We start from the raw sequence: 576,716 nt of genomic DNA, 5'->3' as shown, positions 1-576,716 counted from the left end.
ACTTATTTACTTACTTACTTACTTACTTACTTACTTACTTACTTACTTACTTACTGGCGTTTAAGAAACCCGCAGACTCATTGCCGCCCTAACATAAGCCCGCCATCGGTCCCTATCCTGTGCAAAATTAATCCAGTCTCTATCATCATATCCTACCTCCCTCAAATCCATTTTAATATTATTCTCCTATCTACGTCTCGGCCTCCCCACAGGTCTTTTCCTCTCCGGCCTCCCAATTAACACACTATATGCATTTCTGGATTCGCCCATACGTGCTACATGCCCTGCCCATCTCAATCGTCTGGATTTAATGTTCCTAATTATGTCAGGTGAAGAATACAATGCGTGCAGTTCTGTGTTGTGTAACTTTCTCCATTCTTCTGTAACTTCATCCCTATTAGCCCCAAATATTTTTCTAAGAACCTTATTCTCAAACATCCTTAACCTATGTTCCTCTCTCAGAGTGAGAGTCCAAGTTTCACAACCATAAAGAACAATCGGTAATATAACTGTTTTATAAATTCTAACTTTCAGATTTTTTACAGCAGACTAGATGACAAAAGCTTCCTTCTCAACCGAATAATAACAGGCATTTCCCATATTTATTCTGCGTTTAATTTCCTCCTGAGTGTAATTTTTATTTGTTACTGTTGCTCGAAGATATTTGAATTTTTCCATCTCTTCGAAGGATAAATACTGTGGTCATGCCAGAGAGTCAGTTCATACCAAAATTATTTATCTTGAACCATTCAAATGATATGCCACATTATAAAGCATATTAGAAAAAATATACACATAGGCTATATTTGTAGCCTATATTTGTGGAATAAAATAATTTTAATCATTTGAAAATATTAAATTAGTGTACAACATAGCCACACGTTTAAGTTTCAATTTGGTACCTCAGTGAAGTCTTTTGCCCAATGGAAGTCTACTTTTTCTCCGTCAAAACTATAATAAATATTTTAAAAATGTGAAAAAGGAGAAAACAGACACTAAAGCTAATAATAATAATAATAATAATAATAATAATAATAATAATAATAATAATGTATTGTGGGCCCCTATCACCACGGCGTGTCGCATCCTCAGGTTGTGAATAGAGGCGACGGCCTCCAGATATGGAGGGTAGCTGCGAATGTATTGAATAAGCAGTCGTGGACAGCCCGTAATTGGTGGTCCTCCAGCTTGGGAGTTGGGCAAAGGGCTGACAACCCATCACCGTAAAAAACAGCTTGTTACGAATCCATACAATAAGCCTCGGAATGGGACTAATTCTCTGGCACGACCACAGCAAAGAAAATCTTGCACAGGATAGGGACCGATGGAGGGCTTATGTGAGGGCGGCAATGAATCTGCGGGTTCCTTAAAAGCCATTTGTAAGTAAGCAAATAATAATAATAATGATAATAATAATAATAATAATAATAATAATAATAATAATAATAATAATAATAATAATAAAGTAAATAATATTGTTGAGTCCACACCTGTGGAGTAATGGCTAGCACGTCTGGCCGCGAAACCAGGTGGCCGGGGTTCGATTCCCGGTCGGAGCAGGTTACCTGGTTGAGATTTTTTCCGGGGTTTTCCCTCAGCCCAATATGAGCAAATGCTGGGAAACTTTCGGTGCTGGTCCCCGGACTCATTTCACCGGCATTATCACCTTCATCTCATTCAGACGCTAAATAACCTAAGCTGTTGACAAAGCGTCGTAAAATAACCTACTAAAAATATTGTTGACAATGATATAATAACGGTGATGTTGAGGATGACGACAAGGATGAATGTTAAGTACGATGATAACGATGTGCGTAAGAAGTAATAAATACACACAACACATGTAAGTAGGCCTTTCTAATCGATCCCTGGGTCTTCAATCTAGAATCGATCTGCAGTGCACTGACCGCATGGAATATTTATACCACATGAAATATGATTTCGGTATTTTACTTGCAGCACAGCGGGCGCATGTATAAATCTGTCTGTGCGGAGGCTAATGGCGGCCACGGGAGATGCATGGCGACTCGGGCAAATTTATTCTTGCTCGCCATAAATCCTAATTCCTTTTCTTTAAACTCAAATATACTAAGACAAGGCCAGTTCTGTACTTCACTGTAATGCATCATCAATTTGAGGGACTTAAACGAATCAAGCGCGCTGTCGGACAAGGTCGAAGAGGGTCCACATAAATCAGAAATCAATGCTGATGCTCTCAGCTCATAATGGTTTCTATTCGGTTCATTCTCTTAACATTGTAAGACACAAAATTTTCTCTAATTTAGGTCAATGAAATCTGAATACACAGGATCATTCAAGTCACTTCTAATTTTAATGCGTTAATAGAGGTAGAAAAAAAATATCACTGTGAGCAAACAATGAGTTTTGGTTTTTACATAGATTTGAGAATATATCCGCCGTTCACTTGTTCAACAAACACTATTCCTTCTGCGGCATTAGGCCTATTCATAGCATTTTGATAATATTATCTTGGAATGTTCCCAATGTCTTACGAGGCTGTTGAGTGTGCTACGAAAACTCATTCTTAAAAATAACGCCATAATCAAAAGAATATCGGATTGAGATCTGGAGATCGTGGAGACCATATTACTGGAAAGTGCCTACTAATGATACGATCGTCAAATATTCGTACAATTAATTATAGGATTGTATATGTGAGGCATCTTGGATGAAGGTGATGTTTTCGAAGCTGTGATTCCTTTGTCTAGAAGTGAAGAAGTTCTGTAGTATACAGTAGTAGCACTCCCCGTCTACGTGACAGTCTCTATTAATCCAGTACTTGTCTTTTTCGAAGACATAATATGAACTAATTATGAATTGCGAAGTGAAGTCACAACATAAAGTGGCATAAAAATAATGAATTTCGAAGTGAAGTCACAACATAAAGTGGCATAAAAATAATGAATTGCGAAGTGAAGTCACAACATAAAGTGCCATAAAAACAATGAATTGCGAAGTGAAGTCACAACATAAAGTGGCATAAAAATAATGAATTGCGAAGTGAAGTCACAACATAAAGTGGCATAAAAATAATGAATTGCGAAGTGAAGTCACAACATAAAGTTCCATAAAAACAATGAATTGCGAAGTGAAGTCACAACATAAAGTGCCATAAAAGTAATGAATTGCGAAGTGAAGTCACAACATAAAGTTCCATAAAAACAATGAATTGCGAAGTGAAGTCACAACATAAAGTGCCATAAAAATAATGAATTGCGAAGTGAAGTCACAACATAAAGTGCCATAAAAGTAATGAATTGCGAAGTGAAGTCACAACATAAAGTTCCATAAAAACAATGAATTGCGAAGTGAAGTCACAACATAAAGTGCTATAAAAATAATGAAGCCACCGGTGTTGCTCAGTCGGTTAATGCGCTTGCCTGCCGGTCTGAATTTGCGCTCGGGCGCGGGTTTGATCCCCGCTTGGGCTGATTACCTGGTTGGGTTTTTTCCGAGGTTTTCTCCAACCGTAAGGTGAATGCCAGGTAATCTATGGCGAATCCTCGGCCTCATCTCGCCAAGTACCATCTCGCTATCACCAATGTCATGTCGGTAAATAACGTAGTAGTTGATACAGCGTCGTTAAGTAACCAACTAAAAGAAATAATGAAATAATTGAAACCTTGAGGTAATGTAGGGACCAAATTATGTAATTACTTGTGATAACTCCAGCATTAAAAAAAGTGTGCTTCATCTGCCCAGAAAACTTTCTCCAAGCAATGATTATTAAATTGATTCTCTGCTAGCATTCATACATACTGCCGTTCTCAATGTTCCTTCATTCATTGAACGAATTTTTTTTCTTTATTGTGTGACAAATATAGGCCTACCTACTATGATATGGTGGTCGACTTCTTACTGAAGGCGGAAAGGAATAAATAGCACATGTTTCTTTGACGTTTTCTTACTTTACACAAGAAAGCGATGTACAAGTCTACAATCTCCATCCATGTAGAAGGATTAATTTTTTTTATATACTCTGAATGGAGCACAAATTATCTACCTACACCGAATTACATCTTATGGAGTCAATCTGACTCCTAAGGATTAGGGAAAAGGACGTACAATCCTATAAGAGAAGAAACAGTACTGCCTTCCCGGCGTGATTTGATGTAAGATGACCATTCATTCCTATGATTTTCTTAATAATTATTGTTTCTTATATGCGACAGCCAGCCAAATGAAAATGTTGTATTATTATTGCAAACAAGTGTACCCCACCACAAAATTGTCCTAAAGCGGTTTACTAATGTCCATTTTCCTCTAGATATCAAATTATTTGAGTTACATGCGCTATGTTCTTTTTCGAGCACTTCTTTTGTCCAATCATAAGAAATTTCCTTTCATTGTACTGCAAAGGATTCAGAGATGTAGTAAGTATAATCAGCTATAGACGGTTGTGGAAAGCATTAGAAAGCGAATTCTGGATGAATGAAACGTTGAATGCGCCATATTAGGATATATATTTTCCTGCAATCAGACATCAGAACAGTAGGCTATTGATTGAATTCTCAAATGTTGAGTTATAAGACCTTTAAGGTACCATTTGGGTGCACGCGACAGAGACAAGCGACCGAGATAGGCGACCGAGACAGGAGACGGAGACATCTTTCTCTAAATTGATATTGCGACCGAGACATGCGGCAGGCGAAAGCGTCACAACAACTCTCTAAGTATTCTAGAAGAGTTTGTTCAGAAAATACGTTCAAATATTCTGTGAAATACGACTACAAAAGTGTTTAATTTCTCAGCAGTATCCCTTCAGATGTTATCACGGGTATTCCCATCCTTGTACGACTCGACCTCTGGAACAAACAATGGTGGGTTTTCTGCTACTAATTCTACCAATTGTTCGTCTTCTTCGCCAGTGAATTTAATTTCTGACATTTTAGACAGTATTTTATTCCACAAAACACGCGAGACACTACTGGTCCGAAAGCGGCCTCGTGCGCTTTGTCTCGGTCGCTTGTCTCTGTCTCGCGCTCTCAAATGTACTTCATATAATTCTATAGGAAGCAGATAGAAAGCGACTAGTCTCAGTCTCTCGTCTGTGTCGTCTGTGTCGTCTGTCTCGGTCGCTTGTCTCTGTCTCGCGCTCTCAAATGTACTTCATATAATTCTATAGGAAGCAGACAGAAGGCGACTAGTTTTGGTCTCTCGTCTGTGTCGTCTGTCTCGGTCGCTTGTCTCTGTCTCGCGCTCTCAAATGTACTTCATATAATTCTATAGGAATCAGACAGAAAGCGACTAGTCTTGGTCTCTCGTCTGTGTCGTCTGTGTCGGTCGCTTGTCTCTGTCTCGCGCTCTCAAATGTACTTCATATAATTCAATAGGAAGCAGAAAGAAGGCGACTAGTCTCGGACTCTCGTCTGTGTCGCCTGTGTCGGTCACTTGTCTCTGTCTCGCGCTCTCAAATGTACTTCATATAATTCTATAGGAAGCAGACAGAAGGCGACTAGTCTCGGTCTCTCGTCTGTGTCGCCTGTGTCGGTCACTTGTCTCTGTCTCGCGCTTTCAAATGTACTTCATATAATTCTATAGGAAGCAGACAGAAGGCGACTAGTCTCGGTCTCTCGTCTGTGTCGCCTGTCTCGGTTGCTTGTCTCTGTCGCATGCACCCAAATGGTACTTTATATGTACTATTCGTGACAGTATTCCTATCGGACATGTAAAGCTCTGAAACTGAGTCTCTTGTCTCAGAAGATGAGAATTAGTATCACCTTTCCTTCTGATGACTGCATGCGGAATTTGTTGAATTTTGCTTACCTTGTTCCTGGTGCATGATAAAGGACACAGATTTCATAAGTAGTGACAGTTTTCTCTAGAAACACATCACCTTCTGCTTCATAGCATTATAGAAGTTTCTGACAGACCTCAATCTTTCTTTCTTTCAGTTCGCATGTCATTCGTCCTGGCACACACCTTGTTGGCACTTTATGGAAATGGAACTCATTCTGGGTGATGTGAAATGCTGAACTATGATGCCCACTGCTCTGAGATTCTCAACTCGCGATACCTTCAACTTCTGCGATGTCTTCATCTTTTATCACTCAGTGTGTCTGGTGCATCGGACACAGAACTCCTGCATTTTCGGAACTTTCTCTTCCACCATTTAAATGTGCTGGAGTGTGAGGTATGTATTTTAATTTTTTATTGCCTTGCATTCAAGAATTCACTATGAAAAAATGCATGATGTAATGTTGTCCCTAATTCGTGCATGTTTGCAGAATGGTCACCATTTTACAGTACATTTATGACGTCATGCAATTCAAACGTAATATATTTTTTGTACGTGAAATACTTTTCAAGGTATTAGAGTCAATTTTCTTTTTTTAAATGGGAACTAACTATGCATTGTATTGCAAATGTTGCGTTAGCTCTGTCTAATAACGACTACTTTACAGACTGTTTGAATGTCACCGGTAAGAGTGAACATAAGGAATGTCTGACCAAGGATCGAACATGTGCAACTTTTCCATAATATTAATTAAAATGTACAGTTCATTGTGATTGTGATTTAATTGACGCACAACTCTAACAGCACATATTTAGACTTTTATGTTGCATATTATGTCCCTTTTCTGGCTTTAGCGCATATGTTATGGCAACTTGCATAATAGTGCCTTTTATAAATGTTGCTCAGTAGAATCTGATATTTCCCCTTATTTGTCTATTGAGTAAAAAAAATAAAATAAAAGAAAGCTACCGGTAATATAGTTTCGTAGCATCCTACCTGACAACTAGGCTTTGGACTTTCCACTAAACCCTTTCTTTGTTAACTGGAATTTCCAACTCTCGCTGCTTACAAGCCGAAGTCAAACTATTGAAAGAAAGGAAGGCAGAAGTAGCAAACTGTAATTTAGTATAGAGTGTTGCGGTTAAGGCGTAACGCTGCAAAGTTGGAAGGTCGCAGGTTAGATTTCCGTAGGGTCATGGTCATGCGGAAATGCAAAATGCTTAAAATTCGATCTCACTTTGTTCCAAATTTCTTCGCTTGAGTATGCACCTGTCACTTCTTGTGGCATAGAAAGATCATTTTCTGTGTCCAAGAACGTGCTTCAGATAAACACATGAGCTTAAGTGAAGGAAGTTGTGAGAAATTAGTTGTAGTACCTACGTTTTTCCAAAATAAAATAAAAATGTAGCATAATGCAGAAATCAATTTTGATAGTGCATATTTTTGCTGCTCTGTTTGCTCCATTTTGTATATTTTGTCAAATGATAGTGCATGGAAATGCAAGCTCTAGTAATGACAGTAGAAGTAAGAGGAGGAAGAGGTGGAGGAGTAGTAGAAGCAGTATTTCATTACCAACGTTTTAACTGTAGAGGTTATTCAGAGTCAAAATTTAATATGAGCGAGAATTGTACGACGAATTTAGACTGGTGCCGTTTGCTAGAGATAGGATTCTTTCTACGTAACTTAATTTCAAATACAACACTAGACCCACAACTTTACTTCCTCAGAAGGTAATAATAATAATAATAATAATAATAATAATAATAATAATAATAATAATAATAATAATAATAATAATTCTTTATTTATACTGACAGAGTTAAGGCCATAGGACCTTCTCTTACACTCTACTAGGTCACAAAGTACACAAGCAGTTAAAATTTAACAAAAATTTAAAGAAGGTACCCATGTCCATACCTGTGGAGTAACGGTTAGCGCGTCTAGCCGCGAAACCAGGTGGCCCGGGTTCGATTCCCGGTCGGGACAAGTTATCTGGTTGAGGGTTTTTCCGGGGTTTTCCCTCAACCAATACGAGCAAATGCTAGATAACTTTCGGTGCTGGACTCCGGACTCATTTCACCGGCATTATCACCTTCATCTCATTCACACGCTAAATAACCTAGATGTTGATAAAGCGTCGTAAAATAACCTACTAAAATAAAAAAAGGTACCCATGTTGAGGATTTTATTCGCCGGATCTGAACCCGCGAACTTAAGACTCAGTGGTTAGCGTGATATCCGCTACGCCACACAGAACGGCAACTTGATAGGATCCTTCCATCATCCTGTCTCCATCTAATCGGTAATTCACTAACTTTCATAATTTATATGATGTATTTTCTGATTTTGATTCTGGCTTGTCAAATATCGTTCAATGTAGGGTGCTATATGGAATAAATTTTTATGATAGTAAGTCTTGAGATTTTGTCGGAGAAAACAGTTAATTTAAGTAGAGTTTTCTTTTCTAACACATGCGCTAAGAACTAAAGCAAGATGTTTATTTGAGATCTATTCACGAGCAGCGATGTTGAACTGTACTGCAGTGTGTTTTAAAACTTGGCTCGTCTCTCGTTTTAAGCAGAAAAGAGAATATACTTAAGAAGTTTAAGTTTAAAATGGAAGAAGGCAAATTAATTGGTTTACAGTTCATCAACGGAGAGGAAACTTATCAAAAAGTTTGGTACGAGTCATGATGGTATTTTGTGCTGCATGCTGTCCGTTACGAAGTGAGCATCTGTGAGGGGGCTACTTCGTACGCTCAGACTCAGTCTATCACTGTCTTAAGTTTTAAATTTTTAGTGAATGAAGGTTTATCTACTTTATGTGAATGTGTCGATAGCTATAGAAACACAAAATTATATGTATGCTTACACAGAATAAAAAAAATGCCGTCGACAAATTTATTGGGGTAATAGGTGGGTAATTATAATCAAAATGTAACAATATCACTATTGAGAATTAACACATTTAAACACCGGCTGACGGTGGGTTTGAAAGTTGAGGAGGCCATGACATTACTGATGATAATATAAATATATAAGGCCTGTGACGTACATAAGTACCAAGCGCAGAATTTTTAGGTTTTAAGAAACTAAAATTAGTTTTTCCAATATACGTTTTAGGATTTCTTTAGGATTTTAAATCTCATGTTTAGGAATTTATATGATTTTACGAGAAAAAAATGAAAATAACAACATTCTTAATATAATATTACAAGGCCTTGTTGAAAATTGCATCTCTTTAGGACATTTTAAGTCCTAACCTACGAATAAGGTCTTTTTAGGTCATATTAAATTTAAGAATATTACTTCTTGCTACATAAAACGAATAAGAAAAGCAATACTTCGAGAGTAACGAAGTAGCAACAAAATTGGTTCCAACCTAAGAATCCGGCGCTTGCTCGTTACTATTACATAACCCAATTTAAAGAAAATTCACTGGACGATCCTCTTTCTTCGCAAACCTATCAATTAAGTCACAACATACTAAACAACTGCTACTAGAAGAAGCTAGAGACAAATCTGCATTTGTTTCTAAACTCTCGATGTATTTAATATACTGTATAAATAAATATATCTCGTAACACAAAGCAAAACATAACAGGAACACCCGCAAACAAGAGGAAAATCTACCAACACAAAAAAGAATGAAACTTTTATGCAGGGAGAGAAAACTAACAACACGTGACTCAATTTTCTAAAACCAAGAAGAGAGAAGCATTACAGTTGTCAGCTGTGGGTAGGACGTCTCGAAATTCGGCTCCTCTCGCGCGTTCTAGTTAAGTTTAAACACTCCGCTAGCCAGCTGTCTTATTGGTTGAACTGCTGTTGTCATAGCTACAGGAGAGCAGAGTGATGTAGCTGCCTCCTCTCTACCGCTCTCGCATAGACACTGCAGGCTACTAGATGTCGACTAAACAGGTTACAGTGCTATCTGTTATTTTTCGGTACGAATTATTTGCACTATCTACAGTATAGCGAGCGGGCATCACCAACTGTATGTGGTCGACTTGACGTAACTTACATCTATAGTAAAATTAATATAAAAGGGAAAACGTTCGTCATTTGCTATAATTTGTCTGTGATCTTAATTCAGCTGGAATTAATAGCCCTACTGCCATATTGTGTTCTGGTAAAATATTAGAGAAGGCACGGCCGCCCTTGCCTCCCCTGAAAATCAGCCGCTGCATTTTAAGGAAACCAATGAAAGAGGACTTAGAATTCTAAGAACAAAGCTATTAAAATGATTTACGAAAATTTAATTGTTTATCTCTAGAGGGAAACGAAGTCTGCTTATGGTTTTATTTAAATGCTATCTGGTGGTTTAAACCTAAAGAAAATGTGACTGCTAGGCAGGCCATGTTTATGACTAATGACGTGAGAAAGGAAGGAAACTGAAGGTGGTTACAATGCTTGCAATAAAAGATAAAAGTCACATTCTTTTACTTAAACCAGGGGTGAGTAATTCTTCGATGCACCTGCAGCGACCTTCTATGCACACAGCTCGACGCTTTACCCTAGCTTATGCTGCCAACATAAGATTTCAGTGACAGAGTCTCGGTCCCAGGAATGATATTTTAGTTCACTATTGTGTTGATTATATAACACTTTGATTTATATCGATGGTGAGGAATGGAAACCTCTCTTGTCAAATTTGCCATTTCTGGGTTATGGTACCATACAATTGACAAAATATTCACGGATCGGATGTGGTAATTTCCTATGTCATAATGATTCCCTATCTACCTAAAACTACACTTTTAATTTTACCTCCTATCTCATTGTGCAATTTCTGCTGCAAAAACCTACTATCGTTCTCTCTTCTATATCAGTCTATAAGCGTCGTACGTCTGGTGCATAAACCTCCTTTGTCATAACGGGACTCATGGGAGATTTGGACTAAGCCCTCTAAGCATGCAAGTGTATAGAGAGCTAGGTAGTGGATAGATACGCAGAGAAAGTTAAGTGTAGGGACAAAATATTCAAAGTGATGGAAGATTTTTGGATTTTTGCATAGTGTCATAGACACAGAAACATTCGACTTTTCGGAGCAAGGTACCAGTTCCATGATTAGGAAGGCAAGCAAAGGAGAACCTATCTATTGGATTCATTACGAACAGCTACTTTTTGATATTAGATATATTTAAAAGACAGATTGGTTTGTAGGTAGACCGGTACTTTACATACATACATAGACAGGTATGAAGGAAGATTATTAGCAGAAGAGAAGATTATACTAAGGCATATGCTACTGGAGCTATATGACAGCTGTGACCAATATGATGGAAATAAATGCAAACAAGACGAAGATCATGGTCTAGCAACAAAAGTATAGGAGGTAAACTTACGAACTCTAAATAAGACAGTAGAGCAAGTGGACAGCTTCAAATATTAGGGGTATACTAAACAGTACCATGAGGTGCCGCCAGAAAGTCGAAAGGAGAATAGCAATGGTGAAGGAAGCTTTTAATAGAAAATGGAGCATCTTCTACGGACTTCTGGAAAAAGAACTGAGGAAGAAACTAGTGAAGTGCTTTGTATGGAGTATGCTTTGTATGGGGCAGAAACATGGACATTACGACGAAATGAAGAGAAGAGACTAAAAACATTTGAAATGTGGATATGGAGAAGGATGGAGCGTGTGAAAAGGACAGACAGAATAAGAAGCGAAGCTGAGTTGGAAAGAGTAGGTGAAGAAAGAATGATGCTGAAACTGATAAGGAAGAGAAAAAGGAATTTAGCTGGGGCACTGGCCGAGAAGAAACTACCTACTGAAGGATATACTTGAAGGAATAGTGAACGGGAGAAGAGTTCGGAACAGAAGAAGATAACAGATGAGAAGCGACATTAACAAATATATGAATCATATACGGAGACTAAGAGGAAGGCAGAAAATGGAAAAGACTGGAGAATGCTGGGTTTGCAGTGAAAGACCTGGCCTTGAGCAGAACACTATAAATGAATGAATGGAGGAAAATAAAGGTGGTTGGGCGAGTAGATGGGTAAGGAAGTAGCCACAGATGGATAATTAGATAGTTAAATTTTGATGGGGGCGTGGTTGTTTGGTAGCTATATAGGTAGGTGGAATGATTAGTTCATTTGTTGTTATGAGGGCATAGATGCGTAAATATTAAGTCGGCATTTGTCCCATAGTTCACACAAAGACAGGCGTGATCTGCTCCCATTCGCAATCGGAGTTTCATCCTCTCTAGACTACGGTAATTCGTGGATTTTTATTTTACAGTATATCTGAAAGAGAGTTGAGCGTTGAATAGGAAAGCGGATTGCAGTTCTACTTTGTTTCCTTTCTCCATGACAACGCCAACTCGTGGCAACTTTAATTAATATTTTACATCCAAGCGGAGAGCAGCTTTGCACAAATTACAATAATGTTTAAATTATTATAAAACTTTACTGCACTGATTTAAATAACTGCCGCTCTAACATGATCACAATAACAATTTTATCGGACCTCGTGCGTGGCCTGCTCCACATCAAGTTGCAAGAATTCAGAATTAGTACTAACGAAGGAAAGAAATGAAGAGTGAAAGGAAGGCGAATGGAAACGAGTAAAACGAGATAAAATAAAATTCATTCGCATAGTGTTCTGCCCAAGGACAGGTCTTTCACTGCAAACCCATCTTTCTCCAATCTTTTCTATTTTTCTGCCTTCCACTTTGACTCCGCATATGATCCATAAATCTGAATATCGTTTGTCATCTGTTATCGTTTTCTTCTCCAAACTCTTCTTCCATTCACAATTCCTTCCTATGCTAAATAATGTAGGAAATAGACACATTATAGAGAATTAAAAATTGGAGGAGGAAAAGAAAAAATGGGGTGGAAACTAGAAAGCAGAGAAATAGGATGACGAAGGGATAGAAGTAAAGGGGGGGGGGAAGAAATAACAAATGAAAAGCAAGTAGAACTTGTTAGATGAGTAACAAAATAAGAACTAAGGAAAGAAAAAAGAAAGAAAGAGAGAGAAAGAAAGAAAGAAAGAAAGAAAGTTACAGGAAAGTAATATGGAGAGAGAAAACAAAATATGTGTAGGTTGAAATACTGTATAAAATAAGAGAAATGATGAAAATAAAATAAGCTTAAGAAAGGAAAGAAAGAAAGAAAGAAAGAAAGAAAGAAAGAAAGAAAGAAAGAAAGAAAGAAAGAAAGAAAGAAAGAAAGAGAGAAAGAAAGAAAGAAATGAGAAAAGAAAATTGCAAGAGAACGATGGAAAGTGAATGACAATTCATACTTTATTTTAATTGTGTTTTACTTATTTTTCGTACAAGGTTTTGGCAATTAATAATAGTAATAATAATAATAATAATAATAATAATAATAATAATACTTACGGTTTTAAGGAACCCGGAGGTTCATTACCTCCCTCACATTAACCCGCCATCGGTCTCTATCCTGAGCAAAATTAATACAGTCTCTATCATCATATTCCACCTCCCTCAAATTCATTTTAATATTATCCTCCCATCTACATCTCGGCCACCCAAAAGGTCTTTTTCCCTCCGGCCTCTCAACTAACACTATATGCATTTCTGGATTCGCCCATTGGTGCTACATGCCCTGCCCATCTCAAACGTCTGGATTTAATGTTCCTAATTATGTCAGGTGAAGAATACAATGCGTGCAGTTCTGCGTTGTGTAACTTTCTCCATTCTCCTGTAACTTCATCCTTCTTAGCCCCAAATATTTTCCTAAGAATATTATTCTCAAACACCCTTAACATATGTTCCTCTCTCAAAGTGAGAGTCCAAGTTTCACAACCATACAGAACAACCGGTAATATAACTGTTTTATAAATTCTAACTTTAAGATTTTTTGACACAAGTTTCCCAATCGAATAATAACAGACATTTCCCATATTTATTCTGCGTTTAATTTTCTCCCAAGTGTCATTTATATTTGTTACTGTTGCTCCAAGGTATTTGAATTTTTCCACCTCTTTGAAGGATAAATCTCCAAATTTTTATAGTTCCATTTCGTACAATATTCTGATCCCGAGACATAATCATAGGCTATACTTTGTCTTTTCGGGACTTATTGCCAAACCTATCGCTTTAGTTGCTTCAAGTAGAATTTCCGCGTTTTCTCTAATCGTTTATGGATTTTCTCCTAACATATTCACGTCATCCGCATAGACAAGAACCTGATGTAACGCGTTCAATTCCAAACCCTCTCTGATATCCTGGACTTTCTTAATGACATAGTCTAGAGCGAAGTTAAAAAGCAAAGAAGATAGCGCATCTCCTTGCTATAGCCTGCAGAGAATTGGAAAAGCACGAGATAGAAACTGGCATATACGGACTCTACTGTAAGATTCACTGAGACACATTTTAATTAATCGAACTAGTTTCTTGGAAATATCAAATTTAATGAGAATATTATATAAAACTTCTCTCTTAACCCAGTCAAATGTCTTTTTGAAATCCATGAATAATTAATATACTATACCCTTATAGTCCCATTTTTCGGATAAATTTAATAACAATAATCATAATAATAACAATAATAGAAATAATAATAATAATAATAATTGCAATACATACTAACTTACTTAATTACTTACTTAATACTGGCTTTTAAGGAACCCGGAGGTTCATTGCCGCCCTGACATAAGTCCTGAGCAAGATTAATCCAGTCTCTATCATCATATCCCACCTCTCTCAAATACATTTTAATATTATCTTCCCATCTACATCTCGGTCTCCCCAAAGGTCTTTTTCCCCTCCGGCCTCCCAACTAACACTCTATATGCATTTCTGGATTCGCCCATACATGCTACATGCCCTGTCCATCTCAAACGTCTGGATTTAATGTTCCTAATTATATCAGGTGAAGAATACAACACGTGGAGTTCTGTGTTGTGTAACTTTCTCCATTCGCCTGTATATACATCTAGCTTAGCCCCCAGATATTTTCCTAAGCACCTTATTCTCAAACATCTTTAATCTCTGTTCCTCTCTCAAAGTGAGAGTCCAAGTTTCACAACCATACAGTCAACCGGTAATATAACTTTTTTATAAATTCTAACTTTCATAATTATTGACAGCAGACTAGAATGACAGAAGCTTCCCAAACGAATAATAGCAGGCATTTCCCATATTTATTCTGCGTTTAATTTCCTCCCGAGTATCATTTCTATTTGCTACTGTTGCTCCAAAATATTTGAATTTTTCCACCTCCTCGAAGGATAAATCTGCAATTTTTATAATTCCATTTCGTACTATATTCTGGTCACGAGATATAGGCCTAATCATATACTTCGTCTTTTCGGGATATACTTCCAAACCTATCGCTTTACTTGCTTCAAGTACAATTTTCGTGTTTTCCCTAATCGTTTGTGGTTTTTCTTCTAACATACTCACGTCATCCGCATAGACAAGAAGCTGATGTAACCTGTTCAATTCCAAATTCTGTCTGTTATCCTGAACTTTCCTAATGGCATAGTCTAGAGCGAAGTTAAAAAGCAAAGGTGATAGTGCATCTTCTTGCTTTAGCATGCAGTGAATTCGAAAAGCATCAGGTAGGAACTCTGCTGTATGTTTCATTGAGACACATTTTAATTAATCGAACTAGTTTCTTGGGAATACCAAATTCAATATGAGTATTATATAAAACTTCTCTCTTAACCGAGTCATATGCCTTTTTGAAATCTATCAATTACTGATGTACTGTAGCCCATACTCCCATTTTTTCACCAATATCGTATAAATTTCATAATAATAATAATAATAATAATAATAATAATAATAATAATAATAATAATAATAATAATGGCAATAATAGTATAATAATAGTAGGCCTATTAATAATAATAATAATAGTAATAGCAATACATCTTCGCATCTTCACCTTATTTTTTCGTTCGCCCCCTCATTGCCCACCAAAGAATGCTTCGGAACCAATAACTCTGCTTCCATATCCGTGTTGCATGTCCTGCCCACCCCTTTACGATACCCTGCAAGTTTTTATTGCAGCGCAAGTCAGGATGAAACAGACATGAGTTCGAACTAATTGATTTTGAACGCCCAGACTCTCATAATTATTGCCTGTCATTCCCGTTCTGTTTGAATTGTGTTGCTATTCTAATTAATTTGCTGCTGTATTAATGAATGCAATTTTAAAAATATTCCTGTATGCTCATATTTTTACAGATATATATTAATTCTCTTTCCCCGTAATTTTGCTTGCTTTAACATTTTTACGCGGTTTGTTTTGAAAATAATTTCATTAATTTTTTTTCCCTGTCCTGCAATTACAGCACATCCCGTTTGTATAGACATTCAGTCAATTATTTATATATTGCGTGTTGCATTCGGAAGAGAATTTTATTCATAAGGTTGCTTTGTTATCTTTTTCCCTCTCCCTTATCACTTCTGATTTCTAGCAATGTTTAAAGTGAGCGATTGTCTGTATGCTCATATCAACTACATGGTCTTGGAATTACAGAAAAAATTAAGAATCTAACGTGTTGATTTTATATTTCTGTAATGAATCCAGTTTACATAAAAATAACCAATGTTTTGCAACTGAAGTCATTTTGTTGCTGGTACTTTACGTTTTGTGAAATAATACATCGAAATGACAATTTAACCGAAAGGTATAACACATTAATCGCCTGAGAGTAAACTGAGAACTTTACATTGAAACTTCGATATCTCGCCGCCCACGAAAGTGACGTCAGATTTGGTTTATTTTATGATGAATTTAAATTGAGGGATGAGATAACTTTACAAGTAAAGTCGCAGCACAAGTTAATTATATCGTATATTATATATTATACGAGTAAATTCTAGATTCATACGCTAATTTCCCACATTTTCACTCAAAAAATATTTCGGAAAGGTAAATAAGCAAGTTTTCGTAAGCTTGAGGGTGAGTAGCAGGTTAAGTTTCGTTTGCTAAGGCTTTTTATATGCCTTGAATATACATTTTTTTTTTACATAGGTAGTTTGATTTGTCCTTGACCATAGCGGAGTAAGCTAAGAAAGAAAGATTTACCCTTTACTATAGTGAAAGCGAGCTTTCATAAGCTATGATTACACTGATCAACAGTCATTTTGTTAAATTAAAAATTTCTGCTATTTCTTATGTAATCTGATCTATCGATTCCAAAAATGAAGTCAGAATTTTTCTACCATCCACCATTTTTTTTTATTTTAGAAAAAATGCTTTATTTTTATTGCTATATGCAGTCCTTTACATGCTAATCGAAAGAAAATATTTCAAATATTTCATTTTATTGCCTTAACAAATGATCTATAAATTTTTGTTGTTGCCTGTGAAGTCAGAATTCATTAAAAAAAATATATATATTCCTCGTAAGACTGTGAGAGTTAGTAGGCCTATTAATTCTCACCTCAGTGGGAACTTATATTCATGAAACAAGTTTCATAACCTGTTTTCTTTGTTCTAATTTTAAGTGTCGTAAATGTAGCTTATAAAGTTAAACATACCTCGAAATACTATATAAATCACATAAACAATTTTTGTTACGTTTGTGGTTAGTTAACTTTGAAAACATACAGGCGAATTTTTATTACATTAGTTAAAATAGCTTACGAGTGTTATTTTGATTGCAAATTATATGTGAACAAGAACTGGGCCCCTGAAATCTGTTGTATTCCATGTAATTCTATGAACTGGTTGGCTAAAAAGATCCCGTCATATCCCATTTCCAGTTCCAATGATATGCCGGGAACCTAAGATCATTCATTAGACTGTTACTTTCTAGGAACCACACATCAGAAAATTACAGAGAATGGGTTGTAATACTCGTATGTCTCTGAAAATAACTTTTTGGATTCTCATCTATTTTTCCTGTTCTCAAAACCTTCGGGTAGTGCGCGACAAACGTGGGGAGCGTTTTCACCGGGATATTTTTGAAATCGAAAGGCGCTACCAGGAAAAATGGAGCCCAAATATTCTGACAGACTATTGCTGGACACTCAAAAGAGATGTTTCTCAAGCCTAGTGTAACTTAAAATCTATTTCACACATTTTAGGTAAGTAATATGATTTTAGATAAAATGATACAAGATATCAATAGGCCTACTAGAAAAGTTTGAATTATTATTTCATATATTTACTAAAAAATCCTGGGTGATAGGTACTCTGTGTAACAACAATAATTTCCCTGCACTTAAACCGTATTTTTGTAATGGTGAATTACTACAGTTTTGCATGAAACTACAAGTGTCACTTACGAAGTCTGATATAGGTATATTGCGCAGATATACATAAGAAATATTCCAGTTTTCGCTTGTTTAATTAAAACTATACCAAGTCATAGAATTTGAAGGATACATTCTAATAATTTGTGGTTAGAGATTTACATGTTTAGGTATTGTTTTAAATAAATTTTTCACACTGTATCACAATTAGATTTCATGACTGCATATAAGGGAGAGTAGGGTTTTCGTATGCAGCTGGTAATAGTACACACCTAAGTTTTAGGATATTGCTGCGCACTATGACCGAATTCGGTAGGTTAGTCTAGCGAACGGTGACCAGATTTCCAAAATAAAAAAACGGGACACTTATTAAAGTTGACATGAATCAGTATTTTATCTAAATATTTATTATTACTTGTATTTATATAATGTTAGGAGCAATAAGGTCCAGTTTTATTTATTTTAAAGTAATAAATATTCCACTGTTTACAATAACTAGGTTATAATAATTATGCAAGTACTTAATAGAGTAGCATGGATAGGCTACTTGTCTTAAGTCACTGTTAACAATTGTTTATATTGCCACTGGTCTGGATTAATTAGGTTGGTTAACTTAACTCTAAACTGGCTACGGCTTAACGAACGTAGAAATTTTCATTCCCTTGTTCTCCTTTTCCAAGTCCTTCATACCTTCAAATTACTTACCTTGCCTCCCCTTTCAGTTACCTGTCATCGTATCATAATCTCTTCACACGCACGCAAAATAGCCGCATACTAGCCATACCAACACACGAAACATCATCGTATTCATCATCATAAACAATCTCGCTATCGCAGTTGTAGAATACCCTACCCAATGACATCAAAGACTGTCGGAATTTAACAGTGTCCAAAAATAAACTCGTTAAGCATTTTCTTACTGCGTAGAGTAGGTTTAATTTTTACTTAAGTAAAAAAATCGTGCTTTGTTCTTAACTTCTACAATAAAGTGTCTAACCTTTATCTTCCTCTTTTTCCTTTTCTTCTTCTTTTTCTTCTTCTTCTTCTTCTTCTTCTTCTTCACTTCATGGATTAGGCGACTCGCCTGTTCCAAATCCACAATGATTCCCTCCATCTCTTCCTAGGTCTTCCTCTTGGTTTATATTGATATGCTATCTTGGGCAATCTTGTTTCTTCCATTCTCTGAACATGCTGTTCCCATCCGACGCGGTGTTGTTGAATTTTATCACTTACTGCATGTAATTCCAATTCTCTTCTATTGTCTTCATTTATTATGTGGTCTAATTTTGTGCATCCTTTGGTCATTCTTAGAAAGTTAATTTCTATTCTTAGTATTCTACTCAAGCTCTTCTTATTTGTTATCCAGGACTCGCTACCATATAGAAGCACCGGTACCGCCATTGTTTTGTAAAATTTCAATCTTGTATCCTTCCTTGTTTTCTGTCTTAATATTCTATGAATGGTGCTACATATCATATTTTGGAATTTTGTTAATTTGTTATCAATATCATTTCCTATTTCATATCCAGAACACAGTTCACAACCTAGATAATTAAAATTTAACACTTGTGATAGAATTTATTTTCTAATATTATTTTCGACCTTATGGGCGATTTTTCTAAAAAGGCCATTATTTTTGTTTTCTCTTTACTTACTTCATTTAAGGGGAGAGAATGTTATTTTTTGGTGAAAAATGAATAAATTTTCAAAAAAAAAAATTCTTTAAAATACTCTGTGATATGTGTGGAATGCATAGCATAACATTTTGTGGGTATTTGTGCCCTTGTCAGATGCTGAGTCGCCATTTTTAAACTTCCTGCGTTATGGATTTTTAAATCACTCGCCCACTTTTATTGTCGTTTCCGGTAAATTAAATTTAAAAAAATATATATTTAAAATACCCTTTGATATGTGTGGAATGCATTGCATAACATTTTGTGGGTATTTGTGCCCTTATCGGATGTTGAGACGTCATTTTTAAACTTCCTGCCCTATGGATTTTTAAATCACATGCCCGCTTTTATCGGTTTCCAGTAACTTCATTTTTTTTGCTACATTGCCATACAAAAATGGATATAATTTCTGAACTATTAAAGATACATGCATGAAATTTAGAATACACATTCTTTAGACAATTAGGAAACTTTTCTCTGTAACAGAATTTTGTTAATTGATTTAATTTTAAAAATACGTCCGTTTGTTTGCAAGAAAGGAAATCAGAAAATTGTTATTGAATTTTAATTGTTTATTTTACAAACGTAGGGACTAATATCAAAATTCTGTTACATATAGTTTGTAGAACATGCTTTTGCAAATACATTGCAAAAAACTGTTTGAATCTATCTTTAAAAACGGTTTAGATATATCAGTTTTAGTACAGTCCTGCATTGGGTATTTTTTTTTTCAAATAATTTGTTTCTCAAAATATTTTTATTTGGTTAAGTTGCCACAGCTATGAGCTCTCTACATACAAAAAATTAATACTTTACACCAAATAGGAAAAAAGTTAAAATACCATCCTCTCCCCACAATGTAGAGAGAATTGTAAGTCTCTTCTGTGGTTTGCATTATAACAGCATCATAAGCATACAGTAAAATGTTAAAATTTGTTGTATTATTTAATCTTAATCCCTTCGTAATAATTTTTCTCCACTTTTGCACTAGGTCGTTAACATAGGCTATATATATTAAAAAGAGTGGGCTTCATGCTACACCCTTGTCGAACACCTCTAACCTTTATTAATCAGTTAATCTTTTAGTACTTTGATTTTTACTGTAGCCTATTTGTAAATTTAATATTAATTGTAATTATAAGTTGTAATTGTATTCTTAATATTGTAGCTGTAATCCCCTTGTAGAGGGAAGAGAAAGCCTGATGGCCTTATTTCTACGAGGTTAAATAAATAAATAAATAAATAAATAAATAAATAAATAAATACGTAGGTAGGTAAGTAAATAAATAAATAACATTGTACATGCAAATTTGGATATTTATGAATCGTTAAAATACATACCTAACAGATAGTACATAGAAGCTTATACTATACTAATGAGAGTGGAGCATTAACAATCTAGTGACAGTACCATAATTATAGTGGTTTTAGAAGAAAAACCTTTAAAATTGAAATTGGAAAGAACTTAGTGCGATACATTAAGCATCAAGAGATATGATTGTCATTGGCGGTTCTGACTATTGCATGTGACGTGGCTTCAACGTCGGATTATTCCTCTGTTACAGATGAAACCAATATCGCTAAATGTTTAAAAAATAAAATAAAATTATGAACTGTGTGACCTGACACTCGAGGATGTTTCGTTGTATTGTATTATTTTAATTATTACATTGATTCATATACAATTTTTTTCATCGAGTATCTAATACAACTTTTTTTTCCAGCGACCTCTCAAACATCATAATAGTCTCGGGCTCAGATTCGTGAACATCATAAGATATAAATTTATTGTTTATTTTCATGTTCGAAAAAACAATAAAATGATGTATCGGTTAAATATTTGATAAGGGAATCACAAGAAAGTGACAGCGAACTCGTTATGTAAGAAAGACAGAGAAAGAACAGTATAGAAACAAAGTGTACTAGGCATAGATGATGATACTGGATGAACAATCCTTCGCGCGCCCGCACCTTTACGACTTACGACTAGTCTGCGGAATCAGCTGCTAAGCCTCCTGCCTTCATCGCGCTAGGCCACGTCAGGCGTCAATGTCAGTTGAACTCTTGCAATATAAGTACGTGTTCTTTAGGTGACGTAATACAATATGTTAATTAAGTTAATATGGTTGAATTCATGTATTCTGTTCTCCAAAGAGTATTCATCTACGAATCATACATGCGTACAGAATCGGCTGATGCTTTAATTTCCTATTAAACACAACCACGTGTGTAACCAGGGGAAAGGCTCGTTACAAAACTTAAAGGCACAAATACAACGTAATTATTTTATGAAATAAATAAAGTGTACTACAATGATAATATGAAGGGTTCAGAGCCATAGTGGGCCAAGCGCCATTTATTAAAAACGGAGAAAGCAAGGATTAAAGTTAAGTGAATACCATAGTTTAATGAAGATTGACATATCATTGAGTTTTAATGTGAATACTTTATATTGCTTGCTATATGTTTCCACTGAATTGTGGTAACCCTTGTTTTCTACGGGTTTAATAAATGGCGCTTGGCCCACTATGGTACTGAACTCTTTACCTTGCAATATAAGTACTTACGTGACGTAATAAAATATGATAATTAAGTTAATATGGCTGAATTCAGGTATTCTGTTCTCCAAAAGAGTATTCATGTATGATACATATATGCGTACAGAATCGGCTGATGCTGTAATTTGCTATCAAATACTCAAACACAACCACGTGTGTAACCAGGGAAAAGGCTCGTTACAAAACTTAAAGCCACAAATACAGCGTAATTATTTTATGAAATAAATAAAGTGTACTACATTGATGTCTCGTGACGAGAATATTGTACGAAATGGAAATATAAAAATTGGAAATTTATCTTTTGAAGAGGTGAAGAAGTTCAAATATCTGGGAGCAACAGTAACAAATATAAATGATACTCGGGAGGAAATTAAACACAGAATAAATATGTGAAATGCGTGTTATTATTCGGTTGAGAAATTTTATCATCCAGTCTGCTGTCAAAAAATTTGAAAGTTAGAATTTATAAAACAGTTATATTACCGGTTGTTCTTTATGGTTGTGAAACTTGGACTCGCACTTTGAGAGAGGAACATAGGTTAAGGGTGTTTGAGAATAAGGTGCTTAGGAAAATATTTGGGGCTAAGAGGGATGAAGATACAGGAGAATGGAGAAAGTTACACAACACAGAGCTGCACACATTGTATTCTTCACCTGATATAATTAGGAACATTAAATCCAGACGTTTGAGATGGGCAGGGCATGTAGCACATAAATACATATAGAGTGTTAGTTGGGAGGCCGGAGGGAAAAAGACCTTTAGGGAGACCGAGATGTAGGTGGGAGAATAATATTTAAATGGATTTGAGGGAGGTGGGATATGATGATAGAGAATGGATTAATCTTGCTCAGGATAGGGACCAATGGCGGGCTTATGTGAGGGCGGCAGTGAACCTCCGAGTTCCTTAAAAGCCAGTAAGTAAATAAGTACTACATTGATAAAATGAAGAGTTGAGAGCCATAGTGGGCCAAGCGCCATTTATTAAAAACGGAGAAAGCAAGGGTTAAAGTTAAGTGAATACCATAGTTTACTGAAGATTGACATATCATTTAGTTTTAATGTGTACACTTTATATTACTTGCTATATGTTTCCATTGAATTGTGGTAATAACTTCATTTTTAACCCTTGTTTTCTACGGTTTTAGTAAATGGTGCTTGGCCCACTATGTTTCTGAACCCTTTACATTTTTTCTTAATATTAATGGAAAATATGGAGTAATAAAACAAACTCGGATAGGCACTCTGAAACATTGTGCCTCTGCATTTTCTATTGAAGAGACCGAATAGTTGTCGGTGTATAAAGTAAAGTTGAAACTAACATTTCATATTGAAATAGGAAACAGTTGAATCTCTTTGAAAATATAAATTGCTACATCTGCAAAACTTCCAGTGCTTGCACTAGTATTGAAAACAACTTTTTTCTGTTATGGCAAGAAATAATTGTTCAGGAAAATTTATCAGTGCTCACCAATTCAAGAGACAGTGTTTCGAAAAAGGCAGTCAACATAATAATTGTTTCATACCTTCCCTTGTCTCGAGTGCTCCTGTTTCAAATAGTTAGTCTATAGGCTGTAACTTCCGTGTTTTCCTCTTACTTATAAAAAATAATGAATGCGGATATGACTTTTACCAACTGCTTTCAACTCACATCGGATGTTTGCAATGAAATGTCAGAATTTTATCACGTTGGAACGAAGTACGTAAGCAATAAATGTGTGGAAACGTTTTAATACACATCATCCGTTCAACGAAATTTTAGTAGTAAAAGTCAATGTATTCCTACGAGTATAGGATTGATGCTGAAAATATGCTTTATTGCATCAACATTCCTCAATTTCCTATATTCTGAGAAGTCTACTGTACTTGACTCCCGAGAATAATGAGTAAGTAGCTATGGCGTCTCGAATATTTGGATAATTATGCTTGACAGCCCAAAAATATGTCTTCGATATGGTATTGCACCCGAAATGATAATTTAATTTAATGTGTTTGTATGTATGTATGTATGTAATGTAATGTAATGTAATGTAATGTATGTATGTATGTATGTATGTATGTATGTATGTATGTATGTATGTATGTATGTATTAGAGATGAACAACGATCGAGAAAACGAGACTACCAGCGCCCTCAAAGCTGAAAACCCGCACTACAATGTTGTATTACGTCGCGCCCTTGACGTAAAGACTGGTTGTGAATCTTCCGAGACTCGATATTGTGATCAAGCCCCGAAGTCAGAAGTTGTTTATACCTGACTGAACTTTTATCTACTTTGGCAACTGTTATATATGTATAAACAATCAAGTAGCCTATCTGAAACCTTTCAGTGTATAATAAACCATTCCCCATTCTTTATTTAATTACTAGGCCCTTATTAAAAAAAGGTAGGTTTTTTTAAAATATGTTTAGGATCAAGTGTGCAATCTCAAGTAAAAAGATATTAATGTCGGTTTTATATTTCTTAGAAATGCAAATTTATTTGAGAATTTTTTTTTTTTATTTATATAACCATAGTCATATCATAATATAACAGAACCAGAACATTTTGATAACTAAGATACTGTTCTGTTTTGTCTTTTTGTCTCATTTAAATATTTATGTTATTTATTTCAATGATGTTTATTATTCAAAGTTACGAAATCTTTCCACGCCGACCAAATGCTATTTCGAGAATGATGAGCGAGACTCGAAGCGCAGCGAGAATGACGAGCCGAGACTCGAAAGACAAATGCAGCGAACACAGCTAGCGAGAGTGGCAGTTAGTTTTGTTCATCTTTAGTATGTATGTATGTATGTATGTATGTATGTATGTATGTATGTATGTATGTATGTATGTATGTATGTATGTATGTATGTATGTATAGTCTGGATATAGGCCTGGTGAATTCGGCTGTAGTAGTTGATCCCGACCCGTATACATTAAAAAGTACATTAATGTCTCCGTTTATAGTGAACCCTCACTTCGAGTATAGTGAACTTAAAATTAGAACAGGCCTATCCAAGAAAATGTTGTATTTTTAAATTAACCAAACTGGTCATTAACGAAAACCTTTTCTCGTATAAACTTCCAAGAATAAGTTTGAAACAAAATTTCAACTCAGGTACATTGAAAGACAAAGAAAGGATTTATTGAGCTTCCTGACAGCTTGAAACATGTTAAAGAGAATAGTGTAAGCAGTGAAGGATATAGGAAGGATTAGTTCCAACTCTATTAAAAAGAGGTTATTATTCAAGATATCTTTAGAAATCTCTCTCATTGGGCATATTCCGAAAACCAAAGCTGAGCAGCTAGCAAAGTTACGAGACAAGACTCAAGAGTTTGTGTTCGGAGGGGTGGCTATTTTATGTTGTATATGTATTTACTATATTTGTTTTTTTTTTGTTTTTTTTTTTTTTTTTGGAGAAAACGTACTGTATTGCATGTATAAGACTACTATACAGTATTATTTTCGTTACATTATGTTATATTCCTCTTAATGTAAGGGTTATTTATTTATTTATTTATTTATTTATTTATTTATTTATTTATTTATTTATTTATTTATTTATTCATTCATTCATTTAGTTACTTATTTATTTATTTAGAGAAAACGTACCGTATTGCATGTAAAAGACTAAAGTATTATTTCAGTTACATTATGTTCTATTCCTCTTAATGTAAGGTTTATTTATTTATTTATTTATTTATTTATTTATTTATTTATTTATTTATTTATTTATTTATTTATTTATTTATTTATTTATTATTTTATTTATTTACTTATTTGTCATTTTTAATTTGAGTCTCTCTTAGAGTTTTATCTTTTTCATTTATTCTCATCGTTGCACACATCATCTGGAATCTATTCAATTTTTGTATTTATATCGTCTTCATAGTGATATGAAATATTACAAACTAGATAACAGACATTTTTCACGTGTTGTATAGTACTATTGATAATAACTATCTCGTTTGCCTTTAAATACCATTGACTTCGTTTTTTCAGTTGAAATTCCCAAATTATAATTCTTCATGATTTTATGTAATTCAGTTGCTGCTATTTGCAGTTCTTCTGCTTAAGCGTTTATAAAAGTGGAATACATTTTAATATTAAAGGTACACTTCTTAATTTTTTTCTTTAGTGCCATTACTCAATTATTAATTTGTTTTAATCTTAAACGCGAGAGAAAGGCAATTGTCTTACTTCCTCCCAAAGGACGCCTATGGCAATGCTAGTGTAGTAACGATGAAATTTCTGTTAATGTTATTTCTCCAACATAATTAAAAAACCAGAATTAAACATATGATTCAAGTTTACACCGAGCACTGCATCCAATTACACAATCAGGCAGTCATTACAAATTCACAAGAAGCCATGGCAACTCCACTCTCGTAATTTTATAATTAAGTGTCCTCTTTACTAAAAGTGGCTGTACTTTTCACTCATCCCTATGCTCCCCCGCCGTTCGTTGCTGCGTGCACGCCCCGGCTCGAGCCGCTGTTCTCTCCAGTTGCCTTGCACCCCTCCCCAGCACGCATGTGCCGACAAGACCCCCACGCGCATGCCCCGAGACAAGAACGATCTGCATCGGCTCCGAGTGCCCGAGTGACAGTTTGGTGCGTGTTCCGGCTGGAGGTGGTCGTGTTTGTTCGTGTTGCCAGCACGATTTCAAAAAGACCCGACAAACATTTGACATTTTGTATGATAAACAGATGAAAGTCTCACCCAATCACTCGGAAATCACTTGGACTTGAGAAAGCATCACCCGAACTGTTCGAATTGGGACATTTCTGACGATTTACGTGTTTTTAGAACTTAAACTCTACCGCTAAATCATTGTACAGATTTTGGGGACTAAAACCTCCTCTTACTCATGTTTTACCTATTAAAAATTTCAGGATTGAAGTGACAAAACGATAAGCAAATGTGGCGAAATTATCTACGTGTGATTTAAAAAAAAGTGTATGTTCGTATCAGTCATCTGATAATAGATTAAAGAAATTTAAAAGTGGATTATATGAAAGATTATGCAGATTTATGACTAGGTCTAAGTGGAAGTGTTGTTAGAAGACCACATGAGTGTTCTACCATTTGGTGTTGGTGGTGCAATTTGTATAGAATTTGAATCGTCGCTACCGACGATCGCTTGAACCAACGCGCAGTACCAGGTCCCTGTCTGTGAGCGAGGGCCGCGGTCCCTGGAATCGCTCCCCGTCCTCTCGAGCCGTGGACCACCCCCGCAGAGATTCCCCCCCGGCGGAACCCGCAGTCGTCACCGTGGCTGGTAAGTCGGCGTCCAGTCTTGAATTACATGTTTCGCATCCATTGGCTGCATGGCAACGTCCATCGATCAAATTTTGGTAGTCGTACATGTCCTGAACGCTCTTCTGTCACGTTGCGGGAATTAGACTGCTGGGATTATGAAATCGAAAGCTGATAAAGTGTCGGTTGAACATCGTTGCATTGTTGAACAATATTTTATTACATCACACCGAGCTAAATCGATTAAAAATATCGAGGATGTAATTGAAATTCGACATTTCTATATTCTCAATACATACTGGCTTTCTATGCACGGAATGATTCAATTCTATTACTTGGGTGATTACTTCGGCTATGTCACTTTTGATGGACATGTTAAGGCCTTCGGGACCACGAAGTCAACACAGCTGGTCAGTCAGTGCGAGACTCGAATTAAATATTTAACGTCCGCTGTCTATATGACAACGTTCATCGATCATAAATGATAAATCATAAATGGTCTCTTCTGTTATAATGTACTGGAGTTAAATTTTCTAAATAAATCCAAAGCTGATTGAAATCAAATGGAATATCGAAGTGTAAATTCAGAACGAATAATGCATATATTTAATCATATTCTCCTTCACTATTACGCCACATGGAGTTAAATCGATGAACAACGCTGTAATGTGACGGGAATTATATAATCGAGCGAGATGGGAAGTGTTAGTAATCCAGACACTGAGGCCCTCTTCAGACGACTGTGATTGGATCGTATAATGGACGTTGACTTACGAGAGATTGCCATTGATGGACATGTCAGATCCTAGGAGCGTTGCGACATGTTGTAAACAAGACAGCATGAGAGATATTCCCACTTCTAGGGCTTATCCGTGCTCGAGTATCTTGTTTACCAAGTGCTTGCATTCCGTCGCTCCTCTCCGTCGATAGAGCGAGTCAGAATGCGTCAATTCCGTGAACATGCCCTCGACAACGTCGTTACCAGCGTTTTCTGTCGAGATTATAATCTGTTATTCTAAAGTAAAATAAAAATAAGTGGAGTTAGTCTAATTCCGTATTCAGCTGTCATATGAAAGGACGTTTCATGCACCCCATTGAATTGAGTTACGTGCGGACATTTAACGTTTATGTCAGGGTTCCTTTACCCCATAATTTCTGACACGTGGATTTACGACTTTATTTCCGATTTAACATGTTCAAATGTACACATAAACTATTTCATTTCATGTTTACAGGAGGCATTGTCTGTTACCGGTACTTTAAATTATGAATGAAATAGTATGAACGTTTATTATGCGTGTAGGCCTATCACTAAACCGGGAAATGAAATCACAGAGAAAAATCAAAATTTCATAACTCAACTAATGTTATTAAGTGTGTACACTATTTTTGATATAGTATGAAGAGTTTCTTTATTTAAGCGCTATTATTTTGAAAGTATTCTTTGTAACCGTTAAAATAAACCTAATATTCTTTTAATTATATTAAACGCAAATCATCCATTTAATTTAGTTGATCGAAGTCCATGACCATTAACAGGAGCTATTTGAGCAATAGTAACAATAACAGGTATAATTAAATGGTTTCACCAATATTATCAAGAATTATTAATAATTGGTAGGCCTATAACTATTATATATTTTAATTTTGGTTTTCCTCGTAGTTTTTTTTCGCTACAATCCATTTGATTATTCTTATCGCTAATGATTTTATAACATAAATATTCTCGTATGATCGTAATTTTGAGACTAGCAATGTGTATCAGCAAGTTAAATTTCAAAATTTAAAAATAATTTAATTTCATATTTCCTTACCTAAATAAATTGCGTAAAATTTCCCGTTCTTACGTTTAAATTTCAATATGATTCTAATTTCCTCTGTTTAAATGTCATTCCAGTGTTTGTCATCCAAGTAACTTAAAATACATTCGGCCTAATTTTTTCTGTTTTTTAAACTACATTTCGCTTAATTATTCTTCCTCTTATAAATTCTATAATATGCCACATGCATTTGAATTACGCGGTGTTCGATTTTGCAACGAAAGGCGTAATTTTTTTCTTCTATACTTTTTAAATTCTAGTGAATTTTAATCTCAATTTAATATTTTCGTTATCTTTAACAGGTTTTTTCATTTGCATGGAATTAAGAATGAAAAAAACTGAGAGAATTCGGATTCATAATAGGGAGGCCTACTTCCTTTGTTACTGCCGAATGAACTTCAGATGCAACCCTCAAACATACAACCAACACATAGTTTACCACTTTTAACGTAGCTCTAACAGGCTTGTCATTTTGCATGGGTTTATTGCTCTAGTATAGTACAGTTTTGTTACGCGTTTTGTGAACTTGAGTCAGAAGCGTGTGTGTAGTACGCGCATTGCCGTAGTTCCTAGTGTAGATTTCAGCGCCGTTCCAGGCTTCATTAAACAATGTTTCACTATTTTAAGTTGCTCGGCTTTTATAACCTGTAAACAACACAGAATCAATATCTTACGTTTTTGCCATATTATAGCACTCATTTTCGTCAGTAAGTTGATTTCAAAAAGTCGTTTCGAAGATGTCAATGTATATATCAACGAAGAAGAAGCTCTATAACAGAGTATATTCAAACTTATCTGGTTGCTGTCCTCATAAACGCTTTCTGTTTGGACTCTTAACTTGACTATAATCATATTCATTTTATATTATGGGTTAATTCAATGGTATTCTAGTCGCAGTAGTCTAAACGATCAGGTTTCCCATCTTTAGTACTGAAGTTCACAACCTTAAAAATTAGTTGTTATTGGGGATTTGTACAACAATGAAAATAATGCAGAAACATCTCTCCATTTGTAAACAATTATTTATATTCATAGAAAATAATAGACATTCTAGTCGAGTGGTCCGATCAGTACTTCCTAGAACATTATTGTATCTGTCTATCATAGCACAAACCTTTTGCGTTCGAACTTAGCGCGTTGGCCCTCAAATGAGAATTAGAGAATGACAGTATATTGTCATTAGTCAGTTTAGTTAATTACGACCGAATTCAATCCGCGTCGATAAAAGCGTGATAGGTAGTAGAAATCGATTTACATGTATAAAATCTGTTCCCTCTCAGAATTATATATAATTCAGTATTCGTATGAGAATTTTTTATTCTGTAAGTTTCAACAAAGTCTTTCCAAACTTCCGAACAATTTCATACAAGCTGCAATAGTTTGTGTCATTACGGCATTTTAGAGTATAAATAGTCCAAAAACCATTTTGTAATAATTTTAATTGAGATTAAAAATTGAAAACTTTTTGGCTAGGAATTCTATTCTCTGTAATCAGAATGGTGCAAGTCATTTGCTTCTGAATTCGCCACAAATTAGTGAGTAACAGAAAGATAGGCCTATTATAGTCTAATACTACTGATAGTTTTATTTTATTGCAACCGAATTCTTTAAACGTGACGACGGGAGAAACCGAATTCCTTGGGGAAAGCAGTTTTATTGTCGGCTAAATTACAGTGGTCTGTCAATCTTGTGAAAATCCGTCAGTTGATTGTTTGCACTTGGCTCACGTTCAGTTGTTCGCATCTTCGTTCAGTCGGTGACGCTTCCCACACATGGTAAAACTAATGAATAATTCTCTGAATTTGTGTCAAATTTTAAACTACAATATTGACATTTGAACTTGCTGCAAAACACGAATACCGAGTATAATTCTGAAATAGTGACTAGAGTGAATATTTAAAGCCTTCAAGTCATGCACGCGAAACGTTCATACAGGCAATAACATTTCAGTGTTTGCTTACCGGAATATGGAAATTTCTGAAGCAATGTTACCAACAAAATCTCAGCAATGCTGTTGAATCCAAGAGCCAGTAATTTCGTTTTCTTATTCTTGTTAGAATGAGCAGCTCTGGAATAATTGACAATTGTCCCTTTGTGTATTTACAGATATACAGACTCACACTTTAGGGAATCATTTTCGTAATAAAGATTATTTAAAGGTTCCAAAATGAAAAATTCAATTATTTTTCACTGCAGAAAAGATAAGATTTCTCATAGCCATAAGAAAGTAACTAGGCTATATGCTAACAATGGCAGAGAAACTAGAAATCACATTTCATACAGTCTACTTAGAATATTAGCCTATTCTTGGTCACTTCGAGGGAGGAAAGCTATCAAGTAGTGAGTAACTAATTTTTCATCATCTGAAATGTGGCACAATAGCGGTTGTGATTATAAAAGCGGCTAAAGAATTTCAATATTGACTGGTGGTATGAACTAATTATTTTCATTAAGATAGTGTTTCTCAAATAATTTCTGAACTGAAGGGTATTTAAAAAAAAAGTATTTTGCGTATTACTATAAAATATATTTTTATAAGTCAGTCCATATCAACCGTAACATAAATGCCTATTTATTTTATCTTATAAAAGGATAAACATTAGTTTAAAACGGCAAACCTTTTGTCTTACAAAATAACTTTAACAATATTGCACAGTGGAAACAAATTTAGCAGATTACGTTACAAATTAGGCGTAGAGCAATTATATAAATATATACGTACATAAGGGGTATATAAATGCACATATAATACATATTAGTATTACTGTATCTATGCCGTTATTGCTATTGTTGGAATCGAATAGTATTAAGTTTTCTAAGTTTATTTCGAATTATTATTAATAGACGGAGTGAACCTTAAGCAATGTCATTAATTTCAAGAGTTATTCCTTTAGATATATAAAACAAAAATCTTTCATACAATTTTGCTCGTTTTTGCTTCCTTTTCGAGATAAAAATTATTTCATATTAAATATTTTATAAAGTGTTTTGGGAAAGCCATTGATTTAATTCCAAATATGCTCAGTTAATTTAAGAGAGCAGCGTATTATGATAATAAATGATTGAAAGAACTTTAGTTTTGTACTTTAAATGTGCAGAAATTTGATTGGAACAAATGTAACATTTAAGAATTCTTTTTCGTGTTAATTGTCAAATTCGTTGTAAGCTATTCTGTGTCAATTGGAAAATCCCGCATGTGGGGTCAGACTTGGAATGTAGGCCTATATAAATGTTCATTACAGTGTTAGTTTAGAGATTAACTAGTAAACCGTGATTGTTCACACTTTAAATGAAATAACTCCATTATATTAAAAATCGGTATATTTAGCCTCCCAATAGTACGTTTTCATGTGCTCCAGCAAGCTATACCTCCAGGTCATAGTGGTTAGAGAACTGTAGTTCGAGAAACGCTGACGTAGGTGACAGTCGTTCCTCGTTCTGACGTAGATATGTAACAAATTAGGGGGAAAAAACCTTTCCTGTTTCAGCTTTAAGGATAGACTATATTAATATAAATTACGAAGCAAATAAATATATTTAATTTTCGTCATAGAGTCCCAACGGTTTTATGTCTGCAGCATCTAGAAAACATTAAATTCTTCGACGATGTCTGTTTCGTTCAAGAAGGCCTGTATCGTAGGAACCTGATATTGCGTCCCTTATTGATTCATTGCTTAGTGCTTTTATTTTCGACTTTTCTAATGAACTCGACAGTCTATATTTTTTTTATATTTTTGCGATTTATAATTTGTTAGGCGTTATCTGTTAAACGACATGAAATATTTTGCTATGAAAACTACGCGAAATGAAAAGTGTTCTATAATTTCCTGAAAATTCTCACAATCCCCATTCAATTTACCATTCAGCACTGACTTTCTCACTCTTTCTACCCCATTTCTAGTTACTTATACAATAGATGTATAATCCTTGCAATCCGTTGTTTTCTTATAACTGTGTTTAGATCCGTTAATTTCAATAAAATTTATATGGAGTTCTTCAGGGGAAACGGACACATAGAGAAAATCATTATGATAACATACACTACCAATTAAACAAATAGACCTGCGAATAAAAAAGGGGGAAGATTTTTTAGAATCTCTGTTCTTATAAGGATTGGAACCCTTAAATTTATCACCCGCATGATCCAGATATGCGTCAGATTCTTGCTTAACCAGCCCTCTGTTTTTCAGAATACAGAAAGATTTGATGTGTGTGCTAATGCCATGAAAAGTAACAAAGTAAAAGAAAGAACTCTTCATATTGCATGTTTTATGAAGTATTATTTAAAAAAATAGAACTGACGTACAACAAATCGTATAATGTGAACAATATTAATTGTTGTCTATGTGGTGTCTAGATTGCTATTTGAGTGTCGGACTATTTTTTCGAAAAATTATATTACTAGATATAAATTAAATTTTAACTACTTGGAAAAGTTCTCTCGAACTACGTTCTTTTCATTATTTTTTTAAGTTGGTCATTTAACGACGCTGTATCAACTACTAGGTTATTTAGCGTCGATGAGATTGGCGGTAGCGAGATGGTATTTGGCGAGATGAGGCCGAGGATTCGCCATAGATTACGCATTCACTTACTGTTGGCAAAAACCTCGGGATAAAGCAACCAGGTAATCAGCCCTAGCGGGAATCGAACCCGGCAGGCAAGCGCCTTAAACGACTGAGCCACGCCGGTGGCCTTTCCATTATGATTAATATACGTGTATCATAATAAATACACTGCACAATACAATTAAAGGAACACTTAGTACCATTTTCATGGAAATTTGTCACTAAAATCAATTTATTACTCGTAATTTTTTTTATTTCCATGATGTTAAATAATGTCGCAAGTAGATCTCGGACTTTAAGGCCCGAATAGGATAGGTTGCAACAATTTTATGTAAAAATTCCTAAATGTATGCTATACGAGAAACTTCCGAGCAATGATATTGCCTAAAACTAGGTGCATTAAAGAACGTATGTTTTAGTTCACGCTAAACGAGCCTAAAAATTCGAGGTCTAGTTATAAGTAAGGTATTTATTAATTTTAATACCTTTACCATTGTTCAATAAAATATTTATGTAATTCATAGTGCCCTTCTAATTTGTTTTGAGTAGTGTATTTTGTGGAGATCTCCGAGAAAACTGCAATACACTGCAAATTCTATTTGAACTTGCAGAGATTTCACCCGGGGTCTTTGGTGTGGAAAGCTGGCTGAGTGTTTTCTCTAACTTTTTTCGCTTCATTTTTGCGACGTTGCATAAAATCAATGTGCTGGCTGGGTGCAGAGGGTTGCAGCAGGGGTCAGATATACGGCCTGAGAGTTTCCATTGTTTTGTTGATCATCTGCGGATATAGTTGGTGTCATGGTCACACCAGAGTGAGGTTTTCCATGGTTTTATTCTAAAAACAAAATGCCTTGATACGTTCCAGTATGAAGCAAATGTTTGTCTGCCAAAACGAATTTTTTCGCAAGCGATCTTTGAAGTTGAAAATCTCATTTAATAATAGTTATCAGCATAAAAACTGTGCTACTTTTAAGACTGCTTTCGTCTCATACAGTTTGTCAGTCAGATCATAATTGTATGTAACTTTCGCCATTTATCACTCCCACAAGTCTGTAATTGAGTATTTTTTGGAATAAGTCGTAATTCAAAGTGTCATTTCCATTCGTTAGACATTCCTTTATTTTTATGTCAATTTAAGTACGGTATATTACTTATTTTGTGATATCTTGTGTTCATTCATAGAAATATAAATCGTGCAATGTTTCTCAGAAATTTAAAAAACGCTGGTTTAATTCCTTCTGTTACAATCTAGAATTCATTATACATATTATATAGGTCTAATGATGTAGATATTACCATATCTAGATATAATTTACATTTCGTATCCCTACTAGTGGGTTAAACATTAGTCTATTATTTTAAAAATATCATAGGCCCTACATATTGTTCTATAATTCTTCAGTAAAAAACAATTTCATCCATGACTAGTATCTAAACTGGTCTTTTCACTGCTATTAATTAAAAACTTTTTCCATGAGAACCAACACATTAACAACTATAAAATCCATGCATTCATTAATTCATTTATAACTTCACAAACAACACATTACAAAGAAAAGGTCTACAATTTAAAATTGAATTTAGATACCAGTTGTTTAGTCAACAGGTCTGAACCCCACAAGTGATACCACGAAGGCACTAATTATGAGCCAACTAGGCCAGGAGATAATGGGGTAGGGTGGCCAGTTCCTTTCCCCCCTCCATTGCATACATCGCCGACTAGCTACACATTACACTAGTCAGACTTTAGATACCAGCAATGGATGAAATATTGTATAGCACACGAGAATAAATAGATTTTATGTGCTCGTTTAAATTATCACCCTCGGCTTTGTCTCGGGCGCTAAACTTTCTACCCGCGCATAAAATCTAATTTTACTCTCTTATACTATATCGCTTCTATTTTCAGACCCATGATGGCTAGTGTTTTTCGTTTTATTTGTTGAAAAATTAAAATTATAATAATGACTAATTAATTTATCCAAGTTAAATTGGCTTTCCATAAACTATTTTTGAAATTATAAAATAAGGTTTCTTCATCAACAAAAAAAGAGTTGTCATTAAAAACCTACCTTTGTGTTTAACACATGTTTCTGTATACATTTACCATACCTGCAAGTTACTGCGTATATATGGTGTGTGTGTACGTGCGTGCGTGCGTGCGCGTGCGCGCGCTAATGTATGTGTGTGCGTATGTATGTATGTATGCATGTATGTATGTATGTATGCGCTTCACTTACCTTTCTTCCCACCACAATCTGAACACACGCTCTCGCCATGAAACAATACTAACAATACCATACCATCGCACCTCCTCATACTCATCCTCTTTCACAATAGCCCTGCCAAAGCTCTGGAATTCGCTACCTGCTAGCATCAGGGACTGTCGAAATAAAATTGAATTCAAACACAAACTTACTAGGCACTTGGTCAGTAATTGAGATTCGTTCAGACATGGTTTTTTCTAAATAGTTCTCTTAATCTGCCACAAAATATTTCAATATCCGGTAATTTCATCACTATAGAATTTTGTTAATCTAGGTTCAATTTGTAATTCAGTAAATACAAAAATATTCTTTGTTCTTAACTTCTATGATAAAATGTCTAGCTTTCATTAATCAGATAATCTTGTACTTTAATTTTTATTGTAATTGTAAATGTAATATTAATTGTAATTTTATTCTTCATATTATAGTTGTAATCCCCTGGTAGAGGGGCAGAGAAGGCCTGACGGCCTTAACTCTACCAGGTTAAATAAATAAATAGGTACTAAATACATAATACTAAATATGAAATGTATGTATGTATGTATGTATGTATGTACAATGTGCTTAATGTATTTAATTTTACTTTTACGTTTCCATGAGCGTCGAAGTGCCGTCTGATAGCCTATTAAAATGTTTTATAAAATTTCAACTGAACAGCTGAGGCATTGAATTTTACCTGTATTCATAATAACAGAATAGTTTTATTCCCATGTTTCGTGGAAATTAAAACGAAACCTACAAGTTATTCACCATATTTCACCATTTTACACATCCCTGATTAGAACGCTATGGTACCGAGTTAAACCTTTGCTTATTGTATGTACACACAGGCAGGTAGAATATTTGTGGAGGGAGAAATGCCAGACTTACATACATACCATTATACTGATGGCCGTTCATTTGTCTCTGTGAATGGTTGAATCAATTTTATTTTCTCTTTTTTCAAAGTCTGTGTAAATTATAATTTTTGTTGTTAGTATACAAACTAGTTTTCTGTCAACACTAAATTCTGAATACGGTTGAATAGATATTTGTATGAAAAACATTTCTGAAATGCGGGAGATTGAAACAGTTGAGAGTGCGGTTTGGGTTCAGTGTTGCAAGTTTTGGCAAAGGAGAGTAAACAAACAGAAGAAGCTCGCTGCCTGCTGATGAGAAGTTGCTTGTGATATTAGCGAAGTTGAACTGGGGCTAACAATGTTTGCGATACACTCGGGGCTCCTAAACAAATCAAACAATTGACGGTTGTGTAGTTACAACCTTTTTAAAGTGGGAATATATTCGTTTTATAAACTTGAGTGGAAAGTTGCTGCTACGTCACACAACGCCCGTGTCTGTTGAAGCATTAGGATTACGCGAGTTTATTCCGAGATCTCAAACAATCGTGAAAACATCAATCTTACGCCAAACAAAATCCATTAGAGAGGCGTTTTAATTCCGTGGCGTTCGAGTGTTTTAATTGTGTCGTGTTCTTGTCTAATCTGTTCGACATTCACTTGTTAACTAATTTCTGGTTAAATACGGTTACAGTCTTGGAATGTTATGAACTGAGAATGGGGGGGGGGGATGAAAGCTCATATTTCACTATGCGTCGAAGATGGTTCCATAATATCAAGATGGTGTGAAATGGTTATAAAGAAATAGGGCCGTATTCATAGACATTTTTATCGCGGGCTTCCGGTGGATGATCAGCGTTTTTCGTATTCATAAACCAGTGTTAGCGATAGGATATGATTTGAATTCTGTACTATTAACCAGTGGATAGACGGGGCTAGCTTAGTACGCTCGTAGCGCGTGCTGCGAAATGTCTATGAATAGCACCCTTAACAATTAAGTGGGATTAAATAAAATCGAAAAAGTAGGGAAAATATCTTTCCAATGCAACACTGCTACAGTATTTAATCATAGTAGTAATTTAGGCCCAAGAATACATAACAAATTTCGGCCATATTCATAGACAATCTTAGCGCGGGCTTCCGGTGGATGATCAGCGAACTAACGTTTTTCGTATTCATAAACCAGTGTTAGCGATATATGATATGATATGAATCCTGTACAAGTAATCACTCGATAGTCGGGGCTACTTTAGCACGCTCGTAGCGCGGGCTAGCGAAATGTCTATGCATAGCACCATTAGGGCCGTATTCATAGACATTTTTAGCGCGGGCTTCCGGTGGATTATCAGCGTTTTTCGTATTCATAAACCAGTGTTAGCGATAGGATATGATTTGAATTCTGTACTAGTAACCAGTGGATAGCCGGGGCTAGCTTAGTACGCTCGTAGCGCGTGCTGCGAAATTTCTAAGAGTAGCACCCATAATGTTTAAATATCCTAATCTTGTCAATTTTAATAGTTCCAGTATTAAATTTGAAAAGTTATGTATGGATTTTATAAAAATTGAAAAATTGTAAATTTAAATTCATATATTCTTATTAGATATAAAACAAATTGTATTATATACTTATTAATTTCAATTCAGGAATCCGCCCCTGAGCACGAGTTCTACTCTTTCAGGGATGAGCTAAAGTTTTTCTATATATATATATATTGTATCTTATGTCACAATTATTAGCAAAATAAATAAATAAATAAATAAATAAATAAATAAACGGCATAGGCCACTTCATATAGGCTATTGCCGTTTACTAGGGTTCTACTTTTAGGAATTTTGACCTCTCGAATCCTTCGATCTAAACTCCATCATTTTGTGAACCAAACTAAGTCTCAAAGGGTGCTATGCATAGACATTTCGGTAGCCCGCGCTATGTGCATGCTAAACTAGCCCAGGCTATCGACTGATTACTTGTACAGGATTCATATCATATATCATATCGCTAACACTGGTTTATGAATACGAAAAAAGTTACTTCACTGATCATCCACCGGAAGCCCGCGCTAAGAAAGTCTATGAATATGGCCCTGAGCTATTGGCCAATATTGTAGAAATAATTCAGAGATTTTTGTTACATGTAACTCCATTTATGTTTATAGTTGTTTTTTTCTCGTAACGTTCTTGCTTTCTTTTTTCTTACTTGATTATTTAACGACGCTGTATCAACTATTTGGTTATTTAGCGTCAATGGTATTGATGATAGCGAGATAGTATTAGTATTATTTATTATTAATAGATCAAAAGTACATAAACTTAATAATTGAAATTGATATTATGCACAAATAGTGATTATACACAATAAATACATAATTTAATAACAAATTTTCTATCATATAACTATTCAATTTATGTTGGTTTAACTTACACTTACTTCTGGTTTTAGTGCAAGTTTTCACCCTATCGCATTTATTTTAAACATTCAAACTTTTTTACTTGCTAAGTTTGAATTTCTCTTTTTTAACTCTATAATAAACTAGTGTATATAAATCGTCCCTGCTGCTATATTCATACTATTATCTTTTACAACAGCCATATTTCTATATTTAAATTTCAGTTCCTCGTTTACATAATACCTAACTATTTCATGTAATAAATATCGCATTGAAGTTAGCAGATGTCGATAATAAGTGAACAAACTGAATAGTTGAATCGGTACATTCAATACGAGTATGTAGGCCAGTATCTAACCTTGCGCATTCGATAGCGAGATAGAATTTGACAATATGAGGCCCGAGGATTCGCGTAGATTACCAGACATTCGTCTTACGGTTGGAAAAAACTTCGAAAAAATCAACCAAGTATCGACCCAAGCGGGAATGAACCCAAGCACAAGTGCAACTCCGGTTCAGCAGGCAAAGGCGCTAATGCCTGAGCTACGCCGGTGGCCGCGTCCATTTTATTATGAAATCTTAACAGTGAAAATTAAATTTATTTCTACGTCATTTATACATTCGAAAAAATTGTAACTTACACGTTTCAATTCGATATTAAATTTACTGCATTAATTTCTGAGTCTTCACCTCTACGGTTCCTTCTTTCTCTCTCTTACGAAGGATGGGCCCGATGCTTACCATTCCTGCTCTGTGAATATTTGTAGCCGAACGGTCGCGCTCTTTTATGTAGCACGCTGCACCGTGAATTTAACCAGGCTGTAGTAGTGATAATAATGATATGGAACTATATGATAACGAAATTAGTCCCAGTTCCAACGCTGAATGTTACCCAACAATTCTGTTTCAATTTATTGGGGAAAACCTCGGCTAAATCTTCGATCATGTAATTTATCTCAATCAGACTTCGAACTCGGGCCCGCTCATTTCAGAGTCAGACATGCTAACCGTTACTCCACAGTCTCTTACAATCTTATGTATTAAACTTAGCAATGCCAAGGTATTTTAAATAACATGTAGTATCAACGGGAGGGTATTTTGTGACCACTACAAAAATGATTAATTTTGAACAATATTTTTAACATTTGTAACCAGCATATAGTATGTATTACAATAAAAGATAAAAATAGAAATGTCACTGTACATTTTTTAACAATTATTTCAACGTAACAGTCTGGAAAATGTTAGATAAGTATCACTTTCTCCAAACCCGTCCTCAAACATTGAACAGGCCACAGTTTCACTACAAAAATATTTAATTTTGAACAATTTTTTAATATTTGTAATCAGAAAATAGTATGTATTATAATAAAAAAGAAAAATTTAATTGTCACTGTATATTTTCGAACAATTGCTTCAACAAGGATGGAATATTTTTTGTCCACCTTGACATTTTCGTATTTTAGGTTAGGTTAGGTCACGGTGGCTACGGGCGAGTTAGGACGACCCTTTGCATGTCGGCCATACTGATACTTATTGTGCACTCCTAATTGTAAGGGATGAATGAGGATGAGCCCACCGGCCGCATGTGACTCCTCACCCAATGGGGGCCTTCTACCCTCCCCCGCTCTAAGTTCATACCGCCAAGATGACCAAGCAGCACAGGATCCATTACAAAGGCCGGCCCTGCTAAGGTGTCGAAGCGTCCTTGGAAATGCTCTTAAGGAATGAATCCTGGCAGAGATATTACGGAAGGCTGGGAACCCAGGAACGGTTGCGGAGAGGACGCCCCCTCCCGTAAGCGGATGAAGACATGCCTCTTGGATATTGAATGAGATGAGGAAGATGAATGATATGGTATGAAATCTAAGTTCTTTTTCTACACGGGAGGGGAAGAGAGAATGGAAAACCCATAGTCAGGTTGGTTGGTCCCAGAATCGAACCATGGACCTCCCGAATGCGAGTCCCATGCGATTTTTCGTATTTTAATAAAAGTATCAGTGAAAATGATTAGACAGTAACACAATAAGATATAAGGATTCATAACCGACAATAAATAGTATTTCCTTATTTTTAACATATCAATTTCATACTTAAAATACAAGTTTTGGAGAAGGTGGACACAAAGTTGGTATTGTTAGGGTTAACAATAATGACAAAACAAATATTCACGTTTGATTATAGGATCAAAGATAATTCGGTGACATGTAGGAAGGTGGCTATTATAATCAGAGACCGGAACTTTGGCAGAACGACTTTATAAATGTGTTAAACCTATCTTCATTTTCAAAGTAAATCTGTACGAATAATACCTCTGTGATTGAAACGTCACAGTTTTATGTAGCCCTTTTCTATCTTTTTTAATATAAATGCCTTATTTACAAAATGAATGCTTTTTTTGCTTTTATTTGATTATTTATCTATTATTTATTAATTTATTATTAAAAATTGCCTACAGATGTCAGCGAAAATGGTACAACCGTAGTTTTAGTACGATTTAAGATAAGAAGGTTGGAATCAAACCATTTTTAAATATTCTCAAACCGAGTTTAGTGAATAGTAGTTAGAGGATAAAGGGGGTGTGAAAGGACAGACGTGGACAAATTATTAGACTAAATTAATTATATGTGCAACGAAACTGTATTCATCGGTAGAAATAATGAACAAAAATATATTTTGCACAGATATAATGAACAGAAAATTGAGTCTTGAGGTTACTAATATTTTGTGAACGTTCCCTTATTCTTTATTAACACGTTGATTTTGTCAGGCATGCTGGAAACCAAAGTTTGGCACTTTCTTTGAATATAGCCAGATAGCAGACAGTGCTTAAATGAGTCCATGTTTTGTTGTAAGACTCCTTTTGTTCACTATAGATCACAGATTTTCAATTTCGTTCATGTCCGGTCTTCTTGCAGGCCATGAGAGAATATCTTCTGCAGTATATAATTAAAACGCAGTAGTACCAACATAGCCACAAAAAATATACTTAACCATTGGAAAAATGTACCACATGATGTAAACAATCACATTTATAACAATAGAGACTCTATGAATTATACTGATAGTTGATATGACGAAATATATTATGTTTCCAAGAAAACATATTAGTCTAATAATTTCTCCACGTCTGTAGTATAGAATATTAGATACATTAGGATTAAGGAACAAATAGAGAATAGCAAATGAAATGTAGGAGAAATACTGAAGTGGAGTTTTGATCAAATAACAAAAAAGGTACATAGTGTAATTAGGGAGTATTTGTGTAGACGTGTACTGCAAATAATGTGTTATTGTAATAATATGTTAATGGTGGCACCGGATACAGAAATGTGAGGTCCACCATTACATGTAAAGAAGTGCTGTGACGAAATATATCATATATCATATTCTCAAGCCTTTGTTTTTCTCCCTGAGAAAGTCATGTTAAGGATTTTATTGCCCTTTAAGAACAATTGGGTCAATAATTGAAGATGATAATTGATCTTCAGAATAATCGAACTCTTTAGCTAACCAAGCATATCGGACATAACTTAGTAAGACGATTCCTTTAGTTTGCCAGATAGGGTGAAATGTCGTCATTTTGGTGACATTTGTAATAATTACACATACGCCATAAACTTTTGACATTGGCGCCAGGGTTTGGCTACTAAACTAATTAACATGAAGACCACAGCACTGTCAAACATCGAAATGTTTTATGATGTGGCAAGCTCAAATGGATATTTGTGGTTCTGCTTTAAATTAATTTGTTCATATTGCTTTCTTTTTGCAAAATGTAACCCGACATCATTCAGAATGATATTTCATGTTGGTTCTTGTGATAAACAATATACAGTAGACTGCTCGACGGTTTTACTGAATTCTGATGGAGTTCAAATTGTTTCATGCCACGTTTAGTATGTTAACAACATTCTAATACATACACTGTTATGGAACATTCATAGAAGCATAGTAAAGTTGATATGTAACGTTCTCTCTATATCTAATTAACGAATAAATATTTTGATTACGAGTTCGGACACAGCATATTTATTATAATCATTATAGACGTAATCGGATGTGGGTCCGTTCCCTCCTGCGATCAATTTCCACAGCCCAGTTTCCTCCTAGTTGGTTAAAGTCCTAAGATGATAATTAGGGAGCGGATTTTTATGTGCTAAAAATTTTAAATATATTTATTATTTATGTGCTAAAAAGTATCAAAGTATTTGCTAAAATTAAAAAAAATATATATTTTTCAAATATGACAAAAATACCTTATTTAGCTTGAAAAAAATGTTACTAGGTACTCACCAACCACACTTGAGTGCTAGTAATTGGACGAGAATTGCAGTGAACAACAAAGATCATCTCCAAATTCTCCATCACAAATGCATGCTGATTATCTCTGAACGACTTATACTGTGAAAACGATCTTTCCACATCACAGGACGTCAGACGTGCGTATTTAAAGAGAAGAATGTCACAAACACATACACCGTCAATTTCACCTACAGACACACCCTCCAATACTTGAGCAACTTTACACATTTTTTTATATCCACGGTTTTTCCCAAACATATTCTGGAATTTGTCCCTTAGTAATTGTGCTTCTGAACCTGGTAGCGAGTCTAGTTTAATTTCCACGGCAGGCACCTCCCTGTTTCAGACAACAGATTTTTGGATGTTTCGAGTTTTTTATGGTGTCACACAAAAAGCTTAAATTTGCTAATAGGAAAGCCAAATCGTTTTTTAAATAATCATCTTTCAGCATATCTTGAAGGATATCGATTGACGAAGCCCAATAACAGGGAATCACAACAAGATATATTGCCTTACTTGATAGACATGAGCGAGAGACGAGAGATTTGTTTAAATTAAATAATGTTCATACCCGAGCTCTTATCTGTTGTGTTTCACAAACAAAGCGTGGAATGAAATCATCTTCAGCAACAATAAACATTCCTAATTATGTGTTGCAAGATCTCTCCTACTTGTACATGTTAATTTATTCTCTAATAACAACGTTGATATGCTGCCTAGCAGTTCTCAAAACTTGAGGCGATACTATTACAAAAATGGATCACGGATACATCACACAGCGCTTAGAAACACCAAGCAACCAAGAATTCTTTAAAAAAAAAAAAAAAAAAAAAAAAAAAGATAATGTATTTCTGAGTGATATAATTGATTTAGTTTTAAAATATTTAAAAGTTCTTGTAAAAAATTATTTAAGTAAAAGCACTCCAAGATTTATGTGTTTATGATAAAATTGTACACGGAGTAATATTATTTTGTGAACCCACTGTGATTGATTTTGTTTCTGCATGCTCTGTTCACTTCTAGCACAATAGTTCTGTTTCCCAGAACATTACTTTATATCTGACATGCAGCTTCTGAGAAACTACCTTGTAATTACTTATGTAACAATTATATACCGATTTCATGTTGTAATATGCCGATAAGCTGTTAATATTTGACTATAATTATTTATTTACTGTGCCACCTTTGCTTATCTTAAAAGTTAATAATTCACATTAACGTTTTCGATACATTTGTATCGTCTTCAGATGTAGAGTATTAAATGAACATTTATGTTGAAAACCTTGCCTTATGATATGGAACTTTTTGTGATGGTTTTCGGATCATGTTAGTGTGAATTGTTCTAACTTAACTTAGGTTGGTCTATGATACACTTGTTATATTAAGTTAAGATCACTTGCAGTGCATGTAGTACAATTAAAAGATTTGAAATATTTAAAAGTTATATAAAACTATAAATATGATCAGAGAAATGTGAAACATTATAAAAAACACTTTTGAAAACACTGTAAATACTTGTTAGTCAGTTTTTGACTTCGTTAGATGGGACTGCTTCTGTTGTTCTTGATGTTTAACAACGATCTAAAACACAGTATCAATTTTATCACTAACATGTCTATATTATTAAATGTATATTGTTATAGCATTTCATTAGGTGTGGTCGATTAGTAGCATTATGTACAAATTTCATACGTGGAAGACTGGCTTCATTGAAAGAGGAGAAAGTACTTATTTACCTATCTGTTTCATTTCATCTGTGAGATCTAAACAAACTGACACCATTATAATTTGTTACTTTTCAAATGAGGTCCTCATGTTCTACAATTTAGTGTCAGATTAGTTAAAATCTAGTTTTTAAATTGTGACCTGTTGTGAAATAAGTACCGGTAACCAGATGAGTACCTGATAAACCCCAGGGTCCCGAGTCCCAAGCCTTTAAATCCTATAAATCCTACATCAGCATCGGGAACCTACACTGCCTCCACAACATCAGCCTAGCCTATTTTTAACTATTAGAGGTGATGGATAAAATGATTGAGAGTTGAATAGTTTGGTGGAATGAAAAGGAAAAAAACTCTGCATTGTATTGTACAACAAAAATTCCATCACCAGACTGAGGATCGAACCCCGCCTGGATAGAAGACAGGCGTGCTAGTGCTCAGCCTTCGGCATTATTTGTACACACTCCATCTCTGCTAGGATTTCACCATTCCATCCATTCTTTTTTTAAGTTGATTATTTAACGACGCTGTATCAACTACGAGGTTATTTAGCGTCGATGAGATTGGTGTTGGCGAGATGAGGCCGAGGATTCCCGTGGTAAAATTCATGTTCTGGGAATAATAAGTTAATTAAGTAGTAAAATATCGCTGCAATCGAAAAGTATTGGGGATAAATTTGAATAAGGAACAAAAAAGGTTTCCTTCCCAGGCAGGATTCGAACCACGAAAGTCTTACCATTCTATCGTGCTCTGGAGTGAACAAGGATCTGAAATCATCTACAAGGGTCGGTCCGGTTTTTTTTGCAACTACTGTACATTTCAACCAGAACCTCAATCAGAGGTATATTATTAGCCTATTATTATTATTATTATTATTATTATTATTATTATTATTATTATTATTATTATTACTTACTGGCTTTTATGAAACCCGGAGGTTCATAGCCGCCCTCACATAAGCCCGCCATTGGTCCCTATTCTGAGCAAGATTAATCCAATCTCTACCATCATATCCCACCTCCCTCAAATCCATTTTAATATTATCCTCCCATCTACGTCTTGGCCTCCCCAAAGGTCTTTTTCCCTCCGGCCTCCCAACTAACACTCTATATGCATTTCTGGATTCGCCCATACGTGCTACATGTTCCGCCCATCTCAAACGTCTGGATTTTATGTTCCTAATTATGTCAGGTGAAGAATACAATGCGTTGTGTAACTTTCTCCATTCTCCTGTAACTTCATCCCTCTTAGCCCCAAATATTTTCCTAAGAACCTTATTCTCAAACACCCTTAATCTCTGTTCCTCTCTCAAAGTGAGAGTCCAAGTTTCACAACCATACAGAACAACCGGTAATATAACTGTTTTACAAATTCTAACTTTCAGATTTTTTGATAGAAGACTAGATGACAAAAGCTTCTCAACCGAATAATAACACGCATTTCCCATATTTATTCTGCGTTTAATTTCCTCCCGAGTGTCATTTATATTTGTTACTGTTGCTCCAAGATATTTGAATTTTTCCACCTCTTCGAAAGATAAATCTCCAATTTTTATAGTTTATATTATTATTATTATTATTATTATTATTATTATTATTATTATTATTATTATTATTATTGGCATGCTGTTCTGGGTTTCCATAATACATAGCTTTCTAGCTATAAGTATCGGTTTATTCGTGGGCCGCTGGGTGGCACATTGCTTGAGCGACCGTCGGAAACCGGGTCCTTAAACTCACGGCGCTTTACAGAATTAAAACTTACATGTAGAACCATAATGTTGTTTAACATTAACTATTATATTATTTAAAGAATTTTGTACTCATCCTCATGATAGTTGCTGCCGAAAGTGTTGACTGTTTTGCGCTATACAGAGTTCACATCGCCGCAAGAAACCATCGTTCACATTCATGAGTTCCACTGGACTGATTTGGCTAATTGCGTCACGAATGTTATCTTTCAGTTGTTCAATTGTGCGAGGATTATTTACATATACTCTGTTTTTTTCATCTTTCCCATAAATGAGCGGCACGGCACGGCACGACTCCTCTCTACGCATTGCAATCTGACTGACTAGTCATTGAAACTTTACATGGGATATTGCAAGCGGAGAGAATGGGAACTGGCCGCCCGGCAGTTACTCAACCACCGCCCCGCCTAGCGGCCGAGAAATAAACCGGTACTTATCGCTGGAACACTCTGTAGTTCATGCTTATTTTTATGACAAGAATTTATTTCAGTGTTATTAATTAATATAAGACGAAAATACAGGGACATCATTTTATTTTTACTAACATTTTTAACATTAACTTGCCTATACCTCTGGATCAACGCCGTTTGCTACCCCTTTCCACTACTGGAGTTCGATGATACTGGCGTAATATACAAACAAATCACTTTACTAGTTATAGGAGGGAAGAAAAGTATTTCATCCATTTACGTAAACTAGGAAATATTGCACTTTTGAATTTGATCATTTTCATCAGGTTTTTGTTTAATTAAAATACAGTACAGTATTAACAATGAGGGTTTTTACTCACGAAGTGAGCTGTCCATGTGGACATATTCATTATGCATTGTATATTATACTGTCGACAGCACATTAGCGTGCAATATAGAGAATGAAGTTAAATTGAAAAATAATCATAATATGGATATTTAAACATATTTTTTTTAAATGGTGGCCGTTCATTTCGATACAGCCTTCAGTTCTAATGTGCATATTATCGCACTATAGACTATTGTACCTAATCCCAATTACCAGTTTCGTCCTTCGTACTAGTAACTCATGTTGAAATAATTCTGTACCTACTCTATAGAAGAGTACTTTACGTACTATAAATTCAACCTTCACTTCTGCCCGATCCGAAAAGATAAAATTACTCAGACATACTATCTATTGTCCGTCCAAGTGGTTATGTTGTAGGGTCGTAGAAAGGGAGGAAATGACGTGACAATTACTTAACGAGGCCCTTTTATTTAAGTTATTTTAAACAGTTGTATAATATTACGTAGACGTCCAATTCATAACAAAAATTAATGTTCTCAGAAAAGAGCTAAGATAGCCCAGCCATTAGCTGGCGAATAAAAGCTGGTGGGGGAAACCGAGATACGACGTAGGCAAATGGACGACAGAACTTCATTAGTAGAAGGGGTGGGATTGAAGTACATTAAAAAACTCAGGTACAATAAAAATTGAAGTAAAAATAAAATGATGTCCCTGTATAACGAATACATATTCATTACAAAAAAAAATATCAGCTTCGTAGTAATTAGTGAAATTGGAGGCGAGGGATTTAGTGAGTAGAAGTAGGCCTACTGCATCGATTTAATTTCAGTGAAAATGGTACCAGCCTGTTCGTGAGGACAAACCGATTACGTTCAATAATATTTTTATTTCCCCCCCCCCCAAAAAAAAAAACTTTTTATCTTAACTTTTGATAGTTTCATCTTACGAGTAACTGGCATCGACAAGAAGCATACGAATTGGCAAACGGATAATCTGAACGACGAACTGAGATTTGCCGCCAACGACTCCAAAATCCTTCAGGTGACCTTTTTATAAGAGGGTCGCAACGCGTGTTGAAAATGTGGATTTTTTAACGCAAACCGGATACAAGAAAGCACTGGATATATCGTTATCAATAAGCACATTCCCTGATTCGATCAAACCGCTTTGTATGCAAGATTATGTTGCGTGCTTGATAGAATTGAAATCTGACCGAAAGATAACAACTTACTGTTATCGAAAGTAATAGTCTATACTCGTACTTTGTTTAGAATAATGATGTATTGTTCAATTAGTTGTTATATGAAGATGTTTAAAAATTATTGTTTCAACCTAGGCCTATAGTTCAAGTTGCTAAAAAAAATGTACGCAGAACCATTACACATCATTCACTTGAATGGGACAGTGCCACAATGGGAGTGTATGACTCACTGAATCGAATTTACTCGTAATTGGCTGTTGTTTGATCGCAAAGCGTCTCTCAGTTGGAAAGGTTATGAGAAATTTATAAAATGATGCGATCATATAGTCGGTTTACAAACAAAACACATTAATTAAAAAATATATATTTTTGTAAAAAAGGCGTATACAATATACATAATGTTTTTGTATAAACTTTGAGTTTGAAAATAAAATACACATAAAGAGAAACAACTTACGGTACTAAATATAATATTTTGAGGATTCAGTTACGTCAAGAATTTTCAAACGCCTTTTTCTGAGAAGTAATATTTTTGACTTAATGTGTTTTGCTTGTAAACCGACGATATACGGTAAGTAAAACTGAAAATGAATATTGAGATACGGATGGACTGATGGATAATATTGTAAACGGGATCCGGAATATTCGTCATCGAGTTTTCGTCACCCGGTTATTTCGTCACATATTACATTTTGCCACCGCAACATTTTTTCACCGATTCACTTTTGTCACTACCATATTTTGTCACCAATTAAATTTTCTCATCACTATTCACCAACACAATTTTCCCTCCTTCGTATCGCTTCTTATTCAAACAGAGGGACTATTAGGAGAATATCTTGAAGAAGAAAACACCGAATTAAGAAGCCTGTTTATTCCTTGGTTGCATTGGCCTTTGTACCAGAGAACGATGTATTTCACGCCTTCGATATTCTCCACGAAAACCCCATTCTTCGATTACTTTGAGGATAATTATGTCATAAATCGTAGACGTGGCAGAGGAGGGCAGCAGCCCATGTTCCCTCCAAGTACATGGAATTGTTACATTCGTACCAGGGAATACCTGCCCAGAACAACAAATACTTGCGAAGCGTGGTATAGACATCTCAATACTTTAATGGGCAAAGCACATCCCTCCTTTCACCATGTCCTTCAGTTGCTACAGGAGGAGGCTGCAAGGATACATCATGACATTGATAAATTAGAAGCAGGTCAGTCTCCACCCAGAAAATAGAAGAAATACACGTTCTTAGACAGCCGAATTGCACGAATTGTCGATAGGTATGAAACCTGTAGAACAGAAGATAACATCCTTGGTTATGTACGTGCCATAGGCCACAACTTCAGAGGAAATATTGGTTCAAACTCCATAAAGCAGGATGAATGTATGCAATTTCAAAATCCATGATAGTACAGAGCATTAAAATAATTATACAGTGATAGTTTTGGACTCATAATAAAAACAGCCTAAATGTAAAGTTCTGTATTATTTTGATGACGAAATCCCCTCAGTATTAAAATGATGACAAAATGTATATAATGACGAAAAATCTTCACTGACAAAATCCCTTGAGTGACATAAAAACATATATTTGATGACCAAAAAACTAATGACGAAGAATAAGTGACAAACTATAATGATGACGAAATTTCCGGTTACGAATTGCCCTAGAACCATTGTAAACAGCTATATTATCAATCGATATGGAGACACTAGTGAATGTGAATGCAATAAGAATGGCATAAACATTGTTTGTTAACCCCGTGTAACATTGCCAGTCCTGCAAAGACTTCCCCTTGCTCGCTCGATAGGATGGACGTTAGTTCTGTGTTTCGTAAGAACATTTTTTACTAACTTGTCGGGCTATAGTAATTACATGAACATGCATGTTCCAGTGATTTTTTTTTAACAAAGCAGTTACAAGCACGTGTCGCTTTCCCATGCCGTTCTCGTGTCACTTTATCTCAATATTTTACTTTTGTCCTTAGAAACACCACCACCATCAACATCGTCAATGCCTTCTTATCAATAAACTAACATCGAATATCATACATTTTCTTGATTCAGTTTACGAATCTCTCTCATATCTATTAGCTCCATTCTTTTCTCGGTTGGCTTGCATTCATCTTCTCTTTCCTTCAATATTTATTCGCCTTCAAAAGAATCCTTGTGTATTAATTCTTTCTACATTGTCTCGTCTATTTAAAAGTTGTCCATACATATGCCTTGGTTTACTCCAGGGGTGACCAAACTGGGTGTCGTGATTACATCGTGTAATCAAAGACATTCATACTAGTAAGGGGAGTTTCCTGTACATTGCTCTCTGTCTCGCTCACGTACTGAAGGTAAGCAGTATCGGTACCATGTCGCTCTACAAACCCTCTGTCTTACGAGCAGGAACTGAAGGTTTGGTACAGAATGGGAAGAGGAATTTATTCACTGTTCTGTCGGAGAAAATGTAATATGTTGCTTTGCTCAACGGTTCAATTAGTAGTAGTAGCCTATATAGAAGCGACATTACGGGACATTACGGTGAATATACAGGTATTATTATTATTATTATTATTATTATTACTATTAGTATTATTATTATTATTATTATTATTATTATTATTTATCAGCACGTGTTACCGTTCCTGAATATATAGGCCTACATCTTCTCTTGAATTATAAAATAATTACTACGCTATATCCCAATTTGATTTTTTTTTTTTATCTTTTGATAACTATTCTGAGTTATTTACTAGTTATTGATTTAATAATAATAATAATAATAATAATAATAATAGTAATAATAATAATAATAATAATATAAAGAAACTATTTGAATATTACGTGCTACTGTAGTAATAAAACGAGCTGTTAAACTCCAAGAACTGAAATCAGTCTTAAATAATCGTCATGAAGCGAAAGATGACATAGATAAATCTAAGGAAGCCAGCTGTCTAGTGGCGAACGAAATAGCTCGTTCTCTTAAGCCTTCTAACGAAAGAGAGTTTTTTTAAAAGCGTAATGATCAAGATGGCTGAAATAATTTGTCGAATGGAAGTTGTTAATTAATTTTGAAACACTGCGCATTTCTCGACTAAATATCCAAAAGAAAATTCAGGAGGTTTCTCATTGTGTTCATGAGAAATACTAAAAAAAAAAAATTGTATATATTCTTTATTGGGTCTTGATGACAGTAGTGACAGTACTAATACAGAAAAGCTTGCGATTTTTATCCGCGGGATTGATGAAGAACTCAATGCTAGTGCACGAACCACCACTTGTTGTAGTATTCATGCCATGTACCTCTTCCCCCCGTCTCCTTACTTCATAGACTGTCTCTGGCGTGTAATCACTCCCGTTCGTGTTTTGGTCACCGCTGATTTACTCAAATATTTTTCACTTGTTTCGATCAGTAAATTGACATACTTTGGAATTACCGTGTTGTAGGGCTATCATAGCGTCATGTCTCCGGTTAAAGACAACCGTAGTGCATAAAATATTCAGTGCACAAACATATTTGCTCTCTGGCGTAATTCAGACCCTTGATCGTGGTTTCCATCACCGTTAATACCCGTACTGATACCATTGAAGGAAGGTCACTATGATCCATCGCTGCGACCTTGTACATCTTTTGAGCTATCCAAACTCACACCAGCTTACTACGCCAAGGTTCGCTGTGTTCATATTTCGAAGCGGTTAGCTCCGCGCCTCGCCAGCAGGTATTCAGGAAATATTAAGGTAGGGTAATGGATGTAATTTTGCTGATAACTAATATGGGAAAACGGGAGAATCTCTAAGAAATCTTGTTCACCCCAAGTACCACAAAGAATTTTTCAATGAAAAATCACAGGACTCTCCGGGACTCGAACCCGAACCGTCTGTGTAATATATTGGTGGTCTAGACCATTCAGCCATTGCAGGATTGTAATCCCATTAAATTTCTTCCCCTTTAGTTAAGTTTAAAATGTGGCTACAGAAAGGCATGTTACCGAATGTACACAGTGTATCGAAAAGGACTTTAGAATTTTATAAGCTTATAGAAATTTATCCGAATATCTTACAGAAATTGTTAAGGTGCCATTTTACAGCAAAACACATGAATGATGAAGGATGGGTGGAGCGGAGAAAAATTCTCTCCGGCACCGGGACTCGAACCCGGGTTTTCAACTCTGCTTGCTGACACTTTATCCACTAAGCCACATCGGATTCCAGTTCCGATGCTGGATTGAATCCTTTCAGTTTAAGTTCCATCTTTTAGTTTCCCTTTAGTGGCCAACCCTCATGCACTGTGTCACAGATGTGTGACAGTGGCACAATGTCCAACACACTATGCGCAGAGGTGCACTCATTACGAGTGACTAAGTGGCCGGGATCTGACAGAATGAATGTCATCTTAATTACAAAGTGATTATTTACGCATATTATATTATCAGTACATCACAATAATAAAACACATAAAGTTTTGCCTCACGTAGTACCGTAGTACCAAATTCAGACACCAAGAACGCTACATCAGTTAGAGTACAAAATAACTACTTTCACTGTTGCTGAACGTGCTCGCTGTGAGTTTTGGTTTCACGAAAACGAGCCCGTGACTACAGTGCAACGTAATTTTTCTTACTCAGTATCGTAAAGATCTTCCAAGTAGGCCTACAATTTACTCTTGGCAGAGGACTTTTCATGAGACTGGTTGTTCTGTGCGACATGACAAATCTCCAGGTCGCCTGCGAACTTTTAATGCTGTTTTTGAACAAGTCAGGGAGGATTTTACCCGTAGCGCCACAAAATCAACGAGACATGCCCCTCTTGAGATTGGTATACCACACATGATGGTTTGGCGGGTACTACGAAAACGTAGTAATGTGATAGGGGTGTATTAAGATATGCTCGAAATGTTCCTCATTGGGCAGATTGACGAAGATGATAAATATGGAGGCATTCACTTCCAACAAGATGAGGGCAACATCTTACTACCACCACCACGACGTTTGTTAGTTACTTGATCGGCGTTTCCCAGGTCGTTGGATTGATCGTGCAGGGCCAGTTGCATGGCCACCTCGCTCACCAGATCTGACCCCCTCTCGATTTTTCCTTTGGGGGTTCGTTAAAGATCTTGTGTACGTTCCTACTTTACCTGTCGATCTTGCTGAGCTGGAGAACTCGAATTACTACAGCAGTTGCAGAAGTGACTCCTGATCTACTAGCTTGTGTATGGCAAGAGATTGACTTTACGTCGGATGTTTATCAATATCACAAACGTATATCACATCGAACCAAAATTATTACTCTGTAGAAACTTGGTGAGATTTCTGTGAGATATGTGGATACATTTTTGTAAGCTTATAAAGTTGTAAAGCCCTTTTTGATACACGGTGTATTTTCCTATATTATGAAATATACAGTAGATAGAGAAGAAGAATTTGTTATTTTCCATTAATTCCATAAAAGTCTCACAACTGCTGGTGTGTGTCGTTATTGTTGTGTCTTCTATTTATATCAATTTATTGAATTTGACGTTATGGCCCAGTTGCTCGACGACGATTCCATTACATTAAAACTGTCTTTCACCAGCTTACTGTATACTGAACGATTTCAACGACGTCAGGAGATATTTTGGAAAATGTCTGACCATATTGACTGGAATGCTTAAGCATATAACTGCACCTTCCTCAAGGGAAACTCCTATTGAAAGTACCAAATGTACTTTATACTAATGATACAAACTTTGAAACGGGTAAAACTATCACAATTTCAGTCCTACTGCTAGAATGTCAAGATCCTTGTTCAAATACCAGCGAGTTCAAGTGAAATTTGTGTCGTATTAAGATAATGTTGAGAACGGTTTTCTCGGATACTCCAATTTCTTTTGCCATCAGTTTATTTCCCCATTCACTATTATTTAATTCAAATATAGTGCAAAGTTGCACTACGACATGCGTACGGATCTGATGTACGACAGACGCAACATTTACTCTAACCACGCACATAGATAAAGCTCTATAGACCTAAATACTGTACAATTCGCAGTTCTAAAACTCGGGATTGAGGGCGAATAAACTTCTGCACTAAATGAAGTGTTGGGACAATAGGTGCAGAGGTTATTCATAGTAAAAACACGTATATTATATACAATCACGAAGCTTGAGTTATTGAGGATACTAGGAACAATAGACTGTGCCGGTACTATTTCGCATTGTCTCTAATGAGGCGATAGTAGCGATCCTAGTGATTAGCAATTATCTATGGATGCATATTTCCTACGTATTGAGCTTCGTGAATGTATATACTAGACCAAGCGCAACCGCGCGCTTTAGAGCTCAGGAGAGCTGAGCGCTTTACAGCGGAAAGGAAAGAGACAGAGGAAAGAGATAGTATATGCCTCTTGGTCAAACTGTATACAGGGATGGCCAGCACTGATTCAATGGATAAAGGGAAGAGAACTTATTAAAACTGTATCCATGTTAATTTTAAGATTTGTCTGAGAAGTATAAGTGCATTATAAGAATGTAAATTTTAATTTTCATGCTCGTTTCTCACAAGTTTGTTCTTTTTTATTCAAAAGGAATATTTTCTCAACTTTTTTTTTATAGAAAAGTGAAATTTTCATTTATACGCCTATTTATTTAGTAGCCTTACAGGTACTGAAACAATGATTTCGTAAATCTAATATACCGTAAGTACGTATTACTGAAGATAGTGTATTACAAATTTTGAAAATATTCGCATGGGAAATGTTTGTAAGGAAATTAAATAACAAAGCAACTACTGTTACATCATAAGCAAAATATATGTGCCCATGTGTTGTAAAAATGTCAGCTCTGTAGCTTCAGCAGATTTCGAGAAAATAATTTAATATTCTGATGATAGGAAGTTGCTCACCAATATCACCTTAAAAGCATAATGCGATAAGAGTTTTGTTAAGGAATATTAATTACACCTAAAACATATACAGAACCTAGGTATGTTTGCTTTGTACTGTAATATTGTTTTGATTAGTTTATTGATTATTTTATAAGGCTAAAGATGAATTATCTTAATAAACATAATATGCTAAGTGATAATCAATTTGGTTTTCGAAAAAAATTCAGTACAGATAATACAATATATCAAGTTACTAAAAAAATTGTTAGAGAATTTGATCGAGGTAACAAATGTATTGGTATTTTCCTGGACATAAGCAAAGCATTTGATACAGTGAAACATGATATCTTAATTGAGAAATTAGAATTATTAGGAATCAAAGGTAATGCTTTAAATTTAATAAAATCGTATCTTAACGACAGAATTCAAATAACGAAAATTGACAATTATTCAAGTGAACCTTTAATTATTAATATAGGTGTTCCCCAAGGCACAGTTCTAGGCCCTATTCTATTTTAATATATATTAATGACTTATTAACAATTGACTTACAACAATACAATAGTGTTCACTATTCTTATGCAGATGACACAATTTTACTTTTTGGTGGAAAAACCTGGTATGATGCATATAATAATTCAAATAATGGACTTCAATTAATAAAAAAAATGGTTTGACATTAATTATCTATCAACGAAAATAAAACCATAATTATTCCATTCTCATTGTCTGAAAAATGTAACAAACCTTCTACATCTATATTAAGTATTAAATGTCATAATTCTGATTGTTGTCCAGTGTAAATGTCCGATTATTAAAGAGTCCTCTGAAGTTAAGTATTTAGGCATAGTTTTAGATAATCATTTAAAATGGAACGAACACATTAATTACCTTTGTAATAAATTACGTAAAATAGTATATTATTTTGTTTCATTGAGGAATTACTTGTCAATAAGTTTATTACGTACAATATATTTAACTTTATTTCAATCGGTAATTATGTATGGAATTATAGGATGGGGTAGCTCATTTAAATCCAATTTTAATCCACTTTATTTATTACAGAAGAAAATAATTAAAATATGTCTTCATAAATCTATTGATTTTCCATCTCAAAATTTGTTTCTAGACTTTAATATACTTAACGTAAGACAAATTTATTATATTGTATTAATAAAATTCATACATAAAAATCGAAATAATTTTTTATTGTATCCTCATAGTTATGAAACAAAAGATATGAATTCTTTAAGATTGTTTGAACCAAAATGCAACACTGTTACAGTATTTAATCATAGTAGTAATTTAGGCCCAAGAATCTATAACAAACTTATATTTAAATATCCTAATCTTGTCAATTCTAATAGTTCTAGTATTAAATTTAAAAATTTATGTATGGATTTTATAAAAATTGAAAAATTGTACCTTTAAATTTATATACTATAATTGCACAGTAGACATAAGACAAATTGTATTATATACTTATTAATTTCAATTCAGGAATCCGCCCCCGAGCATGAGTTCTGCTGTATATATTATATTTTATGTCACGATTATTAGAAAAATAATAAATAAATAAATAAATTCCAACTTATCATGTCATACTCAATCTCTATTTTTTGGGATATCACCTTCTTTATGAATGATGTGTTTCATCCACTTAGTACAGTATAGTTTTACTACTATGGAATTTATGTGAATATTCCTTCTTAACTCTTTATTATGTTATTAAGATTTAAAACACAAGTGCAATATTAAGATATCAATATTAGTGCTTTTGTTTTACAGACAATATAGATAATATCAAACAGAAAGAAGCCATATAAAGATAACGACTTAGAATTTAACGTTCCGTTTTAAGTTTGGGCACCACTGTTTACTTAATCCAACAAGCTGCTTATTTCTCCTTCCATACCTAGCGCTTGATGCCCGCGCACGACGTCAAGGTCAGAAAAATGCGCTTGCTTTGACATCACTGTATTAGACTGTGATAAAAGTCTGTCTGACTGAACTACAGTGAATTGTGTAACTAAGCAACACCCTATTCCTGCTAGAAGAATTGCAGTAGAATTACATAGGCTATGAGTGAAAATAATAAACATTATTACTGGGAAAAAAATGTGATTGTTCTAATAGTATATTGAATAAAGTCGTCATTAGGAATAATGTTTTTAATAGTGATCGCGAAAAGAGGTACATTTACGTAGCTTCGTGAGAAAACTTTAAATGGGTAAAAAGACCATCTCTAATTAATATTGTCTGCAAAAAACTCTAGCCATGGGGTAGCCCAAACTGTAAACAGTTGGACTGGGAAATACGTCATTGTTTCAGATCATATGGCAGAAGTTTTTTTTATATTGAACAGCGCTGGTTTGGCCTTAGGATGAAAATTTTTTCAAACTTCCATATTTTCTTTGCATTGAATATGAATTTAAATATGTCCTTTTTATTAAAAAATTGAATCATTAGAACGAGTTTTAAATTACTATATAAGCTCTGAATTAACTGCAGGCCATGAAACAGAAAAAATACTCAAATGAAAGTGTGAATGTTTCAGATGATATGCGATACTATTACTAGATCTGTGAAACAAAAAATAAGAATGCAGTGCTGTAAAACAATGGCTGTACCTCTGACTCTGTGAAGCGTAGGTGTTTAGTAAGGAAAGTGAACTTAGAATACAAAATGCAGAAATGAATCTCTTAAGAAGAACCAAAGAATGCATAAAATTATATAGTGTAAAATACATTGTAAACGATAAACAAATATTTTCAATGAACGATCATGTTCAACAGTACCGCACTAACTATAGTACGTACATTTTATCTTTCCACGTTCGCGGATGTAGAGCGGACGCGACAGCGCACAGCGCAGGTGAACACATGCGAGCGTGGAAAGATAAAATGTGTACACGATAAAAACATGGCGGCAGAAGGGCTAAAACAAGATTGCCTAAATTGACATCAGTAGGAACATTGGGATCCCGAGATGTAAGAAAATGACGAAAAATATGGAAAGAGATGCTATGAATTCGAAACAGAAAATTCGCCTAATCCTTGAAGTGAAGAAGAATAATGATAGTTAGAAGAAGAAACAGCAGTAACGTTATTTCTAAGGTTGAATCAGGTAAGCTGTAGGGTACCTACTTGTTGAACCATTGTAATGGATAGGCCAGGAAACTTCATTTAGAGTTACTATTGCTTTGTGAAAGACAAAACAACATGAATCTGTGGTATATATTCGTATTGGACAACAGCTCTTGAATTAGAATGGGTCACACAATCTATTCCGTTTGAAGCTCATCTATATTATTATTGTGGACATTGGCATCGCGCACAAAGGGAACAGCTAGCATTATCAACATTATAATTCCCAGTAGACGCAATTCGCTAATTCGCAAGTTGTTCCTTGTTGTTAGAGAACAGTGATACACAGGTTTCATGAACCTGTTGCCAACAACTGGAGGAGGAGGAAGAAGAAATAATAATAATAATAATAATAATAATAATAATAATCTATACTAATAATAAATCTGTAGCCAAAATTTTTCTGGTAATTTTCGATTTTACGAAAATAATTAACCATCCTGAAAACGAAAATCGCTTTTTTGAAATTTTTGTTTGTATGTCTGTCTGTCTGTCTGTCTGTCTGTGTGGATGTTTGTTACCTTTTCACGCGATAATGGCTGAACCGATTTATATGAAAATTCGAATATTAATTAAGTTCGTTGTAACTTAGATTTTAGGCTATATGGCATTCAAAATACTTTATTTAAAAGGGGGGGTTATAAGGAGGCCTGAATTAAATAAATCGAAATATCTCGCTTATTATTGATTTTCATGAAAAATGTTACATAACAAAAGTTTCTTTAAAAATAATTTCCGATAAGTCTTATTCTATACAAAATTTTGATGGGACTGATATTTAATGAGATAAATTAGTTTTAAAATTATAATAACGTTATCGAAGGCACTGTACTGAAATAAAAACAAATGACTTCGTCTATAAGGGGCCTTGGACAACAACAATCGAAAGCTATTAAACATAGCCTACAGAGAATGTTTCTGTGTTTGTATGAAGTAATATCGGAAGCTAATTAATTGTTTAATTAATATTTCACCATTGGAAAGTGTAGTTTTTCTAGATGGACATAATTCTTCAATGTTATTACAGTAACTTCTGAAACATATAGCAAGTTATATAAAGTATACACATTAAAACTAAATGATATGTCAATCTTCATTAAACTATGGTTGCGTGTAATAACAATTAAGAAACATGTTAAAGGAATTGTCATTGCACCAAATGATTGCTCTCTGGACCAAAATGACCGCATTTTAATTATTTAAATACAATTTAAATTAAGTAACATATTAAACGATTTATCCTTCTATCAAACACGAATGTTCCCTGGATCAAATGTTCTATTTTAATTATGTAATTACTTTATATTTATTTGTAACAGGAGCAGCTGAGCACACGGATACGGCTAGTAGTAATAATAATAATAATAATAATAATAATAATAATAATAATAATAATAATCACCATCATCATCATCAAAAACATCAATAACAACATGAACACTTTACGGTTTAATCTCATATCTTTGAATCTCCCTTTCACCTTTTTTTCTTCTTCTTCCACTTCATCTTCTCAAACTTTTTTGGCATATATTTGACTCCATCACTGTCTGAGAATGCCATGCAATATCATCACCCTATGGTGCTTCGGCCCGTTTTCGGACCATGACCTCCCCTATTATTCTCTCCATTTCTCCCTATTTCTTCCGCTTGCCTTCCATTTTCTTATATGGATCAGGTCCGCTGCATCTTTCTGTATCGTTTCTTCCCATCGCATCGGTTGCAAGGTCTTACATCTGACGCTTTGCCATCAATATGTCCGTAAAGTACTTTTTTGGGATTAGTTTATTTTCCATTCTTATAATGTGACTAGCCCACTTGGAGTCTCTTAAAGAGTTGGATTCAACTTACAGCAGTATTTTTTTTGGAAATATTCAACATTTTTTTCTTCCATTACTGTATCTTGTACAATAATGTAAATTTGTATGTGTAAAACACTGTCCTTCTGCTATATGAAAAAAAAATTAAGATTTATTTATTTTTTTTCAAAATTCAAAATAGTGGCAGTTTACTGTACAGTGATGAAATGAAGCGTTTCCTCATAACTCATAAACTTGTTAACTTTTCATGTTCTATCTCTTTTATTTTACTGCTCAAACTCATGTTTACAATATCAGGCTTTTTCAACTACATTCCTTAATAAATAATATATATTTTTTTAATTTTGTGTTTGAAGGAAATATTGATATTTGACCATTTTTAGATGAATTTATTTTTTATCACACAATCTATCAACGCTAGAGAAGTTATCTTGCATCATATTGTAGATATGACATGCATAAATATACACAAAAAATGTCATCACAGAATGTTGGATAGATTTTGAGTTATGTGGGAAACGCTTCATCACTGAACTGAATTTTGAAAAAAAAAAAAAAAAAATGTAAATAATTTTTTGAAATCGTAAAAATATTTTTTTTTCATATAGCAGAAGGACAGTGTTTTACACATACTGATTTTCATTATTGCACAAGATAGAGTAATGGAGGAAAAAACAAAGTTGAATATTTCCAAAATTGTACTGCTGTAAGCTGTACCTAACCCCTTAATACGTGTAAGTATGCATGTAAGCCTAATAAATATACTGTAGCATTTAACACTTTTAAGAAACATTCAAATTATAGTTCTTGATTGTAAATTCCGTTCAACATACCGACGATCATTTTGACTATAGCCAACGTTTAGTATTGCTGATTAATGTAATCAGTTTAAATGGTTTGCAGTTTTGTTTTTCGTCACTTCAGTTGATAGTTTCTTAAATGAATGTGGTTGAATCATATATACAATTTTTTGCGGCATACAATAAACAATGTCATTGTTTTCGTTGGAAACAGATTTTAAACCAGAATTTCACATTTAATTTCTAATATTAGCTTCGTCTTTGTCACCTAAAACAATATGATTCTGTTATGGAACTTTCAATGTCTTTCCTTTTCAGGTCATCCCTACCCAAATACTTCTTTTTCTGGTGTTAATGACTACAATCCGGAGTTACTATTTTAAATGGTTATAATTGTTAACATTTTATGTGAGTCTCTTAATCCCTTTCATCAAACATATTATGTAAATTTTAAATATAAATTTTATAAAATTATAAAATAATATTTATTTAAACTTTATTAATACAGGTTTTCATAAAACCATAAGGTTATACAACTGTTACTAACATTACACAAGACACGTGTCTAAGTGTGTAAAAATTTTGCCCACGGTAATCTCTGTGCTCAAATGTAAGATAAAAAATTTCTCTTACTGCAATAAGTGTCTTATTCTAGCAAAATTGAATAAGTTTCACTTATATGATGAAGGATCGGTGGAGCGGAGAAAAATTCTCTCCGGCACTGGGATTCGAACCCGGGGTTTTCAGCTCTACGTGCTGACGCTCTAGCCACTAAGCCACACCGGATTCCAATTTCGATGCCTGAATCCTCTCAGTTTAATCTCCACCTCTTAGTTTCCCTTTAGTGGCCAACCCTCATGCACTGTGTCACAGATGTATGACAGTGGCACAATGTCCAACATACTAATGTGCAGAGGTGCACTCATTACGAGTGACTAAGTGGCCGGGATCCGACGGAATGAGCGCCGTCTTATATCACTAAGTGGTTATAAACTCGTATATTACTGCGATACACCGAAGTACAGTACATAGTCTATGATATTTTCGTGCAGGAATTCTGCATTATCATATGATGAAGGATCGTTGGAGCCTCAGGATGTAGAACTGAAAAACCCGAGTTCGAATCCCGGTGCCAGAGAGAACTTTTCTCCGCTCCACCGATCCGATGACTTTTGTTTAATTTTTCGTACAGCCTTTTCTTGGAAATAATTTCGCTCGTATCTTTTTGTTTGATACTTACTAATTAAACGGAAAATAAACCTACACGATTTTAGATAAGGGATTTGAGAATTGCACTGTGATTTAGTTATGAACAATGGACTTAGCGGACTTGTGAAATCTAATTTCTCCAACCACATAGAAAGCTTACACGTTTCCACATTCGTAGTACAGTGTGTGCATGTATTTTTTTTATAATATTCAAAGCTCATATAGGTTTGTCGTGTACATACATGTTCAATATTGCACTGCACACTGGTTGAAATATCAGTATAGCTTGTGTTTCTATAGTGCCAATGTGTCTCTTCATTGTGATGTGAGAACTGAGTGATATATGATATTGAATAGTCATCATTTATGTAACTCAGTTGCGTTATCAAATTATACTCTATTGAGCTAATAATAGTATATGTCAGATATTTATTAACCCTGAGGCAATATTATGTGAACGAATACACGAATCTTGTTTTGAAGAATTATTGAGGGGCTCGGGCGTGAAACATGGTAACTGACATTTTGGTCAAAAATGAGATATGTACCGTATAATATGGTATCTTACATTCTGCGTCTAATGCAGTAGTTAGTTTTCCAACTTCTCAATAGATGGCAGAAGTACACAGATTTTACTTTTCTAGTAACTGTATAAACTGTTGCATGTATAAATGTTTACTTACCTAATAACTTCAAAACACTAAAACATCACTTATCATGTTTTACGCCCGAACCTCTCAATATTTTATTTCATCTGGGTTGTTGGTCAGAATCTGAGTCGGAACTAATTTTATGGGTGAGATCAGAATCGGACTTCATTCTCAATGTAAAATCTTCGAAGAAAGTACTATTTTAAATCTTCCATATCTTATGGATCTGCAGAAGGTCTCATGCATAAAATTTTTAATTCCCGCTTTGTCCTGTACTTTTGAGAGCCTGTTTCTAATGAGTAATACCAAAACTTTGCTTAAATATTGCTCACAACTTTGAAATGCAGTGTCATGATTCACTCGACACACCTTAGATAGTCTATGGTAGAATTTAGCTTTCAGATATGTTTATCAATATTAATTCATAACATACTTCCATCAAAGAGTAGGCTGACATTTTATGTAACTAAAATTCTCGTTCTCTTCCTTTGGTTTTTCGAAGTCCGAACGAACTCGGGATGGACCATGTCCCTGAACACTCTTTGGACTATTGTGCTCCATAATATAATATATTGCGCGCCTGGACGTAAATAACTCAATTGAGGTACTGCAGACTACCCCTTATCTCCACATTCTCCGACAGAAACAGTTATACGAGAGACTTGAAGGCTATCATTACTAATTGATAAATTGTGTTAGGCATGCATCATAGCTTTCGGCTTTTGCTGGTCGCTTAAAATCCACCACTGATGCACAGTGCTTTGCTATGTGTTCGTTTCTAAATCGGTGAAGCGGAAAGGACATGGGCGGAAGTATCTTCTTTCCTTTTTCCTTCCCCTTTATGTCCAGGGCTGTTACATACAGTGCATACACTTTATCTTTCCACGCTACTCGAAGCAGAATGAAAGCGGTAGTGCACAACGCAGTTGCCCACACGCGGCCCGCTGAGCGCTCGGTAAACTGTAAAAAGGACAGTTTTTTGCAATTTGAAATAGTCAAAGTGCTATAAAATGGTTACTTTTTCAAAAACAATGTTGAAACTATTCCCCATTTGCTACAAGGTAGGTATTATAGCGTCTAAAACTTTTTGATTCACACCGTTGCAGCTCTGCTTCCGAAGCTTGGCTATTTCTTTTTGTTTTTAATAATTTTGTTTAGCTTTATGTGCTGATGTACGGCTGGTCCAAACTAATTGTCCTAACTTCATGAGAGATTTTCGTGGCTATTGTTGTAATCGACGATCGATATCATACAACTTTTCCTCTGTTAAAACATGACGCCTTTGTCATCTTCTCTTCTTCAATACAGATCCTGTACGAGTATTGAATTTATTCACTATTTTATTAACTGCAGTCATTTTCGGCGAATCATTCTCAGGAAAACGTTTTTGAAATTCTTCACGATACTGAAGATATGATTCACATTTTTAAAGTTATGTTTATAGCCCGGATGTTTAGCAAAAAGCCTTTTTTACTGGGAGGAAGTAAATCATTATTTTCATAGATATAAATGTGATTTGGGGTAAATCAAAGTGATGGGGCCAATTTTTATTTTGCCTTTTTAAGTTGTTTCTTACTAATTCAATAATTAATGCCTTTTTGTCATTTTAAAGCAATATTTCTTGTTTATTTGCAATTTTATAATTAATTGTATATACATCTTGATTAATTGTAATGTAATGTGTATGAAATTTAAATAAATGAAATAATGACTAACTTTACTAACAATATAAATATAAAAGTAATTTATTTCGGTGCTTAATCTGCTAATAATCTGTTTTAATACTGTTGGTGTAATATGAATAATGATCGACAATCCACATTTACAAATATAATGTCATGTCTTCACAATACCAACAATCAGCTTTTTAATTTTAAATATTAAGCCCGTTCTCATAGAAGTTAATATATCCAGTAGCATTTATAATATTGTTTGCTTTCATATTTTCAAATCTTACCGTTACAATTTTGTGCTACACGTGTTTATTATTGTAGGAGAAAGAAATTTTAGTGAGGAACAATCAGTTACTGTCGGGTGATAGAAGGTATAAGATGGGTTAGCTAGAATTCCTGAATTCAGTAAACCATTGAAAAGTAAACTTCATGCTTACGTTAGTGAATCTGGTGTCCATGTGTTTTCAACCGATGGAACAGTTTTGTTATGTAAGAGTTGTGAAAAGGCAATATGGGTGCTATTCATAGACATTTCGCTATCCCGCACTACGAGCGTGCTAAAACAGCCCCGACTATCGACTGGTTACTTGTACAGGATTCATATCATATCACTAACACTGGTTTATGAAGACGAAAAACGTTAGTTCGCTGATCATCCACCGGAAGACCGCGCTAAGAACGTCTATGAATACGGCCCTTAATGACGAAAGAAAGTGTTTTGTAAGTCAACATGATTGTGTCAACTACGAAGTAAAAATGTGAGTTATATGAATATAGGTTATTTAAATGTATTGCTAAAATACAGTATATTATGCCTTTTAAGAATTTATACTGCCTTTTTTTTGCGTTTTATTGCCTTTTTTTACCTGCCTATTTTAACTGTCATAAATGCCTAAACATCCGGGCTATAGTTATGGTAAATGAAAATTCTTTGCTTTATATTAAATGTTTGAATAATGATTCAAGGAACAGACACAAACAGATAAATGAAACTCAACACTGCTCACAATAACAGACGTACTTTCCTGAAACTCAACTCAATATTGCACACAATAACATAAACCGTCTTATCGGCGACTATGCGTGTCCCTGAATGGCAGCGCGCGCAGCTACTTACTGCCGACTCTGGTCCCTTACACTAGCGTGGAAAGATAAAATGTATGCACTATATATATATATATATATATATATATATATATATATATACAATCATCGAATATGTATATATATATATATATATATATATATATATATATATATATATATATATATATATCTTCGTTGATTGTTCATGTCTGGTGACGGCGGATGGCCTAGTTGGAAATCGTGAACCCGATGATGACAGGTGGGCCACCCTGCCTCATTCATAAGTCCCAGGTCCGGAGTCCCAAATACTTAAATCCTATTTGAACATCGGAACTCGCACTACCCTCAAAAGACTTCGCCCGACCGATTTTTTTACTATTGTACATGACAAATGAAATGGGGGGAAAGATGGACTGTGTTAATGGAATGGAAGAGGAAACTAGAGTAACCCGAGAGAAACCTTCTGCAACGTCTGTTTTGTCCACCACAGATTCCACCACGACCAGGCAAGGGATCGAACTCGGACTGCCTGGATGGAAGATCAGCGCGCTAGTGCTGAGCCACAGTATTTGGATCAGGCAAGCATAACTTACATAACATGTAGATCTAGATCGATATTATAAAAATTAGCACCTAGACGTCTGAGAAATAAGTAGGCCTAGAGAATTGTTACAAAATCCAAAATTCTTTGCACAGCGTCAGATATTAAAATATTTATTCAAAAAATGAAGAAAGCCTCTAAGCAGAAACTTCTAATCGAAGTCGGTTCTAAAACTTCCCTTTTGAAAAGACAGCACTAAGTTAAGCACACAGTCTGAACCCGAAACTGGAGTCTCAACATCAGCTTTATGTAATCATAAAAGAACTAGAAATATTGGTATCTTTACGAAAAATGCTATAATTATACTTGCTTACAAATGGCTTTTAAGGAATCCGAAGGTTCATTGTCGCCCTCACATAAGCCCGCCATCGGTCCCTATCTTGTGCAAGATTAATCCACTCTCTGTCATCATATCCCACCTCTCTCAAATCCATTTTAATATTATCCTCTCATCTACGTCTCGGCCTCCCCAAAGGTCTATTTCCCTCCGGTCTCCCAACTAACACTCTATATGCATTTCTGGATTCTTCCATACGTGCTACATGCTCTGTCCATCTCAAACGTCTGGTTTTAATGTTCCTGATTATGTCAGGTGAAGAATACAATGCGTGCAGTTCTGCGTTGTGTAACTTTCTCCATTCTCCTTAATCTCTGTTCCTCTCTCAAAGTGAGAGTCCACGTTTCACAACCATACAGAACAACTGGTGATCTTGTATTAAATTTATTTCATTTATTTTATTGCTAGTAAGTTTTAAATGACTACAAATTAATAGAATGTTAGATAATCTAGCCCACTCCTGAATGAGTAAGACTCGTGCTCAGGAGGGGATTCCATTACAGACAAAAATAAAATTAAAATTGAGAGTAAATACAGATTAAAAAGTGTTTAATATGTTTAATCTCGACCATACCGAAATGTAGTAATTATACACCTAGTAGCAGCCCTTTAATGGACCTAATTAAAGTACACCTATTCATTAAAGTTCAGGTGTTCCACCAATCAGAAAACACCGTTGTAGCAATATGAAAGCTCAAGTATCGATTATTCTCGGATATGCAATCGAAAGACAACTAGCGAAACGTTAATTGTAAATAATATTCAAATAAATTCAATTTGTCATCTCGTTTTTCAATGTCTAAATCAATTTCAAAGTTATATCAAGATTAATGTTTATTTTACTCTCAATGACATTCGTTTCTCGGAAAAAATCAGACTTTTGCGTCTGCGCACATCTCACTATTTACGAGATATTGCAAAGGTCAGTTCCGCTCCCCAGTCAGGTAAGAATAACATGAATACTTATGAATAATTTCAAGTTAGAAATATGGTCAAGCATAAAAAGTCGTATGAAACTTGCCTATAATGGTAATTAAGACGCTCGTATGAAAATTATGAAATTCGCTTGCGCTCGTTTCATAAACATACTCGCGTCTTAATTACTACCATTAGAGGCTCGTTGCATAATGTACTATTAAACCCAAACTATAAATCCAATACAATTTTTTTATTAATTTGGAGAGGATTCGTGCTTAAAATAATATTATAATAAAATTTATTTAATAATCTGGGACCTTGACTTATGCTATGATAAAAAGCTGTATTGGTTTTACATTTAGGTTCAGATAAACGCAGAGAATTCGTATTTTTAGTTCTATATTTAAGTACATACCTTTCAAAATAAGTAGAAAAATAGGAAGCAACTACTAAACACACTAACAGCAGCACACCAATCATAATATTCATCACTCTTCATTGAAGAGTATTTTGTAAATATAAGTTACAAGCAGCCCTAGACTGTGGTAGGATAACAAAGAACGTTTATGAGTTAGGAACATCCTGTCTTACTGGTATACGGTAGTAAGTAGCACACCCCCAATCCCTCTTGTTAACTGATTGGCATGGTTCGACTTAACGTTTAATCTCTATGGCGGGAAGTTTTACTTCTGTGTATAAAACAGAATAGGTATAAAAAGTATTCATTCATTCATTCATTCATTCATTCATTCATTCATTCATTCATTCATTCATTCATTCATTCATTCATTCAATTCTATAAATCTTACATGAGCAATGAAGCTTTAAGATGTGGAATAAGTCAAAATTTTACAATATTGCAATTAAAATTTTTACAAATTTTTACAAATTTTTACAGTTTTACAATTTAGTAATTTTCTACCATTTTTATAATTTTGTGCAATTTTTTACAATACAATATTTTGGCGAGATGAAGTGAGATGAGGTGAGGTCCGAGGATTCACTAAGCTATTCTGGGATTAAGATTAATTTCTAGTTCGGTACTGGGAATCGAACTAGGGTCTGCTGGATTTACACAACTAGAAATGCTACCACTTAAGACACAGCAGAGAGCCGCTTCTTTCCACAAATGAATTGGAAACACGGTCACGCAGCGCGGTCAAGTCACCTCTGAGTCGTGCTTTGGCAACGAAATGCAAAGACTCATTAACACATTCGAGATGCCTGGCATATATGTCACAATCCTGACAATACAATTATGCCTTTTCTTTTTGACGTGGGCTGTGCGAAAGAGTTTGGAGGACACAAAAGCGCGCGTATCCCACGCACACAGACAAGTTGCCGGCTTCGTCCCACGTCCGAACTGTTGCAAGCTGCGATTTGTGGCAGCTCTGGACCTAGCTTTACGCTAATAAATCTTTTGCTGAAGGTAGAGGGACTGAACTTTCGTTACTAAAAATTCGGTCCTGCACATGATGACATGTTACGTAGTATTCCAGTTAATGTTAAGTAGTTTTGGATGGACATCCTGAAGAAAATAGGTGTGGATTGGAAAGAGAGGAGGCTGTTCTGTAATCTTTATATGAAACAACGAGTCAAAGACAGGATAGTACAAGAAATGTTTGAGAGAAGTGAAATAGGAAGAAGAGTACGAAAAGGATGTTCTTCATTACGTACACTGTTCCAAATATACTTGGAAGACTTACTGGAGAACTGTTTTCAGAACATGGCAAGGGTGATATTAGGAGGAAGAAGAATGAAAATGAATAAAGTGCATAAGATTTGCTGATGATATGGCGTTGTTAGCAGAAGAGGTTGATTATCGGAAGAAAAATTAAGAAGGTAAACGTGCGAATTCGAAGCAATGCAGTAGAACAAGTGGACAGCTTCAAATACTTTGGGTGTACTGTAAGCAGTAACATAAGCTGCTGCCAGAAAGTCAAAAGAAGGATAAACAAAATGTGCTGACAAAGATATGAGATCGACACTTACTTACTTACTTACTGGCTTTTAAGGAACCCGGAGGTTCATTGCCGCCCTCACATAAGCCCGCCATTGGTCCCTATCCTGAGCAAAATTAATCCATTCTCTATCATCATATCCCACCTCCCTCAAATCCATTTTAATATTATCTTCCCATCTACGTCTCGGCCTCCTTAAAGGTATTTTTCCCTCCGGCCTCCCAACTAACACTCTATATGCATTTCTGGATTCCCCCATACGTGCTACATGCCCTATGAGATCGACACAACATTTACATATTGAAATAGCTGATGGAAGAAGATAAAATATAAATTTTCAATTTTCGTGGTATAAAAAATATCCTTGATTAACAGGGTGCACTGAGACAAATAAGTTATATTGCTGTGCCTGTATTCTGTTTGGGGGAGAAAATGAGTGGTCATCATCTTTTTGTGGGGTCTCTATAAAAAAAAAAGTTCGATAGAAAAGCACAGAAACATCTACTGTATAAAAATATATAAGGTAAGCAGATTTGTCAGCCTACTCAGTATTTACATCGTAGCTTCGCCACTAGTGACAAGGATATCCCTCGATCATATCCGCTAGCTCTAGATTTTTATATTTTCACTGAAGGCTTCATGCAGTCATACCGTTGCGTAGCTCGAGGCGTTGTTGGTTTAGTAGTGCTAAATCCAAATGAAATGCGCTTGTTTATAGCGTTATTAGTGTTGTAATTACATGCAACGGCTTACTTCGTGGTAATAGTGCTTTTAAGAGTATTGTAAAACATATGCCAGATGAGGACTAAGACAATCGAACCTAGTCTGCATAAGTTTGCATATTTACTACGTAATTTGTAAGCACAGTAATGCTATTCTAAGACTTGAATTACCCTATCAAGTCACGAACATACGACTCTCCTTTTAAATTTTATTTTTTGTCACTATTGCTCTCTCTCTCTCTATTTTTTTTGTCTGCCATTCAATATTTAATAATGCGAACATTCACTGTGGGAGATAACAAACAGCTCTGTCCTTTACGTTCGGAAAGTTGTCTCATTCAAAACCAAGTGTTCATTATTTCTGAATGTACGAAGTATACTGTAATAATGAAATGTTGAAGTTCATTGGTTTTATATTAAAATGATGATGGTTGTCAACTCGTTCTCGATTCTATGATAAGAGTATTTTTATGTTTGAAATATTTAATTTGCTAATGAACATCTGTTTATGGAATCAAACTGTAAAATATTTTGTCATCCAAAACTCATTAGAAACGTCATTTGTGTTTTCTTTTTCTTTTTTTGCGTTCTACATACACAAGGATTTTTTTTATCAATTACGAAGACCTTTGTGGCGCGCGCTTTGTTACAAATTAGAAACAAAAGAAAAACGAAAAGAGAAATGCAATATAAATGTACTCGTTTGAAAAGGCGATTTAAATAGGTGCTCTGTTAACGTGAATAACTTTTTTATACTCTGTAAAGTGTTGTCATACTAATTACTTCACACTAAGTTCGTTGTTTACACTGACATTCGTTGTGTTTCATTCTCCGTCCAGTGTTCGAATGAGGTTAAAACAGAGTCGTATAAAAAGACGTACGTTTTTATTAAAATGTTGCATTGTAACTAGAAATAGTTTTTTATTGTTTTTTTTGTTTACTGCACATCACACCGGGTTACATCAGCTGCTTGTCTATGCGGATGACGTGAATATGTTAGGAGAAAATCCACAAACGATTAGGGAAAACACGGGAATTTTATTGGAAGCAAGTAAAGAGATAGGTTTGGAAGTAAATCCCGAAAAGACAAAGTATATGATTATGTCTCGTGACGAGAATATTGTACGAAGTGGAAATATAAAAATTGGAAATTTATCTTTAGAAGAGGTGGAGAAATTCAAATATCTTGGAGCAACAATAACAAATATAAATGATACTCGGGAGGAAATTAAACAGAGAATAAATGTGGGAAATGCCTGTTATTATTCGGTTGCAAAGCTTTTATCATCTAGTGTGCTGTCAAAAACTCTGAAAGTTACAATTTATAAAACAGTTATATTACCGGTTGTTCTTTATGGTTGTGAAACTTGGACTCTCACTTTGAGAGAGGAACATAGGTTAAGGGTGTTTGAGAATAAGGCGCTTAGGAAAATATTTGGGGCTAAGAGAGATGAAGTTACAGGAGAATGGAGAAAGTTACACAATACAGAACTGCACGCATTGTATTCTTCACCTAACATAATTAGGAACATTAAATCCAGACGTATGAGATGGGCAGGGCATGTAGCACGTATGGGCGAATCCAGAAATGCATATAGAGTGTTAGTTGGGAGGCCGGAGGGAAAAAGACCTTTAGGGAGACCGAGACGTAGATGGGAAGATAATATTAAAATGGATTTGAGGGGGGTGGGATATGATGATAGAGAATGGATTAATCTTGCTCAGGATAGGGACCAATGGCGGGCTTATGTGAGGGCGGCAATGAACCTCCGGATTCCTTAAAAGCCAGTAAGTAAGTACACATCACACCATAAAGTCCACAGTTAAAAATATTACAACAATACGAAATATACAAGCATACAGTAACATAATCACAGTATATACTTAATACACAATTACAATTCAATACGCATGCATTATTCGATCTCATAACACAATACACACAAACAACCATCCCCACCATAAGAGCAACACACTCCCACCCCCACCACTGACGAAAGCAAACTCCCGAAATCAAGACCAGCTGGAGCAGCAGTTGTTCCAAGAACACTGAAGATGACACCACACCGGTGTTGAAAATTAATTAATGTTTGCGATAATTTAGTATGGAATATTTTTCAAACTGCAAATATTACATATTACAATTAAATTTTGGAGCCAAATTGTCTCTCTAGGCAACGCGACAAGCTAGGAAATGGAATAGTTCATGCTCAAGCTCAGGCGAAGGCGAAAGATTTTATTTGGTCGTAACTTTCAGAATGGCATCGAAGTCCGCTTAATTTCTTGTAAAACTGGTAAAAGTGAGTGCCATACCTTCTTCGTAATAATTGCTGGCTACATCACGTCCTTCTAGAGACACGATCAAGAAAGGGTGATTTTTATCTTTCCACGTGCTTTGAGTCTCAGTGATGTGACATCTTTGCCATTTAAATAATCTTCTTCTATCAGGAATTAGGTACTATAGGCTACTCCCTTTTCAGCACGCTATTCTCCTACCATCACTGTATTCTCCTTTCTTCACTCTTCTTAGTATCCTCCTCTCATCATTATACTATCGTCACATGAACTGATTCTCCTCTCATTGCCTTATTCTTCTCTCATCACACCATTCTTTCCTCTTCATAGTATTCTCCCCTCATCATACGATACTCCTCGCATGACACTGCAACCCTCTCGTCACACCACTCTTGTCTTTATACTATTCTTCTTTCATCTATGCTCCCCTATTATCATAACACTACTATCCTTCATAGTATTCTCCTGTCATCACACTACTCTCCACTCATCACCCAATTCTCCTAACATCACACCATTCTACTCTCTTCATAGTAGTTTCCTCTTATCACATCACCGTGTCGTGTCATACCACTCCTCTCTCTAATGGTTCTCCTCTCATCACACCATTCTTCTCCCTTCATGGTATTCTCCTTTCATCACACCACTCTTCGCTCTTTATAGTATTCTCCTCTCATCACACTTATTCTCTTTCATCATCTTATTCTCCTCTCATCTACACTCTTCTCTATTCTTAGTATTCTCCTTTCATCACACCACTAGAGAAGAGTGTTATTCTCCTCTTATCACACCACTCTCCTCTCTTCATAGTATCCTCCTCTCATCACACTTCTTCCCTTTCATCACCTTATTCTCCTCTCATCTACACTCTTCTCTATTCTTAGTATTCTCCTTTCATCACACCACTAGAGAAGAGTGGTATTCTCCTCTTATCACACCACTCTCCTCTCTTCATAATATCCTCCTCTCATCACACTTCTTCCCTTTCATCACCTTATTCTCCTCTCATGTGCACTCTTCTCTATTCTTAGTATTCTCCTTTCATCACACCACTAGAGAAAAGTGATATTCTCCTTTTATCACACCACTCTTCTCTCTTCATAGTATTCTCCTCTCATCACACTTCTTCCCTTTCATCACCTTATTCTCCTCTCATCTGCACTCTTCTCTATTCTTAGTATTCTCCTTTCATCACACTACTAGAGAAAAGTGGTATTCTCCTCTCATCACACCACTCTTTTGTCGTCATGATATTCTTCACTCATCACACTACTCGCCTTTCATCACCTTATTCTCCTCTCATGTGCACTCTTCTCTATTCTTAGTATTCTTCTTTCATCACATCACTAGAGAAGAGTGATATTCTCCTTTCATCACACCACTCTTCTCTCTTCATGGTATTCTCCTCTCTTCACAGTAGTATTCTCCTCCCATCACAGTACTCTTCCCTCACATTAATATATTCTCATCATACTACACTTCTGTTACCACTCTATTCTCCTCATCAAATCACTCTTCTCTCTTCGTACTACTCTCCTCTTAACATTACTCTCTTATCCACTTGGTATGAAGTAAAATTTATATCCTTGAGTGAAGTCGGATTCCGTTTTTGGAAATGGACTTTTAATCGGAAACTGACCTAGCTTGGAATGAAGGTTAATTGCTCTCACTCCTTCGTGGCGATAGGGCACTGCAGCTTTGTCAATGCAATTTCCCTCCGGTCGGCCCGCGATTACCAGATGAATGACAGACTGAATTCACTTGCAATGAATAGGAGTGGAAACAACGGATTTGTACCGGAGAGACATTTCACTGTAATACTGATATGGCAGAATTTGTCAGCGAAATCCTTTCGAACGAAGTGCACTCGAGGATATAAATTTTACGTACTGTATGCACAGTTTTCAATCATGAATGAGTGGAGGATGTGTGCTGTGCTGTATGTATATAAACATTGTCGCTGTTTTTATTTATGAATTGCTTAGTCTCTAAGTGGAAAGATTACAGCTAGTTCTGCTCTCGTCAGATGTAACAGATAAGATAGATTTATATACCCGTGAAATAATGGACGTCGGAAAACAACGCCTTCATCTGAAAGTCACAATAATAGCACTTGTACTGATTGTCGCACGAAATCCTCTAGTTAGTCGACATGGTTGGCGAGTTGGTATAGCGCTGGCCTTCTATGCCCAAGGTTGCGGGTTCGATCCCGGGCCAGGTCGATGGCATTTAAGTGTGCTTAAATATGACAGGCTCATGCCAGTAGATTTACTGGCATGTAAAAGAACTCCTGCGGGACAAAATTCCGGCACATCCGGCGACGTTGATATAACCTCTGCAGTTGCGAGCGTCGTTAAATAAAACATAACATTAACATCCTCAAGTTATGTAACTTGCCTAGAGGCAGAAATTTCCTTTTTCCCCTCACTGCCATGTACTTCCAATGCGTTTTACGATACTTAACTTGTAACATATTTGTTTACAGAAGACTCAAGACAACATAGGGTATTTGTCACGACTAAGGTTCGGATAAAGTAGCTGTTTCAGGATAGGCATCCTTGGTCCGTGCGTTTTGTTTACAAACATTTAACAAATTGTCGCGTGTCCCCCAGCCAACAGTAGTACGATGTATATTCATTTCCTATCGACTGTACTGTCCATTCACTGATGTTTTAGCTAGGGGGTGGAGAACGCTCTTCCCAACAGGTAAAGTTTTAGCTACTGGAAGGGGATAGTGTTTACTTAGTCTGAAGCAAATCAAGGCCTTATCCTATATAGCTCTACAGCCTATCCTGATATGCTACTTTATCCGAATCTTAGTCAAGGTCATGACGTTTGGACGATGTCCGGCATGCAGCAAATTGCGTTATATGTTGTACGTAGTCTGAAGATACGGTGATTCATTTGATCAGACTGTTTACCTGACGTGTCAGTATGGTAATTGGTGTGTAATAATTATTACTGATGACGTGATCTCTATGAGAAATTTGAAAAAACTACTGATTATGCTGGGTTTATAGTATATGAAATGATATTCACCATAGAAAAGTGATACAGCATTCTTTGTAGTTGATTTTTTCATCACATATACAGTGCGTTCGTACCGGACCGTTCCGCGGCCTTGGACTGGGTGGAGATTGGCGCGCCTGCCGCCAGAGTAGCGCTGTAGCTACCGCTGACGAGCCAGTCAGGTCCGGCCGAGCTACGAACGCACTGTACAAATGGAGAGAATTGTGCTTGGAGAAATTTTATATTTCCATTCATGACCAAGCAAATCTGAAATGGTTTAGTCTCGTATACTGATGTTCTCCAGATGCTCCTGTCTTCAGCCGCGTCATAAGAGTCTCATTCGGAAAATGTTTTCTACATATAGAATTGAATGTCTAAATGATTACACGATATTAAATGAGGCACTCAGAAGCAAATTGATACAAGTGACGTTTAGTATGTTTTGAGAAAAATGACTTTGAAGTTGAAAAGGAAATTAAAAAATCTGTTACAGGACTATATTGCTGTAAATTTACAGTTGTATATGTTGGAACCTATACTTTTTAACTTCTAATTAGAAATTATCTATTCTAAAACAGTTTAGGTAAAATTGAATTCTAAAGTCACTTGTTTTATTTTGCAATGAAAATATTTTTGTGGAGAAGGCTAATATAAGTGCGAGTGTTTTCAGTATTTCTATATTATTTAAAAGAAGAACAAGAACCTTGCTTACAACGTTGAAATATTCCTATCTTAACAGCAGTTGAGCTTTCTTATTATCATATTATGACACAAAAAGTATCTCTATAATCGAAAGAAGTGGGTTAAGAATATTTTTAATTTGTAATGAAATTCAGCCTTAGTCGCTGTCCACTACGTCAAAAGCCTCATCTGAATAAGCCACGTCTCTCTCTGCTGCAACATCTGTGTTTCTGTCATTAAGTGCATCTGAAGACCTTCTATCGCGAGTATCCCTTGTACTTTCTCTTCCATGCTCTCTTCCACGCACTCTTGCACGTCCACGTCCTGCAGTCCTTATTATAAGCCCCTCCTCATGCTTCAGGTCATCAAAGAAAGAGTGGTGTATGGGTGGGATGAATTTCTTTAGCTCTTGCAAGTTGCTCCACTTAGCAAAAGTTATACTTATTGGATCACTGTATAGTTGGTCCAGGTCAATGGTGTGCAGGCATTCCACGACGATGTTTCGAGAAGTCAGCGCTGTAATACACTATCTACCAAAAAGTAATTGGGCAGTGTTTTTGCCCCTTTTAGAATCTCGTGGTACCAACTCTTGTTGCTATAACAGCAGCCACCCTGTCAGGCATGCTCTCCACTAGTTTTTGCAGGATATCCACTACAAAACAAGTCACTAAATAGGAACCTCAGACTCCAAGCACTCACCATCTGTATCTTTCCAGTCCTTTTGTACGGCTGCCAAACGTGGGCCCTCACAGCTAGACAGAGAAACACCCTAGCAGTATGCCAAAGGGAATGGAGAGGAAAATACTCGGCATATCTTTGAAGGACAGGATTAACAACAAGAGGTTGCAAGAAATCATATCCTCCAAGAACATAGTTCATGAAGCGGTAAGGATAAAATGGAGATGGGGAGGACATGTGGTAAGGCTGCAGGGGAATAGTTGGGCGCAAATAACAACTACTTGGGACCCTTACCAAGGAAAGAGAAGACCGGGAAGGCGAGAGTCAGATGGGCTGACTCCTTCAGGCAGCAGATCGGAACACACTGGAGCAGAGTAGCACAATGTAGGAGAGGATGGAAGGAGCTAGGACGACTGCTAGTTGAGTAGAGACAACGCATCCCAAGGACAAAGTGATACATATCCTAATATGTTAATTTAGTGCGAATTAAACGTAGACCAATGAGTAGGAACTGAAATCACCTGTATGACAAAGCCTAAATATTCTAATGTGATAACTAACGTGCAGAACACTATAACAGCAATGAGCACAATCCTAAATAACAAAAGTGTTGAATATCTTAGTTATAATTAAGTGACAAAGTGTTAATCTTTAGTCATAATTGTCGATGAGTAGTACACAACTCCGCCCACGTGGACTAGCTCAACACGTGAGCAAAACGGAGCCAGAGCTTTCCCTCTTGCAGGAGGCCTTAGCACCTTCTAAGGGACAATAATAGGCTATTTCATTCATTCATTCATTCATTCATTCATTCATTCATTCATTCATTCATTCATTCATTCATTCATCCATCCATCCACTGGAATGCGTCGCCATTCCTCTTGCAACATGGCATTCTGTAGGACAAGCGAACTTGGCCGCATATTCCATGACCTTAGTCGCCGGTCCAGTTCTTACCAGAAGTGCTCAATGGGATTGAGATCAAGACTCTGTGCAGGCCAGTTCAACCGGTGAACATTATTGTCTGCATACCACTGCATAGTAGCCGCCGAAACGTGGGGCTAACTACTTTTTGGTAGATAGTGTATATTACTCCATTATGGCAAATGAATTAGTCATAAACAGAAGAAACGCAACAACACTTTGTAAACAACGCACTTGTATTCGTTTGCCTCTCAGTTAAAACTCTGTATGCATTGTGATACAAGAGTTAGGCCAACAGGGAACAGCACTGACTGGAACTGCACTTATATTACTTTTTCTCCAAACAGAAGTAACATTAAAGCTTTAGAATAGACTATACACTTATCTCACTTAAAAAAATGTCACTTGTATCACTTTGCTTCTGAGTGCTTCAAATTTATTGTGGAAAAGGAATTTATGTTTCAGAGTTGTTTTACAGATTTCCATTGTCCTCTCCAACTTCATACATTACTTATATCGTCTATACACATCCTTGTTAAGTGCGCTGTAAATTCTGGAATGAAGTCTCTATATCTGTCATTCGGTAATGCTACATTTGATGTCGCTATAGCGTGTAATATCATGAAACAGCTGTCGGTTGATGTTGCGAAACTACTCGTTTCTGATATACATATATGCACTAGTAAAGATATATTAGTTACTATTCCTTCTTGCGCTCATAAACACAGTCCCATTGTAGATAATTTCAACATCTGTTGGAGTTCCTCCACATTTTCATTGGACTGCAAGTTGACAACTGACTGATCTTATCGAAGATCATTCTTCAGCGTTTTCCAGTGTTCTTTAAAAGTATGAATTAAAATGAGAAGTTAGCATCGTAATCTTTCCTTTCAGATGCTGGCACACTTTCATGATACTCTCCTCTCATTTTAAGTAAATTTTAATAACTCTACTTCAGTTATGCAGAAAATATTGGCGTAGGAAATAATTTTAAGCTTGGTTAATAGTAGACAAAACAATATCTTGCCCAACAGTATAGTTTGTTATCATGGTAACCGGTCTCCAAAAACGATAGTAATCGAACAATTTAAATGGATGAGAAAGCGAAAATGCATTAGTTAAGTTCCGTTCAGTTGCTTATAAACGCTTAGCCTATAGTTTTTCATTTTATAACTCTATATCAGCGTTTCTCAAACTATGGTCCGCGGACCACCTGTGGTCCTCGAGGTCTGCCCTTGTGGTCCTTAAAAAAAGACTGAAGAAAAAATAAAATTCAAACGAATTGCGTATTACATTATAGCTGAAAATCTCAGAGATTGGAAATTACACATGGCAATCGTTTTCACTTTTTCTTCCAGTATTGACATTTTATGAAATTTATTACCCTACCCGTCTATCGACTTCCCACTCTACTCTCAGCAACAAAAGAGGGATTTAAAGCACTATGAACGTGGTGTTTCTCGCCATCTTTTCCCTGCACTTCTGGTACTGCACCTGTAACCCAGGAACCACCCGAATTCATTACAGAGGACCAAAGTACCGAACCTTTTCATGTATTTATGACTTTAAATCTTCCTTATGTGGTACACGCTAGTAGTTGTCTATTTCACTGTTAAATAGTGCCCATTATACATAATGAAAAACTGATTTCGATCCGGATCTTTGAAAAGAAAGGAACATGATGATACGCTTCATTTAGGCTCTGCTAATAGTTCAGAAGCTGTGTGTGACGATATTTATATCAATGATTCTAGTGCCATTAAAGAAATATCTAGTCATTCAAATGTAGAACAATTGTGTAAGAATCGACAGGCTCATCCATGTCACTAATGTGAGTATCAACATTTATTTTTTTTTTAGTTAATAAGTTAAAGATTATCCAAACTCTAATAGCCTTGAATTATTTAAAAAAAAAAAAGAAAATAAATTTTCTTCTATTAACATTAACTTCATTAGCTAATACTAATATAAAGTTAATTGAATTAAATTAATTTTAATTAATTAATTCTAATTTAAAATGTAAGTATACTAGTATTAAAATATGCTACAAAAATTATAAATTTACTTTCGAAGGGAAGAAGAGTAAGGTGGTCCGCGGAACCGTTCTGACTTAAAAAAGTGGTCCCCACTTCAAAAAAGTTTCAGAAACGCTGCTCTAAGTGATATGGTAGGCCTATAACAATATTATCGTTCGTTATCACAGTAGCTTCGATTGAATTAACGAAATATATTCTAGAAAGTAAAATAATTATCTGCATGTTTCTACCATATTTAGGGATCGTAGAACTTCCCTCTTGCAGCCATTTTGAGTAACGAAACAGTAAGACGCGTGACTGATGATGCTCGAGGTAATGCGATTCGGTTCGGTACTTTGGTCCTCTGTAATGAATTCGGATGGGAATGTGCCGCTATATCATTCTATAAAATGTTAGTAAATGAATTAAATTATAGTAAATATCGGACGACTGATAGTAGAAAACGAATGTAATGAGTTTTAATATATTTTAGTAGCTTATTTTACGACGCTTTATCAACAGCTTAGGTTATTTAGCGTCTGAATGAGATTAAGGTGATAATGCCGATGAAATAAGTCCGAGATCCAGGACCGATAGTTACCCAGCATAGTTTTCATATGCAGTACGGTATAGGCTATACATAATGTACATAGTCTGTGAATTAATCATATACATATTACAACATGTACTACATATACATTAGTATATAGACTAAATATATACATAATTGAAATATCATAAAAATCGTCAGAAATTAAAGAAGAACAACATGTTTATTCTGCCAGAAGAAATTTGACACGTCCTTAAGCTCAACCATGGACTAAATCACAGCCAAAGTTACGGGCCAACGTTATATAAACCATATTTTTGATAATAAATCACGACCTATGTAATTTTGTTTCTAATAAATTTAAGAACAAATTGAGCAAATTATTTAGTATTCATGTCCCTTTTTTTTCCTTCATTTCAATATACTTACTCATTCCAACTTACATTCTGTTTTTGACTTGATTCTCTATGATGAAAGATGGATAGAACAGAGAAAAATTCTCTCCGGCACCGGGATTCAACCTGAATTTTCAGCTCTACTCTCATTCCGTCGGATCCTGGCCACATAGCCACTCGTAATGAGTAATGAGTGCACCTATGTACATACTGTGTTGGACATTGTGTCATTGTCATATTCTGTGACATTGTACATGAGAGTAGGCCACCAAAGGGAAAACTGAGGGGATTAGATCCGGAATCGGAACTGGAATCCGGTGTGACTTAATGGATAAAGCATCAGCACGTAGAGCTGAAAACCCGGGTTTGAGTCCCGGTGCCGGCGTTCTATCCGTCTTTCAATATATGATAACGCAGAATTCATGCACGGAAATATCATATGTACTTCGATAAATTATAATAATTTGATTTTCTAGTTTAATTTTCGTAATTATCCCTGTTTTATAATAATTGGTTTTGTAATTTTATTGAATCTTTATTATGTTAAATTTAGTATAAAATAGTTATTTATAAGGACTGCCCCCGAACACGAGCTAGCTCAAATGAGTGTGCGCTACATCCATAATATGTATTTATTTTATATTGTATGTAGCAATAAATACTATAAAATACTGATGTTAAAGAGACGGGTGGGTGTATGTGCTCTCTAATGGCGACGACCATACACTCTCTTGCTGTTTTCACGTTGGTGCTCAACAGTGGTCCTCATTTAACGGGAACAGTGTGTAATTTTATGATAATTACATAAAAATGTGAAGTTTGTCATGCACGACTTACTGAGTCATATCGATGGTATTCACAGAATGTCCGTAACGAAATCTTTACGCATTAACTAAAGGATGTGAACAGGTGTTAGACAGCAGATTGTCGTCGTAACAGAGGCTCTCTAACACGTACCTGCTATTGATCTATCTTGTGATAGTGGCCGTGTGGTTTTTGCATCCCCTCCTCCACCCCTCGGTAACCCTTGATTAAATTTTATTACTCTGACCCACTAACCGATACTACATGCCGTTAATAAAGATATAAACGCATGACATGATGTCCGGCGTTATCTAATGGCCACAGCATTTGTCGGCTTTGTGTCACGGAAAACTCAATTTTCATGTCCATATAGTCCACTTTCTGTAAGATGTCAAACAGCGTGCTGTTGTAAATCAGGCTACTTTCCTTCAATATAGCCGGTTGAAGTATCTATAGGACTAAATTGTAGAGGTCGGCCCTTTAATCAAGGTTCGTGGTTTCGAACCCAACTAAGGCAAGACTAACTTCAAGCGAGAAATACTGCTCGGGCCGTACACGTATTAATTAACCATGTGTAAAGCAACGTAATCTGAAACTTCAGTTTTATCCGGTAGAGACTTGTGAGTTGAAGTGCAGTGTATGGTTGAAAAAACACCTCTGTTGTTGGTTTACTCGAAATACTTCAGTTTCTCGTACCAGATTTTCGTCTTTTCTTCACACTTCATATACTTTTAACGTCGGTATAATAACAAAAGGTCGATACTGTAACTAGGAATATTCATATAGGTACATAACCTATGCGTTTTCTGCCCATCGACAGATCTTTCACTGCAAACACAGCATTCTCCAAACTTCCCTATTTTTGCTTTCCTCTTTGTCTCCGCATATAATCCATATACCTTAATGCCGTCTATCATCTGATATCTTCTTCTGCCCCGAAGTATTCTCCCGTTCACCATTCCTTCCAACGTATCCTTCAGTAGGCAGTTTCTCAGCCAGTGACTCAAACAATTCCTTTTTCTCTTCCTGATCAGTTTCAGCATCATTCTTTCTTCATCCACTCTTTCCAACACAGCTTCATTTCTTATTTTATCTGTCCATTTCACACGCTCAGTTTTTCTCCATTTTCACATTCCAAATGTTTGCAGTCGCATCTCTTTATTTTGTCGTAATGTTCATGTTTCTGCTTCATTACAATGCCACACTCCACACAAAGTACTTTATTAGTCTCTTCCTTAGGCCTGAACAACATTTCATACAAGTTGAGAGGATGCGAAGGCATTTCTTTCCCCTTCTACTTGCCCAAACAGCAATAAAATGAAATACAAATGCTTCCAGATCAGGAGATCCCGGGTTCGATTCCCGGGCTCGGCGCTCGGTGAATTTTTCTTGAAGAAGAATTCCCTGGGTGTCTAGAGTCTGGAAATTTGTATGAATGTGAGTGTGGTTGTGAGTGTGCCGGGTTAATATTAATTAACCAATCATCACAAATATAAAAATACATCAGGATTGTCGCTGGGCAGTAACCTGAACACACGTTTCAGCGTCACATTGTTGACAAGTAACTCCATCTGTTGGCACAACCATAAAGCAACTAGTAGATGCTATAGAGTTACCAACAACGAAAAAAAAAATGCTTAGTATAGACTTTCGAAATATAGATTACCGGTAAACCTTTCCAATAATAAGAATTTTCACTATGTTCGAAGTCACGTTAATAAGATAGACAGTAGCATCTTCCCCTTCACGGATGGTAAAGTGTGTGAGTAGAGGGGAAAGCCTATCAACCAAACTGAAATGGCGATTAGTTCTTTTTCAGAAGTCCGCAGGAGATGGTCCTTTTTCCATTAAAAGCTTCCTTTGCCATTGCTATTTTCCTTTTTACTTCCTGGCAGCAACTCATATGACTGCTTATAGTATTATAGTATACCTCAAGTATTTGAAGCTGTCCACTTATCCTACTACCGCATTGAAATTCGCAAGTTTAACTTGCTTATTTTTCTTCTGATAGCAATGATCTTCGTTTTGTTTGCATAGGCCTATTTATCTTTATCCCATACTGCTCACAGCTATCGTGTAACTCCAGTAGCATAACCCTTGTATCGTTTCCACTTCTGCTAACAATACACAATACATTGGGTCGTTACAATGAAACCCGGTCACCGTCAATAGAAAGAAAGAATTAATACCCACCACATGTGAGGAATACTGATTTCATAGAGTCTCTATGGCCTGGAAGTTAAACAATGTTTAATAGCATTTTTCACTGTTTTGTCCTATGTAAAATGAAACTCCCTTAAATTTTTTTTTTACATCTACAAAAAAAATATATATAGAAATCTTTCGGACATAAGTCTGGAATGTAAGACGGTAGTGTTTCTCAGCGAAGTCTTTCCCATCTCGTTCCTTGTTGATCTGGCAGTGTATGTGAATAAAGTCACCCTTCTTGTCAAAGTGAAGGTGTTAATTCTTGATTTTTTGACTAATATAATACAGAGTTCCTGTTTAGGGTTTGGCACTGATCACTTGTCACGCTCCAGAAATACTATTGGCAGTGGATCTCAATAATCGGGGAGGGGGGAACGAAAACATGACTTTCCCAGCTTCCATTTCCTTGTAACTGGGTATACCATGCTCGACTGACGGAAGTGTTAGCTTACTGTTATTCTCCTATTCTATCCGACATGTTGAATTGCATTTGGCATTATAGCCTTGAGTGCTTGCCTTGATCGGGGATTGTCCTGTAGAGATGTTCGACCGGAACGAAACCGCGCAAAATAATCTGCGGATGTCTTTCCCTAATATGTATATACAATATCTGCAAGGTAGCAGCACAACTTTATTTGTTTTCCAAAACTGAGCCAAATACCACAGTCTAGTATATACAGTCACGAAGTTTGAGTTTATGAGTGTACTAGGAACAATAGACTGTGCAGGTACTATTTCGCATTGTCTGTAATGAGGCGATAGTAGCGATTCTTGTAGTTAGCAACTATCTATGGATGCATATTTACTACGTATTGAGCTTCGTAACTGTATATACTAGACTGTGCTAATACTCTTGTCAACATTTCGGCCGGAGGCTCATTTCCTTAAGTTCGAGTTTTCGAAACCGGGATTCTCCTTTATTTAATTGTAATGCCATTTAATGAACTTACATATCATTTGTTACTGAAATGTGAAAATATACTTACTCTATATATGTAGTTTATAATATACAGTGACAGCACGCATTTATTATTTTTTTTTTCAAACAGTTTTCAATCCTTCAACTTCACACGATTCCCATAGACCTACTTTACCTGTTCTAGCTTCTCCACTGGAGTTATGAGTTTCAAGACACATTTCATAGCGTTCACATAACTCTAAATTAAATGTAAGCCTCGAACTCGTTTATTGAAAAGAATAGTTTTGGACAAGGATTAACGTTGAGTTAACGGACGTACGTGTGTGTGTGTGTTTTTGTGTTTGTGTGTGTTTTTGTGTTTGTGTGTGTTTTTGTGTTTGTGTGTGTTTTTATGTTTTTGTGTTTTTGTATTTTTGTGTTTGTGTTTTTGTTTTTGTGTTTGTCTTTTTGTTTTTTTGTTTGTGTTTGTGTGTGAGAGATTTAATGTATTCAGTTAAGTAAAGTATTACAATTTGCACTCAATTACATTGTTGTAGCAATTATGCTATGAACAATATACGTATGTTGTGTGTGTGATATTTTAATTGCTATTTAAGCAGTGTTTATTTCATGTGCTAATCATGGAAAAGGTGAGTGATATGTCAATCATTGACGTACTGCAGAATCAAGAAACTCGACCAGGCCAATAAACTAAATTATAAACGTGCTTAATAGGTGGAAAATGTTCGTTCCTATTCCGTTTGATAATAGGTAGCAGGAACGCATCCTGCGGGATGAGCGCTAGCTGGCAAGAATAAAGACCTTCGGCCGTGTGGACTCGGGTTTGAATCTGTAAACAGCGTGAGTCAACATTGCGCATGTACTCACATAATCATAACATCGATACAGCAGAGATTGATTACAGTCGGCTAATGAAATTGCCACCCAACATAACCTTTACTTACAACGTATACAGCGTCCTTCCATGCGTCCGTGCTCATGCCCACTCATTTCATTAGTAGTCGAATGAGAAATATATACAAGTTAAATTTGTGTTAAACAAGTATCAATTAGGTCTATTTACTGCTGTGAATTATATTCTTTTTTTCCTTTGATGATAGCGCGTGCGCTTCTGAACCTACTGGTCTCTGAGTCGTTTCCCAGCGTGGTTAGAAATTTATTTCGATTCCAGAAGATTGGGTATTTGTCCTTTGTCTTTTAATCGTTATGTCTCTTCTTCACACTGACCATGACTCGCCCTATCCACATGTTCACAGAGATCCGCAGAGAAAGTTGTAGGCAGGGTATACGTGCAGATATGTTGGGATTTGTTTGAGAAAAATATACACAGAACAAAACCCTAAGCCACCGGCGTGGCTCAGTCGGTTAAGGCTCTTGCCTGCCGGTCTGAAGTTGCGCTCGGGCGCGGGTTCGATCCCCGCTTGGGCTGATTACCTGATTGGATTTTTTCCGAGATTTTCCACAACTATAAGGTGAATGCCAGGTAATCTATGGCGAATCCTCGGCCTCATCTCGCCAAATACCATTTCCCTATCTCATCGACGCTAAATAACCTCGTAGTTGATACAGCGTCGTTAAATAACCAATTAAAATAAATAAAAAAACTATTTGTGTCACGTATTCTAAAGTCTCATATTTACGAATAATTTCCTGATTGGGACAAGTTACATGATTGAGGTTTTTTCCATGATTTTCCCTCAGTCCATTAACCCTTCTCAGAAGAACCACAGTCTTCTTTCTTTCTTAAATTTATGGCACGGATATTCCATCAAGGAACTACCTCTTGAGTATACAGAGAGGTACCATTTGTGTTTTGAAATTGTGTGCAGAGTTAAAATGTTGAAAAAAAAAATTGATCGAAGCTTTGTTATGATTCATGATATGAAAAACATAAAAAATAATTTGTACTGCAAAGCGTTAAGACTAAATGCTGGGTATCTTCCGACGCTGGACCCTGGACTCATTCAGCTGGAATTATTACTTTCATTTCACTCAGAAGCTAGATAACCATAGCAGCTACCGGCGTAGCTCAGTCGGTTAAGGCGCTTGCCTGCAGGCCTGAAGTTGCACTCGGGCGCGGGTTCGATCCCGTCTTGGGCTGATTATCTGGTTGGGTTTTTTCCGAGGTTTTTCCCAACCGTAAGGTGAATGCCAGGTAATCTATGGCGAATCCTCGGCCTCATCTCGCCACATACCATCTAGCTATCACCAATCTCATCGACTCTAAATAACCTAGTAGTTGATACAGCGTCGTTAAATAACCAACTTAAAAAGATAACCATAGCAGTTGATAAAGCGTCGTAAAATAAACCAATTTAAAAATTATGAATAGTTTTACTATGAAATGCCTGTCACCGTAGATGATATGCACGTCTTTCGATCACATTTATAAGCCATTCGTTATCTCATCAAACCTACTTTCGCGTCAAGGGAAGAAGAAAGTTGACTGGGAAGTTTCCCTCCCTCGTTAAGCTTCCATTTGTAGTTAGCTATAGGTCATTTTTATGTCGTGAAACCAAATTCATGGGTGCGCCGTAGCATATACAGTAGTTAGAACCTTATGGTGGGGTAAGTGAGTTAGATAGTTACAAGTGGAAGCGTAGAGAGGAATGGAAGCTTCCGAGTCCACTTTATTCCCCTCACGCGCAAGTAGATTTCTAACGAATGGTCTATAGCTCACTTACCCCTCTCCATAAAGCTTTTACTATAAGCTACGCCTCATATTCCAGCATAAGATTCTGTCTCAGTCAGTTATGAGTTGTTAACCTTGCATGAAGTATATTCGCCAATATTTGATGTAATGAAAAGATTATCTCATGTCGAATTAAGAAATATTCGTGATGTGCGGAGATCTGCAAACGTGACAAGAGAGTTCTATCGCCAAAGATTTCTAAATAGTCGGGATAGATAGATGAATGCTCATTGCTGTGCACCAAGTACTCCACGATAAAAGAACCCTTCAAACAAAAAGTATTAACGAACCTAAAATGTTACTGAGAAATAAGTTCGAAGATTGAGAATTTTTTTTACAATCATATGATTTAGTAGTGGCAATGTTATCCTCGATTACTTTCTGTATATTCCCTCCTAATCTTCAGTGATTATAAGTCGGGACAAGAAACAGAGATAGAAAAAGACAAACAGAGTTTAATTACAGTAATTTTAAATGATTGAATGAAATTAATAGGATCTAAATGAAGAAAAATGAAAATTCGTCGTTCTTTCTAAAAGTAATTATCAAACAACATAATTATAGTAATTATTAGGGCTAGCATTTTGATGGCCTATAAATCATGAAAAAAATGTCCTAAAAGCAATGCATTTATGACCTAAAAATCTTTCAAAAATGCCATTAAAATGCCCTAAAAATATTGATCTCACATAATTGGCTTAGTAGGAAAAGAGGTTTTGTACTACTTAATATTTAGATTAATATTTCAATTGAATTTTGCATAATTTTTTCTAAGTAGTAACACTTCAATTAATTATTTTACCTGTCGTAGTTTCCATGTATGATAGTTCACCTCTGCGTCGGCATGTGGACGTGAGGTAAGCAGTCAGCTGGTCTGTCTTGGCCCTTCATGGGCTGTAGCGCCATGGATTTACTTTACTTTTAGTTTCCATGTAGTCTACCACAAGGCCACTCTTATCCGGAATTAGCAGGTATAGAGGAGTCTATATTGAAGGGGTGGTTGAACTTATCCATTACATGGGGTGTACTACGTTAAAATGGCAATATTTGTGTAGAAAAACGATTAAAATATCATACAAAATAGTGGGTATTAATGGGCAAAATATCTAAAGAAAATATCAAAGGAAATAAACATTACTTTACATTAATAATGGGGATTTATGGCCAAAATTAAATGAAAATGCCTAAAAAATGACCGAATAAAACAAAAGATACTCTTATGAGTTGAAACAGGCAAAAAATGCAAAAACATGGCCTAACAAATATGTCTTAAAACACTCAGTTTATCACATAACATATAAATACTAAAGCAGCTATGTTTCTGGGTTACTAGAAAAAAGATGCAATTAAAATTCTAGCCTTAGTAATTATAAAATGAACTAATTCAGATTCATGGTTTGAAGTGAGTTACAGAAAAGATTCTAATGGAGGCTCAGTTTACGGTTAAGAAAACCTATAACAAGAAAGTTGTTTTTTTTCCAGGGATATATATGGGATATATATATATATATATATATATATATATATATTGCCGTACAACGATTAGGCTTCCAGGACAAATTTCAAGACTCAAAGTTGTCTCGTCACAGCTTTTAATGCATTCTTGTTTCTTTTCTTTCTCTAGATTTATAATGAAATAGTTTTCAAAATATTTGTATCACTAAATCCACTTGAATCAGGCTGATCATACGTCCCGTTTTCGCCAGAACAGTCACATTTTTTTTACGTTTTCCAGCCCGTCTCGTCAGTTTTCCTTTTTATTCCGTTTTCTAAACGTTTTTGCAAATTGAAGAAGTAAACATTTACACCATTCTGATGGCATATGGCAATGTAAAGTTTAATGAACTTGTAGTGTGTAAATTCTTTGGAAAGAGGGAAGAAATGATTTATTTTCAACTTCTAAGTTCCATCCATTCCATTCTTCCTCTCTGCAGAACTATGAATCGTCTAGAATCCACTGCCATCTAACATTCCTTGATCAAGCCTTGAACAAGAAGCACGGCGGGCTGAAGATTCTGCACTACACAAACACAAATGATGCCCTATTTTTCGAAACGGACATGATAATGAAGGGAGACTGTGGAGAGTATTGGAGGAATTAAAAGAAAAAACGAAATAATCCTGAGAAAACCCTCACAACGTTGGCTGGCTTTGTGCAACACAAAAGGAACTCCATCGACAGGATTTGAAGTCGAGTCCTCGGTCATCGTAAGCCAGCTCTTTGCTAATGAGCTTGTCGTACTCTCTAGCTAGAAATAAAGCTGACTCAGGTTTTATTTCAACTAGGATAGAAGAGATTTAGACCTATTTTCTTCTAATTGGCACTATGTGTGTATGTCTTTCTTGTTCTATATTGTATTCAGCAGTCATTTAAAAAGCAATCTTGCTGTTTGTGGCTATCTAATGCTGGTTCATTAAATTGTGAAGAATGAGGACGGAAAACAACCAAGTGTGTAGTCTTTAGAAGAGGATGACCGCAAAATAAATGTGGACGCTTGAAGTGTCAACGTCCAACATTTGAAGAACGAAAGCGAGAATAAAAAGAGTGGTCTGCAGTTTCATGTCTTCTTTGTCTCCATACTTCTGAAAAGGTTTAACAAGGATCAGCGATTCTCAACATTTTCCAGTGACAACCACTAACCAAATTTATTATGAGGAAACGTAATGTATCGCTCCCAGGGTCATAATTTCCATTTCTATGCTCCAATACCAATAATTGATTACTTTATTTAGTAATGTTAATTAAGAAACAATCTCTCTTTGAATTCATTCAGTGGAATGTTCTATAAAATATAGGCTACATAAAAATGTATATAGGCCTAACCAGCGAATAGGGATTATAGAATGGACACTGAGCGAATGTTTTGTTTCTCTGTACGCCGGCGTTTAGTTCCACTTTCAAGCGCTACAGGTTAGTGTAATCGAGCACAAGCTAAGATGATAATTGAATATAAGAGTTGAGATACAGGATCCAAACATCGCCTACTTTATTGCATAATCCAGTAACGTTTTGCTTCAAATAAATTCAAGTTAACAGCTTCTCCTTATTTCTCCGTGATAAACTAGTTGTAATAATAATTTTTTATGTTTTATGTATAGTAAATTATATTATAAAATGATATAATACATTATAAAATTATATATCAGATTCTTTTAATATTTCTGTACAATGTATAGGCATTTGGTTTTACTTCTCATAGGAGTTTTGTTTTTCCATTTTCAGCGCTGTCAAATCATTACATATTTTAATTGTTGATGGGGCCAACGTCTCAACTTTAATTATAAAGGAACTCTAAAGTCTAGAAATTACAGATAATGACGGATTTATTATTTCATTGATCCAATTTATTTCATTTGAGTATATGATGTATCTGTTATCTACCGCTGTGTCGACTGCGAACTGGTGTGATGTCAGCGCCAACTCTATGGAAAAGGCAAAACCTCACGCTCAAGCTGATTTGAAGGTCATTGGAATCAGTCCTGTTACATTAAAGGTATTGACGAGAAGTGTCCATACTTGTAATTCCTATACGTTGGCCTAACACTATTTGTTACATAATTGTAAATGACTAAATATTAAAAACTTACATCATAAACACATAGTATCCCTACTAGTGCTACAAACTCTAAATCAAATATATAAATAAACACAGTTCGTGTGGAGGTTGTGCTTGTTTAGTGAAACATAACTTTTTTTATATCACGTTTCAGTTGAGTTAATTTGAGTCTTAAATCAGGTTCAAATTTAACTTATTCCTATATTTATTTTTAAAATAAATTAGAGAAAAAAAACCCACATTCACAAAAGTAAGTAGTCGTGAACACCATCAAAAGTTTTACAGCTTTTCTAAGATGAGAAAATATTAATTTCCTCTTGCCAACCAAAGTCTATTAAATCCATTCTTTTGATCACTTGCCTCAGACTTCCATCACAAGAGAGTTCGTCTTTCTCAGCTGGACTTTGACAAGGTGTCGTCATTAGAAAATGGGTCGCCAATCCAAAAATTCTGAAGTCACATTACTGAAATCATTTTATTTAACTTTTTAGTAGTTTGAAACTTTGAAAACGGGCATATATTTATTATATTTTATAATTCATATTTTTTAGTGAAACGTACAGCAGAGTTCGTATAGGTCAGTTTCTGTCAGATGCATTTCCAATTCACTGTGGGCTAAAGCAACGAGATGCACTATCACCTTTACTTTTTAACTTTGCTCTAGAGTATGCCATTAGGAAAGTCCAGGATAACAGAGAGGGTTTGGAATTGAACGGGTTACGTCAGCTGCTTGTCTATGCGGATGACGTGAATATGTTAGGAGAAAATCCACAAACGATTAGGGAAAACACGGGAATTTTACTGAAAGCAAGTAAAGAGGTAGGTTTGGAAGTAAATCCCGAAAAGACAAAGTATATGTTTATGTCTCGTGACGAGAATATTGTACGAAATGGAAAATAAAAATTGGAAATTTATCTTTTGAAGAGGTCGAGAAGTTCAAATATCTGGGAGCAACACTAACAAATATAAATGATACTCGGGAGGAAATTAAACAGAGAATAAATATGGGAAATGCCTGTTATTATTCGATTGAGAAACTTTTATCATCCAGTCTGCTGTCGAAAAATCTGAAAGTTAGAATTTATAAAACAGTCATATTACCGGTTGTTCTTTATGATTGTGAAACTTGGACTCTCACTTTGAGAGAGGAACATAGGTTAAGGGTGTTTGAGAATAAGGTGCTTGGAAAAGTATTTGGGGCTAAGAGAGATGAAGTTACAGGAGAATGGAGAAAATTACACAACACAGAACTGCATGCATTGTATTCTTCACCTGACATAATTAGGAACATTAAATCCAGACGTTTGAGATGGGCAGGGCATGTAGCACATATGGGCGAATCCAGAAATGCATATAGAATGTTAGTTGGGAGGCCGGGGGGAAAAAGACCTTTAGGGAGGCCGAGACGTAGATGGGAAGATAATATTAAAATGGATTTGAGGGAGGTGGGATATGATGATAGAGAATGGATTAATCTTGCTCAGGATAGGGACCGATGGCGGGCTTATGTGAGGGCGGCAATGAACCTCCGGGTTCCTTAAAAACCAGTAAGTAAGTAATTCATATTTTTTATTTTACACTTTGAAGTACCACCCAGCAGTGGCCCACGTACCAGAAGTGGTAAGCGTACCGTAGGTTGAGAACCGCTGTCGTAGATCATAAACATCTATTAAAGACAACACAGAACATCACATTGACAGTAGATATTTATGGACAAGATGGAATTTTGAATCGCGATAGTTATGGTAACAAATGTTACCATTACACAAAGTCAAAAGTACAGTCGCTTATTTTCTGGTACGTCACTCTTCTGCTTTGAAGTGGACCGAAAATTCGGAAATCTACAGAGAGCGGTCGTTAAGTGTTTAACGCAGCCATGTACACTTGTTTGCGCTGAAATAGCTCACTTGTGTAAAACTCTCTTTTTATTATTATTTAGCAGCGTGGCTGCTAACGCAATTGCAGCTGTTTTCAACAGCAATTTCCTCAATTATTACAAGTGATGAAATCATCCAGGCCATGAAATGCGGCTCACTGTTTCTCATGCCTGTTAAAAGGCTGTAAATGCACAACTAACTATATGTTCTCGTATCTGCAAATCAGAAAGGATTTCTTTAAAGCACGAAGGCATGTGTGAACAAAGTTCCTGTGTATGCACTTCTTATTTAGCGTCTCTTTTAAACTACAAAGTCATTATGATAATGGTATAGGATAAAAGAGTAAAGAAAATATTAAATCAGAAGTGCTTCATAAACACAGAAAGCACATTCTTTTCTTGCAGGAAATTGGCGTCGATCGCAGTGTTAGGGGGACACAAAGAACGCGTACTGAGACAGGTATAGCCTACGTGCTCCTTATTTAGACATATTCTTTACCTTTCGGTAAGTTTACTATGCATGTACTATAGGTTGTTGACTCGCTGCAGGTAGTGGAAGGTATAGAACTAGAGGTGTGTTGAAGTAACAACGTTGCTATGTAGAATAGAGTACAGTAGTATGGGGAAACACACACACATATGTATATTCTGAAAGTAAATATACATTACACAATGTCAGTGTCAAAATAATGTGAAAAGCATTTATTCTCCTGTCTTTTATAAGCATTTGTGTTTAATTATACATAATGTTAATAGTGGAAATAAACATGTAGCAATTTTAATTTCTTCATTTATCCTGTTGGTCGTCTTCAGGAACTGCAGTTATAGTACCGAATTGTAATGTACTACAAGATACATTCTCAGTGTCTCAAACGTAAATCTTCTTCTGTTACCTGCCAAACATAGTTTGTGCTGTGAAAAGCTGCGCTCTACGTCACATGACGTGATAGGAGCAAAACGAAAAAACCTAACATCATTGCAGTCTCTAAGAGACAGTCCTTTATTCTCGGGTGATCTATGTCCACTAATTTGCAGTTCATGTTGTATAAAGTTCCATATCTTTTATTTTTACATAAAATTCATTTTCACTTGTTTTACACGTTCAGTAACCGGTGTACTTGGTGTCTCATTAATTCTCTGTGTCATTTCCCCAACTAATTTGAGGGCTTCCGGCATCTCTTGCTCTGACTTTTCTAACCGTGTAATAGTTTCAGACACAGTTTGAAAATGGGTTTGTATAAAAACCAAATTATTCGTGAAAACCAGAGCGTTTTCCTTTGCGTATTTGTTGGCATTCATTCTACAGTACCCCACCCACTGTACGCTTTACCACTATATTCAATACGCCGTTATGCGGATTTCCCACTGAACTGCTCTATTGGGTCCGAAGTCTCGAGGCCTGATCATAATACACCGCTCTCTTAAATTGACTGAGCATATTGGGAATTAAACCAATGGCTTTCACAAAAATCTTATGAAATATTTCATACAGAATAATTTTTATCTCAATAAGGAAGTAAAAACGAGCAAATTTAACTTCTTTGTCTGAAATATTCTGGAGGCAGTTAATAAAAAATTACAAGTTGGAGGGATTTTCTTTGATTTATCCAAAGCATTTGACTGTATAAATCATAAACTGCTGCTAGATAAATTAGATTATTATGGAATTAAAGGTGTTGTACACCAATGGTTTCACTCATATCTCATAGATAGGAAACAGAAAGTTGAAATCAATACAACTATGAAATCTGCATCGACATGGGGAACTATTAATAATGGAATTCCTCAAGGATCAATATTAGGTCCCCTACTTTTTCTAATGTTTATAAATGATCTTGCCACTCTAATAAAAGATGTAGGTCAGCCCACATTATTTCCAGATGACACAAGTATAGTAATTGCAGCCTATAACTCCAACACATTCCAATCTTCAACAGAGGAAATTCTCTTCAAAATATGTGACTGGTTCTCAGTCAATAAATTGGTATTAAATTGTAACAAAACTAACATAATTCAGTTTAAATCCTATGCAAATTCAACTTCGCAAATTTCTAGCGCAATAATTAACAACAGATCCCTATTAGAAACAACGACAACCAAATTTCTTGGCTTGAAAATCGATAATGTGTTAAATTGGAAAAATCATATTAAAGAAATTACCCCCAAACTAAATTAAGCTTGTTTTGCTATTAGAACTATGCAAAAGATAGTAAATATCAATACCTTAAAAACAATATACTTTGCATACTTCCACTCGGTAATGAGTTTTGGAATAATATTCTGGAAAAATTCCACAGATAGTAACATTATATTTCTATTACAAAAAAGAGTAATTAGAATAATAGTAGGTGCCAAATATTGGGAAACTTTTAGGACTATTTTCAAAAAACTACAAATAATGCCCATGGCTTGTCAGTATATATTTTCATTAATAGTCTTCCTCGTATGCAATCGTGAAAACTTTGTAACTAATTCAACAGTTCATAGCATAAATACACGTCAAAAAAAATGACTTTCATACTCCGTCGGCAAGTCTATCGTGCTATCAAAAAGGAGTGCCTTATATGGCAGTAAAAATTGTTAATAGCCTCCCTATCGATATAAAAATGAAACTCAAAACATAAGATTATTAAGGGCGAAATTAAAGAAGTACCTAATTTCTCACGTCTTCTATTCTGTAAGTGAATTCATGACATTCAATAACACTTCATGAAATTGATACTAAAACTATGTGTTGTACTAGTAGACTATGTTGTAAATCTCGTCTATATTTTTTTTTTTTTTTCACCTAGACTGTGACTATAAATTAAGACTTTGTAATAGTATTAAGTTTTTTGACTTGTTCCATATTCTAGCTGTAAAGCAATGTATGAATACCATGGAGTGTTAATAAATACAATGCAATACAATACAATTTCAAAGAATAAGCCCCTGAAATTAATAACATTACGTACGGGTCATCGTGTGTAGTATACAATACAACGTATAAATAAAATTTTAACAATTCCTTGAACCACTTATTATTATACAACAGTAATAGCTTGTCGGTGAGCGATAGCTGTGCTCCTCTTCAGGTGCTCATCTAGTATGACCTTGCTCCGACGTCACAAATGCACAACCTGCCGACCACTGGCCTACGATATTAGCAGTTTTTGCTATTGAAGGTCTCGCAGGATGTGTCGGAACTCGAACTTCGGAACCTTAGCGAAGTCCACGCAGGAAAATTTCACGCTTACATGAACCGAAATAATTTAAAACGTAGCCTGCCGCGCAGCGTGTTGACCCAACCGACAGTAATGTGCCCAAGACCTTGTTTACTTATGGCTATGTTAATTTCAGTAATGCATTCGACTAATCAGCCGTAAGAGCGATTAGCCAGCGAGGCAATCGGGGTTCTTTCTGTGAGGTCACAGCCCATTTCATGCAGGACGCGTGCATCCCCACTAATTGGAAACACCCACTAAAGTGCAGCCCGACTGAAAAGTCTCGGGCGATCGTCAGAAATCACCGCAACTCAGCACTATGGAATCGCGCCAATACAAAAACTACAGAAAAAAATTTCAGTTGAATCTTAATCAGTCTTAAGGTGAGTACGCAAGAAAATGAATTAACGCTGTTAATGGAGAGTAGCCATTAACGAAGTCAACTTAAGCACTTGTAAAAATTAGGCTAAGAATAAGATTTTGTGTACAGTCTTCATCCTCCATTACTTCTCACAATTTAACAACTTTCTGTTTACAACAGAATCAACTGTTATCAGAATTTGAGATATGAATGATGAAAATGGTATCGAAGGCGACATTTATTGTTTTCTGCAACGTGACAGAGAAAAATAAAGTTGGTCGAAACTTGTGGGTAGAAAGATTTTACAATGCGAGTAGAAAGTCCATGATGGCAGGGCTATTAGTTAATCGTCCAGTACTCGAGCGACATACATTTGTAATCCACAGCTGTTTATTACGTCACCACATCTCCGCTTTCAATGCTGATAGCGTGAAATTTTCAGTACCTTCGTGTTATAGTTTTGGAATGTTTGGATGTAATTGTGACTCTTTTCTGTGTAGTAATGTATATGTTTTCAGGGTGGATTACGATTGCAATCGCGAGTATTTACGTCAGTGCTTGTAACAGAAGAATACAGAGAATATTTTCGATTTCCTTATTTGTAATTTTATTCCTATAACCCTTCATAAGAAATTTTACGCGTATTTTCTATGGTTGCAGTGATTATTTATTTATTTATTTATTTATTTATTTATTTATTTCATCACTATTACAGAATATGTGTTCCAATTACAATAGGATATATGATTATAACTTTTTATTCATTTATTTATTTATTTATTTATTTATTTAAATTTAAATATACAGAATAAAGAATATAATTACAAAACAAACAAGAGAAATAGAAATAAAATAATACAAGCAATATAAAAAGAAGATACAGTAGTATTAACAAAATTTGAGACCGAATGAGCAGCGCTCGTGCTCGGTCGCAGTTCAGATATAATATTAAAATAAAAATAATAATAATAATAATAATAATAATAATAATAAAATAAATAAGTAAAATAAAATAGGAACTAAAATATAATTACAGCGGCAATGGAATTATATAATATAATATTAACACTAGAGAAGAATAAATATCGCACATGAAAAGTAGGACTAATATATATTTCAAAATTATAGAATACAAATATAATATAGCTTGATTAATTCATACACATGTGCTATAAATTTATTTAATCAAATTGAAGATATTAACACGTTTCTAATTTTCTTGTTATATGTTAGTGGGTTACATGTTAGAAGTTCTGGGTGTAATTTAGTTAAAGCATTGTACAACCGAGGGCCAAAATTTATGCTATGCTTCAGACCAGCAGATGTGAGACATTTAGGTTCTACTAATGTTGAATTAATATTTCGTCTTGTGCCATAATTGTGTATCTGTAATAGAAACTTATTACGATTTTTATGATAAAATTTTAACAGCGTATGCTTATAAATTTGTTCAATATTAAATACATTAAATTCAGAATAAATTAATTTAGTTGGATAATCGAACCAACTTTTTCTTGTACATATTATTATTTATCTTGTACATATTATTTATTATATTCATCCTGCAATATAAATGATTACGTGGGCGTATTTGATAATATAGAACAATGACTTCTTCTCATATGAAATAGGCATGAACTTGAACCTAATAGTGACTTAAATTTTATGAGTAGAAAATTATAACTCTGGAGTGTAAATTATAATAACTAACACTTAAGCCTATATAATAACAGTAGAGGTTTTAATTACACCGTTTGCATCATAATGCCACTCATTACAATATATATTAACATCGCTGACTTCAATATAATATAGTTGCAATGTTATATCATAAACAGTTTTATAGAATCAATAATCTTGCTATTATATATAATGTTTTAAAATTACAGATTCATATGTATAAAACAATTGTTTATTAAAAAAAAAAGAATTGTATTACAAATGTAGTCAGCGCGAGTACTGGTGTCACAAATTGTGGTGCAAGCACTGAAGGGTTAATACCAGTACAACTTCATGTGTTTAAGTTCGTTTAATGATTACGAATGTGTAATAAACTGAAGTATCGATACATATACCTAAAATGTAAAGAAGTAAACTGTCGTAAAGCTATGTGCACATGTGCTGATCAAAAAATTAATACTCGTATTTATTATGAAACTTAATAAAAGTTCCATTCACAAAATGTGATGAACCTTTTGTGTAAACAGTTCGAAATAATATTGATAGAAAAGTGATTTTATATCCAAAATGTGCACGAGCATGATTAGCTAACAAACTTAATAAACAAATTTGGCTAGAACCTTTCATTGCGAACACACCACATCACAGTTATTTGGCGTTAACACAATCTATAATATATTGCTTCCAAACAATGCTAATAACAAAATAACTTGGCATTCCATTTTATGTATGTACTTTATTCAGCTGAATCTTCAACTTAGTCCCGTGTCTCTCATTCTGCTTTAAGACTAATTTTATATTATCAGAAATCACGATAAAACTAAAACTGACCAAAATCGCTTTTAAATAAATTAATACAGTATGCATTCCTTTATTTTTGTAGGATTCCTCTGTATATATATATATACTATATGCACATGAAGTGTTTTGTGTTCGTGTCGCGACATTACTTGACATTTCGACATTATAACAAAGAAGTGGACGGACATTCTGACAGGTCTCGTGTGTACTGTAAGAGCTTCGGATAGAAAAATATTGATCTTTTCTTCCTAAATTATTCAAGGCTCGTTAAGACTTTCTTGTTATTGTTTAGCATGAGAGAGTTGCCATATCAGTTAATGCCTGCCAGTTATATGTGACACTTTCCTTACATCTGTATACACGTATAGATCCTCACAAAACAATTTTTCACTTTTGGTCATTTAATTATCTCGTCTTTTGTAGTTGCATATACACCTACATAGATTTTTGGCGATAATTTTAGAGATTTCTCTCGCTACTTTCTATGTACCACTTTCACAGTATTACCTGCTCTCTTAGAAAAAATAGTACAGCAGTCTATGGTTACTACCGCATAGGCAGAAAAACGGGAATACCACGAAGAAATCAGACGCAAAACTACACTTCGTCTACCACTAAATCCACTTAGACTAGTTGGTATTCTAACTCAGGTCTCCTGCATGGAAAATGACATTCTAGTCGTTCGGAAAATAGTTAATATTTAGTCAGAAATCGGCTACAGTTCCAGGCATCTTACAATTACTTGAGCCGTGGAGTTGGTTGTTTCGTATTCTGGAGTTGATGAATGCTGCAGGTTTCTACATTATTTCTATATTGCATTGCTTTTTAGAATTATTGTAAATTACAGAGAATTGTGGAGTTATGGCACGGAGAATAGAAGTTACCGTACTCCGAAAATACTGTATCTGTTTCGATGTTGTTTTTTGAGTATCACCAAATGTCGTATCTGAACACCACGTTTATAAATACTTCAAATATATCTGTTCGAACATTGTACTTTTCAGTATCCCAATAATATCTGTTGCAACACAGACTTTGTAGTTTCTATGAAAATATATGTTTCGATACCAACTTTGTGAGTACGTATCCCAAATCTATCTGTTCCAACATTGTCCTTTTCAGTATCTTCAAATCTCGTCCAGCGCATAGTGGGACGGTTTGCGATTCTAGCCGGTACAAAATCAATTTTCACATGTTCTCATTTTTATGTGTGTCCTATCTCAAGTTGTTGCTAATGAATCACAGAATGCTTATCTATGAGAAAGAAGCTTTGACACTATACATACGGACGTCACACAATGATGTTGACGAGGATTCTCCTCCTTAACCAGTTTTATTGCTCAGTCACGTTGAAATAGTGTAAGAAGCAAACTTGTTTTCTGTGATCTGGGAGGAAAACATTTTGTGACTCTGAAATGGAAAATGAAGAACAAGGCTGGTAGATAATTATTATATAAATTTTATGTTCATAATAACGTTGAATTTTTAGAAACGGTATGTTAACTTAAGGGCGACAAATGCGATTTTTTAAAATTATTTATCAAAGTAAACGTTGAGTTATAACAGCAGGGTCACACAGGGTCACATTTATTTTTATGTCAGAATGTAGGTTTAAGTATGCACTTTAAGACTAACGTAGTTTCATTAGCTCCTACTGACCGCTTTGCATGTGGTTTATTTTTTCAGACTCGGAACCGCTATCGGAGATTTCGCGCCGTGATCTATTTCGAAAACTTGTCAATAAAAGTGGCGACTTAGATGAACTATATAGATATTGTAAATTTATTTAACTCACAACAATGAAATTTTTATTCTTCCAACAATAATTCCTTTCTACAATTCGCCTTAAACGCTCTCGTCAACAATTGGATTTTCACTCAACACAGTATTCGTTATAGCACTCCACCGACGACAATGACAATTTACTTGGACTATTACGAACAACAACGAACTGTTAATCTTAACTAATATTTACAAGGCACTATTTACAAATCAGAACTGTCAGTTCTCAGTTCACAGTTCTTCTAGCACAGTCCCTCGAGTTCACAGTATCTCGAACCACAGACCTTCAGAGACAGTCCACTGTACTCGAACTCAGGCCCCTCCAACTGCGGTCCACTGCACTCGAACTCAGGCCTTCGGATGCTGATACAGTTGCGGACGCACACTCGAGTCGAACTCCGGTACACAAGACTGGCTTGCTTGCTCTGGCTTTCTCACTGACTGGCTGACTAATCAACTGAAAACTGCTGTCGTTCCTTCGTGTCCGTAATTTATAACCACAGCGACGTAGCCTCGAAAGTTCGAATTCGCGATTCTTCCACTTCGACGGATTTCTCGGCCTCTCTAGGCAAGCAGAAGATGCGCGCGCAAACTCCCTCGCTGCGTAGGCCCTTTCCCCTCTCCGCCGCGCGCCGTCCCATAGTGCTCCGTGGAGCCGTGTCGGCTCACACGCATTCTGCTCTCTTGCGGGACGCTGGTCGTGAGTTCGAATCTCACGTCGCTGTCACAATATGTTTTGAACAAATTATGTATTTAAGCATGTGATTCTAATAGCGAGAAGTGCATTCGTAATATTTTAAAAAATATTCTAAGTAATTTTAACAGACGTTGGATGTAGTGCCACCGTGAAAAGAATTATTTTCTTTAAAAACATAGTTCTTGGCAGGTCAGAGGAAACAATAAAGATATTTTTTCAGCTAGAAAAGAGATTATTTCTATATTTCGCTCTCAATTAGGGCTTCTTATTGACAAGCCGAAACGTGGTGGTCCTGGGACATCAAATGATGACAATACTGCACGTCGGTTTTTTGAAAACCCACAAATTACAGCCAATATTACGGGCATTAGTAAGACCTCATTCACAGATTTTCTGTAATGTTATTCACCATTTCATGTGGATATTCAATATACAGTATATTGAGGCGTTTGAGAAGCACACCAATGATACAGCCCATTTATAGGCTATGTACAATTATATCCATGGTACTACATGCCATCCAGCGTACATAAAATACTGATACATGGAGGAAAAATTGCAGAAACTGCGATACTTCCTATTGGGATGTTCTCTGAAGATGCTCAAGTGGCAAGACGCAATACACAAAGATTTACGAAAGTACAGGTTAGATCACACTAGGAAGTATTCTCGTGAAAGAAACTTAGAAGATGTCCTACACATGTTGTTAGTATCTTCTGATCCCATCGTATCTCATCAATCGACATCCAAGTCCAAGAAAATCAAAACTGTAAGTTGAGGTAATTAAACTACTACAAGTACCATCTGCGAGTGCCAACAACAGCACTGCTCAACTGCAACCCCAAAATGAGGACGACAGAAGCGCTGCGGGCCCGACGCTTCTGGAGATACAACAGACGCTTCAGATTTCTCAACATGAGTCATAAAATTGACTACATATATTACTTTTTTCTTCATAGTAGTCTGTGAAATAATTTCTGTTTACTTTAATTTTTTATTCGCATTAGTTGTATGCAATTTCTATTACTGTATGATTTTTTTTTAACAAATAGGCGTTCTATACTGAAATAATAATTCTCATAAAAATATTCTTCAAATGTCATAATAATTTACCTTCATCTTGCTATTTTCAACGATTCGAAATGAATTTATCAATATTAGATTTTGTTCCGGCCAGAATCGCAATCCGTCCCATTGTGCAACGTCGTCTTTGTAAGTAGTCTACCACGAAATATCTTTTCTATGAGCATTTCTCTAACTACAGTACCACAAAATATCTTATTTCAATATTATATTTGTGAGTACCTCGGTAATATGTAATCAACATCGTCTTCATGAGAAACCTGGAAATCTTCTTCCAACATCGTAATGTGAGAACGTCGAAAAAATATCCTGTATTTATTAGTGCCTAGGAAATTTTGCTTCATCACCGTATTTGTGGAAACCATTTTGTTTTTCCCTATTGTAATATAGCCTGCATAACCTCTAAAGCTAAAGTAAAGAAAAACAACGATTGAACCTCATCACTGAGAGAGGCGTATCTTGGCTGACTGACGAGCCTTCCTCTTCACTGCGATCTTGTGCCGTTGCAGGGTGTTGTCGGCTTGGACTGTCCTGGGTGGAGCCCCGTGCCTGGGCGGGGGCGCCCCAAGAATTCTCCAAAGTACTGGGTTGATTGTTTGTACACGGAATTAATTCCGCTTCCTTAAGTCTAAGTTCAGGGGTGTACAAAGAATGGTATGCATGCAAGCCTTCTCTGTATGACCATGCAGTAATTAAAACGAAGTGCTAAATGCATGGACTTATAAACTGAATAAACGCCTCCTATTTACATTACATTAAACGACTATTCATATGTAAATTTTCAGCTACTTTTGGAAGATTAAATATTCTGAAATAAGAAAAGTCCTCAAATTTAATCATTTTACGCTTTATATACCAATTTAAATTGGGCACTGCAGTATATTGAGTAAAGATATTGTAACTTTTATTTTAAACAATAATGTGAGTTTTACTTCTAACTTGAATCACACACCCGTCAACAATGGGTATTCCACTCAACGCAACAACACAGTAGTCGTTATTGCACTCCTGCTAACGACAATGACAATTCACGTGGATTATTGAGAAGAACAACAATGTACTCCTAATTTCATTTAATGTTCACAAAGCACTATTTCCAAAACAAACTGTCAGTTCTCAGTTCACAGTTCGTTCGCCTTGGCTAGTTCTTCTAGCTCACTCACTCAAGTTCACTGCACTTTGAACCCAAGACTTCCGGACGCGTTGCTTCCGCCTGGACGCTGCCACAGTTACTCAAGTTCACTGCACGTCGAACCACGGTCTCGAAGGCTGGCTTCCTTACTCGCTCGCTGCTGATTCACAAACTGACTGACCAAACTAAACTGACACTTCTGACTCACTTACCCCCTTTTTTAATTTATTAGATTACACGTTCTCGAATGTACTGTGTCGCGTAGCTTCTACAACAATCGGCTCGCGTTACTTTGCGTAACTTCCAGTTATCCCCCCCTTGCTCCTTCTGCTCCGCTTCACGCCGCAACTTCCCTCGCACTAGATGCGTGCGCAACTTCCCCGACGCGACTAGGTCTTCCAACATGGCGCCACAATATGTAAAAACCTTCAGTCAATCTTAAGGATTTCCTTATTTTTCACAGCAACAAATAGTTATTTTTGGAGTGTTCTATCGACTGTAGCACTTACTTCAGTATCTGTCACATATAGTAACGAAGTCCACCTAAAATAACTCGTGTAATGGTCACGAAGTGCCTGGACTTATCACTGTGATATCTTTGAATTGAGACAACAAATCCATTCGCTGAGATCATTCATTTCATCACTTCTCCCTAAGAGTACCATTAAGCAAAACAGACAGTTTTGTCTCAGTAGACCCGTCCATCGCCTCCAAATAAAATTTAGACTCCTTTGTAATTTGGCAAACATTAACGGTTAAGTGAGATATGGTCCACTTTGCAATAGGTTCTCTCTACGAAAATGTCCAACGTTTAGAAATGTCCACACAGAAAATTCGTCCATGCCATAAAAATGTCCTTACCTGAAAAGGTCCACTGTCAGCAAGTCCTCTTCTTAAAAATGCCCTACGTTTAAAAATGTCCACAAATTAATTCGTCCATTTCCCTAAAATGTCCGGCAAGGAAAGTGCCGAGAAATTTATTGTTATTTCAGTTATGTTATACATATTACATATGTAATACAAAAGATACATCTATTGTTCGTCTTGAGGGTCACTGTATAATTTCAAAAGGTATGATATCGCTCTAAGACATCGAAAAATTTCATTCCTATCTTTGTAATCTTGGTAATTACGACAATGTTGAAAATTCTCGTTTGATTACTGATATGCCATTTATTTACTGGCCGCTTAATATTTGTATGCCTACCAAGGACCTGGGTTACTAAATGTTCTGTTTCCGATTTGCTGTTGTTGCAAATTGCTAATGAATCGCCAAATGTACACGTGATGTACCAACACAAGTCGATGGAATTGGGAGTGGGATCCTTGAACCACATTATTCGTACGTTGTCTGCCATTGATTACTATTGTACTTCATAGATGTTCCATATCTCAGGAGAAAATCTAGATGGGAACTGCTCGCCTTCGCCCTCTTGCTGGATGACCAGTAATTCATGTAATTTAAATGTAAGATGCTAAGTCCAAAATATCGTCCACAAATCTTTCATTTAATAAATCCTAAACAAATTGAAAGTCATTTAGCGGAATAAACGGCAGTTCCATAATTTCCTGTATTGGGTTTCTTACTTTAGGGCTCTCAATATCCAAATATTGTCCCATGAGATCTCTGTTGACTACATTTCTCCATATTGCTTAATTGAAGTGGAAAAGACACCCACTCACTACTGTCTGAGGGAATACCAGTTGACAGTGTCAATTTCTCTTATTGATTGAGAAAGTAGAAAGTGGAGTGATAAGAAACCATTCTGATTACTACATTTCTTTGTGGAAGACTTACGATAATTTCTTCGTTATGAACTCCAGCAAGTTCCTGTCTGACAACCATCTGTTAAAATTCTTATGTTTTCGAAGTCCACATTCGTTACACACCTTGCGTTACAGTTCTTCCGGCGTAGCATATCTAGTATTTTCTGTTTCCTCTCCGATTCTCAGAATGAAAATAGTAAAGATTATCCCTATGTAACAACATGGATTTTCTTTTCTGGCTATAAATTATTTCCGGCATTGCATTAACTTCACTTGTAATTTTTTTTCTGATTCACCAGTACTATAGCAACGAAACACTATTGATATTCCCAACAGCTTATTACAGTTAGTAGCTCATCTCTGTTGAACAACTTTGTATGTTGGACCTTTTTTTATGGACCTTTTCGTATGAATGACTTTATAATATAGTGGACCACATAGATGTTGGACTTTTCACTCCATAGACAAATTGTGTGTAGGACTTTAAATGTTGGACTATTTAGTTTGTGGACATTTTTTTGTGGACCTTTTGTACTTGTGGGCATTTTGTTATGGACCTTATAACCTGGAAGCGACAATGGTTAAGTGAGATATGGTCCACTTTGCAATAAGACAAACGAAAAACATGGAAAGACATCCTGTCTCTAGCGGAGGGAAATAAATCTCGATCTGATATTTAGATAATTATATTATCCTTATTTTTAGTTGAAGCTAAACTGAGGAATATTGCTCTGTTTATAACGAAAAAGCTCCTAACTCATTTTTAAGTATTTTTCATCTCATTCTTTTGAATATTTTTCCACAGAATTTTATCCCTCACTATTGATCTTGATTCTCTATGAACAGTAAAAATTGCTTATTCGTACGCTTGTAATACAGTGAAGTCGATTCCTAGAATTGCTCTGAAAATAACATTTATGTGCTTAATCGTTATTATTTTCTAGGAGTCCATGATTGGCTTATGTTACAGTACAGGGGGACAAAATATTTGTTGCAACACAAAACAAACTCTGTGATCGCCGTGAAATCAGGCTACCCCCCTTTCCCTCAATCAACTATAGATATCAGTAATGTGTCTTTTGTTCTCCCCACCTTGTCATTTTGTTGTCATAAATTGCTCCTTACATTTTGCCCGCCTCTGTGTTACAGCAACTCCCGACCTCTTCTAAGCCAGGAATCGAACTAGGGTACGATGTATTTATAACCACGACGTCTATATCTTTAGTCACAGCGCAGGATGTGAATCAAAATTATGACTCTTATTTAACGACGCTCGCAACAGCAGAGGTTATATCAGCATCGTCGGTGTGCCGGAATTTTGTCCCGCAAGAGGTCTTTTACATGCCAGTAAATCTACTGACATGAGCCTGTCGCATTTAAACACACTTAAATCCCATCGACCTGTGCCGGGATCGAACCCGCAACTTCGAGCACAAAAGGCCAGCTTTATACCAACTACACTACCCAGGCGGACATGACTGATTACTGATTAACTTTATAACTTCTTTACTGTATTAATTACCTCTGATTGAGGTTCTGGCTGATATGTACATCTATTATCAGGCAGTACATCTCGCTTGACGATATGTGTCATAGGAAGAACAATATTGTTTGTATGCATACGAAGTCCGATTAGTGAAGTATGTAGCTAATCGGCGATTGTGTGCAATGGAGGGGGAAAAGGAACTGGCCACCCTACCCAATTATCTCCTGGCCTAATTGTCTTATGAGTAATGCCTTATTGGTGGCACTTTTGAAGTTCAAGCCTGTCTTCGGACAGTTGACTAAACAACAACAACAACTGTGTCAACATTAGAAAATTATTGGCTGTCTAGTTTCGAAGTGGTATTCTTCATTTTCCGAAGTCTAATCCTAGAATACCACTTAATACTAGTCTGCCAGGTAATTTCCTAATGTTAACATAAGTTATAAAGTTAATCAGTGATTATATAAGTGTTAAAATACGGTTCGTTCTCTCATCGCAGCTTCAATCCGTCAGAATGCTTCCGATGAGGTTTATGAGGAGATTAGTTGCGTCTCTTCTGATAGCTCTACTAGACGTGCTGATATCATCATAATTGATCGGCAGAAGGATAAGGGTGTCATTCTTGATCCCACAATCCGTTTCGAGATGCATGAGCAACAGCCACAAGAGGTGTGTCGTGAAAAACAAGTCATATATGAGCCTTGTTGTCAGCATCTCGGAGCACAATACCACATCACACATTGGACAGTTTTTGGGCTCATGTTCGGTGCCCGTGGTGCGATCCACGAGAAACTTTAAATCAACTTAAACAATTTAAAATTTCTGATGCAACGATTGATGCCATAGGATCTCATGTGATAAAATAATCCTTAGGTATAATTAGAAATCATTTGTACCCAAGAAACTTTTGTGCGAGATCGTGCGTATTTGCTTGGTTTCCGCACAAAACCAATCCGCGGAAAGTCTAAAATTCCACATTCAGTATTCCCAACCTAACACGCGTAACAATTTCCCTCTTCTTACCGCTTAAGTGACGTATTGATTTTACTGCTTTAGGCTTTTAACATATTATTTTTAGAGACGTTCAATATAGTAATAATTATAAATTGGAAACTTACCACTGCAATTTCACCTAAATTGCACTGTTAATTATTGTTTTTAAATACTTGCAAAAATTAAGTAAACTCTACAACTCCACTAAAGTTACTGCATTCGTGATGCAAGTAACATTAAGGAAGCCGTGAAAAAATCAACAAGATTCCAGACTCATCATAACCTGGGGGGGGGAGGCAGACGTATATCACGGCCTGCTGGAGTATAGTAAACACAGAAAACATTTTAAAGCAACAATGTTGAAGATATTGTTTTGCAAATTTGCCGTCATTGAACAGAAACAAAGATGGAGATTTCATTGCAACTAATTAGAAATTCCTCTTTCAGGTATATAATAAACGATCTTCGCACAAAATAATGTACGATACACGAGCGGTATGTTTTCTTTCAATTCTCGGAAATTAAAAAAGCTCAACTACGTTTCGCTTTTTCAAACTTTTCCTCAAACATGAAAACTTCAACATACCGCTCTTGTAACGCATATTACTATTATTGTAAATGATTTCCACTGTTTTCTTATCATTTATCTTAATGTTTTTTTTTCTTTCAAATTGTTGTTAATAATTGTTCATTGTGAATTGATTAGTAGGCCGATCTATCGAACCCTTATTTAGGGCGGCTTTTTTTTTAAAATTATATATAGAACAATGAAGAAAGATAAAATTGTAAGTTACGAATTTTTAGTTCGAGTTTAATTTAGCGTCCTACTGTTTTATTATACACAAACCTTGTTCCTTGGTTTTAATTAATATGCGTAATTATTAAATATATCTGATTGCATTCTTGATGTCTGGATAATCTTGACGAAGAATCCAATTACTAAGACAGAAAAAAAGATAAAATATTCAGACGAACAAGAGGGTAGCTATTATAGACGCATTTTAAAAATCAAAGGCAAATGAAATAAACCTCTGCTATTATTCGAGCCACATATTTACTACTTTCAACTAGTTAACTTTTTTCAACATTAGTGTTAATCCTGTAATTAGAGCAAATGTATTTTGTTAAACTTTTTTTTACGTAACAAACGACCAAGCACGCTCATGTAGCACAACCTACCCGAGGGGTTCATTGTTTTACTTCATTACCACATATATGTGTGTGCTGACGGGAAGAATACAAAGTAATTCCCTATGATTAGCTCTCTGCCGATGTACTAACATTTCATATTTATCGTGTTATAATTAGTTTTTTTTTTATTTCATCTCTAAGTGAGCCCCGACACGTGTTTCAAAATGCTTTGTTATAGGTGGAGGATTTGAACATTTTCCTGCAATGTTAATATTACGCTGTAATTACCTGCTGGCGTCCAACATTTCCCTCGGCCGCTTTAATTCGATCCATATCATTAATACAGAATGAGATGTAACACTAGTCCGCTATTATTGAGAGCTCTTGTTCGATCTCGGAGGCAGGTAGAAGTTCTTTTTATGTAAAAGGTTAGTTCATGAGGCTATGAAACTTTGTATCAATATGTCTACATAAAATATGCACTTCTTAATATTTATGCTGTCGATAGGCCTATATCTATCTTCGGTGTATACAGGGTTTTTCTTTTTTTTTTTTAGTTGGTTATTTAACGACGCTGTGTCGAAAAAATATAAATACTGTTGATACTCTATATAAAACTCTAGTTAAGAGTAAGCTAGAATATGCGTCTGTAATATGGTCACCTCAGTTCCAGTCCCATCAGATGCAAATAGAAAGGATACACAAACGATTTTTACGTTATCTATATTAAAAAAAAAACATCACGTGTCGTCTTATGACAAGCAAATTTCATAAAATCAGTTACTATTTTAATTTAATTATAAAACTTTAAAATCTCGACGATTAATAAATAGTCAAATTTCACTCTATATGACTGTTCATGGTATATTGAATAACTGTGATTTCCTTAAATTCCTTCAATGTAAAAAAACAGAATTACGTCATAGGCAACCTTTTGTTATTCCCATTCCTAGAACTGTTTTCTTCAAGAATTCTCCATTGTTTGTTATGTGTAATACAACTCTCTGTCTTTACACTGTGATTCTCAATCAGATTTCAGTTTAACAATTGAAAAATTTCATACAATATTAAAAAGAATTGTATTTCCTTAGATATTTAAATTATGAAGAAGTGTATGTTTTTAGTCTAGTTTTTAAATAATTTTGCATCATTATATTGACATTTGGCACTATATTAACTGCAATATTATATTCTAGCTTCTATTACCGTTATGTATTTTCTTTCTTTCGTTTGTGTTGTTTGTTTTGTTCTGTTTTTTTTTCTTATTATGTATTTTGTGTATGTATCTGTTTAAGCTACCTGTAACTGGAAGCCTGCTTCTGTTGGTGGTGGATTTAAATAAATAAATAAATAAATAAATAAATAAACTACTAGGTTATTTAGCGTCGATGAGATTGGTAATAGCGAAATGGTATTTGGCGAGATGAGGCCGAGGATTCGCCATAGATTACTTTGCATTCACAATACGGCTGGGGAAAACCTCGGAAAAACCCAACCAGGTAATCAGCCCAAGCGGGGATCGAATCCGCGCCCGAACGCAACTTCAGACCGGCAGGTACGCGCCTTAACCGACTGAGCCACGTCGGTAGCTTACAGAGTGTTTCAAAAGTGTAGATACAAACTGCAGGGGTGAGTAGAGCACAGTGAAACAAGGCAGAAGTCCAAATAAACTTAGGTCCAGAAACCAGCAGTTTCAGAAATTTATGGGATTTTATTATGTCTCGTCTGAGGTAACACAACACCCGATATGCACTGGAGAACTTGATCAACGTTCATGATAAGACAGACATCAACACGTTTCCTCATCGACAACCGCACATCTTCGAAAATCCCTGACATGCCTTGTAAACCATTAACAATGCGTTCCCGGAGTTCGTAAACATTATCAACAGGACTCGAATACACAATACATTTCAAATATCCCCAAACAAAAAATCCAGAAAATTGAAGTCGGGTGACCTGGGAGGCTATGTTAAGAAAAGCTTGTGCTTAAGAATTATCTATCGTTCATATGACGGTGAATCAGAGCTCCATTATGTATATACCATAACAGCTGCCTTTCCTAAAAATGCATATCATCCAGAGGATCGCGTAACTCACGTTGGAAAAATGGAGGCGCTTACAACCGTTAAGTATGCCAAGTATTAAATGAGATTGCAAATGTACGAGATCTGTTCAGTTGGTGGCCACATTGGTGACATCTGGGAAACTATGTTTCTTAGAACTTTTTGTCTTGTTTCGTTGCCCTCTAGTCACTTGTGTATTTTGTATTCATACTTTTGAAACACCCTGTATATCTCTCCGTCTAATCTAGTCATTTGTCTTTTTATTATTTATATTTTGTTCATATACAATGTTTATGCGTGAATGTACAGTGGTGGCAAAAAAAACCGGACGGACGGAATAATCAGTGTCCCCGAAATGAGCCACTGCGCATGCCACGCCCGCATTCACAAGATAGCGAGTAATCTATTGAAATTGTTGCAGTTTCGACTGCTGACGTAGCTCATTTCGAAAGCCATTAGAAAATAAGCTGGTAAAATTCAAGTTCTGGGAATAATAAGTTAATTAAGTAGTAAAATATCCCTGCAATCGAAAAGTATTGGGAATAAATTTGAATAAGGAACAAAAAAAGTTTCATTCCCAGGCAGGATTCGAACCATTAAAGTCTTAGTTACCAGTCTATCGTGTTCTGGAGTGAGCAAGGCTCTGAAATCAGCTACAAGGGTCGGTCCGGTTTTTTTTTTTTGCCACTACTGTACATAAAATGTTCGAGCAATAACACCATGTCAAAAGTTCCCTATGTGATATGTTCGAAATTTTGCCCAATTGAGGTAGGTCTTATGCCTTTTTATTTTTTACTTTATGCAGTGTGTTTCCAATTGAAGGACTTACTATACATAGAAATGTCGGTGTCATCCATTTTGATTCATTGCTAACGCTACGCCGTATGTTGGCGAGACGTAGAACTTGTATAATATAGGGCGCAAAATTTAAAATATTCACGTTGCATAGTGAAATTTCGTTGTCACAGTCATGCGTTTAAGATAACAAGAGGAGAGATTACTATTGTAGAAATCCCCTTAGGCATGCAGATAAGTAGTGGTTTATTAATCTAGGCTTTTGATCCATACTGACTGTCCATAGTTGACGGCATGTTCGGAACCAATGGCTGAATAACAATGATGAGGTATTGTGTGAATTGTAATAGACGGTGCATGTCATGTTTCACAGGAATATTCGCAGAGAATGAAACTCCCTTCGCCAACAGGTCTTGTATAATTTTGATATGCAGGTCAGGTAGGAAGGCGAACGGCCATTAATCAAATCATAAATATTCACACAGCCGCGCTCTCAGAGATTTTATCTAATTTTGCCGTCACGAAAGTGTCGCTCCCGCCAAGTGAGTTACCAAGGACTCAGGGGACTGACTTCGATTCCCCCAGTTCTTTATTTAACAAAATCTTTCTATGAACTGAGGTATGCAAACTATATCGATAATTCACTTGTTTCCAAGTAAAGTGCAAACAGCAAGAGGAAAAGTTGAGTGAGTTCTTAAAAGGAGTACTCAGATTTCAAGTAGTTCTGTCTCTTTTTTATATACATGATTGCAAAGTCATCAGCTGAAGAGAGATGTTAAGGTACGTATCTACCCTAGGGTGAAAATTTGAAATTTTATCCAACTTTAAAAATAAAACTTTTTTCCTTATTACTTGAAAAAAATTAAGGATTTTCACATAAAATAAACCCCTCAAATATTTTTCGAAGACAAGGGAGCAATTTTTAAAGCGGAAATGGAAATTTGTTTATTTTAGTCCTTGTTCAACAGTTTTTATGTTAGAACAAAATTTATTTCACTACCTTACTCCTATAAGAACAAATAATAAACTGTGAAAACAGTTTTTCCCTATCTTATCCCATTAAGAAAAATTGTAATTTTATTTTTTTTTTAATTTCAAACACAGAAGTAAAAATTTAAGATCTTGGAGTTTTAAATTGAAGAGTCCACTGCAAGAATGATGGATGTCACTTTCTTGTCGAAAATGAACCAAGACTGTCAATGCATAGCTTAAGACATATGGAATGTACATAGAGAGTTATATGGCATTGACACTGATAGTCATTGTCCAGTAATGATCGGAAAATCACAGTTAAGCTTTGAGCGCTAAGCATTTCAAACTTTCGATTGCTTCTCCTGAAAAATATATTCCAAATGACATCCATCATTCTTGCAGTGGACTCTTCAATTAACTTCCTTAAGCAGCAAGACATTGTAGTTTGACACTTAGCTACGTTAATCGGCTTTATTTTGTATGTATGTATTTATTCTATTCACACTGCAAATGGGTATATACCCGGTGGCAGTGATAACTAATTATACTCAATAATGACAATAATAAACACAATTAAAAAAATTAATAATAATAATAATAATAATAATAATAATGACAGGGATCATCCTAAATTAAATGAAGCACGATGACTTAAAATAACATTTAATGTAAATCTAATTTGTATCTTAACCCTAAGTTCGAACTAAAACCCACGAGTGTTATGTTCATACCAGCACAAGTACCTTTCAGCACTACACTCATTTCGCTGACAACTCATTCACTGCACTGGAACTACGACACATTTCACTGATTCTATCCTGATTTCACTAACACTTCAAAAACATTTCACTGTTCAAATATTTTACACTGCCACTATGAACTATAAAGCTTCACTGACAGAAACACACTTCACTTACACAACACACTTCACTGATACAATACTTCAATAACAAATATCAATTACGCCTTTTAAATAGTGTGTATAATGTATGTTTGGTGCAAGAATGATGAAAATATCTCAATTCTAAGTGCATTTTGTGTTAACATTACTGTTGTAAAATGTTGTACAACTGAACATGAATCATCTACATCCTGAAGGTATGAAAAATTGTAAAACAGCAGCCTGCTGAATGTATGAACAATAATGCGGTCAAACTATCCCGCCAAATACAGATTGTTATTACACGAAAAATATATAAAATAGACAGAATGTGACTGACACTTGCAGAAATGCACTTCTGGTTTAAACAAAGGATGTTTCCGGTCAATAAAAATTCAGCTAAGTAATGAACCAAACATCTTAGAGACAAAACTAATATTATTATTGGAAACTAGAAAGTTCAAGTTTCAGATGACCTTAAAAAAAATCAAATTAAGGAAAATTAAAAATTAAAGGTAGGTATTTGAGTATCTTAAGTAGAAGGCATTAAACTGGTTGATTGATTCATTGGAGACCCGAGCCTTTAATGGTATATGTACGTGAACGACCACAAATATTATCAGAAAATGCAGGCTCTAAATTTCTAAAATTTCATAAGGAAATGAATTCACAATTGGACAAAATTTACAAGGTACCACAACAAGACTTATTAGAACTTACATATCTGATAAAGGTATAAAAATGCTTAATAATAATATTTTTTAGAGTTCACTTTTTACTTTAAATTAAATTGTCCAAAATTTGAAAATTTTCACACATATTATTTCATAACTCCACAACCATTAGAGATAGAATTCTGAAATTGTACACTGATTTAACATGCATTTATGCAAAAGGTAGACTATAATAATGCCCATATCTTTGAAAATAGAAAAATTAGGTCACAAAACATTATGTAAATTTTAATATAAAAAATTAATTGTATTAAAATAAACAACTCTACATGCCTAAGAGTAGTCTACTTTTCAGAAATAAGTGCTTATTACATGCAGGAAAAATATTAAAGATGTCAGAGAGACCATAACAATGTTATGGTTACCAAATGATGTAACTGCAGGATTTTTTGTTTTTTTTTATACTTTGATAAAACTAGTTTGAAGAATATTATTAGTAACCTTTTTTATAATTGTATCAGATATTTAAGTTCTAATAAGTCTTGTTGTGGTACATTGTAATTTTTGTCCACTTGTGAGTTCATGTTCTTAAAAAATTTTAGAAATTCAGAGCCTGCATTTTCTGATAATATTTTGTGGTCGTTCACGTACATACACTCTTAAAGCCTTGGTTTTTCTGAACCGACGCATGCGATGTGCGAGGTGCGAGGCTCCCCCCGCACAAATCCGGACTACACGAGAGATAGTGAGTGGTTTCTATAACTGCGAGATGCAAGGTCTGCGCACCTCGCAAGTATAGAAACCACTCACTATCTCTCGTGTAATCTGGATTTGTGCGAGGCGTGCCTCTCACATCGCACGTCGCATGCGTCGGTTCAGAAAAACCAAGGCTTAAGACAAACCTCATTTAGGATAACAGTGTGTTAGGCACTAACCGCAAAATTGCGAGAAGAGCAACTCCGAAACCCATGATGTCGTTAAATCCTGGTTCTTCCATGACAAATTCAGTTACACTCCACCGAATTGACCTGAAATAGTGAGGATGCGGCTACGAGTAAGTCGAAACGAATTAAAGGAAGTAAAGGCCCAGTGACGGGTGAGTGTCTGCAAACAGCTTCTCGAGAATTCGAGAGACGACCTGCGATGGGAAAAGCAACTCTCTGCGTAGTCCTGAAAGACAATTCAGTGGATACACCGTAGTGAGGGATCTTAACCAGCAGGCGATGCCGTGTTTGGGCAATTAGGAGGATAACGCGCACTTCTAACTTTCAAATAATGCCGTCGACGCCGAACTCAACTCTTGAGAGCTTGATAAAGTCTTTTGAGATTTTAAGAACTTCTATCCGGCTTTGATCAATAGAAAACTTGCAGGCCGTGAAAAAGATAATAGCTGTTCCGGTGCACTAAGGCAAAGATACAAGAATTAAACGGAACGTACGCTCAACCAACTGAAAGTCGAGATAATTAGATATTAAGGCGAAAATGTCTATCAAGATCCCCCCCCCCCAGATGATTGGTATCACCGAAAATTTTTAATGCTGTAGATATTTATAAAATTAGTTTAAAACAAGTAATATTATTCTAAAAGTAACATGGTTTATTGATAAGTTATAGGCTACTTAACAGTTAAAAAGTAAAAAAAAAAAAAACTATAGGAACAACATTTTTAGAAAAGCTGATAATTTTAATTTGGCTAAAAAAGTTCTCAGAAAATCATTAAAACGTATTTCATTCATTCATAGTGTTCTGCTCAGGGTCAGGTATTTCACTGCAAACCCAGAATTCTCCAGTATTTCCTATTTTCTGCCTTCCTCTTTGTCTCCTCATGTGATGCATATATCTTAATGTCATCTATCATCTGATTTCTCATTCTGCCCCGAACTCTTCTCCAGTTCACCATTCCTTCCATTGCATCCTTCATTAGGCAGTTTCTTCTCAGCCAGTGATCCAGCCAATTACTTTTCCTCTTCCTGATCAGTTTTTAGTAGTGTTGTGGGATTTAATGGATTAATCTTATCGCTTAATCGATCAATTTCTTTGTTAGATTAATCGATCAAAAATATTTAATATAATAATGGAGTCGATTACAATTAATCGGTTGTAGTTGATATTAATTATTGTTTTGTTAATACAAACTCATACTAAATATTTCGGGACCAGTCTTCTGTTTCGACGACTGTAGCTTTGCAGTTGCAGTTTCTGTACTGAGTTTGTATATGAAGGTTGTGTGTTCAGTTTGATAAAGAAAAAAATCAGTTTTCTGTGGTTTGTGATAAGTGTAAACTCCATTATGTCATATGACAATTTGAGAGGTAAACTCGGTGAAACGTTTGGATTTAAATTGAACGATCGTGGAGAAGTACATGATAGAAAAAAAAGTTTTTTCGTGTTTAGTGATGCAGGAAACATTATTACTGAACGTAGAGCGGCACTTAATTCGGAGTATGTGAATGCACTCACATGTTTAAAATCATGGATGAAGCAGTATTAACTAGGTGAGTCTTCATACTTTTTGTTATTTGTGTTTGTCTAAAAAATTCCCGGAGAAATTGACACAATAAATAATAAATATGTTAGTAAGTAATTAAAATGGTTGTTTTGTAATATAACGATACAATATATACAGATTTTCCAACATTTAATACTTATGCTTATCACCGAACAAAAGTTAAATTTAACAATAATTGTGTATTACAGTATATTAAAACATTTTTTTCAACACGATCAGAACTCGATTAATCTATCGATTAATCGATTAAATTCAAATAGCTAATCGATTAAATATTTTGATAGATCAACAGCACTAGTTTTTAGTATCAATCTTTCTTCACTTACTCTTTCCAACACAGCTCCATTTCTTATTCTGTCTGTCCACTTCACACACTCCATCCTTCTCCATATTCACATTTCAAATGCTTCAAGTCCCTTCTCTTCACTTCGTCGTAATATCCATGTTTCTGCCCCATACAATGCCATACTCCATACAAAGCAATTCACTAGTTCTTAGTTCTTTGTCCAGAGGTCCGCAGAGGATGATTCTTATTATATAAAAAGCTTTCTTTGCTATTGCTATTCTCATTTTGACTTCTTGGCTGCAGCTCATGTTACTGCTTATAGTACACCCCAAGTATTTGAAGCTGTCCACTTGCTCCACTGTCTGATTTGGAATATTCGCAAGTTTACCTTCTTTACTTTCTTTCCAATGACCATGGTCTTCGTCTTGTTGGTATTTATCTTCATCCCATACTGCTCACATCTGTTATTTAGCTTCAGTAGTAGGCTATATGTCGTGGTACTATCTCCTCTTCTGCTAACAATGCCATATGATCAGCAAATCGTATACACTTTATTCTTCTTTCTCCTACTATCACTTCTCCCATATTCTGAAAACAGTTCTTCACTAAATCCTCCAAGTAGATGTTGAACAGGGTAGGTGATGAAAGGCATCCTTGACGTACTCTAAAGTGAATCCACTCTATTCTTCTGTATTCCTATATTCTTTATGTAGTTTATGCTTGATAATTCTGGGAATTACAATAAAATAAAAGATATCTATGTGAAAATCGTAAAATTCCGCTTAAAAAGAAACCGAAAATTTGAATTAAAAATTGGCCCAGATGAGTTGATTTAGATCAACCACACTCGCAACGGGTTTAATTTTATTCAGTATCACCAATTGTCTTGCATATTTGACAAACATTTTTATTTGTATAACCCTGTGTTGTGTTGTAACATAGCCCTAACGAACTACGAAATAAATTGACTAAATCGGAAATCACTTGCCGCTCTATATTTTATGTGTGCTCTGTTATGGCTGAGGCAACATCGACAGACAGATTGATGGAACACCTACTCTGCTGATATTTATAAATACGTGTCAGGATAATATGTATTGACGAAAATGTCTTCGGTCTTTCAGTTGGCTTTAGTAAATCATCTCGACTAAAGCCCAAATGCTGCGCTTGGGAATGAGTTCCAATTTCGGTTTTAAAGATTGATTACTTAGTTCCATTTTTCCGATTATCTTCCAAAACTGTAAAATTAAATTAGTATTTTATCATTCCATGGCAGATCCTCGGTATCATCTCTTCAAATTTTATTTCACTGTCGGCAATTCCACGAACGACTCTCCTCAGTTGATACAGCATCGTTAAATAATTGATTAGGCCTATAACATATTGACAAGCCATAAATGTTGAACTCAAATATTCAGTTATTATTATTATTATTATTATTATTATTATTATTATTATTATTATCATTATTATTTATTTATTTATTATTTAGACCTATCTGTCTATATTTAAGCTACGTAGTCTCTTCTTTGCAGATTTCGCATTATTGCGCCGGTATGTTTACATAAACAGCAACGTCTCCAATTTCTTGTGCAATTTAAGACACTTGAGAACATATCCTAACTTACACATAAAACCGTAATTTTGTGTCTCTTAATATTATTCTGGCATTGTTTCCAAATTATTCTTAGTAATTTTTCACTCTATAGACATCATAAAGTGGCAGTGGACTTGAGGAAATTCTATGATTGTGTGTAACATCTGTGAAGGATTTGAGTAACGGAATTTAGATAAATGAATACAATCTGCTGTAAGATTTGTATCTAATGATGGGAATGAGAAAAAGCTGTGAAGAACAGTCAATCCTCCAATAATAATAATAATAATAATAATAATAATAATAATAATAATAATAATAATAATAATAATAATAATTTACTTCTCATTTATTAATATTTATGTGCGGACCAGCAGCCAGAGGTTAATAATAATAATAATAATAATAATAATAATAATAATATTAATAATAATAATAACTTCTCATTTATTAATATTTATGTGCTGAACAACAGCCAGAGGTTAATAATAATATTAATTAATTTATTTATTTATTACTTATTATTAATATTTGTGTGCTGAACAACAGCCAGAGGCCAATTATAGTTCAGCACAATACACAAACAGAAGATACAAAGGTGCAAAACAAAAATAAATAATATCTTAAATAACAAAAACATACATAAATAAAATTGAGTACAAACAGTAAAAACTAATAATCAAAACGAAACTAAACCTTAAAAGGATCTAAATTGTGCCCATGCAAATTGGCATATTTTATGCATCTACAGACTGGAGAACGTGATTTAGAATTTCTGTTATAAAAATTTTTTTTGAAATCTTAAACCTTTTGTAGGAATACGAAGGCTGATGTTGTTTATGATAGACTCACAATCAATATCACCCTTGATAACTTTGCAAAGAAATTGATAATCAAGATTTTGACGTCTAGAATAAAGGCTACAACAGTTAAAATATTTACAGGTAATCTCATAGTTAAAGTCAGAGGAATTGGGTATAAATCGAAAAGCACATAAGGAAATAAATTTTCTTTGAATATTTTCCAATTTAACCGAATCTGTTGAAGTAATGGAATTCCAGGCTACATATGCATATTCAAGTTTAGATCGAACCAAAGTAAAGTATAATAAAGTATAATAATAATAATAATAATAATAATAATTTACTTCTCATTTATTAATATTTATGTGCTAAACAACAGCCAGAGGTGAATAATAATAATAATAATAATAATAATGGTGCTGGTGGTGGTGGTTGTTGTTCAATAAAATAGAATGTAAGAGTAGATACTATTAAGAGAACAATAAAGTTTTTGAGCCACAGATAGTTAACAATTAACTGCTATACCCCTCTTAATATTCGTCATAAAGAACAACATGTTTATTACACCATAAGAAATTTGACATGTCCTTTAGCTGAACCTAAATGTTACACAAACACTGGAATAAATCGTAGCCAACGTTACGGGCCAAAGCTGTACAACTCCATTTTGATAATTAACCCTAACCCAGATAATTTTGCTCTTAATAAATTAAAGAAAAATATTAAGCAAATTATTTAGTATTCATGTCTCTTTTTTTTTTCTTAATTTTAGTATACTCATTCATTCCAAATTATCCTCTATTCTTGACTTGATTGTCCACTTTGATCTTCGTGGTTATCCCTGTTTTGCAGTAATTGTATTGGTTTTGTAATTTTATTGAATTTTCGTTATGTTCTATTTAGTACAAAATTAGTTATTTATAGTAACTGCCCCCGAACACGAGATTGCTCAAGCGGGTGTGCGCTAAGTCCATAATATGTATTTATTTTGTATTGTATGTAGCAATAAATACTAACTATAAGCACATGGGAATATCCCACAAATATTATAATCAATTTATTCATCTGTACGTGAGTGATACCAATCTTGTATTATATTTTACACGCGTCTATTTCCCTTCCATGTCAAAGCACAACTGAGTAATAATATTTTTATTACGTATTATATTGCATTCCCTCATAGATTGTAATAAATTTTTCCAAGTTGGTTATATTATATACAAATATATAAGTTATGAGGACACACCCTGATTAGCGGAATGGACTAGTTCCGTTTCGATTCAATTCAGTTCAATTTATTAAACCATTAGACAATACAGCGATAGGCTTCGTTACAAATATAGAAGGGAAAAAACAATACCTTTGTAAATACATATATAATTCTAAACACTAAGATTTAATTAGAACAATGAAAACACAAAATATTTTGAAACTCTAAAAAATAATGAAAAACACTTCACCCTTAATGTATTATTTGCAATTAAATGTAAATAACTTCATTTATAAAATAAATCATATGAATTTATGTTAAAAACTCATCTATAGAGTAGAAAGAATTAATTAGAATCCAATTATAAAATCTAGTTTTGAAACTATTAGTTGGTAGCTTGTAATACTGACTGGGAAGCTTATTATGTAATTTCATCCACATGACAGAAAAATTTGTACTAGTCTTGTGTAATCTACCCTATAGTGTTGATCTGTCGGGTACAACGAAAGCATTTCCATGTCAACTGAAGTTGAATTTTCTTTTCAAAATCCGTTTCTGTTAATCTACGTAAAATACACATGTAGACATTACACGACAAAAAAATTCCATACTTATTTAAGGCACCTGGACAATATTATTAAGATTAATTCATGAGGAATGTTGAAGTATGACTGAAGCCTCCACAGGTGCACATTCCGAGCTTTAAGTCTTGCCAAGAAAGTTATTTGAACGCTTTCGGGTCGTCTACCGGTGTCTCATAGACGAAGCTCTTGAGAAGTTCAGTAATCGAGAGGCGTCAAATCAGGAGAGCGGGCTGGCCATGCAGCCGGATCTCCTCTTCCGATCCAACGCCCGGGCAAGTGGCCAGAATACTTGCAGCATATGCTATGATTAAGGAGATGCCTGGGATGTGTGGGAGAGTGCGCTAGAATTTCTTTAGAATATCCACTACCTGTTTTGCAATTGGTGGTCGCCATTTCGAAAACCTTTTGCTGCATTGTACTGTACTATCCAATACAGTATTGATATGTTCTCCATCACCATCATGTAGGCCTAATTCATAACATTCATAACCTTGTACTGACTTAAGATTGCTTCTCAGGCTACAGGTTCCTATTCGATAAAAGTTGTACAATCACTCATTATGCTCTGTAAGTTTGGGCACAACTTTTTTATTCATCCTAAGTTGCCTCATGAGCGATGCCTTATTAGTGTCAAGAGGATCCAACCTGTCTTCCGACAGTTAATAAGGGTGAAATATATTGGAATTAAATATAATGAATTACGAATTAATATTCCAATAGGAAAAAACGATGAAATAAATAATTGAATAATTTATTTGCAAAACAACACGTCAGCAACAAATTGGTTTTGAGATAAACAGGAAGGAGTTCTTAAAAAGTTATTTGAAATGAAATACAAATTAAGTATGTTGTACATACTATGGAAATGTGTAGAAAATGTATATTCAACAGTAAATATAGTTCTAACGAGCTGTCTTGGAAAATTAATAGCATTCTTGTGCTGCTGACATGTAGAGTTTTGAAAAAAAAAATTATTATTTCAACACAACAATTTTAAATGCTTGTTTTATGGTGTTTAGTCTCATCTTATACATCATTTTCAGCATCTACATCACCTTTAGTAACAGCATATTTAACAATATCACCATAAATGTAACGTGACATGTGCAGTTTCTCCAAACTTTGAATGTTCCCTGATATTACCATAGCATTAGGTTGGCACTGACATGTGTACTTACTACACAAACACGTAGATCGACACTCAAGGAACAAGCTAGTGCCAATAACTCAATTTCGAGCAAAACCTGACATGTGTTGTTTTACAAAAAAATCTATTGAATTGAACTACACAGAACTGAATAAAGTAAACAAAACATAACTGCATTATAACATAAATTAATATCTAAAATATATAATGTAAATAGTCGGTCTGGGTAGCGTAGTTGGTGTAGCGCTGGCCTTCTACGTTCGAAGTTGCGGGTTCGATCCCGGCCCAGATCGATGGCATTTAAGTGTGCTTAAATGTGACAGGCCCATGTCAGTAGATTTACTCCATGAAAGACGTCGTAAACACCGCCGAAAGGCTGAAGTGGAAATGGGGAGGGCACGTGGTAAGGATGGACCACAGACGATGGACGCACAGACCGACATTGTGGGATCCCAGGATCGGCAGAAGAAGAGTGGGACGCCAGACAACTAGATGGGCCGATTTCTTCAAGAAGAAGGCAGGAGCACATTGGACGAGCAGTACAAGAGACAGACAGCTATGGAGAAATCTAGAAGCCACCGTCCTTAGTGTGTAGTGTGGTGAGAATCTTAGAAGTGCATATAGCGTTTTCATTGTGTACATAGAAACGAAGTAGTGCAGCCAAGTTTGCTGATATCACTCCTTAGGATCAGCTCACCTAACGAGTGAAGTCTACTGAACCGTGCCCTGTCAATCAGGAGTCCCTTACCCTTACGGGATCTAGCAGGCTAAATTTATTATTATTATTATTATTATTATTATTATTATTATTATTATTATTATTATTATTATTATTCTACGTCACTGTTTAAGCCTTTCATTAGCCTGTTCCGGCTCCAAATTGTTGCTGCCTCCATCTTTTCTTAGGTTTTCCTAAGTTCCTTTTTCCTCGTGGTGAGTAATTGTATGCTGCTTTTGGTATTCTATTGTTCGTCATCCTTGTTAGGTGGTTTTCCCAATTTGTTCTATATTTCACTATTGTTGTATTTAGTTCCTCTACTTTTAGTTGATGTCTTATTTCTGTATTGTGTTTTTTGTCTGTTCTTTGATATCCTGCTATTGGCCTGAGGAATTTCATTTCAGCAGCTTGAATTCTAGCTATATGTTGTGCCGTCATTGTCCATGTTTCGGATCCATAAGTAATTGTAGGAACTGCCATCGTCTTATATAATTTCATTAGAGAGTCTTTTCTGGCTTTATTTTTCAAGGTTCTTTTTAGTGTCCCTGTTATATAGTTAAACTTGTTTAACTTGTTATTTATATCTGTTTCTGTTGTGTATGATATTTCGTAACCTAGGAAATTGAATTTTGAGACTTGTTCTATTGCTTTATTTTCTAAAATTATCTTTGTCCGAACTGGATAAGAGCCCTTGAAAGCCATTGCCTTTGTTTTTCCTGATGATATTTCCATGTTGTATTTTTTTGATATTTCGTTTAATTTATATATCATTCTCTGCATTTCGATTATTATTATTACTATTATTATTATTATTATTATTATTATTATTATTATTATTATTATTATTATTAAAAGAACTCCTGCGGGACAAAATTCCGCCACACCGGCGACGCGCTGATATGTATGTATGTATGTATGTATGTATGTATGTATGCATTTATAACCTCAGCAGTTGCGAGCGTCGTTAAATAAACCATAAATTATTATTATTATTATTATTATTATTATTATTATATATCAAATCATTTTAAAATTAAAGAATTAATATAATCTTCTGTGCAAATCTAAAACAGTTGGCACACCTGATTCTCAAAGATTTCTAAAATGTGGCACGCGAATTCTGGAAATGGCATTAAACTCTCTGTGCTGGCAGCTCGCCCCGCGGTTGAGACGTGAGTCACAAGGCCTCCTCATTCTAATATTAGTGGAATGTCAGGAGAATTATCGCATCCACAACTGAGGACCTGCGCAGTGCTACCTTCTTTTGTTTTTTAAATTTCAAAACATGACGCGTGCTGCTCGGAATGCGGCTATTCACGCTCCTATTTTTTGAACGAGATTGTTGTCATGACACAAGGCGACCGCGAGCTCTCTTGATAAACAAGCAATTTAAACTGAAGGAAGTATCCGAGGCGGTGAGATGAATGGGAACACCTGAAGGGGTCTGCCCCTCTACCACACCCTCTGCTGCCGAAGGATGTTGTTAACTCTTCACTTATTAAGAACGATTAAGTATCGGATGATTGACTTGGCCGAGTTTTGTAATGTTACATCAACAACAAATGTTACTCACTATTTCGACAGCTGGATGGCGAACTAAATACTTCCTAAAGACCCACTCAAACACGACGTACACTGCCGTTCAAAGATATCTGACCTACGGTTTTCTGATCGTGTAAGTAAGCGAACTTTCTAACCACGGTATAAATCAGAACCGAAGATGTAACAAATTGACAAACTTCGGAATAGTTCCGCTAGTTCTATTATTGAGACAGGTAAAAAAGTATTGGAAAAAGTGATGATGTAGATTAGGGGAGAGTCGGGTAGTATCGGACACCGGGTAATATCGGACAGTGTTTTTCTTTCATCTACCACCATATGGTAGTACCTGAATGACATGGTTACGTTTCTCTATGCGACATCAGAGAAGCGTAACCATGTCAATCAGGTACTTTCATCGTGTGGTAGATGAAAGAAACTCACTGTCCGATATTACCCGATGTCCGATACTACCCGACTCTCCCCTAAGTATTAATAATTCTCATACTTGACAGTGTAAGTGGTTTCCCGCTAAACCTAACGCTTCTTACAACCATTAGAGGGGGATGAAATTTTGAATTCTATAATGCGGGTATATTTCTTTATTATTGGCAACACTGATTGTTATCTTCGGCATCTATTCATAGAAGTAATAACTAAAGAATCCATACTATAGTCCCGTCGCTCTAATTTCCGTCAGCCAATCACGTTGCAGATCGGCTACATTTGAACGTGTGCGTCTTGTGATTCACTGATGAAGATGTTAAGCATTTCCTAAGGCTGGATAAATAATATAAGTCGCCCGCCATTTTGGCTCATTCGTTGGCGTTCGCAGAAAGCACACGAGGACGTTATTTGCCGCTCAATTATTTACTGAAGTACAGTGCGTTTGATTTATTATCATAGGAGCTACGACATGATAATGTTTAACGGTGTGTCAAATACCAGATCCCTCTTCTGGTAGCTCGGCAACGAAAGAACAAGAATGGCGAACAATACTACCTACCTAGACTTTATAGAGCCTTGGCTTCCTAAGACGTAAGCAAAGAGGAGGAGTCACGCCGGGAATAACAGCGTCGCGACTATACTACCAAATACCTTACTGTAATGATACCGGACAGCTAGCAGTTCTGCGCGCGAACGATGCTGGTGCTGCTACCTAGACGGCCCGTGTGGAGATACTCGCGGAACAAGCTGTAATGAACTGCAATGTATATTTTTGCTGGGCTAGTTAATAGTTTTATTAATTAGTGCTGTGTTAAAATGTCAGGGTGTATATGTGCTGTTTATAATTGCTACAATTACAGCATTACAAACTGCTCCAAATCGTACTTTCGATTTTCGAGGGATCATAACACGTGAGTCAACAACATTTCTTGGTAGGCTTAATTCCTTCGTCTTTATGTTGATAGAAAAATAAAAATTAGCTTTTTTTATTTAGGACTAATGAATGATTAGAAGTTAAAATATATTTGAAATTTTAAGGTTTTATCAATTAAGTTTTATTTTTGTCCACATTCCTTTACTAATTATTACAAGCATCAGATTACTACCAATTTTATCTTTGCAGTTGTCAGCAATGCGCATATAAAGGTAAATTCATTCTTAATGTCAGAATCGATTTTGTCTCACTAAACCAGAGAAAAACTGTGTAACAATCACGGAAATTGATATGAAGTATGCAATATTTCTCATAATATGCTGCTTTGATATAAGATAATAATGTTACATTAAATACTATTCAACATTTCTTAAGTGTCTTGTATATTATTCCACATTAGTACCTCATGTTTTAAAAAATAGTCCTATTCCCGCTATGTTAATATTTGTATTTGTGAATGTAATTCCACACCACTCCGCTAGATGTCAGGTCCACGATATTTCGCACTCACGTCAATGCTGCTAGTATACAGCTGTCCGCTATTATAATAGTAAGGTATTTGCTACTGCTACTGCTACTTTCACAGTTCGACAATAGTAACATTAGGTGGGTGCATAATTCCGTAGCGATTTTTCATAAGTTTATTAAACACATCAGATACACATAAGAACTATTAAACTAAAAAGAAGAAGAATATGTCGGTAATGTTCCATTTTCTCCACTTGACACTTCATTTTCTAGCGTCCACAGCTCCACTCACTGTCTGCAAAAATGAAAACTTCAATATCTAAACTCAAGCACAACAATTTAACTTAAAAAAAACGACAATCGATAAATAAACCCACAGCAACCGGAGTACCAACACACGAAACAAAAACGCTACGAACTTGTGCACCAACCCAATATACTGTAATAAAATTGTCGGCTTACAAATGTACAATGACTTCATTGCATGTCTTCAGAAAATTAATGCAGTAATTCATACTCATCTGGCGACTGCGACTCCAGGCTTCCCGTTATCACTTGCTCGGTGTTTGCTTCTCCACGTAAATTCCTCGATTTTGCGAACGTTTCGACTTCCAATTCTGTGTGCTAACGGCGTCAAAACAACGTTTACGTTCTACGTTCCATTTCTATAGCACTGAAAAGAATTTTGTAAGAGCAACATATCCCTTTATTAGTACCCATATAATTTCAATCGGATTTAATTCGCACTTGTATTACAGTAATCTGCAGAGTTTTATGCCTATATTCTTCCTCCACTATTTTTACTTCGCTTACTTTGCACGGCTTTCGTACCGATTGAAATATTGCTATCAACTCCATCTTCAAAGTCTCGCCTGGGAAGTAGTAGGCTATTTATAATATCGTCGTTGTTCCGGCAATAATTCCAATGTGACATATTTATCAATTTTCAGATTTTTGCTCTATTAAATAACTTAAATACTGATACAGCAAATAATAAAATCTCCTATATATAATTATATTTCTTTCTTTCGAAAATGTAAGAATTCACAATCTTCTATGCCCTACTACCATAGAAGACTAAATGTATTTTTCTTCGTGCTAAAAAATTTAATATTTTACACACAGGAGTTATTGCAGAAACAACGACGATATACATTACACAGAATGTTTCCCAGGTGGTGTTACAAACTTTCAGGTATGATGGCGAAGGGCACATGTATCAATTTGAGATAAGGAACCATGGTCCGGAAATGACCGAATCGAAAGTTACAAGCAAAAATAATTCTGTGGAAATGAAATAATTTTATTCCTCTGTACACCTTATTTATGTGTATTTATCTGTACATCTTACACATACTGTATTCATCTAATGCTGTTTTTTTACGTCGTCTACTTACAGTATTCCATTCAGTGCGCTGTCTGAGGGATGGGGACAGGAAACTACACTAAAGCAATGCAGATAGCGTAATGTGTAACGGACATGGTCGGTCCTGATATGCACGTCTGTAGAGAGCAGTGTATGTGTACAAGTTGCAGTGTCCAGTCGATCAGTCCTATTGAAATGGAGTAGTACACGAGAGCGGAATAAGCAGACCTGATTTTGGAATACGGATGGGAACAGTAGACAAGCTCACAGATTGTATCGGGGACAAGTACCCACGTAGGAGACATCCGGCCCATACCATCTTTCCACGACTGTTCCAAAGATTAAGGGAAGGAGGGCACGTGGTGCCAAATTACAGTTCCATTTCCACACAACTATTTTTGCTTATAACTTTCGATTCAGTCATTTCCGGACCATGGTTCCTTATCTAAAATTGATACATGTGCCCTTCGCCATCATCCCTGAAAGTTTGTAACATCACCTCGGAAACACCTTGTATATATTGACTTATTTATTTTATTTTTTCTTTATTCTAGAATATATTTTTTATTCTTCTGCAGTCAGAAAGTACATTTCAGAATATTTAGCCTATAAACAGTGTTTGTAGCGACACTGTAATATGAATGAAACAAAGGGAATGCAAGCGAGAGAAGTAACAGAAATACGATTATTTTCTCTAATCATTCGATATCGAAGTATTAACCGTACAAAACTAAAAATTTATATTTTCAAAATATATTAGGCTTGCTATCAGTTACAATGACCAGATCACAGGAAGAGAGTAGAATCTGAAAGATATAACAAGTAATTTCACCAGAACTGAACCTATAGACACAAAATCAAAATGAAAAATTAAACGGGGAAAGAGACGATTTTAAACTTTCTTTAGAAACGAAACGAGCTATGACACCAAACTTTACAGCCGATGATGATAATGATGACTATTGATATGTTTATATAAAACGTGTGTCAAGAACCGTAGTTCGTTTACTGCAAGGAAGACAGTTGCTGATTACGAACACATCGCATCAAGTGGTCGTTGTATGAAAATAGTGCAGGAGCCCAAGCACATAGCTTTACCCCAATATAATTGAAGCTTTTTGTGCACTAATTTCCGTTAATTATATGAGGCACCGCCAGCCGGGTGATCAATTGCATTTGGTGATCATGGAGCAATACGCCCCCATCGTAGTGGACAGGGTTAACAGACTGCAGGCAGGGAGAGATTGGGGTGGCTTTTTGTGCAATTATTTTATTTCTTGTTGTTTTATCTGGGTATACTTCATTGTTCCCTCTCCTGCCATCTCTTTCCCCTCTTATTATTCCCTAATTCATTTCACGCTCTGTGAACGAAGATTTACAATGCTACAGGGTGTTTTCAAATTCTGTAAACTCTCATTATTAAAAGTGTCCTCCCTAGTTTAAAATCTCTCTCAATCAACAAAAGGATATTGTCAATCCAAACGATTACTTCTACTTTATTTGCAAAGTAGAGTTTGAAGTCCCTAAGGGTGCGTTATTGCAGAGAGTAACGACATTTTAAAATTTTCGTTTAATTTTGTCATTATTTACTGGAAGGTAAATCAGTTTTGTTCCCTTTTCTTGTACTGTGTTATCGTAAGTGGCAAACTTTTACCATGACTATTACACTTGTATTACGTCATACTACTTTTGACCAATAAAACGGTACGAAAGGACGTATTTCAACGAATCATGGCTGCTTATCGCACAATTTTATCGCGTCCCTAGCATTTGTTTCTTTGTTTGCCAACATTTCAAACTGCGCTGATCTGGACGTAAAAAAAAAAAAAAAACAGAAAATTACAAACCACTCCAGTCGATGCACAGCAGTTTCAAATATGACTCGCATTGGCATTCAAGAACAAGAATTAATAAAGATCACTGGTCATACCTATGCATCTTCCCTGAAATTCTATTTACAAATAAATGAAGAGCACTATTCGGAAATCCTGAGTAAGTTCAGGAATAAACCATGTACATCAACGAGTTCCACTTCTTTTAAGCACACGTCTAATATAAAACACTAACACCAATCACTAAAACATTCAAATTTGAAAATTGTACTTTCAATTATTGTTTTTTTTTTATTATTCGTGTTTATTTTTTATGTCATCATCGTTAATTAAAACTTTCCTTGTTTATCTCATCGTCCCTAATTAAAACTTTTCTAACACTTGTTTATATTATTTAGGTTATGTTATAGCTTCTGCTATATGATATTAAGGATAGTCACGTATCAGAGATTGTTTAATACTAAGATTTATTGAAAATCATCTGTAAAGTGACGTTGAAAGGGAATGCAACTGTTTTAATGAAAATGAAATTGAATCAACAAAGCCTTCTTAACTAGTAACCGTCTACAGAGTCCAATGAAGATTCCATAGTTGGCACACCTGATAACATCACATAATCATAACACACCACTGCCATCTAGCATGCATCTAGCGTAATATTTGTAATGTTGAGATGGTACAATAATACATTTGAAGACAGTTGTATTTTCGTAAGTCAATTAATATTTTATTGTATTGGACTACTTCGTTACTTATAATCTTTATATACTTTCTTCTAATCGTGTAATAGTCAATTAAATCCCACATGAGTTTTGATGTTCTCTAAAGAAATATGCTCGTGTTTCACTCGCAGATTTATCGTTAAAAACAAAACCTCTAGTGAGATTACTGTTGATAATCACTTGACCATACTGTATAAATGAGAGCCTTAACGTCTCGCTACCCTTTAGACCTTCGTGGTCTGTAATTTGGATGATTTTACCTTGTTACCATTAGAGACCCGACATTTTAAAACATTTTCACATTACAGCTTTACATCAAATCATCTGTAATGATTTTATTCTGATATCTTTCCGCACAAAAAACAAATACTGAGTATATATAAACATAACTCACCTGAATACACAAGAGACTAAAGTAAACAACTTCAGCAGAAAACGAGGCCAACAATCAATTCGCAACAATTTAATATAAAACGGTCATTCTGTCAGTGTGTTCGTGCTGGCGCACCGTCGAAGTCTCTTTCGGTTGTCTAGTGTTCCTTCGGATGTAAATATTGCGACTTAAACTCGACAAAGGATGGCGGATTATTAAGGACCGATAAAGAATTTAGAATGATATATTTTCAATAGGATATAAAATTAGAGTGTTGCTGTCTTAAATTTACTGTCCGTAACAAATCAAACTGAACTAAGGAAGTTTTTCGTCTAAGTCTTCATAGTCTCACGAAATTCTCTGCTGCATAGACAGATGTGTATTTGTGCATCGCGATTTAGACTGCAGATCTCTCTTCAGGACGTTTATAAGGATACAAAGGCCGATGGTCGAAGAAAATCTAAGTAGCGAAATTGGGCCGCAGTAAACATTTAAAAACATCAGCTTTAAGAGGCCTGAAAGGGAGATCACAGCTACAAACGATTTAGATTTAGCTTTTTCAATGCTTCAGTAAAATGTGACGAACTTTCCAGTGATATGTATATTGAATTTGCTTGTTAATCACCCTGTTAGGACTCCCTCTCCATGCATAGAAAATAATTAAAGATGTAAATAATCTACGAAATTGCATGGAGCGATGTGAGCAGTGCAGGGGGATACAGGGAGGTATTTCATGAGATAGGGTTGGTGGGACTTAATGAAAACTTTGCTGAGCTGTAAGGCCGATTAGATTGCTCTACGTTTCAAGTATTATATGACGTCATCAACTTGTTGACTTCTTTTGGGATATTAGTCAGATTACGTACATCTATATGTCTGTCTGTTTGCCTGTCTATCTAGATTTTACATCAGTAGCGCAGTTTTAATTTATGTCCGTAATTTCCATATTTTCCTCTACATACTCTGGATTGACACATAGTGATGCTGTTGTGAAATATCAGTAATACGATGTCAGCCTTCAACCTAGAACAGTACAGGACACAACATTAGAAATGAACGAACGGGTGTATGCTAGTTCGACCAGGAAACGAAACTGTTGTTCAGATCGGAATGAGATAGGTCGTTTAGATAAGGGTTACTAACAGAAGACTCGTTTCGCATTCGACCAAATCGGCGTTTCACTTTCTGTCTGCCATTACTGTCGTCCAGTCAAAGTTAAGCGATAAAGGAACGAAACTACCATGATTGTGATAATTACATAAGCGAGTTCCTCTTCTCTATGGACTAGCACAGAGATGCACAACTGGGGAAGTGAGGTGTGGAAGCATGGGGAAAGAGTTTGTTCCCCGTCCACAATACCCCGGCCTTGAATTACGTATCTGTGACGTCTGCAAACACCCTGAATACATATTTCCTCTCTCCCCCTATCATATCCAATGACGTGTGGGGGTGAAAAGAAGGGATGAATCACGTGTTCCGGCTTGTGTCGTGTGCCACAATTGTAGCACAGTTTTGCGTACCTGGACTAGCATGTCCACTGTCCAACAGCATGTGAAGCACTACAAATGCTTGAGAGTCAGTCAAGTCATTTTAATTGCAGGTTTCACAGCTCGCACTCAAATATTTTTAAGTTTATGAACGTGTTAATGAAAGTTCAGATTGATACGTATGCAAGAATCAAGTATCATTTCTGGACACTGAACCACGGGTGTTTGGTTCAGTATCACTTGCGGGCAAATGAACCATTGGTGTTCGGTTCAATATCACTTGCGGGCAAATGAATCATTGGTGTTCGGTTCAGTATCACTTGCTAGCACTGAACCACTGGTGTTCGCTTCAGTATCACTTGCGGACACTGAACGACTGGGTTCGGTTCAGTATCACTTGTGGACACTCAACCACGGGTATTCGGTTGAATATCACTTGCTGGCACTGAACTACTGGTGTTCGGTTCAGTATCACTTGCGGACACTGAACCACTGGTGTTCGGTTCAGTATCACTTGTGGACACTCAACCACGGGTATTCGGTTCAGTATCACTTGCTGGCACTGAACTACTGGTGTTCGGTTCAGTATCACTTGCGGACACTGAACCACTGGTGTTCGGTTCAGTATCACTTGCTGACACTGAACCACTGCTGTTCAGTTTAGTATCACTTGCTGACACTGAACCACTGCTGTTCGGTTCAGTATCACTTGTGGACACTCATCCACGGGTATTCGGTTCAGTATCACTTGCTGGTACTGAACTACTGGTGTTCGGTTCAGTATCACTTGCGGACACTGAACCACTGGTGTTCGGTTCAGTATCACTTGCTGACACTGAACCAGTGCTGTTCGGTTCAGTATCACTTGCTGACACTGAACCACTGGTATTCGGTTCAGTATCACTTGCTGGCACTGAATTACTGGTGTTCGGTTCAGTATCATTTGCGGACACTGAACCACTGGTGTTCGGATCAGTATCACTTGCTGACACTGAACCACTGCTGTTCGGTTCAGTATCACTTGCTCACACTGAACCACTGCTGTTCGGTTCAGTATCACTTGTTCACACTGAACCACTGCTGTTCGGTTCAGTATCATTTGCGGACACTGAACCACTGGTGTTCGGATCAGTATCACTTGCTGACACTGAACCACTGGTGTTCGGATCAGTATCACTTGCTGACACTGAACCACTGCTGTTCGGTTCAGTATCATTTGCGGACACTGAACCACTGGTGTTCGGATCAGTATCACTTGCTGAAACTGAACCACTGCTGTTCGGTTCAGTATCACTTGCTGACACTGAACCACTGCTGTTCGGTTCAGTATCATTTGCGGACACTGAACCACTGGTGTTCGGATCAGTATCACTTGCTGACACTGAACCACTGCTGTTCGGTTCAGTATCACTTGCTGACACTGAACCACTGCTGTTCGGTTCAGTATCACTTGCTGACACTGAACCACTGCTGTTCGGTTCAGTATCATTTGCGGACACTGAACCACTGGTGTTCGGATCAGTATCACTTGCTGACACTGAACCACTGCTGTTCGGTTCAGTATCACTTGCTGACACTGAACCACTGCTGTTCGGTTCAGTATCACTTGCTGATGCTGAACCACTGCTGTTCGGTTCAGTATTACTTGCTGACACTGAACCACTGCTGTTCGGTTCAGTATACTTGCGGACACTGAACCACTGGTGTTCGGTCTAGTATCACTTGCTGGCACTGAACGACTGATGTTCGGCTCAGTATCATTTGCTGACACTGAACCACTGGTATTCGGCTCAGTATCACTTGCTGCTACTGAACCACTGGTGTTCGGTTTACTATCACTTCCGAACATTGAACCACTAGTGCGATGTCGTATCCTTTTGCACTCTTCGCGTTACACTTATTTAACTATTGAAGAAATGCAGACAGAATGGTTCTACGACAGCATAAAGGGAATGAGAACACGGTCTTTATCTAAAATAAACTTTGTGTGAAATAACAACGTCAGTGTTCCTTTGCGTAGGGGATACCGATAAATTTTAAACTGGCCCATTTCCTCCTTTATGTTTTTCCTTATATTTCTCGCTTGGTTTCAAACTAGGACATAGATTAAAAGACCGTTCGTTGTGCTTACCAATGAAATGAATTTCCCCACTATGTGCCCGTCTAGTAGGCCTATAAAATCGAGGAGAAACCTCACAATGTAGGCTTAGAGTACATCCAACTGTTTCCTCTCTTCTTCTTCTAGTGTTATCCTTGTTGTGATCTTGGCTTGAATTACAGCACGTTCTCCAGGCAGAGTCTCTCACGGTTAATATTCACAAAGTGTCTGCAGGTTTATCGTCAGCGAGGAAGTCAATTGAGATCTTAATTTAATGTTAATTAAACAATCACCACCAATTTACGAAACTCATAGCGGGGTGGTGAAATTACTACACTCTTTACCGAATAATATTGTGTTAGCAGCAATCCTATGACTTAATTCCTATAATTTAGCCACCCTTAACGCAAGTTGTAATTGCTTGTACCGCCCCTAACGAGCTCAGTTAAGTCTAGTGATCATCTAGACTGAGGGGGAGAAAATATTTATTTGTGCTTTTTATGGTTAGCTTTGAGAAGAATCTTCTTCTGTGGTCCAAGCATTTAGTATCCATCTGAAAATTCAACGGACCCAGGTTCGACTTTTGGTAGGGAAATGTAGTTTTATCTCTTAATCACTGTTACTTTACTTATGTTTGTACTGTATTATACGAAACGGAGCACGTAATTCGGCTACTTGTATGTTATGTCTTGCATTGATTCAAATATTTCATTTTCAAAGTAAAAAACTATTTTTAAAATATGTATTACGTGGTAGGTATACTATGTTAAATCAACAGTCTCATTAACACTAATAAAACATTACTCACGATTAAGGGGCGGATATTGATGACCTAAAATTCTACTTAAAATGATCATTAAAATGCTCTTAAACTAATGGAAAAATGACATGAAATTAAAAGAAAATGACATTTAAATATTATTCACTGTACTCGCACCACTTCTTCTTAAAAATTAGTCACCTTGTTTCAATGACTGCCCTGTAAATCTCAGAGAGAGGAGGCAACTTCCTGGAATTTGGCTAAGATAAAGGAAAATAACATGCAACAAAATGAAAGTTTTAAGGGAAAACTATAGATTTTAATGAGGGTTTACAATGTGTTTCAATCGGGGGTGGTCCATGTCAGTGCCTTCATTCTCCGTCTCCTCCTTCCGTGCTTCACCTTTGTTACCAGATCTTCGAGATGAGAAGGGGGTGTAAATGATAAAACAAATTGTAGGCGCAGCATGCATTCTTCAATTTTTGTGTTAAAAATACTGTCTACTACAATAGACATCCCTTCCGAAACGTGTTGAGGACAGAACGTCCTGAAAGTTTCCTAACTTACAAACAAATTTTAAAGACCTCCTCTTATCGACAAGAGAACACTCTCCTGTCAAGCATTTTATATTACTTCGGTTTGTGAAATGAAGCCTTAGGTGGAATGAGGGATGGACTTTAGAGTCTGTTCCAAACTATAAAACTCAAACTTCACTGTTATTCACATATTCAGTTTTTTTTATAGGTCAGTAGTAATTACCTATAAAAAAAAGGTATCCCCGTAACATACCACGAAGGCATTTGGGGGGGGCATGGAGGTAAAGCCCCATGCTTTCCATGACCTCGGCACTAGAATGAGGTGGTGTGGTCGGCACCACGCTCTGCCCGCCTTTTACCCCCAGGAAAGACCCGGTACTCAATTTTATAGGAGGCTGAGTGAACCTCGGGGCCGTTCTGAAAGTTTGGCAACGAGAGAAAATCATGTCACCACCTGGGATCGAACCTCGGACCTTCCAGTCCGTAGCCAGCTGCTCTACCAACTGAGCTACCCGGCCGCCCCCCACTACTGACCTATTTGATTAGAAAATGTTTTAACAGACCTATCAGTAAAGAAAAAAGTAAAAATGCATTTCAAATGATCTAAAATTTCTTCGAAGTATTACAAACGACCAAAAAATGCCGAAAAATATAAAAATGACATATTACTTCAAAATGAAGAAAATGCAATATAAGAAATTTCTGTTTTACGTTGATATTAACATAGAAAGGATTTCTACATTAATAGGCGTCGTCCTAATGTGAAAAATAAGAACATGAATTTTCATCATCATCCACCCCTACTCACAAGGCAATTAAGCCAGGATGTAATGGGGAAGGGTGGTCAGTTCCTTTACCCCTAAGCAGAAGAAAGGACAGGTTATGTGTACTAGTAGGGTAAGGATCAAACATCCACAAATGACACAACATCATGTTACTTTAAAGGGCAGAGTATGTGTATGTGCTACTTGAAAGACGAGTACAGTATATGTACTAGTGGAGTAGACTAGGGTAGGGTAGTGGTTAGATATCTACTCAGTAAGCAGTATGTTATAAATGGAAGTTGGAAAATTCAGGTGGCCCAAATTGTATTTCTGAGTCTGTACACGGTTGAATGCTTTAGTCAAATCACAAAATATCCCTCCAACATGTAATTTCGTATTTCACTTTCAGTACATCATCCACAAACTTAAAAGCTTCTTTCTCTGTCCATTTTTGTAAGGATAAAAGGCACCAAAGAGACCACTGGATAATTATGATTGCTATTACGGTAGATAAATAGGAAGAGATATGGTGGAATTAGTTCGATCTTGAACAACGATATTATGAGAAAATTAAATGTAGTTGAGATGGATTATTTAAAGAGGAGCTCACGAATATATAGACTGGACGAAATACGAAATAACGAAATTATAAAACGAATACAAGCCCAGGAGACAATGGTAACATCCACTGAAAACGTAAAATAATGTGGTACAAACATTTAGTACGTATGAATGTAGATGGTAAAATATAAGATCAGTATTGATAGGAAGTGGGAGGCCAGGAACAAATTGTGTGGAGGACATAATCCAAGACATGCAAGGCCCTGAAGAAGAGGCACTCAAAAATGAAGGGCGATCGAGTGTGGGAAGCAAGTAAGGTGCCTTGTAAAGCCCAAATGTATGTTATGGCAGATTCTTGCGATAATTGTTAATAAAAGTGTTTGTATCAAAGAATATTAATTTCGAATAATGGTAAGGAAATATATTTAGCTTTAGAAAAACATTATATATATATATACACATTTTTTTTCCGTTTAACACAACGAAATATCAACTACGCCGTTGAAACTTAGTACCTAGGCCCTAATATTTGGTTTCATTGATGATGATGATGATGATGATGATGATGATGATGATGATGATGATATTAGAGTGGTAAAGAGGACACAGAAAACTCCAGTCTCTCAGCACCATAAATTTTGCTTTGGTTCTCCGACGCACTGGTGCACTGTTTTTATTTATGTATAATTCATTTTTCTCTGCGCATAGTTTCGATGCGATTCAAAGCAAAATAATTACTTTACCGAATTATTTGTATTTTCTTTATTTGCCTATTAATTTGTTTTTATCCACGTATATTTTCAAGTGGACCCTAAACAATCATTGCATTACCGAATTATATGCACAACGCATGCGCAAATATTTGCATGGTTCAATTATTGTGCCGGGAGTGATTGTACTGTAGATCAGAAAAACAACAGATGCACATGTACTCGGACCTCAGGCAGGACAGATGGGAAGCAGCGCCAATTGAACTTCCCTCCACCGCGTATTGAAGTTGGTATTTTATTTCGTAGTGAATTTTTTTTCTTTTGAATTTCGCTAGCCGTAGGTCAGCCAATTCTACTGCTTCTGATTAAGGAGACTGTTATTCGGTGTCCATAATTCTATGAAACCTGTGATGGAAACAAAGGCTTTCTGGTACATAATTTGTAAATAAGCACTTCGGTTTCTTTTGTTGCATATATAGGACTTATATCCAAATAAATAGGCTAATAAATAATATATTTATATATTGTAAGTGGTTTCTGCATCGAGCCGGTTCCCCGTTCACGTAAAGAAATTCAAACTCAGAAACTGCAGAATAAAATTCGCCAGACTCTTTTGCAAAGTGCTTTAAGGAAAAGAGTGAGGAAAGAAACTTTATATTGAAATTAAATAAACTAATAGCTTTTCCCCTTTTGCTTTATGGAAGTTAATGCTGAACATTGACTGACGGCCCAAATGAAGAGAAAAGAAACGGCTGAGATTAAATTTCTCTGAGCAGTAACAGGTTACTCTTTTTCCGATCATAAACGCAGAAGAGATATAAGAGAAGAACTAAATCTATAGAGTATAAAGGAAATCATAATAAAATACAGAAACAACTAAAAGATCATGTGATTGTCAAATACGGGGATTGCAAAATCAGCTCTAAACTACAACCGAACAAATCGCAGAAATCTTGGAAGACCAAAGAAGAGATGGAGAGAACAGTTCTTGGAATTGGAACAAGCCAATTGACGTCGATAATGATGACTATTTTCTTGTTAATTTCGATAACCTAAGTACTTCAAAATTGTCTCTCTTAAATTTCAGTAATGCAAATATTTTTGTGCGAGATCGTGCGTATTTGCTTGGTTTCCGCACAAAACCAATCCGCGGAAAGTGTAAAATTCCACATTCAGTATTCCCAACCTAACACACACAACAATTTCCCTCTTCTTACCGCTTAAGTGACATATTGATTTTACTGCTTTAGGCTTTTAACATATTATTTTTAGAGACGTTCAGTATAGTAATAATTATAAATCGGAAACTTACCACTGCAATTTCACCTAAATTGCACTGTTAATTATTGTTTTTAAATATTTGCAAAAATTAAGTAAACTCTACAACTCCACTAAAGTTACTGCATTCGTGATGCAAGTAACATTAAGGAAGCCGTGGAAAATCAACAAGATTCCAGATGCCGATGTTATTACTGCAATATGTTATATAAATAATATTGTTAAAATATTAAAATGAAAAATAAATCATTACATAACCTTACCGTTTGTTTTAAGTTCGCATTTATAGACGGGGGGGGGGGAAAGACAGACGTATATCACGGCCTGCTGGAGTATAGTAAACACAGAAAACATTTTACAGCAACAATGTTGAAGATAGATATTTTTGCTTTGCAAATTTGTCGTCATTGAACAGAAACCAACATGGAGATTTCATTGCAACTAATTAGAAATTCCTCTTTCAGGTATGTAATAAACGATCTTCGCACAAAATAATGTACGATACACGAGCGGTATGTTTTCTTTCAATTCTCGGAAATTAAAAAAGCTCAACTAAGTTTCGCTTTTTCAAACTTTTCCTCGAACATGAAAACTTCAACATACCGCTCTTGTAACGCATATTACTATTTTCGTGTGCCAAACAATATCACACTTTAACTTAGTATACCTACTATATACTGTAAGTAAAGGTCAGCAAGCACAGTGTGATTCCTTTAATTTCTCTTTCAATTCCTCGGTGTTTACTCCTGTATTATATATCTTTCAACCGTAGATTCAATATACTGAGTAATTTTTCTAGAACCGAACCCAAAGTCTTGTTTACAATTCACAAACAAATGAAGACAAAGTGATAGAATTCGCAATAGTCATCTTGGTTTGTGTGAAACACATGCACATCATGTCACGTTAGGTGCTAGAAGGAAATGTCGTTCTCCTCTAAACATATTTCGATGATACGCTTTATAGCCTATTTTCTTTTATTCATGTCAACATCACACTATCAGTTTCTTGTTTTCCCTACAAATGGTGTCTTCCGGCTGTTCCTGAGTTTGTAGTGTGTCATGGAAAACCTATTTTTAAGGTAGCCTCGCAAGAATAAATCAGGAATGGTAAGGTCGGGCGAGCGTGGTGACCATTGATCAGCAGAGATGATTCGGTTGTCAAAATAACTGGACATTATTTTCATTGACTCTTCGGATGTATGGCAGTTTCTGTTTTAAATTTAAAGTCTTCTGAAGTTAATTTTTTAACTTGAAACAAAGGATATAATTACAATCTATTGCCACTTTAGTGTAGTCACTGTAGTTCCCTTCATATCTTACATCAAAGCAAAGCTATCTCATTATAGGCACCGAAAAACACTTACGGTGGCGGGATGTAAAGGCTCCCACCTGTTGAGAAATTCAGTAATGAGTAGTAGTAGGGATATCAGCCTTTTTCTCCGAAAGAAACCCCTTAGTATTCATTTCTATTAAGATTCCGAGTGAACCCCAGATCGTAATGCTGCCGAAAATATTAAATCAACGAAGAAATCCATGACTTCTTCGGAAATTGAATCCGCAACCTTCCGGTTTGTAGTGGCACGCCTTAACCGCGGCGATACCGCTTGCCCTACTTCTTATTTCTGCATTTCTTATTACGTATCTTTCATATAATGTTTTTTTTTTCAAGATCTTTTTAGTTGGTCCATTTCTATCAAGGCAGATTTTTACGTTTCCAAAATTATACCTACTCGTATCTCTCGACAAGAGTCTGGTTATGCTGTGTGAAGTAGAAGTACAGGATACAATTTCGGGAGTGGATTTCTCATAAGTAGAGAAGGAAAAAACAAGTTACAGCAACATGGATCGAGATATTTTTAATTTCTGAGTTATCAGTACGTTTATTTTCTAGAAGCATGATATGCTCTGTTCACAGTCCCTTACGTGAAATGTTCAAAATGTCGACCTCCTGTCATAATACAGGCCTCATCTTGTCTCATCGAATTCCGAATACGCTCCAAAATCTCTGACGTAGTGTGTATTGTCTGACAAACTGCGAAAATTCGCCCACGTAGAGCTGCTGCACCTGCTACAATAATCAAATACGCCAGTGACTTCAGTTATCCCCGCAGAAAGAAATCCAATGTTTTTAAACCAGGGGAGCGTGGAGACCAAGCAATTGGTTTAGTGACCATGATAACGTGCATTAAGTTGCCTGCAAACAGTAAGACCACAAAGTGCGGGAGCGCGTCATATAAGTGTAGCCCTCGACGGAGTCCAAGAAAACAGGCGGTGTGTTGCGCAAGAAATCTCTGTAGGTCAGCCTGTAAGCGCGTTAGGGGTCACCAACAATGTCGGCCCAAATGTTAATGGAGAAACTCGGTTGGTGAAAAGATTGAACTTTTGCATTGGAATATGTCTGCCCACACGTGTTGGTTACGGAAATTTTGGATTTCGTCTCTTCTGGAGTGCACTGAGATCATGCATTCTTGATAGTTATTGCATCATGCTCTTAGCGTAGCAGTTGCGTGAACCAAATATAAATGATGTAACTGGTAAAGCATAAGATGTGGATCAACACGGACTGCAAATATGAAAAAATTACATTTATTAACATATTTCACTTGCATTATATCTGGATCCATCTTTACGGTTTTGGGAGCAAAATAAATATAATTTCTTGGATAGATCAATTTTTTTTTTTTAATTTACATACATACACGTCACAAGTATTAAGTTGTTCTTGACATCCCAGGATGGAGTTGCGTCAGTGTCAGCCTACGCGAAAATCTGTTCTTTCATCCAAGTGACCCTCGAATAATAACGTTAAAGAAAACAGCATCACTGTTCAAGAAAGTGCCCGTAAAAATATTTAGTTCTTGTCTTAATTGCCCGAGACTGGCCCGACCCCGATAAGTACTTAGGCCCGCGGCTAGGCCCGTGCCCGTAGAGGCGTCTAATGACCGATATTACATGCTTGGACGCAACCTCGCCGTTCCCAGCCGGCGAACTAGATGACCCTGAACACCTCCATGACCAGGCCCCTATTCTACATAGACCGCTGTATTTCTTCATCCAGAATCGTCGCGACCTGCCTCTTTAGCGTGGTCCCTGTACAGTTAAATGCCTAGGTTACTCAAGTTCTGTTGGGCGGAAGTTATTTCTAAACAGTTTTCTGAGAGACTACTCACTTCGTTATTGCTAAATAATCATCCGAGAGACTACTCCATTATTGCTAAACAATCTTCTAAGAGACTACTAACTTCATTATTGATATACAACGTTCTGAGAGACTACTCACTTCATTATTGCTAAACAATCTTCTGAAAGATTACTCACTTCGTTATTGCTAAAGTCTTCTGAGAGACTACTCACTTAATTATTGCTAAATAATCTTCTGAGAGACTACTCACTTCATTTTTGCAAAACAATCTTCTGAGAGACTACGCACTTCATTATTGCTAAACAATCTTCTGAAAGACTACTCACTTCGTTATTGCTAAAGTCTTCTGAGAGACTACTCACTTCATTATTGCTAAATAATCTTCTGAGACATTACTCACTTCGTTATTGCTAAAGTCTTCTGAGAGACTACTCACTTAATTATTGCTAAATAATCTTCTGAGAGACTACTCACTTCATTTTTGCAAAACAATCTTCTGAAAGACTACGCACTTCATTATTGCTAAACAATCTTCTGAAAGACTACTCACTTCGTTATTGCTAAAGTCTTCTGAGAGACTACTCACTTCATTATTGTTAAATAATCTTCTGAGACATTACTCACTTCGTTATTGGTAAAGTCTTCTGAGAGACTACTCACTTAATTATTGCTAAATAATCTTCTGAGAGACTACTCACTTCATTTTTGCAAAACAATCTTCTGAGAGACTACGCACTTCATTATTGCTAAACAATCTTCTGAAAGACTACTCACTTCGTTATTGCTAAAGTCTTCTGAGAGACTACTCACTTCGTTATTGCTAAAGTCTTCTGAGAGACTACTCACTTCATTATTGCTAAATAATCTTCTGAGACATTACTCACTTCGTTATTGCTAAAATCTTCTGAGAGACTACGCACTTAATTATTGCTAATCAATCTTCTGAGAGACTACGCACTTCTTTATTGCTAAATAATCTTCTGAGAGACTACTTACTTCGTTATTGCTAAAATCTTCTGAGAGACTACGCACTTCATTATTGCTAAATAATCTTCTGAAAGACTACTCACTTCGTTATTGATAAAGTCTTCTGAGAGACTACTCCATTATTGTTAAAATTTTCTGAGAGACTACGTACTTCATTATTGCTAAACAATCTTCTGAGACACTACTCACTTCATTATTGCTAAACAATCTTCTGAGACACTACTTACTTCGTTATTGCTAAACAAACTTCTGAGAGACTACTCACTTAGACATGAAATCATTTACCTGTTTTGATAGATTCAAAAATTGTCGAAGAGAAAATATACCTATTGTGATAATATGTGAAAATGTAAGACCTGTAAACAGATGGGACTGGATCATGACGTCATAAACAAAACGACAAATTCACGCCTACTAGCCTTAAATCTGTCATTCTTTTAAAAGATTTTAATTGCAAAAGCACATTGTGCACCGCTCCATCTTTCCATGATTACTAAATGGCGCTGTATTGACAACAGGTTATGCGCGCAGTTAACGACCCTTAATTGTGTTATAAGAGATAAGCGCTACTTAAAATCGCCCATTCCTCTGTCGAACCCTATATTTATTGTTCTCGAGCAAGTTGCATGCATTGAACTCCAAACTAATAGGATAACTTGTCACCGAGAACCGAACGAGTGCCTCTTGAATTTATAGCAACACTCCACTACAACTGTCTCATTAAAAAATAGTTCTCCTCTTTGAATTAAAAATCAGAAAAGTGTTCAGTCCTGGAATGTTTTGAAGTCGCCACATTTGTATATTTAAATGGTAAATGTTTGTTGTACAAACACATCACCTTTAAGTTTTTAATCGGTCCGCAAAGACACGCTCGCTGGTGATTGCGGCTTGCACGCGGAGGTGTAATGTATCATTTATTGTGAGTTTCAATTAACGCCGGGCAGATAACCACGGAGTGTTACTTTCCTCTTTGAGAGACTTTCAGTAAGTGTTGAATCTCTCCGAACTGATATTCTGAACTTTGAAGGACAGTTAATTCGCTAGGACGCTTTTCAGTTCCGAACGCAAATATTTTTATACGAAATTAAATTGATAGATTAATGGGGAAATCTCGTTCCCAAGTTATCGGTGAATAACGTTATGTAATGTATTTAGCGTTTATTTAATATTTATTGCTACATGCAATACAAAATGAACGCATTATGGACGTAGCACACAACCGTTTGAGCAAGCTCATGTTCGGGGACAGTTCCTACAAATACCTATTTTGTAGGCCTACTAAATGGAACATTACAAAAATTCAATAAAATTACAAAACCGATACAATTATTACAAAACAGGGATGATCGCGAAGATAAAATAGAGAATCAAGTCAAGAACAGAAAATAAGTTGGAGTGAATAATTATATTGAATTTAGGAAAACGAAAAAAAGGTAAAAGGGACATAAAATACTAAACAATTTGCTTCATTTTTTTAACTGATTAAAATCAATACATATGAGGCGGTATGGCATAGTTGCGCCCCGCGGTCACTTGGGAGGCCTAGGCATGGCATAGTTGCGCCCCGAAGAAATCAGGTAACAGAATGGACGTGGCATAGTTGCGCCCCGAAGAAGTCAGGTAGCAGAATGAACATGGCATAGTTGCGCCCCGATGGGCATAGTACACACGAAAGTCATTGTCGTAAAATAAATAAATTAGGCCTACTTAAAAATATTATAGTGGTAGCTGCACTGAAATCAGGTAGCATATGATCAATTTTGCTATTTAAAATAACACTTTTTTATCCATCTCACACAATAAATGAACTGCATTTTTTGTTTGTACATCGATATCTTAACCCCACGGTACAGGGTTTCGCAAATCGAAACTTACAACCATTTTACCCTTTAAACTAAACTTAACGTTCATTTTAAATTAACCTCACTTTACGCCACAGACGGTGTGAAAATCACTAATAAAATGTCAAGATTGCTAAGGTCCCATATTCCAACGACTCACTCATTTGAATATGTCAGCTAATAAAGTACTGCCAACTTCATGGTGTTCATTTTAACGGTATCGATAATGAGTATTAAATCGAATAAGAAATCAATAAGGTTAGTTGATTACGATTCTCGAGTTCTCGTAATGTCTTTTTCTCTACCTGTTTCATTGGGGCGCAACTATGCCATGTCCCTTTTCTCTACCTGATGGGAACGGGTCGCAACTATGCCCACACAATAGGGACCCTTTTTTATCTGCTGCATCTTACCTGAACGTGGGGCGCAACCATGCCCTGCCCTTTTGAGGTATAGCTCACTATAAAGCTGACTTGAATAATTTCAAAGGAAAAATTTTTTCCTGGGCCGGATATAGAACCCTTACTATTCAAGTCAACTTTACAGGAAACAATACGTGAAAAAAAAAACAGATTTGTGTAATGCGCGTTACTATTTCTATAACAGAAAACCACAAATTTAAGTCACACAGAGCTTGGTGTGCACTCAATGCTGGGCTCTGACGATCTGTCAACCCACTTGAGGTATGTGGATATAAGGGGAAAGTTGGGTCGGGCTCTTGTATAGTTCCTGGATAGTTCAGTTGATAGAGCTTTGGCGCCGTCAGCCAAAGGTCCCGAGTTCGATACCCGGCCTTGGAACAATTTTTCCCTTGAAATTATTATTAAAATCAAATTTACTTAGGTCAGGATTTACTATCAAAATGGAATTGTGTAACCTTGACCCGTAACCCTAGCTCTGATTTTGTCCAGCGGTTGTGTAACATTTAGGTTCAGCTAAAGGACGTGTCAAATTTCTTCTGGTGCAATAAAAATGTTGTTCTTCTCTATATTTATGGCGATTTGTATGATATTTTAAATGATGTATATTTATATATTTGTTCAATTTAGAAAACATTAAAATCGGAATAAATCAATTTTGTTCGCTTGTACACTGACGTTCAAAGGTACACGACCTACGATATTACGATCGTGTAAGCGAACTTTCCAACCACGGGGTAAGTCATAACCAAAGATATAAAGAATTCACAAACCTTGAAAAAGTTCCGCTAGTTGTCGATAGGTGGCACCATTATTGGGGCCGTTGAAAAAGTGTCAGGGAAAATGATTATGTAGATTAAGCATAAAATATTCTCATAATTGAGAATATCAGCGGTTTGTACCTAAACTCAGTGTTTGTTTTATACTCAGTGTAATGGAATGAAATTTGAATTCTATAATACGGGTATATTTATGTACCATTGGCAACAGTAATTATTATCTCCGCCATCTATTCATAGAAGTAATAACTAAAGAATCCACGCTTACACCAATAAATTATCGATCACTATCGATTAGTAGAGTCAGATATCTTTGAACGTCAGTATAACCATATTGGATGGCAGATTGAACCAGACCTAAAGAAACTAATCGCAGAATTTTTGTAGGTCTGTAAGAGCGAAGAATTACAAACTTATACATTGTTTTATGAAGTATATTACACGAAGAAAAAATATGTTTATCCCACCATAAATGCTGGTCAGTAATAATTCCTAACTACTTCACTTGAGTAGATTCCTTCAGAATAGGATATTTTCAATTATCATTAATTAAACAACTAGGATTATGAATTTATTACACTTAATTTACCACAAGATGTTAATTGTTGTAAACCACTTGTTTAAAGAAAATGGGGCCAAAATGGTCTTGAAAGCATTTAGTGAAAGAAAATTGTTATCTAGCCATTTTAATAACATCTATACAATTATTTACATTTTCATATATACTAGTCCTGGTTGAACTGTTAAAAATTACAACTTTGTCATCTTTTGAATTTTATTTTATAGTATATTTGCGCATGTAGTCGGTACGCTTGCTTCCCGCTGACATATCTTATCTGTAGATGAAGTCACAAAGGACTACGTAAAGTCTTCAACTAAACAAAGCTTTATTGAACGTTAAAATGTCTGAAGCAGAATATTCAAAATAAAACTGCAGCTCCGCGGTAACAATATCTCCATTTCGTACCATGTTCTGGATTTACTTTCAAATCTATCTCTTTACTTGCTTCAAGTAAAATAAATTATTATATAAGCCAAAAAGTGCCATAAATAGAGGCAAACTAGCATAAAGAATTAATGTAAACATGTAACTTGTACGGTAACAATATTTTCATTTCGTACTATGTTCTGGATTTACTTTCAAATCTATCTCTCTACTTGCCTCAAGTAAAATAAATTATTATGTAAGCCAAAAAGTGCCATAAATAGAGGCAAACTAGCATAAAGAATTAATGTAAACATGTAACTTGTACGGTAACAATATTTCCATTTCGTACTATGTTCTGGATTTACTTTCAAACCTGACTCTTCACTTGCCTCAAATAAAATAAATTATTATATAAGCCAAAAAGTGCCATAAATAGAGGCAAACTAGCATAAAAAATTCATGTAAACATGTAGTAACCTATATCCGCACTTTATTCGGATTGTTCGTCCTTCTGAATTTCTTGTTAGTTTGTTTTTCTGACGCTTTCTAGTTTGTGGGACGGACTCACCCGTTAAGGTTCTATCTGCGAGAAGACGAAGGGTTGTGGTGCACGGAACATTCAGTGACATTCGCACATAGCGAATCAAGTCTCTTTTATGTGTCCTTCTCACGGATAGTTCTAATATATGGCAAGTTCCACTACTGTTACTGGCGTCATAGTGCTAACTTATGCAAAACTAGATAAAGAAACTAAAAAAAGTTGCACGAGATTTATGAAATCCTTGGATTGCATGAATCGTTTTTATTTTTGGAATGCAATTTGCTCTAAGCCTGTTGTCCACTTGACTCACTACGTTTTTCAAAGTTCCGTCGAAGGAATTATTTAGAGAGTTTTTAAAGGGAAATTCCGAAAATGGACTAACGTATTAGCCTAGATCATATATGTAACAGATAGGTCGGCCTTATAAGCTTTCAGGTTAACAATTTTTGTCAGGTTTACTACGCTGCCATCTAGTTGTTATATAGGCTAAGGAGTCACATCATAATTCCCATTTGAATTGCATTAGCAACTGTACTGCCATCTCGTGTTCGTTTACGGCGGACGGGTGCGATCCTGGCGGTTGTTCTCTTCAAAGTGCTGCCGATTTTAACATAGCGATGAGTTATCTGTTACATATATGATCTAGAGTAATAGCTACAACATGAGAGAGAAGACCGTGTGGAAAACCTCAATCAATCAAAACAAGTAAGCAATTGCAAATCAAGATTTCAGGTATAACTCCCTGTAAAGTTGATTTGAATAATTTCGAGGGAAAAATTGTTCCGGAGCCGGGTATCGAACCCGGGACCTTTGGTTTAACGTACCAACGCTCTACCACTCTACCACTCAGTGGTAGAGCGTTGGTACGTTAAACCAAAGGTCCCGGGTTCGATACCCGGCTCCGGAACAATTTTTCCCTCGAAATTATTCAAGTAAGCAATTATGAGAAAGGAGAGGGAGTAAGTTGAAATGTACACGACCTTGCAAGAGCTCTCGAGACTCACGTTAAGGAGAGGGACGCTTGAAATCTTGGTTATTTTCAATCAAAAATCGGATTTTCTTTTTTAATGAAAAATGAAATAGCAATCTTAGTCTATTTGCCATATTTAAATAGCTGTACCCATGAACTTGAATTCCATGCAAACTTTACAAGTTGTTTCTCACACTTTTATTGTAGTACATTTCATCATGTTCAATGTGTAAAGGTTCTTACAATTTTTAATGCTAGGAACCTGAATTTTTACTGCGTATTCTATATTCTGAGGTTAATGGAACACAACATATTTAGTGGACAATAAATACTTACATTTGATAATAGTATTTGGATACACAGTGGCTTTAGGGAGTTTTTGTGTACTCTTTATTAAAGTATATAATGCGATTCTATTTTTTGCCTATGTGTGACATAGATACGTATAGTAGTTTTATTATATGAATGATTTTAATGCCAGTTTCATGTGTGGGTGAACGTAATTGTAAACTTTTAATAAGAGCTGCTTTGGAACTTGAATTACAAATCAAGAAAAATAAATATAATTCGAGGGAGACCGGATTAATTTCTTTGTTTCGTACATCAAATGTTCAGTGCAATTCACTTAATTGTACATTAATGTTCATTATCCATATTGCTATTTCGCTTTGATTCTGATTTTGTTTATATCGTTTCAGGAGTTATTGGACAGATTCTTCTATTCACTAACTAGGGTGAGTGACGTCATTGAGGCACTTTCTTTGCACTGAGCCTCGAAGTAATTTCACGCGCACCACCATGCAGATTTTTACAAATACTTTCATCTCACAATAAAGTTATACCCTTACACTGTTTTGTACTTGTGTATCCGCATCTCTTTGTTGCACGTGTTTCCCTCCCTTGAATGTGTGTAGCATCTCGTGCATTTATGTGACTCAGATATAAAAAGAACCATTTCAAAAGAAATATACAAGACGGCACCACCGCTGTCTGAATGTTGCAATAAACATAGGTCCTTCGTCATTCTTGTCCTGACATTTGGAGCAGACACTGATATTTTGTTTATTTTAGAAATGTTTTACATCCGAGGAATGAGTGCTTGAAAAACTTAAGATAATACGGATATCTCGCATAGACCTCACAGCGCGTTTTGAATCTTGCTCAAATTAAACTGATGATGTACACCAGGAAAATAAAAATACATATCCTTATATTCCTGTTCATGAAACGACTTACAATCTACAACATATTGTTGTTTTAGGTCTACTAATTGGTGCCAGGGGCATAATACCAGGAAATTCAATAAAATTCTGCACCTTCCAAATTCACTGATAGACGATGTAGCATTAACTGCTCTGAAATATTCCATCAACATTTTGAGGAATCACCTCCACTGAAGATAATTTCAATATAAATATGTCCTATGTTTCCATTACACTTGTAACTAAAAATTTGTCATTTTCTTTCTTTCAAACAACATTGTAAAATTTTAAAAGTATTTTTTTGTTTCTAGATAACCCCTAAGTACGGAAAGTGTTCTTAATAATAAATAAATAATTTAAAAATTGTCTTATTTATGTAAGTGAAATAATGAAATTGAAACTATTATACAGTTCATAAGGTTGTAGTTTCTTGTAGTCATATTTCTCAAACGTGGCTTTGCAGCGTTTAAAAAAATTAGTTACATCACTAGCTTTCTACTTTTCTGAACATTCCATTTGGTCAGGTAGCTGTAACATGCAAATTCTCTACTGACAGCGTGGAAAATTTTAGTTTCTGGAATAAGTAGAAATCCGATAGGCTTAAATCTAAACTCTGATGTGGAATCTTCCAGTTGTACTTAGCCAGGGACGCTTTAGGAATCGTCCCGAAATGTGGATGAATATTGTCAAAACCATGATAGTCGCGTAATTTATAGGTATATATTCCAGCACAGTTTTTAAAAGAAATTATTGTAATACTGAGGTTCAACTTTGGTGTCAACAAATACTATGTCATGGTGCCTCCGTATAGATTATACGTGAATATTATCATAGGCTTGTATCTCACTCTTAAAACAAGTTGGTGCACGTATAGTATTTCTTGAGCCTCGGGGAAACACTGCACTTAATACCTCTCCGAGCCAACTGCATCTCGATGCAAATTGACATGAAGTACCAGTGTCTGCCTCAAAAACCTGGCTAAAAGTGATGAACAACTTGTAACTATTGCATCATTATCAGAACTCTGATACTGTTTTGTGTATTTCTGTTGAAATTACCCTGTAAATAATGCAATATAGTATTCAGTGTTTTTATACGGAAACAATATAGTGACAGACTCCATCTGTCTATCCAGAGTCATAGGAGTTCAAGAACCAACGGAATTATTGCCGGAAGAGCCGCTATAAAAAATTTCACCCAAAATTTTCATCTCCATTATAAGAGTAAAAGACATTAGGGTATCCGTTCTTCTTACTCTTCTCCAAAGTTCGTCTAAGAGCACTTACGAAAATTAATGTCGTCGTCCATTTTGTGACATATCTTAAGGGATTAGGCAGCAAGTAGGCTATATAATTGCATTATATTGTGTGTTTAATCCTCTTATTAAATCATCAGAATTGAAAGAATAGTATAGTTCTCAAGGTAAGCATATTGGTAGTTTAATACTGATTAAACCTTCAGAATTCAAAGAATAGTTCTCAGAGTAAGCATATATTATTTGTTTAAACCTCGTCAAACTCTCAGAATTCAAATAATAGTTCTCAGAGTAAGATTATATTGGTTGTTTAAACTTCATTAAACCTTCAGAACTGAAAGAATAGTTCTCAAGGTAATCAGCAATCATATACTGACTGTTTAATCCTCATTAAATGCTTACAATTAAAAAAATAGTTAAGAAAGTAAGCATAGATTCTCATTAAACCCATAATTCAAGGAATAGTTCACAATGTTAGCATATATAGGCTATTTAATCCTTATTAAACCCTCAGAATTCAAATACTGTTTCTCGGGTAAGCATATATTGGCTGTTTAATCCTTATTAAACCCTCAGAATTCAAGGAATAGTTCTCAGGATAAGCATGTATTGGCTGTTTAATCCTAATTAAACCCTGAAATTCAAAAATATTTATCAGTGTAAGCATATATTGGCTGTTTAATCCCCATGAAACCCTCAGAATTAAAAGAATATTTCTGAGGGTAAGCGTATATTGGCTGCTTAAACCTCATTAACTTTCAGGATTTAAAGAATAGTTCTCAGAGTAAGCATATATTGGCTGTTTAAAGATTATTAAACCCTCAGAATTCATGGAATAGTTCTCAGAGAAAGCATATAGGCCTATTGGCTGTTTAAAGCTCATTATCACCTCATAATTCAAATAATAGTTGTCAGAGAAAGCTTATATTGGCTATTCAATCGTCATTAATCCTCAGAATTCAAAGAATGGTTGTCAGAGAAAGCATATATTGGCTGTTTAAAGCTCATTAGCCCCTCACAATTCAAAGAATAGTTCTCAGAGAAAGCATATATTGGCTGTTTAAAGCTCATTAGCCCCTCACAATTCAAAGAATAGTTCTCAGAGAAAGCATATATTGGCTGTTTAAAGCTCATTAGCCCCTCACAATTCAAAGAATAGTTCTCAGAGAAAGTATATATTGGCTGTTTAAAGCTCATTAGCCCCTCACAATTCAAAGAATAGTTCTCAGAGAAAGCATATATTGGCTGTTTAAAGCTCATTAGCCCCTCACAATTCAAAGAATAGTTCTCAGAGAAAGCATATATTGGCTGTTTAAAGCTCATTACCCCGTCACAATTCAAAGAATAGTTGTCAGAGAAAGCATATATTGGCTGTTTAAAGCTCATTAGCCCGTCACAATTCAAAGAATAGTTGTCAGAGAAAGCATATATTGGCTGTTTAAAGCTCATTAGCCCGTCACAATTCAAAGAATAGTTGTCAGAGAAAGCATATATTGGCTGTTTAAAGCTCATTAGCCTGTCACAATTCAAAGAATAGTTGTCAGAGAAAGCATATATTGGCTGTTTAAAGCTCATTAGCCCGTCACAATTCAAAGAATAGTTGTCAGAGAAAGCATATATTGGCTGTTTAAAGCTCATTAGCCCGTCACAATTCAAAGAATAGTTGTCAGAGAAAGCATATATTGGCTGTTTAAAGCTCATTAGCCCGTCACAATTCAAAGAATAGTTGTCAGAGAAAGCATATATTGGCTGTTTAATCCTCATTAACTTTCAGGATTCAAAGATTAGTTCTCAGAGTAACCATATAGTGGCTGCTTAAAGCGCATTGAACCCTCAGAATGAAAAAAAAAAAAATAGTTCTCAGAGAAAGCATAAATTGGCTGTTTAATCCTCAGAAGTCAAAATCAGGATATTTTCACCTTGCTATATAGAATGCAGAATATGTAGCAGGATCGTATAGTGAGACGTATAGATAATTTCTTCTTCTCTACACAACATCTATATGTCGTATCGTTATTGACACACATAACATATATTTTCAGGCAAGAGTGACCTATCAGGATAATACGTCACCATACTTGTAAGTCTATATTCTGACAGGAGAGAACAACTTAAGTCTTGTTATGCTAAATTAATGAATCTGCCTCATAGCTGATGCGTCAGTTTAGCACCGTAATTTTTAGATCTTCATCCAGTGCATCGTGCCAGGCACATACCGGAAGGCCGATTGAAGGTTTTTGATCCAATAAGGGAGGTTGAACTCTGCGTTTCGACAAACCATTAAGCAATTCATTAGCTGTGACACTATTAGGCCTACGATCAAAATCGTACACCAGAAAGATTTTTTTTTTATTTCTTGGCTATCACTGTGCCAAGCCATACAATATTGCTGCGCCGTATTCTGGCATGGACACACGCATACATAGTTACGTGCATGAATATTCTGTCTCTCCGTCGCACTACGTCATATTGTCCAGGACAAAGTAGATGTACTGTCCGTTAACCTTTAAAGGAATGCTTGTAACTTGTTCTCTCTATGTTATTCATATCGAAGTTGCAAGGCATTGAACCTATGACTGTAAAATGCATGATTACTCCTTAATATGTCACCTCAGTTTCTATTTTCATCTTTTCTGTGTTATAACATGGCACATTATTCTTTCTGATTTAAAGCTTCTACCAGGCAGAGAATATTAACCGTTGAAATGAAATGAAATGAAATGAAACCATCGAACAGTGTATTGTCATCTGTGGTATATTGGTTACTGTGTTCTATATTGTAATCAAATTTTTTCGGGTTGAAACCTTAAAGAGGTCTATTTAATTTCAAGACTCGGTCAAAATCCCCAATACAGTTTACTTTGAAATTAAAATAAAGTTTTGGGTGTCCCATTTTATACATTTTTGACATGTGAAATATATACCCATTTCTGATTGAGAGGGTCGTATAAAAAGTATCTTTGCTGAATTACGTTTCCTGCGTTGTGAAAATGTCCCTGCAGGTCATCTTTTCGACTGAAATAGCAAATTCGTCAAGTTGTCTATCTTCTACGCTGTCAGATACAGGGTGAGTCAGAAGGAAAGGTACATGGTTGAGGGGTGATAATATTGGTGATTCTGAACAAAAAACTTTATATGAACATGTGTCCTGTTCTTAACGGTTTCGGAGAAAACTAATGGCAACAATGAGGAACGGTAAAAGTGCAGATGATAGTAAATTAAAACATTGTTATCTTATCTTTTGTTTAATTATGTATTGTTCTTTACAGAACATGTTCAAAACGTCCACCGTCAACTTCAAATGCATTATGCAGTTCTTGTAGACTGCTGCTGTGTTGCTGATCTGAGCTGATTCGGACATTCCTTTACTTGAGCACAAACATGAAAATGCGAGCGAGAAGTTCCTCCCTTTTTCCACTTTGAGCTTGTAGACTTCACTCTTAAGCCAATACCACACACAGTAATCCAATGGAGTAAGGCCAGGTGACCTCGGTGGCCAAGAAATTACTCCACTGCGACCGATCTAACGTCCAGGATAAGTTTTATTGGTCCTACTACAACCTAATGTCGTTTTGGTTGCATTCGCATGTGAGTGCTGATGAAGAACACGAGACTGACGCCTGTGATTTTCAAACAGCTGTATGTCGGATAGTCTTAAGAACAGGGCATAGGTTCATATAAACTTTTTTGTTCAGAATCACCAATATTATCATCCCTCACACCATGTACCTTTCCTGCTAACTCACCCTGTATATTAATTGTGGGACAAGTTTTCTACGAGTATTATAACTTTTAATTGTCAATTTAATTCTACCTATTACCAATTGAACAAAAACATGTTCACAAATTAATTTGCTTTCGATTATATCGATCATAGGCAGTCGGATAGCTCAGTTTGTAGAGCAACTGGTTACCAAGTGGGGAGGTCTCAGGTTTAATCCCAGATCATGGCCGAATTCTTATCGTTGCCATAACTTCCTGAACGACTCTGGGTTCCTGACAAAATTAGTACCTGGACTTTCTCGAGAATAAAAAGCTGTTGCTGTGTGATACCGAATACACTACTCATTCTAATGCAAAGTCATGAAAGCAGGGAACTCTACCTACGTGCGCCTTTATTGCCATTAGAGGAAACACCTTTCCCTTTTAGTAGTAGTCAGAAAACGTCTATCCCACAAAATTTTATTATAAATTTGTATTTTATTATGTTATGTTTTTTAGTTAGAAGAGGCATTCCAGCTGCTCTATTCCACATTAGTAGGCCTACTATTAATAGTAAGTTATGTTTTATGTAGATTTTGCTATTGGCGGATTGATACATTTAAGAAATTATTGATGTTTTGTAGAGTATTTACAATCACATTATTTAAATCTGTTTTCCAACTGTAGAAGTAGTTGACGAGATATGTGGTTAATGAATTATATCGTGTATTAAGAAAGCAATAACATTTCTTTCTGACATTTCATTTAAGTGCGAGTGTTTCAGGTAAGTTGAATAAAGTTGGAAGAGTTTCTGCATAACTTGATGTTAGATTATATTAAAAAAAAACTTTTAATAATGAATTTAGCAAGTCAAATTTAATTTCTTATCTCCATGATTTCCCATAAGTTAATAAATATTACAGACATACTGTATATATATTGTTTTCTTTTTTGGTAATGCCGGGAGCTTGCCTGTTTGTCATTCATCCATATAAAGCCAATGTATCGACAGGATATGAGATGAGGTGAGGTGAGGTGAGATGAGATGAGATGAGATGAGATGAGATGAGATGAGATGAGATGAGATGAGATGAGATGAGATGAGATGAGATGAGATGAGATGAGATGAGATGAGATGAGATGAGATGAGATGAGATGAGATGAGATGAAGATTTATTGGGATGCCACAGGGGAACCGGAGTTCCCGGAGAAAACCCCTGTGTTACCTGGACCACGGACTTGGCCAACACAAGTTATAAATCGGGAGTACACCGGGGATCGAACCCGGGTCAACAAGATTATAAGTCCAGAGTTCTTCTGTTAGGACACGATAATTCATTGTTGGCCTGACCTCATCCATTTGTCCTTCCATTGTTCTCTATACATTCTCATTTTTTTACGTAATGGTCTAAAATTGTAGTTGGAATTCTATATTCTGACCTTGTTTTTAGTTGGTTGTCTAACGACGCTGCATCAATTAACTAGGTTTTAGCGTTGATGGAATTGGTGGTAACAAGATGGTGTTTCGCGAAATATGGCCGATGATTCGCCATAAATTACTGATATTCGTCCTACGGTTTGGTAAAACCACGAAAAAATCCCAACAAGGTAATCAGCCCAAACTGGAATCGAACTCACACCCGAGTGCGAATCCTGGTCAACAGGCAAATGCTCCAGCCAACCGACCTACGTCCGAGGCTTGACATTGTTCTTAGAAAACATATCACATTTTGTACTCTATCTTCTATTAATTCAAATTTTTTTTTTACAGCCATAAATTTATTTCCCTTACAATTAGAAAGGTTTTTCGGGCTCAGTTTTTTTTATTTTGCTCAACATTCTCCCAGAAACATCCGTTAGAAATTCATTCGAAATGGTATGATAATGAAGATAGTAATAGTAATAATAATAATAATAATAATAATAATAATAATAATAATTTATCAAACAAATAACTATCTAGAAGGTGTATTAAAGTTACGTTATATTACTGAGAACTTAAACAAATGTAGCCTATACCATATTTTGTAACGGAATAAATGACATCTTTCTATACCATATTTTGGAACAGAGGAAGTATATGATTTCACACTATTTTCAGTTTGGACTTCTTAATGTGTAACTTCCTCCGGTGACCTACATAGGGAAATGTTTCCTCATTCCCTGTGTACAATATCGGGAATTGTGGTTTTGTGCCCATTTCCCCCCTCCTCGCTTTGTGTCGCGCGCCATGCTTTAAGAACCGCTATTGTCGGGTTTGCTGGGGTGGAATAGAGGTACAAAGTGAAAGTTTGATGACCACTTCGTTAGCTGCATGACAAAGCCGCACATCTCTGTGTTTGCGCAGCGATCTGTGCAGTCCTGGCTTCAAATCCCTGCTGCCGGTGATTGTTGGAACGTCCTCATTAATTAAATCGATTAGAACTGATACGCCCGGACCTAATTGTAAAATGGTATAAATCATCAGGCGGCTCGCCTTTCAGATGTATCCTGTTTCAAATGGGACCGTCCACTGCATGCGTACAATGCGAGGCGCAAGGGTGTACAAATTGTGTCCTGGAAGCCAGATGCCGTCATCAGCCACATAGAAGATAGGAGATTTGGAAATGCTCTTTAGTTAACAGTAGGCCTACCTTTAAAAGACAAATAGTATTACTTGGTAATAACTAAAGGATGGAAAAAATGTGCGTTATGCCTTAAGTTCAGTGTCAACGGACTATAGTGTTATCATTCACTCACGTAAACAGCGGCAAGAGAGTACAGTCTGGCAATGAGAACCCCATTACTCCATTCAATCGATCTATAAATACTGTGATGAAGTTGTAATATAGTTATGATGATTTAAAAACATACCTCAAATGTTAAGTGCCACCGCCTGGATGATTAAAGGATGCATTATACTGAGCCACAATATACATCCGTAAATAAATTGTCGAAAGAGAAAGTTCGACGTCTATCACTCAAACAGTTTTTCAACATCAAAAAGCTTCTTTCATGGTACAAGATGTTCGAGGTGCAAATGAAAAGCGCCATAGTATCGTCGTTTTTCCATCCACTCAAAATGTTACACATAACTGTATAACCGATATAGGATATATATATATATATATATATATATATATATATATATGCAGAATTTATGGAATTTTTCTTTCACCTTTTCAACTCTAAAATATTGATTATCAAGTTTCTTGAACAGAATATTTGCGGAAATCATCATATTACATAAATCCACATTAAATTCAGATCGTGTATGTTTTTCATTATTTGATGTCGAAGACATTTGTACGTTTTCGGTATGTTTCTTGCTGTTACAATACCGCTCTATGTAATATTTCCTACATATTTTAATTCCAAATTTGCGCACGGCACAGAAAATATTTTCTCTTTGCGGAATCAAAATCTCTCTTTCGTATTTATTTCTTAGATTGTTTAATTCCAAATCCTTCGACTTTGGTATTTTAAATCACTTTTACACAACACTACCACCTGCACAAAGGCAATAAACAATATTGTAAACACCTGGATTCCTTCCCCATACGACTAGAAGTTGACAGTGAAGGTCATTTGTTGGTTCCTACATGTACTGCCGCCCTCTCGTAGGGCATTTATGTTATTGCGCTTGTACCTGTGACGTCATCCATACTTCAGACCAAACTAACCTTATCGCGTGGTAACGCACATTTTTCCGCCCTCTAGTAATAACACTGTTGAACATCTGGGGTAGTGTATACAGAAGATCATTTCATTTTTGAAATCATAACGACTTATGAAAATTTTCAGACCAAAAACATTTTAACTTCAACAAGTACGGTAGACTCTTGATAATTCGGCTATTCCTTGCACACAGCGGTGCCGGATTACTGAGACTGCTTAAAATGAATTAAATTTAATGTTGCCACCAATGAAGCTCAGTCGGCTGAGGTGCTTGCCTGCCAACCCAGAGTTCTCGGGCATGGGTTCGATTCCCGCTTGGACTGATGAGCTCGTTCGTTTTTTTTTTCCGAAATTTTCCCCAGCTGTAAGGCAAACTTCACGTGATCTATGGCGAATCCTCGGCCTCATCTCGCCAAATGCTATCTCGCAATCATGCCGCTTAGTAGGGAAAGATAGAGCAAGTTTCGAGAACTTCAATATCAGCAATCTTATTGACGAGTGTTGGGGCGAAGGATATAAGAAGTATCTGTTAATAAAGGTGACACTTTCATTCTTATTTTGTTTTGTATGCGCCTATGACCTATGACAAGAAGAGAACTTGAGCAGTTGTATTGTTAAGTCTTAGGAAAACAGTTCGGAAGAGTTACAAAAGTTTACGTGATATAAGTTATAACAGTACATATTTTTTTATTTTTTGTCTAATATACATAATGTAATGATGGTACATGCCTGGTGTACACAACTGTGGAGTAGCTGTTAGCGCTTCTGGCCGCGAAACCAGGTGGCCCGGGTTCGAATCCCGGTTGGGGCAAGTTACCTGGTTGAGGTTATTTCCGGGGTTTTCCCTCAACTCAATATGAGCAAATGCCGGGTAACTTTCGGTGCTGGACCTCGGACTCATTTCACCGGCATTATCACTTTCATCTCATTCAGACGCTAAATAACCTAAGATGTTGATAAGGCGTCGTAAAATAACCTATTAAAAAAGGCAAAGAATCGAGAAATTCTTGCTATGAATGTGAAAAATGTGAAGACGAGTTATGATTATGATGTTTTGTATGTCGTTCAATATGATTTGCCCACTGTATTTTTTTCATAATTTATCTCTTAATTTGTTCTTTGCAATTTTTACAATCTTGTCTCTACATTCTATTGACATGCTCGTTTCATTACCTTTCCTTCCTATGCACCCATTCATCGACTGTATTACATTACTGATAATGTAATAACTTTTAAATAAGTCCACATCAATCCAAAATAAACCATGATTCTGTCTTCTCAAGTTTACATATTTTTGAAAAGAAAACGTGTCCATATAGGCTATAGATATGGCCAACTTAGAACTACAACGAAAGCAAACGGTATGTCAAAGTAACTCCAAAACAAGGGGCTACATTGACATCAGAAGAGAGTATGGACCATTTAGTGTGACTATTACACTTCTACTACGTCTTACTACTTTCGACGAATAAAACGGTACGCAAGGATGTGTTTCAAGCAATCATGGGTGTTTATCACTACAATTTTATCATTTGCCTATCATTTGTTTGTTTTTATCACTTCCCTAGCATTTTTTGTTTGCCAACATTTCAAACTGCAAATTCTTTACGGTATTATAAAACATGCTTTGCTATCGTCATTTGTTTACCACATATAGTCAACTGAAAATGGCGGCTCCATTCAAACGCTTTGGTGAAGCTAACAGTAGTGAAATAGAATTTCATTTAGTCAATTAATACTTATTTCATTGTTTGAGAGTACTTTATTTCTTCTAATCTTTATATACTCCTGTTTTATCATCTTCCTACAATTTGTTTCTTTGTTTGCCAACATTTCAAACTGCAAATTTTTTGCGGTACCATAAAACATGTTTCCCGATCGTCATTTATTTACCGCATAGATAGTCAACTGAAAATGATGGCTCCGTTCAAACATTTTGTTGAAGCTAAAATTAGTGAAATAGAATTTTAGTAAGTCGATTAATGTTTTATTGTATTATAGTACTTTCTTTCTTCTAATCTTTATAAACTTTCTCCTAATCGTGTAATAGTCAATTAAATCCCATTTGAGTTCTGATTTTCTCTAGATAAATCAAAGCTCTAGTGAGATTACTGTTGATAAAAAACACTTTTCAATATATCTACGAAAGTTAAAAAAGTTGCATTTAATAAACTCTTAAGGGGAGAGGATGGTATTTTTTAAAACTTTTTTCCTATTTGGTGTAAATTATTAATTTTTTGTATGTAGAGAGCTCATAGCTGTGGCAACTCAACCAAATAAAATATTTTGAAAAAAAAAATTATTTGGGGGCCCAAATTTGAAAAAAAATATACCCAATGCAGGATTGTACTAAAACCGATGTATCTAAACCGTTTTTAAAGATAGATTCGAACAGTTTTTACAATGTATTTGCAAAAGCATGTTCTACAAACTGTCTGTAACAGAATTTTGATATTAGTCCCTACGTTTGTAAAATAAACAATTAAAATTTAGTAAAAATTTTTTGATTTCTTTTCTTGCAAACAAACGGACGTATTTTTTAAATGAAATCGATTAACAAACTTCTGTTACAGAAAAAGTTTCCTAATAGTCTAAAGAATATGTGTTCTAAATTTCATGCATGTATCTTTAATAGTTCAGAAATTATACTCATTTTCTCTGGCAATGTAGCAAAAAAATGAAGTTACTGGAAACCGATAAAAGCGGGCGTGTGATTTAAAAATCCATAGCGCAGGAAGTTTAAAAATGACGTCTTAACATCCGATAAGGGCACAAATACCACAAAATGTTATGCAATGCATTCCAGACATATCAAACCGTATTTTAAAGAAAAAATATTGTTTCGAAAATTTAATTTACCGGAAACAAACAAAAGTGGGCGAGTGATTTAAAAATCCGTAATGCAGGAAGTTTAAAAATGGCGATCCACACATCACAGAGTATTTTAAAGAATATATATATATATATATATATATATATATATATATATATTGGAAATTTAGTCATTATTAATCAAAAATACCATCAACTGCCCTCAGACTATGTCAAAGTAACGCCGGTTTACGGCACCTAACAGTATTTCTGTCGTTCAGCTGTCAAATTTTTTGCAAACGGTCAAATAAATTTGTTTTTTAAGATATCTAAAGGCAGTTAACCTGCTATGAAACAGATTTTCTTTTCAGTACTGCGGTTTCTTTTTTCCAATGCCATCGTCCCATTATCGCCCACCCATTTGTCGAGTCTTCAGCTTTGCTTGAAAAGTGTGAGGTTCCAGAAAGTGAGTCCCCTGTTTTGGACAGCGTTGCTAGATAGCTTGCTTCCAGCCGCGCTGCTCATTCGATTCATAAGCCTCCGGTTCCTATTGATATACTCTGCTATTCCCAGGTTTGTGTGCGTTGATATGTTTGGCTCCAAAAGCTTGTTGTTCGATGTTATTGCAAGTGTTGCTCCAGAACTCCCCATGATGCGTTCAATGGAGGCAATGTGCCTTTGTCGAACTGACTGCGAAAGATTAAAGGATTCACAATCTCCGATTAGTTGTCTATCCTGCGCTAATCATTGTCTCTGTACAGGAGTTTTGGAGCGTAAAATCTTCATTCATCCCCTGCACAAAGCCCCTATTCATTTCACATGAGAGGGCAGTAGCTTTCTGCGCCCAGATTCCTCTCTGAAAGGTCGCTTAATTTGTGAAGAATTCCTCACTTGTTCACCTCTGGAGTCTATAGCAAAGATGTTACTTATATGTTAATATCTTCATAACTCTCGGTAAAGATTTTTTCAACTTTAATACTCACAAATACTCTCTTATATTGACAGGCTATTTTCGTGATATCAAATTTTCAGCGCTGACTTATTTTTGTTTATTTAAAACCGAAATTGGTAGATAGTTGATAGCCGTCTCAACCAGGGTTTAATAATCGGCCTCCTAATCAATTCTAAATGAATACTTATACTTAATTCAATTTTTTATTTAATAGAAACCCTAGTTAGGTAGGCTATCATTGAGAAATTTATTTGAAATGCAACAAACGATTTAGGCTACAAGACAAATTACATTTTATAAAGAAGATAAGTGATTAATTATGCTAATCGATGACTTCAGTGCAGTGGAGGATATCATGTACAGGGTGCTGTCAGGAACTTTTAATTTTCGGAAGACTTCTAAGGTCTCCCGTGGGATTGTGCCTCTAGCCCCAATCATATTTCCTATAACGTTCCATGTCTTGATGTTATATTTGGTCCCCAAATCGCTGCAGCATGGCAGATAAATTGCCCGTATTTCTTTGCAGACTTCTCTAGGTTGTTCCTAGCTATTCTCAAAACGGACTATGGGATCGAGAATGGGTCCACATATGAACTTATGAGATTAGGTACAGCTTACAGCAGTAAATTTTTTGGACATATTCAACAATTGTTTTCTCCATTACTATATCTTGTACAATAATAAAAAAGTATGTGTAAAACATTGTCCTTCTGCTATGTAAAAAAATATTTTTACGACTTAAAAAGAATTTATATATATATATATATTTTCAAAATTCACAATTATGTCAGTTCACTGTGCAGTGATGAAGCATTTCCCTCATAACTCATAAACTTGTTAACTTCTTCATGTTCTCTTTCTTTCATTTTATTGCAAAACTCATATTTACAATATCGTGCTCTTTCAACTACATTCCTTAATAAATAATATATATTTTTTTATTTTGTGATTGAAGAATATACTGATATTTGACCATTTTAAATGAATTTATTTTTTATCAGACAATCTATCAAAGGTAGAGAAGTGATCTTGCATCATATTGTAGGTATGACATGCATAAATATACACAAAAAATTTCAACACATAATGTTGGATAGTTCTTGAGTTACGTGGGAAAAGCTTCATCACTGCACAGTGAACTGAATTTTGAAAAAAAAAAAAAATGTAAATAATTTTTTTAAATCGTAAAAATATTTTTCTCATATAAAAGAAGGACAGTGTTTTACACATACTAATTTTCATTTTTGTATAAGGTACAATAATGGAGGAAAAAAATGTTGAATATTTCCAAAATTTTACTGCTGTAAGCTATACCTAAACCCTTAAGTTAATTGCTATTTTAACATCACTTCTCTAGTATGTATCGCTACGAACATTTGAAACTCCAGTTATAATTGGGGTATTTGAAGTAAAATTAGTGTTGTGTACATATTTCATGATAGACTGAACACAAAATAATTAATATCTGCATTACATAAATTAATTAATTTATTGAGACGAATTAAATTCAAGCCTATGTATACATTTCATTATAGAGTAATACAAAAGAATCATTTCTCTAAATGGCATACACTGATGAATGTATTCAATCGAATGAAATTAAATTCAAGCTTATGTAGTCATTTCATGATAAACGAAAATAAGAAATCAATATCTATAAATTTTGTACAGCAAATGATTTACTGAGGTGTGACAAGAATTAAATTTGAAACTTGTATATTCATTTCATGGTATAGGGGAGACTGTTGTAGGTACCTTTAAACACTTTCACATTTTTTTTTAATTTTGGAAATTGAAATTTTTTAAATGAAAAAATGCTTGAAATAATTATTGAAGATTCCTTTACAACTTCTTGTATGTATTTTCCTGTTTTACAGATCTATTAAGGATGAAAAAAATAAAATAAAGGATATGTAATATGTTCAAAGGTACAACAGGTTCATGTACCTTGGAACATACCCTCTTGTAAGTTGGAACATATGGAATATAGGTAGGGATATGGCTGTAAAAACTGACAATCATATTTAAAATGTTTTTGCCATCATAAACCAGAGCAGGCTTCTCTGATTGAGATTTTATTTCCTGGAGGAGCAATAACTGCTTCAACAGCTTTCTTCAAGGCGTCCGGATCAACTGGGGGCTTTTTAACTACTTACTTACTTCGTGATCTTAAAATAAAAGAAAAACAAAAACCGATAGTATTGTGTACCTTGGAACATGTTCTATGGTACAAGATGTTTTGTGTTCAAAGGTACAAGAGAATGCATGTTTAAAGAAAAATGGCTCCCAAAACTAGAGATTCTAATAAATCATGCAAATTAAAATATGTCATTACTCACCAGATGATAGTGAACACACTGTACTTGATGGATAGTAACAAATACAACCTGGTTTTTTGTTCGAAAACATTATATCAATGAACGAAATGTTTACTTTTGGTACTATAAAAATATTTTTTCCACAGAACTCACACTTCGCAAAAAATCAAACTGAAACTACGACCAGAGCTACTTAGCGGTTTTCTCTACAATCTACTTCAATTTAAGTTCTCTAGGTAGCAGCAAAAATTAAAAAACAAAAAAATGTTCAAAGGTACACTATGCTAAAGGCACAACAGTCTCCCCTACTTAAACGAATATGTACTTTTGTGTTAGGCTACATAATAGCCAAATCTTATTCATTTCATGATTAGACTAAAAAGAATGTAGGCGGGTTTACGTTTGAAAACCGGTTTTTCTTAGTACGGCTCCGTTTTAAAAATTACATGGATAAGCAACAAACAGCCTGCTTTGCAGTGATTCAGCCAGTCAGCTTTCGGGAATATGATCTTGGCCACATTCGCGTTGAAGTAACTGACTCCATGACAAACTTCAATAACAGGCGCATCTTCAATCCACCCATGAGACATGAAGATTCAGTCATTAAGCGTAAATAATAATAATAATAATAATAATAATAATAATAATATTATTATTATTAATAGGCTATAATAATAATAATAATAATAATAATAATAATAATAATAATAATAATAATCAGTGAGTTCTGAATCGTTAGTTTTTATCTGGCAGATTCGTTTTCCCTGCACGAATAAAGTTTACAGTAAATTTTAAAGTAATTTCATTCCCATCCTGAACATTGATCGCACACGCATGAATCATGCACTTCATTCAGAGATATGGAGACCTGTCAGCTGAACGTAGAGTATGACAGTACATATCTGGCCTGGCTTCTTTTTATGAGATTTATGGACTGCTTTGCGGTCAAGGAATGAGCCGTATCGGAAACAGGTCGCTGCTATAGGTTTGTTGTCATCTGTTTGTGTTTAAATTACAGACTTATCCTACTAACTTTTATGAAAATTGCTAGAGTCATCCGTTCTCTCTCTTTGACCTATAATCTCGCGGATTTAGAGGTAATCGCATAATTTTCGTGTTTAATAGCATGTTTTCGTCTTCTTCTTCTTCTTCTTCTTATTATTATTATTATTATTATTATTATTATTATTATTATTATTATTACCGGTTCTTCTGTATGGTTGTGAAACTTGGACTCTCACTCTGAGAGAGGAACATAGGTTAAGGGTGTTTGAGAATAAGGTGCTTAGGAAAATATTTGGGGCTAAGCGGGATGAAGTTACAGGAGAATGGAGAAAGTTACACAACACAGAACTGCACGCATTGTATTCTTCACCTGACATAATTAGGAACTTAAAATCCAGACGTTTGAGATGGACAGGGCATGTAGCACGTATGGGCGAATCCAGAAATGCATATAGAGTGTTAGTTGGGAGACCGGAGGGGAAAAAGACCTTTAGGGAGGCCGAGACGTAGATGGGAGGATAATATTAAAATGGATTTGAGGGAGGTGGGATATGATGATAGAGACTGGATTAATCTTGCACAGGTTAGGGACCGATGGCGGGCTTATGTGAGGGCGGCAATGAACCTTCGGGTTCCTTAAAAGCCATTTGTAAGTAAGTAAGTATTATTATTATTATTGTTAGAAAGGATATATCCTCCACTAAATTCCTATCTCCTAATGTCATCTTTCATATGTTTGTAGATCTGATGTTACATGCGTTCTGCGATTGTCAAGAATGACGTAAAACTAGTGCTGTTGATCGATCAAAATATTTAATTGATTAACTATTTGAAGTTAATCGATTAATCGAGTTTTGATCGATTTGAAAGCATGTTTTAATACACTGTAATACACAATTATTGTTAAATTTAACTTGTGTTCGGTGATAAGCATAAGTATTAAATGTTGTATATCTGTATGTATTGTATCGTTATATTACAAAACAACTATTTTAATTACTTACTAACATATTTATTATGAGGCTTATTATTTATTGTGTCAATTTCTCATGGAATTTTTGACACAAAAATAAATAACAAAAGTATGAAGACTCACCTAGTTAATACTGATTCATCCATGATTTTAAACATGTGAGTGCATTCACATGCTCCGAATTAAGTGCCGCTCTACGTTTAGTAACAATGTTTCCTGCATCACTAAATACGAAAAAACTTTTTTTTCTGTCAAGCACTTCTCCACGATCGTTCAATTTAAATCCAAACCTTTCACAGAGTTTACCTCTCAAATTTTCATATGACATAATGGAGTTAACACTTTTGACACATCAGAGAAATCTGATTTTTTTTTTTCTTTATCAAACTAAAAACACAACCTTCATATACAACATCAGAACAGAAATTGCAACTGCAAAAGTACAGCGGTCGAAACAGAAGATTGGCCCCTATTGCAATCGAATTAACAGATTTTAGAAAGAGAAGAAGATAGTTACGCTCTCACTTGCACACAGTGTAGACATGGCTATTTTATAAGGACGAGGGGGACGAATCCTAGAAAAGTATGCATTTCATATGCTAGGAACATGAGTTGACAACAAGGTGGACGTTTTCTTGGAAAACATAAAACTTAATAAGAGTTTCGCATTGTGTTTTAACTTTCAATAGAGGTAGACTAGATCACTGTACTCATATCTCCATCTCTCTCTGAAGTGTCTGTGCAAAGATTTTCCCTACGCTACCTGCTTTACAGTTAGAAAATAACAGTAGTATTGTGCTTTTAAGTAAGCAATCTCCGAGAGAAAAATATTGTCGGAGTTTTTAGTATGAGTTTGTATTAACAAAATAATAATTAATATCAACTACAACCTATTAATTGTAATCGACTTGATTATTCGAGTAAATATTTTTATCGATTAATCTTACAACAGAAATTGTCGATTTATCCATTAAATCCCACAATACTACGTAAAACGTTTAACTCAGTATTGTACCAATATGTCTGAATGCGCAATATAACCTTCACGGTAATGAGATTCGGAAAATGGAAAATAACAGCGCAACTACTCGAAATCGCATTATATTATTATTGTTGTTATTATTATTATTATTATTATTATTATTATTATTATTATTATTATTATTATTATTATTAGGGCTGAAATTTTTATACCCTAAAAGTCGACAAAATATGCAGTATATAAAATATGCACTTATGACCTAAAAATTCCAGAAATATGCTTTATAATATAAAAAAAATGCCGTAACAAATTTAAATGTTTTTGTAGTTTACTTTGAAGATATAAACTATACCTAGAATGACAACCAGAAGAGAAAAGAGTGAAATTTGACATATCACTTGACTCTAATTCTCTCGCTGTCTCTCTCACACACCCTTCTCTTTCTAATATTTGGCAACAAAATGGTTTTCCCTACTTCTTACTTTAAGTGAGATGCCTAGCCATCCGTTTCTCTACCTGCGTGAAAGGAATTAACAAATATTTGTCGTGATTCGTGACAGTTTCGAGTCAAATCCATTTTGCACATTCCTCAGAATAGTGGAGGAAGTAAAATAATACTATATAAATATTTTACCAGAGGAAAATGAAAGAATATAATTCTAAGAAAGTCAGAGAACGAAGGAAATCAAGATTGGATATAGACAAGTGTATAAAAAGCTTCAAAAGGTAAAAATATGCTGAATATGACAAATAGATCATTAAAATATGCTCTATCAGGATAAAATTTCCAAATATACACATGCTCTAACAGAGTACCATAATTCAATAATTATTTTCATAAAATGGATTTCTGTATAAACTTCAGCAACTCATTGACCTGATAAAAAAATATGATAAATCACGAAAATCCTAGTCCTAATTATTATTATTATTATTATTATTATTATTATTATTATTATTATTATTATTATTATTGCAAGGTGTAGATAGGGTCGGGATTTAAAATAATGTAAAGTTCTATACATTCAAATAAATCTGTTTTTGCCGTTATTGCGGTGTTACTAGAATGGTGACAATAAGAAAAGTTGAAGAAGTACCTGCAGCCAACTCGTGGATCATCAAGCATGACGGATTATCAAGTTCTGAATGGAGAGAAATGCTAAAAATGACTGCGATGGTGGCACCAGTACGTTCTCTCCCTGGTCGCTCTACAGGCACAACCCACTGTAAGCACTACAGTGAGTATGAAACTTTACCACATGTGCTTGGGAGTTGCCCACAGGGAGAAGTACTCAGAATAAAACGTCACAACACCATACGTTCTATGATCGCAGATGCACTTCGATCCAAAAATCTAGACGTTCACGAGGAAGTTCATTGTATTGCTGATGGTGGAAGCAATCGTAGGATCGATATCATAGCTATAAATAGGAATAAACAGACAGCCGAAATAATTAATCCTACCATCAGATTTGAAATCTCAGCCACTCAACCATCTGAAATGAACGAAGAGGAAAAGAAAATCTACGAGCCCACGATTCAGTACCTATCGGCGAAATACAACATAGAAAAAATCACAGTTACCGGTCTCTTCTTCGGAGCGAGAGGCACCATCCCGAAAGCTGACAAGAGATCTTCAATTTGCCATCGTCACCACCATAATAAAATTTTCTGTAGTGATATTTCGTCAGCATCTTTATGGTGTACATTCAATTTAAATTGCACTTGGTTCTATTTTTTTTTCTTATGTCTTATTCACTTTTGTCTGAAACCTGTTTATAGAATTTCTCATTTTAAATTTTGTTGTGAGCTATTCTGTGTCGCAGGGCAAACCCAAAATATTGGGTGAGACTACTAAATTAAATAAAAAATTAGGCTAAAAATGTTTTCACTCTTCTGATCGTTAGTCAGTGTTAGTTGAAATGATAGTTCTGAATTCCTTTACACGGGACGTCATCTACTCGTCGACAATTCCCCCATATTCTGTATGTATAAGTACCTTCGATAGGAAAATGGTATCTGTTCCCATGGGTCATACCAACCAACATTTTACAACATAGAAAAAATCACAGTTACCGGTCTCTTCTTCGGAGCGAGAGACACCATCCCGAAAGCCTTTGTAAAGTGGAGGGAAAAATACAAGCTGACGAGAGATCTTCAAGATGCCATCGTCACCACCATAATAAAATTTTCTGTAGCGATATTTCGTCAGCATCTTTATGGTGTACATTCAATTTAAATTACACTTGGTTCTAGTTTTTTTTTCTTCTGTCTTATTCACTTTTGTCTGAAACCTGTTTATATAATTTTTCATTTCAAATTTTATTGTGAGCTATTCTGTATTGCAGGGCAAAACCCAAAATATTGGGTTAGACTACTAAATTAAATTAAAAATTAGGCTAAAAATGTTTTCACTCTTCTGATCGTTAGTCAGTGTTAGTTGAAATGATAGTTCTGAATTCCTTTACACGGGACGTCATCTACTCGTCGACAATTCCCCCATATTCTGTATGTATAAGTACCTTCGATAGGAAAATGGTATCTGTTCCCATGGGTCATACCAACCAACATTTTACAACATAGAAAAAGTCACAGTTACCGGTCTCTTCTTCGGAGCGAGAGGCACCATCCCGAAAGCCTTTGTAAAGTGGAGGGAAAAATACAAGCTGACGAGAAATCTTCAAGATGCCATCGTCACCACCATTATAAAATTTTCTGTAGCGATATTTCGTCAGCATCTTTATGGTGTACATTCAATTTAAATTACACTTGGTTCTAGTTTTTTTTTTCTTATGTCTTATTCACTTTTGTCTGAAACCTGTTTATATAATTTTTCATTTCAAATTTTATGGTGAGCTATTCTGTGTCGCAGGGCAAAACCCAAAATATTGGGTCAGACTACTAAATTAAATTAAAAATTAGGCTAAAAATGTTTTCACTATTCTGGTCGTTAGTCATTGTTAGTTGAAATGATAGTTCTGAATTCCTTTACACGTTTTATACGGGACGTCATCTACTCGTCGACAATTCCCCCACATTCTGTATGTATAAGTATCTTCGATAGGAAAATGGTATCTGTTCCCATGGGTCATACCAACCAACATTTTACAACAGAGTGGGAGTAATAAGATATAAATAAATAACCAAATTAGTGGGTGGGTCGCAGTAATTGTGGTTTTGATATGTCTAACCTGGAAGGGTCAGGTTATGGGTCATTTATATGTAATGAGGGCGACTGCAATATACTAGATAATGTGGACAGGCTTGATGGGACAGTACAGTAGATTTCGTCCAACAATGAGGGTGAGTTTGCGAGGGGGGAGAGGGAGAGTGCAGTCTCTATGACTGGTACGGCAAACATGTTCTCGATTATAAGCCATTATACCGGAGCTTGTTGCAGTTGACCAAACCAAATTTATAATGAACGCTGGTCTCCGGTTCGACTCCCTGTTTGTGCACCGATTCAAATCGAATATATTGTAGTGCTCTGCATCTCTAATAGATCAAAGTACAAACGTCAAATATTTGTGTCCGTTATGCTTTCATGGCGAAGTGTCTACAAAATGAAATGAAATCCTTTCCTTTGGTCGCCGTTCTTGCTTCTGTTCCTGTTAATGGACGCCAGTCACAATTAAATGCACAGTCCATTATTCAGCCGGGTTAGCAGTGGATATCAGCGGCACTGACGATTCTAATTCCTAATATGAGAACGATATGCAGCGATTCTCATCGCGCTACTCGCGAACCATATTCGGTCCGTTTTTTTTATGTTTGTTGCTGTTCTCATAATGTGTACTCCTTTTTATACTAGTTTCGGCACCGCAGCCTAAGGTTTATTGTACCTAGGCCCACAACTCTACTGAACACAGGCATCAGAGTGCTGCATTGGAGTTAAATCGCTCGCTTGAACTCGGTCGAGTGTCGCACCCTCGAGTGAGATACGATCGGTCGTGATACGCTCGTAATAAATAGAAGCACAGTACAAGGTCATCTCACCGACATGTCTTATCTTGTATGGAAGGCGACAGATAAGATACACATATGTTTTGCTGACACGGTAAAAATAAGGCTTTATTTTCTGCGTTTATGACAAACGTTTAATGGAACAGTCAATGGAACGTACCAAAACAGGAACATGAAGTTATAAATAAAATAGTATGAAAAACTTCGATATACAGTTATTATTGCTAATTAATAATTATTCAATATTTTATTTACCACATATATAATATGATAGGTCCATACATAGTGTTCTGTCTATATACTGCGACAATGTAGAAACGTTTTGCAAAATATTATTGATATAGCAGTAGATTAATAACAATATTAGTACAGCGATAACGTCACAGAAAATATAATAAAACGAATAATCATGCTGCACAACTGTTACAGACGCAAAGATTGATACACTAATTGTTAGAGATTATTATTATTATTATTATTATTATTATTATTATTATTATTATTATTATTATTATTATTATTATTATTATTATTTTTACTAGAAAACTTGATACAGTTCTTCCATTATCGTGATTGTGTTCTCCTTTTATAATAATTAAATTTACATCCAATAACATCTGTCAGATATGGCAAAAACAAAATCACTCCTGTGTGTGGGGGGGGGGGGGAACATTTACCTACAACATTTATATTACATTTTAAAGCAAGTTTTGTAGTTGTACTATGGAGAGGTTAGTTAAACACTGCAAAGTTTTGAAATGATAAACATCTATGATGTTACTACACAGTTCATCACTGTAACAAGAACGAATGCCTAACGCTCGGCTTATACCGTTCGAGGATTTATCGCTCGTGACAATTTTACCCATCATGCATGTGCGCAACCTATCGGATTATGCTATGAACTACTTGGCGCTCGAGCGAAAACGTCCGATGCAGACTTCTGACAGGCATACACTGCAGGACTCCCCCGTTTACTGGGTCAGAGTACCCGGAGGCCACTGCGAGACACCAAACACACTCTTGAACAATGGACATACAACCAGACCCCGTGAAGAGGTCCGAACTAAATTCCCCTGAATTCACAACCGGGAATCGAACCTGAGCCACCTTGATCAGGATTCCAGCAAGCTACCAAGGAGGCGGACTGATTTGTACTTAATCGTGTTAGATTTTAAGATGACATTGTATGTAGGCAATATATTTTATAGTAATTACACATGAAAATGCAAGCATAGCATACTGAAGGCAACAATGTATTTTTAACAGAAATCTCATTGGCTTTAAAGTGAAGTAGTGTTCTCATTCTACGATTTGTCTTCTGCTTAAGTAAGGGAATGAAGAAGTAAGATGCTTAATGTATCATTTGGCAAGCTTTCAGATTCACAAGCCAGTGATGGTATAACTATAATCTGTATTACAAACGTGGATATGTAGTAACTGATGGTCATTTCCTCACCTGACAAATCTTAACGTTCATTATCTACTCACAGATATTTGCACCATTACTCATTCGATGATTTATATCAGGCCTGAGCACTAATACTGTAATCGAGTTACTACAGACTACTTGACTCTCCATTCCTTCTTCCCTGGCTGGACAGTAATTTTTGGTGCGATAGGAGTAGACAGGAATGTAAGCATTGTTCAGTGATCGATTGTACAAGGCAGGCATGGGAAATCCAGGACGTATGGCAACTCTATCCCGTAGTTTGATAAGTTACAGTTCATCAAGAACATCAAACTATTGGAATGTTAGGAAGGGGAAGCGCAGTTTATCTTTCAGGTCGCAGTTCTGGGGCTATAATACCCCCCATTTAAATTCTATTCAGTTTAATTCACTATAGACTATATACTACTATTGTTATCTTTTATTTGATATTTTACAGAAAATGCTAACTTCTTTTAAATCCTGATATAGCTTACAGTGAAGGAAGTGAGACTGTATGAGGCGGTATGGAATACCGCCTCTGGTTTCTATGGTTAGAAAACATACCGTTAGTGAAAAATGACATACCGTCACCGAAAAAATGTGATCCGTAAATATTTGTTTATACACCGCTTCACAGCAAAGCGTGATAATAAATAACTAAACAATAAGAAACTAAACCTATACCATCCCAACCTAATAAAATTCTAATTATATTAGATCTGATAATTAAAAATATTATAGATATTACAAATATAAGAACTAGTAAAATAAATCGATTAATATTTATATCTCCATCTGTTTGCTTCGTAGATCTAATCCGCAGCCTTCTGGAACTGTATTCAACGTATGTTTGGACACGTTTATTTCATAAGTCAACTCCTGGAATGCTTACAACGATAGTATTTCAAATATAGAAGGCTGTGGTTTGTAGCTTGTGGTGGCCATTGTTGCCAGTTCTGTGACTGATGAGTTCTTATTCTTTTAAAATATTTGTCAGTGACAAATATCGTTACTTATCTGTTATTTAAATAGGGTTACATACAGCACTGTTTAAGTACTGCTTAATGATAGAAATAAAGTTATAGTCATTAACACTATAGGAAGTAGATTAATTTTACACTGCTGTTTAGCGATTTTCCGTAAAGGAGTATTGGCAATGTATGGATCGGGTTTGAATTTTGAGCTGTACTGCTTCAGTACGCGATATCGTTAAGTAATGGTTAACATAGACGTTCAAAAATAATAACTTACTTGTTATTACGTATACTACTACTACTACTACCACTACTACTACTACTACTACTATTACTACTACTACTACTGCCACTACTACTACTACTACTACCACTACTACTACTACTACTACTACTACCACTACTACTACTACTACTACTACTACCACCACTACTACTACTACTACTACTACTACTACTACTACCACTACTACCACTACTACTACTACTACCACTACTACTACTACTACCACTACTACTACTACTATCACTACTGCTACTACCACTACTGCTACTACCACTACTACCACTACTACTACTACCACTACTACTACTACCACTACTACCACGACTACTACTACTACCACTACTACTACTACTACTACTATCACTACTACTACTACTACTACCACCACTACTACTACTACTACTACTACCATTACTACTACTACCACTACTACTACTACCACTACTACTACTACCACTACCACTACTACCACTACCACTACTACTACTACTACTACTACCACCACTACTACCACTACTACTACTACTACTAATACTACTACTACCACTTATTACTATTGATACTATTAATATGTAACTTTTGAGTTTTCTGTGACAAAACTGTATTTATGTTATTTCAGATAATACGTTATATTGATAAACGTTCCTGACTGTTGGCCCCCACAAAAATTCACACGGCCTTCATGCCAAAATAGCCGATGTCGAGGTCACTTCTATGAATTGATATTTGTGCCAACTTGCATAGTATTCAAATGGATGAGTGACACATCGCACCGGGGGTCAAGCCTTGTTGTTGAGGTTTTCTCGGAGTCTCATAAAAAGCAAGCGGAACCTAAAATAGAACAGAGACGCTTTGTATTATGCAGCGAGGAGCTCGGTATTGGAGTAAATGCTAACTTGCGTCTGTTAGTATTAGCACGATTTCATATCTTAGCAACCACACATACGGTGTCAATGCCATTTCACCGGGCACATTATAAGGTTAAATTATATTAATGACGCATATAAAAATGAAAATGCCTTGCCCAGTGTTGTCCGTGTAAATTACATGATATATAATATTTTACTTAAATTACATGTAATTTACGTAGCGTATAAAATTAATTTTTACAAGTTTTCTACGTGTTGTAATAAATTATGTTAATGGAAGTAAATTAATAAACTACATACGGTTCTATGTGCGTGAAGAGCTGTGTTGCTGTGTTTTTAATTATCGAACCACAAAATGTAGGCCACCTACGCAAAAGTCTTCCTGCATATATTCGTCTTCAACTTTTAAAATAGAATCTTACTATCTTCAAAATCACTGATTATAAATTCTTACTGAATGCTTCGGAACTATGCTGTGAACTGAAGCGGATTAAGTAATTCCTACCTTTTAAAATTTATATACGTGTGAGCGGGTGATAGTGCGATTATTTTATCAAAAGTACTTTATTTAGATTTTATCATGAACACATTTTTAATTCGAAAAAGATCATCAGAATCAACTTCTGGGTTAGACGACAGCAGTGCTAATTCAAATAATGTGAGAGAAAATTCCCTTCAGGATTCACAAAAACTTACTGCGTTTCGTAAATATAGTGATGAATACTTGCAATATGGTTTTACGTGACGTGGAGATGAATATGAACAAAATTCAGAGTGTTTTATATGCGGAGATGTTTTGTCAAATCAGTCGATGGTGCCGAATAAACTAAACATTTTTTTAGAACTGCCGTTTTCAAAGTCATACTCGTGTCAATCAGCATTTTTCTACCATGTAAATAGTGAAATCTAATAAAAAAAAAGGAACAAACAGCTGCATCTTGAAGATTTACGTATTGGTCTGTCACTCATAAGACCACCAAGCGCAGACTTCACATTAATTTAAATAGGGGAATTTTCAAAAAACAATAATAAAAATCTTTTATCGGACATCCAGTAAGCCTATAGTATTGTACCTTTGCTTTTTCTAATGCCACTGAAGTTGCTGCATTTTCCTGCATACATGTCGTCTCCAACTTTTAATATAGAATCTTACTATCTTTAAAATTACTGATTACAAATTCTTACTGAATGCTTCGGAACTATGCTGTGAAGTGGATTAAGTAATTCCTACCTTTTAAAATTTATAGACCATATTTATATACGTGCCAGCGGGTGATAGTGCAACTATTTACCAAAAGTGTTTATTTAGATTTTTACATGGATACATTTTTAATTCGAAAAAGACAATCTGAATCAACTTCTGGGTTAGATGACAGCAGTGCTAATTCAAATAATTTGAGCGAAAATTCCCTTCTGGGTTCACAAAAACGTACACTGCGTTTCGTAAATATATTGATGAATACTTGCAATATGGTTTTACGTGACGTGGAGATGAATATAAACAAAATTCCGAGTGTCTTATATGCGGAAATGTTTTGTAAAATCAGTCGATGGTGCCGAATAAGCTAAACATTTATTTAGAACTTCCCATTTTCAAATTCATACTTGTGTCAATCAGCATTTTTCTACCATGAAAATAGTGAAATCTAAAAAATGGAACAGACTGCTGCATCTTGAAGATTTACCTATTGGCCAGTCAATCATAAGACCACGTATAGAGAAACTCTGTGCAACCCACCAAGTGCAGACTTCACATTAATTTAAATACGTGAATTTTCAAAAAACGATAATAAAAATCTTTTACCGTACATCCAATTTAGACAGGTTGGAATTTTTGATACACAAGTATTGTACCTTTATTTTTTTCTAATGCCACTGAAGTTGTTGCTGCTTTGTTTCTTTTTTCTTTTTTTTTTTTAAAGAATTTTCTATTGCGGTGTTAGTATCGACCTATCTACAACACTGGATGTCCGACACTACATAGAAGTTATCAGTGCTTTCTTTTCTGGCGGAACGCACTGGAACGGCTTGAGCTGCGGTTTGTTTACGGCGATCATCGCCGGGCGCACATCGCTGGCGATTGTCTCCTGGAGTTAAAATGAATGCACGCGGTTTCTTTACGGCGATGATCGCCAACGTAGATCGTTCGACGCGACGCAGATCGCTGGAGATTGCTTCTGAAGCAAATTCAGATGCACATCGCCTCATATGTTCAATAATCGATATTTAGAGAAGGCCATGTAGAAATATTGAATCCAGTTATGGCAGCAAAACAAATGGGAATTGACAGCGATGTACGCTGGTAAAGAAACCACTTCCTGATGATCATCGCCAGCGTTTATAATCGCCGGCGATGATATCCGTAAACAAACCGTACTTTAAATCTTGAAAGTGTTAGTCGGGCGAAAAGGAGGTTAAAAACGACAAAAATTCCCGTGCAGTGAACAGTAATCATCTCCTCGTTCGCTATAAAATATTCTACACAGAGTTCCACCACCTTTTTTTTTAGAAGAAAGCACTGGTTGTTCTATTATATTATATTATATTATATTGTATTATATTATATATTGTTATTATACATATTATATTATTATTTTTATTATTATTAATATAAACAAATGTGTGTCGTGATATCGTGGGCGTTCTGTAAAGTGTGTCGTCAGTCAAAAAAAGGTTGGGAATCACTGCCTACAGTATACAGTTTAAGTTGTTCCACACCTTAAAACTACATTACTTATGTAAGATGTACGGACTACAATAAATAAAATTAAAAAATGAAGAGTATAGGTGCTGTATAATAATGCAGACATTTTCACGTTACGGATTGTCTAATATAACGTCTGAGGAACTTCGTGAAACAATTCTAATTAATAGTAAATATAAGTAGAAACCATTCTGATTTATGGTAAATATAAGTAGAAACCATTCTGATTAATAGTAAATATAAGTAGAAACCATTCTGATTAATAGTAAATCTGAGTAGAAACAATTCTAATTAGTAGTAAATATAAGTAGAAACCAATCTAATTAATAGTAAATATAAGTAGAAACCATTCCAATTAATAGTAAGTCTAAGTAGAAACCATTCTAATTAATAGTAAATATTAGTAGAAACCATTCTGATTAAAAGTAAATAAAAGTAGAAACCATTCCAATTAATAGTAAATATAACTAGAAACCATTCTAATTAATAGTAAATATAAGTAGGAAATATTTTAATTAATAGTGAATATAAGTAGAAACCATTCTAATTAATAGTAAATATAAGTAGAAACCATTCTGATTAATAGTAAATATAAGTAGAAACCATTCTGATTAATAGTAAATCTGAGTAGAAACAATTCTAATTAGTAGTAAATATAAGTAGAAACCATTCTAATTAATAGTAAATATAAGTAGAAACCATTCCAATTAATAGTAAATATAAGTAGAAACCATTCTAATTACTAGTAAATATAAGTGGAAACCATTCTAATTAATAGTAAATATAAGTAGAAACCATTCTGATTAATAATAAATATAAGTAGAAACCATTCCAATTAATAGTAAACATAAGTAGAAACCATTCTGATTAATAGTAAATATAAGTAGAAACCATTCCAATTAATAGTAAACATAAGTAGAAACCATTCTGATTAATAGTAAATCTGAATAGAAACCATTCTGATTAATAGTAAATAAAAGTAGAAACCACTCCAATTAATAGTAAATCTGAGTAGAAACCATTCTAATTAATAGTAAATCTGAGTAGAAACCATTCTAATTAATAGTAAATCTAAGTAGAAACCATTCTGATTAATAGTAAATATAAGTAGAAACCATTCCAATTAATAGTAAACATAAGTAGAAACCATTCTGATTAATAGTAAATCTGAATAGAAACCATTCTGATTAATAGTAAATAAAAGTAGAAACCACTCCAATTAATAGTAAATCTGAGTAGAAACCATTCTGATTAATAGTAAATAAAAGTAGGAACCATTCTGATTAATAGTAAATCTGAGTAGAAACCATTCTGATTAATAGTAAATCTGAGTAGATACCCTTCTGATTAATAGTAAATAAAAGTAGAAACCATTCAAATTAATAGTAAATTTGAGTAGAAACCATTCTGATTAATAGTAAATAAAAGTAGAAACCATTCCAATTAATAGTAAATCTGAGTAGAAGCCATTCTGATTAATAGTAAATAAAAGTAGAAACCATTCTAACTAATAGTAAATCTGAGTAGAAACCATTCTGATTAATAGTAAATAAAAGTAGAAACCATTCTAATTAATAGTAAATCTGAGTAGAAACCATACCGATTAATAGTAAATAAAAGTAGAAACCAACCTAATTAATAGTAAATCTGATTAATAGTAAATAAAAGTAGAAACCATTCTAATGAATAGTAAATCTGAGTAGAAACTATTCTAATTAATAGTAAATATAAGTAGAAACTTTTCTAATCAATAGTAAATTTAAGTAGAAACCATTCTGATTAACGGTAAATAAAAGTAGAAGCCATTCTAATGAATAGTAAATCTGAGTAGAAACCATTCTAATTAATAGTAAATATAAGTAGCTCTTGATGCGATATTTATATCAGCTTCACTATTAACACGATTCTGTATGCTAGCAGCGACTGTAGGCTACTTAACAAAGATCATGTCAACGGGTCATGACATCCTGTTTCAGTTAGGCAAATGAAGCTAATCCTATGGAACTAAACTGAATGTAGCGAGCAATTGTGAATTCTTTAGTTAAAAGCAAGAATCGTTAAGTGCAATGTTATACTCTGTTGTAACACGTGTAATTTACCTCTGAAAATAGTTGTTAGGGCGTTGAAAGTAGCAGATAAACATGTTTTCTCCCCATAAAGAAGCCAATCGTTAGCGACTGTGTCAACCCCCACCTCCAATAATTACCTGGGGGTTGTTGTGTTAATAAACATACTTTATTGATAATAGAACACTTGACGGCATTATCGCGTATAATCTTTACGCAACGACTAGAGATAATGCAAAAGTGACGGTGGGACTCGGAGGACCACACAAGCTCCCTGCTTGCCTGCATTCCATTTTTAAAAGCGTTCACTCAGTTAATTGAACTCAAACATGCATGTTCTACAAGCACGCATTCAGCTACGGACATAATTATGATTCTCCGTCTCGCTCGCTGTAGTATATCTTTATATCAATGACATCATCTGAACTCTCTCTCCCACTTTCTATCTCTTTCTGCCCTCTCTCCCTCGTGTGCGTGTGTGACTGAAAGAGCTTTACTGTGCCTGATTCAGAATGTTGGACATGAATTTATTGCTCGTAGCGGACAGCAACATAACCCCTTGTGCAGATGAAGTTCTCAACTGTCCTCTTCGTCTCATTTCGTTTCTGTGTTTAAAGAATTCGTCGAGTATTTTATCGGTCTCTTATAATCACTGTTATTCTTACTCTCCTCTCTGTACGTGTAAAAATACTAGTGCATAATTTTATCCAATTTTTCGGCATATTTGCCTGTGATTAAGCATCTATGTATGTATTTATTCACACTGCAAATGGGCATATGGTCTTTTTCCCTCCGGCCTCCCAACTAACACTCTATATGCATTTCTGGATTCGCCCATACGTGCTACATGCCCTGCCCATCTCAAACGTCTGGATTTATTGTTCCTAATTATGTCAGGTGAAGAATACAATGCGTGCAGTTCTGTTTTCTGTAACTTTCTCCATTATCCTGTAACTTCATCCCTTTTAGCCCAAATATTTTCCTAAGAACCTTGTTCTCAAAAACCCTTAATCTCTGTTCGTCTCTCAAAGTGACAGTCCAAGTTTCACAACCATACAGAACAACCGGTAATATAACTATAAATTCTAACTTTAAGATTTTCTGACTAGATGACAAAAGCTTCTCAACCGAATAATAACACGCATTTTCCATATTTATTCTGCGTTTAATTTTCTCCCGAATGTCATTTATATTTGTTTCTGTTGCTCCAAGATATTTCAATTTTTCCACCTCTTCGAAGGATAAATCTCCAATTTTTATGTTTCCATTTCGTACAATATTCTGGTCACAAGACGTAATCATATACTTTGTCTTTATTTTCGGGATTTATTTCCAAACCTATCTTTTCACTTGCTTCGAGTAAAATTTCCGTGTTTTCCCTAATCGTTTGTGGATTTTTTCTTAACATATTCACATCATCCGCATAGACAAGATGCTGATGTAACCCGTTCAATTTCAAACCCTGCCTGTTATCCTGAACTTTCCTAATGGCATATTCTAGAGCGAAGTTAAAAAGTAAAGGTGATAGTGCATCTCCCTGCTTTAGCCCGCAGTGAATTGGAAAAGCATCAGATAGAAACTGGCCTATACGGACTCTGCTGTAAGTTTCACTGAGACACATTTTAATTAATCGAACTAGTTTCTTGGGAATACCAAATTCAATAAGAATATCATATAAAACTTCTCTCTTAACCGAGTCATATGCCTTTTTGAAATCTATGAGTAACTGATGCACTGTACCCTTATATTACCCATTTTTTCTCCATTATCTGTCGAATACAAAACATCTGGTCAATAGGTGATCTATTACGCCTAAAACCACACTGATGATCCCCAATAATTTCATCTACATATGGAGTTAATCTTCTCAAAAGAACAATGGACAAAATTTTATACGACGTCAACAAAAGTGATATTCCTCGAAAGTTACTACAGTTAGTCTTGTCCCCCTTCTTAAAGATAGGTACGATTATGGACTCCTTCCATTGTTCTGGTATAATTTCCTTTTCCCAAATAGCAAGTACAAGCTTATAAATTTCATTAGATAATAATACTAATAATAATTAATAATAATAATAATAATAATAATAATACTAATGATAATAATAGTAACAATAACAGGGAGCATCCTAAATTAAATGAAGCACGATCACATGAAATAACATTTAATGTAAATCTAATTTGTATCTTAACCCTAGGTTCGAACTAAAACCCACGAGTATGATATGTTCATACCTGCACAAGTACCTTTCAGTACTACACTCATTTCGCTGTCAACTCACTCACTGCACTGGAACTACGACACATTTCACTGATTCTAGCATGCTTTCACTAATACTTCACAAAACAACTCGCTGTTCAAATACTTTGCACTGCCACTATAAACTATAAAGCTTCACTGACAGAAACACACTTCACTGACACAACACACTTCTTCACTGATACAACACTTCAATAACAAAATATCAATTACACCCTTTAAATAGTGTGTATATTATACTACCGTCAGATTTCAGCTTTTCCACTGATTTTAATTTGTACAAGAAGAACATTTTAGTTAACTTAGACTCCCATTATTTAATAGAGGGAGCCACTGGCGTAGCTCGGTCTGTTAAGGCGCTTTCCTGCCGAGTTTCGCTCGGGCGCGGGTTCGATTTCCGCTTGGGCCGATTACATGGTTTGGTTTTTTCCGAGATTTTCCCCAACCGTAAGGCAAATGTCAGGTAATATATGGCGAATCCTCGGCCTCATCTCGCTATCACCAATCCCATCGACGCTAAATAACCTCGTAGTTGATACAGTGTCGTTAAAATAATCAAGTAAAAAATCTAATAAAGAATGTTTATTTTTTCTTCTACGGAAGAGAGACCCAAAGGTTTGCATTGCGCCTGAGGCTTATTGTGCTTACCACTCCTATTCTGTGAATGATTGGGTAGCCAAACGGCCGCGCTCTTGTACAAGTACAACACGCCGCACCGTGAACTTAATCCGGGCTATTGTATGGATGATGATGATGATGATGATGATGATGATGATGATATGAGGGGCTTAGAACAAAAAGCAGGTAAGTGACGGAAACCTAGTTTTGAGAAAATTACATTTAAAGTTCTACATGCAGTGGAATATTATACACTAGTTTGGTGAAATGATGCCCATATAGCAGCACTGCACAGTGTGATCACTTACCTGACTTTATCTCAAAGAAACATCCTTTTGGGCTATCACAACACGGACTTACCTCATTTTTTTTAATAATGTCAGTTACCTGCTTTTTGTTCTAAGCCCCTCATATATGAATTAATGATGACGAAATGAGTCCGAGGTTCAGCGCTGAAAGTTACCCAGTAATTCTGCTTCAATTGGTTGAGGGGAAAACCCTGGAAAAAAACACCAACCGGTTAACTTGTCCTAACGAGTATTTGAACCCAGGCCCGCTCGTTTTACGGCCAGACGCGCTAACCGTTACTCCACAGCGGTGGACCATAGCGGAAATGTTATAAATATGGAATACCATTTTGTTTTTTTTTTTTGTTTTGGAACCTACATGTTTTGAATACTGAACGTAAAGTATCGTCCTGTTTATTGCTGAATGTCCCTGTGAATGGTACACACAACTTATAAATTCGTAAGATGTTATAGGCGTACAATGTTTGAAAAAAATTATTTCTTCAAAATGTGACATACTGTATTTTCTTCGTAAAAATGGAGGTACAAATATGGAATACTGTTAACAAGTTAAAAAATGAACAAAACTGACAAAAAAAAAACCGGCCTACTGAAGGATGCACTGGAAGGAATGGTAAACGGGAGAAGAGTTTGGGGCAGAAGAAGATATCAGATGAGAGATTATATTAAGATACATATCATACAAGTATAAGGATACAAAGAGGAAGGCAGAAAATAGGAAAGATTGAAGAAAACTGGGTTTGCTGTGAAAGACCTGTTCTTGGGCAGAACACTGAATGAATAAATTAGTTAATTAATAATGTAGAAGGCAGAATAGAACTGGATTACATTATAAAATAAGATATAAGTAATTAATATGAAAAACATAATAAATTAAAGGTGTTGAATTTTATAAAAATGGACAAAATATTTGCTAACAATGACAAATAGCAGTTTAAGTTACCATTTAATACATTACTGTTACAACCGAAACGGTAAAAAAGACAAAGACAGGCCCGAAGAGATTATATTTTTCGGTGGTGGTGGTGGTGGTGGTGGTGGTGGTGGTGGTGGTGGTGGTGGTGGTGGTGGTGGTGGTGGTGGCGGCGGCTGTGGGGTCCTTGCTCTATCACAGGATTGCCCACCTGTCAGCCTCGGATTTACTAATTCACCCATTAATAATAATAATCCGTGGCGCTACAGCCACGCCCACATGTCGAAGCAGAGGTGGACGATCATCCAACCAGAATGGAGGTATCGTATGGTTAGCACGATGATCCCCCCAGCCATTATAGCTGGCATTCGCAACCGGATTTCGCTACCTATCGTAGCTCCCCAAGTGCATCACGATGCTGGGTGGGCACCGGTCCCATACACTGGCCGAAATTTCATGAGAAAATTTCTTCTCCCATGAGGACTCGAACCAGCGCGCATTCCGTAACGCGATTCCTAGGCAGGATGCCTTAGACCGTGACTCCACTGCGCGGGACAATTCACCCATTAAATAACTAAAACATAATAAATAAATAAACTAAATAGGCCTACCTATCTGAAAAGAATGGAAAAATAGAACAATAGAAACAGTGAGAAATAAGTACACGAAATATATAGTAAAATAAATAAGGTGGAGAAAGAAAAAAAAGTAAAAAAGGAACTGGATGGAGAGCTAGAGACATAGAATGAAAGAGAGGACTGTAGGTCCCGCTCAGACACGCCTGAATATGGCTTGTCATCTATTCATGCATTTTCTGCCCTGTCTGAATTAATTTATTTTTTTGTCTAGCTCAGTACTTCACAGCATTGCTTGCAGTCCGAGGTCTGCATATTTGATAGTTCTGCCCTATCAGTTTAATAGAGATTTCAAACAGTCAAGCTGTATAGTGCAAAATACATCTACATCTTACGTTTCCTACAGTTCACATTACTTTTGTTTTGGAGTCACCAGTGTCATAAATTTTCAGATTCATTCTTAACCACATATGTAACACATGTGAGGAGTGCAAGCCACGACAAAAAAAAAATAAATCGTTAAATCTGCATTTCCAAGCAGCAACTCGCGTCATACGCATCCGAAACGCAATCCTTCAGCAAAAAAGTTTGTTGGTGCAGTGTGTTGTGTGTTGGAGTAAGAATAACGTAGTGACAAAGTTATAAATATAATTTTGCGTAGAATGTACTTTACCAAGCAATTTTACCTAATATACGCGCATGCTTACATAGACGTACACATACACACGTGCTTATGCACATAAACACACACGCACATGACATAACTTATATATGCATTCACACATTAAAACTTATGTGCATAGTACACAAATTAAACGTAACACCTGTGTTTACATTAAAATACATACGCATTCATGCACGCTCATTGAAACACAGGCGTGCGCAAACACATACAAAGACATAGGTGCCTGTACATACGTGCTTATGCACAACACAAGCATATAATATATCGTAATATACATACGCATACAAAAAATTAAAATCCAGAAGCGTACATAAATTAGACATACACGACAGCTGTGAGCAGTGTGGGATGAAAATAAATGCAAACCAGACGAAAACCATAGTCATACCAAGAAAAGTAAAGAAGGTAAACTTGCGAATTCTAAATGAGGCAGTAGAGCAAGTGGACAGCTTCAGATACTTGGGATGTACTAAAAGCAGTAACATGACCTGTTGCCAGGAAGTAAAAAGGAGGACAGCAATGACAAAGAGGTCGCTTTTAATACGTAGAAAAAGGAGCATCTTCTGCGGACCTCTGGAAAAAAAACGAAGGAAGAGACTAGTGAAGTGTTCTGTATGGAGTGTAGCATTGTATGAGGCAGAAACATGGATATTACGACGAAGTGAAGAGAAGCTACTAGGAGCACTTGAATTGTGGATATGAAGAATAATGGAGTAAGTGAAATGGATAGTCAGAATATGAAATGAAGTTGTATTGGAAATACTGGATAAAGAAAGAATAATGCTGAAATTGATCAAGAAGAGAAAAAATAGTTGGTTGGGTCTCTGGCTGAGGAGAAACTGCCTACTGAAGGATATATTGGAAGGAATGGTGAACGGGAGAAGAGTTCGGAACACAAGAATATGTCAAATAATAGACGACATTAAGATATGTGGATCATATTGTGATATTAATAGGAAGATAGAAAATAGGAAATACTGGAGAATGCTGGGTTTGCAGTGAAAGACCTGTCCTTGGGAATGACACTATGAATGAATGAATATATCTACAGGTTAAAATATATACACTTTCATGCACACATTAAAGCACTTACTTGCATGCGTGCATATTAAACATATAGGCCTATGTGTAGGTACACACAAATAAATACAAACATGCGTGCTCGCATTTGAAGACATAAAAATGTCCAGTGCACATACAGACATGTACACGTGTGTATGCAAACATGTAAAGATACACATGTATCTGTACACACACACACACGACCATATGCATGTCTAAGAGTACACTTGTAAGTGAACGCACTACCATACATATATCTGTAAACACACTACCTTACATATCCACATGTGTCTGCACACACATGGCTATACAGATGTCTAAGTGCACATATACTACCACCATATACACATGTATGTGAACAAACACTAACATACATATATCTGTAAACACACTACCTTACATATGCACATATGTCTAAGTGCACACATACTTACACCATATACACATGTATGTGAACACACACTACCATGCACATATCTGTGAACATATACATTACCATACATATCTGTGAAAACACATAATACCATACACATATCTGTGAATACACACATTATCATACCATATCTGTGAACACACACATTACCATACACATATGTCAAAACACAAATTACCATACACATATCTGTGAACACACATTACCATACCATATCTGTGAACACACACATTACCCATACACACATCTGTCAAAACACTAATTACCATGCACACATCTGTGAAAACACATATATTACGATACACATATCTGTGAACACACACATTACCATACACATATGTAAAAACACAAATTACCATACACATATCTGTGAACACACATTATCCTACCATATCTGTGAACACACACATTACCATACACATATGTCAAAACAAATTACCATACACACATCTGTGAACACACACATTACCATACACATATGTCAAACACAAATTACCATACACATATCTGTGAGCACACATTACCATACCATATCTGTGAACACACACATTACCATACATATATCTGTCAAAACACTAATTACCATACACACATCTGTGAAAACATATATATTACTATATACATATCTGTGAAAACATACATTACCATACACATATGTCAAAACACAAATGACCATATACATATGTGAGCACACATACATTACAATACACATATCTGTGAAAACACACATTACCATACACATATCTGTGAACACACACATTACCATACCATATCTGTGTACACACATTACCATACACATATCTGTCAAAACACTAATTAACATGCACACATCTGTGAGAATACATACATTACGATACACATCTGTGAAAACACACATTACTATTACACATATGTGAAAACACAAATTACCATACACATCTGTGAGCACACAATACCATACCATATCTGTGAACACACACATTACCATACACATATGTCAAAACACAAATTACCATACACATATCTGTGAGCACACATACATTACGATACACATATCTGTGAAAACACACATTACCATACATATATCTGTGAACACACACATTATCATACCATATCTGTGAACACACATTACCATACACATATCTGTCAAGACACTAATTAACATACACACATCTGTGAAAACACATACATTACGATACACATCTGTGAAAACACACATTACCATACACATATCTGTGAAAACACACATTACCATACACATATCTGTCAAACACACATTACCATACACATATCTCTCAAAACACAAATTACCATACACGTATCTGTGAAAGCACACAAGGTCTACTTGTAATACAGTATCTTAACAGGAAGGGAATTTTCTCTTCCCTGCAGGAAATCGAACCCAAATAGCCTTGATTTGTAACTGGATAATTTACAATTTGTGCTACAGCGAATCATAAGGCCATAATAAGTGAAATTCAATTTACAATTGTGAAAGGAACGAAGCAGCAGGAACGCGTGTTGTAAGACAACAATGGATGGGATTTACCTTCTGGAAAACTGCTTCGCCGAGTGTCGGTTGTTGAAAGATTCCACAATATGGCGTCGATGTTTGCTGTGGCAGAGTTGGAAGGCAGCCCGTCTGGCAGGTTGATTTATACAGGGCTGGGAAGCGAATAACGCTGTTTATCTTGCGTGCGAACACGAGGGGAACCAAAATAAAGAACCACCTGCAAATCGGCGTTCGATTGGTTCTTGCGAGATTTATGGTGCACATCGAACATGACCTTGAGTTCAGCGTAAGAGTAGTTATAGTGAAACTATTTGAAGACATTCCTCTGTTGAATGGTATTAGATAACTTCTACCTCCAAGTTTCATGACTGTGCCGAACAGTTCACATAAATGTCTAAAGAATTTTCTTCTCGTTCAATTGTGTTATGTGCAGACAGCGGACTTTCAGATTATAAAGTTATTTTATGCACAGCTTTTATACCTTTACTTAGTTCTATAAAAGTAGAAGAAGGCATTAAAATACGTTAAAGCGCTGAAGTTATATAACGCAGCATCAATCAATATCCTTTTTAAAATTACTTAACGATGTTGCATGCGTTAGTAGTTCACTTGGCACAGCACTGGTTTAAGATAACTACGAACCTGGGTTCGAATCTTGGCGATGCGGAATCTTATTTACGACGGACTATGCCAAGGTTCCTGAGGAATTTTTCTCGGGTTTCTCCCGTTTCCCTCCATCATTCTACAGTCACTCTCCATTAAAAATTCATGACCGTAATCCCAAGAGCAGGACGGTTTCGGACGGGAATGGAAGGACACTTTAATGCAGTGATCAGCAGGTTGTGCATTTGTGACGTCGGAGCAAGGTCGGACTAGATGAACACCTGAAGAGGAGCACAGCAATCGTGCAACGGCAAGCTATTACAGTTGTATCACAGTCTAGTATATACCGTCACGAAGCTTGAGTTGTGAGGTTGCTAGGAACAATAGACTGTGCCGGTACTATTTCGCATTGTCTATAATGAGGCGATATTAGCGATCCTAGTCGTTAGCAACTATCTATGGATGCATATTTACTACGTATTGAGCTTCGTGACTGTATATACTAGACTGTGGTTCTGTAATGAGTGGTTCAGGAAAATTGGTTAAGTTCTGATTTTATTTATATGTGATATTTTATCTATACAGGCTGTACCATAAGTAATGTCATTAATTTCAGGGTGTTAATCTTTGAAATATTTCAAACAAACAAGTTAAATACAATTTTGCTCGTTTTTGCATCCTTTTCGAGATAAAAATTACTTTATATGAAATATTTCATAGGATTTTTGTGAAAGCCATTGCATTAATTCCCAATATGCTCAGTCAATTTAAGAGAGCAGTGTACTATGATTAATACACAGTGGCAGCTCGTGATCATTTTTGTTGGTGGAGCCAGATATTTCACAAATTTTGCGGTATGTTTAATACATCAAGACTTTTTATATAGGCCTAATACATTATTGAAATAATTGTAGTTTTGTCCTTTAAACGTGCAGAAATTTGATCCGAACAAATGTAACATTGTAAAATTCCGTTTGCAGAACTAAAAGTTACGTTTCTTCGGATCATATTTATACACATTTGAAGGACAAAACTAAAATTCTTTCAATCATCTGGTTCGAATCCTCATGGGGGAAGAAATTTTCTCATTAAATTTCGGTCAGTGTATGGGACCAGTGCCCGCCCAGCATCTTGGTGCACTTCGGGAGCTACGATAGGTAGCGAAATCCGGTTACGAAAGCCAACCATAACGGCTGGGGGGATCATACCTCATACATGATACCTCCATTCTGGTTGGATGATCGTCCACCTCTGCTTCGGTATGTCGACGTGAGGCCAGCAACCGGCTAATCGGTCCTGATCCTTCATGGGCTGTCGTGCCTCGGATTATTAGTATTATTATTATTATTATTATAAACTATTTTATGTATATACAGATAAATACACATAAATAAGGTGCACAGAGGAATAAAATTATTTCATTTCCTCACAATTATTTTTGCTTATAACTTTCGACTCAGTCATTTCCGGACCAGGGTTCCTTATCTCAAATTGATACATGTGCCCTTTCCCATCATCCCTGGAAGTTTGTAACACTGGCCCGGAAACATCCTGTATAATTTAAGGAAAACATTTCAATATTTGAAAGTCTCTTTTCCCTCTTACAGTTAGATTCTGGATCTTTCGAAATCTGCGCACAAAAACATTTAGTGCACACAGTTTCTTGTTTAATGTTTTGACGATTCGAATAAAAAAATTATGAAATTCATGGTAAACTTATTAGAAACATTACTTGATGGAAAGAGACTATGATACCAGTCCGTCAATCGTGGCTACAGATATTGTAGCATATTGACAGTTTAATTCGTGCGAAAAGCATACATTTGAATCATTTTGTCATGTCCCAAAAAGGACCGTAACGCGAAGACTCTTGAAAACCATAGGAGGTTAGATTATTAAATAATTAATTTATTATTATGCAATTAGGTAAAATGTACATTCTTAGCCAAAGTTATATAGAGAGTTATTATAAAGTAAGTAACATAGTTGAAACTAATGCAATTTCTAAACTGTTTGGATCAACCTTCAAGTCTTAGTAATTTGCCTTGGAGATTAAACTTGTATGCAGTTTCGAAGCAATGGGAATGTGGAATACCCAAAAGTCTATCTCTGAAGGATTGTTTTTCTGTGTTAAAGTTTATGAGACGGAACTCTTCGGTTTTACTTTCATTCTTGAGAAAATATGCAAAAACTTGATCAAAAATTTTACCGCCAGTGTCCTGGGTTGTCGCACAAAATTCTCTGCAAAAACATTAACTCTAACACATTTCCACACCACATGAAGCCAAGTCAATCAGGGTGTGTCATTTCACATGCCGTAGATCTACGACACGAACCCTGCTCGTGCTTTCCTTTCTAAGAAAGTCATACTAGGGATATTTATAGCTCCTTAAAAATGCAAGGTCTGAACTCAAGTTCTCCGGATCTAATGCCGAACATGGTAATCGTTAGATTTCTGCAGAAGTTGCTCTAAACGTCCAGACTAATGGCAAAAGTATGCTGAGTCCTTTGCAACCATGTTGGAGGCTATCTAGTAGCAAATGTCTCGAGGCTGACATCACACTAGCGTGCCATATAAGGTAGTGAAGGCTTTGTTTCTACGTAGCTAAATATTTTCCCTTCCATACCTTTCTGCCATTATTTCGGACCTAGAAGGTGAATGAACCACTAGTACGTACAACCGAGTCTCGTTGACATAGCTCATTTGCATACAAAGAAGCCGGCCAGTAACATTTTAAGTTACTTTCCTTGTTAAATTAATAACTTTTGCGTGTTAAATCGTCGGCTGTAAGATGTTTGCTTCAGTGCATTCACATATTTCAGTATCGCCTATTGTTCAAGATTCGATTTTAGTAATGTATTTGGAGATAATTTATGGGCATTACCGATTAATAACACACTCTATATGCAGTGATCTAGCCTACATACTGCTATGAGGAAAGTAGTTGGTCAACCATATGACGTAATTTGGAGCCAGGTGAGGAGAACAAAGGACTTAGTTGTCATATAAACAAAACTTGTTGCAATTAAATCCTAGTATTGTTCATCACGTTAACAGAAGCTGTGTTATGTCTACATATATGCGCTAGCAAAGGAAATGTGTAAAAAAAAGTCTCTGAAATAAAACTTTTAGCATCAGCAAAGAGATGTAGCTTGAAAGGTCACATTATAAATGAGGTTATAAAAAGAACTTATATTTTCAATCATAGACAGGCTAAAAGAAAACAGAGAAAATTGAAAGTTCCATCTAGCGAGAATGACAAACACATGCATAGTCTACTTTAACGAATTATTTTCTTACAGACCAACTGTTAGAAGAGATCTTGGCATATCATGGAAACGATGGTTAGAAACTATGAAATCGTAACAAGCTTAAATTTAAACCCAAAACATTAAGGGAAGAAAAAGAAGAAGAAGAATTAATTTTCTTATTCATTCATTCTTTCATTTATTTTATTCCATAGATCCTACATGAGCAATGAAGCTTTAAGATGTGGAACAAGTCAAAATTTTACAATATTACAATTACAATTTTTACAAATTTTTATAGTTTTACAATTTAGTAATTTTGTACAATTTTTACAATTTTTTGCAATTTTTTTACAATATTTTGGCGAGAAGTAATGAGATGAGGTGAGGTCCGAGGATTCGCCAAAATATTACCCGGCATTTGCCTTTTGGTTGGGGAAAACCTAGGAAAAACCCAACCAGGTAATCAAATCAAAGGGGTTGATGCCAAGGACTCGCCATAGACCATCCGGCTTCAGTCCCACGGCTGTGGAAAACCTCGGAAGAAACCAAAGACCAAAGGGGGATCCAACCCAAGCCCGAACGCAGCTCCAGATCAGCAGCCCAGCGAGTCTGCCGACTGAGCTACATCGATGGCTCTACTAAAAGCATACAATACCTAGCCAATCAAATTTATTAAATTTACAAACGCAAACGATCATTCATCAGTTTAGCTATATGTATAATACAAAACAATTAAGTCAATTAAATTTAAAGCATAAACAATTCAACCAGTTGTGATATACAGTAATTGATAATACATATCATGCAAACTACTTCAAATTACAAACACAAACAATTTATCAATAGAGCTATACATATTACTATTCAATTTAAAGCATATACAATTCATCGGCCAAAACTATACAAATACTGTATATACGTACAATACAAAGTAGCATACTTTCATTAAGCTATGAAGTTTCCATTGCAAAAATCTGATTACATTCATTCATTCATTCATAGTTTTCTGCCCAAGGCAGGTCTTTCCATTGCAAACTAGCATTCTTCAATCTTTCCTATTTTCTACCTTTCTCTTACAAGCAAACATTCTCATGGGGGCAGATAAAAAGTTATTTTTTTTTCTTCCACCATGTTTATAATGTCAAAACAAGTGATTGTTCAAATTCTGGCCACTCGAACGCAATTACGAGGGCCGAGAAGAAAGTAAATATCGCTGGGCCCGTTTACAGAAAGAAAACACAATTTCATGAATAGATTTATTGAAATAGATACAGTAATTGTTGAACTATTTTTTTTATATTTCCCACCACAATTGAGACATTTGTCAAACCATGGGATCAACATTTGTATTCCTGTGTCGTAGAAGTCTGCCGCCAGGGATCGGAACCAGTGTGTGACAGCCGTCTGCATCTCTCTGTTGATCCCACAGTATAACAGATGTCTCAGTTCAATAACAACATAGTTCAGGATCTTTCTACCTATTCCTTCAAGAATTTTTTTTTCTTAATCGTTACCTTCAATAGGCCTATTATATTTTCTAAAATTTTTGATTAAGGAAAATATATTTCCTGAAGGAATAGGTAAAAGACTATGTTATTGATGTAGGTCTTTAAAACATTTCAATAAAAGAATTATGTACATATTTAATTAATTATATATTTTATTATGTAAATGCATTACGTTTGTAAAAAATATGCAAATTTGATATTATTTTTACAGTCGATTATCACCTATTTTAATATTCTGAATAGTACTTATAAAGTGTAATGTAATATTAAGCATGAGAAGTTTTGTTCATTTATTTTTTACAGTTTCTGAGATATAAACAAAATGAATTTCACTAAATTTCTGCAGGCCAATGGTGTACCTTCCTTCTTTAAAGGGCAAAGGTCGAACCCAGTAATGTAGAAAGACATCACTCACGTGTACATAATAAACGAGTTTTTATTCATAATATAGTACAGTATGTAAATTGACTTTAAAAACTTTGTTATTGTTCAGTACTGCATCCTACGTTAACTACTGTAACTTAACAAAAAGATCTGGATAAAAAAGCGGCCCGGATAGTCGGAACTCTACCATATTTTGTACAAATATAGACTAATAATGATTTCTGCCTATACAGGGAGTTAAAAAAGTATCCAATATCTTAGGAGGTGCAATATGCATCAAAACAAGAAAAAATATCTACTAAACATGGATCCTACAACATGTATGTATGTATTTATTTGCACTGCAAGTGGGCAAGCACCCGGTGGCAGTGGTATATACAATATAAACAATACACAATAAAATGATAAGCAATACACAATAAAATTTACAATACACAATACAACATACTGTATACTTTCTGAGATCTGAGTACTTGTTCATAGGTGGTGTTCAATGTGACGTCCATTTATGGCAATGCATTCTTCTGTCCTTCGGCGTAAAGAATCACGCACTCTTTGACCTGATTGTTCTTGATAACCAAAAGTGTAGGGGATTTTGATTTGAGGAACAAGCAGACCAAGGTGTTAGGTCTCCCCAATCAATCAATCAAACCTCAAATGTCAACGTCAGGTGTTCACGCTCATTGCTGAAAAAATGTGCTGATGTACCATCATGCATGAACCATATCTGTAGTTTTTGCTGGCATGGCACATACTCCAACAAGGTAGGCAATACGTTAATAAGAAAGTCCTGATAACGTACCCCAGTTAATCTCTGTGGTAGCACGTATGGCCCTTATTACGAAAATTCACAACACCATCTCTGCTGAACCCTGCTCATATCCGCAACCAAACTTTACTTTTCAGTATTCCTTGCGACGTATCAGTATTCCATGCCAGGTGTGTCAACTACGGTAAGATTATCTGGTAGCCTGCTGTATTGTAGAGCAGAGAAATGCATTGCCATAAATGGACGTCACATTGAGCAACCTCCTATGAACAAGTGTTCAGATATCAGAAAGTATGTGTTGTAGGACCCATGTTCGTTAGACTTTTTTTTCTTGTTTTGATACGTACTATCACCCCCTAAAATATTGGATACTTTTTTTTAACACTCTGTATTTGTCCTGAAGTCGAAGTACATACTATATAATCCACACCTGTGTAGTAACGGTCAGCGCGTCTGGCCGCGAAACCAGGTGGCCCGGGTTCGAATCCCGGTCGGGGAAAGTTACCTGGTTGAGGTTTTTTCCGGGGTTTTCCCTCAACCCAATACGAGCAAACGCTGGGTAACTTTCGGTGCTGGACCCCGAACTCATTTTACCGGCATTATCACCTTCATATCATTCAGACGCTAAATAACCGAGATGTTGATACAGCGTCGTAAAATAACCCAATAAAATACAAAATAAAAACATACTATATACCTTGCCATAAGAAAAATCATACGCCAAGCGTTACATGCGCTATGAAATGTGCAGTGTGAATACTGTTGTATGTTTGTTTTTAATGTTTTGAGAATAACTACGAACCAGATTTTGAAAATAATTGAAAATGAAGATGCCGCTGAAGAAGAGTAGGTCGTATGTGTCAGAATTTTCGGACGCAACGCGCTAATGACTTTAGAACAAGGTTCTTTTCTTATGTGTGATTCTGTTTTACTTCATTAGTTCGCTGAGTTTTATTTCCAAGTGTGCGTGGGGATGTCACCGACTTGGCATGAATAAAATATACATCGTGCAGAGCAGATCGACTGCCAGAATACACCAAGCCTGTGTTTATGTGCAGATGCACCACATTTCGAGTCTGTTTTATGGCGACTGCCCGCTTTAACATTTCGGTTTCTCTATTGTTTTAAAGCGATTTAAATAACTAAGCAAGTGCAGTATAGTATTTTACTTCTTTTTATCGTAGTTATAAAAAGGAGATCTACCTAACTGTCGTATTCGAATAAAGACTTAAGAGATTTTGAATGTTTTAAGTGTTCTGGCATTCTTTCTGGTGTGCAATAAAAATACAGGACGTAAGATGTATTTAAAACAATTTCTAGATGATAGCGAAAATAAATATGAGATTGCGGTCTTTTTTTTATTTTTTCTTGTATTTATAGAGTCTGGATACTGAAGTTTATTCTGTGCTTGGATAACGCCTCTTTCTCTTTCGGATTTTATGGCCTCGTAAAGTTGTGTGTCGGAGACTTAATCGATCATGAATATCTTAAGTTTCAATGTTTTTACTATACAAGTACGCATATTGTAACTTGTAGAAGGGCTAGATACACTTGCTATTCTAACTTATTGCTACAAGAAAATCCAAATGATTCCGACGCACTGAACTTCTCTAAAGCCTTCGTTTTTCTGAACCGACGCATGCGACGTGCGAGGTGCGAGGCCCGCCTCTCTCAAATCCGGACTACACGAGAGATAGTGAGTGGTTTCTATAACTTCAAGATGCGAGGTCTGCGCACCTCGCAGCCATAGAAACCACTCACTCTCTCTCATGTAGTCCGGATTTGTGCTCTCGCACCTCGCATGCGTCGGTTCTGAAAAACCAAGACTTCAGACGACAATGAAGTTGCAGATGTTGGTTTTCCGCTTGATGTTTCATTCATGATTTTCGTATTTGTTTCAAACTTCCCCATGCGTAGCCTATGCGATAATTCAATGAAGCGAAATTAGTTAAAATCACAAAATAAATTTATTGTATTATTAACCATGTATATGAAATACTTTACACCATTTTCGAATTTATATGACGTCAGATTAATTTCGGGGTAAGAGATAAGCCTCTGTGTACATGCGCATGTTAGATATTCTATGTACGAATCTGGTTACCTAATACTGTTTGTGTTTAAAACGTTATTCATATAATTTCAAACAACTTCATCTAGATGAAGCTTAAACACATAGGTTAAAATAACAAAATATTTACGTTTATTTGTTGAGTGATTCTGTTTCTTTTTCGAGTGTGATATTACAGGTGTGCTGTAAATATCTTTGTACGCCAACGTGTTGACTTTATGTAGAGCTGTAGGCAATTAGGCCTACACTGTTAATTCAGTAATACGCCTTTCATAGGTTCTGTTATCATTGAGTAAGTCTTGCGAAACCTTCATAACAGTGCTATACTCTTGTTTTCCATAATTCACACAGAGGGAAGCTTGAAATATTTCAAATGGTCTAACCACCTTCACTTCCAGAGTTACTGTATAGGATATTTCAGAACTAACAAGCAAACATTCTTACGGGGGCAGATAAAGAAGTTATTTTTCTTCTACCATGTTAATAATATAAAAACAAGTGTTTGTTCAAATTTTGGCTATTCGAGCGCAGTTACAAGAGCTGTCGAGAAAGTAAGTTTTCCCGAGGCCGTTTACAGAAAGAAAACAATTTACGAGTAATATCTTAATGTAATATTTCCCACCGGAATTGAGATATTCGCCATGCCGTGGTATCAACAGAGAAGTGCAAACGACCGTCTCACTCTGGTTACAATCCCAGGCTGCAGATTCTACGACACAGAGATACAAACTTTGATCCCACGGTATGACAAATGTCTCAATTCCGGTGGGGAATATGTTGAAAAAAAGCTCAACAATTTATGTATCTGTTCGCGCCAATCACTAGCTGGACAAAATTAATAACTTCTCTGTATTCTAATGAATTGTTATGAAACTTTGTATATGCATTACACGTGGCACATATGTTTTGTGTACAAACTCTTTTTGTGCGAGATCGTGCGTATTTGCTTGCTTTCCGCACACAACCAATACGCGGTAAGTGTGAAATACCACATTCAGTATTCCCAACGTAACACACATAACAATTTCCCTATTCTTACCGCTTAAGCGTCATATTCATTTTACTGCTTTAGGCTTTTAACATATTATTTTTAAAGACGTTCAATATAGTAATAATTATAAATTGGAAACTTACCACTGCAATTTCACCTAAATTGCACTGTTAATTATTGTTTTTAAACATTTGCAAAAATTAAGTAAACTCTACAACACCACAAAAGTTACTGCATTTGTAATGCAAGTAACATTAAGGAAGCCGTGAAAAAATCAACAAGATTCCAGACTCATCATAGACTGGGGGTTGGGGGAAAGACGTATATCACGGCCTGCTGCAGTATAGTAAACACAGAAAACATTTTATAGGAACAATGATGAAGATAGATATATTTGTTTTCCAAAGTTGCCGTCATTGAACAGAAACCAAGATGGAGATTTCATTGCAACTAATTAGAAATTCCTCTTTCAGGTATGTAATAAACGATCTTCGCACAAAATAATGTACGATACACGAGCGGTATGTTTGTTTTCATGTTCTCGGAAATTAAAAAAGCTCAACTACGTTTCGCTTTTTCAATCTTTTCCTCGAACATGAAAACGTCAACATACCGCTCTTGTAACGTATATTACTATTACGTTTGCACAAGAAAAACTACACCTTTATAGTGGGGCATTTAGACAGAATTAATACCTTCTTTCCAAACAGATATTTATGAAACATTGTATGGAAGTTACAGGTAGCAAATATTTATTTACGATTCAGTAAGGGGAACTACCCCTTTATAGAGGTATAAGTAAACAAAATTAATAACTTCTCTACTGTACAACAGATTTTTATGGAACTTTATACAGAAAATATTTTTGTCTACAAAGTCTGATTATGTTTGTATAAGAGGAACTGCTTCTTTGTTGTGGTGGATTTAGATAGAATTCTCTCATATATAATATATTTTTATGAAACTTTGTAAAATAATTAGGCCTACAGGTAGCATATAGTTATAATCAGAATTTGTACACAAAAATATATGCTATTTGTAACTCCTGCACAAAGTTTCATAAAATTCTGATATGTAGAAGAGAAGTTAATTTCGTGTAAATACATCCCATGTAAAGGGGTACTTCCTCTTATGGAACCGTAAATATAGTTTGTACACAAAAAATATATTCTACCTATAACTTCAATACAATGTTACATAAAATCTGTTAAATAGGAGAGGAGTTATTATTTTTGCTTAAAACTACCCACTATAAACAAGTAATTCCTCTTACACAAACGTAGTCAGAGTTTGTAGACAAAAATATGTGCTACCTATAAGGTCTGTACAAAGTTTCATAACAATTCGTTAGAATACAGATAAGGTATTAATTTTGTCCAGCTAGATTTGCGTTATTGCACACTGTGCGGTGATATAAATTATAAATCCACCTTTTGCCACCTTAACATATTGAAACAATCGTAATATAAGTTACACTTTTTGTCATTTTATCACATATGGGGAACTGGTGATATACTGTACATTATATCTGTTACCATTTTAACACACCTGTAAATAACTTGTGATATAAATTACACATATAAACAAGCGGTGAATTACATTAGGTGACACTGTTGTACCTTCAGCATAGTGTACCTTTGAACATTTTTTTTTTTTTATTTTTGCTGCTACCTAGAGGACTCAAATTGAAGTAGATTGTAGAGAAAGCTGCTAAGTAGCTCTGGTCGTAGTTTCAGTTTGATTTACTGTAAAGTGTGAGTTTCGTGGACAAAAGAATTTCTTTTAGTACCAAAAGTAAACATTTCGTTCATTGATATATGTTTTCTAACCAAAACTAGATTGTATTTGTTGATATCTTTCACGTACAGTGTGTTCCCTATCATCTGGTGAGTAATAATAAATTTACATGATTTATTCGAATCTCTAGTTTTGGGAGCCATATTTGTTTAAAAGTGCACCCTCTTGTACCTTTGAACACAAAACATCTTGTACCATGGAACATGTTCCAAAGTATACGATACTATCGGTTTTTGTTTTTCTTTTATCTTAAGATCATGTCACGAAGTATGTCTGAAGTTAAGAGGCCCCCAATTGATACGGATGCCTTGAAGAAAATTGTTGAAGCAATTATTGCTCATCCAGGAAATAAAATCTCAATCAGAGAGGCCTGCTCTTGTTTATTATGGCAAATACATTTTAAATATGATTGTCAGTTTTTACAGCTATATTCCATATGTTCCAATTTACAAGAGGGTATGTTCCAAGGTAAGCTACATGACATTACATATCCCTTCATTTTATTTTTTCCATCCTTAATAGATCTGTAAAACAGGAAGATACATACGGGAAATTGTAAAGGAATCTTCAATAATTATTTCAAGCATTTTTGTCTTAAAAAAATTAATTTCCCAAAATTAAAAAAAAAATAAAATAAAATGTGAAAAGTGTTTAAAGGTACAACAGCCTCCCCTATATCCATTTTCATCTTAGCACTTGTAAATAACTGGTGATAAGTTTATAAATTGAATACCCCTTCGGAATAAGGATCTAAGTACATAGGGAAACTATGTACCATTTACCCTTATTCCGGAGGATATTCAATTAAAGCAGGCCTCTACACGCTGTCAAAGTTATCTCAGTAAAATTGAATTATTTCTCTTCATTATAGTGTGTCAAAGTGTGATGGTTGCACCTATAACCTACTTGTCTCCATACAGTTTTTGTCTCTCCTGTAAAATTTAGTTTTTTCAGTTAGCAAGTTTTGCAAAAACGGTCCTCAATTATGCTTGCTGCTATTGTGGTGCAAAGAAGCAACCGGAGTTGTAAAGTATACTTGTTTCCATGATACGATATGGTTGACGATATAAAATATACTCGTTGCAACGTTAGCACTTAGGCTACTGTATAGATTATTGGCGGTGCAAAGCGTACTTACTGCAGGCTATCACATGGAAACTACTCGTCATAGTGTTATTGCATGGAAACTACGGTGGCATGAAGTATATCGTTGCAATGTTAGCACATAGAGATTTCAGTTGTTATTAACGATGTCATCTCATGCAGGATTTACGTTGGCAACGTATGCTGACGCTGTAAAGTGGAACTGCGTTCGAGGCTTTGAGTGCGCGCGTGTTAATTGGCCGTCAACGAGACCGAGTGTCATCAATCTGTTGCACTTTTCTGCCGCTGTTGTTATTGTTAAGTTTTACATCCACTTATCTCTGTATATAACAATTTAATATTTTTAATAATAAAATGCCATGACTAAAAGATAATCATATTTTTCGGTCATTGTGAAAGTTCAAGGTTTCGAATTCATGATGACAAAGATGTTACTGAAATTATGTTTAGAGGCGTTCAGAATGAAACAAGTTAAGCATTATTGATTTCAATGTCGAATAGGAAAGTTACTCTTACAGGAGTGATCCAGGTCGCCAAAAGTGTAAACGAAACGGTTCATCTTCTAATCGTCATTAGGTGAAAGTATTATGTATACAAAATTGCACTGAATCTTTGCTGTCAATATGAGTGATTGTATTCATAATGCAGATTGTTATCAACAGTAATCTTACTAGAGGTTTTGATTTATCTAGAGAAAATCAAAACTCGAGTGGGATTTAATTGACTATTACACGATTAGAAGAAAGTATATAGATATTAGAAGAAATAAAGCACTCTAATACAATAAAATGTTAATTGACTTACTTAAATTCTATTTCACTAATATTACCTTCACCAAAATGTTTGAACGGAGTCGCCATTTTCAGTTGACTGTCTGTGTTGTAAACAAATAACGATCGCAAAACATGTTTTATAGTATTGTAAAGAATTTGCAGTTTGAAATGTTGGCAAACAAAAAAGCCAAATGATAAGAAGGTGATAAAAACAGGAGAAAGTATATAAAGATTAGAAGAAATAAAATAGGCTACTCTAATACAATAAAATAGATATTGTCTTACTAAAATTCTATTTCACTAATGTTAGCTTCACCAAAACGTTTGAACGGAGCCGCCATTTTCAGTCGACTGTCCATGCGGGAAACAAATTACGATCGCAAAGCATGTTTTACGGTACCGTAAAGAATTTGCAGTTTGAAATGTTGGCAAACAAAGAAACAAATGCTAGGGTAGTGACAAAAACAAACAAATGCTAGGGAAGCGATAAAATTGTGCGATAAGCAGCCATGATTGGTTGAAAGACGTCCTTTCGTATCGTTTTATTGGTCAAAAGTAATATGACGGAGCAAAAGGATAAAAGTCATAGTAAAGTGTTCCTGAACTAGGCTACTATTCGTTTTATAGATCATATTTCCACATTACATAATTTCCAATAAAATGTTTCTCCATTTGAAACTATCATTATCAGTAAATTCTTGATGAACTGCATTCAAATTCGCGTGATTGAGGATTCAACTTTCGTCATGTTGAAAACCGCTCGTTAAACTGCATAGCTCCACTACGAGCGTTAGTACGTAATGAAACTCTTTCTCTACTGTGCATGTTGTTGTAATGTAATAATAGAAGTCACCCATTCATAGTTTCTGATATAATGTTACTTGTTTGTATTGAACTATCATTATCATACGTCCCAGAAAAGAGCTGCCGAGCGGCCGACCGGTTTCCGCCGAGCGCGTAACAATTTCTCCGTCGCTTCTCCAATATATAACAGTACTAACAATAAATGTTCAATAATTTGGACTTACCGTGCTCATAGTCGTTGCTGAAAATGGCCCCCGTTTGCCCCACACACAACTGCCTTCTTATAAACGAATGAACAACACTCTGAAGTTCCAGATCTTTGATTGATTTTCGATTCTTAGCCTGTGTCTTTAAATATTTTTTGTGTACAAACTATATTTACGGTTCCATAAGATGAAGTACCCCTTTACATGGGATGCATTTACACGATATTAACTTCTCTTCTACATATCAGAATTTTATGAAACTTTGTGCAGGAGTTACAAATAGCATACATTTTTGTGTACAAATTCTGATTATATCTATATGCTACAGCGAGTTCACCTAGATGCTCCATTATGCAAGCTGAATTATTAGCTATTAATGAGGCACTGTTATGGACTAAACTTAATAATTACAATTGTTGCATCTACAGTGATTCACAAACAGCCCTCAAATCTATAGATAATAAGTTTAACTTAAATCCTCTGGCAGTGGGAATTAGAAGAAATTTAATACATTGCGGCAAACACATATGTTTCTCATGGGTGCGAGGACACAGTGGAACAGCAGGAAATGAAAGAGCTGATGAACTGGCAAAGAGTGCTGCAGTTTCGAACTTAAATTTGAGCTATAGTCTATGTCCTTATTCATATGCAAAAAGAAAAATAAATGAGCACATAATAAATAGGTGGAACAATCAGTGGCTATGCAGTACAAAGGGTTCAGTTACGAGAGAAATCTTCTTTCCTAGCGTCGACACCCGCTTAAATAGAAACCAAATTATACCAGATTTTTTATTAACACAATTTTTATCGGGTCATGGGAAATTTGGGGCTTACCTAGAACGATTTAAATTGCATAAGGACAATGGCTATTTATGTATCTGTGAGGAAGAGCAGACTGTGGAGCTCCTTTTGTTTCATTGTCCAGTGTTCGAAAACAAAAGATTTATTTTGGTCGGACATTTACATTTTTGTAATATAATATATGACAAATCACTATTCAATTTGTTCACAAAAACGTGCTGCTATAAAGAGTTTTGTAATTTTAAATGTAATATATTTAAGAACTTGTAAATAATTCAAATTATTGTAGATATATATAATTGTTAAATGTAAGTAGCAAGACTGGGTTATCCACGTCAATGTAAGTCTATATGTAATATATTTAAGAACTTGTAAATAATTCAAATTATTGTGGTATATATGTGTTAATTTTAAGTAGCAAGACTGGGTTACCCAAGTCAAATGAATTCTCATTATAATAATATAAATTCAGGCTATAACTATAACCCTAATGTACTTTCGGGTAAAGTAGGGTTCAAGAAAATGTATATTCAAATAAATAAATAAATAAATTGTTTTGGCAGAAGGCACAAGTCTGTTTGAAAACTTTATTCGAAATTTTCGTCTTGTTTTCGCACACGACCTTCTGCTTTTTATGTACGTATTGTACTTATACACATGTTCACACAGTGAAAATTTTTTGCTAGGCATTACCTGAATACACAATAATCACTAAACTTTATACACTAACAATGTACACTTGAAGAATCGAGAGTTTCATTACACGACTTCTAAGCACACTGAATGCCATATGGCTACTGGAGCTCGATTGCGCGGGACAAACGGTTAGTGCGCGGCGGAAACCACGCAGGACGCGGCTGGCCTGCCGGCTGCTCTTTTATGGGACGTATGATATTAATAGCTCTGTATGAACAGAGTACAGCATGCTAATGCAATAGATCTGTATGTCTGGCTGCACTTAATTTGAAAATAGTGTTTTAGTACGAACTTCCTAAGACTGTTCATAACTCTTTAAAATAGGAGTATATTTATTTGCGCAAAAAGTTAGTTCAATAATAAACGTATTTATGTAAAATTCTTCGGAGCTAGACTCTCTATCAACGTTTTTTAATTTCCTCTTACAACAAGATTTTTATTATTTAGCCGGCAAATTTGAAAATACTAGTAGTACTGTTAGGAAAAATATGTTTTTTTTTTTTTTTTTTTTTTTTTTTTTTTTTTTTTTTTTTTTTTTTTTTAGATGCTTGTAAAATCCAGACTATGTTTCAGTGCATCATCTGCTTTACTGTATGTTTTCCAAAATGATGTTTAATTATTCCATTATTTTCGTTTTGCTTTGTAAATTGATATCCATTTTGCTGTTTTTAATGATTGAACATTTTTAGAAATATCCTTTAGCACCCGTTTATTGTTGAGATTTCACTTGAATTGAATTCGTTATTTAACCATAAAGAATCGTTATGGGGTCAAGAAATAGCACTGCGTAGCATAATTTTCTGAACACTGGCCTCTAGGATTGAGCTCAAGACGACATTCATGGGGACATAATGAGATATCACTTCTGAATCAAGTCTCTTGTGCGACCGGAACCCAATTCTAAGAGTTTAAAAATACGTGTCACCTAGATACTTGGGTCATTGCCACTTTTGTTGAATGCCTGAATCCACTCATCGACCATTCACCAACACACAAAAGTGCCTGCTTTCAGAGTGATGAATTTTTTTAACTTAGTATAATGGGTCATTCACGAAATCACAAGACAACTACCTACATAGCTTGGAATCATTTTGACTAAGAACGTAGGCCTATATCTGAGTCTCAATACTTTAGGCGTTGAAAAATTTTAATCTTGCACAAAAAGAAATTAATTAGGGTTTTATGAAAGAAAAAGATGCAACGTATTAAAATAGACCCTTACAAATTTGTTATTTCTTTAAGCCTGAAACGCTTTAAAAGCATTTTTCTTGAAATTGCATATTATTGCTTTGTATGTATTATACTGCATTAAAAATCATTTTTAAAATTTTGTTTCATTGAAATTCACTGCTCAAGAAATAGCATTTTTATTTGGAAGAGTTTGTTCTCCCGTCGTAAAATAACAATTACAGCGGATATAAAAAAACAGTTCACATCACAATTCAATGCTCTTTGTTGCAAGCATGTGAATAGCGCGTCCAGATGATGATCAAATAATATATATTCGGAACAATAAGCCGGCCACCACACTTCATACAGTATTTCACATATTTGATCTAGCTAGTTTGATAACACAGCATAGATGTAGACAGCAATAACGCTTTGTTCACAACAATGCAGCCTCAAAAAGCGAAGTAACTACTACTTACCTATTCAGATAAGTACAATGTTTACGTTACCTTTTTTGTTCACAATGACCACCCATGATGGAATAACTTTGAAACTTTCATTGTATGTAAGTGTGTATCAGGGGCGATTTCTCAGGGCATGCTATGCTTGCTGCGCAAGCCCAATATTTTCGTAGAATGTGTATTTCTCAAACTGGCATTACGTACATTAAAATTTATTTTGATTTTTGGAATATTGTATAGGCGTAATACCATCCGCAGGTTGCGTACCGCAAGTATCGCAACACTTGCTCGTTTCTTGGAGCTACAGGAAAGACGTAGAAATAGGAGAATATGATGGGCGCGCATGCTTCTGTTATGTGTTGTTTGAAGCTCTGATCCGAGAGCTACACCAACGACACAGAGCAGTATTGACAGCGGGAATGTGCTGTGATTTGCGAGTGCAATGTAATTGTATGAGCGGAATGCATGTGTTAGCTGCTGCATGTATTATTAATTCTTAAACATTAATTTGAAGTATTGCAATGAGTTCAGAATTGTGTGTTATTGAAACATTATTAAATTCATTTTCCCGAAGGACTATTCAAGAGAAGACAGACATTATAGAGAATTGAGCGCTCGTTCAGTGCATCTCAATACAACAATGTGCATTGGTTGGCAGGGTCGAAAAAAACTTAATAAACTGTTTTGTTGTCCATGTTTGTTATATTATATCGAACTTCTACATCTGATAAGCGAATATGTTCCATGACTCATAATGATTTCATAATTATAAAATAAATTATTTGTGTGTCTGATTATTTTTATTAATTATGAATTATTATATCCTCCCATCTTCCTCTATGAATAAAAGAGCAAGCCTAACTTTCGTGACTAGCATTCGCCCTTGGTGTGTATGTATGTAATGTAATGTATGTATGTATATATACATGTAATGTATATAACATACAGGGTGGGAGGGGTATACCTGCAAATATTTTGATATTTAAGAAAAATGCAAGTGAAATAATGCCCTGTTTACTTTTTTCCTTGTGCTTATAAGTTTTCCATATATGTGTCACATATTTTACGGTATGATGTTTAATGAATGATGGTACTATGAAACGCCTGTCAGTTTAGATTATACGCACGTCTTTAGATATTATTATTATTATTATTATTATTATTATTATTATTATTATTATTATTATTATTATTATTATACTCCAGCGTAAACAGTTATAAACAATAAGGGTGAAATTCTAACGTATTACAGTACAAACTAAATCGTGAATGTAATCCCATATGCTAATGTAAAAAGATGATTGAGCGCTTACTACAGCATGTTTCTAGAACACGGTTATGTATACCAATGCGTGGCTTTTCAACGGCCCCACTTTGTTTAAACGTGCTATACCATAACATTATCGACTTGTTCGGAGCTCTCCGAACATCGTACTCAAGGTGAAAACGACGTTGAACTGATGTTACGCTTTCAATTTCTGTAAAACACAGCACGCATTTAGCTCGTTGCCTTGCAGTAAAGGGCATTTTGTGTAGCTATTCAGTCGTTGCTAAGAGATAATCTGATTACGTTTGTTTGTAAAAAGAACGATGCAAAACTCCTGTGTTTTAACAACATACTCAAACTAAAATGACTTTTGTAACACTCTTGGTATAATTTTATAGAGATTTTATTGTGTGTCCTTCCAAACAGATCGGACTGATTTTTCTACGATTGTCAAATATTTCAGCGCTCCATGTTCTGTCTACGAGTGTAAAACATAATAATAATAATAATAATAATAATAATAATAATAATAATAATAATTACTTACAAATGGCTTTTAAGGAACCCGCAGGTTCATTGCCGCCCTCACATAAGCCCGCTATTGGTTCCTGTCCTTTGCAAGATTAATCCAGTCTCTATCATCATATCCTACCTCCCTAAAATAAATTTTAATATTATCCTCCCATCTACGTCTCGGCCTCCCCAAAGGTCTTTCTCCCTCCAGTCTCCCAACTAACACTCTATATGCATTTTGGGATTCGCCCATACGTGCCACATTCCCTGCCCATCTCTAACGTCTGGATTTAATATTCCTAATTATGTCAGATAAAGAATACAATGCGTGCAGTTCTGCGTTGTGTAACTTTCTCCATTCTCCTGTAACTTCATCCATCTTAACCCCAAATATTTTCCTAAGAACCTTATTCTCAAACACCCTTAATCTCTAGTTGAAATGGAGCTTCCGGGCTAAGATACCGTGGTCTACTGGTGAAGATATTACCAGACGTTTCGTCTACTATTGCTGCAGACATCTTCAGTGGTTAGGTAACCTAGGTGGAAGTCCTCTGCTAGAGTTACCTATAGCAACTTAAGACTTCGACCTACTGTAGGTTACCTAACCACTGAAGATTTCTGCCGCAGTAGTAGACGATACATCTGAGAATTTCTTCACCAGTAGGCTACGGTATCTTAGACCGGAAGCTCCATTTCAACTAGACACCGGCCGTGAAAGCCTACATGCTAAGATTACCCTTAATCTCTATTCCTGTCTCAAAGTGAGAGTCCAAGTTTCACAACTATACAGAACAACCGGTAATATAACTGTTTTATAAATCCTAACTTTAAGATTTTTTGACAGCAAACTAATGAAAAAAGCTTCTCAACCGAATAATAACAGGCATTTCCCATATTTATTCAGCGTTTAATTTCCTCTCGAGTGTCATTTATATTTGTTACTGTTGCTCCAAGATAGCCTATTTGAATTTTTCAACCTCTTCGAAGGATAAATCTCCAATTGTTAAATAATAATAATAATAATAATAATAATAATAATAATAATGTTAGCAGTAGCAGCATGAGATATGTGAATTTTTATGTTCAATTTGAATTCGGAAAAATTCTCTATTGAACAACCTTGAGAAACAAACTATTTCAAGAAGAACTAAGAGCTTTGTTTCAAGTAGGCCTTCAGCTCACAATATTAAATGTAAAATTTGTTTAAATATTTATTTGTATACTCAAATAACTTTCTTATCCCGCTGCGGTTTGTCAGATCTCACCAAAGTAGGGAATTAAATTTTATTCACCACAATAACGCAATATTAATGGGTGGATGAACTGTTTATTGTAATCAAGAAGCATTAATTGGAGGAATAGTTGATTTAATAGGCGGATAAATGAGTGACAAAGTGGATTACAGACAAATGATGAATGAACGGATAAATAATTTAATGAGCGAATAAACTAGCGATTTGATTAGACCACTAATTAAACGGATGATTAATTTAACGGTTAAATTATTTATTTTATTGGATGAGCAGTTTAATGATACAGAATATGTGAATGAATTATGAAATAGATAATTGAGTGTCTGAATGAATTAGTGTATGAGTGAATAAGTAAGTTTACGAGTGAATCCTTTAACTGATAGTATTTCCCCTAGATGTGATTAATAACAGAAATGACACAGGTTCAACCTGCGCTCCATCAATTGGTGTAAATGATTCAGATAATTTAAGGCGTATGACTATGTTCTGAACATCGTGTGAACAGAATGTATGTCAGAGCCTCCTACTGGGGTTCTGGGGTTAAGGGAAGGAACGACTCTAATGAAAGATGAAGGAGCGGTTAGGAGTCGGAATGAACAGAGAGACCGACTGCAGATCAAAGGTCACGGGGTCCGACCGCCATCATGCGTCAGATTCATGCTGCTGTGTTGTGACAGTGTTGAATGAATGTTGCCGTTAAATACTGTATGTGGCCTTCAGTCTGCAGAGAGAGAGGTTTTCTTAACTTGAGAGACGGAGTATTTTACTGTGTAATATTCCTGGAAATTTTCTACTGGTCGTATCAAAATGTAACACAATTCTTTGTTTTTCTTAACTCAGTACCACTGATTTCAAAAGTATCGTTTTAGAACCCATGATTGGCTAATATGTTTAATGCTATTAATATGCCGATGCAAATATGTGTTCTTTTTGAATGAAAGGGCGTGCAAATTCTTCCCCCTCTATTTTCGGAAACATCAAAATCGTCAAAATTACCCTTCTCATGTTCTACAGAAGCATCTGATTCTGGAATAAATAACTATCCTGCTTAACGAAGTCAATAATTGAACGTTGAAGACACTAATTGTATTAAAATGTGGAACTTTAATACATTTTCCTAACGACTTTGGCATTTGCATTTGCATATTTCTTAGTCCTGAAAAAAACCAAAGGTTATAAGACAAGTCACAGTTTTAAAATACAACAAAATTAAATGTACTAAAAATAAATTAAAAAACAATATTAAATATGCATCATGCTAAAACATTTCTAACAACATTGGTATCATAAGGATATAGTGTGGCTAAATATTCTTTCACCGATTTCCTAAATAATCTTTTTTTCTCTGATTTGCTTAATAATTTCAGTTAGATTGTTGAATAATTTTAAACCTAGGACCATGGCTGATTTACTGTACATAACAAATATGTTTTGGTGTTACATACATGTTACAATTTCTTGTATTATAATCATGAGATTCTCCACTGGAATTATAATCAGTGATATTGCTATACACACATTCGATCAAACTTAAAAATACACACCATATACTGTCAAAATTTTGTAATATTTAAAATAGTCTTTACACGAACTCCTAGGTGCTATTTTTAAAATACAACGTAGAATGCTCTTTTCAATCACAAATATATTTTGTATTAGGGGACAAACTCTCCAGAAACAGATACCATAACTCAATATGGATTCAAAATAAGCATAATAAAAGGATAATAGTGTTTCATAGCTGAACACACTGCTCATTATTCTTAATTGATAACCAACTACATTTAATTTAGAAATTAAACAAATACAATGTTGATTCCAGTTCATACATTCATTAAACAATACACCTAAGAATCTGACATCAGATTATCTCATAATCTGTGCGTTGTTGGTATTTATATTTAAATTCATATTTTTTTTTATTTTGCACTGTGTGAAAAATTATAAACCCTGTTTTATTAACATTGAGATGTAGCCTATTAGCACAGAACCATTTTCTCCTATCTTCTAATAAAATGTTATAATTTAGTTCCAAAATCTGGGGATTATCCCCAGAAATCATGACAGAAGTGTCATCAGCGTACATAGTAACAGAACATTTTTTAAGCTCAAAGGTAGATCGTTTACATATAAGAGAAATAGGAGAGGTCCCAAAACAGAACCTTGAGGTACTTCAATATTTACACAAACCGTAGGTGATTGTGATGTATGATCAGCGTTTATTGTGTGCAAGAAGCTTAAATACATATTACATTTGAACAATATTAATTTCATTTATAGTTCACGGGGGAAAAGGTGTTATCAATAGCTTACTATTAAAATATTTATTGTGCAAACTTTCTATCATTTTTGAGAATGAAACCAGTATTACGATGAAGGACGAGCCATATCGCAAGAAAGTCGCTGTTATTAGTTTCTAGTTATAATATTATGAAGCTGCCAACTTTCTTGCAGCTTACATCTTTCTGTTTTCCCGCATTGGTACGATAATCTCCCGGATTTAGAGATGATCACATAACTTTAGCTTTTAATATTATGTTTTCGTCCAGTTGCTGTTGTTATTATTATTATTATTATTATTATTATTATTATTATTATTATTATTATTATCGTCATCATTGCTAGTAATAATACCCTCTACCAAATTCCCACTACTCAAAATTCATATCCTGTAAGTTGGCAGGTCTGATGTTACATGCGTTCTGTGATTGTCAAGAATGATAATTAATTGATGAAAAATGACATAAGACGTTTAATTCAGTATCGGTATTTCACGGATACGGTTGGACTCGCGAATTAATAAACATAAACAAAGGCTTACCCCTAGAATGTGGATTAAAACCCATTTTACTTGAAATATGAAGAATTCAATTGTATTAAAAAACCTAAAAAAGAAATGAATTAAATTGACAAAATGAAATGAAATTGTAACAGTATTGTTTGCAGAGGACCTAATACTATTATCGGAAAAGGAGAACATTCACAGCTAGCAGAACCAAGTTAAATACATTGATAAAATTATTTTACGAGTTGATATCATGTAACAAAATAAAATATGTGACAGTGTTAAGACAAGAACAAATCAGAACAGAAATAGCTGAAGATAAAGTGATAATGGGACAAGTGCTAAATTTTAATTATTTATGTTGAACAATTTCTGACTTTGAAACAGATGCAGATTTAGAGCAAAATATTTTAAATTACAATAACTTGAATGGCTGCATTAAAACGAAATACTTTATAGTGTTATATCCAAACCAGCTTTGAGAAATGCAAGCGAAACGTGAAAATTAAGGTCACAAGGTAAACGACGGAATCGATACGAATTACTTTTATATCCTGTCATATGTGGAGCAATTATAAGAGACAGATTAAGGGCACAGTTGAGTGAAAGACATATAGAAGGAGAATAAAAGATTATCGAAAGAGTCTCGCCTACAAGGATTCCAGAACAAGCATTATTTTACTAATCAACAGAATTATTTCGCGTAAAATAGAACGATCATTTCTCTGGTAGGCGGGCAAAAGGGCTTAAGTCGCTTTATGGAGAATTTACAGGTGGAATTTTACAAGATTAAACAACTGCTGTAAAGAGGTATATTTCGGCTATTTTATGATTTTCTTTATTGTTTACGTCACTGGTTTTAGGATCTCTTTTAGGAAACCGGTTTAATTAAGGAAATCTTATATCACAAAAAGTAACGACTTAAGCCCTTTTGCCTGCCCACCGGAGAATTTTAAGCCTCGAAACAAGTCCGAGAGTCTTGAACCTTGTTCGAAATGAGAATAGGCCTAATAAAAGATGACCGACATAATCTGCCTTTAATGCGAAATGATAAAACTCGATAAGCTAAAATATAAGGATTATTTTTTCTTTTAACTGTAGTTCAGGAGATGCAAAAGGAAAGTTGCTATTTAAAATTTATAATGATTTTCTCCAAGGAGCCTATTCAATTGCAGCCGAAGAGGTTTTGAATATTGAAGCTGAATTTTACTGCGCTATATTGCTAATCACGATACTGAAGTTCCAAAAATAGCACGAGATGCCTTAAATGGTGGGATTATTTTGGCTTAAGTAAAACTAGGCCTAAGTGAATGTTAGCGATGAAAACCACTTGTGAGAAAGAGCACTATAATAAAACAGTCACATACATCTCCTAATCCAGTCATCATCTGTTCATGATGTACGGAAGTTCCTATCGTAACGTGTCGAGGAACCATAATGGACTGACACTAATTCATAAGTGTTAGAGTCACGCTTGAGTCCATTGTATTGCGCTGGCAATCCTTCACACGCCGGTCAACCTTATGATTGTAAATGAGCTGGCGTTGTTTTTCATCTGCATGCCAGCAGACATGTTCACTGAATAGCTATCTTAAAAATGTTGTTGGAATTTCCAAAAATACTTGCTTATTAATTTTCGCGTTGCACTCATTTCTCCTACTTAGTCAGGCATATCGAAAGTTGGCAACAACTTAGGTACGAATTAGCAGACTACGCGCAATAATGTTATAAGTACATAATGCGGAACTGGAGAAGAAATTATTTTTGAAGAATTTATTTTAGGTCGCTTGACTGCATGATCTTATTAATCAATTTTATTGAATTGAATTGAATTTATTTATTTAATACTTTACACTTGAGCTACATTAGGCATTGCAGCCCGAAAGAGCAGAAGCTCGTGCTCGGGCGCAGTTCAGATCAGTTATACAAAATATATCACAAAATTAAGAGAGTTATTGAGCAAAATGACATTAATAAATGGTAAAATACAAACAGTATGTAATAAAAGGGTCTGTATACAAATAGAAAATACAAAAGTACATGAATATTAGAATATCAATTTTTAACTCAATTGGCTTAAACAATTAAATAATTAATCTGATTTGTTTCTTAAATCTATGTGTGTTAAGTGTACTTAGCTCAGGGTAAGCTCTAATTTATGCATTATATATTTTGGGTCGAAAATTTCTACTGTGTTATAATCCAGCAGTTGTGTGCCATTTGGGAGTATTTAGAAAGAAACTGTAGTTTTGACTCGTATGGTATTCATGAGGATCAAATCACAATAAATTTAAATTTGATTCTCATGAATACCTACCATATGAATTACTTTAATATAATAATAATAATAATAATAATAATAATAATAATAATAATAATAATAATAATGGCTTTATTCCATGTATTGTGGGTCCCTACCACAACGGCAAGGCGCGTCCTCAGGTTGCGGATAGAGGAGACGGCCTCCAGATATGGAGGGTAGCTGCGAATATATTGAATAAACAGCCGTGGACAGCCGATAAGGGGTGGTCCTCCAGCTTGGGGGTTTGGCGAAGGGCTAACAACTCATCATCGTAAAAAACAGCTTGTTACGAATCCCTACAATAAGGACCGATGGCGAGCTTACGTGAGAGCGGCAATGAACCTTCGGGTTCCTTAAAAGCCATTTGTAAGTAAGTAATGGCTTTATTTAACCTGGCAGAGTTAAACACGTAGGACCTTTTCTTACACTCAGCCAGAATTAAAAGTTCTTCACATAGTTGAACGTACAACTGTATCGGATTTAAGTAATTATAAGTTCTACAGGTACGATTTACGGTACGTAATGAGATGAAAACAGGCAGTTAAATAAAAAATTACCTCAACAACAACAACATAACATAACAAAATAAAAAAAAAACATAATGTAATACATTATAATATTGTTAGAATCAAAATACGAATCACATGAAATCAGAAACCGATAATTCAATAAAATGTACTTACTTATTTACTTACTTACAAATGCCTTTTAAGGAACCCGCAGGTTCATTGCCGCTCTCACATAAGCCCGCCATCGGTTCCTATTCTGAGCAAGATTAATCCAGTCTCTATTATCATATCCCACCTCCCTCAAGTCCTCAATAAAATGTACACAATAAAAATAATAAAAACAAACATAATGGAATACATATTAGTGTTAAGTGATAAATAAATATGATTAACATAATAAAGTCATAAATAGAGTTTTGGATAAAGAGTACATTGCGCAAAACATATCAGTATTAAATTAGAAGAAAATACTGTTTTCATAATGACATTATGAAGACAATTGAATTAAGTATATACAATAAAATTAAGAAACAAAAAATAAAAATAAACACAATCAAATACATTGCATTAAACATTTGCAACGCGTTATTTCTGGCAACTCATGGACACCGGGCGCGGAAGCCTACGTGAACATTTTCCTTCTTTACGTATTTTCTTTTTTTCTTTTTTCCTTGACCATTCCCGCAGTTGGATCCGAGGAATATGGGTCAAGCCCGGCGGAGTGCAATCCACTGTTCTTCTGTCTTTTTCTGTTTTATAATTTTTCTTAACAAAATCATGAATTGTCACTGCATGGAGATTTATGCTGTATTATAATTACTTACTTACAAATGGCTTTTAAGGAACCCGAAAGTTCATTGCCGCCCTCACATGAGCCCGCCGTCGGTTCCTATCCTGAACAAGATTAATCCAGTCTCTACCATCATATCCCACTTCTCTCAAATCCATTTTAATATTATCCTTCCATCTACGTCTCGCCTCCCCAAAGGTTTTCTTCCTTCCGGCCTCCCAACAGTAGAACCTCTATTATCCGTGGTAATGAAGGGTATGGACTAAACGGTTGATCGAAAAAAATCGGATAATCCGTACAATGAAAGATTTCGTTATTCCCTCTATGGCCTTGTATTTAACTCGCTAGGTAGTGGATCAGAAGTTCACTAATTTAAGTCTGGGTGTCAACGACGGGTTTTTAAGGAGCAAAGAAGCCCTTTGTAATGACTGTCTCAGGAAAGATAGGAATAAAGGAGGTCTCATGTTGTAGATTTACAGAATTTTTTACACTTTATCCTTGTTCTTTTATTAAATCGCGCAGTTGTAACTCCAATCTCGTATTCTGATGCGAGATGAGCCACAGTTTCTCTTTCTCAAATCATTCAATTATTTCCATTTTTTTTCGATACTTAGCACAACACGTTTTCTGTTATCATCCGTGGAAGACATTTTATATACAAGTTATATTATAGAACGGACATTTGAACAGTAGACAATGTTATGTAACGATAAAGGATTGTAATAACACTCTCTAGCAAAAACATGTAGAACCTACTTGCACAAAACAGTACTCCATATAAGTTATTTATTTCTGAAGAAAAAGAAGAGCGAGAAATACAGTCGGATAATCCGCCAATCGGTTAATAGGGTTAAGAATAATAGGGGTTCTACTGTATATGCATTTCTGGATTTGCCCATACGTGCTACATGCCCTGTCCATCTCAAACGTCTGGATTTAATGTTCCTAATTATGTCAGGTGAAGAATACAATGCGTGCAGTTCTGCGTTGTGTAGGCTAACTTTCTCCATTCTTCTGTAACTTCAACACACTTAGGCCCAAATATTTTCCTAAGAAACTTATTCTCGAACACCCTTAACCTCTGTTCCTCTTTCAAAGTGAGAGTCCAAGTTTCACAACCATACAGAACAACCGGTAATATAACTGTTTTATAAATTCTAACTTTCAGCTTTTTCGGATGAAAAAAGCTTCTCAACCGAATAATAGCAAGCATTTCCCATATTTATTCTGCGCTGTATTATAATTATATGAACATATACAGAAATAGCAGAATAATTCTGCAGTGCTTGGGAAAAGTGACACAAGTCAGTTTCCACAGACCTTTTTTGATAATTTATTGACAACTTATGGAACATCTGCTCGCTTGGAAAAAAATACATACGTATTCCTCCCATTACAATAATTCATACAGAAAAAAATCAAATCGACATAAACCAGTGTAAGTTGTCAATAAATTATCAAAAAAGTTTGTGGAAACTGACTTATGTCACTTTTCCCGAGCACTACAGAATTATTATTATTATTATTATTATTATTATTATTATTATTATTATTATATGAACATATACAGAAAAAGTAAGAGGAGTTGAGGAAAACGAAGAAGAATTAGGAGAAGTAGAGGGTTCAGAATGAATATCAATTAATAATGATGATGATGACGAGGACAGATGGTTGTTGATACTGTGGCACACGGTTCATGTGTTCTGTATTTGTTTCCGGCCGCTCTGGCTCCGACTCCCGGACAGCTATAAATAGCCCTGGGGTGAGAGATTGTTTACAATAATTAGTTACGCTCTGCTCTGCAGCCTGCTTCTCATCTTCTTCTGTTTTCCATGAACTTTGTTGAAGTTATTAGCGACCGTGTAACAGACAGAAGACACTGGCTAGCAGTGACAGCACATCCATGTCATGTCTGTGATACAGTTCAAAATCGGTAAATTGAACATTCGAAACGTCGTGTAGTACAAGCACTGCTAAATATCCCTCGGGAGAGTTACAATTTTTGCTTTGAATAGCTGTCACACTGTTACTTTTCATCTATCAAAATATTTATCTTACAACGGCAGACACAAACTGAAAACTCGGTATTATTAGAAACGATGTACCAACTTATGAAAATATTTAAAAACACTTAGGCTCGGTTTCTTCAACCTTTGTTAAATTACAGCAGTGTGTTATTACATTTTAACTGTAAACTTAACAGTTGAAGCATTTCTTCAACTACTGTTAGTACTAACAGGCTGTTAAAACCTACTTTAATTTAACTGCTCAATTTCATGCAGTTAAGTCATGTAACTCTCTGAAGTATTCAATATGGCTGGTGCGTTAGATGCTGAACTTTAATACCTTGATTATTTATAAAATAACATCCATGAATACTTAAACAGAGCGGATGATTCCAATGATTTGACAGAACAGAAGTCCATACAAAGATATAGGCTATTTTCGATTTCAACGTAGATTCGTTTCTTTGTTTATTCGCAATAATTACTTCATACTGCGAAATTATTTTCAACAGAAGGCTTCTCTCGAACGAAGAGAAATTAGTCCCACGATTTCATTTTGTTCCAGTGTTTTCCATTTTACAACAGCAATACCAATATGGCACTACGCCGCTCCACGCTACTGTGATACAGACGATGGAAAGAAGCGTAAATAAAACCTGAGACAGAAGAAAGACTCTTTGAATCAAATAACGGAAACAAGCAAGAATCGCAATTGTCAGAGTTCAGAAAGTAGAATTGAGCCCATACTTGGTTATAAGTTATGGTTAAACTCTAGAATCTGGTCCTAACAGAGAGTTAACAAACAGAATGTTAAAATGTGAAATATAAAGTTGAAGAAACGTAATATTTTTAACAGTAATCTATACTTTTAACTTACAGTTAATTAACGTTATGTTAGATGCATTTTAACAAAAGTCGAAGAAACCGGGCCTGACTATGATTCAATTGCAGTTGACCTGTCAGTCGTATTCCTAGAACAATGCTTAGCGTCAGACCGTATTACCTCGAATCAGTGTTGCCAACCTGTTGGGATTTTACCATTTTGTGGGAAATTTTTAAGAGAAATTTGAAAAATAGGAGAAAAACAAACAAATGGGAATTCATTCAATTAAATTTAATAAGACTAGATGTAGAAATATGTAGCCATTGATAACAACACAAAAGTTTATTAAGTTTCTAAAATGTATAATCTGTGTTTAAGTTGAGAATGGCGCATTTAAATATCTACACCACACCGCCATTAAGTATAAGAAAAAGACCCAACCCCACTTGATTAATAACTATAAATATATTTGATTTTTAATAATATCATTATCTTACCTAAATTTTTATATATATAATAGCTGCCACTCAGTAAATTATAGAAATGAAGATCTAATTTCGTATATTCTCTGCATATACTTATATAACTCCAAAACTTTCACTTTCATATCATCAATACAGCATTACTATGTATAATTAATGAAAAATAGTCACACCATGGCATTAACTATAATAATATTTAATTTCTAATGTAATAATACCATCAAACCACCTCAAGTTTTGTAGATTTCAATATCCAATACACAGCTGTACTCAGAAAATTACACACCGCAGAATCAGACCTGTAAATTATTTTAGCAAGTTTTGAAGTTTTTGATAACCAATTGAATGAACTCTAAATATGTCAGCAAACTTGCAGGTCTTCGTGTAATATCCTATTGTTTATTGTAGTGTGTGTTTTGTTTTATTCTGAAATGCAGATTAGTTCTCAAAACTGACGAAAGATGAATTTTTGAAAATAGAAAAATTATATAGGAAAACTAACGCTTCACTGAAAGTTACTATTTTTCTGAAAATCCTTGGATACCAAGCTTCATTCATTAAAATCCGTTCAGCCGTTTTTCCGTAATTTCCATCACCAGTTCAAATTGTGTATGTATGTATGTATGTATGTATGTATGTATATAGAGAGAGAGAGAGAGGGAGGGAGATTAATCTAACCTATGATCGAACTCGTCTAGTAACAACTCTTTCTAATAAAAAAGGAAATGTGAAACGAGTTCATTTAACGAAAGAAAAAAAACATTGCAAATGTTTTAATGAAATGGTTAGTGGTTAGTATTGTGATGTGGGCCAAGTTACCATACTGTCCTACAGACGCTTCTTGATCTCACAGAATCTTCGTGTCAAGTATTGGACGTGGGCGTCAAGACAAAAAGATTGAACTCGAGAAGAAAGTTTACCAACCTTTCACACTTTGTATCAAGACGAAACTTGTGAAGAGAATAAAAAGACAAGGAATGCGGGGGAAGAAGAGGCTCAGAAGAAAAGGAAGTCGGTTGTCAGAAATACTGACACTTCAGAAATACAAATGTTGAGGAAACAGACTCACTGCAGAGGAGAAAATAACATGTTACACTCATTTGCACTCATTTTGGACTACATAGTTTTCACGTACAAATCCACTGTTTATAACAGGTCTATAAAATATTGGAATGCAAGAAAATCCTACGAATTGTTTTCGTTATCATCATTATTAAATTATTTGTCTATGCTGACGATTTCTTTTGCGAGACACATTAGGTCTTCAGCGAAGGTTTATGTAGTCGTTAATTATTGTATTGAATTGTCTGCAAAATTACTGCATTAACACTACATTTAGAAGTATAGTGGAAGCTCTTAAGTTCGACAGAAAACAAGTTCGACATCCCATAGTTCGACTGCTTACGTAGGAGAATTAGACACGCCCCTATACGGACACTAAGAAATGGGTTTGCCATTTGAATGGGAATTGGTTCTGTGTCTTGTAGTGATACTTTTGTTAAAGGAAAACAGAATATTTTATTGATCAGGACATCTATATTGATCACTGATTTTAAATTAATGACCTCTTCTTTTTCTATTTGAGAATTGTGCCGTTTGTGAGACAGAACTGTCGAAACCCACTGTGGTGAACTAACAATTCTTTTCAGTCGAACTTAGGAGAGTCCACTGTAGTTAGAAGTAATGTCATAAGATATAAGTTAAACATTTAAATATAAAAATTGGAGTTTATCCTTCAAAGAGGTGGAAAAATTCAAATATCTTGGAGCAAGAGTAACAAATATAAATGAAACTCGGGAGGAAATTAAACGCAGAATCAATATGGGAATTGCGTGTTATTATTCGGTTTAGAAGCTTTTGTCATCTAGCCTGGTGTCAAAAAATCTGAAAGTTAGGATTTATAAAACAGTTATATTACCGATTGTTCTGTATGGTTGTGAAACTTGGACTCTTACTTCGAGAGAGGAATAGAGATTAAGGGTGTTTGAGAATAAGGTTCTTAGGAAAATATCTGGGGCTAAGAGGGACGAAGTTACAGGAGAATGGAGAAAGTTACACAACGCAGAACTGCACGCATTATATTCTTCACCTTACATAATTAGGAACATTAAATCGAGACGTTTGAGATGGGTAGGACATGTAGCACGTATGGGCGAATCAAGAAATGCATATAGAGTGCTAGTTGGGAGGCCGGAGGGAAAAAGACATTTGCGGAGGCGAGACATAGATGGGAGGATAATATTAAAATGGCTTTTAGGGAGGTGGGATATGACTGTAGAGACTGAATTAATCTTGCACAGGATAGGGATCGATGGCGGGCTTATGTGAGGGCGGCAATGAATCTCCGGGTTCCTTAAAAGCCATAAGTAATAATGAGTTAATCATTTTTAAAATCTTGTTATATTATAATTTTATTTATTATTATTTTTATTATTGTTATTATTATTATTATTATTATTATTATTATTATTATTATTATTATTGCATTTCTTTGTGGCGAATACATACTAGTGGCCACTGGCGTAGCTCAGTCGGCTAAGGCTCTTGCCTGTCGATCCGGAGTTGCGTTCGGGCGCAGGTTCGATTCCCTCTTGGACTGATTACCTGGTTGAGTTTTTCCGAGGTTTTCCTCAACCGAAGGCAAATGTTAGATAATCTATGGCGAATCCTTGGTCTAATCTCACCAAATACCATCTCGCTATCACCAATATCATCGAAGCTAAATAACCTAACAGTTGATACATCATCGTTAAATAACCAACAAAAAAACAACAGCTACTATTGTAACTCAACTCAACTCATGTTTGGTAATCTATGGCGATCCTTGGTCTGATCTCACGAAATACCATCTCGCTATCACCAATATCATCGAAGCTAAATAACCTAACAGTTGATACATAACCAACAAAAAACAACAGCTACTATTGTAACTCAACTCACTTTTATGGAGATTGTTTCTGATCCGAGATTGCTCTTGGTAAGCTGTAGATCTGATTCTCGCTTGGGCTGATTACCTGAATGGCGCTTTCCGAGGTTTTCTCCAAGAGTAATACGAATTATAGGTAATTCATTTGCGAATCGTCTCACTATCATAAATTATTTATTCAACAAAGCTATTTGACCTCGCAATCGATAGAGCGTTGTTAAATATCCGATTAAAATGTCAAATCAACGAAAGTCCATGGGTTTTAGGCCTACTGTTTTAAGGAATTTCCGCACAACATGAAAGGTCAGTTATTGTGATTTTCTGTTTTTCATCCTGAAAGAATAAACATTCCAGTATATAGCACTGTATACAGTATTTGTATAGAACATTTGGAGACTTGTGTGCATTGACCGCAAAATCAATTAAATTTCACTTACGCCGATCGTGATATCGACAGGCGTCATATCGAAGTCCTTTTATTTCATACGATGCGCATGTGTGCTCCGCTGTGTTCCAAGTGATTGCGTTTTCGGCTGCAAATCCATCGAACTTGGTTCAGTTCTCTGAATGTTAATGAAACTGGGCTTGTGGCACTTGTTTCTTTTCCTTAGTTCGAGTTGTGGACTTGGTACCATACTGAACGCACGACTCAGCTGATATTTCGTGGACACATGTTGCAATGTTGCCATATTTCCGCTTTTATTCGTATGAATATATATTTAAAAAAACTGTTCACAGACAATCACGATATTATTAAACTTTTATGTTTACCTCCTCTCCCTGATTTATGTCTCAAAAGGACCCTATTAAGACCCCTTTCATATGGTATACGTATTTATTTCTCTTGAGTATGTTACTTGAGTATTATTTGTGTTTAAGAGAGTACAGGGGAAAAATAATCTGTCACAATTATCATAAGGATGATGTCATCATCTAATTTAGTATGTTAGTGTAAAATTTGCATGTTTTTTCTTATCAACATTTAAAATTCTTATACTAGGATCACATTCAAGTCTTTTTATCAAAACGGAACTGTCCCCGAACACGAGTTTTGCTCTTTCGGTGTACTTTGATGTAGCGCTTTTTATGTATGATATGTTATTAGTAAGTAAAATAAATAAATAAATAAATAAATAAATAAATAAATATGCAAGTAAATAAATAAATAAGTAAATAAATACATAAATAAGTATACGGCAGAGACGAACAGCGAAGAAAGGTCAAAACCTGCGACAGCTGAGGACAGCCTATAGCAGAGATATTTGATACGTTTAAAAATGTGGATGTGATCAAAAAGTGCAAATAAAATGAAACTGGAAAAGATCGAGAAGTATAGGGGAGAGAGAAAGTGTATAAGCAGATGTGTAGAATATAAGTATTTATAGGAAGTGAGAATAGTGACAATGGATTAAGTGTAAGCAGAATATTGAGAAAGTGAAAGTGAGCGCAAATGAGAGAAAATAGTGAGAAAGGGTTAAGAGAAGTGAACAAGTGACAGCATAAAATTATTACTAACATTTGAACGTTGAAACAGTAAATGAATATAAGAGAAAGATAGGAGAAAGGGTCAAAGAACAAATAGGACAAATAATTCAATATGATTAATTATAGAGAAAAATTGAAATTGAGATTTTAGTGAATAGTAGTTAGAGGAAAAAGGGAGTGTGAAAGTAGTATAGAATATTAGATATATTAGGATTAATGAATAAATAGAGAATAGCAAATGAAATGTAGGAGAAATACTGAAGAGGAGTTTGACCAAATAACAAAAAAGGTACATAGTGTAATAATTGGGAGTATTTGTGTAGACGTGTACTGCAAATAATGTGTTATTGTAATAATATGTTAATGGTGGCACCGGATACAGAAATGTGAGGTACACCATTACATGTAAAGAAGTGCTGTGACGAAATATATTACTGTATATAATAAATAAGTAAGTAAGTAAATAAGTAAGTAAATAAATAAGTAAGTAAATAAAGAATAGAAATTGTTAAAGATTTTTAGAAAAGTTTAGTGACTCATTTTGTTTCAAAGAAAAGAACGTTCACTCGAATCTTTCATTAAAATATTAATATTAAAAATTGTATTTAGCTTAATTTTAATTTATTAAAGTCTTAGGAATTATTTTAATCAAGTACTCTACGTTACAAAATATTTCTACGAATATCTTAATTACGAATTTTTTTTTATCTAGTTTTGTACTTTTGACTCTATTCTTGCGACTTGAAGTATTACATGGAAATGAAGCTACATCCCTTCGTTTTGTGTGAGTGTTGTCTGACATATTAAAAACATATTGAATCTGTCTCTAAAATATGGTTTTAACTTACTTGTTTTGCTCTTGCACACTTTGCGACTCTCGAGTTCGTTTATAAATGTCTGTCTTGGGCAAGACATGAATTCATAAATAATTTATGCGTTTGATTGAAACACTTCGCAGGTCCATATTTCCGACTTCTACTGTGAGTTTCAAGTTGCTCGTGTATAAAAATGTAAACAATTAACCAACTCCGCTCCATCTGTTAGTGAGTATCATCTCAAATTATGTTTATTTCTGATGTAAACAAACAAGACGGGCAGTCGTCTTTCTTCCACAGGAGGATCTTTTGCATTCATTTCGTGTGCAAGAAATAAATAGCTCATTAACCCCATTCCAGCTTTAAGTCAGTCAGTGCCCTGCGTTGTCGTTAATAATATGATACAAAAATATTTAGCTACAAATGCAGGTAATAACATATGTAGAATGTGGGGCCAATCGGTTGCCAAAACAAATTGGGGTACAGATTTATACTTCTGTGAAGGGAGTAGAGAGGGCAGGCTGGGCTTAGCCTGGTTTCGTCTAGGAGCGTGGAGAACACTTAAAATCGTGAACGAAGAGAGGACGAGAGTATTTCCTCTTTCCGGTAGAGGCAAGACATCGTACCATATTTTGTCGGAGTGTGAAGCCACAAAAACTCTGAGGAAACGATACCTGCCAGAGTCTTTCATTACATCTAGCAGGAGACACCTGGCGGGCGTCATATGATATTTTGAATAACGCCAATTTTTTAATGTTGGGAAATGTATGTCAAAAGTTCGACGCTCTGGGTGGAACTGGTTGAGGGGAGAAGGCAGAGGAAGTAGGGGATAGTGTTACGTAATGGTGTTGCAATGGGTAATACTTTCACTGAATGCAATTAAAGTATATTAGGAACTAATGTTATTTTATTCACTTTATTTTTAATAGGGCATTGTATCTCTTTTGAAATCTGCATAGTTGTATCATACTACAAGCTTGTCCGAATGATCCAGTGTATAAATAAATGCAATTCATTCATTCATTCGTCCATCCACTCCATTAAACTTAAACATGCGTATGTTATTTATACTTTCAACTGTCTATTGTACAATATGCTCTGTCTTTGTGGCAGCATGTTAATACAGGGAGCGGTTATCGTTTAGATAAATAAATAAAAATATTTAGTACTACTATTGCTAGTTCCGCGGAGTGTACAAACTGGTGTATAGTTAACTCTCAAAAACGTGTGCTAATCAAATGGAATATATTCAGATGACTTCATTTTTTACAACAAAGACAAACGCACGTAATATGTACTTAGTATAAATCGTATGTAAAGAGAGTTTCATCCTAATTGCAGGTCGAGAATGATAGAGGAGTTTAATCTATACTAATAATAAATCTGTAGCCGAAATTTTTCTGGTAATTTTCGATTTTACAAAAATAATTGGTCCTAACATATATAATTAATCACCCTGAAACCGAAAATCGTTTTTTTTATTTTTGTTTGTATGTCTGTCTGTCTGTCTGTCTGTATGTTTGTTACCTTTTCACGCGATAATGGCTGTGAACGGATTTCGATGAAAATTGGAATATAAATTAAGTTCGTTGTAACTTAGATTTTAGGCTATATGGCATTCAAAATACATTATTTAAAAGGGGGTTATAAGGGGGCCTGAATTAAATAAATCGAAATATCTCGCTTATTATTGATTTTTGTGAAAAATGTTACATAACAAAAGTTTCTTTAAAAATAATTTCCGATACGTTTTATTCTATACAACATTTTGATAGGACTGATATTTAATGAGATAAATGAGTTTCAAAATTGCAATAACAACGCCATCTAAGGCGCTGTACTGAAATAAAAACATATGACTTTGTCTATAAGCGGCCTTGGACAACAACAATCGAAAGCTATGAAAGATAGCCTACAGATAATGTTTCTGTATTTGTATGAAGTAATATCGGAAGCTAAATTAACCGATTTGTATAATTAATTATTAATTTACCATTGGAAAGTGTAGTTTCTCTAGATGGACATAATGCTAAAATGTTATTACAGTAACTTCTGAGTGAATTGAGGACAGGTAAGATTAAAATAGCTTCTTATGCACAGAAAACTTGATAGGTTATTCTGTATATTCATTTCCTGTATTTCTTAAAATAATATTTATGAACATATTCATTTTTATCTCAGAGAATTAACGAAGAACGAGAATGTATTGATTTAGTATGCAGTAATAGTACGTTAGCTTAGCAATCCATTATTTTATAATTCAAATTTTAACTATGCTCAATTGAATCGTGTTAAAATACATAAAATATATATGCAATAAATGCAATGCAAAAAAATTGGGTAATGAGCCAAGCAGATTATGTTGCGCTGTTGTAAAAGCTGTTCCTCCTGAGATTCAAGAGCTCCCACAACAAATTAAAAACTTTCTAATTCGAGTACATCCGTTATCAACACACTTTTTACATAATATGATATAATATAATATAATATAATATAATATAATATAATATAATATAATATAATATAATATAATATAAACATAATAATAAATGTGTAGCCACAATTTTTCTGTTAATTTTCGCTTTTCCAAAAATAATTGGTAATAACAATTAACAACATGTTAAAGGAATTGTCATTGCACCAAATGAGTGGTCTCTGGATCAAAATGATCGCAATTTAAAATTTTAAATACAATTTAAATTAAGTAACATATTAAACTATTTATCCTTCTATCAAACACGAATGTTCCCTGGATCAAACTTCCTATTTTAATTATGTAATTACTTTATATTTATTTCTAACGGGTGCAGCGGAGCGCACGGGTACGGCTAGTCTAAAAATATATTTAAAAATGCGCTCGTTTGTTTGACAAAATAAGCTTTCAGCTTTCTTTCACTATATGTTGATAAAAATTTGATTTTCGCTTCCAATTTTAACGTTGCAGTTCTTGGCGTATCACGTCCGGGAATGGAATTATGACGTGTGTGTGAGAAATATTGCCTGCGGAATTTGAAGAGATGAAAAAAAGCGGAATTGCATTGGAAGGAATCTTCGGCACCGTAAGGACTTCACAGCGTTTGAAAATCCTTTGATACGTTTTTCGCAAAGGCGACAACTGACGAACATAATTTCCCTGTTCCTAGGTGACTAAACCGGATAATTAAATAGCTCTAGAAATAATTTATTTTATTCATTTATTAAAATTGCAAATGTGTAGATGTTGGAATTGAAGACTACTAAGTAGGTCTATATTTCTTAATTGTAACTTTTACACCAGATAGAGTATATAAGTTGAATCGACACCGCCATTAATACATCAACTTATTTTTCTCCTTCTTAAAGCATTGGACGTTGAAGTTCGGTTGCCACTGCAGCTATTTCAGCAATTTCTTCTTCGGTCGTCCAATGTTTCTTCTCCTTGCCTTCATGCATAACAGCTACTGTCTCTCGCATATACCTTTATACTCAATCCATGCACACGATCTGTCCATTAAATACTGGAACCATCCAGTATATAGGCCTAATTTAAAATAAAGTTTTTAATTACTCGTAGTTCACACATTTTTATTTTGGTCCTGTCTTTTAATTAAACCAACGACCTTTGTATTCTGGAGACTATGAAACTCAAAATTATTGCTCCCAAAGTGTGATTGGACGTTCATTCGAATTTTAGAGTGATTACTTGCTTTGGACTTTACTAGATTTCCTAAGCTGCAAGGCGAATATCAGATAATCCTATATCAAATACTCGGACTCATCTTGCTGTAACTGATTCAACGAACACTAGATATTCACGCAGTTTCATAGAGTGTTATTAAGTAACGGATAAAAGAATTACTGTAATCCGTGCTTAATGTATACTTCGTTCCATAATGTCTGAAAGAAGTTGTAAACATTGTCGGCAGAGGAGGAGAGAAGTATAATTGCTATTCAACCAATGACAGAGGTCTCATTCCACGCTTGACTTGAATTTGAGCGGTCTTCAAGATAAGTTTGGAATGAGACCTCTGCAATTGGTTGAATAGCAATTATACTTCTCTCGTCCTTTGGCGGCAATGTTTACTTCTCCTGTCAGTCATTATGGCACGAAATATAGTGCAAACCATTGTTTTCCTCATTGTCTGAAAATAATGAAGAGTTTACTCATTCGTGCGTAATGTAGTGCAAGCTACTGTGTTTTTTTAACTGATAACACTGAGTAATTCAGGTACTCATTCGTGCGCGATGTTTTGCAAGCTATTGTTTTTTTTCTAATTAAGAACACTGAAGGGATTACTCATTCTTGCGTAACGTAGTGAAAACTACTGTCCGTTCGAGTGGTTATGTCGTAAGTTCATCGAAACGGAGCAAATCACGTGGCAGTTACTTACTTAACGGGACATTTTTCAAAAGTTATTTTAAACAGTTGTACAGTGACAATAATTTTTTTTCCTGAAACTAAAAAAGCTATGTACCTCAAATCGACATGCATATATGAAATAAAAGTTTAATACAATTACATAAACAAACAAAATGAATCTCTCAAGATTATAACTTTAAGAATTAATTTAACAATTCCGTAACTCAGAGAGTAAGGGTAGGGGAGGAATTATCGAACTCAATTGAAATTACTTCCGGGGTCCTGCAGGTGAGTGTCTTAGGGCCTCTTCCATTCTTGGCTTTTGTAAATGATCTGCCAGTTAATATCTTGTCTAGGGTTCGCTTATTCGCGGATGATTGTATGGTATACAGGGAAATAAAAAGTCATGAAGATACTACTCTTCTCCAGAATGACCTCAATAGACTAAACGATTGGGCAATAGCCAACAAAATGAAAATAAATTCTCTAAAGAGCAAAGCCATCAGCTTTACAAGGAAAAGAAATAAAATAGTCGCATCGTATACGTTAGGGGGTGAAACCATTCCGGAAGTTAACAAATGTAAATACCTCGGAATAACATTTAGCAGCGATCTCGCTGGGGGGAACACGTTACAGACATAGAGGGAAAAGCATGGAGAGCGTTACACTTTGTGATGAGGGTACTAAGAAAAGGTTCTGAAAAATCCAAAGAGATTGCATATAAATCACTAGTACGTCCAGTAATGGAATATGGTACTGCATGTTGGGATCCTTACAGATTAGAACATATTAAGACACTGGAAAAGATTAAAAAACGGGCTCTTAAGTGTTGTCGGAAAAATTCTCCATTAAAATGGGACACACTCACGGACAGGAGAACGCGAATTCGATTATGCACACTGTTCAAAACATACAGAGGTGAGCCTGCCTGGAGAGAAATAAAAAAATAGGTTGCAGCCGCCAAATTAGTCTTCAAGGAACGACCACTCATATAAAGTGAGGGAAAGAAGGCAGAGGACGGACACTGGAAAGTTTTCTTTTCTCAATCGTACTATCAGGGACTGGAATGCTTTACCTGCAGACTTACTAAAGGCTTTACCAACAACCAAAAACGTATTTAAAAATAGGCTTAAGGACCTTACTAATAGACGGTAATTATACACAGTATTTAAAGGGTGTAAATGATATGTTGTTATTGAAGTGTTGTATCAGTGAAGAATTATGTTGTGTCAGTGAAGTGTGTTGTATCAGTGAAGAAGTATGTCGTGTCAGTGAAATGTGCTGTGTAAGTGAAACGTGTTCCTGTCAGTGAAGCTTTATAGTTTATAGTGGCAGTGCAAAGTATTTGAACAGTGAAATGTTTTTGAAGTGTTAGTGAAATCAGGATAGAATCAGTGAAATGTGTCGTAGTTCCAGTGCAGTGAGTGAGTTGACAGCGAAATGAGTGTAATGTTGAAAGGTACTTGTGCAGATATGAACATATCATACTCGTGGGTTTTAGTTCGATCTTAGGTTTAAGATACAAATTAGATTTATTTCAAATGTTATTTTAAGTGATCGTTTCATTTAATTTAGTATATTCCCTGTTGTTGTTGTTGTTATCATTATTATTATTATTATTATTATTATTATTATTATTATTAATTATTGTTAGTATTAATTATTAGTATTATTATTAATTGTATTTTAATTAATAAGTTTATTATTGTCATTATTGAGTGTAATTAGTTACCACTGCCACCGGGTATATACCCATTGCAGTGTGAATAAATACATACATACAAATGCTCGTTTCTGCAGTCAATCTCTTTAAGGTCGTACTAAAACTCTTCTGCATTTTTTCTTTTACATTTTCAACTAAATCTTCTGTTAGTTTTGTAGCCTTTCCAACATAACTTTTCCGTTCTGTGAATCCGGTTTCCCTAAATTTAGTCTACTAATTTCTGCAGAAGTTTTCAGTGATTACATAATCAGGAAAAGGGGAAACAAACTGTTCTACACAGTCTTCAATATTAGACTTCCAGTTTTTATCTCCATCCTTGAAGTTTGCTTCAATAAGGAAAGCTCTCTGTTACACAGAAAAAAGAAACCGTGTCTTAGAAACACCCTGTACTACTATATGTTACGTCGGCAACAGACACAGCAACTGAATGTTTTCCCCCTTCAGACTGCACACAGCATAGCAAGAGCGTTCCGACGGTTACCTCGGTTTATAAGCACATGTCTGCATGGTATAGTCAAAAAAAACAAGGTATAATAAAAATGTAAGGAAAAAGTTTTTGATGTCACCGTATATAATTACGTAGAAGCCCAATTCCGAACAGCAAATATTTTCAGAAAATAGCAAAGACAATCCAGCCCTAAGACTTTACAGAGGGGCCAGCAGAAATGGACCGAAATGCGACATAACCACTCGGACGAACAGATTTTATTTTTTGTAATTGTTTGAGAACAGTTTAACTTGCACTACATTACACGCGAATAAATAATCTCTGTATTGTTCTCAAACAATGAAAAAAAAAAACGATGTCTTGTATTACATTACGCACGAACTAATAATCCATTCAATGTTCTCAATTAAAACACAATCGTACAATAGCTTGCAGTACATTATACACGAATATGTAATCCCTTCAGTTTCTCAAACAACGAAAAAATACGTAATAGTTTCACTAGCTTATACACGAATGAGTAGTCCTTTCGGAGCTCTAAAACAATTAGAAGAAATAGATAGCTTGCATTACACTACGCACGAATGAGTCATCCCTCCAATAGCTCGCAACAAATTGAGGTGAACTACACGCATGCAACGCCCGACAAACGCCCTTGAACTTCGATGCGAACTACATGTGCACTGTGGAAACAACGTTTGTGTACGTCCCGTGGTGTCATATACGTCTGTAGCTAATTCGTAGTAGATGTAGATTTATTCTGGTGTATGTTTTTTTGTCGGGTTATACTGATTTCACGAATTGCGATCAGAAATGTATAACATCGTTATAGAAGACCATGACTTCTGTGTTCCGGAATCGAAATCATAGCCTAAACTAAGAAGACAACATCGTCATCATCACCTGCTGGAGATTTTTGCGACGGAATGCACTTGAATTGTCGCTGCGGTGTCATTCCCTCCCTCGTGTGATCATTTCCTCGTCGCGGGGTGACCTGCTTTCTGAAGACGTCGCGCGACCTGGGATCGCTTCCTAAGCCAGCCACCTCGCCCTGTTTTAAGCGGATTACGACAACTTCATCCCCTCTCTCGACACCGACGCGCCTTCTCTCTGGCGGAAAGACGCGAGAGCTTTCTGTTCGCAGTTGTCCATATTACTGCCTGCCTCAACTGCCTAATCCACAGCAGTCACAATAATAATAATAATAATAATAATAATAATAATAATAATAATAATAATAATAATAATAATAGGCCTAATATAATTATAATGGTAATGGTATGACTTGCATTATTATTATTATTATTATTATTATTATTATTATTATTATTACTACTACTACTACTACTACTACTACTACTACTACTACTACTACTACTACTACTACTTATGGCTTTTAGTGAACCCGGAAGTTCATTGCCGCCCTCACATAAGCCGCCATCGGTCCCTATCCTGAGGAAAATTAATCCAGTCTCTACCATCATATCCCATCTCTCTTAAATTCATTTTAGTATTATCCTCCCATCTATGTCTCCGCTTCCCCAAAGTCTTTTTCCCTTCGGTCTCCCAACTAACACTCTATGTATATGCATTTCTGGATTCGCCCATACGTGCTACTGTACATGCACTGCTCATCTCAAAAGTCTGGATTTTATGTTCCTAATTATGTCAGGTAAAGAATACAATGTGCAGTTCTGCATTGTGTTACTTTCTTCTTTCTCCTGTAACTTCATCCCTCTTAGCCCCAAATATTTCCTTAAACATCTTATTCTCAAATATTCCTTAACCTCTGTTCCTCTCTCAAAGTGAGAGTCAAAGTTTCACAACCATACGGAACAACTGGTAATATAACTGTTTTATAACTCCTACCCTGTCTAAAATAGTTTCACTTAAAGAACACACTTCAATTAAAATAGAAATGGATACGTTGCCAAAATATCCCGTAAAACTAGGTTTCAATTCAGAATTTTACACCGAGATATAAGTTGCACAAGAAACAAGCGGAACTTGCCTTGTTTATTTCCATATTCAAACCAATCAGACATTGCCTCCAACTTCAGATATTATTGCTATTTTGCATCGTGGAACGTTCTCCATATTTTTGAAGGTTCATTATTCCATATGTCATGTTTACTGTTAAAGTCCCCAACTATGATAAACTTGCGATCAGATGGGATTAATTGTTCTATAGCCTATCATCCATTACTAGGTTTAGGCCTGGAGGTATATATACATTGACAAGTGAAAATGAAATGTTATTTTGAAGCAATTTTGTCTTAATGTATTCAATTTTGCCATTAAATTGTTGTTTAGATTCAATTACATGAATGTAGTTGTGGATCATGGTAACAACACCTCCACATCTTTACGAAACAGATTAAAAATTTTGTAGTCAGCAAATTTGTAAAATTTTAAAATATTATCAGTCTGAAAAGTTTCTTGTATGCATATTATAGAAGGCTTTTTGTTTTGAACTTCTTGCTTTAATAAATACATTTTGTTTCGTAAAGACCTGGAGTTCCATTGTAAAATTTTTAGACTTCCTATATCTTTTTCATTAATGTTACCTTTTCGTTTTACTTCTCGGTCTAAATGTACTACCCAATGAAGATCTGGAACACATTATTCTATACTATCCATCCATAAACCACAAAAGAAGTAAATTAAAATCATCAGCACCAGTTTCAGAAGACACAGCCCTGCAGTATATATATTAACCACACCCCAACTCTGGCTACTAGCAACAGGCATCTATAATGAACACCTATCAAAATATCCCTCATTTCGTTTTTTAGTAGGTTATTTTACGACGCTGTATCAACATCTAAGGTTACTTAGCGTCTGAATGAGATGAAGGTGATAATGCCGGTGAAATGATTCCGGGGTCCAGCACCGAAAATGAGCATTGGCTCATATTGGGTTGAGAAAAAAACCCGAAAAAAAACCTCAACCAGGTAACTTTCCCCGACCGGGAATCGAATCCGGGCCACTTGGCTTCGCGGCCGTTACTCCATAGGTGTGGATCCACCATTTCTTATGAAAAACAAAAACTGAATAGACTACAGTGGACTTTATGTTGTCAGCAAACATTTTTGAAGATTTTATTGATTGATTGATTGATTGATTGATTGATTGATTGATTGATTGATTGATTTCCATATCAATTTCTTCAAGTTTCTCTCCGAGGAAAGTGGTATGTATTATGAAATAGCAACTAACTGATGTCTAAGAAAATGTGTGTACCCCTAAGAAATTTATTTAACACAGCTTTTTTTAGTAACCTTTTTTTAGATTACCTGAGTTTTTTAAATACTACTAGTTTGGTAACTTAAAGTAAATTCGAACAATTTTAAAAAGGACTTAAGGTTATAAAACTGTATAAATCACAATGATATGACCAGGTAACTATGATGTCAAGGAGTACATTCCTTCTTTCCCGCTAGTAAGAAAGCTGAAACAGTTAACAAAATGCTTTGATAACATTAGTTGTAAAATCCTTAATGACGTCGCTTAACGTACGGCGTTACGCATGTTGAGTTTGAGAACATTCACGATCAGGATTTAGACGTACAGAAATGAAATGACACAAGAATAGAGAAAGTTGCATAATTCTGTTCTTCGCGGTTTACTCTTCCCTACTCAGAATTAAAACTCATTAAAGCTTAAGACTGTAGGAGACAGTTCATGTTGCGCGTAAAAGGAAAATCAGAAATGCTTACTTAAGTGTTGGTTGCGAAATGCGAGGGGTGAAAGCGACTGAGAAGAAGGGATTATATTAAATGAAGGACTTTACAAGCTGGTCTTGGTGTTAAAAGTTATAACGCGCAAAGTGAATGTTATGTGGAAGCTATGGTGTGAATTCGAGTCCCACTACATCATCTGTCCCTCTATTTAAGAAAAATAAAATAGCTAAAAATATGGGCTAACAAGAGAGCTTTCTACAACCTTACGTCGACATTCCCTTTGAATATTTACACAAGAGTAGTAATTGCAACATACAATTTTGCTATAAAATGTACCTGCCAATGCAAACTGTGTCACAAAAACAAGATATTTCAAATGTGATATAAAACGTTTCATAGTAATAGTACTTGAGTAGCCCTTTTTTTGCTTGCTTTTAATGAGGCAAGCAAAGAACGTCACATCTTACATTATCTAGGTACAGTAGAAGCAAATTGGTACGGGTAACTTGTAAGTCAAAGTTTATCTATACTTCGTTCCATAATGTCTGACAGGAAGTGTAAACATTGCCGGCAGAGGACTTTAGACCGATCAACTTCAAGTCAAGCGTGGAATGAGACCTCCGGCATTGATTGAATAGCAAGTATACTTCTCTCCTCCTCTGCCGACAGTGTTTAGTTTTCCTGTCAGACATTATGGAACGAAGTATAGATCAGTGTCTGGTATGAATTATGTGCTCTATTATCTGCTAATAGTGATCCATTATGACAAAGAAAATCGAAGATATACTATTGAAGTTTTGGTAGTAAAGTGTTCCCGCAGCAGAGGATGCAGTAGCCATGCTGGTCTTCCATCCAGACGGTCCAGTTTCGATCCCCGGCCAGGTCGTGACGCAATTTTTAGTGAATAAAGCAGACGTTGCAGAGTTTTTTCTCAGGGTACTCCCATTTCCTTCTATCATTGCACCAACACACTCCACCTCCCGATAATTTCATCTATGATCTGCAATAGTAAAAATAGGTTGGAGTGAAATCTTGGGGTAGTACGGATTTCCGATCCTGATATTGGAAGGGCTTGTGGCTCATGAGGCAACTCGTGTGCGGACGGGACCTGCCTCTATCAGGGGCGAAGGCCCACCTGTCAGCTTCGAATTCGCGAAAGCCACCCGTTGGACTTTAACAATCATCGTAGCTATAGATATGTGTGCGCACAAAATGTCAAACCGGGCCTAAGTGTACGGACCCGTTCCAGATCAAGCCAAGCCAAGCCAGGGGGTGTAGTAGTAAGAGGTTCAACATGGGAAAGGAGACTAGGCAAATTCAGGCGAATGAAACGAGACATGAGCAGATTCAAGTAACCACACGTGTAGGCCTATGTGAAAAGGAAAAAAGAGACGTTGAGCGTTTGAACATGAGCATAAACAATTTACAGTACTGATAACAGTTACGTTTAAGTGTAACATTAGTTTTTTTTTTTTTAATAAAGGAACGTTTTAAATTTCTGGTTGTACTAATAGTCTTGAAAATATTTATTTGAAATAAATTAAGTTAATGACTTCACTCTGCTCAAGGATATGTAAATTTTCTTCAACTATTTTATATATTTTCTTTGGAAATTTACCTTTCAGTTACTTCAATATGGTCAACATTGCTTCTCAAGATCAAAACTATTTTGTCGTTGTTCCGGCAAGAACTCTTATGTGAGATATTTATCGATTTTCAGATTTTTGCTCTATTAAAAAATAGTGATACAGCAAATAATAAAATCTCCTATAGGCCTATGTAATTATATTTCTTTCTTTCGAAAATTTAAGAATTCACAGTCTCCTATGTACGGCTGCCATAGGATGAATAAATGTGTTTTTTTCTTCCTACTGAACAATTTTATATTTTGCAAATAGGAGTTATTGCAGGAACAACGACGATTTGCAAGATATAGAGTAAAAGGTTGGTAATATTGTGATACGAGTGATATTGTGATAGTTCTTTTTGAGAATTTATTACAATTTTACTCAACGAGAGGAGGATCGGTTTTGTGCAGAAACTTGTCCATGAACATTTCCTTAATACGTTGACGCAAGAAAAAAAAAAGATCTTTCTCTCGCTCAGTAAAATTGTAATGAATTCTCAAAAGGATCTATCACAATATAATTCATATCGAAATTATTACCAACCTTTACGCTATAAAGTACGGATGTTTGTGAGTTCTGTTCCAAATTTGTTTTATTTTTTTACAATTTCAGGAATAGAATCTTTACAAAGCGTGATTTTAGCTCGAAATTTCTCTCCTAGTGCGCACAATAAAAAATAAGAAAATTCTTAATGCAATTTATTTTTAATCTCGCTACGTCTTCAGACGTGCACTTTTGAAAGAATTCCAGTAAATTCTATCAAATAGTACAGATTACTTAGAAATAAAGAATTTACTTTTTGGTAGTACACACCATTGCAGAATTATCAGCAGTGGCCACTGTAAAAATGATTGCAATGCTTATCATTCCTCTATTCAGACAATACGTCGACATTTGGTCTTAATACTGATTACAAGTTCCCTTCGTGCTCTCAACATATTCCAACAATTCTTAAATTTTTGCCTTGTTATTCTAGCACGTGATCTTCGGACGTCATGAGCCTTGAAACACGTAAGAACAAAACTAGTTACATCTAGACAAGGGAATACATTTGCGAAAGAAGAAACTTTGTTTTAAAAATGTCTCATAAGCTGTAACCAGACATATAATATATAATGGCGCGAGATCTCATCTCCAATATTATGAAAGTTTTTTGTTTTGTGTACCAATGTTGTTTGTAGTTGTTTTGGTTTCAATTCTTTATCCTCGTATCCACACACTATATATACAGCTGGAAGTGAAATGAACAATTGAACCTGCTGATTTTCAAAACAAATAGCTTATGTTGTATATAATGAAAAAGTGTAATACCATATTGGTGGAAAGTTAATAGTTTCCTCATAAATAACTTTATCTCCAAAAGTTTAACTCTCGGTAATTATTGCGAGTAGAGTCGTAATTTTTGTCCATATCGATAGAAGATCTAATATAAAATCATTTATCCCTCTGGAATATCTCAATAGCGTGGGAGGTTTTCGTGCAAATTTAATTTAAAAACCATTAACTTCAAGCGACTGAGCGATGCGAGCAGATTGCAACGTTGTAGCCAGAAAGGGAGGTGGAAGGTAGTTCACTGAGTCAGACAGACCTGTTACATGTGTATTACGAGAAAGAGTAGTATGTTAGCGGTTATGTTGTCAGACTGCTGAAACTTCCAACTTATTTTAATACTTAACCGTTCATTTATTCACAAAACTTAATATAGATTTTCTCTTTATTTAAGTATTACCCTATCGTCTCTTTCAATCTGCAGGATTATTTCACTTCCACCCTGTATACGCTTCTTTGTTTTAGTCTCTCATGAAAATGTAGTTATAGAGTCTACATAGCTTCAATTGAATTCTTATCTCATCTGTAAACTAGTTAGGGTACATCATCATCATCATCATCAACATCTACATCATCATCGTCATCATCATCATCATCATCCTTGGATGTATTGGTCCTAGTGGCCCGTTACGGTCTCTTGCCAACGCTTGAACGGTATGCCCAAGGATCTTTTGCCCAAGGATGGTAATTTAAAATTTGGCGTGCAATTCTAGAATGAGGCATTCTGATGATATGTGATCTCCAGTTTTGTCTGTATTTCTATAGGTATTCCGTAATCGGTTCAATCTGCAGTTCCTTCATAATATCAAAATTTCTAATGTGAACCATTCTCGTGTATCCCGCTGTACGACGCATAAATCTCATTTCTACCGCCGTTAATCTTTGTGAATCAATATTACGAATCGTCCAAGCTTCACTACCAAAACAGAGTATAGGTCTGACCAATGTTTTATAAATTCTGGTACGCGTGTGTTTTTGTACTAAGGTTGGTTTGAATATCTGTTTAATTATCCCCATTGCTCTGTTGAATAATAATTTTCTCATTCAAATCTTTTTTTTTCTTCATATGAAATTTGGTAACCGAGATAACTAAAATGTTTAACTTGTTCGATGATGATATTGATGCAAAATTTGCTACGGATTGGTTCCTTTCCTAAAAAAAAAAAGCCATCACTTTAGATTTGTCAGTTGAAATTTCCATGTTGAAACTTTCTGCCATTTGATTAAAGTTGTAAACCAAACGTTGTAAATTATCTTCTGAAGTTGCCATAAACACAATATCATCAGCAAATAATAAGGTATCTATTTGGGACAAACGACGTACCGGTATACTTTCATGTGATTTCAATCTTCATTCTTTAATAACGTGATTCATGTATACTTACTTACTTACTTACTTACTTACTTACTTACTTACTGGCTTTTAAGGAACCCGGAGGTTCATTGCCGCCCTCATATAAACCCGCCATTGGTCCCTATCCTGAGCAAGATTAGTCCAGTCTCTACCATCATATCCCACCTCCCCCAAATCCATTTTAATATTATCTTCCCACCTACGTTTCGGCCTCCCCAAAGGTCTTTTTCCCTCTGGCCTCCCAACTAACACTCTATATGCATTTCTGGATTCGCCCATACGTCGTGCTACATGTCCTCCCATCTCAAACGTCTGGATTTTATGTTCCTAATTATGTCAGGTGAAGAATACAATGCGTGCAGCTCTGCGTTGTGTAACTTTCTCCATTCTCCTGTTACTTCATCCCTCTTAGCCCCAAATATTTTCCTAAGAACCTTATTCTCAAACACCCTTAATGTCTGTTACTCTCTGAAAGTGAGAGTCCAAGTATCACAACCATACAGAACAACCGGTAATATAACTGTTTTATAAATTCTAACTTTCAGATTTTTTGACAGAAGACTAGATGACAAAAGCTTCTCAACCGAATAATAACACGCATTTCCCATATTTATTCTGCGTTTAATTTCCTCCCGAGTGTCATTTATATTTGTTACTGTTGCTCCAAGATATTTAAATTTTTCCACCTCTTCGAAAGATGAATCTCCAATTTTTATAGTTCCATTTCGTACAATATTCTGGTCACGAGACATAACTATATACTTAGTCTTTTCGGGATTTACTTCCAACCCTATCGCTTTACTTGCTTCAACTAGAATTTCCGCGTTTTCCCTAATCGTTTGTGGATTTTCTCCTAGCATATTCACGTCATCCGCATAGACAAGAAGCTGATTCATGTATATTATAAATAATAGAGGAGATAAACTACAACCCCGTCTCACTCCTTGATTTATTCGTTTTCATTCTGAATATTTGTTTTTAATAGTTAGGGTACATAATTATGTTAAACGATTATACATTGTTTTCTACAGTGGACTTGTAAGTTTATCACTCTGGAAGTAGTTGTGTTGTTTAATATTATTTTGTGTTATTTGCTTTATATCGACGTGAAATTTTTCTTTAATCGAGAAAGACAGTACATTATATTAATGATCTTTCTTTTTCTATGTTGCTAGTACTCTAATACACTCAAACTTCTACCGGTTGCGTTGACATGAATTGTGTAGTCATTGTTTCGGTGTCATTACTTCTTTATGTGAGACGACAGTTATATCATTCTGCCAATCTTTTTATTGTTTATGTATATTTTCCTCGGAATATCAGATAAGCTTGTCTGCCATCTTTATTCCGACATGCTGAACTAAATTGATTTATGAGTATTCTGTTCAGTATTGTTAGAACTCGAGACTGTGGACTCAAATAAAGAAATAAACGCAAAAAATATCTAGTGGATAATCTGCGATCGAAAATAATTTTCTCGAACAGTTTTCTAACGTGCGAAGTATCGATGTAGACGGAATAAATTCCGAAAAGAGAGAAAGAGAAAAATGTTACGTAATGTAGCTTTGTTAAAAAAATTTTGTGACTTGTTATCGTAATTAAATTCCATGACTTTAAAGATCTCATCATCATGATTAAACATAAATTGAAGTATTACGATTGACGCAGTTTTCGCTTCCCAAACTTCAGAATCCTTTTGATCCTGATCTAGTAATCTATACGTTTTCTGTCTAATTTCAAGCTTTTTTACACTCTTTCTCATTATATCAAATAAAAAATTTTTTGAGCCTTCAAAACTGGACAGCAATGGTCCCATGTAAATCCGTAATTTTCAGATTCTTGAATGGGAGCAGCGTCCAGATATGGCCTCTATTACTCCCTTGACAACTTTATATATTGAGATAATTAAGGAGACAGTATATTTAGAGGCATTATATATTATATAGAGGAATTTCATAAACACATAAATAGTATTACTTTGACTTCATACATTGAACTTGTCACTCCACTTATACAGAATGTTTCCGAATTGGTGTTACAAACTTTCAGGGATTATGGCGAAGGGCACATGTATCAATTTGAGATAAGGAATCATGGTCCGGAAATGACTGAGTCGAAAGTTAGAAGCAAAAATATTTGTGTGGAAATGGAATTGTAATTTGGCACCACGTGCCCTCCTCCTCTTAAATTTTGGAACAATCGTGGGAAAAATGGTATGGGCCGGATGCCTCCTACGTGGGTACTTGTACCGATACAATCTGTGAGCTTGCCTACTGTTCCCATTGGCTCATCCATATTCGAAAATCAGGTCTGCTTATTCCGCTCTCGTGTACTCCTCCATTTCACTAGGACTGATCGACTGTACAAGTTGCAGTGTAGATCTCCATTTCTCAGCTTGTACTTGAAGTAGGGAACTGACATTTTAAATACCGGTATAGATTTTATTTAGCCTTTCTTAAATAAAAGTGACCCGCATCAATTACTTATACTCATATTCACTCATTCATTCATTCCATTCATTCATTGTTCTGCTCAAGGGCAGGTCTTTCACTGCAAATCCAGATTTCTCCAATCTTTCCTATTTTCTGCCTTCCTCTTTTTTTCCTCATATGATCCATATATCTTATTATACTCATATATACCTATAGAAAAATAATGAACACATCTCACAAACTTAAAGTTTAAATGTGAATATAATGACATAATTTTAATTGTTGACTAACCAACTCGAACAAATAGTCTTGTAGCGCTAATATTATAAGCAGTACATTTATTATATTTCTTGTATGTTGCCCGTATTTCGAAAGAATAGTTGACCCATGTGCATACAAATACGAACAAAATGTTTTCATCAGTTTGAAAAGAAATAGCTATACGCTTCGAAGTAGACTGACAGGCGACACAAAAAGATATCGAAGTCGATACGAAATTGTGTATTGCAGGACTCTTTAACTGTGATGTCAATATCAAAACAAGAAAATATTTATGTAACTGAAATCTCGATGTATAATATTAATGTACATACTTTCTTTTCTTTGCAGGTAAGTGTCCAGAAAAGTCGGCTGATTTTATGTCTCTTGTAAGTATGTTCGGAATATAGTAAGTTGTAATTGCATGTCAAGTTTTCTTTAAAATAATGTTAATATACTATAAAAACGTTTTCATTTTTTGCATAGTCACATTTGCGAAGTATAATTTGTTCATCTTCCTATTCCTTCTACAGGATGTTCGTAACATTTTCAGGACAATATCCTTATTCAGTTCTACATCGATTTAACCTAATATACCTTAGTAAAATTTCTAATACTGTACAATATACATAAGCCTAAAGTGTGGAAACTTTTGACGACGATTTCTCTGACACTACAGTACGTGTTAGAATAGGGCAATAATATAACAAGATACGTAAAAAGTGTCTGTTCCTTATTATGAAATTAAAGCTCTGTAAAAATCTATCTCCACCTGACATGAAAAACATACAAATAATAACAGAAAAACAGGTCCAATAACCTGTTATAACATTAACCCTCAAATACAGCGATTCGGTCTCTGAGACTGCTCCAAAATTTTTTATGTGAAAATGAACCGGTTCCCGGCACTTTACGAATGTGAACGCTTGTGTACTTTCTGGCGGGAAGTCGGTGTCGCAGTTCACTTGGTGATATTCAGTTATTTCGTGTAGTACTGGAGATATTACACATAGTATACTGCTAGAGGTCTGGTAGACCGCACGTCTGTGTAATTGGATCTTTTTCACCTTTCTCGCAATGCATTCTACACAAGGGCCTTCGCAAAAATGTAGTGTTAGTGATGAAAACTTTAACGAGACAGTGCTTGAGTGGACGAAGAACTAGGGTAGTGATGTTGACTCTGCAGGTGAACAAGATTTCGTCCTTGAGAGTGATCAACAATGATTGCCTATTGAAAGTGTACTGTATAATAAAGTAGGTACTATTTTGAATATTTTTAGTTTTTGCTTTAAACATATATTATTTCAGTTTTTATTTTATTTCATCATTAAATGTAGGCCTATATTATTCTGATAATTTCATTCAAAAGTGAACATTAATACATTATTGAGTTTTGATAGACGCGTCTATGTATTATGTGTAGAAAGCAAGACTAACAGCGCCCGCAAAGCCGAAAACCCGCACATCAATGTTGTCTACATCGCGTCGTTGACATAAAAACTGCTTGTGAGTGTTTCAAGACATCGGGACATTGGAAGTGATCAACTCTCGAACGTCAAGCAGCCTTGAATCGCCATATTTGTTGAACTTTTATCTACTTTGGCAACTGTTATATATGTATAAACGATCAAGTAGCCTATTTGAAACATCATCTCTACCTTTCAGTGTATAATAATCCGTTCCCCAATCTTCATTTAATTACTAGGTCTTTATCAAACGGCTAGGAATTTTCTTTTCATATGTTTGAGATTAAGTGTGCAATCTCAAGTAAAAAATATTAACGCTTTATTTAACGTTATGTTATGTTTTATTTTCTTAGAAATGCAAATTTATTTGAGACTTATTTTTTCTATTTATATCTATAACCATATATAATATTGTTTAAGAGAACCAGAACATTTTGATAACTATGATACTGTTTGTTTTGTTTTGACTTTTTGTCTCAATGAAACAGTTCTAATGTTATTTATTTCAGTGTGTTATGTGTATGTTATTCAAAGTGTATGTTATTCAAAGTTACGAAATCTTTCCACGCCGACCAAATGCTATTTCGAGAATAGACAAATGCAACAAACACAGCGAGCGAGAGCGGCAGTAATTTTTGTTTATCTCTAATGTGTAGCCTACGCAAGTATTTCCAAGCAGTAGTTGTCACGACATTAAGAGCATTTATGATTTTATAAATAAAATATTGCAGTACATTACATCTGTCTTTTTAAATTAATCGAAGGGATGTAAAAGAACACAACCCAAGTTATTGCTTTATTTTTGTGCCGACAACAATTACAATAGTTGTCTGTGTTGACGGGTCACATCTGTTGTTGAGGGTTAAATAAGAGCACAACAAGCAAATACATAGTGAACAGATTACTCTTTGTGTAGTTAGTGTCGGTTTGGCTCCATATATCCTCCTTGAGCTTCTCAGCTCGACGCAGTACTGAATGCGTGGCTTCCGCAATAAATAAAATAAAATATGGATCATATGCAGAGACTAAGAGGCAGGCAGAAAATAGAAAGAATTGGAGATTGCTGGGTTTGCAGTGAAAGACCTGCCCTTGGGGAGAACCTATTGTATATATTTATTTACACTGCAGATGGGTAAATACCCGGTGGCAGTGGTAATTACACTAATTAATGGCAATAATAAACACAATTAATAATAAATTAATAATAATACTAATAATAATAATAATAACAACAACGATAACAAGGAGTATCTTAAATTAAATGAAGCACTATCACTTAAATAACACGAATGATAAGTTCATACATGAACAAGTACCTTTCAGCACTACACTCATTACGCTGTCAACTCACTCATTGCACTGTAACTACGACACATTTCACTGATACTATCCTGATTTCACTAACACTTCAAAAACATTTCACTGTTCAAATACTTTGCACTACCACTATAAACTATGAAAATTCACTGGCACAAACACACTTTACTTACACAACACACTTTACTGGCAAAACACACTTCACACTTCACTGACACAACACACTTCTTCACTGATACAATATTTCAAATAACAAAACATCAGTTATACCCTTTAAATAGTGTGTAGGACTATAATATACTACCGTCTATTAGTAAAGTCCTCAAGTCTATTTTTAAATACATTTTCGGTTATTGGTAAAGCTTTTAGTAAGTCTGCATTCCAGTCCCTGATATACGATTGAGAAAAAAAAATTTCAGTGACCGTTCTCTGTCTTCTTTCCCTCAATTTATAGAACAGAATGAATGAATGAATGAATGTCCTATAGTTCTTTTCGTCGTCCTTAGGCTTTGTCCTTGCCATGGAAGGCGAACTACATAGCACCGTATGATGGAGCAATGGTGAAACGTCGGTAGAGGAAATGTGAGTACTCCGTGAAAACTTACCATTAAGCACTGTCTTTGTCCACCATAAATTCCATTTGGATCAGACAGGATTCAAACTCGGGTTACCAGAGGGGGAAGCCGACGGTATAGCCGTTAGGCTAACGGTGAGCCTAGTTAGGAAAATAGCACAAATTATTGGCGTAGCTTTCCTGGAGTGTATGACAGAGACTGCTTAACCCTGGCTCCTTTGTTCAAGAGACACTTGCACTTAAGGGTACGGCACCACGGACTAATCTAATCCATTGGTGTTAGCATGAACTTAATTATGTGTCTAGTGGATGTCTTCAATTCTAGCCTCCATTAATGTTACTGATGTAATAGATGACGAAGCGTCCAGCAATTCCGGCATTAGTGTTGTTAGCATACACGTGTCTACAGGTCAGCTGCTTGAGTATGCAGTGCATTAGCTTAGCCAGCACTTTGATCTTCCCCTGGCACTGCTGCAACACGTGATGCACAAGTTGGATGTGTCGTCCGCCTCATTTCACAGCTTAGACCTCGTCCGTCCCCTCCTGCACCTAAAATAAAAATAGTCGTAAATTCACTCTGCCTCGAGGTAGCATAAAAACACAAACCTGGCCGACAGAAAGACTCGCCGCCTGCACTGGGGAGAGAGGTTTCTGTTCTCATGACCCGGTGTCGGCTGAAATGTCTTTCCTATACATGCGAACGTACAAGCATCGAAATCCCACACATCTAAACTGGTTCTTAGGGTCCCATTCTAAATAATATGCATATAAATGAATTTATTTAATTACTTATGACTGATCTTCTAAAATATTGGTGTAATATTTTAGTAAAATTTTAAACTAATATTTTAATCAGATAGAATGTAGAAATAATATTCCAGAAGAATGGAATTTATCCTATATAAGTTCTAATTTTTAAAAAAGTTACAAACGGACATTCTTAAATTATATATTTAAATTGAAACTTTTAAAATTGGAGCTTTTAAAAAAAAAAAGAAATTTATAAAATTATTCATGATATATAATATTAACAAATGTCTTTTTTTACGTTTTATTTCTGTCGACTATATTCATATTTTTATTGAATATCACTGGCTTCTGTCTGAGTGTCAATTTATATTAAATGTGTTTTTCCTCTCTTTTTCTCTTTCGTCTTTTGTTTTTCTTTTCTTTTTTTTTTTTTGCTCTTATGTGTTATTTATTGGTTTGAATTAAGTTAATTACTATATTTAGTAAACTGTCCTTGTAAATTGTATGTTATATTATTGGCTAAGACCACACCGTACAAGAGCCTGGCTCTTACGGTAGTGGCTAGAAAAATTTTTATCCAGGGTGTTTCAAAAATAGAGGGCATAATTTCAGGTATGTATTCCCGATATGTAGACAATACAAAAAGTTCATTACAACATGTGTCTGGAAATGCTTATTTTCCGAGTTATGACCTTCAAAACAGTGATATCCACCGGAACGCTTTTCTTCCCGCAGATAGGTGCCGTGACAGAAGATATTAACAGAGGACACTCTGACAGTTAATTCCTAGGCGAACGGTACACTGAGGTTGTACTGTGTTTAGGTTGTACTGTGCGACATGTACTCCTAATCTGGAGCTGGCAGAATTGCACTTCATGTACGGTAAGGCGGACGGCAATGCTGCGCTGGCTCGTCGTTTGTACCAGAAGAGGTATCCTGATCGATGGATAGGTAGAGGTGGTCCAATTGCTTGGCCTTCACGCTCCCCTGATTTGAACACTACCGATTTCTACTTGTGAGGCCATTTAAAATCGTTGGTGTATTCGTCTCCGGTGCCTGACATGGAATCCCTTCGGAATCGAATTGTGGCAGATTGTGAGGAAATACGCAATACTCCTGGAATTTGGGATCATGTTTACAGGGTCATGAGACATCGATGTGAGGTCTGTATTCAAGCAGGAGGTGGACATTTCGAACATCTGCTGTAAAGGCAACTACCTGCGAGAAGAAAACCGTTGTTGTGGATATCACTGTTGAGAAGGTCATAACTTGGAAATCAAGCATTTCCGGACACATGTTGTAATGAACTTTTTGTATTCTCTACATATTGGGAATACATACCTGAAATTACGCCCTCTATTTTTGAAACACTCTGTATTATAATATTTTAATTTGTACTCACTAGCTACCTAGTTAAATAAATAAAAAATAAATATGTGTCATAGCTTACTTGAAGCAAGTAAATAAATAAATTTGGAAGTAAATACCGAAAAGACAAAGTATATGATTATGTCTCGTGACCAGAACATTGTACGAAATGGAAATGTAAATATTTTAAATTTATCCTTTGAAGAAGTGGAAAAATTCAAATATCTTGAAGCAAAAATGACACTCGGGAGGAAATTAAACGCAGAATAAATATGGGAAATGGCCTGTTATTACTTGGTTGAGAAGTTTTTGTCATCCAGTGTGCTCTCAAAAACTCTGAAAGTTAGAATTTATAAAACAGTTATATTACCGGTTGTTCTGTATGGTGATGAAACTTGGACTCTGACTTTGAGAGAGGAACAGAGGTTAAGGATCTTTGAGAATAAAGTGCTTAGGAAAATATTTGGGGCTAAGAGGGATGAAGTTACAGGAGAATGGAGTAAGTTACACAACGCAGAACTGCACGCATTGTATTCTTCGCCTGACATAATTAGGAATATTAAATCCAGACGTTTGAGATGGACAGGATATGTAGCACGTATGTGAGAATCCAGAAATGCATACAGAGTGCTAGTTGGGAAGCCGGAGGGAAAATACCTTTGGGAAGGCCGAGACATAGATGGGAGGATGATATTAAAATGGAATTGAAGGAGTTAGGATATGATGATAGAGACTGGATTAATCTTGCTCAGGATAGGGACCAATGGCGGGCTATGCGAGTGCGGCAATGTACCTCCGGGTTCTCTAAAAGCCATAAGTAGGTATTATATATTAATTTGTATTACTATGTCTGTATTATCTCCGTCACGGTTATTCTATTATTATTATTATTATTATTATTATTATTATTAATATTAATATTATTGTTGCTATTATTTCTAAAATCAATATTAGGCCTATTATTGATATCTGTAAAATTTATGTAGACTCTACTGGACTGTACCCGAGCACGAGCATATGCTCATTTCGGGTATCTGTTCTTATGTACCATTTCAAATGCAAATTGTGAATAAATTTGAATTTGAATTTGAATTTGAAGTAAGAATTTGTATCCATTTCACCTGCCACACAAATACACTTATTGGACTGAACTTTCAATTCTGGTCAGTCGAACTTAGGGAAGTCCACTGTAGTATCTCGCCATCACCAATTCCATCGACGATAAACAACTCAGTACTTGATACAGCGTCGTTAAATAACCAAATAAAATGACCACTTAACTCGGGATAGAGGGATAATAAGCATTTCAGTATCCATGAGCGAGGGAACAAGATCTTTAATTTACACATATTAAACTCGAAACACCTCGTATGGTTATTATCGCATAGGATATACCTCGTACAGCCTGCAAACGCTATGAGAAACCTCATTTCAACCACTTCAGTTCTCCTTTTATCACCTTGCCTAGAAGCTGCATTCCGACCCATATACTCTCAGTTCGCAGACGGTATTCAGGTTGGATGAATACAAAACTCAATGGGAATTCGAACCTCTACCAGTGATCTCGGTCTCACTGAACTACGGCCCAGCCCGGTCGGTCTGGCGTTCCCGCCGCCACAGTCCATTACAACGTGACGTTATAGAAAAGAGGAGCGTAATCTGAGGTCAATCGTCTGAACTATAATGGAGCTGGAATAGTTCCAGACAGTCTGATTCTATCAGGCGGTGTCCTTCAGGGAGCGAAAGGGTCAACTAATAAATCGAGAGGAGGGAGGGGGGGAACACACACACAGGAAGCTCCGGTCTTAAGCGTGATGTATAGAGATCCCGCTGGATTTACAGGAAGGAACTTGCACAAGGGAGAATAAGGAAAAGGAGAAGAAAAATTATTTCCTTCCTACAAGACTTTACATCTAGAAAACTTGATTCAGAGATTCTTATTTTGATAACACAAGAAAGAAAGGACAAGAGAGGTCAGCATCAGAAGGGTGCGTCAATTACTGAATGTTGCTTCACAGTTTATAAAGTCGCTGTTAAGTTAATTTTATGTGTACTATAAATTACATCTGAGTATTATAGTTAGATTTGTATAGCGTTAGTACAACCAATCGTAATCGTAAATGTAGCCCTATGTGGTTTCTACAGTAATAAAACTGTTATTACATAGAGTGATTTATATGAAACTAACAATTTCTTTCTTTATTTATTTAACAAGAGTGATACTAACCATAATTATTTTGTATATCTCAAATATAGAGTCTCTTTTGGAGATTACTAATCTCTGTAAAAAAAATGCTGAAAATATCATCCCTCCTGCTCAAGGCACAACTAAACACGTCGTATCATGTTACTGACCGCTCATTGGGGGTTGGCTGACCAGATTTTGTATGGTCCAGCAGGGGACATCGGCAATTTCGAGAAAACCACGAACACTCATCTAGTCACTATCCCATGAAATGTTGCAGAAAATATATGTAACAGTAGATACCTCTGCACACTAAATTTATAGAGTATCTTAACTTTTTTAATTAAATGAATGAACACAACACCTATACATAATTATGGCCACTAAGAATTCATTTTCAATACTGACGCATGCATGGAAGTCTTTCACATAATATTGTACACACTGAACTCTAACACACACATTTTACAAGTACTTGTCTGAAGAATTATCTTCCCAAGGATCTGTACATTTCCATACAGCTTCACACTAAGTTCTTCACATCAGAAATGAAAGTTTGTTTTCACTTGTAACAAAGCTGTTTCAATTTTCATTCTTGACTTTTCATCAGTCCAGATTGAGTTCAATGTGCAGAAAAGTCTTTCATCTGACGAATTACTGACTGAAAGACACATGATTAATGACACTATTTTGAGAACATTTTCAAATGAAATAGATTTTTTTTTTAATGTTGAAAAACATCAGACCAATTTTCACCTGTAGGTTTGTCATAAAACCTCTCATTTTTTAACTACTTAAAAATGAACGCTGCGGCACTTCTAATGCTTCCGCGCAACTCAAATGAAGACAAAGATGGTATGTTCTTAAAGAGTACAGAATATCTCATACTGTGCTCACTGGTTCTTCTGTCTCATACTGAGAACCGTTCAAAAATGTGCATGAATCACGCAGTTTCATCACGATACTTAAATATTCAAGTGTAAAATGTCACTGAAACAAAATAAAAACTTCTGGAGACAAAAACGGGGACATTTGCTGCCCAGGGACAGCAACTCAAAACCGGGGACTGTCCCCTGAAATCGGGGACGTCTGGTCAGCCTAGTTGGAGCACTCTGTTGTAATACTATTGATCCCTTTTGTAATGCTCTGATTCAAATCGTCCAGTGTCTGTGGGGGTGTGGCGTAAATTCTGTACTTTAATTAATCCCATAGGAAGAAGTATAGTGTTGTCAAATCCGGAGATCTCGGTGGCCACAGATTCTAGGAAATTATCCTGTCGTCAAAGAAATATTCAATTAGATCCATGGATTCATTTGAGAACAACCTGAACCCAGCTTTACATCGTTCATTTGTCCAACAAACGCCATGAAAATACGAGGGTACTCTGCACTGTTCACAGTCTGGTCGAAAAAAAATGTTTTCCAATATTCTCTGTACGGAGATTGTGCACTAAACACCTACTTTCGCTGGGTGCAAAGGTACTTCATGAATGACATGTGGATTTTGGATATTTTCAACAATATGGCGCCACAAAAATTGAGGTACAGTGCAACTCCACAAATAGACAAAGCAGTGGCCCGTGTGCGAGACGAGGTACGAACGCTGTCTTTCTACGGAGTACTGCGGACATTGGTAAACATAAGGGCTGTACAATGTTTTTTATGGCGTGCGGACCGAATCATAAATAATTAACGTATATAGTTTTAAATAATATATTATAGTATATGCAAAATATATAACAAAACAAATCCGTGATTAAGTATAATACATACGTGATATATCTGAAACATAAAACAAACTTCTGGAGGAAAAACTCTCAAAATATATCTACATCATTTCAAAACTTCCCACTCTAAATAACTAGTTAATTAAATTGAATTCAGTTTAAACCAAAAAAAAACGTAAATTTAGATATCAAGGGGGAAGTCTTAAACCAGGCTTAATTGTATTTTAGATTTCACCTTCCACCCCCAGCCACTCCCATTTTGAAATTTCAAATGGCACCCCTATATTTTTATACTTAAATATGAAAGAGCATTCAATTGTTTATACACCACATTCATTTGTTTTCGCATCTTTTCTTTTCTATCGTCGCCTGGAAACCTGCATTTTTGTTATTATTGATTAGAGCCGAAGAGAATAAGGCTACAAAAACTCATTGAGAATTTCTTGTAATAGTTGTGTTTATGTATTAAATTATTTTAAAATGGTGTAGAGAACATAAATCATCCCTATTGATTAAATTTAGGAAATACACAAAATAAGCTGTGTTTTCAACCTACAATCGACTGATAATAACAAAGCTTCTTATAATCACTACAGAATGCCTCGTAATTAGATTAATTTTGATTTAGCCCATGCACTGTTCTGATCGAAATGTCAAATTCTTGAGGGATGGCTCTGATTGATTCACCTTTTTTAAACCGTTCCAATATTTGTAACTTCTGCTTCAACATAAGTACACATTTTTTGTTGCCTGCCTTGCTGCCAACGTGTACGAGTATCTGCACACTACTGCACTGGTTCAACTGGTTAGCCCTGTGCAGCACGGGACAGGATGCGTTGACTTACCTTGTATCGTGAAGTATACGAGAGTGAGCGTCTATTTGTGGAGTTGCACTGTAATAACAGTTCTGAAATCTCTTTCATGACCTCCATAACATATAAAGTGGTGGGTTTACAAAACTCGATACGTTCCATTATTATTCGGCTTTGAAATCTTTAGTCCTATCCACCACTCAATATGTCCATTAGTGGAAGTGTCCCTTAGCTTAACATGTCCATGTTTCTTACAGAAAAAGTAACCGTAGATAGATATTTTCTGCTGAGATGTTTGTAATCTTTAGTTTTAAAGAAACAGCCCATTTAATTTAAATCATGACAATAATGAGTTTTAAGTCTGGAATATTACAAACAGTAAAATAGTTGTAGTTGTCACTACAAGGTTGTAACCCTTATTTCTCATAAATTGACTTTTTCGTGAATAATAGTAGTTAATGCTGCGCTATGTGTAATGCTTGTACTCGTATTAAAATGAGCACACATGTCTGATTGTCAATCTTGGTCTAAAAATTTAAAAGTATGTAAGTGCAATGTGCTTTTCCCCATTTTTTTTTTTTTTTTTTAAGAATTTATTATTTGCTGGTTACAACCTTGTACTGGGCGGCTATTCAATTCTTAAATTATGTTGTAGAGATGATTCCTGAAAATGAATCAAGTCTCAGCGAAACAAAAATTACTCCAGCAGAACCTATAAGAAGCAGAAAAAGGACAACAAAATGTCCATGAATGGAAAAAGACAGGAGAACATAAAAGTGTGTATAAGGGCTATACTACACGAACGTTAAAAACGTTGCGTTGACAACGTTCTTTTATAGGAACTTAGTTTTTGGTAATATGATCGCTTGTATAATTGCATGACTATACTACACAAACGGTAAAAGTGCTGCGTTTGGTTGCGTTGCTTCGACGTTGAGAAGTTTCAACGCAGAGGTCTGCGTTGGCAACGCCATCTTTTGCAAACGTATTCATACTACATGTGCGTCACCAACGCAACGTCAACAACAGGCTTGATATTGTCAAGCAAATGCAGTTTTTACTATCTACTCTTGGTGAAAATGGAACCATTTCGAATATACCTCCACCTAAACAAGAAGACATACCGGATGGTATTATTTCCCAGGCTACTTCGTGTCATGAGAGTAATGTAAACGATACCCAAACGAAATCGGGACCATCTCTTCGCTCGACAGGGACAGGAAGAAAAGAAAAATCTGAAAATATTCTAGTAACTGCAACAAGGGATATTACAAATATATTATCAGAGAGCGTGACCATACAAAGATAAGACCGAGAGAATGACAAGGATGGAAACAAAGCTTTCCTATTATTATTTGTCAAAATCCAGAGCTTGCAATTGAAGCCCGTTTCAAAGTTTCTGAAACCTGCTTGTCGAGCAACGGGCAACATCAAGAATGTCCCAATCGTCAGATATGTCGCCGTTGAGTGTTATTGCCGATGGTTCAAATGAATCTGAGTTCATTGTTAATTTCAGTCCGTACTGATTTCTGCAGCTTGTAATGTTCTTAATTTTCAGCATATTATGCATAAAATAAAAATATAATCATTACAAATTAAGGCAAATTTTATTGCTTACCTTAATGTCACAACCAACTTTTCGACAGGATGAATTGATTTCCTCATTACAGTATCAGTTTTCCTAATGTTATGAGAAATTAAATTCAAAAGATCATCAAAACTTTTTATTGACATTTTGTAATAGAGAAAAAACTTGTCGGGATACTGTCGGTGATTTTCAAATGCAGTACAGTATAAAACTTTCCTGTCAAAAATATCTTAATGTTTGCGGGATGAATTCGCCATCTCCTTTTCCTCTTTTTTTTTTTTTTTTTTTTTGAGACAGACTTAACACATAGCAGAGCTACCATTATGCAACTTGTATAACATCCATTGCAGTTCTGAAACCAAGCACAGCGTCCCTAACGCAACGTATAGTTTATACATTTTTCATGCGTTACCAACGCCTGTCAACGCAACATTTTTAACGTACGTGTAGTATAGCCCTTAATGTGGAAAAAACCATTCCCACTTTTGGACCTGAACTGTTGTTGTTTAGTCAGCTATCCGAAGACAGATTTGAACGTCACAAGTAACACCAAGAAGGCACCACTTATTAAGCAACTAGGCCAGGAGATAATGCGGTAGGGTGACCGGCTCCTTTCCCCCTCCATTGCATTTATCGCCGACTAGCTACATATTACACTAGCCAGACTTCATATCCATACAAATAATATTATTCTTCCTCTGACATATATCGTCAAGTGAGATGTACGCCCGATAATAGATATACATATCAACCAGAATCTCAATCAGAGGATGGACCTGAACTAGGCCTATTTTATTTAAGGATTCCGATCTAGACTGAAAATATGGTAGATGCGAAATATCTTCTAAAAACACTACGGTAAAGTTTTTAAATCAGTAGTACCAGAACTAAAATTTTATGACATTTTATGCATGGTAACAGAGACAATGTTGAACTATATGAAGCTGAACCAATGAGTGATTGTAGAAGTTATTCAAACTATTATTTTTCCAAACTGTGTTCTGTAATTTTTTTCTTTGTTGCCAAAAAGAAAAAATGTGTACCAAAGTAATATTTGATAAAATAAATCTATAATAAGACATATAACTTAAGACTTTTTAATCTAAATGTAAATAATCCTTGTTATTTTGTTCCAAAATTTAACATGTCCAGAAATATCCATAGCAAAACTTAACATGTCCAGAAATATCGATAGCAAAACATAAAATTTTCAGAACTTATGTCCAACACAATTTATTATTTTTTGTATCTCCAAGAGTAGTGTAAGATTTCCACCACATACACCCTCTAATTCAGAAAAAAAATTACTGAATGTGTAATTATTTCCCAAGGGTCATTATTAGGGCTAGGATTTTGATGAAATTGCATCTTTTTTTTTCTAGTAAGCCAGAAACAGTGCTGCTTTAGTATTTATATGTTATGTGATAAACTAAGTGTTTTAAAACATATTTGTTAGAGCATTCTTTTGCATTTGTTATCTCTTACAACTCATAAGAGCATTTTTTGTTCTATTCGGTCTTTTTGGAGTATTTTCATTTAATTTTGGCCATAAATCCCCATTATTAATGTAAAATATTATTTATTTCCTTTGATATTTTCTCTGCATATTTTTTCAATTAATATCCATTATTTTGTATATTATTTTAATCGTTTTTCTACACAAATATTGTATTCTAACGTAGTACACACCCACGTAATGCATCAGTCCAACCACCCCTTCAATATAGACTCCTCCATACCCACTAGTTCCGGATAAGAGTGACCTTGTGGTGGACTACATGGAACTACATCAGGTAAAATAGTTAAAGTGTACTACTTAGATAAATTATGTAAAATTAAATAAACTTGAATGTTTGTACTAGAATTTAATTTAATTACTAGTCTAAATATTAATATTCCTACTAAGCCAGTTATGTAAGATCAATTTTAAGGCATTTTTAATGTCATTTTTAAAAGAATTTTAGTTCATAAATGCATTGTTTTTAGTACATTTTTTCATGAATTATAGGTCATCAAACTCCTAGCCGTAGTAGAACACTCTGTAATAATTTTATCTTAATTTCTCAGTTTCTATTTTAGTGGACATGCTTAGTTCTGGAAGTAACCTACTTTGAAATCATGCGAAACTAAAACTTTCAAAAGAAATCTGCTATTACTTTCATTGTATTTGCTTTGTTATTTTAAATTATATTCAAGAAATATTGCACATATTCTTAAAGCCTGAAATATTTCTGAAACTACTCGGCTCATCTAACAAGAATTTGGAAGTCAGGGGTTTGGCTATTACGCTAAAACCACAAGATCGGGACCCGATACTGGCTTGTGTTCCAATTAAAGCTAGGCGATTTCGTGCATTTCCGTGAGAGCCGAAGTATAATTATACATTTACAGCCCTACAATCGTTTGTCGACTAAACTATTTATAGTTGGCAATGTTGCGTGACTGTAGTATAGTTTATATGAACTGCGTGCGAATGCTAGAATACCAAAGCGTCACAATACTAAAACTGACATAATGAAATCTTTGTTGAACGTACTACGTATTGGAACTCGCATTCCGAGAGTTTTCCATGGACCCACTGAAGTGGAAGTTATGTAGGGCAGTAAATAGAGCATTAGGTAGATTTTGTGCAATGTCTGCACTAATGATAAAACCAAAGTGGGTGTAGGACTTGAGGATGTGGGATTTTTATTTTCGACGGGAGTCTGGAATGGCGCTGAAGTAGAAGTAGACAATTGAAAGGGACTCTCGCCCAGCTAATAGCGTCGTTGGAGCGTTGTCTTCTCCCATCTGCCGTTCCATTATCCCAACTTGGCACAGAATTATCAGTATTGTTGAGGACGAGCCTTTTTGCAGTCCGTCATTGTGTCTCCTCCCACACCGCGTTTCGATGTTTAATCGTTGAGTCGTCCTGCATAAGAAATGGAAATGACAAAACTCTCTTCGGACATTATTGGATGTAACTTTTTTCATTTGAAATTCAAGAACTGTTATTTGACAATTCGCACCCCCTCATCGTCCGTATTGTACGTTTTAATGAGAGCTTTTAGTAGAACTAGTGGTCGAAGCAGGAAAATAATTCACAGAAGTATTTAGTTTCCTTTTAGTTGAGTCAAGGACAAAATGTAAGCTACTTCACGTCAGCTCTCATTTCTACTTTCTTTTTCTCCTTTGTCTTTTTCGATTCCAATCACTTCGTTTGAAGTAAGTTCTTCCAGAATATTAGTCTGATATTATTCGCAGATCATAACAATAAAGGACTTACTTACAAATGGCTTGCCGCCCTCACATAAGCCCGCCATCGGTCCATATCCTGTGCAAGATTAATCCAGTCTCTATCATCATATCCCACCTCCCTCAAATCCATTTTAATATCCTCCCATCTACGTCTCGTCCTCCCTAAAGTTCTTTTTCCCTCCGGCCCCCCAACTAACACTCTATATGCATTTTTCGATTCGCCCATACGTGCTACATGCCCTGTCCATCTCAAACGTCTGGATTTAATGTTCCTAATTATGTCAGGTGAAGAATACAATGCGTGCAGTTCTGCATTGTGAAAGTTTCTCCATTCTCCTGTAACTTCATCCCTCTTCTCCCCAATTATTTTCCTACGAACCTTATTCTCAAACACTTTTAATCTCTGTTCCTCTCTCAAAGTGAGAATCCAAGTTTCAAAGCCATACAGAACAACCGGTAATATAACTGTTTTATAAATTCTAACTTTCAGATTTTTTGACAGCATACTAGATGACAAAACCTTCTCAACCGAATAATAACACACATTTTCCATATTTATTCTGCGTTTAATTAGGACATCAAATAAATATGAAAAATAAATTAGATAAAAATATAAATTTTTATAAGATCATTAATGTACCAGAGTTTATATGTTCAATTGATTATTTAACGACTCCCGTTTCAACCTCACGGTTATCTGGCGTCGATGAAAATTTGAATAGCCAATAGGGTACCTCCTATTTTTAATTACATTTAATTCTTACTTGTTTCATATATTTTTCAATAAAATTGTTGTTAAAAATGTATTTAATATTTGTACGTTTCTTACGTTATTTTTAAAAGTAAGTCTGTCGTTGTTTTAACCACTTTATTGATCGGTTGAGATTTGTGCCGTTTAGGCCTAATATCTGGTGAGAAGAAATTGACAATCGGCACCAACAGTTTAAAATCAGTGTTGAAAATTCTTTTCGCACTAATGTTAAAAGTAATTTTGCACGCTACAATGTAATAATGCATTTTCAACACTTGACTAGCATTGAAAGATCTACTTTTAGGAATGGCTGCCTAAAAAATACATTAAATTACAACCTAACAGAAAGCCCAATATGTGATCATCCAAATTAAGATGGTACGATTAAAAAGATTATTAACCGAAACGGGCAGCGATACTTAGGTCTTAATAAGATGACGATGGTGTTGAAGACGATTACGATGGCAAAATGAATCCTCATTAGTGATCATTATAACCAGGGTTAACTGAATCAAACATTGATTTTCAGGATGAGATAAACATAATTGAAATGTCTTCGTTGGAAGAAATTAAGGCCTAAGGCATTGTGACGTAAATTGACCGGCATAACTATAAAGTAAACTTATCTGTGAGTATGTTCGAGGCAAAATTTACCGAATAGCTTTTTCTCACTATGTATCCTTCTCAACAACACATTTCTCTCGAGTCAACGTCTTGGTTGAGATTATGTACCCCTCTACAGATGAAGTTTTATGAGATAGCTGAATAAAGTAGAAAACATTAAGTCGAACACAATTAACTTTTAAGCTACAGCGTATGCGAGCTGAACATTACTACTCTGGAATTTGAAAAAAAGTGATGAGATTGACAGAAGAGATCAAAGGATGCAGGTGAAATGTTTAACTTGTCCGTTTTTACCATCACAGATTCCACACGATATTCCAGGATCGAAAATCGGTCCCCTAGGTGAGATACCGTCATATTCTTGTTTCAATTTGTTACACATCGCGGTACCTTCTGACGCGGCAAAAGATGTTGGCGCTAGTGTTACATCGACAGATATCTGCGGCGCTCCAGGCGAGCACATGTTTTATGTATCGAACGTAATTACGTGGATTATTCATGAGCGGTGCGCACACTGTGGCCACCTCGCGGCGCGCATTCCACGCACGCCCACCCGACCGGCTCCATTAACATACAGTAGCCTTCTTTTGCTTCCGTCCGATCGAACAGATCTGAAATTCCTTCCACTCCGTGAATGGAAGCTAAAGGCGTTCTGCGTGCACCGAAGTGTATTTGGAAATGGATTTTATTGCCACTAACTGACTATCTGCTGACTATGATTAGACTCTTGTGTCCACACCTGTGGAGTAACGGTTAGCGCGTCTGGCCGCGAAACCAGGTGGCCCGGGTTCGATTCCGGGTTGGGGCAAGTTACCTGTTTGAGGTTTTTTCCGGGGTTTTCCCTCAACCCTATATGAGCAAATGCTGGGTAACTTTCGGTGTTGGAACCCGGGCTCATTTCACCGGCATTATCACCTTCATCTCATTCAGACGCTAAATAACCTAAGATGTTGATAAAGCGTCGTAAAATAACCTACGAAAATAAAAATAGACTCTCGTGATATGATTCACTTGACTGACTTGACTTACTTCACTTTCATAAACTTAACTTAGACTTATCTGAAGTGACTTAACTTCACTTGACTTGACTTGAATCACTTTTTCCACTTAAATTATTTCTCTTCATTTATTTTATGTGACATTTCATTTCAATTATTTGTCGGGGCTTCGCAAATTTAGCATACACTTATCTGAAGTGACTTAACTCGACTTGACTTGAATCACTTATACCACTTAAATTATTATTTCTCTTCATTTAGTTTATGTGACTTATTTCATTTCAATTATTTGGCGGGGCTTCACAAATTCAGCATACACTTAACTGAATTAACGTAACTCGACTTGACTTGAATCACTTTTTCCACTTAAATTACTTCTCTTCATTTAGGGCCTATTTTATGTGGCTTATTTCATTTAGGATGCTTCTTGTTATTATTATTATTATTATTAATACTACTACTACTACTACTACTACTACTACTACTACTACTACTACTTACTTACTTACAAATGGCTTTTAAGGAACCCGCAGGTTCATTGCTGCTCTCACATAAGCCCGCCATTGGTCCCTATCCTGTGCAAGATTAATCCAGTCTCTATCATCACATCCTATCTCCCTCAAATCCATTTTAATATTATCCTCCCATCTACGTCTCGGCCTCCCCAAAGGTCTTTTTCCCTCCGACCTCCCAACTAACACTCTATATGCATTTCTGGATAAACCCATACGTTCTACATGTCCTGCCCATCTCAAACGTCTGGATTCAATGTTCCTAATTATGTCAGGTGAAGAATACAATGCGTGCAGTTCTGTGTTGTGTAACTTTCTCCATTCTCCTGTAACTTCATCCCTCTTAGCCCCAAATATTTTCCTAAGCAACTTATTCTCAAACACCATTAACCTATATTCCTTTCTCAAAGTGAGAGTCCAATTTCACAACCATAAAGAACATCCGGTAATATATATAATTTATTTTACTACCCGACTATCAGAATTTAGGAAAATCTTCGTCAATAACAATCAACCAATATCATAATAATTAAGACTTTTCTATCTTAATTTTCTTTCTGTCTTTTTACTAATCGGCACATTGTCTTTGTTATTGTATGATTTTCCTCTTCTTGCTTCGAATATTCCTTTCCTTGCTCTTTCTTATCCGTCTCATGCTTGGTATGCTGTTGGTGCCGCTTTTATTTTTCCATCAATTTGAAGTTTTTGTATATGTCATTTGTTCAGCGTGACGTAAGTTGTGAAGGCCTCGTGAATGACGTCGAAAATGTGTTCTGCGGCGAAAGTGTTTCACTTGCATGTATGCTGCTGTTACATGCTGACTCCCAAGTAGAAATTTACGAACGCATAAAACTTTAAACCGGCGCAGAGTACATGCGGATCGAACTCTGAAAGCTTTATAGGAGACTCGAAGCTTTAAAACAATCTTGTTCCAACCGAACACTCTAGCCGAAGTACAGAGGCGGCTTAAGCAGGAAGATGATGTGGAGTAGTTGTTATGTTCACGACTTTGAAATAATTCTCGTAGACGTCTTCGCACTAAGGTCTTGAATTTGACTCCCAGGGAAGGTAGGATGTATTAACTGTAGGAAAATGATGTGGAGTTATTACTATGTTCACAACTTTAAAATAATTCTCGTAGACATTCTGACATTAAGGTCTTGATTTTGGCTCCCAGAGATTAGAGTGAATCGGGAGGAAATGACTTTCGGGGGAAGATGCTTATTTCTTTGTAGTTTCACATTCTTCCAAGAGAGAACGCCACGCGTAAGTCTTCATGATCACTGAGACAGCTGAATGCCTGGAGGGTGGAAGCCAACTCATTTTGCCACGTGTTCTTGTTGTGAGAAGAATGAAAGCAAAACAACAGCTCATTTTTCTGCTATAAAATAATTCCAAAGTTACGTTAAAATTTTAATACAACCTTGAATTTGTAATAACTGTCAAAACTTTGTAATGGATATTTTAATGAAGGTTCTAAAGCTTGTATTGGTAACAACCAACGACGTTGTTCCGCCATCTTAGGTTGCATCATAGCACTAGGCATCTTACCCCGATATTTGGGGAAGATGCTCACCTTTTTTTCGGGGTAAGACGACAACTTGTTGCAAGAATTTTATTATTTTCTTTAATTGCAGGGAATGCGTAGACATTACGTAAGATCCACTGATAGAGCTCAGTGGACTGAAGACAATCTTCAACTTGCGATGGAACATGTTAGAACAGGGAGTACGAACTGTTTTAGAGCATCGCAAGCATACGAGATTCCTTACCATACCCTTAAACGCCGCCTAAAAAGAATGATGACAAAAATATACTGGATTGAATTCATTGTGTGCAAGAAGTGACTTCACGAGTCTTGCACACGGCAACAAAATCTGTGCAATGACTGTGTTGCTAAGTAGTGATAAACGAGTGATAAAGTGTCCATGAGCTTTAGATTGTCATTTTTCTTACATAATGTATGAAACCAAGTTCAGGTAAAATATCAGTAAATGTGTTAATTGCATTTGCCATCTTACCCCGACTATCGGGGAAAGATACCTAAGTGCAGGTAAAAAGAAAACCTGTATCTATAAACAAGGTAATTAATGTTTTCTGTTTTGTACCAATATAGTTTCAAAATACCTTCCAGACTTTGATATTTCAATATGAAATTCAAAACTAAATAAACACCCTGGTAGAGGGGCAGAGAAGGCCTGACGGCCTTATCTCTACCAGGTTAAATAAATAAATCTAATCTAATCTAATCTAAATCTAAATTTTCAATCAAAGAAAAGTTAGACATCTTCCCCCGATGCTATATGATTATTTACTTTAATTTCTTTCACTCTTTGCTAGCAATTGTTGATATATTTGTACTTGCTGCCAAAATAGTGAAATGACATTATAGGACATTCGTTACCTCGTGGAACCAAATGAATTCGTGGGTCGTAGCTTAGAGTAAGAGCCTTATGATGGGGGTAAGTGAGTTCGCTAGCTACAAGTGGAAACATAGAATGAGAGGAAAGCAACCTTCTCAGTCTTCTTTCTTCTCCTTCTTACACGCTAGTAGGTTTCACTAGATAACGAATGGCCTACTTGTCATCTGTGAGTTTTGTATTTTCGGCGCATAGTTATACAAAGTGTCCTGTGCTTAAGGGCTAAGGGTGAGATCATTCTTAGTCGAAAATATATTAAGTTATGAACATGCGTGCAAAATTGAGTCGTAACGTAACGCGGCAACATATTGTCTTTATCATAATAATAATAATAATAATAATAATAATAATAATAATAATTTATTCTAGCTGGCAGAGTTAAGGCCGTAAGGCCTTCTCTTCCACTCAACCAGCAAAAAGTATATATACATATGCATGAACTTACAAAGAATTCAACAATTTGATTTAGATGAGAGTTACATGTATACAAGAGTTATTTACGAATTAAACAACAAAATACTAAGAACTATTAATTAAACACTGAAATAAACTGTGTAGCAGAATTAAGCTAAAATACATAGAATCCTAATATATTTCAAATAATATTAGATAACAGAAAGAGATTATTATAAGACAATTTTGAAAATACAGCACTATCAGAATGATGTCTAAAGAAAGAAGTAACAATGTGGTCAGTGATAGTTTAAATCAGTATGATTGGAGTGAAATGCTAATAAGGTTATCTTTTAAGCCGTTTTTAAAAGTTTTTATTGTCTTGCAGCCCCTAATACTTTGTGACAAGGAATTCCATTGACGCGATCAAGGAAAACAAATTACCCCAATATTCATTGTTTATTACGTATAATTTGTTGCTATTACTTGCTTACCATTTAACGTAATTGTTCAACATGTCTCCCTGTCATATGTACACACATTATAGCTGTTAATGATATTGTGGGATGTAGCTGCGTGAAGAGTACGAAGGTCTGCAGGAAATTTTGAAAATAAGAAGTAGCGCAAATTCGTTTACTAAGACCATTAGTAGGCTTGAGCAGACTGACCATAAGAGATGTCCGGACTTTAGAATTCGTTAAGCTTCAGATTCTTTGTGTTGTCAAAGAAATTATAGAATACAAAACAATAAAATTGGAATGGTACTGTCTGCCAATAATAAAATTGCGTGATTTTGTAATAGGACAACCTGACTATGCGGGACAGGATTTCACTATCATCTTATAATACATGGGCACAGACCTCAGGATAAATTTTAAATTTATTTTTTTTAGTGATTATTAAACGACGCTGGGTTATTTAGCGTCTATAGGGTTGATGAAAGCGAGATGGAATTTGGCGAGATGAGACCGAGGATTCGCCATAGATCATCTGACATTTGTCTGGAGGTTGGGGAAAACCTCGGAAAAAACCCAACCAGGTAATCAGCCCAAACGAGAATCAAACCCATGTCCGAGCGCAAGCGCCTTACCCAACTGAGCTATGCCGGTGGCCTAAATTAGGTACATATTATTAATCCCAGTATATCACTTCCATGTGATAAGCTTACATCTCGAAATAATTTCCGGAGAAACTTTTTGCAGTGAATAAAGATGTAATTTTGTGTGACCCTGCTACTATAAAATTTTAGCATTAATTCTGCAAAGGCATTACATGTCCTCTAAGTTCACAACAGTAATGTGAATTATCTACAACGAAATTATAAAAGAAAAGAAAATACATGGAAGGATACAGTGCAGAACAAAGAAGATAAGTGCACGAGTCGTTTAAATTATGGAAAGTCTAAGAATATATTCTAAAGATAGTAAATTAGGTAATTAGTGAAGGGATATAAATAGCAAAGTGAGCGAGGAGTATCAATTATTAGCCGTGTTATATGTCAGTAAGGGCTGAGAATTAGAAAAGTGATACCAAAAATGCAAAAATGCCTAAAACTACAAAAATGCTATTTAAAATGCAAAAAACTGCTCTTGCAGACAAACACTGGTGTGGCAAGTTCGTTCCATATTGGTCTTAGAAGGAGAGGGAAGAAGATTTTACCTAATTTCCTGAACCGAAGTTCATTTGGAAAAGTCCATCCTAGCATGAAAAGGATGATAGATTGTTCAGATTAGGCGAGAGCTTACAAATTAGTTTTCGCGGCAAGGCACCCCGTTATGCGAAATGAAAATGACCAATCAGCAATCGGTCTCACTTACATAATTTGAGTCTTCAGTTCAGTAGGACTTAGTCAGCCCCAGTTCTTTGTACATATATTCCTTCAAAAATGAAATATTTAGACTACTAAAAATAAAAAAACTATTGTTAATTTTATTTAAACTTGTAAAAGTCCAAAATTGGTTTTTATAAACTCCCAAATCTCCCTCCCTTATCATCTAGAAATTCGTTCCCTACTTATAATATCATAAATATACAGGCACAGCCTATATTTTATTGAAATATGCAACACAATTCATAATATGTATATACAAATATACGTATTACACAACGTTATTCAACGGTAACTTGGGAACCCGAGGTTCATCTGTTAATTTTTTATTAGAGCAATACTAAATGGGATTCGAAAACAGCCACATGCAAGAGATCTATCCCAAATGCATTGCATATCAATTGTTAAGCCAGAGGCCTCTGTTTTATTAATAAAGCAATACAAACATATAACTGGCAATCACAGAGGGGTTCGTGTCAATAACACAGTTTGTTTTTATGAAACGATTTTTTTTTTAAGTTTCACGCTGTATTCTATGATCATGCCGGTCGTATGGTCATGTCGTCTATCATAGGAATATGAATGGCTCGACAAAAGTGAGTGTTTCTCTTTTACTAGACAAGATGAAGACGTCCTTTGCATTTTATAACTTCACTTCAGGAACAGAATTAGGTCTAAATGACGTGTTAAATATACACTGAACAATTTATGCATATGTGTATATATATATATATATATATATATATATATATATATATAGATAGATAGATAGATAGATAGATAGATAGATAGATAGATAGATAGATAGATAGATAGATAGATAGATAGATAGATAGATAGATAGATAGATAGATAGATAGATAGATAGATAGATAGATAGATAGATAGATAGATAGATAGATAGATAGATAGATAGATAGATAGATAGATAGATAGATAGATAGATAGATAGATAGATAGATAGATAGATAGATAGATAGATAGATAGATAGATAGATAGATAGATAGATAGATAGATAGATAGATAGATAGATAGATAGATAGATAGATAGATAGATAGATAGATAGATAGATAGATAGATAGATAGATAGATAGATAGATAGATAGATAGATAGATAGATAGATAGATAGATAGATAGATAGATAGATAGATAGATAGATAGATAGATAGATAGATAGATAGATAGATAGATAGATAGATAGATAGATAGATAGATAGATAGATAGATAGATAGATAGATAGATAGATAGATAGATAGATAGATAGATAGATAGATAGATAGATAGATAGATAGATAGATAGATAGATAGATAGATAGATAGATAGATAGATAGATAGATAGATAGATAGATAGATAGATAGATAGATAGATAGATAGATAGATAGATAGATAGATAGATAGATAGATAGATAGATAGATAGATAGATAGATAGATAGATAGATAGATAGATAGATAGATAGATAGATAGATAGATAGATAGATAGATAGATAGATAGATAGATAGATAGATAGATAGATAGATAGATAGATAGATAGATAGATAGATAGATAGATAGATAGATAGATAGATAGATAGATAGATAGATAGATAGATAGATAGATAGATAGATAGATAGATAGATAGATAGATAGATAGATAGATAGATAGATAGATAGATAGATAGATAGATAGATAGATAGATAGATAGATAGATAGATAGATAGATAGATAGATAGATAGATAGATAGATAGATAGATAGATAGATAGATAGATAGATAGATAGATAGATAGATAGATAGATAGATAGATAGATAGATAGATAGATAGATAGATAGATAGATAGATAGATAGATAGATAGATAGATAGATAGATAGATAGATAGATAGATAGATAGATAGATAGATAGATAGATAGATAGATAGATAGATAGATAGATAGATAGATAGATAGATAGATAGATAGATAGATAGATAGATAGATAGATAGATAGATAGATAGATAGATAGATAGATAGATAGATAGATAGATAGATAGATAGATAGATAGATAGATAGATAGATAGATAGATAGATAGATAGATAGATAGATAGATAGATAGATAGATAGATAGATAGATAGATAGATAGATAGATAGATAGATAGATAGATAGATAGATAGATAGATAGATAGATAGATAGATAGATAGATAGATAGATAGATAGATAGATAGATAGATAGATAGATAGATAGATAGATAGATAGATAGATAGATAGATAGATAGATAGATAGATAGATAGATAGATAGATAGATAGATAGATAGATAGATAGATAGATAGATAGATAGATAGATAGATAGATAGATAGATAGATAGATAGATAGATAGATAGATAGATAGATAGATAGATAGATAGATAGATAGATAGATAGATAGATAGATAGATAGATAGATAGATAGATAGATAGATAGATAGATAGATAGATAGATAGATAGATAGATAGATAGATAGATAGATAGATAGATAGATAGATAGATAGATAGATAGATAGATAGATAGATAGATAGATAGATAGATAGATAGATAGATAGATAGATAGATAGATAGATAGATAGATAGATAGATAGATAGATAGATAGATAGATAGATAGATAGATAGATAGATAGATAGATAGATAGATAGATAGATAGATAGATAGATAGATAGATAGATAGATAGATAGATAGATAGATAGATAGATAGATAGATAGATAGATAGATAGATAGATAGATAGATAGATAGATAGATAGATAGATAGATAGATAGATAGATAGATAGATAGATAGATAGATAGATAGATAGATAGATAGATAGATAGATAGATAGATAGATAGATAGATAGATAGATAGATAGATAGATAGATAGATAGATAGATAGATAGATAGATAGATAGATAGATAGATAGATAGATAGATAGATAGATAGATAGATAGATAGATAGAGAGAGAGAGAGAGAGAGAGAGAGAGAGAGAGAGAGCTACTGAAGTGCGCGCGGCGTTTGTGCTATCGGTGAGCATGATTGCCATTTGCGGATATGTTTATCATACAGATACAACCTTACATAATTATACAGTTTCTTTAACAATTTATAGAATAAAAGCAGTTAGAAAATTACTTATCATTTGTATGAAAGAAGGTGTTGAAACTGGACGCCTTGTTGTCCACACATTTTTAACATCTCTCTACAAAACTATTACTTGCTGTAGATCTTATTGAGAAATGGTGGCAATTTCCTGATTGATATTAAATTTCATTTCTTCCAGTATGTGTATGTGTGAGTTTGTCTTATATACAACATCTTTTAATGTATTCTAGGGATAAAAGTCGGAAGGAATTATATTGGGGAGAGGAGAGATCGAGAAGACCTCTGATCCCTACTAATAACTCTCTTAATTTCTGTCATCCAAATATTAGCAGCATTGGGTCTGGCAGATGCCTGTTGAAAAATAGTAAAATCACTATTCCTGCCTGTTAATTATCATAAAAAAGACGGCCAAAATCGTATTAACTTTGTGTGGACATCAACTATTTTCTTACAAATAATACTCCTATTGTTTACACTTGCGGTGTACTATCATCAATCGTCTCGTCTTGGAGTAACAGTTCATAATTATATTAAGGTATTTTCAGAACACCAATAACGATTACTTTATGAGTTTATATATCCATGCAGGTGAAACCCAAACCTCGTTCAAGAAATATAATAAATGTGGATCTATTTCTCCGTTATGTACATTATTCGAAATCCACTCACAAAATATGCTCTGCATACATACACGATCACTCAGCTGTAGATATGTGCCACAGTTATTTTATACGGCTTTAATTTTTAAGATGATGTAGCTTTTCGTAAAGAGATCTAAGAAAGTCCAGTTTATCTTAAAAGGAGCCGAGTGGATGTTTAGGAGAATTTTCTAAGCGATGACTAATAATTTCATCTAATGTTTCTTCGGCGAGAATCCTATGCTGTCTGTCTCTCTGGTTTCTTAGGCTGAACACTTCCCATCGCTTATAATTTATTACAAAAACGCATGGTTTGTTGCACCACATGGAACTTTTACACCCAGAAATCTTTCTTCAAATCGATTTTGAATTTGACGAACCGACTGTGCTTAAAACATAAATATTGAATAAATACAGAAAACTCATACTGAGCTATAAAACATTCTGCGGTTACATAAACAACAAAATAACTTCTAATAAATAAACCGTCTCACTATACATCCACTGGCTTACTGACGCCACCTTGATTGCATGTCCAAATGCAGAAACCAACTGTGAGCTTCACGATAGTACAAAGGCCGGGTAATGGTTTTCACTTCAGTAGTCTATCACATATTTGTGAATGCCAATTTTTTTGGATCTCAGAAACATATAGATACATCTCTCCATTCAGCAGGCCTATTGATTTTTTTAATATGTTATTTAAGGACGCTGTATCTACTACTTGATTAACTACTTGGTTATTTAGCGTCTGTGAAACTGGTCGTGGTGAAATGGTATTTGAGGAGATGAGCTCGAGATTTCTTCATGAAATTCACACATTAGCCTTACAGTTAGGATGAAAACCTTCAGGGGGGAGTGAGAATCACAAGCAGTCAGTCGGCCCAGTTCGTATTCGCATCCTCGAAGCTTAGGTTTTACAGTTGTTTACAATCACTGAAGTGAATATGAAATTTTAGGCTATTTTACGATGATTGCATTTTAACGGTACTTTTAATTTGGAACCTTGCGGTAAAATTTAAATTCCTCGACGCATTCAGAACTATTTGGAGTTCCCTGCCCCGAGTTCATATTCAGGGAACTTTTCAGAATACAGACGCTTTCCTGCCATATAACATCAGCCGTAAAATGAAATAAACTATTAAAACTGTGTTGCTTTTGTAACGCTCCGTGTTTCTTATAATTAAGACAAAATGGAATAATATCCTCCCGTAACTGTTGATGATTTCATTTAGTGGCCACCCCTAGCATGATCATTTACATGTCGAGGAATAGTTACAAAGGTATGCATTGTATAGTTTACAGAATTTTTCAAGTTAACATTTACCATGATAATTCATTTATTCTTAGTTTTCTGCCCAAGGATAATTCCTTTACTGCAAAACTAGCATTATTCAATCTTTCCGTTTTTCCGTCTTTCCCTTCGTCACCGGATATGATTCATGCAGGCCTATCTTATTGTTGTCTATAATCTAGTATCTTCTTCTGCGCCGAACTTTTTCCCGTTCACCAATCCTTCTAGTGTATCCCTCAGTACACAGTTTCTTCTTAGCCAGTGGTCCAGCCGATCTCTTTTTCTCTTCATCAGCTTCAGCATTATTCTTTGTTCATCCACTCTTTCTAACACAGGTTCATTTCTTATTTTGTATGTCTATTTTACACGCTCCATTCTTCTCCATACCCACATTATTTTAAAAGGCTTCCAATCTTTTCACGAGTTTCAAAGATTGAACCGTTCGAGTTATTCCGGCTTCAAAACGAACTGGCCGTGCATCAGAAAGGGTTGTCTTCTATATTTCTACCCTTCATCTGTGAGTGTGGCTAGTTTTTCAAAAAGGTACAAGTAGGTTTCTTTCGTTCTTTCCACATGTATGGTAGGCTTATATGCAATTTTCTTTATATTGCTCAAGTAATGTTAATGTCTCCACAATTATATGTTCTTATATTCATTTTGTGTCTTTCCATCTATATCTATACCCAACAACTAACTTAGAATATACAGGGTGTAAGGAGTACAAGTGCCGTCCTTTTCACAGTCGTCGGGAACGGTCTACAGGATCAAAAAATGTCCATTCAACATAGGATCAAAACTTCATAGTTTTCCCAGAAAAAAAAAATTCTTCTCTTATTTGATTCGCATTATACTGTTTATATGGTTAGTAAAATTACGAAAACAATTACATCAGTAGGTATATCTAACAAAGAGTTAATATTAGTTTAAATACATATTTGTGTTCTATTATGTTTTCGTGAAATTAAATAAAATTGCATGTTTAGATTTGTTAATATTCTGGCGTGAGAGACGTGGCAACGTGTTCAGAAGTAGTACTCTGCACAGACGTACGTACATGTCAGCTGAGTTCAAGCTCCCTGTCCATAGGTCTACTGCCGAGCGGATGACAGTTCGGTACAGGGTATTCGATAAATAACTTACATTGTCATTCACAGTTTAGGAATATCATATGTTATTAATTTATGGAGAAAGTCGTCGTAATTCAAGTAAGGCAGGAAGATGTACCGTCAATATCTTCCGCGATGAAGGTTACGTAATTGACGAACTTTTGTAGCGGTTTCTCAGCGATTATTAGAAATAGGAGTCTCTTACCTCGTTTCGAAAATCACACAAACAGAAATTTCTTTTGAAATGGGACTGCTTTATGGAAGCGGGAGAGATTAAAATGTGGCATTTAAAAAAAAGTTCTTGTGATTTTGTGCAGTAAACCATTATTTTTTTTATTTTTAGGCGTACAATAAAAATGGACCAATATTGCTAATATTGTTAAATAAAATGGAAATTTACCATATAGTTCTATTAATGAGATTGAAAGTTTGTATTTACTGTTCGTTTTATGTAAACAACGGTCCGCCCCTGAATTAGTACAGAGCATCTGTTTTATACCGGTATGTCTGTATCCGCTTGAGCTGTAGTGTGTACTTGTAAACTCCCTCCTCCCCCATCCAACAACGTTGCCAAATGCCTAATATTGTAAACTTTAATAATTAGTTAAATATTGCAATTAGAAAAAATTATGAGGCATTTTTTCTTCCTTATGACATGAATAATTATCAGTTAAAATAATGACACTTATACCCCTTACACTCTGTACAATTGCATATATTTCAGTTGCTTTTCTACTATCAGCTATGGACGTACAATTGGCTTCTGTGAGAAATATGGAATAGTCAGTATTTCCTATAATAAAGCAGTGGTTATAATCTCATTTTGGTTCTATAACGCTCGTTTTAATACAGCAAAAAGTATGTTAATATGTTCAGATTCATCTTCTCATTACGGTACTTCAGCTGATTTTTCTATTTAAATGGAAGTTTAAGTTCCAACACGCATTTATTTCTGTACTTACTACTGTACTTATTATTATGAATTTTCGTTTTGAAATTAATCCACTTATTGCCTACGAACTCGTACATATTATACGTACAACAAATGAGTCCACCTACACGTAACTTAAGCGCTCATAATGGAGAGATTTAAAGAGTTCTAAACAGCTTAACTGTTTTAAAATAGTCATTAGAAGGGCGTGATATATCAGTACTTTGGAGAACACGCGACTCAGTTAGTCATACTGGAAATTGTGACGGATTAAAACATTCCGACTTTTCTGGATTTAAACTTGAGCCTTGTAGATCACATTCTTTCACTGAATACAAAGATTTAACTCTTCTCATGTGCGTGTAATAGTTGTAATGAAATATCATCATCATCATCTTGTCAAGTACTAATCCCAAAAGAATTGTTACGGCCTGAAAAAGCGATTTTCTTGCCATCTTTTCATAGGCCGACCAAGTGACCGTTTCCCATTTGGACGATACTTCATTATTGCCTTAGGGATCCTGGATGAAACCATTCTTGAGACGTGTTCCTTCCAGTTTAACTGATATCTGGAGATATAGTCCAGTATTGATGACACATTAAGTTCTTGAAGGATATCTTCGTTTTTCTTTCGATCCCATTTAGTGTAGCCAGCTGTTCGGCGCATGAATCTCATCTCGCAAGCTGTTAGTCTGCTTTCATCTTTTGTCCTTATAGTCCACGCTTCACTCCCATAACATAGGACTGGTCGATCTATTATTTGATAAAGACGGGTACAAGTTACTTTTTGTACTAATGAAGGTTTTAAAACTCTATTAATGATGCCCATTGATTTGTTGAATTTTACAATTTTCTCTGATAAATCCAAATTTTCAACAAAAGAAATTTTATATCCTAAATAATTAAACTCATTAACTCTTTCCAAAATTGTGTTATTTAAAGAAATTTTGCTTGGTATTGGGTATTTACCACAAAAGGCCATTACTTTTGTATTGTTAATGGATATTTCCATTGAATATTTTTGGGCTATTAAATTTAAATTATGTACTGACCATTGCAAATCATCTTGAGATGTTGCTAGTAAAACAAGATCATCTGGAAATGTTATTACATTTAATTTTATATTTCTGTTAATAGTGATATATCCGTGTTTTGTTTCTCTAAAATCTTTCACAATGACATTCATATAAAAGTTAAAGAGCAAAGGAGAGAGGCCACAACCTTATCTGACTCCTGAGTTTATTTCCGTCCAATGAGTTATTTTTTTCTTTTATTTTTACTGCAATAAGGTTTGATTTATAAAGATTATAAATATTATATATGTAACGAAATATATGACTCTAATTTTTATAGTAATAATTATTACAGCCTACTAATGAATCGATACGAGTGACTGATTAACAAACATGCAGATTGCCAATACTTGCATTCTTTTAAAGACCTCTCTTCTGAACACTCATCACTCAAGGGTTTAAGTTTAAATTTTAAACTTTTGATTATCAATATGTGCATTTTACGATTGAATCTGGTTATGTAACATCAAAATATTCAAATAGTGTGGTCATCTTTTAAAGGCTATTACTTTATAAATTTTACAAATGTTTTATTACATGTTAAAAATGACTTTGAACCACGGTAATATAGCTTGAAATCTATTTCACACACATTTTACTTAAATATGATTTTATGTAAAATGTTACAAGGTATCAGTAGTAGAAAAGTCTGAAGTATATTTCATATAATTTCTAACCGTGCGTGATAGAAACGTTTTGAAAACATATCTGAAATCAGAACGATAAATTCTATAAGAATCACTTATTCGTTATCTTTGAACAAAAAATATGTTTAACTTTGTTGACCAGTGTATCATTGCAGTTTAGCTTATTTCTAGGGTTATCTTTATGGAAAGAAGTAGGCTTGCAGACAAATGTGTGCACTAGCCGCCACTGCCCACATATAGAGACCGCCGCATTGGAATTCAGCGCAGGTTCAGCGTCTTTGCGAGACAATAGCGAAGTTGACAAATTCAAATCGAGCCAGAAGAAAAAGACAAGCTTTGAAACAAATTGTATGATGATATCAAGAAGGCATATATCTTACGTGAAACAATGGTCAAGAAAAACACGTGGTGATTTAGAAAAAATACAGGCCGCCGCATGTCTGCTTTCGATTTGGTGCCATTCGAGCCTGGAGACATTCTTAGACTACAAAGTGTTTTATAAGCATTGTACAAACTTCGCTATCGTGAAATGATAAAATCTTGACGCGAAAAGCGACGCTATTGGAAACGGACTAGCTAAACATTTATTATATTCCCTCGATATATAGAATGTTGCAGTAATTTTGTGTATGTTTGGATATGTAAATAAGTTATGTGAACATAAACTGAACTACTATCGTATGACAAAGCAATTCAAGTCTTTGGAATTTGAGAATATAAAAACCTTCGCATGGATTAATACAGTGTTGTAACAAATTTTAGTATAAAATTTATTACAAAACACATCCACATATGCAGAACACGTCACAAATGCTAACCACACCTACAGAGACATCAACACAGACATGGAAATTCTACACATCAAACCAAAAAGCCAGAAACTAAACACACTAGAACAATACGAAATATACAGACACACAAAAACACACCCAAATGAAATTCTCAACACACAACTCAGTTTCAGAACACACACTCTCTGACTCCACATTACACTACACAAATACACCCCTACAGGACACAAAACAAAAGGCGCCAAGACCAGCAACAACCAGTTCTGAAGAGGGTCCATAACAGACCGAAACATGTTAACCAGGTACGATAGAATTTAACACAAGAAAGAAATATAATACATATTCCGAAGTGATATAGTGTTAAACGCTGTGTAATCAAGATGTATAAAATTTTAGTAACTTTTCTATTTAGATACTCCAAAAACTGTAACCTATGCATGCATACATACATAGACACATGTTCTGGATTTTGGTACAGTTCCGTAGTTTCTAGACTAGACGGCATTACGGAAGGCGGTTATCTTCTATATGCGCCGTAGCATTTCTGGTATTTGACGTCACAAGCTTGTACAGTAGAACCAATCAGAATCAGTCTATAACAAGCACTTCCCGAGTTCGTTTGTTCAAGTGCGAGTGTTTCAACACTTTGAATAAGTAAAACTAACACTTACTGTGTGTATGTAAGATAAATAAATGGAAGAAGAGACTGTAAAAAGACAAGTATTACACAAGCAGGCGCGGAAAATAGTGTTTAAGGTGTATAACTATTTTATAAACGTTAACGAGCAGAACGCTGCTAGCCATCTTGATGCTGGCACCAGCGTTGCCAACATGCAAGAAACAACTGCAGAAGCATGTGGTGTGGAATTGAAAACCGTGCAAAGAATATTGTTAGTGAAGGAAAGTGGGTTTGTTTGGTGTCATGCTTACTGTAATCAACGGCTAAGGTCATTATTGTCTTTTGATAATTTAAATTCTCTCCTGCTCTATTTGTATTGCACGTGAGCGTGAAGTAGGATGCGGCAATGTTGTACGCTGCCTTGCTCTCTCTATCTGTGTTTCTCGACGCAAACGCTAGCAGACAACCGCCTTCCGAATTGCCGTCGACTCTAGTTGATTACTATACTAATGATAATGAGTTATGAAAAAATTGTTTATTGGCAGGGTAACTGGATATACAGCTGGAACACATAATAAATACAACAGTTAAGTGTAATATTGATACGATTTAAAGCATAGATCACACCAGATAGACATATTACAATAATTATGATTTCTTTCTCAATTGCAATCAACTTGAAATGCTGTCTCAGGACTGAGCAGTATATTTGGATGTTTGAGTGAGGGAGTTCCATTACTTGTTTTCCTCTACCACCTCTTATACTCACAACAGTTCTCTCCATCTTTTATTCTGTCATCCCAAGCCCCTTCTTTCTATATTCTACATTAGCCTAAACCTATAGCGAATGATGCAGTGATGTGCTTTCAACATAGCCTTTCCGTACCTTCTGGAAGTTTCTGTTGTACTGTACTAATGTTTATAACGGTTTGCTTCTTCCTTATATTCACGTCATATTTTACTTGCAAAAATTTAGATATACTTCATAATTATTCTAAAGAATATTCATGTTTATAGATTGTACTGTATTAATCTTAATTGATATTTTCTCTACATAGAATAATTTTTGTGGTCATATATTAAGATAAAATTGTATATTTTTTGGTTATTTTGTTCCTTTCTTGTTTCACTGTAATCTAACTTAATTTAATGTATGGTCTGAAACTTTTTCTGAGGAGACTTCTTTAAGTTCTCAGTACTTAAAACTATTAGTCTCAACAGCTGTTTTATTGCTTATTATTACTTTTATTATTTTAATTTCCATGTATTCCAACTTACAAGAGAGTATGTTCCAAAGTACACGAACCTGTTGTATCTTTGAACACATTACAATATATCCCTTCATTTTATTTTTTCTAGCCTTAATAGTTCTGTAAAACAGGAAAACACATACAAGAAGTTGTAAAGGAATCTTCAATAATTATTTCAAGCATTTTTTCATTTAAAAAATTTCATTTCCTAAAATTAAAAAAAGATCAAATTTGAAAAGTATTTCAAGATACAAAGTCCCCCCTACTCCTTGCACTAGTATATAGTTTGTATAATACATATTAATTGTATAAATGCACTTCGCAGAGTGTTTTAGAACATCTGATACTCTTCATTAGTATACTAGCTGAAAGCACCCGGCGTTGCCCGAGTTGTTCTTTTTGCTTCTTTTTTCTTAATTAAACTGGTTGTTAGAATTAATTGGTGAACTAGTGAACTTACTTGTGTTAAATATGTAATATTCGTCCGGCTTACAGCTGTTTCAGTGCATCACGCACCATCATCAGAGCCTACTAGATCGCGGCGTCATCTCGAACTTCTCTGCCTGTTAGGAGGGTGTGTTTTATTGTTGGAATGTGTTGGATTGTGGAGTCGAATAGTGTGTGTGTGTACTGAAATTGATCTGTGTGTTGAGGATTTGATCAGGGTGTGTTTTAGTGTGTTTGTATATTTCGTATTGTTCTAGTGTGTTGAGTTTTTGGTTCTTGGGTTGTGTGTGTAGGATTTCCATGTCCGTATTTATGTTATTGTATGTATGGTTGGCATTGGTTATGTGATCGGCGTATGTAGATGTGTTGTGTCCTCTGGTTATAGCTTTAATGTGTTCTTTGTAGCGAGTTTGGAATGATCTGCCTGTCTGTCCTATGTAGAACTTGTCGCAACTATTACATGTGAGTTTGTATACACCTGTGTGGTCGTATTTATTTGTTTGTGTTTTTTGTGTTTTGAGATGTCTTTGTAGTGTGTTTTCTGTTCTGTATGTTATGTTGTATTTCTGTTTTCTGAATGAAGATGCGATCTTATGTGTGTTTTTGTTTTCATATGTTAGTGTGATGTATTTCTTGCGTTCTTGTGTTTGTGTTGTGTTTTGTGTATTTATGTGTTTGTTAAGTTTTTGTTTTGTCTTCCTTATGATGTTGTCTATTATGTTTGGATTGTATCCGTTTTCTTGTGCTATGAATTTGATTGTGTTCACTTCTTCATTGTAGTGTTGTTGGCTCATGGATATGTTGAGTAATCTGTGTACCATTGTCCTGAATGCAGCATGTTTGTACTGTGTGGGGTGATTAGATGTGTTGTGTATGTGTGTGGTGGTGGTGGTGGTTGGTTTTCTGTATATTTTGAAGATGTGTTTGTTGTCGATTTTTGTTATGGTTGTTAGACTTTTCGGTCGCACCAAAGAATCAATATATACATATATCATTTAATTTATATTGGAAGATTTTTTACCCCTTCACTGCTGCATGCTTATTTTTCTAATATGACTTGAGAAACTATATCTCACAAATTCAGAACATATTAGGCCTACATTAATTCTTATTTCAAACACAGAATACAGATACAATATAAACTCGCAATAAGTCTTTTTAACATAGAGGCTAATATTCTGAGAGACGTATACCTTTTTTTTTTAAGAAATTAAGAGATTATTTCCAGAACTCATAACATACTACATGGGCAACGTGATTATACAGTTAGAATTTCGCAGTAACACACAAACGAAATTATAGACCCAATAGATGATACTACATTTCAGGCTGTATAAGCATCAGGATAATCGGAATATCGTCGAGGTATACCAGCCAATCCAAGAAAATGTTGTGGAAAGAATGTTATATTTACTCCTACGAATATAATTGCAAATTGTGCTTTTAATCATTTTGGATTTATTTTCGGACATGAGCAACAATATTTTGAGAGACGTATGATATTATTTTTATTTTTACTATCTAACCTGGCAGTGTTATTTTCAGTCGGCTTACGTACATTCACATACTGCATTAGCAATATGACAAAAGTATTATTGGATTTCTTTTTGATGTGTGTAAAATATTTTTTTCCTACTTCTTTGTATAAAATATAGTTGAGAATGTGAAAAACACGTAGTTTTTAAATTAATGTCTGCAACTTTGAGCGACTGTCCTTGAGCTTAATTCTAATATGGCCATTACAAATGCTAGTCGCAGTGAAATTGCTGTTATTTAAAATCGAAAGGCATTTTAGTGAGTATCCTAGGAATGCTTGGGATAAAGACATCTTCTCCTTTCGTTTTGCCAGTTAATGTTGTCACTTCTATTACTAAGCTTTGAATGAGTTTTTTCATGCCAATTCTTGTTCCACTGCATAATTTTGGTGGGTCAATATTTCGCAATAGTGCAAATTGGTGATTCAATATTAAGTATTAAATTATATGGTAGCAATCCTTGTCGTTTCAAAGAATTCAAGAATTCATTTGGATAAAATACAGTCTGGTCACTATCTACAACTACATCGAGAAATTCATAATATTATTATGGTCCTGGACTGCGTAAATATACTTATTGCATGAATTATCTAGATTTTGGCCTTCATGATGTGTATCAACAATGTTGTTTAATTTCGTGTTATAATTTCCATGGCCTCGTGAAAGTTGATATTGAATACAACAGACAATAATAAAAAACAATTGACTATAGAAGATTGCATTTTAATATTATACATGAATGTTTAATCGTATTTATTTCTATTTTTTATTTTTAATTAATTTGTGGTCCATTTGCACAATTTTAATGTAGCCTATGTTCTTCTCCTGGTTATGAAGTTTAAATGTGCAAACTTTGGCACATATTGGTTAAAGCGTTTAGATTTGTATAGAGAACATACATATATACATACATACATACATACACATACATACATACATACATACATACATACATACATACATACATACATACATACATACATACATACATACATACATACATACATACATACAGGGACATCATTTTATTTTTACTTCAATTTTTATTGTACCTGAGTTTTTGAATGTACTTCATTCCAACCCCCTCTACTAGTGAACTTGCAACCGTGCTCCACACAGAACCCAGCGTATACAGTCAAAGTCGCCTTAGTTTCTTAGTAAACACAATCAGTACTGAGTGAGTATAGTATGTTCCAGAAATATGTTCGCTTTCAATATTGAATCATATTCTCGCACAGGTACTGTCGTCCGTTTGCCTATGTCGCATCCCGGTTTCCCCCACCCACTTCTGCCCGTTCCTTTGTGGCTGGTCTGTCTTAGTTCTTTTCTGAAAACATTAATTTCTGTTAGGAATTGGACGTCTACGTAATATTTTATAACTGTTTAAAATAACTTAAATAAAAAGGCCTCGTTAAGCAATTAACTGTCACGTGATTTCCCTCCTTTCTGCGATCCTTGACAAAACCACTTGAACGGATAACAAATAGCATGTCTGAATAATTTCATCTTTTCGGATCGGACAGAAGTGAAGATTGAATATACAGTATGTAAGGTACTCTTTTATAGAGTAGGTACAGAATTATTTCAACATGAGTTAGTAGTACGAAAGACGAAACTGGTAATTGGAATTAGGTACAATAGTATATAGTGCGATAATATGCAAAAAGAACTGAAACCTATATAGAAATGAACGGCCATCATTTTCAAATATGTGTTTAAATATCCATATTATGATTATATTTCAATTTAACGTCATTCTCTATATTGTACGCTAATGTGCTATAGATAGTATAATATGCGCTGCATAATGAATACGTCCGAACGGACAGCTCAGTTTGTGAGTAAAAACACTTATTGTTAATACAGTACTGTATTTTGATTAAAGAAAACCCTAATGAAAATTATCAAACTCAAAATTGCGATATTTCCTACATTACGTAAATGGATGAACTACTTTTCATCCCTCCTATACCTAGTAAAGTGATTTATTTGTATCTTACGCCAGTATCATCGAACTCCAGTGGAAGGGGGTATCAAACGGTGTTTCCGGTTCACAACCTTTAAGCCAAAGGTATAGCCAGGTTAATATTAGAAATGTTAGTAAAAATAAAATGATGTCCCTGTACATACCCACATTCAATTTTATATATTAAGATACTTTGGATAACATATATTGATCACATAAATGCACATCTCCTCTTGTTTTCTTGTCTTCGCAAGTGTTTGAGATCGTCTGATATTTCTCTTCTACACTGACTTCATCGTAAGATTTGGTCAGTTGACACAGGATAGTGTGTTTATTATCACACCAGAGATGCCAGGTGTTAATAATGGCAGGGTTTAATGTCCATGTTATTACAGCACTAATTGGATACCAGTGGTTGAAACAAAGAGAGAATCGTGATGCGTTATTATTTGGCGTCAAAGTATTACAATTGCGAACATAGCTGAGCCGAGCTTTGATATCTGCTTAATTAATATCCGTACAAATCACTAGTTCGTAGGAATCGTGATCAACTGAACCATGTAAAGCGTACTTCTGCTATTTGCTATATAAACATATTTTCAACTTACAATTTTATTGTATTTTTGTTTGACATCAGATTAAAATCCTTGCTACGTGGTCCCTTTCGTACGGTATTTGGCTCATGTCAATTCTTGGGTAGCGTAATGGATACCATAATATCAATATTTGTGGTTTCAAAGCATGCAGAGAGTGAAGAAAGAGATGTAGGACTAAAACTGGAATCCTCTGTCGTAGATTAACAATTTTATCGCGTGCTTCCTTGTACAGGGTGGAAGTGAAATAACTCTGCAGATTAAAAGGCATGATAGGAAATACTTAAATGAATGGGAAACCTGTATTAAGTTTTGTGATTAAATACACGGTTAATTAGAAAATTAAGTTGGAAGTTTCAGCAGTGTGGCAATATCGCCGCTAACACACTGCTCCTTCTTCTTGTAATACAAATGTAAGAGGTCAACGAAGCCAGGTCTGTCTCCCTACCTTCCACCTTCCTCTTTGGCTGCGACGTTGCAATCTGCTCGAATCGCTCAGTGGCTTGAAAATAGTGGTTTTTTAATTAAGTTTACACGAAAACCGTCCACTTCATTTAAATACGCCAGACGGTTTAAATGATTCTTTATTAAATATTGTATCGATATGGACAAAAATCAAGACCCTACTCGCAATAGTTACCAACTAAGATGGTGTTAAATATTTGTGAAAAAATATTTATTTATTTATTGATTCATTATTTACTTATTTTTTGTTTATTTGTTTGTTTATTTATTTTTTGTTTATTTATTTATTTACTTATTTATTTACTTATTTATGTATTTATTTATGTATGTATTTATTTATTTATTTCATCACATATTCATTTTGTATGAGGTCTCGCCCACCTCATTGAATACTACACGGCTATTATGAAATAGCCAATATGTATTATTACTATTTAATACGAGAAAAATTCGTACCGGCACCGGGAATCGAATCCAGGACCTCTCAGTTCTGCGCGTAGAGCTGAGAGGTCCTGGGTTCGATTCCCGATGCCGGTACGAATTTTTCTCGTATTAAATAGTAATAATGTATTTATTTATTTATTCATTTATTTATTTATTTATTTATTTATTTATTTATTTATTTATTTATTTATTTATTTATTTATTTATTTATTTATTTATTTATTTCATTACTTTACGTTTTACAATATCAAATTTTCTTCCAAGTTGTTCAATATGGTAATCAAGATTCCGTAAATGGTTGAAGTTTACTGTTAAACGCTTCAGCCACATTGCTCATTCTGACCATTTTACTGCTTCCTAATCTGAAGGAACTTATCACCAGACAGCGAATTTTAGATCCCTACACAGCAACTTGGACTCGCTGTTATAAAGTCATCAATGTCATCGTTTTTCTTTCATTTCCCATTGAAATTAATAAATGTTATTGTAATGCCATTAATTAAAATTTATAAATTCTTACATTATTCGCAATTATTGATTTAAATATGGGAGGTTCGACCGGAACACGTTGTACAATTTTAAAATACCTTGTAAGAAGATGTAAGTTACCGCCTTTAGAAGAAAATCCTAGTACGATCGAAGATTACTTGAGAGGGGAGTCCCTGTGTACATCAGCCTGTTAGCTTTTGTACTTACGAACCAAGAGTCTGAGAAGGGAATATAATAGAACAGATACCTCAGGTTATCCATATAGGGTGTATCACAACCTATGAATAACAATATGATATGATAATAAAATTAAAAATTATCAAATGGCACAGTTAATACGACATTAGACAGCAATACTATAGTCCCGTCACTCTTATTTCCGGCAGCTAATCACGTTGCAGGTCGGCTACATTTAAATGTGCGTCTTGTGATACGCTGATGAAGATAAAGAAGGCTCTATAAATACTTAATATAATCGCCCGCCATTTTGGTTCTTTCGTTGGCGTTCGCAGAAAGCACACGAGGACGTTATTTGCCGCTCAATTATTTGCTGAATTACAATGCGTTTGATTTATTATCATAGGAGCTACGACATGATAATGTTTAACGGTGTGGCAAATAGATCCCTCGTCCTGTACCTCGGCAACGAAAGAACAAAAATGGCGAACGATACTACCTACCTAGACTTTATAGTGTCTTCACTTTCTAAGACGTAAGCAAAGAGGAGGAGTCACGCCGGGAATAACAGCGTCGCGACTCTAATTATAAAAATTCGTTCCCACCCATTTTTCCGAGTCCGAATTCCCGAATGGACGTTTTCCCGAAGCTACCTTTTCACCGAATGCTACTTTCCCGAAGCCAATTTCCCGAATAATTATACGAGAAATTCCCGAACAGTGAAAGACATGAAATTACAATCACTACATGTTGTCAGCAGTAGCGGCCGGTGATCGAAATCCTCGGTGAGGCCAGATGCAACTAGTTTAAGTGCGCCCGATAAGAAATGTTTATTTATGATATTAATTATCATTGTTATATTATTAATATCATGATTACTGTATTATTATTATTATTATTATTATTATTATTATTATTAGTCTATTATTATTATTATTAGTCTATTATTATTATTATTAGATTATTATTATTATTAGCCTACTATTGATGAAAAATAATTTCACTCACCAAATAAGTTGTTATGCTGTGAGTTTCAGTGATTGTTTCAGTGTGATGAAGCAACCCACATTTTATGTTGAAAATCCCCTTTCTTTCTTTTATTTTTATTTTTTTCCCTTGACAGCAACGAACAAGGCCAACAGAGAAGTTTATTTTGCACCACATTACCACTTAACCATTTATGTTGCCCATACCAGGATGCAATAGAAACTCGCGTTTTAAGATTATCTGTCAGAAAAATTGTCAGCGATGTCGTACGTATCTCGGTAGACTCTCTCTTTATTTAAAACTTCCTTTCTTTCAATATTATTTCTTCTCGAAAAAGGACACTCTAACAATGAATTAACTACACCAGCATTATTTCTCGCATTTGTTTCTATTTATATTTTCTCGAAATACATAACAACATTGGCCCAGATTCACTACTGTACTACGAAGTACAATAGTACAACACTCTCGCTTAAGTCATAAATTAAGACATAAGGGGAGAGAATAGTGTGGGTCTCTCTGCCTGCCAAAGAGCTGGAATTTGTGTTATTTATGGCTATTTAGGAAGACAAGTCACCATTGCTGTTCCCACCCCACTCTACCCTTGAGGCCGGCCCATGCATGGGAGGAGTGAAACCTGACCAGGCCACGAGGCCAGGCGAATTGTGCCTCAGCTACAACGTTTTAAGCGCAAGCTCAAAGCCCGCGAAAATACAGGAAATTTTAGAAGACAGACCCGGCACGAGCAATCCTGGCCTCAGGAACAAATTTTACTGCAAAACAGGTCTATATACATCACAAGCCAGACCCGGCACAAGCGATCCTGGTCTCAGGAGCAAATTTTACTGCAAAACAGGTCTATATACATAACAAAGTTTTCAAATGCTTCTACAGCGATATATGCTTCATTCAAATAACTAATACATTATATAAAAACACAAAATTTGATTTCATTTAAGCCAAGTGACTGAGGCCCGGCCTCACTTGCCTCAGTCAGTCAGCCGCCACTGGTTGTCGGGCAACAAAAACAAAAAAAAATTACAAAAACTACAGTAAAAGACATGAACTGTCAATCACTATAATCACTACATGTTCCAGGAAACAAAAAAAATTACAAAAACTACATTTAGGCAAACAAATTAATTAAATTTGTGTTATGAGAAACATGGCAGATGAAGCTGCAATAATTATAACTTCAACGCGAGAAGGTGAAACGCTTTTGCTGGAAGGTTACCTATATTTAAAGAGCAAGAATGCAGCTGGAGGAAAAATATAGGTACTGGCATTGTGCAAAAGTACGTTCCAAAGAATGTTCTGCGCGGGTGATTACTTCTGGACCGCTTAATAACCTGCAAGTACTGAAAGGGCAGCTGCAGAGAGAGTGGCTACAACTTCAAACACGAATATCGTGCAGGAGTATTATACATATGCAGCCGATAACAGAAACCTCAATTATTATCTGAGGACACTTTGACAATATTTCACTTTGTAAGGGGAAAGTGTAATTAATTATACCGTAATAATATTAAATACATTTGGTAATATACACTAGGCCTAATGTATTGTCGGGAAAATGGAAATCAAAGAAATCGGGAATTTTGTGTTCGGGGAAAATAGAATTTCGGGAAAGTGGAAATCAAAGAAATTTGGAATTTTGTATTGAGGAATATGGAAATCAAAGAAATCGGGAACATGTCTGTCGGGAATGTGGATTCAGGAATATTGTATTCGGAAAAAATGCTATTCGGGAAAATGGATGTTCGGGAATGCATATTCGGGAAAATGTCCGGGAATCATAAAAATTAAACTCTATAATGTAATGTCAGTAATTTTTTGGATACTAAATATGGGTGTTAATAACATTCAATAAAATATAGTCTGTAGAAATTAATTTCTTTGACACATGACAAGAATAGCTGCGAAATGAAGATCAGTGACTGATTTTGAACGGAAATCGCCTCGTGCGACCCTCTTCTGGAGGTAATTTTCTTTAATTTTTCTTGTCCGCGTGTTTTAGTTCTTTACTTGTATTGTATATTACAAACATTTTCACGTATACCTTATCAACGTCAGCTCACATGCATAAGATAGCATTATTAAGGTGGACTTTGTCGATCTCCTAGTGTGCTCTGTTGAACATGGCATTCACTTTAATGGGGAAACTAAAGTTAATCAATTAAGAGTAGTTTTAGAATTTATTCATTTTGAGACTTAAAAATTGAAAATAAAACCACAGGATTTAATTAAAATATGGTTAGTTATCAGTTAATATTAAGAGTTTTCGATCCGATTACCCCTAAGTACAGTATTGACCGTGTCCCACTTAGAGGGATCGAGAAATAAGTGATAATTTCAAGTGTAAATAATGGTTTATTAACATAACTATTTACATAACTTGATGTAAAAACTCTCAGAGTTTCGGAGAATGCTGAATGAAACTCGATGTGTGTGCTTTGAGTCGCCCTGCAGACATCTAAATGGTATTCAACCTCCCGCCAAGTGTTCTGTAGCATTTATGGAGTCACTAGCGCAGCTGCATTTGTGATGCGTTGTCTCAGTTCCTCCAAAGTGTTAGCTCTGCCTCTTTGGTACACAGCATCCTTCAGAAAGCCTCAGAAAGAAGTCAAAGGTGGTCAGATCGGGTGATCTGATTGGCCAGGCAATGGGATCTCGTTTTGCGATCCACCTATCCATGTACGACGAACACGGTGTTGTACACGAGTAACAGATTTTTCTTTTGCTAGCCGTAGTACACACTGAACTTCCTGTTGTGGTGTCCACATGTTGACCATGCCGCGTTCTCCTACAAAATGGCGCCAGAGTTGTTTTAGCAACAAACAAACGGAAGTTAAACATGCAGCTGTTTTCAGACTTCTTCTTCTTCTTCTTCTTCTTCTTCTTCTTCTTCTTCTTCTTCTTCTTCTACTTCAGGCATTAGACCTCTCGGTCTGTTGCGTCTCTTTGATCCAACCGTTTTCTTTTGGGTCTTCCAATGTCCCTTTTACCTTTCGGTTTATAATTTAGAATCTTCTTAGGTAGTCTTTCATTGTTCATTCTGTTTCCGTGGTCTTTCCATGTTTGTCTATAATCGTCTACTTTATTATTCAATTCGTATATTTCTAGAAGATTTCGGATGTCCTCATTACGTAGTCTATCTCTTTTTGTGACTTCTAGGCATCCTCTCAGAAATTTCATTTCTGCTGCTTGTATTTTAATACGTGTTTTTGTATCAAGGATCCAAGTTTCACTGCCATATAATCCGCATGGAACTGCCATTGTTTGATAGAATTTCATGTATGTTTCCTTTCTAACTTTGCCTTTTAGAGTTCTCCTAATAGTTCCACAAATTCGATTAAATTTTTCTGTCTTCTTTTCTGCATCTATCTCTCCCATATATGATAGATCACACCCCAAAAATTTAAAGGAATTTACTTGTTCAATTCCTTGATTTTATATTAATAGATTACATCTGAGAGGAAATTTTCCCTGAAAGGTCATCGACTTAGTTTTCTGGACAGATATTTCTAAGTTATATTCTCCAGCAATTGTTTGTAATTCAGAAATTGATCTTTGTAAGATATCTTCATTATCTGATATAAGAAGCTGATCATCTGCAAATAGAAGGGTACTTATAAAATTTTTCATATTAAAATTATCTTGAAAGTTTAATTCAGTCATTTTCTGTTTCCAGACTTTGTTGCGTAAACTTGTACAGTTTTCTATCTTGTCAGATGTAAATCTCAACGATATTTTTATCTGGTTTTAAGTGGTGAGCACTTATTTCTTGATCCCTCTAATAGGGACACAGTGTATTCCTGGGACAGGAATAATTTCAAAAAAGTATGTTAAAAGTATGTTTTTAAACACAGTTTCCGGGTAAAAGTTATCACAGTTTCTCCAACGTCTTTTATGTTTCTACGGTGCCACACCTGAATATTCGAAGATTAAGGCCTCGGCGCTAACTTCTGGGGTATCCGCAAATATTCTTCATTGGAATCCCACGGAGTTAGTGTCACGATGAAGATGGCACAGTTTTTGTAGATGAAGTTCGCAGAGTGCAGTAATAACTGGGACTGTAATCTACACTGCTGTTAAGTACAGGGACATCATTTTATTTTTACTAACATTTCTAATATTAACCTGGCTATACCTTTGGCTTAAAGGTTGTGAACCGGAAACACCGTTTGATACCCCCTTCCACTGGAGTTCGATGATACTGGCGTAAGATACAAACAGATCACTTTACTAGGTATAGGAGGGATGAAAAGTAGTTCATCCATATACGTAAAGTAGGAAATATCGCAACTTTGAGTTTTATAATTTTCATCAGGGCTTTCTTTAATCAAAATACAGTAAAATATTAACAATAAGTGTTTTTACTCTCGAACTGAGCTGTCCGTTCGGACGTATTCATTATGCAGCGCATATTATACTATCTATAGCACATTAGCGTACAATATAGAGAATGAAGTTAAATTGAAAAATAATCATAATATGGATATTTAAACAAATATTTAAAAATGATGGCCGTTCATTTCTATACAGGTTTCAGTTCTTTTTTGCATATTATCGCACTATATACTATTGTACCTAATTCCAATTACCAGTTTCGTCTTTCGTACTACTAACTCATGTTGAAATAATTCTATACCTACTCTATAAAAGAGTACCTTATGTACTGTATATTCAATCTTCACTTCTGCTCGATCCGAAAAGATAAAATTATTCAGACTTGCTATTTATTATCCGTTCAAGTGGTTTTGTCGAGGGTCGTAGAAAGAAGGGAAATCACGCGACAGTTAATTACTTAACGAGGCCTTTTTATTTAAGTTATTTTAAACAGTTGTATAATATTACGTAGACGTCCAATTCCTAACAGAAATTAATGTTTTCAGAAAAGAACTGAGACAGCCCAGCCACAAAGGAACGGGGTGTGGGAAACCGGGATGCGACATAGGCAAACGGACGACAGTAGCTGTGCGAGAATATGATTCAATATTGAAAGTGAAAATATTTCTGGAACGTACAATACTCACTAACTCAGTACTGTTTGTGTTTACTAAGACCGTAAGGCGACTTTGACTGTATACCTTTGGTTCTGTGTGGAGAACGGTTGCAAGTTCACTAGTAGAGGGGGTGGGAATGAAGTACAGTCAAAAACTCAGGTACAATAAAAATTGAAGTAAAAATAAAATAATGTCCCTGTATTTCTTTAAATTCAATGTTTACTTTCTCTAATACCCGTATGCTATTTGGTGCATTGTACTTGTTCCTCTTCCGACTGTTGCTTTGAACAGTATTTACTAAGAACGCAACTCGTTCTTTTACCTCGCTTTATTGTTCTGTCAGATAATGGTAAAACAAATAATCGCATTTTCCCACGAAGATAAATTAATTATATAATTTACAACCCCAAGCAATACAATATTTTACAAATATTAAATACTGGTAACTGTAATCAATAACACTGATTATTAAACTATTGAAATACTAGTACCGGTAATATGTAGAGACCATCGTAAGAGGTGACTGACGAACTAACCGGGTGGTTGAATTTCTTTGAACCTAATAAGAACGTATGTTACGTTTGAGCCATTATCTTTATTTGAACGTGATTCAAGACTGTAAATTATCCATCATCATCGTCATCTTTACGTTTCTTTTACTGTATTGTTCCGTTTGCATAATTTAAAAAACTGTTCACTCCATCTCTTCATTGGTGAATTCACTGATCATCTCCTTTTGGTTTGTAATTATAAAATTTTTATGATTGTCTGTTACTGCTACAGTTTATGTACGGTATGTTCTAATACGTTATTCCTGTGTTTTTATTACATTTATGTTTATACATGCATAAACCGTGAGGTGGCTCAACAATTTTATTTTCGCTCCTGCCCTTTGGGTAGAGGGTTGTTTCAGAGTCTTAAAATGTCGTAGGAAATACGATGATCCTGTGTAAATTTATCACTCTCTCTCTCCTCGAACTGTCCATAGCAAGATTTATATTTTTGTAGTCATTATTTTCGAAATCGCTCATCTCATCTTATGCAACATTGCTTTCCAAATAATTAAACATATTTACTTCTTTCAAAATTTTATTCTTAAGGACGATAATTTTTGTTCCAAAATTTTCTATTATAATGTTGTAATAGCTGTGAATCACAAAGGGTAACCTAACTATATCGTTTCCATACATTCGACATTACTGCATACAGAGAGCAATCAACGTTATTTGTAAATAAATGATGAAAGGAAACAATAATGTAAGTGCGTGTTTATCTTGTAATTACGTATATTATAATATAATTGTTTACAAAATTGCGAATTAAAGAAGAAAGAATATTAGATTTACAAGAAATGAAACTAGGGTATAAATAATAAAATAATTAAAGACGTGATAAACATAAGTTTACGTACATATTAAAGTTATTTTTCTGCAATTTATCATTATTTTTACAATAGATAAAAATTACCTGCTTTGTGCCCCGTATATATAACTTATACGGTGGTTAAAATAATATTATACACATTTCGAAACATAATGTAAGTTTTTAATGCATTGTCTTGCGTTTCATTCTGTGTAACTATCTTATGTTTCTCTGTAATATATATAAAAGTTACATTTTTATAAAAATAACAAATAAGGGCTCATATCAAAATGTTTACTTAACATTACTAGAACTTGAAAAACAGTCTACCAACCCAATCATCATCATAATAAGAGTACCGTACTTCCATATCCTTTGGTCCTGTGGTCTATTGATCAAGTTCACTGTTTCTTGGCTCGTCCTAAACTTTATTTCTCATTTTTTCACCTTTATTAAAAGTTGGTTTGTAATTCAGTTCATTGCTGGGATATGATGTTTACAGCTTAAGTAGTGCTTTGGATTAATTGTAAAATTCATTATATTCTTAATTCCTTTAGAAAATCTCATTTCCGTTTACGATGCAGAAATTAATATCCGGCAATTCTTCTCATACAGCTCATTTTTGCTGCTGTCAGTATTTGTGATTAGTTGTGTAAAGCACCACGTCATAGTTTTGTATATCAATAGTATTCTGCTAATTTTTTTGCACTGGAGAATACTTTGCTACAGAATATAGGCTATTACTCTGATATCATTCATGAATTAGTTATTTTGTCAGCTTTTCAGAATATTGCACTTGGTAGCCTAAATGGTGGAAAGAAAATTAATTTGTTAAAAAATTCAATTACACCAGATTTTACAATTGATACCTTGTAGTTATAGAAACCACTCACAATCTCTCGTGTAGTCCGGATTTGTGCGCGTCGGACCTCGCACCTCGTACGTCGCATGCGTCGGTTCAGAGAAACAAAGGCTTTAAAGTTATACGTTTCGCCTTTGCATACATCACTGCCGATTTCTAAATTTTTGCGTTTTACTTTTAAGATATTGTCGCATCACGTTGGAAAGAGACCGACGTGGACTGTCTCTGACAAGAGTGCTGCATTGGAGTTAAATCGCTCGCTTGAACTCGGTCGAGTGTCGCACCCTCGAGTGAGATACGATCGGTCGTGATACGCTCGTAATAAATAGCACAGTACAAGGTCATCTCACCGACACGTCTTATCTTGTATGGAAGGCGACAGATAAGATACACATGTTTTGCTCACACGGTAAAAATAAGGCTTTATTTTCTGCGTTTATGACACACGTTTAATGGAACGTACCAAAACAGTAACATGAAGTTATAAATAAAATAGTTTTAAAAACTTCGATATACAGTCATTATTGCTAATTAATAATTATTCAATATTTTATTTACCACATATATAATATGATAGGTCCATACATAGTGTACCGCCTATATACTGCGACAATGTAGAAACGTTTTACAAAATATTATTGATATAGCAGTAGATTAATAACAATATTAGTACAGAGATAACACCACAGAAAAGACAATAAAATGAATAATCATGCTGCACAACTGTTATGGACGCAAAGATTGATACAGTAATTATTAGAGGTTATTATTATTGTTATTATTATTATTATTATTATTATTATTATTATTATTATTATTATTACTAGAAAACTTGATACAGTTCTTGCATTATCGTGATTGTGTTCTCAGTTTATAATAAATACATTTACATCCAATAACATCAGAAGTCCACACCTGTGGAGTAACGGTCAGCGCGTCTGGCCGCGAAACCAGGTGGCCCGGGTTCGATTCCCGGTCGGGGCAAGTTACCTGGTTGAGGTTTTTTCCGGGGTTTTCCCTCAACCCAATATGAGCAAATGATGGGTAACTTTCGGTGTTGGACCCCGGACTCGTTTCACCGGCATTATCACCTTCATCTCATTCAGACGCTAAATAACCTAGATGTTGATAAAGCGTCGTAAAATAACCTACTAAAATAAAATAAAAAAAACATCAGATCTGGCAAAAACAAAATCACTCCTGTGTGGGGGGGGGGGAAATTACCTACAACATTTATATTACATTTTAAAGCAAGTTTTGTAGTTGTACTATGGAGAGGTTAGTTAAACACTGCAAAGTTTTGAAATGATAAGCATCTATGATGTTACTACACAGTTCATCACTGTAACAAGAACGAATGTCTAACGCTCGGCTTATACCGTTCGAGGATTTATCGCTCTTGACAATTTTACCGATCATGCATGTGCGCTACCTGTCGGATTATGCTATGAACTACTTGGCGCTCGAGCGAAAGCGTCCGATGCAGACCTCTGTCTCTGACGTTGCCGTCTCGCTGTGCTTGAACACCCGGTTGAAACCTCGCTGAGCCCCGTGTTATCAGACGCTAATGTGTTCCTAAAGAGCCTTACAAAACCGCGGGCAGATCTTGATGTCGGCATGGGGTAATTCGAAATCGATTGACCTACAAATAGCGAATAATTGATTGGTTGCAGCGCTGTCATTAGGCTATGCAAATATAGTGAGTGGCTTCAGGCGACATAATTAATTCGTCCCACATAAATACTATTCAAGTGGATTCTTCATATGTACACTAACAAGCGGCTTTCTGCATGCGATTTCTATTATGAAAAAAAAAGAAAACAATAACAATGACGTTTCATTCCGTGGGAATCCGTCCAACATTGCAATCATTCTGATTTATAGTACCTAATTTCATTTGAAGACAGGGTGACAATGGTACGCTAATAGTAGTAGTAATATAAGAAGAAAAAAATAGTGAGCTTGATTAATGCGATGGTAAATAAAATAAAAAAGTGTGAACAAGGAGATAGTGATGCAGGCAGAAAAATGAAGATAAGGACAAAAGTGAAAATCGAATTGGGACAGGAATAGTAAAAAGAAGACAACAACGCGACAAAAACAAAGTAGCAGAAGTGGAAATGAATGAAAAATGCCAAGAGGATTAATGTGAAGATTATACAAATAATGGAAGGGGAATAGAAAGATATAGTATACGTAACCTGAAGAAGAATAAAACGAGTATCAAGATGTTGAAGATACAGATGTTGAAGTTGAGGATGATTAATGCGAAACTTTAAGGTGAAGATGATGAATGGGAAAGTTGAAAATGAAGATGATGAATGGGAATGTAGAAGTTGAAGATGATGAATGTGAAAAAGATGAAGATAATGAATGTGAAAGCTGAAGATGATAAATGCGAAAGTTGAAGGTGAAGATGAATGCGAAAGTTGAAGATGAAGATAATAAATGCGAAAGTTGAAGGTAAAAATGATGAATTCGAAAGTTAAAGATGAAGATGATGAATTCGAAATTTGAAGATGAAGAAGATGAATGTGAAAGCTGAAGATGATGATAAATGCGAAAGTTGAAGGTGAAGATGAATGCGAAAGTTTAAGATGAATATGAGGAATGCGAAAGTTGAAGATGAAGATGGTGAATGCGAAAGTTGAAGATGAAGATGATGAATGTGAAAGCTGAAGATGAAGATGATAAATTTGTAAGTTGAAGATGAAGGTGATGAATGTGAAAGTTGAAGATGATGATAAATGCGAAAGTTAAAGGTGAAGATGAAGAATTCGAATGTTAAGGACGAAGATGATGAATTCGAAATTTGATGATGAAGATGAATGCGAAAGTTGAAGATGAAGATGATAAATGCGAAAGTTGAAGATGAAGGTGATGAATGTGAAAGCTGAAAATGGTAAATGCGAAAGTTGAAGATGAAAATGATGAATTCGAAATTTGACATTTAGAGAAAAACTTTATTTGACTTTTTTTTTTCTTCAGTACTTACTGCCTAACACGAGTATCTTGTTGGGAGTTTATATCGTTTACACCTTGTAAAATTTTATATTTTTACTCAACGAGCTATATTAATAGAACCATTAACGATCCGCGGGCCATATTTTGAAAACTCTTGTCTCCATTATAAAATTCTCAAAGAATTATATAACCATTTAACACGAGGAGAGAATTATTACTCTTTTTTTTTTATTAAAAGTGTTCAGAATACATTGAATGCATGCACGACTGCTTCTCGTGTTGCTAGGCTAGTAGTAGTGTTTAAACAATGGAGTGTTGCCACATGATCAATACCACAAGCACAAGTGACTCGACACGCACAATTTTAATTTTATTCTATTTCGTTGACACACGTTGTGTAATTATTGTCATAAGGATTTCTTGTTAAATCTCTGTAAATAGTGTTGACGTACACGACAGCTGCTATTGATGTGGGTGAATCTTGTATAGTTAAAAAAAAAGAATCTCGTCGTAGAATATTTGCATATATTTTCTCCTATTGGTTGACAGTATTGTCGATACTGTTCAGCCATTTGCATTACAACGACAGTTTGAAAGTAGTATCCAGTCTTTTCAGATAATTGTCTACCATTTTGTTTGTTGTTTACCAATAACCAAAAATGTATTTCAAAATAGGCTTAAGGGCTTTACTAATAGACGGTAGTATATTATACACACTATTTAAAGGATGTAATTGGGTCATTTGCAGAATTTGTATAACAAATGATGTCCATCAATTCTTACCCTTCCCATTATTGCATTTGTAACGATAGAGTTATGAATTCCTAACAGTGAGTAGTTTCAATACTAATGTAGTAAACGTCACAAGAATTATTTCCTTCATGTGAAATATTTCACGAGAATAAAATAAAATTCTCATAGTGACAGCTAAAATGCCGTGTCCATACTAGTTAAGTTTTTTAAAATGGAGTATGATTATGTCCAGATAAAGGTTTGTTTAATAATGTAATTGAGAAAAAAATATAAAGAAACATTTGATATTATCAAAACTTCTTGATTTATGTCTGAGTTTATATTTCCTTAAACATGATTACATAATTACTCTATTCCAGTAAGTCAGTCAGGTCTGTTACAACATCCTGTTCCTATGGATACACAGTTGAAAAAGAAATCCCACAGATGTCAGCACAAGTCAAGATGATGCACAAAGACCCATTTTGATTGTACTGCTATGTTCACCCATTTTGATTTGGCGAGTTTGTGTGTCATACTCTTGCTTTATGTTTTAGTCTAAGCGTGCATTTTTACTCTACCAGATCTGTTTGTGTTGTGTTTTCCAAAAATAACAACATATAAAGTCAAGATCAAAAATACATAATAGTGCACGTGTCCAGTAGTTAACTTGCTATTTTGTAGATTTTAAAGCAAAAAAAGTTATTATTTTTTTAAGGCATATTGGTTCCGTTAAGTACAATGTTAATTGATAAAAGAGTTCTATTCAGTCAATACTTAACATACTTTTATGTAAGTATTGACTGAATAGAACTCTTTTATCAATTAAAAAAATGTTAGGTTAGCACATGCTTGTTTGCTTTGTCATGTCTGTTACCTGTCAGATCTGTTACTCCATGTCATGTCTGTTACACCATTCAAAACAGTGCTGTGAAGCAAGGTGAGTGTACAGTGGCTGATCACTATGGCAGAGACATTGCACTATATTAATACATTCAGAATATGCACTAAATAGTACTTTAATATTGACGTTCTCAATCGTCCATTTGTTATACAAATTTTGCAAATGACCTTGTTATTTGAAGTTTTGTATCAGTGAAGAAGTGTGTTGTGTCAGTGAAGTGTGAAGTGTGTCATGTAAGCGAAGTGCAAAATACTTGAACAATGAAATGTTTTTGAAGTGTTAGTGAAATCAGGATAGTATCAGTGAAATGTGTTGCAGTTCCAGTGCAGTGAGTGAGTTGACAGCGAAATAAGTGTAGTGCTGAAATGTACTTGTGCATGTATGAACAAATCATACTCGTTGATTTTAGTTCGAACTTAGGGTTAAGATATAAATTAGATTTACTTTAGATGTTAATTTAAGTGATCGTACTTACTTACTAACTTACTTACTTACTTACTTACTGGCTTTTAAGGAACCCGGAGGTTCATTGCCGCCCTCACATAAGCCCACCATTGGTCCCTATCCTATGCAAGATTAATCCAGTCTCCATCATCATATCCCACCTCCCTCAAATCCATTTTAATATTATCTTCCAATCTATGTCTCGGCCTCCCAAAGGTCTTTTTCCCTCCGGCCTCCCAACTAACACTCTATATACCTTTCTGCATTCGCCCATACGTTCTACATGCTCTGCCCATCTCAAACATCTGGATTTAATGTTCCTAATTATGTCAGGTGAAGAATACAATGCGTGCAGTTCTGTGTTGTATAACTTTCTCCATTCTCCTGTAACTTCATCCCTCTTAGTCCCAAATATTTTTCTAAGCACCTTATTCTCAAACACCCTTATCCTATGTTCTTCTCTCAAAGTGAGAGTCCAAGTTTCACAACCATAAAAAACAACCAGTAATTTAATTAAAGTGATCGTGCTTCATCTAATTTAGGATGATGATGATGATGATGATGATTATTATTATTATTATTATTATTATTATTATCATTACTATTGTTAAGAAGCCTTCTGCATCTCTCTATCAAACCAATCTCAGGTAAAGGGTCGCGCTCCACAGTTTTAAAACTCCTGCTTTAATTGTGAAAACGTCGCGCTCGCATGATTTTGGCGCTCGCGATACGTCAGGAGGTTTGGGGCGACTGTAAATTAAATTGTGATAATGAAGTAATTGATTGTCATCAGTGATTAAGAAATTTAATTACCGTCTTGGTAAGATACTGTTCAGTTTAGTGAGGGTCATACTTGGATTTTTCGTGATGTCACTTTCACTACCTGAGAAGATCGTGAAGAATTGAGCTCTCTAACGTAATGGGAATAGATACGCTATCAGTGCAAGAACATTTCCAGTTGCTCCAGTCTGGAACAACTCCGCCCTTTTCCATCTACTCAGCTTCTAGCGTTTGCTTATGTCTGCAGAACTCACTCTAGTGGGAGCGTAAAATTACAAGATCTGCTGTTCCCTTTATTTACTGTGGTTCATTCAAAGAATGCCTACCCCTTCAACTTACTGTTCATGGCCTGCTGCTTATCTCTGCCTAGAAATACAGTATAGACCTTAGAATTGCCAATTGAGTGCGTATTCTCCAAGTTTCAACGCTTGTCTCTTTCCACTCATGTTGTTGTGGGGATTTCAATCATCATTAGGCATTCACAGATTATGAACTTCTAGTCATGTGGTCAACATGGCACAAGGACTGCGCATAAACAAACGTAAGAAAAACACAAAGATAGGAAAGATACAATGTGTAACCAAACATATGGGAAACCTCTGTGGAATTGACAGAGGACATAAAGTCCATCAAAAAAGTTAATATAAATATCTGCTCAATTTTGCTTAATTTCTGAAATACAATCATTGTGGTGTACAGTTAAAGAAACCACGTTAATTTTAGTCTCTATTCAAGGTGTTGGTATCTTGTTTTAATGTACTACTCGTTCTCCTGACCTCAGTTCATTTAATTTTTTCTTAGGGGGTCATTTAAAGGTCATTGTGTACCCCAGATCTATTGCGAACGTGGAAATTCTTCATGAGCGTATTGAACAAGGATGTCAGCAGATGTAACAGAGGCCTGGAATATGGGAGAGAGTAAGGCAGTCAATGATGAGGCCCTTTGAATTCTGTATTAGATCTCATGGTGACCATTTTGAGAACCTTTTGTAGAAGTTTCTGTTTCGTAAGCAAAGAATTCTTATTGTAAGCCTATTATTTTCATATGATAAGCGTGTAACTTCATTATTAATTACATGAATGTAAATAAAGTGTAAACAGAATTTTCTCATGAAGAAAAAATTCGTGTAAGTTGTCAATTAAACACTATCAATACTCCACAAACAGTGACTGTAGCTCAGAAACTACCGTAGTTTCCCCTAACTATGGTCCACATTTGTCACATTTTTCTTTGTATATTCAATACTATTCATTCAGATTAAGTGAAATTTTGGCTTCAAACTCTTGTAAGTGTATATTAAATAAATACTGACATATGTGTTTGAAATTATTTAATTACAAGTGTTGAAAAAATAATAAGCATTGGTACATAGTTGTATTCTGAGTTGCCCTATGGTCCACTCATATATTCATCCTTAAAAGCATTAATGCACTATAGCTGGATCTGTAATTATTAGTAAATCAATAAATTGTGTTTCTAATTTAAGGGTAGAAACATATAATCTAGCACAGAAATATTAAAAATAAATGAAAAGTACATGGATTCTTTTTATTAGTACACATTGCATAAACACACAATAAACAAGTGAAATCTGAAAATTATTTTCCTGCAATAATGAACAACTACACTCACCGGCAAAAATACCGGGCCACCTAAAGTTTCTCAATTTTTTTTTTATGAGGTGAGAATCAGAAAACCCATTATGAAATGAAGAAAACATTGCTTCCCAGAAAAAAATTCTTTTTTATTATCACTTGCGCTATTATTTTAAACGACAAAAAATGGATATAATTAAAAGGTGTAAAAACATACAAATTGTTTCAATTTTCTTCCAAATGTTCAACTGATTTTGTGGCCACCCAGATGTTACTAATAGCGGATATTGCCTCCCCTCAGTAATTGACGCTTCTTACTATACATGAAACAATAGCTCCGTTGTTCTTCACTTCCAAAACTTTCCCTGGCCACAATTCCTCCTCATAAGTAACTACCATATAACTCTGTGCCTTTAGCATTATTTTAACAGATTTCGTCTTCTTTTCCACATCTGATTCACTGTCTGTAAATATGGAGAGTACACCGGAAACAACACAATCTGTATCAAATTCAATTTCATCGCTCTCATAGTCACTTACAGGGACGGTTGTGATCCTTCTACCCTGAAGTTTTCGTTTTACCGGACCATTACTCGTGCTAGTACCATTGATGCTGGAACAGCCTGTTTATTTATTGGACTATAATGTTAAATAGTGTTTTAGAATATACTGAGATACCGTATTTGCAGAAGTAAATAATCAAATTGTTCACATTTCATTAAAACAAATATTTCAAAATGAAATACAACTATGGTCCACGAAAAATTGTGGTACATAGTTGAGGACTGACTTCTAGACTTGAGGTTAAACATTTTTCACGCAGAGTCCTTAACCTCTGCCAGTCTAATTATTACGTGAAAGTAAACACTATATAGCCAGGTTTAATTGTACAAACAATCATATATCTATAACTTACCAGTTCTACAGAGGAGACCTTAATGAAACAGACAAACACAAACTGAATGATTTCGTGTCTTCACACATTCAATAGAACGATGCACACTGACCTTGTTAAGCATCCATATCATTGCCACGTGTAATGGTAGATAGAAGCATCTATGGGAAACACAATTCCATCTCAGTGGCGCCTTAAATGCCAAACACCAAACTCTTGGGGGACTAACCATAGTTATGGGAAATTACGGTAAGAGAAATTGACAACGTGTTTACTTGAACTTTTTTACTTGTTCTTATGTCCTCTATCAATTCCCCAGTGATATCCCACATGCTCAGTTACACCCTGTATATTCTGTATAAAAAGAAAATAAATTTATACTTGTCTATTGGGAGTCGAAATAGAATTTATTGCATTCTTAACTTGAGTCACAACAGACAAATATTTAATTATTAATTACTTAATTAAACAATTCTCTTTTATGTAGGTCAATTGATAGGCTAGTACACACATTTGCAGTAAACACGAATAGTTTATTTAATACATCACAGTTCGGAAATTAATTCAGAACTAGATTTGTTGTTTACGATGTGATTTTGTACATTACCAATGAATCGCTACAAGTGACATCAAATCAATAAGTATATCACGACACAACATGAAACTGCTGTTTATCTTCGTATTACATTCGTGGAATTAGGTTATGTTTGTCTCCTGATTCGTAATGTCGTATTTTAAGGTAGGTTATACAGCAGAGATTCGTAGTACTGTGATATTACTATGTATTTCGTAACCCTGCAATGTTATTTATTTTAGTTTACTTCTTTGTTAATGAACAGTTCCTTATTATTAGAACCCCGATGTTTGGTGAAATGCCTTTTTTATTGGGTGGAAATAAATCATTATTTTCATAGATATAAATGTGATTTGGGGTAAATCAAAGTGATGGGACTAATTTTTATTTTGCCTATTTTGCCTTTTTAAGGTGTTTCTTACTAATTCAATAATAAATGACTTTTTTGTCATTTTAAAGCAATATTTCTTGTTTATTTGCAATTTTATAATTAATTGTAATGCATTGTGTATGACATTTAAATATGTGACACAATGACTCACTTTACTAACAAAAGTAAATAAAAGTAATTTATTTCAGTACCTAATCTGCTAATTATTGTGCTTTAATACTATTGGTGTAATATTAATAATCGACAATCCACAGTTACAAATATAATATTGTCATATCTTCACGATACCAACAATCAGCTTTATAATTTTAAATATTAAGCTCGTTCTCACAGAAGCTGTCACGTAACATTTTCAATTGTTTACTTTCATATTTTCACATCCTAGTGTTATAATTTTGTGCTACACGTGTTTATTATTGTAGGAGAAAGAAATTTTAGTGAGGAACAGTCAGTTATTGTCGGGTGACAAAAGGTATAAGATCGGTTAGCTAGAATGCCTAAATTCAGTAAACCATTGAAAAATAAACTTCATGCTTGCTTTAGTGAATTTGGTGCTCATGTGTTTTCAACTGATGGAACAGTTTTGTTATGTAAGGTTTGTGAAAAGACAGTTAATCACGAAGAAAAGTATTTTATAAATCAACATGTGTCAAGTACGAAGTAAAAATATGAATTATGTTGATATGATTTAAATTTATTGCTAAAATATATTATGCGTTTTTAATATTAAGGCCTAAATATTATATTATAATTTTTTATGTCTTTTTCAAAATTTATTATGCCCTTTTTGAAGTCTTATTGTCTTGTTTGCCTGCCGATTTTAATTGTTATAAATGCATAAACATCCGAGCTTTACTTATTATCATAATGTTCTTCTGTGATTCCCGCATAATGCTCCGCTATAGTTTCCCGTATTAGTTAACAGATGCCGCTGATAATGATCCTCCAAACTTAATTATTATTAAATTACAAACACTGCAAAAGAAATGGTTTCTTTTGAAACAAATAGAAACAAGAAAAACTATTCCACATCACATATTTATTAAAATATATCTCAGTATTATGAAATAAATATATTTGTATAGCACTAGTACATGTATGTATTAGTCTCCTTTCACTGGTAGAGAATACTTGAGACTTAAGTAGTAAGTTACAAATATTAGTACCGTTGTAAAACACAATCATGAAACTTCACTGGTAAATTATAAGTATAGAGTGGTAAAGTAGAACTATAGAAAAATCTTTTGTGGAACAGAAACTTTAGTGTTTGTACGTAAAGATTAATTTTTGGTCCTACAGAATTTGTTATGGTAACAAATTGTTATTAGAGGAGAAAAATTCGCTCCGACGCCGAGGATCGAGTAAGGCCACAAAGGGAAAAACACTAGAGGAGAGGGCTTCGATCAGGTGCTGTGGATTGAACTTCGACGTAGCTCAGTGGTTAGAGCGCTTGGTACGTAGAACCGAGGGCCCGGGTTCGATCCCCGACGCAGGAGCGAATTTTTCTTCTCTAGTAACAGTCTAGTATTTGTACTACTTACTTGAGAATTTACTTGTAATATACAGTTAAGGAATTAAAATTTGGAGCTAGTCTTGATGGGAGTCCACCTGTATGTAGGCAACAAATTCATACGACTGTCAGAAATATATATATATATATATATATATATATATATATATATACACGTACTACCGGTCAAAAGTTTTCGATCACCTATCACAAATATGGGTTTGTGGTTAAAACAGGGATTTCGTTTTGAATATTGTATCATATCATAATGCTAGAGAGAGAAAATATTTATTTTGTTGGTCTATTTAGTTTTTCCGATGTGCTTGTACATTTAAATAAACCATATAGTTGTTTTCATAGCTGATCGAAAATGTTTGACCGGTAGTGTATACAGGTTGTTTCCGAGGTTGTGTTACAAACTTTCAGGAATGATGGCGAAGGGCACATGTATCAATTTGAGATAAAGAACCATGATCCGGAAATGACTGATTCGAAAGTTATAACCAAAAATAGTTGTGTGGAAATGTAATTCTAATTTGGCACCACTTGCCCTCCTTCCCTTAACCTTTGGTACAGTTGTGGAAAAATGGTATGGGGCGGATGTCTCCTACGTGGGTACTTGTCCCCGATACAACCTGTGAGCTTGTCTACTGTTCCCATTGGCTCATCCGTATACGAAAATCAGGTTTGCTTATTCCGCTCTCGTGTACTCCTCCATTTCACTAGGATCGACTGGACACTGCAACTTGTACACATACACTGCTGTCTATAGACGTGCATATCAGGACCGACCATGTCCGTTAAACATAACGCTATCTGCATTGGTTTAGTGTAGTTTCCTGTTCCCATCCCTCAGACAGCACACTGAATGGAATACTGTAAGTAGACAACGTAAATAACGTCAGATGAATACAGTATGTGTAAGATGCACAGATAAATACACATATATAAGGTGTACAGAGGAATAAAATTATTTCATTTCCTCACAACTATTTTTGTTTGTAACTTTCGACTCGATCATTTCCGGACCATGGTTCCTGATCTCAAATTGATGCATGTGCCCGTCGCCACCATCCCTGAAAGTTTGTAACACCATAATATATAATATACAGGGGCATATTCTTTACTGCATATGCGCAGTGTGTTGTAAGCGAGTCTTATACAATAAGGGAGCTCCAAATTTTCTTTCCGTGTCTGTACAACACCATACCTTTGTGGAATAGGCTCCTGGTGAGATGTTATCTGAACTTAACCTAAATTTCAAATCATAGACGAACACAGGAACAATTCCCTTCTAAGGAAAGATTCCTGTGCTCTGAATATATTTAAATTTTTATTCAAGTTATAAATATGTATTGATATTGACTCAAGTTAAAAGCACGACGACCTCGGGTTCGATTTGCTTCGTAGGCAGAGAGAGGTGATTCGATTATAACAATCCATTAGAACTGAGAATGATGTTGGAATAAACGACGGCGATGATGATTATAATAATAATTATGACGGCTTTGACCCACTTAAATATTGATTTCTTATATTTTTGTAGAAAATTACAGCGATCTTTTGATGTCACCACAAAAACTCTTACGTTCTATGGCCACATAAATAAGTGAATATTAGTAAGGGTGGCGTGCATGTATTTCAAATTCAGACGTGTCGCCCTCTGTACTTAATTGCCGGAAGCACGCGCCTGCCATGACAACGCGCTGCATTCTTATTACTTAAACAAACGCGCATCAATATTGAAGTTCCGGGACGCTGCCGGCCCGGACACGACAGAGCAATTTCCTGAAATCGATTTAAAGTCCTGCATTTCTGAGGGATGATTTATAGAACATCATATTTATGTTTCATTGTTACTGAGAATCTGGTTAAAAAATCTTTACCCTCCCGCATTGTGCGACGACATGTGTCAGGCCAAATAAACCACATTGGATTTTGAGCATTCCGATGTATTATTTTAGAAATCACAATAGACATTTTTATAAAATTATTACTGCCAATTCGGGAAGGACCATTACAATAAGTAACGCATGAACTTTAAAAATAATGGTCACAATCTAAATGTACGAAAATATTATATCGAACAAATGATCTGACTCTCTTAACGTTTAACTCCTGTAACTTTTAAGCAACAATGTACTCCTAATTTCAACTAATGTTCACAAATCACTATGTGCAGAACAAAACTGTCAGTTCCCAGTTCACAGTTCGTTCGCCGTGGCTAGTTTTTCTAACTCACTCAAGTTCATTGTACGTCGAACCCAAGCCTTCGAGATACAGTTCACTACATATCGAACCTAAGCCTTCCGGATGCGGTTCCTGCACTTTGAACCCAAACCTCCGGATACGTCGCACTCGCCTGGATATTGCCACAGTTACAGACTCAAGTCCACTGCACATCGAACCTCGGTCTTCCAGCTACGGTCCACGGCACATCGAACTCCGGTCTTCCCAGTCGCGGTCTTCCTCACGTCGAACCCCGGTCTCGAAGACTGGCTTTCTTGCTCGCTCGAAGACTCAGGTGTATACTGACTTCCGAAGACACACTCGAACTCAGGTGCACCTCGCTGCTGTCCAAGACTTGAAGACTGACTGGAGACTACCTGCTCCGAAGACTGCTCGTGCTTTTATTACTAAACCATAACATATCGAAACTTCGATTCGCGTGGCTTTGCTAACCTTCGAGAGAGATACGATTCTAGATGTTCCCCCAGCTCTTTCCGCTCCGCGTCGTCCCTAGTTTTCCTTCCCCTCGCTCCGTACCGCGCTTCAGCGCCTACCGAAGCTCGAGTTTCGCTTCTCCCGCGCCTTCCTTCCCGCTGGATGCGTGCGCACACTCCCGAGGCAACCAGACACGACCAGAACGTTCCAGACGGGTGCCACAATATTATATCAAACAAATCGACCTGACTCTAGTGACTACATCGCTGTCGGTTTGCTTTGTGGAAGGTGATCTCAATAGCGTTCTGCAGCTTATACAGGATGATTCAGAACGTCTGCAACAAACTCTGGGGAGCGATAGATCTCGCAATGAGGATCATTTTTCGTAAAACAACCCATGTTCTGCGATGCCTCGTTTAGGACCTAACCGTAACATTTATGCCCTGTTTCTGGTACACCTCAGTTAACTATCGGTTACTTAACTGCTCTTATAAATTTAACTGCACTGATAACTTTCATGAGTTTCCGGAAAGTTAAATGTAGATTTATCAGTGCTTGTAACTAACAGTTGAGGTAATTTAAAGTTCAGTATCTATTGTCGTCCATAGATGTCTCCACTAGTATTTGTTAGTGATTTTTTTTAGCTATTTATAGTTAGGCTACTTTTGTTTGCAGCAGTTTTCAGCAGTAATATGGCTGACAGGTACGCAGCTCTGTACTAGTAGGTGCAAGGCTTTTTAATTAAAGAACCGTGTGATGAACAGTAGTGTACATGCACACTTCCATCTCAATCATAATATGATTAAAAAAGCAATAATTGTTGGTATTTGGGTGATCATAGAGGTAAATAATACCAGTGAAAAGGGCTAGATGTAACTTCTGCTTCAAAACTGCAACCATACTCAACTGTGGTGGCTATGGCAGCCATACTGATAAACATGTCAAAATATTTTACATTGGTCCATATGAATGCTTTCATGTATTCAAATCGACTTTTCAGAGTCCGAAATACCATTGGCATTGGTAGAACATCCAAGAATAAAATTTTCCTCGACTGACGACATAGAATCTTTAGTTCATGACGAAAATTAAGCATAAGATGTTCAAAATTGTGTTTACAAACACACATTATTATCCTAATATGTCAAAGAAAGTAAAACATTTACAGTAAGTTACGTAAATAAAACGCCAAATATTTAAAACTATACAGATAATATAGTAAATCAATTTACTGTGATCTATATTATTATTATTATTATTATTATTATTATTATTATTATTATTATTATTATTATTATTTAATATTGGTTACTGTAGTTTACAAAACAGTAATGGAGTAGCGTCGCATGTCGGTATTTGTTCGAATCAGTACTAACAGCCAGAAGCATAGTTACCAGTTGAAGCACAGATAACTGTAAAGATGAAGATAACTGCTGTTTCGGAAACTCATTTTAAACATTAAATCATAGATAACTCTGTATGTACAGGTAACTGTCTTTTCAGAAACTGGACATTAGTGTTCTCTTACTCCTTTTCTTTTTAGACAAAATATATGGATTTCATAATTGTGGATCATAACTAGGTAACTAGATGTACACAGGGTGGAAGTGAAATAACCCTGCAAATTGAAAGGGACGATAGGGTACACTACAATGAATAGAAAACCTATATTACATTTTGTGATTAAATGCATGGTTAATTAGAAAATTAAGTTTGAAGTTTCACCAGGTCGACAACATCGTCGCGAACACACGTTTCTCGTGATACAGATGTAAGAGATCAACGAACTCGTTAATTCGTATGTCTCGCTAGATGAGCTGTTCTCTGGCGCTGTGTTGCAACCAACTTGCACCGTGCAGAGGAATGGTGGAAGAAAAAAGATTATTTTTTTTATCTGCCCCCATAGAATGTTTGCTTTAAGTACAAAGGACAATACCATATTTACCTTCTTCATTGGCATATCCAGACAAAATCGTGTCAATTCAAGGAGAGACGCTAGACTATATACGCAAACTAATGCGTTACATACCATATGAATATCAAGAATTTTACAATAATATTCTTCAGTGGCCTATTGTGGAAAAATGAAGTTCATTTATATGCTGAACTTATGTATTAAGGATGCAGTAAGTCTATGCATATATTATATTCCTAATTTGACAAATAAACTTTAGCTGAACTGACATTATTATACTACAATTTTGATTCCTTGCAGAAACAGCACATGTCAAGCTACTAAATATTGATTTATTTCATTAACAATTCGTTAGATTTCAATAAAATTGGTATAAAACGACACATCTATTAGGCTTCTGTCTGAAAAAGCCAGTACTCTAACCAGTGATGTGGTGAGTGGTCTACCACCAATAATACCGTTTTTTTGTGTGTCTACTGAAAAATTAAGATATTTTAAAAATTATATTTACAGGAAAATCGGCCACAATACGTCAGAGGGATAAATTAATTATTATTAGGTTTTCTATCAATATGGATATAAATCACGATCCTATTCGCATTTTTTTTCTGAAAAAAAAAACTATTAATTTTCCATCAATATGATATTATAGCTTTTTGTTACATACAACTTAAGCTATTCACTCTGAAAATTTGCAATGCTATTTCACTTCCACCCTGTATACCATAGCTTTTTCATCTGGCTACAAGATAAAACATTGACATAATCTTAAGTCTTTTAGTCAATATAACTAAATATTTGTCACATCCATAACAGTGCAATGACCCTGTAGCAGAAATAATAACATTCCATCAATCATTATTCTTAGCTTTTCCCCTTCCTTTTCTTTTCGTTTATTTATTCATTTTTTCATCTCTTTCCACAGTACTCCCTCTTCGCTTCGTGGTCTCTCATACCACCTATTTCGTCCTTCTCTAATGTTCACATTTTTCAAAGCAATGCTATGACTCGTACGAACAAAATTGTTGTTTTTCAAGTGCTTTCAGAGCACTTTCCATAAAAAAACTACATAAACTAGAAACAAAGCAGTTGAAGTGAAATCAATACTCGACTCTGTAAACGGAAATGACACCTCGTCATGACAGGGAAGACGGCGCTTTGTTTCTCCCGGGGTAAATATTTGCTTCACACTTTAATCTCGTGGTCATGTGTCTCAGCTCGATGCGTGATTATATGAGGCCGGGAAATACATTCTCAAGTAGGAGTTCATCATAAAGATAGGACCTCGGCTTCCTTTCTGTGAATGGGGATTTAGAATATAAATAAAATGGAATTAGAAAAAAATATCTTCACGCAAAATTTTTAAGACGTAATCAGATCTCCATAAATTACTTTCCGTTAAAAATATAAAGAAAAAAAGTAAAATATATGCTCGCAGGACAGTGAAATATAGCCATGGAGGAATTCAGTTATGAAAAATGGAATTTTGAATTTAAATTTTATAATGATAGGTCATGCATAGTAAGAACATGTAGCGTTCGGGGCCGTTATTCCACTTTCTGTGTCTGCGCTGAAGTTCATGTTGCAACCGGGAAAAGGAATCTGATGTAGCCGAAAATAACAGAGCGCAATGTAACCCTTCTGTCACTGAAAGCATAAATTAATGTTTGATAATTATGAACATTAGTGTGTTAAGTATAAGAATTGTGGCGTTCAGAACACAAGGGAATCAAAACACCAAAATAAACTTTTCAGAAAATTAAGCTTAAATCTTTATGCTCGATCATGCCGAAATGTAGTAATTATACACCTGGTAGTAGCCCTTTAATGCACCTCATTAAAGTACACCTATTCATTATAATTCAGTTGTTCAGCCAATGAAAATCACCATTGTACCATTATAAAACCGCAAGTATCGATTATTCTCGGATATGCAATCGAAAGACAATTAGCGAAAAGTCACGGAGGCTGGAAATCCAATACTGTCGCAGAAGGTTATGTTCTGTTACTATAATAATTAGCGTTAATTGCAAATAATATTCAAATAAATTCAATTTGTCACCTCGTTTTTCAATTCTAAATCAATTTCCAGGTTATATCAAGACTAATCGTCACGTTATTCTCTAGATTATATCAAGGTCAATCACATTCGTGCCTCGGAAAAATCAATACTTTAGCGTCTGCGCACATCTCACAATTCAGGTCAGTTCCGCTCCTCACTTACATAACCATAACATGAATACTTGTGAATATTTTCAAGTTATAAATATGGTGGAGCATAAAAAGTCTTATGAATCTTGCATATAATGGTAATTAAGATGCTCGTATGAAAATTATGAAACTCGCTTGCGCTCTTTCCATAAACAAACATACTCGCGTCTTAATTACTACTATTATAGGTTCGTTGCATAATGTACTATTATGTATAGTTAATAACCCATTAAAGGTGAGTGTGATTTTAAACATCTGCAGCATTGTAAAGATTATCGAAAACCAATGGTGGCGTTGCTGTCTCCTTTGACGTGTGTATGTAGCCACGCCGAGGGGCGAGAGGTGAGGGCCGATGGAAGTACTGTCTCTTCCAAGAAGATTAACAAATGAGGATATCGCTGTGGAAATAAAGAACGTAGCAAGAGAAAAATTCGAAGCTAATTAGACGCGCAACATATGTTTACGAATGCAATAATAATACCGTGCGATACAAGACACGTATTCACATACAGTGGAACAAATTAAAGTCGTAATGTAACTATCACAAGGCAAGACTGATTCTATCGATGTCATTTCTCTTCCTCCTATACTCTTGAATATCATTCAAGCTATCTCGTGACCTTTCCTGTCGCTCGCTCTTCCTTATCGCATTGTTTCATTCGCATTTCTTCCGTCGGTATTCCCTGCTTGCAAGACATATACAGACGAAATATATCCAAATTGACCAAAATGGATTTTATTCCCTTGTACTCTGAACGCCCCAATTGTTGAAAATGTTGTCCTTCAAGTATGATTAAATCAATTTCCAGACTGATTTATTTTTGTTCCTATATTGTGTGAGGTTTAATATTATAAGCTTTGTCTTTTAAGTTTCCCCACAAATAAAAATCACACTGAGAGAGATCGGTGCTAGTAGAAGGCTATAACCAAATGCTGATAACTCTATCCTCAAAGATCTCTAAAATAAGATTTATATTATAGTGTTTCGTAAGCAGTGTGTGCAGTAACAGAATCCTCCTTAAAGTATGATTGCTGGCATTCATTTCTGGTAGTTGTTCGAAAAAATGTCTTACTATTTCCACTCGATATCTTACAAGACTTCTTTTTTCTTGGGACAACCAGGACTCTGAAAGGACTGTCGAGCTGATGTATAAATGATTGACAGCATTGATAATCTTCATAAAAGTGTACCTTCTTGTTCTGTATGCACTAAATCTTTAGTAGTGGAACTTTATGCACATACCAGAATAATTTTGCCCTCCAGTACCGTTTGTTTTGTGAAATGTTGCGGTCATGTAATTCTAACCTTGCTTCATCCGAATATATTATTAATTCAGGATCCAGTCTCCAGCATCCAGCTACAAAATCGGACTTTACTCACTTGAGCACGGGATAACAATTCTTGGACAACTGTTTGAGTTTTAAATGTGATTTAGTCACAATTCTTGGTGAAGATTTTGAAATGCCTATTTACTGGGCATGCCGATGAAGATAATTTTAGGGGCTATGTTCCAGTTGTTTTATTTAATCTAATTTGTTCCTCGTAAAAACTCTGCGTCTGGTAACAGGTTTTTATTTGTTGTTGATAGATACAGTTTGCCTTAACTTTTTAAAAAGTTGGCGAACAATTTCCCTATCTGGAACAGGATTGCCAGGATGTTTTCCTACGACTTTTCTCTCCGCTGTTCTGCACGACTTGGTTTTTGCATACGTCTCACACATAAAAACTCTTTGTTCGAGACTGTACTTATGTTGTGGCATAACTGTCAGTGAACAATATAACTTACGTACAATGTTACCAGTTTTTTTTTAACACAGAACATAGTAACACGTCAATTCACTAATAAATTCCAAACCAAACGCTCTGTGATAAAAATTTTAACACACCTGAGTAACACGTCAACTCACTGACATACTCTGATCAAACTGATTGACGTAACTCAACGCCAGCGTTGCCAGACTTTAAAAAATTATGGAATTATACTCTAAAACTTACGGGATTTTCTACAAAATTATTGAAAAAATATAATAATAATAATAATAATAATAATAATAATAATAATAATAATAATAATAATAATAATAATAATAATAATAAGTACAGCAGAGTTCGCATAGGTCAGTTTCTGTCAGATGGGTTTCCAGTTCACTGTGGGCTAAAGCAAGGAGATGCATTATCACCTTTACTTTTTAACTTTGCTCTGGAATATGCCATTAGGAAAATCCAGGATAGCAGAGAGCGTTTGGAATTGAACGGGTTACATCAACTGCTTGTCTGTGAGGATGACGTGAATATGTTAGGAGAAAATCCACAATCGATTAGGGAAAATACGGGAAGTTTACTTGAAGAAAGTAAAGAGAAAGGTTTGGAAGTAAATCCCGAAAAGACAAAGTAGATGATTATGTCTCGTGACGAGAATATTGTAAGAAATGGAAATATAAAAATTTGAAATTTATCCTTTGAAGAGATGGAAAAATTAATATACCTGGGAACAACAGTAACAAATATAAATGATACTTGGGGGGAAATTAAACACAGAATAAATAAGGGAAATGCCTGTTATTATTCGGTTGAGAAGCTGTTATCATCCAGTCTGCTGTCAAAAAATCTGAAAGTTAGAATTTATAAAACAGTTATATTACCGGTTGTTCTTTATGGTTGTGAAACTTGGACTCTCACTTTGAGAAAGGAACATAGATTAAGGATGTTTGAGAATAAGGTGCTTAGGAAAATATTTCGGGTTAAGAGGGATGAAGTTACAGGAGATTGGAGAAAGTTACACAACACAGAACTGCATGCATTGTATTCCTCACCTGACATAATTAGGAACATTAAATCCAGACGTTTGAGATGGGGAGGCCATATAGCACGTATGGGCGAATCCAGAAACGCATATAGACTGTTAGTTGGGAGGTCGGAGGAAAAAATCTTTGGGGAGGCCGAGACGTAGATGGGAAGATAATATTAAAATGGATTTGAGGGAGATGGGATATGATTTTAGAGACTGGATTAATCTTGCTCAGGATAGGGACCAATGGCGGGTTTATGTGAGGGCGGCAATGAACCCCGGGTTCCTTAAAAGTAAGTAAATAATAATAATAATAATAATAATAATAATAATAATAATAATAATAATAATAATAATAATAATAATAAATCGCTTCTCATACAGAAGACGCAACAACTGTAGCCTACCTACTAACGTAGACTGTTGTGATTAACTGATTAGCAAACCCTGATGCAAGTTTACTGCTGACTGGGGAAGAATCGGAACTCTCCTCTGAGAATCTGACGGAAACTGGGACAGATTTAAAACGTTTATCCAGAAATCAAGAAAGTGTAATGGCGTTCATGGATATCTCACCTAGAATTTTCTCATCGTGTAAGCGAACTTTCTGACCACGGTGTAAGTGAGAACCAAATATATAATTTGACAAACTTTGGAATAGTTACGCTAATTCTCAGTAGGTACACTATTAGGCCTATTGGAACAGGTAAAAATTTCTTGGGGAAAATGATGATGTCGATTAAGTAATTATTCTTATAATTGAAGGATTCAGAGCCATAGTGGGCCAAGCGCCATTTATTAAAAATGGAGAAAGCAAGGGTTAAAGTTAAGTGAATACCACAGTTTAATGAAGATTGACATACCATTTAGTTTTAATGTGCATACTTTATATTACTTGCTATATGTTTCCATTGAATTATGGTAATAATTTCATTTTAACCTTGTTTTCTACGGTTTTAGTAAATGGCGCTTGGCCCACTATGGTTCTGAACCCTTCAATTTACAATATCAGTGGTTTCTCTCTAAACCTAGTGCGTTTTACAATCAGCAGAGGGGGATGAAATATTTAATTCTTTAATGCATATATATTTATGTACGATTGGTGATACTTAGATGGTGCACCACCTCATTTCCACCATCATGTGCATGAGTACCTCAACGAGCATCTTCCTTCAACGTTGGAGTTGCCGTTGCACTGCCGAAGAGCAAAACTTGATAAGGCGGCCTCCCACCTGACCTAACATCGTGTGATTTCCTCTTGTGGGGTTACGTAAAGAGCAAGGTTTACATTTTTCCTTTGGCCAATAGCTTGCGGGAGCTACATACTGCCTCGCATCACATGATAGATGGTGACACACTGCGCAGAGTGTGCGATTGGAATATTGCCTAGACGTGTGACCGGACGTTCACTTATCGAGAATTGGTTAGGTATCAAACAAAACCTGGAGAAAGTACTTGCCAATTGACACGTACAGAGATAAAGTATTATGAAATAAGAGCATTCATTTTGGGACATGGTGTATATCATGACGCCTGTAATGCAGTGAAATTCGTCGGGTAATCGGAAATAATCGAAGCTTTTTTTTATTTCCGCAGGAAAGTTCGGTCTCCAGAGAGACCCTTCAGCGGCACATTAATTTTCGTTTTGTATGGTGTTTATTATTGTCACTTTTTTATTTATAGATAGGATTTCTAAAGTGTCGCTTGCTGGCAGAATAGCAGGCTTATGATTATGAGTTGATCAGGGATTAGGTTGGAAGTTGGAAAGTTAATTGCTTTCGTGTGTTGTGTACTCAGAGAATTGTGATTAGAACAGGTGGAAACTCCAGCAGTGGAAAGTGTGTGATCTAACAAAAAAAAATCTAGATATAGCCTAATATGTGCTAAATGCACAAGAATTTCCAAACCCTTAGTATTTACATAGCAGGTTAGTTCCTCCGTAATATATAGGAGAAAGTAGGTGTAATATGAAGACAACTATTTTTAAATATCCTTTGCTATTATCGTCAGTTTCAAGTAACTCAATTTCTCAACAGTAATCTCACTAGAGATTTTGATTTATCTAGAGAAAATCAAAACTCAAATTGTATTTAATTGACTAGTACATGATTAGAAGAAAGTATATAAAGATTAGAATAAATAAAGTACTCTAATACAATGAAATATTAATTGATTTACTAAAATTCTATTTCACTAATGTCAGCTTCACCAAAACGTTTGAACGGAGACGTCATTTTTCAGTTGACTGTCCATGCGGTAAACAAATGACGATCGCAAAGCATGTTTTATAGCACCGTAAAGAATGTGCAGTTTGAAATATTGGGAAACAAAGAAATAAGATTTAGGGAGGTGTTAAAAACAGAAGAAAGTATATAAACCCTAGAAGAAATAAAGTAACCTAATGAAATAAAATACATACTAATTGACTTACTAAAATTCTATTTCACTAACGTTACCTTTACCAAAACATTTGAACGGATCGCCATTTTCAGTCGACTATCTATGCGGGAAACAAATGACGATCGCAAAGCATGTTTCATAGTACCGTAAAGAATTCGCAGTTTGAAACGTCGGCAAATAAAGAAACAGATGCTAGGAAAGTGATAAAAGTAAACAAATGCTAGGGAAGTGATAAAATTGTACGATAAACAGCCATGACTGGCTGAAACACGTCCTTTCGTACTGTTTTATTGGTCAAAAGTAGTATGTAGTAAAAGTGTAATAGTCAAGGTAAAAACGACTGCATCTTGTTGAGGAAAAGAGAACAAGAAAGATGTTACCGTGATAAACAGGATTGTTAACCTTCTTAGATAACTTGATCTATGAGAAATAGTAATATATGTAATAATTAAAAACTTCGTTGTCTTTGAGTGAAGACCAGCATTGTGTTATCGTAGCCTTCAGTGATAGAAAAATTCCAATTTAAATTAATTATTAAACATTTTGGTCTCTTTTCTATACCTTGTTTATTGGAAGCAAAAATACACTGCAAAATTGTCGTTCTTTTTTACTAATTTCCTCCTCAGTTAGACGTATTCCCAATCCACATTAGCTGACTACGCTAAGATTTGCTATTTATCTAGTTTCGGAGCAGACAATCCAGCTTATCCCTCGACCAGCCTCCTCCACGTGTCTACAGCAGGCGATCGGGGAATTTATGGATTAGAGTTGACGCCTAACAAGTGAAAAAGGGAAGAAGTTGAGAAAAACTCTAATTGTGACCTTGTCCGCCATAAGCGTCACTTACGATTTTTTTATGAAAAATTCCAGGGCTGGCCGAGACTAATCCCTACCGCTTGCATGACAGTTTGATGGTGTAGATTGTAGAATAAATTACTTAGCCACTATAGAGTCTACAAGGGGATACACTAAAGAAATAAATCTCTGTAAGATGTGGAATAGAAACTAATCCCATTTTGAAATAATAAATTTCTTTCCTATGTTTGACACATCCCCTATCTCATATGATTATATTACTCGTATATTATGCAGTATATTCGAAACACACATCTTTGATTGATTGCTTTGCGATTAGGCCTGTGGCTCTTCTAGACTGGACTTAATTCACTTCGTATTCTTTACAATTCCCACAATTTTTTGTTTCTGGGTCTGTACAGTGAATGCGTGGTGGACGGCTTCATTTCCACATTCGACAAAAACCGCATTTAACCCCTTATCGCATGTGACAGTCTTGCACACACCGGTTTAATATTCAAATAACTTAAGTTGTTCTTTCTTTCTCAACTGATGTCACATATGATCAAATCCAATTCTTGATCGTGTGCCATATCTATGATCCATCCCAGTATACAGTTTGAAATATTATATGCTTATATTATAAATTATATTGTTATAAAACCGATATGTGACATATCTGTCCCAGAATGCGGTAAGGGGTTAAAACCGCACATCTAAAAATCCAGTGCTCTCGGCAGGATTTGGATCCGCAATATGTTTGATATTAATGTTAATATAGATAGGTATCTGTTCCGCAATCTATAGAATAATAAAATACTTGAAAGTTTTTTTCTAATCGGGTAGGAAATAATTTGCATTAGTTAGGAAGACGAGAGAAAATTATTTTCATCAGCTTCATTTCCAGGCTGTGTGTGTCTTCTTCGTCCGTGCAAAAGATTAATGAAATTATGTATATTATTCGTATATCCATATAAGGCTGCTCTTCATTTTGCAGTTCTCTTATTCCATAGATTCTGGTCTTCTATGTCGTCCAGATGAAAGCCTCAAATAGTCATGACTTCTTTCATGCTTCCATTGCATGACTTGATTCGTTTGCCCTTCTTAACCCTCCTGGTGGTACCCACATACAAATTCGTTTCGGCTATCTTCCCCTCTTCCATGCGTAAGCCTTGTCCGAAATACAGCACCTCAACCCTTCTACACAAGTCGCTCAATCACAATCCAAAAGTCCCCTCAGCATTCATCTATCTTCTAATATCCTTATTCTCATTCCCACTCTTTCCATTCTGGATACTCTGACATTTCTGTTCATGTACTTAATTTTCTCAACCAGTGTTCATCTCTTTATTCGAATACCAGTACACAGTGATTACCACTCACAACGGGGTGAGTGTTTTCCGGGATAAGAGGCCGTGGTCTCAGTGATGTCAGATGGAGGGAAATTTCCACATTCTGGGGAAAAACTGATGCCTTGATGGTAAAAGGGGAAAATTTATGTCATAGAGGGAATTTTTAACACTTTTGACAACTTTACCAGTTTCATTTCGCAGTACTTCATTTGTCGTTATTCCTTAGTATTTTACAACCAATGCAAGAACTTCAAATAGGACCCATTATGCAGTTCATCAGCAAATATCAACTTCAGTGGAAGGGTCATCTCGAACGAATGGATCGATGGAGAACTCCAAAAGCACTGGTTCATTATCATCCGCATGGAAAAAGATCTCTAGGTCGTCTGAAGAAGAGATGGACTGAAAATTCTAGTTTGAGACCGTAACAGGCCACTCGGCCTAATACTTGTTAGGAAGGCGGCGAATATTGTTAGACTGTGTCAAATAATTACTGGAAGGTGTTGGTCCGAGGAAAGAGAAACGTTATTGAGACAGTCAGGAAGAAGCAATAGCTCATCAAGTCGTTGATTGAGTCAAAGTATATCGTCGTCGTTCCTGAAATAACTCCTATGTGCAAAATATACAAAATTCAGTAGGAGGAAAAACACATTTATTCATCCTATGGCAGCCGTACATAGGCGATTGTGAATTCTTGCATTTTCGAAAGAAAGAAATATAATTGTAGATAGGAGATTTTATTATTTGCTGCATCACTATTTCAGTTATTTAATAGAGCAAAAATCTGAAAATTGATAAATATGTCACATAGGCGTTATTGCAGGAACAACGACGATATGGTCCACACCTGTGGAGTAACGGTCAGCGCGTCTGGCCGCGAAACCAGGTGGCCCGGGTTCAATTCCCGGTCGGGGCAAGTTACCTGGTTGAGGTTTTTTCCGAGGTTTTCTCTCAACCCAATATGAGCAAATGCTGGGTAACTTTCGGTGCTGGACCCCGGTCTCATTTCACCGGCATTATCACCTTCATTTCATTCAGACGCTAAATAACCTAGATGTTGATACAGCGACGTAAAATAACCCAATAAAATAAAATAAAACGACGATATGAGACTTCGAGACCCATGACGTGTCCTTACTGACAACTGATGTCAGTATTGGTTCTTTTATCAGGACTTTCACCAGTCTTGTATTCTCTTACTAGCCGTACCCGTGCTGTTCACTACACTTGTTATAAATAAATATCATTGACTTAAATATGTTATATTTCCAAATACATCTCTGTTATTGTTAGCGAATAATTAATTTATTATCAGTTAGACCTGTAAATCATTTGGTCCTGAATTACTTTCAGAGTTGTATTTAGAACTACGAATGTAATTGTTATTACCATGCAATAGCTTCTGGAATTGTTCGATTAATTCTACTTTCAAGCTTGGTATAATGTTAGACCTAATAGCGTCTGAAATAGAATATATTTGTATGAACTGAAGATTGGAACTGGACCTGTGAGAAAGAAATTGTGAGCTCGAAGTCTGTTGGCCATTTGTCTCACTCCCCTTTCACGTTACGTTGAAGGGATTGAAGGGGAAAATTTGAAAATTGACGTAACGTAATAGCTACCACATGAGGGGCAGTAATGCTGCAATCACGATCAGCAGAACGACTGAACAGGAGGGTAGAGTCACAATCCTAGATCATGACAGTCTCTTAGTAAAGAGACGAACTTTCCAGGGAAAAGTAACCAACGGTATTTATTTCCTAATGAAAGAAAAGGATGGAGAAAGAAATGAAACTAGAATATTGGACGACGAATGTAACATGAATGGTTTAATCGTGATCGAAGTTTAGGAGGTAGGTAGGCTAGCATGGTGTGAGGTTCTTGGAATTTTGTAACGTGTCACAGATTAGGAACATGAAACTTTTATGATTTGCGTGCCATTATCAGGGAACGTGAGAAAGAAATAAAAATATTTCTACTGGTGAATAAGTGATGCGAGTTTTGTTTTATTTTAAAAATGTGCCAGGGCTATAGAAACAGCCAAAGTTATGGAGCTAGTTCCTCAGAAAAATAAAGAAACCGTGAATAACCTGTATGTTTTAATTTTTTCCATTCTTACCATTTTCTTATAATGGAGTGGAAACACATATCTATATACTACACAGCATAAACACTCAAAAAAACTGCACGAATATTAATACAGTGAAAATCATATCTGATAGAATTTACTATCCCAACAGAAGAACAGGTTAACTCTATGTGGTTGATATCTTATATAGGCCTACATATTTTTTGACGCGTAACGTTTATATTCATTCATTCGTTCACAGTTTTCTGCCAAAGGGCAGGTACTTCACTGCAAACCCAACATTCTCCAATCTTGTCTATTTTCTGCGTTCCTCTAAGTCTCAGCATACGATCCATATTTAACTTTAATGTATTTAAATAGCTAGAGTGAGTGCAAATTGAAATTCATCATCATCCTTCACGAATTAGGCCTCTGTAGACCTGTTTCGGCCCCATCTAGCAGTCTTCTAAAAGGTCTTCCTGGTCGACGAAGTCCTCTAGGTTTATACTGCATCATGATTTTTGGGATTCTTGAATTTTCCATTCTCCTTACATGATCTAGCCAATTGAATTTGTATCTGCTGATTTTTTCTTCTACTGACTCTACTTCTAATTGTTCTAAAATTTGTTCATTCCTTTTTCGGTCTAAAAGAGTATATCCTGCTGTCCTGAAAAATTTCATTTCTGTTGCTTTGATTCTGTTCCTGTCTTTTTTCTTTAATGTCCAAATCTCGCTTCCGTATAAAAGGGAGGGTAATGCTAGTGTATTATATATTTTTATTCTTGTAGATGTTTGTGCTAATTTAGCTTTTAATGTACTGTTAATTATTCCTAGAATTTGTGTAAATTTGTTAATTTTCTTGTTTACATCTTTTTCATTTTGATAAGATATTTCACAACCCAGATAATTGAAATTTTGTACTTGTTCGAGATATTGGTTATTGTGTATTATCTTACTTCTGACTGGGTCTTGTCCTAAAAATGCCATTACTTTTGATTTTTGTGCTGAAATTTCCATCCTATCTTAGGGAAAATTACATTACTTTCAAGCCTCAAACAAGCAGTATAAGGACAGAAGAAGCAAATTGAAATTATAAAACAAAAATGAAAAGTATACCTTAATTATTTGCTTATCATCCGATATTTCTTCTGCCTCGAACTTTTCTCCCGTTCACCATTCCTTCCGGTAAACTTCTATATACGACCTACAATAATAGAAAAAATTAAAGGATTATGTGGAACGTAAATGATTCCATTCGATTTCAGTTACCATGGAAATGCTTACGTCATATCCGATAAACTCAACAATGTGAGTGAGTCCATTCCTCCATTCCCCTACATAAAGAATTCCTCATGGTATATTAGTCATAACCTAATTGGAAGGGTTCATTATAATCCATGGGAATTGCTGTATACTATTTAAACAAATTATGTTATTCAGGTTCTGATTTAAAATGTACGCGAAACAAAGGAGTGATGCGAGATTGCTGTATACTATTTAAACAAATTATGTTATTCAGGTTCTGATTTAAAATGTACGCGAAACAAAGGAGTGATGCGAGACATGCGTAAACTTGTCATTACATACAGATGGATAAATAACAAACGATTAAAGGATATTGGCATAATATGTTTACATACCACAAAATGTACCAGTTAATTTATTTGTCTGTTGCTTAAACACAATTCTTTACTTGTCCTCTTAATAGTAAGCCTATATTTTATTTTAATGCATTATTATTATTATTATTATTATTATTATTTGTTATTAATCTATTATTATATTATTATTACTGATTAAGTTATTATCTGATGGCTTTATCCCTACCAGGTTAAATAAATAAATAAAAAATAAATTTATTATTATTATTATTATTATTATTATTATTATTATTATTACTGGAGGATTGACTTACTGGTAGCTTATTTCATTCTATTCATTAGACACTCTTAGATCTTAAAGTAAACTGTATTTATTTTATGCTAATCCCATTATCTTAATTATTGTATAGACATTACACACTATCACACGAATTATATGACATTCTCTATTACCGTTTTAATTGGCAGTAGCTTACAATAGAATTTTCTGACTACAATGAGACTAAGAAGCATGGATAACCTCCAGATACTTGTGATGGAGAGAGTCGGTGAAGAAACAATGATGCTGAAACTTATGAGGAAGAGAAAAAGAAATTGGCTGGATCACTGGCTGGGCAGAATCTGCGTACTGAAGGACGCACTGGAAGAAATGGTGAATGGGAGAAAATTTCGTCGCAGAAGAAGACATCAGATGATAGACGATATTAAGATATGTGGCTTATATGCGGAGACAAAGAGGAAGGCAGACAATAGGAAGGATTAGAGAAAGCTGGGTTTGCAGTGAAAGACCTGACATGTAATATATAGGCTATATGTATGTATGTATGTAAATGTATATATGTATGTACTTACGAAATATTCCTGAAAGCTAACGAGACTTTTACGCCTGTGCTTTAAGATAATAAATAAAAATTTATATTTAAACATTAATGTTAAGTTTAAGCTTTTCCTTTTAATAGTACTTTACCGCTTTCTAATAATAAAATATTAAGATATTTATTTTCTAAAATACAACCATTTCCTTTTATCTTGCCGACGAGAAAAAAAGTAAATACAAAGCATTGCTAAATAAAAGTAATAATCATTTCTTGTTCATATACACGAGACACGTTTTCATACAAGAACTAAAGTCTGATTTCGTCTTGAACCTCAAGCTGTGCAGTACTTGAGAAATACAGATTGTTCCTTGTTAGTGGTTTCTTTTTTGTGTCACTGATGACGCAGTGTATACGACCATTAAGGGAGTGTTGAACTGTAACATATTCCGTTATCACGGCTTATTTTTGTTTCATTTTAATTCAGTGACTGAATACAAGGCTCTCTGTGTTACTTGTTCTAGGTGGAACATTGCATTACAACTTTTTTTTTAATTTTTTCATAGCATGCTATAGCTGTAAAAATATTTTTCTCTTTCTTATGAAAAGAAAGTATTATGATCCTGCGGAAGAAGTTGTTTCGACATTTCTATGAAAATACCCGCTTTCAGTGTCCTTACAGTCCTATCTAAAAATAGTTTCCGCCGTAACCTCTGTGTGATTGTGTGCAAAGATTTCTCCTAAAGTGATGATTGAATTTTGCTCATATTGTATTAGAGTCAATTTAACCTCAATAATATACATATCATTCATTCATTTAGTGTTCTGCCCAAGGGCAGGTCTTTCACTGCAAACCCAGCTTTCTCCAATCTTTCCTATTTTATGCCTTCCTCTTTGTCTCCTCATAATATGATCCATGTATCTTAATGTCATTTATCATCTAATATCTTCTTCTGTTCCGAAATCTTCTCTCATTCACCATTCTTTCCAGTGCATCCTTAAATAGGTTTCCTTCTTCTCAGCCAATGACCCAACCAATTCGTTTTCCTCTTACTGATCAGTTTCAGCATCATTCTTTCTTCACTCACTCTTTCCAGCATAGTTTCATTTCTTATTCTATCTGTCCATTTTACACGTTCCATTCTCCTCCAAATCCACAATTATATATATATATATATATATATATATATATATATATATATATGTATATAGCTAATCGACGATGTATGCAATGGATGGAGAAAGGAACTAGTCATTCTACTCCATTATCTCCCGGCATAGTTGCCTCATAAGTGGTGCCATTTTGGTATAACTTTTGGGGTACAGATCTATGTTCGGACAGTAACTAAACAACAAACAATATAGTACAGTAGTAGCAAAAAAAACCAGACCGACGAAATAATCAAAGTCCCCGAAATGAGCCACTGAGTAGCAAAAAAAAAAAAAAAAAACCAGACCGACGAAATAATCAAAGTCCTCGAAATGAGCCACTGCGCATGCCACGCCCGCATTCACAAGATAGCGAGTAATCTATTGAAATTGTTGTAGTTTCGACTGCTGACGTAGCCCATTTCGAAAGCCATTAGGAAATAAAGAGGTAAAATTCATGTGTTGGGAATAAGTTAATTAAATAGTAAAATATCGCCGCAATCGAAAAGTATTGGGAATAAATTTGAATAAGGAACAAAAAAAAAAAAAAAGTTTCCTTCCCAGGCAGGATTCGAAACACGAAAGTCTCAGCTACCAGTCTATCGTGGCTATGGAGTGAACAAGGCTCTGAAATCAGCTACAAGGGTTGGTCCGGTTTTTTTTTTTGCTACTACTATACATAAATGGACTAAGTCATTATTACTGTAAAATTAAGGTTTTATTAAAACATCTCTTCAGTCTTCAAGCTTAGGCTAATAATCGGCAAACAATATAACATGAGAATCTCTATACTAGCAAAAACGAAAGTAATGGCTTTTCCAGGCAAGGAACCAGTAAGAACTAAAATAATAAACAAGGACAAAATAATGGAACAAGTAAGCCATTTTAAATATTTAGGAAATGATCAAGATTATGATGTACACTAGAGTTCCGATTATCAGGACTATACGAGCCGGTGGCAATCCGGATAAACGGAGGATGAGAGAGCTATGTGGTTTTTGATCCTGTAATCTTAAAGGGACAAAGGACGAACCCAGTAGAAAGACATGTAGGCGTACATATAAACGAGTTTTTATTCATAATACAGTACAGTATGTAATTGACTTTAAAAATCTTTATTGTTCAGTACTATATATACGTACACTATTGTAAATTAAAAGAACAAGCGATTCGGATAACACGGAAGGCCGGATAATCGAAGTCCGGATAATCGGGACTCCACTCTAGATATCAAATTAAATTCTAGATGATATGTGGAATAATTAACCTTAGTTTTAGGAACAAGGTACGTAAAGATACAAAATTAAATTCTGCAAAATTATGGCTGTACCTATTCTGTCTTACGGATGTGAACTACAGGCAACAATAAAAAAAAAACACGAAAGTAAAGGACAGGCCTCAGAAATTAGGTTCTGGGAGGAGTTAAAAGATATACAAAACTGGATCAAATAAAATACGAAGACATAAAAGATCGAGGTTAGGCTGTATTCGAGAGAAAGCCGCAAGTTTTATGTGTGATTATGTCGCTGATAGAATTGCTCAGGAGTGATGATCAACATCTCTTCTTTCCAGATACCCCCCCAAAAAAATCAGTACATCTTCGCTGTGCTGGGACTCCTGGAAGTTGGTATCTTGTATGCATTGAGAGTAAACATGCCTGTTGCTATAGCAACCATCTTGCTCTAACATTTGCTATCCGTTGCTTATACCCCCGCTCTCATTTGCGCCGAATATGTCTGTCTTTACTCAAATTCACTCGCGAATTTTTCCAATTTAAGTTGTCGATTCCCGATCATTGCTCAATTAAGATTGTATTCTGATTCTTTACGAATCGTTTGACACCATTACAGACGTTCCATAGCTTCGTATTCTTGCTTGCCGCGCTATCCACCAATACATGCCTCAACTCTCCCACCTCGCTTGTATCCAGATGACGTCATCTGCTCCAACTCAAGGTCGTGTTGAATACATTGATTCTTCTGTCGATCGCCTTTTACTTCATTGAAATATATCGTGTAGTTTAGAAATTATAGACGCGACATAATTTCCTGAAAATGTGTCGGTCGACTTTCTCGGATGGCATCCTAATACTGGATCAAAACTCATTTAAAAACTCCCAATATCCTCAATATTTAAATCTGTGGCAAGTGTAGCTTAAATTCCATGGCTTTAGGAAAGAGAAATGTAATATTACAAAGAAATGTAGAAATTTCTTAAGTTTACGACATCTTCAGTCTTTCCTTTTCTCATAATCGCTAGGTCGGGTGAAACAATTGACACAACAGAGGACACCACATATACAATGGACAAAAATTCAAACCTACGACAGCGTATGCCACATGTCTTCAGGGCATGAAAAAGTAATAGCCTTTTCTTATGCTAAGCGGTTAAATTACAAACGTCCTTCCTGTTTTTAGAATTTAATTGTGCGATCTGACAGCATTTCATAATAGCAAGATTGTTATTACATCCAACCACCACCTGTAACGCCCTATACCCACTTCCCTGGGACTTCTCTTCTTTTGTTACAGAGCTTGTACACGAGAGATGTGAACACGCTGACCTTCGGAACGTCTTAAAGAAAAAGAATTGTTATTATCAGTTGCTGTATTTAAATTTTATTTATTTATAAAGGAATATTTTCTTTAATTTCACCTTCTACCTTCATGTAAATGTAAAAAAAAAAACTATGGCTTAGAATCATAATAAATAAAAAAAAGTATAATTTAAATATTTTCAATTATTTAATTTCTATTGGTTTCTACTTTAAGGATAAAGGTACACCTTTCCACTTGTATAAATTAAATGTAATTTAGCATTTCATATGTCAGTATCTTTCAGTCCTGGTGAAATGAAGTTTGGTATATTACAATAAATTCCTCATTTCTTATTCCGCAGTTTGGTTATTTTCAAATAACTGTCTCTAATCAACAGTAACTCATTTCCAAATGTGTAGGTGTAGATCGTGTAGTTGGCATGCATTTCACTTAAAAGTATTTGTAGTGACTGCACGGACAACATAAACTAAAATCATTTACTTATCTCTTGAAAATACAAGGGAGGTTCGAAAAGTAACGCACAACAACTGTTTTTGGCAACATATTTAATAGATAATCAAAACGAAATAATACACAAGAAAGCAACAGGTTTTACCTATTTTTGGACATGGGAACCAAGCCTTTCGAAACATTTCTCCCATCGTGACACCAGATTCAGTACACCTCGTTCATAAAACTCCGTTTCTTGGACGTCAATCACCTTGCACAAGATTGACTTCACTTCTTCATCCAAACCAAGCGTTGGCCTTGTAGGAATTTCTTCATTGGTCCGAAGAGGTGAAAGTCAGATGGTGCGAAATCTGGACTGTAGGGTGGATGATTGCCGCCTTAATCCCTCTGACATTGGATGGTGTTGCTGTGGTCATTGGTCAGCCGAAACATGCTTCGTCAGTAAGATTTACTCAGCCCTCTTCGAAGAACCTGCACCACCTGGAGATGTTGCTACGGTCCAGACAACAGCACCAAACACTTCCAACATTTCTCTGTGGATTTCACTCGGAAGTTTTCATTTTTCCCCACAAAAATGGACTAAAACTAGCTGTTCTTCACAACTAGATGATGACAGCACACGCGCCATCTTTACTCAGTAGTTACCGCTCGTTCCGCCACGGTGACACCTGATCGAACCATTGCTGTCTGTAGCGCAAGATTCAAACTATCTGCCAACTTTTAACATTCTAACCAAAACAGTATTCCGTAAAAAAAATTGTTATGCGTTACTTTCCGATCGTCACTCGTATTTATTTTAAAAATTTGCAGTACATTATTATTATTATTATTATTATTATTATTATTATTATCATCATCATCATCATCATCATCATCATCATTACATTATTTTCGTGGGACATATTATTAAAAAGATAAGTCAAAGCTAGAGAAAAGTTTTAGTATATGTATGTAGTTAATACATCCAAAAAAAATAATGCAAAATATCATTAAAATGTCACAAAAACTTTTGGAGTTGGCACAGAAAACATAATATATAAAATATAAAGTTTCGTGAAACGAGCAATCGCTCATATTAACGAACATACTTCGAGCATTATTAGGTCTAGTGATATCTAAGGAATTCTTGAATCACAAGCAAGAGAAAAGTGTATTCTATTTAGAAAATAAATTAAAAATTATCATTTTTTTACTCCATTAAAAGTGCACCTCCTTCCTTAAGTAAATAGACTAGAAAATTAATCGCAGATTCTTGAACCAATTACCACAATAAAGGTATACATACCAGGGAAAAATAAATAATTTATTTTAAGATTGTGACGCTGTGGTTGTTTCAGTTTCATTATATTGATCTCAAACATGGGCTTTGGCGACAAGTCAAGATCACAGAGGCTACAGATGCGTCTACTAAAACCCTTGGCAGGCTACTCGTTAACAGATCAGGAGAAAAAAAGCCATCGGCATAAGAAACCATCTGCACATCACATGCATTGAAGAAGTAATAAACAAATATAGAAAATAATGACACGACCATGTAGTGAGAACGTCTGCCGACAGGATTTCAAAGAAAGTATGCGACTCTAAGTCTAATGGTCGAAAGACTGCCCCTTCTTTAAACAGATGCAGGACCGGCTATGAAGAGAAGATGGCACATGTGTATGCCCTAATTCATATTGTTACAATTACTAGGCCTACTACTACTAAATTATACAATCTTTGGCGCAACAATCCAGTATGTTTACTTTATCGGTGATAAATATGAATCAAAGAGCACCGTGTTAGGATAATCGTTAGCGAGCTGGAATCGTACACCAAAGCAGCTCTCGTGCGTGGATTTTAACCCTACTTCGGCTGATTTGCTGATTTCCATGTAATCCCGTGGCGAATTCTTGAATTCCTCTTGTCTTACTATTTCTACAGACGCTAGATATAGCTTCTTTAATAACAGACTAGACTCGCATTCGGAAGGTTGCGGGTTCAAATCCGTGGCTAGTCACAAGACAAAGGCCGGAATGGAAATTTACATACCACGATTTATCATCGCCTTAATAATAATAATAATAATAATAATAATAATAATAATAATAATAATAACAATAATAATAATAATAATAATAATAATAATAATGAGCGCTGAATGACTTCCGCCGATTTTGGAATAGAAAATTGCCGAATTTCTAAGCGATTTTTTGTGAAAATGCATTTTAAAACTTAAGGATTCTATTGGTAATTGTTTCAACTATACTAATTGTACAGAAATATGGCAAATTACCTTGAAATGACACGTCCAACATAATGCAAGTGCAAACGTTGTGTTTTCTAGTCAATGAAACGATTGTAGTCATATGAAACACACGATGCGACGTAGTGTGAAGAACACAGAACTGTTATTAATTCAATACCCACTAAAAACACTCAGCTAGAGTACATGATACTAGAATAAACACACAAATGTCACAACGTAACTTTCTTTCCAAGCCCGACATTATGGTAGACACCGATGCACTTGAACTGCCTACATAAAAAAAAAAAAATCGCTACCTGCTCAAGAGCGCCACACTCAATAGCTTTCACCTTCATCATGACAAGGATAATAAAAGTCTAAACTAACCTTACCTAATCTGTCACTAAAACTCTAAACAAACCTAACCTAACCTGTCACAGATTTGCCTATACAAGGCATAACAAAACCCTAAACTACCCTAACTTAACCTATCATAGATAAGTACGTAAGGCATAATAAAAGTCCAAACTAACCTAACCTGTCATAAAACTCCATTTTCTTACCTCTATACACTTCCCCGAGTATGAAAATGGCCGAATTTCTGTCCCGCTGGCAATAATAATAATAATAATAATAATAATAATAATAATAATAATAATAATAATAACAATAATAACAATAATATAATACTTACTTACTTATTTACTTACTTACTGGCTTTTAAGGAACCCGGAGGTTCATTGCCGCCCTCAAATAAGCCCGCCATTGGTCCCTATCCTGAGCAAGATTAATCCAGTCTCTATCATCATATCCCACATCCCTCAAATGCATTTTAATATTATCTTCCCATCCCGTCTCGGCCTCCCCAAAGGTTTTTTTTCCCCTCCGGTCTCCCAACTAACACTCTATATGCATTTCTGGATTCGCCCATACGTGCTACATGCCCTGCCCATCTCAAACGTCTGGATTTAATATTCCTAATTGTGTCAGGTGAAGAATACCATGCGTGCAGTTCTGTGTTGTGTAACTTTCTCCATTCTCCTGTAACTTCATCTCTCTTAGCCCCAAATATTTTCCTAACCACCTTATTCTCAAACACCCTTAACCTATGTTCCTCTCTCAAAGTGAGAGTCCAAGTTTCACAACCATAAAGAACAACCCGTAATATAACTGTTTTATAAATTCTACCTTTCAGATTTTTTGACAGGAGACTGGATGATAAAATCTTCTCAACCGAATAATAACAGGCATTTCCTATATTTATTTTGTGTTTAATTTCCTCCAAAGTATCATTTATATTTGTTACTGTTGCTGCCAGGTATTTGAATTTTTCCACCTCTTCAAAAGATACATTTCCATTTTTTATATATCCATCTCGTACAATATTCTCGTCACGAGACATAATCATATACTTTTTCTTTTCGGGATTTACTTCCAAACCTATCTCTTTATTTGCTTCCACAAAAGTTCCGTATTTTCCCTAATCGTTTTTGGATTTTCTCGTAATATAATATAATATAATATAATATAATATAATATAATATAATATAATATAATAATAATAATAATAATAATAATAATAATAATAATAAACAAGAACTAAAATAGGTTAAAATTAAAACAAACCCTTGTAACATAGCCTATGACAATATAAATAAAATCACAGGAATAGTCCACGGCCCACGTGTTTATACCCAAAGATCCCACACACTCGATATGACCTAGATGTTACAGACTTTGTAAATAAATATAACAGATTAAAACAACCGAATAGAAAACACAAGTAAAAAGTAAAGGTTGCAGAGCTGTGTATATTAAAATCTTTTTTTGGATGACCGTACGTTTTTTGTTACTTACCATTAATGTTGCCATGACACGGAACTTCAAATTCCCACACGATTCCCTATAACTGTAGCAACAAAGAAAAAACAATACTGTTATGAAATCTTCCCGCACACCGCGCGGGAAGTAAAATGATACATTTGCTCCTACAGACCTTCGTTTCGATTTCTCCGGCATTAGTGTAGCACAACCTACTTTCCACGCCTCTTCTATATCACTACATTCCATCGCATCAGCACAATCGTTATCCACAATCATTTCTACCACAAATTCTACGGTTAATATCAAAACTGGCAGAAAATTACAACTTATGCAAAAAGACAAAAGACAATAATGGTTTGTACAATAGTGTCAAAAAAAACCGGACCGACCCTTGTAGCTGATTTCAGAGCCTTGTTCACTCCAGAGCACGATAGACTGGTAACTAAGACTTTCGTGGTTCGAATCCTGCCTGGGAAAGAAAATGTTTTTGTTCCTTATTCAAATTTATTTCCAATACTTTTCGATTACTGGTAAAATTCATCAATCGAAAAGTACTGGGAATAAATTTGAATAAGGGGAAAAAAAAATTCCTTCTCAGGCAGGATTCGAACCACGAAAGTTTTAGTTACCAGTCTATCGTGCTCTGGAGAGAACAAGGCTCTGAAATCAGGTACAAGGATCGGTCCGGTTTTTTTGCCACTACTGTACATAACAGTATTATCATAGTAACAAAATCCAAAGCCCCGTTGAAATATAAATCCAAAAGAAACAATCAGTCTTCATTTAAAATCAATATAACATTACAAACTTATTAATTAACGATTGTCCAAAAAATAGTATGCAATACATGCGTGTAAAGTGCAAGCAGAATCTCGGAAATTGGAAAAACTCGCTCCCCTCTTTTTTTCTAAATTTTCCTCGATTCTATTAAAATGCATTTCCCACATTTGTATCGCTGTATACTAATATACACGATCCTGTTTTTGTTCTATTTACAGCTATTGTTGTTAGGCCTTGAAAGTTAGAATTCCCACATAGAAACTTGTTGCTAGGGAAACCATTCTTCATAACATAAAACTATACCAAGATAGACACATTATAGTGCACTTATTGTTACTTAGTTACCATTACAATGCAGTTTTGCGAAGGCTTTGTAATAATATTGCTCTAAATTTTCAATGCAAAATATCGTATTTGCAATTTTAAAAATATGATCGTGCAAAAAAAAATGTTGTACAATAAGTTACACGTTTGTGAAGTGCATTACAAACTCCCGAAAATTGAAAAACTCGCCCTGTTAGTTTTACGAACTTTTCTCGATTTTGTAAAACGGACTTCTCAACCTTTTATCGCAATATACTATTGTGCGAGATCGTGCGTATTTGCTTCGTTTCCGCACAAAACCAACCGCGGAAAGTCTAAAATTCCACATTCAGTATTCCCAACCTAACACACATAACAATTTCCCTCTTCTTACCGCTTAACTGATATATTGATTTTACTGCTTAAGGCTTTTAACATATTATTTTTAGAGACGTTCAATATAGTAATAATTATAAATTGGAAACTTACCACTGCAATTTCACCTAAATTGCACTGTTAGTTATTGTTTTTAAATATTTGCAAAAATTAAGTAAACTCTACAACTCCACTAAAGCTACTGCATTCGTGATGCAAATAACATTAAGGAAGCCGTGAAAAAATCAACAAGATTCAGACTCATCATAGACTGGGGGAAAAAATACAGACGTATATCACGGCCTGCTGGAGTATAGTAAACACAGAAAACATTTTAAAGCAACACTGTTGAAGGTAGATATTTTTGTTCTGCAAATTTGCCGTCATTGAACAGAAACCAAGATGGAGATTTCATTGCAACTAATTTGAAATTCCTCTTTCAGGTGTGTAATAAACGATCTTCGCACAAAATAATGTACGATACACGAGCGGTATGTTTTCTTTCAATTCTCGGAAATTAAAAAAGCTCAACTACGTTTCGCTTTTTCAAACTTTTCCTCGAACATGAAAACTTCAACATACCGCTCTTGTAACGCATATTACTATTACACGATCGTGTTTTTTGTTGTATTTACAGCTATTGTTGTTACGCCTTGAAAGTTAGAATTCCCACATAGAAACTTGTTGCTAGGGAAACCATTCTTCATAACATAAAACTATACTCAAATAGACACATTACAGTGCACTTATTGTTACTTAGTTACCATTCTATTATCTAATATTATTTGAAATATATTAACATTCTATGTATTTTAGCTTAATTCTGCTACACAGTTTATTTCAGTGTCTAATTAATAGTTCATAGTATTTTGTTCTTTAATTCGTATATAACTCTTGTATAATTTTTTGTAAGTTCATGCATATGTATATACACTTTTTGCTGGTTGAGTGGAAGAGAAGGCCTTACGGCCTTAACTGTGCCAGCTAAAATAAATTATTATTATTATTATTACTATTATTATTATTATTATTATTATTATTATTATTATTATTATTATTATTATTACAGTGCAGTCTTGCGAAGGCTTTGCAATAATATTACTCTAAGTTTTCAATGCAAAATATCGTATTTGCAATTTTAGAAATATGATCGTGCAAAAAATGTTGTACAATAAGTTACACGTTCTTGAAGTGCATTACAAACTCCTGAAAATTGAAAAACTCGCTCTGTTCGTTTTACGAACTTTTCCTCGATTTTGTAAAAAGCACTTCTCAACCTTATTTTATTTATTTTATTTTATTTAAATGTAAATATTTATTTATTTTATTTTATTTAAATTTAAATATACAGAATAAAGAATATAATTACAAAACAAACAAGAGAAATAGAAATAAAATAATGCAAGCAATATAAAAAGAAGATACAGCAGTATTAACAAAATTTGAGACCGAATGAGCAGCGCTCGTGCTCGGTCGCAGTTCAGATATAATATTAAAATAAATAATAATAATAATAATAATAATAATAATAATAATAATAATAATAATAATAATAATAAATAAGTAAAATAAAATAGGAACTAAATTATAATTACAGCGGCAATGGAATTATATAATATAATATTAACACTAGAGAAGAATAATATCGCACGTGAAAAGTAGAACCTTGTATCATAATATAATATTGCAGGATATTCCTTAATAAATTATAAAGTAACTACATACGTAAGAACACAGCTGAATATTTCATGCGTTACAAAAGTAATAAACGATTAATAATAAAGGAAATAATAACGTACCACTTGGCTGGAGAGAATTTCAAAGAAGTAATGTAGATTCGGAGCAATAGGAAGATATTTGTATCTTGAACTCGTGAAGAGTTGAAAACGTCGGATACTGTACAAGGTAGAAGAGAAATAATGCTGCAGATTATCAGAGCGAATAACTCATATTGTATGTAACAAAAATGTGCAATACCAAACTGGTGGAAAGTTCATAGTTTTTCAGAAAACATAAAGTTTTTTATGTTCAACACCCTCTTATTAGGTAACTATTGCGAGTAAAATCATGACGGTGTTAAATATTAGGAAAAGAGAAAAAATCTGAGAAAACTATTAAGTTTCCTCTAATACGGTATTACCACAATCTAGTATATACAGTCGCGAAGCTCAATACGTAGTAAATATGCAAACATTAGATAGTTGCTCACCACTAGGATCGCTAATATCGCCTCATTACAGGCAATGCAAAATAGTGCCGTCACAGTCTTTTGTTTCTAGCACCCTCAAAACTCAAGCTTCGTGACTGTATAAAGTAGACTGTGGTATTACACTTCCTTGTTACATACAAAATGAGTTATTCTCTCTGAAAAACTGCAAGATTACTTCACTTCTAATGTGTACAGCCTACCCTGATGATGGAACCTATAAGTAGTTCTGAGACATTGGAGATGCCAAGTTCTAGGACACAGCGAAATATTTAATTCTGATTATCGTGAAAACCTAAAAACGCATATAATATTGACTTCATAGATGAACTCTTACTTTAAATGTCCTGTAATTTCTCAAAATTATCTTTTAAAAGTCTAAAAACAACACTGACAAATTATCTTTCAATGGAAAACTAACTAAATATTAAACATTCAATCATTTTTTTGTTTTAACTAATTACCCGCAAGATTAATATAGTTATCTCTCTTCTCAGCATCTAGACATGACACCGTTGTCATGCTGTAACGTCTGCAAAAGGGTCAACATTTTTGGAGAAGGCAGTAGAGCAGACTTAAACTGCTTGACGGAGGGTTCCCCGTTCCTTCAGCTGTGGTAGCTCCCACGCATCCAATATGGCGTAACGCGCTCCCCCATTAATATGGATGTCGTATTCTCTCTTAGACCGTAGCTCTCTTTGTATTCCACCATTCCGAGAGAATGGAATGGTGTGTGATTAAAGTGACCGTATTACTTGATAAGAAGTCGTCGGAATGCTTTCATCTCGCGAGAGAAAAATTTAGTGTCTGCCAAGCACAACACAGATAAAACTTCATGGATATAAGAAAATTGCAAGCATTGTTTTATAATTCTCAAGCGCTGCGCGTACTTAATGTGCAAATCCCGTTTTAAACACGAACAATTAAGATTTCATCACAACTACCATCACTATCACCATCTTTATGGATTAAGCCATTCCGATTCTGTTCATAACTGGTCACTTCACCATTTCCTCGAGGTTCTTTCGTGTTACAATTAATAAGTCTCCTTTTTCAAGTAGTCGTATTACTTCCATGTTTATAATAATGTTTTTTTTTTTCAATTAGATTTTAATACGTAAGTTTAAGATGATTTTTTAACACTTTGTCGTCTCCTTACCTTGGGAGCAACAGAAGGGACAGACGAATCAGAACCTACATCTAGCCCTCTTACAGTTTGTTTCATCAGAGTAAACCCAAGCTTTAAATTAAGGAATTGTTTACCATAATTTTCTACAATTTTGTTTTCGTCACACTGTATATTTAGCTACACCGGATGTAATTTTTTTGGGAGTAGGACCTACTTGGACCACTATCATTATCTTTTGATACAATTGCTAATATTTTTCGTCAGAACCTATTAAAATGACACCTGATTTCTTACTGCACGTGCACTACCACGAAACACGACTAGCACAAGCAAGTACTGTAATAGGCTGTTCCTTGTTCCTTTGTAGGATGTACAAAATAGGCCCATAATATGTTGAATATGTTTATTCTGCTTTTCTGTTATGGGGTTCTCAAAACATTACAACCAACTTATTAGTTACTAGCCGTACCCGTGCGCTCCGCTGCACCTGTTAGAAATAAATATAAAGTAATTACATAATTAAAATTGGACGTTTCATCCAGGGAACAACTTTTACAACAGCGCAAGATAATCTGCTTCGCTCATTACCCAATTTTTTTGCATTGCATTTATTGCATATATATTTTATGCATTTTAACACAATTCAATTGAGCATAGTTAAAATTTGAATTATAAAATAATGGATTGCTAAGCTAACATACTATTACTGTATACTAAATCAATACACTCTCGTTGTTCGTTAATTCTCTGAGATTAAAATTAGTGTACATAAATATTATTTTAAGAAATACAGAAAACGAATGTACAAAATAGCCTATCAAATTTTCTGTGCATAAGAAGCTATTTTAATCTTACCTGTCCTCGATTTACTCAGACGTTACTGTAATAACATTATAGCATTATGTCCATCTAGAGAAACTACACTTTTCAATCGTGAAATAATAATCAATTATACAAATTATACTTCACAAAAACACAGAATATTCTCTGTAGGCTATGTTTAATAGCTTTCGATTGTTGATGTCCAAGGCCCCTGTTTCGATTTTTGTTGTCCAAGACCCCTTATAGACGAAGTCATTTGTTCTTAATTCATTGCACCGTCTTAGATGGCGTTATTTTAATTTTAAAACTCATTTATCTCATTAAATATCAGTCCTATCAAAATTTTGTAAAGAATAAAACTTAACGGAAATCATTTTTAAAGAACCTTTTGCTATGTAATATTTTTCACAAAAATCAATAATAAGCGAGATATTTCGATTTATTTAATTCAGGCCCCCTTATAACCCTCCTTTTAAATAAAGTATTTTGAATGCCATATAGCCTAAAATCTAAGTTACAACGAACTTAATTTATATTCCAATTTCATATAAATCGGTTCAGCCATTATCGCGTGAAAAGGTAACAAACATACAGACAGACATACAAACAAAAATTTCAAAAATGCGATTTTCGGTTTCAGGGTGGTTAATTATATATGTTAGGACCAATTATTTTTGGAAAATCGAAAATTACCAAAAAAATTTCGGCTACAGATTTATTATTAGTATAGATTAGTTTATTACACGCTTAAGTGGCAGAAGTAATTATGTTTTTATGCTATTGAGGGGATTGGAGAGAGCATTTCTCTGAGATATTTTGAAATAAACTAAGTAATGTGTATCAGCATTATTTTTGAATAGCCACAAGTAATGGACACTACGTGATTCTTTGTCGCTATAATAATATTTACCAGAATCAAGCTTTCATATCACCTGGACTTGGAGACATAGGAGAGCAATGTTTATAGAAATATGTTTTGCGACAGTCGACGTGTAAAGTACTTGTAACGCAGAAGTGCTACATGCAGAAGCTACTATAAATGTAGGAATGAAATATATCCGTAATACAGCAGAAATGTATATAGGCTATATAAAATTTCAAATGTCGTAAATTGTAATAAATTGTTAAAAATCCTCTCTTTTTGACATGTTTTACCCTCTTTGCCGACGGCTTCGTACATTTTATGCACTTTCCTTCCTCTACTAATTTTACTGTTTGTGTGTAATTACTAGGGAACGAAGTTGAGACACTAAAACATTGCCTAGAGGCGGCTATAGGTTTAAGGAACACTGGATATAGGATGACGTTAGCTGTTCTGTGACACATAGTTTAGGAGCTACACGAAGTCGAAGAATGAGAGCTTTTAGTGACATTTTGAATGTCTGTTGTAGATGTTCGTTATATTTAAATGCATAATAATGAAACTATATTCCCTCATTGACTTTTATAAGGTTCAAAATATATTTTTCCCCGATTACGTTGTAAGGGGACTTTACTGTCTATAAGTTTTATATCTCTAAACCAGTCAGTTCAAACACAGTGCTCTGTGACGTCATATTGAGCTTCTCTCGTTTTCCGTAGTGATCCAGGTAGACTCTCGGAGTAGAGAGCAACGACAGACCCTATCGAAAGAGTGGTGTATGGCAAACCAGTTTAACTTAGCTTTTACAGTACCTAAAGTCTGTGGGCCGTATTCATAGACATTTTTCTGTGGATTATCAGCGTTTTTCGTATTCATAAACCAGTGTTAGCGATAGGATATGATTTGAATTCTGTACAAGTAACCAGTGGATAGCCGGGGCTAGCTTAGTACGCTCGTAGCGCGTGCTGCGAAATGTCTATGAATACCACCCTGAGTGATGTATCTTGTCTCACTGTGAAAAGAGAGAGAAAGGAGATATATCTTACTTCGTCTGTGTTGTTATGGCGATGAGGGAGTGGAGCGATGCCGTCCGTCCATCCATTTAGTGGCGGAAGGGACTAGTTGATACATTCTGTAGCGCAAAATAAAATAAAAAAATATCTCTCTTCGTACTGTGTAGTTCCGTCACTGAGCTTGTCTTTCAAGAAACTGAGTTCCGGTAGCCTGTACAATAACAAGGTTTTGAAAGGAATACTGAAAATGTACAACTCTCCTATAATCTCCACCCTCATTTGACGGGACTCGGTTTTATTGCTACTGAGACAAGATAAACCTTACCAGGTATAATAATAATATATTAATGTCTTAGGAACGAGATAGGTACACGCTACTATACTTAAATAATTTTGGTATCTTTCTGATATATTTAATGTACTTTAAGTTCATGTGGACTTATTTTTAGACTAAACCATAGTCCTGGGCGGCTTGGCCTTTTATTGAAAACTCTTTGTATCAACCCAAGCTAAATGCAGTTATTTAGTAGGTAGGCATATTTTACTTATGTAGAAAGTCACTTAATATAACCTAGATATCAGAACTACATGTCTTTATATAATTTTGTATCTTATTTTGTAGATTGAAGATATAAATGAAAATGCAAGTAATTGCACCAACCCTGAAATTTCCGCAGAGTGTCCCAAAATAACTATTTCTGTTGGAAGTGAAGTTGATTTATCAGCTCACAATCCAAGGAAAGAAAGATTGAGGAAATTAAAACGACTTAAAAATGGCATTTACAAAGTGAAATATCCTCATTGTCACCTGTAGGAGAAAACAGTCGTTATTCTCAGCTTGCGTGTGGAAATAGCGACCAATTAAAAATGTATGTGATATGTTTTATCTACCGTAAAGATTTAGCACACATTGTGAAAATTCACGTGGATTTACGGGATCGTAACAAGAAAGGAATGTGATACCCGAAGGAACTGAAAACTGTGGCTCTGACGATGTTTTTAAGTCCTAATGTTTATAAGTTTATGCAGTACTAAAATTGTCTGCAACGTGCTTAAGGCAAATGACAGAAAAATGGCAGTAGGCCAACTCTCCTGCCCCAAATGAATTTATATTTTCTATAGTAAAGTTGAAAGTGAGTAATTTAAGTGAGATAGAGAAATATTGTCTTAATTTCAGATGAAATGTAATTTTTTATTTCATATCGAATGATGAAACAGTAGGATTAGGTAATACAAGTACTGTACAATGAAATGTGTACCTAATGTATGTTTGGTATGAACTGGTTTGTCTACAATGTAGATTCTACATAATTGTAGTTACTTCATAAATGAATGGGAATTTAAAAAAATGAGACAAAAGGCATTGCCCGTTTAAGTATGGTATTCCTTGCATACCGTATATAATACTTACTTACTTACTGGCTTTTAAGGAACCTGGAGGTTCATTGCCGCCCTCACATAAGCCCACCATTGGTCCCTATCCTGAGCAAGATTAATCCAGTCTCTATCATCATATCCCACCTCCCTCAAAACCATTTTAATATTATCTTCCCATCTACGTCTCGGCCTCCCTAAAGTTCTTTTCCCTCCGGCCTCCCAACTAACAATCTATATGCATTTCTGGATTCGCCCTTACGTGCTACATGCCCTGCCCATCTCAAACGTTTGGATTTAATGTTCCTAATTATGTCCGGTGAAGAATACAGTGCGTGCAGTTCTGTGTTGTGTAACTTTCTCCATTCTCCTGTAACTTCATCCCTCTTAGCCCCAAATATTTTCATAAGCACCTTATTCTCAAACACCCTTAATCTCTGTTCCTCTCTCAAAGTGAGAGTCCAAGTTTCACAACCATACAGAACAACCGGTAAGATAACTGTTTTATAAATTCTAATTTTCAGATTTTTCGACTGGATGATAAAAGTTTCTCAGCCGAATAACAACAGGCATTTCCCATATTTATTCTGTGTTTAATTTCGTCCCGAGTATCATTTATATTTGTTACTGTTGCTCCGAGATATTTGAACTTCTCCACCTCTTCAAAAGATAAATTTCCAATTTTTATATTTCCATTTCGTACAATATTCTCGTCGCGAGACATAATCATATTCTTTGTCTTTTCGGGATTTAATTCCAAACCTATCTACCGTATATAATATGTAAATATAATTAGTGTCATTACGCTATTATTATTACTACTACTACCACTACTACTGTATTTTTCTATTGTGTGTAATAAGTCTAATTCTGTAACTAATACATTTTCATTTTTGTATTTACTTGTATTACTAGTATGTATAGCAGGCCTGGTTTCAACACGGCAGCCAGCACGGCTTCATAATTATCGAAGGAACCGATATCTGCTTTCATTTCTGTGTATTACTTATTCTCTACATTACATTATTAGACCTATACATTCAACCAGAGCTAGTAGCTCTGACAATCCACTATCCGCCACAGCTCCGAGCTCGGTTCTATTTCTCCGGGCCTCTTCTCCGAGAGGACCGACGTCACAACTCGACCAGTTGGTAATGACTGCTCTAAACATTCTACCACAGTCTAGTATATACAGTCACGAAGCTCAATACTTACTTAATATGCAAACATAGACAGTTGAAATATGCATCCATAGATAGTTGCTAACCACCAGGATCGCTAATATCGCCTCATCACAGACTCTTTCCCCAGCAGATGATAAAATGTATTGTACTTTCGATATCATATTCTTTTGAAAAAATTAACACCTTCCTTCCACTATTGAAATGTGAAATACATAAGGTTTATATATATTTTTTCATAAAGTATATATTATATTTTATAAACTCACCTTCCTGGATTTTTCGGAAGGAGGATAAATCTGACCTTTTTCTTACAATATTTATAGTACCACAAACGTCTCCTTGTCCCATATTATTGTTCAAATTATTGTATTTTATCCATTTACAGTTATTACAACCGATAACGAACATTTCACAGTTTACACAACTTTTCACAACAAAGCGAAATACGGCACAGTCAATACCTTTTCGATCTAGATCAGTCCGTAATGTATGTTCGGGTTTTCTATTTCAGTGCATGTAGCTCAGTGAAATATTATATTATAACTTTATTGCTTATCATTGCTAAGTTTTATTTAGTGTAATGTGTCCATAAGTTCCGTTTACTTCTTGTTGCATAATATGTTGCAGAAATAATTACAAAACTGTGTTATTTTAATGTGAAGAGAATTTTACGCGTTAACATAATCTGTTCGCATCAACATTTTAAGTGTAGAATGGAAGCGAGTTTGAGGTTCAATAAAAACGAATTTATATTGTGATTTTAATTTCGCACATCTACTTTCCTTAATTGTACACAGAAAATTTACCATACCACTCCTATGAAATTAGTGTACGTACGATTGTGTTACTTCGTCTCTTAGGTGGTAGATAAATACAATAATTCAGTACTCAATTGTAGTATTAAAATACAGACAAATACAATGTGACGGGTTTCATACATGACATTATGTTTAATTATAATGTATAATTGCGAATATAGGAATATAAGTTAAATATAATAAACATAACCTATACTTTCCATATGACATAACATACATATGTAGTGGCAGGGCATTGGAGACCACTAAAATTAGACAGAAATGGGCAACTGGTACAGTAAACATAACCTATAATTTCAACATATCTAAATAATCGTGTGGTGCAACTGAAAATTATTGAATCGTGCATAAATGAATGTACAAGAATTTCGCAATATTTAATCGAAATAAAGGCAGGTATTACACATACGAACAACGTAATTTTCACAACAAAAATAATATTACACCTTAACTCGCAAGGAATTATGTCTGAAGTGTCCCCTAATCATTGTTTTAAATTTTATTAATGCAATTACACTGCATTTTAGAGAAATATATGTTACTCTTTATGCATTCCAATTAATTTATATGGTTGATACGCCGCCCTTCGTGATCGGGTTAAGCGAGTCACATGGTCTGCCTTACGGCCTGTATTGGCAGTGACACAGTTTATTGTTCCTAGTACTCACAGCGCTCCAAGCGGCTATCAACTATCGTGAGAAATGCAAAAAAATCACCCCAAGCTTCGTGACTGTATATAGCAGACTGTGATTCTACTACATTCGGAGCACTTGATAAGAGTTGTCAGTAGAATTCGGAAACATCCTGTATATCCGGTTTGTTACTGATAGTTATTACAATAATTCCGATTATAGGATTATTATTATGCTAGGAAGTGATTAACATGGATAGGTTTATCTTTTTTCCACTGCCTTGATGCAACTGGATGTAAAGTAAAATCCCCTCATCACCATAAGCACTATTCTTGGTATATTTCTTGCTGGTTCGCTCTTACTTGTGGTGTCATTTTTCATTTCTAATTTTTGTGCGTCTCTAAGAAGCTGAGGGCAGGTTAAAGTGGGATTTAATGGGATGTGGCAGGAAATCACATAAGCATGAGAGGTTGCTTTTGAAGCCGTAGCTGTGCAAGTCATATGTAAGACGAAATAGATGGGGTGAGGGGGCGCTTTAAAACCCCAAAGTCGGTTTTTTACAAGAGTATGATGTAACTTGAGACGTATGCATAAACTTCAAAGAGAAAATATGAAACGTGAATCGCATGTAGCCCATTTGCTGTGTAAACTCGGTCGCTCCAACTCTGCTGGAAGAGACAATATTAGAAACGTTTTTCACAAATTGCCCAACTTGGCATTCAGTAGGTCAATACTCTTCCTGTGGTCGGTAAATAGAAAGAAATCAAATGTCACGAAACTTTTACGGGCTACAGGGTTCTTCGCAATCGGATTCACAGACGGGACGATTGTCTTGCTGCTCTTCTATCGTCATATCTGTGTTGATAAAAATAACATTTCCATTGGTAAGTTCTTTAAGTAATTCAGTATATTTGGGTTCTGTGAGTATATGCGAGTAAATTTAGCTGCATAGCGTTCATCGAAATCACGATGACCACAGTCATTGCCATCATCATCATCATCATCATCATCATCATCATCATCATCATCATCATCATCACCATCACCATCACCATCACCATCACAGATCACCATTATCGTCATCGTAGCGTCGTAAACTGCCATTCAGTACTGAATAATTTGTGGTAATTTTAAATCAACACTACTTGTAGGTTGCGGAGTTAATGACGTATCTCAAATGTAGTATTAGTAGTATTTATTTAACCTGGGAGAGGTAAAGTCATCGGGTCTTTTCTTCCTCTCTACCAAGGGATTACAACTGCAACTATGAGTACAATATTAAAATTGCAATTACATTTAATATTAGATTTACGAAATCTGATTAGTACAGACTAGGCAAATACTGAGAAATGCAGGGAGAACAAGGGGAATTCAAGAGTTACAAGGGAAATTCAAGAAGTACAAGGGAAATTAAAGTACGATAGTATAAAAAGAGAACAAGGGGAATGCAATAAGAACAAAGAGAATACAAGGAGAATAAGGAGAATACAAGGAGAACAATGTGAATACAAAGGAAACAAGAGAAATACAAGGAAAACAAAGTGAATAAAATGAGAAGAAAGAGAATATCAGGAGAACAGGAGAAACACAAAGAGAATAAGAGTACTTACAAGGAGAATGAGGAGAATACAAGGAACAAAAAGAGATATAATACAAGGAGAAAAAGAATAATACTAGAAGAGAAGGCGGAATACAAGGATAAAAGGAGGGAATGCAAAGGGAAAAGGAGAATGCGAGAACAAGGGACATACAAGTAGGACAAGGGAATACAAAGAAGAGAAGGGGATTACAAGAAGGATAAGGGAAGAACAAGGGGAATGCAAAGAGAACAAAGGAATGCAAGGAGAAGAAGAGGAATACGGAGAACGGGTAAATACAAGGAGAACAAGGGGAATGCAAGGAAGACAAGGTGAATTCAAAGAGAATGGGGGAATGCAAATAGAACAAGAGGAATGCAGTGAGGAGAACAGGAATACAAGGAGAACGAGGGGAATACAAGGAGAACGGGTGAATATAAGGAGAACGGGTGAATACAAGAAGTACAAGGGGAATGCAAGAAGAACAAGAGGAATACAAGGAAGACAAGGAGAATGCAAGGAGAATAGAGGAATGCAAAGAGAACAAGGGGAATGCAATAAGAAGAGGAATACAAGGAGTACGGGGAGAATACAATGAAGAACAGGTGAATACAAGGAGAATAAGGGGAATGTAAGAAGGACAAGGGGAATGTAAGGAAGACTAGGGGAATGCAAAGAGGAGGGGAATACGAGGAGAACGGGGAATACAAGAGGAGAACAAGGGGAATGCAAGAAGGACAAGGGGAATGCAAGGAAGACAAGGGGAATGCAAAGAGAATAGGAGAATACGGGGAGAACGGGGAATACAAGAAGAACAAAAGAAAGGCAAGGACAACAAAAGGAAGATAAGGAGAATAAGAAGAATGTGAGGAGTTGGGGGGGGGGTTAATCTGGTACGAGTGCTTGTTAATGGGGAGATGCTCTCGACTGTGAGCTTGAGTTTCGCTAAGGCTGATTGCCAGATTTAGTTTTTCCCGAGAAAAGACTGTTACCTTGTAATCACGTAGCGAATCCTGGGCCACATCTTACCATATACAATTCCACTTTCTCTAATTCCATCAATCTTAAATAACCTAGTACTAGGTTAACTAGGTAACTACTTTGTTAATACGTCGACTTTAAAAATGACAAATAAGTAAATACCGTACCTGCAGAATAGATTAAACATCTACTCCAAGTCGACGTTCTACTAATCAAGACAATTTATTACTAGTGCTGATCTCAGACAGGACCTGTAAATATTTGTAATAAGTGATAAAGTAGACAATGTAAAACAAAACTATAATGATTCTAAATTTAATTAAGGAAAAAATAATCCCAAATCTATATGTAGTGTTAATCGAGACGAAGATACGACATAGCCAGAACCAAGAAGGGGTGATGCTGAAATTGGAATGGGTTTAGTAACCTGATATACAGGGTGATTCGCGAGGATTTACAGTCACCTATGGAGCTTATTTCCGAAGACATTCTGAGCAAAAAATGTCGTATAAACATTTGTCCTAATCTCAATATTTTCAAAGTTACATTAATTTGAAGTTGTTAGTTAAATACTTCTTTTTCTTTACTTTAAAGAGTAAAAAAATATTACAAATAGAGAATGAATTTTTCAGAAGTGTCATTTCTTCAGATGGCTAGTGTTCTGAAGCTAAATATGTGTTGTTAATTGCTTTGTACAGATTTTATTTTTCAATTTTTAACTAAAACTGACATCATTCTTACGCACTTATCACAAAAATTGTTACAAATCACACGACTTTAGGAACTTGATTCTTTACAGTTCAGTTGTGCTTCCTAATGTATAGTCTTAAAGAATTTACAAGAGTAGTGTGATTTGTAACAATTGTTCTGGTAAATGCGTATGAAAATGTAATTTTGTAATTAAAAATCGAAAAAAAAAAAAAAAAATCTGTATGAAGCAACTATGAAATTCACAACACATTTTTAGCTTCATAATATTAGCTAATTAAAGAAATGATTCTCCAGAATAGTTCATTCTTTATCTGTATTAGGCGTATTGTTTTACTTTTAAACCTAAGAATAATGATATTTTACAAAACTTCAAATTAGTGTAATTCTGAAAATATTGGGATTAGGACAAATGTTTATATGACATTTTTTTCTCATAATGTCCTCGGAAATAAGCTCCGTAAGAAACGGTAAATCCTCGTGAATTATCCTGTATAGGTGGTGTTGGCGATGACGATAAATTATATTAAAACCACTTCAGAACGTCTGGATCATTGGAATGTATTCCATGGCGGATAAATGCATTTTTTTATAAGACAGAAAATATTCCTTCGATTCTGCAGCTATACTGTTTGTTCAGAGAGATAGTTCAGGCACTTTCTAACAATCACCAGATCTTCAGTGCAACCCAAGCAGGAATTGCGTCTCGTCCAAAGTGACTGAATCCATGGACTTAATTGTTGTACAGAGAAGACAGTACAACATTCTGGCCATTTCGGTCTCTTATAACTAGGGACCGGATTTTTATGTAATTACATATTATATTCCTTTCAACCTAACCGTATATAAATAACAAATCTTTGCGAATCTTGTAATTACTATTAATATATTAAAATTTGACACTACAAATTTTTACATATTTACCCCACATTGCATATAATAATAATAATAATAATAATAATAATAATAATAATAATAATAATAATAATAATAATAATAATAATGTTTTATTTTAGCTGGCAGAGTTAAGGCCATAAGGCCTTCTCTTCCACTCAACCAGCCTTAATCAATACAATACATATTTAAATTACAAATATTTACATTACACTTAAAAGGTTCTCCAGCAATATTCTTCAATTTTAAAGACTAGTAGACTACATATGTATTTATTTAAATTTAGATAAACCTATAAGGTAAAGTAGTAACTTAATTTATGAGCTAATTTAATTCAATCAATTATAATTAATTTAATATTTGAGATAGCTAGCAAAATGATGAAAATTAATTTAATATAAGCTTACTAGGACTATGTTAAAGGGAGAAAAAAATATATATATATAAATCTAAAATATATTTTTATAATGAAAATATTAATGTAATTGCTATTAGAGGTTTTGTAAATCTATTTAGAGAAATTAATGATAATAATAAGAATGGACAGATGTTAGTTTCATTATGAGTAACAAATATTAATCAGCAATTAATCTGTTAAGTCAGAATTTATCTAATTTTGACCTAAATGAAGTTATTGTCCAACAACCCCTTACATCACTCGGAAGCGAGTTCCAATTTCTAGCAACTGAAACTGTATAAGATGAAGAATATAAAGATGTCTTGTGGTAGGGTATAATGAGTAAATTGTTATGATGAGATCTTGTACTTAGCTTGGTATTACATAAGTCTACAAATGTAGGAGTTTTATTCAGTTTTACTTCTCTAAAAGAAAAAAAAAAAACTTCTGCTGGGGAAGTTTACATTTTGAAATGCGCAGATTAAAAAGTCTTTTTACCTACCCAAGAAAGATATATTTCGGGACCAAACATAACATTCTTAGTTCCAGGAAGTAATAGAGGCACTCATCCCATACCACCCACTGTAAAAATGAGTGAACAAAAGGCAACCTTTATCATACAACTACCTTGTATTGTAAAAATCACTCAGAAAGTAGCGTTGCCTTTGTGCGGTGGATGGGACGAGCACGACATGATTTGTCTCGAACTATAATCATTATGCACACGTCTTAACAAGCCTTTCCCATACAATTTGCAACCTTGCCCACCCTCTTCCTAATCCTTCCAGGGAAAACCCGTGTCAAGTCTGGCGTGAGCCGCAATAAAGTAGCCGACTTTTGAAAAGAAGCTGAAGTAAAGGAACAAACTGGAAAGATGTTGAAAGATTAAAATAATAGCTTTTCAGGTTATTGCTTGACCTTTTTACTTTAAATTTAGTATACCTATACAAAAATGGGATTTTCCGAGCAATTAGAAAGTATGGTTCTCGGCTGTAATAATCCTACTATTTGGAATGGGACAGGGATGTCACTTTTCAAACAACAGTTTGTAAATGCCTATAGTTTGAGATTTTAGTATGTACTTTGTTTCTTACAGGGAGCAGCTAAAATGCATGTGTCCCACATCTCCTCTTATTTTCTCCTAATCCAGTAAAGCAAAACAGTGCTTGGAGTACTGTTGTGTCATTAATTCACTCAGTTTTCTAATTTTAGTACTTACAGTATAAAGTGCAAGTGAGTTTATCTACTGCTTTTAACTAACTAAAATGGCTCCTATATCTTCAACCCTAACGACATAAATAAAATCATGGATTGCGATGGACGAAGCTTTCACTATAGATGGAAAAATAGTAATGTGTCAAGTGTGCGGTAAAAAAAGTCGGGTGCTCTATGAAATCACATCTGGAGAGTCTTACCTATCCTATACCTGCCAGATATTGATATTAAATATTTTCATAATTTTACATATTTTGGTACATATTCAGCTTATTTTTCTTACATAAATATGTACATATTTCACACCTCGATATTACATAAAAATTCGGTCCCTAGTTATAACTTATAACCGAAATTCGTACGCCATTCAGTGCCATATTATCTTTCCATATTGCACGAGTCAGTTCTTTAGCAACATAAATCAAGTTACAATAATCCAGCCAGTCTCGTTATGCCGAAATCACATCCAACGGAAAGTAACAATATGTTAAGAAATAACTGCATTGCGAGGGAAGAAGGAAAGAGAAGAAGAAGAAGGAGGAGGCCTTTTCTGTACGAGACAAATTGTTTCTGTATAAGAGAAGTTGGGCTTCTTCTAGCTAATATCGGCTAAAACGAACATTAATGGAGGCTAATTTAAGACTCATTTAGGATAAAATATTCATTAGAAAAGCTTTTCCTTCTATTGTTATATCTTACGGAGGTGGTGCGGGAGGGAGGTAGGAGGGTTGAGTTAAGGGTATGGAGGGAGGGGGTGTGGGTAAATTAATTATCCACCATTTCTCAGCAAGTCACTGTAAAATGTGAGTGTTACTGTAACTTTGAACAATTTCTCTGTCTGCCTTCTCTTTCTACATACCCGAAATGAGCGAAACTCGCGAATACATATCTGACGAGGGGATTATCTCATTGGAGTAGTAATTAATGTACAACCCTCACCCCCTATCCTCCCGCTGTACTACGTCATCATCGCAGAGGGTTATACTATTACATAGACTAACTAGCAGGAACTGTGTAGATTTTAACTTCGGTTCGTTCCTTGAAACTCTATCAAAGTGCTTTACTGCACTCATAATGGCCCTCTTGAGCCCAGGATCTTTTTCTCCAGACTGAGGGGATGTACTGAGAGTCTTAACGAGTTTCAAAGCCCCCTTCCCAGTTTTCTCCCTCTCCCTCCCCTCCCACTGCCGATTTCGGCAGTTCCAGCTCCAACGCCGAACACCGCACTCTTCAAGGTTGATATTCGACCCTGAGTTGTTTTCACGATGTTTGTCTCGTGTTATACATTTGGTTCTTCCCCAAATTGTACATATTCCTTGCGGTATGATAAGTAAGGCTAGGATTTTGATGAAATTGCATCTTTTTTCTAGTAAGCCAGAAACATTGCTGCTTTAGTATTTATATATTATGTGTTAAACTCAGTGTTTTAGAACATATGTATTAGTGTATGGCATTTTTGTTCATTTTTTGCCTCTTGCAACTCATAACAGCATATTTTGTTTTATTCTGTCATTTTTGGGGTATTTTCATTTAATTTTGGCCATAAATCTCCATTATTAATGGGAAATATTATTTATTTCCTTTGATATTTTCAATACATATTTTGTCCATAAATACCCATTATTTTATATATTATTTTAATCGTTTTTCTACACAAATGTTGTCATTTTAACTTAGTACACCTCCAATATAGACTCCTCTGTACCTGCTAGTTCCGGATAAGAGTGGCCTTGTGGTGGACTACATGGAACTACATAAGGTAAAATAATTAATTAAAGAGTATTACTAACAACAATTATGTAAAATTATATAAACTTGAATGTTGGTACTAGAATTTAATTTAATTACTAGTCTAAATATTAATATTCCTACTAAGCCATTTATGTAAGATCAATTTTTAGAGCATTTTCAAGGACATTTTTGAAAGATTATTAGTTCATAAATGCATTGTTTTAGGACATTTTTTCATGATTTATAGGTCATCAAAATCCTAGCCCTAATGATAAGTGAAGTAATACAGAAATCTAAGACTAATAGAGACACTCCTCAAATGCAAAAAATTAAGGTATTCTTATGCTCATACCATGAAAATCTACAATTTATTATACGATGAAAGAGTAGTGGAAAGGAGAAAAATTCTCTCTGGCACCGGGATTTGAACCCGGGTTTTCAGCTCTACGTCCTGATGCTTTATCCACTGATGGGAATCCGGTGTGGCTTAGTGGATAAAGCATCAGCATGTAAAGCTGAAAACCTGGGTTCAAATCCCGGTGCCGGAGAGAATTTTTCTTCTTTCCACTACTCTTTCATTGTACGATGACGCAGAATATCTGCATGGAAACATCATATGTACTTCGGTACATTAAAATAACATACATGACATGCGTAAATCACTTGTGATTTAAGACGGCGCTTATTCCGTCGGATCCCGGCCAACTAGTCACTCATAACGAGTGCACCTACGCAATGTGGACATTAGTCATATATTCATAGACATCTATGACGTGGTGAAGAGGGTGGCCACCAGAGGGAACCCAAGAGGTGGAACTTAAACTGAGAGGATTCGATCCGACACCGGGATGGGAATCCGGTATGGCTTAGTGGATAAATCATCAGCACGTAGAGCTGAAAACCCGGGTTCAAATCCCGGTGCCGGAGAGAATTTTTCTCCTTTCCATCAATCTTTCATCGTACGATGACGCAGAATATCTGCATGGAAACATCATATGTACTTCGGTACATTAAAATAATATACAATTTATTAGCCAATCTGTTATGCACTGTTTTATTTTCACTATTTCACATATTATACTTTACTCTTTATACCACTTCACTTCCATAGCCGATTCGTTATTCAGTTCGCTATTTACTAGAAAAACTTACTTGCACCATCAATAATTCCCACTATTCACAACTTCGTTACACTGATGCCTTGATATCAATCTAATTCAGTACCACTAGACAGTTGCATCTACTTTTTCTTGATATTTTACTAGTTCACTAATATTGGTCACTCATTAACTCGAAAAATACTGTTTAACTTCAATTTAAAATTTTAATTTAATTTTTTTTACTTTTAGTTGAGTTTTTTATTTTTAGTTTTATATTTTAATATTAATTTCTATTTTAATTATAATTTTAATTTAATGCTCTTTCTTAAATTTAGTTTTAATCTTCTTTTTAACGTAATATAATCTAATTTTATTTGGAGTTTAGTTTAAATGACATATCATAGTTTAAAATCAATAACACTTACAAAAGTAAATGATCATTGTATATTATAACATTGAAATGCAAACTTTTCCGCCCTTGGTTATCATCAGGCATTTGACCCACAATATCTTATACAATTTTTCTATATATTAGCTGTGAAATATGTAACAGGTAATTTATGTTTACAATCTTGTGTATTTAATAAATAACTATTTGCATGGTAAACTCTATGGTAATTAACAATCTGAAAATTTAAAACGAATACAGATATTAAAATTATTTGTAATAAAATTGTAACTAAAATGTAATATTGGTCTTATATTTCTTAATTATAAAATTATAATCATTAAAACCACATAATGAAATCATATGATTCCTTTTAAACTTCATAATAGGCCAATATATTTATGTTAGTTGAAAGTTTGTAGTGCGAGTATTGATCCCACTGATTTGGCAATCCATCCAATAATGGAATCGATTCTGTAATATAATTATTATGAGCAAATATTACTAATATATTTAAATGAAAATTGTATTTAATTAAAATATTATGAGTTATTTAATTTGGAATACTCACAATTAAGTTCATATATACTGCATTAGGTTATATGTAGGCTTATAGACCTTTTTCTATTTGTATTAAAATCAATTTGAAGAACTGGGTTTCTCTGCAACAAGATATGATATACAGTATTAGAATGTACAAAATGTTGATTGAAACTTTAATTTCAAACATCAGACAAACACAACAATGATGAGAACCACTTCCAATCAGCCGATATCAATAATAATAATTATGGGATATTCTCACGTGCTTACATACAACATACCGGTTAATCGGTAATTTTCCGTGGCTCAGAAACAGACATTCATTTTTCTTCACAATTGTGCTTTTTGTTTGAATGCAATATTATTTCTTTATTACTTTATTACATGAGGACTTGACTATAAATTTATAGTTCATTACATTTCGTTCAATAGACACATTTAAGTCGTACTATAGATTGTGTTTATTTTTCTAGTTCCATTACCCTGATTCCTATATGGACGTTACACGCAATAATAAGAATTTCCTCAAATGTCATGCCTTTTTTTTTTTTGCTATAGACTACAAGAAGGCATTTGATATAGTGAATCGGCCATTGTTTTCAGAGATCTCACAGAGAAAGGAATTACGTGTGATTTTTTTAAGAACAATTAAAAGTTTATATTTTCATTTGAATTTAAGTCAAGACAGAATTAGAATCTGCGTAAGAAAGTAGAGAAATGACGCTGATTATTATTTGAACAGTATTTCCTTTCTTGTCATCGACATTAGATTTTAATATCTAATTTATAAGTATAGGCTGTTAAAATTTTATCATAAAAATCATAATAAGTTTGTATTACAGACACATAATTATGATACAAGACGAAATATTAATTCAACATTAGTAGAACCTAAATGTCTCACATCTGCTTGTCTAAAGCATAGCATTAATTTTGGTCCTCGGTTGTACAATGCTTTAACTAAATTACACCTAGAACTTCTAACATGTAACCCACTAACATGTAATAAGAAAATTAGAAACGTGTTAATATCTTCAATTTGATTAAATTAATTTGTAGCCTATATGTATGAATTGCTCAACCTATATTATATTTGTATTCTATAATTTTGAAATATATATATATATATATATATATATACACACATACACATATATATATATAGATATATATATATATATTGTCCTACTTTTCACGTGCGATATTATTCTTCTCTAGTGTTAATATTATATTATATAATTCCATTGCCTCTGTAATTTAAATTTTAGTTCCTATTTTATTTTAATTATTTATTTTTATTGTTATTATTTTTTATTTTCCATATTTCTCTTATATTAATATTGTATTATATAATTTCTGTAACTGTAATTATAATTTTATTTTATATTCTCTCATAGGCCTATCAATATTATATCTGAACTGCGACCGAACACGAGCGCTGCTTATTCGGTCTCAAATTTTGTTAATACTACTGTATCTCCTTTTTTTATATTGATTGTATTATTTTATTTCTATTTCTCTTCTTTGTTTGTAATTATATTCTTTATTCTGTATGCTGACATTTTACTGACTGACCTTTCCAGCGACAACAAAACGAAACTTCAACGTGCTCATAATTTGTGTGTACGTTGTGTAAGCAATGTTCGTAAATATGATCATATTACCCCATCCCTGGAAGCAATAGGTTGGCTTAAACTAGATAAAAAAAGAAATTTACATTCACTTCTCCTTCTCTTCGAAATCTTGAACTCTTCTATTCCTTCGTACCTGTCGTCTCGCTTCACTTACCTTCCTTCCCACCACAATCTGAACACACTCTCTCGCCATGAAACAATACTAACAATACCATCCCATCACACCTCCTCATACTCATCCTCTTTCACAATAGCCCTGCCAAGACTCTGGAATTCGTTACCTGCTAGCATCAGGGACTGTCGAAATAAAATTGAATTCAAACGCAAACTTACTAGGCACTTGGTCAGTAATTGAGACTCGTTCAGACATGGTTTCTTGTAAATAATTCTCTTAATCTATCACAAAATATTTCAATATCCGGTAATTTCATCACTATACAATTTTGTTATTGTAGGTTTAATTTGTAATTCAGTAAATACAAAAATATTCTTTGTTCTTAACCTCTATGATAAAATGTCTAGCTTGCATTAATCAGGTATTCTTGTCGTACTTTAATTTTTATTGTAATTGTAAATTTAATATTAATTGTAATTTTATTGTTCATGTTATAGTTGTAATCCCCTTGTAGAGGGTTAAATAAATAAATATTACTACTAATACTACTACTACTGTATTTAAAATTAGAATTTAAATTTATTTAAATTTAAAATGTCGAGAAAATCAGTTGAGGAAACAAATTTCCTTTATCAGTTGTCCTTTAACCCAGTATTGTTAGACCTAGTGTATGATCATATTCTTTTAGAAACCCAGTAGATGAGTTACAAATATCTGTGTCTACATTTTCTCATAATGTTAAGGTAATGTAAAACAAACGCCACAGATAAATCAAAGGGTTATTACAGGTAACAATCCACTTGAGCAGGTTAACTACCATAAATACACAGGTTGTAATATCTCATATATTATATCCAAAGAACCCTGAAATTAAGTTACATAAGTTTCTTTTCTTCAACGGGCTGGAATATTAAAGATAATGCTTCCCTGAAAAGTTCAAAGAGACAGTCTTAAAATTTTATTATGTAATGATATTACTTATTCTATTTTATGGAACAGAAATCTGAAAATTTAACAGAACAACAGAAATTTCGTTTTCCCAGGCTACTGGTAGATTTTTCCCTGCTATATCACCAAAATAAATCAACAATACGAAACGATTATACAATGTGTAACTGTGTAATACAAGCCATTTGAGGAAGGATTCAGCACTTAAAAATAACTTATAATTATTTTACTTAAACACGTTCCATATTTTTATTTCTATCAAAATTCTAGCCAATTAATGTATTTGACACTTCTAGGTTCATGAAAGGAGTTTGTAAATGTTTTGTCAGTGACATTATTAGTGTTTCGAAATATAAAAACAATTACAATTAATTTGGAGATTATGTTCCTGTAAGTTTATGATGATAATTCGAATATCGTCGTTGTTCCTGCAATAACTCCTATGTGACATATTTATCGATTTTCAGATTTTTGCTCTATTAAATATCTTAAATAGTGGTACAGCAAATAATAAAATCTCCTATATGTAATTATATTTCTTTCTTTCGAAAATGTAAGAATTCACAATCTCCTATGTACCACTGCCATAGAATGAATAAATGTGTTTTTTCTTCTTACTGAAAAATTCCGTATTTTGCACATAGTAGTTATTGCAGGAACAACGACGATATATTGTTTAAGGTTTTTAATCTAAGGCCCAGTTGTACAATCGCGGAATAAATCTTGAAATAGCTATTCGTGGAATAGCCTAACTATAGGATAAATGGAGCTCCGTGATGTATGACGTTCGTTTATTTCAAGGTTATCTATTCCAGAGTTAGCAGAATTGGAATAGAGGTTGGAAATACGTTATATAGTGTTTAATTTATAAAGTGGATTCACAAAAGCAGTTTTTTATATATATTTCTGAACATATTATTGCTATTTTGTCCACGGAGTTTATAATAAAGAAATTAATATATATCGAAAGGAATTAGAAATCAAAACTATAAGATAGAAGATACATTCAAGGTAGCTGAGATTGTGAATGACCATAATAAGGTGCTAGAAGAAAAACTGATATCTTAAATCATAACGTCTATCAAAAGGCAAGAACATGGGAGTCTGTAGCTTGATTATTTAATGCTCAAACAAATACCTACAGGAATGCAGAACGTGGGCTAATACTGATAGTATATGAGTAAAAAAAAACACTAACAGGGTTGTGAAGTCATCGATGGATAGAAACACTATTTACGGATATTAAACTAATTCGAAGGTAACGATCACGATACACTTAGTATAATTAAATATTTTCAGTTGGTGTCATATATGTCACGCGTTAATCTTTAATATTTGAAGGGTTCAGAGCCATAGTGGGCCAAGCGCCATTTATTAAAAACGGAGAAAGCAATGTTAAAGTAAAGTGAATATCATAGTTTAATGAACACTGACATATCATTTAGTTTTAATGTGTATACTTTATATTACTTGCTATATGTTTCCATTGAATTATGGTAATAACTTCATTTTAATCCTTGCTTTCTATGCTTTTAGTAAATGGTGCTTGGCCCACTATGGTTTTGAACCCTTCATTTATTAACCCGGCGGAGCTCGCACATATTTTCCTAGCATAAATGCTCGCTCCGGGTCTGTCATACCCAATCTAGATATTTAAAAATGATCTTAAGGTTATTATACAGTCTTTTTTGGTGAATGAGATTTTAACTGTCTTTTTACATAGTAACGTAGAACATGTAAACTGTTTGCTCTGTGTTAAAAATTTATCTCTTTGTGTAATTACTTCCATAGAAAGGTGAGTAGAACTAAACGTGCATAAATCACTTCAAACAAGTGACATACAACATGAACAAAATAAAGGGAAAACTAGTAAATTATTTATACTAATTGCACTGCAATACAGACCTTCTCTTACTTCTTGTTTGCCGTTAGACGAACACTGATCACCTGAGAATTTAATTAGCTGTCGCAGTGCTGCCAGCTTTTGAATACAAAATAATCGCGATGTCATTCATTTATTTTTACTAGAGTTCTAAATTAATCTCAAAATTCTGAGAAATCGTTTCCATGTCTTGGAGGGAGCTTAAGTTAAACCTTGGCAATTTATTAAGAAACTTTCTACAATTTTACATTGTACAAAATGTTGAGAAAACACAGAGATGTTAAAAAATTATTTCCATATTTCTATGGAAATAACTTTAGCTTCTATATTACTAAGGTAGTAATTTCACTGTCTGATTAAACGAAATGTAATCGATTTCAAGATTTTCGTGGGGTATACTCATTTTCAACATTTTTAATATCTACTGAAAAAGTCTTTTTTTTTTTTTAGTTTGCTATGGAAAAATATCGCTTTCAGCATTTCCTATACTCAAAATAGTCATTTACTGCATTTCTTTTACCGAAAAGAATCATTTTCAGCAATTCTTATATAGAGGAGAGTCGTTTTCAGAATTTATAATACCGAAAGAAGTTGTTTTCAGCCTTTATGATACGGAAAAAAAAAAATACTTTTAGTTCATCTGACACTGGGAAAGTAATTTCCAGCATTTCTGATACTGGACAATGTTGTTTACGCATTTATAATACCGAAAAACATATTTTTTGTCATCTCCCATGCAAGAAATTTCGTTTTAAGCATTCATCGTACTGTATTTGTCATACAGAAACATGAATTTTCAACATTCCTGATCCGGTAATAAATTTTTTTGCATTTCTGATGCAGGAAAACTTCATTTTTAGCATTTCTGATACCGAAATGTCACTTTTAACATTTCTAATGCCGAAAAAGTTGTTCTCAGCATTTTTGATACCGGTAAAAGTCATTTTCAGCACTTCGAATACACGAAAATTCACTTCTATTTCTAATTCCGCAAAATTTTACTCATAGCATTTGTAATGCCGGAAAATGTCAATTTTAGAATTCGTAATGCAGAAATTATTACTTTAGGATTTATAATATTGAAAAATGTAATTTTAAATATTTCTTATACAAATACATCATTTTCAGCATACTTGGTACTAGAAAAGTCGTTTCCGGAATGACATCAGTCCGTCTGTCTGTATCTTTAGGCCAACAGCGACTTTTTTTTAAACTTTTGCATCCGGATTTTGTTCATGGTATGCAGTTACGAGTCAATTGAATCGGGAGTAATGCACATAAATGGTAATAATTTTATTAGCCCAGATATGCCAAAAATCTTTCACTGAATGGAAAATTTTATGTGCAGATGCAAGAATAATATGACATAACTCCGCAATGAATTGACCTATTATCATTAAACGAATTCCGGGTATATTATCTTAGTGTGTATTATCATAATATGCGCAAAATGTAAAGTAAGTGGGTATAGTAATGCATGTACAAATTAAGGAAACAGATTGCACACTGCGGTGCATCTATCTACGCCGTCAACATCCAGGAGTGCCTTACCATCTTTCATTTTACCTGGGACCTTCCCATCTGTTTGTATCTGCACAGCGACTTCTTTTAAAATCTTGCATCCGGATTTTGTTCATGACGTGCAGTTACGAGTCAGTTGAACCGGGAATAACGCACATTGAAGTTAATAATTTTATTAATAAATGGAATTATATTTGGAAAAGACAGGTTTAAAATTCATCCAAATATATATATATATATATATATATATATATATATATATATATATATATATATACACACACACACAATTAGATTTCCAATTGAGAACTTCAGAAAAAATCTTTAGATCTTAATAGATATCTACACGAAGTAAGTTTCAAAACTTAATATTCCGATACGAAAATAAGAGCAGCGAAATGGGACTTGAAATTCAAGTATGTATTTAGGCTCTAAAGAGATGTGGTAGATAAGAACAAAGTCTCAAAATTTATAGCCAGAACTCGCTTCTCGCCATAAATAATTGAAATGTCAGGGAGGATTTTTTGTTGCAATAAAAGGGCACTTGCTTTCTACAGTCAGTTTTAAATATGTGTTTTGTAGTAGAAAATGTTTTTGTTAGTTATTTTCACATTAGTTGTCTGTATGATTATTTCTTCAAAGTAGGTAATACAGAATCTCATTATCGACGGCTAATACTATTCATATATTTGTAAATTTTAATAGTAGTTTTCATGAAAAATGGAAAGTAATATTAGAAGCCTATACAATTTATCAAGATTAGTTACATACATATACTCGTACTTAAACAGTAAAATTGATTAGTGAACTCTTTGTTGTTATGAAGTTTGCCATTTTATGTGCAATTCAGAAAACGTAAGTTCATCTTCTTACTTTGGTGTATAGACCTTAGTAATAGATTTAATGTGCAGTATGTGTTGCTTTTATTTTATTTTTTTTTTCTACGTCGTCCTCCAAATATATACCTGTCCTAAAAATATCATACCAAGAAAAAAGACGTTTCACGCAATTCAAAGGATTTTGTATATTCCCTGTTTCTTTTTAATTATATCTCCTCTCAGTTTCACTTGTTTCATTGCTTTATTCTTTATATAAAATTATTGGTTACAAAAGGTAATATTAAAAACAAAGGGATAAAATGAAAGTAGTGAGAATTAAGCCTGATATAATCATACATACAAACCTCTTACGACATTCTTTGCACCAAACACGATGTTGCAGGACAAATTGCAATTGATAGGCCCTACGTAATCAAAAAATCAAACTATGAGAGCTCCATGAAATCTAATATAGTAAGCCCTCGCTAATCCTGACCTCAATAAGCCGGACTTCGCTCAATCCGGACAGGCAAAAAACGATGAGTTTGGAAAAATTAAAGAATCTTGTTTTGAGACTTACTTTTATACATTAGAACTATGGAATTACTGTAAAACAAATACAGTAATACCCTATATTATTAAAAATTGTACTGCATTGTACTGTAGGCCTATGTATTACTTTACGTTTTACTGTATTGTATAGTGTATTTAGGCCTATGCCCTTTAAATAGACCACAATAAACTTGTTTTGTTGCTATTATCGGAGTTTGAATACACTTTCTACTATTCTTTTAGGTTATTTAAGTTAATCCGGACTTTCGTTAAACCGCTCAACTTATCTATCCAATTAGTCCGGATTAACGAGGTTTTACTGTATTTTTGGCTAATTTTCTGAAAAAAAAACTCATAGGCCTATCTAGATTCTATTGTATGTATTCTTCAAACGTTCTTACTTCATGTAGGCCTACTGTAACTTTTACATTGCATTTCGATTTCCCCTTTATAGACCGCAAGAATGGAAATCTTAGTAACTTAACTGTGGGCATTAATAGCCACAAAGACTTAAAATTGCTGTTGAATTCCTGGCAGATACTGAGGCATCAAGTTCCTTCACTCATATTGAAGTCCTTTGTTGTTATATCTGACCACTGCTCTATTACAAGCGAAACATAGCTGTTACGTCTATGAAATAGGAAATAAATAGCATTTCTATCCTTAAGAATTATTTCATTTTGTAATTGTACCTGAAATTAATACAATGAACAACCGAAGTATATGAAAAGTGTCACTAAACAAGAACATCACCAAGCATTTTGATGTCCGCTGCACCGCCTGGCGCGGCGGCGTGGAACTGTGTGCAGCTGATTTGACCAGAAAGAGAATCACAAATGAGCGCTCAGTGGCGTGTGATGCGGGTTGCCTGTCTGACGGCTGAGTCGGGTCCGACGTGCGATAAGTAATTGACGCATCCCTTGTTGAATAAGTCAGGCCTCAGACACGAAACCTGGCAACGTTGTCAGGATACGAATATCTTCCTTTCTTACTCCCACCCTTCTACCATTATTCCTTTCTCTTCGTTCTGTAATCTACGTTACGTTTTATCTTTCCTGCTTCACTTTCATCATTTTACCTGCATCATCCATCAACAACCTGGGCTCAGTTCTTTTCTTAAGAACATTCAGTAAATGTTATGAAATGTAAGTCACATGAAACTAAGAGCTGAAACACAACTCTTCTACTACTGAAAGGGAAATATTAAGTCTAACAATGTACATTCGCCAAGTAGCCTACCTGACTGATAATAGTATAAAATTAAATGCGATGGAAAGTTCAGCTGTAATCAATGTTTATGGTACCAATTGTACCTGCCTATAGTGCAATTATACAATGTTTATGAGCCTAGATAGATATTGGTATAATAATGAATACGGAAGGAAAGTCATCTATAAATAATGATTATTCTACTAATTTTAGCTGCCTTTACATATACTTAAACATGTTTGTGGGTATCATAAGGAAAATTATATTACAATTTCAGTCAAAACATTATCAGATTGGTACAAAAACAAGTTTTGTTACAATAATCGCATTATAATTCTTGGTTGTATCCACGAATATTTTCGATTTTCAAAGAAATCATCATCAGGTGGAAAAGCAATAAATTAGACAAATTGAACACAAGTGAAATATAAAATGAGGGGCTTAGAACAAAAAGCAGGTAAGTGACATTATTAAAAAAAATTAGGTAAGTGCGTGTTGTGATAACCCAAAAGGATGTTTCTTTGGGATAAAATCAGGTACGTGATCACACTGTGCAGTGCTGCTATATGGGCATCATTTCACCAAACTAGTGTATAATATTCCATCGCATGTAGAACTTTAACTGTAGGCCTAATTTCCTCAAAACTAGGTTTCCATCACTTACCTGCTTTTTATTCTAAGCCCCTCAAATATAAAGTGCATACATAATGAAATAAAACAGTGTAGAAACATTATCATATGTCAAATTATTAAAAAGAACTTATAAAATGATAACATGCATTCAAGAAATGATTCATATGTAAATGTCTTCTGGATTGTTAATGATTACAAGAATATGAATGTAAGATATATGTATGTTAAAAGTTAAAGTTCACTGATGTCATATTTTGATAGTAGTTGAAAACTGAAGTTCTATGGAATATTTTGTCACTCGAGTCGATGAGGTGATTAAGACATGAAGTTGAAGATGAAGCGGGATCAGATGCTGAAGTCAACTCATCCACACGTTACATGTTTGTGGATGTTGATGTGGAAATCTGTTGAGCACAAAAGATTAATTTCTGCATTTGGGAGTAGAGCAACTCGAATCTTCAGTGTCCCAAATAACAATGACAGAAGCTTCAAATGCATCACATTCAACTGGATAAGTAGCTTCCTTCCAGGCATGCTTAATAATGTTAGTGAATATGGGAGATAAACACATAATAAGTAACAACCACTTCATCTGGTGTAACTTCCCTTGTTCAACCATTGGATGTATAGCTTCCTTTTTTCGTCAGTGGAAGAAGTTCACCAAACGTTTTTGTGAGCGAGTTTTACTTGACAACATTGATATTGACCTCCAGAGCCGTAACGCTATCATCAACCTGCATGCACTTACCTTTAGTCAGTTCATTGCCCCCATATTCACTAACATGATTAAGTATTCTGGAAGAAAGCTACTTCTCCAGTGGAATGTGATGTATTTAAAGCTTCTGCCAATGTTATCTGGGACACTGAAGATTCGAATTGCTCAACTCCCAAGTGCAGAAATGCATCTTTCATGCAATGTGCTTATTCTCGTTTACATTTCTGCAGTGCCTGGGAAAAGTGACACAAGTCAGTTTTCACAAACCTTTTTTGATAATTTATCGACAACTTACGGAACATCTGCTCGCTTGGAAAAAGATAAGTATTTCTCCCATTACAATAATTCATACAGAAAAAAATCAAATCGACATGAACCAGTGTAAGTTGTCAATAAATTATCAAAAAAGGTTTGTGGAAACTGACTTACGTCACTTTTCCTAGGCACTGCAGATTTGTGCTCAACGGATTTCTACATCAACAGCCACAAACATGTTTAAGGACAGCTGAAATTAGTAGAATAATCATTATTTAAACAGGAGTTTCCTTTCATATTCGTTATAAAGCTTATACCAATATCTATCTAGGCCTAACAACATTGTATAATTACCGCTATCGGCAGCTACAATTGGTACCATAAACATTGATTATAGCTGCACTTTCCATCTTATTTGATTTTATACCATTATCACTCAGACACTTCGCGAATGTATCTTGTAAGATGTGATGTCGGTGAAGTCGATGTGTTAAGTTGCTGTTATTCAACAAGTCAGATGTGCTCAAAACGATAAGCTGGGTAGATTCAAAGAAATCCATCCCGCAACACACAGGTAACGTGAATTTAAGATGGGAGCCCAGCAAATGCTGGGTAACTTCGGTGTTGGACCCTGGACTAATTTCACCGGCATTATCATCTTCATCTCATTCAGACGCTAAATAACCTAAGATGTTGATAAAGCGTCGTAAAATAACCTACTAAAATAAAAATAGTGTTTTGCTGATGAGAGATTATGTATCTAGTTACTAAGATTGCCATAAATAGAACAAAGTTATATTATGAAACATTTCATTGCATTAGTGTTAAGATGTATTTAAAAAGCTGAAGCTCGTTAGAAAATAAAACGTATTTTGTATCGTGAATTAAGTTATAAACCTTTATGAAATCTATAACAATAGACCTATGGCATAGATACTTTTAAAGTACTGTTTACAAAAACAAAAATCATTCATTTTTACATTCAAACCCTTTAAAACCTGCATGAGAATAATATAGCCCAAGTTTATTCAATATAAACCACTACATTTTTAACCAAAATAAAACAAACAAATTAATTACGTTTATGAACCGTTCACTAACCTGTAAACTCATTAACATAGGTAATTAATAATTACAACCATGTGGTAATTACCTTAACATAAAATAGTTTCTGAAAATGTTTAACGGCCCCGAAGTGTCATTTTTATTTTTAAGTTTATTCTTTTTACTTTTTACTGTCATTTTGTTTCTTTTTCATTGTCATGTTTTTATCTTCACTTTCTTTTGCGCAGCTTCTGTGACTAGAAATTATGGATTCAAAATCAGGTGTTACATCGGTTATAGCAATACGCAGTTGTGCAAAAAATAATTTGGAGCTTACCTCCTAATTTTGAATAAATAGAATAATAATCGGCCATGTAATGTCGCCTTATATTTATACATTCTATGTTTAATTCACGAACAAATAAGGCATTGGATGTTGTTTTTTTATTTTTTTTTATTTTAGTGGGTTATTTTACGACTCTTTATCAACATCTTAGGTTATTTAGCGTCTGAATGAGATGGTGATAATGCAGATGAGATGAGTCCAGGTCCAGCACCGATAATTACCCAGCATTTACTCATATTGGGTTGAGGGAAAACCCCGGATAAACCTCAACCAGGTAACTTGCCCCAATCAGGAATCGAATCCGGGCCACCTGGTTTCACGCCCAGACACGCTAACCGTTACTCCACAGGTGTGGACCTTGGATGTTGTCCTCATTCTCGCAACAAAAGAACGTTTCTTCCCAATCAGCAATAAATGTCTTGTAGTGGGGCACCATTTTTTTTATTTTGATTTCAAATAAGGATTAACCTCTACTAATTTGATAACATGACTCGTAAATTATATATATGAACAAAATCAGACCGATTGTTTAGGATAAATCGTTGTACACAAACGGACAGAATCACTTTTTCAGAAATCATCTCGGAAAATTTGAATTCGATTTTTTCAAATTTCTCCATGGATTTCCAGAAATAAGGGAGTAAGGCCAGGATGAGACCTGTCCCCACTTATTTTCATAATTTGGATGGACAGAATAATCCAATTTTGGAGAAATAATACAGGCTTCAGTATAGGGATTCTGTATTAAGCTCCTTATGTTTTGCTCATGAACTAGTTCTCGTAGCTAAGAAGTCGGATCATGATACTGAAACAGCTATTTATAATTTATAACATACAGTTTCACTTTTTAGAATGGAATTATCTGCACGGAAAACTAAAGTAATGTTATTTATTGACAATAATCCAATGCGAAGTGAGATGTGCATGTAAAATTCTATTATTGGACAAGTCAATACTTTCAACTCTTTGAGACTGAATTTATCATTTATTGAGGATAGTGACATGCCAATAAAAAATCTCAGAAAATTGTTGAAGTAAAGGGTATCATTAATAAAGTTTTCAAACTATGTATACTGCTTAAGGAAATCACGGTACGGTTATATTCTTATTTTGCAAGAATAGTTCCGATTTATGGAAGTCAAGAGGGACAGTAAATTCTTGGTTTTCTGAACCGATGCCTGCGAGGTGCTAGCCTACCTCACACAAATCCGGACGAGACATTGTGAGTGGTTTCTATAGCTGCAAGTTGCGAGGTCAGCGCACATCGCAGCCATAGAAACCACTCACTATCTCTAGTGTAGTCCGGATTTGTGCGAGGCGGGCCTCACACCTCGCATGCGTTGGTTCAGAAAAACCGAGACTTTCGATGCGTACATGAGGCAAGACTAACAGCAACGGATATGAAATGAGTAGGGCAACTAAATGTGCACTGCTAGATCACGCGAGCCAGAATATACTCGTACTGAAAAAATCCCATTCTGTACAATAATTGTTAACAAGATTATTTTAGCAATATGTTTAAGATAATAAATTGTGGTCAATACCGTGATCTAAGAATAGCTAGCGGGACTCGTGGTCCGCGGTTTGAATCTCGCTTAACTTCATTACTTGGTTTAATTTTTGACGTAGACGTACGTCATTCTCCTCGCTAGGTATGGTGGGGGTAATTTGGGAATTAACTGCCATACAAAAATATAACAGCATTGCTCTCATTGCAGTAACTTTGTTCTTCGTGTAATCCTTTTATTCCCTTTATATTCTCTTAGTTCTCCATGTATTCCCCTTGTCTTACTTGTATTCTCCCGTTCTCCTTGTCTTCCCGTTTTATCCTTGTATTCCCCCTTTTTCCCTTGCTTTCCCCTTGTTTTCAGTGTATTTCCCTTGTTATCCTTATCCTTCCCATGTTATCCATGTAATCCCTTTCTCCTCATATTCCCCTTGTTATCCTATAATTTCATTGTTCTCCATATATTTGCCTTGTTCTTATATTACCCTTGTTCTCCTTATATTCCCAATGTCCTACTTGTATTCTCTTTCCATTCCTGTTGTTCTGCTTGTACTTTCCTTGCTCTCCTTATATTTTCTTGTTCTCCTTATATTTCCCTTGTTCTCATATTCCCCCTTTTCTCCTTATATTCCCCCTGTTCTCCTTATATTCCCCTTGTTCAACTTATAATCCCCTTTTTCTACTTATATTTCCCTTCTTCTCCTTATATTCCCCTTTTTCTCTTTATATTCCCCTTGTTCTCCTTATATTCCCCTTGTTCTCCTTATATTCCCCTTGTTCTCCTTATATTCCCAATGTCCTACTTGTATTCTCTTTCCATTCCTGTTGTTCTACTTGTACTTTCCTTGCTCTCCTTATATTCCCCTTGTTCTCCTTATATTCCCTTTTTTCTCCTTATATTCCCCTTGTTCTCATTATATTCCCCTTGCTATCCTTATATTTCCCTTGTTCTCCTTATATTTACTTTGTTCTCCTTACATTCCCCCTGTTCTCCTTATATTCCCCTTGTTCTACTTATAATCCCCTTGTTCTACTTATATACCCCTTTTCCTCCTTATATTCCCCTTTTCTCTTTATATTCCCCTTGTTCTCCTTATATTCCCCTTGTTCTCCTTATATTCCCCTTGTTCTCCTTATATTCCCCTTGTTCTCCTTATATTCGCTTTTTTCTCCTTATATTCCCCTTGTTCTCCTTATATTTTCCTTGTTCTCCTTATCTTCCCCTTGTTCTCCTTACGTTTCCCTTGCTCTTCTTGCATTATCCATGTTCCATTTGTATTATCATTATTCTATTTTCCTCGTTCTCCTTATATTCCACTTGTTCCCTCTGTATGGGAAGTTGTACTTGTATCCCTCTTGCATTCCCCATGATCTGCTTGTATTCTCTTATTCTCCTTCTCTACTTGTTCTTATAGGCCTATTCCCCTTGCTCTGCTTGTATTCCCCGTATTCTCCTTGCATTCTCCATGTTCTATTTCTATTCTCTTTATTCTTCTTTCCTTGCTTTTGTTCTCTTTGTATTTTCCTTGTTCTCCTTGTATTCTTATTGTTCTCATTATATTCCCCATGTATTGCTCTTCTTTCTGTATTCCCCTTGTTCTCCTTGTTCGACGCGCTGTTCGTCAACAACCCTTTCTACGTAAGGATATTCAATATACTGTAGTAAAACTATGCTCCTGTCGACAGGTAATCGTACGTCGTAATGCTTAATGTTATACAGAATAATAAAGCTTTGCACCTGTCAACAGATGATCGCAGCTACACGTAATTCTACGTAAAGATATTCACCATAGTACAGCTATGTAGCTGCCGAAAGTGATTGCATTCACACATACTGTAGCTCTACATGAAAATATAGAGCATACGAGTAGTAAAGTTATGCAAGTGTTGATTTTCTTCCGAAGATTTCCCCAAATGTCTTGATTTCTTTTAGGCAGAGTGTTAACATCCTGTTGTAAATAACATATATATATGTAAATTTGTATTTTCAATCACACTCAGCGACATTGAGATCTTTCCTTGATAAATATCAGTTAGTGTAGCTGGTTCAAACATGGGATCGACCCCTGAAATAAGGAACTCAAGTAGAACTAATGTGGTTTAACGTGCACCAGTGTGCTGCACAGACGTTCACCCGCCGCGAGACAGAAAGAGCTTTGATTTCCTCTTCAACTATTAGTCCTTTTTGGCACAGTCCTTGGACAACTCTCTCGCTAGCGCTGAATGACGTTCATTCATGTATAAGATTTTGAGGCAGCGGGTAGCGGTAATAACACTGAGTATTGATCTCCGATTCTAGTATGGGCATTGAACTCTGAAGAAAAGTACGTGAAACGTGAAGATGGATCCATCCAGACTAGATTTCACGATTTGGATTTTATTCCAATCCTGCGCAAAACTAGTATCTGGGTTTATAACTACAACTCATTTGTTTATTAAGTTCGCTTTGAAGTCCAGATATAGACTGTGAGACGCATTTTTAAATTTCATTTGAGCATAGTGATTTAAAAGGAAATTTTCAGCCCAAGATTGTCTTTGCGGCAGAGAAAAGATTCTTCATTTAAAATAACGTGTGAAGATTTAATTTCACCCATTTTTCGGAGCAACATACAGAATTCAATCTCGAAGTACTGTTTCTCGAGACCTTGAAGGTGTAATTATTGATAATCATATAAAATGGAAGAATCATATTCATTATAGCTTCTAATAAATTAAGTAAAACATATTACTTTGTCGTTCTAATTAATATTTTGTCAATTAACTGTTTACGTACAGTTTATTTACAATTATTTCAATCTATATTTATGTATAGGTTGGGGTGGAACTTATAACTTAACTGTTAATTTTACTACAGAGAAAAATATTGAAAATTTGTTTAAAAAAAAAAAAACAAAAGATTACTGAACGGAACTGTTGTTTAAACATTTCAAAGTTTTCAACATTAAACAAATGTATTATTTTATTTTATTAAATAATGTATTTTCATAGAAATCTTAATAACTTTGGTAGATATATACATAAATATCTGAAAGTAAATGTAAAACCAATGTAGCTTTTTACCATAACATGAGTCAAGGTCCTAGATTATTAAAGAAATTTTATTCTAATATTATTTTAGCCACTAATCCCCTCCAAAATAATAAAAAATAAAGAAAATTTTATTGGATTTATAGTTTGTGTTTAAAGATATTTAACACTTTTTAATCTGTAATTTATTCACTGTCAATTTTATTTTTGTTTTATTGGAATCCCCTCCTGAACACGTGTCCCCTTATTCAGGAGCGGGCTAGTTTATATTATACTATATTAAGTTGTATTCATTTGAAATTTACTTGCAATAAAATAAATATAAAAACACATACAGGATGTTTCTGAGGTGGTGTTACAAACTTTCAAGGATGATGGAGAAGGACACATGTATCAATTTGAGATAAGGAAGCACGGTCCGCAAATGACTGAGTCGAAAGTTATAACCAAAAATAGTTGTGTGGAAATGGAATTGTAATTTGACACCACGCGCCCTCCTTCCCTTAACATTTGGAACAGTCGTGGAAAAATGGTATGGGTCGGATGTCTCCTACGTGGTTACTAGAACCCGATATAATCTGTGAGTTTGTCTACTGTTCCCATTGGCTCATCCGTATTCGAAAATCAGGTCTGCTTATTCCGCTTTCGTGTACTCCTCCATTTCACTAGGACTGATCGACTGGACACTGCAACTTATACACATACACTGCTGTCTACAAACGTGCATATCAGGACCGACCATGTCCGTTACACATTACGCTATCTGCATTGCTTTAGTGTAGTTTCCTGTCCCCATCCCTCAGAAAGCGCACTGAATGGAATACTGTAAGTAGACAACGTAAACAACGTCAAATGAATACAGAATGTGTAAGATGTACAGATAAATACACATAAATAAGGTGTACAGAGGAATAAAATTATTTCATTTCCACAGAACTATTTTTGCTTGCAACTTTCGACTCGGTCATTTCCAGACCAGGGTTCCTTATCTCAAATTGATACATGTGTCCTTTGCCATCACCCCTGAAAGTTTGTAACACCACCTCGGAAACACCCTGTATATACATACAGAAAACCGCAATTTCAAGTCACGCAGAGTTACTGTGCACTCAATGTGGGATTCTGGTGTCTTGTCCGCCCACTCGATATGTGGATATAAAGGGAAAATTGAGACAGTGTCAGGTGGAGTTCCTGGGTAGCTCAGTCGGTAGAGCGTTGGGGCGCTCAGCCAAAGGTCCCGGGATCGATACCCGTCCCCGGAACAATTTTTCTCTTGAAATTATTCAAGTCTGCTTCACAGGGAGCTTTACCTGAAAGCTTGATTTTCATATTTCCAGATATTTGGGTTAGTCAAACATAACGGAACTAAAAGGGAGGACTTTCTGAACCTAAGGTTTTGAAGCTGGTAGTAGTTTTGAAAAATTAAATCCAAAAATCGAAAATCATGTTCACAAATACAGTATGCTATTAATCCATCATTTCTAATACATTAGTCCAATCTGTCATTGACAAAATATAATAACGAAGCTGAAGCAAAGTTGGAATGAAATTTTCACGTAAAGCTAAACAATTTAGAAAACTCTCTCTTCCCTATCCTGATAGTATGTGCTGATGATTGATCCGACGTCGCTAAAGTGAGAAATTGCTTACCAAGAATCAATTAACTGTGGTGTGGTTAGTGCAGTGCAGCCAACATGGCAGGATGGCTGATAACAGTAATTGCACTCAATTTGTAGGAAGCAGTAGAAGTGCGCGGGAGTTTAGTTAAAACTTTATAACTTCCAGAGTGCAGAATTTTAAAACCAAACTGTGCTCCGCCCGTGTACACACGTTATCAGTGTTTCTTGGGTCCTCTCATGAATAAACAGGAAAACTGAGTGAAACGGAAGGCAGCTTTCTCCCTCATTTATATTTCATCCCTCCTTGATGGCAGTAACTGGATTGTTGTGTTCTACAAATGGAAGGAAAGTGATGATGAAACTGGTACAAAAAAACATAGGCCGGTTATTTCAAATACTGCTACACTAAAAACACGCCCAAGTAGCACATTAACTCGCAAGGAAAGGGGTATGGGACGGGCTTTCTTCGAGTGCTTCCTCCTGCCATTACGGAGCCGTATCGATGTTGAAAGCTCAGTCAGTAAGTCAGTGAGTCAGTCATTTCTCAGATAAAAATACTAAGGAGATCTGTCAAAAAGTGGCATATCACAACGTTCTCCAGGATATTGCGAACTGAATTCAATTGACAGGTTTTTCTACTTTCCTTGCCATTTATAATGACGGAGACAATACGTCTCTACGTAACATTACATGTCTCATATGAAGATGAAAATGATTTGAATGAGAAAATTATTAAATTCAACAGAGCAATGGGGATAATTAATCAGATATTCAAACCAACCTTAGTACAAAAACACACGCTCACCAGCATTTATAAAACATTGGCCAGACCTATACTCTGTTTTGGTAGTGAAGCTTGGACGATTCGTAATATCGATTCACAAAGATTAACGGCGGCAGAAATGAGATTTATGCGTCGTACAGCGGGATACACGAGAATGGATCACATGAGAAAATATGACATTATGAAAGAACTGCAGATTGAACCGATTACGGAATACCTACAGAAATACAGACAAAACTGGAGATCACATGTCATGAGAATGCCCCGTTCTAGAATTCCACGCCAAATTTTAAATTATCATCCTGTGGGCAAGAGATCCTTAGGCGGACCGTTCAAGCGTTGGCAAGAGATCGTAACGGGCCACTAGGCCCAATACATGCAAGGATGATGATGATGATGATGATGATGATGATGATCCCCTTTAAGCATTGGTTTTTCTTAACCGACGCATGCGAGGTGCGAAGCCCGCCTCACACAAATCCGGACTACACGAGAGATAGTGGTTTCTATAGCTGAGAGGTGTGAAGTCTCTCGTATAGTCCGGATTTGTGCGACGCGAGCCTCTCACCTCGCGTGCGACGGTTCAGAAAATCCAAGTCTTTACTGTATCATAGACGGTTGCAAGGATTATGCTCTTTGATAGTTATTATCCACCCTCTGCGTTATTAAGTTTATGAATTTACAGTATTTGCAGATTAGTAGGTATATCATTTAGTCAGCATGGTGGACTGTCATCACTTTAATATCATAGGATAAGCAGGAGTCAAATAATACAGTTAGGTTAGGTCACGGTGGCTACGGGCGGGTTAAGATGATCCCTAGGCACGTCAGCCATACTGAGGGCTATTATGCACCTCTAATGGTATAGGATGAATGAGGATGAGGGTGTACCAGCCCACCGACCGCATGTGACCCTTTCACCCGCTCTAAGTTCATACCGCCAAGGTGACCAAGCACCACAGGATCCATTCCAACGGCCCTTTCAAGTTGTCGAAGCGCCCATGGTAAGTGCTCTTAAGGAATGAATTCTGGCAGAGATATATTGCGGAAGGCTGGGAACCCAGGAACGGTTGCGGATAGAACGCCCCCTCCCTTAAGCGGATGAAGAGATGCGTTTTGACCTGAATATGTCTACTGAATGAGATGGAGATGAATGATATGATATGAAATCTAAATTCTTTTTCTACACGGAAGGGGAAGGGAAAATGGACCGTGGCAATGAAAATTCCAACCATGCATTTGCCAAGACTGTGCTTGTTTTCTTGCGTGTTTCCTTGCTGGCTAGCAAGCTGGGTGCAATGGTGGGTACGGTGCTGGCTCCTATGTTGGCTACGGTGATGGTTGTTGTTCTCACGGAGCTCAAACTTTTCACAGTTCAAATTGGAAAATCATCTGGTGTTTCGTCTGTTGCTAACACTCATGGTCAAAAAGAAACTAAACCGTGTGTGGAAAGCAACTGAAGTCCTACATTAACAATAGTAAATGTCGTAATAAGGTAATTAAGCCATAAATGCAAAACAGCTAAAATCCGATATTTAATTGCTGTTTCTTAGAAACTACAGAATATAGAAAAAAAGATGTTTAGTTGGAAAACAACGAACATGGGGACATAGTTTTAGTGTTGATACTATATCATCTTTGGTTCCAGCCTGCTAACCAACATGAAAAATAGCAAGGGAACCTACCCACGAAATCCAGCAAGCTAGCCACCAAAGCGGTCACCAGAGGGCATTACTTCCAGCAAGTGAGCACGCAGGGTAGCCATCAGCGCACAGTCAGGTTGGTCTGTCCGGAAATCGAACCACGGAACTCCTGAAAGCGAATCCAATGCGATATACATGAGCCAACTCGCTCGGGTCAAGAATGCAGTTTCTGAGGGAATAAGTAAAACTTTTCATCACTTCGCTTTGTTTTCGCAGTAAAACTTGAAGCTAAATGTTTCATAGTCTAATGTTACTATTCTTACACTTAGACCCGAAGTATGCAGATTCAAATACGCCGCCGCAGAAGATTTTCTTTTAGAAAAGAAATAAAACTGGAGGTCTCGAGTCGTAAATTATGACACGTAAAAGAACTTTAATCCAGACAAAATCGCTCACCAAATGTTTCCCGCTCCCACCAAGATCTGGTTCGTACGTTTGGAATCGATAGTTCTTATAAGCCATTATATTTCAACACTTACATTTCTCAGACGGATAAAACAAGAAATAAAATATTAAATATCATTGTGTGGTGCAATAGATCTTCATTGATCGCAGCGTGTGAACACGTAAATTGGATATTATTTCTGAAAAAAATTCCTTTTTCTCTTCGAAGTCATGGGAGATGATTTCAAATTACTTTTCACCTGCCTAGCTGTCACTGTACGTCTTGCAGAGTTCTGTGTGTTGCTTCTTTCCGTTTAGCATCCTCACAGTGAAATGGGGGATCATGGGACAGTCATCCGTTAAATAAGCGGCCATGTTCTGGCGCACCCTCGCATTGTATCATGAAATGTAATTATGTAGCACGAACAATAAGTAAGTAGGTTAAAAGTGGTGCGATGGGGCGATACCGACAAATACACAGCTGTCTAAATATAGCACGTCACGTGCAGCATGCGAGCGCTGAAAACTATTTACAAAATATTGACAAACGGCGGAACTGTGGCAGAAGCAGCCTCGTTGCTGAGCAGGACGGAACTTACTAAACTTCTGGTTCTACTCCCGATGGGAGTGAGAGGTGACGGTAGAAATGGAACACAGAATTTTTGCCGAGATCTGTACTAGACCATTGAAGGAGCATCATGACACCTCGTACGAGAAGCTAGAAGAGACAGTTAAAGCATTGTTTTTTTCTGAACCGACGCATGCGACGTGAGAGGTGCGAGGCCCGCTTCGCAGAAATCCGGACTACACTTGAGATAGTGAGTGGTTTCTATAGCTGCGAGGTGCGCAGACCTCGCATCTCTCAGTTATAGAAACCACTCACTATCTCTCGTGTAGTCCGGATTTGTGCGAGGCGGGCCTCACACCTTGCACGTCGCATGCGTCGGTTCAGAAAAACCAGAAAAATCAAGGCTTAACATATATTTTGACTTACCTATTACAATACAGGATTCTGTATCTCACAAGAAATGCCTCCGGGTTCGAACACTCCAACATATATAAAACCTGGTTCATCCCACTAATTTGAGGGCACTGAGTCTCGTGATGATAGTCCTTTCCCTGTCAGTTTAACCGTTTAGCCTGCAGCACCATCTAAAGTTAAAAAAAAATTCAGTGACACTTTTGATTTGTTTTGAATCAATTTAGAACATGGATCAAATTGGCTTCAATTACGAAGTTTTGTCCAGCGGTGCTGTTACTTACAAGGGAGGAAATATATCTGCATATACTGTGTAATCACTGAATAAGATGACCCACAGCTATACAATTTTGATGTTGCTGTGTCTATGCGTGGAAAACCAGCAGAAAATTAAATACAGTGTATGTTTCCAAGAGCCTGGAGGGAAATTTTATCCGACGTTGAGAAAAGATGTTGAGGTGTGCCAGTCTCTCGGAAATATAGTTGTCCACGCAAATAAAAGTCATAAATGGAAAGACACATCTGGTCAGGTTTCTTTTCCAAGTTTTGGTTGTGGGTATTGAAGACAACGCAGTGATTCTTGTTCTACCTTCCTAATGGCTAGGAATGGCCCTATATTCATTTCTGAAATATTTCCTGTAGATTTCTCAAAACAATAGAACTACTATGCTAAGTTTTGAATTGAGGCAATATTTTGCTGGAAATGATTAATTTCTTTAAGAAAACGTTTTGGAATCATACATTTATTTGTCACTTTTCTTGCGAAAAAAGAAATTCAAGCAGAAAAAGAGCATGGCCAACTTTCAAGTAAATATCCTCCTTACGTCACATCGTTTTGAATTAGGGCCTAGTTTTGTTCTGAAAGCTAGCCTATATTTTCCTGGATATCATTTCCGAATTAACTGACAAAGGTATGAAGAAAGTCTGCTAAAGTAAGAATAAATGGCTATGCAGAGAGAAACACGGACAGACAGGTACATATAATCAGTCAGAATTCACTTTCTCTGTGCAATATATGCAATAACAATGCATTTTTTTATTTAAATGACTAGGTTCAATTTCTCAAGTATCACAACCATTTATCTGAACATTTCGTATAATGAAAATGTAAAAATAAAACGCGCCACAATTTTCATTTTACTCTTAATTTAGTTTTAATATACTTTCAGACTGACATAAAAATAGTTATGGGTTTTTTCCTAGTGGATTCTTCTTTCAGGAAAGAATGCAGAGAATTTTACGAAATATTTATCAGGTAGTTGAAGTTTGCTATGCAAAGATTGGTTATATGTGCTGAAAGTCCGTTCTTTAAAACCATAAAAGTACGTGCCATAAAATATATTTATTTTATGCATGGAATAATAAATTCTTCAAGCAGACAGTATGTGATAGCGAATAAAACTTTTTCGTAGTCTGTAATATTCTACAGTTGAACCTTAGACTGTATTTACTAAATGATGCATGACACAAGTTTGCCAGCAACATGAAAAGGCATGTCAGTCCTTCTCTGTAATACTAAGTCTCGTACGGATTGAAGAGGTTAAAAAGGCGTCTTTGCATTTCTGCTTCCTTCCTTTCATTTCTTCTTTCTGAAACATGTAAATAGAACACATAGTCACGCCATGCTGGTCGGCTGGAATGCTTTCTATTATCTGGGAACTGGAGGGGGTGCTGAAATTTTATTCTCTTGCTGCCATTTCGGATTTAAAACATGCAACATTCTCTGTCTCATCCTCAACAAGCTGTAACCAGTTGCTAAGGTCATACGTATAATTTTCTCAATTTCGTTTTCTTTGCTGATCAGTGAGATGACAGGATAAAATTTGATTGTGGAATAACAATAATAATAATAATAATAGTAATAATAATAATAATAATAATAATAATAATAATAATAATAATAATAATAATGTATGAAAAAGTGCACTTGAATTGAAAACAAGGCGACTTTAGAACAATTCTATAAAAAAGTTTTTATTTTCTCTGTAGTGTTTCATATTTGACCTTCTGTTCTTCACGACATTTGGCTGCTATTAACCATTAGTCGTCAAAGGTTTCTTTTTCGTTCCTTCAGCCCATTGTGTCTTTGTCGTCCCACATTCTTGTTGTTTACTTCAGGATCCCATTAGTTACTGTGTAGATCATGGCTTCTACGGAGGATTCCAGGTTTAATAAAAAAACGTTGGTTTTATGAATCTTGGTAGTACCACAGTCTAGTATATACAGTCACGAAGCTTGAGTTGTGAGGGTACTAGGAACAATAGACTGTGCCGGTATTATTCGCATTGTCTGTGATCAGGCGATAGTAGCGATCCTAGTGGTTAGCAGCTATCTATGGATGCATATTCCCTACTTATTGAGCTTCGTGACTGTATATACTAGACTGTGGTATTACATTGTAGAAGATCTCTGGTAGGCAGGTGTTTCTATGGCAACTGGGCATTTGATGAACTGGCCCCATACACCCAGTGCTTTTTTTCTTAACCTGGAATTCTCTGCAGTCCAATCACATATGGGTCTTCCAATTGACACTTTTGCCCTCTCATTGGAGAGGAACAAATGGGATTTCGTAAAGGAAGGTCATGCGCAGATGGATATTTTACAATGAAACTATTATTAGAAAAACACAAAAAATTTAGTATTGAGACACATTTGGAAACTTTTGTGGATTTCAAGAAAGCCTTTGATAAAGTAGACAGATCAAGGTTACTACAAATTTTAGTAGACGACAATGTTCCACAACAGTTTATCCACAATATTCATAACACATATATCCAAAATAAAATAGCAATTAAACAAGATGGTAAGCTATCATCTTGGACACCCATCATGGTGTAAGACAAGGATGTGGATTATTACCCATTCTCTTTATTATTTATATGAATCGAATAATTAAAGAGTGGAAGCAAACTCACCATGGATATATACAAATTAACAGACACCTTCAATTGGATTCAATTCTTTTTGCAGATGATTTGGTATTATTAGCACTTTCAGAAGACGATCTCCAAAGGTCAATATATAATTTGCACCAAGCAGCAGCCACATACAATATGGAAATTTCAACAGATGAAACAAAAATTTGGCATTCTGTGGGAAATACACAATACAAAGTAAAATTTGTCTCGATAATAAAATATTATAAAGATGTAATAGTTTCCCATATTTAGGTTAAAATCTTTCCATTTTTGAAGAATTGCACATATCACAGAAAATTAATAAATACACAAGAGCTATGGGCATTATAAATAGTGTAATGAAACCATCCTTGGTTCAGAAACACACCCGCATACGTCTCTACAACACATTGGCACGACCGATGCTCAGCTATGGCAGCGAAGCATAGACACTGAGGAAAGCAAATAAAAGCAGAATAACAGCTTGTAAAATGCGATTCATGCGAAGAACAGCGGGTTATACCAAATGGGATCTGAAAAGAAACTATGAAATATTAAAGGAACTAAAAACTCAACCAGTTTTAGATTACATTGTTCATTATCAGTCTAATTGGAAATATCATTTGGAAAGAATGAGTAATAGTAGACTCCCAAAGGTAATTCATGATTATGTACCACATGGCCAAAGATCTGTGGGTCGTCCTGCTAAGAGATGGCGTGAAAATGTTATGTGAGACCGTAACAGGCCTTGTGGCCTAACACTTGTCAGGCAGAAGAAGAAAAAGACCCTTAGTTGTGTAATTGTATTGTATATCCTGTCTGTACTTCTATTGGGTTCATTCTTTCTTTGCATTAGGCCTAAGAACATTGAAAATTATAACAAAGTTGCCCAAAGATATGTTATTAATTCTACATAGAACATGTAAATGAGAAGATAAATCTTATACAGAGTGACCCACTTAACTCTTTCACCTCCGACAGCGTGTGAAATATTTCAGATATACACAAACAGACAATTACAATTTTAATTATATCGAAGGGGACATCCGATATACTTAATGTCCTTTTGTACATGAAATAATATTCAAGATATCAGAGTTAACACTCTTCTTTTTAATGGAAGCCAACTGTGTCTTGTTGCGTTAGCACTGTCTGATAAGAACTGGCTACTTTACAGACTGTTGGAATATCACCGGTAAGAATAAACATAAACAATGTCTGACGCACCCTTCCTTATATCTAGTTCATATGTTGACGTAATTGAAGATCGAACACACCCATAGTACTGTACACTACTCAATACAACCCTTATTTCTTCAGTTCTGTACTGGACAATTGAAAGGTAAGACATCGGCGAGAAATCTGGTTGCACACCAGAGATTTTGTGTTTGATTTTGATTTAATTGACGCACAACTCTAACCAGAATTGTCCTACCTCTATTCGATCCTTGGTCAGACATTGCTTATGTTTACTGTTATCAGTGACATTCAAACAGTCAGTAAAGTAGCCAGTTGTTATTAGACAGAGCTAACGCACCATTTTAAATACAAAACATAGTTGGTTTCCATTTAGAAACAAAAAGTTTACTCAAATATCTTAAAAATTATTTCATGTACAAAAAATACATTACGTGTATCAGGTATTCCCTCCGATGTAATTTAGTTTGCAATTGTCGGTTTGTATCTGAAATACTTCACACGCCATCGGAGGTGAAAGAATTGAAAGGAACACAAATGCGATCTACATTGCGGTAATAGATAAGGATATGTAAGAAGACTGCAACATATTACTTATCATCAAAGCTCGGATCTTGGGGACTTGTGTGTCGTGTGCTTGAGTAAGGTTACAGGCATAACGTACACAAAGCTCGCGCTGCAAGTGCTCAGGGACAGTCGTTTGTACTAAGAAAGTGGTCACATCGAATGGCAAGAAGACGAACGAATAAACTGTGTCACGTCGAAGCCAATGACATTAAGAGAATTACAGGTAAACGGTCTGTTTGAGGAATTAAAAAATACGTGTTATTCGAATGGGTGTTATGGAAGTTTGAAAATGCATTTCTTAAATTTTAGGTACAGAATTTCGTGGAGGAATTCTGAGGAGATACATTATTTTCTTCTAATGCAGAGTTTATATCTTGTAAGTTGTACCACACATAAACTAGAGCTGGAAACGGGCATTCATTGAAAGACATTGCAGTCCTTTAAATTGATGGAGAATTTGTCCATAGCCATGGATCAAGTCGTAGAGGGGACCTTCCCTAGTAGTGATACACTAATTGAAAACTATTTGCGAGAAAAATTTAGGATATACTTATCTTTCTCAGATACGAGTTCTGCTGAAAATCGAACAGGAAACAGTGACAGTGAAATATTCAGTATTTTATTTAGGCCCAAGACTTTATAATAAAATTTCAAACCATTTTCCAAATTTGAAATTTTTTAAAATTGAAACTTTTAAAAAAGAATTTTGTAAAATTATCCATGATTTATAATAGTAACAAATGTACTTTTTTTACCTTTTATTTCTATCGACTATATTCATGTTTTTATTGAATATCACTGGCTTCTGTCGGATTGTCAATTTATATTAAATGTGTATTTTTCTCTCGTTTTCCCTTTCTTCTTTATTCTTGCTCTTGTGTTGTATTTATTGGTTTGAATTAAGTTAATTACTGTATTTAGTAAACTGTCCTTGTAAATTTTATGTTATATTATTCACTAAGACCACACCGTACACGAGCCTGACTCTTACGGTAGTGGCTAGAAACATTTTTATTTTATAAATGCAATTTGTACTCACTAGGTAGCTAGTTAAAATAAATAAAATAAAAAAATTAAAGTTTGCTCCCGTCACTTCATGTGACGTGGAAATAAGTTTCCTTCGTTTCAAATCATGTGTAACTAACAGACGAAGAATTTATGGGTTCGAAAATCTTCGAATGCATGTAGTCATACACTGTAATGAAATGTACAGAGCAGAACTGTAAATTTGATGTATTTTGCATGTTTATGTTTATTTATATATATGCTATAAAATTAGATGTTTCAACTTATCATAATATTATCATTATGTTGTTCCAGCCAGGAACCACTTTTATAGCAGACCTGACAGTACCTCCGTGCTGGAAGCGGGAGTTTGTTGACATTGAAGTCCGGTCGCTTAGCCACGTTCAAAGACACAAGTCCCCAACTTCCGAGCTTTGCTTATCATTATACTACTAAACGGTAGGCTAGGTCTTAAGAAGATACAGGCAAAAATACTCAGATATCAGACAATAATAACTTTGGAAATTAATAAAAATAAGTGAACACATGTTGCATTTTCTGACGACATGATTTTTTCCAATGACAAAGATAATTTTGAAGAGGATATTTGAATATAAAATACAACACAAACTCATCATTTGAAATAGAAAAATAAACGGTGTTAGCTTTTGTACGGGACAGACTAGTGGTATAAACACTTTTTTATGCCTATAAAAATAGAATAATTGAAAGAGTAAAGTCTTAAAGATTTCTTTGATGAAAAATATACGGTACTAACGTATCTTACAAAACAATCAGATATTAGTTGCATGCGCGAAATTATAAATTAAACAATAAAAAATAAAACTAAGTTACGTATTTGTTATGCATCTGTTGAAAATTGTCACATTAGCAGCTGATTGGTTTGGTAGGAAAATATGGTTAGGTCTAATGGCAAGCAGAGATAGGAGTAGATCTCAAGCAGCTGGAAAGCTTTTTCTTCGAACCGTAGCTGGAAAGCAGTACCTTAATAGAAATTGAACTTCAAGGAATACCGGTACGCTATAAATAAAAGTCTACTGGAAAACATTGACGGCTATCATTCCAGCTGTCTATCAGATGTTCAGATAATGGACGAACATCGATTTCTAAAGTAGATCTATACTGTATATTTCCGACCACACGGAAAAGAAAGTAGGCCCCATGGGACTAGTAAAAAACTTATCGAAAGGTCAGGATCCGATCCTACAACGGGTCAGAAATCCCATACTTAAAGGAAAATAAGAATAAAAGAAAAGATAGAAAGATAAATTCGACGTACATTTAGATTGTCGAAATATTACAGCAGTGATGTCAAAGCAAGCGCATTTTTCTGACCTTGACGTCGTGCGCGGGCAGCAAGCGCTAAGTATGGAGAGAGGAAGGGTTGTGTATACGAATAAGCTACCTGTTGGATTAAGAAAACAGTGGTGCACAAACTTCAAACGGAACGTAAAATTTTATATCGTTATTTTTATGTGGCTGCTTTCTGTTTGACATTACCTATATGCTATTGTCTGTAAAACAAAAGTACTAACACTGATTTCTTAATATTTCACTTGAGAGTTAAGAAGGAATATTCACTTAAATTCCATACTAGTATAATTATACTGTATTAAGTGAATGAAACACATCATTCATAAAGAAAGTGATATTCCAAAGAAAGAGACTGAGTATGACATGATAAGTTGGAATTAATATTGATGGTATCTTTAGCCTTACAAAAGTAATCAATAAACCAATCAAAACAATATTACAGTACAAAGCAAAGTTACCTAGGTACTGTATCTGTTTTAAGTGTAACTAATATTACATGGGTAACAAAACTCTTATCGCATTATGCTTTTAAGGTGATATTAATTGTGAGCAACTTCCTATCATCAGAATATTAAATTATTTTCTCGAAATCTGCTGAAGCTATAGAGCTGACATTTTTACAACACGTGGGCACGCATCTTCTGCTTATGGTGTAACAGTAGTTGCTTTGTTAATTCATTTCCATACAAACAATTTCCATGCGAACATTTTCAAAATTTTCAATACACTATCTTCAGTAATACGTATATACGGTATATTAGATTTACGAAAACATTCTGTAAAGCTACTAAATAAATAGGCCTATACCTGAAAATTTCACTTTTCTATACGAAAAGTTGAGAAAATATTTCTTTTGAATAAAAAAATCAAACTTGTGAAAAATGAGCATTAAAATTAAAACTTACATTCTTATAATGCACTTATACTTCTCAGGCAAATCTAAAAATTAACATGGATACAGTTTTAGTAAGTTCTCTTCCCGTTATCTATTGAATCAGTGCTGGCCATCCCTGAATATAGCTCGACCAAGCGGCATATACCACCTCTTTCGTCTGTTTCTTTCCTTTCCGCTGTAAAGCACTCAGACTCTCCTGAGCTCTAAAGCGCGCGCTTGCTCCTGTGGGCATCAATTGACATGCCTGTATTACAGCATTATCCATTGAACAAAAGAAATTATGGAACGATGGTTCTAAGAGTTAATATAGGATCAACATTTTATAAAATTCTTAAATGGTGACCAGGCAGCGCATTTTCGTTCCCAAACAAGTTAGGGAAGTTATCGGTTAGTACATTCTGCTGTTCAGAGTTCAAACTCTGACGCTAAATGCTTACATCAGGACGCTACGAAAGATATAGTTCAGTACATAATAATAATGGATCATGTCAACTGTAAGTGGGATTGCCACTAAATTGAAATGGTCTCTCCGGCTATTTTTAACCACATAAACGCACTAAAACTTCAACTAGCACACTACAAAATACTGTATTAGTGCTACATATGAAAGAAAATATAATTAGATAATAGTACTGAACTAGTATATAGAATATATATTATAGAACATAATAGTAAACATGATACACATTAACTTTACATACTCTGTGTGCAATATATGCAATTAATTCATGTAACAAAATCAGTTCTGTTACGATAAACAAAACATATATTCTGAGATTATGAAATTCATATCTTTTACCATAATTGACAGTAAAAAGTTTGTTTAAGCTATGAAAATATTCTTCCCACATTACATTACAGGGACACAAAATAATAATAACAAAAATTAATATAGAAATTAACAATATTTATATTTTACACAATATATACAAATAATACATTTATCAAAACCTATACGTGTTGTAGTGGACGAAAGCATATATTCTGAGGTTATGAAATACAAATCTTTTACGAACGTCACATAAAGTTTTTGTAAACTGAGAGAATGTTCTTTCTACGTCACTTGACATTACAGGGGCATATTTATAGTACATTACATCACAGCTCATTATTTCACATAAATCACATATGTTTCCTTTTCTTATGCTGAAATAGTCCTTCTGAAATTCAGATATAACCAACTGTGACGTATAGATCTTGCTGAAGGTATTCTTTTGAAAGAAAGAAAATAAAGAAGAAATATATATTGTATATTTTACACATTAAGTTAAATTAATTTAGGCTCTAGCGACATTGGAATGGGAAAAACTTGTGTTCAGAAACGAGTCCACTTAAGAAAATTATTTAAAAAATACAGATGAAAATGAAACACAATCTAACATAGATTGATAATTATAAATTTATTTTAGAGTTTCTCAATCATATGATTTGCCAATTTTTTGCAAATTATTATTTGCTAATACATCTTACAGTAGAAAATTTATGAACGTTTTCGCCTATACGGAATCATCAGATATTCAAAATGTTACAACGAAATCTAAACATAAGTAAATAAGGTATTCACAGTAATAAGCATAACAATGATTTAAATAATTGATCATGAGCTATATGTAATAAAAGCGTATTTAAATCATTGCTATGCTTATTATTGTGAGTACCTTATTTACTTACGTTTAGATTTTATTGTAACATTTTGAATATCTGATGATGTCATATAGGCGAAAACGTTCATAAATTTTCTTCTGTAAGATGTATTAGCAAATATTAATTTGCAAAAAAAAAAAAAAAAAAAAAAAAAGAATGATAAATCATATGATTGTGAAACTTCAAAATAATTTTATAATCTTGAATTGATTTATCTGAAAAAATATAAAAAAATGAATTGTAAGATATTTTGATAAATTAAAATAATATTAACATCATCATCGTATTCCAGGCACGAAATTAGGCCATTGTTGGCCTGTTTCGGTTTCAGCTATACAGGATCCAATAGACGTTTCTGTGGACGTCCAGGTCGTCGTCGTCCTTGAGAGTGGTATTTTAGCATTTCTTGGGGTGCCCGGCCAGCTTCCATACGAGAAATGTGTTCAAGCCGTCTATTTCTGTATTCTGTAATTTTTCTTCTAATGGTTGCATGTTGAGTTCCTGCACTATATCCTCGTTCCTCTTGTGGTCCAGAAGTGTGTATCCTGCAGTTCGTCGCAGATATTTCATTTCAGCTGCTCTTAATCTGCTGATATCTCTTTGTTTCAGAACCCAAATTTCGCTTCCATAGAGGAGAGTTGGTAGTTCAAGGGTTTTATATAGCTTTATTCTGGAATGTTTCTGTACTAAACTTGGTTTTAGGGTATGGTTTAGCAGTCCTAATATTTGTAAAAATTTGTTAATTCTTCTGCTTACATCATTCTCTCCTTCGTATGATATATTCCATCCTAAGTATGAAAAGGAATTTATCTGTTCTAAAATCACATTTTCAACAACAATTTTGCTTCGGATTGGGTTTGTACCTTCAAATGCCATTATTTTGGGTTTTTCTGGTGAAATCTTCATGCCATGTTCTTCTATGATTTTATTTAGTTTAAATATACCCATCTGTAAATTGTCTTCGGAGTTTGCAACTAATACTTGGTCGTCCGCGAAAAGAACTGTGTTTAGTCTTATGGGACTTGAAATTTGAATTCCTAATTTGTACTCCTCACACCAAAGGCGTATTATTTCATCCATGTATATATTGAAAAGACTTGGTGACAATGGGCAACCTTGTCGTATTCCTTGATTTATGGATCTATAGTTAGAAGTAAAATTATTAAATTTTATATTTATTTTATTGTTAGTGTAAATATTGCAAATGTTTTGAAGCAGGATATTTGTTATATTTATTTTTTTGCAAAATTTCCATTAATGTAGGTCTTTTGATCATACCAAAAGCTTTGATGTAATCAGTAAAGGCTAAATGTGTTTCTATTAACACAAAAGTCTAAATGAAAATTTAATAAGAAACTAAAAAATTATATATTACAGATGTATGAACACTAATAAATATAATATAATTATTAAAAAATTAATAAAAGTCAGACATGTTTCGGAGATGCTTCTCCATCCTCAGCGACTATACCACGACGGCTGGTTCAGGTGATCGAACCGCGTTGTTGCTTGGCTTAAAGGAGACTGACCAACTTACTCAGTATTAAAATCAGATCACAATGTAGTCGTAACTTGGTGTTTTACATAAATATCATTGAATGTGGAGCGTCTGTATTGTACTATGATTCATAGTCTATGCGTACCTGTTTACAATTTTACCCTGCTTATGAGTTTACGTGACGTAATAGACGTACCAAGAAACTACTCGATCCGCTGTACGTTTGAGAACACAAATGCGCCACCTGATGATGACCAAGAAGGAGAAGGAACAAATTCTGTGTCCCTCCAGGAATCGAATCAATGTCTCTTCTGTCAGAGCCTGACTAATATGACTTGGCTTCTATCATACAAATTACTTTTGTGCAGGGTTAAAATAAGCTATTGTTTCAAGTGACTTGGGCAAGAAATCCCTCACAGCTGGCAAGTACGATTCCTCGTTATTTTCTCTAGACCTTTAAATTTATTTTCCTCTATTCTTCCCCCCTCCCCCCGAGGGCCCTCGTTAAGAAGTGATTTGTTTCACTTGGCCACGAGCCCCCCATAATTTACCGGTTGTTCCCGCATGCCCACTGGCTGGTGTTGCCGCCATTTTTAATAGTTTTCACAGCTGATGTAGGACAATCCCACAAACACGCACGGCACATGTTCGTCTTCGTTCTACATGATTTTGAACAGACTTAAAAAAGTAATTTTTGTTACTTTTTTAACGTTGTCATATCCGTAAGGTAATGAAACTGTTTTTCTTTGATAGAATGGCACACTATTTATAGTTCATAATATTGTGGTAATAAGTATTCTGGAAAGAAAAACCACCATCACCACCACGACTTAAAATTGTCCTCATCACTTTTCTTTTTTTCTCGGTTTTGTTAATCTTTCTTTTCTTACGATTTGTGTACAACATATTATCCTTTTAGCTGAACTTGTAGTTGACAAGCGTTTAACAAGGCACTGTCAATTTATTCTGCGCATATCTGCCATATTATTGATGTTTATTTTGCCTAATTCTTTCCTTATGCAGACAGAATAAAAGTAACATAAATGTGCACATTTTAGCAGCTTATTTCTTGGATAGAATACAAGAAACATTTTAACATCGTATTAGTCCCAAATTAATGATTTTCTCAGAAAAAACTAATAAATTTTCCCAAAAGGTTAACACTGTTTTACTCGATAAGTACTATCAGATTCTGATATAAAATATATTATAATCGAAGAAAATACATTACAGTTGTATGAGCATTATGTCTGTGGAACTTCTTTATTTATCATATATGTTTCGGGGATTGCATCCCCATCATCAGTGATATCAAGACAGAGCGATTCTGGATGTTCGATCTGTACACATGTTCACATCTTGTCCCGCAGGAGTACAAAAATTATCATTACTAGGGGGCGGATGTTGATGACCTAAAAATCTACTTAAAATGATCATTAAAATGCCCTTAAACTAATGGAAAAATGACATGAAATTAAAAGAAAATGACATTTAAAATGTTATTCACCGCACTCGCACCACAAATTCTTAAAAATTAGTCACCTTGTTTCACTAACTGCCCTGCAAATCTCGGAGAGAGGAGGCAACTTCCTGGAATTCAGCTAAGATAAAGGAAAAGAACATGCAACAAAATGAAGGTTTTAAGGGAAAACTATAGATTTTAATTAGGGTTTACAATGTGTTTCAATCAGGGGTGGTCCATGTCAGTGTCTTCATTCTCCGTCTCCTCCTCCTTCCGCGCTTCACTTTTGTTGCCAGATGTCCCAGATGAGAGAGTGTGAATGATAAAACAAATTGTGGGCGCAGCGTGCATTCTTGCAATCTTTGCATTAAAAATACTGTCTACTACAGTAGATATCCCTTCCGAACCACGTCCTGTTCAGGACACTGTGAAAGTTTCCCTCCTTTCAAACATAAATTCTAAAGACACCCTCGTAACCGACAAAAAAACAGTAGTGGTCAAAGCCCTCACTTAAACTAAGCTCTTGTCCAGCATTTTATATTACTTCCGTTGGGTGAAGTGAAGCCTTCAGTGGAATGAGGGATGGACTTTAGAGTCTGTTTCAAACTATAAAACTCAAACTTCACTGTTATTCACTTATTTAGTAGGTAATTACTACTGACCTATTTGCTTAGAAAATGATTTAACAGACCTATCAGTAAAGAAGAAAGTAAAATGCATTCCAAATGATCTAAGAGTTCTTCAAAGTATCAAAAAATGCCGAAAAAATATAAAAATGACCTATTAGTTCAAAAACGACAAAAAATGCAAGATAAGAAATTATTTTCTTATGTTGATATTATCATAGAAAGGATTTCTATATTAATACGCATCCTCTTAATGTGAAAAATAAGAAGAGTTTTCATCAACATCCTCCCCCTAGTCATTACGTTTCCCTAATAAAAATTGATGCGTATTACGACTGTAACATGGTTGTTTGTTGCCACAATTCCACAGAAAAGAAAAACTGCCAGTTATGTGCGATAACTTCTATACGATAAAAAGTAGGCTATACAATAATACGGCTCTGATTGGTTGAAATTCAAGAGATTTTTACACACCTTAGGTAAATGACTATGAGTATAGTAATCTATGTAATCTATCTAATTTAACCCATCATATGTATCTGTTCAGGATTTACGAATCCTATAATATCAGTAGACGTAATAGCTGTGGGGCCAATATTCTAGGAGTAAATGCTTCCTCTTATCTCACCGCTGTTCTTCTCACCTCATTTAATTGATTATGAGTGGTTTCTATAATTTAATATAATGTTTAATTAACTTATTACCAATTCTACCACCACAGTAAATCCAGGTCCAGCCATGTCTAAGCAGATTTCAGTTAGACCGAATAGTAACTGATTTTAAAAGTTTCGTATTTGCGTATTTTTGAGCTTATGAACTGCATAAAATCATCATATCAATAACAGTCTTAGATTAGGCCTCCTGACCTGTTCCGCTTCCAGAAGAAAGTTGATCTTTCCATCTCTTCCTTGGTCTTCCGATGTCTCGTTTTCCATGAGGTGTATAGTCCAATAGTCTCTTGGGTAACCTATTGTTGGGCATTCTTAATACATGTTATTGTGGTAAGATTCCATAGTATTCGTAACGGCGGTGATATTCAATTCTGTTCGGATGTCAGCGTTCGTTTTATGGTCGTAAAGAGTATATCCTGCAAGAGGTCTTAGCAATCGCATTTCAGCAGCTTCTATTCTTCGAAGTTGCCCTTTTGTTAATGACCATGTCTCTGATCCATATAATAATGCCGGGACTGCCATAACTTTATAGAATTTCAAAATTGTTTCTGGTCGAACTTTCTTTAATAGAGTTGATTTGATTGTTCTTAACAGTTGCAGAAATTTGGCTAGTTTAATATCTATGTCCCTGGAGTTTATATGAGAAAGATTGCAGCCAAGATAGTTGAATGTGTTGACTTGTTCTATACAATTGAAGAGTCCACTGCAAGAATGGTGGATGTCATTTGGAATGCATTTTGCAGGAGAAGCAATTGAAAGTTTGAAATGCTTAGCGCTCAAAGCTTAACTGTGATTTTCCGATCATTACTCGACAACGATTATCAGTGTTAATGCCATATAACTCTGTATGTACATTCTATATGTCTTAAGCTATGCATTGACAGTCTTGGTTCATTTTCGACAAGAAAGTGACATCCATCATTCTTGCAGTGGACTCTTCAATTATTATTGATTGCAATTTTGGATCTTATATGATTCTTTCCTGGGAAGGCCATGATTCTGGTTTTATTTATAGAGATTTCCAAATCATAATTTTTTGCTACTTGTATAGTGTGTGTATTGCTCTTTGTAAATTGTCTTCAGAATTTGCTAAGATTATCTGATCATCTGTGTAAAGTAATGTGTTAAGTGGGAAGTTGTCAATCATAAAATTTGTGAACAATTCCTTTTCCCAATTTTTGGTAATGTCATTTATATAAATATTAAATAAGGTGGGTGACATTGGGCAGCCTTGCTTTACTCCTCGAGTTATTGTTCTAGCTGCCTTGCTTAAAGTGTTATTTATTGCATAAAAGTGCATAAAATGTTAACTTTTTAATTCAGTTATTTAACGACGCTATATCAACTACTAAAGTATTTAACATCGATAGAATTGGTGATAGCGGGAATCGTATTCAGTCCCGAGCCCAGCTTCGTAACTACATGCAAACGCGCTATCGCATGAGCTACGCCTGTGACAATATTAACTATTAACCTCTTGTACAGGGACATCATTTTATTTTATTAACATTTGTAATATTAACCTGTCTATACCTTTAGAGAACCGGAAACACCGCTTGCTCCCCCCTCCAAGACTGGAGTTCGATGATACTGGCGTCAAACACAAATCACTCTACTAGGTATAGGGTGGAAGAAAAGTAGTTCATCCATTTACGTAAACTAGGAAATATCGTGATTTTGAGTTTGATAATTTTCATTAGTTTTTTCTTTAATCAAAGTACAGTACTGTATTAAGAATAAGTGTTTTTACTCACGAAGTGAGTTATCCATGCGAACGTATTCATTATGCAGTGTATACTGTCTACAGCACATTAGCGTACAATATAGAGAAAGAAGTTAAATTGAAAAATAATCATAATATGAATATTTAAACACAATTTTGAAAATGGTGGCCGTTCATTTCGATACAGGCTTCAGTTCTTTTGTGCATATTATCGCACTATAGACTATTGCATCTAATTCCAATTGCCAGTTTCGTCCTTCGTACTAGTAACTCATGTTGAAATAATTCTGTACCTACTCTACGTACTGTGAATTCAATCTTCACTTCTGCCCGACCCGAAAATATAAAATTACTCAGACATGCTATCTACTGTCCGTCCAAGTGGTTATGCCGCAGGATTTTAGAAAGGGAGGAAATCACGTGACAGTTAATTACTTAACGAGGCCCTTTTATTTAAGTTAAATTAAACAGCTGTATAATATTACGTAAACGTCCAATTCCTAAGAGAAATAAATATTTTCAGAAAAGAGCTAAGACAGCCCAGCTTTTACAGAGGGGCGAGCAGAAGCAGGTGGGGGAAATCGGGATGCGACGTATGCAAACGGACAGTACCTGTGCGAAAATATGATTCAATATTGAAAGCTCTTTCGTCACTGGAAAACGCGAACATATTTCTGGAACGTGCTATACTCAGTAACTCAGTACTGCGTACTATCTGCGGTCTTGGTTCTGTGTGGAGTTGGAACTTCCTTAGTAGAAGGGGTGGGAGTGAAGTACATTAAAAAACTCAGGTACAATGAGAATTGAAGTAAAAATAAAATGATGTCCCTGTATATCTCTCATCGTAAAACGTGATTAATTTTACAAACGAATCTTATTCAACGGTCCAGTTGAATATTATATCCTGCAGCTAGCTGTACGTCTTTCTTCTGTTTCTTGAATATAAGCAAATTGCTTCATAGCGAAACACTGATGCAAAGTTATTGTTGTGCTATGTGGGGGCTTGCTACTAAGTTGCTACGCTCCGTGTTTGCATGACAGCTAATGAAAACAGAAGATTTGACAGCCGTGTTACGGTAATGTTGTTTAGTGTATAGTGTAGTGTGTGAATTTCGAGCTAGATGGTAGCAGTAGCACCAACGGTTGACCGTATTTGCTGCACTCAATTCTTCAGCAGATTCCGACATCGTACAAAATTGTTATAAAAGTAATTATTTTTATATATTTCAATATGTTATCATTAAGGATGGAAGTTGAGACACCGAACCTATGAAGTCAACTACGTCGCGTATTATACAAGTCGTGTTGATTACTTCAACTCAGAGTAGTATAGCCGTGCCACCGTTTTTGGCATATTAAATAAGTAATGGGGACCTTAAGTGCGAGTTTCTTACCTTTGTAGCAGTCTGTTGGCAATAAAGCTAACAATTGTGATTGGTAGATTGTTGATATGATATGTATTTAGGAGGAGGTACCGTTCACGGCTGCAGTGGCAACAGAAACTCATTGACTGGACACTGTACTCAAGGACACAACGCAGGAACTCTAGCGTAGGGAAAGTTAAGTGCGAGTATCTTACTTTTGCCGCAGTCTGGGCAGCGAGACTGACAACTGTGGTTGGCAGATTGCTGATGTGACGTGTATAGGAGGTGGTACCATTCTCAACTACACTATCAACAGATGCTCGCAGACTGTGTAAAGTACTGAAGGACACGCGACAGAAACGCTGGCATCAGCAATACCAGGACTTCTATAGAGCAATGCTATTCTTGAATCAAAACATTGTTCGGTGTAATCAGGTAGCTTAAAACTAATAAGATTATTACTAGGGTTGCCAACCCTTTCGTATTTCCCAGGATGTCTCGTATTTGTTCCTAATTTTTAAGTCTTCCGCCTCCTGTATTATTCTTCTCTTGTAGCATTTCTCGCCCATATTTTTGTAATATAATGTATGGTTGTGAAACTTGGACTCTCACTTTGAGAGAGGAACAGAGATTAAGGGTGTTTGAGAATGAGGTTCTTAGGAAAATATTTGGGGCTAAGAGGGATGAAGTTACAGGAAAATGGAGAAAGTTACACAACGCAGAGCTGCACGCATTGTATTCTTCACCTGACATAATTAGGAACATAAAATCCAGACGTTTGAGATGGGCAGGACATATAGCACGTATGGGCGAATCCAGAAATGCATATAGAGTGTTAGTTGGGAGGCCGGAGGGAAAAAGACCTTTGGGGAGGCCGAGACGGAGGTGGGAAGATAATATTAAAATGGATTTGAGGGAGGTGGGATATGATGGTTAAGACTGGATTAATCTCGCTCCCGATAGGGACCAATGGCGAGCTTATGTGAGGGCGGCAATGAACCTCCGGGTTCCTTAAAAGCCAGTAAGTAAGTAAGTGAGTAAGTACAAGAGAGAGTAATGGAGAAAAAAAAAAGTTGAATATTTCCAAAATTTTACTCCTTTAAGCTGTACCTAACGCCTTAAATGCTAACTTCCTTGGAATTATAAGTTGATTCGATGGATGTTACCTAATAGTGAAACACGATACTTGCAAGAATGAGGTCGTACAGACTTCAACAATCATCCCTACCATAAGAATGGTGAACGTAATAATAATAATAATAATAATAATAATAATAATAATAATAATAATAATAATAAGCCTACTGCTGAGTTTTGTCTTCGAACCGCTGCTCCATGAAGGGAAAAATAGTTTACATACAATTAATATCACGGATTTTCGTTCTCCTACGATAGGGTCAAAGGTTACATTCTTTTTCCTACTTCAGGGAAACATACGATGAAAAGTGATCAAAACATGTATTGTATTTCTGATTTCCCTTCTCCCTCATATTATTAAATTGATATTTTGTGCTTTTCAAATACCGAAGTTCATATTGTTATCCCAATCCTATCGCATTTTGAAACTCGTATCCCACTAGGAACATGTTTCTAATCTTTCCTTCTCTGGCCTTGACCTGAGCGTTCGAGTAGGTGGTTTGTGATCATTCTTAATTCTTCATATCGCTGTCAAGTAGCGTTGCATAACTCACCCGGGATTGCAGGGTATTGTGATTGGAAAGCTGCCCTCCCCCCTCCAAAAACTCGACTTTGAAGCCGAGAGCGAACTGCGTGGGCTCGCCAGCTACGCATTCAACGCAAGACGTGACCAAGTCTTGACTGTAACGTAGAAAGAAAATCTGTACACATTTTATCATCAAATGTTGGTGAACAGTTAGTTACTTTATTAATACTGCCATTATTACTGCTTCTAACCGAAATACTAGAGCTTTATTTTCCCATATTGACAACAAAGACGTATACAATCCTCACAAGTTCGAATAGAATTTATGTTGAGCAAAGTTGGTGTTACAGTTTTTCTTGGACTAACCCGACTTCATTTTCCGTCATTCCACCAATAGGAATATCCTCAACTAGTACCCACAGATAGCGCGCATGTACTTTGAGGGATGTGCTTTGCATGTGAATTTGTTTTCCGGTATATAAACACTGAGGATTTTCGTAATGTATTAGTACATTAAATAGCTACTCTTTAAAACAACTCAAAATGCCAAATTTGTGTTGTGTTCCTATATTGTAAAACCAGAGAAAGTCTTCATTCAGGTCCAAAAATATTCTGAATATATGCTTTAAACCTTAAAACATTTAACTAATTAAATTGCGCCTTCCTATAGCCTAAACAAAAATTACTACTTCAAGTAAAGAATTGCTGGCTACAGTTTTATTTTGGAAGAGAGAAAAGAACAATTAATAAAAACATATGCAACCTCAAGAAAGCCATGTTAGCTTAAATTATGTTCAGTAATTCTAAAGGCTCATTCACAATGAAAATTAACCTACAAATTATGTTAACTTAAGAATATAAACGTTACGGTAAAATCAAGATCATTCACGATGGGAACATAAACATAACCGCAAACATACTTGGTAACCATGGAAACATAACAACGAAGCCATTTCCTCATATTCTGTCGTATACTTCAGCGCTCCACGATTGTGTTCTGTTTGCAAATCACGTAAGCATAAGCATGAAAGTTTGGAGTTTGCAAACTTTCATGTTAACGTCTTACAGCAATGTTTATGTCAATGCTTATGTGAATCATTGTGAATGATCCCATTTGGTAGTCTGGGCGCAAACTTCTGTGTTTATGTTACGGTTATGTTTAATTTTCATTGTGAATGGGCTTTAAGAGTATCCGAAGTTTACGCCTGCAGTAAACTCTTGATTAACTGGGATGTTTATTATCCAGGACGATCCATAGTGAAATCCATTTCGTGAATAATATTTTTAATATGATGTAGACTAATTATTAAAGTCATGTTTTTACTTCAAATTTTTAAATCATCCTACATAGTATTCAAAACTGCATGTCCTTAACCTACAAAACAGGAATAATCGTGAAGCGATCATATTATATCATCTTATCAAACATTCCATTTGATCTTTCTATAACTAGAGAATAAATACGAGGAATTCAATCTCGATAGTCCCTTCCCTATAAAAAAAAAATACATAGGTGGTTGCATACCCTGTTTTTAGCGTACGGTACTTATAATACTAATGATTAAAGAGGTAATATTCACCTTCGACAAAGTTTCTATTTCTATTTTTTATTATTTTTTTTCGTGCACCTCGTTCTCAAAGTTCTCGTTTAGATTCATGAATATTCAATTTACTCATATCTATATTCTGCATACTGCAGATTTCCCCATGCGTCTCTTAAGGGGAATCGCTCAGTATTATGCAAGTTTACGCTATTATTCATTGAAATTAAATTAAATTATGAGGTCAGAAAATACTGAATTTTTTATATTAAATTATACTAGGTTATACAAAATAATTATAAATTAAAAACCAACAAGCGGGAGAACGTAATCAACTGTAGCATATGACATAATCTAGCCCTACAAAATGTTGTGCCGCATGGAACGCTCCTGCCACCTAACGGTAAAACTTCGCATAAGATATCCCTATTTTCATAAACTACTTCCCCATAAGTCGTTATACGTCATCGGGCACTTAATATGGGCTTCATAGCTGACTAGCTACTTTGGCCGACAAGAGGTAAATGAAAAAAAAAAAAATGTATTTTTCTTGAACGTCATTATCATCGCCATCGTCGATGTTAAAGCACTATATTGCCCGAGCAGATCAATCCGCCATGTTGAATCCCAAGAGAATTAAATGACATGACATCTGTGCGACAGAAACAATACTGAAAATAAAAGATCTGACATGTGGATGCATTTTAGTTTTAAACATCAAACTACATTATATTATTAATTGTACGCAATGGTTGGTTGTGCGGCTCCAAATTCTACAAATAGCTGTAGGCACGGAGTGTACAAATTCTACCATTTTCTTGCTGACTAAGAAAGAAGAAATAATTGGCTCATAAATTCGAGACTCAAAGATTGGATGCCAATAATAAATAATTACCTTTGTAATGTAAGTACAGCATGCGAAAAAACATACTGTACAGTACTGGAACAATATGTTACTGTTGTTTGTTGTTGTTAGTTATCGGGATTATAATATAAATGTTCAAAATGTGCTCCATTGCGCTGTAGATAGTGTTCATAACGAACACGCAGATTTTGAAACATATTCTGGAACATAGGTTGCTGCAGAGTCCTGAAAAACGAGACGATCTTCTGACGTAATGCAGGCACAGTTGGGGTGGATCATTGCAGTTGAAAATGTTCTCCTTTGTTGGGCGATTGATAAAAAAAGTCCAAGTGAATGTGACTCGTCGGAGAACCACACGTTGAGCAAGAAATCTGGATCCTCGTACACAATGACCAAAAATCTTGCACAATATTCAATCCTCACATGTCTATCTTCCTATCGTCAATTGTTGTCCAACCTGTATTCGGTACGGAAATCCACCTAAGTCTTTAAACAATCGTGGAAGTGACGTATTGCTGATGTCTAATTTCAGGGATGTTCGTCGAAGACTTCGCTTTGGTGACTTCAACACCTGATTGAGGACACGTCCATGATTGTCATTTGTGGACACAGTTACTGGCCTACCAGACCTTTCCTTCCGTTGACACAATACACAATACACTATCCGCACGACGAAATTTTGTAATGATAGACAGCATAACTGTGTTGCTTGGTGCCTGCTCATTAAAGTGTTCACGATATTGTTGCGCCACTAATTTTAAACAGTCCACACCTGTGGAGTAACGGTCAGCGCGTCTGGCCTCGAAACCAGGTGGCCCGGGTTCGAATCCCGGTCGGAGAAAGTTACCTGGTTGATGTTTTTTCCGGGGTTTTCCCTCAACCCAATACGAGCAAATGCTGGGTAACTTTCGGTGCTGGACCCCGGGCTCATTTCACCGACGTTATCACCTTCATATCATTCAGACACTAAATAACCTGGATGTTGATACAGCGTCGTAAAATAACCTAATCTATAACTTTAAACTCGGCCCACATGGATAACCATTTCCATACGAGCGAAAATAATACTCCACTATGAACACTATTTCCTCCGTCGCGAGACCCATTGTCAATTCCAACCACACAGCACAACGTTCGTTACACAACTAGCAATACATAATGGTGATGCAACAACACGCAGACGCACAGGCATGCGCATGCGGGCTGCGCGAAATCCAGTACTGTATATTTTGGCGCATACCGTATGATTGAACACATTTTATAGTGAAATGTTCCAAGAAATAAAATGTGATTTCAATATCTGCATTCAGTAGTCATCAGGAGATTATAAGTACATTCTTTGAAACATTTATTCAGGCTTCACAGGGTTTAATTCGTTGTTGTCGCTGGTCAAAATACTGGTCTTTAAGTCGGAAGTTCGAGGGTTCGAGTCTCCACATACACTTCTATTTTTTTAGTTATAATTGCTTTCTACCTTTAAATTAATTGATTAATTTCCATTTAAACATTAATTGACATAGAATTTACCATACTTAATGGCCTATTATGTAATAAATTAATTTTCATCTGAGCATTAATCCACATAGGCGCTACTTTACTTTATATTTTATTTATATTTTAATTAGTTACTGAAATAATTAATTTTAATCTAAATATTAACGCACATAGAATATACTTTACTTCATATTTTATAATTTTAACTTAATGACTTCATTAATTTTTACTTAAATAAATGCACATAGGATTTACTATACTTTATATGTTTAATGTTCTTTCAAACTGTCGACCTGGTTGGCGAGTTGGTATAGCGCTGGCCTTCTATGCCCAAGGTTGCGGGTTCGATCCCGGGCCAGGTCGATGGCATTTAAATGTGCTTAAATGCGACAGGCTCATGTCAGTAGATTTACTGGCATGTAAAAGAACTCCTGCGGGACAAAATTCCGGCACATCCGGCGACGCTGATATAACCTCTGCAGTTGCGAGCGTCGTTAAATAAAACATAACATTTTTTCTTTCTAACTTTAAATCATTCACATGGATTTACTTCACCATTGTATTTGCTTATTTCAAAGGCAACAACAGCGAAAGCTTATAGCCTCCCAACCTCAAAATGCATACATAATCTTGCCCTTGCACACAATCTCATGTTAAAATTGTTATGTCGCCTTGACTGTGAGATTCAAACTGGCGGATTGTTCTGCTTGTAGGCTATAATAAAGTGCTCTAGTCGTTGGTATCATCGTCGTCATAGTCATCATCATAGTCGTTGCAGATTATAGTCCTGAAATGTTAGTACTGTCTACAAAGGTTTTCTAGCCTGCTTTCGATGGGGCGTCCCATTCTCCATATTTAAACTTCATGTAAAATATATTTATTTCTTTTAAGTAAATCCCGAAAAGACTAAGTACATGATTATGTCTCGTGACCAGAATATTGTACGAAATGGAACTATAAAAATTGGAGATTTATCTTTCGAAGAGGTGGAAAAATTCAAATATCTTGGAGCAACAGTAACAAACGCAAATGACACTCGGGAGGAAATTAAATGGAGAAGAAATATGGGAAATGCGTGTTATTATTCGGTGGAGAAGCTTTTGGCATCTAGTCTTCTGTCAAAAAATCTGAAAGTTAGAATTTATAAAACAGTTATATTACCAGTTCTTTTGTATGGTTGTGAAACTTGGACTCTCACTTTGAGACAGGAACAGAGATTAAGGGTGTTTGAGAATAAGGTTCTTAGGAAATTATTTGGGGCTAAGAGGGATGAAGTTACAGGAGAATGGAGAAAGTTACACAACGCAGAGCTGCACGCATTATATTATTCACCTGACATAATTAGGAACATAAAATCCAGACGTTTGAGATGGGCAGGGCATGTAGCACGTATGGGCGAATCCAGAAATGCATATAGTGTGTTAGTTGGGAGGCCGGAGGGAAAAATACCTTTGGGGAAGCCGAGACGTAGGTGGGAAGATAATATTAAAATGGATCTGAGGGAGGTGGGATATGATGGTAGAGACTGGATTAATCTTTCTCAGGATAGGGACCAATGGCGGACTTATGTGAGGGCGGCAATGAACCTCCGGGTTCCTTAAAAGCAAGTAAGTAAGTATAATCCCACATAGTATCCCCAGTTTTTCGGTCCATGAACTTCATCTCAATAGCTGTAATTTTGTTTCCTCCATTTTTCCTTAAAGTCCAGATTTCGCTGCCATAAGGACAGGTCTTGTTAAAAGGCCTTGTGTAAACGCTTGTGAGTATGGCTTTGGACTAGAGGTTGCATTTATCCTGTTTATGATGTCGGTGCATTTATTAAATTTTATTTGACTTTGTTTGTTAAATGTCTCATTCCGTAAAGAATGATAGTTTCAAAGAAAGATGTTTGGATTAATTTACTCTTCATTAAATTTTTTCATTTACACAAATTTTGCTTGTAGCAGAGGCCATTCTTAGCTGCGTGGAATTAAATGAAAAAAAAATTAGTTTAAAGTTTGCTTATAATAGTCTTTATTAAACACGAATATGTAAAATTTTTATTCCTTCGAGATGCAGTATGATAAAAACAAAATTTTGAGTATATTTTCATTTCTAAAGCGTAATGTTTCTACTCGTATGTATATTTATATCAGGGATGCAGAATTGACAGAGAGAGGGGTGGAAGGATAGGGAAAGCTATGAGCGTATTCCGAATCTCAGCGCTGAGCAATCTGATGGCATCACGGTGTTCCGAATTTCAACCATGACGTCACTGATGCTCCACCGGTGTCGCACCGGTCCCATTAGCTTGCAGAGGTGGTGGCAGTCTCCATCAGCCGCCATCAGTGAATCTGATTGGTTCTTGTATAGGGCGGGAATTAGCAGACGAATGACATCGTGCACTGTTGTGTCATAGCGGTGTGTTTTGCTTTGGTTCTGCTGTGTTGTTAGTATTGAGCACAACGTAAAAACAATATGTTAATGGCTTATGAGCGAACATGTCAACGGACCAGTTATTACTACTGGTTCAAGAAATAAATTGTTTATACTCTCTTTTCTTTGAACGATATGACAGTATGGAAATTTCTCAAAATCTTGCTAACGTAGCACAGACAACAACTTGTACAGCCGCCATGACAGCCATCGAACCTTCCAGCAGTTTTGTTCCTATTTCGCTGCAGCGTGACGTCATTGTTGTCTACCGTTCCGGTGGGATTCGGAATACGCTGATTGGTTCTCCTTCCACAGTTCACTGACGTTGAATGACGTCTCCGTGATCCGTCCACAACTATGTGGCGGATTACAACAAACTGGTACTCATAAAAAAATAATTATAACACTTAACTTAACCAACAAATTCGGATTAAATGCATTACATATGAAATGGTATGTATACCAATACGATACAATTAAATGTAAGAAAAATTTGTAAATACTTAAATGCACAATTTCTCGTTTAAATTCAATTGAATATACTAAATGTTTAAACAAAACACATGCTTGTTGTAGTCTTAGCGGATTAGGAATCTCATAATAAAAACTAAAAAGAAATGTAATTTATCATTTGAATATAAAGGAAAATCATTCCAATAATTAATTTAGCTTTAATTACAACGTGCTCCAAATCTCTGCATTATATTTTTGTTCACCAGTTTCTTATATCAGGCTATACTACCTGAGACGGAAATAAGATGTACATCTGTCAATTTAAAATCTTTGCTCTTATTGAAGTTCATTTTTGAGAATTTTTGCTCACGTACATATGTAGAACCAAACACAGAACTCATACGCCCTTTGTGATTGTTTTGAATAGAGAAGTTTTCATTTTCTCATTGCCGTTTAAACTGGTATTTTCCGAACATTGCCTTGAATTCCACCACTAGATAATGAATACAAACCGCTGGACCTTATCATGTGAATGACCCGTAGTATTGAGGGAAGGGATAAATGACGTAATCCGGCTTGTGACATATGTTTCAACTGAGGCTCAGTTTTGCATCTCTGGTTTATACTTTCCCAAGACTAAATGAAACACACATCATGTTCTATTCATATATCGTGTTTATTTTAACATACTCATATTATAAAGCATAAACGAGGAAAGCTAGGGCAATGTATGTTCCGATTGGAGCTCCGAAATTCCATATGTCGAATATGAACATATCCGAGAAACACGAAACTGAATGTTTAGTGTGATCTGAAGGAAAACAGTTACAACAGTAATTGGGGTCATATACCTTGACATACTGGAACAGTTCTATCCTCATGTAACTCCTCTGTAGCTAAACGTATTCTTTCAACAGGACGGGACTCCTCCATATTCAAGCCTGCAAACTCGGAAAGTCAACATATTTCCAGATCGACGGCTCGGACGCAATGGATCTATTTTTGGCCATAACGTTTAACCGATAGGCCTATTACTCGACTGGATTTCTTTTTGTTGGACTGCGTTAAAGGCATGATATACACGCCTAACGTGCCTGGCCTAACTTGGGTATCTATGATGTGATTGCTAAGATAATAATGGATATCTAGGAACATGGAAAGAAATTGATGTCAGGTTAGGTGTTACCAGTACTACTAATGGGCACATGTTGAGATTTACTAATAAAATAAAGTTAATCTAATGTTTTTGCTTTTGCATTTCGTGCCACTTCAACATTTCTGTTTCTTGGGTTATGAAACGCATGTTAAAACACGGGACGCTTGAAAGAATCACAATGTAACTAATGAAATTGCTTTCAAATTTATGATATAAATTGTCCAGTAGATTAAATGTGTTCAAGTTTTTTTTTTTTTTTTCAATATCCGTAGAGCAATGATTGAAACTGAACTGACTAATGGGATTGTTGTGACTTGTGTTTGTATTTCAGATTTGTTCTATCTCAGTTGTCAGTGGGGTATATTGTTACATTGTAAATTGTACATCTGTCGAGCATGTGTCAATGAAATATGTTATAGATTTCGCTATTTCACCAATAGACTGCATGCCCCGTCGATTGACTGGTGCGTCTTTATCTGTTAGTGTCGAAGTATACAAAACATATTTTGTATTTCGTTGCATTTAGTATTGTGATGTATGTACAGGATGGCACAAATTGCCGGTACCCTCTACAAATACCTCAAATATACTCACGATTTATGTAATTCTGATCATAATGCAGACATACATCTATTTTACACTAATTGTGTGACCTAAGTGTCCAAAGGGTCAGTATGTCCTCCATCATTCTAATGCGTCGCCAAGTTCGGTGTGACATTCGCCTCAGCATTGGTGGTGTAATCTTCTAGAAAGCGCATCGCACGGCGTTTTTCAGTCCATCAGTGGTTTCGTACCGTTCCTTTGCAACAATGTTTTTGATGGAACTCCACAGCGCATTGTCACAGGTTTCCACAACGTTGGATTGGTCGTGGGTCATCTATCTTACCAGCTCCTCTCGATTGGCCACCTCGCAGTCCTGACCTCACAACCTGTGACAATGCGATGTGGGGTTTCATCAAGAGCATTGCTGCACAGGAATGGTATGACACCATTGATGAATTGAAGAACGCCGTGCGACCCGCTTTCCAACAGACTACGCCAGCAATGCTGAGGCGAATGTTACACTGAACCTGGCGACGCATTATTTTGTGTGAGGATAATGATGGAGGCATGCTGACCCTTTGGACACTTAAGACACACAGTTAGTGTAAAGTGGTTGCATGTCTCCATAATGAACGGAATTACATCAGTAATGTACATATTTGAGGAATTTATAACGGGTAGCACGACTTTGTCCCCACTATGTGCAAGAGTCATGTTAGCTGCTTGGAAATATCTGTGTTATGCTGATTAATAAACTTAATAACATTGAGAAGATGAAAACAGAAGAAGGAAAGATGCCGACCTCTAAAGCTCGTTAACATTAGTAGTTCGTTATAATAATAATAATAATAATAATAATAATAATAATAATAATCAAGACTGGGGATCCTGGGAATAAAACTTCAACGTATAATGCGTTACTTTTTACGACGTCGTTATGTTGTTTGATTTAAAGATCTTGGATGTCACGTTCTGTCATTTGTGGCTACTGTTTTATTTATTGTAACCTAAAAGTTAGAAAGCTAGGTATAAGCTGTGTAGATAGTGGGCTTAGATGTGATTTATTGAGTTTCTTTATAGCGGTGAAGTCCAGCTTTTAGGTCTAGCTCACGTTTCATTTTTTCAGTGCCCTATTTATAACATAGCATTATTACTTCTATTATATAAATTTTGATATATTTATAACATGAGAAATTGAGATTATTATTATTATTATTATTATTATTATTATTATTATTATTATTATTATTATTATTATTACTATCACCATCGGGCAGGGCATAGCTGCGCCTCACGGTCAGGTAAGATTCAGCAGATAAAAAAGTGACTCTGTTTTGTGGGCATAGTTGCGCCCCGTTCCTATCAGGTAGAGAAAAATAACATGGCATAGTTGCGCCCCGATGAAATAGGTAGAGAAAAAAACAATAGGGGAACTCGAGCCTCGTAATCAGTCAACCTTATTGATTTCTTATTCGATTTAATATGCATTATCGAAACCGTTGAAATGAATACCATGAAGTTGACAGTGCTTTATTAACTGTTTTTTTTTTTTACTGTTTATGCAGTGATTATCGATAGCCTACCGTAAAAATGAACATCATGAAGTTGGCAGTACTTTATTAACTGACATATTCAAACGAGTTTCATGGATCTCTTAGAAATGTCTTCCGTAGCTTTTCTTTTAACAGTGTTCGATACACTTTGTCTATCAATGTGTAAGTCCGCAGCGTGGTTATGATCAATTTTGCTATTTAAAGTACATTTTTTTGTCTATTACACACAATAAGTGAACTGCAGTTTTTGTTTGAACACCGATACCACTATAATATTTTTGAGTAATTTAATTATTTTATGATAGTCACTTTTGTGTGTACTATACCCATTGGGGCGCAACTATGCCATGTCCATTCTGCTACCTGATTTCTTCGGAGCGCAACTATGCCATGTCCATTCTGCTACCTGATTTCTTCGGGGCGCAACTATACCATGTCCATTCTGGTACCTGATTTCTTCGGAGCGCAACTATGCCATGTCCATTTCTTCTGAGCGCAACTATGCCATGTCCATTTCTTCGGAGCGCAACTATGCCATGTCCATTCTGCTACCCGATTTCTTCGGGGCGCAACTATACCATGTCCATTCTGCTACCTGATTTCTTCGGAGCGCAACTATGCCATGTCCATTCTGCTACCTGATATCTTCGGGGAGCAACTATGCCATGCCTAGTCCTCCCAATTGACCACGGAGCGCAACTATGCCATACCGATCACCATCATCCCGAACCATAAGCTATATACTGGGTGTTCATTTCAAAGTGTGTCATGACGTCACTGTTGTTGGGTCACCGATTTGAAGCGAGTTTCAGCTTATATGTCAGAGAAGTTGCCTATTATTTAAGGCGTTCTTCAATCTGAACTTGAGAACGTGTACGGTATAACTTGAACGTCGTAGCAGCAGATGGCGGTCTGTACGGTCTGTGTGCTACCATAACCTCTTTCGAACTGTGTTTTGCGCCGGCAAGTCGTACGCAGGGTATTTGTTATCATCGGTTGCGTACGGTAACATTCCACAACACAAATCAAATGCTCCGTCTCCATGTTGACCGTCGAAGTTAATGTCAACAAATACGTAAATAATCGTCTTAACCTGTCCCCATATCCCGACAGTACGTATTTCCAAACAGTTCACATTCCTGCCACTACCGGCGTTATCGTACGTATCGGTTCGTACTCTTCAGAATGAACGCCGTACTTGCTAGGCAACTTCTCTGCCTCATAAGTTATACACCTCTGCGGAAGTATAGGAAGATTGAATTCTCTAGGCTCATCAGCTAGCCACATGACGGCATACAGTGAGCCATGACACATTTTGAACTGAACACCCAGTATTTAATACACTGCATTAGTTTAAAAAGAATAACTATAAAAATGTAGTGAATAGTAAGTTGTTTAATTAATAGTGTTTATTTCTAAAGAATATCTGAGTACGGATTTCAATATGGTAATTACCAATGTTATATGATATGTATGCAATTCCAAGAGTTGAATACAAAATTATAATAATGTAAATAATAGTACGCTGATAATTTAAATTTGCAAACTAAATGAAGTTTAGGTAGTGCGTATATTATTTATTGTAACTAGCAATGCTATACCACAGTCTAGTATATACAGTCACGAAGCTCAATACGTAATAAATATGCAAACATTAGATAGTTGCTCACCACTAGGATCGCTAATAACGCCTCATTACAGGCAATGAAAAATAGTACTGGCACCCTCAAAACTCAAGCTTCCTGACTGTATATAGTAGACTGTGGCTATACTATGTCCATACAACTCTTGAAATGTTTGAAAACATAAATTCTCAAATATGTAATTAATAGTAAGTTCGTAATTTAAAGTAAGCATGTATTATAAAAGAAATCAAGTACGCATTCTCTATTGTAAAGTGGAATTAATATTAAGTTGCTAACTTACAGTGTAGCATCTGAATACTTAATAATTGTCGTAACTACCAGTATATAAGAATGTAAAACAAAAGGCAATATGCGATGTAATCAATGCATGTACTGTTACTACGGTAACGGGGCACGCAGCTGAATCATAAATTTAAAAAAAAAATATATATATATATATATATATATATATATATATATATATATATATATATATATATATATATATATAAGAAGGTTTAGGTCAATGTTGTGTTTCTTCTTCATTCAACCATCATTTTTTAAGGCATCCTGTCCAACATAAAGAGAAAGAATACCCCATAAAACCATAGTTCTTCAGACTGCAGATAATACGTTGGATAATTAATTTCTCTATTTAACATCCCTTCAGTTTTTAAGTTATATTTTCGCTTTTTATCCTCAGGTAACACAAGCGTAGCGAAATTACAGAAAAAACATTTCATTTGCCAGCCCTTTAACTCCTCTTTGGGTCGATTTTACCAAAAACTCAACAAATCGTTACACTGATTTAACAATAAATTTAACACAAAAACTGTTTCATGGACAGTTAACAATTTTTAAAAGTGTTTGTTAAGTTAATATAAGAATTTCCTGTGATAAAATCTTAACAAAACTCTTAAAACCTGAACTGTGGGTGACATAAATTATGCTGCATATACAGCATTGCTGCATTAGACACTTTAAATGTACCGTACGTCATTGGGATAGAGGTGTAAATGATTAATGATTTCGAAAAACTACCCCAGGAGTAATTTTTACTGACGTATAGAGTCTTGAAAACAGTTGTCATGGGGATAGTAGACGAAATCAGTGAGAGTTGGAATACAAACTTTGATTAAAAACATTAAACTACATAATTCGGGTTGTTCCGCAATTAGCTGTAATTGTCCAATTATAAAATAATGAATGTACAGGTGTTAAATATTTATGAATCATTACTGATAAATATCTGCAATAGGACAAACATATAAATTATCTTCATAACGAATTACGTAAAATTATGTATTATTTTCTTCAATTACGAAATTATTTATCAATAGACGTACTACGCAAAGTTTACTTTACCTTAGTTCAGTCTATAACCCAGTATAGAATATTAAAGGCGTAACACTTACAAAACTAATCTTAATCTACTAGATTTATTACATAGAAGAATATATAAAATATGCCTTAGAATCGATGAATTAGGCCCTATCCTACCGAAAAGTTGTTTTTAGATTTTAAAGTCTCGAAAATTCATCAAGTTTATACTACCGGTCTAAAGTTTTCGGTCACCTATCACAACTATGGATTTGTAGTTAAAACAGGGATTCTGTTTTGAATATTCTATCATATCATAATGCTAGAGAGAGAAAATATTTATTTTGTTGGTCTATTTAGTTTTTCCGATGTGTTTGTACATTGAAATCAAGTATATAGTTGTTTTCATAGCTGATCGAAAACTTGTCACCGGTAGTGTGTATCAATGTTTTATGAAATTTTATACAGGGAATATCTTTTAACTGTCCCGAAGAGGTTGAATTTCCCGTTCGTGGCTGCAGAGCGACTATCTCCCGCTATGCATGCAACCGCTGTTCGCTTGGCAGGCAAGCAATGTACAGTTATTTGTACTTGCTCAGCTCATATTTGATGCTCAAAATGCCCTCCGTTAATTGCTACACATTGCTAAAATATTATTATAAAATTATTATTAACTTTCACAAGTTCAGCAGCACTAATTGACTCCATTTCAGCTCTTAAGTAGTCTCTTACGATCATTTATTGAATCTGTCCCTTTTAATTTTTAGCTAGATTTTTTAATTGTTTTCACACAAGGTACGGGTCTGTTTAGAAATTTCTGTCGGAACTTGCGTCACGTTTTCGAACAAGATTTTCTGTATTTTATGTACGTATTATAAATATACACACGATCACGTAATGAAAATGGCATTGGAACTAAACACTTCACACTCTAATCACTAACTTCACACAAATAATTAAGCACAGCTCAGAAACTAAAGAGCATTGGAGTATGCATCCACCCCGTACGGCACCCAGTCTAGAACTGAGACCGCCAACCGGGAACTGCGTCATCAGCGTGTTAGTCACAAAGTCGCCTGGGAGCGGGAAGCGGCAACTCTCCGAGACAGTTAAAAGATATTCCCTGTACATAAAAATTACATATTTAAGATCATATACTCACAAACACAAGACCAAAGGTATGGATACAATACGTTTGTTTGATCCCAAGTGTTTAACGAGCACTGCTTTCAATCATAGTAATAATATCGGCCCTAGAATTTATAACAAATTAATAAAGAAATACCCTCATCTATTTAACTCCCAACAGTTTCAAATTTAAAAATGTATGTAAGTACTTTTTTATTAGTGAATATTAATTTTTGTGTTATTTTATTGTCATTTAATCATGTAATTTTATTAAGTATCTAATCCTCCCCTGAGCACGAGATCACTCTCTTTCAGAGGAATGCTAGAATTTTATATATTTATATTTTCTTTGTAGGAGCTATATTTTTCTTTCTATAAACAATATTATTATTATTATTATTATTATTATTATTATTATTATTATATGTCTGTCTCTCCATTTTACAGATATTAATTTTATTACGTTAGTTTACAATTTTACAGTGAGAATGAGACGAACATATTTGACTTTTCCATCAAATGAAGAGCAGTCGCAAAATGTAAGTTGCATAGTTCTTGCGGATACTTCTCCAAATGGCAATTGAATGCATTAGTTATCCGCACCCACTCATGATCCTTGGCTTTGATTTTCGCATCATCTTATTTCTTTCATATATTTTATTAATTTATATTATATTAATTTGGTTACCAACTCCACTAAGAAAGACTTTTCTATATTAGTAAAATTGGATATTGTATTTATTTTCACATCATGTTTCGTGGTTAATTTTCAGTAACAAATAATAATATTGTCAAAGAGATCGTGATACTGCACATGTTTTCTCTATGTGAAGCGAGAGAAACGCGTTCAGAAATCTTTGATTCTGACACCGCCTCCCTGAATCATACTATATCCAATTTTCACTAGAGTTAATAAAATGTTAGTTAACCATATGGCAATCGTTGGAGGAGCCGAATTTACGAAAGAATGCTCAATTGTTATAGATTAACAACTGGGAAAACTCTGTTGTAGGTTACTAAACCTTACCGCTGTGCTGGAGGCAGAGTTTGGAATTTCCCTCCACTAATCTGAACCATTGTTGCTACAGATTGACAAGTCATCTGACGCATCACTGCTATTAGAACGCGCTACTATTGGCTGACAATATTAGGAAGGAGGAGGTGAATAGTGCATTGTGCCACATTTTAAGATTGACGCATGCGCAGACCAACGGAGTTTTCTAAGTTGTTCCTCTATAACATTTTAGCATGTATTAAGAAGCAAAGTGTTAGCGCATTTTTAACATTAATTGTTTATAAAACTGGCCCTTTGGGCTGCAAGGTTTATGATTGTAGCAATACCCTTGGTACAGAATATTTTTGTCAACATTGCGCTTTTTATTTAGCCTATTCACAGTAGGCCTATTCATCGTTGGTTCGCGAACTGGAAACAGAGACTTGTACTCCTTTTTTCACACTCTGAATGGTTGGAATTTTCCACTTCGAAAGAACTTTATTCACACTGTAATAAAAGGCGAATGACAGGGAAGGCTTGCTTGCAATTGACTTGCTGGTCAGAGAAGGGATTCCCCTTCATGCTTGCCGCGTCTTTATTACAGGGGAGTAAAAAAACTCCTCGAGACTACATTCTCACGAATAATACCGACCATATTGATTTTAATGCGCAACGAATCAAACGCAGATTTATAAGCTGGTGGTTATAGTTTCGAGTAGCAAAGTATTATGTCCTCTTTTCTGTTGTTTCATATCGAGGACATCTTACCAGAAGGTAGTATCAACAAAACTGCAAGTTTACGTTAGAACCATTTAAATATAGAATAATTTTTCCTATTTTCTGCTTAACAGGGTACTTTCTTTGATTCCTCCTCATGCCAATTGTAGCTAATTCTCAAACGATTTTTTCACACATAAATAGATTCCATTGAAATATTTCAATAACGCTGCATTTGTTGATACGCTCCTCTTGTATGATGTCTTCAATATGTTACAATTCAGAGTAGCCAATAACTTGTTTATTGAATAATGTGTTCGGAGTTATATAATAATGGTGGACCGCTCGAATGTACCTAATTTCAATTGTATGTGACTGGTGAACGGTTGAAGATAGAACCTTACGGTAACGATTATATGAAAGGAAAACTCAACAAGTTTCGAATCCTGTCGGTAGATGGTGCGCAGACATGGTTTATTTTCGTACATTGTATCGATTGTCAAAATGGCGACACCGCAGATGAAAGCACAAACTGTGTTGTGGTATGCGGAGTTTGAATCAATTGTTAGAGTTCAAAGGGATTATCGGCGAATGTTTAACCATGATGCTCCAACTGTTAAGAAGTGACACGATATAATTTTAACTACAGGATCGTTGTTCAAGAAGCATGGTGGTGGTCGTTAGAACATCCGACGAAATGGTTGCAAATGCTCAAGCCGCGCATGAGTGAAGCCCGCGGAAGTCATTGAGAAGAGCTTCGCGGGAACTTCAAGTACCAAAATCAACATTGCAACGAATTGTCCACAAACGTCTCAAACTGTAAGCATACAAAGTGCAGTTAATGCAACGTCTGGAGCCGGATGACAAACCCAAACGAGTGGAATTCGCCAATACGATGCTAGACCGTCCGGATTTAACACCGCTCGATTTTTTTCTCTCTGGGGCTACGTCAAAGATAAAATGTACGCCACCCCAGTCAGAGACCTTCGCGATCTTCGGGAGCGCATCATAGAGGCTATTGAGATAATTCAAGAAGACGTGCTCCAACGTGCTTGGCAAGAAATAGTTCATCGCCTCGATATCGTCACAGTGACAGCTGGAGCTCACGTAGAGATCTAGTGATGTGCATATCGAAACTTGTTGAGTTTTCCTTTCATATAAACGTTACTGTAGGTTTTTATCTTCAACCGTTTACCAGTCACATAGGATTGAAATTAGGTACATTCGAGCGGTCCACCCTGTATAATAATAATAATAATAATAATAATAATAATAATAATAATAATACAAAATCCCTTCAAGGCAAGGGCCTCCTACTTAGATAGGGGTGGCTCGGTTTTTTACTAACATGGGGAGCCAGTCCGTGTGAATTTGAGTGGTTTTCCTGTATATCTTAAGCCCTAGTTACCTAATCACTTCCTGAGCTAATTCTCGTGAGTTCTAATACTGTACCACAATCAGAGAGTACGCTTTTGTGATCACCAATTTTTATTATTCCCTCTTGGGGGGAAGTTACTGAAATAAAATTAAATATAAGCAAAGTGGTGTAATACAATTTCCAGAGGTCATCGAGTTATTAGCATAGAAAATGTGTCAGACGTAAGTGCAAGTTTGAACCAATAAATTTCTGAGATTTGCGATAAATTAAGTAGTTTAGGAAATTGTATATTTATTATTTGTAACTACTTTTTGTATTTAGATCATTTTTAAAATTATTAAGTTTGTACTTTTGTGAACTAATATCAATAAATCTAATCTAATCTAATCTACAGAACTATATACAAAAACTATTGAAAATGGCAGTTAAAATACACACAGAGCAATGAAAATATTCAGAAGGACAACTATAAGTGTAGGGAAGTCTGTAAAGAACTGACTGTGAAAGCAACTAGTTTATGATGCTATGGACTGTAGTATAGGGGCAGGGCGAGGGCAGAGTATGGGCTTGGGGTATCGCGAAGGGGATAGTCTCAACCGCCTACATTCTTTCCCTAGACTATAACCTAAAAGCGAAGTGAATTACTTTGAAAGAGTAACGTAGCTGTGACGTTTAAGGGGCATACCGTAGCAAAAAGTAGACTGGCATTGTAAGCACAAGTTATCTCCTAGCAGACATCTCGTGCCGGTTCAAATAGACAAAGATCTTGAAGTCTCGGTTTCCAGCCGCATAAGCAGGTTTATGGTTGAGTATTGGGTGGGGTTGAAACTTGGAAGACTACCCTTTGCTACGTACTGTATACATTTTCTTTGGGTAAGGATTAAAGAAGGTAGAGATCTGCAACACTGGAAATTGTGTGGCATTACAAAAGAAAGGTATCTGTAAAATTATGTTAGCGTATACTCAGACAAACATTTACTCAATATACAAGCCATGAATTGTTGCGTAAGGTTCACAAAGAGAAATCATGTCATTTAATTAATCCTAGTTCTAATAGGGCCTAAGTAACAAGTGGCAACAAAGACTGAGGTTATTTATTACTAAAGGGCGGAAAGATATGCGTTACACTTTAAGTTCAGTATGAACGGACTATACTGTTGTCATTCACTCACGTAAACAGCGGCAAGAGAGTACAGGCTGGTAATGAGAACCTCATCACTCCATTCAATCGATCTATAAATACTGGAATGAAGTTGTAATATAGTTATGATGATTTAAGAACTTACCTCAAATGTTACCTGTCACCGCCTGATGATTAAAGGATGCATTATACTGAATTATCGAAAGAGAAAGTTCGACGTCTCTCACTCAAACAGTTTTTCAACATCGAAAAGCTTCTTTCCGTGTCACAAGATGTTAGAGGCGCAAATGAAAAAAGCGCCGTAGTATCATCGTTCTTCCCTCCATTCAAAATGTTACACATAACTGTATAACCGGTATTTTTTTTTTTTTTTTTTTTGCAGAATTTGTGGAATTTTTTTCGCCTTTTCACCTATAAAATGTGGATTATCAAGTTTCTTGAACGGAATATTTGCAGAAATCATATTACATAAATCCACATTAAATTCAGATTGTGTATGTTTTCATTACTTCATGTCGAAGACGTTTTCGGTATGTTTCTTGCTGTTATAATGCCGCTCTACGTAATATTTCCTACGTATTTTAATTTCAAATTTGCGTACGGCACAGAAAATATTTTCCCCTTGCGGGATCAAAATCTCTCTTCCGTATTTATTTCTTAGCCTGTTTAATTCCAAATTCTCCGACTTAGATATTTTAAATCACTTTTACACAACACTAGCACCTGCACAAAGGCAATAAACAATAATGTAACCACCAGGCTTTCTTTACCATACGACTAGAAGTTAATACTGAGGATCATTTGTTGGTTCCTACTTGTACTGCCTCCCTCTCGTGGTGCATTTATGCTATTGCGCTTGTACCTGTGTCGTCATCCATACTTCAGACCAAACTAACCTGTATCGCGTGGTAACGCACATTTTTCCGCCCTCTATTTATTACACTGTACAACATGAAATTTGTCCCTTTTATAGAAATATGTGTATTCGATGTATTTTGTGATGGCAAAAACGAATCTGCACTTAGTTTTTGTCCAGCACGTATTGTTTCTCCAAATAAAAAGTTATTTAATGTTGGAGATGTGTTGAACTACTTTCACCTTATGGGATGTAACATGTCGCTGAAATTACACTTTCTTGACAGCCACCTGAACTTCTTTCCAAAAAACCTTGGTGCTGTAAAAGATGAACACGGAGAGAGATTTCATCAAGAAATATCTACCTTCGAAAAGCGCTTCAGTGGAAGGTGGAATGCAAGTATGCTGGGTGAATATTGCAGGTCACTCATCAAAGAGACTGCAGAAGCTGCAGAAGGCCAAGCAAGGGTTGCTTTATGTGCTAGTGTAACTAATTTGTGCAAATAGTAGAGTGCGTGTACCATAAAAATGGTATATGTTAGAAAGTTTTGGTTTTCAGAAATGAACTCAGCACCTCTCATTTAATTAAAATTACATACTTTCATCTGAAGGACAGAAACAAAGTTTAAATTTGTTGTCCAGTGTTATTGAAGAATCTAAAAGAAATCGATAAAATGAAATATGTATACAAGTGTCTGTCTGTGTACCCCATCTTTTTCTTCGAAAGCATAAATAAAGACTAAAAACGTTCCATTTTAGGAGATTACCCCGGAGAAAATTATTGTTTTTTTTTTCTCAACCCGCTTTGGGCCACGGACCATTTCCATCAAATGATGTAAATGAAAAATATTGCAATTCATATTATTTCATTGCAAGGCCTGTTACTATACGGTGTTAACAATAATATAATATAGGTAATTCAGTATAGTAGCAGGCCGTGGATAAAGATGTGACATTTGCTTTCAAATGTTTCTTATACGCTATTCCCCATATTGTATTCATATGTTCGTTTGTAATTGTCGTACATTAACTGATGCATCATCATTGACGATATACAGGATGTTTCTAATTAGACCGACAAACATTTGGATCGGATAGATAACCTTCTTTCTAACACTTTCGTTAAGGAACCCATGGGCTCGGACGCTTCGTTTCAGTACAAGAAGGGTTTAACGCTACCACCCAGTTTGTTTACTTCGTCAATGTATCATTCTTCGACCCGGTTTGTTTATTCCAAGAGCTCGGGATCATGCATTAACCCAATTTGATTACCTGTGGTTTATGAAACCCTAGTTGATTCTGAAGAAGATCTTGCAACACGCATTGTCTGGACAGACCTGAAATCAAGGAAATGCCTAGCGTCTTTATTAGGGTACGACAAAGGATCGCACGTCGATGCAGTGTTTGTCTGGAACTCAATGGACGTGTGTTTCAGAGCTAGTAGTGATTAGACAGTAAAGCAATTGGTCCATACTGCTAATTTAACATTGGAATGATTGTTTTTCCTTTTCATTCGGTTTGTTTTCTTTGTTTTTCTGTATGTTGGATCAATAAATTTTGCCTGTAACATTAATGATTTGTTTACTCACTTTTCACATATATAATTTCTTCAATCCCTTCCTGTACGATCGAACCATGTTATGACGTAAACACCTCTTGCTCTGAAAGGAAGTTCGCAGTTCCTTAACAAAAACTGTTTGAAAGAAGGTTATCTATCCGATCCCAAAGTTTGTCGGTCTAATTTCGAAACACCTGTATGTTTTTCTTAATGTTACAGTTATGAATAGTTAAATAATCTTCTGGAATCTTCGTGTCAGTAATTTGTTTGAAGAGTTACGAGTAGATAAATGCAAGTTTGTTTATATGTTAATGTCTTCTCAAATGTTCATATTTTTATCCCTTGGAAACTTATTTTTGTTTACTGAATTGTAATTCCAACTTATAGTTAGATGAAGAACATTTCGGTGGCTGATATTTATATTATTAAATGTAAAATGAAAATATACCGGGTCATCATTTTGTTTTTACTAACATTTCTAATATTAACCTGGCTATGTTGTTGTAGAAAGTTTAACAAACAGAATTGTTTTGAAATAGTGCAAAGCATCAGTCGACATGGGCGGACCATAATTCTGTGCTTCTTGAAATAATGTTTTACCTACTCTATAACAGAGTAACTTACTTAGGCTGTTGTAAATTCAGTCTTCACTTCTGCTCGATTCTCACACAGATAAATTTACTCATTGTTATCTACTGTCCGTCCAAGTAGTTATGTCGCAGGGTCGTAGAAAGGTGGAAAACACGTGACAGTTACTTAACGAGGCCCTTTATTTAAATTATTTTAAACAGTTGTATAATATTACTAGACGTCCAATTCCTGACAGCAAATGTTTTCAGAAAAGAGCTGACAGCCCAGTCACTAACCTTTACAGAGGGGCCAGCAGAAACGTGTGGGAGAAACCGGGAAGCGACATAACCAAACGGACACAGTAGCTATGCGAAAATATGATTCAATAATGAATGCACTTTATTCACTGGAAAATACGATGATATTTCTGGAACGTACTATACTCACTAAGTACTGTATACTGTGACCGTAAGGCGACTTCCATATGCGGCCTGTGTGGGGTACGGGTGGAAGTTTACCAGTAGAAGGGGTGGGAGAGAAGTACCGGTACATTCCAAAACTCAGGTATAATAAAAATTCAAGTAAAAATACAGTGATGTCTCTGTATATTTGGAATGTAAATTAGTAGACTTATTTACTCGAAAATTTATTTTATAAGCAGAATTCTGCACATATTGACATCTCGATATGACGAGGAGGAAGAAGGGGAGGAGGAGGAAGCATTGGTAGTTTATTCAGGAGAAGAGATTTGAATTGAACTCTCGTCCTGAAATTAAAGTGATTAATAGACCTGTTTCAGGACGAAAGTATCACACTTTCAAATTCGGTCGAGGTCGATGGATTTTCAAGCGAATTCTATTCTCATTTAGACTTTAATCGAGCGAGGAAGTAAACCGTTGGTCCCGTATTGTTAGTTGACTTATTGCATATTAAATAAATGTTTGCTCATAAAAAGTGAATAAAATAAAAATTGATGACAAGGCCCGCTGTTACTTCGAAATGAATTACTGTTAGCTGACGTCTTCAAAATACCGACGGTGGCGTCCTTGGTAAAAATACTGAGAACATATCGATTTAAAGTTTCATTGGTATGCAGTCTTGTATGTGTAACAACATATAGTCGTGGAAGTAATAGTACGAAATGTACAAATGAAGAGTGGATAATGATTAGGACGAATCATGTGAGAAAGCCACTAGTAACTTAATGGCCCAATATAAAAAATCATATACTGTATATTTATTGTAGCTGAAAAGTGGAGAATAATAAATTCTAATGGTTGACTTAGCAATTTGTATGTATGTATTTATTAACACTACAATTGGGTATACACCCGATGGCAGTGATATATAACATACAATAATACCATATATAATTCTACAATAATTACAGCAATAAAAGAAAAAAAAATAAATAAAATAAAATAAACCTAAGATTTCTAACTATAAATAAATAAGTGTAATAAACCTAGGACTATAAATAAAAACTATTCTATAATAACGCCTACAATAAGCAAAAATAAACCTAACTTATAACTACTTCTATTTCACCCAACTATTACCAATTTAAGTAATTACATATCACCGTAATTAATTACAAACCAACATAATTAAATATTGTTTTAATTAATTACATATCACCTTAATTTATTTACATATAAACTAAATTACATATCATCTTAATTAATTACGTATCAACTTAATTAATTACATGCCACAACTTAGATAACATGACACAACTTCCATACATGACACAACTTAGATTACTGATGAATATAAACCTTTACATCTCCTGCAAAGCAAGGTAAGTTTCAGTAGGACTAATCCCTTGACAGTTCCTGAGAGATTTTGTTTATATAAATTTTTTGAATAATTCTTTTACAGACCATGGGAGTCCACGAGGTAGCGAGAGATTAAGGCGCTCATCTTTACAGAAATTAGTAGCAGTAGGGATATTAGTGATACGTGTTTTCCGCCTTTACAACCAAGAAAAACTCCCTGGTAATCATTTTTGTTAGAGACTGAATGAAAATCAAAGCTCAGTGGCCGAAACGATTGGGTGGAAAAATCCACGAATCTATTGGGAATCAAACCCGGGGCCCTCGGCTAAGAAGCGTAGCATTTTAACTTTTAATACGTAATCAGTAGGGACCGTACTTTGTCCCAGGAGACTACAAATTTAAATATTGCTGGAGTTTTTACTGTAGCGGATAAAGTGGCGTGCATGTAGCAAGCATTCTGCTCAGTGACTCTTATGTGGTCAAGTTGGGCAGAACAAAACATAAATCATTTTAACAATTCCACTGATATTTACAATTTATATTATTTAAACTAAGTACATTAAAAAACGTTATTTTCGCTATTTACACTATGATAAAGAATGCAGACATACGTTGACAAAACATTGTTTACACTATTATGTACAATGTTGTGTATTGTAAAGCAAGGTATTTTATTTCATAATATTATACTATAGCCTACTTATTTTGTAAATAGTGTATAATGTATTAAAGGGCTTCAGACATTGACTATTTTGAAAAGGCGGTTGTCAAAAAGACTCCTTTTCGTCTCTAAAATAAAATATTTCTTCAAATATAACTTTTCTAGAATAGATTTTTGTTTTAATATAACAATTGCACGGAGTTACACAATAATAGACCAACCGACAATTTGAAAAAAAAATAGATGTTTGTACAAATCTGTTGATGCCAGGCTAATTTAACTCGGAAAAAAAGTCAAGAATGCTATATCTGAATTTTGCTGCTACTGTATTTATAAGCAAAAATTCGTTTATCGCATAAAATTTATTTATTTATGTTGCTTTGAAATATTAATTCAACTGCTGGTCTCTTATTAAAAATCGGTTAGTCTTTTTTGATATTATTTGTGCTATTTTTGTAATAGTACAGGGACATCACTTTATTTTTACCAACATTTTTAACATTAACCTGGCTATACTCGGAAACACTGTTACCCCCTTCCATTACAGGAGTTTGGTGTTACTAGTGCAATATGTAAACAAATCATTTTACTAGCTATAGGAGGAGAGAAAAGTAGTGTATCCACTTATGTTACAGGGAAATGCGATATTACGATTTTCAGTTTATTACTTTTACGGTATTTTATCAAAATACAGTAGAGTAGTAACAGTTTTTTTTACAAACTCAACTCTTCAGGCGGTTGTATTCATTATATAATGGCTACTTTATTCAGCATATTACCGTACTTTCGAGAACTCTAATTTCACTTCTGCTCAGTCCACACAGATAAAGTTATTCAGTCATGCTACACACCGTACCTGTGCGAAATAAGCAGGGCCAGGTGTTTATGGAGATCACGAAAATCACGACATAATAGATATACATTAGATTTTTACTAATCTTTACGAATTAAGTGATTCTGATTAATAATATGCGGATAAAATAATCACGACAAATCGCGAAATAGAGTTCTAATAGCGAAATATGAACACATTCGCGAATTATTATTATTGTGTTTTTTTAGCGAATTTCATATTCTGAGTTATTTTTTCGGACTATTTTTTCTTTTGAATTTGTTATAATATCGAAGTAGGCTACACTGCATGGTATTCCAATTGTTCTGAGTACATTAGTGAACAAAAAAGACGGAGAATTCAACATTTCACTAATAATTTGAAAGTGTTAATTTGAGGACTGCAAGTTTTTTTTTTTTTTCGTGTTTAATGCATGTGTGTTAAATACTGTCTCAATCCAACACATATTGTCTATTGGCCATACCGCACCTTCACCAGAATCCAACGAACCTTAAATATTAATTATTTGGAAAGTTATATTCATACTGAGTTAATACTCCAATTTCAAAATAATTGTATTTTTCAAAATTTCCATTAATACCCGCTCTTTCTTCTATTGAAAACGCAACCATATTTCTGAAACGCACTATACTCTGGACTGTTTACTTCACTGCTAGCAGACTTCGAATGTAACAGCGGCCGTAAGTTTGTTTGGCTGACGGGAGCAGGAACGTTAGTGAAAGGGGTGGGAGTCAAGTACATTCAGAAACGCAGGTTCAATAAAAATGCAAGTAAAAATAAAGTGATGTCCCTGTATAATGTTATAATACTTTTTGCATAAAATGTTTTATTAAAAAAAAAAACAGATTTATTTCAATGCCCAATATCTCGAAACAGGTTCTTGGCGCTTGGTCTCTTATTGCGTAACTCCGTCCATTTGACCTTCGTTATGAAATATAATTTCTTTGATACAAATTGTCTTATTTAACACTAAATTGTCATTGTTTAACTCTTAGAATTGCATTTACATAACTAAACATCAGTATATTTTGCTTATTATTATTATTATTATTATTATTATTATTATTATTATTATTATTATTATTATTATTATTATTATTATTCCATTGTTTTCTGTTTTTTATATTTGCTATGCCTTTTTATTCTGTTGAATGGAAAAGAAGGTCTTTTGGTCTTAACTCTGTACAGTGATAATAAATAAATTAAATAAATGAACAAATAATTTAAATTGCAGAAAATATTGTAGTATATAAGTCTTTACACCTATAATGCATTGCAAACAGCCTATGAAATCAATGGTTAAGTTGTTTGGACTTTTTCCATTGCTAATTTTCAAAAATTGTAACACAGCGTTTCGAAGAGTGGCTCTCTCTTCATCGTCAGGTGAAAACCTACTGTGGGGATCGTTACATACAGCTAGCCTGTCTGATCGACGACCGTCAGGTTGGTGCGAAATATAGAGACGGAACACACATGAAGGGTACACGGGAAAAACGAACAATGTCATATTTCCATTAAGGTTGAGATATTGATCTATTTCGGTATATTACTGCTAAATTTATTAGTGTTTCTACTTGAAATGAAGGCAATGATTAATGTATCAGTAGTTTTAATTCTCCTTTACCACTTTTGGTAAAAATACCACTAAAGTTTGTAGAAATACAGTGAATTAGATAATGACATCACCCTTAACAGCATTGTTCGTTTTTCCCGTGTACCCTTCACATGTCATAAGCTGTTGTACCATGAAATATAGAGAATGAAAAGAAGAATTCCGTGTTTGTAACTAAACTAATATATGGAACAATAAGACCACCGGCAAGGAATAATAGGCACTAATAATAATCAATAGTGGAAATTGTGAAATGATGAAACAATAGGAAATGAATAAATGAGCGGGGAAACAATTATACTACTACTGCCATCTAGTGGTGGAAGAGAGTAATAACTAAGTGGGATCAATTAACCTGCTATTGCCATCTAGTGGTGCCGGGAAACAAAGAGAGCCATTCTTCGTAACGTTGTGTTACAATTTTTTTAAATTAGCAATGGAAGAAGTCCAAACAACTCAACCAGTGAACAATTCACCGTTGCTCTTCCCTCTTCATTCAGATCAGTCTGACAGAGGTCGTCAGCACAGAGCATGCTGGGGCTAGCCTCTCTTACCCGCGGAAAACGCAGTGCACTATAGTGCTCTCGTAGCTGCTAGCGGGTATGCTCTCTATCTCTCCCTGTTGCACGACAGTGCACACGGGACGGCACCGCGTACCCATTGCACATTTCAGCGAGTGCTGACGACCACTGCTCTATGAGATCTAGTTTTGAATCATGTATAGAACGTCAACTTCAGCACAAGCAAGATGCTGTGGCACGCGTCAAATATGACGTCACGTCAATATAGTCTGTATCTCCCTGCGTCCTGGGACAAAATACGGTCCCAAGTAATCAGTTACTTTTTTTGATTCTGTTACTTGTTTGATACCGACATTATATTTTATATTCCTTACGAGCATATTAAACAAAAAACGTAAGAGTGGCATCCTTAACTTGACGAATTTACTAATAATCCTTAACTTGGTTTCTGCACGACTCAGAGCATTATGCAATCGGGATTCGAACCCACTATGGAAGATGTAATTGAGCGCCATATTCGGTAGGAAGCTGCGCAGGACAGAAATTAATGACGTCGTAGCCGGAGTTGTATTATTTATTTGTGAGCACGTCATTCCCAGTGCCACAACTTTTTTCGTCGGAGTTTTTCCTGTCAATCTGAATTGATGATTGTTTTAAGCTCGAATAGTTCTCAGCAGGGAAATCTGTAATAACTTGCATCCGCCTCGTCTGTTTTCTACGATACGTATTCCAGCAGTCACTTTTTTTTTCTTCTTTTATCGTGTTTGACATATGTAACATTTAACTCTGTCTCTTGTGCGAATATTCCTGAATAAATTATTTCTTGTTCGAAATATGTGCTCCTACGAGAACTTGGAGTAGTACATAAGAAGTTATTAGTAATGGTGGAAAATCAAAATCATAACCTTCATATCTGTAACACGACTATCATCTTATCATCACCAATGGTATCATTAATTCATCACCATCACAAACGCAGTCAACATCACTATCATCACTGTAACATCGCAGTCTAATATATACAGTCAAGAATCTTGAGTTGTGAGGGTTCTAGGAACAATTGACTCTGCAGGTACTATTTCGTATTGTATGTAATGAGGCGATAGTAGCGATCCTAGTGGTTAGCAACTATCTATGGATGCATATTTACTACGTATTGAGCTTCGTGACTGTATATAAAAGACTGGTAACATCATCATTCATCACTATCACAATCGTTCCACTTTCTTTACAATCGCCACCACCATCACTGCAATCATTAGGCATCACCATCATTCTTACCACTACCACAATTCTATTGCTTTTACCACCATTTCCATTATTGTTACGAACATTTCCATTATTATTACCGTTTTTTTTTCATTATCACCGTCACTTCTATTATTACCACCATCATTTCTACTATTGTCACCATCATTTTCATTATCACCATCATTTCTGTTATTATCACCGGCATTTGCATTATTGTCCCCGTCATTCCCAATATTATCGCAGTCATTTCTACAGTGTGATCGAAAAGTCTCTCCTAAGTGCTTGTGTAGCCCGTGGTGGGAAGAAGTCTTCCCGCCACGATGTAGCCTAGAATCCGCTAAGCGGAGAATTCAAGTGGCAGCACTGGCCGCTAAGCATATAATGGACTGGAGATGTGAAGTTGTCAAATCGGAATTAATGGGGAAGTATGAACTCTCTACAAGATTACCAGAACTAATGAAGCTGCGGAGGGACTTTTCGATCACACTGTATTACTATCACCAAGAATAATGTGAAAATATTTGAGGCAGAACTACACGTATTATATTCTTCATCTGATATAATTATGAACATTAAATTCAGACTTTTGAGATGGACAGGGCATGTAACACGTATGGGCGAATTCAGAATTGCAATTAGAGTGTTAGTTGGGAGGCCGGAGGGAAAAAGAGCTTTGAGAAGGCCGAGACGTAGATAGTAGTATAATATTAAAATTCATTTGAGGGAGGTGGGATATGATTGTAAGCAGTGTTGCCAACTAGAATCTTAGAAATCCGCTATGAAACACTGTAGAAGCTATATTGTCAGTGGTCTGTTGGTCAGCATGCTGGCTTACAGATCTGGAGGTCCCGGGTTCGATTCCCGGGCTCGGCTCTCGGTGAATTTTTCTTGAGGGAGAAAAATATTACCTGGATGTCTAGAGTCTGGAAATTTGTATGATTGTGAGTGTGCCGACTTAATATTAATTAGCCAATCATCAAAATATAAAATACATCAGGACTATCGCTGGGCAGTAACCTGAACACACGTTTCAAGCGTCACATTGTTGACAAGTAACTCCACCTATGAGCAAAACCGTAAAGCACTAATAGATGCTATAGAGTTACCAACAACGAAAAAAAAAAAAATCCCATATCATATACACCCAGATAGCTCGGCGTTATAGGCTTTGATGGTAACAACTTTTGTCAGGTTTACTATGCTGCCATCTAGTTGTTACATAAGGAGTCACGTAATAACTCCCATTTGAATTGCATTAGCGACTGTACTGCCACCTCGTGTTCGTTTACGGCGGACGGGTGGCGATCCTGGCGGTTGTTCTCTTCAAAGTACAACCGATTTTAACATAGGAATGACCAATCTCAATCTGTATGTGATCTGGGGTAGAATGAGATTATTTTGCCGCTGTGGGTGCTAAAAATATCCGCTAAATCCCTATATCAGCAATACAAATTTTATAAAAGTCATACATAAACAAGTCTTAGGGAATTCATTCAAGATATACTGTAGGCCTATATATTTTCTTGTAGTTTTTAAAATTAGATTTATAATATTATTGTGTGATAATCTTAACAGTTTTGAACATTTATTTGATGTACATTGGCTCTTTTAGTGTCAAAATCAGAATAGGAGAGGCATGTTTATTTGATTGTATTTACAGTACATACATAAATACTTACTTATTTACTTACTTACTTACTTACGTACTTACTGGCTTTTAAGGAACCCGGAGGTTCATTGCCGCCCTCACATAAGGCCGCCATTGGTCCCTATCCTGAGCAATATCAATCCAGTCTCTATCATCATATCCCACCTCCCTCAAATCCATTTTAATATTATCTTCCCATCTACGTCTCGGTCTCCCCAAAGGTCTTTTTCCCTCCGGCCTCCCAACTAACACTCTATATGCATTTCTGGATTCGCCCATACGTGCTACATGCCCTTCCCATCTCAAACGTCTGGATTTAATGTTTTTAATTATGTCAGGTGAGGAATATAATGCGTGCAGTTCTGTGTTGTGCAACTTTCTCCATTCTCCTGTAACTTCATCGCTCTTAGCCCCAAATATTTTTCTAAGCACCTTATTCTCAAATATCCTTAACCTATGTTCCTCTCTCAAAGTGAGAGTCCAAGTTTCACAACCATAAAGAACAACCGGTAAGTTAATATAACTGTTTTATAAATTCTAACTTTCAGATTTTTTGACAGCAGACTGGATGATAAAAGCTTCTCAACCGAATAATAACAGGCATTTTCCATATTTATTCTGTGTTTAATTTCCTCCCGAGTGTCATTTATATTTGTTACTGTTGCTCCCAGGTATTTGAATTTTTCCTCCTCTTCAAAGGATAAACTTCCAATTTGTATATTTCCATTTTGTACAATATTCCCGTCACGAGACATAATCATATATTTACAGTACATACTCGTAATAAAATTGTTCGCATAACTTTACCAAAATGTCTTCTAATAATAACGTGATGTCTTTGTACTTTCAGGTAAGTGTACAAGTGCTGAAACAAGAATTTGCAGTTCTGTTCTTGGGGTCCGATCGTTGTGTGGTAAGTAGAGCCCATCTGTGGGTTATATATCACCAAAATCATCTATGTACAGATCGCATGCACTCGGGACACGTAGCGCAAATCTGGCACTTCACTGTAAAATGCAGGCTGTAGGGTCAACTTCGGCTTTGCACACGCTTAGAGGCTCCTGCTCCATAATTTACGAACCTCCGTTGCGTGCTGCGGACTGTGATGTCAATGACGTCATCACCCACTACGCGCCGTTAAATCACAAACCTAAACCATCGCGACGTGACAAGTTTTGTTTACCTGTTTATTTTATTACACTGCGACAATTTACCCACAGGGTATTGGTACACTGTCACAAGCGAGACTTCAAAAAAACCTTTCAGCATTTTGTGTCTTAATAGAGAGGAAATGAAACACTATATCTACCTGTACATAAAACGCCACCAGGCTGTTGTTCTTACAGTTTTTTTAATACTTGAAAATAGCCTAAAGCCTCTTCTGTTGTGTGCTGTATCACGTGTTCCATATCGCTGTTTGGATACAAAATCGTGATAATACTAAAACAATTCTTTCTGTTTCATTATTATGTTTTACGTCCACCTTTGATACCGATTTTCAACCCAGTGCGATGTAGGGAAAGATATATCTTTGGACCAACACTATAAAGGCACACAATGCGGGTCTAGTCGTGTGGTTATCACGGTACAGGCCCACCGTTGTGATAACATAGATTAAAACATGACAAACCTACTCTCGTGGACAGAAAATGAAATTTCTTCCATAGTCCACGCCAGGAATCGAACCACGCACCGCTTGAATGGGAAATGTAAAGGATTCTGGAGTACGTTCAGAAACGTTGCTTTTAATTTCCTTGGAAATAAAATAGACCGAAAATATGTTAATAAAGTGAAAGTGATGTTACAAAGTTTCGAACAGATTGATTGCAATACGAATGTCAAAGTACATTTTCTTTATTTCCATTTAAATTATTTTCCGGATAATTTAGGAGATGTTAGTGAGGAACAAGGTAACAAATTTCACCAAGATATAAAAAAATGGGGAGTGGATTGGCAACAAAGTAGCTGATTGCTGGACGTTGAAAAGGAATTGCTCTGAACAACATTCGAATTGGTCAAAAAGGGAGAAATATGAAGCGCAATATTAAGGTAAGGTTATGAATTTGATTGTTAATAGTTAATTGCAAATTGTAGTCCAGATATTTTTCACAAAATGCTTATTGAAAACAATTTTAATGGCATTTCACAAAGATACAACTTCATTTCTAAATAGTAAATAATTTATTAGCATTTATTTACATTTTTATGATTGTATGAAAACGTAACGTGTTGGAACTTGGAAGAAATTGAAGACTATTTTCGAATTCAGCACACAAAAATCAGTTAAGAATCGCATACCAGATGGGAAAACAACAGAAAAAATTTTCAAAATGGAGTCTAGTGTTTGCGTTCATCTCTGCAGTCGACTATAGGTCAACGCCTTGGCTCCCCTTCGTTTCTCGCTCAACGGATTTGTTCGTTTCTTGTTTCCGTACAATATATAAATCGTGATAATATAAACATATACATCTAATGTGTGCACATATTAGATTCAATATTTATTGAAACTATTGTCATTTATTTGTTTCTGAATTACGACATATCGAATGAATTAACGATACAATCTGGATAGTCACGAACTCCTGGATGACGCCGTGCTACTGTGATGTCATGACAGGAGAGGACAATGCCATCATTATTTGTAATAGTTGCGTCTATGTGGTAATCCATGTACAGTTAGTTATCTTCCTGAGTTCTGAGACATTCTTCGTTTATATTTGAAGTTCAGTATAATTCAAGAAAAGTCACTGAAATGACGAAAAATTCTGAACAAATTCTGAAAAAATTCTGCAGGTCACGGTTACCTGCACATATGCAGGTATATTATACTATACTTCGGATCTCAGCACATACATTATATCTTATATCATATTTTTTCACCCTTAAACCTACTATTAGGAAAAATTGTAAAAGGAAATGATTTTTTAAAGTTTTATTAATCAATATTATCATTGTACCAAATTGAAGCTTAAACGTGTGGAAATGTTGGAAACTACAATTATTATTTTCAATCGATTACAATTATACTTTTTATCTCATAAATATACAAATATATGAATATATATATATTTTTTTCTAAAGTGTTTATACAGGGTGTTTAAAAAATAAGGGACATAATTTCGGATATGTATTTTCGACATGTAGACAATCAAAATAGTTCATTACAACATGTGTCCGGAAATGCTTCATTTCCGAGTTATGGCCTTCACAACATTGAAATTCACCGGAACGTTTTTCTTTCCGCAGGTCGTTGTCATTACAGAAGATGTTCAAAATGTCCACCTCCTGCTTGAATACAGACCTCACATCGATGTCTCATTGACCTGCGAACACGATCCCAAACTCCAGGAGTATTGCGTATGTCCTCAGAACATGCCACAATTCGATTCCGAAGGGATTCCAAATCAGGCACCGGAGACGAATAAACCAATGACTTTAAATGGCCCCACAAGTAGAAATCGAGATGGTTCAGATCAGGTGAGCGTGGAGGCCAAGCAATTGGGCCACCTCTACCTATCCATCGATCAGGAAACCTTCGATCCAAGTACCGGCGAGCCGTACGACTGAAGTGTGCAGGAGCGCCATCATGCAAGAAGTGAATGTGTTGACGATTGATCAGTGGAGTGTCTTCTAAAACATGAGGTATGGTGTTTTCCAGGAAGTTTGTGTACGCCTGCCCCGTAAGTCTGTTTACAAGTAGCCTACATGGGGTCCAACTAATTGATCACCAACGATACCGGCCCACATGTTGACGGAGAACCGCACCTGGTGATGAGATGGAACAGTTGCACGTGGGTTTTCATACGCCCATACATGCTGATTGCGGAAATTAGTTATGCCATCTCGTGTGAACTGTGCTTCATCTGTAAATAATACTAAGGCAGGAAAGTTCGAATTTACACCACACTGCTGCAAGAACCACTGACAGAACCTAACTCGTGCAGGGTAATCTGCTGGTGACAGGGCCTGTACACGTTGCAAATAATAAGGATACAATTGATACTCTTTCAACAGTCTCCAGACAGTCGTATGAGGAACATTGACTTGCAACGCTACCCTTCGTGTGCTGATAGAAGGAGTCATGTTCACAGCCTCCAGAATCTCCTCCTGTACTTCTGGATTTGCAGATCTTGGTCGTCCCCTTCCCAAACCAGGAGAGTTAAATTTTCCATACTCGCACAGACGGTATTGGAGACGTACAAATCTCTTCCGATGTGGACATTGTCGCTGTGGGTACCTCTCCTGGTACAAACGACGAGCCAGCGCAGCATTGCCGTCCGCCTTACCGTACATGAAGTGTATCTCTGCCAGCTCTTGATTTGAATACATGTCGCACAGTCTAACGCCTACACAACACTGAATGTAACCTTCGCCTCGGAATGAACTTCAGAGTGCCCTCTTAATGTCTCCTTTAACGGCAACGACCTGCGGAAAGAAAAACGTTCCGGTGAATTTCAATGTTGTGAAGGCCATAACTCGGAAATAAAGCATTTCCAGACACATGTTGTAATGAACTATTTTGATTGTCTACATGTGGGAAATACATACCTGAAATTATGCCCCGTATTTTTTAAACACTCTGTATAATATGGCGTATCTTTTGAATGGTTCAAGATAAATAATTGTGGTGTACTGTATAACATTCCCCACACGTAGGGGATCATTTTTACGAGACAAGGTTTACCCTGGGTCAATTTCTAATGGATTTAGGTAGGTACAAAATGTTTATTTATTTGTTTGTTTATTTATTTATTTATTTTATGTATTTATTTATTTATTCATTTATTTTTATTGTTTCTTTGGGTTCCAAAATTCGATTTTCAAGTTGGAATATATAAATTGCTTAATTTACTCCCAAGAATCACGTCACCAAAGTCTGAAAGACATTAAGGAAAAAATGTGGATTTTGTCCTAAGAGTCGATGAATTCCAAGTCAGTAAATTTAATTACTTGTATTAGCAATGACCAGATTTGATTTGAACGATCTAATAGGGAATGTCAGTTCCAATTTTTAGCAGCATTATAAAGCATTTTGAACTGTACAATTTAGTCCATGAGACCAACTCCACGGGATTCACACGTAAAGTAAATTAGGAAGATAACTATCATGGAAATCTTTGGAAATTCCAATACCAAAGTACTGGGATAAATAAGATAAAACTGTTTTTTCCTCCTCAGTTATGTGTAATGAGCTATACCAATTTTTTAGATATAAAATCAGTTTCAACCTTCAGCATAGGGCTTCTTGAAGAGTCGGAGACATGGCGATCTACTTTATAGACTTCGGGTAGAGTGCGCCGTTGAAGCATGTAATATACAATAGGTTCGAATCCCACCTGAGCATGAATGATTTAGACTATGTAGGATCGACGTCAGCATACGTCTGTTCTGTATATTCTCTGGCGTGCATTGAACAAACCATAAAGAAATATAAGGAAAAAACTTATACTGTACGTATCTGGTACGGATGAAAATTGTTTGGAATATTTCGAAACGTAAAACTGTCCACGAAATAAATCACGTTTGAAGTTTAAATTACTGACCCAACGAAATGTTATAATTCAATATGTTTAACTAATACATAAAAAAAAAAGTAAAAGAGAAATGAAAACCCACTTCTATTATACATATTCCACTATGTATGGAATTAAAATGGGACTTTAAAGAGCATTGTTTTAACTGCCGTGTAGGCGTAGCATGAGTAATGTGTGTTGAGTAGGCTACTTTATTTTTTAAACGACTATTCCAGTAGGATTTAGTCCATTGTCGATCATAAAAAAGAATAATATGGAAGTTAAATGTTGAAATATAAAAAATTAAACATGGTTTATTAATGAACAGTTTTACGTATCAAAATAATTCAAACAATGTTTGTTGAGTAACTGACATTATTTTAAAGTCTATTCCAGCAGTATTTAGCTCATTGTCGATCATAAAAAGAATGATATACCTATACACAGTGGGCCAAAAAAAAGGCACAAAATTAGAAATACTCTATTTTCGGAAATACATAACATTAATTTATATTGAATATACTGTTGGAAAGAGTAGACTTTAAAGATGAGCAGGACTTTTTATTAAGTTTTTTGAGGCTCAATTAAAGTCTTATGGAGATCAATACACAATGATGCGAAAAATGTGGTTTCTGAAGATAATTTATTACTTATAATTTATTACTTAATAAATCACGTTTGAAGTTTAAATTACTGACCCAACGAAATGTTATAATTCAATATGTTTAACTAATACATAGTGGGTGAAAAAAGGCACAAAATTTAAATGGTTATATTCCAGTAGCTAATGATATCACTTGAAAGTTTATTTCACTGGTAAATTTCACAGTCCTTGTAGACCGGGAAAGTACTGCAATATTTAATTTTTTTTTTACCAATTTATTAAACATTATTTTTTCAAAATGCAGAAACTGAATGTTGACAAAATTAATAATAATTAATGATCTTGCAAATAATCAAAATTAGAAATGATGCTCTACGTGTCCGTCATTTGCCCGCACGACCATTTGTAGGCGTCTTCTCCATTGTCCAATAGCACTGGATATCTGTTTTTGATCAAGCCGGTCCCAGCATTCAAGAAGGCGTTGTCTTAAATGTTCAACATTACGAATTCTTTTTTTTGTAGCAAACTGCTTTTTGTAGTTGACTCCATACAAAATAGTCCATAGGATTAAGATCTCGTTTGAAACTCCAGCGGAAACCATCAGAGAATCTGAGAAATGCGATCTTTCACGCAATAATCTCTCAGGAGGGATATCATGTCCGTATTTTGCTAATCAATCGTTGTACACTTCAAACAGACCATTGTCGCTTAGAGTTGTTCCTTACAATTTGACGGGCAGATAAGTTATCATATTGGTGCAAATGTTTAATGAAAATCTTGTCTTCGTTCGTTAAGCGACCCATTATTCGCAAAATGAGAACTCAAAACGGAATAAAACAAATCATGATAGCACAACAAACGGTTTGGTCTGCTGAATTCGTAAGACCATAATGCTTAGTTCGGCATAAACGATCGATTTTGCACTGCCTTAAAAAAAATAAAAAATAATGTTTAATAAATTGGTAAAAAAAAAATTAAATATTGCAGTACTTTCCCGGTCTACAAGGACTGTGAAATTTACCAGTGAAATAAACTTTCAAGTGATATCATTAGCTACTGGAATATAACCATTTAAATTTTGTGCCTTTTTTCACCCACTATGTATTAGTTAAACATATTGAATTATAACATTTCGTTGGGTCAGTAATTTAAACTTCAAACGTGATTTATTAAGTAATAAATTATAAGTAATAAATTATCTTCAGAAACCACATTTTTCGCATCATTGTGTATTGATCTCCATAAGACTTTAATTGAGCCTCAAAAAACTTAATAAAAAGTCCTGCTCATCTTTAAAGTCTACTCTTTCCAACAGTATATTCAATATAAATTAATGTTATGTATTTCCGAAAATAGAGTATTTCTAATTTTGTGCCTTTTTTTTGGCCCACTGTGTATAGGTATATCATTCTTTTTATGATCGACAATGAGCTAAATACTGCTGGAATAGACTTTAAAATAATGTCAGTTACTCAACAAACATTGTTTGAATTATTTTGATACGTAAAACTGTTCATTAATAAACCATGTTTAATTTTTTTATTTCAACATTTAACTTCCATATTATTCTTTTTTATGATCGACAATGGACTAAATCCTACTGGAATAGTCGTTTAAAAAATAAAGTAGCCTACTCAACACACATTACTCATGCTACGCCTACACGGCAGTTAAAACAATGCTCTTTAAAGTCCCATTTTAATTCCATACATAGTGGAATATGTATAATAGAAGTGGGTTTTCATTTCTCTTTTACTTTTTTTTTTTTTTTTAGCTTAACCATTGATAATCACTATTCTCGACCAGCAGAGGCCAGAAGGGTTGCTTACGGAAGTATCCAAAGCATCTCTCACGTATGCAGATTATTAACGTTATTGTTGTAGTTATTCAAGATAAGATAGAGACTCTAAGCTACTGCAGAATTTATCTTTTTAATTCCATAATCCCTTATTTATTTATTTATTTATTTATTTATTTATTTATTTATTTATTTATTTATTTATTTATTTATTTATTTATTTATTTATTTATTTATTTATTTATTTATTTATTTATTTATTTATTTGTTTGTTTGTTTGTTTATTTATTTTTTATTCTGGTGTAGTTAAGGCCATCAGGCCTTCTCTTCCACACCACCAGAAATACAAATACAATAACAGAAATAAAAAGGAAAAAAATACACTATAAACAAAGTAAAGTCACACAGAAATATACACAGGTTGCAGTCACACAAACTTTAAATGAGTGATTAAGTATAATTAATTGTATCCTAACTAATTAACTAACATTAACAAGAAACTTGCGATTTTAATCTAGAATAAAAAACACAAATCAACACTTCTAGCAATACCTAAAAAGCATTAAATAAGACAATATTTTCTAATTTAATTTTGAATTGTGTTAAAGTCCGGCAGTCCCTGACGTCATTAGGTAACGAATTCCAGATGCGAGGTATTTCTACAGTGTAGGAGGATGAGTATAATGACGTTAATGATGCTTTGTAATTTGTTATGAACAGTTGTTATTTTTCCTGTGTGCCTTTCCGCTCAGAGTTGCATAGAAATCCATTTCACTAAGATTCTCAGTAAGATACTTAAGGAGTCACCGGCGTAGCTCAGGCGATAGACGCGTTTGTTAGTTGCATCGGGACTGCGCTTGAATATGGGTTCAATTTCCTCTGGGACTGATCACATCTTTGTAATTGTATAGATTTCAAAAAAGCATATGATTCTGTTAAGAGGGAAGTTTTATATAATATTCTTATAGAAGTTGCTATTCCCAAGAAACTAGTGACTCAGTGAAACTTATACAGCAGAATCCGTATAGGCCAGTTGTTGTCGGGTGCTTTTCCAATTCACTGCGGGCTAATGCAAGGAGATGCACTGACGCCTTTCCATTTTAACTTCGCTCTAGAATATATCATTAGGAAAATCCAGGATAACAGAGAGGGTTTGGAATTGAACGGGTTACATCAGCTTCTTGTCTATGCGGATGACATGAATATGTTAGGAGAAAATCCACAAACGGTTAGGGAAAACGCGGAAATTTTACTTGAAACAAGTAAAGCGATAGGTGTGAAAGTAGATCCCGAAAAGACAAAGTATATGATTATGTCTCGTGACCAGAATATTATATGAAATGGAAATATAAAAATTGTAAATTTATCCTTTGAAGAGGTGGAAAAATTCAAATATCTTGGAGCAACAATAACAAATATAAATGATACTCGGGAGGAAATTAAACACAGAATAAATATGGGAAATGCCTGTTATTATTCGGTTGACAAGCTTTTATCATCTAGTCTGCTGTCAAAAAATCTGAAAGTTTGAATTTATAAAACAGTTATACTACCGGTTGTTCTATATGCTTGTGAAACTTGGACTCTCACTTAGAGAGAGGAACAAAGATTAAGGGTGTTTGAGAATAAGGTGCGTAGGAAAATATTTGAGGCTAAGAGGGATGAAGTTACAGGAGAATGAAGAAAGTTACACAACACAGAACTGCACGCATTGTATTCTTCACCTGACATAATTAGGAATATTAAATCCAGACGTTTGAGATTGGTAGGGCATGTAGCGAATCCAGAAATGCATATAGAGTGTTAGTTGGGAGGCCGGAGGGAAAAATACCTTTGGGGTGGCCGAGATGTAGATGGGAGGATAATATTAAAATAGAGATTTGAGGGAGGTGAGATATGATGATAGAGACTGGATAGGTACCGATGGCGGGCTTATGTGAGGGCGGCAATGAACCTGCGGTTTCCTTGAATGCCATAAGCTAACTTCTTAACTGTTTGTCACATGAAAATTCATCCTTTTCGCAAATCCCGTTTTTTATTTTCAAAGTGTTTAAAAATCCGATATGTGACAAGCCAACTTCATTTCTCACACAATTTTTTGTCTTGTTTACTAATGGGACTGGATAACTTCTTCTGTATAATCAGCAAATTCGCCGCATGTTTTAGGTCATCCGTTAAGCCTCAAACATTTACACAAACGGACTGCATTTACAAGTGTAGGAAGCAGTAATTTTTATTCATAACCAGTGATAGGAAATACATCAGGTGTGTATGCACTGTCCACAGTACGAACTGAATGGAGGAGGAGAATAGATCGTGGTAATCACGTTGTTGGAGAAAGGGATTAAGTGCCATGGCTTTTAAAAGAAAAGAACTATTCGTTAGATATTGTATGTATTCCTGATATTAACCATGTGAGTAATGCAACGAATCTGTTTGTAATCTGAGAAGTTAGCATCTGAACGCATGAGCATGTGAAAGATTATTATTAAAATGTGTTTACGAGCAGCCTGTAAACAGAATGTGCAAGGAGGAATAAAATACTTCAGGATAATATAGTTTGGGTTATGCTACATCCATTTAACTTGATAATGTCTGAAATCTAACGGTTGGTGAGATAACTGAATTCATAAAGAAATGCTTCACAGAGATGGATTAGATGGTGGGAAGTCAATTATAGTTAGAGTAAAAGAAAGAAAAGGATCTTGTAAACACCTTAGTGCCTACATAGAGTTTCCTGATTGTGAGTTAGAATTCGACATTTCATTGTACTGATATCATATTAGTAATATGTGCATAATGTAAACGATATAAACTGCTAGAACTATATAGACAGTAGGTACATATTGATCTACTCAACAAAATGTCTAGTGAAATTTAGTTACCTCTTATAATTTTAATCTTAATTTGTAAACCACTAGTCGACAAGCGAAAAAGCGTACAGCTTGGGAGCGCTTGTGTCGTATTTACTTGAGATGAACAACGATCGAGAAAGATGACTAACAGCGCCCGCAAAGTCGAAAACCCGCACGACAATGTTGTATACGTCGCGTCTTTGACGTAAAGACTGCTTGTGAGTGTTTCGAGACGCTGTGATTGACCACTCCCGAAGTCCCGAACGTCAAACAGCCTTGAGTCGCCACGGTTGTTTATACCTGACTGAACTTTTATCTACTTTGGCAACTCTTATAATTGTATAAACAATCAAGTAGCCTATCTGAAACATCATCTCTACTTTTCAGTTTGTAATAATCCGTTCCCCAATCTTTACATAATTTCTAGGGCCTTATTAAAAGGCTAGGAATTGTTTTCATATGTTTGAGATCAAATGTACAATCTCAAGTAAAAATATATTAACGTTATGTTTTATGTTTCTTAGAAATCAAATTTATTTGAGAATTTTTTTTTTCTATTTATATAACCATAGATAATATCATATAATAGAACCAGAACATTTTGATAACCAGACTTTATGACCTTCTGGAAGCCATAAAGACAACCTGGTAGCATTAGGAAAAAAAGAAGATTTTACGATTTATAGTCTTTCTTTCTTTCTTTCTTTCTATGTCTTGTTTAAGTTTTTCACTTTGATATCGAATTACAAGCCAGTGTTGTGTAGAGGAAGGTGTATCATTGGACAAACACTAGCCATGTCCAGAATGCGGGGCCTTTCTGATGATGTGTTTAATATAGGACAAGGAACACCCATCCAATTCCGTGTACTGTTCATGCCGGTAATGGAATCGACGACCACTTGGATGGAAATTTTATTAATTCTACGCAATTGAATTTAGTCACGGAATCAATCCCGCTTGGAGGAATCGAGAAATAAATGCTCACCATTTAAAATCAAATGAAGATATTGTTGTGGTTTACATCTGACAAGATGCATAAACTGTCCAAATTTATGCACCAATGGTTAAAAAACAGTTGCACGTTCATGAACATGCGCACTAACGTTTGTCGTGAAAACAAATCTGACGCCATTCAGTAGAACATTCTGTCATTGGACCATTCTCCTTCATCGAGGCGAGAATCAAAGGAAATGTATAAGGAGAACCCTTGCCTGGCCACCTAGGTCACCCGACTTGACGCCATTGACCTCTTTCTGGGGCTTTATGACAAATGTGTACCAACGTGGTACAGTTGGCACTTTGGAAAAACTGAGACAACGCATTTTAAATGCAGTTGCGCTAATGACTCCACACTTATGTAACACTTGGCAGAAGGTTCAGTAAGCCTACCTTTTTGATGTCCTCAGGGTAGCTCGAGGCGCACACATCGAGTTGCACTGATCATTCTCCGAAACTCGGAGAGTTTTTACATCAAGCTGTACAAAAATTTATGTTATAAAACCATTATTTATACTTTAAATTAGCATTTATATTTCCATCTCTCTAAGCGGGACATGGTGTATTTGACATTATCGCTTTATTTTAATGAAAATATACTGGTACTAAAATACAAAAGCGGCTGAGTAGACCTCAGAACTCTTAACTTTACAGTAAGTTTGCTTATATTACAACATAAATAACTCTTCGAATGACTGACGTTCGAATTCTTTGGAAAGGTGAAATCCAGCTGATATCTATTATTCATATCCTCGTCTTTTACCTTAGCCCATTAAATGGCTGGAAATGATAGAAAAAATCTACCTCAGTCATAAATAACCTTTAACATTACCAATCGATATTAATCTTGCAACATACTAGTATTATACCCATTGTGCTGTCTAGAAAGTCAATAGCGACAATGTTAAGTAACGGGTTTTGCAAAACCTTTCACAGTATGCGCATGTTTCTGTTGCAATCCCCATGCTTTCGAACTGCTATTGCGGGAAAGGAATCGTCATATTTTAAAAAAATAGTAGCCTGAAGCCTTGCTCTTCCTGTTTCAAGCTCAATAAATTTTCTACACTGCTAGGGAAATCTATGAAGGATTTTCATGTCTTCTTCAACTTGGGAGGTTGCCATATGAGAAAGAATTATGGAAATTATATTAAAATCTAATAAAACCTGCAAGGAATAAATTTTTTTAATATAGTGATCAATATAAAATTTAATGTGGTAATAGAGTATCATCTGTTAAATTACGAGGTATTAACCGATAGATGCCTTTCATTGAGGTTCTGGCTGATATGTGCAACTATAAAAAAAGTGATCGCACACGTGAACAGCGGATATATTCCAAGTCCACTTCGGATCACGGTGGTTACAGATACATGCGCTTGTAGATGTGCATTTGAAGCAGTTTCGGAACTATGGTATTTCAGTAGGAGTCATTCGATATCTGCGTCTCGTAGAGCAGCAGTAGAGTGTTCGCCTAATGATTCGAAGATTGTGAGTTCGACTCTTGTTCAAGTTATAATTTAATTTTGTTATCATTCCTTAGCGATATAAATAATACTCAAGTTATCACTTGTATTCTGTTATGTTTCTTTAGCGATGTAAATAATATTCAAGTTATTATTTATATTCTGTTGTTCTATAGCGAAATAGATAATATTCAAATTATCATTTATATTCTGTTATCATTCTTTAGCGATATAAATAATATTCAAGTTATCATTTATATTCCGTTATCATTTTTAGCTATATAAATAATATAAATTTAATGTTAGGTTTGAAACAATACAACTTCATAATACTAGTGTTAGTTTTCTCTTCTTATATTATCACATTATACTATCCTTTAACACAATAAAATGAAAAGGAGTGACGAGGATTTGAACCTGAGACGTTGTAATCTAAAGTCCGACGTTCTTTCAACTGTGCTACGGGGGCACAAGTAAACAAGAATGCCGAAAAATTGACCCATTCCTTCTCTAAGACGTCCTGATGATTTGTGGAAGCTCGTCCAAAATGCCGAGATGCTCGTCCAGGATGCCTGGGATGCCGTGCCTGAGAACAGTCGCTATTTGAAAAGAGTAATCGATTCCATGCCCAGTCCACTGCAAGATGTGATCGAGATGGGAGAAAGATGAATTAAATATTAAATCGTGGTTTTTTGTTTTGTTTTTTTACCATTAATTGTTTGAATTTTCTAAGGCAGACTTCAGCAAGTTTGTTTGTTTATACCACAATAGATATTTTTGTTGAGAATAAAATCATTCTTTCTTTCTATTTGCAGCCATAATGTCTTAATAAATAATGATAAAGTAATGGTAAAATACATTCATCAACCTGATGTTAATTACTGAAACATTCATAAAAGATACAGGAGCAATTATTATATTTTCTCTCTTAAAAACAAAAGGACCATAAATAGCGCTTGGTTGTGTTCGAACACAAGACCTCATGGACACCAGCCCGGAATGTTACCACTACGCTACAATAGTAACATGCGGAACACTTCAATTATAACTGTAGATATCAGACGAAGTGGTCCAACAAAATGTAACATCGCTTGTCTCCGAATTGTAGTGGAGATACCCGAAGGTAACTTAAATTCTAGAGAGCGGTGACTTTTTTTTTTTTTTTTTTGACAACTGTACGTCTATTATCAGGAAGTATATCTCACTTGACGATATGTGTCAGAGGAAGAACAATAATTGTTTGTATACATCTTAAGTCTGATTAGTGTAACATGTAGCTAATCAGCGATGTATGCAATGGAGTAGGAAAGGAACTGGCCACCCTACCCATTATCTCCTGACCTAGTTACCTCCTAAGTGGTGCATTGTTGTAGCACTTGTGAGGTTCAGACCTGTCTTCGGACAGTTGAGTAACCAACAATAAACCGATAGAGACAGCAGGATAAAATATCTGTAAAGAATCGAAAAAACCCACCTTTCCAGACAAGCTCCAATTTGTAAAGTACAGGGACATCATTTTATTTTTACTTCAATTTTTATTGTACCTGAGTTTTTGAAAGTACTTCACTCCCACCCCCTCTAGTAGTAAACTGCCAACCGTCCTCCACACTGAACCAAGGCCGCGTATGCAGTCAAAGTCGCCTTACGGTCATAATAAACCGTTCTGAGTTGATCCAGAAATGTGTTCGCGTTTTCCAGTGACGAAAGAGCTTTCAATATTGAATCATATTTTCGCACAGATACTATCGTCCGTTTGCCTACGTCGCATCCCGGTTTCTCCCACCCGCCCCTTTCCTCGCCCCTCTGTAAAGGCTAGTGGCTGGGCTGTCTTAGCTCTTTTCTGAAAACATTATTTTCTGTTAGGAATTGGACGTCTACGTAATAATATACAACTTAAATAAAAGGGCTTCGTAATTAACTGTCACGTGATTTCTCCCCTTTCTATGACTCTGCGACAAAACCACTTGGATTGACAATAGATAGCATATCTGAGTGATTTTATCTTTTCAGATCGGGTATAAGTGAAGATTGAATTTACAGTACGTAAGGTACTCTTTTATAGAGTAGGTACAGAATTATTTCAACATGAGTTACTAGTACGAAGGACGAAACTGGTAATTGGAATTAGGTGTAGTAGTATAAAGTGCGATAATATGCATAAAAAACTGAAGCCTGTATCGAAATGAACGGCCACCATTTTCAAAATTGTGTTTAAATATTCACATTATGATTATTTTTCAATTTAACTTCATTCTCTATATTGTACGCTAATATGCTGTAGACAGTATAATATACTCTGCATAATGAATACGTCCGAATGGATAGCTCAGTTCGTGAGTAAAAAACACTTATTAATACAGTTCTGTATTTTGATTAAACAAAAACCTAATGAAAATGATCAATCTCAAAATCGCGATATTTCCTAATTTACGTAAATGGATGTATAGTACTACTTTTCTTCCCTGCTATACGTAGTAAAGTGATTTGTTGTATTTTACGCCAGTATCATCGAACTCCAGTCGTGGAAGGGGGTAGCGAACAGTGTTTCTGTTAATCTAAAGGTATAGCCAGGTTAATCTTAGAAATTTTAATAAAAATGAAATGATGTCCCAGTATATCTGTCTGAAGAAAATGTAACAAAATCAACGAGATGGATATAATGCTGTTGAAATCTGCAATAGTGTCTAGTTACTGGATTGGTTGAGTGGAAGCAGATGAGGACGAAAAGTACTATGTTTGAAACCCCGACAGGAATATGAAACCTTTTAGTATGTACCACAGGTTCAGTATTCTCTGCAGTGATTTTCTACAGAATCTATGATGAGAGGAGACTGAGCGGGTCTCTAAAATTTTGACACCCCTGGTGCCGTGTGAGGATTGGAATCGAGCCGCGTTATTCCAGCCAGTCAGCAGATCGATTTTGAATTTTACAGCTCGCGGCTCGTCACGTGACGTGTGCCAATTATTGTGTAAAACAAGTGAATAGACTTCTCTGTGCAGCAAACTTCAGCATTTAATAAGATATTAAAGGAAAGAGAAGTCTTCAATTACAGATATGATTGAAGGTTTGCACATTCAAGAGTACTTATGACTTGTGCTGGGTATGTGACAGAATACATTCTCTTTAATGGAACACGAGAAACATGGCTTGGGTGAGTAGAAGCTTCTGAACATAGCGGGTATTCACAGTCCAATAGATTACTAAGATAGCTGAGAGATGGTATATGGTGTTATAGCAGAAATCAATACATTCTAGAGCTATCTATGTAACATATTTTTCCAAAACATGTTCAGTTTAAGTTATAAGCGGAGGTGTAAATATTTACAAATTTTATACAGTGTGCCCGGCTTAAACGTATAACATTTCATTATTTTATTACTTGAAAAGTATTGTTCATATTTACACTCAGTTTACTTTTTCGGGTAGGGTAGCTCAATGTTTTTTACATACCTAATACACCTCGATATGCGCACCATTAGTGGCGCTGCAACATCCAATCTCTATTCCACCTCTCTCCATGTGTTTTGCAGCATTGCAAGCGTAACATTTGCGACAGCTGCAACAATGCGATCTAGTTGTGTTTGTTAACCTTCCCGGAAGTGTGGAATGTAGCCTCGTCCGAGAAACAAACCATATCGAGGAATGCCTCATTTTCATCTTCAGGTTTGATTTGATGACGAAGCTGAAGTTTGTGCTCCCGTAGGCGCAACCTTTTATGGACGACATCGTGTACTGTCGAACAATGTAAATTTAGCTTCCTACTTGCTCGTCGGATTGATTTACGGGGGCTCCGCTGGAAAGACGTACGGATTAATTCGACATCAGCCACTCTAATAGCGGGTTTGGTGTGGTGGCCTGACTTTGAAACCAAACTCCCAGTTTCACGAAGGCATTTGTCCTATTTTATGATTGTTACGTACGTTGGAACATCGTCAGTTGGTTGCAGTTGATATTCACTCCGAAATCGACGTCGTACCTGCGTAACAGATTTCGACTCCGCAAGACAAGCGCACAGAATGTCTTTTTACTGTGGAGTCCACATTGTTACTGACGCTAATTGGCTATTTCCTCGAACGACGTAGTTTGCACATGCGCGTATGCGATGTACACTCCCGCCACGCAAACACAGGAAACATTCTGAGTTACCCTACCCGTAGAAGCAAACCGAGTGTAAATATCAACAATACTTTTCAAGTAAAAAATAATGAAATGTTATACATTTAAGCCGAACACAGTGTATTTGAACATATTGATATTTTATTTAAAACATTTTCTTGGATTTCAGCAAATATTTTTAAACAAGAAATTCGAAAAAGTTTATGTTAGATAAAAAGACTATGTCGTCCTTCATGTAATATTTCTTTGCAAAACACATTAAGAATGCAGGTTAGAAGTGGAGATGTTCATTTTGAAACAACTGAATAATACGCACGGTAGACCAACGTCGGTAGTGGACTTTGCTTACTGGCCACTAGTCACCGGGCCTTATTATATCGAACTTGTCAAATAAAAGACAATCGAAATGGTGGTAGTAAAATCCGCGACCATATTCTTAAATAACTAACTCCATTAATCAAGTACAAGGTTTATGCAGTGCAACGGCGATGTTTTGAATGCCGCAATATAAAATGCAGTAGTAGTAAGATCTTAAAGTAGGTTATCACAACGAAATAAAGGGGGAAACAGGTATGTTTCAGGGAATATCATTGAAATGGAAGAAAGTAAATTTCCAGTTAATGTTCGCCAAAGCGTTAAGTACGTAATTATGACCGCGTTGCCGTTATATTTGTGGTCTAGAGAAAATAGCTTGTCTTTTACGAAGAAAACTTTTAGCGGCCATGAAATGATTCACAGATTTCATCATATTATTGTTTATCAATATTACGAAACAAAAACTATCATAAGGGCCATTACCGACAGGATCCTCTTGGCTGTCTGCGTATGCGCAGACTTGGTTAATAAAAACCTAAACTAACCAAATATAACCTTCTTATATGCAAGATGTGTAACCGGAGCAAGAAGAGATCTTCTTGATTTGATCTGTAATGTACATACGGAAATCAATTGAAGTAAGGATCACCCTCTCACTGCATGAGAGGTCCACGTATGCGTCACAGCAAAATTGTTTCTGTCGCGAGCCCTCATCTAAGCCACTTAATCTACTCGCAATATTTGCGCAAATACATCTTGCCGCTAACAGTGGTGCTGTCTCTCAGTAATGTTCAGAATGAAGGAGATAGAGAGAAAAAGAAAATAAATTTCTCCTTCTAACGCCGCCACAGACCAACTTCATGTGCTTCTGTTGGCGACATTGTGTATTTAATTTAATTTTGTCGTAACGACATGGTTCAAAGCTGCCATAGCAAATTCTCCAGTTTAGCGTTCATTTTTTTATAAATGTTATATTTGAACATGAGATACTAAGTTGTAACTTCATTTTTCCCCCTTAACTTGATCACCTGCTTGAATTTAGCGATTTTCTAGCCGTTATCTTTACTTCAGTACTAACAACACTTCCAATATGTTACAGATATCACCATAGTCATTTTGAAACTGTTAGGTTGGCACAATGTAAGGTATTAATCAGACGAAGCAAGCTACTCCAATTTAAATTCACCAATAATTGTAATATTATTTTCGGAATATGTATGGTAAGACTTTCCTGTGTTAAATTTCAACGTACCTCGTTTACATGTTTCGACCTATTTATGGGTCATCTTCAGAACTGGTCGTTGTTGGTCTTGGCGCCACTTGTTCTGTTTCCTGTGAAGATGACCCATAAATAGGTCGAAACATGTAAATGAGGTACATTGAAATTTAACACAGGAAAGTCTTACCGTACATATTCCGAAGTGATACAGTGTTAAAAGTTGTGTGATCAAGATGTATGTAATATTATTTTATTTAGGTCCCACGTGTGCATTTTATATTACGGTTGTAATATAACATAATATGTTGCAGAAATATTATTCAGTCAATCAATTATTGGTACTTTATTGTCGTAAGTATTCAAGATACATGGACATTGTCAGAAGAGAGAAAATATAAGGTACTAAAATACAATATCCTAAGGATTATTATAGAACTCTTTCTAAATGTAAAAAGGATTAGCAATTAAATATTTGTGAATAACAGTCTTAAATCTAATTAAACTAACACAATGAGCCTCAACAGGCATTTTTTAAACATATCCAATGCAAGTGTGTTAAAATATCTCTTTGATGTAGTCAAACGCAAGTTGGACACAACCAACTGGTAATTATAAAGTGTAGCGTAATGATGAATATCTGTTTTGTTTGAGTACAGACTAAATTGTTCTTAACTTTTAATGGGCTAGTAAAATAAACAAGTTAATAACTGTAAATATCCTTTCATGTATAAACAATGGCTTAAAATGTGCGCCAGGTGCAGAACTAGTTAAAATAGGAATAACTTTTTTTGTGTAAAATCAAAACTTTTGTAATGCTACTACAATTACCCCTGTGTGAATTCCATAAATAAGAAAATTATGGGGGAAAAAAAAACATATTAAGCGTCATAAGAAAATCTTTTGGAACCAGACATTTCAAACGTCTTGAAAAATAAATAATCCTGGACAATTTGATAGGCTACAGAGTGATTCAACATGACGTTCCAAGGTTAACCTCCTGTCAACAGTTGTTTAGATTTGAACTTCATAAGTAACGCTAATAAGTTATCACTCATGAGGCAAATAGACCAGGAGACAATGGGGTAGGGTGGTCAGTTCCTTTCCCCCTCCAATGCATACATCGCCGAAAAGCTCATATTCCACTAGTCAGACTCCAGATGCATACAAATAATTGTTCTTCTTCTTGAAACATATCGTCAAGTGAGATGTACTGCCTGATAATGGATATACATATCAGCCAGAACCTCAATCAGAGGTAGTGTCAACAATAATACCTAAGGGCCGTATTCATAGACATTTTTAGCGCGGGCTTTCGGTGGATTATCAGCGTTTTTCGTACTTATAAACCAGTGTTAGCGATAGGATATGATTTGAATTATGTACTAGTAACCAGTGGATAGCCGGGGCTAGCTTAGTACGCTCGTAGCGCGTGCTGCGAAGTAAATTTAACATGACTCTTAGTATTAGAATCAATATTTTAGCTGAAAGAAAACAGTACAATACATTGTGAGTTTTATTTGCATTCAAATTGAGGCCATTTGCTTGAAACCAGTTTGTCACCTCATCAAATGCTTGAGACATCATAATTTTTAAATCCAAACTATTACTATTTGTAGAAAATAGAGTGGTGTCGTCGGCAAATAGTATGCAATCAGAGTTACTACTATTCCTTTATATAGCGAGTTGTTTGTGAAGTTATTGTTTTTATGCTCGACCATGCCGAAATGTAGTAATTATACACCTGGTAGCAGACCTTTAATGTATGTCATTAAAGTACACCTACTCATTAAAGGTCAGGTCTTTCAGCTAATGACGACTCAGGTTACAACTGTTCAGCCAATGACAGGTCAGCTTTGTACCGTTATAAAACCGCAAGTATCGATTATTCTCGGATATGCAATCGAAAGAGAATTAGCGAAAAGTCACGGAGGCTGGAAATCCAATACTGTCGCAGATGGTTATGTTCTGTTACTATAATAATTAGCGTTAATTGTAAATAATATTCAAATAAATTCAATTTGTCATCTCGTTTTTCAATGTCGAATTCAATAATCAAGGTTATAATATTGTAATATTATCAAGTTTAACGGGACTACGTCAAGGTCAATGACATTATTGCTCCTCGGAAAAAATCAATACTTTCGCGTCTGCGCACATCTCACAATTCACGACCTAGAAGAAGGTCACTTCCGATCTTGTCAGTTACAAATAAAATGTATACATCTGAATACCGGTAATTTCAAGTTAGAAATATGGTCGAGCATAAAAAGTCGTATGAAACTCGCCTATAATGGTAATTAAGAAGCTCGTATGAAAATTATGAAACTCGCTTGCGCTCGTTTCATAAATATCCATACTCGATTCTTAATTACTATCATTATAGGCTCGTTGCATAATGTACTATTATCACATCATTTTTTTAAGCTTTGAACATTTATTTAGTAACATTAGTGCTTTAGGTTCAAAGCTGGTAGCATTGAAGTGTCAGCCATCTATGATCTTCGGTACCTCACCATGTCGAAGGTGTTGAACAGCTACCTCGTATGCCAAAATATTCAATTCAATTTTACAAGAGAGCGAAAAAACATTTTAATATCCTCTTAACGAACAAATGTCTGATATAAGATGGTATTTAAATCTCTTCTTGTAAAGTTTGTATCCATGCCTCGAAGTAAGATGTGTTTGCATAAGATTCGGAAATACTGTTTGACAGGGGTAAAGTGAAACCTCATTTTGTTCATTTTTTTTTTACGTACGAGATTGCTATTCAACACCATCGATATATTATTGTTTTGGGTATATATGCAGGCAACATAGGAGTTTTATCCTATTACTCGATTCCACTGTGACAATTCCAACAAATCTCTATCATGTATAAGTGTATTGTAACTTCTGGAGCACTTGGGAGAGTCTCTGACAAACTAAGTGGTCTACGATTCTCGGAACTAGCGATATCTCGTAAGCGAATCTCGTAAACTCGCCGACTTAAGGGCCTCCCATTGTAAAAAAAAAAAAGTACTTAAAACGTTTGGAAGATTTTTTCTATGTTTGTGAAAATGTCATGTATTAATTTTTAAATTTTAAATGTAAGAAATTTGGAAATAACATACATATTCTTAGAAAAAATGTTGATTAGTCTTATTATTACCAAGCTCTTCGTCAGGTCTGAAATTCACGTGTTCAAACCCGGCCGAGAGCATTGAATGTTAAAAAGTGTAAGTTTTAGAATTCTATTCCTGTCAGGCGAAATTTGTAGACCATTTGTCGGCTGTGTTGAATTTTGTTTAAATAAGTAATACTACTGCAAAGTAAGTTATGCACTCTTTTATGTATGTATGAAATATATATAGGGACAGAGATTTCACAAATACTACTCGTATATATTGAGAAATTATTTCCCGTAAAATGGCTAAATAGCCTAATCTATAAATTAAATCAGGATTAAGGGACACTAGAACTGAGTTTTGGCCAAAATAGTAAAAATATTTGTCTATTTTTGTTTTCCAGAATAAATTATCTTATACATTTTTTAAAATTCTGTCCTACATTTTAGCCCCCGGCCTCTGTTTTTAAACATCATTTTAGCCAAATTAAATATACGAGTAGTTCTGCATCATAATCACGAGCTGTTTTCTCATGTTATCTTGATTGCCAACTCAAAATATCTTATCCTTAAGGCGCGTCTCCACTATTAAACATTTAACAACAACATGTTAAATGTTAAATTGTTTACCGTTAACATCCCATCGTGTTGATTGAACATGTTAATGCTAATTTCATTTAACACTTTGTCCACACTGTTAAACATGTTAAACTTGACTTTCTTTGCGTAGTCCACCATAAACAGTCTATGAGATTTTAATGTAGATAGTGTCTTATTTCCAAACCTTGGACAATGGACTCAGCTGATGATCTGACTTTTGTAATTGCCTCTATTGCTTGTTACAAGGCTTTGAAAAGGAAGAAAATGAGAATGTGGATGCGGCAATATCTTAGTAAAAGACATTATGCAGGATACATTCTAAACGAGCTTAAAGTTGAATACAGTATCGATTTGGATTCAAAAACTTGCTGAGAATGTCAGAACACGATTTTAATATAGTGCTGCAAAAATACTTCCTGTTACATCAAAGAAATACACAATTTAAGAGCAGCCATTTCATCTCAATTTAAAAAATTACAGCGCGACTGATTAATTATCATAGGACCTACGACATGATAGATGTTAAAGGAGTAGGTAATATCGTATAATTATTCTTTCCGAAGTTTTACGAACGTTACTATACATCACCAAATACGACCATTACTGACGTCAACATAGCATTAACGTTTAGCATACGACGAGAGTGCGAAAACTCTCTATTGTTTTCTCGAGAACAATTAAATAATAATTCCAGTTCTCTAAAACAGGCGGCCTTCTTAGTTTTGCCCGTGTATTCTTTTGCAGACACATCCCACAAACAAGGCCTTTCCATCAGTGCATTAATTTTATTCTAATGTACTTTCTTTCGTCCACTCAATTACTTCGAACAACTTACAGCTAACACCAAGGACCAATGATAGTATAAAAATGATCAAGATACGCGCCAAAAAATCGGAACTTATAATTGTTGCTACGGAAACTGTACGAACTTTGCCGAACAGTACCGACGCTGCACGAGCAAATGAAATGACTTGACATGTTTTCCATTTCTGCTGGAAAACACGCTAACATGTTAAAAGTGTTAAATTCAACATACTTAGTTAACATGTAAAGTCAATTGAGACTTGAAATGTCCATATACATGTTAAATTCAACATGTTATATTTAACATGTTGTTGTTAAATGTTTTATATTTAACATGTTGTTAAATGTTTAATAGTTGGGACGCGCCTTTACGTAAAACACAGCATAGCATTCTGTTGGCAGCACACTTACTAAATGCAGCTTCTGTTTTCCCATAGTTCATTTAAGAACTAATTATGTGGATTTTGAAAGCTCTGCAACTTTTTCACACAAATATGACAATTATGTTACCTTTATTTTAATCGCTTCGAAGCTGAAAGAAGTGTTGCCAAATATCACTCTTCAGCCAAAAATTCATAATCTGCATAACCGCGGGTAAAATTCCATATAGTTACACTGTGTTACTGTCTACTTTAAAACCTGCATCGTTGTGAACCTAATTTTATAGCTTGTCTACATAACCTCACCGTAGTCAGACTAGACATGTGTAATACAAAGTAAGGGCGTCAACTGATTGAAGCGCGTATCTTTGAATACAATCTGAACACGCGATTCACACGCGTGCGGCAGGTGTGCATTCAGGCGAGAAGTAGATTTTTTTCAAATATCTGGTTTAAACGTAAGGGAAAAAACTGTACTGTATTTAGTCATAACATAAATCACTTACTTACTTACTTACAAATGGCTTTTAAGGAACCCGAAGGTTCATTGCCGCCCTCACATAAGCCCTCCAGCGGTCCCTATCCTGTGCAAGATTAATCCAGTCTCTATCATCATACCCCACCTCCCTCAAATCCATTTTAATATTATCCTCCCATCTACGTCTCGGCCTCCCTAAAGGTCTTTTTCCCTCCGGTCTCCCAACTAACACTCTATATGCATTTCTGGATTCGCCCATACGTGCTACATGCCCTGCCCATCTCAAACGTCTGGATTTCAAGTTCCTAATTATGTCAGGTGAAGAATACAATGCGTGCAGTTCTGTGTTGTGTAACTTTCTCCATTCTCCTGTAACTTCATCCCGCTTAGCCCCAAATATTTTCCTAAGCACCTTATTCTCAAACACCCTTAACCTATGTTCCTCTCTCAGAGTGAGAGTCCAAGTTTCACAGCCATATAGAACAACCGGTAATATAACTGTTTTATAAATTCTAACTTTCAGATTTTTGGACAGCAGACTGGATGATAAGAGCTTCTCAACCGAATAATAACAGGCATTTCCCATATTTATTCTGCGTTTAATTTCCTCCCGAGTGTCATTTACATTTGTTACTGTTGCTCCAAGATATTTGAATTTTTCCACCTCTTCGAAGGATAAATCTCCAATATTTATATTTCCATTTCGTACAATATTCCCGTCACGAGACATAATCATATACTTTGTCTTTTCGGGATTTACTTCCAAACCGATCGCTTTACTTGCTTCAAGTAAAATTTCCGTGTTTTCCCTAACCGTTTGTGTATTTTCTCCTAACATATTCACGTCATCTGCATAGACAAGAAGCTGATGTAGCCCGTTCAATTCCAAACCCTGCCTGTTATCCTGAACTTTCCTAATGGCATATTCTAAAGCGAAGTTAAAAAGTAAAGGTGATAGTGCATCTCCCTGCTTTAGCCCGCAGTGAATTGGAAAAGGATCAGATAGAAACTGACCTATACGGACTCTGCTGTATGTTTCACTGAGACACATTTTAATTAATCGAACTAGTTTCTTGGGAATACCAAATTCAATAAGAATATCATATAATACTTCCCTCTTAACCGAGTCATATGCCTTTTTGAAATCTATGAATAACTGATGTACTGTACCCTTATACTCCCATTTTTTCTCCATTATCTGCCGAATACAAAATATCTGATCAATAGTCGATCTATTACGCCGAAAACCGCACTGATGATCCCCAATAATTTCATCTACGTACGGAGTTAATCTCCTCAAAAGAATATTGGACAAAATTTTGTACGACGTCAACAAAAGTGATATTCCTCGAAAGTTACCACAGTTCGTTTTGTCCCCCTTTTTAAAAATAGGTACAATTATGGACTCCTTCCATTGTTCTGGTACAATTTCCTTTTCCCAAATAGCAAGTACAAGTTTATAAATTTCGCTATATAATGCACTTCCACCCTCTTGTATTAATTCTGCTGGAATTTGATCGATACCTGGAGACTTGTACTTTTTCAGATTTTCTATCGCAATTTCGACTTCTGAAATCGTGGGTTCGGGTATAAATGGCTCAGCAGTTTGTATTTCAATATCGTCCCGATCATTTCTATTTGGCCTATGTACATTTAGTAGTTGCGCAAAATAGTTTTTCCATCTGTTTAGGATTGATGAAGAGTCTGCAAGCAAGTCACCATTCTCATCCTTGATCACGTTTACCCTTGACTGATATCCGTTCTTAAATTCCTTTATACCCTTATATAAATCTCGAATGTTTTTATTCTTACTATTTGTTTCTACCTCATTCAGTTTTTCCTTCAAGTAACCTCTCTTTTTATTCCTAAGTGTACGACTTGCTTCCCGTCTTTCATTGAAATAATTATCTCTATTCTCCTCAACTGGATCCTGTAAGAATTTCAATTTTGCCTGTTTCCTTCTTTCTACTACCATGCAACAATCTTCATCAAACCACGGTTTCTTTTTCTTAGTTTCATAATAACCTATGCTCTGCTCAGCTGCAATTTTGATACTATCTCTGATATTTTCCCACACGCTATTAACATCTAATTCTTTCTCAACTTCGTCGGAACTTTCTAAAGTGGCAAACCTATTCGAAATTTCGACCTGATAATTTCGCTTAGCTTCCTCGTCCTTTAATTTCAAAATATTGAATTTAGTAATATTAACTTGTTGCTCTACTCGCTTGGCTACTGATAATCTTTCTCTTAATTCTCCAATCACCAAATAATGGTCAGAATTACAGTCTGCACCTCTGAAAGTTCGAATATCTACTATACTAGTATGTCTCCGTTTATCTATCAAGACGTGATCTATTTGGTTGTGTGTCAATCCATCTGGAGAAGTCCAAGTATATTTATGTATATCCTTATGGGGGAATGTTGTACTTTTGACAATTAAATTTTTCGATGTGGCAAAGTTGACTAATCTAACTCCATTGTCACTACTAATTGCGTGTAGGCTCTCTTTTCCAATAGTTGGTCTAAAAATATCCTCCCGTCCTACTTTAGCGTTGAAATCCCCCAATAAAATTTTCATATGATATCTAGGGAACTGATCAAAAGTATGTTCCAATTCCTCATAGAAGCTATCCTTTATATAGTCGTCTTTCTCTTCTGTAGGGGCGTGAGCATTTATAACTATGATGTCGCACCATCTACCCTTAAGTACTAAATATGATAACCTGTCACTGATAAATTCGACCTTTTTTACTGCTGATTTTATTCTTTTATGAACAAAGAATCCTGTTCCTAATTGGTGATTATTGTTTCCTTCCCCATAATACAACAAGTAATCTCCTATTTGTGATATGCCATTCCCATCTAACCTAACCTCTTGTACTCCCACAAAGTCTATTCTATATCTAGCTAGTTCTTTTGCTACTAATGTTACCCCTCCTGTTCTATAAAGACTAGTTACGTTCCAAGTGCCAAATCTCAAAACCTTATTCCTTTGCTGTGGTCGTGCCAGAGAATCAGTCCTATTCCGAGGCTTACTGTAGGAATTCGTAACAAGCTGTTTTTTACGGTGATGGGTTGTTAGCCCTTCGCCCAACCCCCAAGCTGGAGGACCACCCCTTATCGGCTGTCCACGACTGCTTATTCAATATATTCGCAGCTACCCTCCATATCTGGAGGCCGTCTCCTCTATCCGCAACCTGAGGACGCGCCATGCCGTGGTGATAGGGACCCACCATACATGGAACATAAATCACAGTTTGTTTTATTATCTGTGAAATTCTTCTGTTATAGTAACATATACAATAATATTTTGTAACTTCAATGTGCAGCATTTTTTGTTGTTAGCATGTGCTAGCGGTTAAATAAAATAAAATAATAATTATATAAGTGTTTATTTTCGAGTTTCATATTTATGTATGCTGTATTCGAGGCCACAGATTTTCGCATTTATAAATGAGATAAATCGTGAATTAAAGGGGAAAGTGTCTTTCTCTGTGAATATGTGTGTGAAAACGATTAATATAATAATGGGCCTACATTTGTCTGGAATTTCGCGAATAGGTATTTCGAAGCGAAATAATTCATTTCTTGTGAAAAAAAAAAGTTAGATTATTCCGATAATCTTGACATTGAAAAAAAATCGCTCATTCTTTCGTAGAAGGTGAAAACTGAAATTGAAACGACACATTGAATTGTCTAAAAATAGATTTAATAGTTCTCTTTTTCTATTAAACATTCTCAAAAGTCATTAAACTAGGTAAGAGAAAATGAGACGCATTTGGTTTTTTCCTAGTTTCGGGACAAATCTTTTCAGTTGTGGATGTAGGTCGCATTTTATTATTGTCACAGTCCTTTGGCCTACGAGAGTGAACGAATATATGTATGTGTTAATGTGAACATTTTGTAATGTGAGGGTAGAGTGAGAGAAACCTGAAATAGTAGGCCTATTCAAATATTGTTCAAAGGTTAAAAACACATTTTGAGATTAGAAGCGAAAAGAGGGTGTCTGCGAAAATACAAGTGTCAATTGATGATTCATTTTATCAACAGTAATCTCACTAGAGGTATTGATTTATCTAGAGAAAATCAAAACTCGTGTGGAATTTAATTGACTATTACAAGATTAGAAGAAAGTATATACAGATTAGGAAAAATAAAGTACTCTTATACAAGAAAATATTGATTGACTTACTGAAATTTTATTTCACTAATGTTAGCTTCACCAAAATGTTTGAACGGAGCCGCCATTTTCAGTTGATTGTCTATGCTGTAAACAAAAGACGATCGCAAAGCATGTTTTATAGTACCGTAAAGAATTTGCAGTTTGTAATGTTGGCAAACAAACAAATGCTAGGGTAGTGATAAAAACAAACAAGTGCTAAGGAAGCGATAAAATTAAACAAATGCTAGAAAAGCGACAAAATTACGCGATAAGCAGCCATGATTGGTTGAAAGACGTCCTTTCCTACCGTTTTATTGGTTAAAAGTAGTATGATGTAATAACAGTGTAATAGTCTTAATAAAAGAAATACAAAACGAGAAAATATTCTTCGTTTCGTTGTCCTCGATAGCGTAGTTGGTACAGCGCTGACCTTCTATACTCGAGATTGCGGGTTCGATCCCGGCCGAGGTCGATGGCATTTAAGTGTGTTTAAATGCGACATGCTCATGTCAGTAGATTTACTGGCATGTAAAACAACTTCTGCGGGACAAAATTCCTGCACACCGGCGACGCTGATATGACGTCTGCAGTTGCGAGCGTCGTTAAATAAACCATAATTTATTTTTATTTTTCGCCGTTTCAGCATAAAAAGCTTCTTCAACCGTAAGAAATTTTTGCGATAGTAGGATGATAATTAATTCGCGATAAAGTGCGAAATGTAGTACTTCTATCGCCATTTTTTAAAGTAAATACAAAATTCAGCTGTTTCTTTATATTTAACATAATGACTACTTCTTGCCTTAAGATTTAAATTGTAAAACTGTCGTAATTTTGAGAATCGACCAGTCTTAAGAAGAATTATTTAGTAAAAAATACAAAACGGTAAGTTTCTCTAGTTACGCTTAACTTCATAAATGAACGACACACTTAAACTATTTTGTTGATGCGAGGATGAACATTCCATTATTTTTTTTTTTTTTGCGAACTAACAAAAATAAAAAAAAAAACTATTTCTACGTCCGTCTTTGTTGGCTGCTGATGAGCATGTTCCTTTCTTATAAGTTAGGTCTATAATGAATTAACTAAATCTTTATCCTACACGTGAGATTTATGCTAGAGAAGTGCCTATGTGAAGTTCATAAATGATTTCATTACAAGCGAAAGCTACCTCATCTTCCTCATTCTCTTGTAATCTTCATGTATGAACATAAATTTAATAAACAATAATTTAAAGTTAAAAGAAGATAAACAAGTCAAATAAATAACTAATCAAACACGAAATCTAAAAGTAAATGAAATTACCGTACAGCTGTATAGAGTGTTAAGAGAAACTACAGGGTTGTTTTATATCTCTGATAACGAATTTGTATGACATCATGTGCATCAGGAGTCACACGACAGCTGAACTGTTGCGCGAGGTGACAGACCAGTAGTGAGTGAACTCATAGTCAGAGTGCACGGCGACTCACAGCAGAAATTCTAAAGAAAATCGAGTTTTTTTGGGAGGGCTACATAACAGCTCTTTCCGATGCCAAGTACAGTTAAGTGAAAATAAAAGAAGCCTGCAATGAACGAAGTTTCGTTATTTCCAAGAAAGGCATCTTCTGTATACTTAATAAGATTTGTAAAGCTCGAATGGAATTAATTTGTATCATCTTGTGAGGTGCGGCGACTTGTGACGGGGTTGAATTTGCTTGTTTTTTGCAGTCTGGAATTAAATCCATCCGAGCTTTGCCAGTCTTATTAGGTACGCACAAGATGCCTTTCTTGGAAATAACGAAATCACTTTTTTTTGTAGGCTCCTATGATTTTCACGTAACTGTACTTGACATCGGAAAGAGTTGTTATGTACCCCTCCCAGAAAGGCTCGAATTTCTTGGGCATTGCTACTGTGATACACCGTGCACTCTGATTATGAAATCACTCACTACTGGTCTGTCACCTCTCGTCGCAATTCAGCTGTCGGTATGATTCCTGACGCACAAGGCGTCATTCAAATTCGTTATCAGAGATCGGAAACAACCCTGTATAGGCACTATTTGAAAGAACAAAAATAATGTTCATGGTCATAAATAAATTGGTGGAAATAAAGGGTTTTATTTTGATCACGCAGTTAAGAAAAACGTCTCAGACGTGTAAAATTTGTCCCTAGATCCTTTAATTTATTTAATATATCATGATATTAAGGATCTTTATCTTTGTCTAATCTAAAGGACTTTCTAATTTTAAAAATGTAAATATTATCTATGTGCCCGCATATAGACCTTTCGGTATTAACGATATTAAATGTTGAGCTATCATACTATTACCTTCGTCTATCCCTTCAGTCTGTCATGCAGGTGGTCCGAGTTCGAGTCCAGGTTACGCCTGGGATTTTTATTGAAAAATTCATAGTGACATTTGTGGCGGACAAGATCGCAGTTGAGGTTTTTGTCAGGGTTCTCCCGCTTCCCCATATTAGGCATCTACATCATCCTGTCAACATTTCTCCATTTCGTCATCATTCCATAGCATTCTTCGAACGCCTGCTGACTACGCGCGGAGGGAGCTGGCCTTGAGATGAGTTGGGTTGCCTGTTTGAAACCTCGGCACGCAACCAACCTTAATATAGTCAGCTAATGAATGTTTAGGAATTCACCTAGCTTGAGATTTAGCGCAATAGATATTTAAAGTCGCAGTGCTGGGTCGTAGAGTCCCCCTACAGAAATTCAGTTCAATTAGCTTCATCTGGTGATATTTCTTAACACTCTGTAGCTATATAATGAAAAATGGAAACGCTTCTCCAGTAGTATAAACAAGAAATGAAATAAACTGCGTACTACAGTTGGTTATCCAAGGAAAGAAACAGTAGGGTAGGAACTGATCACGATCTTCTTTATATTCACTTACATCGCCTTTCCGTTCTTCCATCTTCAGTGTGTTTTTACAGAAACTGACAGTTTGACAGTTTCATGGATGGAGATGGCCTCCATTTGTGTGAAACTCATAAAAAGTTTGTGTAAAAAGAGAGAAGATGAACATTATGGACAGAACTTCAACGAATAGTTATATTCCAAGTATCTTGAGAATTACATTTAAAAAAATAGAAAGGGAACTTTCTTAATTTCATTCCATAATCTGTGTTCATTAAATTTCTGTATTATAAATTACATTGATGATCTGATGCTCTTGAATAAATACTAATAAAATAAAGTAATAAGATAAAATTATTAGCTAACTCACAGAATACTACAGATTGTTTGATGAAAGATGAGTGGAACGGAGAAAAATTCTCTCCGGCACCGGGATTTTAACTAGGGCTTTCAGCCCTACGTGCTGACGCTCTATCCACTAAGCCACACCGGATTCCAATCCCGATGTCGGATCGAATTCTCTCAGTTTAAGTTACACCTCTTGGGTGTAGTGGCCTACCCTCATGCACTGCGTTATAGATGTATGACAGTGGCACAATATCCACACATGTGCAGAGGTGCACGTAGAGATGAAAACCCGGGTTCAAATCCCGGTGCCGGAGAGAATTTTCTCCGTTCCACTCATCTTTCATCATGTGATGAAGCATAGTATCCGCACGGAAATACCATATGCACTTCGGTACATCATAATAATATACTACAGATTGTGCCGAGAAATTCGTCCTCAGCAACTTCTTTTTTTCGCTGCATAATCCAACTGGTAAACAGAGGCATGGGAACCAAGAATTCTGGTATGGGAAATAGATGTAGCTTCTAACATTGGACTTAAAAATGGAGTATTTTCAGGATTCAGAAGTAGAGAATATAGAAATAAGTATAAAATAAATTATACAAATGAGAAAATTGTAGAATATCTCTAGAAATGGACAAAACATTTCCTTAGAGGGTGGTCCTGGGTTCAAACCACTGGTCGGCCAATCTGACTGAGGTTTTTCATGGTTTCTGGAATTGGAAATTTACATACCTTGATTCATCATCGCCTTAATCACCAATATCGTAAACAATCAAAACCTAAAATCCGTTACATGAACATAAGCCATGAATAACACACTGTAATAGAAACAGAAACTCAAAAATAGTAAAAAAAAAAAAAAGGGTATAAAACAGCCTACTGATACTCCCAAACATCCTACACACGCGATGTGACCATAGACATTAAAACATGTATAAATAAATTTAACAAAAATATTACTTGGAATGAAAACAAAAGACTGCTGGATTTTAATTCCAAAGAATATATGAATCCTCGAGATTCAAAACCCTCTTTAGACCATTTTGTTCAGAACTGAGTTATGCCCACACACTGCTTGCTAAGAATGAATTCTAAGGATTTATATTATTTTGAATTCAAAAAGCCATTAAATCTAAAGCAAAATATTTGTTAAAAATCATTGTAAGTTTGAAAATTCCCTCTATTTGCCGCCAGCTACTGTCAAAATCCTTTAATTTGTGTAAGTGAATATAGGGGATTTTATATCTATATGATTCAAATGAGGTCAGGCAGATACATAAAACCACAGAAAGACCTGTAAAACCGTAACAGCCTGCATGTCTATAGATTATGTATTATAGGAGGAAGAGAAACAAGACGAAGAATACGAAGTTTTTGTTGTTTAGTCAACTGTCCGAAGACAGATTTGAACCTCATAAGTAAAACCAATAAGGCATCACTTATGAGGCCACTAGACCTGAAGATAAAATGGGGTGCATGATAAGTTCCTTTCCCCCCTCCAACGCATACATCTCGATTAGCTACATATTCCACTAATCAGACTTCAGATGCATACAAATAATTGTTCTTCCTCTGACATATATCGTCAAGTGAGATGTACTGCCTGATAATAGATATGCATATCAGCCAGAACCTCAATGAGAGGTAGAATAGGGAGTGATAGAAAGAATAAGAAACATTCATACCACCAAAAATGAGTAAAATAAAAATATAAGCAGTCGAAATGAAATGTTTGCATAAGAATCTAACAGTAAGTTAAAGAGGGGTGTGGCAAGTTATAATTTTTTTTTCACATCACAGTTAAGTTTGAAAGAAATTATCTTAGAAAGCATGATGATAGAGATATTCCGATAGTCAATGTAATGTAATATAATCTAAATATATTTTATTTAGAGTTCAGCCTAATTGGCACATAGTTTAAAATCAATAACACTTATAAATGCAAATGATCATTGCATATTATAAAATTGAAATGCAAACGTTTTCGCCCTTGGGCATCATCAGGCACTTAACTCACAATATCTTATACAATTTTCCATATCTTTGCTTTGAAATGCGTACCAGATAATTGAAATTTACAATCTTTTATATATTAATAAACAACTATTTACATGGTTAACACTATGATAAATAACAATCTGAAATTTAAATGAGTGCAGGTATTAAAATTATATATGATAAAATTGCGACTAAAATGTATTGATCTTACATTTCAAATTATAAAATTGTGATAATTAAAACAACATGATGAAAAACCATATGATTCCTCATAAACTTCATAATAAGCGAATACAGTTTCATTAGTTGTATGTTTGTAGTGTGAAAGAAATGCTTGGTATGAACAGTACTCACAATTTCTTTGAGATATGTGTAGCAAAATCCATTGAAAGATTCAAAAGAAGAGAAAAACATACTTGGGCATTAGAAGGCGTGTTGCGGATTTATGCTCCTAATTGCCCCAAAATAAATTCAGTAATTAAAAAATTCTTACATATTCTCAAATTTGAAACAGTATTTGCCAAGATTGGAAAAAATAGATTATAAGTCATTCAATATCTCGTGAACCCTAGCTGTGCGTAAGGGGAAGAAAAACGTGAATGGGAAGCTTCCCTCTCTCGCTTCGTTTCCACTTGCGGTAGCTAGCTTCCTTACCATAAGATTCCTACCGTAAGATACGGCGCACCCATACATTTGGTTTCACAAGGTAACGAATACTCTATACCTGAAATAATCTATTGTTAGAACACGAAAATATATGTGAGTAATGAAGGCTGTTGTAGTGGCGGCCCTGATCCTCCGTTATTTCTGCGCAAATAATTAAAAACACGTTCTTACTTTTCATTTACTTTCATCGATTCAAATTAGTTAGCTAAATATATACAATTACTATGATTGATTTGGCATTCAGAATTCTGTTTCGATGTCTAATTCTTTGTAACTGACTTCCTCCTTTGAAGTACAGAACAGAATGAAGAAGAATATGGTGACTACGAAGACGATGCTCGGTTGTTCAGTTCTGCACCGGCTTGTAGTTGTTGTTTATTCTATAAATAATTCTCCAAATTATCACCGAGCACAAATCATAGTCCACTTTTCTTCAAAATATCTGCAATCTTCTCGCGAATGGCATAATACTTTATCTAGAAGTGTGTAACTTATATTACAGTATAATTAAAGACCAAAGATATCAAAGGAGCTATTTCCTAAGAAATATCTAGATGCATTTAATTAAAAAGTGTAACTAATGTCTCGATGCCACAAGTCTTTGGTCACTTTTGCAGTTTTTGAAATGCACGTCTTCGTCTCTAATTTGGACGCACACATACTCATACTTTGTGTTTGAAGTTCTCATGTTTTAATATAGCCACCCTCATCCTTCACTGTCTATCCCCCCAGAGAGATGTGTGCTGCTAAAAACCGTCCCTACAAACTCACCCCCACCTCCCACCCCGACTCACTTTTTTCCCAACCCCTTTCCTGAGTATGACAAACCCGCCGTCATCTGGCAGAGACTTGTTCTCGTAATTCCTCCAACCCTGTTCCCAACTTCACCCCATATACGGGGTGACCCAATTTAAACTCGCTTCTCTGTGACTGGTTTGTGTGGTCGGACAGGTTGTATATCGGTTGTTTGCCGTGTTCACGTAAGATAGAGCACATATGTGCTGCCAATTCCATGCAGCACATCAGAAATAACTCGCAATGTTCTTCATTATAACGCAGGAATGTGAGCGAGTAATGCGTTATTGTAAGAAAATCATTTACCAAAGCCTGAGAACACCAGTGCAGTTATACCTTCTAATACAGAGTGTCCCAAATTGATGTATACACATCTTGAAACACTATTTCTCAGCAACCAGATGAGACAGAAATACTATTTTTGCAGTTTTGTATTCCTTAAGCCCGCACATGTTCAAAATGGCCCCCTTCCGCCACAGTACACTCCCAATGACGTACAACAGAGCGACATATCAACTAGATTGTTGCTAATGGAATATCATTAAAAGCATATTCAATCTGAATTCTCAGTTCCTCCAGTGTTCGTGGTTTTGTGGCGTACAATGTGTCCTTTAGAGCTCCCCATAGGTAGAAGTCTGAAGGGGTTAAATACGGAGTTCGAGGCTGGAACTCCGCAGCACTTCCTCTTCGTCCTATCCATCTCTGGGTCGTCCACATTTACAGCGTGAAAAAGTCTCGGAATGTAAGTCTTCCATTTTTGAGCTCGCAAAATTCAATGAACACTGGATTTGCTGATACAATCTCAAGAGAACATTGCCTCATTGACTTCTTTGGGGAATGTGCAAAAGCCCGCATGACTGCATCAACATTCTATCGGTGGAACTTCTATTTCTTCTGCACCGCCCTTTCAACACATCTTGCACCGTTCTGTCGACTTCAAACTTGTCTCGGATTCTTGTGATAGTTAACCTTATTGGTGGTTGTGTTCCAAATTCAACTCTCCAACGTCGTTGAACCTCAACAACATTCTTCACTTTCCAATAACATTTCAGTATCCATTTACGTTCATCGAACAATAATTGCACCACCATGTTTGTTTATAAACAGATGAGCATGTTTCCATGCTTTCCACTGCCTGAATCACAAACCGCAAAAATCGTATTTATGCCTCATTTCTTTGGTGTGAAATAGTATTTCAAAGAGTGTATACATCAATTTGGAACACTCTAGTATATTCTACTCCAAAGGCTAGCAGTGGTGCCTACTCTGAAATCATGCTCCTGCAATTGCGAACTCTGGTTATGAAAGTATTATGCTGTCGATATATTACTAATATTCTACAATTCTACAGTATTGCGGAATATACCCTGGGCACCAAGGTATTTTTTGCTCTGTTTCCTAACTGTGTGGTATTTATTATACTTTTTACTCTATTCCCTAGACATGTATGATGACGTAATATTTTGAAAAAAAAAACTCGTGAGAACTCTTTAAAATCTAAGAATTTTGTTATAAGAAGTATCGATTGGAGACAAATCTGTAAATAATAATAAAATTGAAATAACAGTAACAAGAATCATGTAGTCTATAGTTGCATTTCTTACTATATTTTACATAAAAAGGGAGTTATTAATCATGTAGGGTTACTTTTGATGAGAATATTGAGATACCATCAAATGGCGAAGCTTCTCTTTAAGGGTAAATTTGGTTATTACTTCTTCAGGTATGCTTCTTGTTTAGAATATGTGGGATATTTCCAAATGGTGCAGCTTCTCTTTAAGGGTAAATTTGGTTATTACTTCTTCAGATATGCTTTGTTTGAGAATATATGGGTACTTCTGAAGCAGTAATTAGGAGAGGGAGAGACCGATTTATCAGCGAAGTGATATCTCCATATTTTTATTACATGTATTCGCGGGGATGTTCTGGCGACTTCGTTAGAATTAGCTTCCTCACACAGGTGTTTCGTCACTTGTCAGCATCGGACAGATTTAGGGCCACCTTGAGCGGGGTTTTCGTATAGAGACTCGATGAAGCATAAAATTCTAAAGCCGGAGTTAGACTGGACCCGTGGGAAAGATACTGCCAAGCTTGGGTTTTCCAAAGATCGGGTATTCTTGTGAGATATACAAACTAATTAGATGTTATGGGAAATCCAAAGTCTAAATTTAGAGATGACATATTTCGCGCCCAATAAGAAGAGATCTTGGTCCAGCTTATGAGATCACTTTGGACCAATAGGGAATAGATTTTAGGCCAGTTAGTGACGTAGTTTTTAACCAATAGAATAGTTAGTTTTAGCGTAGGATAGGTTTTTATAAATAAGGGTGACGGGGAGCGGAGATGACGACTACTATTCCGCTTCGGAGCGGAGATCAATCAAAAACAACGTTTAGGAGCTTCGATCGTAGTGTACGGGACAGAGTATTGAATTTATAGTATCGGATAGAGCTTATTCAGAGCTGCAACTGAGTCGATACAGAATTGCGACCAACGATTGAAGTATAAATCAGCCGGAAATACATACTCTAGGGTTTACCAAGTGAATACGACAATAAACTTATAGTTTTGAAATTTACACTGCCTTTTATATAAGTAGCCGGCTTGGGATTATTCCCGACATCAACCTACACCACAACCGTACCTCGGCTACCCTGAGTGAATCTCACGCAACACCGAGACGCACCCACCCTCAAATGGCGCCCAACGTGTAGTCACAATAACCTACCGCCCTCAAATGGCGTCCAACGTGGGAACTCAACAACGACACCCCCCTCAAATGGCGCCCAGTCAACCTGGGGAAAACAGCATTTTTTAAAGTTGAGACAGTTTTCCTGGGTTACGTAATTTCGTCTGACGGAATTAGACCGGACCAAGAGAGAATTCAGAGCATTTCGAGGATCCCGCCGCCGCGGAACCGGAAACAGGTTCGTAGGTATCTAGGTATCCTACAATACCAGAATCGGTTTCTCGTCAATTATGCTAAGCATGTAGCCCCACTCAGAGCATTGTTGAAGAAGGATACACCCTTCAGGTGGGGGTCGGCAGAGCAGGAAGCATTCGATCGAACGAAACTGCTTTTTGCCGACTCAATTCTGTTGGAAAGGCCTAACGACAGCCTACCTTTTCAGATTTATACGGATGCGTCTTCATATGGATATGGAGCAATTCTATGTCAGACAGATGAAGATAAGAAGCGACATGTGATTGCCACAGCTTCTAGGGGACTGTCGCGTACCGAAAGCAACGCATCAATCACGGAACTAGAGATTTCTGCTGTGTACTTCGCACTACAGAAGTTCCGTCAGTATATCTTTAATAGGCAGATAATCATATTTACTGACCATGTAAGCCTAGCGTTTCTGAGTAGATGCAAATTGACGAACTCTAGAATATCTAGATATGTGCACGAGATTTTGGCTCATGATGTGACGATTAGACATATTCCGGGGGCAGACAATATTTTTGGTGATTGTCTCTCTCGTTTGAATTCCAAATCGGGGCTACCGGAAACTATCACCGCCCCCGCGTACGAAATTGCCGTGATGAAAATTGATTCCACGAGGAATGGAGCTCTGACGGGAAAATTTCGGAGAATTGCAGATTTGCAGCAGGAGGATTCCACGATAAGGGCCTTAAGGGACAAAGCTAGAGAAATCTCACAGGTGAAAGATGAAGTGTATGGATTGCGCTCTGGTATCTTGTATAAATTGCATGGTAGGGATATCCAGAAGTGGAAGATATACATACCTGCGAGTATGGAGAATGAACTCATAAATAACTTTCACCTATCTATGTGTCACTCTGGGAGTGATAGGATCATTTTGACTATGTCAGAATCATTTTATATTAAGCAACTGTCAAAGAAGGTTAGAAGGGTAATATCTCGTTGTGAGGTCTGCCAGAGGGCGAAACCTCTAAATGTAAGGTATGACAATGTACCACAGGTCGTTATTAGGGGTAAAAAGAATGAACTTGTAGCAGTGGACGAACACGGTCCAATGCCCACATCGTCCTTCGGACACAGGTACATATTTGTTACGTACGATGTCTTCACAAAATTTGTAAAGATTTACCCTTTAAGAAAGATCTCTAGTAAGTTGTGTGCTGACAAGCTGGTTAGAGATTACATACCGACTTACGGTCCGGTAACAGCGGTGCTCAGTGACAATGTGTCGGTACATAAATCGAAAGTGTTTTGCAAAAGGCTGGAAGATGCGGGCGTGAAGCTGTACAATTGCTCCGCATACTTTCCCAGCGGTAATCCCTGCGAAAGAGCGCTTAGGGATATATCATTGTACCTCCGTATTCTGTGTCACCGAAACCATAAGGACTGGTTTAGGCAATGTGAGGTGATTGAGAGAGTCATGAACCACTCTATCAATCCAACGACCGGAATAGCTCCGATCAAACTTATGTTAGGGATCGATCCCGATCCTATGATAAAGAGTTTGCCGCAGGCAATACAGGAGGGTGAGCCTCCTAGTGCGGAACTACTGTGTAAACTAGCTTTCGACCGAGTCAGGAAAAAGGCTGAGTATAGACTCGGTAAAATTAAAAGATATCGCCACAAATGGGAGCCCACACCCGGCGATTTGGTATTGCTAAGGGACGTGAAGTTATCTTCCGCCCTTAGAGGACGTTACTCACGCATGGAGCTACTGTACAAGGGGCCCTACGAAATTAAGAGTAAATACGGAGACCATACTTTCGAATTGGTAGAAAGGGGAAAAAGCAAACCTGTTGGTAGGTACCACAAGCAACTCTTGCGGCCTTTCAAACAGGAGAGGCTAGGAGGCAGGAATGAGAAAGAGTAGGATGGTTAGTCTCACGCGTACAGCTAGGTGAACCTGTACAGGGCGGCTGGTACAACCAAGCACGCAGAGTGTGTAATTGATCAATTAATGAATAAATGTAAATATGTGAATGAATGGTATTGTACATATGTAAATGTGGATATAAATTGTACATTGTTGTGCTTATTGTGTGAGAGTTGTGTACATAGAAAGGCTTGTGAAGATATATGTAATATTTATTGTAATTGTTTGTAGTGACATTGTAATCTCACTGTATTGTAAATAATGTGTTACCGGCTGATCGCGTGGGGGAACTATGAGGCTAGTTATAGGCAGAAAGCGGGGACATCTCATAACATTGGAAACTCTTTCGGGAATTTCCAATGGTTATGTAGATGGGCATTTGAAGCAGTAATTAGGAGAGGGAGAGACCGATTTATCAGCGAAGTGATATCTCCATATTTTTATTACATGTATTCGCGGGGATGTTCTGGCGACTTCGTTAGAATTAGCTTCCTCACACAGGTGTTTCGTCACTTGTCAGCATCGGACAGATTTAGGGCCACCTTGAGCGGGGTTTTCGTATAGAGACTCGATGAAGCATAAAATTCTAAAGCCGGAGTTAGACTGGACCCGTGGGAAAGATACTGCCAAGCTTGGGTTTTCCAAAGAACGGGTATTCTTGTGAGATATACAAACTAATTAGATGTTATGGGAAATCCAAAGTCTAAATTTAGAGATGACATATTTCGCGCCCAATAAGAAGAGATCTTGGTCCAGTTTATGAGATCACTTTGGACCAATAGGGAATAGATTTTAGGCCAGTTAGTGACGTAGTTTTTAACCAATAGAATAGTTAGTTTTAGCGTAGGATAGGTTTTTATAAATAAGGGTGACGGGGAGCGGAGATGACGACTACTATTCCGCTTCGGAGCGGAGATCAATCAAAAACAACGTTTAGGAGCTTCGATCGTAGTGTACGGGACAGAGTATTGAATTTATAGTATCGGATAGAGCTTATTCAGAGCTGCAACTGAGTCGATACAGAATTGCGACCAACGATTGAAGTATAAATCAGCCGGAAATACATACTCTAGGGTTTACCAAGTGAATACGACAATAAACTTATAGTTTTGAAATTTACACTGCCTTTTATATAAGTAGCCGGCTTGGGATTATTCCCGACATCAACCTACACCACAACCGTACCTCGGCTACCCTGAGTGAATCTCACGCAACACCGAGACGCACCCACCCTCAAATGGCGCCCAACGTGTAGTCACAATAACCTACCGCCCTCAAATGGCGTCCAACGTGGGAACTCAACAACGACACCCCCCTCACTTCCAAATGGTGAAGCTTATATTTAAAGGCAAATTTGGTTATTACTTCTTCAGATATGCTTTTTGTTTAGAATATGTGGGATACTTCCAAATGGTGAAGGTTCTCTTTAAAGGTAAATTTGATTATCACTTCCTCAGATATGATTTTGTTGATAATATATGTGATACAACTACCGACACCTATGGCAAACTTCTTGCTTAGAATCAGTCGGCTGTTCATAGTCTAACGTACGTAGATAGTGTATATTAAGATTTTTTAAAATATTATTTTCAAAATATAGTGTCGTGTAAAAAAAACTGTGCAGTACAAGTTTGTGAAGTGCTAGTTTCTCAAACTTGTCCTCGATTTTGTAAAAAGCACTTCTCAAATTTGATCTAAAGGGGGTACAAAAATACCGGAGTGCATGGATCTCATTATTGTCTATACTTTGACCATAAGGACATTAAAATAACTTACAAACTGAATGGGAGCAGTAGGCAGCAGTAACATATCAATTCTTTTAATTAAATTAATTACTGTAGCTACATCTTTCTTGCAATTTATATGAAACTTTGACCATATACTTATTGACAGCCCTACTTAGTGGTAAAAAAATATATAAAAAATCCCACTAGTAGTTTAAAAAATATAAATTTCAGTTGTCGATTGCCTAAATATCATTACGATTCTTTTTAATGAAAATGTTTTTTATATAATGTATAATTTTACACTTTCTCAATCGCTCTGATGTGCAAGTACAAAACCTTTTGATGCAATTTCTAATAACTTTATTTAGTTTAGTTAATTTACAGTACATATTTTTTCTGAAAGGCAAATTGCAAAAATAGTTGATAAATATATAGAAGAAATTTAAGAATAATAGACTTTCAAATTAATGAATAGGCTTGTAGAAGTTGTTGCCTAGCTCTGAATCGTTTTTCTCTGGAAAAAATAATTTTCATATTTGAGAGATGTACGGGCTTCATGCTCAACGTATTATACTTTTCCAACTCACAACTCCGGAATAATGACTATGAACATTAAAGCAATGAAATGAAGTAGAGAGAGGTAAAAACAACTTTTCATTATACATATTCGACTATGTATGAAATTAAAATGTTGAACTTGTATACGTTGCTCTAACGACTGTGTAAAATTAGCAAAATGTGCTGTGTACACGATGTTCAAAAGGTTCTTTGCTTCAATTATCTACCAAAATAAAAGACAAGAAACATATATTTTCAATATAGAGTTATAAAACTTGACCAGGCCAATAACCTGGAGTTTAAGCGTGATTAACAAGTGGAAAACTTTATCTCTATTAGCCACTCACTTCTTTACGAAAGAACGGCGCACAAAAGCGGACCCATTTACATTATACAGTATATTTAATTGAATTCATGTATGGATAAACTCAAATATTGTCAACATAATATGATGTTTCTATTAAAACATTTGAATATTATCGTAATGGATAATATTACTATTATTCGTAATTATTTAACACTCCGATAGGCCACCGATGTAGCTCAGGTGGTAGCGCGTTTGTCTGAGATCATTGTAGTACACCCCAAGTATTTAAAGCTGTCCACTTGCTCTACTGCCTCATTTAGTATTCGTACGTTTATCTTCTTTATATTTCTTCCGACAACCATGGTCTTCGTCTTGTTTGCATTTATATTCATCCCATACTGCTCACAACTGTCATTTATTTCCAGTAGCATGTATCTTAGTGTCGTCTCGTCTTCTGCTAACAACGCCATATCGTCAGTAAATCTTAAGCACTTTATTTTTCTTCCTCCTATTATCATTCCTTCCATGTTCTGAAAACAGTTCGTCACTAAATCATCCAAGTAGATCTTGAACAGAGTAGGTGATAAAGGACATCCTTGTCGTACTCCTATCTCGATTTCACTTTCTTCAGGCATTTCTTCTCCAATCGTGACTTCGACTCGTTTCATATAAAGCTTACAGAACAGCCCCAAACCCACACCTATTTTCTTTAGGATCTCCATCAGTTTGTTCAATCCACTCTGTCAAACACCTTTCTTAGACCCACAAATGCTATATACGCTTCTTTATTATTCTCCAGGTATCTTTGGCCGATTGTTCGTAATTGTCCAATTGCATCCTTCGCACCTTTCGCATTCCTGAAGCCAAACTGCTCTTTTTCCAATTGTCCTTTAATCTTAGAATATAAACGTCGATTCAGTATTCCCAAGAGGATCTCCGCCAAGTGCGATATCAGGTTGGTAGTCCTGAACTCGCTACATTTCTTGGCATTATTTTTCTTAGGTATTGGCAGGAACAGAGCCATTCACCTTTCTCGTATATTTCATTGGATAAGGATAGAATTTCCTTCTTGTCTGTAGGAAAAAATTTCGTACGGCTGTCCACAAGTAGCATATATTGTACAAAGACTCTTGTTTACTGCACATGCGCAGTGCATTGTAAGTGAAACTTATACAATAAGAGAGCTCCCAATTTTATTTCCGTATCTGTGCAGCATATGTGTACGTGTACAGCTCAAGAGGCGAAACCTGACATGTGAGCTGCGCGAGATGGGAAAGGATGGACGATCAGAGAGTTTGGCGTGTGAGGGGTTGTTGTTAATTATTACACGAATCTACAGACACAGAAATTCAGCTCAGACTAAAACATTATCTTCCCTCTCTGTATCCATTGGTATGGCATGTTCAGGTCACATGACAGATCTTGCCTCGTCTTCTGCACATCTATCATAAGGTTCTTACCATAAGTTAAAAAGTCTGTCACCTACCAGCCGTGGTACTGCAGAACAATTCTGCAAACAAAAATAAATGTATATACTAAAAGTTACCAACAGAATACTACTGGAAACGTCTAGGGAGGACCATAAAGTTATCCCAACTGTTTGTTGTTTATAAATCTAAATTTAATTTTCCGGAAACACTTGAAAGTTTCCAGTGCGTGGTAATTCAGATAAAAACAGACCCATAACCCTCCGACAATTGTATTTCAGTAATCCACTCATCGTAATAGTTGCAACAGTATACCCGGGATAACGTCTGTCAGGTGACAGTTCAGTTGTCCGGCCTAGAAATACTAGAAATACTAGATAGTTCGGTCGGGAGTTTGTGTCCAGCCAGCGTTATGGATATTGTGATAGTGAGAGAGCACCTCCAGGTCGGGGCGTTAAATGTCTCCGGGTTAGAGAGAACGCCGAACTTCATACTAAATGACAGCCATAGTGAAGTCACGATAAGACCATAGCAGTTAATGCGACTATTAATTAATACGCAACGGATTATGGTAATTCTTATGCCGATTGAGAGAGAAATTCTCCAAGTTTTTTTTTGACGTAAAAGCTAGCTTTCATAGTTGCCGTAGTTTGCCCCTAGGAGACAATAGCAGCAAATATGGCGTTCAATAAACATGGGCAATCATTTTGTATCTTGCAATTTCTACTCAAAAAGCTTCGTCCATTATGACTGTACACCGACGATTTCGAGCAGAATTCCAGAAGGCAGCATCTGTTTTAGTAGTATCAAGAAATAGTATGAGAAATTCCAGATTTACACGAACATGTTGGAAAACTTACTGGTGCCACAGCTGAATGAAGACAATGGTAATGATTACATCTTTCATCAAGGCGGCTGTCCGACTCACTACCACAAACACGTGAGATGGTCTCTTAATCAAAATGTCCATAAAGGATAGACAGCGCAGAACAAAATGACGCGTTAATGCCATGGCCACCCCGGTCCCCGGATTTAATCCCGTGACGTTTTCTTGTTGGGGTTTGTGAAGGATACTGTTTTTGTGCCTCTGCTCTCCACTAATCTTCAACCGTATCACCACTGCTGTGGATCTAGTCGACCGTGATATGCCGACACACGCGTGGAATTATTATGGATTATCAGTTATCAGATCACAGAGATGTCTGCCGTATCAGCATAGGTGGAAATATTGAGCATCTGTGAAATATGTAAAACAAACTTGAGTTTGCCTCTATTTCAGTATAATAAAATTTGGCATTCATTGCATTGTTTGTGTGAATTTCTAAAATGTAAATGTGAAAGACGGTATACAATTACATATATACTCTAGGATGTGATTTCTGACATCATTCGGATGGAAAACAGTTCATACAAAGAGAAGTGTTGTTTTTTTTTTTTTTTTTTTTTTTTTTAATTGAGTGAGTTACGTCCTCCTGAATGTTAAACATAAACGTAGATATTATGAAGGTTTAAGCATTTAAATTATTTACAACAATGGTACTCGATGTATTATAAATTCATTAAAGAACATTCACCTTATTGCTCACCTGAAAAATCTGTACTGAAGCCGGTTTTCAAAGACCCCACCTTCTTCTGCAATACACGTAGCCCTCCGATTGTGAACTGCGCGCGTCTCATTCCCTAACTTCCGTTGTTCGAGTGCTAGATAGACACGTTGTACCGATGTTCAGAAAGAAAGAGAAGTTCACAAGAATGCGTGTTACGGAAGAAAGAAACATGATTTTATCCGAAATTATTTAAGATCGGACACATGCATATATGAACTTTTTTCATCAGAACGATGAGAGAAATCACATTCTAAAGTATTGCACAATCTTCGTGAATGACACTGTATATACTGTATGAAGACTTTTTATGTGATTCACTGTTAATTAAAATGTAACAGAAACAACATAATTGTTATAAACTGACACAATTGTTCCTTGCATTCTTTAGTGGCTATGTGAACTTCAGGCTTAATTAATTTGTAAGCATATTGACTTTTCCTTAGAAGAGCTATATATAGATACTAGCCGTATCCGTGCGCTCCGCTGCACCCGTTAGAAATAAAGTAATTACATAATTAAAATAGGAAATTTGATCCAGGGAACATCCGTGTTTGATAGAAGGATAAATCGTTTATTATGTTACTTAATTTAAATTGAATTAAAGAATTAAAATGCGATCATTTTTATCCAGAGACCACTCATTTGGTCATAAAAATTATATTAGGAATTACAGGAAACGAATGTACAGAATAGCCTAAAAAGTTTTCTGTGCATAAGAATCTATTTTAATCTTACCTGTGCTCGATTCACTCAGAAGTTACTGTAATAACATTATAGCATTATGTCCATCTAGAAAAACTACACTTTCCAATGGTGAATTTATAATTAATTATGCAAATCGGTTAATTTAGCTTCCGATATTACTTCATACAAACACAGAAACATTCTCTGTAGGCTATGTTTCATAGCTTTCGATTGTTGTTGTCCAAGGCCCCTTATAGACGAAGTCATTTGTTTTTTATTTCATTACACCGCCTTAGATGGCGTTATTGTAATTTTGAAACTCATTTATCTCATTAAATATCAGTCCTATCAAAATTTTTCATGGAATAAAACTTATTGGAAATTATTTTTAAAGAAACTTTTGTTATATAATACTTTTCATGACAATTAATAATAAGGGAGATATTTCGATTTATTTAATTCAAACCCCCTTTATAATCCCCCGTTTTAAATAAAATATTTTCAATGCCATATAGCCTAAATTCTAAATTGCAACGAACTTAATTTATATTCCAATTTTCATATAAATCGGTTAAGCCATTATCGCGTGAAAAGTTAACAAACATCCAGACAGACAGACATACAAACAAAAATGTCAAAAAAAAGCGATTTTCGTTTTCAGAGCGGTTAATGTTAGGACCAATTATTTTTGGAAAAAATTACCAGAAAAATTTCGGCTACAGAGTTATTATTAGTATAGATGTGATTTATGAAATAAAGGTGGGCTCTGTGACATATTTCTGGAAGCAAACAGCGATCGTTGCAGGTGCGTGGTTTGATTGTAAGTTGTTGCGTAATTCAAAATGCAACTGTACTCCGTAAATTAACCCGTGAGTTAATATCTGGACTACTTCTTTTTATAAACAGACGAAAAAGACCCATATTTAAGAAGCCAGTATATGGGACCAGATTTGCACCGCTTATTTTTATTTGACACGCGGTATACACTGGGGCGCAATCTGTAGAACTCTGATACATGATATAGCATAATCCACTGTTACGTTTTTAATATGGTTACGGAGCGGCTCTGGCTGTTTTATGTGCGGTAGACAGCTGGCGCAGGAAGAGCCTGAATGGGTGGGCGGGAGAAAGAACCGGGGCAGCAATTAGTATGACATCCCGCGTCCCTCTGACCCCGCGCCTAATAAATAAATCACAAGCTCTCGAAACAAGGGGTTAAGATCTTCCTTGTGACTCACGTATCAGACTTTTCATATCAAGTAATTAGATTTCATCCGTAGAGAGTTTTCTTTTATCGGTAGTAGAACAAACTGAACTCTAAATAATTGTACATTCAAGAGTTTCTCCTGGGACGCAGATTTCAGAACACTCTATCCCAAGTTTCATTAAATACCCTTTTCATCAGAAGACGCAAAATTTTCCATATGATAAAATGATTCCTTTTAAATAGACTTTGAACTTGCCGCGGAGTCCTCTCAAAATCAATACCTTTAAGGAAGGACTGAAAAGATTAGACTGAGATTTAATAGTACTGTAGGTGCAGTGTAATTATCTAAGTTGTGTCATGTAAATAATTAAGTTGATATGTAATTAATTAAGATGAGTCTTAATCACTTAAGTTGAAAATAGTTAGGTTTAATAGAAATACAGTCTGATCCGTTTCGGTATGGATAATATTAATTTGTTATTATAAAGCTATTATTAAAGTAAGAAAATTTTCTTGCTGGTTATATTATGAATAAGAGATGGGAGTTTCCATATATGACAATCAACAATGCATAATCTGAAAGGATAAATGAAAATCGTATAACATTGTACGAAATGGAAATATAAAAATGGTTAATTTATCTTTTGAAGAGGTGTAGAAGTTCAAATATCTTGGAGCAACAGTAACAAATATAAATGATACTCGGGAGGAAATTAAACATTGAATAAATATGGGAAATGCCTGTTATTATTCAGTTGAGAAGCTTTTATCATCCAGTCTGCTGTGAAAAAAATCTGAAAGTTAGAATTTATAAAACAGTTATATTACCGGTTGTGCTTTATGGTTGAGAAACTTGGACTCTCACTTTGAGAGAGGAACATAGGTTAAGGGTGTTTGAGAATAAGGTGCTTAGGAAAATATTTGGGGCTAAGAGGGATGAAGATACAGGAGAATGGAGAAAGTTACACAACACAGAACTGCACGCATTGTATTCTGCACCTGACATAATTAGGAACATTAAATCGAGACGTTTGAGTTGGGCAGGGCATGTAGTACGTACGGGCGAATCCAGAAATGCATATAGAGTGTTAGTTGGGAGGCCGGAGGGAAAAAGACGTTTAGGGAGACCGAGACGTAGATGGGAAGATAATATTAAAATGAATTTGAGGGAGGTGGGAAATGATGATAGAGAATGGATTAATCTTGCTCAGGATAGGGACCAATGGCGGGCTTATGTGAGGGCGGAAATGAACCTTCGGGTTCCTTAGAAGCCAGTAAGTAAGTAAGATGCTTAAAATAGCTACTACAAATCAATAGCGGGCGCAATAAGTTCTTTGGTCTGCTAAATTTGAGAGTGTTAAAAGAGTTGAAAGGGAATTTCGACGTGAATAAGGTGTGTGTAATGTACCTAAATACGATTCCGTAATGTTGTGGTATCGAACATTTGTAAGAACAGATTTTGTGTTTAAAAACAAGCACGAGGTCGCAGGCGAAACCCAGTACGAGAAGCAGCTATCTCTTGACTTCGTTCCCAAACTCCCCGAGATCTAACCCCTTCTGACTTCTTCGTGTAGGGTTTTGTTAAAGACATTGTCTATTCACAGAAACCCAGAAACAATGATGATATGTATAGATATTTGATTGCCGTCCCAACCAGGCTTTAATAATCGGCCTCCTAATCAATTCTAAATGAATATTTATCTTTAATTCAATTTTTTCTTTAATAGAAAACCTAGTTAGTTAGGCTATTATTGAAAAATTTATTGGAAATGCAACAAACAATTTAGGCTACAAGACAAATTACATTTTATAAAGAATATAAATGATGATTAATTATGCAAATCGATGACTTCAGTGCAGTGGAGGATATCATCTCCAGGGTGCTGTCAGGAACTTTTAATTTTCGGAAGACTTCTAAGGACTCCCGTGGGATTGTGCCTCTAGCCCCAATCATAATTACTATAACGTTCCATGTCTTGATGTTATATTTGGTCCCTAAATCGCTGCAGCATGGCAGATAAATTGCCCGTTTTTCTTTGCAGACTTCTCTGAACTCCACACAAAGCACTTCACTTCTTCCTTAGTAATTTTTCCTGAGGTTCGCAGAAGATGTTTTTTTTTATATTAAAAGCTTCCTTTGCCATTGCTATTTTCCTTTTGACTTCCTGGCAGCAGTTCATGTTACTGATTATGATTACACTACACCCAAATTATTTGAAGCTGTCCACTTGTTTACTACCTCATTTCCAATTCGCACGTTTAACTTCTTAATTTTTCTTCCAATAATGTATTATTATTATTATTATTATTATTATTATTATTATTATTATTATCTTACAAGTTACGAAACCTCTCTATCATTTACAGGTAGGCCTATGTATTAATAAAATATTTCTAATAATAATTATTATTCTTTTGCACAATTTATTAATTATTTATTTTTTCAGTGCAGCTTTATCTCAGCCAATGTCCGCTTCGAAAATTCTTTAAGTATTTTACTCTCCATTTTATTACCTCTGTCAGATAATTCCAATTTATCTAAATTGTTTCGTTTCACTTTTAGCAAACTGCATTCAGCTCCAGATATAAAATATACATACATTATACCCTTACTTAATATTTACTTTTATAATTAATTGCATCCTTGACCGCTTAAAATAAATTTCTTAAAATCATGCGTACAAAAATGTTTAATCGACTTTAATCCAGTTTGGTGAGAATTCTTGTTTCGCACGCATGTAGAATATGGATTATTCATTATTCGTAATTACGTACTTCTAACTTTCTTGAGATAATTGTACTTTTTAAAATAACCAGCAAAGCTGTCCTCCGTCGCTACTTGAGTATTGATTTCTTCTTTTACTTTGTTCTTACGAGTTCCAGTTAGTTAAAATTATTATTGATTGATTCCAACTTAAAAAATCGTGAAACATTTTGAGGGGTAATGCATAATTGTAAACAGACTAGAGGAGTTAGCTTCGCAAGAAGCAATTCTTTGATACCATACATCTCTGAATACTCTAACCTTGACGTCGTCAACTTTTAGTTTTTGTCTGTTCTCGACCTCGTACTCTTGAAGCATCATTTAGTGTTGATAATGCCAGAATTAAGTCTTGGCTGTACATAACCGAATCATGCTTTTCTTCCTCCCATTTTTTAAAACAAAACGTTTACATTAACTTATAAACTGAGGAAATATGTGACACTTTTGTATAAGATGAAGTTCCTCATGTTGATTATAGTAGCGGCACCATCGAGTTTGTTATTGTATCAGCCGATAGATGGCAGTTTCCAATTGAAATGTGTATAAAAGGAAATGAAGTCGTCATACGCTGATAACAGTCGACCACGCAAGTGCAAGTTAGACGAGTTCACTCATACAAGGGCTGAAATGTATTGAAGATTTAAAATTTAAAGAATCCATTAGGATATCAGGGCTTGCTAAACATTTCATAGCGAGGGCCACATTAACCATCCGAGAAAGAATCACGGGCGAAGTCACGGAAGTTTAAATTAAGTCCAGTAAACAAAGCTCACAAACAACATTTGTATTCAAACTTTGTATGTTATTGACCCAAAACCTACACTTTCAAATTGCTTTCTTTCTTCATTCAATTGGCAAGTTATGTTTTTGGCAATATCTTCCACTCTACGAGCAACTGTGTGTACTGAAAGACTAATATTATTAAATAAATCTACTCTCAGGACAAATCTCCTTTGCCGCCATTATCTTGCACCATTACTAAAAGGTTTTGTCCTTTCCGTCAGTTCATGCGAAACTAGCCACTGTTGCTGCTTCATTGCCTGATCTCTGTTTCTTGAAAATATTCTATTCAGATGATAGTCAACGTTTCATTGCTTCAAATTTATCATCCCGTAACTTCCCTGTAAATTGTGAAAATTTTGAAACATCATTGATTTCATAATGCCTGCGATTATTATATTATTTAAAGACAGCAACTTACTCGTTACAAATAAGGTATAATTACTTTATTTCCAGTTTGAATCATAAAATAGCCCAAACTCCATTCTTGTTTAAACACACAATATTCACTGTCCATTTTCTCTTTTTTTTTTTTTTTCTTTCCCTGCCATAATTAAAGTTAAGTTACGCTGTAAGAACTACTAGTAAATGTTTGTAGATTAACTCAGAGTGCTAATACTAGACTATTCTTAACTGGATAATATTTACCACTTCATATTTCTACTGATCTAATATATGTGAGCGTGTACCGAAAGAAGTCGCTGTTGTCAGCTTACATCTGGTTGCTCTGTTGCCACACTTCGCGCTTGGGCTGGACAACCCACGGTCTCCTGGCGGCTGAACGCTTGCAACCAGTAGCCTATATTATAGTAACATCATTGTTACCATAGTATATGAGTAATTTGTTTAAGAATCTGGAGTCCACACCTGTAGAGTAACGGTCAGCGCGTCTGGCCGCGAAACCAGGTGGCCCGGGTTCGAATCCCGGTCGGGGCAAGTTACCTGGTTGAGGTTTTTTCCGGGATTTTCCCTCAACCCAATACGAGCAAATGCTGGATAACTTTCGGTGCTGGACCCCGGACTCATTTCACCGGCATTATCACCTTCATTTCATTCAGACGCTAAATAACCTAGATGTTGATACAGCGTCGTAAAATAATCCAATAAAAAAAAAAGAATCTGGACCTCTGGTTTGATTTCATCAATCGAAATTCGTGAATAAATTAATCTTCTTTTTCTTCTTTTATTAATTTTTTTTTTTTCAAAAGTAGGTCGCGGGCCGTAGTTTGGCAAGCCCTGTTCTATATCAATCCTGTTCAACATCTACTTGGAGGATTTAATGAAGAACTGTTTCCAGACCGTGGGAGGATGAGGAGGATACCAGTCAAAATTGTAACGATTAAATGCTGTGGAAATAATCATACACGCAAAATGTTTTTGAAGAAAATTTTATTGAACTGACCTTAATGCATTTAAGAATTGTTTGATGTATACCATAATCAAGAGTTTTAAAGAGTACTGATGTCCAGACATTCAGTTTTTCAGAACAGTGAAAACTACGAGAGAGAGAGACGGCATTGGTCTGCTGGGAGTTGCTGATTTTGGGGTGAGTTGGTGGTTAAGACAAATTACGAGTATGTAAGTTGCGAAGAGAGAACACAGAGCAAGGAGGCACAATTTTGCACAGCAGAGGGAGTGGATCGATCGTGCAGGTCAGAGAATTTACTGCCATGTGAATAAACATCGTCTGCTAGAGTCAACAGAACTCTATTCCGCAGAAAAGTGAACTAAGGCGTTGACACAACTGATTTCAAGTAGAAATATCAGCGAAAGTTGAAAACTATTTTGACTTGGGTGTTACATCATTTTTCTATGATCCTTATTACTTTCATGTTCGCTTTATTATGTAATTAATTTTAGCATAGGTCTATGTTAATCATAAGCCTCGGAATGGGACTGATTCCTTGGCGCGATCATTGAAGCGAGTAAGGGGATAGGTTTGGAAGTAAACCCCGAAAAAACAAAAGTATATGATTATGTCTCGTGACGAGAATATTGTACGAAATGGAAATATAAAAATTGGAAATTTATCTTTTGAAGAGGTGGAGAAGTTCAAATATCTTGGAGCAACAGTAACAAATATAAATGATACTCGGGAGGAAATTAAACACAGAATAAATATGGGAAATGCCTGTTATTATTCGGTTGAGAAGCTTTTATCATCCAGTCTGCTGTCAAAAAATGTGAAAGTTAGAATTTATAAAAGAGTTATATTACCGGTTGTTCTTTATGGTTGTGAAACTTGGACTCTCACTTTGAGAGAGGAACATAGGTTAAGGGTGTTTGAGAATAAGGTGCTTAGGAAAATATTTGGGGCTAAGAGGGATGAAGTTACAGGAGAATGGAGAAAGTTACACAACGCAGAACTGCACGCATTGTATTCTTCACCTGACAATTAGGAACATTAAATCCAGACGTTAAATTCTACTTTTGCCAAGTCTGAATATTCATATCTTCAATATCATTGATGGGCAGGGCATGTAGCACGTATGAACGAATCCAGAAATGCATATAGAGTGTTAGTTGGGGGGCCGGAGGGAAAAAGACCTTTAGGGAGGCCGAGACGTAGATGGGAAGATGATATTAAAATGGATTTGAGGGAGGTGGGATACAATTATAGACAATGGATTAATCTTGCTCAGGATATGGACCAATGGCGGGCTTATGTGAGGGCGGCAATGAACCTCCGGGTTCCTTAAAAGCCAGTAAGTAAGTATGTAATATTAGAGATAAGTAGATACCACATTTTTTATACTAGATACTCGATCCTACAACTTTAAAAGAGAATTTGAAAACTCAACATGACACAACAAAAAATTTAAGAAATTTAAAGAACATTGCAATTTCTTGCACTCTACTAACAGGCCTATATCTATTATAGCCTCGCAAAACAGTTGTATTATTATTATTATTATTATTATTATTATTATTATTATTATTATTATTATTATTATTGTGTTCAATTTATATCTTCCATGTTCCTTCATTGGAAGATCTTCTCAGTTAACTTTATTAATAACATTTCTGTCGGTTCTATGTGATTGAATTCCAACATTAATTATTTAGCACAATCCATTCTGTTGCTTATTACTACGTCAGGTTTATTGGATGACACGTCTCTAAATGTATTTACTGGTGGACTCTGAAGTGCGTTGTTTGCTCATCTTTGCATGTTGACACTTGGCTTACGTTCATACCAATTCTATCAGAGAATATTGACAAATATTATAGAGGATTTGCGTACGGGCGTACAGAGTCTGTAATTTCTGTACAATATATTCTTTCTGAGCTAAAATGGAATATCCAGACATTCTATAGTTCTGTAGTTTATTTATTATTTTTAAATTCTGCACCTGCTATTTTCATCTGTCGTCATTACTTTTGCTGGCTTTCATCTTAATGTTCAGTTCGGTGTGTAATCTTGGACAGTTATAATTAAACATTATTTCTTTATTTAAATTATTAGTATTAAAGTAATTGCCGGATCGGATGGCTAAGCGATCTAAGGCGCGCTCCCCATACATGGCGCGGTTCGAAAGTTCTTGGGTTGGAATTCCATCTCGGGCATCGATGGATGTCATTAGGTAATTGAAGACTGGACATAGAACATGCTACAAGTGCAAAGAGAAATCCTAGAATACAGGAATTTCTTCTGCAACTAGTAAAATAATATAGCTAATATCATACGTACGTGTTGCATATCCGTGGCAGAAGTTAGGTTGTAAATGAATTTACAGAAGGAGTTATCCCTTTTTCTTAGTGGTTTGAGTCAGGGACGTAGACTCTTTCTTTTTTTTTTTCCTTGAAAAAATTAATTTTCAGATATATTGGCACTTTTTTTTTAGTAGGTTATTTTACGACGCTGTATCAACATCCTTGGTTATTCAGCGTCTGAATGAAATGACGGTGATAATACCGGTGAAATGAGTCCGAGGTCCAGCACCGATAATTACCCAGCATTTGCTCACATTGGGTTGATGGAAAACCCCGGAAAAATCTCAACCAGGTATCTTGTACCAACCGGGATTCGAATCCGGGCCACCTGGTTTCGCGGCCAGACTCCACACGTGTGGACTATTGGCACTTACTTGTTTATTATTATTATTATTATTATTATTATTATTATTATTATTATTATTATTATTTAGTTATTTATTATCAAATGGACGGTGACGTAAATCCTAATAAAGTTACACCCTTCCATTCGACTGTCAGGCTACACAGGTTAATCTTAGCAGGTTGTTTAGCAAACTTTCCTTCAGCTTACCTACAGTTAACTGTGCAACTTATATATGTACAGATTCGGAAATAAAATTTGGAGCACCCTTATTGCATAAGCTTCGCTTACAAAAGACTGCGCATGTGCATTAGGTCGTATCGAAAAAGGCTGATTTTTTTTTTCTCCAAAATAAAAAATTTAAAACTTCGCAAAAGTTGCATTATGGTGCCAATGTTTCGCACAAAAAATTTGTACTTCCTAGAAGCACTTTTAACCGAGCCGCAGGAGGTCTAAAGTTTAGCGTATGAAGTAAAAACCTTATTTGAATCATTTTAAAGGGAAAAATTATTCCGAAACCGGATATCGAACCCGGGACCTTTGGCTAAGCGCGCCAACGCTCCACCACTGAGTTATCCAGGTACTTCACCAGGCCCCGGGCTAATTATTTCCTCTTTATCCACATACTCGTACCTCAAGTGGGTTGATTGACAAGACGTCAACAACCCAACATTGTTGAGAAAGATTTCAAAAATCTTTATTAATTTTTTTGTTTTCGTAATTCTACGGTGCGTGGTGAGTGGGGGCTTAAGTCACTTTTTTACAATTTTTAATTTCTGGAAAGCCAATAAAAAGAAAAATTTAAGTTTTTCATTTGGTATTACGGACTTGTGTCGGATGAAATACAAGTCATAATACAGTAAAATGATCAATTTGCCTTATTCCTATTTTTTAACATTTGGTCGGTATTAACGGTTTTTTTCTATATATACTCTTAGTATCATCATTATATGATGTACTGGAGAAATGTTAGTTGACCACTTAAGAATTTTATGCCTCTGTATTTAAACTAACAGGTGCCAACACTGCATTAATGAGTGTTGTAGAAATTCAGGGCATTCAATATCCTTCATGTATGTATTGTTATTACTATTTTTGTGAGAAGCGAAATTCGAAAAAAATATATTGCAGAATACAAAAAATAACCCATACGGAACCAGTTGTACCAGTCACTAAAATCTTGACATCAATTTGATTCTAATCTATAGAGCGAGTCAATTTTCTTATTTATATTAAAAATAGAAATATCTACAGAACATACTCCTATTAAAACCATTTACCTACCTTTATCAATGTGAGCTTACTTTTGTACAAGAAGAACCCTTTTCTTTCTACTACAGAATATTTAACAACACTTTCAGTAATACAGTGTTGGCACCTGTAAGTTTAAGTATAGAGGCATAAAAGTCTGAACTGGTCAACACAACATGTCTCAAGTTCATCATAATTATAATGATGATACTAAGGCATATGTCGACAAGACGTTATAATACCGACCAAATGTTAAAATATAAGACTTATGGCAAATTGATCATTTTACTGTATTATGACTTGTATTCCACCCTGATACAAGTCCCTAATACCAAATGAAAATTTAAGTTTTTCTTCTTATTATCTTTTCAGAAACTAGAAATTGTAAAAAAATGAAGTGGCTTAAGCCCCATTGGCCATGCACTGAAGAGTTATGAAAATAATAAACGTAAATAAAAATTGTACTTTATACTATAATCTTCAGACGTTCTGCGGCTCGGTGAAAAATGTAATCAGAGACTAGATTTTTTTACTGTTTATAGTAGATACTAAAAGACAACTTTGTACACCCTTGCGTTTTGAATTTCGGAATTTTTTTTCGATACGCCCTTATATGCAGTAAACAAGAGCCCATGTACAGCTTGATTCAGAGATTTTGTCCCCTGCAAAAAGTAAGTAGATAGACTAAAAGTTAGTCATCACTACTGGCGGGCTGGGTCACATAGGTCAGGCTGTGCAGTCATAACATCTAACACTTCCTTTTTATCATGTCGCAGTACACCCCATCTTAAAAAGCAATATTCTTTCCACGTCCCGTTACTAACCACTACGTCTGTTGACTAAACAATGTCATGAGGACTTATATTTTCTTGACATGAGTGTCCCTCAGCTATGAGCATAGATATTATTTTCATTCTTCATCTTTCCTCTTCCCCCTTCTATACACATTTGTGATTAAATTTCTTTCTTATGACGCAACACAAAGCTCGCTCAGTAGCCAAACAACCAAGGACATGGGCCAAAAACGTTGAATCGAGCTGTATATATGCTACTTGTGGACAGTCGTGTGAAATTGTTGCTTACATACAAGTGGACTCCCATCAAGACTCGCTCCAAATTTTAGTCCCGTATCTGTACATATTTTATCACTTATTTTCCGTGTGTTTAGTTTCTTCACACAAAAAGCTCCTTTTCTCGGTTTCTGTTTTAATCTAGAAATCTGAAATATTCAGTAATTATTTATTTGGATGTTTTATGTAGTCTATATTGAAACGATGTAGCTTATTATTTTGGAAATGCAGAGGATAATATACTGAAAAATATTGAAACGCTCTCCAGTAATTTAAAATGTACCCACCAATGCTGTGTTTTCATTTTCATGTAGTTACCTCTCTTATAACAGAAACTAGTGTTCGAATTTTTACAGGTTTCCTACGACTACTTTCGCTCTTTCATTGCCAAATTTGCCTCGACGTATCCTGGACTCCGAATGACATGTTTGTAACCACACACACAAGGCGACTGTTTCAGTTATCTTACTACTAAGCGCCACGCTAACGGGGTGTGACGTTTGTGTTAAGGGGAGGCCGACAGGAAGACCACCCCGGGCGTCGCTTCGGAGGGTGGGTTGACGATAAACGCCTGGACTGCCGGCACATATGTGGTGGAAATTGTTGTAAGCAATTGGAAGTGACTTCCCTCCGACGGAAATATTCTGACGTCTCGTGAGCCCAGGGCGAAGAGAATATCTGTCGCTTCCACTGAAGAAGATGGTTATCGGTCCAGTTCAGGGTTGTCACCATCAAACCTGAAGGCAAAATTAAACCCAGAAAATCTCCCGATTCTTCAGATAACTTCATAAAAGTAACTATTGATAATATTAAGTATACGTTTAATCCAAACACCTTGTAATATTGATATACTCTTACTGGGCAAATATTTTTTTTCATTTGTAATTGATGTTGTGGATGATTATTTAATAGATAAAGTTGTGAAGTAATACGAAGGACATTGCCTAAATATAACTTTATGAACTTTCTACCCTGCCAAAGCGTTTAATCTATAGCTATTCGGCTAAGTACGAGGACTGTTCAGAAATCAAATTCCGATTGGCTACAAAAAGCACAAACAATGTTACAAACTATTTATTGTATGAAAAACTTTTCTGGAAAGTGACATTATTTTTCAACATAGTCACTATATAAATTTAAGCACTTGTCATAGCGTGGGACTAGCTTGTGTATTCCTTCTTCAAAAAAGGACGCCGCGCCGCCTGTGTACTCAGCCAGGTTTTCACTCCGTGCATGAGCTCCTCGTTGTCATTAAAGCACTGAGTGGTTAACCAGTTCTTCATCTTGGGAAAGACATGGTAGTCGCTCGGCGCCAAGCCTGGACTGTAGGGAGGATGTTCGAAAGTTTCTCATGTGTACTTATCCAAGAAATAAGGTTATTTACCATCAGCTGTACATCTGAAATCAGTTAAAGCTGCAAAATATCAAACTACAATAGAACCCCGATTATTTGTCACTTTATTACCCGATTGGTGAATTATCAACTGTCTTTGTCTCACTTTTTCTTTTCTGTTGAATTACTGTATATGATATTACAGTAATACCCTTGCACAGTATGTAGTAAGAATTTTGCCTCTGCCGGCAACAGAAATAGTTATTTGTGGGAGGGGATATTTATCCAAACTTTTAAAACAGTGCTTAAAAAATGATTCCAAGAAATTCCACACAATTGCAAACTTGTGCACCATTCAGTCCTTGTCCTACTGTTCGAGTGGCCATACTGTAGGCTGTAACTTCTATGCAAAATAAAGTCTCGCACGAGTGTAAAGAAAAGTGTTGTACTAAGTATCGAAAAAAAAGTGCAAATAATTTTGCAGTTTGGGAAAGGAGAAACTGTGGCTCATATCGCATCAGAATATGAGATTGGCGTTACAACTATGTGCGATTTAATAAAGAACAAGGATATTTTTTTTTATATTCTGTTTATTATATTTCATAGATTTTACATTAGCTTGAAGCTGTAAGATGTGGAAGAAGTCAAGAGTTATAAAGTTCTTTGGCGAGGTGAGATATAAAATAAGTAAATCTACATCACGGGGTCTCTACTATTCCTATATTTTAGAAGATAGTTATCAGTAGACCTCGGATTTTAGGTAAAAACCTATTTTGTTCCTCAAGATATATACAAAAGAAAAGTTGTATATATACGAATTGTGGAAATATATGTTCAAAAATGGTGGTTCTATACAACCTAAAAATACCAAATTTCACGTTAGAAACTATTTTTACCTAATTTTACATTTTCCAATTTCTACAGTTGGTAATATGGAAACGCTGTGTAATTCTGTATGCCAGTCGTGCCTTGCCAACAATCGCAGCATAGTTCGTCTCCTCTATTCATTACAGTGTGAGATTTCAGAGCGAAGACATTGTATTTAGTGGAAAGTAAAACATGAATATGCTGTTCCCTTGCATCTAATACCAACATTTAAATATGCTCTGGTGTCATCAGTTGATGTGGAACGCTCATTTTCGGCATGTAAGATGGTGTTATCTGAGAATCGATGCAGTTTCTCAATGGAAAACTTAGAAAAGGTGTTAGTTGTTTACTCTGGCTCTAATTATGGACATGTACAATGAAATAATGTCAAATGTTTCGGCTAATTTGTAATGGGAAATGAAAAAAGTCATTTTTTTTACCAATTTTTGTAATTTTAGAACCTATTTTGATTTGTGATAGAACCTATTTTATGTACCTAATTTAAGATTTTTAGGACCTAAAAGTCCGAGGTCTAGTTATCACAAAGAGTTTCATTGGCCTTTAAAAACCCTTTGTTGGAACCAGACTTAAATTTGTGAACTTCTGATCGACTACTTACCATGATAAACACAAACCCATGTAGAAAATTATGAAGACGTAAGTATTATAGATTTGAAAGTATTTTTGGTATGGATTATCCGATTTTTTCAATTAACTGTTCAGTCCACCTCCTTCATTACCACGGACAATAGATGTTTTACTGTATCAAGTATTGAGATACCTACTACATATAATCTACCAACCCACCTACGTATTTAGCTGTTATTTACCTCCTACTGAATCTATCAATTTCATATCATCAAACATCTCTCTACTCTGCTTCCTTCACAATACACAGAGCCCGTTCCTGGAATTCCTTGTCTCAGGAAATCAGGAGCATAACTGTTTTATAATTTTTTTTAGAGCAGACGGGATGACAAAAATTTCTCAACTAACATATATAGCAGCCGGGTATCTCAGTTGGTAGAGCAGCTGGCTACGGACTGAAAGGTCCGGGGTTCGATCCCAGGTGGTGACAGGATTTTTTCTCGTTGCCAAACTTTCAGAACGGCCCCGAGGTTCACTCAGCCTCTGCACTCAGCCTCCTATAAAATTTAGTTCCGGGTCTTTCCCGGGGGTAAAAGGCGGTCAGAGCGTAGTGCCGACCACACCACCTCATTCTAGTGCCGAGGTCATGGAAAGCATGGGGCTCTACCTCCATGTCCCCCAAGTGCCTTTATGGCATATTACGGGGATACCTTTACTTATATACAGTATGTATGTATATATATATATATATATATATATATATATTTCCTCCCCCCTTATGTTATGTAATTTTCTACTTTATTTTATATTCTCCTTATATTATGTAACTAATCTTGACTATTTGTAATTTCCTACTATATTTTATGTAATTTGTGTTGTTTTGTAACCTATCACATAATTTTGTATTTCATTTATATTATTGAAACCTGGTTGAGTGGAAGAGAAGGCCTTATGGCCTTCACTTTGCCAGGCAAAATAAAACTACTATTACTACTATAACTACTACTACTACTGCTGCTGCTGCTGCTGCTACTGCTGCTGAACTACATAACCTAACTACTACCGCCTACCTAGCTGCAAACTGAATTATTGTCTTTATTCCTAAGAACTATCTAGTTATCTACTCGGCTACTAATTACCTACTAAGATTGTATTTCTGTCAATGTTATTTTATTAACAATAAACAATAAAGATAAAGTTACCCCTATGGGATGCAACACTGAAGAGAAGACGATATTAATCTTTTAGGAACTACACTTATGTGATCCTCACTATACCTGTCTACCACTTCTCTTGTTGGCAAGCCTACCTATCTTCATGCTAATTCGTACCTATTTTTATGTTATATATCTATCTACCTACCTACAACTCCTGCCTAATGCTATCTACCTGCCTGCCTGTCTGTCTCATTCGTCCTATTACCCTGTTAGTACTATCCGTTTTATTTACCTAGTTACCTCCATATCTACCTACCTATTAATTTACTTCTATACCTTTTTAGCTGCCTGTCCCATCTATCTTATCAGTATTTATAATGTCTCATTCAAATTCTTAAAAAAAGGACCTATTTTCTATAGCAATGTCCTGTTCAGTAGCATAGTGAAGTGAGGAATAAAACTTGTCCACCATTTCGTGGGCACCTGAACTGCCTCGGAGAGACTACACAGTCCTTACGCAGCAGTCTCATAAGGGTTGTTTCCCCCTCGTTTCCTCATAACGGGGTGCTTGGTGAATTTCCTGTGGTCCTCATAAGGGCAGTTTGTCGCTGCCGTGAACGGACTTAATAAATTGCACTTGTAATTAAACAACTGCCCTCCTTTTTATTGTCCCTCCGCCACCGATTCAAACATGGTAGAGTAGGAGAGTTCTAAGATGGGGCGGCACAAATGACATAAACGAAAACGAGCATTGCAGTGGGAAGGTGGGGTAAAGTGTACTCACAATGAAATTCCCTTTCTATTCCTTTGTGGATAAAGTACGAGTATAGGCACACTACTCTTATATAAACAAACTTTGCTGGTTTCTGTTTTTCGTTACGCAAAATAAAGGGAAAAATAAAAATTGCGATCGATAGGCATATCCCTATCCCTATGCAGATAGATGGGCTGGTTGTGGATTGATGAAGTGACAGAGTGACGTAGTAACGGAGAGTTAGACAGATTGAGTGATTGATTGACTGCCAGGAAGACTGATAGATTTTTATCGGATATTTAACGACACTGAATCAACTGCGCGGTTATCTATCAACGAGCGAAGTAGCGAGATGGTGTTCTGGCGAGATGAGTTCGAGAATTATCAAGAGATTATCTTCAATTCGCGTTATAGTTGGGAAAACCCCATGGAAAAAACCTGATAAGTAATCAGTCCAAGCGAGAATCGAATCTTGATTTACCACACGCCCCACAAGACTCTATAACGCTGGCTAAGCATCTTAAGACGTGTATTCCGCTGACACTGTTCCTGTTTCAAATTTTATACTCCACAGGAAATCATGCTACCGGGCGTTCTTCAGCCCTGGGACATAACATATTTATTATTTGAATGATATTTTCAAAATGTTGCAGGCTAAAATCTTCTAGGTAGGAAAAGAAATGAAAATATTCGTAAGGGAAGTTAATATTTCGATATGGCAGAGTCTGCCATAAATCAGAAAGAAATGGAAGAAACGCGTTAAAGAATAACTGACAACCATATTCCAAAATTAGCAGTCATTTATAGGTCTCTCTAAAAAGATAAATATTGGAAGACCAATAAAAAGGCGATTTGGTCAATTTTAACTGTCTATCTTCATCTCAGAATAGGCATTCATCGTTACTTCCGGAGTCCTGAGAGTATAGTATACTATACCATACTTCATATATGATTATACTATTATATCGCTTTCTTATTAAATAACTGCTTTGGACATATGGCTATTCGCTGATGTATGCGTTCTTTGGTTGGAATTGGAAAATTTGGACATGTTTTTTAAATAAAATATTAATTGACATGAAAAATCAGATATATAATTATCTATAATCAAGCTATACATGTAAAACTTTCGATAAGGGCATAACTTTGAAGTATTTTCTTTACTTTTTGTATATTCGAAATATGCTACATGAATTTTTAATGTAAACTCAGACTCTATTTTCATCCTATTTTCTCCTTTCGGGCTCGAAATATTACCAAGATATGTCTATATGTGTCCGATGTATCGAAGCCTTTGAACTAGTGCTGAGAACCATTCCTGTATCGTTAATCAATTCAAAATGGTGTTCGGCAAGACTTCTAAATGTTGCATCATTAAGTGATCGATAATATGGGCCACTTCTTTCAGAAATAAAACATGATGAAATGATGGATATGCAACTTGAGATATCCACACGACACAAATAAAACGTGTGGTAGTTAAATATGCTCTGTTCCGTGCTACAAACTTTTGTTGAGAAAGTTGTTTCAACGAAGAATAAAAGGGTGTCATTACATGACATACACACGCATTCTCATGATACAAATTACATAACAACTGGAAGAGCCTCTACTTTAAGTAAAGATTTTAGAATGATCCGCTGTCATATGCAAACAGAGAAAAAGTTGCGTTCGAAAAGAAAGACTTAGATGAGGGTGAACCAAGCATACTAACGACTAACACGTGAAGATTCTAATCCTGTGGTGCTGCTGCTGCTGCTGCTGCTGCTGCTGCTGCTGATGATGATGATGATGATGATGATGATGATGACGACGACGATCCATGATTTGATTTATTATTTTCTCTTTCAAAAGCGCACAATCTTGACTGGCAGAGTTCTTAAAGTTATCCTAATCTGTACCTCAAGTGTCTACAAGACACAATAGCAATGAAAACTACTTCGAATGTGCATCTACACCATATTATTCCAGCCATCAATCATAAGCTTCCTGGTGCATCATCACAAACCGACAAGAAAACAAAGACACTAACATGTATAACAATAAATCTTTGGACCTAAATATCACTGATTCTTCTGTATCTCAAACGACTAGGGTCAGTTCATATTTCGAAATAGTCCACTGTCGTCCCTTTGAGCTCAGTAAATTTTGTTGTCCTATGAAATATTCCATTATAGACATACCTCTGTATATAATAAATCTCATCATCAAACCTTTCTTTACTACTTCCGAATTCTAAATTAAAAAATGAATTTATTGAAATTGATTTTGAGAAAATTGCCTGTTTAAAACATGTATTTAATATGTCAAGGAAATAATTTTATTTCACTTGAATAAAATAGCGTTAAAAGTTGAGTAATCAAGATTTCTTCTAGAGAAAAAATGTTGCAGGAATATCTTTTTAAAATTGGTATTCACTGCACTGCCCTACTTTGAGTAGTAAAACATGGACACAGACATGAAAGTGAAGATGTTTAAAAAGGAACAAAGAAAAGTGTCTAAGATATGGACGACATCCAAAATAACGTCATACGCCAACAATTAGAAATGTATACGCTAAATGATAATATAATGAATTTTAGTTAACAATAATATATATACTGTATGTATATGTGTATAATATATGTGTATATATGTATATGTATATTATATATATTATTGTTAACTAAAATTCCTTATACTATCATTTAGCGTATACATTTATATTTTTGTTGTTGGCGTATGACTTTATTTTGGATATATATATGTAGTATCCAACAGAAAACTCAAATTCGTCTTACAAAATAAAAGTTACAGTATACAGAATGAATTAAATTCAGGGGATTATTCTTTGAGATATTTCAAACAAAATAGTTTAATAGAATTTTGCTCGTTTTTGTTTCCTTTCCGAGATAAAAATTGTTTTATATGAAACATTTCGTAGTGTGTTTTGGGAAAGCCATTGACTTAATTCCCAATATGCTCAGTTAATTTAAGAGAGCAGTGTATTATGATAATAAATGATTGAAAAAAAAATAGTTTTTTTTTTTTTTTTTTTCCTTTAAATGTGCATAAATTTGATGCGAACAAATGAGTAGCTTAATATCAAAGGCGGACGTCTGACCTTCAGATGAAATTTAGATAATGTGGATTCTTATATATTTTTTCAGTTGTGGTGAAACTATATACAAACTCTAACACTACATTTATAAAACTAAATTGTGTTAAAATACTACAAAGAACACTGTGAAACAAAAAAGTGCCTCTAGACCAAAACTATGGAGACGACAAATATCCGTCTTTGATATTAAATTACTCAAATGTTATATTGTAAAATTTCTTTGCAGAACGAGAATTTACGTTTCTTCGGATCATGTTTCTGCACATTTAAAGAACAAAACTAAAATTCTTTAAATCATTTACTATCATAATATACAGTTCTCTGAAATCGAATGAGCTTATCGGGAATAAAATCAATGTGAAATGTTTCTTTTAAAACAATTTTTATCTCCGAAAGAAAATAAAAACGAGCAAAATTACATTCAACTTTTTTGTTTGAAATATTTCAAAGAATAACCCCGTTAAATTAATGACATTACTTACGGTTCGTTCTGTATAAGTTTATATTGGCAGGACGACGATCAGCAGAGCTACCATTCAATGTGATGGAATAGACTCTTCGCCTACGCCGTAAAGAAGAAGAATGTGAGGATAATTTCGTTTAATTCCTCATCATTTCTGGATGAACTTCGTAGTAGAATGAATGTTAAAAAGATAAATCTAATAGTTTAGAAGAAATCAATGTTAGGCCTATATAAAGAAAGTGATAGTTTTCTAGTATTAACTTATTCCTATCCTCCTCTCGTCCTGGCTTGACGTCAGGGGAGAGCACCAGTTTCAGGATAATGTTCATGACAGGAACACCTTCGTGTTAGTAACAGACCTATCAGCTGACGGCTTCTCACCAAAGGGGTTGATGGTTCGATCCCCCATAGAGCCTGTGCTATTTGTGGCGACCAAAGCAGTCTTGGAATAGGTTCCTATACATCTGCAACTGTTCCATTGTCGTTGTATAATCCTATAACATCTAAACAGTCCTGTAATTGTAGAAAATATAAAATGAATTGCTTCCGCATTGACATGATTGTGAATTGGAGAAGATTTGTGAGGTAGCGTCGCTGTTAAACGAGTGTGCGTCAAAGTAACCTCAAAATTACAAACTTTTCCCACTTTAGATTCATTCATTTGTTTTTATTTCGGGACGGTGATCTAGTTTTTATCGTGATATATTTTGAAGTTTCAAAGTGATGAGATTGTGAAGAATTATTTGGCATTACCAATTGTGTTGTGTTTTGAGGTTCATTGTCCCCGATGTTTAGGAAGAACCTACAAGTTTCATAATGAAGTTCGTGTTGTCCAATTCCTGGAAGCTCGCCACTCTTTTTACTCCAGTCCAAAAAATGATCTAACAAAGGAGACAATCTTAGGTTTTGAGCAATACTACCTCGATTATGGTACGTGTAAGTAGTATTCAAAACGTCGGAACGATACATCTGAAAACAGTTAATTCTAAAATATTCTTTATAGGAATATATTTGTTTTGGTATTGGGCTCGTAGTTCGCTCTCTCAAACCCACCAAAGGGCGAAATATTTTCATTGACGATAAAATTTCAGATTATAGTTTCCCATGAAAGTTTCGTAAAGCTGAAGTCCTCATGCCAAACGTTTACGCTATTTGAGCAGTGTGTCTAGAAATGACACTCCACATAAAATTCAGCGGTCAGCAGTTTTTGTCCACGGGGTTATTTCCTTTGCGGACAGATGTCTCTGCGAGATGTCTCGTAAGACTATTGAGATCCCTGATGGAAAACTAGTAAACTTAATCAGCATTCCATTATTTCTTAATGACTTTCACCATACATTTTACCAATGCAGTTAGGAAAATACTGTTGCAATGTATAATCTTCCCAAATGTTAACTCAATGGAATTCCTACAACAAAATTATGTTCTACAGAGCATATTACAATTGCAAAGAAGTGTAATTGCGGGCCTTATACCATAAATTTAAGGACAAAGTAAATCTTTGTCTAAATAAGAGAGGTTAACACAAAATTCGCTAGCCACTCGTGTCTTGCTAAGATATTTCCTTGAATTTTGGGGAAATGTATCTGCAGAGCGTTATCTCTAGAGTTTTAAGGACAGAGATCTAGAATGTTAAAGATTTGAAAACAGTTCGAGAGATGGTCACAAGTTTAAACTGGGTACAAGCTTATATAGAAAAGGATGAAAATTATTTCAATAAAGATGACGTTTTCAAGAAACGGTATTCAAAAGGTAAAATGCTGTGTTGAGATGAAAATTCTTTTTCCTTGTATAACAGTTAATTGGTTGGTCATCTTGATCCAAGCGTCAAGACAATAGATCATTGTGAAATATTAGAAGTTGACTTCGTTACATCGAATGGAAATAGATAATAATTGTAGTTTGAGGTCATTTTTCCGAAACTAACTTTCCCAACGTCACTTTTTCCGAATGAATATTTTTCCTAATTCCTCACTTCCGAATGATCATTTTCCCGAATGACCATTTTTCATAGGACATGTTTTCCGAAATCAAGAATATTAAATGAAATAATTAGTAAACTTAAGAGCACATTAAATTCATTGTCATTTTAACTTAAAATTGAATGTAACATATTACTTTAAAAAGTTGAATAAAAATAGGTGAGCTGACTTTAAACGTCCCATCGAGGAACCAAGTTAGACTTTTCATCGACATTTTCAAATTTTGTCTCGTGCCAAACATTATAACTCGATTTTCAGAATTATCATCAGTATAGTTATCACAAAGCAAAAAACCGTTCGCCGTGGAGTGTTTCTCGGTAACGATCGGGAATTTCTTCAAGTTCGTCTAAGGATGAGGGATTTCTCGGTTGCTCTATCCTTCTTACTCTTCTTAAAGATATTTTTAAATTTTCTCTTTCTGGCATTAAACAAAGGACAGTTGAAGGCACTTGATGTGATTCATTCCTTAAAATCTACCCTGGATGAAGCTCTGGGTGATTCTGTGCCGTTAGTTTCAAGTTACTTTTCACCAACTCCGCTTGTGCTTCCTCTCTATCCGGAGCATGAGAGTGAGGCGATACATCAACACCTTTAAGAATGATTATTTCTTCAATATTTCTGTCTGTTATAGATCTTGCTGAAAACCTTTGTAATATATATTTCTATTCATTAATAATTTAATACCCCGTTTACCTGAAGTAGTTTGTACATCCAATGCGACTTGTTAGTTTCAGCATATTAATGAACACTAATATATATATATTTATTTGTCTAATGGCTAGTACATGATATTTACTATCATTGACTGAGGGAAAAACAAAGTGGTGAACAAAACTATGGATTAAGTAATTAAAAGCATTCGGGCTGGCTTCCCAGTAGCGGTCGACTTCCTTGGAGGATTTCAGAGCAGGGCATTTTGCAAGATGTTGTCTATCTGTTGATGGCACAAAATGCAGGATGCTGATGGAAGGATGCCAAGACAATTGAGGTGTTTACCCAGGATGTCATGTTCAGTGTTAAGACGAAAGCTTGCAACTGCCAGTCTTCTGGGTTCAGGAGGTATATCCTTCAGTAATTTCCTACGTTGTTGCGAAATGTTTATGTCCAGTTCTTGTTGGTGATTATGTTTTATAGTTGCTTGATATATTGTTTTACTGAGTTAAATGACAAAGGTTTCCGTGGGTTTATTTTGAGATTGGCACCCTTCTTAGCTAATGTGTCAGCCTGTTCATTCCCATGTAGATTAAAATGTCCTGGGACCCACTGTAACACAACTGTTTTGCCATGTTCTTTTAAAGTTGAAAGTATTTTTGAACACTAATAATTTGTGTGGTTACTACGGAAACCATGTTAATAATGTATTGGATTATTAATTTCGGTAAACAGTGAACGCGTAAAAGAAATGGTCATTTGGATAAATCCAATACATTTGGATAAATGACCATTCGGAATAATGGCTATATGGAAAATTAGTTTAGGAAAAATGGTCATTCGAAAAAGTGGACAGTCGGAAAGTTTATTTCGAAAAAATAGGTGCAAACGAATAATTGAACTAATTGCTTCATCCAGAGTAGATTTTGACTAATGGAGGAATTGTGGAATTATGAGAAGGAAAACTAGATTACTCTTGGAAACGTGAAACAAACATTGACGTAACCAATCACAAATTCACAAAACGGTTTTTCCGAGATTTTTACATGGGACTTCGATGTGGGAGGGCGTTCTGTGTTAACTGTTTACGTGGTGCGTGTTGAAGTCAGTGAATGTCTGCCTTCCTGTGTTAGTGAAAAGTGCCGCAGAAAGACGCCGCACATGTGGCGAGCCTGGACGCTGGCAGTTAAGTACATAAGCAGAAAACATGGCACAATATGGAGATAATAAAAGTGACTTGGTTTTAAAACTTGACTGCCATATTTACACAGCATCGTATCGCAAGAGGAGATAGACATAAAGGCTGGTTTTTTAGGTTTATTCCTGCATACCACTCCCTCCCGCCTTGTCTGAGTTTTTAGATGGAAGCCACACTGTGCTAGTCTCTAGTGTTGTAACCCTGATAAAGCCTACATTTTATTATATGTTCTACAGAAAACCTACACTCCGTTGTACTGGGAGCCTGTGAAACATGTTTTCGTTTGAATTACCTCAGTAAAAGCTGTTTGTAATTCAGGATAGCAAGAAAAGTTGTGAGTATAAACTACAGATACTTTTCTTCATAATTGTAAGCTTTAACTTTCATTTGCTTCTTCATGAAATTCTGTATCCTCCATTTTATGAAAGGGGACTGGGTAGTAATGCCTGTGCGATTAAAGAATTTCAGTACAAAAGTTTAGTCCACTATTTCTAGGACTTTGTGTTCAGAGTGGAATAAAAATTTCCATGGTTATACAATCAATCATTCTGAATTCAGTGCTATAAAAGACAATTAATTAGTTTCGTATTCGAGTGCAAAACACAGGCCCTAACTGAAAACCTGTTTTCCCTAAATGTACCTCATTCTTCAGGTGCACGTAACTTGCTACAATCTTCACTCATATGCCTTCTATTTTTTTAAGTTATCAAGTAATATATATAGCAAATTCTAAAGCAAAATTTGCTTAAATATTTCACCTTAGTCAAACAGAAAAAATATTGAACTTTGATTAACAAATTTTGCTATTTATTTCAATGCATATATATTTTTTCCTTCTATTATGTGTATGATATTCATAAACCCGTAGGTCTACTTTGTAGAACACAGGCTGCAGAAAACATTGTAAAAAGTTCATGTACATTGATTCAGTAGTTTCAGAGAAAAATGCACTTAAGTTTGAAAAATATCTACTTATGGAAAACTGCATTTAAAAAATGCGGATGTATGAATTACATGTACCGCCAAATTGAAAGGACAATCAGCAGAGGTACTCCCACAATCCATATATTGTTTTAAAGAGCAAGTTTTGTACTTTTTTTTTTAAACACACAATAAAAATTCGAATTTTTTACCCCTACTCACTACCCGGTAGAGTTTACTTCTCCATACTTTCGATACCGCGATACCCTCAATACTTGGATGTATCCAGAACGATCGATATTTTTTAGAAAAGAACGCGATACTTTTTAGAAAAGAACGCGATACTTTTTATTTTTTGTGAGAGTTTTTTTTTTACAAAAATGTCTTGCCTTTCACCATTAAACTATATGTTATGATAGAAGGTTGTAAAATAATTCTCACTTATGGTAAACCACACATTTCAGTAGCCTCAGAAGTGGGGTTGGGAAATCCCTCAGTAGCCGTGCATAAGAGGAATTCCTAGGGAAGTAGACATATTGTAGAATGTTTAGTATTACCACCGTTTGCTCAGAATAGATTCTTTACGGAAAAGCACGTCTAAATGAGCTGCAGATGTCGAACTAAATTGGCAAGATGTGGTATCCTTGCGTGCTTCTTAAATAAGACGTGAACAATGAAGCATGGAATAATATTAGTGAACAACATCGCCACTAATACACCTCTTCTCTCTTCTTGTAATGCTGTCTCTACCTCCACCTGCCTCTCTGGCTGCAACGTTACAATCTTGTCGTCTTTTTCAGTGGCTTCAAATTAAGTGGTTTAGAAATTAAATTTATACGAAAACCGTCCACGCTACTGAAATACGCCAGAGGGATAAATGATTCTTTATTAGATTTTCTATCGATATGAACATAAATGACGATCCGACTCGCAATAGTTACTGAGTAACAGGGTGCTAAACATTTCGGAAACAACATTTTTTCTGAGAAAACTATGAGCTTCCCAACAATATGGTATTACACTTTATTACATACAGTATGAGCTATTTGGTCTCAAAATCTGGAAGATTATTTGAGGGGCTTAGAACAAAAAGCAGGTAAGTGACATTATTAAAAAAAATGAGGTAAGTACGTGTTGTGATAGCCCAAAAGAATGTTTCTTTGGGATAAAATCAGGTAAGTGATCACACTTTGCAGTGCTGCTATATGGGCATCATTTCACCAGACTAGTGTATAATATTTCATTGCATGTAGAACTTTAACTGTAATTTCCTCAAAACTAGGTTTCTGTCACTTACCTGCTTTTTGTTCTAAGCCCCTCATTTCATTCCCACTCTATACATCAGATTGGCCATTTCCATGCCAACATAAAATGAGAACCACCACCAAAGCCTCCACCGTCGGAAAGGCATTCTTTGGCAATGACCGTTAGATGGAAGTACAGTTGAGGGATGCTTTGCAATAACAAGGTATGTGTAAGAAGCAGGTGTTTGGCAATAAGTAAAAGTAACATTGTTTTCATTAACAAAGAAAGACCTTTGCAAATCTGCGTTTTTGAATTAGTATTATTAATAGTTTGTATGTATACGTTTCATGTATGATTTGTTAAAATCTCGCTATTGAATTTGTTATTTTGATACATTAATTATGGCGAGGTATGTGTACATACTTTGTTATTGCAGAGCACCCCTCAATTGCTCCGTGCAATTCCATAAGCATTATAACGAGACTTTTTTTGCAGTCGCTAGATGGCAGCATAGTGAAATTGATAAAAGTGGCTGATTGACTGAGGCAAGTGAGGCCGGGCCTCAGTCACTTGGCTTAACTGAAATCAAATTTTGTTTTTATGTAATGTATTAGTTATTTGAATGAAGCATATATCGCTGTAGAAGTATTTGAAAACTTTGTGATGTAGATAGACTTGTTTTGCGGTAAAATTTGTTCCCGAGGCCAGGATCGCTCGTGCCGGGTCTGCTTCTGGATTTTCGTTTGTCTTCGCGGGCTTTTGACGTTGCGCTTTAAACGTTGTAACTGAGGCACAATTCGTCTGGCCTGGTCAAGTTTCACTCCTCTCAACCATGGGCCGGCCTCAAGGGTAGAGTGGGGTGGGAATAGGGTGACTTGTCTTCCCAAATAGGCCATAAATAACAAACATTTCAGCTCTTTGGCAGGCAGAGACCCACACTATTCTCTCATCTTATGTCTTAGTTTATGACTTAAGCGAGGGTGTTGTACTATTGTACTTCGTGTAGTGAATCTGGGTCAATGTTGTTATGCATTTCGGGAAAATATAAACAGAAACAAATTCCAGAAATAATGTTGGTGTACTTAATTCATTGTTAGAGTGTCCTTTTTCGAGAAGAAATAATATTGAAAGAAAGGAAGTTTTAAATAAAGAGAGAGCCGATAGAGATACCTACGACATCGCTGACAATTTTTCTGACAGATAATCTTAAAACGCGAGTTTCTATTGCATCCTGGTATGGGCAACATAAATGGTTAAGTGGTAATGTGGTGCAAAATAAACTTCTCTGTTGAAAAGAAAGAAAGGGAAATTTCAACACATAATATGGGTTGCTTCATCACACTGAAACAATTACTGAAACTCGCAGCATAACAGCTTATTTGGTGAGTGAAATTATTATTTTTATTACTAGTAATAATAATAGTCTAATAATAATACAGTAATAATGATATTAATAATATAACAACAATAATAATTAATATCATAAATAAACATTTTCTATCGGAGGCACTTAAACTAGTTGCATCTGGCCTCACCGAGGATTTCGATCACCGGCCGCTACTGTTACCTGGTTGGGCTTTTCCGAGGTTTTCCCCAACCAAAACGCAAATGCCGGGTAATCTTTTGGCGAATCCTTGGACCTCACCTCATAATTGTAGAAAATTACTAAATTGTAAAACTGTAAAAATTGTAAAATATTGTAAACATTTGTAAAATTTGTAATTGTAATATTGTAAAATTTTGACCTGTTCCACATCTTAAAGCTTCATTGCTCATGTGAGATCTATGGAATATAATAAATGAATGAATAAATAAATAAATAAATACATGAATGAATGAATGAATGAATGAACAAGTGGTTGGGACTTTCACTCAGTTTTAAATGTGTGTAGTTTCAAGCATCGGAGCTCTAAAACAGGTAATCGGTTTCTAGTATCGATTGACGCCACATTGTTGTATCGACTCATCTCTATTAAATAGTCGTGACGCTCAAGTGTGTGAGATATCATTACGAGGTTACTCAAAATGTATATAAAGAAAACATAAAATTAATTGAGAGAAAGTACGAAATATCTTGTAATAATTGTGGAACAAAAAATGTAATTCTAGGTAATGAAATAATAAAACATGTCCATTGTTTTAAATGTTACGAAACCGTATTGATAAGTCTGGTGCTAATGAAAGAGCAATGTAATTAATATAGTAACTTAGACACCGATAAGAGTCATGTATATAAATGAATATCTAAATACACAAAGAAAATGATCCTTCAAGCTACAGTGGAGAAAGTTACAACACACGCAGAGAGTTTTGGACATTGATTGACAGACTCCGCCACAAAATGGAGGCAGTTGAGATAGACGGCCTCTGACAAGGCGTGAGAATCTCCAGAATATAACATGTAAGAAATATTCATATTAGAAAGGGGATAGACTTTCAAGGAACTGTGCTGAAGCTACTAGAAAAAAGAACCTTACAATATAATGCACGAAATGTGGATAAAACCGAAATAATTTGACGCAGAAAACGTGACAGAAGTGACAAGATTCATGCTGGAGCATAAAGATTGTGACGCTCATATGAAATGAAATTTTTGTTTTTCTGCATTGTAGATAAATCAGACGCTCCTTGTATTGTAAGAAACTATTCAATGAGGCTTTATATAATAATTTCTAAACCGTTAGTGAGTAGTGATATCACTGATAGACAAATTTATACTTTTTTTTTTTTGCTTGTTTAAACGAAAATAGGTGATTATTTATAATTCAACCCCGCTGAATCCAAATCTGGAACTAGAAATGCCGTATCACCTCTCGTTTTCCAGGGATTTTCATTTTTATTTTTAATAGAAATTTAATTTCCTTTGTAGTACTACATCGAAATTTGAAATCATTTTTCTTTTTTTGCTCATGAAATAAAATTTAAATATTTAAGTGAATAAATATGAAATAAAAAATATAGAACTGCTATGGGAAGAAATTTAATGCAACAAAAAAAGGGGGAAAAACACATTTTTACTCTCATTTTTTACATTTTCTTCTTGAACTCTTCCACTCTTGAACTGCCACCAGGAATATTGTCCTTGAGGTTCCAACAATAGTCTACTAACATATTCTGTGCCGATTTTCCTGCATACCTTCTCTCCATGGCTGATGAAATTTCTCACCGTATTCGTCACTAACCGCGCCCATTTTAGAGGGGGGGAAGTCTAAATGCGAGTGTAAAAAATGAATTTCCATGGACATATTGCACTCCATACGCTAATAAGACTTCAACAAATTCCTAATAAGTTTCTTGTAGTTGTCAGCTTTGACATTTCCAAGAAAATTAGAGCATATTTGTCTGAAAACTAACCATGCACATTTCTCTTTTTTTGTTAGCAATTCCACAAAGTTGTCATCATGAGTGATCTCATGGATTTGTGGCCCAATAAATATACCTTCTTTTAACTTACTATCACTGAGTTTAGGAAATTTTTTCCTCAAGTACCCAAAACCCTGACCATGTTTATCCAAAGCCTTGACAAAATTTTTCATCAACCCTAATTTTATATGCAACACTGGTAACAGAATCTTGTCTTTCTCAACTAAAGACTCATTCTTAACATTCTTCTCTCCAGGAATTTCTCTGTGATTTCGGAGTAAATTCATCGCAAACATAACAAAACAAGTTCGGGTTATTCACACGTTTGCAGACATGGCGAACTCAATAATTGAGTTACAGTATTATAATTAAAAAAAGCAATTACGATGAATGCTGTTATCGTTTTGTTACAATACACCTTACACTTCACTTCACAATACACACTTAGATTCACAATTTCACGAACATGCACAAACATAGAATACGACTACTCTCCAAGTGATCAGAAAGAAAGTTAGCGCATTACTAAGAAGGCAGTTCACAAAATATCAATTTTAACAGAGAAACAGAACATTAATCTACTGCTAGATGTTCCCTTCACCAAATATTAAGTGCCATTCATAAACATACAAGATCGGTAAAAGCTTCTTATCCATTTGTTTGGAACCAAACGTCAAGCCGGATGCGGAGGCCGGAAACCATATAATTATAAAATGAGGTTTTTTTTTGCAAAAGATTTAGGTGATACAGCAAAACGGATGTCATATTCGTTATCAGCACATCTCAATACATAAAGGACACTTAGTTTTGTTTCAAGGAATATTTCATTGTTTATCAGTGTATTATGAGAGCTACGTAGTAGGCCTTTGTTTCAAATGTACAGTTCTTACAGTATTGTTAAATCTAGACATTTACCCAGTTGTTAAACTTCTATCTTTAACACGATTTCTACTAGCGAGGATATCTGCATCTGTATCAATACCCTGGCAAGTCGTAACGTTATTGTCTCAGATTACGACGTCTGGTTTATTTGTTCTATCTCTACGACGCTTTGGATTGAAAAGTTTACAGCTCTACGACATTTTTTTTTATCTTGTCTGGTATTGGATTACACAGATGGCATTACTCAACTACTGTTTGCCACATTTCTTTCCTTTTCTTTTCAAAGTATTTATTATTATTATTATTATTATTATTATTATTATTATTATTATTATTATTATTATTGCTATTTTTACTTGGTTATTTAACGACGCTTTATCAAGTACTAGGTTATTTAGTGTCGATGGGATTAGTGATAGCGAGATGGTATTTGGCTTGATGAGGCCGAGGATTTGCCATAGATTACCTAATATTCGCCTTACGGTTGGATAAAACCTCTGAAAAAACCAAACCACCTAATCAGTCCAAGCGGGGTCGAACCCGCGCCGGAGCGCAACTCCAGATTGGCAGACGAGCACCTTAGCCGACTGAGCTACGCCGCCATTAGATTATTATTATTATTATTATTATTATTATTATTATTATTATTAAACCTTTGTTCTTACGGTTGTGAAACTTGGACTCTCACTTTCAGAGAGGAACAGAGATTAAGGGTCTTTGAGAACAAGGTGCTTAGGAAAGTATTTGGGGCTAAGAGGAATGAAGCTACAGGAAAATGGAGAAAGTTACGTAACGCAGAACTGCACGCATTGTATTCTTCACGTGACATAATTAAGAACATTAAATCCAGACGTTTGAGATGGCAGAACATGTAGCACGTATGGGCTACAGAAATGCATATAGAGTGTTAGATGGGAGGCCGAAGGGAAAAAGACCTTTGGGAGGCCGGGACGTAGGTGGGAGGATATTATTAAAATGGATTTGAGGAAGGTGGGTATGATATTAGGGACTGGATTAATCTTGCTCAGGATAGGGACGGATGGCGGGCTTATGTGAGGGCGGCAATGAACCTCTAAAAGCCAATTGTTTGTTTGTTTGTGTGTGTGTGTGTGTGTGTGTGTGTGTGATTATTTAACCTATTAAAATTTATAGTAAAGCTAACTTGACAAAAATCCAGACATTTTAATATTTACACTTATTACAACAATCTTTCTAATGCATCCGCAATATGCGGAACCCGAATCACGCAAGTGAAGTGGGTAGGCATTAGACACACACACACACACACACACACACACAATCTCTCTAATGTTTACAGGAGCTGATTCGTATAAGAATTCTATCACAAAGATCATTTTATAAACGTCTAAATGCTGAAAAATAAAGAACTGATAAAACAGCAGGGGATAGGCTACGTCTTTAAATATAATGCTCATGCCTTTTTAAAATCTTCGCTGGGGACTTCAAAAATGGCGGAATAGGTTAAGTGTTGAGATTTTATGATAAACGAAGAGTTTATTTTCTTAACTAAAAATATTATTTTTCCAAATTCCTCAACATTTCAGTCAAAACTTATTATAATAACAATTGATACATTATGTTTGTTCGGAAAAACGTAAGATATAATTCTTTGCCTCACTCATTCCGATGTGTGTGTGCCGCAGTGATAGAGATAGTGGATGTTTGCACACATGCTTAGTTGTCTGCTAATTTGTTATGTATTAGCGGCGCATTGCAGGTGTAGCGGCATACCTGTTTACTAATGCACGAATCAGCCTGCACGTTGTACAAGAGAGATGTCGGATTCATCCGTAAAAACTGAATTGATCTCCCGTCTCCGTTCTCCTGCGCTTTGGACAGTCTTACTTCACAATAAAATTATTAAGTAATGGTTCTGGGCTTCCAACCTTGGTGATTTTTCTAAATCCATTTATTACATGTCAAAAGAACAGTTCAACAGATTTTCTTCGACTATTTCGATTACCCTACATTTCTTTTTTCTCTGCTTCTCAAGTTCGGCGGGAGTAGAACGCTTCAGACCGCCCAATTTCAAGATAAGCGTAGAATGAGACCTCTGCCATTGGTTCAGTAGCAATTACCCTTCTCTCTCTGCCGGCAATGTTTACGTCGCTTGTCAAATATGGAACGAAAGTATATGACTTATGTTAGTTCGAGTTCACATGGGGAAGGAATTTTCTCATAAAATTTCGGCCAGTGGATGGGATCGGTGCACACCCAGCATCGTGATAAATTTGGGGTGCGACGATAAGTAGCGAAATTCGGTTATGAAAACCAGCTATAACAGCTGGTGGGATCATCGTGCTAACCACATGATAACTCCGTTCTGGTCAAGTGATCTTTCACCTCTGCTGGGGCATATACAGGATGTTTCCGGGCTGGTGTTACAAAATTTCAGGGATAATGGGGAAGGGAACATGTATCAATTTGATATAAGGAACCCTGGTCCGGAAATGACTGAGTCGAAAGTTATAAGCAAAAATAGTTGTGTGGAAATGGAATTGTAATTTCGCACCACGTGCCCTCCTTCCCTTAACCTTTGGAACAGTCGTGGAAAGATGGTATGGGCCAGATGTCTCCTACGTGGGTACTTGCCCCGATACAATCTGTGAGCTTATCTACTGTTCCCATTGGCTCATCCGCATTCGAAAATCATGTCTGCCTATTCCGCTCTCGTGTACTCCTCCATTTCACTAGGACTGATCGACTGGACACTGCAATTTGTACACATACACTGCTGTCTACAGACGTGTATATCAGGACCGATCATGTCCGTTACATTACGCTATCTGCATTGTTTTAGTGTAGTTTCCTGTCCCCATCTCAGACAGCGCACTGAATGGAATACTGTAACTAGATAACGTAAACAACGTCAGATGAATACAGTATGTGCAAGATGTACAGATAAATACTCATAAATAAGGTGTACAGAGGAATAAAATTATTTCATTTCCAGACAACTATTTTTGCTTTTAACTTTCGACTCAATCATTTCCGGACCAGGGTTCCTGATCTCAAATTGATACATGTGTCCTTCCCCATCATCCCTGAAAGTTTATAACAGTAGCCCGGAAACACTCTGTAGATGTGAGGCCAGCAGTCGGCTGGTCGACATTGCCCTTCATGGACCGTCGCGCCACGGATTATTATTATTATTATTATTATTATTATTATTATTATTATTATTATTATTATTATTATTATTATTATTATTAGACACTTGATTGTAATTAAATTAGCAGAAGCACTTGAAAAGAATTGATCTGGAAGATCCTTTCAGATTTTTTCAACAGCGAAAACCAACTGGTTTTAGGTATAGAGGAAGGGCAAGTAAGTGCTGAAGATATATTTTAATATGTTATGGGGTGATATAAGAGTAGGAGATAAATCATTGCAGCGATGATCTTGTGGTGGTGGTGGTGGTGGTGGTGGTGGTGGCCGTCGATGACAGTGGTAATATTATTATTTCTGATAATAATAATAACCGAAAGTTGAGAGTTTGTAACATTCGATTAATTTTTGCAGGCCACAGAAACGATTCTATTGACGTCGTATTGACCACAATGTTTGTACCGAGTGTCACTTGCATATCCTTCCTAATACACGCCGCGCACCAAATCCAACTGACAATGTACGTTAATTAACCGCGGATGTTATTACGTATCTCATCTGCCTGGGAGGATCTTAACATGTACAGTCATCAGCAGGACACAATGGAGCGTCTGAGTGTGTTAATGTACCTTGTATTAAAAATAGTCGCATACACACTGGGATTTGGGTGCATTATATATAAATATATATATATATATATATATATATATATATATATATATATATATATATATATATATACAGGCTGTCCAATTTATCTTGTGCACCTATTATAACTTTTTTGTTTGGATAGGTATCGGAATTTTTGTTTTTGAGCGTTATGTTAGAACGAGGGGCTAATATGAGTGTGGAGATTTGGTGCATATAACTACATTATGGTACAAGATACACGTGACGTCATCAATTTTTCAAATAGCACTACATACTTTAATCATATTACATTGATTACACAAATTAAGACGAGTTCAAAAAGTATCACAATGTCACTTACTTGGTTGTTCAGAAACTGACTAAAACATGTTAGCTGCAGAGATCACGTCATTGTGTGCGCGCAGAGGCATTCTTAATAAGGCCACTTTCCTAGCTGACGGTCGCTGTAGATCAGCGTTTCTCAAACTATGGTCCGCGGACCACCTGTGGTTCTCGAGGTCTGCCCATGTGGTCCTTCAAAAAAAGACAGAAGAAAAAATAGATCTCAATCGAATTGCGTATCACACAATAGCTGAAAATCTCAGAGTTTTTAAATGACACATGGCAATCTTCTTTCACTTTTTCTCCTAGTACTGACATTTTATGAAATTTATTTACCCTATCCGTACCCTCTCCGTCAATCGCCTTCCCACTCTACTCTCAGCAACAAAAGAGGGATTTAAAGCACTATGAACGTGGTGTTTCTCGCCACCTTTTCCGTGCAAATCTGGCGCTGTGCCTGTTACCCAGCTAGGGACCAGCCGAATTCATAACAGGACCAAAGTACCCAATCTTTTCAAGTATTTATGACTTTCTAAATAGTTTTGCTGACACCCAGTCTGCACATTTAAATGGTCACGTACTGTACGTCGTACACCAATAATAGAACATGCAAAATTGCATCTTTACTTGTTGAAAATCAGGAATGTTTCTGCATTAATTGTTTATTTCTATTTTTGCAAATGACGATATAAGAAATTTTATTCCATTAACATTAACTTAATTAGTTAATACTGATATAAAATTAATTGAATTACATTAATTTTAATTAATTATCTCTACATTAAAATGTAAGTATACTGGTATTAAAATATGCTACATAAATGATAAATTTGCTTTCGAAGGGAACAAGAGTAAGGTAGTCCGCGGAACTGTTCTGACTTAATAAAGTGATTCCCGCCTCAGAAAAGTTTGAGAAACGCTGCTGTAGATAATTGAAGCTCTAGGAACAGGCTGCACCACGGAATGTTCCTCAGATTTTGAGGGTTTACTTGATTTCTAAAAGGCTTGTTGTTCATATTTTTAAAGTGCTAGGATACTTGAGAAGTCCTTGAACTGGAATCATAAACAAATGCCCCTTTCATCAGTGGAAGATTACGTCAGAGGCACAAGTGTTTTAGCTGATGTACTTCGGAAGAAAACATTTAACTCTCAAGCTCCAAGTGTAATAAATGTGTTCCATCAGTATATCTCAATCATCATGTTTAACATAAACAAGTTTTGACTGAGCCATTATACGCTAATGATGCAAGTAGGTTCAACTCTTCTAATAGACACTTTTGAAGTTACAAAGCAATCACAAGACTGGTAGTGGGACAGGAGGGAAACTGCTTGCTGTAGGCACATCTAATTCATGTTACTGGCGTTATCAACTTACCAGTGCAGAAAATTTCGAATGTCAAGTTACTCACTCTGTAGCAGCATGGTCTAAGTAACTCTACCGTTACAGAATATGTGCTAGTTAGAGTTTCATGGGGGAAGAAATTTTCTCATGAAATTTTGGTCCGTACGGGACCAGTGCCCATCCAGCGTAGTGTCTAGAGCAGCGGTGACCAAAACTCGGAACGGCAGTGATTACATGCGAAAGACAGCCTAAGAAGTAAGGAGACGGGGGAGAGGTCTTGGCATGAAAACTACAACCAGTGGTGGTTTGTGCACTAACATTGATTTCTTCATCAACCCCCCCCGAATAAAAATAGCAAGAACCAATAAATAATATACAGTATACAAATTCTCTTGTTTTTTTTTTTTAATATTCCTCAATAAACACAATCAGAAATTTCCTGAAGTCTATTCTGGATATTTAGTCGAGAAATGCGCAGTTTTTCAAAATTAGTTAACAACTGTCTTTGGACAAATTATTTCAGCACCCTTGATCATTACGCTTTTATAAAACTCTCTTTCGTTGGAAGGCTTAAGAGAACGAGCTATTTCCTTCGCCACTACATAGATAGCTGCCTTCCTTAGATTTATTATGTTATCTTTCTCTTCATGACGATGATTGACTTGACTTAATCACTCATTTAAAGTTTGTAACTGCAACCTGTGTATATTTTTGTGTGGCTTTATTTTGTTTATATTTTTTTTTCTCTCTCTCTCTTTATTTTTTGTGTAGCTTTATTTTGTATGTAGTGTATTTTTTTCTCTGTTTTTCCATATTATTGTATTTGTATTCCTGGTGTTGTGGAAGAGAAGGCCTGATGGCCTTAACTACACCAGAATAAATAAATAAATAAATTGAAGGCCGATTTCAGTTCTTAGAGTTTAATAGCTCACTTCATTACTATACTAGCACGTAATATTCATTCAGTTTCTCTATATTATTATTATTATTATTATTATTATTATTATTATTATTATTATTATTATTATTATTATTATTAAATCAATAACTAATAAATAACTGATAATAGTCATCAAAAGATGAAAAAAAGAAATTAAAATGAAGATATAGCGTTGTAATTATTTTATCATTCAAGGGAAGATGTAGGCCTATATATTGAGGTACGTATAGGCCTATAAGAATTATGGTAACACTTACTGATACATAATAATAATAATAATAATAATAATAATAATAATAATAATAATAATAATAATATGTTATGCCCTGTAATGTCGCTTCTATATACTACTACTACTAATTGAATCGTTGAGCAAAGCAACATATTACATTTTCTCCGACAGTACAACGAATAAATTTCTCTTCCCATTCTGTACGAAACCTTCTGTTCCTGCTCGTAGAGACAAGGGTTTGTAGAGCGACATGGTACCGGCACTGCTTACCTTCAGTACGTGAGCGAGACGGAGAGCAATGTACAGGAAACTCCCCTTACCAGTATGAATGTCTTTGATTGCACAATGTAATCACGGTACCCAGTTTGGTCACCGCTGGTCTAGACCTATAGTGAGTAGCGAAATCTCGCTTCGCAGGTTTAGGCTGAAGGAATCACCGCGTTAGTTAACCACTCGTTAAACCCATGCTGCCCTTTTTTTAGACATATGGACGTGAAGACCACAGTTGCTGATAGGTCACACCCTACATGGGTTGTCGCGCCACAAAGTATTTTTATACTATAAGCTATTGGTAAAATTTCTAAATGAAAAGATTTGTGGTAACGGTAACAAATTTATAATAATAATAATAATAATAATAATAATAATAATAATAATAATAATAATTCATGTTCCAATATCGAATCGTCTCTATTAGGATACATGTGAAAGCGCTGAAAATGTTTGGTAGATTTTTAAATGTGCATAAGTGAATATCAATCCATAATATGCCCGTGGTTTAGGCGATGGCCTATAACCGAGACAGTTGGGTTTCCATCCCAGATTTATACACCGTCATTAGTCTATGTTCTGTTCACCGACAAGTAAAGCGTCTTGTGGTTATGTGAACAACATCAGCTTACATGAAATCGGTTTATAATAATAATAATAATAATAATAATAATAATAATAATAATAATAATAATAATAAAATTAGTAGGCTAATATAAATCACAATATTTAAAAATAAATAATAATAATAATAATAATAATAATAATAATAGTAAAAGTAGTAGGCTAATATTAATCACAATATTTAAAGTCAATAATAATAATAATAATAATAATAATAATAATAATAGTAATAATAATAATAATAATAATAATAATAAAAGCAGTAGGCTAATATTAATCACAATATTTAAGAAATGAAATAATAATAATAATAATAATAATAATAATAATAATAATAATAACAGTAATAATAACAGTTATGAAAGATCTTCGTGCTATTTAAATACTGTGCATATACGATTTGTATGAAATGTTACGCAAAATAATAATCGAAACTCTCCAAATTCTTTCACTAATTGTGTGATCTAGAAGCCACAGAACGAAAATACTTTTTTCCCCACTTGTAGTGAGAAAAAAATTGCGGAAGATGGAGCTTCCGTTTTGTTCAGCACAGGAAGTTATCACAGCTGCAGTGAAAGCCTTTCGGTTGAAAAGTGTTTTCAGGGCTGTTTCCAGCAATTGTACAAACACTGCCAGAAATGCATCGTAGCAGGAGATGGTTACTTTGCAGATGGATGCGCAGTGTGTAACAAAATTACGTTATCTGTTTTCACTGCAGCAGCCTTCTTTTTTGAAGCAATGGGCGCCAGATCCCTTACGGTTTTAAATTCTGATCTTTCCGTCGTGTTTACAGTAGCTCTATTATTTCTCCATCGTTAGTCAGAAATATGTATCTAATATAAAATCCGGAGTTCGTCCATTTTGTCGACCTGAGTCATTCAGTTTTAGATCTAGTTTCCTAAGTTTCGAAGAATGCTTAGGGGTCTTTATTTATGAATTGCTTTCTTTTTATGATTTTATTTGTGATGCAGTCCTGTCTTTCCGGGCCATGTGATTACGTTATCTAAGGCATTCCAATTATGTAGAGAATAACAGAAGAAATAACAGAAGATTATGATTATGTATGCAAAATAAATTATTATTATTATTATTATTATTATTATTATTATTATTATTATTATTATTATTATTATATACATAGGCGTACTGTAGTTATTGATGCAATAATAATAATAATAATAATAATAATAATAATAATAATAATAATAGTAATTAATCGTGTAAAAGTTAATGAAGCAAGGAAAAACAATAATTGTTGTTGTAAAAGAAAATATGTAAACTGCAATAATTATTATCAACAAGTATTATAAAATAAATGTCTGCATTTTTACATACAGTACGTAGTCAGTAGATGTATTGCGTACCCCTAGAAACAACCTCGCGTAACCATACCATAGATTGAATACCACTGCTCTAAGGCACGCTCTACTTAGATGGCGCTGTCCGAAGATTCGTGAGTTCGAATTCCGCCTCTGACATGGATAGATATTCTTCGTTAATGTCCTGTCCTGTGTGTGTCTCTGCGGAGGCCTATACGTTCTCTTGACCACAGGCTAGGAGAGCCCACATATATTTCAGTGTCTAGTGTATGTGTGGTCCGTAGAATCGTCTCTCACCTACAGGCATTGGTGAGTAATTTCTACAGGGACATCATTTTATTTTTACTAACATTTTTAATATTAACTTGCCTATACCTGTGGATCAACGCCGTTTGCTACCCCCTTCCACGACTGGAGTTCGATGATACTGGCGTAATATACAAACAAATCACTTTACTAGGTATAGGAGGGAAGAAAAGTAGTTCATCCATTTACGTAAACTAGGAAATATTGCGCTTTTGAGTTTGATCATTTTCATTAGGTTTTTGTTTAATCGAAATACAGCACAGTATTAACAATGAGTGTTTTTACTCACGAACTGAGCTGTCCATGTGGACGTATTCATTATGCAGTGTATATTATACTGTCTACAATATAGAGAATGAAGTTAAATTGAAAAATAATCATAATATGGATATTTAAGCACATTTTTTTAAATGGTGGCCGTTCATTTCTATACAGGGTTCAGTTCTAATGTGCATATTATAGCACTATAGACTATTGTACCTAATCCCAATTATCAGTTTCGTTCTTCGTACTAGTAACTCATGTTGAAATAATTCTGTACCTACTCTATAAAAGAGTACCTTACGTACTGTAAATTCAATCTTCAATTCTGTCCGATCCGAAAAAGATAAAATTACTCAGACATTCTATCTACTGTTCGTCCAAGTGGTTATGTCGTAGAGTCGTAGAAAGGGAGGAAATCGCGTGACAGTTAATTACTTAAAGTGGTCCTTTTATTTAAGTTATTTTAAACAGTTGTATAATATTACGTAAACGTCCAATTCCTAACAGAAATTAATGTTCTCAGAAAAGAGCTAAGACAGCCCAGCCACTAGCTGGCGAATAAAAGCTGGTGGGGGAAACCGGGATACGACGTAGGCAAATGGACGATAGTACCTGTGCGAAAATGATTCAATATTGAAAGCTCTTTCGTCACCAGAAAACACGAACATATTTTTGGAACGTACTGTTTACTATGATCGTAAGGCTATTATGACTCTATATGCGGTCTTGGATCTATGTGGAGAACGGTTGAACTTCATTAGTAGAAGAGGTGGGAGTGAAGTACATTAAAAAATTCAGGTTCAATAAAAATTTAAATAAAAATAAAATGATGTCCCTGTACAATAGGAAGAGCTTAAACGAAAACAAAAAAAAGTCCTGTCTTGTTACTTCAGTTAGACTTAGAAATACAATTTCATTTGCTCGGTTTCGTCTTCTAATTTATCGTCCTTACGTACGTATGTTTTGATGGTATAGTAATCAGCTGTTGTACATTATTTTGTTAAACCTAAGATTTTATTGTAATTTATATCCAGATGGTCCTTGAATTTTCTACTTACAGTTCTGTAAATATACAATAGATTTTATAGGCTCTGTTTATTTCCCCAATTTAATATAATTGCAACAAAGAAAGTTAAACGTAGGCCTACTTTACTTAGTTCTTCGCTGATTTTATTTATACTTAATACGTTTGACCTACTGGTATTTTTCCTGAGATAACTTTCATCTTTGCTTTCTTATTTATAGTTCACGAAATTATTCACTTTACCATCTAATAAATAGGTAGTACATTATATGAAACTATTGACTCTACCATGCCCGTTAATTGTGATGCTAAAATTATCTTAAGTCGCAGTATTTACAAATACTCTTACACAACAGTTATCGAGTTATGAATTCACATAATAATGTTGTCCATACGCGATATCTGAAAGCCAGATCTGACCAAATAGTTGAGTTAAGCACAGAAATATATCGAGTTCGGAACCAGCCTGTGATGCTTTGTTCATATTGAAATTGTATCGTTATATGTGGAGATAATTAAACAGCGATCCGGGACTCTGCAGATAAGAAGAGCGTCGCGGCGCTACCCTATTAAAAACGTCTCAGAAAGCCATCGGGAGGCAATTAGTGGTGAAGAAACAGCTGCACCACTAAAATGACATCAGGATTCTCCGAACAATTGACACACTTGCTGCAGTAATCATCATGAGTAGCAGTTACTTATTCCATATTATTATTGTTATTATTATTATTATTATTATTATTATTATTATTATTATTATTATTTCATTTCATTTATTATATTCCATAGATCTTACATTAGCAATGAATCTTTAAGATGTGGAACAAGTCAAAATTTTACAATATTACAATAAAATTACAACTTTTACAAATTTTTACAATTTTTACAATATTTTATAATTTATACAGTTTTACAATTTTGTAATTTTCTACAATTTTTTACAATTTTTTTACAATTTTTGGGAGCTGTAGTGAGATGATGTGAGGTCCGAGGATTCGCCAAAAGATTACCCGGCATTTGCCTTATGGTTGGGGAAAACCTCGGTAGAAACCCAACCAGGTAATCAGATAAAAGGGGGTGAAATGAAGTGAGGCCGAAGACTCGCCATAGACCATCCGGCTTCAGTCCCACGGCTGGGGAAGACCTCGAAAGAAACCATTCAATGAGACAAAATGGGGGATCCAACTCAAACCCGAGCACAGCTCTGGATCAGCAGGCCAGCGAGTCTGCCGACTGAACTACATCGATGGCTCTACTAAAAATATAGACATAGCCAGTCAGATTAATTAAATTTACAAACGCAAACGATTGTTCATCAGTTGATCTATAACATAACTTATAATACAAAACAAGTAGGTTAATTCAATTTAAGGCATAAACAATTCAATCAGTTGTGATACACAGAAATTGATAATACATATCATGCAAATTACTTCAAATTACAAACACAAACATTCATCAATAGAGCTATACAGATTACTATTCAATTTAAAGCATATACAATTCATCAACCACAACTATAGTAACATATACAATACAAAGTAAGCAGATTAATTCAATTTACAAGCATACTTTCATTAAACTATACAAATTTGTACATAATCATAAACAATTCATCAGTTGAGCTATACAGACTATTATTACAGCATACACAATTCATCAATTGAGCTATAGGCCTACAGACTACTACCGGTATTCAATTTACAGCATATGCAATTCGTCAGTAGAGCTATACAGACTACTACTACTACTATTATTATTATTATTATTATTATTATTATTATTATTATTATTATTATTATTATTATTTTTATTATTATTTTTATTATTATTATTATTATTATTATTATTATTATTATTATTATTATTATTATTACATTTCTGCCTTCAGTACGCACAAGGTTAACATTTGTAGTTATAAATTTTTTGCTATTACAGTTATTTTATTAATTAGGTTTAAAGTTGTTTTTAGTGATTTATTAAATATTTCTCTTTTGTTTATTCCTGGTTTAACTATAGCTGATTTAGATGTTAATTTTGAAATTTTGAGTTCATTTTTTCTGAATTTCAGTATTAAAATATCAAATTAACATGACAAGATAAACATTATTCCATCATATGACTTATTTTTTTAATATAAAATTGTGCATTGTGAACGTTTTCGCCTCTTCTTGCATTGCAATCAACATGTTGTTTCGTTAGATATCGTCAACCCATGTCTGAAGATTCCATAATTATGTTGCAAAAGCGTATAATCAAAATTTGTTTGAAAAGGCTACTGGATTATCCATCAAACTTGATCCATTTCGAATTGAATGTTTTTAGAATTGACCAAATTTATAAATTCTCTTTAATGAAATTCTATCATAAAAATATAACGAAATTTGTGGCTCAGCCACATGATCATAATACAAGACGAAATGAAATTCTTAATTTAGTTTAACCTAAATATTTCACATCTGCTGCTTTACTGCACAGTACACATTATGATCCACGTCTATATAATTCGATAATCAAATTTCATCCAGAATTGACTAGGACTACTTTTAACAATGAAATTTTCAGATCCAGAATTAAAAAAATTATATGACAGACTTCCCTGTTTTATATGTACCATGTATTGTAACACAAATTTATTTCTATCCTGAGTATATTATTTTTTCTATATTATCTTTTACTATATCAACATGACCTGTAGTAATTATACTATTAATAATAAGTTAATATTAATCTATCATCAATTCAACATCGTCTATTTTTTCACTTAGTTATTACTAGTATTATTATCACTAACTTTATTATTATCATAATCTTTAAGTGACCTTTTTCCATAAGTATTTTGTCTACAAAGTAGGGGAGAAGTGGTTACAGTGAGACAGGGAGAACAGTTAGACATTTTTATTAGATGGTAAATTTTGATGTTGAAATGTTTGTAACAGTGGAGTTGGATGTTGCATGAGTAAAGTAACAGTATTTTCATACTCGATTTGATTCTAGTTATAAAGGTGAGTGGTAAAAAAATGATTCGTAATTTTTCACTCTACAAGTAAAATTTTGGCTTGTGTTTAATGAAGGTTATATTGGATATACAAATTAAATAGAAATATAAATGTTTTGTTACCTAATATTATGGTTTGCAAAGTTTCGTCTTTCTTGTTTTGATTTTGAAGTGATGGTGCCATTTTTAAACGAACTATGCGTAAAGGGAACAGTGAGACCTGCCATTGAAGGGTACACTGAGACGTCTCACTGTTTCCATTTACCAATGATTTGCAAAAATAAACTGTAATTATATTACATTTATCGGTAACTAACATTAAAAATGAACATACTAGTAACCAATTTAGGAACTATAGCTTAAAATAATGGATATATTACATTTTAATGGTTTATTAAATAAAAAATTATTCACAAAATTTAAAAAAATATATTAAAAAATAATAAAGAATAAAATTAAATTCTTATAATTATAAGCTTTGTTGTCACCAAAAATTCATTTTATTTTTTAGCAAAAGTTTGAAAAGTCATGGAAAATTCACTTTTCCAAATGTTCCAGATGTTTCAATGGTTTCGAAGTCAGACATCAAAATGATTCTAAATAAGTCTACAGAACATGGCAAGATAAAGAGACAGCAAGCTTTCTTTTCTTTTGAAATAAATGTAAACCATTTCAATGCCCGTTAATAGACACTGGTGTCTCATTGTACCCTCCTGAATGGGAACAGTGAGACATTTGCATTTTTTTGACAAACACGCATTGTATATTATATCCTTTATCTATTAACATTTCTGTTTATGTATTATTGTACTCCATCTTGATTTTAAAAATACTTGAAATTTCACTTGCATACATATGTCTTAATATTTTGTGTCTCACTGTACCCACTACTCCCCTATGTATATTTATGTATGTTTCTATCTACTCTTGTTACGAATGTGATCTTAGTGCAAGAATTTTAAATTTTATTTTAGAAACAGTAGAGAGTTCTATATTACCGGTAGGTATGTATAATCTGTGTAAGTCTAATCAGAATCTTAAATTTTAATTCAGAAGAAAAAATTTGGTGAACAATGTAAAATTTTATGTCATTTTCAAGTTTTTCTATCAAAACGGAACTCTCCCCGAACACGAGCTCTGCTCTTTCGGGGTACTTTCATGTAGCGTTTTTAATGTATATGTTATTATTAAATAAATTTAAATCTAAATATTAAGATTTGTATCATTTTTAAATGCTGTTTTTCGTTAAAACATTGATTATACAGAAAATTATTATAGTATACAAATAGTTATTTATGTGATTTTCCGTTAATTACATAATCTAATCTAGTCTAATCTAATCCGTATAATTTATAAATGAAGTCAGGCATCTGGTGCCCATCGTGATAATTCCTCGTAACTTGTGGAGAAATAGGACTAGAGTATAATTATTTACACCTTGCAACGGAATGCATCACTGCTGTGCTTGCGGGTAGATTGAGGTTTGAAGCCGTTATCTTCGTCTGGAAGATCTGGAGTCAGTATAAACAAGTTTCATCTTGCTATATATAAACAAGACATTTTCAGCGGGTCACAGACGCTATGCAGTGACGGGAATGTTCCGCATACATTTAGGAAGAAGTTTTTAATTTTTCTAGCGTTATAAACATTTTAAATTGTTCATATAGTATAACTTTTATGAAGTCATAATTTTGGACTATAACACCCAAGAGCTTAATTTAAACATGTACTATAAACTTAAAAAAAGAGGATGCTAAAACTTTGATAAAAACCATAAATAAATAAAAAAAAACTGAAGAGAAATATTCAGTGGAGGAGAGAAGGATAAAAATACGCACCGAATGCCCCCACTTCGTTACTGTTTTGTCTGTGGGTTTATCGTAGTTTATCTAAGCCGAAAAGGCAAATGTCTGAATGAATCAGTGATGAGCTGCACCACGGATCTGGTTGTTGTTTGCTATTGAAAATTAAGAAGTACCTTTGCGGCATTACGGCACTTTAAGAGCCTTAAAATCCCTTTTAGATATTGTTAACTTCATACACTGGCCATATGCTTAAAAGGACTCCCATGATATGGTATCAGCACTACGACGAATATGAAATTCAGGCTTTCTCAAAACATATAGGCCTATGTATACAAAGGAGGAGAGTTCTGTGGATCGGATCCCGGCATAGCTCAGATGATAAGAGCACTCACCGCGCCAAGCTGAGGGTCCTGGGTTCGATTCCCAGTGCCAGAACGAATTTTTCTCCATCAATGTTTCTCAAAACAGTTCACTTTTTCTTGCTGATTGTATCTTTATGTTGATGGCAACAATGAGTTCACGAGATATGCGATTTGAATCCCAACTCTTATCTTGTGAATAAGCATCAAATACAGTTAATTTCATCGTTCAATTATAGAACGTTACTAAACAAACAATTCAAATGCTTCTCAAGACGCTAATAATTCCGCTTTTCATCGTCAAGTTAAAATTTCTATAGGAAATGTCATTGTATATTTTGGAACACTACTTCAACAAGGAGGTAATATTTTTTTGTCCATCTTGTCGTATTTTAGTAAGACTATCTGTGAAAACGATTAAACAATAACATAATAAGTTAGTTTTAATATTTTTAACATATCAATTACACATTTCAAATATTTGGAGAAGATGGGCGCAAAGTATGCCCCCTCGTTAGTTTGCAAGGGTTAAAGATTGGAAGACCTCCCGACTCCGAAACAAATACTAAAATATAAACTAATAGTGAACAAATTAGAAGAACTCCACCAAAGTGATGGAAAAGTATTTTTTTTTTACTTGACCCGAGTAGACCAAGAATCCTAAACCATGATGATGATGATGATGATGTCGTCTCGACATAAACGTGCGAAAAATTTCACAACGAACAATAATGAGAGTACAGCATTTAGTTGAGGTTGTGTCCGCATATCCTCGTGTAGTACTGTAGAATGAGTCCATAATCCATCATTTTAGTTCAAGGATTTTTCCTCTGTCCCCGTTACTTTTCCTTCTTACAAGAATTTTGCATCAGATCATATGTAGGACTATAAAGTCTTGGTGTGAATTTGGTATAGCCTAAATAAGAAGAAATAAAAAAAAAACATAAACGAGAAACATAGGAGTACAACCAGGTTCTGCAAATGGAATACTTACTATTAGGAATCGAACCCGTAATCACTAGATTTATAGCCGGAAACTCTGTCATTCCTTACACATTGAACATTTTATTAATATGTCATTTATTATATCATATGTCCTTTCCAAATAATAATTCGGCCAGAAATGAGGAATAATATGGAACTAAGAAGACATTCGAAACTCGAACTCAGCTGGATGGCTACAGTTTTATATCTTTCTTGTGTTATTCTCTTCTTGAGATTTCCTCGCATTTTTTTTATCCATCTCATCCAATTTCTTTTATGTTCAGCGTCTCTCAGCCACTGACTGCCCATGTATTCATGTATGGACGTAGTCCGATAGACAGCAGATAAGGTCCCCTTCCTTCAAGCCAATTTTCCTGATACCAATCTAGGAAAATCCCTTCTATATAAAACTGAGCAAAAAAGTGACATCTTCAAGAAATCTTACTTAGACCCTTCGACTAACATATGCCGCATTACAAAGGATATTCAGCTGCTAATGATATTGCTTCAAAATTTATTGGTATTGTGTGTGGTATCCGCCAGGGCGTAAGTGATAGGGTTCGGGGCTTGAAACTCATGGAACGGGGGGGTTCAGTTAGTCACAGAGAAATAGTTATCAATCCCTCGTACTCAGAAACTAGGTAGACGCTTGTCGCCTTAATTTAACCCTGTGCTATCGTAAGGAGTGGTCTTTTTCTTAGCTAGATATGACCAAAGAATGCCGCTTTTGATGAGTTTCTCGAGTTGGTTTATGATCTTTACGAAAGTTAGGACGAACTGGAGCAAAGATTTCAATCCTTGTAGCTACCTAGGTGATGACTATGATGATGGATAAGATGATGATAATAATAATAATAATAATACTTACTTACTTACTTACTTACTTACTTACTTACTTACTTACTTACTGGCTTTTAAGGAACTCGGACGTTCATTGCCGCCCTCATATAAGCCCGCCATTGGTCCCTATCCTGAACAAGATTAATCCAGTCTCTATCATCATATCCCACCTCCCTCAAATCCATTTTAATATTATCTTACCATTTATGTCTCGGCCTCCCCAAAGGTCTTTTTCCCTCCGGCCTCCCAACTAACACTATATATATATATATATATATATATATATATATGTATATACACACATATTTCTGGATTCGCCCATACGTGCTACATGCCCTGCCCTTCTCAAACTTCTAGATTTAATGTTCCTAATTATGTGTCAGGTGAAGAATACAATGTGTGCAGTTGTGTGTTGTGTAACTTTCTCCATTCTTCTGTAGCTTCATCCCTCTTAGCCCCAAATATTTTCCTAAGAACTTTATTCTCAAACACTCTTAACCTATGTTCCTCTCTCAAAGTGAGAGTCCAAATTTCACAACCATAAAGAACAACCGGTAATATAACTGTTTTATAAATTCTAACTTTCAGTTTTTTGACAGCAGACTGGATGATGAAAGCTTCTCAACCGAATAATAACAGGCATTTCCCATATTTATTCTATGTTTAATTTCCTCCCGAGTATCATTTATATTTGTTACTGTTGCTCCCAGATATTTGAACTTTTTCCACCTCTTCAAAGGATAAATTTCCAATTCTTATATTTCCATTTCGTACAATATTCTCGTCACGAGACATAATCATTTGGAGAAAATATTGTTTTATATGCAAGTGTAACATTCTAGAAATGGTTGCCACAATATTACTGCACTTAGTTATAACCAAATCTCTGTTTCGAGAAATATATTGTCTAAGATTGTTTTGCGACTAACTTTTTATATATGAGGGCTATTCAGAAATCAACTTCCAATGGCTAAAAAGAAAAAAACACAATGTTACAAACTATTTTGTTGCCTGGAAAACATTCCTGGATAGTGACACTATTTTTAAACTTATTTGCCACGTAAATTCAAGCACTTTTCATAGCGTAGGACTAGCTTGTGTATTCCTTCTTCATAAAAGGACGCCGCTTGTGTACTCAGCCAGATTTTCACTCCGTCCATGAACTCCTCGCTGTCATTGAAGCGCTGAGTGGCTATCCAGTTCTTCATCTTGGGAAAGAGGAGGTAATCGCTCGGCGTCAAGTCTGGACTGTAGGGAGAGGGGGATGTTCGAAAGTTTATAAATTCGTATAATCGATTTTCGGTACGAACAAGGGATACATTCTGTCTTCAGTTTGAATGTTTACGTTCTAATAATACGCTTCGTTATACACCACCGCCACCAACACTACCTCCAAAAACATGGCTATCGCCCTCATCTTTCAAGGATTTGAGGACTTCCCCACTTGTATAGAGAAAAATTTGACTTTTAGAAGCAGGAAACAATATTAGCGCTTAAGACAACACAGATATAATAAGGTCCAAGGAACAAGCATCCAAAACCTATGGTGGAAAGATAAAACAATAAATGAACTTCCCTGCTGTTAGTCGAACCCGCATCTTCTATCCTTGTCGCCGGATATACTGCCAATTGTGCCTCAACGAAGATACTTTTAAAATGCTTGTAATTTTTAGAACTGCACTTAATTTTAATAGCCTGCAGTAGGCCTATCTATTGCGCTCTGCACGAGTAGTTCCGTTGACGATGTCGCCTCGGATGGTCACACACAGACTCACCCCCACCCTCAAGATCCTCCCTCACCCTCCACTACAATTAAATTACAGCCACGATGAGAATGTATAGCGCAAGAACAATGAGAGGAAGGAATCCACATAAAGAGAAGGAGGGAAAGAAGAAATTCTGTCAGAATTGCAGCCCAGAAAAAAAATATATTACATTCTCCCGGAGTCACTGAATGGAAATACTGTATCCATACTCTCAGAACTCTAAGTTGAGAATTTGGATGGTAAATCAATTTACCTAACTTAATTTGAATGAGTGATGATATTACTGGTATATGCTACGAGCTCATAAACATGTTTCACTTGTTTCGTCCTGAACAGTTTTTTATTGTGTTCGTTTGTAGCTGCAGGAAGTGAAACTTTCATGATGAAGAGGTCGCAGGATGTACACGAAGCTCATTTCCTGTCTCCTAGAATGCTGCGGTGCATCCACAGCTGTTACGAGGAACAGTAAAGATAGTTACTTCTGGTTTTAAACTGATGAGAAAACAGTGGCAGACATTGGCAGAGAAAACCGACGCATTCAAAGAAAATGTATCCGGTAACCAATTTGTACGTCACACATTTAAAGAGTATAACGTTCTCAGAGGAATTTCAACTACCTGTCACCGAACAATGTAATTCTTTATGTCGACAACGTTTCTCCTCGCAGCCATTTAGTTTCTTGAGATATTTTACCGTATCGAGTTACTTTTATAACCATTTTTCTTTATAATGGGAAGCTACTTCAAATTATTTATAATGTTAAATTTGACATAATAATACAAAAATGTTGATGAACTTTGAGGTGGTGTTGATAAATATAAACTTTAATTTATTTTACAGGTTACTCAACTTAGAGGTATTTGAATTGATTTCATTAACTAGTTTTAATCGATTCTCTAATTTTTATGGATTAGTTTATTTCGTTTAGTTTGGTTTGACTTGACTAATATGATTGCTTTAGCTAGTTCTACTGGGTGATTGGTTTGATTGACTTGGCATCGTTTCGTTTGATGTTAACTTTAGTTTGATTGGGTTTGTTTGGTTTTATTTAGTTACTTTATTCATTCGTTTGTTTGGCTGGGTGTTTGAATGTTTGGTTGCTTGTATTTTTTAATTGGTTACTATGTTATTTAGCGCCAATGGAGTTTGTGATAGCGAGATTGTATTTGCCGATATAATACCGAAGGTTCGCCATAGATTACGTACCTGACATAATATTTAACCTGGTAGAGATAAGGCCATCAGGCCTTCTTTTTACCTCTACCGGAGAACTACAACTACAATATGAATACAATTACAATTAATATTGATTTACAAGTACAATTACAATGAAAGATTACCTGATAAATGAAGATTAAACAGTTTATTGTAGAAGTTAAGAACAAGAAAGATTTTTTACTTAAATACAAATTAAACGTAGAATAAGTATATAGGGATGAAATTACTAGAGACTCAAATATTTTATGCTAGAATAAGATAACTATTTACAAGAAGCCATGTCTGAACGAGTCTCAATTACTGACCAAATCCCTAATAAGTTCTGACCTATGTGTAGTTTCGAAAGGCGACTGATAGTACTGTCTGCTCCCTTCAGTGACGTCTGAACGTTTGCACCGACACTAGAGTCTCTACTGTCATATTATAAGCTGTGCAAAAGCAGTAATACATTTCATACTCGTCACCTAAGTGATGGAACAGCAAGATAAGTGCATTTGCTTTGTATTTCTAAGGTGTAGGCCTACATACCTTGTTAATACAGAGCACACCTCAATTGTCAGCAATGAACCAGAACAAATACAATCAAATCATTACTTTGTTAATGCAGTAGCATGAAATGTAAATCATTCAAATAATCAGGTCGAATCATCCTTTAAATTTCTTACGTACGGTAGAAGAAAAATGGTAAACTTAGCAGTCGTTAATAAGTACCGTGGGAGACAACTACTTCAAAAATAGCATCAGACCTGCATTTCAGTAATCTTCATATCAGGCTGTTGTTATTGGCATTGACAGCTATTATAGTCAGGGTCTTCTTACTTTATACCTAAAGGATGAAATCTAACCATTTCATCTCTATCAGTACATAGTAGGTTATGGTGATTTTCTAGTTTTCAGGTTGAATTTCCTCTTGCCAACTTTGTTTCGAATTCCAGTATTGACCAATACTACAAATAGCAGTTACTTTCTGTTATGTTGATAGCATCATTTGTCTTTGAAGATGTTGCCAACATTCATGAAATGAGAGTTACTAGCGAGTGTTATTTGTAATTTGAATGTAATTAATAATATTAATATTAATAAATAATACAATAATAAATAATTATTATACAGCATTCTTTTTGAAGTAGTATTCAGTTTCCGGAGTTTATACTACCGGTAGTTTATTCACTTATTTATTTATTTTCCTACATAAAATATAATAAAAACAGAAAAAAAACTTTAGCTCATCCATGAAAGAGTAGAAATCGTGCTCAGGGGCGGATTCCTGAATTGAAATTAAGAAGTATATAATACAATTTGTCTTATATCTGCTACATAATAAGAATATATAAATTTAAATTTACAGTTTTTCATCATGTATAAAATCCATACCTAACTTTTGAAATTTAATACTAGAACTATTAGAATTGACAAAATTGGGGTATTTAAATATGAATTTGTTATATATTTTTGGGGCTAAATTACTACTATGATTAAATATTGTAGCAGTGTTGCATTTTGGTTCAAACAATCTTAAAGAATTCATACTTTTTGGGATAAAACCTCACAATCTTATGTTCCGTCCCAGGGATCTGTAGAGTGACTTGGCGCATATGGGGGGCGGAGTCTATCTATGTCGGAGTGTATTGCAGGTAGCATCAACTCGAGGCCGCTAAGGGGTAATGTGCTCGTGGTAGAGAGTTCAGATAGAAATGATCTCCTTCCTGCAAGCGATTGGTAGCTTCGTTCAACCAATGCCTCCCTCCAGAGCCGTCATTGGCCCTAGCCCTCCCACATACTACTTGCGCAGATGTCTTTTTTCGTCTTTCTACTCTATAGATTCCTAGAGCTGACCATAGTTTTATTCGCCACAAATACAGTCTCACTCTGTAATCGCAGGGATATGAACTCGAAGCCGCGGTTGTCCTAAGCCAGCACTCTGACATCCTGAATTCAAAAGAGGACTGCACGTGTGTAATGCCATAACTGGAGTAGTTTTTCGAGGTAGTAGTGGAATCTGAAATTTACTTACTGATAATCCTGTTCATTGAATTCACAAAAGAATAAATTTACGCTTGTTTCTCAAAGAACGAGATTGGAAGAATGTTGTGTAGTTATGTCATTAGTGACCGTCTTGATCGCGAGATTTAAGTCATTGTAATTTATATTTACGCAAATGAAACTCGGAATGAACCACGTTTACTGCGCGGTTTAGATTTTATGTCATTCTTATCCATAATTATAATATGTACGCGCATCTCACATGGAAGACTACAAAAACTTTAGTGCGTAAAAAAAGTCCAAGAAATACATAAAAAGCGGCATTAATGCTGTAAATTCTTGCACACGCCACCTACTCAGGCAACAGATGCGCTTTATTGTGACTGCAGCTCATCAGACATCCTCCCTCCAGTCTTTACGCGATTGTTTATTTTATCTGCAGTAGCGCAGAGGAGAGTACACTTTACAGGGGTTCGTATACAAACTGCGAATGTATTGCGGCCATTAAATTGTTGCGGATAATTCAGCAGCTTGTTTGGTTAATGCGAGTGTGCCCTATCTATGTTATTGGCATTATTTGTGCCTTTATTATATTTCTCATTGTTTGTAGTTTATGGAAAAGACAATAATAAACTGGTTATTTTTGCATCCTTATAACATATATTATAAGGTGAAAATATTAATAATAATAATAATAATAATAATAATAATAATAATATAACAATAATAATTTATTTAATCTGACAGGATTAAGGCCATAAGGTCTTCACTTCCATCCTACCAGATAGCACATATAAATACAAAAAAGAAATACAAACACTGATGAAAATGGTACAAATTAAGTTAAAGCCCTATAGAGGGTCAACAGAGTCAAAAGTACATTATAGTGCTCTCATCGAGTTAATACAACGAAAAGAAAGAAAACAGAGATAGCAATGATGATATTGATAACTGAAAATAATGATAATAATAATAATAATAATAATAATAGCAATAATAATAATAGCAATAATAATAATAATAATAATAATAATAATAAATACATTACATATTAATTTTCAATTTTACAACAGCATAGTTACAATATTTACTATAATCATGGGTTAAACCGAAGTTGCGCAACCTGACATGTGTTCAACAAACAATTCCACGAACTAGAATGTGATTTTTTAATTTAAATTTGAATTTTGATATTGTCCGACAGTCTCTGACGTGGTCAGGGAGAGAATTCCAGAGGCGTGGAATAGATATGCTGAAAGATGATGAGTAGAAGGATGTTCTGTGCAGAGGAATAGAGAGAAGGTACATGTTCCGGGTTCGAGGTAGTGAAAGGTAAACAAAACGAGATGCTAGGCAAGAGGGTGTGGAGGTGTGGATGATTTTAAATAGTAATAAGAGAGAGTTGAAGAATCTTCTTTCTTTAAGTGGACTCCAAGACAACAATTCTAGTGACGATGTTACATGATCGAATTTTCTAATGTTACAAACGAAACGAACGCAGATATTGTGAACACGCTGTAGTCTGTGGGCAAGATCAGTATTTAGATTCGTGAATAAAGAATCGCAATAATCGAAGTGGGGCATCACTAAAGTTTGGATCAGGTTCTTTTTAAGGCTGAGAGGTAAAACATAAAGTTTTCTTACATATGTAGGTCACTTGACTTTGAAAATTTAAATTTGAATCTAAATATACCCTTAAATTTTGTACTGTCTTACTATATGTCATTGTAGTATTATTTATTTTTGTATTTGATACAGTGGCTAGATCTATTTTGTTTAATGCTCGTTGGTGGCCCATTATTAAAGTGCTGCAAAGGATATTTTAGAACAAATACACTTTCGCATCCTGATACAGAGAATATCTGTCTGTGAGCAACAAATTCTTATATAACATTGGAAGGATGATGATGATGATGATGATGATGATGATGATGATTAGGGCTAGGATTTTGATGAAAGTGCATCTTTTTTCTAGCAAGCCAGAAACATTGCTGCTTTAGTATTTATATGTTATATGATAAACTGAGTGTTTTAAAACATATTTGTTAGGGCATTTTTTTGCATTTTTTTACCTCTTACAACTCATATAATGCCTCAAGGATTACCGTAAATACTGGAAAAGATTTAACTCGTGAAATTGAAACAAATATAGGCTTAAGACAAGGGTGTAGTTTATCACCGACACTGTTTAATATTTATGCTGACGAAATAGTTCGACAATGGAAAATTTTAGTAGATCCTGGAATTTTAATTGATAGAGGAATAAAAATTAATATTCTGGTATTTGCCGATGATATGATTTTAATACAAGATACTGAAACAAAACTACAAAAAGCAGTATATGAACTGAATAAAATATGCCAGAAGCATAACTTTAACATATCAAATACAAAAACAAAAGTAATGGCATTTCAAGGCAAAAATACTGTAAGATCTAAGATTGAAATAGATAATAAAGCAGTAGAACAAGTAACAAATTTTAAGTACCTGGAATATGATGTGAGTTACAAAAAGGATAATGATATAAAAATAAAATTACAATCATTCCAAACAGTATCTGGCACAATTAATAGAACTTTGAAGAATAAAAGTAGAAAGGAAACAAAAATGAAATTCTACAATGTAATGGCAGTCCCTACTCTTTTGTATGGAAGTGAAAGATTGGTTACAACAAAACCTGAAGTCAGTAAAATACAAGCGGCAGAGATGAGATTCTTGCGAAAAGTAAAAGGATGCACGAGATTGGATAGAATTAGAAATGAAGATATTAGGCAGGAACTAGGAGTATACCCACTTATTGATAAAATAGACAATTACAGACAAGATTGGAAATTACATGTAGAGAGAATGGACGACTACAGACTTCCCAAGAAAGCAATAAATTATAAACCAAAAGGACGAAGAGATCAGGGACGACCGATGAAAAGATGGAGCGACCTTTGAAGCCGGAACGGGCAATTGCCCATACCATGAAGTGAAGAAGAAGAAGAAGAAGAAGAAGAAGACAACTCATAAGAGCATTTTTTGTTTTATTTGGTCTTTTTGGGGTATTTCCATTTAATTTTGGCCATAAATCGCCATTATTAATGTAAAACATTATTTATTTCCTTTGATATTTTCCCTACATATATATTTTTTTCAATTAATACCCATTATTTTGTATATTGTTTTAATCGTTTTTCTACACGAATATTGTCATTTTAACATAGTACACCCCCACGTAATGGATCAGTCCAACCACCCCTTCAATATAGACTCCTCTATACCTTAGAAAGCATGATGAAAGATGTTCAGATAGTCAATACAATATGATATAATATAATATTGTTTTATTTGATGTTCATTCTAATTGACATATCACAATTTTAAAAAATTAATGACATTTACATATGTAAATGATCATTGGTATTATGAAACTTAAGCAAACGTTTTCGCCCTTCGGGTATAATCAGGCATTTTTTTATGCAGTACCTTGTACATTTTGTCTTGTTGTGGAATCTGTACAAACTAATTAAAACACAATCTATAATATAATTTTTATACCATTAAATACGAGAAAAATTCGTACCGGCACCGGGAATCGAACCCAGGACCTCTTAGCTGTGCGCGCTGAGTGCTCTCTAACCAACTGAGCTATGCCGGGACCCGATTCACGACGCCGGCCGAACTCCTCTCGTAGTATCGTGTTACGGCCTTACTGCCTGCACTTGAGACGATACACGTCATATATATACAGGAGCGCATATTGCATGACTTTGTGGCCATATTCTACAACAGTTTCTTTAAACTGTTAACATCATATATGTATCAAATATGAATGAGGTCCCGCCCACCTCATTATATTTTGCTCGACTAGTATGACTAGTCAGTTTGTTTTTATATCATTAAGTACGAGAAAAATTCGTACCGGCACCGGGAATCGAATCGGGTCCCGGCATAGCTCAGTTGGTTAGAGAGCACTCAGCGCGCACAGCTGAGATGTCCTGGGTTCGATTCCCGGTGCCGGTACGAATTTTTCTCGTACTTAATGGTATAAAAACAAACTGACTAGTCATACTAGTCGAGCAAAATATAATGAGGTGGGCGAGACCTCATTCATATTTGATACATCTATAATATAATGTTTATCTCAAATAGTTGGTTCAACATTATATTATAGGTTGTGTTTTAATTAGTTTGTACAGATTCCACAACAAAACATAAAATGTACAAGATATTGTATAAAAAATGCCTGTGATGCCCGAAGGGCGAAAATGTTTGCCTAAGTTTCATAATACCAATTATCATTTACATCAAATAAAACAATATTATATTATAACCAGTGTTAGCGTTATATTATATCCTCTATACATTCTAGTTCCGGATAAAATTGGCCTTGTGGTAGAATACATGGAACTACATCAGGTAAAATAATAATTAATTGAAGTGTACTACTTAGAAAAATTATGTAAAATTAAATAAGCTTCAATGTTGGTACTAGAATTTAATTTAATTACTAGCCTAAATATTAACATTCCTACTAAGCCAATTATATAAGATCATTTTAAGGCATTTTAAGGGAATTTTTTAAAGATTTTAAATTGTTTTTAGAACTTTTTTCATGATTTATAGATCATCAAAATCCTAACCCTAATGATGATACTTGAATAATACAACTATCTGAGCCCAATGATGATGATGCTTTAATAATACATATTGTATATGTTGACATATATTACCTGCCATTATACAAGGAGCGCACTCAATTGCGTGATTTGGTGGCCGGGTGTCGAACTTGGAGTCAGGGAAAAGGAAAAACACTAGAGGAGAGGGATTCAATCCGGTGCTGTGGATTGAACTTCGGTGTAGCTCAGTGGTTAGAGCACTTGGTACATACAGCCAAGGACCCGAGTTCGATCCCCGGTGCCGGAGCGAATTTTTCTCCTCTAATAATCATTGTTACCATAACATATATTCTGTAGGACCAAAAATTAATCTTTACTTGCATTCAGAGATTATAATCAACACAACACAAGAGATACTCACTGCTCGCATTAAATTGCTGCCCGAAAGCTAGGATAGCTGGGGCATACAAATTGGAAATGTGGGCTACAGACCAACTTTGCACTTGTATTGGTGATGGAACAGATTCAAAAGAAACATGTGAGACGACAATAATGATGATGATGATGATGATTAGGGACCGGATTTTTATGTAATATCAAAGTGTGAAATATGTACATATTTATGTAAGAAAAATAAGCTCAATATGTATTTTTATGTAATATGTATGGATTTTTATGTAATATCAAAGTGTGAAATATGTACATATGTATGTAAGAAAAATAAGCTGAATATGTATCAAAATATGTAAAATCATGAAAATATTTAATATCAATATCTGGCAGGTATAGGATAGGTAAGACTCTCCAGTTGTGATTTCATAGAGCACCCGATTTTTTTACCGCACACTTGACACATTACTATTTTTCCATCTGTAGTGAAAGCTTCGTCCATTGCAATCCATGATTTTATTTTTGTCGTTAGGGTTGAAGATACAGGTGCCATTTTAGTTAGTTAAAAGCAGTAGATAAACTCACACTTTATAAGTATTGCAAGTACTAAAACTAGAGAACTGAGTAAAATGAATGACATAACAGTACTGCAAGCACTGTTTCGTTTATTGGATTAGGAGACCAGAAGAGGAGATGTGGGACACATGCATTTTAGCTGCTCCCTGTAAGAAACAAGTACCTACTAAACCTCAAACTATAGGCATTTACAAACTGTTGTTTGAAAAGTGACATCCCTGTCTCATTCCGAAGAGTAGGATTATTGCAGCCGAGAACCATACTTTCTAATTGCTCGGAAAATCCCATTTCTACTAAATTTAAAATAAAGAAGACAAGCAATAACCTGAAAGTCTCATGTCAGACTTGACACGGGTTTTCCCTGGAAGAAATAGGAAGAGGGTGGGTAAGGTTGCAAATTGTATGGGAACGACTTGTTAAGACGTGTGCAGAACAAATATATATTATTATAATGTACCGAAGTACATATGATATTTCCATGCAGATATTCTGCGTCATCATACGATGAAAGAGTAATGGAACGGAGAAAAATTCTCTCCGGCGCCGGGATTTGAACCCGGGTTTTCAGCTCTACGTGCTGACGCTTTATCCACTAAGCCATACCGGATTCCACCCCGGCGTCGGAAGAATCGTCTCAGTTTTAAGTTCCAACTCTTGGGTTCCCTCTAGTGGCCGCCCGTTCGAGACAAATCATGTCGTCCTCGTTCCACGCCACCGCATGAAGGCAACGCTACTTTCTGAGTGACTTTTTACAATACAAAGTAGTTGTATGAGAAAGGTTGCCTTTGTTCACTCATATTTACAGTGGACGGTATGGGGTGAGTGCCTCTATTACTTCCTGGAACTAAGGACGTTATGTTTCGTCCCGAAATATATCCTTTCTTGGGTAGGTAAAAAGGCTTTTTAAATCTGTGTATTTCAATTTGTAAACTTCCCCAGCAGAAGTTTTTTTTCCCCCCCCCTTTCAGAGAAGTAAAAATGAGTAAAACCCCTACATATGTAGATTTATGTAATACCAAGCCATAATATGTAATGTGGGGTAAATATGTAAAAATATGTAGTATCAAATTTTAATATATTAATGGTAATTACAAGATTCGCAAAGATTTGTTATTTATATACGGTTAGGTTGAAAGGAATATAATATGTAATTACATAAAAATCCGGTCTCTGATGATGATGATGATGATGATTATTATTGCAATAGGCCTATTAATGTCATGTTCATGTCACCATTCACCATTATATTGGATGGATCTAGAAACGCGTAAAAATAAATAGCTTCGGACGCACCTCGTATACAGGACTGTTTTAAAATGTTACACTTTTCCATTGCAGCATTGTTGCTGTTGCGTCCCGCAGAGCAAAACAAATGGTTGAGGCCTGCAGTTACGCTCATTAAAAGAGAACGACGATGCACGCCGCACTGACCACCTGAGAGAAATTTCATTTGAGATGGTTGGCATGGGTAGTATATATGTGTTCCAAGGAGAAATTCCTGCACATTATGAACATTGCGGACTCAGTCGTTTGCCGACCACAGGTCTCTGCTGTAGTATTGCAGCAGCACGCCAGCATACAGATCATTAGGCTCCATTGACAATAAAATTAACCGCACGTATAAGCATAATGCCTTAAATAAACTGCAAAATTACAAAGGAAATAAATGGCATCACTTAATGGCGCATACTTTCTCCTCATATAGAGGGTGATTCACGAAGTTACACTAGAACTTAAGGGCCATATTCATAGACATTCTTAGCGTGTGCTTCCGGTGGATGATCAGCGAACTAACGTTTTTCGTATTCATAAACCAGTGTTAGCGATATGATATGATATGATATGATATGAATCCTGTACAAGTAATCAATCGATAGACGGGGCTAGTTTAGCACGCTTGTAGTGAGGGCTAGTGAAATGTCTATGAATAGCACCCTGAGAGTCTAATTCCGACGTTAGCCACTGGCTCAGGCGGTAGTGAGTAGAACTCGTGAGCCGAGGCTGTGCTTGGACCTTAGTTCGAATCTATCTCGGGTTGATTACGGCGTTGCACTACTAAAATTAGTCGAATTTTGAAAATTGTATATATTTTTTTTTATTTTCGCGCTGAAAAATGTACGTTTTCAAGAAAATTTTATTTCAGTATATTAATTATATGTATACTTTTATATAATTGGTAGAAGTTGTGTTAATGGACGAGTAATGTGTAATCAAAACTTAAAATTTAATTATCTTAAAAACAAAATTTTCAATGATAAATATTCATTTTATTTCTCAGTGATTAAAACTAGAGTGATAAAATTTTACATACTTATTCATTAATATCTCTGTTGTGAAATGGAGTATTTCATTGACTGTGTTTAGCATAATTTTATTTATACGTAAAGCGGTATTACTTCTTTATTAATGTTGAACAGTGAAGAAATTAATTTTTTTAAAAGGACCAAATTAGATTTGGGCATTACTAATGTTACATTGCACAATATGTAGTGTTACCTTTAAGAAAAAACAGATTTAAAAAAAATAGTAGGCCTAATATTTTTTTTAGAATTAAGATTTTCACTAAAAATAAAAAAAAAAAACTAAGTTTAATTTTTTGTAGTGTTTATGAGAGAAGATTGAAATTTACAGTGTGTGATTATGATATTGATATGCATATTCAGTAAAATATTTCAACTCTAGCTAAAAAATTGTGGATTTTAGAATTTTCAATAGCACATAGCTTTAATTCGTTGCGTCTTTTTCCGACAGTAAGGTCAACGTCAGGAAATGAATCTTATCTGGCAAACTATTTCGCTATTACCAATTCCACTGCCGCTACATAACATCGCAGGTGATATAGCGTCTTTAAATAATCAATTAAATTCTTCGAATAATTTTGATCAAGAAATTTTGTGTCGACATGAGTCCAGGGGCGTATGGAGGTTACCGGGTTTGAACCCCCCTTGAACTTTTTGGAAAAAAAAAAGACGTATTTAGATCTGGGTATTTTTTTTATCCATAATCGTTTTCCCTTCTCCAATTTTTCACTGTCAGAGTAACAAAATCTACATCAACATAAAGTATAATCCCTGTGCTTGGTGCTGCAGCACGTTCGAATTATAACAATGCTATCTTTATTATAGAGAGACTTGTCGCCTAGTACCGACCTTGTAATAAAATTAAGCTTACACAATATGAAATTTAACTTCTGAAACATACATATTGAAAAGGTTGTTATGACAGTTCTGTATTGCAGGTGTTAAATATTGTGCATTTGTCGATTTTAAACTCATTTTAATAGGGATATTCATCTCTTTGTTAGTTTGAGTTCTAACTTTATTGTGAAAAGTTCCTTTAACGTTTTATGCATTTGACAGTTCATATTTTTAATATAAACTTCACATTATCGTCCGTGATATGTCTAACCGACCACGAAGCTCAGTTTTATAATTTCTTTGCAAAAAGTCGCGTAGTGATTCTCTCGAGTTCAGTGAAAATTTCATATTGGCGAATGTTTCTTCACAGCCGCAGTATTACGATATTGTCGTGAACGTTCTTTCTGGAACTAGTTTCACATCGCCCTGTGAAAACTCAGCTAGTATATACTAATAATAAATCTGTAGCCAAAATTATTCTGGTAATTTTCGATTTTCCAAAAATAATTGGTGTTAACATGTATAAATAAACATCCTGAAACCGAAAATCGCTTTTTTGACATTTTTGTTTGTATGTCTGTCTGTCTGTCTGTCTGTCTATCTGTCTGGATGTTTGTTACGTTTTCACGCGATAATGGCTGAACGGATTTCGATGAAAATTCGAATATAAATTAAGTTCGTTGTAAGTTAGATTTTAGGCTATATGACACTCAAAATACTTATTTCAAAGGGGGGTCATAAGAGGACCTCAATTAAATAAACCGAAATATCTCGCTTATTATTGATTTTGTGAAAAATGTTACATAACAAAAGTTTCTTTAAAAATGATTTCCGATACGTTTCATTCCAAGCAAAATTTTGATGAGATCAAATTGCACCAAAAACGGATGTTCTCTGAACCAAATGATCATATTTTAATTATTTGCATGTAATAATAATTAAGAAACATGTTAAAGGAATTATCATTGCACTAAATGAATAGTCTCTGGACCAAAATGATCGCATTTTAATTATTGAAATACAATTATTTAAATTAAGTGACATATTAAACGATTTATCCTTCTATCAAACACGAATGTTTCCTGGATAAGATGTCCTATTTTAATTATGCAATTACTTTATATATATTTCTAACAAGTGCAGCGGAGCGCACGGGTACAGCTAATAATAATAATAATAATAATAATAATAATAATAATACACAAAATTTAAAATGCCGATAATGTAGGCCTAAATTTAAACAATTTAATAATGACCCCCACTTGACAAAATTCTACGTACGCCACTGCATGAGTCACGTGCTCTATGATTATTGTTCTACCAATTTGAATCTTAAGGGAAATATGTAGCAGAAGTGTATTCAGTATGGAAAAAAAAATGCATAGTGCAAAAATAAACTCTTCCAAAAGGCCTGTCAAGAGTAACAAGTACATCATTACTGTACATAATGTTAAGTTTTGCTCTAAGTTAACAAAATTTTTTTTCTAAGTATGAAAGATCTGTTTATTAGTTCAAGAGAAAATGTTGTACATGGCTAAAGAAAACAGTAAATCATGAAAGACTTTCTCGATGTTACATGTACGTGCTGTTCACGCTGTTTTCTGTTCTGTAATTTGTTGATCTGTTAGTTCTTGCGTAAAATGAGCTTCAAAAACTTGAAGAAAATACTTGAGCATCAACTTGAGCTGAACATAGTTGAAAGAAATAGGAACGCTAGTTTCGCAATTCAATGACAAAATTACTTCTCTCCCTTACATAGTGACTTGTAAATGAAGTAAAGTGGTCTTGTAAAGAGTTAATTTCCATGTTTTCTATATGTTCTATACAGGATGTAACTAAAATGTGTGTCAAAACTTTAGGAGCGTATTCCTCTCACAGAGAGGGTGTAAAAATATTATAAGGACATTGATCGGAAACGCTTTATTTCTTTATTACAGCCCTTTTTCTACATCATGGAATAAAAATAGCATACCACGTGGAAATATCCATGTTTGGGCGGCATTGTTGGTGACGTTCTGGTGGGACCTCATATTCTTCCACCCAGGTTCAACGGAGAAAGATGTAAAGAGTTCTTACGGTACACCTTACCTGTTCTGTTACACCATGTGCCGTTAGCAATATAATGAAACACGTACTTCATATACGATGGAGCTTTTGTTCATTTCGGTATCAATGTTTTCTTCTATTTCTAACTCAGAATTTCGTGACAGACGGATTGGTAGAGATGGACCAAAAACTTGACCCCTGCGCTCTCCAGACCTAAACTTACTAGACTTTTATTTGTGGTGTCATTTAAAAGAACTTGTAAATGGAATCTCGGTGCAAGACGAAGAGAGTCTTCGAGTCCGTATTTTGGAAGGCTGCGAGACAAAACGACATTCTCCAGGGATACATCAGCCCATTCGAGATTGAATGCGACTATGGATTGATGCATGTATTCATGCTAATGGGGACTATCTTGAACACTTTCTGTAAAACAGATTTTTATGTGGTATGCTATTTTTATTTTATAATGTACCGCATCATACAATGTAAGCAGAGTTGTAAGAAAAGGAATGTAACAAGAAAATAAAGCATTTCTCGACCAATGTTCATGTAACATCTTTACATACTTTACTGTACATGAGAAAAATATGCCTCTAAAATTTTGACACATTTTAGTTACACCCTGTGGAATTATGAGACATAATGTGTCTGAAAAGTAACCTTGTGAGATATTTGTATATCTGTGTGACTTTTAATATTTTAAACAATTAGATCAAGTCCAATACAAATATAATTAATATACATAAAAAGATCTTCATATGATGATCGTCAATAAGGTTGATATAAAAGTCACTTTATTTTTGTTTTATTTCATTAACTGTCATTGAATAAATAGTCTAGAAAGTTCACAATGATACAAATCATTTTAATAAAAACACCGATTCTAACAGTGTAAAAAACACCGATTTTAACAATGTAAAAACACCGATTTTAACAATGCAAAAAAAACTATTCTAACAGTATAAAAAAGCGCCGATTTTAACAATGTAAAAAACCGATTTTAACATTGTAAAAAACACAGATTTTAACAGTGCAAAAACACTGATTTTAACAGTGTAAAAAACAAATTTTAACAGTGTAAAAATACCGATTTTTACCGTGTAAATAGATCGATCGGAGCAGATAAAGTGGTAAACAGCATGCAACAGATCAAGGATTGAAGACAGCTATTGGAATAATAAATGTGTAGGTACGAAAATTAACAAATGTAAACGTTTCTATGCTACATGCTGAAATCTAGATCCCATGTTTGATATATTTCATTGAATTTTGAACACGTTTTTAACACTGGTGAATTTGAATTTTTATGTGCTAAAATGTTTAGTTTTTTGTAATGTAACAATAGAAGATTTCTTAAATGTGATGTTCTAGCGTTAAGCTGAACTTGTGACCATATTTCGCTATTGATGATGATGATGATGATGATGATGATTATTATTATTATTATTATTATTATTATTATTATTATTATTATTATTATTATTATGTCAAGAGGAGCAGAAAGGGGAGAAGACTGAGGAAGATTGTGTTATAAACAGCTGAATACGATGATCGGAAAAAAGTTTGGTATTTATTTGTTACAAAGTGTAGTTCTATTGAGGCCTAATTGAAGCTATATGTTTGCATCTTACAATATAAAGGCTGTCTTGAGATTTGAAACTATTTAACTTTCATACAGGTAGGAATATCTTTGCTTTCAATTCAGAAATGTAGAGAAGGAATTAATGGAGCTGCATGTAACATTACAAAATCCTTTAAAAGAAGGAACATGTTGCCCTTGCCTGTCTTTAAAATTGGCTATTCACGAATGTAGCAACATAAAAGGAAAGAAACAGAAAAATAGAACAAATTAATACAATTAAACTTGTAAAAAATTGAAGGGAGAGGAAGTGCGTTCTAAAAGCAACACCTAATTTCCCTATTCAACTGCTCCTACCTGCACCTGCTCCTTTAATTGTTAGACATGTAAATCTAACACTGGAAACGAATTAGTAAGAAGACGGGAAGGGGAAAGAAAAAGGCGATGGACAGAGGACAAATGGGGCTCAGGAAGGCATGCGGAATCGATGACGCTGTGTTTTCTTGACAGACTTTTCAATTTAAATTATTTTTTATCATATGAAGTGTAAAATTGACTTCATGTTTTCTATGGGAAGAAACATTTCCAATATTTTCAATGAGGGAAAAGTAATTATTACTAGCCTATGCCGTAGTTATGTGTATACTTCTTCTGTCATAACTATTGGACGATATTAACCCATAGTAGTAAATGCTATTTTTAATCTCTTAACTGATATGTGTGTCTGTCAGGCACGGAGAAGAAACAAAGTAATGTAACTAAAATATGTAATGAAAAATAATATAACTTCATGCGATATACAATGAAGATAATACATTAAACAATGCAAACGTATGTGAATTTGATATAAATAAATGGTATGCATTGAAATAGAAAGTCCCGAACATTGGAATATTTGTTTGATTATCTTTACTCTTTTTTTCTCTCCAAATTTTCTTGGATTGTTTTCTTTTTAATTCTGTATGCAAACTTGGCACAGCAATACAATTTAACAGATAATATAATTGTTTATTGTGCTGATATTCACCAGAGTGAAAAATATGGCTAAAGGCCCCTTCCACATATTCTATTGCAAGAGTAAAATGCACATCTAAACACTCAAAGAGTATGCTTTTGACAATTTTCAATGAAGTTCAGTAATATTCCCAAAATTGCTCCTTTGTCTTCTTTCTTTCGCATTTCCCTGATCTCTGAATTTTCAAATCGAGGACAAATTAAAATATTTGGAATTTCTTAAAGACATGGCATCCCTGATAAAGAATACGTCGGTTTCTTTGTAGTTCTTTCGAATTCCAAACAAAGCCGTTTCTTCCTTTGTCTTAGAGTGTGAATCTGCTGCATTTACAAACTCTGCTCCATATCGTTTATTTCTGAAGTACTAGGGGCATCCATTTCTTCAAAGAATGAAATATACTTACTTACAAATGGCTTTTAAAGAACCCGGAGGTTCATTGCCGCCCTCACATAAGCCCGCCATCGGTCCCTATCCTGTGCAAGATTAATCCAGTCTCTACCATCATATCCCAACTCCCTAAAATCCATTTTAATATTATCCTCCCATCTACGTCTCGTCTCCCCAAAGGTCTTTTTCCCTCCGGTCTCCCAACTAACACTCTATATGCATTTATGGATTTGCCCATACGTGCTACATGCCCTGCCCATCTCAAATGTCTGGGTTTAATGTTCCTAATTATGCCAGGTGAAGAATACAATGCATGCAGTTCTACATTGTGTAAGTTTCTCTATTTTCCTGTAACTTCATCCCTTTTAGCCCCAAATATTTTCCTAAGAACCTTATCCTCAAACACCCTTATTCTCTGTCCCTCTCTCAAAGTGAGAGTCCAAGTTTCACAACCATACAGAACAACCGGTAATATAACTGTTTTATAAATTCTAACTTTCAGATTTTCTGACTAGATGACAAAAGCTTTTCATCCGAATAATAACACGCATTTCCCATATTTATTCTGCGTTTAATTTCCTCCCGAGTGCCATTTATATTTGTTACTGTTGCTCCAGGATATCTGAATTTTTCCACCTCTTCGAAAGATAAATCTCCAATTTTTATATTTCCATTTCGTACAATATTCTGGTTACGAGACATAATCATAGACTTTGTCTTTTAGGGGATTTACTTCCAAACCTATCCCTTTACTTGCTTCAAGTAAAATTTCCGTGTTTTCCCCAATCGTTTGTGGATTTTCTTCTAACATATTCACGTCATCCACATAGACAAGAAGCTGATGTAACCCGTTCAATTCCAAACCCTCTGTGTTATCCTGAACTTTTCTAATGGCATATTCTAGAGCGAAGTTAAAAAGTAAAGGTGATAGTGCATCTCCTTGCTTTAGCCCTCAGTGAATTGGAAAAGCATCAGATAGAAACTGGTCTGTACGGACTCTGCTGTAAGTTTCACTGAGACACATTTTAATTAACCGAACTAGTTTCTTGGGAATACCGAATTCAATAAGAATATTGTATAAAACTTCTCTCTTAACCGAGTCATATGCCTTTTTGAAATCTATGAATGACTGTTTACTGTACTCTTATACTCCCAATTTTTCTCCAATATCTGTCGAATACAAAAATTCTGATCAATAGTCGATCTATTACGCCTAAAACCTCACTGATGATTCCCAATAAGTTCATCTACGTACGGAGTTCATCTTCTCAAAAGAAGTGTACTACGAAATTAAAAATAGTAAGTTCTGGATACTAATTTATTATATTCGATACTAAAAAAATTGCTGAAATTAAAAAAATAAAAATGAGCATAAAACTCACTTCAGGAAATGTGTTTCTGATATACATGCATTAATATTCCTATTTACAATAGGCCTAATGGAAATGAGTGCCTGTCAGACACCACTAACAATTAACCACGTCTAACTAAATACTAAGAAGCTATTCAAGAACTCCAAAAATTCTTTGAATCTGTTTAGCCCGTAGAACGGAAACAAAATGCGTACATGTCTGACATACACACCTTTTCTGTTTTTAAGGGTTAAATATCTGATAGTCAATTAATCTCAGAAATATGCACATTATAATAATTTTTATTGTAAACTCGCTCAAAATATTCTTTAAAAGTGTCCTCTTTGAATTCATACATCACCATCATCATATCACCATAATCTGCTTTAATTACGAACACCAGATTGGAAGTAAAAGGAACAGCATCGAAGATTATCGCACATAAAAATTAGGCCTTGCAATTAATAAGGAGCCACACCCTCCCGTTGATTTGAGCAGCAATATTACTGAGCATTATGGGTACACTTTTGTGTGATCAGACTAAATATATTCCAAACATTTAAGACAAAAATGTATTTGAATAAATTATGTCAATTTTTAGAAGGACAGAAAATTTATAATGCAGTTAAATGATAGCGACAAGATTTAGAATATTTTTGTTTTTATTTAAGCAACTTTAAGAACGTAATAGTGTCGCTGTAGTGTTTAATTGAAACACAACCTATGATAACTAGCCTGCTAGATGACTTGCAAGAACGTTATGAACTTTACTGCTCATTCAGTACGCTAATTAACGCCATAAATTATTAAAATACTTAACTTCCCTTTTCTGTTGATTCCTCCTATTAATTTTGAAAATGTATACAATAGTACGTTTCAAGGCTTAACGTCTGTTAATGCCTAACATTAAGTTCAATTTATGTAACTCTTTCTACGCTGTAGTACACACTCCCGTACAGATCAGCGTCGACAAATGAACATATTGACGTTACTGCATAATTAGATGGAGTTACGCAATAATAGACCAACAGACAATTTGGAAAAAATGAGATATTTGCACAAATCTATTGATGGCAAGCTAATTCAACTCGGAAAAAATCAAGAATGCGATATCTGAATTTTGCTGCTATTTATAAGAAAAAAATTGTTTATTGCATAAAATTCATTTAATTATTTTGCTTTGAAATATTAATTCAACTGCTGGTCTCTTATCAAAAATCGGTTAGCCTTTTTTGGTATTATTTCTGATGTTTTTTGTAATAGTATGAATGTTATAATACTTCTTTCATAAAAAAAAAACAGATTTATTTCAATGCTCAATATCCCGAAACAGGTTTTTGGCGCTTGGTCTCTTATTGAGTAACTCCGTCCGATTATACTTCCTCTGGAGTATAGTAAATACCTTGTTTTAGATCAGCTGGTGGAGATGAAGACAGTATAGTTTTTCCAACCAGTAACACTTGCTTAAAGAATAGTACTAGAACAATGAAGTTAGAAAAAATTATATCTAAGAGATAAGATGATTACTACAATAAGTATCTTGATTAAGTATCTCAGTTCCAATATACTGGTTGTCATTATATCGCATGAAAAAGAGATTAATACAGTACATCATTTCACAAAAATGTCATAAGCACCAATTATTTATTCATTTATTATTTACAATAAAAGCTTAATACACGAACGATTTGTATTAATGTTGCTCTGTTTTGCTGTTAGAATTATTAAACACAGAAAACCGAAAAAAATTCTATTGAATTTAGTAGAGTTACAGCAATATCCATATCGATTTACGACTCAAAAAGCCGAACAGAAAGTTAAAAGTGGATTTGGAAGAAAAAATAGGATTCTTAAAAGTGTAGAAGGTTTCAGTTTTTTTTAGTAGATTATTTTACGACGCTTTACCAACATCTTAGGTTGTTTAGCGTCTGAATGAGATGAAGAGTTTTGTCTATAGACTGTAGAGTGACATACTCTTCTTCACAAATCATTAATCTTTCCTTGCATTACTTTCCCTCTGTAATATTTTGTCGCTTTAGTCTAGTAATATGAGATATGTCACCAGACTCAAACCCCACTCTGAATGTTCCTGATATTTTGTATTCGTTAGCTGAATATGTAATATATGGGGGTTTTCTACTCTGGTTTAAATCTCGACTATTTGTGGCAAACGATTAGGCCCTCTAATCATTGCCAAATTTCTCATCTATCCAACTACTGGAACTCATCACATATACAGAGTGTGTGTCAACCGAGCACCACGCAGGAGTGGCAATTTTAAATCCTGCCTTTTGGCTCTAATCGAGCTTCTTCGAATTTATATTTCTATTTTCACAAAATATATTTCGCAGTTGATAGGAATGGCTTTGGAGGGTGAGAGGATGACACCTAGGATGGTTGTGGGGAGGAAGTGGCAGGAGAGCCGACAAGTGAATCCCGTCTCTTCGGTCCTGTACCGATGTCTGATCACTCTACTATGTTACGCTTTTTCAGATTATAGCCGGTATCAGGCGAATATGTTTCTCCTTCCAGTACTTCGGTTTATCCCATACTAGTATTCTACCGTTACTCCATTAGCTATAGTTATATCAAAACCACAGATTATAATATCCTTTTTAGTTTAAATTGATCCTTAATAAGGGAATATATTTGTTGCCTTACAATAAGTGACGGCAAATAATATTACCTTCATTATAGTGTCAGGCAATAGTTGCTTAAAGAAGTAAGATATTCCCCAGCATGCTCAGATCGATGGTATCTGTTCGACTACGTCCTGCTGCATCCTATATTGACCTGAAGATCATAGCACCGTAGATACCGTGTTTCACCATGGTACCACCATCTTTCCGAGGGAGGTACACAGAGCTACTACATTCCTGATCTGCCGTAATCCGCTGAGAAAGCTCCTTCTCCTCCCTTGGATCTTATGCAGCTCCCACAGACAGATGACATCTATAGGTGAATCACGTTACCACGTCTGCTGAATCTCCCGTTCGGCCTGAAATTATTGAAGATGGTAGGTGAAATTGAAATTAATGAAGGTGAAATGAGTCAGAGATCCAACACCGAAAGTTATCCAGCAATTCTACTTCGAGTCCACATCTCTGGAGTAACTGTTAGAGCGTTTGGCCGTTAAATCAGGTGGCTCGGGTTCGAATCCCCGTTTGGGCAACTAATCTGGTTGAGGTTTTTTCCGGGGTTTTCCCTCAACCCAATATGAGCAAATGCTGGGTAACTATCGATACTGGACTCCGGACTCATTTCACTCGCATTATCACTTTCATTTCATTCAGACGCTAAATAACCTGAGATGTTGATACAGTGTCGTAAAATAACGTACTAAAAGATCTACTTCAAATGTTCGAGTAGGAAAATCTTCTAACCAAGTAACTTGTGTTAACCAGGATTTGAACCTGAGTCACTCGTTCCACGGTCTGACATGGTAACCGTTATTCCACAATGGTGGACTACCGATCTGTTTACTCTTATTACAACGGTAATTCGTTATTCCAAACAGTTACGGGTTACGGTGCAGATATGGCCAATACGGGAACCACACTGATGGTTTGGAATCTTACGTATGATGTATACAGAGTGTTTCAAAAATATACGGCAAAATTTCAGGGTTGGATTCTACACATGTAGAGGATCGAAGAATATTATGTAAATATGGGTCCGGGAATATAATTATTGAGATATCAGACAAAATATTTTATGTTAATATGTTACGAGCTCCAGTTTAGTTTTAAAATGTTGTACCATGTCAGTACCTTACAAGAGGTGTTTGAAATGCCTATCCTGTGCCATACTGCAAGATTCTGCTTGTCATCTAATTGGGGTACGAAAACGCTCAAAATGCCTGGTGTTATACGTATTGTTTGATAACCCTGCACAAATTGTATTGTTAATGTTGTAGTTGTAATCCCCTAGTAGAGGGTAAGAGAAGACCTATTGGCCTTATCTCTATATATATATATATATATATATATATATATATATATATATATATATATATATATATAAAATCTTGCATGAAGTGTTGCTTCATCCTTCAAAATAGTTGAGCCAACTAGTTTAAATACCTCCATACAAAGAAGTCCAACAGATTTAGATCAGGTGAGCGTGGAGACCAAGCGATTGGTCCTCCTCTATCTATCCAGTGATCAGGATAACGTTCATCCAGGTGTTCACGAACAAAACGTGCAGGGACACCATCGTGCATGAAGTAGGCTACATCTCTTGCCGGACTGCCATTGGCATCTTTTCCACAGTTCAAATAATGACGAGTCCATGCCTACCTTGTGTTTAAACTATAGGCCTACAATCCATCTATGATTGCTAACAGATTCCGTTCAGCACAGATCTTTATTAGGCACGACTAGTTATGTGTACTCTACTATGTTAATTTTGTACAATTGATTTTCAGCACTAACGTACTTCATGTCTGATACCTCAATAATGTGTGTATATATAATAAATATTTATTTATCTATCGTTTTCATGTGTTGAATCCAACCCTGAAATTTTGTCGTGTATTTTTAAACACTATGCATATAATTTTGTCCTCATTTTGAGTATGATATCTTAAGTTGTTTTTTCAGACGTAATTACATCACCTTGTACTTGGTATGTAATGATAGATTGTGTAAAATGTTATAAGGAAGAGACTCAAAATGTAGCCTACTTACTTAAAGCAACACAGAGTCCTAGAAAACATAGGTGAATTACTACAAAACGTTGTATTTTTCATCTTCATTCTACAAATTGTTATTAATATAATAACTGTAGAAATATTACACACTCTTATGGACGATGCAAGAACCTGCAAGACGAAATAAACAATCACATTGACAGCAAAAGAATCAAGAAGTAAAGGAGGAACAGTTTTTATTTTAGAGCAAGAATAGGAAAATATACTTGATGTTTATGATGATAACAGTTGAAATAACATATCTGTAACTGAATACTCAGCATGTGAACTAGATACTACACTTAAGAATTGTAAATTTGAAGATTTAGAGAAACGTAGACTTTTTACATTTTCTTTCAAGAATTGAATCCTTTATATTCATTCTATCTTCAGCGTTGTGAGGATTGTAAACCAAGAATTTTAATTCACAAGTAGCTAGACTCCGTGATCATGTGTTGTGTAGGATGCAAGGCTATCGCTTAAGAAAAGGAACTCAAACTCAGCCTCTATATGAGGGAAATAAATCTCAACTTTCTAATGGGAATCAGTCTGGGTTAATGGGATTTGTAGTTAGAAACCGCTGGAGCCATGACGCTGGACAGAAGCCTTTTAACTGCCTTATTTTTATTTTATTACTGGGTTACTAATGCTTCACTTTTTAACATGTGTATCAAGCCATAGATGTACTCTCTCAGCTACGAAACTTGTTTATATAATCATCAGTTCATCAGTCCACAATATGCTTATATGTTTGAACTTCTCGTAGAATAAGCTTGAAGACAGATCTTCTAGAAATTTAGAAATCTTCTCACTATTCGTGAGCTGCCACAAAGGACAAAGAGTACTTAACCATATACTAAATGTTTACAAGTTCAGTGAACCATTAATTTTGTTTTGACAATGAAACTCCTACAAGTACATAGCTGCAAATACATTTTGTGATTGGTGGAAATATACCTAGTTTTAGAGAGGCAAGTGTTACAAAAAAAGTAAAGAATTCTAATGACCTTGGTTTCATTTAGAATATAGGTGATGCTTCAGGAGAGCAATTGATCCTTTCAATGCAGCTATAGTTACAATCGGAATAATAGATGTAGATATTCCAAGCCTCTCAAACGCATCTATCATGAAGAGAGTAGCGGTAACTCTTGCTCCAACCAGAAGTCCGATTACTTCAAGCTCTTCTAGCTGGTATTTTTGGAGGTAATATGGAATGTTAGGATTGTAGATATTCTTTTTTTCCTTATCCACTTCTGTTGGCTGTTCCTCATTCGTTTCGAAACTTACAGTGGGATCAATTATGAATTCAGATCTTGTAGAATCCTTGAAAGCTATTATATCTATGCGCCGTGTACTGCCAGTGACGGAGAGACCATGTACTTCTTCAAAGGTGTTGTAATCGGCATCTTTAAGGGCAGTGGCTATAAGTGATCGTACTTCGTGGTGTCTAGCGTTTCGCAGACCTTCGCCGTGCGGACAGGATCCCAGGACGTGTGCAAGAGTTTCAACCTCGTTGTGGCAATGCCTACAACGGTTGTCCTGAGATATTCCTGGTACAGCACGTACTGCAGCAACATTTCCAACCATTTTAATGTCATTGCGCCATTCGCTGTTGGAGAGTCCTTCGTGTTTATAAATCCATTTGTTGGCACTAGGATAGTGTTTGAATAAAACTACGCCTTTCCCTTTCTGTGGATGACGACACCAAATAGAAAATTCTCTGTTCCTCAGAAGGTTACGAATCTTTGTAGCATTTAAGAAATGTTCATTCTTATGAAATAAGGCATCTTCTGGAACAATGTTCAGAGATTGGGCACATCTAATGCTCTCCTTATGAACCTGACGTGTTTGTATGATGTATGGGTTTTGAGATTTGTGTAAACATCGAAGGGCATTAATTTGTTGTAATAGTGCTTCCCATTTTGTTCGAAAAATTCCTAATCCTTTATACTTCCTGGGACTATAGACCATTGCATCAGGAATGTCTTTTGGCAGATTCAGTACCTCTTTCAGTTCATAGTCATTAGTTACTTAGCCCTTAAATTGGCAAAACTTCATTTCTCACACTAGTTTATTAAACCTTGTCAGACTGTAAAGAAAACAACTATCGCAATGTCCATATTTTATATGTTATGTTTTCATTATGTGAAATATTATCTACTGCAAATTTTAGTTTCTTGTAAACAAATTTCTTGTAAAACATTTTTAATGTCATTTTAAATGTTACTGTTTGACATTCTTTGTCTTTGGCAATCTCATCAAGTTGAGGAAGATTGCATTATTAATATTAATAGTATTGTGAAATTTTAATTTTCCTACCAATTTTTGCCTATTGTTCTATTAAAATTATAGTATATAACCTATTAACCTGTTTCTTTGTCAGTTTAGAGACACAAACTTCCAAAAAAATACATCTTGGATTTTGAAGATAGTTTTGGATTCACTGCTGTTTTCTGTAACAAGCTAGAAAATATACGAGTACTTATTCACATAAACATTTAGCATTATTTGCATATCTGTGTTCATCATCATCACTATCATTCTCTTCAAACTGAAGTCTGTGTCTGAAAAAGTTTTTCATTGAAGTTCATCTGTGTCTGTGTTGTCCAATGTCTCTTCTACTTCTGGATTTATACCACGCGTTCAATGTTACATGACCGCTCAGTGCTTATGTCGCCACTGTCGTATATAAGACATCGTAGGCGATTATGGTGCGCGGGGCATTGAGGAGATCAAAGCATTCACTCTGCTAGTTCGTGGAATCGGCACCGGTCAATTTACAACGGATGGTAGTATTTGCCAATTTTAAGATTTGTTATTGTAAATTTTCTCCATTTTTGGTAGTATATAAAGTAAAAAGCAGAATCGGAAGGGACAGATATATATTTTTTCAGAATTAATAATGTTTTCCCATTATATAAGACTGCTCAAATCTTAAATAAATGTTATTAAGAAATTGTATAATAAAATTATCACTATTACATACTTTTGTGTGTGAATGTGCATCAGCGACGATGGCGAACATAGGTGAACTTTTGTTATTACCGTACTGGCAGTATAGTTGCAGTACTACCTCATTGATTTCTTCGTTCCCAGTTAACTTATTATTTATTTTCATTCGACCGTTTCCTTGCAGCTCGACCATTATTTTATCTTTGTTTAAGCATGGCTTAAACTTGCGTTTTGCAACACTTGAACCGCGTCATTATTGCACTGATATTGTCACATAGGATTTCACCTTGATGTCTGGCGAGGTGTCATATAAGATTTCATCTTGATGTCTGGCGAGGGTTTACTCTATTGTCTTGACCAGTAATAACTGCTTTTCCACGAATTATAAGCTTTCATCACCATTTTCTCTATCTCTCTCACTCTCTCGTGCTTCTCCTTTAACCGTTAGCACAATGAATCTCAGCATGTCAATGTTACATAGTTAACAAGCAATTTGAGGTTTTGTGCTGTACCAACCTGTTTCCTGATCCTCTTTTACAATATTCCGAGAAACCCATGGCAAATAACTGCCTAGATTTCGATACAATAATACTTGTTCAAGTTTTGCGCTGTATGAAGTTACCTGTCCTATTAATAGCTCAATGACTGGCATTAATAACCAGAGTGAGGACCGGTTTCATTAACCTTTGTTAATATAACACTTAACAGCATGCTAACGAACATGTTAAAATTAAACATCCGGTTAGTGTAATAGTGTTTCACAAGCCATTTGAAGTACTTTGGTTAAGTAGCATGATGTTAAGAGCAATGTAACAGGAGTAAACGAGGCAGTGATTGTATGAAAGTTTTCTGAATGTGCCTATAGTTGTGATGTAGTCATTTGTTTCAACAGCGAATAATTACATTTCTATATTGTGGAAGTATTAGAGACTAATATAATACAGGGTGATCCGTTTGGGTATGGATAAAATAAAAACACCGTAAAACATTTACTACTGAATTTTATATGTTGAAACTTTGTGCATACAACACTGAAAGATGGGAGATTCCTCTGAGCTCAACATGACCCCCATTACGAACCCTGCACATCTCAAAACTGTGATGCAATTCAGTCCATGTCCGTTGTAACATAAGAGGGGTGATTTAATGAATAGCTTGAGTAATTTTTACTCTCAGATCATCAATGTTCCTGGGTTTCTGTGAATAGACTATGTCTAACAAAACCCCACACGAAGAAGTCAGGAGGGGTTAGATGTGGGGAGTTCGGGGGCCAAGGCAAGAGATAGCTGCTTTTCGTACTGGGTTTCACTTGCAACCTTCTGCATGTTTTTTTTTTTACATAAAATCTGTTTCCGCAAATGTTCGATACCACAACATTATGGAATCGTATTTAAGATAAGCACACCATATTCACGTCGAAATTCCCTTTGAACCTTTTAACACTCAAATTTAGCATACCAAAGAACACATTGTGCCCGCTGTTCATTTGTAGTAGCCATTTTAATCATCTACGATTTTCATTTGTCCTTTCAGATTAAGCATTGTTGATTGTCATATATGGAAACTCCCATCTTTCAATCATAATATAACCAGCAAGAAATTTTTTCTACTATAATAATAGCTTTATAATAATAATAATAATAATAATAATAATATCTATATCCAAACGGATCAGATGATATAATGAAAATCGAGAGAAAGAAATATTCTACGAGTAACTTCTCTTCAGTTTCTTGTAACACTTTAATTGCTACACGCTCTGAATTTCTGTATTGTTAATGAAATTTATTTTCTCGTAAATCTACAGTATCGTTCCTTTTATGATTATTATCCTTGGCTCCAATAATATCCAATATATCTTGATATAACATAGCAGCTTGTAACATATATTCCCCGCCAACCGTTATTTGTACTATACAGGAAGTTAAGGATTTAAGTGTCGGAATATGTGATGTTAATTTAACAATGGATTTAACAAGATGTTAGCAGTAACAATAATTGATGTAACATCTCTTCTGTTAAGTTTACTGATAAACTACTTTAACGACGTGTTAAGTATTTAAAAAAAGCTTTGTCAAGAACTGAGCCTGAGTGATTAAAGATAGGGTGTACAAAACAGTACAGTTTTGGAAAAAAGTTTTATCGCACAGATACTTGATCAGAGGACGAGCGACCTGGTTCACAAGAGAAGGACTAGTTGAGATAGTAGTCTTGTTTCGTTGTATGTCTGATCATGCGCACTGCCTCCTTTCTGGGACTTATAAATAATTATCTGTGAGATAAAGCTTTTTTCTAAAACTGTACATATTTTTTCCGCATTATGAAAGTAGTTTTTGATATACTCCCAAAAATGTTTTTCGTTTCCGCTTTGAGCGAATTCCGCATTGTAGAAAATAAATAGCACCATGAAGTGTATTCTATCTACCGGAGTTGAAAAAGTGTACAAATTGGATAAGGTTCTGCATTATTAACGCTCCATCTTGCACAGGTTATACTGTATATATTTTTTCTTCCCAATGGGTAATAGAGTCGCGTCATTTACGCAAGCGATTCCCTTCAGGAGGGAACGCGCCATAATTGTATACCTTTTGGCGCAGAGCGTTGCCCTTGGTGCGCAATGAGATGTGGTCTGCAGTGCATCAGTATGATGATTATGATTACTAATGGATGAAGCAATTGTGTAATGCCGGTAGGGAAAGGAGAGTACCCCACGGAAGCCTATCCATTATTGTCCACCACAAATTGCACTTGGACCAACAAACATTCGAACCTGGGTTACCAACGGCAATCCTCTGACCCTTGCGATAACGGTGAATCCTGTTAGTATATCTCATCCCTTAAGACTTCTCTTATGATATTATAGCTTCTTATCCCTTACTACTTCTCCTGTGACAGGGTTTCTTATCCCTTACCATTTCTCCTATGCTATGGTTTGTTATCCCTTAGTACGACAATGCTTAATATCACTTACTATTTCTCCTATGACATGGTTTCTAATCCCTTACTACTTCTCCTATGACAGGGTTAGTTATCTTTTACTATTTCTCCTCGTTTCTTATCCCTTACCATTTCTCCTATGTTATGGTTTGTTATCCCTTACTACTTCTATGACAATTCTTCATATCACTTACTACTTCTCCTATGGCATGATTTCTAATCCCTTACTACTTCTCTTATGACAGGGTTAGTTATTTTTTACTATTTCTCCTGGTTTTTTATCCATTCCAATTTCTCCTATGTTATGGTTGTTATCCCTTACTACTTCTATGACAATGCTTCATATCACTTACTACTTCTCCTACGACATGGTTTCTAATCCCTTACTACTTCTCCTATGACAGGGTTAGTTATCTTTTACTACTTCTCCTGGTGTCTTATCCCTTACCATTTCTCCTATGTTATGGTTTGTTATCCCTTACTACTTCTATGACAATGCTTCATATCACTTACTACTTCTCCTATGACATGGTTTCTAATCCCTTACTACTTCTCCTATGACAGGGTTAGTTATCTTTTACTATTTCTCCTGGTTTCTTATCCCTTACCATTTCTCCTATATTATGGTTTGTTATCCCTTACTACTTCTATGACAATGCTTCATATCACTCACTAGTTCTCCTATGACATGGTTTCTAACCCTTACTACTTCTCCTATGACAGGGTTAGTTATCTTTTACTATTTCTCCTGGTGTCTTATCCCTTACCATTTCTCCTATGTTATGGTTTGTTATCCCTTACTACTTCTATGACAATGCTTCATATCACTTACTACTTCTCCTATGACATGGTAGTAAGGGATTTTTTTAATCCCTTACTACTTCTCCTATGACAGAGTTAGTTATCTTTTACTACTTCTCCTGGTGTCTTATCCCTTACTATTTCTCCTATGTTATGGTTTGTTATCCCTTACTACTTCTATGACAATGCTTCATATCACTTACTACTTCTCCTATGACATGGTTTCTAATCCCTTACTACTTCTCCTATGACAGGGTTAGTTATCTTTTACTATTTCTCCTGGTTTCTTATCCCTTACCATTTCTCCTATATTATGGTTTGTTATCCCTTACTACTTCTATGACAATGCTTCATATCACTTACTAGTTCTCCTATGACATGGTTTCTAACCCTTACTACTTCTCCTATGACAGGGTTAGTTATCTTTTACTATTTCTCCTGGTGTCTTATCCCTTACCATTTCTCCTATGTTATGGTTGTTATCCCTTACTACTTCTATGACAATGCTTCATATCACTTACTACTTCTCCTATGACATGGTAGTAAGGGATTTTTTTAATCCCTTACTACTTCTCCTATGACAGAGTTAGTTATCTTTTACTACTTCTCCTGGTGTCTTATCCCTTACCATTTCTCCTATGTTATGGTTTGTTATCCCTTACTACTTCTATGACAATGCTTCATATCACTTACTACTTCTCCTATGACATGGTTTCTTATCCCTTACTACTTCTCCTGTGACATTATTTTTATCTTTAATGTATATTAGACCTAATACATTTATAAGTATGATTCAATTTAAATTTAAATGTGAGATATAGTAATGCATTAATCATATGTTTAATCATAGCATCAATTTCTACGTCCTCATTCTCATAACACAGATACAATGCCAAGAATTCAACTTATAGATATGAAATACAGATGTATAGATGAATTTGCATTTTATTCGTTTTACTACTTGGAAGCCAATCTAAGTGCTCTTATATCTTCAGCTCAATACACTGCCGCTTTAGTTGAATATATTTCGCTATTTTCTCTTACAAGAAACATTAAAAAAAACTCTCGGTCCCGAGTTCTTTTTTCTGCTTATTCGTCACGTCACCTAACACCAAAATAGTTCTCGAAGGTGAAATGTGAAATGCCGTGCATCTACTCTCTATCAATATGAATAATATTGTCAGTGAAAGGGAGTGGTTCCTGTCGATGTGCAGGCTTATACCTTCCGGCGTTTCTCCTCCCGTTCCTGTAATCGTATTTCTCCCCTCGCCCCTCATGTGGTAGTTGTTAGGTTAGGTCTATTTCGGCCTTCTCCTCAAAATTTTCTACAGTTCCTTCAGTGGAACAACGAAACTCGGTGCGAGACAAGTGGTCAACGGGCTTGGAGCTCACATTTTCAGTTTTTCTGAGTCCCTAATTCTCTTGCAAGGACTGGTTTTCGTGTACCTTTTAACGTCTCTCTTCCTATTTCTCAATTAATTAATTAGCTAGATATACGTCTATTAGGATGCTCCTTTTAGTGATATCCTATCCATTTATAATCGTTAATTCGTCTTAGAAAATCAGATCGTTACTTTTCCTTAAATCGTAAATTTTAGATAGCTCTTCGTACATCAGTAATTCTTCAGAGACGAAAGGAGAATTGAAACACTAGTTTTGTTCTTATTTTTCTTCAATTTCGAAGCTGTAGTTTTAAAACTGCATATGTTCTCACATTCATTATCAGAACCAATGTTTTTTTTTTTTTTTTATTGCGCTATATGTTGCACTTGGAACAACTTCACACTTCTGCACAAAGTTTTCTAAATTTCAATGCTTCTACCGAATTCATTCCAATTTTTTCCTCATAAACGGTAGGATACTGACTGTTTACTTTTGAGTGCTGATGCCCATTCAAAGATTTGTCTCATAGCTCCGCCCCATTTGGACCGGCCCTCTTTCCTCTTATCCTTGACCTCTGGGCTGTAGGATAAACTACTGCGCAATAATATGTTTACTAAACACTGCAAACAACCGAGAACTTATTTTAATTAGTTTATTTTACGACACTTTATCAAATACTTGGTTATCTAACGTATGAATGAGATGAAGGTGATAATGCAGCAAAATTAGTCCAGGGTCCAGTGCCGAAAATTCTAGTATTTCGTCGTTGTTCCTGCAATAACTCCTATGTGCAAAATATAAAATTTGGCACTAGGAAGAGAAAATACATTTATTCGTCCTATAGCAGCCGTATATAGGAGACTGTGAATTCTTAAATTTTCGAAATAAAGAAATATAATTACATATAGGAGATTTTATTATTTGCTGTATTAAGTTATATAATAGAGCAAAAATCTGAAAATTGATTAATATGTCACATAGGAGTTATTGCAGGAACAACGATGATTTGCTTTTAATGAGTTGAGGAAAACCTCGGAAAAAACCTCCACCAGGTAACTTGTCCAACTAGGATTTGATCCCGGGTCCGCTCATTTTACGGTCAGACATGCTAACTGTTACTGATTAGGGACGGATTTTTAGGTTCTTAAGAAGTCAATTTTAGGTTATTGAAATAGGTAATACAGGTTTTTTTTTTTTAGGTTTTTGTCCAAACTGTGAAAGGAGTCGCAAAAATTACCTGATTGTTAAAAATGCAGGCTTACAGTCAATTTTAAATAACATAAGTTTTCCCTCGGTGGTAAAGATGGAATCATTTCCAATCCACTGTCGTAATAAAATGTGATTTCACTTGTATTGGCATAGCTTAACAAAACACAATACAGTAGAATCCTTCTTAACCGGCACCAAAGGGACCATGATGGTTCCGGATACGAGATTTTGCCACATAATTGAATAAATACCGGTGTATAAAACAAAAGTTCGTATATCATGGTGCCAAATGTTGAAACTGCAGCCATGTGAAGTTTATTTCTCTGTCACTTGCTCATAACTGAATGAACATAAAAACTGTGTGAATTGTCTTTATTAAAACATACCACACAACACAAATAAGACACTAATTTGAGGTCAGAATATTCACTGGAATTGAAAGTTCGTGCCATCTTCCTAATGTGGTAACACCGACGGCCCGAACATAACTAAATAAACATAAAAAACTGTGTGGATTTTCTTTATTAAAACATACCACACAATACAAATAAGACACTAATTTGAGGTCAGAATATTCACTGGAATTGAAAGTTCGTGCCATCTTCCTAATGTGGTAACACTGACGGCCCGAACATAACTAAATAAACATAAAAACTGTGTGGATTTTCCTTATTAAAACATACCACACAATACAAATAAGACACTAATTTGAGGTCAGAATATTCACTGGAATTGAAAGTTCGTGCCATCTTCCTAATGTGGTAACACTGACGGCCCGAACATAACTAAATAAACATAAAAACTGTGTGGATTTTCTTTATTAAAACATACCACACAATACAAATAAGACACTAATTTGAGGTCAGAATATTCACTGGAATTGAAAGTTCGTGCCATCTTCCTAATGTGGTAACACTGACGGCCCGAACATAACTAAATAAACATAAAAACTGTGTGGATTTTCTTTATTAAAACATACCACACAATACAAATAAGACACTAATTTGAGGTCAGAATATTCACTGGAATTGAAAGTTCGTGCCATCTTCCTAATGTGGTAACAATGACGGCCCGAACATAACTAAACAAACATAAAAAACTGTGTGGATTTTCTTTATTAAAACATACCACACAATACAAATAAGACACTAATTTGAGGTCAGAATATTCACTGGAATTGAAAGTTCGTGCCATCTTCCTAATGTGGTAACACTGACGGCCCGAACATAACTAAATAAACATAAAAACTGTGTGGATTTTCTTTATTAAAACATACCACACAATACAAATAAGACACTAATTTGAGGTCAGAATATTCACTGGAATTGAAAGTTCGTGCCATCTTCCTAATGTGGTAACACTGACGGCCCGAACATAACTAAATAAACATAAAAACTGTGTGGATTTTCTTTATTAAAACATACCACACAACACAAATAAGACACTAATTTGAGGTCAGAATATTCACTGGAATTGAAAGTTCGTGCCATCTTCCTAATGTGGTAACACTGACGGCCCGAACATAACTAAATAAACATAAAAAATTGTGTGGATTTTCTTTATTAAAACATACCACACAATACAAATAAGACACTAATTTGAGGTCAGAATATTCACTGGAATTGAAAGTTCGTGCCATCTTCCTAATGTGGTAACAATGACGGCCCGAACATAACTAAATAAACATAAAAAACTGTGTGGATTTTCTTTATTAAAACATACCACACAATACAAATAAGACACTAATTTGAGGTCAGAATATTCACTGGAATTGAAAGTTCGTGCCATCTTCCTAATGTGGTAACAATGACGGCCCGAACATAACTAAATAAACATAAAAAACTGTGTGGATTTTCTTTATTAAAACATACCACACAATACAAATAAGACACTAATTTGAGGTTAGAATATTCACTGAAATTGTAAGTTCGTGCCATCTTCCTAATGTATGTATGTATTTATTCACACTGCAGTGGCTATATACCCGGTGGCAGTGGTAACTAATTACACTCAATAATGACAATAATAAACTTATTAATTAAAAATACAATTAATAATAATACTAATAATTAATACTAACAATAATTAATAATAATAACAGTAACAACAACAACAACAACAACAACAACAGGGAATATACTAAATTAAATGAAACGCTCACTTAAAATAACATTTGAAATAAATCTAATTTGTATCTTAAAACTAAGATCGAACTAAAACCCACGAGTATGATATGTTCATATCTGCACAAGTGCCTTTCAAATTACACTCATTTCGCTGTCAACTCACTCACTGCAATGGAACTACGGCACATTTCACTGATTCTATCCTGATTTCACTAACACTTCAAAAACATTTCACTGTTCAAATACTATGCACTGCCACTATAAACTATAAAGCTTCACTGACAGGAACACGTTTCACATACACAGCACAGTTCACTGATACGACATATTTCTTCACTGATACAACACACTTCACTGACACAACATAATTCTTCACTGATACAACACTTCAACAACAACAATGTGGTAACACTGACGGCCCGAACATAACTAAATAAACATAAAAACTGTGTGGATTTTCTTTATTAAAACATATCACACAATACAAATGAGACACTAATTTGAGGTTCGAATATTAACTGAAAATGAAAGTTCGTGGGGACTTCCTAATGTGGCAAAACTGACGGCCCATACTGTGGCAGTGTGGCAAATTTAAACCTTTTTTTTTTTTTTTGGCCTAGCCGAAAGTGCTTTTATTTTGGTATTGCCGGTTATTTGGGTGCCGGTTACGAGAGATTTCACTGTACATAAAAAAATGTTAACACCAGAAGCACCAGAATAAGACAGATGGCACAGACACCTCAGAAAAGCTCACAGCTCGTATCCTACATGCAAGAACACACTCTTCTGTCAGGGAATGTGCCAGAAAACTTCACGAATTTCAACAATGCGACTTTTTCGCAGGTCATTCACCTCAAGAGACAGTTCAGTCACTTCGTACTCTTCTGCTGGCAAAGTCATATCTGCGATCAATGAAACTTCCAAAATACATATATTCCCAATCAGTGCCCTTGAGAGGATAAAGCCTCTGAAGGACGGCCTGCTATACAAAGAAAGACGGAATTACCTGTTAACCATTTGATTCAAAACAACAAAATACTGAAAGAGTAAAGACCGCAGATTGCGCTGCTTTCTCCAGTGCAGAAGATATAAAAGTTACAAGACGGTATTGGAATTTGTAATTATATTTATATAAAACGCAGTAATATAGAAAATACATATTAATTATGATTGAGATTTTTTTAATTCTTAAGGTCCAATTTACGTTATTTTAAGGTTCAACAAAGTTTGCATATAGGATTCTTTTGACCATGATTCGGAAGATTATCTAAGAAATAATGAGTTTAGAAGTAAGGAAAAAAAATGGTAAAAACCTATAAATCCAGTCGCAGTGGACAACTGAGTACCTAATGATCATGTTGACTTGCATATAATAGGCGCTTCATATTTGACTAGACGCTTCAATTTATCTTAAAATTAAGGAAAAATTCAGATTCTGAGATCACATAGATTCAGAAAATAGTTTTGAATCCAAACTTGATCTTCAAATTGAAAAGAATCAGTGAAAATGTCACTGACAAAACAACGTAAGAAACCCTGGACAATGCTCACGTAGTGAAGGAAATAAAACTGTAGTGGTAGAGACACCGCAGTGGTCAGAGGCGGCTGGTGCGGTCCTCGGAGAGTGCTAACATCGGGACGTGGCCCGGCTGGGAGACATCGCCTCAAAGCTTTATTTCCGCTCGATCCACGCTTCAATCAGGGAAGAAATCAATATCCTTACAGCCCCGGGGAGAGGTTACGGGATACGCTCTTCTTCTGTCGCTTCGCCCCACCCCCAGCAGCCCTTAAAAACCCAAGAAGAAGAAGTAGAAAGAGTTGGAGGGAGCAGTGACATCTTGGAGATGGAAGGTTATCCATCCATCCCTCACTCCGGGGGTACAGTACAAAAATCTCGTGTACCCATCTGTCCCTTCACCCATAACACATTTTCCTTCATCCCTTTCCCCGTTCATAGAGTATTCAATTTTTTTTCTGGCTGCTCTGTCTCTCTCAGCCTCCCGCTCCCTTGTGGCTCTCTTTTCAGTGACATGGTATCAACCCACTCTGCTTGCTAGAACCTGATTAGGCCCCCCTTTTTCCAATCTTGAGAGCAAAACTGTACGATCCAGAACAGAGCTGAGACAAGACCCACATTTGTAATTCCCTTCCCACTGGTTTTTAATTACCTTGTCCACTACACCGTGTACTGAAGTTGCAACATGGATTTAATCCCGTGATCTGCGATGGCTTAAAGCTGACATCACTTTTTTCTACTACTTTCTGAGAACTAAAACAATTTTAAAATCCTGCATCAGCCAGCCTATAACATGAGAGTTCCTCAATAAAACTACTGTGGTTTGATTCAGCGCAGATCTATATCGCCGCAAATAATTTCAACTACTAATACGTAGTTAAAGTACTTTTGTTACCTTTTGTGTCTGCAACTTCAAAGTTCCACCTCCAGTTACGATATAGCCTTCTTCTGAGAATTTCGGTTCAGATCCTGGGAAAAGATCTAAAAAAAAAAAAGTCAACAGATTTATAGCTTTACTATGCTGTTCTTCACGAAAAAATAAATTTGGGTGCGATCACATGTGGACAGGTGCATAGTTTTACTACACCGCGTAACTTTACCTATGTGTGATGCGAGAAATGAAACAAAGAGAACAAGGAGAATACAAAGATAACTGAAAGCGAGCGAGGAGAAGAAGGGCAATAGAAGAACAAGAAGAAGGCAAGGAGAAAAGAGGAATTCAAAGAGGAGAAGGGGAATATACGGAGATCAAAGCGATAAAATGAAGACTTGGAGAAGAACGCGAAGACACGGAGAACAAGGTTAAAATAAGGAGAGCAAAGGGCAAGATAAGAAGAACAAAGGAGAAGAATAGAAGGACTAGAAAAAACAAGGAGAAAAGGCGAACACAAGAAGAACAACAAGGGAAACACAAGTAGAACAAGGGAAACACGAGGAGAACAAGGCGAAAACAAGAACTAGGTGAAAACAAGAAGAACGAGGTGAAAACAAGAAGAACGAGGTGAACGCAAGAAGAACGAGGTGGAAACAAGAAGAACGAGACGAAAACAAGGAGGCAAAAACAAGAAGAACGAAGTGGAAACAAGAACGAGGCGAAAACAAGAAGAATAAGGGGAAAACAAGAAGAACGAGGCGAAAACAAGAACGAGACGAAAACAAGAAGAACGAGGTGAACACAAGAAGAACGAGGTGGAAACAAGAAGAACGAGGCGAAAACAAGAAGAACGAGGCGAAAACAAGAAGAACGAGGCGAAAACAAGAAGAACGAGGCGAAAACAAGAAGAACGAGGTGAACACAAGAAGAACGAGGTGGAAACAAGAAGAACGAGACGAAAACAAGAAGGGGCAAAAACAAGAAGAACGAGGTGGAAACAAGAAGAACGAGACGAAAACAAGAAGAACGAGGCGAAAAAAAGAAGAACGAGGTGAAAACAAGAAGAACGAGGCGAAAACAAGAAGGAGGAAAACAAAAAGAACAAGGCGAAAACAAGGAGAACAAGCGGAAAACAAGACGAACAAATCTAAAACAAGAAGAACAAGGTGAAAACAAGGAGAACGAAGCGGAAACAAGAAGAACGAGGCGAAAACAAGAAGAACGAGGGAAAAGCAAGAAGAACAAGGCGAAAACAAGAATAATAAGGGGAAAACAAGACGAACAAAGCGAAAACAAGAAGAACAAGGTGAGACCAAGGAGAACGAGGTGGAAATAAGAAGAACGAGACGAAAACAAGAAGGAGGCAAAACAAGAAGAACGAGGTGGAAACAAGAAGAACGAGGCGAAAACAAGAAGAACGAGGCGAAAACAAGAAGAACGAGGTGAAAACAAGGAGGCAAAACAAAAATAACAAGGCGAAAACAAGAAGAACAAGCGGAAAACAAGACGAACAAAGCAAAAACAAGAAGAACAAGGTGAAAACAAGGAGAACGAGGTGGAAACAAGAAGAACGAGGCAAAAAAAAGAAGAACGAGGTGGAAACAAGAAGAACGAGGCGAAAACAAGAAGAACAAGGTGAAAACAAGGAGAACGAGGTGGAAACAAGAAGAACGAGGCAAAAAAAAGAAGAACGAGGTGGAAACAAGAAGAACGAGGCGAAAACAAGAAGAACGAGGCGAAAACAAGAAGAACGAGGCGAAAACAAGAAGAACGAGGTGAAAACAAGAACGAGGCGAAAACAAGGAGGCCAAACAAAAATAACAAGGCGAAAACAAGAAGAACAAGCGGAAAACAAGACGAACAATGCGAAAACAAGAAGAACAAGGTGGAAACAAGAAGAACGAGGCGAAACAAGAAGAACGAGGCAAAAACTAGAAGAACAAGGCGAAAACAAGAAGAATAAGGGGAAAACAAGACGAACAAAGGGAAAACAAGAGGAACAAGGTGAAAACAAGGAGAACGAGGTGGAAATAAGAAGAACGAGGCGAAAACAAGAAAAAAGGGGGGCAAACAAGACGAACAAAGGGAAAACAAGACGAACAAAGCGAAAACAAGAAGAACAATGTGAAAACAAGGAGAACGAGGTGGAAATAAGAAGAACGAGACGAAAACAAGAACGAGGCAAAAACAAGAAGAACAAGGCGAAAAAAGAAGAACAAGCGGAAAACAAGACGAACAAAGCGAAAACAAGAAGAACAAGGTGAAAACAAGAATAACAAGGTGAAAAGAAGAAGAATAAGGGGAAAACAGGACGAACAAAGGGAAAACAAGAAGAACAAGGTGAAAACAAGAATAACAAGGTGAAAAGAAGAAGAATAAGGGGAAAACAGGACGAACAAAGGGAAAACAAGAAGAACAAGGTGAAAACAAGAATAACAAGGTGAAAAGAAGAAGAATAAGGGGAAAACAGGACGAACAAAGGGAAAACAAGACGAACAAAGGGAAAACAAGACGAACAAAGCGAAAACAAGAACAATGCGAACATAAGGAAAACAAGGCGAACACAAGGAAAACAAGACGGACAGAAGAAGAACAAGGCAAACACAAGGAAAACAAGGTAAACACAAGAATAACAAGTCGAACAAAAGAAGAACAAGGAAAACAAGGCGAACACAAGGAGAATAAGGTAAACACAAGAAGAACAAAGAGGCATAAAAGAAGGACAAGGAAAACACAAGGAGAATAAGGCGAACACAAGAAGAACAAGGGGAACACGAGGAGAATATGGGGATGACAATGAGAACAAGAGGAACACGAAGAGATAAAGGGAAAGACAAAGATAATAAGGTGAATAGATAAAGAATAAGGGGAAGCATTTTATATTACTTTCGTTGTGTGTGAAGTGAAGCCTTTAGTGGAATGACGGATGGACTTTAGAGTCTGTTCCAAACTATAAAACTCAAATTTCACTGTTACTCGCTTATTCAGTAGGTAATTCCTACTGATCTGTTTGCTTAGAAAATGATTTAACAGACCTATCGGTAAAGAAGGAAGTAAAATGCATTCCAAATGATCTAAAAGTTCTTCAAAGAAGGTCTATTAAAAATGACCAAAAATGCCGAAAAAAAAATATAAAAATTACTCATTCGTTCAAAAACGTCAAAAAATGCAATATAAGAAATTACTTTTTTACGTTGATATTAACATAGAAAAGATTTCTATATTAATAGGCGTAGTCCTAATGTGAAAAATAAGAAAATGACTTTTCATCAACATCCGCCCCCTGACTATGCAATTGTGATAACCAAAGGACGGATCAGAGTGACTGTTCTTACAAGTTTACTCACCATTTACTATAGTCTGTTTATGTTGAAGCAGAGACGGCGACTGCAGAAGTACACAACGGGCGCGTACCTGCAATGTCCGTACAGTTGTGTCAAAAGAAGGCGTACACTGTGCTGTACATGACGGCTGTGAATTTGTTCTCAGTTATAAAACAGTAGATTGTACTTACGTGTAAAGTGAATACTAACGTAGTCTGTGCATTGCAGTGGATAATAATGTACGTGCGGAGATTGTCGAAAATGAACGTTTCTGCGTATCTTACTTAAACAAAAATTATATCGTGATAAACTCCGACATCGCAAGACGTAATAGGTGAATACGAATAATATACTAACTTTTATCAAATGTCTGATATATTTCTTTCACTTTTTGATCTGGAGGGCTCTGTTTGTTTTTGCAGCAACACATCTCGCACAACACACATGATTGAAAAATCATTATTTTTTTGCTAACACATTCTAAAGTTTCCCGTTCACTTTTTTCGTAACTTCTCCGGCTTTGGTTTCCTTACGTTTTACAGATACTTCTTCCACTATGTTTATAGCCTTTGGCATGTGTAAATCATATGTTTGTAACAACGTTATGGCTTTCGGTAAGTGACAAAAATTCTTCTGTATGAAATCTAAACTAAAGATCAACTGAAATTAGGGATTTTGCTATTTCAATTGCATGTGCCTCTGTAGAATCTAAACTGTTGATCACTTTCACAATTTGAACATAATATGTGGCATAATAGAAGACAGCGTCCAGCCAACTACCCCATCTTGTTATTATGGGGTTTGGTGCAAGGGGAACCCCGGGAGTGATTTCCTTGAATTTTTGTATTCGGGAAGGTGTTTTCAGAAAAATTTTCTTAACATTACCTATAAAGCTATCGACGTCACTATAAGAATAGTGAATTACTTCCGCCACCCTATGGAGTCAATGTGCTAATCAAGTTAGGTGAACCAACTTAGGATACATTATTTTTGTGTCCTTGGCCGTCTTTATCATATAGGGCTCAGCATCTGTGCTTAAAGAAATACATTATTATACCTGATACCATTAGGCCACAAAATATCCATGGCATTAGAAAATACAGTTGCCATTGTTGTGCGGTTCATCTTTTCTATCGTCTCACACGTTAGTAAATATTTCTTTCCAGTAGGCCACTACTATGAGTAATTCATCGGATAGTCGTATTCCCACATAATAGCTTCGCATTTGCTTTTACTAGTAGTAGCATACGCCACCTGTTTGCGAAGCGGAACATGATGTTCCTACTACGTACTGTTTAATTCTTTATCCGCTGTCTGTACCTAGGGAACACGTGCCGAGACATTCTGCTCTCTGCATCAGTAACATGAAATCATGGAACCTGGTCACTCTGATCCGCCCTCTGGTGATAACTTTCTATGCTGAAGAGAACTCATTGCCATGAAGATCATTCTTTCATAAGAGGATTGGAAAGAAATTATAACGTGCTAAATCTGGACCGTACTGCGAATTTTAATACTAATATTACAGGACTGGAATATCAGGTCAGCTGACCTCTAGGATAAAACTCGATTTTATTAGTTTGTTATTAATTTGAATATAATTTAGCAGTTAGATTAAGAGAGAGCATTGGCAAGTGGTCGAAAGCGATAACCTTTGATTGTATCTCACATCACCTCGATCGGTCGAACATCGAACATAACACATGCCATGTAGGTTACATAACACGCGGGGGTAAGCTTGCTTTCTAAAACTTGGCGAGTGTTTTGACGTAATCTCTCGCAGGGCAGATACTTTGGCCTTGTGATTTAGTGTTGTTTTCTACTCGTCCTTCCAAACTTTGAGATGCCAAACTGCGATGTACTAACCAGCCAAATTTATAGCCTTTTTTAAAAACTCTCGCGGGAGAATGTTGGCTGCGAGCTTTAAAATATTACAGGGGTCTAATGAGACTCTCCCTCTTCGTGAACAGTTCACGAGTCCATCAAAGTCTGGCGCTTTAGCAACTTTTACCACAACGCCGGTAGTAAGCAAACGATGTCCCTCTCTGTGTCCTATAGAATTTTTGATGGTCCAATACTCTACCGTTCTTGGATGATAATCTTAGTAAAATATTTAAGTAACTTTGAAACATGTGCAGTATTACATTTCAGCATAATGTTATACAGTTTTTCTTTTCACACCAAGCGGGACATTCTAATTTCTCAGCACTTCCATAGCAAATAATATCAATATTAGAGTAAGGGAGGGTATTGTCGGATACCATTTTGAAAGTTAGTACTGGAATTACTTAGTATTATAATAACCTCTTGGGGTTCCTGCAGTTTGTACAACTAGTATTAGGTAATTTACATAATATGTATTTTCTGTATAACTTGCAAAGACAGAACAGAAATAATATCATCACTGACAGAATGGGAAGCTAATGTCGGATACATTAGACATTATTATGTAAGAGGTATGATAATGCATTTAAAATAATATATTGCATATCAGAAACTATTACAATAGTGTTCTGTTTAGCCAACTGGTATGCAAGCCTTTTAACATCATTTCTGGTTCATCCAAAATATTTTCTCTCCATCATTAACACATAGTCAACTAGCTTTTCTTCAAGTGAAGCTGGGAGTATTGGTTTTCGTCCAAGTTTCGATTTAACGGCTTTGGTGGGCTCAGAGTTGGACCGTACATAATCAAATAATGTTGATCGAGGTACATTGAATCTTTTGGAAGCAGCAAGATAGCCCATTCTTTTCTCCCGTACTGCGACAATGGCATTTACCATATCTTCAGACTTCCATTTTTATAGACTGAATCTCTTTTTTCTTTTACTTTAGGCGTCTAAAAATATCAGAAGAAGAAACAATTCGTTACTTCATAATATTCGATTAATTAGAAAATTAATTACTTACATTAATTAAAAATACCCATGAGTAAAAATGTAGTAGTTTGTTATAGAAAACATATAAATGGGTTTAAGGCAGCTTTTATGTAACGAGCAGCATTGAAAGACAGCCGACAATGCCCTCGGGTAGTATCCGACATTGCCCTCGGCTAGTACCCGACATTGCCCTCAGCTAGTATCCGACATTGGCCGACTCTTCACAAACAGTAAAACAAGCCAGCTGCATGAAACATGTCGTCGATAGAATTTCTGCAATTAGAGAATTAAGAAGCCTTATCTATGGTATATCAAACAGTGCATACCATGTTGTGTAAATATAAGAATAACTTGTAACGAATAAATCACATTACTTACCCTCACAAAAAAGGTTTTTTTTTTTTTTTTTTTTTTTTTTGCAGAAACGTTGAAAACACGCTATTCACACACAGTGAAGCACTCAACAGTAATGGCTATTCATGCAGATGTTCGTCTACTTGTAGAGAACGTAATGCATTATTTTTACATCAGATTGCACCATTCGATGGAAAAGAAATCTGTTATCCGAGATTATCCGACATTACCAGACCTATCCGACAATCCTCTCCCTTACTCTACTATTAGTAAAATAGTCGCGGGCTTCATTATAATTATCCTTGTTAAAACTGTGAGAACAATGCAAGCCATCACCAGTGACCGTATTCTGTCCCAGGCCCTACGGAGATAAGGTTACTTATTCATACACATATTGGCATGAGGGCATGTTGGCGCGTGGAACAGGAACTATGAGAGAACACTTGCATCTTGTTTGTTCTGCAGTTGACGTTCTATTCATCATTCAAAACTTCACCTTGGAGACTGTTTAAGATGCATTCTAGTGATATATATTGATACTTCGATGACCTTTCCTACAATTTAAATTATTTGAGGAGCATAGTATCAAAGTTAGACAACTTCATTTTTTGCGATTTCGAGATATTGATTGTTTCTCAAATAATTTTGTGCGAGATCGTGCCTATTTGCTTGTTTTCCGCACAGAACCAATACGCGGTAAGTGTGAAATACCACATTCAGTATTCCCAACGTAACACACATAACAATTTCCCTCTTCTTACCGCTTAAGCGCGACATTCATTTTACTGCTTTAGGCTTTTAACATATTATTTTTAGAGACGTTTAACATAGTAATAATTATAAATTGGAAACTTACCATTGCAATTTCACCTAAATTGCAATGTTAATTATTGTTTTTAAATATTTGCAAAAATTAAGTAAAGTCTACTACTCCACAAAACTTATTGCATTCCTGATACAAGTAACATTAAGGAAGCTGTGAAAATATCAACGAGATTCCAGATGCCGATGTTATTACTGAAATATGTTATATAAATAATATTGTTAAAATATTAAAATGAAAAATAAATCATTACATAACCTTACCGTTTGTTTTAAGTTCGCATTTATAGACTGGGGGAAAAAAAAGACAGACGTAAATCACGGCCTGCTGGAGTATAGTAAACACAGAAAACATTTTACAGCAACAATGTTAAAGAAAGGTATTTTGGTGTTCCGAAGTTGGCGTCATTAAATAGAAACCAACATGGAGATTTCATTGCAACTAATTAGAAATTCGTTTTTCAGGTATGTAATAAACGATCTTCGCACAAAATAATGTACGATACACGAGCGGTATGTTTGTTTTAATGTTCTCGGAAATTAAAAAGCTCAACTACGTTTCGCTTTTTCAATCTTTTCCTCGACCATGAAAACGTCAACATACCGCTCTTGTAACGTATATTACTATTGTGTGCTGAATGCGAGTCTGGAACTGTTTAGGTTCAAAAACGGAGAACAAAGCCAAAATAGAACTTAATTGTGTGCTTTAGAATCAAAATGTAGACAAATACACTGTGCCTTGATTTCAAATTAGGACAATTCCTACAGTAGCCAATGAGAAGCCCACATTCGTATCACCTTTTTCCATCACGCATTGCGAATCCAACATGGCTAATTGTTTATATAATCGGTTTGTGGATGTATAAGTAGGCCTACCCTTTTACGTAAATTTGCTTTGAAACCAAGTTAGAAGCGACATAGATTCAAAAGTAGACAATTTCACTTTAAATATGGCTTCATTTGGCTTCAAAAACAGACAACTCCATGACTTAGTTTCAGAGATGGACAACTTGATATTTTAAACTTAAATTTCGATCTGAATATTAATTTTAATCACATTTTGATACTGAAAAAATATTTCTATGACCCACGAGAATGTTAACAAAAAAATGTACGTATAACGGTGACATTGGTTTCCAAGGATCTAGTTTTTCGCCTGTCGTGTAAAAAAAAAAAAAAAAAAAAAAACAAAAGTGGAGTTGTTCAACTTTGATACCATGCTCCTGATTTATTTATTTATTTATTTATTTATTTATTTATTTATTTATTTATTTATTTATTTATTTATTTATTTATTTATTTAATTGTTTTATTTTTACTGGTGCAAGCAGAGTTAAGGCCATAAGGCCTTCTCTTCCACTGAAACAGTATAAAAATACATATAAAATATAAATAACATCAATACAGAACAAAAGGGAATAATAATAATAATAATAATTTTATTATTATTATTACTATTATAATTTTATTATTATTATTATTATTATTATTATTATTATTATTAGTATTACTATTTATTATTATTAAATAGTAAGAGAAAAATACAGATCTGTTTAGTTACTTGTAATTGTAAAGAATTAAACAAATATTATTTAATATTGTCAATGTATAATTATGCACACTAAAATATATTTTTACTATAACACCATCATAAAGAAAGAAGACTTACATGACCAAACAATATTTAAACTATTTAATAATAAGTTAATAATAATTATAATATATCCGGTTTCACAACAGCTGTCGCTGTCTTTCGATGTCCAAATGCCATTCACCTCTGTCCATCCACTGGTCTTCTTCTAAATTTCTGTACTCCATTGCTGTTTCAACTCTTAGCAAAATCTTTTTTCGACGCTCTCTTTTTATTCTTTCCGCTGGTACCCATTCCATTATTAATTTTGGGTGTCTTCTTTCAACATGTAAAAATGAACGCAATCTGTTTTGTTCAACACAGTCTTAAATATCCGGTTTACCTTCCTCTCCTATAGGCTTACTTTCAACTTCCCAATGGCGTTTAAGGAACCCGGAGGTTCATTGCCGCCCTCACATAAGCCTGTCATCGGTCGCTATCCTGTGCAAGATTAATCCAGTCTGTATCATCATATCCCACTTCCCTCAAATCCATTTTAATATTATCTTCCCATCTACGTCTCGGCCTCCCCAAAGGTATTTTTCCCTCCGGCCTCCCAACTAACACTCTATATGCATTTCTGGATTCGCCCTTACGTGCTACATGCCCTGCCTATCTCAAACGTCTGGATTTAATGTTCCTAATTATGTCAGGTGAAGAATACAATGCGTGCAGTTCTGTGTTGTATAACTTTATTCATTCTCATGTAACTTCATCCCTCTTAGCCCCAGATATTTTCCCAAGAACCTTATTCTCAAACACCCTTAATCTCTGTTCCTCTTTCAAACTCCTGTAGGCTGTCTTCTCTTGTGGTTTCAAGTCTACATAATATTTAAAAAATAAGTAGGCTATAATATTATGAAATGAAATACCTTTCATTACAATACACAACACTGTACTAAGCTTATTATTGTAAATAATGTTCGATCAATGTTACATCTACATTCTTTATTGTAGTTTAAAATAGTAAAAATAGCGTATTCTAGTGTGCATAATTTAAATAATGTAAATTGTAAATATTAATATAATTTTAAAGTGGTCCATGTTTTGTTCTGCCCTCCTCCTTGACGAAACAAGAGTAACGTGAGCCGTCAGTCAAGTACTTCGCTTGCAAGACGCACGCACGTCGTTCACTTAAAATCACCAATAATACCTAATCTTGTAGCCTATTAGGACATAGAGCGGTCCCTATATTCAGCGGACTGTAATTATCTCTGTAGAATGTCCCTTCTTCTCTAATCAGGAATCGAATGTGAGACTGCTGGGTTTGCAGTCATGAATGCTATCTCATTACAGTCACCACGTCTCTTCGCTTATATCGGAAATGGAAGGCGCGACGCTTTATTGAAGTGATTATCACAAGAACGCCGCCTTTCATCCCAGTTGAGTAAATAACTCCCCTCCTTCCAGTTCATAACCGCCTTCGCAATGAAAGATATGACATTATTTTTTGTAAGCTCGAGAATTTTATTTACTAATATAAATTTATGAAACCAATACCCATTCTCTCTTTGAGTTGCGAGAGAGCTAAGATATTGAGAGACCGTTAAAAGAGTCGCTGGCGATTTCAAAGCAGTGGCGACAATTCTTATACATCTGGTTTATCAGTAGCGTACGATCTTATCTGAATACTATGCGAGAATATAAGAAGCAACACCCAAAGTAAATTAAAAGTGAATCCCAGACTTGCGGAAGCAGAGAGAAAAATATAATAAGTGTCAATACAAAGTTAAATTAAAAATAAAATTAATCCTCAACGCAACAGCCCATTGAGAGCCAGGATCGACCTACTGCTGGTCTCACGTTCACATTTTCCGCGGAGGTGAACGATCATCCAACCAGAACAGAGGTTACGTGGGGTTAGCACGATGATCCCTCCAATAGGCGTTATATCTGGTTGTCGTAATCGGATTTCGCTACCTATCGTAGCTCCCCAAGTGTATAATGATGCAGAGATGGCATCGATCCCATATATTCGCCGAAATTGCATGAGAAAAAAATTTCTTCCCCCATGGGGACTCGAACCAGCACGCATTTCATAACGCCAGTCCAGGCATAATGCCTTAGGCCAGCGTTTCTCAAACTTTTTAGAAGTGGGGACCACTTTTTTAAGTCAGAACAGTTCCGCGGACCACCTTACTCTTGTTCCCTTCGAAAGTAAATTTATAATTTTTGTAGCATATTTTAATACCAGTAGACTTATATTTTAAATTAGAATTAATTAATTAAAATTAATTTAATTCAATTAATTTTATATTAGTATTAGCTAATTAAGTTAATGTTAATAGAAGAAAATTTATTTTCGTTTTTTTTTTTTATAATTCAAGGCTATTGGAGTTTGGATAATCTTTAACTTATTAACTAAAAAAAATAAATGTTGGTACTCACATTAGTGAGATGAATGAACCTGTCGATTCTTACACAGTTGTTCTAGACCTATATTTGAATGACTAGACGTTTCTTTAATGACACTAGAATCATTGATATTAATATCTTCATACTCAGCTTCTGAACTATTAGCAGAGCCTAAATGAAGCGTATCATCACGTCCCTTTCTTTTCAAAGATCCGGATCGAAGCCAGTTTTTCGTTATGTATAATGGGCACTATTTAACAGAGACATAGACCACTACTAGCGTGTACCACATAAGAAAGATTTAAGGTCATAAATAATGAAAAGGTTCGGTACTTTGGTCCTCCGTAATGAATTTGAGTGATCTCTGGCTGGGTTACAGGTGCAGCACCAGAAGTGCAGGGAAAGGATGGCGAGAAACACCACGTTCATAGCGTTTTAAATCCCTCTTTTGTTGCCAAGAGCAGAGTGGGAAGTCAATAGACGGGTAGGGTAATAAATTTCATAAAATGTCAGTACTGGGAGAAAAAGTGAAAGCGATTGCCATGTGTAATTTCCAATCTCTGAGATTTTCAGCTATAATGTAATACGCAATTCGTTTGAATTTTATTTTTTCTTCTGTCTTTTTTGAAGTACCACAATGGCAGACCTCGAGGACCACAGGTGGTCCTCGGACCATAGTTTGAGAAACGCTGCCTTAGACCATGTCGCTACTGCGCGGGACGCAAAATTCAATAGCATATTATGCAAAGAATGTACGAGGGATTGTCAACGAAAAAATGTTCACAAACTGTTATTGAGACACGAACATGATCATTTGTGATCACATTTACACTTCTCAGTACTTCTTAACACAATTTCTACTAATATTGGGACACTTATCCCACCCCATTATCAATGCCTCGTACCTTGGAGCACAGCAATCCTCGAACTGCTCTCTCAACCATATTTGCAGCGTCTCACTTCACTGTCATCGTGCGTGAAACGTTTGCCGCCAAAGTGAATTATTAGCTGACCAGACAGGGTGAAATCACTTGGAATAATTCAGGGTTGTGAGGCAGATAATCAAGAAGTTCCTGCCTAGGTTTTCACTTATCTATTTGAATACTTGACCTGTAAGAGATCTAGAATTATTGTGTTGAATCAGAACTCTATTTTAGAGCTCTACTTACATAAATATCAGGGTTTAAGCCACAGTCGCATTTTGCTACTCGACTTCTAAAAATGCAACAAACTTTCAATGTAAATGTACCAAAATTCAACAACCACATAGGACTACAGAAACGAAGATGATAATGGAGAAAATGAAATCAGAGATGTGTTTGAAATAATTTGAATTTAAATGAAGTGCTAATGGCATGGGCAATGTTTAAAAAGGTATTGAGCAATAGATCTTGATTTATATAATTCCATCGCATACTGTGAATTGTGAGCGAGAATTTTGTTGCACGAATCTTGTAAAAACTTAAATTATAAACTGCGTTTCAGTAAAAAGAGTTAGCACTCTGCTAACAATAAATCTTGAAGGGACTACTCGCAAAGAATTTCAATGTTTATAGTGTCCATACAATGATGTATATTTTTAATGTGATGTAAATTTAGCAGTAATTGATTATAAAAAATACCTACGTATAATGATTTACTTACATTAGTATATCTAAAATGTGGTCAAATGGACTGAAACTAATAAAACTCCAAGAAACAAATTGCATAACTTTTGTTTCTGCATACTTTATTAATTTTATCTTTCTGTAGAACTATTTATAATATTGCACAAGCTTTCCGCAAGTCACACAAATAGAATTATTCATTTGTGCATTATTGCGACAATTATTTATTTTCTAGTTTAAACTCTGATACATACATACATACATACATACATACATACATACATACATACATACATACATACATACATACATACATACATACATACATACATACATACATACATACATACGTAGCCTATATAGTGTAGGACATTATGTAAATTAAACATTTAGTATATTAAAGTTTTTATTTTCTCCTCAAATGTTAATTAAAAATTTAGTGATTTGAAATCATCTTAGGATAAGCGTTAGTATTTAATGAAGATTATTTCATTGAATGCATACTTTATTAAACTGAGGTTATTATTGTAATAATTTCCTCTTAGAATGTACAGTGAGAGAATATTTTGTAATTATTATTATTACACTGTTTGAAATTGTAAACCTACATGTGAAACATTTCTTTATTTCTGGTTACATACACATATATATTTTTTTGTTTACCTTGGTTGCAAGTAACGACATAAAATGGTTTTTGCCTTCTATTTATTTTGAGTTTTGTCGGGGTGCAGAATTCATTACAGTAATGTGCAGGAGAAGGTTTGAAATCCATTTCCCGATAGTGGTTGTCTGATATCTGCAAAATAAGGTTTGAAGGCAATTATTTACGTACGATCTCGCTTTTTCTTTCCAAGTCCCATGCGCGTCTTCTTTCTTTTGTTCAGCAGCATAATCCCAGTGCTAGACGAGGCTTTATTACTGCAGTACAGTGCACGAAAATAAAGTGATACTGAACTGTTCAATCAGAGTCCTTCCCCAGTCTATAGTACGTTGCTATTACTGATGATAAACTGCTATTACTACTACTACTGTGATTACTGTAATACTACGAATAAATTATGCTACAACCACAGTCTACTATATACAGTCACGAAGCTTGAATTTTGAGGGTGCTAGAAACAATAGACTGTGCCGGTACTATTTTGCATTGCCTGTAATGAGCCGATATTAGCGATCCTAGTGGTGAGCAACTAACTAATGAATAATTTCAAGGGAAAAATTGTTCTGGGGCCGGGTATCGATCCCGGAACCTCTGGTTGAACGTACCAACGCTCTGCCAACTGAGCTACCCGGGAACTTCACCCGACACCGTCTCAACTTTCCCCTTTATATCCACACAACTCGCATGGGCTGACGGACCTTTGTCCTCATCTCAATATTTTCAGAGTTACACTAATTTGAAATGATTTGTAAACTACCATTATTTTTTAGTTTCAAAGGTAAAATAATACACTCAGGGACAAAAAAAACCGGACACTTCTATATTTGCATGTATTTTGTTGCCAATTATTTCAAAATGAAACAAAACCCATTTAAACAAAATAATGTTTCATTTAGCACCTTATACGAGAACATTTGAAAAAAAAATCTCTGATGACAAAATTTACAAAAAATTACAAAGGGCGTATAACTATGGATCGTTTGGTCTAACTGTTTTTTTTTTTTCATTTTATGGTGCCTTAAACATTAAAAACTCTTTTTAGTAACGGGTATTACCCCCTCTGGCTTGAATAACTGCATCCATACGTCTTGGCATGCTCTCAATTTGGTTAGCAATGTCTTTTTGAGGAATAAGTTCCCATTCTTCGCCAAGTGCTCGCCTCAACTCTTGTAACGATTCTGGTCTCGGTCGTCTATTCTTAACACGCCGTCCCAGCATGTCCCACACGTGTTCAATTGGGTTCATGTCTGGACTCCTTGCTGGCCATGGAAGAACATGGATTCCCACTTCTTGGAGATAATCTCCGACCGCATGGGCAATATGCGGCCGTGCATTATCATGCATTAAAACAAAATTATCGCCTACAAATTGGCCAAATGGCACAACATGATCAGCCAAACATTCATTTATATACATATCAGCTGTTAGTCTTCCATTTTCAACAAAAACCAACTCTGTACGGGTATCCGTACACACTCCTGCCCAAACCATCACTCCACCACCTCCATACGGCACATTTTCGGAAATGCAACACTGTGAAAATCGTTCTCCCCTCCTTCTCCAAACTCTTTCACGTCCATCAGGTGAGCACAGATTGAAACGGGACTCATCGGTGAACAGAACACAGCTCCACTGTCCATTTCTCCAATCCCTGTGATCATTTGCAAAACGCAGTCGTTCAACTCGATGCATCCTGAGAAGTCTGGGAGCAGTTGCAGGTCTGCTTGATATCAGTCCACTTGCTTTCAACCTCCTTCTAACTGTTTTGGCCGAAATTGGGCGTCCATGCATGTTAACAAATTGCTGGGCTACACTAGTAGCTGGCAGGTTGCGCTCCCTAAGAACTCTCAACATCATATACCTGTCTTCATTTGGATTTGTAGCTCTTGGACGACCCGAACCTGGTCTTCTGGTATATTCTAGGGTCTCTCTATACCGTTTTATGGCATCATGGGTTGTTCTTCTAGCCATATTCATAACATTTGCAATGTAACGTACACTGCGTCCATCATCGTAAAGGGCTACAGCTCGAGCCACATCTTCAGGTCGCATCTTGTTTTAAGACAAATGTTACAACCCCACTTAAACTCAGAAAACGTAAAAATAAAGAAATAACGAGTGATAACGATAATGAAGCACAAAATGGTTGAGACAAAATTGATATAGCTGAGACTCCGAAAGAAAAATTGGAATATTTGGTTGTAATGGCTTATTTATAAAACAAAAAACAATCAACTATATATACAAGTCTCCATAACAACAGATGGGTACCATAATATTGTATGAGAAGATAATGTTTTGCAAAATACCAGCAAATATTAAAGTGTCCGGTTTTTTTTGTCCCTGAGTGTATTACAGTTAAAGAATGAACTGTTCAGGAGTATCACTTCTTTAATTAGCTAATATTCTGAAGATAAAAATGTGTCGTGAATTCCATTGTTGCTTTGTATAGATTTTGTTTCGATTTTTAACTATAAAATTACATTTTTAACTCATTTATCATTACAATTGTTACAAATCACGCCATTCTTGTAAATTCTCAAATCTATACATTAGGATACATAATTAAACTGTAAAGAGTCAAGTTCCTAAAGTCGTATCATTTGTAACAATTTTTGTGATAATTGCGTGAGAATGATTTCATTTTTAGTTAAAAATTGAAAAACAAAATCTGGACAATGCAACTGACAACACATATTTAGCTTCAGAACACTAAGCCAATTAAAGAAATGATACTTCTCAACAGTTCATTCTCTATTTGTAATATTCTTTTACGTTTAAAACTAAAGAAAAGGGTATTTTAAAAACAACTTCAAATTATTGTAACTCTGAAAATATTGAGATCAGGATACATGTTTATATGACTTTTTTTGCTCAGAATCTCTTCGGAAATAAGCTCTGTAAGTGACGGTAAATCCTCGAGAATCACCCTGTTTATTTCATTACTAGCCGTACCCGTGCGCTCTGCTGCACCCGTTATAAATAAATATAAAGTAATTACATAAAAAAATAGGACATTTGATCCAGGGAACATTCGTGTTTGATATAAGTATAAAAATAGTTTATTATGTTACTTAATTTAAATTGTATTTGCATAATTAAAATGCGATCATTTTGATCCAGAGACCACTCATTTGGTCATAAAAATTATTTTAGGAAATACAGGAAACGAATGTACAGAATAGCCTATCAAGTTTTCTGTGCATAAGAAGCTATTTTAATCTTACCTGTCCTCGATTCACTCAGAAGTTACTGTAATAACATTATAGCATTATGTCCATCTAGATAAACTACACTTTCCAATGGTGAATTAATAATTAATTATACAAATCGGTTAATTTAGCTTCCGATATTACTTCATACAAACACAGAAACATTATCTGTAGGCTATCTTTCATAGCTTTCGATTGTTGCTGTCCAAGGCCCCTTATAGACGAAGTCATTTGTTTTTTAATTCATTACACGGCCTTAGATGGCAGTTATTTTAAGTTTAAAACTCATTTATCTCATTAAATATCAGTCCTATCAAAATTTTTCAAGGAATAAAACGTATCGGAAATTATTTTTAAAGAAACTTTTGTTATGTAACATTTTTCACAAAAATCAATAATAAGCGAGATATTTCGATTTATTTAATTCAGGCCCCCTTTTAAATAATGTATTTTGAATGCCATATAGCCTAAAAACTAAGTTACAACGAACTTAATTTATATTCCAATTTTCATCGAAATCCGTTCAGCCATTATCGCGTGAAAAGGTAACAAACATACAGACAGACAGACATACAAACAAAAAATTAAAAAAAGCGATTTTCGGTTTCAGGGTGGTTAATTGTATATGTTAGGACCAATTATTTTTGGAAAATCGAAAATTACCAGAAAAATTTCGGCTACAGATTTATTATTAGTATAGATTGCCACAGCAACAATAGTATTTCAATTCAAATAGAACTTTCTGTAAAAATAAAATAATCTTTCCTTGGTATAACAACGAAGATTTTTAGAATAAGCAGTTTCAAAATACAAGGCAACTTTGCGTCCTATCCTGACATAACGCGACTGAAACCAGACATGATGCTAGTAAGGACTTACAAATTTAGGAATATTTTGTATTTTATTTCTAATTTATTTATTTAATTAATTACGGAAGATATGCAACGTTTAAAATGATAAGTTAATCATTGTAAACATGCTCATTGGACTTTAGTTGAGTTATATTTACAAATTACAAATCGTTAAAATGATCGCTTTCCACACTGCACTTATATCCTTCTTGATATTTCCGTGGCACCCACTGCACAAATAGATCCTATAGCTGCTCCCGTTTCATATTTCAATCAGCAGAGTTAATCCTGTGTGAATTATTATCCTCCGTCCCTGGATTAAAGCAGGAAGCCGAATTTATAGACAGTTATTTCGTAGCAATAAGAAGTGTCAAAAACAAAAGTGAAATAACCCGCTCTGCCAGTCCCGGGGGGTTCCCTGCTAAGCCACGTGAGATTGCCTAAGGACAGGGGATTCCCATACAACTTGGCTGCGATTATAAAGACCCCGGCCGGCATCAACTCCTTTATTTGTTCCTTTACTTTTAGTTATCTCTCTACTTTCAGACTTGCTTAAAACGCAGGGAGAGGCACAAAATAAGAGAGAGAGGCGAAAGTATGAGATGAGGAAAAAAAAAGAGGAAGAGGGAGAAACTTTTCTTACGCGAAGTTTCTATAAAACTTTCCTCCCACAATTTCATTTCGGCTGGCCCGAGATAGTGTCTCCGGCCATGAAACAAACGGTCCCTGGAAAATTATTAACTCTCTCTTTCCTTCGCTTTCTGTCCTCGCACTACATAAAGAATACATTTAAGTGGAAATGTTTCGCAGCAACGTCTAAAAAAAAGGGCGTCCTGTTCTATACTCATCTCATTTGTAGCAAAATAATAAAATATAATAAATAATCGCTATTTTCCAAAGCACTGTTCTGATCTTTAATTAACGAGCATCTCTATCTATACTCCTGCGCTACTCGATGGCTGTAACCAAAATTATCTGCAGATCTTATGAATTGTTTCCTATTCTTCCTGTTTCTCATCTTCCTCTTCCTGGATTTCTCCATTCAACAGATTTACAGACATTTTCACCGACGTAATCTGTTTCTGTAGACAAATTCAAATTTCTAGCGCAATAATTAATAATAGATCCCTATTAGAAACAACAACAACCAAATTTCTTGGCTTAAAAATCTATAATGTGTTAAATTGGAAAAATCATATTAAAGCAATTACCCCCAAACTAAATTCACCTTGTTTTGCTATTAGATCTATGCAAAAGATAGTAAATATCAATACCTTAAAAACAATATACTTTGCATACTTCCACTCGGTAATGAGTTTTGGAATAATATTCTGGGGAAATTCCACAGATAGTAACAGTATATTTCTATTACAAAAAAGAGTAATTAGAATAATAGTAGGTGCCAAATCTAGGGTATCGTGGAGGACTATTTTAAAAAAACTACAAATAATGCCCATGGCTTATCAGTATATCTTTTCATTAATAATCTTCGTCGCATGTAATCGTGAAAACTTTGTAACTAATTCAACAATTAATAGCATAAATACACGTCAAAAAATGACTTTCATACTCCATCGGCAAGTCTATCGTGCTATCAAAAAGGAGTGCGTTATATGGCAGTAAACATTTTTAATAGCCTCCCTATCGATATAAAAAATTAAACTCAAAACATAAAATTATTTAGGGCCAAATTAAAGAAGTACCTAATTTCTCACGCCTTCTATTCTGTAGGTGAATTCATGACATTCATTAACACTTCATGAAATTGATACTAAAACTTTGAAACTTTGTGTTGTACTAGTAGATTATATTGTAAATCTCGTCTGTATATATTTCATCTAGACTGTGACTATAAATTAAGATTTTATAATAGTATAAAGTTTTTTTACTTGTTTCATATTCTAGCTGTAAGCATGTATGAATACCATGGAATGTTAATAAGTACAATACAAAAAATTAAGGTTTTACTCCAATTTAATCCAGAAATACAGCAGGAGTTATTTAAGACGTTATGTAAATATCCAGTTTTCCAGCAGATGATCACTATTTTTATCTCATAAAAACATCTGTATCACAAATTTGATTAAACTCAAGACAAAACAGTCATCATTAATTTTTCTTTTTTCATTTTACCGAAAATCATCATGAGCACCAGCTCAGGCTTGCAGCCTGATCCGACTTTAACAGACAGTTTCTTCCATCGCTCTTTTTGGCCTTCTTCAGTATCGTTTTCGTGTTAGTCGATAATTCAATAGAATTTTGTGCCACGTTGTTTTTTTTTTTTTTTTTTTGTTATTCTTGGCATACGGTCGTACAACGATATTTTCTTTTCTAGCCTTGCTGTGTTTATATCGTATCATGTTTTCCAGGCTTCTCCTATTACCCAGTAATGTGTATCCACCCAAAGGCCCTAAAATTTCTTTCTTAGTTCCTTATGCGTATAGCCTACAGGGCGACCCATATTTATGTCCAACTTTTTATTCATTTATCACAAGTAAATGAATTAACATGACAGGATCAAAGTAGCATGAACTAATACTCCTGTCATTAGGATTGCTTAAAATTCCACCAATATTAAAATTCGATGTAAGCACTAGTATTTGCTGCACATTTTTCCAGATGTGGCTGAACGTTCTGTACTGCTCTCACAAGCATTTCATTTGGCACCCGGCCACACTCCTCTGGTCTGACCATAGAATGTGTCGCAAAAGGTTAGGTTCCTCTTGAATCCATGCTGGTAGAGACTCTCAAACTCCATTCTGATATCACAGTCCTCACATGACAGAGCTTGCACAAAGTGTGGCTTCCATGGCCGCCAATTCATTTCCTTTAGCAACCGCTGCACAGACCCAGGATACACCAGATTCCCGCTGGTACTGTCGGATGGATTTCTTAGAACTTCTCTGGAAGGCCTCAGTAGCGGCTGCTTTGGCCTCCTCTGTGATCACTGTTTTTGGTCGGTCAGCACCCTTCTGTTGCTAACTGAGCCAGTGCGAATCAAGTTGGTGTGAAGTCTCTTGATGGTCTTGTAGTCCTGCGTCGCATTTCTTCCTTTCACCATTCTCCTCCATCTCTGCACCATAATTGGGGACTACCACACCTCCATTCGAGCAGCAATTCATGTTCGATCTTACACAGACAGTCTTGTGGCCATAGTTAATGTTTTAAGATTACCACTACGCTTTTCTGATTACATTTTAATGTTTCGGATCGTACTGAGAACACAGTAACTTAAAATGAAATGACAGCTTCTTTTGTGCTTTTAATGGTATGGAACACGGTACATTTTAGCGGTGAAATGGGTCACTTAACTTGATTGGTTTCGCTACTACAGTGTAATAAAAATAAATATGGCTCGCCCTGTATATACTATAGGAACAGTTATATTTTAGAAAGTTGTAATCAGATTACTTACTGGATTATGTTTTCTGTATCCTTATACAAGGTACAATCACTATATTTCAGAACTGTACTTGTATTTATTGTATCTACCGTTAAACATACATGCGCGTTTGACTGAAGATCATTGCTACCATAGTTGTTGGATCTATCAAACAACGTCAGATTTTCTTCAAGAACTGAGTTTCTAAACGTGATTCTTTTGCAAAAATGTCGAGGACCTATTGCGATTTTTCCTGGAATCTCTCCACGTGCACCCTATGACTAGTCTTCTAGTTAGTATAGATTCCAAGCGTTTCCCTGGTTCTAGATAAATTCTCCGTTTCCAATGTTCTGTGTGTGGCCTATATTCAGGGCAGTCCGGGAACTTATTGATTGCCCCTTGCAGTTCCACATATCACCCTTAATATTTCAAGTTTGTTGTCTTTTGTAGTATTAATATAAAATACGTTTTAATTTCAATAGTTGAATTTAGAAACCTGTTCGATTCCTGATCCATGTCTTATTCTTGTAATGAATTATTTTCAATGCAGCTCATAGTTTTGTACCAAAGTTTTACATTATATTGCGACATTATCTGTGTTATTCTCTGTGTCAAATTTGTGTTATTAGGCCTACACTATATTCTATGTTTTCTTTTCCCTTTGGTCCAGGATTCCTATTCTTCACTGTTTCAATATAACAGCTCCTTCAATGTCTCATTATAGCGAGCTACATTTATCACACGTTTTATTCTATAACGTTCGAAAATAAACAGTCTTGACACTTTCTGAAGTATGCTCTATAGATCCACCACTCGTATTGTTCCTGTGTCATACCTCACGCTTTTGATATAGACTGTTTGTTCTTCATAATATTTCTCCTAATGTTGATGAATCTCATTGTGTCAAATATGCTCTCCATTAAAAAATGCTACAATGAATCGCTGCTTCAAAGAAAATCAATATCATCTTTAATATTTTTCACCAGCACAACTATGTCATCTTATAGGGAGAAGCCATGCGTGCGTCGTACTAGCTGTTGGGTTCAAGAGTCAGAATGTGCATGTACAAAATAACGACCCTCATGTTATTACCTCATACTCTATTGTTTCCATCTCAAAGGTTCTTTCAAATGTCAAGGTCTTTGTTTGTTATTGAAATATTAATTTTAATATGAGAGTGTTTCAAAAAGTAAGGTGACAAGAACTCTCATGGAAAACTTTATTTCACAGGCAGATATACTGATAAAAAGTAGTAGGGCAGTGGTACGTATTATTTTCCAACATAGTCACCATACTTGTCCAAACATGTCTTGTTCCAACGGCGACCAAGGCATCGATGCCGGCTTAGAAGAAATCTGCGTCAAGTCTCTGAAGCCACGTCATGACGTCTTGCTGAACGATCTATCAGTGTTGAATCGCTTATCTCTCAAGTGCTTCTTTAACGGACCGAAGATATGGAAATCACTGGGTCCAAGTCGGGGCTGTAGGGAGATTGGTCCAGTATCTCCAATTGGAACTACCGTTTTCGTGATATGAAATTCGTACCGTACACCTCAAAACGTTTTTTATTTCGTTTGTTTCACTATGCTTTATCAACTGCAATGGTTATCTAGTATCTGAGTGAGATGAAAGTGATAGTGCCATCGAAATAAGTCCAGGATCCAGCGCCGAAAGTACTATCTGCTCTTAATGGGATGGAAAATTCCGGAAAACGTTCAACCAGTTAACTTGTCCCAACCACCATTTGAACTCGGGCCCTCTCGTTTTAAAGTCACAAATGCTGTTACTCAACAGCGATGAACCTCAACACGTTCACGATGAATTTCTACTGGTAAGATGCCCTACAAACGCAAAAGTCGGGTGACACTACACAATTCCACGTTTGACCACATTTCCATGCACGCAGACATCGTACAACTGATATTGCAAGGGTCTGATGCAACATATGCGCCATCTAATGGTTGCGTGATAAAGTCTTCTGCTGCTGCGACCCTGGCGGAAAATTGGAACAAGAGGAGGAATACGTCACTCATGAGAGTTCTTGTTACCTTACTTTTTGAATCACCCTCGTCATTTTTACATTTAATCGCAGATTGATGGAATAATTGCTTAAGATTATCCTCTGTGGCTAAATAAAAATCACACTCAGAGTATTCCGAATCTCACCGGTCCGGTGGGATCAATGACGTCACGTTGCAACGAAAATAAGGAACAAAACTGCTGGAAGAATCGATGCTGTCATGGCGACCGTGTAAGTGGTTATCTGTGCTACGCTAGCAAAATTTTGCGAAATTTTCGTACTGCCATCTCGTTCAAAGAAAAGAGATCATAAACAACTTATTTCTTGAACCGGTAGTAATAACTGGTCCGTTGACATGTTCGCTCATAAACCATTAACATATTGTTTTTACGTTGTGCTCATTACAAACAATGCAGCAGAACTAAAGCAGAACACACCGCCATAACACAACAGTACACGATGTCATTCGTCTGCTAATTCCCGCCCTATACAAGAACCAATCAGATTCACTGATGGCGGCTGATGGAGACTGCCACCATCTCTGCAAGTTGATGGCACCGGTGCGACACCGGTGGAGCATCAATGACGTCATCGGTGGAATTCGGAACACCGTGATGCCATCGGATTGCTCACCGGTGAGATTCGGAATACGCTCATTTCCAGCATAATGAATTTTATATACAGGGTGATCCGTTCGGGTTTGGATAAAATAAAAACACCTTAAAACATTTACTATTGAACTTTATTTGTTGAAACTTTGTGCATACAACACTGAAAGATAGGAGATTCCTCAGAACTCAACACGACCCCCATGGCGCACCCTGCACAACTCATAACGTTGATGCAATTCAGCCCATGTCCGTTGTAACATAAGAGGGGTGATTTGTTGAAAAGCTTGAATAATTTTTATTCTAAGATCATCAATGTTCCTGGGTTTCTGTGAATAGACAATGTCTTTAACAAAATCCCACACGAAGAGGTCAGTAGGGGTTATATCTGGGGAGTTTGGGGGCCAAGCCAAGAGATAACTGCTTGTCGTACTGGGTTTCGCCTGCGACCTCCTGCATGTTTTTTTTTTTTTAACAGAGAATCTGCTTCTACAAATGTTCGATACCACAACATTATGGAATCGTATTTAGGTACATTATGCACACCATACGTCAAAATTCCCTTTGAACTCTTTTAACACACACAAATTTAACATATCAAAGAACACATTGTGCCCGCTGTTGATTTGAAGTAGCCATTTTAATCATCTACGATTTTCATTTATCCTTTCAGATTATGCATTGTTGATTGTCATATATGGAAACTCCTATCTTTTAATAATATAACTGACAAGAAATTTGTCCTACTATCATAATAGCTTTATAATAATAAATTAATATTATCCATACCCAAACCGATCAGACTGTATTTCTTTCGTGAAATCCATGCGATAAAAACGGAAGTAATGCAGAATTTTTCCGGATACTTAAACTTCTATATCCGCATTATTGGTATGAAGTCTTATCGATTTTGAATAGTCTCAATAGGTGAGGAGGAATTTCTATGTGCATATAGGCTACCTTTGTGTTCTCTTCAGTACAATGAAACGACAAGGTGTTCTGTCTTATTTGCTACTTCGCCATAAATGTAGTATCGGAAATCGAACCTGTCGCTTCTGAGGTGAGGTGACGTATAATTTAATTGTGGGCTGTTAAGTTGTAGTGTCACATTACTCTGAAGTATAATCGTAAGTTCTTAATATTACATTCGCCTTTGGTATTCTTGTTTCCAATTATCTTTGTTTCACTTTACAGGTGGAGTTTTTCTATCCACGTGCTTGGCTTTGAAATGCGAATTAGGAGGAAAAAATCTATAGAATATAGGAATAATGAGCCGACTTACCTCGATGTTACTTCAGCCAGAAGATTGATTTCCAACATATTGAACCTTGACACACGCTTGTGCCTTTGTATTTGTGAAGACTTCAATACTAAAACTCATTAAATGTAACAGAAGTTAACTATAATCTTAAAGGTCGTTATATTATCCTATTTGCTTAAAACGTACATACGTGATGTAGATGGTAACTAAAACATCGAAAATCGTTACATTAAGGAGTTAGGTACAGCTTACAGCAGTAAAAGTTTGGAAATATTCAACATTTTTTTCCTTCATTACTGTATCTTGTACAATAATGACGATTAGTATATGTAAAACACTGTCCTTCTGCTATATGATAAAAATATTTGTACGATTAAAAATTTTTTTTTTTTTTTTTTTCAAAATTCTAAATTGTAGCTGTTTACTGTGCAGTGATGAAGCGTTTCCCTCATGACTCAAAAACTATCGAACATTCTGTGATGACATTTTTTGTGTGTATTTATGCATGTCATATCTACAGTATGATGCAAAACCACTTTTCTACCTTTGCTGGATTGTCTGATAAAAGATAAATTCATTTTAAAATGATCAAATATCAGTGTTTCCTTCTAACACAAAATAAAAAAAAATTATTAAGGAATGTAGTTGAAAGAGCATGATATTGTAAACATGAGTTTTAGCAATAAAATACAGGTAAAAGAGAGAGAACATGAAAAAGTGAAAAAGTTTGAGTTATGATGGAAACGCTTCATCACTGCACAACAAACTCCCACCGTTTTGGATTTTCAAAAATAACAATATTTTTTTTTTTAATCGTAAAAATACTTTTTTTTCATATAGCACAAGGACAGTGTTTTACACATACCAATTTTCATTATTATACAAGATACAGTAATGGAGGAAAAAAATGTTGAACATTTCCAAAATTTACTGCTATAAGCTGTACTTAACCCCTTAACCAATTTCGCTTAATGTTTTAATATTATAGATGTTTCACGGCGCACCGTTAGCTAAACGGCTAGCAGTGGTCGCCATTTCGTGACTAGCGAGTCAACCCCCTTAAAACACAAGCAGGACGGAGAGGTAAATTATGATCTCTCTCCCCTTAGCCATCACTTGTTCATTCAACGTTAAGTGGTCTGAGTATCGTCCCTCCTGCCTTCCCCTTCGCTGTGTATTGTAGGCTGCATTTTATATGATGTAACCTTTGCCGACCACTGAGCTAGAGCGTCAACTTTTCATGCTGGTAACCGGAGATCATTTTTATAGTGGAAAAATGTATTGCAAAAATTTACATAAAAACTCTGCAATAATTACACTGGTCAAAATTAAACATATTTTTTGTTAAAAGACAAAGAAGGTAATTCTTATAGCATTTTTCGTGCTGATTTCAAATCTGTTTTCAAAAATTTTCTATAACCTAGGGTTTTTGAGTAATAATATGAAATTTACATCAGGCTTTTCTAGTATTGATACCTTGTAACATTTTACCTAAAATCATATTTAATTATCTGAAATGTGTGTGAAATAGATTTTAGGCTATACAGTAGGCTACTTGATTGAGAAACATCTCTTTTGAGTGTCCAGCAGTAGTCTGCCAGAATATTTGGGCTCCATTTCTTCTGGTAACTCGGAGACCTGGTTGGCGAGTTGGTATTGCGCTGGCCTTCTATGCCCAAGGTTGCGGGTTCGATCCCGGGCCAGGTCGATGGCATTTAAGTGTGCTTAAATGCGAAAGGCTCATGTCAATACATTTACTGGCATGTAAAAGAACTCCTGCGGGACAAAATTCCGGCACATCCGGCGACGTTGATATAACCTCTGCAGTTGCGAGCGTCGTTAAATAAAACATAACATTGTAACATCT

This window comes from Periplaneta americana, chromosome 11 (assembly GCF_040183065.1).
Source record: "Periplaneta americana isolate PAMFEO1 chromosome 11, P.americana_PAMFEO1_priV1, whole genome shotgun sequence".
NCBI lineage: Eukaryota > Metazoa > Arthropoda > Insecta > Blattodea > Blattidae > Periplaneta > Periplaneta americana.
Note: the sequence above shows the minus strand (reverse complement) of the source record.